The sequence below is a fragment of the Schistosoma haematobium genome, chromosome 3, assembly GCF_000699445.3.
Source record: "Schistosoma haematobium chromosome 3, whole genome shotgun sequence".
NCBI classification, from domain to species: Eukaryota; Metazoa; Platyhelminthes; class Trematoda; order Strigeidida; family Schistosomatidae; genus Schistosoma; species Schistosoma haematobium.
This window is the reverse complement of record NC_067198.1, coordinates 4230976-4807691: the sequence shown is the minus strand read 5'-3', so window position 1 is coordinate 4807691 and position 576716 is coordinate 4230976. Positions and strand designations below refer to the sequence as shown.

Below are 576716 nucleotides of genomic sequence, written 5' to 3'. Positions count from 1 at the left end.
ATTTCATTTATTACTATTAAGGTTCTTGTAAATTATTTCGACATTCTTGCTATAGTGAATACTTCGAAATGTGAATTCAAAATTTTCCCATTTATACCATTATACAAATTAAATGTTAATAAAATTCCTCAGAATTAACAGAACGTATCTAATATGTTTATATTTCTCTTCAAATAAAGTAGAATTGTGTCTTAATATCATCTACCAGCTTGAAGTTTTGTTAATTTTAATATTATTTCATACATATATTCGTTGTTTGAAACTGTCGAATAATATTTTGGCCTTCATTCTATCGGTCTCATTTCGGCATGTATGGATGCTATGTGGATTGTTAACACATTGACATTAAGTCACGCGCAATTTCGTGGATTGGTTGAGGTTAGACATTAACACCATTGGATAACGGCCCAGTGGTCCAGTAGGTTAAGTGTTCGCGCGCGAGATCGAAGGCCCCCGGGTTCATATCCCGCGGGCGGGGTCGTGGATGCTCGCTGCTGAGGAGTTCCACAATAGGATGAAACGGACATTCAGTGCTTCCAGGTTCCCAAAGGTGGTCTAACATCAATCGGTTCATGATCTTAATCAAAAAATACTTAGCTGAGATCATGAATTGACTAATGTTAGACAATTGTTGGAAACATTGAAGTATTGAGTGGCTATTTCGTTGTAGTATGGGATTTCTCAGAAGTGCTTATCCACGATTCCACACTCAAGATTCTGACTTGGGACCTTCGATCTCACACATAAATGCTTAATCACTGAGCCACTGAGTCGGCAATGAATAAAACGTATGAACTTGTCAAATCTATCTCACACCCGACATGGATTAGCTCCATTTGTCACAGATTTCACGTTTTCACTGGTGGTCTAATATTGGTCGATTCATGTTCTCAATCAAAATTCAACAGTCTCTACAACCCTATACTGATATATAGCATATTGTTAGTAAGTTGTTTGCAAACAAACTTGTTTTAAATAATTTTTGATTAAATACATAAGAATTTAGTTATCTATCTAAACCTGCTTCATTTAAATATTCTTGTACTTACTGGGACGTATATTTATAAACCTATTTAGTATTACTTATCAGTCAATGAATGCCTACAAAATGTGTAATATAAATTCAAAATTGATATGTTTCCTATTGTGTGTTTTTAACCTCACATCTACTGATGTAATAGACAGTAGTTTAATACTGATTTGTGACTCATAGAAATCCCATTGAATGATCTTAATATGAAATCTAATAAATTCCAGTTATTTAGTCAGCATAATATCATTGAATGATCCAGATTCTAAAATTTCAGTCAATACTGTGATAAAAGTTGAACCTCATTCAATGTCATCATTGAGTTATGGACTTATTTTAAGAGTTTATTTACACTAAAGACTAACTCTTTCTACTAGATTGTCGACTGCAGTCACTTTGGTTTTCTACTTTCCACTACAAATCGAATTCAATACAGACAATTAGAGAAATCGTTAGTATGAAAGATTTGTGGAGTAGTTTTATACTGTTTAAATCACAAACTGATTTTAGTTAGATCAGTCATTTCTTTCTAATCTAAAACTTATTAATAATGCACATTCATGACTTCAAAGATTTTTGTTATTATATATGATGAATGATTGGATAACAAAAATCTAAGATACATGCTTAATTTTAAATTTTCGTTTAATCCATGTTTACGTCAATTAAACAAAAAAACTGGTTAACTAAAGAGAATTTGAATAGTTGAGATCATGAGTCAGTTGAAGCCAGATCACCATGGAAAATCTGGAAGCACTGGACGGCCGTTTTGTCCTTGTTTGGATTTATTCAGCAGTGCACATCCTTAAACCTGCCTCTTGAGATTCGAACCTAGGACCTATTGCTCTCGCGCGTTCACTCATGACTGGCTTCAAGAGGTATTTACTGGAGTTCTGTTAACAAGTAGTGTCCAGTGGATCTCAACCGACTCTGTCGTGAGATAGTAACTCACTGAAGACAATGATGAATGTGTCGCTCAATTTAGTGGATTGGTAGAAGTTAGACATTGACACCATTGGATCCTGGCCGGCTCAGTGATGTAGAGATTCTAGTGCTTCCAGGTTTCCTATAGTGGTCTAGCTTCAATGAACTGATGAATTCAAGTTGTATACTACTATGTTATCTACAAAAAACCTCTTCTGATACCAAAGAGAATTGAGTTCAAAATTAAGCAAAAAAAAAGAAATTGTGATTGTCACGTTGCTATTGAAAAAACATGAAAATTTACAGCTGACTTCAATTTAAAAAAAAACAAAAAAAAGAAAGAAAACATGTACCAGTACAAATGTCATATTTAAAACATTAAAAAAAGAAAAGAAAAAAGAAAACCATTTCAATGTTGATTCATCTTCTTATCCTTTTAATAAAAAGAATCATATGAATCCGTGTATACCTTTTTAGTGAATCTATTCATATAAGTATCAATGATCAGTTTAGGTTTTAATAGATGAATTTTTAGTTTAAAGAAAAGAAGGAAAAGAAAAAAAATTTTCTTTTTTCTTTTCTTCTCTCAATCGTTTCAAGTAAATAGAAATGTATTTTTCTCATATACAAGTAGACTTGTAGTGAACAAGAACACTAGTGGGGACTAATCGAATGTATTTAACACAAAATTACAGAACTTGTTAATAAAATCTAACAATCATAATGTAAATGCTTAATTTGCAAAATATCCACCAATTGTCTCATAATGACTCAGACTTCAGTGTTCTTGCATTTTTATACAAATTACATCGTGTTTCCATTGTTTACTGTTCGATCCTCTTGTCTCTCTGCTACTAGACATTCTGTTCACGACTAACATCATCTACTACTTATGTCAATATAAATAGCACACACCACAGACTTACATTATTGAGTTTTTTTTTGTTTTTGATTAAGGGATTAATCATTGTTATTTCTACTACAGTAGTCATAAATGAAAGAACATGGGTGACGAAAAACTGATTATTCGTTTAGTGTAAAATGATAGAATGTTTTGGTAAACTATGTAAATCATACATATATACATTTTCAGTTCTGTTGTCATTACAATTACTCTCCCATTTATTACATTCCTATTCTCGTCAATACAGTCCTCTTAATCTTTAACTGACAGGTATTTTATTAACAATTGGTGTTACATACTACTTATATCTGTCAAAATAAGTAGCATATACCACACTACTACTGTTGATACTACTGTTTCTTTTTCTTTTTTCCATTACTGTTTACATGTTATAAATTTAACAATAGGGATTGTCATATAACATCGGTTAAAATTCACTGAAAATCTTCAATTTTTTCAGAACTATAGATTACCTCTAATAAACAGTGTCGGAAGTCGTAAAAGTTAGGTCAATGGTTTGTTATCAACTTTTCTCAATCATCCAACAATAATCAGACGTTGATTATAACTTCAATCGATTGATACCAACTATTACATCAATATAAGATAGATACTTTTAGAATGTAAAATGATAGTAAATGAACTAAAAGACAACTTCTTTTTACCCTGTGATGTGTACTACTGATATCGACAGATATAAGGAGTATTTATGATCAATCAAAAGTGAAATGTCTGGAGGTAGATGATTAAAACGATTAAAGAAAACAGAATGAGAACAAAAAAAATGATTAGTGTGAAAACGAAAAAAGAATGAAATCTATGACAATTGATTGACATATTGCAGATGAATTATTTACTGTATGATTCTCAGATTTGTCTAAGTTATTCTCTAATATGTGTATTCAAATACATTCGATTGTCCTCATTTATATTCTTGTTCATTACAATGCTACTACTACTAATACCACTAATATATATATATATTAATGATTTATCTATTTTGAAAAGTTATAATAGACTGCAAAAAAAAATAATGCGGCATTTTCAAAGTGTATTCAAATAGAGAAAAATCATTTGATTTCTATCATTCGTATACTTTTATGAAATTTATTTTCTTCTACCTCCTTTTAATTTCTTTGATTTCATTTATATAAAAAAGTATAGAGGATAACCGTTATCATCTTGTGAATTGAAGGTATATATGGTTATTTATTTATAAATGATTCAATCAGCTGTTCAATATAATAAAATTATGAATTGTATTTGATATACTTTATATTAGGAACTATCTATTAGTTGTTTAAATGAATGACTTTTTTGAACATTGAATAAATGAAAGTCATAATAAATATAAATTGATTCTTGTATGTGTTACAACAGTAAATGGTTGTAGATATTGTTGAATACCGTAGAGATTATGAATTGATCTTAGTTAAACTATTATTGTAGACCAATGGATTAGAAGCAATACTTTCATTAGAGATTATAGAAAAAAGAAAAACAATTTGAGAGAAAAATAAAAAAACTGAATTAAATTACAAAAAATAAAATAAACTAAAAATAAAAAGCTTAATAATCTCCACACTCACTAAACTGATAATTATCATGTGCTCACTAGTGACTAGCTTCGTGAGGAAATTCTCAGAGTTCTGGTGAGAAGCCGTGACCAGTGGAGCTAATTCATGTCGGGTAGAAACAGGTGTCTACCTCAGTACAATGGAAGATTGTCGCGCAACTTGGTGGATTGGTTGAGGTTAGACATTAACACCATTGGATGCCTGCTCGGTGGTCCACTAGGCTAGGCGTTCACGCGCGAGAACGAAGGCCCTGGGTTGGAATCGTGGATGCGCACTACTGAGTAGTGCCACAATAGAACGAAACGGCCGTCTAGTGCTTCCAGGTTTTCAAAGGTGGTTTAACATCAATCGGTTCATGATTTCAATCAAAAGTTTAACAATCCCTACAACCAATAAACTGATAAAATATTTTAATTACATTTTAAATATCCACATTATGATTTTATTGTTTATCAATTGAAAGTTTACATTATTCTTAATAATTTATCATTTAATAGTTGAAATCATGAGTCAATTGAAGCTAGATCACCATGGAAAACCTGAAAGCAATGGACGGCCGTTTCTTCTTAGTATGGAACTTCTCAGCAGTGTGCATCCACGAATCCACCTTGTGGACTTTGAAACCAGGACGGATCTGTTAAGAGATAGTAACTCACTGAGGACAATGGTAGACGGTGGTGCTACTTCATAAATTGGTTGAATTTAGACATTAACACTGTTGGATGCCGGCCGGCTCAGTGATTTAGAGATTAAGCATTCATGCGTGAGACCGATAGATCCTGGGTTCGAATCTCGCGGTCGGCGGGATCGTAGATGAGTAATGCTGAGGACGAAACAGCCGCTTAATACTTCCAGGTTTTCTATGGTGATCTAGCATGAATTGACTCATGATCTCAATCATTAGATTATTAGAATATCCACAAAACCCCTCTCCGATCACAATTTTTAGTTGCTTTTTCTGATAAATGCTCTGATGATTTTTAAAATGCACATTTGACGTAAATTTCTTTATGTCATTTTTTTTGTAAATTCTGGTATAGTAGCTTTCATGGTTAATTTTATATGTCCAGATAGAAATGTCTGATAATTGACAAGCTTTGTAAAACAGACTTTTCAAGTCTGTTTCTGTAGTGATGACCTTTTTTCTTCATTATGAAAACGTTGTTGATTATTTCTGTTTATTAAAGATTTTAAATTTCAGTTGTTGATATGATGAATTATAACGAATTCATCTCTGTTGATACATAAAGATCCTTAAAAAGATTGCTTTGATATTTTTATCTAGTCACATGTTTTACTACGTTTGATTTGTATCTAAGATGACAAAATAGGGTTCCTGTTTTGTATGATTTTGGAACTCCTCAGTTTTTCAAACTAAGATTCGAACCAATAAGGTTAGGTATTATTGTCTAAGCTACTACATTTAGATAGCCTTAATATCATAGTGAGAAACCAGGTATATTATTATAATTATTATTTTTAATCTATATTCAAGGTGCTGACAATTACATATTCATTTGTGTGATGTGAGTAAAATCTCCTGGGTGTTTATTTATTTTACTCTTCTGTTGCTTAAGTCACTAAATTACTATTATTCTAACTAAATATAATCATCAATCATTATGAAATAATTAAATTTTCAATTGTACTGTAGTGAAGGAGAACACAGCTGAGGACAACCGAATTATTATTTAGCACAAAATTACAGAGTTATTTGGTTAAATAGAAATACCATACTATAATACTTAATTTACAAAATGTTCAATAATTGTCTCGAACTTCATTGTTCTTCCATTTTTCATACTAATTGCTTTCTATTCCCGCTCTTCCTTTTTTGATCTTCCCCATCTTCTGCTGCCAGACATTAAATTCCTGACTCGCGTCATATACTACTTATACCAATATAAGTAGCACGCACCACAGTACTACCATAAGATTTAGTTTTTCAAAGATTATCTACTATTTATAGTTTCATTTCAATGGACAATTTAAAAAATTTAATTATAATGTAGAACAACTCCTTAGCTGTATATTCATTATGCTTAACAATAATTACTTAATTGAATACAGCTTTACAAATAGTTTACAAAAGAATGCCTTTAAACATGAAAAAAAACAAATTGGTTAGAACATTTTTATCTTTGCAACTGTAGGTGTTTTTATTTAAAGATAAATATTGGCTAGCAGTGAAAGCCAGTTTGACATATGCCACTTCATTCTATTTGGAACTCGTCAGTAGGATGTACCTGCATCACAGGGTTGATTTTCACTCCAGGACTCGAACCTAGTACCGTTCACTTCAAACGCCATCACGCCATCGCAATGAATGAAATTTTAAATCTACATGGTTTTGTTTAACTTGTATCTTCCCATTGTTATTTAGGACTGTAACTGATCAGTCTCATGTTGACAAATGGAGTCCAAGAGTGTATATCAACTCTGCAATGCAAGTTCATCTAGTGGACGAGTCCTGAATAGAATCAAACACGTGTCCTAAATTCCACTGTTAGCCACAATCTATCTTTGTTTAAAAAGCTTGTGACTTAAGGCTATATCGAGGCAATCCCCACAGCACGCACATATACCAATAAGTGAGACTGATCAATTGCAGTTCTAAATAACAATTGGAAGATCCAAGTAAAACCATACCAAGTGAATTTAACTGTAGATACTGTTGTTTCGTTGTTTTTTTTCAATCTTGGCAGATCATTATTTGTTTTCGACATGATGAACAGTAGTTTAATACGAAATTAATGACGTATTTCTAAAGAGAAACTGACGTTTCTTTCTTTTAAAAAAAAACAATATAAGACACGTAATTAATAATTAATTTGATATGTGTGGCAATAACAATTATCATGTGCTTAGTGGCTTCGCCAATTTATATCATTCAATATATATGTGGTTAATAAGATTATATGTAAAACTAAACAATAAAAATATATCACCACGTTAAAGTATGTTTCTTTCACAAGTTGTTATCCATGTTGTAATTCTATAGTGAAGAAGAAGAAGAACACACGTTTAGGTCAATGGAAGGTATTTAAAAACAAATTACGCAATGTCTTACTAAAATCTGCGAATCATTACCGTAAATAGTTCATTTGTATTATGTCAATCAATTGTATCCAATTTGACTGTTCCTTTGTAAATATCGGTAAAATCATCTCAGATTTCATTGTTCCTGTAGTTTCATACAAATTGCTTTCCATTACCGTTTTTTTTCCTTTTCGATTTTCTACTAAAATACGTTCTATACCTGACTATCGTTATCTACTACTCATGTATATATCAGTAGCGCACCCCATAATTACAAATTTAATTGAAATTAAGAATTAAAATATCTTTTAATAGTTGAGATGATGAGTCAATTAATGCCAGATCACCATAGAAAATCTGGAAGTATTGAACAGCCGTTTCGTCTTATTTCGGAACTCCTCAGCTGTGTGCATCTAAAGAAAAATAAGTTACAATTATCAGCATAGGCTGTCGATCAGGATTTACCAAGTAATCATGTTCTAAGTTCTCTTTCCGAAATTTCGTCAAGTGTTTTTTTTCATTCTTTTGATATCTTCCTCCTCCTAAAGTCCTTCTAGGGTTACGACCGATCCTAAGCCTGAATAAAGAAAGAAGGTTGTGTATAGAGGTTAGCAACCTCATACTGTAGAAAAGAACCTTGCTACAAAAAATGTATATATAAATTGGTTTAATAATCAATTGGGAATGTTAATGAGCTAAAACTGACACAACAACTTACCGGGTAATCAACATCAGATTGATTTAGTTGCTTATTTATTTTTTTACAACTACCTCAATCTTATTAAATTAATATTGAAATCAGTAATGAATTATATTATACTATTACACTTATTTTAAATATAGCTAACTAATGGTGATCAAATCTGACAGTAAATTTAGACAGTTAACGTTTATAAGAAATAAATATTTGGTTGTCATTTGTATTATGATTTATAAATCACTATGCTCTAATTCATTACGTAATAGATTCAATCATTTCATAGTCATCAACTTATATAATGACACATGCTTATAAAAACAAAAGATGTATATCAGTGATATACTTTATATTTATATGTATAATTAATCAAAATTATTCATTATAAAGGCTTTATATTGAACTTGTTTCAGGATTTCAACCATACTGAATATATTCAGATATATGTATATCTTTATACTGTCTGAAATTCAGTAATATGAAAGTTAGTTTCTTTAAATCAGTAATATATATATATATATATATATATATATATATAACTGATGTATTTGTTTTTGATTGAGATCATGAACCGATTGGTGTTAGACCACCTTTTGGAAACCTGCAAGCACTGGATGGCCGTTTTGTCCTATCGTGGGACTCCTCAGTAGTGCTAATCCACAATCCCGCTCGCGAGATTCGAACCCAGGGCCTTCACTGAGCCGGCATTTGATGGTGTAAGTGTCTAACATAAACCAATTGACGAAATCGCTCGACCATCTTCCATTGTACTTGGGTACATACCTATCTCTACCCGACACGGATTAGCTCCACTGGTCTCGGCTTCTCACTAGAACTCCGAGAATTCTCTCACGAAGCTAGTCACTAGTGAGAACATAGTATTTATCAGTATAGGGGTTGTGGAGATTAATAAGTTTTTGATTGAGATCATGGACTGATTGATCTTAAACCACCATTAAAAACCTGGAGGCACTGGAGTCCCATATATCAAATATTGCTAAAACTGATATATTAAAATGTTTGGACATTAAAATCATATCATCAGTGTATTTTCCTAGTTTATTATCATTGTGGAATTGATTATAATTTTGAGATGATAAAAAAGACTTATAGCTCAGATGGATGATCTTGATGAAATTTTGTTCTTTAAGCTGGATGATAGACATTTATGCTGATGATATTGTTCAGAAGAACGATGATAGCTCTACAACCGAAACCATTTATCTCAAAGAACAAAACTTCATCAAAATGACTACAATTTAATTAGTATTAGTTTATGAAAAGTGTCAAAGTATTTCTATTTACTCCCATTTTCATATCTAACTGTTATGTCCTTTGCTCTGTCTACTCACTCTTGGTGCTTAGGATAATTATCTAGTTCAGATTAAGACCTTGGCGTTATAGGCTGACCGACTTAACCTTGAGGCTAGTACGCGTGAGTTCGAAGTGGGGTAGAGAGAAGAAAACTATTATATCGCCTGATTGGCTGACGAGCACGCGAATGAGAGGAGACAAGACAACTGGAACACTACTCGATCTATTCCTGATATCTTGATTTCAGTTCGGTGTAAAAAGGTACATGAATAAATAAGTGAATAACCCGACCACAATGTACCGATAATTAGGAAAAAAATACAATTATGTCCAAAGCTGGGAATTAGAATAGAAAATAGGGTGCAAGACATTATGTTTAAATCACAATAGCTTCGGAACAGAAAAAGGGTATGGCAATAAATCATACATCGAACTAAAGCTTATGTTCTTTTGAATAGATTAAGGACAAAAATAAATGTCAGTGTTTTACAAGCTTTGAATAAAAATGGAATAACGTCCCGAAAAATAGCTTTCGTAGTTTGTCAGGGCTTCTTGTTTTCCTGTTCACAACACTAACCAAAATATCATAACTAATAATAATAGTAATAATAATGTGTATTAATACGTTTAATTATACTTTTTTCCATAATTTCATGAACATAATGTATAAATCAATAAATACATGACATTTAGTTAGTACAAAGTTAGATTTATCTCTGTCTGTAATTTGATCTATTAATATTGATAGGAACCATTATGAGTAAGTAGTATAACTGTTAGCATATATATTTAAGTTAAATTACATCATCCTTATTGGTTCATTGGATTACAAGAATACATGCACAAATATCATTATAACAAACCATAGATTATTATTCACTTGGTATTGTTTGGCTTGTATCTTCCCATTGACGTTTAAGACTGCAATTGATCAGTTTGTTATTGGCATATGTGCATACTGTGCGTATGCCTCGATATTACCTTAATTCACAAGCTATTTGTAAGCAATGATGGATAGTGGCTAGCAGTGAAATCTAAGACGCGTGTTTCGTCCCATTTGGTACTCGTCAGCTGCATGTTCCTGCATCTCAGAGTTGATGTTCACTCTAAGACTCGAACCCAGTACCATTCGCTTGAAACGCCATCGCCTTATCCACTCAGCTACTGATTCCTGATAACCACTTGCTTGTGCAATGGAGTGAATTTGAATTCACTTGGTATTGTTCGGTTTGTATCTTCCCATTGACGTTTAAGACTGCAATTGATCAGTTTGTTATTGGCATATGTGCATACTGTGCGTATGCCTCGATATTATTATCATTATTATTGGTTATAAAACAAAGATTATTCATAGTTGAACATTGTTAAACTATTGTTTTACACTAAATTAGTCTGAAATCTATTTGTCTTTGATAATTTTCAACCTAGTTCTTCTATTGATAGACTTTTCGAGTATTATCTGACGCTATCGACTACTATTTTACATAAAGTAAAACGTCGAAAAGTTGATATTCCAATGGATCATACGGAAAACATTAAAAAGATGTTGTAGACAACGATTTAAATGATTGATCTTTCGTTTTTTTCATAGAAGGGAAGTAGATAAAATCATTGGTTAATATAACCATATAACTATTCAATGTATAATAATGTATTTATTAGTAAATATCCAGTGATTCATTAAAGTAACTTCATTTACTGTAAAATCTAATGTTTATAGTTGTCAATGTGATAACTATTTTTAAATGGATCATTTTGAAAAGTAGATTGAATGATTCTTTCAATTCTGTTGTTATTACAATTACTCTCTGTTTACATTCTTGCTCTCTCTAATTCGATCTTCTCACTCTTCTCTTGTTAGACATTCTACTTTTGATTGGTGTTACATACTACTTATATCTATCAACGTAAGTAGCATACACCACTGTAGTAGTAGTAGTAGTAGTAGTAGTAGTAGCTCATGTGTACATTTATTAGTATGTGAAATATCTCATTTCTTTTTCAAACATATATGTGTAAACTAAACAGTTAATGTTTGTATATACGTAACAAATCAAGCGTAAACTTTACATAAAATGAAATATTTGCAAGAGGTTAAAAACATTATCACTTACATAATTTTATTGTTTTCCATTCCTCTCAACATTATATTTCATCCTAATTACTATTAGATTTTTTAATTAGAAATATGCTAAGATGGTTACAAGAAAAGTCGAATTTTATTAGAAAGGCTAAAATCTTTTTAGGAACGATAATCACTCGCACATAACCTACTAATTCAATTTTCCGCATAATCTCTGTCCTCTAATTGGTTGTCATGTTTTTTATTACTCACCCTTTTATATAAGAGACAAAGGTAATATGTATGATAGAGCATTTCTCAATGTTGAAACCATTATTAAGAGCATGTTTACTACCGATGAATATATATATATATATATATATATGTATATATATACTATGATTTAAAATCATTTTGTTTATAGTTTGGATAACTCTTGTATCTTTAGTTTGTGACATACTTACTTACTTAATTACTTACGCCAGTTACTCCCAATGGAGCATAGGCCGCCGACCAGCATTCTCCAACCCACTCTGTCCTGGACCTTCTTTTCTAGGTCCATCCAATTCTTGTCCATTTTTCTCATGTCTATTTCCATTTTACCGGCGTAACGTGTTCTTCTTTGGTCTTCCTCTTTTCATTTAGCCTTGAGGATTCCATGTGAGGGCTTGTTTTGTGACGCAGTTGGGTGTTTTCCTCAATGTGTGTCCTATTTACTTCCAGCGCTTCTTCCTTATTTCTTCCTCCGCTGGGATCTGGCTCGTTCTTTCCCACAGTAGGTTGTTGCTAATAGTGTCCGACAAACGGATCATTTTTCTTACCTAAAGAATACTAAGCCTTCTTATTACAATTATGTCAATCATAGAGATTTTCGCTGATTTATCATCTGTATGATGCCTTGAAATAGAATGATAAACTAACTATGTTCATCAGTAGATTTTACCATTCTATTGTGTTTTTAGATTTCTGATATTCTACAATTCAAATGTGTATTATATACAATTGTACGAAAATAAACATATAAATCGATTATCGGTAAAATGTACTAGGCAGCCAAAATCGCAATTATTGAAAAAAAATAACGTGTATATTTCACAAAACCCCTAATCAACTTATATATTTTAACTACGGATACTAATTTATTTATTCATTGTACACACATACAAAGACAGACGGGTTAAAAGTTGCATCAAAATGACTCGAAAATTATACTTAAATGTCAACAGTTAAGATCATGAGTTAATTGAAGCTAGATCACCATGGAAAACCTGGAAACATTGGGTGGCCGTTTCGTCCTATTATGGAACTCCTCAGCGGTGCACACCAACGATCCCGCCTACCGCCTGCGATATTCAAACGAAGAACCTACTGGTCTCGCGCGTGAGCACTTAACGACCAGACCACTGAGCCGGCCGGCATCCAACGGTGTTAATGTCTAACTTCAACTAATCCACCAAATTGAGTGACACATCCACCATTATCATCAGTGAGTAACTACCTTACAACTGACCCAGTTGAACTCCACTGGTCACAGCTTCTCACTAGAACTCCAGGATATATCTCTTGGAGACCGTCACTAGTGAGCATTTGTTGATTAGTATCAGAAGGGGTTTTGTGGAGTAGATGACAAAATTCCAATTTCCTGTACCTACGACACATAGTTCAAACTAATCATAAAATTAATTTTAATGATTTTGATAAGTTTGTTGAAGTTTTAGTTATGAGAAAGTACAACCTTCTTGTGTACAAATAAATTAATATATTTGTAGATATCTTAATAAGTAGCAAAATTGGATTTTCTGACGTTTCGTCACTCAATGTAAGCCACCTCTTCAGAGAAAATAAATAATCAATTCAACAATACTTCATGTTTAAATAGTACAATGGAATATTATGTGATCAATCAACAACAAAAAACAGATCTGAATATGTCATTGTCATGTCATTTCGGTCAAAGTGATTCATAAGCGACATGTATGTAAATTTGTGTGTGTGTATGTAATTGTGCACTGTTAAGGATGAAAAATGTGTTAGCCTTATGGTGAGAAAGGATAGACTTTAATTAGCAAGATAATAGTGTGAATTGTGAATAATATCAGACTAGGTGGCTAGGATAGATAGTCCAAGTAAGATGTATAGTAAGTCCTTCTTTTCTATTGAGAGCAGTAGGAATAAGTATTATATGGAACTCTTCAACTAGTCTCCTTTTTTTGTAATTGGAAGAATCATTTTGTAATATTTTGATACTTTTAAAATCGTTTTGGTGGTCGTTGAAAATGGCGTGAACTGCTATTACCGATTTAATTTTACCATACCGTCATGGCACAACAGAAGAACTCCAAAGAACTCTAAAACAACACAGAATTTAAGTATGTTACAAAACGATGAACACACTTCGAAATACTTTAATTCGCTTAAAAGAAAAAAAATCCCATTCATGTCAACACAGAACTGCGTCTACAAATAAGGTTGTGTCGATTGTGATGCTTTCTATATTAGAGAGTCATCTCAAAAAATCTTGATTCGTACCAAAGAACATATTAGGTACGCAAAAAAACCTCCTAATAATCCCGTAGAACTGGATAGACTTCAAATTAAATGACATGACAATGACTTATTCAGATCCGTTTTTTTCTATTGATCACATAATATTCTTGCATTGTTCCGTTGTACTATTTAAACATGAATTATTGTTGAATTGATTATTTATTTGCTCTGAAGAAGTGGCTTACGTTAAGTGACGAAACGTCAGAAAATCCAATTTTTCTACTCATTAAGATATCTGCAACTATATTGTTTTTCATTTATAACAATCTGTCCAATGCTCAATTATCAATTCAATCTTTTTTGTGTGTTTATACTTGAACAGATATGTCCTAATTATATTGATATAATATTTGAAGTAATGTGATTCTTATTATCTTTTATTTTTTATCTTTACCTTTTCCATATTTCAATTTGTATAGTTTGTCCTTGATTATTATTACTTTTTCCAATTATCAATATCGTAATAAGTAAATAGATGATCAGATTACGTTTATATCTAACACAGACTTCAAATAAAATTTATTTTCATTCAGTTATAAAAATTTATACAAATTACTACACTGGTTTTTATAGAAAGCTTTTAATATCGTAGTTACCAAGTTAATTAAATTATAATCATTATGTGAAAGTGATTTGAAAGTGGGATTCCAACCCAGGATATATCACTCTCGCGCGTGAGCGCTTAACCTCTATAACACTGAGCTGACCAGCTTTCAACGGTGTTAATGTCTACCTTCAAACAATCCAAGGAGTTGCGCCACCGCCCACCATTATCAACAGTGAGTTACTATCTCACAACAGACCTGGTTGAGCTCCGTTAGTCACCGCTTCTCACTAGAACTCCAGGATATACCAGTCACTAGTGAGCATATGTTGAGTAGTATTAGAAGGGGTTTTGTGGGGTTTGTAGTAATTTCAATGGTTGAGATCATGAGTCAATTGAAGTTAGACAATTATGGGAAACCTGGAAGGACTGGACGGCCGTTTCGTCCTAGGATGGGACTTTTCAGAAGTGAGCATCCACGACCCTGCCTCGCCGGATTCGAAAATTATATAAACAAATATATAAAATCATTAGGTGGTTTTGTGGAGATTTTAATAGTTTCGTAGTAGAATTGATGTGTGCGAGATCAATACGTTCTGGGTTTGAATCGTGCATGAAGAATCATGAATGTTCATTGCTATGAAGTTCATATTAGGATAAAACAACCGTCTAGTCCTTTCAAGTTTCCCATGGTGGTTTAGCTTCAACTGACTCATGATCTCTCAACTATTGAAATTACTATATTATCCACAAAACCTCTTCTGAAATAATCATTATTATATTTAGATGAATTTAACATGGTACCATCAAAACCATACTTCTTCAGATATCTATAATGACTATGTGTTGCAATAAACGTTTATATTTAAAATAAAGATCATTTATTTAGAAACATGGTCAGGGACCAAATCATTTATGAAGTTGTTAATCTTAATAATAAACATACTTGATGAAATAGAAAAACCATACTATAATGCTTAATTTGCAAAATTTTCAATAATTTTCACGAACTTCATTGTTCTTCCATTTTTCATACTAATTGCTTTCTATTCCCACTCTTCCTTTCTTGATCTTCCCCATCTTCTGCTGCCAGACATTACATTCCTGACTCGCGTCACATAGTACTTATATCAATATAAGTAGCACGCCCCACAGCTCTACAAAAATTATTTGATTTTATTAAATTCACTTTGTTTCGTTCACTTAACTCTTAAGATTGATGTCAGGATTTCAAATGATCAGCCTCTTATTATTGGCATATATGCATACTTTGCCTATTGCCTAGATATAGTCTTAATTCACGAGCATTATAAGTAAAGATAGATAGTTGCTAGAATTGGAATCCCGTTTGACGCGCGTTTCATTCTATTCAGGACTCGTCAATTTGTTGTACCTGTTTCTCACAGTTGATAATCACTCTAGAACTCGAACCCAGTACCGTTCGATTCAAACGCCATCACGTTATCCATTTAACTACTGAGTCTTAATAGCCTGATTGAAGTAAACAATACTATATGAATTTAAATTTCACCTCATTCTACAAACAAGTGGCTCGAGTCTTAGAGTGAACATCAACTTTGAGATGTGGGTACATTCGGCGGACGAGTCCGAAATAGAACAAAACGAGAGTTCTGGATTCCACCACTAGTCACTATCCATCTTTGTTCATAATATTTGATTTTATATTAACATCAAATAAATAGAACAGAATAATAAATTTTACTAGTTTCTAACTAGTTTTACCTTTACACATTTTTTGAAAATTCATTTCCATTCAATTTTCTTCTTCAATATAGATTAACATATATCAATATATAGTATGAAAATATCAAACTCATTCTTTCTAAAATCTATATAAATAAATAACCATAGGCTTGCTCAGTATAGTCTTATTATCAGTATAAAATTGTAGAAACTGTTGAATTTCATTGAAAGCATGAATTGATATAAAAGTGAAACAACCATTGAAACTTTATAACACTGAATGGGCGTTTTATCCTAGTATGAAACTTTTTAACAGTGGCTATTCATTACCTCGGCTCCAGGAATAGAAATCACGACGTTCGATCTCACGAACAAAAACACCTAACTTTTAGAATATTAAACCAAAATTGAATAGGTTTAATTTATAACTTTGATCAGTCTATAATATTCCATGACTATCTTCCATTTTCTGTCTTTAATTGAAATTTTACTATTTAAGTTAATTTATTACTGTAAATGATAATATTTATATTTATTTATATAAATAAACAGTTTAACATATTTCAGTAAAACTAATCCAAGTCATTAAGTCTAATATAACTGAGATGAGAACGATTCAAAACAAAGCAACCAATATTTTTTCACAAGTAAATGAATAAAACATCATGGAAATAAAGAAAATAAACAAAATAAACAACTTCAAATGATCATTTACATTGTATCACAATTTATGGCTTACTTTTTTTATTTCAACTATTAACAAATAATTTTACTAGTTGAAATCATGAGTCAAATGAAGATAGATCACCATTGAAAACCTGAAAGTATCAGACTGCCGTTTCGTTATATTGTGGGACACCTCAGCAGTGCTCATCTACGATCCCGCATTGCTAGACTCGAACGCAGGACCTATCAGTCTTGCGCGTAAACACTTAACCTCTAGATCACTGAGACGGTTGGCATTCAACTGTGTTAATGTCTGACTTTAAACAATCCATGAAATTGAGCGACACATCCATCATTGTCTTCAGTGTGTTACTATGTCCTTGGTTCAAATCTTACGATACGGGGACGTGGATGAGTACTGCTTAGCAACCCCGTGATAGGACGAAACGGCCGTCCAGTACTTCCAGGTTTTCAATGGTGGTCTGGCTTCAATTAACCCATGATTTCAACTATTCAAGTCACTATAATACCTATAAAAATCCCTTCTGATATTAACAAATAACACAATAATCATTGTTATATACAATGATTTAATAAGCTATTTAATTTCGTATTCCTCTCTTCAATATATTATAATTAGTTTATTAGTTTATTAGACTTAGGTAACCAAAACTAATTAACCGGAGTAAAAATACAGTGATCATCTATATTATTTAAAATAAGCAGTTGTTTGTGAATATTTGTATATATTTCTCAATGGTGAAGGTGATTTACTTTAAGTTTCAACTCTGTATAAGACAGCTTCTTTTTACCACCTGCTGTCAGACATTTCATTTTTGATTGATCATACATACTCCTTATATCTGTCGATATCAGTAGTACACATCACAGGGTAAAAAGAAGTTGTCTTTTAGTTAATTTACTATCATTTTACATTCTAAAAGTATCTATCTTATATTGATGTAATAGTTGATATCATTCGATTGAAGTTATAATCAACGTCTGATTATTGTTGGATGATTGAGAAAAGTTGATAACAAACCATTGACCTAACTTTTACGACTTCCGACACTGTTTATTAGAGGTAATCTATAGTTCTGAAGAAATTGAATCTTTTCAGTGAATTTTAACCGACGTTATGTAACAATCCCTATTGTTAAATTTATAACATGTAAACAGTAATAGACAATATGTTTCCGTGACAAAATTTAACGCCTGTCGAAATCGTTAGTAAGCCATGGTTAGCATCAAGAGGGGTTGATATGCTCTGTTGATATATGTTAACACCTAATAAAAGTCCAGATCAGTGGTCATATAATGATTGCTGACAATCATCTACTTGTATTTCATATTTTGAGGTAGCAACTAAAAATCAATAAGTTTTGACTTTAATCTATTCTTTTTATTATGATAACTATTAAAGAATTTTTACAGAAAATAAATGAAACTTAATGTTTGTTTAATACAACTTACTATTTTCTTTTTTTTGTTTGTTTCCAATACAGAATACAAAAATTTGAACTCTATTGTTTGTTTGTTTGTTATTTTTTGCTCTGTTCCAACAAAAAATATACATTAAAAATGCCTCCATCTAAATTACATTCTTGTAAAACTAAAACATCAAATCAAAATATCACTCAATTCAAATCAATTGATGATACAGACACTTACAGTTGTCATAGTAACACTGATTCAAAATCATTTGAATCGACAAATTATAAAATACCAAAATCTACTCAACTTTATTATCCATTAAAACATTGTAAAATAACAAATAATAATAATAATAATAATGATAATGATTTAATTTATAAAACCAATTTACAACAAGATAAATTAAATAATCAAATTAAATCACAATTACATACATCTATAACAAAATTACCAAAATCTATGATACATAAACAAATAAAATTTATGGAACATGGATCAGAGTAAGCAAAAATCATTTATTATTATGACTATTGTTATTATCACTTCATTGATTATTGATTTTTTGGTTTATCAAATAAAATAATTAATATCAATTATGTAACTAATCAACTATTTTAACAGTTGTGATAATGAGTCAATTGAAGCTAGATCACCGTGAAGAACCTGGAAGTACTGGACGGCCATTTTGTCCTATTGTGGGACTCCTCAGCAGTGCGAATCCATGATCCCGCACCCCGCGAGATTCGAACCCAGGACCTACCAGTCTTGCACTAGGCGCTTAACCAACTAGACCACTGAGCCGGCATCCAACTTCAACTTATCCACGAAATTGAGCTACACATCCACCATCTATCAATTGACTCATGATCTCAACTGTTGAAATTACTACAATCTCCACGAAACTCATTCTGATACTAGTCAACAGATACTCACTAGTGACTTGCTTCAAGAGATATATCCTGGAGTTCTAGTAAGAAGCAGTGACTAGTAGAGTTCAACCGGGTCACTCGTGAGGTAGTAACTCTCTGATGACAATGGTGGATGTGTTGCCCAATTTGATGGATTAGTTGAAGTTAGACATTAACACCGTTGGATACCGGTCGGCTCAGTGGTCTAGTGGTTAGGTGCTCGATCGCGAGACCAGTAAGTTCTTGGTTCAAATATCGCAGGCGGTAGGCGGGATCGTGGATGCGCACTGCTGTGGAGTCCCACAATAGGACGAAACGGCCGTCGAGTGTTTTCAGATTTTCCATGGTGATCTAGCTTCATTTGACTCATGATCTCAACTGTTTAAAATTACTACAATCCCCACAAAAACCCCTTCTGATACTAATCAACTATTGATTTATATCTGATACTGTTCATTACAAAACTTCATTGGTGTATAGTTGAATCTTTATGTAATGTTAATGAATATTGAGTTACCATGAGAAGTTGTTATTATGTTTTGTTGATATTAATTTTAGTTTTACAATTGATATCAATTTCTGATTAAGATTACCCATGAATTCAAAATTTAAAAAAAAACTGTTTATAGAAATGCCACTCGAATGATTTGAATAAAGTTACTTAGTGTTAGAATTCATTAGTATTATGATTGATATATAATAAATAAATAAATATAAATTTCAAAATGTCTAACTTGTTTAAAAATGTAACTGTCATAGTGAACAATGACAAGAAATCATTCAAAGTTGCGAATATATCAATAAGATATCAAACAATTCAGTCTTTTAAAGTAAGAAGTTTAAGAACAAAGAAAAGACAGCAACAACAATAAATATTTAAAATTTATAATGACGTGATTTGTTTTGTGATTTTTTGGTGCAAAAAAGAATAATATTATACAATGGAAAGATACATGTGAATTTAAACTTCACCCAATGGCATAAGCAAGTGGTTATCAGGAATCAGTAGTTAAGTGGATAATGTGATGGTGTTTGAAGTGAACGGTATTGGGTTCGAGTTCCCGAGTGAACATCAACTGTGAGATGCAGGTAAATCCAGTTGACGAGCCCCAAATAGAATGAAACGCGCGTCAAACTAGACTCCACCACTAGCCACTATTCATTTTTGCCTAAAAAGTTTGTGAATTAAAGCTATATCGAGGCAATCCGCACAGGATGCACGTATGCTAATATGAGACTATCCAATTGCAGTCGTAAATAACAATTGAAAGATACAAATAAAACAAAAACAAGTGAATTTGAATATTATACAAGTTGATATTTATTTATATTCATTACAAAATAGAATTGAATATAAGTTAAAAGTTGTTTATCTATGTACGTGATAATAAGTGAAATTTTACTATTACGCAAAAATCTTAAACAGATAAGTTTGAACACAGAAAAAGACAAGACCTAATTCATGTGGTAAAGTGCTGCATTGAATGTTTTCATTTGAATGAATTGCAAGGTGACTATTGATTTCCAGGTTACAATCGTTAAGGTTGATTGTTAGTTGGATGATTGCTGAAACTTGGGGATCGCCGAACATTTATTTGATCCTAGTATTATAGCACCTCTCCTACGTTGAAGTTTGTTTACGGTTAAGTTTGTCAAGCACTTCAATTAATTTCGTTAATAGATAGTTTTATTCTAGCCGTAACAATATATATATATATATATATATATATGCATTATTATCATATCTACGTGAACATGTGTGCTTGATCACATGTGACAGCCTACGAAAATATCCCTCTCTCTAGCTTCAATGTTACTTAAATAGCTCGATGAATCATTCGCTTTACCACATATATGTGCTATATATGCATATGTACCTAAATCTTTATGATTGATTAGACTCTTAATTCGCCTCTACATTCGCTAGCTCGCTAACTCGCTCTCATTAGCTTTTCTGTTCGAATTCGCTTAGTGTGCATGTGGCTTAGTGATCTGTTCTGTTCAATAAAATAACTTTAGTCGGCGCTTCATGTTGTTATATGATTTCACACGCCGTTGAGACTTATTTAGTAACGGTTATCATGGCGATTAATATACTAAGTCCAGGGAATTATCTTGAAGATAATTCACCATATTATATTGCTCTACAGAAGTACTCACCCACTCATTCCCTATGAAATCAAGTATCTTATATTGAGTAAACAAGTAAACTTTTTCATCCATAATTCACTGTTAAAGTATCATTATCTGAACAATTCTTCTTTATTTTCAAATTTATTGTTTCACAGAACATATTATTTGCTCTGGATTGTTTTCCTATTATTTGTATACCAAACCAATCCATCCAATATGAAATTAATCATATGTGGTACTTACAATGTATTTAAGTAGCTCAAAACGTAAAACTAAATTTTTAGTCTGAGGTTGAGGAGATAGTTGTGAAGTGAAGCACTAATACCGTTAGTAACGGGCACAGTGGTCTACAGATTAGGCTTTCGTTCCAAGCCGAAGGTCCTGAATTTAAGCCCGGCACATGGAGTTGTAGTTTTACACCTCTGACACCTATGCTGAGACGAAAACGTCCACACTGGCGGCCTAACATTGATCGGTTCGTGATTTCAATAAAAATAAATTTATTCATCACTGAAACTTGCAGTAATGTAGTCGTCACTATTTGACTTCAGTTCATCAACGATGTATTCTTAATGATCAAGTTTAAATATTTATAAAATCAATTCAAGAAAATCCATTATTCATAGGGTTGTTAAACGTTTTGTAACCACGCTACTTAAAAAATAAGAACTTGTTTAAACTATTATTCAGTCTAAAGAAAAACTTATCACATCACTATTAATAAATTCTGCTGATTAATGAACACTTATGGAATGAATGTGTTTATAAGTAGTATAAATTTAAGAAAGGTAGGAGTATTATTTCAAAAATGATATTTTATTTCTACATCTATAGTATTTATACTCCATGTAGTTTTAATTAAATGTTTTCATGATATTAATGAAAAAAATGTCTTCTCCTTTGAAGTTTATTTTTTTGTATGTTTTAAGTGAGATTTTTAGATCTGATTACGTAAAATAAAGATGGATAGTGGCTAGTTGTGGGATCCAGGACGCGCGTTTCGTCCTACTTGGAACTCGTCAGCTGGATGTACCTGCATCCCAGAGTTCAAGTTCACAAGCAGATGGCTATCAGGACTCAGTAGCTAAGTGGATCACGTGATGGCGTTTGAAGCGAACGGTATTGGGTTCGAGTACCATAGCGAGATGCAGGCACATCCGGTTGACGAGTCCCAAATGGGATGAAACATGCGTCAAACTGGATTACACTGCTAGCCCCTATTCATCTATGTTTAAAAAGCTTGTGACTTAAGACTATATCGAGGCAATCTGCACAGGATGCATATATGCCAATAATAAGAGACTGATTAATTGCAGTCCTAAATAACAATTGGACGATACAGGTAAAATAACACAGAATGATTACGTAAAGTTTTCATATATTTTTTTACAAATAGTTAACTTTCATTTATGAATGTAAATACTCTAAATAGTCGTGTACATTTTAAATATGACATTCGAACTCCATTTTATTTTTAAGGTATTTTTTTCAAGTATTTGTACATTCACTAAATTTTTAACGTTGATTTGACTTCATAATGAATCATAAGAATGTAAGTGCACAACAAATTATCTTTAGTTATTCGAGGATAATGAAAATATCATCAGTGATGATCTCATAACGTTGTGAAGTAGCTTAGTTCATAAATTTGGTTAGATTAATCATGATCTCGTTGTGTAAAAGTAATGTGTTCTCTAAGAGACTTGATGGTGCTTGACTTTATTTTTTAAAATGGATGAAGATGTGAAAACATTCAGTTAGTACAAATTAGTTATTTAAAGCTTTAGATAGCCTAGTTAAAATTAAATCGACTAGTCAATTCAACTTGAAAGTATTACAATCTTCACGAATTTCTCACACTGATAACAATTATAGGCTCACTAGTGGTTGGATTAAGGATTGATTTTCTGGAGTTCGAGTGAAAGGCTGTGACTAATGGAGTTCAATTCGCATCAGGTGTTATCCTCCTCAGACAATTGATGAAAGGATGCGCAAGATCATAGATCGACTGAAGTTAGACATTAACACTATTGAATGTTAACTCAGCGGTCTAGAAGTGAACCGAGACTGAAGGTTCTGGGTTTTGGTCCCTCGTATGGGTTCTTGAATACGAACTGGTAGGGATTCCCATACCAGGACCAAACGATCATCCAGTGATTCCAGGTTTTCAATGAAAGTCTAACTTTGATCAACTCATGAATCCAACCGTAAAATCAGTCAGTTATATAAAACATAATTAAATAAATTACTGTGTTTGATACATTTCGGTTGTATTGTTTATCAGTATTCATTTTGTATGAATAACTTTTATCAGTATAGGGTTATGAAGATTATTAAGTTATTGATTGAGATCTTGAACTGATTGTTGTTAAACCACCATTGGAAACCTGGAAGCACTGGACGACCGTTTCGTCCTATTGTGGGACATCTCAGCAGTACGTCTGTCGGGTAGAGACAGGTATTTACCTCAGACAATGGAACTTGGTCGCGCAATTTCGTGGATTGTTTGAATTTAGACATTAACACCGTTAAATGTTGGCTAGCCCAGTGGTATAGAAGGTTAAGTGTTTACACACGAGACTGAAGGCCACGGATTCGAATCTCGCGAGGCAAACCAAGTGTTCCTTCATTATTTATCAAATGTCATATTGAGAATTTTCATTACGTTTAATTTAGATCTGCTCAAATTAAATAAACTCTTATTGTCAACTGTATGTATCTAATATGGTATTATGAAAGGATTATGCTATAATCTGATATTAAATACAAGAAAAAACTCCAACAAAAGAATCATTATAGCTCTGAGTTCATTTTCATTTTTGTCTCTCCTACTGTAGTGAACGAAGAATTGGTGGGGTTAATCAATATATGTTCAACGTAAAATTACAGTGTACCTTTCTAGAATATGGACCAGTTGTCGTTTACATGCTTTATGATTCCTTTATTTCTATTATAATTACAATTACCCCCGTGTTTCTCTTCCTGTTCTGTTGAATTGAATCTTCTTAGTCTTCTATTGGCATGCATTCCACTTTCGACTGTTGCTACATACTACTTTCGATCAACATAAGTAGCATACATTACACTGCAACAAAACGATAGATTATTATTAGAATTAAACCATTTTATACGTAATGGATAAGAAAATAGTCATGTAAGCTGAACTGATGGAATAAGCATACAACATAATGACTGTTAAACACATTTTGAAAATATGTTTAAAACGATTACAATTTTTATAATTTTATTAGATAGGTATTAATTGTAACAGTGGATATTTGGTGCTGATAATTCGTTACTAAAGTTTATAGTAACAAATTATACTATTATTATTATTATTATTATTATTATTATTATTATGACACCCTATGTTCTTTATTTACATGTAAAATGGTCAGACTATAATTTATGGACAACCTTTGAGTGACGCTAAAGTCACCTTGAAAACGTCCACCCAGTAACTAGGACTTATTGAGGGTTATAAACCAGTCTGAGGATTTAGAATTATGATCTACATTTGATAGTTAAGATTAGAAATTATATTTAGGGTTTTCATCACGAACTGACATCAGCTATGATATGAAAACGCTACTTAGCCAAATGTATGAATGAATATCGCACCGAAACCACAGACTCGTTATCTTATACAGGATTGGTTCGTCCTATAAATTATAGTCTCGCCACATTTACTTGTCAGTCAAATTTTATAAAATCTTAATTTATTAAATAGACAGAAATACTGAAATATTTTCTCACTGATGGCTACTTGTAACAAAATCAAAACGTCTAAATTATTCTTGATGTTATATAACTTAAGTGAATTTTAAAACTATAATTTCTTGATGGGTAATGGCTAGCAGTGGAGTCCAGGATGCGCGTTTCGTCTTATTCGGGACTCGTCAGCTGGATGTGCCTGCATCTCAGAGTTGATGTTCACTCTGGGGTTCGAACCCAGTACATCCGCTCCGGACGCCATTGCGTTATCCACTCAGCTACTGAGTCCTGATAGACACTTGCTTGTGCAATGGGGTGAATTTGAATTCACTTGGTATTGTTTGCCATGTATCTTCCCATTGAGGTTAAGACTGCAATTGATTGGATAACGCGATGGCGTTTGAGGCGAATGGTCTTGGTTTGGAATCCCAGAGTGAACATCAACTCTCTGAGATGCAGGTACATCCAGCTGACGAGTGCCAAATAGGACGAAACGCGCATCCTGAATTCAACTGCTAGACACTATCCATCATTGCTTACAAATAACTTGTGAATTAAGGTAATATTGAGGCATACGCACAGTATGCACATATGCCAACAAGAGATTGATTAATTGCCGTCCTTAACAACAATGGGAAGATAAAAGCCAAACAAAACGAAGTGAATTATAACTTCATGATTTGCATAGACTGGTAGACTTAGAACTTTGTCTTTTTATTTTCTAAGTGTTAAGAAGATGTATAATAGTTAACAGATGAATAATCGTCAGTTAATTCAAATTTTGTCAGATTATTAATAGAAACAATTCCTAGAACTTCCTTTTAGTGTACTTCTCGATAAACACATTGTAACATGTTGTAAGCATTTGCTACTCGTATCAATATCATTTGCCAGTAATCAGTTTTATTAGAATAATGTAGAATTATATACCTTAGTCACAATATATCCTCATAGTTCTACTTTTCAAATGATCTTCAAGTATGGAACAGTAGTTACTTATTTTATTAAGAATTCAATGTAATTATTTACTAGCAAATTATTGAGTAAATTTAGGAGCATTTGTTCTATTGATGTGTTTTGATTGAATACTTGTAGTAATCAAACCACTGCCTAACACTAAACAGTCCCTTTACAGATGAGTTTCGGACAAACACAATAAGCTAAGATAACTAAACGACATGATGTAATATATTATTACACACAGAAATTGACTAAATAACATGAATATTGTGTATATTAGACAATATAATGCTAATCAGTCAAAACAATATATATAGGTATGTTGTAGAGAATATTTTAGTTGGTGGGTGCTTTTATGTAGTGAATAGGTATTGGTATGATTAACAATAGAAATAGATTGTAGTTATGTAGTACTAAAGAGTCCTACGCCAGGAAATAAACGGCTCTACATTTTTAAATCTGACTAGTGTCAAAACATGAAGAAGGTCAACTATATTTATCTAAATTGTTTATTTTTAATTTCCTCTCTCCCAGTGACACTGAACGTCTAGAAACTAAAAACGTATGTCAAAGTTTTGTATATTTTAGTTTGAAGAAATCTCTTCTAAATGATATTAGTATTAGCCTTCCGATTCTACCATCCTTTGATTAATTCATTTGAGATTTTCATATATTAAAGTAAACTACTCAATTGTTTCTGCCTTTAAATGGCTTCTTCAATTGATATAACTATAGAATTGTTTTCGCTTTCAATTCTGTCCCTAAATTATTCTAACATTTTATTTAAAGAAATATATTATGTTACTATGTTACTTTCAGCTAATCAATAATGAAACGTTTTTTCTTCAGGACAGTTTAATTTTGCATATTTATATATTCATTACAATGCTACTTATAAGTAGTGATATTACTAGCTTACACCTCCACCTACACATACTACATACATACATATATACACACACACACAAGCACATATACAGTATTATTCATTTGACTACCTAGTTCATGTTGTGTTTTGCTTTCTCTTTTTTGTAAAACAAACTTCATACTGACTATTCGTAAACAAAACAAAAAGAAGTTATTATTTGATATCCTATGATGTAAAATGAGTGAGTATTTATTACCAAAATATAAAAATAAATTATTTCTAACATGGTAACAAATGAAACAATTTTAATGATTTAAAAAATATTTTTTCTTGTAAATTAATCGATTGTTTATTTGTTAAAGAAAAAAAGCATACAGTTACTCTTATAAATGAAATAATAAGACTGTTATTCTTTTTTTTTTATTGAGATCATGAACCGATTGATGTTAGGCCACCATGAATAACCTGGAAGCACTGCATGGCCGTTTCGTCTTATCGTGGGACGCCTCAGCAGTGCGCATCCACGATTCCACTCACGGGATTCAAACCCAGAGCTAATCCGTGTCGGGTGGAAACAGGTATCTACTTCAGTACAATGGAAGATGGTCGCGCAACTTCGTGGATTGGTTGAGGTTAGACATTAACACCGTTGGATACCGGTCAGCTCAGTGGTGTAGTGAATAAAGCGTTCGCACACGAGACCGATAGGTCTTGAGTCCGAATCTCGCAGGGTGGGGCGAGATCGTGGGTGCGCACTGCTGAGGAGTCCCATATTAGGACGAAACAGCCGTCCAGTGCTTCCAGGTTTTCCATGGTGTTCTAGCTTCAATTGACTCATGATTTCAACCATTGAAATATCGTTTATTATACAGAATAAAATATAATACGGGGAAACAAAAACCAATACTACACTGAATGATTATCATATTGAATCAGAACGAAAGTAACGTTGAATAAAACTCATAATAAGTAAATCAATCGAATTTTGACTTTTCTTCTCGTCATATCAGACATAAAGAATATTATTGTGAGTTAAATATTGTCTTTATAATAGTTAATTTAGGTTAGTAGACTCATATTCATGTTATATCCCGATGAAAATAATGAATGGTAACTGTTGGGATCTATTTCTAGACTAATACTATACGTAGATTTTTATTGTATATTTGTTAAGTAACTAAACTATTTATATTCATGTTTCTCTTATTATAAGCTTTATTTTGACCTGCAAACTGTCATTATACGATTTACCGTCTATCAATTACTATCTCCCACATACACAGCCACTTTTGGCTTTATTGTGTATGAATGTTATTTCCTATTTTATGCTGTGATGTGGTCTGTTTGGTTTGTATATAAACCGAGTATGTTTGAAATAAATGATTTATATCGCAAAAGCTGAGATTGGCTTCTGGACTTAACAGATAGGGCTAGACAAGGAAAAGGACCGAGAAGAACTCGTATGGGTTTGTTGCGTCATTGAACTAGTCGATAAATCACTGTTCTCTAATTGGCGATGTCATTAAATTATACATTATTAAGGCACATGGCTACAAGTTATAACAGTTCAATAAAATATATCAAACTGGTTGAAGGATCTAAATATAGTAGGGTTCAAATTTCTGGTTATGTCACTGATTTATGTGATGCTAAAACCAAAAAAAACCACCACCACGACTTATAAAAACAGTCATCGTAAATCATTCAACACAATCACCATTTAAATACATAAATTGTTCCTTTTCAAATTTATCTATATATTAGTAACCAAACAAAACACCTATATTTAACTGAATATAATATATTAAACATGAAATTGCTTATTAAAGTAAATATCCCAGCATATTTGTGGTGTTTGAATGAGCTAATGATTCCTTGGTACCTGTTGAATGCTTGATTTCAAATTCTAAATACAGTACATTCGTTTGTGGTTATCTAGTAGTTCTTGATCCGATTACGTGATTTCTAGGATTCCTAGTTCATACTATAATTCAAATACTTCCGAATATCATAATATTACAAATTGAATTAAACGTTTATATAGTATGATTAATGTTGTTAATCTCAATGTCTCATAGACTGTTGTAGTACATACATATAACTATTTCATGGTGACATACTTGTTGTTATTATTCTATATGATATATAAACAATGTTAATACACTTTTTATATTCATCTTTCATTCATTCACTTTGATTTTTATTTATTACTAGTATTACATATACATATATATATGAGAAGTAGAAACATATGATTTCACTTAGTGACTATGTTAGCACACTTAGTAGTAGTCTTTGATCACTTACAATGTCACTCTACAAAAAACAATACAAAAACAAGTGTATATACACATTATTTGATCACATTACACATTACTACGAATATATATATATATATATATATATATATATATATATATATATGCATAAAGCACGTTTATTATAGAATCTCTTATTATGTGTTACTGTTTAAAGCGGAGAACTTGAATTTGCACGGTTTCCATGACTGTTTGCACACTTTTTTTTTTATAAAGGATTAAGATAATCATCGTTCATTATTCTTATATATCATGTATATAAACTGATATAATCTCTATATATATATTTCAAATCAATCTTAATACCATTACAATTCAATACCTCAATAATATTATTATTATTATTATTATCAAAATGACTGCTTATGTTGGAACGTATTACTGTTCAATAGCAAATCTTGTACCAAGAGAAATGTGTTTTGCTATACCATTTGATGAAGTAATGTAAGTTTTGATTTAGTTCCTTCTTTTTTTAGTATATTCCTTGAATATGAGAATAATAATGAAAAAAATGGAATAAATTCAACTATTGATTTTATTAACAATCAAGAATAATCAAGATAATGCTTTGATAATTTATTATTTTAAGTATTTGTCTCATTGACATACACTAAAGAAAACTAAACTGGTACCATGGAAATAGAAATGTAGACAGTACTATTATGTTTAATTGTACTTACTTACTTACTTACACCTGTTACTCCTAATGGAGCATAGGCCGCAGACTAGCATTCTACAACCCACTCTGTCCTGGGCCTTCTTTTGTAGTTCCATCCAATTCTTGTTCATTTCTCTCATGTCTATTTCCATTTCCCGGCGTAATGTGTTCTTCTTTGGTCTTCCTCTTTTCCTTTGGCCTTCAGAATTCCTTGTGAGGGCTTGTCTTGTGACGCAGTTGGGTGCTTTCCTCAATATGTGTCCTCTCCACTTCCAGCGCTTCTTCCTGATTTCTTCCTCCGCTGGGATCTGGTTTGTTCTCTCCCACAGTAGGTTGTTGCTAATAGTGTCCGGTCAACGGATCCGAAGTATTTTGCGTAGACAACTGTTAATAAACACCTGTATTTTCTGGATGATGGCTTTCGTAGTTCTCTAGGTTTCATTTGGAAGAACTATGACGCCTCATGATATTTAATTGTAGAATTAAAATATTCTCTAGAATCTAGCCAACTTAAATTACTTCTGGTGTGAGTAACACGTTCGTCCACCAATGGAGGAATATACCACTCAGTAATTAACTGTGTCAGTCTATATGACTAAGAAATATGACACCAGTAAGTGGGAGACATTTGTAGGGTTGATAGTGTATGCTGGGACTATCAAGTGAACAATACTGAGGTTAAACGCACAGTACTAGGTAAAGATCGGAGTTTTGAGTTACTGATATGGTTAGGAGATGTATTTCCTTTGTTCAGGAATTTCCTACACGCGATATTAATCGATAAAAGAATAAGCTAGAAGAAAACTAAGGGCCACCAATCAAAAGGTGAGATTAATTCATATGGCTATCGGTTTCTAGTTCGAGTGATGATGCTAAATATAAGCTATCTGGCTGAGATTCAAGCAATTATCGCAACTAATGTTTGGAGAAGCTCATAGAAACGGTCACAATAAAATTGTTTAAAATGATGATAAGTAAATCACTGTTTCGCCTAGATCCTAAGTTTTAAAAATAATTTATACTTTTGATTCTATGAATTCATTTATCAATTTCTTTAGTCTAATGTTTAATTTACTAACATTTCTACCACTTTGATACTATTTCATCTCATCTCATTGATGTGGAATGACAACGGAGACCGATCCACATGTGTACTAGGTTATACGTAGTTTATGACTGACTTTCCATTATTTAATGTTTTGTACACAAAATAAACCCCTTCAAACTATTTGATACATAGTAAGTTGGGGAATAAAGCACTGAATTTTTAGGCAAGAGTTACTTGGTTCGAGTGTCAATATGAATATCAACTTTGATAACCAGAAACATCTAAACTATTTCTTCGATCTAGAAAATAGTGCTTGTCCTAGACTAACTATTAGCCAAAAATCAACTTAACTAAGATTTGTGAAAGGATGACACTATCGATGAAATCCTATGATGATGCACTTATTTCAATGAAAAATGAAAAAGTTCATTAGTTAATGCCAACGAAATGAAAGTACAAACCAATGAGATTTCCCAACTATACTACACTTTCGATTATCTGACTGGTTAAAAACTAATATGTATTCGTCTGATAAACATCTCTAATGCTCATTCTATGATATGGCCAGAATAAAATGGGTTGTTAGCTGATATTGATTTACGCAGTAGGGCTAATGGATCTTACATGCATAGTTAATTTTTGTAAATGAAAAATTGTACCAATTGTGGCGAAACTATAACTCACGGACGAACCAATCAGATTTACGACAATAGGTCTTGGATTTCGGCTCGAAATGTATTCATCCATTTGGCTAAATAGCATCTTGGCATTATAGCTGATGTCAGTTCGTGATGAAAACTCTAAATCGTAATCCTTATCATTCACACAGGTTTGAAACCCTCATTCAGTCTTAGTCAGTAGGTAGACATTCTCAAGGCCACTTAAGCGCCGCTCAAAGGTCGGCCGTAAATTATAGTCTCACCCCAATTGTAAATAATAATTTATGATGGAAAGTGAAGTTCCGAACGTGTATTTCTGTTTAGTTTAGTTTAGTCAGCTGAATTTACCTGTATGTTAGTTTTCATGATAATGATTGCATAATAACTCATTATTCCAAACATCAGAACGTTATTAATATATACATTTTGTAATATATAATGATTGCAAACTTAAATAACATTGAATGTTGATTTTCAATTAATTCTGAACAGTGTACATTTGCTCCAAAAAGAAAAAAGAAAGTAAATTTGATCAGATCATCAATCGATTCCTGATCTCGATCAAAACTTAATAATCTTCACAACCCCATACTGATAATTACCATGTTCTCACTAGTGACTAGCTTCGTTGGGTAATTCTCGAAGTTCCAGTGAAAAACTGTGACCAGTAGGGCTAATCCATGTCAATTAGAGATACCTCAGTATAATGGAAAATGGTCGCGCAATTTCGTGGATTGGTTGATGTTAAACACTAACACTATTGGATGCTGGCTCAGTGGTTTAGAGGTTAAGCATTCTCGCGCGAGACCAAAGGCCCTGGGTTCGAATCTCGTGAGTCAGGATCGTGGGTGTGCACTGCTGAGATATCCTACTACAGGACGAAATGGCCGTCCAGTGCTTCCAGGTTTTTGATGGTGTTCTAACATCAACCGGTTTATGATCTCAATCAAAAACGTAATAATCTCTACAATCCCATACTGCTATTTATGTTTAACTTATGCTTGTTAAAAATGTCTTCATTACGTGTGTAACAAACAGGAAAATACATTTGAACGACCCTAAGATTCAGCATTTAGTTATCCTAGAGATCAAAGTTTTCGACATTAGCAATTCTTTACATTTCTCTTTAATAAAGTTGCATCATCATATTGAAGCGATAATCTGTTAAAAGTGTGAATTACTGTATATATTTAATGAACTGTTTGTCTCAGGTTTTACTAGCTAAATACCTTATCAGTAACATTATTAACAGAAACTGTATCAAGAAATACAGTATAATGTTTATGAGAAGTTCAGATTAATTCATAGATCATATCACATATTCTATTGGGAAATAGATGATCTTCGATATCAAGAATGATGTCTTGCACTCACGTTTTGTCACAGAGGTGTATTTATAAACTGAAAGGTGCCTGATTGACCTGACTTGACCTGACTTAGTATCTGCTGTTTGCCTGTAGAATACACTTTCTACGCATTACCCAGACTTCTTGATCGAGTTGACTGATTTGGGGACAACGGACCAGAATAGCCTATCGAGATTCTGAATCCGTTGATCCGATCGATAAGTCACTGCCCTCCAACCGGCGGCCCCTTTGAGTTATAACAAAAGGTAAATGTTCTTCATGAAATTATAAAATTTCGCTACCTTACTTAACATTTAAACATATTTTTGGTGAGCGATCTGTTTTATTACTGTTTCCTTGAAAAATTGATAATATAAAAATAACGTGAACACTGAGGAGTAACGAATATACCTCTAAACTTGTCCTTATTATTGACTTTATTGTATTAATCTAGATATCAGTTTTAATGTCAGAAATATCACTACTAACCAGCATTCAGTCATACTTCCTATGCCTTTAAGCCATACAGTTCAATGATTACAAAATAAATGATAGGTTGAATTGTATTAGTGTTCAAGGCTAGATAAGCACCACTAATCAGTTATATATATGGTGTGTGCTACTCATGTTGACTGATATAAGTAGTATGCAACACCAGTCGGAAGTGGTGTCTGTCAGAAGAAAACTGAAAAGGTTGAGTTGAAGAGAACAGAAAAATAAACAGAGAGTAATTGTAATAGCAACAGAAATGAATCATCAAGGATGTAAAAGACAACTGAAGGAAGGCGTGCAAATGATGTTTTTAATGTACGGTTTTCATTTTTTTACGAAGGCACTGTGTAATTTTGCATTGAACAATAAATCGGTCTTCCCACTAACGGATCACATTTTTTGTAGGTGATATAATTTCTTTTGGTTGACATGTTGTAAAACATATAGACATCTTCATTAGTTCAATGTTTTTAATGATCATATTGGACAGTATAAGGTTGTGAATTTGGTTGATTGAGACCATCAACCGTTCAATGTTGGATCACCATTGAAAACCTAGAATCATCAAACGGTTGTTTCGTTCTAGTATGGGACTTTTCATCAGTGATCATCCATGATTCCACACGCCAGATTAAAACTCAGGACTTTTGGCTCCGAGCTCAATCGCTTAACTTCTAGACAAGTGAGCGGGCATTCAACGGTGATAATCTTTAACTTCAACTAAACCACGTTCTTGCATGTTCATCTTCCATTGTCTTCAATAGATAAATGCCTCATACTCGACAGTCTTTAATCTATGTATCAATTTACTAGCATTCATAAACTACAATATAAGGGTCAATATTTCAATGTTTAAAATTACTGGGAGATTTTTTATATGGATATTATCCATTACACTATTGGTTCCCCATAACTTTTCTGAGTTTACTCATGATGTAGGTTTCATTAATATTATAATTTCTATTTATTTATTGAAGCATAAAAGTTGTCATAGAGGCTCATGATGTTTTCCCCTGACTACCTTTTATAAAATTCACTAGAAATGTCCATTTCTTCTTTCAGTTGTACTAAACGGTAAAATTAGTATGCAAGAACAGTTTTCTTACTAACATAACTCTTTAAAACGTTCCTAACAAATGAATAGTGCTATTTTAAGCTAAACATTCATACATAGTTTTCTGACATAAAAGTGATTATCATGTTAGTGTGACACCCACTGAGTTAATTGCTGCAAGCATGTGACGTTTATTGACTTCCTATAAATCATCAGTGAAGCAAATTTCACATTAATTGCCATCTATTTGTTATAACTTGTGACCCGAGTGTTATGCTAATATATACGTAACGATTCCACCAATTCGAGAGCAGTGAATTATCGATCGGACCAGTGACGCTTTAAACCCTTTTTGAGCTTCCTAAAGTACTTATTGGTCCTGCTTCCTGCCTAGCCCAGTCACTTAAGTCCAGAACACCAATCTCAACCTCTGCGATATGAATCACGTATTTCAAAAATACTGGAGTTTATATACCAATCAAACAGACCACATCGTACCATAAAATAGCAAACAACATTTGTACAAAAATTAGCCAAATGTGACTGTGAATGTGGGAGATAGTAATTAATAGACCGGGCATAACTCAAGAATGGTAAATCGCATAATAACAGTTCATAGGTCAAAATAAAGCTCATAATAAGAGGGACATGCATATGTATAGTTTGGTTATTTAACAATTATACGATAAAAATATATATGTAAGGTAATAGTCTAGAAATAGGTGATGGTTAAGGATAGAGATTAGATTTAGAGTTTTCATCACGAACTGACATCAGTCAAAATAAAAACGACATTCTTAATCAAATGAATGAATGAATTTCGCGCCGAAATTCAAGACTTGTTGTCGTAAATCTGATTGGTTTGTTCAGAAATTCTAGTCTCGCCGAATAACCTTATTTATGTTTCGTTTTCTTTTCTTCAAAATAAAATCATTCATAATTTAATTTAAGCTTGGATAGATCTACGACATGACGTTTGAAATAAGTATCTTCTACATTTTGTTTTCTCACATAGAACATAATACTAATATATCTTAATCTGATTGCAGTGTCTACCTAATTATCAGTTTTCAAATAGATATCAAGTAAAAAACATTATAATATAACCAAACTTAATTAGAGTGTATACCGAAAGATTGAAATTCCACCGTGATCATCTTATACCACAGTGAAACATCGGACGAAATTAAGAGGATTCTAAACACACATTATATAAGAGTGTATTTTCGGGTTAGTGATACCGTAAGATCAGCGTTAATGAGAGTTAAAGACGTTTTAGTTTGACTGGCCCTAGCTTTCTTCCATTCGTCTCCAACACTAGTCAGCATTGTGCGTCGTGGTAATCGGAGTTCAGGCATACGTAACACGTGGCCCAACCATCTCAGTCGATGACGATTTGCAACCTCATCAACTGATTTACCATCATTCCCTAATACCTTGCATCTAACCTCACTATTACTTACCCAGTGATCCCAGCAGATACGAGCAATATTTTTAAGACATCTGTGATCAAATAAAAGTAACCTACGAGTATCTTCAACCGTTAATGGCCACCTTTCTCAGTCGTAAAACAGAATAAACTGTTGAGCAGTACACCCGTCTTTTTATTGATAGACGGACATCTCGCCTTCGCCGTGGGTGGCGTAAGTTGGTAAAAGCCAAATGAGCTTTTTAAATCCGTGCAGAGTTTTTATCAGACACCAACCAATTAGGGCTGATCAGAGTTCCAAGATAAGTGAACTTTTCGATTCGTTCGACTACTTCACTCCCTATCCTTAGTTCAGGTGTTGACACAGACCAGTCCTGGAGCAACAACCTGCATTTAAAGGGAAAGGAGCACATCCCAAACATCCCGGCATTGTTGTTCAGTGCTACCAAAAGACTGCATTTTATCAGCGTCCTCATCAAACAGGAATATATCATCTGTGTATTCTAAGTCGATAAGTGGACCTTCTGGTAGGCGAGGTCCACTTATCGACTTAGATACCACTGATCAAATATTTTGTATTGACGAGTTATAAACTTTACTTCTATCAGAAATTATGCCATGATTCATATAGGAACTTTTTGTAATGAAGTAAAAACAAATAATTAGGATTACATTTGTACAAAAAAGAGTAGCATTATTGGATAAAATTGATCGATTTTAGCTTATATTGTTTCATAGTACCCCATTTAATTTATTTCTAAGTTTTATTACAAATAACTTTGACTTAACCTTATTCTCCTTAACATATATTTTCAATGATTTATTTTTAGGATCTTGATAATTGAAGCATAATTATCTTCCTCTGAAAATAGCAAACAACTTATTTATATTTAATTTATTGTAATGATAATTAGTTCAACTGATAGACTGTTGAATTTAGACTCAGAGACGAAATGATTTTATAATGATTTTGATTAATAAATGTCTATGATCTTCTATTTCATGAAGATAATCTAATTGAAGCTAGATAAAGGATTGACCATAAATCAACCTTTATATCATTAACTTAATTAGTCCCTTTGATTAATTTCGATAATATGTAATAAGAAGAAGACGAAGATTATCAGAACTATGTGATATATTAGCAGAAACATATAGAATCAAATGATCCAATAAGAGTAGAGGATGAACATCCATCATCCTCTATTGCCAAACACATAATTGAAATAGGTCATAAGATTGATCTTATACTCGGCGTTTGTGGTTTTGTACAAAAGTGTACAAGGGTATATACTATGGTTTATCATAGCCTTAGCCATACGAAAATTCAAACCTCCTCTGTGTATTGAAAAACAGTTTGTTCTCACCTTAAACTTACCCTGGTAATAATAGGTTATTAGCCAGAGTGATGAGTTTTCAAATTATTTTCACATTATTATTATTATCGTCATTATCCTTGTCTCCTCTAACCCTCTATTTCTAGTCTAGTTGACCTTCTACTCTTTTGATTGTTCAGATCATGAGTCAATCATGAGTCTACCTTTTATATGTAAATGTTTTCATCAAGTACATTATGAGTGATCAGTTTATTTGAAATGTATTGCGCTATCATCACAGAGTTCTGATAGTCTTCGTCTTCTTCTTATTACACTATCGAAATGAGTAGATCATTTATTTGCCCCCTTTTATATATTCTATTAAGTTTAATACATGAAATTGCGCCACCGTACACTATTGTCTTCAGTGAGCTGATATCTCACAACAGACCTGGTTGCACTCCACTGGTAATGACTTCTCACTAGAACTCCAGGAAATGTCTCATGGAGTCAGTCACTAGTAAGCAGATAATTATTATCAGAAGGGGTTTTGTGGAGATTCTAATAATTTCAATAGTTGAAATCATGAGTTGGAGTTAGACACTAACACCGTTGGATACTGGCTCAGTGGTTTAGGGGTTAAGCGCTAGCGGGCGAGTCTGACAGTTTCTGGATTCGGATCTCGCGTGGTGGGGAGTGGGTTCGTGAACGCGCACTGCTGAGGAGTCCAATACTAGGACGGAACGACCGTCCAGTGCTACCATGTTTTCCATGTTGGTCTAGCATCAATCGACTCATGATTTCAACTACTGAAATGACTAAAATCTCCACAAAACCCCTTACGGTATATAATTTGAATTGAATAAATTTTTATGGTTTTTAAAAAAAAATTTTCCGTTACAAATTATATACAACACCAAAATTGAAAGTGCAGAACATTCTTTAATGATTTAAATCAATATAATTCAGTTATTATTATCCTTTTGAATTACATTATAATGAATTCATAAAACATAGGTCGGTTACTTATATTTGTTTATAGTAATAGTAGTAGTAGCAGTGGTAGTAGTAGTAGTAGTAGTAGTAGTAGTAGTAGTCGTAGTGGTAATAGTAGTAGTAGTATTGTTTTCATTAAACTATTAATAATCATATTTATATTGTATCTGAGTATTAATTACTGTCATAAAAAAAAGTATATCCAAACAAATATAAGTAGTAAAACATCAATTTTGTTATATATTGAAAACAATAGAGCAATATGATTATTGATAGTTTGTATCTATATTAGCTAATTACTGTACTCAATCATTGATCATGTGGAATTGAAGGAGAAAAAAATTTTTTTTGGTTTTTAGTATTTCTTTTTTTACGAAAAAATTTACTCTTTCATTAGATGATATTGAATGACATTCTTTTTTAAGATGAAATAATGAGTAGTAACACGAAAAACAAATAAAATAGAAGAAAAAGAAGAAGAACCTAATTTGTTCATAAATCACATGTACACTGTTTTATTGATATATTCACTTGAAATGCTCCTCTTCTGTTTTATAATTTCAATTATTAAAACTGTTGTTTATTTGAATACATAAATATTGATATAAAGGAGGCATCGAATACATATGTGCCACACAAATCATTCGAATTGTGTGAGGGCTAGAGTACTGACTGGGCGTCCAAACCGAAGCAGGTCGTTTTTCCTAGGGATTAACACTGTAATGAACAAGAGCACGAGTGGGGTCAACTAAATGTAATTGAACACGAAATTACAGAATATCTCACTAAAGTCTGACAACTATACAGTTAATAGTTAATTTGCAAAATATCAATCAATTGTGTGAAACTTGACTGTTCCTTTTGGAAATATAAGTCCATCGTCCCGGATTTCATTGTTTATGCATTTTCCTCCCAACTGCTCTCCGTTCATCGTTCTTACCCTCTCGATTTTCCACTGAAATACATTCCATAGCTGACCATCGTTATATACTACTTATGTGGATATAAGTAGCTCATACCACAACACCCTAAGCCTTCGACCTAAAGGTCTAATCCACAAGGCAGTGGAGCAACGTCAGGAGATATAGTCCCATGGTAGTCGGTAATCAATAATCGGTTCATGCACCATTTGTTCATTCAGGATCCGGACATTCGCTTTTTGTTCTCTCAATTTCGTAAACAACACCCCTGCCACGAGAAGGTATTGAGTAAGATTTTCCTCTCAGTGGCTGTGTACGCGTGGTCATGTGAGTGCATTTAGAGAGGGAGGGCAGACTGTCCCCACCCTTAGCCGTACCAAGGCATTTTACATAGGCTTTAACTATACATTTTCATCTCCTAATGTGTTGTGATATTTGAACTATTTTTTTCGGCAGATCTCCAAATGTTCTGTTAAGATTGTGCTTTCAATGCACTGAAACTCTTCACTTTATTCGATAATTGTTGTAACTTTGATACCATGTTCCACTAAACACTACTTACAATGATCTTTATGAATAGCGTTCACTTCATTATTACTGTTTTCGTCTGGACTTGTATTAAAGTTTTCTTGACAAAGAGATTAAAAATAACCCAACGGAATGTCTATATTCTTTTCTGATACGATCCCTATTTACAGTCATACTTATTTCATACTAATTTCATACTGTTTTACTTGCCTAAAATATGTGAATATATTGTATTAGTAAAATTTCGTAATGTTAACTCCCATGTATTAAATGGTCATTGTCTATTTCAATTAGAATTAATTAAACAATTATTGAATGAATTTGTAAACGGTACTTTTCAGAGGTTTATTTACTAGTGTCTAATTACATGAACTGTTTTATGAAGTTGGTTAATATCGATTTGTATCTACAATCCCTGCATATTACCAGCAACCAACAACATAGCAGAATAAATAAATACTTAACAATCTTAATTGTATTGTGAAGAGCTAGTATATTTGAGAGATCCATTTGCCAAAAAAGAAATAGTGTAATTCGGTTAAGTAAAAATGAAGGTTGGTTATCGTTGGAGAAAACATAGCTACAAAAACCTAAACTTTAAATGTACAAAATATACAGTTAATAAGTTATTTCCTAGATATATGATGTTCAAAATGGATATGTAGGTAAAGCAATCATCTACACATATTCAACGTACTTTTTGGCACAGCTATGTAAGTGTATCTTGGAAAGCATGTTGAATTTGTCATATGTTTGGGATGTAATTTATTCTTGATGAAATAAATTATTCAATGTTAGACTAACATTGAAAACCTGAAAGCATTGGATAGTCGTCTCTTCTTAGTATGGGACTCCTCACCAATACTCATCCATGATCGTGTACACGGGAAATGAACCCTGGATTTTTGGTATTACACACGAATGCTTAACATCTAGACTATTGATCTGGTATCTATTGCTGTTAATATCTGACCTCAATCAATTGTGGATACATAATGTTGAGAAGTTTCATTCTAGAATGAAACAACAATTCATTGTTTAACTCTTTTCATTTGTTTTCTAACTTAGTTCAATGCATCATTTAAATGTAATTGATTGTTTTGTTTCCTCATTATCTGTTTTACATGAATCGGAAAAAGTATACTTAAGTCACATCTAATAATTTCATAGTGAAGTTTAATATGGTAAGACTATGTTGGATGAAATAGTTACTCAGTGAACACTGGTTTTCTATTGCTGTTTAGATGAAGTTATTCCATGCTACAAAATTACAAACAAAGTAAAACTATGATAGAATGATATCATGTTTACTTTGCGTTAAATAAGTTATTTTTAAAAGATATTATATGGAAATAAATAAATCTGAGTCAATCATAAACAACATTCCTTCAGAAATACCTTAAGAAATCTCAGATACTCGACAACAAATAGTGATTATTATAAAGAGCCTGACATAGCTAAGTTCAATAGTAAGTGAGGTAAAACTAGTTAATGGGTGACCATGGAACGAACCTTAAGTGACCTTGAGAAATATTAGCCAATCAGCAAACAGTTAGTATAGAGTAAAAATATATTATACAAAACTAAAGAACTCAAGTGGATACACTTGTTATACATGGTTCAAATCTTGTCAAGGTTAGAAAGAGGTTCAACGGTTCTAATATCGTAATGGATGCAGTAGAGGAAATCACCCGTATTTTGCTACAGAATAGTCGGCCTCTGTAGTCATGATATGGTCTCAAAAACTCTTTCAGCCTCAACCAAATAGCTTCAATATTGTTTGTGTGCACTCCGGTTGTTCGGTTCGCAAAATGCCACTTGTGGATAACGACACAATGCACAATAACCAAGCCTATGTAGGAGTCTGCATGCTCTGCAATCATTCGTATATATTGTAGTACCTGGTTGCAGACAGTATTACTGGTGCTTTTATTATCCTGTTCGCAATATTTGTCATAATTCGCCTTAGTTAAGAATTATATATAGGGTTTTCATCACGAACTGACTTCAGCTATAATGCCAAAACCCTATTTAGCCAAATGGATGAAAGGCTTTCACGCCAAAATCCGAGATTCGTTTTCTTATACCTGATTGGTTCGCCCATAAATTATAGTCTTGCCAGCACTAATTTTCATTTCTGAATTGAAGGGATCATTTTAAGTTATAAAAAATGTGGTTCTTTATTCAAAAGTAATCGTTTCCTGCCGTTTTTTCTCTTTCAGTTTTCTGATTTTTTTCTCCTTAACCGTTAGTTAATTTTCAATCAGTTTAACTTACTTTGTATTTGATGGAATGGTTTTAAGTTCTACCATAGTTATTTTCTAGTTTAAGAACTTGACCATTTATTTGGTAGGCTAATTTAAAAACAAATATGTATATTATTTGTCAAGGATCAATCTTGTACAAGTGTTTTTTCCCTAATATCGTTGTTCATGGCAATGGAGACCTATTAGAAGTCTTGTCCTGAATGAAAGAAATGTTCATTGTTTGTGAAGATTGTTGAATGTCAGTTAGACAATTAACTAACATAAATAAAGAAACGATTGAAAAACAAGAAGCACTGGACAATTGTTTCGTTTGAGTATGTGATTTCTTAGCATTCACTACCCTATCACAAATAATCAAACCTACAGCCTTCAGGTCTCATGGCAAACTTCATACCTTTATACCTCCAAGTCACCATCTACCAACCTGTAAATTTCTTATAAGTTAATGAAATACAGATTCAAAATCAGTGATGTGAGAAATAACATCAGTGTTTCATAACACATGACGATTACACACTCATTTTTGATATCATAATGTACTGAAAAACGTTTATATTGTGTAGAAGTAAATGACATAAACACTGTATAATCGATTATTTGTGTGAGACTATGTAGTTTGAGTGTGAACATAACCAGTTAATATCTTGTAAAATACTAGAAAACATGTCTCACTAATTATAAAGAATATTATCAGAAGAGGGTTTTGTGAAGATTTTAGTAAGTTTAATAGTTGAATTCATGAGTCAAATGAAGCTAGACCATTCATGAATTCAACTATTAAATTACTAAATTCTCCACAAAACCCTCTTTTGATAATAATCACTATATACTCATTAGTGACTGGGGTCAAGAGGTATTTCTTGAAGTTCCAGTGAAAAACGGTGACTAGTGGAGTTCAACCAGGTCTGTTGTGAGATAGTAACTCGCTGATGACAATGGTGAACGGTTGCGCAACTTCTTGGATTGGTTGAAGTTAGACATTAATACCGTTGGATGCCGGCCGGCTTAGTGGTCTAGAGGTTAAACGTTTGCGCATGCGACCGATAAGACGAAACGGTCGTTCAGTCATTCCAGAATTTTTATGATGATCTAGCTGCACTTGACTCATGAATTCGACTAATAAATTATAAAGAAAACTCAAGTTTTTCTAGGTAAACTTTATTTCTCCATCAAAAGTCATTAATAGAATAATTTGATTTCGTTACGGAGCAGAGCCAAAAAACTAATTCATTACTTTACGAAGTTTATTTTTCATTCTTTGATCAACGTCTATCAGATTATTAATGATAGATTCTTGGTTCGAATCTCACGGATCGGGATCGTGGATACACACCGATGAGGAATTTCATACTGAGACGAAACGGTTGTCCAGTGCTTCCATAATTTCCATGTTGGTCTAACTCTAATTGACTCATAAATTAAACTAATAAATTACTATAATATCCACATAAAAAACCTTCTCTGATTATAATGAACATTTATTTAGTCAAGTTATCCGTTTAAATGTCCTTAATCAATTATAGTTATCAATCATCATACATTTTATTCCCTTATATATATCTATCAATAAAGGAAAGTATTCTGTTTCAAATTAAATTGTCTTCTTACTTCAGATCACATGTCTATTTTTCCATGAACTGTTTTACAACACTTCTTGTAGCTGCCTAATTACTTGAAAGTTACATTATGACAAAAAGAAAGCAAAGGTATTTCTAAATCATTATTATTATTATTATCAATATCTAAGGGTGGGTGAACATTTAACAAAATGGTTGCAGAATCAGATGAATTCCAATGGTCAAATAAGATCATAGGATAGATAGATATCATACTCCATTGCTAAACATTTGATTGAGACGGGTCATAAGGTTGATATCAAATCAGCATTTGTAGTGTTATACAAAAGCTTTGAAGGATGTATACTAAGGTTTATTGAAGCTTTGGCTATACGGAAATTGAAACCCCTTTATGTGTTCAAAAACAATTTGTCCTTACACTTAACCTACCTTAGTAATACTGATTTATTATCCAGAGTGGTAATCACGTTTGCGTTTTGTACTTTATTATTTTTCCTTTGTTATGACTTACCCTTAACCTGTCTAGTTGACCTTTTAATTTTTCATATATAAATGTTCTTAACAAGTACATTATGTGTGATCATATAGTTCGAAATGTATTGCGCAAATCTATGATTACATAATTCTGTTAGATTTCATCTTCTCATTGCATTACCAAAAATTATCAGTAAAACTAAACTTATTGTAAAATGCATAGATGATATATATGTGGGTTAATCAATTTAGTATTAACTTCTTAATTAAGATCTGGAAGATGTTAACAAGTAGTGTTTAAATTATTTAGATGAACCAACAACAAAAAACTCACTGGCATCGATCACTATGATTATTTATCCTTAGAATATATATATATATCGAGGCAATACGCACAGTATGTACATATGCCAATAAGAGACTAATCAATTACAGTCCTAAACGTCAATGAGAAGATACAAGTAAAACAATACCAAGTAAATTATATATCAGAATGGGTTTTGTAGAAATTTTTAGAAATTTCACAGGTTGAAATCATGAGTCAGTTGAAGTTAGACCGCCATGGAAAACCTGGAAGCACTGGACGGCCGTTTCGTCCTAGTATGGGGCTCCTCAACAGTGCGCTCACTGCTCACTGTTGACTGACTTCAGGAGATACTCCTGGAGTTCTAGTGAGAAGTCGTTACCAGTGGAGTTCCACCAGGTCTGTTGGGAGATAGCAAATCACTGAAGACAATGGTGTACGGTGGCGCAACTTCGTGGATTGGTTGAAGGTAGACATTAACACCGTTGGATACCGGTCGCCTCAGTGGTCTAACAGTTGAGTGCTCGCGCGCGAAACTGGTAGGTCCTGCGTTCGGATCCTGCGGGGTGCGGGATCGTGGATGCGCACTTTCGAAGAATTGAAATATTATTTATTATTTATTTTATTTTGCTGAATTATTTTCTTACTGCAATGCTTCGATATGAATTGATGTATATCAGTGTTTTATAATAAACCGTAAATTATTGATAAATATATATAATAATATTAATAAGTATGATCTCAAACTTAATGTTGTGTGTAAGGTACGATCATAACTCGTTATCTATAACTTTATAATAATTTATGAACAAACCAATCACGTATAAGATAATAGGTCTCGGGTTTTGCCGTGCTATTCAGTCATTTGGATAAATAGTGTTTTGACATTATAGCTGATGTCAGTTCATGATGAAAACCCTAAATCATAATTCTAATTCCTCACAGAAGTTTATAACCGCCATTTGATTTTACTTTTTGTTATAACTTATACGTTTGTGCCCATATCTCTGTATATAGTACAATGATACCGTCAATTAGAGAACAGTGACTTATCAACCGAACCAATGATGTATAAACCCGTACAAGCAGTCTAGATTCTTTATCGGTTCTTATTCTTGCCTAGCCCTGCCTATTGAGTCCAGAACACAATTCTCAGCCTCTGCGGTATGAATCGTGTATTTCAAACATACTGGGTTTATATACCAATCAAACAGATCATATCGTACCGTAAAACAGAAAATAACATTTGTACAAGATCTAGCCAAAAGTGGCTGTGATCATGAGAGACTGTAATCAATAAACTGAGTATAATTTAAGAATAGTAAATCGTATCATAATAGTCTACAGGTCAAAATAAAGCATATAATAAGAGGCGTATAGATATACATAATATGATTACTAAATAGTTATACATTAGGAAAATACGTATGTTATTTGTCTATAAAGTTTTTTCAAAAGTTACGGTTTTCATAATTCTCGTTGGAATATATCAATTTTTTGCTTTATAGAACTGAAAGAAAACATTTTAACTTCGACGTAGGGCCAATTGATCAATGTTTTCAATGGTTTATTCATACTTATTAGTTTTTCTAAAAACAAGACATTTACCTCTATTATTAAATAAACATATCTGGGTGTTCATCATATGATTAACAATGGTTTTATGTGTATCAGAAAGGGTTTTGTGGATATTATAGCAATTTCAGTGGTTGATATCATGAGCCAATTGAAGCTAGATCACCATGGAAAACCTGAAAGTACTAGACGGTCATTTCGTTCTATTGTAGGACTTCACAGCAGTGCACATCCACGACCCCACCTCGCGAGATTCGAACCCAGGACCTATCAGTCTCACTCGCGAGCGCTTAACCACTAGACCACTGAGGAGATCGACATCCAGCGGTGTGAATGTTTAACTTCAACTGATCCACGAAATTGAGTGACACATCCATCATTGTCATCACTGAGTTACTATCTCACAACTGACTTGGTTGAACTCCACTGGTCACTATCGCACAATAGGACCAAACGGCCGTCCAGTGCTTTTAGGTTTTCCATAATGGTCTAGATTCAATTGACTCATGATCTCAACTATTGAAAAGTTTTATATGTATTTAAAAACTATTTATTAGATAGACCTTCATGGAAAACATTAATAAATATTTAAGAGATCTATTTCTATATTGTTTATTATTCTTTTTTAAAGTTATATAAATTGTACGAATATTCGTCAAGATTAGAACGAATAATTTGACAGAAATTAAGTGCCGAGTATAAAGAAGTTATTATATATGAAAATCATATTTGAAATAATCTCAGCAATTGAAATTTAGAAATAATTCCAACATTTCGTCCAGTTAACTTGTTTGAACTTCTTCATGGTAATCAACAAAATTAAAATCATCAAAGAAATATATAGCTATCAACCAATCAAATCTATACTATGTTTAACCAATCGTATTTGAATATTGATTTTTGTAAAATATATAAATTGTATTACATGTCAATTTTGAGTACTTGAAGTCAAAATATCAATCAGTTGCTATGTATTTAAAATATAATCAAATAATCTCTATCTATTTACTTTATCCACATGATCGATTTAAGTGTGAATCTTTTTTTTTCTTTTCAAGTTGTCATTATTAATTTTTATTACCTGAAAAATGTGTTTATAAAAGTATTCAGATAGTGTGGATCCTAGTGTACTTAGAGATATTTATAATACATATATCAAAATGATTATAAAATAATATTGTTATCATAACATTTATATTAAAATCATGAATGAATCAATGTTAGATTATCATTGAAAACAAGGAAGTACTGGACAGCTGTTTCGTTCTTGTATGAGACTCTTCAGCAGTGCTCATCCACAATCATGTCTGTGAATTTCAATGCCTTTAGTTTCGCTTTCGAATAATCGCACAGTATTATGTATTGGTTGATATTAGTATTGGGGCGATCCAGAACTTTCTTTGAAAAAAAAGACAAAAAAGGCTCTGAAAACACTAAGAAACATCTTATCCAATCAGTATTCAATAGACGTTTTGCCAGAAACATCTAGAAAGTGAACAGTACCATCTAGCGTTCGTGACTGGATGATTATCTATACTGCTACAATGTTTGATAGCGTTCCAGAAATTTATGGAAGATTGAGGTCATCTAAAATACTATAAATACCATAGATTTTCTGTACATAAATGAATCTTCAGAGTAAAGCGTTTCTTCCACATTTTGCACCTTTTCTTTCGTATTCAAGTCGCTGTGTAGATTTATCCTGGTTACTAGAAGAGCATAGGGAGCAAATGTAGCGTTTAATTAAAAGACTGATAAGCTATACATTAAAACCGTTGGATAACGGCTCAATGGTCTGGAAGTTAAGCCTTTGTTGAGCGAGACCGAAGTCACTAGATTCGAATTTCACGTGCATGGTCGTGGATACGCACCGCTGAGGAGTCCCATTCTAGAAGGAAACTGCCATCCGGTGCTTTCTTGTTTTAAATTGTAGTCTGGTCACTCTGTTGGAATTATTTAATTAAATCTACTAGGATTATTTAGATGTTGTTATTCACCCAAATCTATCACTAGGTATTACAAGAGGCTAGAAACAAAATAATCAAAAGTCTGAACGTACATCATTGTTATAGATGGTTAAAGGTATTCCATAGTAAAACCAAGAGATGATGTTTCATGGTAGCCGCTACTCTTTAATTAGCCACGTCAACAATTCTGAGAGGATTACTACTTTCTGAGAGATTTAGATCGAAATATTTGTCATCAATCAGTAATCAATTATTGTTAATATTTGAAATGTTCAACAAGGATTACTATAGATACTCATCTGTCGTTCTTGAGCATAATTTCATAACTCATATGATTTGACTCTTTACATGTTTTCTTGTTATTTCACATTTTTTACTCCTGAAAAATATTTCGTTGTATCATTTTTTGGTGCGACGATAATTTACGGATGACCTTTGAGCGACACCAGACTGACCTTGGGAGTGTTCACTTAATAACCAGGATTAAATGACGGTCATAAACCAGTGTTAGGGATTCAAATGATAATTTACAGTTGATGATTAAAGTTAGAAGTTAGATTTCCTGTTTTCATCATGAACTGACATCAGCTTTAATGTCAAAACTCTATTTATCCGAATGGCTGAATTTCGCGCCGAAACCCGAGACCTATTATCTTATACGTGATTGGTTTGTCCATAAATTATAGTGTCGCACTTTTTTTTCATTTCAACACGATTAAGAATTTCAACAAAATGAACTATTGAAATATCATTTAAAATTGAAGTTTTTCACCATAAAACACTTGCGAACAGTTACTGAATTTTCAAACGAAATACTGTCAAATAAAAGTTTATCTTCTGTTTTGTGTATTCATCCAACAAGTTGTTTGTAAACATTTTTTCGTGCAAGATAGAAAACTTTCCAGTTCAATAATACTCTGTTGAAAACTTTTCCTGGTACTGATAGTAGTGTGATACCTCTGTAGTTCTCATATTTGCTCAGATCTCCTTTCTTTGGTATCTTGATGAGTTGTCCTTCTTTCAAGTTTGTTCGCATTTGTTCTTCCTCCCAAATCTTCCTGAACACTGTGTGGAGCATGTTTGCATTTAGTTCTCTATTCGACCTCAGTGCTTTAGCTGGTTTGTTATCAGGTTCTACTGCTTTCCCACCCTTGATTTTTCCGATGGTCTTGCTGGTTTCCTCGATTGTTGGTTAAGTAACAAGTATAGGATGGTCTCTGAGTCCCACTTCAATGTCCGGTGGATTCAGTGGAGTTGATCTACTTAAGAGTTCTTCAAAGTGTTCTACACACTTGTTCCGCCGTTCTTAAATCTCAGTGATCGGCTTGTCTTTTTTGTCCTTGACCGGTCTCTCTGATTTACGTTATGTCCCAAATATTTTCACCATTGTGTCATATAGTTGTCTCATTATTAGTTTTTTGCAGCATTTTCCTCTGTCGTTACGAGATCTTGTACATATTCCTGCTTGTCCGCTCTTGTGATTTTCTTTAATCATTTCCAAGAATGCTAAAAGAACTGGACAAGTGGACAAACAGCAATACAAAGGTTCAATACAGCCTTCCTTCGAGATACTGACAAACTCAATGAATTCAAGATAGCTCTCAACAACAGATTCCAAGCCTTTCAAGATCTACTGAAGGAAGAAGAAACCACCATGGAGGACAACTGGAAAGGCATCAAAGAAACATTGACTTCAACGTGTCAAGAGGTTCTGGGCCTAAAGAAACACCATCATAAGGAATGGATCTCTATAGAAACACTGGACAAGATCAAAGAAAGGAAGAACAAGAAGACAGCAATTAACAACAGCCGAACACGAGCAGAGAAAGTCCAAGCACAAGCTGAATACATAGAAGCAAACAAGCAAGTGAAGAGGAGCATTAGAGCCGACAGGAAGAAATACGTGGAAGAATTAGCAACGACGGCAGAAAAAGCTGCTAGAGAAGGAAATATGAAACAGCTCTACGATACAACGAAGAAACTATCAGGGAAATACAGTAAACCAGAGAGGCCGGTCAAAGACAAAGAAGGCAAGCCAATCACTGAAATTCAACAACAGCGAAACAGATGGGTAGAATACTTCGAGGAACTCCTGAATAGGCCGGCTCCAATGAATCCACCGAACATCGAAGTAGCACACACAGATCTTCCTATAGATGTCAACCCACCAACGACGGAAGAAATTAGAATGGCCGTCAGACAAATCAAGAACGGGAAAGCAGCAGGACCCGACAACATACCAGCTGAAGCACTGAAATCAGACGTCGAAGTAACCACAAGCATGCTTTACCCTCTATTCAAAAAGATTTGGGAGGAGGAACAAGTGCCGATGGACTGGAAAGAAGGACACCTCATCGAGATTCCAAAGAAAGGAGATCTGAGCAAATGTGAAAACTACAGAGGCATTACACTACTGTCAATACCAGGGAAAGTCTTCAACAGGGTGTTGCTGAACCGGATGAAGGATGCAGTAGATGCCCAACTTCGAGATCAACAAGCTGGATTCCGAAAGGATCGGTCGTGCACAGACCAAATTGCAACACTACGGATCATCGTCGAACAATCAGTTGAGTGGAACTCGTCACTATACATCAACTTCATTGATTATGAAAAATCATTCGACAGTGTAGATAGGAGGACATTATGGAAACTTCTTCGACACTACGGAGTTCCTGAGAAGATTGTCAATATTATCCGGAATTCATACGACGGACTACAGTGCAAAGTAGTGCATGGAGGACAGCTGACAGATGCATTCCAAGTAAGGACCGGAGTCAGACAAGGCTGTTTACTCTCTCCCTTCCTCTTTCTTCTGGTGGTCGACTGGATTATGAAGACCTCGACATCTGAAGGAAAACACGGAATACAATGGACAGCTCAGAACCAATTAGACGATCTGGACTTCGCAGATGACCTAGCCCTCCTATCACGTACACGTGAACAGATTCAGATAAAGACAGCCAATGTAGCAGCAGTCTCTGCATCAGTAGGCCTCAGCATACACAAAGGGAAAACCAAGGTCCTCAAATTCAAAGCGGAGAACAGCAATCCAATCACCCTTGATGGCGAAACTCTGGAAGATGTAGAATCCTTCACATATCTGGGAAGCATCGTCGATAGACATGGAGGTTCAGATGCAGACGTAAAGGCGAGGATTGGCAAAGCAAGGGCCGCATTCCTACAATTGAAGAACATATGGAACTCAAAACAACTTTCAACCAATATCAAAGTGAGAATCTTCAATACGAACGTCAAGGCAATTCTACTGTATGGAGCTGAAACTTGGAGAACTACAACAACCACAATCAAGAAAGTACAAGTATTTATAAATAGCTGTCTACGCAAGATACTCAACATCCATTGGCCGGATACCATCAGCAATAGCCTTGTGTGGGAGAGAACAAACCAACTTCCAGCTGAAGAGGAAATTAGGAAAAGACGATGGAAATGGATAGGACATACATTACGCAAATCGTCAAACTGCATCACGAGGCAAGCTCTAACTTGGAATCCTGAAGGGAAGCGGAAAAGAGGAAGGCCAAAGAACACGTTACGTCGGATAATAGAAGCAGATATGAAAAGGATGAATTACAACTGGAAGGAGCTGGAAAGGATTGCCCAGGACAGGGTTGGATGGAGAATGCTGGTGAGCGACCTATGCTCCTTCACGAGGAGTAACAGGTGTAAGTAAGTAAGTAAGTAAGTAACATAAAAATGCCATTACATGCTTTTTGTAGTGTTCGACAATTTCTCTTGTAATTTTTTAATTTCTTGTGTTTTACGTATTATCCTTTACTGTTATCCATTTACGTTCTTGGGATTTTAAGAAAAGTTTTTGGTGTTTAACGGAGAGTGATGTAAAGATTAGAAAGATATGTATTGAATCTTATGGTGCTCTAATGAATATGCTTGTAGATAAATATTTGAAATATATAAAGATACTGCTAAATGTAGTTTTATCAGACACTAAACGTCTTCTCCTTTCCTATTTTATAATTGTATATTTTCAAGCAGAGTAGGATACAGGTAAATAAGAATTTATCTATGCAAAAAAAGTACAAAGGCTCTTCAACACAGTTTACGACACATCTAGTAAACGGAAGACAGGTTTCGAACAAACTAATTGCATTCTTACTTACACCTGTTACTCCTCGTGAAGGAGCATAGGTCGCTCACCAGCATTCTCCATCCAACCCTGTCCTGGGCAATCCTTTCCAGCTCCTTCCAGTTGTAATTCATCCTTTTCATATCTGCTTCTATTATCCGACGTAACGTGTTCTTTGGCCTTCCTCTTTTCCGCTTCCCTTCAGGATTCCAAGTTAGAGCTTGCCTCGTGATGCAGTTTGACGATTTGCGTAATGTATGTCCTATCCATTTCCATCGTCTTTTCCTAATTTCCTCTTCAGCTGGAAGTTGGTTTGTTCTCTCCCACACAAGGCTATTGCTGATGGTATCCGGCCAATGGATGTTGAGTATCTTGCGTAGACAGCTATTTATAAATACTTGTACTTTCTTGATTGTGGTTGTTGTAGTTCTCCAAGTTTCAGCTCCATACAGTAGAATTGCCTTGACGTTCGTATTGAAGATTCTCACTTTGATATTGGTTGAAAGTTGTTTTGAGTTCCATATGTTCTTCAATTGTAGGAATGCGGCCCTTGCTTTGCCAATCCTCGCCTTTACGTCTGCATCTGAACCTCCATGTCTATCGACGATGCTTCCCAGATATGTGAAGGATTCTACATCTTCCAGAGTTTCGCCATCAAGGGTGATTGGATTGCTGTTCTCCGCTTTGAATTTGAGGACCTTGGTTTTCCCTTTGTGTATGCTGAGGCCTACTGATGCAGAGACTGCTGCTACATTGGCTGTCTTTATCTGAATCTGTTCACGTGTACGTGATAGGAGGGCTAGGTCATCTGCGAAGTCCAGATCGTCTAATTGGTTCTGAGCTGTCCATTGTATTCCGTGTTTTCCTTCAGATGTCGAGGTCTTCATAATCCAGTCGACCACCAGAAGAAAGAGGAAGGGAGAGAGTAAACAGCCTTGTCTGACTCCGGTCCTTACTTGGAATGCATCTGTCAGCTGTCCTCCATGCACTACTTTGCACTGTAGTCCGTCGTATGAGTTCCGGATAATATTGACAATCTTCTCAGGAACTCCGTAGTGTCGAAGAAGTTTCCATAATGTCCTCCTATCTACACTGTCGAATGCCTTTTCATAATCAATGAAGTTGATGTATAGTGACGAGTTCCACTCAACTGATTGTTCGACGATGATCCGTAGTGTTGCAATTTGGTCTGTGCACGACCGATCCTTTCGGAATCCAGCTTGTTGATCTCGAAGTTGGGCATCTACTGCATCCTTCATCCGGTTCAGCAACACCCTGTTGAAGACTTTCCCTGGTATTGACAGTAGTGTAATGCCTCTGTAGTTTTCACATTTGCTCAGATCTCCTTTCTTTGGAATCTTGATGAGGTGTCCTTCTTTCCAGTCCATCGGCACTTGTTCCTCCTCCCAAATCTTTTTGAATAGAGGGTAAAGCATGCTTGTGGTTACTTCGACGTCTGATTTCAGTGCTTCAGCTGGTATGTTGTCGGGTCCTGCTGCTTTCCCGTTCTTGATTTGTCTGACGGCCATTCTAATTTCTTCCGTCGTTGGTGGGTTGACATCTATAGGAAGATCTGTGTGTGCTACTTCGATGTTCGGTGGATTCATTGGAGCCGGCCTATTCAGGAGTTCCTCGAAGTATTCTACCCATCTGTTTCGCTGTTGTTGAATTTCAGTGATTGGCTTGCCTTCTTTGTCTTTGACCGGCCTCTCTGGTTTACTGTATTTCCCTGATAGTTTCTTCGTTGTATCGTAGAGCTGTTTCATATTTCCTTCTCTAGCAGCTTTTTCTGCCGTCGTTGCTAATTCTTCCACGTATTTCTTCCTGTCGGCTCTAATGCTCCTCTTCACTTGCTTGTTTGCTTCTATGTATTCAGCTTGTGCTTGGACTTTCTCTGCTCGTGTTCGGCTGTTGTTAATTGCTGTCTTCTTGTTCTTCCTTTCTTTGATCTTGTCCAGTGTTTCTATAGAGATCCATTCCTTATGATGGTGTTTCTTTAGGCCCAGAACCTCTTGACACGTTGAAGTCAATGTTTCTTTGATGCCTTTCCAGTTGTCCTCCATGGTAGTTTCTTCTTCCTTCAGTAGATCTTGAAAGGCTTGGAATCTGTTGTTGAGAGCTATCTTGAATTCATTGAGTTTGTCAGTATCTCGAAGGAAGGCTGTATTGAACCTTTGTATTGCTGTTTGTCCACTTGTCCAGTTCTTTTTAGCTTCAGTTTTAAATTGGCTACAACTAGGTGGTGATCTGAAGCTACGTCAGCTCCTCTCCTGGTTCTCACATCTTCCATTGTCCTTCGGAATTTTTTTGATGCAAATATGGTCTATTTGGTTCTCTGTAGTGTGGTCCGGTGAGATCCATGTAGCCTTGTGTATACGTTTGTGTGGAAATATTGTGCCTCCTATGACTAATTTGTTGAATGCACACAAATTTGCAAATCTTTCTCCATTTTCGTTCCTCTCTCCCAGTCCATGTCGTCCCATAATATCTTCATATCCAGTGTTGTCTATTCCGACCTTGGCATTTAGATCTCCCATCAGAATGGTGAGGTCCTTTCTTGAGCATTTCTCTATGATTGACTGCAGCCGCTCGTAGAATTGATCTTTAATGTCGTCGTTGCTATCATTGGTGGGTGCATAACATTGGATAATATTCATTAAGATCCCCTCCTTCTTTGTTTTGAATGATGCTTTGATGATTCTGGATCCGTGGGATTCCCATCCTACAAGTGCATTTCGTGCTACTTTGGACAGCATTAGAGCAACTCCCTGTGTGTGTGGAGCATTTTCCTCTTCGTGACCGGAGTATAGCAGCATCTCTCCCGTAGCTAGCCTTTTCTGTCCAGCTTGAGTCCAGTGGGTTTCGCTGATTCCCAGTACTGCCAAGTTGTATCTCCTCATTTCCGTTGCTATTTGGCTGGTCTTCCCGGTTTCCCACATTGTTCTAACGTTCCATGTACCTATAAAAATTTTTGCTCTGGTTGTTAGAAGGGGCATCGGCCTCGTGGCTTCCGAAGGAATTCGGCTTTCACCATGAAGCGTCATAATTCTTCTAAATGAAGACCTTCTAACTCTCAGGGCAGAGTTAAAATGGTTTGAATTATTTTTTCTGGTAAGCGTTTTTTAGCGAGTTAGTTTTCTACGGGATGGGGACGCTAACCCCATGCCCAACCCTCCTCCTTTACCCGGGCTTGGGACCGGCAGTAACTCTAGAAGAGCTACAGGCGGAGTTATGTTAAACAATCAATAAGATCCTTTAAAAACATAATAGATTGTTATCAGAAGTTGTTTTGTGGATATTATAGCGATTTCGATGGTTGATATCGTGAGTCAATTGAAGCTAGATCAACATGGAAAGCCTGAAAGTACTGAACGGCCGTTTCGTTCTATTGTGGGACTCCTCAGCAGTGCACATTCACGATCCCACTCCCTGCGAGATTCGAACCCAGGGACTATCAGTCTCGCTCGCTAGACCACTGAGCCGACCGTCATCCAACGGTGTTGATGGCTAACTTCAACTAATCCACGAAACTGAACGAAACATCCACAATTGTAATCAGTGATTTAGTGGTTAACCGCTCACACTCGAGACTGATGGGTCCTGGGTTCGAATCTCGCGGGGGGTGAGATCGTGAATGCGCACTACTGAGGAGTCCTACAATAGGACGAAACGGTCTTCCAGTGCTCCCAGGTTTCCATGGTGTTCTAGCTTTAACTGACTCATGATCTCTACCATTGAAATAATAGATTATAACCAGTACAAATTTGCAAAAGTGTACAGCCCAAACAATAATTACAAGCTTTCAATTGAATGTTAACATTTCAGATATATAACAACACATGTTTATTTATAATTAAGTAGGTCATTATGTATAATATACTTAACCAGCTTTGTAGATAGATCACCAGACGTTTACTAACACTAATAGGATTACAAATTCTCATTTTTTTATAAAAACTACTTGTAAGTAAACACAAAACATATCTTGAATATTTCAGCCTTCTATCATTACGTTTTTTTTTCATTTTTTTCTCGTTTTTCTCTAGAGGTGATAAGAAAAATACTACCGTAGCAACAATAAAAAATACAATTTCAACATCAAAACAATCAGAAAACAAAATGGTTACACAAACATCACCTATTTTAACATCGATAAAACATGATGAACAATATTTGAAATCAACTTTAATCAATAAACCAAAACATTCATCACAAGTTCAGCTAACCAACACTATCACTAATCATCATAATACATTTGATAAAAGTAATGTTAATCAATATATGAATATTAATAATAATAATAATGCTCAAAAAATAATGCTTAAACATATTAAATCTTATCCTCCAATACGAAAAATATCAACTAGGACTAATAATAAGAATAATATACTTAATACTCATAATCATCATTCATTAATACCTGTATTCCAGGGGAAGGTGATTAGTTCCACTGTTCCGATGACAGTAAATACTATTACCACTACTACGACGACGATGACGACGATTACGACTACGTCTACTAACACTGTCGTATCTAGTTGTTTCATGTCAAATTTAGCATTGAAAAAGAATTATTTAGGTTATAATTTAGATGAACACAACATAAAACAAATTAATAGATATGCAAGTTTCAAAGAAACTGGTTAGTAAATCCTGTTAGCTATATTACTATTAATTGTTATTAGTAGTTAGATGTTGTATGATAATTGTGTGTGTGTTCTGTTTTGTTTTAAATAACAGATGAAAATATATTTTTTTAAATTGTGTATTATTATAATTTTAATAGTATAAATAAATAGAATAACAAATTAGTATAGGAGATTTGTAGAGGTTGTAGTATTTTCACAATTGAAATCATGTACTTAAGTTAGCTGGATAATCATTGAAAACCTGGATTCAATGGCTGAATGGTATGAAACTCCTTAATAGTACAAATTCATGACTAATCCATGGGAATGGAATCTAGGACCTTTGGTTTCAAGTGCGAACCATCAGTAATAGACCACTTAAAGTTTGCAAAAAATTATAGGTTCATAGGGCGTTAAAGATTCAAACCGTTGAATGTTATCTCAGTGATCTAGACGTTAAGAGTTCGTAAGCTTAATTTCGAAATTGTTAAAGTCTAGTCATATCTCATTTATACGACATAGAAATCGACATCTATTTTTTAGAAATAAATCAAAACTTTCTTATATATAATAAAAATTCATTATTAATTATATATAAACTGTGAATAATTTCCGACCATCTGTTTAAAATACTTTTGTTCACTATCAAGTCAATATCTGAAAGCATTCCGACTTAAACCTCTATAAAGTTTATATCTTTATTTGATCTATTAAATAAGATTAGTAAAGGAAGTAGCCATAAATATGTATGGGAATACCAATGCATTACTCATTAGATTACATTGATTTTCATCCATGAACATATTACTTAAGCTTTTTCCATGGTGCTCTAGCTTCAACTGACTCATGATCTTAACTGTTGAAATTACTATAAGATCCACAAACCTCATCTGATATTAATCGACATATGCTCACTAGTGACTGGCTTCACGAAGTATTACCTGGAGTTCTAGTGAGAAGTAGTGACCAGTGGAGTTCAACCGAGTCAGTTGTGAGATAGTAACTCACTGAAGACAATAGTGGATGTGTCGCTCAATTTCGTGGATTAGTTGAAGTTAGACATTAACACCGTTGAATGCCGGTTGGTTCAGTGGTCTAGTGGTTAAGTGCTCGCGCACGAAACCAGTAGGTCGTGGGTTCGAATCTCGCGAGGTGGGGTCGTGGGTGCGTGCTACTGAGGAGTCCCACAATAATGCGAAACGGACATCCAGTACTTCTAGGTTTTCTATGGTGGTCTAGCTACAATTGACTCATGATCTTAACTATTGAAATTACTATAATATCCACAAAATCCATCTGATACTTTCTCTAATAGTTAAACACCAAAGGTTATTGAATAAGTAGTTTATGTGGCGAGACTCTAACTTAGGGATGACCTTTGAACGAATCTTAAATGACCTTGACAATTATTAGCCAATCAGAAGACAGCTAGTATAAAGTAAAAATATTTTATAAGAAATTAATGAATTACAGTGGATATTCTTCTTTTACATGATTTAAAAAGGTTTGATAACGGTTCAGAGGTTCTGAATTCATAATGCATACGGTATAGAAACTCGTCCGTAGGGTTAGGGTTAGGGATTATGAATTAGGGTTAGGAGTTAGGGTTGGGGGTTAGGGTTAGGGGTTAGTGTTAGGATTCAGGGTTAGGAGTTAGGGTTAGGGTAAGGATTGTAGCCTCTGAATAAACACCTCTTCTCCAAAATCCACTGTAAACCGATCGTATGTTAGCATCACGTGTAGAACTTGGCTCCGTGAATTTGAAATTGGTCAAACGCTTCTTTATGGCTCGTCCCTAAATTAGAATCTCGCCACCCTAACCCTAATTCATAATCCCTAACCCTAACCCTACGGACGAGTTTCTATACCGTATGCATTATGAATTCAGAACCTCTGAACCGTTATCAAACCTTTTTAAATCATGTAAAAGAAGAATATCCACTGTAATTCATTAATTTCTTATAAAATATTTTTACTTTATACTAGCTGTCTTCTGATTGGCTAATAATTGTCAAGGTCATTTAAGATTCGTTCAAAGGTCGTCCCTAAATTAAAGTCTCGCCTTCATTCGACTTCTTGATTTTCAAGTCAGATACTTCAGAAACAAAATTCACAGAATAATCTTTAAACAAATCAGTAATCTCTATATTAAACTGATTGATACAAGCAATAAACTATTTTCTTTTTCAGATTTAACTCCTAAATATTTAGACAATATTAAAAGTGCATCAATATCAGATTTAAGTCATTCCGGTTTAAGAATTAATCATAAAATTATGAATAATAATAATAATCATAATAAATCAATAGAAGTATCACCTTTATTGAGTAAATCATCATCTGGAATAATCAAGACAGAATTGAATTCATTCAGTGATACATCCATTACACTGGATCCTATAAATCATCATACTAAAATAACAATTATTCGTGAAAATAATCATAATCATGTAAAAATGAATTCATATCCAAAATTACCAATTACAACTAGATCAGCTTGTAGAAAAGATATCCAATTACATAATAATAATACTAATAATAGTAATATTCCATCTTACAAATCATCAATTAGTCAATCTCCATTATCAAATATATCTTGTGAAAGTTTACCAAATGTAAATAATTCTATCATAAAACAATTTAATTCATCAACATTATATCTGAACAATAATGATAATAATAATTATTATTATAAAATGAATGATATTACATGGAAGATTCCTGATACAATAGAACGATATAATTCAAATGAAGAGATTGGGGTGAGTTATGATATAACTATATATGTACATTTCAATGGTTAAGATCATGAGTGAATTGAAGTTAGACCACCATGGAAAACCTGGAAGCACTGGACGGCCGTTTCATCCTATTGCGGGACTCCTCAGCAGTGCGCATCCACGACCCAGGACTTACTGGTTCCGCGCACGAGCACTTAACCACTAGAAAATTATTTAAAGCCATTTGCTTATGCATTGAGGGTGAAGTTTAAATTCACTTGATATTGTTTATTTGATACTTCTCATTAATGTTTAACATTATGATTGATCAGTCTATTATCAGGACTCAGTAGATAAGTGAATAATGTGATGGCGTTTGAAGTAAACAGTACTGAGTTCGAGTCCTAGAGTGAACATCAATTCTGAGATGCAGATACATCCAACTGACGAGTTCCAAATAAGACAAAGTGAAATGTGTCAAACTGAGTTCCACTAATAGTCATTATCCATTTTTCTTGATTAGAATGTTTGTGAATTAAATTAATATCAAGGCAATACACACAGTATCCACATATACCAATAAGAGACTGATCAATTGCAGTGTTAAACATCAATGGTAAAATTCAAATAAAACAATATTAAGTGAATTTAACTTCTCATCCATGTTTAAATCTTATAATTACTTAACCTTCAAATTACTCCGTTTATTTTGAATATTATCATAATTATAAAATATAATAGTAGTACCATAAAGTTACGATAATTCGATTCAACAAATTGTTAATTATGAAATTTTTGTTTGACGTTTATCAATCATAAAACTAAAAAGTAAGCTGATTTATTAAAGCAATCATTACATCATATTCATCAGGTATTATTTGATATTATGGTTAAAAATTTTCACCTTGTCAATTATCATATGATAAGACCGCCTATCAGAATACCGACTAATATATGTGACTTTATCCATGTGCTAAACCAATAACATGTCGATCAGCACAAAACACGTTGCGTCAATTCTCAGTCTTTTCTGATCCTTCTCACCCAGTTCTGCAGAACACAATTTTAGCCTCCTCCATATCAAGTGAATAGTTCAGATTTATAAGGTTTATCACAATTGAATGATCCCTGGGTGGTGACCAATATCATGTGTGTCAGGTCCTTATTTAGTGCAGATCGAATCCTATCGACCAAGTTGTAATGTAGCTACCGGTCTAGTTGACTCGACATTGCGTGCACTATGTTGAGATCAGATGGTGGTTGGAGGTAGTCGATAACAGACCCTGGATCCGGGTTTCGTGCTACTTGGCACTCGTCAGCAAGGTGTACCTGTAATCTTGAGGGAACTAGTGCTTCCTGACGGATAGCATTCAATCTGTATTAGGAAGGATTTGACACACATGACATGGATCACCACCCAGGAATCAATCACTTGTGATTACATCCCAGTCCTAGTGTAGGTCGGTCTCAGCCCGGATAGCCCAGTGGTAACATCTCTGACTATGAAGTTGGATGACACGAGATCTAATCCGTCAGACAGCATCAGTTCCCTTAAGATTACAGATACACCTTGCTGACGAGTGCCAAGTAGCACGAAACCCGGGTCCAAGATTTCCTGTTGACTACCTTCAACCACCATCTTATACATGGTTTATATACAAGCAAACTAGATCGTATTACACTATAAAATGAAAAATAATAATTATACAAGATCAAGACATATACTTATTGGTTACTAAAAAATGTTTAAACAAAATATATTTTTTCAATAATTGTAATTTGAATTTATGTCAACCTGTGTTGAATGTATTGAACTATTGCATGATTGGTGCTGAGAACTACATTAAAATGTAATCGATATTAATATTCAAAACCATGTGATAGGATAAAGTAAAATCCATAGTAGTGGAACTTTTACCACAATAATTTGAAAAATATGTTGACTTATTTACTATTCATTAATTCCTATTTATCCTTTCTATATACCTATGTTGGTACTTTCAGTTAGAGGGAAATTGATTCTGAATACAATGGTATTGAGTGATATTACAAGTATGAGAGCGGTTATCACTTCCCGATGACCCACACCGTGGGAGGGTTCTTCCAGAGATACCTGAAAAGGAAATTGGGTTAGAGGTGGTCTTAGTGAACTGAGAGCGTGACAGCAATGCCCAAGGGATAACTGCTTAAGGACAGTAACACGCGAATTGTTTGTAATTTTCATGTTAGCTCCGTACATGGTAGGATCTTGCCGCCGGAGACGGAAATCCGTGGGACAATGCGAGATGTGCATTTTTTTATTGTCGACATTCTCTAACCCCACCCTTCTTTATGGGAAGACAGCATTGCTGTTATGCCGGTTATCTGAGGGAAACACCTTACTGCCGTCGCACCGCTGTACAGTCAGCAGTGCAACTTTGCCCTCAGACCTTGTGCTTGCTGCTTTTGTCCTCATTGTTCTTCAACTGACCTGTCTGACATGGTAGGAGCTTGAGGAACGATTGTTCCAGCCAATATAGCTTGATTTTTTTATTACGATAGGCAAGTCCGATAACCACGTCAAGGTAGCAGCAACGATCGGGCGGTGTGCTCTAGTTAATTCTACAGATATAAGTAGTGTGTAGCACCAGTCGGAAGTAGAGTGTACGCCAACAGAAAATTGAGAAGAATAGAAAAGGAAACAAATAGCAATTATACGAACAACAGAATTGAAAGAATCATATAGTATGTAAACGACAGGTGAAGGAAAATGTAGAAATAATGTATTAAGGGTATGGTTTTCATATTTTACGAAAGCACTGTGTAATTTTGCATTAAACAACAAATTGGTATTCTCAATTCAAGTGTTCGTTCACTACATTAATATTGAAAATGTAAAATAACCAACATTTTAATGAACGTATCATAACTTACGTAATTACTTACTCCTGTTACTCCCAATGGAGCATAGGCCGCCGACCAGCACTCCACAACCCATTCTGTTCTCAGCCTTCCTTTCTAGTTCCTTCCAATTGTTGTTCATTCTTCTTCTCATGTCTGTCTTCATTTCTCAGCGTAATATGTTCTTTGGTCTTCCTCTTCTCCTTTGGCCTTGAGGATTCCGAGTGAGGGTTTGCCTTATGACACACAGTTAGATACTTTCCTCAATGTTTGTTCTATCCACTTCCAGTGCTTTTTCCTGTAACCAACATCAAAATAAGAAAGTACTTTGCAAAATGTTAAAATTAATCGAAACCAAAATATTTTAACAATATTTGATTTGATTTATGCACCTAATTTATAAACATTTGATCAAGAAACTGTTATGAATCTTTTGTTTTCGTATTGTTTTACTAATGACAGTTTTTATTGGTATTATATGTATTGTATTCTATTTTATCCAAAGTATCAACCGATTGTTGAATAAATGTTCACTGACAGTAAAAGAAACTATCCTTAATTCTATCGAGCAATATAGACGTATTAAGCGTTCTCATGCGAGACCCAATAGATCCTAAGTTTGAATCTCACGAGACGATATCGTGGATACACGCTACTAAGAAGTCTCACAATAGAACGAAACGGTTGTCCAATACTTCCAAGTTTTCCATATTGGTCTAGTACCAATTAACTAATAATCTCAAATATTTATTTATCCTTAGAACACTAAATTAAATTTGTTTCTTAAATTGATCAATGATTAATTATTCATTTATACCCTAGAGATTATAATGAAATATTCGTATTTAAATTTATCTATTAACAAAACCTTTAATGTATATCTTTTTCAAAAGTCATATGATCTACAATAGAATAATCATTCGGATTATAGAATTATCAATCTATTCTACATATATATATATCATAAACCATAAACTAGTTGGTCTCTTCTCTTTCTTCTTCTTCTTCTTCTTCTTCTTCTTTGAATCAAGGTAAATCTATATTTAAATCAAGCTCAGCTAATACATTTCGTTCACATGTGCTTCATATGTACATATATATGTATATATTGAGATACATTCATGTATTCAAATACATTGAATGACACAGAAACAGATAATATCTGACAAAAAAACAAACTGTGATTTGTAATTTGAATGACAAGCTTAAGTAACCAGTAAAACAAACAATCGGTAATCATCATTATCTTATACATTATTTAATATACTACTAATACAATTCAACAACTATACATTGATATAAATATCCATATTCATTATTTTAATATATATATTCAATGTATACAAGGATATTTATTTATTTATTATTATTTTAGGTAGATCTTTCAACTTCAGAAAAAATTATGCAATATACTACTAATAATACAACTACTACTATTACTACTACTACAACAACAACAACAACTACTACTACTACTACTGCTACTAATAGTAATAATAATCAATCATATATAAGTAAAATTGGTTTATTGAAACAATATGGTCATTATAAATCAACACCAAATATAAATACAACAATAAAAAAATCAAGAACACCAATAAAATTAACAAAAGTTAAAGAAGAATATGTGACACATATAGCTAGACCATTAAAACCGGAATTCGGTGTAAGTTATTATGATTATTCATATTAATATGCTTATTTGTTTATATATCTTATGATGAATATCATATTTATACATTTTATACATTAAGATTATGTGTGACACTGGAATTCGGAGTATGAGTTCTGTTCTGTTTGAAGTTCATTTGCTAGATCTATCTGAATCCTAGTATATATATACCAATAGTTGAAATCATCAGTCCATTGAAGCTAGATCACCATGGACAACTTGGCCGTCCAGGGCTTCCAGGTTTTCCATGGTGGTATAGCTTCAATCCACAAAAACCTCTTTCTGATATATATATATATATATATATATATTGACAATGTGATTGGAACCTATTCGTTTATGGTTCTAATAATGATATATGTAATCCACTAAGCTACTGAATTTAAATAACTATATGGAAATTATGAAGTACTGTTTATCTTTAGAGTATTGTTTATAAAAAGTTTTCTTTTTCTAAAGTGTTATGTTTGAAAAGACTATGAGATCATTTAAATCTGAGAATGAAATGAAAACCTAGTGACACAATGACCAAATAAGTTAACTAGTTCGATGCTAAGTAGAGAGAGAAGTTCAGGTTTAGAAGAGGGAAGATATATTCGACAAATAACCAGAAGTATTAACGACAACAAGCATAACTTAAACGTATATATATAGCATAAAAATTTCCCTTAGGAAATGGTACAAAATAGCATATTGAAAACGACAATGAACCAAAAATATTTAAAGTCCTCTCAGGTAGAAAATACATGATGAAGATGAAAATGGGCGCTTTTGGAGCAAAAATAAGACATTTACCAAGTGACTTTTAAGAATCTAACAACCTCAACAATAAGTTCCACATGAATTTATATGTTCTTAACGCATTCTCATTATCCATTGCTATATGCACTTTTTAAGGATTTTCTAGGCTTCCAATAGAACATGATATTTGTGCAAAATTGTTGAATAACAATAATGTACGTAATCGTTATCCAACAACGTAAAGATTTTTCCAAGTTTATCCCTCAGTTTATGCCTTATAAAGAGGTATTTGTCATAAATCAACCACAGTTCGGATATTGTTTTTTTTTAAATACAGAGTAATGCTTGACGTTACCCACCCCATTTGTTTTCTTCAACAGATAATCAACATGACCCCACTAGTAATCAAACTCTATTCATTCACATCTCACTGAACCCTCCAGCAGATATTACACGCTTCCAACTTCAATCAATTAGGCTTCATGAATGTTCAGAATAAGAAAATAGTACATATTGATATAAAGATGACAGATTTATTTATAATGATAAGAATGATGAAAGCTTGTGTTAATGTTGCAACATCTGAATTAAGTGAAAACTTGTGAGGAAAAACAAAACAATAAAAATAAATAAAATGATGTAGTAAGAAGTCTTCAGATCACCAGAAAGTGAAGATTATAGAAGAAAAGAAGTTAGGATAAATAAACAGAAAACTGGGCATCAGAAATTAATAAAAATAGTTCATTTAGTTTCATCAGACCAATGAAATGATATAAGTGTTATCAGTTTTATCATGACACATAGATTAGCATTGTAAGCTTGAATCCTTTCAGTTTATTCTGTATTTAAGAGACGAGATCGAAAAACTTTATAAAACTACGTATAATATACAGTAGGTCACTCAGAATGATTAATTTTCATTTACTACTGTATGGAGCGGAAACTTGGAGAACTACGAAAGTCATCACCCAGAAGATATAAGTGTTTATTGACAGTTGTCGACACAAAATACTTCGGATCTGTTGACCAGACACTACACTATCAGCAATAACCTACTGTGGGGGAGAACAAACTAGATCTCAGCAGAGGAAGAAATCAGGAATAAGCGTTGGAAGTGGATAGGACACATTTTGAGGAAAGTATCCGACTGTGCGTCATAAGGCAAGCCCTCACATGGAATCCTCAAGGACAAAGAAAAAGAGGAAGACTCAAAGAAGAACACATTACGCTGAGAAATGGAGACAGACATGGGAAGAAGAATGAACAACAATTGGATGGAACTAGAAAGGAATGCCGAGGCGAGGACAGAATGGGTTATAGAATGCTAGTCGGCGGCCTATACTTCATTGAGAATAACAGTAACTTTATGACCACTGTCTAGTAACAATGATAATATACAATTACCTATTATCTTAATGAATGTAAATCATTTAATCATTATAAATTAATCTGTTATTAATTATTTACAAATAATCTGTTGTTCCTAATTTTAGTTGAATCATTATAATGCATTCAGTGAACAAGATTTATCTGGGAGAATGATAAAATTAAATGAGAAAGAAAGCAATCGAAGACATAGTGAATTGAATTATTTGCATAGTCCATATGATCATTATTCATATCAACATATAAATCAAAAGAAATTAAATGGTAATATTGATGATCATGTTGACAATGTTCAATTAACAACATGGCGACATAATAGTTATGACCGAAATTTAGACAAGAAATCAGGTAAATTTTGTTTAAATGTTTTACTTTGAAAAAAAAACTAACTAAAAGGCGTTTGAAGCGAACGGTATTGGGTTCGAGTCCCGAAGCGAACATCAACTCTTGGATTTAGATACATCCACTTGACGAGTCCCAAATAAGAAGAAACTCGCGTCAAACTTGATTCCATTGCTAGCCACTATTCATCTATGTTTAAAAAGCTTGTGACTTAAGGCTATGTCGAGGTAATCCGCATAGGATGCACATATACCACCATGAGACTGATTGATTACAGTCCTAAATAACAATTGGTAGATACAAGTAAAACAACACCAAGTGAAGTTAAAAATATAAGGTCATGGAAGAATTGTAGAACAGAAATTCTCAAGTTTAAATTATACCTTTAACTAGGTTAACATTTATCATGACTGCATATGGACAGTAATATATCCAATAAATTGACTTTAAACTATATATCTATATCTTATTATCAGGATATTGTAGATAATATTTATGACTTATATTAATAGAGGAAAGCCATAAGTAACTACACATCAGTTGCACTTCAGTTTCTGACCTCTTAACAGTATACATTCATAATAGTACACATTATTCAACTAAACATTCTACAACGTGAAATCCAGGTCCAATTCTCATCAGAAACGTGCGTCAATTAAGCATTACAGATACTACTACGCATAAGTCATTAATTGATTTTGAATGTATTTACCTTATATCCGATCCAACACAGGATGTCAATATAAACCACTATGACTGAAATCATAGACCGATATAAGTTAGACCAACATTGAAAACCCGGGAGTTCTGGATGCCCTTTTAATCCTTACTGTGGGACCAATTACTAGTGCCAATTCACAAATCCACACGTGAGAATCAAAGCAACGAGATTCGGTCTCGTCCACGAACATTTAACCTCTGAACCACCAAGGACTGCATGGATTTCCTCCTGAATCTAGTCACTAATGTGCGCATGGTAATAGTAAGATTTGGGTTGTGGAGGTTCCAATCAGTAATGTAACTTTAATCAGTCTATGATTTCAATGAAACCCAACATTCTCTTCCACCCTTTACCGAAAATAAATCAATATTTTGTTTTTAGTGTTGATATTATACATATCCTTACCTATGATTCACATAGTTTTGAGCATAAACAAAGTGTGTGATACATCAAATAAATCCATAAAATTTATTATTAAATCTTAGCAGGGTATAAATTCATATATACGAATGGAAATAATGATAATAGTTTTGCTAAAGGAATGTCATACTGATGAATAGTTTTATTGCCACCTACTGGCTAAAAGACTTTAAACAGATCTTATCACAATAGATACAGTAATATCTATAACATATTTGTGCAATATTTTAATTATAAGAACTTATGGGGAACACGAATTGTCAAACTCTATCCTTAATAGCTTATTCAACTAGCTTACCAATCTGATCCTACAGTACAGAATCATTAGTACACTGTGTCAAATTCTTTTGTTATATACTTAATGTCTGTGTATGCTCAATGAATTTAACTATGTACATCAGTTAGTTTAAAGAGTTTTACTTCCTGATACGATTGATCTCCAAATTATAACTGTATCTTTATTTATTACCCCGGTGCCCAAACCGAAGCAGGTGGTTTTCTTAGGGGTCCACTCCCCGAGTCTTTGACCTAAAGGTCTGATCCACAAGGCAGTGGAGCATCGTAAGGAGATGCAGTCCCATAATAGCCGGTGACCAACGATTGGTCCATATGCCATTTGTTCCCTCAGGATACTGGAGCCCATGTTCACCATTAGTTTAGAATCCGGTTAAAGCGCCGGACATTCACTTTTCGTCGTCACATTTTCGTAAAAAACACCATCATTATCATATTCTTAACCCTTGTCCCAAAGCAGGTTACCTTATTCTATCAACTTTAACAAGGGTATATATATATATATATATATATATATATATATATATATTTATTTATTTATTCTTCATCAATTAGTATTATCCTTACTTATTTATTTTAGATGAGGATCCTATTCAACCAATCATTATACAAAGACATTATGGTTCAAATAATTATATTTCAAGTAAACCTTTGGATAAGAATAACTTATTATGTTCTGAACACCATAATTATCAATCTAATCATTATTATACAAAAAATGTAAGTTTTATAATGTTTGAAATGAGTATTAAAACTCAATTATCAGTATAGAGTTGTGAAGCTATTGATTGAGATCATGAACTGATTAATGTTAGACCACCATTGGTTAAGGTTAGACATTAACATAATTGGATGCTAGACACCTCAGTGGTCTAGTAGATTAAGCGTTCGCGTGCGAGACTGAATGTCCTGGGTTTGAGTCTCGTGAGGTGGGATCGTGGATGCGCACTGCTCAGGAGTGCTTCCAGGTTTTTAATGTTGGTCTAATATCAATCGGTTCATGATCTCAATTACTTTATTTTAATTGTATAAAATAATATTTCCGGTGAGGATATTGAAGTATGATGTAACCAGTACATATTTTATAAAAGGGTTTGGAAAGTTCTTTTTCTCCTATCAGATAAGTTTGAAATCTCCTAATGATCTCAATTAATTAATCAATAATCATTAGATAGCTATTTTATTTACTTTTCGGACTTCTCAACAATACACATCACTTGCCAAAGTATCGAAAATCAGATTTCACTGTAGTTAGGACATTTTTAGGTGAATAAGTTAAAATTTTGCATATTGCCTATTCATCTTCAGTCACTTAATGAAATAGTCCCCTTTTAATGTATAACTATTCTACACCTAACAGCAATCTATGACAATCAGTTACTTTCAAATAAAACAATCTCTTTTTGAAAACAGAAAGAAAATTATGCAACCATTACAAAGGTTAAACAATTGACAAGTATATACGATCAAAAGTTTATTGTTATCATCACTTGTCATTACGTGATGATCTACTTAATACTAACAAGCTGCTTTAATATGATTAGATCTTTCAAATTTCTTATCAACAATCTTACATTAGAGTGAACATAGAACTGTTACGTCTAGATTGATTGTCAACATAACTAATTGATTGAACCTAGTTGTAGGTAATCAAAACTGACAACTTAATCAATATACAATATTGTTTTTAGAGAAGCTAGTGTAAAACAGATGATTTCTTTTGTACTAGTCATTTTGTCTCAAAGTGAAATCTTAAGTATTTATTGATAACCACCATTATAAGCAAAGATGGATAGTGGCTAGTAGTGGAATCCAGAACGAGCGTTTCGTCTTAAACATCAGTGGAAAGATTCAAGTAAACAAAAAGTGAATTTAAACTTCACCCCAACATACAAGCAAGTGGCTATCAGGACTCAGTAGCTAAGTGGATGACGCTATGGCGTTTGAAGTGAACGATACTGGGTATAATCAGCTGATGAGCCCCAAAAGGGACGAAACGTGGGTCAAACTGGATTCCACTGCGAGCCATTATCTATCTTTGTTTATAATACTTGTGAATGAAAGTAATATCGAGGCAATACACACAGTATTCACATATGCCAATAAGAGGCTGATCAATTGCACTGCTAAACATCAATAAGATTGAAGTAGACAATACCAATTGGATTACCACCATTGTTTCTTTTCCACTAACTTTTACAGTACATAATTAACTTTGATTCTGATGGAAACAATTATTTTTTTAATAACATAGAATTTACCGCTGTTGTAATACTAACTTCTTCAATAACAACAAGTTTGAAAATCTCTTAATTCTGAGTGAACAAAAGACGTATGAACCTGATGTTCGCCACCGGCTACCATGTGACTGCATCTCCTAAAGACGCCTTGTGGATTAGACCTTTAGGTCAAGGGTCCATTAAATAGCCACTAACAAAAAATGGAATGCTGAAGAGTTATTTTGTTCTAGTACATTAGTCGATATAATATTTGGCAGTGTTTCTTTGTTAAGTTAAAAAACTTAAAAAATTTGTTCATTATCACAATATGATATGCGACGATTATAGTATTTTCACAGTTGGAATCACCAGTTGATCTATGCTAGACCACCATTTAAAATCTGGAATCACTAAACGGCCGTTTCGTTGTAGTATGGGACTCCTCACAAGTGTGCATCCACGATTCCGTATCATATGAACTTCAATCCAGGAGCTTCGGTCCCACGCTCAAACGTCTAGCCACTAGATCACTGAGTTGGCATCCAACGGTGTTGATGCTTCACTTCAATCAATCCATGATCATGCACAACCCTTCACCTACTATCTGTGCTGGATAACTGTCTCATACTAGACACGGATTGAACTCCACTGGTCAGGACTTCCCACTAGAACTCCGAGAATTCCCTCATAAATCTAGTCATTAGTGAGTATATGATCATTATCAGTATTGGAATTTGTAGAGTCGATCTAAGCTGGGCCATTACAATTCGTGATATACAATAATCTCTTATCATTTTATTCATAGTTAGCAAATTTATTTCTAATTTACATAATTATTTTGCAATAAAACTACCAAAAATTTATCTCTATATCTAGTTACCTTTAATCACACAAACTATAACTTATTATTATTATTATAAAAAGTCTTTCGATTGAGATCATGTATCGATTATTGTTAGACCATCGTTGGAAATCTGGAAGCACTAGACAACTATTTCGTCCAGGTTTCCAACGGTAATCTAACATCAATTGGTTCATGATCTCAATCAATAAATTAATAATCTCCACAACTTCTATACTGATAAAAAGTCTTTCGTAAGACATCGGTTAAATAATACAACGTTTCAAAAACATCCTTTTGTTTTTGGTTTAGAATTCTCACTTATCTTCATTACTAAATGTTATACACTTTGCTTATATCACTTTCTTTTCTCTTTTTGTTGTTGTTGATATCTATGCATAGTTACATTCAGAATCTTCATCAGATCATTTTAATGGGTAAGATTATTTTATAATGGATACTATTCTATTTTGAACAAAACTATTTTGAATACAATTATTCCATGAATATTTATGAAAACAAACTATATATATATATATGCAAAGATGGATAGTGGCTAGCAGTGGAATTCAGGACGCGCGTTTCGTCCTGTTTGGGACTCGTCAGCTGGGTGTACCTGCATCTCAGAGTTGACGTTCACACTGGAATTCGAATTCAGTACCGTTCGCTTCAAACGCCATCGCGTTATCCACTTAGCTACTGAGTCCTGATCTTTGCTTATAATGCTTGTAAATTAAAGCAATATCAAGGCATACGCACAGTATGCACATATGCCAATTAGAGACTGATCAATTTCAGTCCTAAAAACATCAATGGGAAGATTCAAGTAAAACAATACCAAGTGAATTAAACTATCTATATGTTACATATTCTGGTAAAAAAAATCTACTGAGGAGTGATTTCCTTCATTGAGATTTTTTCTTGTCTTGAACACTTCTCCTGTTAGATTGTACTATGACACAGAGATTAATCAAAGAGAGTTGAAACTAAAAGTAACTTCTTTTTTTGGATATCTGAAGTCAAAATCATACATTTGACTGTATTGAATAGGATGATGTCAGTAAGACACTTCTTTAAGATGGTCAGCAATTGGATCAATACTGTCTTCTCATTATCAACTAAGATGGTCTGTGAAAGGTAAACTATAAAAATAAAACAACTAGTTACCCCTAATAGATTTCCTTCGTTAGTGGTAAGGCTATAAAACGTCTCAAGTAGTTGTTTCAATATAGTAAGGCTATTGCTAATCCACTTGCGTTTTCAGGTAAATTAAGAAAAGGTGTAGTTCCACGATGTAAACGACACAAACACATACTATTAATGTCTTGACTGACTAGATGGTCAGGTGTAACATTACTTTATGATTTATTCCATTTTGTAAACTATTTTCTATAATAATAAACTGATACGGAACCAAGTGGGAAAAAGTTCTGTTTTATAAATTTCCAAAATATTTTCTAAAACTGCATTAGATTGAACAGGTTTTATGCAATGAAATTTGATTTGTGCAACCAGATCAACTGAAATAAGACTTGACATTCATGCATGTCAGTGAATTATCTCCGAATCATTAAAGTTGTTTACTTACTCACGTTGGGCCTGTTACTCCTAATGGAGCATAGGACATCGACTAGCATTCTACACCCCATTCTGTCCTCCGCTTTCCTTTCTACTTCCTTCCAATTGTTGTTCATTCTTCTCATCTCTATCTACATTTCTCAGCATCATGTGTTCTTTAGTCTTCCTCTTCTCCTTTGCCATTGAGGATTCTATGTGAGGGTTTGCCTTATGACACACAGTTGGATGCTTTCCTCAATCTGTTTTCTATACACTTCCAGCGCTTCTTCCTGATTTCTTTTTCTGGTGAGATCTAGTTCGTTCTCTCGCACAGTAGGTTGTTGCTGATAGTGTAGTGTCTGGTCAACGGATCCAAAGTGTTTTGTGTCGACAACTGTTAATAAACACCTGCATTTTCTGGATGATGGCTTTCGTAGTTCTCCAGGTTTCTGCCCCATACAGAATAACTGTCTTGATATTTGTATTGAAAATCCTGACCTTAGTGTTGGTTGACAATTGTTTTGAGTTCCAATTGTTCTTCAGTTGTAAATATATTGCTCTTACTTTTCTGATCTGCGCACTCATATCTGCATCAGATCCACACTGTTCATCAATGACGCTGCCCAAATGTGTAAATGTCTTTACATCTTTCATAGCTTCTCAGTGAAGTGTGATTGGATTGTTGCATGTTGTGTTGTATCGGAGAATCTTGCTTTCCCGTTTGTGTATGTTGAGACCTATTGCTGCTGAGGCTTCTGCTACACTGGTTGTCTTCTCGTACATTTGTTGTTGAGTTTGCGATAGAAGAGCTAGATTGTGCAACTGCATCCTAGCCGTCCACTGTAACTCATGCTTCCTCCTAGATTTTGAAGTCTTCATAATCATTAAAGTACCTAAAACGCACTTTAAAAAAACTGTTTACACGAAAAGATCAATAATTGAAATAATAAGCAAAATAAGATTTTCAATTGTGCATATTATTTTTGTACAAGTCTATGTATAACAGTGCTTTACTCACTCATTCTATCCTTATCAATTATACATTATATAATTTTATTCACACATGATGTTTGTTATCATTGTAAGTTTGAATAGATCTTGGACAAATTATTTAATCTTTGAAGTCAATAAGTCAAATGAACTATCATTAAATGCCTATTCATCTGATACCAATGGATTACTTGGTCCCAAGTAACTATGCATAAAGTATTAGTTAAATTCAATCCACTTAATTAAAAACTTATTTTAGTTAAATCCAAAAGAAAACTATATATATATATATATATATATATATATATATATATCACTCCGTAAAGCACCACCCTTTACGTGATGTCCGGAACGCTCCAGTCGGCCCTTGATAATCGGAGCGATGCAGTACAATTTTCGTGGCAGGCCGTACCCATATCCGCAGCAGATCCCCAAGGTGGAGAGCCCCTGGCAATTGAACAGTGAGGTAAGGGAAGTCGGAAAATTGGATCCGTAACTTCGGGAGAAGGATTGGCTCTGGGAGCCTAGTCAGACAGGCCGAGATCAGATATGTGTCGGTTCAGTTGGGAGCTGGTTTCTTTACTGTTTTGTGTGCTTCGGTGCGCGTTGTGGTGAGGTTACTGGACTCTGACCCGGGTCGATCGTGGGCGGTTTCAGCCGTCAGTGTCGTACAGCTAGCAACGCGCGAGGACATGTTTTACGTTGCGTCAAGCGGCTTTACTTAAATGGTCTGGCGCGCGACGGCTAACTCGGAACTGGAGCGCTACGGCTAACTCAGAACTGGCACGGACCAGCGGAATCCGACTGTCTTATTAAAACAAAGCACTGCGATGTCCACTGATTGATTTTGATGCAATGTGATTTCTGCCCTGTGCTCTGAATGTCAAAATTGAAGAAATTCAACCAAGCGCGGGTAAACGGCGGCAGTAACTATGACTCTCTTAAGGTAATAGAGTGAAATACAAATACTTTTATGGTAATATTCGTAGAGGTCAAGAAATACATCTAAGATGTAATCAACTTATTGGCATATATATATATATATATATATATATATATTGCTTAGTTTACTTACGCCTGTTACTCTCAATGGAGAATAGGCCACCGACCAGCATTCTCCAACCAACTCTATCTTGGGCCTTGCTTTCCAGTTCTATCCAATTTTTGTCTATTCTTCTCATTTCTGTCTCCATTTCTCAGCCTAATGTGTTCGTCTTTGAGTCTTCTTCTTTAGTCTTTGGCTTTGGGGATTCCATGTAAGGGCTTGCCTTGTGAATATATATATTTATTTATTCATAGAATTTATTTCAATTCACTTCTTAACTATTTAGTTTATATTGTTTCTTATAACCTTTTTATTTTTCATTCATAATTCTATTCAAGTCATTTAAGCTATCATCCATCTGAAGAATCATTATTAAATGATACAAAAGCATTGAATGGATTTAATAATAATCATGATTATTGTAATTATTCACAATCATTAAATCATAATTACATATGTAATGGAATTAATTCTATGAATGATACAAAATTAAGTGGAATCTATAAAAAATTAATCAGAAACAACCTAATCGTATATTACCTAGAAGGCCACGTTCATTAATACAAGATAATCATTATGATATTAATATTAATAATAATAATAATAATAATCAATATGATATATCAAATGAATTACGTAATAACCATGGTTACAGTTATAATAATATTTATGATAGTATAAATAATAATAATAATAATCAATATTATGATTATAAAGAATCCACTGATGATTTACATTCGATTACACCGAATCTATTCCGAAAATATGATTCTCAACAATTATATCATAGTAATAATACTATAAATGATAATATTAGTATGATTACGGATGGTTATCATTCATATAATTATCGATGTAATAATAATAATAATGAAATAGTTAATAAAACACGAACATGGACAAAAACAGATCTTGATGTTGCGTAAGTACTTTTTGTTTCTTTGTTTTACTATATTATTACTATAATATCCACAAAACCCATCTGATATTAATCAACATATGCTCAATAGTGGCTGGCTTCACAAGGTATATCCTGAAGTTCTAGTGAGAAGCCGTTACCATTGGAGTTCAACCAGGTCTGTTGGGAGATAACAAATCACTGAAGACAATGGTGTACGGTGGCGCAACTTCGTGGATTGGTTAAAGTTAGACATTAACACCGTTGGATGCCGGCCGGCCCAGTGGTCTAGTTGGCTAAGCGCCGGGCGCGCGAAACCAGTAGGTCCTGAATTCGAATCTCGCAGGGGGCGAGTTCGTGGATGCGCAGTGCTGAGGAGTCCCACAATAGGACGAAACGGCCGTCCAGTGCTTCCAGGTTTCCCATGTTGGTCTAGTTTCAATTGACTCATGATCTTAATAATTGAAATTACTATAATATCCACAAAACCCATTTGATATTATGATTGTCATTGTTCAGTTATTATAATAAAGATAGATGCATTTTTAGTTTTATAAAATATTATTTGCAATAAGAGGTTGTAAGAAGCACTGGATGGCCACTTCATCAAAGTTTGAGTCTCTTTAGAAGTGAGCATCGATAACCTCATAATGAGAAATCAAGCTTAACACTTTCGGTCTTACAAGCTAACGTTTGAAACTTCAGACTACTGAAACAGTATCCAATTGTATGAATGTCTTATTTCAATCAATAGTGGTTCAAATTAGACCGGTTCATGATTTCACTGAAACTTTGATGTATACATCAATTGACTACTTCCTTATTAACATCCCAGACTATTATATCAAGTGATACTACATTTATCAGTTCTGTATAGATTATAGATACAAGCTATTACCGAAAAGCTATAGGAATGAAATGTATGATCACATCGGCGACTTTTCATACTGACGAGTTAGATTCCTAAATTATACTTGTTCAAATTGGGTTTTTTTCTGGATATATTTTTGTCACGATCTACTTTAAAGTCACTTAGTAGATATGTAGGATCCAACAAAGGGAGTTTAAAAAACCCTGATTTCAAATCAATTGTACACATGGGCTTCAGTGGGCTGAGGGAACAAAAAGCGTATGAACTATTATTGGTGACCGGCCACCATGGGACTGCATCTTCTAACGTTGCTTCATTGCTTTGTGGATAAGACCTTCAGGTCAAAGACCTCGGAATAGGTTCTCTAAGAAAACTATCTGTTTCAGTTTGGCCGCTCGAGCAGTATTACAGTCATCACACAAATCAATGATATCTGCTACTGGATTCATTGTTATGGTATGCCCCCTTGTACCAATGTTTATGTGTTTAAATAAATTAATTAATTAAAGTCGCATTAATTATGTATAAGTATTAACTGACTTAAACAACACTAACCACTATTCACAATTTATACTTATTCATGTGAATTAATCATTTACTGGTTAAATCATCATTCAATTACACTTCGTATTATTATTAATCTATATTCCATCATAGAAACAATAACGGGGTGGATTTGCATGCATATAGCATACAATTCTCTTTGAACCTAGCACACAACAATAGCATCATGCACTGTCCCATCGTCCTTGGCAGATCAGGCAACCCGAAAGTTACCAGAACACCATCAGGGCATACGACAGACTAGGTAACACATACTCCATTATATAAAACTTAAAATACTTTACAGTTTTTAATGAAGCAATTATATACAAGCTACAATGTACAAAAATGGTTTTTGGTTTCAAGATTAGTTTTCTAGATATGACAAAAATGATAATGAAATTATCAATGACAACGACAACAACAAAAAATCGAAGGAAAACATCAACTTAGAATTGATTACATAATATAAATAAATAATTAAATGTAATCTACATGATAATTTATTTATTAAACAGATAGAATATTAGAAGGGATTTTTGTGGATAGTAATTTCAATAGTTAAGATCATGAGTCAATTGATGCTAGACTACCACGGAAAATTTGCAAGGACTGGATGGCCGTTTCGTCTTATTGTAGGACTCCTCAGCAGCGCGCATCCATGAGTGAGTACCAGTGACCAGTGGAACTCAATCGAGTCTGTTGTGAGATATTAACTCACTGAAGACAATAGTGTATATGTCGCTCGATTTCGTGGACTAGTTGAAATTAGACAATAATACCGTTGGATGCCAGCCGGCTCAGTGGTCTAGTGGTTAGGCGTTCGCGCGCAAGACTAATAGATCCTGGGTTAGAATCTGGCGAGGCGGAATCGTTGATGCGTGCTACTGAGGTGTCTCTCGATAGGACGAAACAACCGTTCAGTGCTTCCAGGTTTTCCATGATGGTCTACCTTCAACTGACTCATGATCTCAACTATTGAAATTACAATAAGTGTTCAAATTAAATACATAATATTATTTACCCTAAAAAATACAAATACTTTTAATTTATAAATAAGAACTAATGAGATGCTTATGTTAAAGGTTATCTACTTTTGTCTCCAGATAAGTAAAAAGCTATTTCACATGTAACAAATTCCATTTCTCAATATATTTAGTATATAACCAGCACTCGAGTTCAGAATGAATGTTTTTTTATTTTTTTCGAGACTTGTCATTTAGATAAGTGTACAGTCCAATGTTGATTTTTACATCGAAACTCAAAGTCTATGCCAGTCACCTCAGACTCGAACTCACTATACAGTAAACGATTAATTTGAGATGGCAACTGCCTTGTTCAGAGTATATGAAATCATTAGTAAAGGATTGTATTTTGTATATAACAATAAATATTAAATTTAAATCTCGATAGGAATATCAACAGCGATGGTGTAGTGAACAAGAACACAAGTCAAATATATTTGAATACAAAATTACATAATGCCTTAGTAAAATCTGAGAACCATACAGTAAATACTTCATTTGCAAAATATTCATTAATTGTCTCAAACTTTAATGTTCCTGCATTTTCATACCAATTGCCTTTTATTTCCATTCTTTGCTCCTCGATCTTCTTGACCTTCTGCCGCCAGACATTCTGGCGTACATACTACTTATGTCGAAATCAGTAGCGCACACCAGGACGGGAATATAATAATCTAGTTATTCCATAAGTATACAATAAAAATATAGGTGGTTATTCACCGTAGAATTGATCTAAAACTTACTACTTTCAAAATATTCATTTAGTTACAAAACAATGCACACTTTTTTTAAGTTCTACGTCTAAAACAAAATGATTTAAGTGATATATGTTAACCAATAAGTTTTAACTCCTTTGGTTTGAACTTGTCATGATTGTTACAAAACTTGACGATCGTACATGTGATCACATATAGGTAACATTTTGATATGGATGATAGATATAAGAAACAAATTGATTAAAACAGCTATCTAACCATCTATCCTTCTTGATTTTAAAATTATAACTAAAATACATTTTTAGGCAAAGATGGATAGGAGCTGGCAGTGGAATCCTATTTGGGACTCGTCAGCTGGATGTAACTGAATCTCAGATTTGATGTTCACTCCGGGACTCGGACTCAGCACCGTTCGCTTCAAGCGTCATCGGGTTATCCACTTAGCTACTGAGTCCTGTTAGCGACCTGCTTATGAAATGGGGTGAAGTTTAAATTCACTTGGTGTTGTTTTACTTGTATCTTCCCATTGGTATTTAGGACTGTAATTGATCAGTCTCTCATTGGCATATATGCATCCTGTGGGGATTGCCTCGATATAGTCTTAAGTCACAAGCTTTATAAGCAAAGATGAATAGTGGTTAGAAATAGAGTCCAGTTTGATGCGCGTTTCGTCCTATTTGGGACTCGTCAGGTGAATATACCCGCATCCCAGAAATGATGTTCACTTAAAAAGCTTATAAAGCTTATGACTTAAGGCTATATCAAGACAATCCGTACAGGATGCACATATTCTAACGTGAGACTGATCAGTTTCAGTCCCAAATAACAATGGGACGATACAAGTAAAACAACACCAAATGAATTTAAAATACATTTTATTGTATATATCATATTTAACCATAAGACTTATGTTGTCGATTATTGTTACATAACTAGATCTTTAGAATTTAAAATTTTTCAAGATGATTTTGTGAATACAATGTAAACAAATAACAGCCGCTTGATAAGAATTTCAATGTTAACTTTATATTTATAAACAAAACATGTTTTTAAAACCTTTAAACGTTTTAAAATAAAATAAACAAAATAAAGAAAACACACAGTTGCACACTTTGAATGACAGTTTCCATGTTGATAATCAAAAGAGACAATGGATAATAGTTACCATTTTTTTTAAAATTCACACATGATCAATCATTTCTGTTATGACTTTATGTCCAGCTTTTTATCACGTGATTTATCCAACAATCAAAATACGACTTATACAATCTTAGCACTGTGCCAAACTAATGACGTTCGACCAATATGAGCAGTCTAGCGTCCTTATTGGTCCTATGTCCGCCTAGCACATCCACTTGAGTCCAGAACACCAATACCAGCTTCCACTATGCGAAGCGAATCGAATCGAATCATTTATTTTAGATATACTGGGCTCATATATCAACCAAACAGACCACAATGCACCATAAAATAAGAAATAACATTTGTACACAATAAAGCCAAAATGTGGCTGTGAACGTAGGAGGCAATAGTCAATAAACTGAACATAATTGAAGAACAGTAAATCGTACAATAATAATCCATATGTCAAAATAAAGCTTATAACAAGGGGAATATAGATATACATAATCTAATTATTGAATAGTTATACCATAAGAATGTATAGATAATATTAGTCGATGAATATGTCTCGGAAGTTACTGATGATTTGACCTTCGCTCGGATATAACAATTTGTTGTAAAGCGTATTATTGAAATGATTCGTTCATTGAATCATTCTTTATCTATTCAGTGTTTTTGATAAAGTAATAAAAAAAGAGCATATTAAGAATCTGTCTTCCATTTGGAATCTTTTTTTCTTTTTATTTTGGTTGAGATTATGAAAGGATTAATGTTAGACTATCATTGATAATCTGGAAGCATTGAACAACCGTTTCGTTTTATTATATGTATTTATCATTTATTTATTTATTAGATTTAATTTTCAAGCACTATATTTGAGTTTCAATATGAATATTTAATTGTTAAGTTTTAAATAGGACAAAATACACATTCTAGATTTCATTATTAGTGTGAGGATGGTTTATGGATGAACTCGAGGAAGATCTAAGAAACTCAGAAAGAGTCGAATATATTGTAGTGTCGGTTATTATGTTAAGCCCATATACCTTATTCTAGCATTCGGACATCCCATTCTGTTCATCCTACTTAAGTCACATTCTTACCTTGTTAATTATTCGCTTATCAATCTTGACGGTTTTTATATGAGCGTGTACGTGTGTGTACATTTCTTATCCCACTACTCATCACATGTCTGTAACTTGTTATTGTGTAACTATAAATATTGATTAATGCTTGGTTGAATGGGAGTTGGCTTACCCGCCATTTCCACTGAGCGTCGTTTCTCTTCTCTATATTCCATTCGCTTCATATACAAGATATATGTATTCAAAAGTCCATTCTCGTTATTTGACTTATCTAAATCCGTTATTGACTAACGCGATTAAAGTCGATGATTATATACGAGGATAGGCGACATATATATTTCAACAATAATCATCATTATGATCGCCTTGGAGTCAGATCTCCGGCCACTAAAGTGGGGGGGCCCCTATCGACAACATCGTTTGATCTAAATGACGATTAAATAATGGGCCTCCACAATATATATACACATATATCAAGAATCTAACTTGTAGATATAATACTTAGTCAAAATTCAAATACACTAAAGTTAGTAATTTAAAAAAAGAGAAAGATTTATATAATGTCTCAAGATGTAGACATGACAATAGGGATTAATGAAACTTCAATGGTGATGATCACATACATATACATTTAGAAGACATTAGTGATTTATAAACAGTGTAAGTAAGTGATCAACTCCATCCAGTATGTGTAGTGTCGTAATTTACGACATTTCCTTTCCATATTCTTACATTAATTAGTTAACATTTTCAAGTAACACAACTACTTAAATATATATATTCAGTAACTAGTTTAATATAACAAAGAAAAATCATTTTTACACATCATACTATAGTGAAAGAGAACACAAATGGGGACAATCGAATGTATTTGAATACAAAATTACGGAATATTTTACTAAAATCTAAGAATTATACAGTAAATTCTTTATTTGCAAAATATCAGTCAATTGTCTCAAACTTGACTCTTCCTTGTCCAAAATGTTAATCAATCGTTTCAAACTTCATCGTTCTTTAGTTTCCATACTAATTATTCTTTGTTCTCATTTTTTTTCTTTGATCTTCTACCGCCAGGCATTTTACTTTCGATTGATGATACATACTACTTATATCTATCGACATTAGTAACACACACATTTCTGCAATGATCAATTTACTTATCATTGTTCTTTTGTTTCCACATCCATTATTATTTTTTCTCATTCTCTTTTGTTTGATCTTTTTAATCTTGTGCCTCCAAGCATTTCAATTTCGACCGAAGATACATACTACTTATATCTATCGACATCAGTAGCATACATCACAATACTAGTATTTTGAAAGCATATCTTTCTATATACACGCACACACACACAGCTATTTGAGGTACATCGTATCATAATGTTATTAATAACAGACATATGACGAAAAAAAGATATTTCTTAAGTTTATATGACTACTTTTAACAGTTCTCTTTTGAAAATTACATAACTAACTTGTAGTTAAATAGTATTGTTATTTTTAATGTATCGTTCAATGGGTTATTATAAAATTGATCAACAATATATGCAATATATATGACTTCATAAAACCCTTTTAACTAAGAACTTTCCCAACGTTTTTTTTTTGAGGGGGGTGAGTTCACAATGTTTTCCATGTATCCATGTATTACACTATATTCGTATGTAATGTGACTAATAAAATGACCTATGTATTGTTTATAAAGGATAACAGAATTTAGACGAATAGATGAAAATGATTTATGAATTGTACGCATGTTTTGAAATACTTTTTTTTCAATAGTTGAGATCATGACTCAATTGAAGCTAGACTACCATGGAAAACCTAGAAGCACTGGATGACAGTTTTGTCCCAGTGTGGGACTCCTCGCCAATGTGAATCAACGAATCCGCTCCGCGAGATTCGAGACCGGTAGGTCCTGAGATTTAATCTGGAGAGGCAAAACCATCAACGCGAACTGCTGAGGAGTCTCACAATGGGACGAAACGGCCGTCAAGTGCTTCCAGACTTTCTATGGTAGTTTAGCATCAATTGACTCATGATCTTAAATATTAAAAGTACTATAATATCTACAAAAACCCCTTCTGATATATATTTCCCGAAAATACTATAATTTGTTAGTTAGATATGACCACAATCGCTAATTCTTTTACCTTTCTTATTGAAGTGATTTTGGAAACTGTTGTGTCCGTAGACAAATGATGGATATTTAGTTTAAATGAAGAAACAATGAACACCTCCTAGTTCAAGATGTCCTAAAGAGCTTAGTTTTCATCAGTCGATGATACACATTCCCACTGTCCCATAAAATAGTTTACAACTTCCTGGTTTTCATTCATTTTTTGTAATGCACAAGCTAAGTAAATAATTCAATGGCATTTGAAACGAACGATACTAGGTTCAAGTCCCAAAGTGAACATCAACTCTGAGATGCAGATACATTCTGTTGATAAGTCGCAAATAGAATGAAACGCACATTCTAGATTCGATTGCTAGCTATCATTCATCTTTTGTTATTGATAAGATAGAAGGAGAAGTCAAAATTCGATTGATTTACTCATTATGAGTTTTAGTTCAAAATTACCTCCGTTCTGATTCAATGTGATGATCATTCAGTGGAGTATTCGTTTTTGTTTCCCCATATGATCTTTTTATTCTCTATAATATACGATATTCTTGTATCCCATTGACATGAACTATCCTCTGTATGTGATTTGTTATCACTCTAAGTATTTTTAATATATCCCCATTATTAATCAAAATGAGTGTACAATCAATATGTAAATGAGTGTATTTTAGACTAGGGTCGTGGACACTGTATGGAATAACATTCCTTTCACTAATCTAATGTCTTCTCATCGCGACTTGGAAGGGTTCTAGCACTCAAGTGCTCAAGTTATACGCGTCATGTCAGAATATAAGCATCTAGATATAACAACTGGCGACGGGGATAGGATTTGAACCTACGCGGGGAAACCCCAATGGATTACCTGTCTAAAAAGAGTAGATGTATAAATAATCTTAGCTAATTAAATTGTTTTAATGGTACTCTAAACAATTGGATAAAATATAGTTCAACACATAATTCCCATTTTTAATGGTTCATAAATTCAATTAAATGGTTAGGAATCGATATCAACTAGAATTTGAATTCTAAATGTTTCTACCTTACTCTTACAAACATTTTATTAAGATAAAGAGCTAAAACATTTTCAGTGACACTTCACCAATGACATGACTCAGAATCTGTCACAATGACGTTGGTATATACAGTCTCTGTCTTCCTTTAAACTGTGAAATTAAAATTCATTGATATCTTTCTTTCTACGAACTAATTCTCTCTTCTTGTATTATATCCTTACACACAATCTTTCTTTTATACATTACTATCATTTAAGTAAGTTACTTCTATGAATCCGGCGTTCATGTTATTGTGCTAATGAGTTATGGCAACTTGGACCGATGTATATATGTGCCTGATCCTATGTTGTAGCTGACTGACTGATACCAGTGATAATAGGATACCATCAATAAATTAGATCACTGAGTTACCGATACACTAAGTTTAGCTTCTCACTATCAAACAAAATGAATTACTTTTAAACTACATCAGTACAAGTCAATTAAATACTGAGAAGTCAGCATTATATTGATTATTATGTAAATCAGAAGGGATTTGTGGAGATCTTTTAGAAATTTCACAGATTGAAATCATGAATCAATTGAAGCTAGACCACAATGGAAAACCTGGAAGCATTGGACGGCCGTTTCGTCCTAGTATGGGACTCCTCAGCAGTGCTTATCCACGATCCTGCACCCCGCGAGATTCGAACTGAGGAGTTCCATATTATGTAAATGCTAATAATTTCATATCCATTTTTAATTTTGATATAAATGTATTCTACTTTGGCTTATTTCAGTAGTAGTCATTTCATTCTTTAAAAAAATATCAGTTCATTACAGAACAGTCCTAAATCAAGATACGTCTAGTTGTCTAATTATGAATCAGAAATTCTTATTAATAATTTCACTATAAATTAGTATGGAAATTTGTGTTTGTCTTAAAATGAAACTTCAGTAAAGGTTGGATAGTACATTTATTGTGATAATGAAAGACTTTGAATTCAATCATACATAGAATGTATAGAAAGTATTTCAAAAGACTGTCAAATTGTTAAATATACTTCATAGAAAATTCCAAAACCCGACTTTTGTAATAGCTGTGACTCGTCAGCAAGGTTTCTATAGAAGGGAAAATTATTTTATGGTGGATTTTAATCTTAGTTTATATCATTCTTAGGTAAATCTCATTACTTCATCACTAGTAAAAATCACACAACTGAATAGATATAAGTTACTAATTTATAAAACGAAGTGACGATAACATTTTGAATTATTTATCACTATGGAATTGTGATTGTTAGACTACTATTTAAAACCTGAAGGTATTGAATGACCGTTTCATCCTTGTACAGGACTCCACAGAAGTGTTCATCGATGATTCCTTACGCGGAATCATTTAAACAATATTTCAATATTTATTGATCTCAGTAAAAATATTTCAAAGTTTCTATATAAAACTATATACATAAGAGTTTTTCTTTTCTTTAGTGAGTAATTTCCAAAGTCTATATATTGTATAACGATATAATACTCATTATGTTTGATACAATTGATGGCATCAAAATTCCAGACACCATCAAACAAGATCTTTCATATAATCTGATGATTGTGTTTATGCATTTTTACTTCAATAAGAATGTATAATCCACGAACATATGGACCAAGTTTTGTTGGTGTCTACCACAACCTGTATATTCCGGATAAGTCGGAATATAAAGGTACTTCAATCGGTAGTTTTTCTTACATTCCGTTACTGAAGACGTTTCCTAAAATTTGTTTCAGAAATTGATTATTTTAAAAAAGATCATTGGAATCCATTGAATAAATTTAGATATGCAGAAAAGATTGTATGACAGAAATATTTTTCTCCCTGTTAATATTATCTAACAGTTGAAAATTAGAAACTAAAGAGTTTACAACCTACAATGTTTTCATTATTATTTTGATTATACTTTTACTTCCTAAAGATGTTACTTACTTACTTACACCTGTTACTCACAATGGAGCATAGGCCACCGACCAACATTCTACAACGCACTCTATCTTGGACCTTCCTTTCTACTTCTATTCAATTGTTGTTCATTATTCTCATGTCCGTCTCTATTTCTCAGCGTAATGTGTTCCTTGGTCTTCTTCCTCTCTTTCGGCATTGAGAATTCCAGGTGAGGGCTTGCCCGGAGTCCCTCTGGAGCTACTGTTTGTCCCAAGCACGGATAAAGGAAAAGGGTTAGGCATGGTGTTAGCGACCCCATCGTGTAGAAAACTAACTCGCTAAAAAAACACTAACCAGAAAAAATAATTCAAACCATTTCAACTCTGCCCTGGTAGTTAGAAGCACTTCATTTAGAAGAGCTATGACACCTCATGGCGAAAGCTGAGTTCCTAACGACCTACATAGTGTAAAAAATTTCAAAAAATGATAATAATTACATGAGTTAATGACATTTGTTTGATGATTACAGTAAATAAACTCGGTAAATCTATACAATGGTGTAAAAATTTCTCAGTCTATATTCCTGTATTTAGATCCTTACTACTTGAGTAGTAAAGTAAAGAGATATTTTTCAACGGCAACTAATAACTAAACGTCTTCATCCGCTCAAGTTTATTGACCAAATCTTTTTCTTGAACGACAACGCTTTTTTCTCTAATAGTATAATTAACGCATAAATCCTATTGTGATCCTCTTTTGTGTTTTCGAAAAAAGCACATGAAAAAGATGCATCAATTATCATAAAGGTTCTAGTCCAATTGACCGGAGATCGTCTTCTCACAACGTGGTTGTAACCATTTAATAAAAGTATATGAATACGCTTAATATAACTGTATTCGTAATTATACTTCCGTAAACCAGAAACTAATTACCTCTATACTATAAACAGCCATCCACTTTCCTATGTGTCTCAGTTGCACTTCCAAGATTAATGATATATACAGCTAGTGTCTTAAAATCACCTACTAAGTGATCATAATCAGAAATAGATTAGTCTGGAAGTACTTTTCATTTAAGCAAACGTCTTTGCACATCGAATACTTCTGGGGTAATTTCTTTATTTCTGTAATTTTTATGTACAGAATTAATGACATCGAAAGCTTCAGCTCCTGACATCAATAACGGATGAATCATATTATTCTGACTGTCTATCAGATGTAGAAAGTAAGGGTCTTTCTCATAAGTGAAACACAGCAATCTGTAATAATTACTTATTGACTATCCAGATAGTAGATGAAAGCCTTCTATCAGCAAAATAAATAAACTGGATTCACAACCACTATCAACAGGCTGTCTAAACAAATTGATAAAAAACTTACTGTGAAGCAAACTATCGTGTCAATTGAATAGTTGTCAGTCGCTGAAGGTAATCCTTGATTCTGTACACATACTTTACAACAAAATAATTTCTATTTCGATTACTGCTTCGTATTATGAAATGAAAAAAAAATTCACCTTCTCATAAGCTCTTAGTTGACTTAGAAATCCCGCTTACGACGGAAATCCTGAAGCACACAAACATCTCTCTCTCCTTAAAAATTATATCTGCCCCACTATTTGAAATAGACATGGTTGACAGCAACACTGACTAGGACTGATATTGCCGAACTAAATTGAATAGCGAAGGGAAAGGGGGTTTAAAATAAAGCTCATACCCTTTGAAATTTATTTCCATTTTCAAACATAATACTTTTATACATTATACCTTCACGTCCCTTATAAATATTGGTTCATTATTAGTTTTAATAGTTGAGATCATGAGTCAGTTAAAGCCAGACCAACATGGAAAACATGAAATCCCTGGATGACTGTTTCATCCTATTGTGGGACTACTCACCAGTGCGCATACACAATCTTGTCTAGCGAGATTCGAACCTAGGACTTATTGGTCTCTCACACAAACGCTTAACCTCAGTTTCACTGAAATTGACACCATTCACCGGTGTTATCGCCTAACTTCAACTAATCCGCGAAATTGAGTGACACATCCACGATTGTCTTCAGTGAGTTATTATCTCATAACAAACCTGGTTGAGCTCCACTGATCACTGCTTCTTTATTGATTCACTAATAGCTAGATATTGATAATAATTTTTCAGAAGGGGTTTATGGAGATTTTAGAAAGTTCGCTGGTTGAAATCATGAGTCAACCGAAGCTAGACCACCATGGAAAACCTGGAAGCACTGAACGGCCGTTTCGTCCTAGTATGGGAGAGATATCAGCTCAATGAAGACAATGGTATACGGTAGCGCAACGTCGTGGATTGGTTGAAGTTAGACATTAACACCATTGGATACCGGCCGGCTCATCGGTCTAGTTGGTTAAGCGCTTGGAGTGAGACTGATAGGTCCTGGATTCGAATCTCGCGGGGTGCGGGATCGTAGATGCGCACTGCTGAGGAGTCCCATACTAGGACGAAACGGCCGTCCAATGCCTCCATGTTTTTCATGGTTGTCTAGCTTCAATTGACTCATGATTTTAATCTGTGAAATAATTTTTCAGCTTATAGTATACACACAGCTTTTTATTATATCCAGTTATATTTTTAATTCACCTAAACAAATGACAATAATTATATCATTCAGTTCTAATCACCATGATATGATTATAATTTAACTAGTTATTTATATAAAGATATAAATGATTCATCTCTTAATCTTCTACCCAGTGATTATCTACAGATTAATCAACAGTTAAGACTTTTATCTTATTCTATATGATTGTATAACATGTTAAATTTTACGAATTGATACATTAATAACTTGAATATTGTCTAATTGAGATTACCTCATATGAATAGGAGGTAAATCATAATTATAATTACTGATAATTATTAATTATTCTACTCGTTCATTATCACTTTATGGATCAGTATCTAACCTTAAATTCACTTGGTATTGTTTATTTGAAATGTCCAGAATTTGTTTGGGACTACAATTGATCAGTCTCTCTTATTGGCATATACGTATTCTGTTTTGTCCCATTTCCGAGTCTTCAGGACTCATTAGCTTAGTGGATAATGTGATGGGGTTTGAAAGGAATGGTAATAGGTTCGAGTCCCAGAATTAACATCAAATCTGAGATGTGGGTACATCTGGCTGACGAGTCCCGGATAGGACGAAACGCACGTCATGGATTCCACTGCTAGCCACTATCCAACTTTGCTTATAATGCTTATAAATTAAGGCAATATCGGGATGCACATTGCTGAGGAGTCCCGCGCTAAGACGAAACAGCCGTCTAGTGCTTTTAGGTTTTCCATGGTGATCTAGCTTCAATTAACTCATAATCTAAACTATAGAAATTCAAAAAGAGTTTACATCACTAAATATTGTGTCCTATACTGACACTATATGATACATAAAGCTACATAGTGTTGAACTCTATCATGATTGTATCTTAATGATTTTCTTGAAAGTCATATTATGTAATAGTTTAAAATATAAAGCATACATATTTATTCTCAATTAGCACGAAATCTTGGTCCAATATTTTCTGAAAACTCTTTTCAATAACTGAACACTCCACAAAACCCATTCTGATACTATTCTATATATCTTTAACAGAAATGAATAATGTCAATGTATACACAGATCACTATTTTGTATAGCCCTATACTATTGAGCAACTGATCATATTCCTTAGATTTATATTAACACTAATTCAGTCAACTGACTTCACCATGTAAAAAGGAAAAAAAACTAAGACAATATTAAAAGTACGAATTCATGTATGGTTTGTTTAATTTATCATGCCTAATGATAAAGAATGTTTTCAAACATTGAAAATAATGTTACTAAATCACTTATTTATAACACTGATTGACTGATATTTAAAATCAAGTTAGTTCATTGATGAATTACTTTGAGATATGTTCTTGATTTCCTAATGGGTAATTGTGATTAGTGAAGTTTAGATATGTTGAAAGTGAAGCAAATGTCATCGATGGTATTGAATTATTTTCAAACTATATCTAAATTTAACTGCAAGTACTTACTTACTTACGCCGGTTACTCCCAATGGAGCATGCGCCACTGACTAGCATTCTACAACCCATTCTGTCATTGGCCGTCCTTTCAAGTTCCTTCCAATTGTTGTTCATTCTGCCCATGTCTATCTCCATTCCTCAGTATAATGTGTTCTTTGGTCTTCCATATTTCCTTTGGCCTTGAGGATTCCAAGTGAGAGCTTGATTTGTGATGCAGTTGGATGCTTTCCTCAATATTGTGTCCTATCCACTTCCAACGCTTCTTCCTGATTTCTTCCTCCGCCGTAACCTCATTTATTCTCTCCCACAGTAGGTTGTTGCTGATAGTGTAGTGTCTGGTCAACGGATCCAAAGTGTTTTGCGTCGACAACTGTTATTGAACACTTGTATCTTCTGGATGATGACTTTCGTAGTTCTTCACGTTTCTACCCCATACAGAATAACTGTCTTGATATTTGTATTGAAAATTCTGACCTTGGTGTTGGTTGACAAACAGTTGTTTTGAGTTCCAGATGTTCTTCAATTGTAAATATGTTGCTCTTGCTTTACCGATCTGCGCACTCATATCTGCATCAGATCCACACTGGTCATCAATGACGCTGCCCAAATGTGTAAATGTCTTTACATCTTTCATAGCTTCTCAGTGAAGTGTGATTGGATTGTTGCATGTTGTGTTGTATCGGAGAATCTTGCTTTCCCGTTTGTGTATGTTGAGACCTACTGCTGCTGAGGCTTCTGTTACACTGGTTGTTTTCTCGTGCATTTGTTGTTGCGTGCGTGACAGAAGATCCAAATCATCTGCGAAGTCTAGATCGTCCAACTGCATCCTAGCCGTCCACTGTATCACATGCTTCCCCTCAGATGTTGGCGTCTTCATGACCCAGTCGATCACTAGGAGAAAGAGGAAGGGTGAGAGTAAGCAACCTCAACTGCAAGTAGGTGAACACTATTTAGGGACATCAATATCAGATTGAAATCATTCCTTAGTACTCTCTCACTATTTATATAAACAAATGAAATTAATCTTTGACAATTACACAATTAAAAACTACATCATTTTATAATTAGCTAATCAATACCGGTAATTTAAGGTTAAATCACCTATTGGACAGTGTAATCTAGTTCATTTACAAAACTTGAGAATAAAAAGTATTTCCTTTTACTTGTAAACATAAAAATAAAATAAATCACACTTGCTAACCTTAACTCGACCTGGATACAGTCACTTTTTGTTAAAAGTAACACAGAAAGTTGTTAAAGAATTCCTCAAAAATAATAACACTGTCAACTAGTTCAAACTGTTTACCTGAATAGAAATCGACTAATTAATATGGCATCTTCAACAATATACGTTTATCTTTCTAAAGAAGTTATTTCTCAATACTTCTTTAATGAGTAATCTATTACGATAACAAATCGGCGAGTCTATAATTTATGGACGAATCAATCACGTATAGGATAATAGGTCTTGGATTTTGGCCTGAAATTCACTTATCCATCTAGCTAAATACTTTTGGTATTATAGCTGATGTTAGTTCATGATGAAAACCCTAAATCTAATTTCTAACTTTAATCATCAATTGTACATCATAATTTGAATTTCTGACACTGGTTTATAACCGTCATTTGGTCCTAGTTATTAGGTGAACACTCTTAAGGTCAGTTTAGTGTTGCTCAAATGTCTTCCATAAATTATAGTCTTACCTAACAAATCTTAGAAAGAATATCTCACTTAATGTAAGTGTAGCTTTTGTTTAAATAAAAAAAATGTAGGCACAAAGTTGACAGAAACTATGAAATTTTTCACAAATAAATCTAGATAGTTTTATGAGCAAACATGAGGGATGTTTAGCAGTGGAATTCAGGACGCGCCTTTCGTCCTATTTGCAACTCGTCAATTAGATGTACTTACATCTTGGAATTGGTGTCCACTCCGGAACTCGAGCCCAGTACTGTTCGCTTCAAACGCTATCATGTTATCTATTTAGCTACTAAGTTCAGATAACCACTAGCTTGTGCAGTGATGTTCACTCCAGGACTCAAAGAGACTGATCAATTGCAGTCTTAAACATCAATGGGAAGATTTAACGAAACAATGCAAAATAAATCTAGATAGTCTTTTTTTAATGTTTAATGATCAAACTGATTAGATGAAATATCTTGAAAATTGGAAAAAGATACCTGAAAATGAATGGAATATATTCAAAAAACAAAAGTTGACATTGTATAAGAAAACAAAAACATGTAACTTATAGATAACTCTCATTATAAATTGTTAGTATTTAATGGTTGATTAAAAATTTGCGAGCATTAAATAATGATTTCTTTTAAATCTGGAACTTCTCACCAGAATATACGCCAAATATCATCAAGTGTTATAGTGAGAAGTCGTTACCAGTGGAGTTCAACCAGGTCTGTTGTGAGATATCAACTCACTGAAAACAATGGTGTACGGTGGCGCAACTTCGTGGATTGGTTTAAGTTAGACATTAACAACGTTGGATGCCGGCTCAGTAGTTTAGTTGGTTAAGCGCCTGGCGCGAGACTGATAGGTCCTGGGTTCGAATATCGTGGGGGCCGGGACCGTGAATGCGCACTGCTAAGGAGTCCCATACTAGGACGAAATGACCGTCCAGTGCTTCCAGGTTTTCCATGGTTGTCTAGATTCAACTGACTCATGATTTATATTGTCAAACAATAATCACTGTCTGATGAAAGTTGTTATTATTATTAATATTAGCTTTATTCAATATTATATTTTTGGTATAAAACAGAATTCTCTGCATAAAATATTTCAACAAGTTTCTCTTATTTCTTGATCAATCCTGATGATAACTATTGGGTGATCACTAGTTAGATGTTCATCGTAGTTCATAGATTGAAATCTGAATAATGTTCATTCATTTTAAAGTATATTGCCTACTTGCTATCATGATGTCTTTGATTGAACTCTTTTGTAACTTGTACAACGAAAGATCGTAAACTTTTCAGAAACACACCTGAATAGGTTATAAAACGAATAGGTATAATGATATTTTAAAAGAAACAAACAAACAGGTAACCTGTTAAAATATCTAGATGATAAGAACAGGTAGCCCAGATATTTAATCAGGTCACCAGTTATCATGGAATTGAATAAATATTGTTTTAGAGATGATAACGTAAATTCACTTGATTTTTCTAAAAACAAATTAAACTGAATCATTCATTTCAGTGAAGATGAAAATCTTGTAAACATTCCTTGAAGTTCAAAAACACAATCATTCTAAGTTTTGTCATACGACAGATGTTTAAAACAATTTCTGCTGTTTATTTAAACATGTTTAATTTATATTATAAACTTAATGGTTAAATTCATGAGTCTGTTAAAACTAGACTATCATGGAAAACTTGGAAACACTAAACGGCCATTTTGTTGGATGGTCTAGAGTGTTCGCACGCGAGACTGATAGGTTCTGGGTTTGAATCTCGTAAGACAGGATCGTGGAAACGCACTGTTGAGCAGTCTCACATTAGAATAAAACGGCCATTCAATGCTTCCAAGTTTTCCATGATGGTCTAGATACAATTGATACATGAATTCAACTAGTTAATGACTAAAATCTCCATAAAACCCTCTTCTGGTAATAATGATATACAAACACTTAATATTTTAAATAACATATAAACAATATTTGAATAATCAGTATAGTGGTTGTGGTGATTGTTGAGTTTTTGATTGAGATCATGAATCGATTGATGTTAGACCACCATTGAAAACCTAGAAGCACTGGACGGCCGTTTCGTTCTATTGTGGGACTCCTCAGCAGTGCGTATCCGCGATCCCGCTTGCGGGACTCGAACCCAGGGCCTTTGGTCTCTCGCGCGAACGCTTAACCTACTAGACCACTGAGCAGGTATCCAATGATGTTAATGTCTAACCTCAACCAATCGACGAAATTGCGCGACCATCTTCCATTGTACTGAGGTAGATACCTGTTTCTACCCGACACGGATTAGCTCCACTGATCACAGCTTCCCACCAGAACTGCGAGAATTTTCTCACGAAGCTAGTGACTAGTGAGCAAATGGTAATTATCAGTATAGGGGTTGTGGAGATTGTTAAGTTTTTGATTGAGATCATGAACCGATTGATGTTAGGCTACCAATAGGAAGAAACGGCTGTCCAGTGCTTCCAGGTTTTCACTGGTAGTCTATCATCAATCGGTTCATGAACTCAATCAAAATATTTGAATAAACTGTCATGAATTCAGTCATCAAGTATCATCCTAATTAAAATACACTTCGCACAATCATTACAGACATCATCAACGATAAAAAATAATTTTAAAAAAAAAAAGCTGAAAATATGTCACCAAATTAACTAGTGAATTATAAAACTTCCTTATTAATACATTAACCAATAAGAAGTGTTTACTGATTGGTTAATTTTATGCACCAATCAAATTGTAGAAATAACGATATTACAACATTAGGATAGTAACAGTCTCTAAAGAAATTTAGTTACTACAAAGAATATCACATTATGTCATGATTTGATCTTTTTTTTATTATAATGGATTATCTTAATATACGTTCGGTTACGGAATCAAAAAAATTATTTATGGGATATTCTATGTAAGTTATATAAACGTTTTGTTGATATTTGTAAAACACGAAAGTTATCTCACTCATCTCAGTATATTATGCTGTTCTTATTCTTGTTTTTTTTCTTTTTTGATATCTCTTCTTTGAAAGCGACTTATTCGAGAAACTTAGCTTTCTTGAATGCATATAACTCAATCATAAAATATAGTCATTTCATATAATCAGTTATAATGATAACAGTTCATACACCTTTTGTCCGATATATATATATTATTTTGACATATAGATATTGGTACAAGGAGGCACCAAATACATATACGCCATACAGATCTCATTTGATTTGTATAAGGTCTGTGATACTGCCCGGGTGCCCAAACTGAAGCAGGTGGTTTTCTTAGGGAGCCACACCCGGAGCCTTCGACCTGAAGGTCTAATCCACGAGGCAGTGAGGCAACGTAAGGAAATGCAGTCCCATGGTAGCCGTTGACCAATAATTGATTCATACGCCATTTGTTCCCTCAGGTTACTGGAGCCCATGTGCACCATTAGTTTGGAATCAGGGTTTTCCAACCCTTCTAGGTGGACCCTTCGTATCCACCAACCTAGTTAAAGCGCCGGACGTTCGCTTTTCGTCCTCTCAATTTCGTAAACAACACCCCTGCCACGAGAAGGCATATATATATATATATATATATATATATATCATTGATAAATTCAACGATTGTTATAGTTAATACTCGTCAACGACTTGGTGTATCCATTCTATATTATTACATTTAAACTTATCTGTGAAAGTGTAGTACTACTACTGTTTAACTCAATGCTTGTATAGAATTAGGTTGAAACAAATATATAGGATTCAATAATTCAAAACATGAAATCAATCCATGAAGTTACTACCTACTGAACTAAGTCGTATAGGTAAGAGTAAAGTACTTCATGATAGTTTACATAATTATCATAACCAATAGGTGGAAAAGTTGAATGATATAGAATAGAGTCGATCTTATGGGTAATAGATATGGTCATCTTTTGTATTAAAATAATTGAATCTCTTATTTCTGTGGTTTCATCCATTCTTCTTAGATCATGTTATTTATGCTTAATGTTTTATGTTACCGTTGATAATAATTATCATATATATGGTGGAGATTGTAGCGATTTCAATAGTTTATATCATGAGTCAAATGAAGCTAAACCACTATGGAAAATCTGAAAGCACTGGACTGCCGTTTCGTCCTATTTTGGGACTCCTCAGCAGTGCGCATGACATATTCTGGAAAATACCTTAGTAATCATCATCACAATTTCGTCTTGCTGTACTGACGTATTGTATTAACTTATTTGTGAACGACTGAAAATTCATATAAGTAATATATTTTAGTATCAGAAGGACTTTTTGTGGATATTATAGTCATTCCAATAGTTGAGATCATCAGTCAATTGAAACTAGACCACCATAGAAAACCTGGACTTTCTAGTTCCCGAAATTCTAGTGGGAAACAGTGGAGTTCAACCGGGTCTGTGATGAGATAGTAACTCACTGAATTCAATGATGGATGTGTCGCTCAATTTCGTGGATTAGTTGAAGTAAGACAATAACATTGTTGGATGGTGGCCATCTCAGTGATTTATAGGTTAAGCGTTTGTACACGAGACTGATAGGTCCTGGGTTTGAATCTCTCGAGACGGGATTGATGATGCCCACTACTGAGGAACCCCAAAGTAAGACGAAATGGCCGTCCAGTATTTTCAGGTTTTCCATGATGGTCTAATTTCAATTGACACATGATCTCAACTATTGAAATTAATATATTTTACTTTTAAATTCTCGTCAGAAAACAAAGTCATCTGTTTTTAGCTTTAATGATAGAAACGTCTAGTTAGGTTGTATGATATCATAAAGTTTTAAATCTGTTTTAACTTTGAGTTTCTCATGGAAACATACGACTTTTTTAATCTGAATTTTTATTTATATTTATTCATGATAATACATTATTCAAGTATTTAACCAAATACTAAACGATGTTGCCATTCATACTTGAAACTAGGTAAACATTTGTATTAAAATTTATTTCTTCAAAACACAAGTATATACTCAGATATGAGTTAGATTCTGTGTGTTAAGTATGAAGATACAATTTCATTAGTCAATTTCGATGAAGTTTTGTTCGTTGAGCTGAATATTTTGGTCGTGAAACTTTTATCATTCTTCTGAACGACATCATCATCACAAACTTCAGATAGAACTCCACGACTAAAACATCCAGCTCAAAAAAAAACAGAACATCATCAAAATCATCCACCTGAGCTACAAATTTTTACCCACCATCTCATAATTAATCAATTTTAAGTTAGTGGGTAGATTTTGAAGCAGAGATCTATTAACTGAAAAATGAGAGAAGTAATTATTAAGGTATTGATTGGATTCTTTAAAGTATACCTATTGGAATTGATAAGCAAAGTTGTAAATCAATTCATCTGTGCATAAAATTGTACAGTTCACTATACACTTTTTAAGTTTAAGTACGATGTGCAATATATATTATAATGATAGATTGTTCTAAGTCTGAAAATACAGCTAATGTTCTGGATGATAAATGCCTCCATATCTTTTACTGTAGGATAATTACAGTGTTTATATGTGTTTTTCTTCATAAGAAATTTTAGTCCATTTACTTTCAACATATTTACCAATCAGATCTCTACTTATTAGTTCAGAGATAACACGGTTACTGTCAGGCGTCGAAATTCTAGATTTAGATCCTAGATTTTTCAAACAAATGAATTGTTTAAGAATTTTATAATAGGTTAATATAAAAATCTCAAATGCCGTTCTGTCTTCACAATACATCCCCTGTTAATTTAATAGATAGACAACTAAATACCATCAAATTACCGTAGTTTATTAACATACTGCTTATTCTAAGATTAGTTTACTTTATCATATTGTTTTCTTTGCCTTGTGACGCAGATACCTGCGTCCAATGTGTTTCACTGATTCCAAGCACCTTGAGATTGTATCTCGTCATTTCTGCAACAATTTGGAAGATTCTCTGGGTCTCCGATACTGTACGAGTATTCCATGTATCTAGAAATTAATAGTGGATCTAATTGTTAGAAAGAGCATAAGCCTCATGAATTCCGAAGGAACTTGTCTTTCAACATGAGGCTTCATAACTCTTCTAAATGAAAATCTTCTAACACCCAGGGCAGAGTTCTAATAGTTTGGTTAGCGTATTTTTTAGCGAGTTAATTTTCTACGGGATGGGGTCGCTAACCCCATGTCCAACTCTTTTCCTTTATCCGTGCTTGGCACCGGCAGTAGCCCAAGAAGGGCTCCAGGCGAAAATATATCTTATAATTAAAAAAATACAAAAACACTATAATGTTATAACTTCATTTATTTATTGTAACTATGTGTTTGTTCTTTTGTTTCTGTTAAAATCAAAACACCAAAACATTAACGGTTATTCAATTGTACAAGGTTGATGTTTTTTTTAAAAAAAAGAAACTTTATTCATATTTCTACTGACTGGATTACATTTGATTAAGTGACTATCTACAATGTCCCATGTTTTCTTTTTACTTGCTATTCATACATCATCAAATGATTATAAAATTGTTTGTTACTAGTGTCGCCGATATTTCGATGACAGACAAGAGGGTGTTCTGTTGTGTTTTTTTTGTGTTTTTTTTGTTGTCATGAGACACTGTATAAATGCCATATGGTATTATTGACACACTTCATCTATTTTTTTTCTTATTATAAGAAAACAGTTTCTAAGGAAAATGAAGTTATTCAAAGTTACACTTTTTTTATTCTTATTCTTATTCTTGATAATCTTCTTTTACATCTACAATATACCATACTGTAATAATATTCATTTCATAATCAGTTTTATTTTCCACTTATTATGTTGAACATCATACTTTTCAACCTTGGTGAAGTTTCCTTTTCTCCTCTTTTTTTTTCTTGTTGTTCTTGTTGTTGTTGGTTGTTGTCACAAGAATAAACAATTTTGATCATGGAATGAATCATGTGATTTATCCTATTTGGTTTTAAAATGATCTAATATTGATCATGTGATAGGTGTTAGTTACCAACACAAAAACCAAAAAAAAAAACAAAAAAAAATGGGATCCTTTAAAATAATAATAATAACTAAGGGAGATTTTATGGATAAAATTCGGATTTAAAATAGAAGTTTTGTAAATTAACTAGATTTTGTCACTTATTTAATTGAAATGTCAAATACAAAAATTTGTAGATCATTTCAAAAAAGAATAGATGGATCAAATACTATTTTACATTTAAGTGAAGTAATGATTCTTTGAATATTATCATCTTGATTGGTTATGGTTAATTTAGATAATCAGTTGTGAGAAATTTAATTAATTCACTTCTATTTGAAGTTTGTATTGATGATGTTGTTCAGAAGAGATAGAATGACGGTTGGACTTAGTTAACAGGAAAGCCTGGACTCGAGTTTCGTGCTACTTGGCATTCGTCAACAACTTACTTACGCCTGTTACTCCCAATCGAGCATAGGCCGCTGACCAGCATTCTCCAACCCACTCTGCCCTGGGCCTTCTTTTCTAGTTCCATCCAATTCTTGTTCATTTTTCTCATGTCTATTTCCATTTCCCTGTGTAATGTGTTCTTTGGTGTTCCTCTTTTCCTTTGACCTTCAGGATTCCATATGAGGGCTTGTCTTGTGACGCAGTTGGGTGCTTTCCTCAATGTGTGTCCTATCCACTTCCAGCGCTTCTTCCTGATTTCTTCCTCCGCTGGGATCTGGTTTGTTCTCTCCCACAGTAGGTTGTTGCTAATAGTGTCCGGCCAATGGATCTGAAGTATTTTGCGTAGACAACTGTTAATAAACACCTGCATTTTCTGGATGATGGCTTTCGTAGTTCTCCAGGTTTCTATGCCATACAGTAGAACTGTCTTAACATTTGTATTAAAAATTCTGATTTTGGTGTTGGTTGACAGTTGCCTTGAGTTCCAGATGTTCCTTAGCTGTAAATATGGTGCTCTTGCTTTGCCGATCTGCGCCTTTACATCTGCATCGGATCCACCATGTTCATCAATGATGCTGCCCAAATATGTAAATGTTTTTACATCTTCCAAATCTTCTCCGTCAATTGTGATTGGATTGGTGCATTCTGTGTTGTATCGGAGAATCCTGCTTTTCCCTTTGTGTATATTGAGACCTACTGCTGCTGAGGCTGCTGCCACACTGTTCGTCTTCTCCTGCATCTGTTGTTGCGTTTGGGATAGAAGGGCCAGATCGTCTGCGAAGTCTAGATCATCCAACTGCATCTTAGATGTCCATTGTATCCCGCGCTTCCCTTCAGACGTTGACGTCTTCATGATCCAGTCGATCACCAGGAGAAAGAGAAAGGGTGAGAGTAAGCAACCTTGCCTAACACCGGTCTTCACTTCGAACGACTTTGTCAACTGTCCTCCATGCACGATTTTGCAGTGTAATCCATCATATGAGTTCTGTATGATATTGACTATCTTCTGGGGCACGCCGTAGTGTCGAAGAAGTTTCCATAGTGTTGTTCTGTCCACGCTATCAAATGCCTTTTCGTAGTCAATGAAGTTGATGTAGAGTGATGAATTCCATTCAATTGATTGTTCCACAATGATCCGTAGAGTTGCGATTTGGTCTGTACACGATCTATCCTTACGGAATCCTGCCTGTTGGTCACGAAGTTGGGCGTCTACGCAGTCCTTCATCCTGTTTAACAATACCCTGTTGAAGACTTTTCCCGGTATTGAGAGGAGAGTGATGCCCCTGTAGTTATCACACTTGCTGAGATCGCCTTTCTTCGGTATTTTGACCAGAAGTCCTTCTTTCCAGTCTGTTGGTACTTCTTCCTCATCCCAAATTTTGCTGAAGAGAATGTGGAGTATCCTTGCAGTTGCCGCTACGTCTGCTTTTAGTGCCTCTGCTGGGATGTTGTCTGGTCCTGCTACTTTGCCACTCTTGATTTGTCTGATGGCCATGCTGATTTCTTCAATTGTTGGTGGGCCAACATTGATTGGGAGGTCCGTGGGTGCTACTTCGATGTTGGGTGGGTTCAGTGGAGCTGGTCGATTCAAGAGTTCTTTGGAGTGTTCTACCCACCTGTTTTGTTGCTCTCCAATGTTGGTGATTACCTTGCCTTCCTTGCTTTTCACTGGTCGTTCTGGTTTGCGGCGATTTCCAGAGAGTTTCTTTGTCGTGTCATACAATTGTCTCATGTTTCCTTCTCTTGCAGCCTTTTCCGCCGTCGTTGCTAAATCTTCCACATATTTACGTTTGTCGGTTCTGATGCTCCTCTTCACTTGTTTGTTTATTTCCGTGTATTCAGCGTGTGCCTTGGCTTTTTCTGCTCTTGTTCGGCTGGTATTGATCGCTGCCTTCTTGTTCCTTCTTTCTTGAATCTTATCCAGTGTATCAACAGTGATCCATTCCTTGTGGTGGTGCTTCTTGTGACCCAGGACCTCATGACATGTTGAAGTGATTGCCTCTTTGATCCCCTTCCAGTTGCTCTCCACAGTAGTTCCTTCTCCATTGAGTAGATCATGAAAGGCCTGGAACTTGTTGCTGAGGACTATCTTGAATTTGTTGAGTTTGCTAGTATCCTGGAGAAAGGCCGTATTGAACTTTTGTGATACTGTCCGCCCCGTTGTCCAGTGCTTCTTGAGTTTCAATTTCATCTTAGCGACCAGTAAGTGATGATCTGATGCTATATCAGCTCCTCTCTTGGTTCTCACGTCCTCTATAGTCCTCCTGAACGTTTTGTTGATGCAAATATGGTCGATTTGGTTTTGTGTAGTATGATCCGGTGAAGTCCATGTGGTTTTGTGTATGCGTTTATGTGGGAATATGGTGCCGCCTATGACCAGCTTATTGAAGGCACATAGATTTGCAAATCTCTCACCATTTTCGTTTCTTTCTCCCAGTCCGTGTCGTCCCATTATGTCTTCATATCCAGTGTTGTCCGTTCCAACCTTGGCGTTGAAATCTCCCATCAGAATGGTCAGGTCCTTTGTTGGGCACTTCTCGATGATTGACTGCAGCCTATTGTAGAGTTGATCTTTAGTGTCTTCATTGTAATCGTTGGTAGACGCATAGCATTGGATGATGTTCATTGAAATGCCCTCTTTCTTTGTTTTGAAGGAAGCTTTGATGATCCTTGGTCCATGAGATTCCCATCCTATAAGTGCCTTTTGTGCTTGTTTGGACAGCATCAATGCAACTCCTTGTGTATGTGTAGCATTTTCTTCTTCATGGCCGGAGTATAACAGGAGTTCTCCTGAAATTAGTCGTTGTTGTCCAACTTGCGTCCAATGTGTTTCACTGCTCCCAAGTACCTCTAGGATGTATCTTCTCATTTCTGAAGCAATTTGGAAGGCTCTTCCGGTGTCCCACATTGTAGGAACATTCCATGTACCTAAATAAATGGTCGCTCTGGTTGTCAGAAGGGGCATCGGCCTCGTAACTTCCGAAGGAATTCGTCTTTCATCATGAGGCGTCATAATTCTTCTAAATGAAGACCTTCTGACTCCCGGGGCAGAGTTTAAAAGATTTGAATAATTTTTTCTGGTTAGCGTTTTTTTAGCGAGTTAGTTTTCTACGGGATGGGGACGCTAACCCCATGCCCAACCCTCCTCCTTTATCCGGGCTTGGGACCGGCAGTAGCCCCCGGAGGGACTCCAGGCGGAGGTGTACCTGTAATCTTGGAGGAAATGGTACTCCCTGGCAGATTCGATCCCATGTCACCCAGTTTCATAGTCAGAGACATTACCACTGATCTATTCGGGCCGTGACTAACCTCCTGTATTACTGTGATGTATTCATAATTGATTGAACACTGAGTGGTGATCAATGTTATATGTGTCAAGTCTTTGATGTTGTTGTCCAGAAGAACAATGAAAATTACATGACAGAACTATTCAGCTCAAAGAATAAAAGTCTAATTAAATCATTCAGCTGAGCTATGAATCTTTTCTGTTATCTAAACTACTTTGTATTTTAAACTAAAGGTTTATTAATATAAATAACATGTTTGACCTACACTTGTAATTTTGCACAAACCTAATATACAAAGAAGATACTTTCATTATTGTTGGGAGTCAATTGATTAGTTTAGATATTCAGTCAGTATAATGTCATTCATAAAAAGAAAGGATAATTATGTTCAGAAGGAAATTTTGTGGATATTACAGTCATTTAAATAGTTGATATCATTAGCCGATTGAAGCTAGAATACTATGGAAAACCTAGAAGCACTGGACTGTTGTTTCGTCCCGTTGTGGGAGTTTTTAGCTGTGCGCATCCACGATCCCGCCCCACGAGATTCGAACCCAGGACCTATCAGTCTCGTGTGCGAGCGCTTCACATCTGGACCACATATGCACACTGGTGACTGGCTTCAAGAGGGATTCCCCGCACCTCTATTAAGAATCAGTGACCAGTGGAGTTCAACCGGGTCTGTTGTGACATAGTAACGCACTGAAGACAATGATGGATGTGTCACTCAATCTCGTGGATTAGTTGAAGTTAGACGCGAACGCTTAACCTCTAGACCACTGAAATTGCCGTCATCTGATGGTGTTATTGTCTAACTTCAACTAATCCATGAAATTGAGCGCCACACCACTATTGTCTTCAGTGAGTTACTATCTCACAACAGACCTCGGTTGGAATCTTGTGAGGCGGGATTATGGATGCACACTGTTGAGGAGTCCAACAATAGGACGAATCGGCCATTTAATGCTTCCAGGTTTTCCGTCGTGATCTAGCTTCATTTGTCATCTTTCATTTATCATTCATTTATTCAATTAAACAAAACTTTCATAATTAATCAATAGTTTGTTCGTCTTTTTCTTCTTTCTCTCTTTTCCCTCTTTTTTGTTTTTGTTGTTATTGTAGAAATGTGTCTTACATACAAAAAACACAAAAATTAATATTTTATTTCCTTCTTCAAATGATTCATCACCTATAAACTATACTACACAATAATGCACAGTAATATGGTTCCTTTTTAATAATCAATAAATTTTTTTGACAATTTAAATAATTGTTTATTAAAGTTTTTTGTGAGAAATAGTTTGGAGACTATTGAAAATTAGACGGAAATAGATAGTTGTTTCATTTTGGTGTTCTGGATTCTTAATGATAATGTATAACAACAATCAAACTAGAGATTAAGACTAATGATATATCACAATTGATTGATCACTGAGTGGTGATCAATGTCATGCGTGTCAAGTCCTTATTTAACGCAGATCGAATGCTATCGACCAAGTTGCAATGTGGTCACCAGTCTAGGTGATTCGACACTGCGTCACTATATGTTGAGATTAGATGATGGTTGGAGGTAGTCGATAGGAAACCCTGGATCCGGGTTTCGTGCTACTTGGCACTTAGACTGGTGGCCACATTGCAACTTGGTCGATAGCATTCGATCTGCATTAAATAAGGACTTGACACGCATGACATTGATTACCACACAGTGATCAATCAACTGTGATCACATCTCAGTCCTACAGGAGGTCAGTCGCGGCCCGGATAGCCCAGTAGTAACGTCTCTGACTGTGAAGCTGGGTGATATGGGGTCGAACCCGTCAGGGAGCACCAGTTGCCTCAAGATTACAGGTACACCTTGCTGACGAGTGCCAAGTAGCACGAAACCCGATTCCAGGGTTTCCTAACGACTACCTCCAACTACCATTTAATTAATGATATGTAAAAGTGATTTACTTGTGTTAGGTTTTTCTCAGTTTTAGTAATAATTCATGAGTAGTAGTGTTCAATTATGTTGACAGTGTAATAAATATCATTAGTATCATACACATACTGATTGTTTACTATCACAGATCGACTGATATTGGAAGTGTAATTCAGACTTCACAAGATCCAAAGCTCTTAGAGTTAACTCTTGATAGGGTCTAGGAAATGTATTATTATTAACGAGTTTCATAGAGAATTAAAATAAAGGTCCAATTCTATCTTTCTAACTAATGTCAATCTATGATGTAAAACTACAAATTTCACTAATTTCCATATCCTCCCATTATTGAAATGAAAGATAACAACAACTACTTATATCAGTTACCTTATTATATTCATATACAAATTCTATTTGTGAAAATACATTTTAAGTCTGTTTGTTGATGAACTACTAAATGAATAATTAAACATTTATATTAAGGCGTTTATTCACAATCTGATTATTTCCACCCAGTAAACCGTGTACATTTTTATTACTGATAATGATCAATCCCTATTCTTCTTCTTCTTCTTGTTTTTTTTCTTAAAAATAGTTGACTAATAAAATAATTTCAATAGTTGAGATCATGAGTCAATTAAAGCTAGACCATAATGGAAAACCTGGAAGCACTGAATGACTGATTCGTTCTATTCTTGGACTCCTCAACAGTGTGCATCCATAATCCCGCCTCACAAGATTCCAACCGAGGTCTGTTGTGAGATAGTAACTCACTGAAGACAATAGTGGATGTGACGCTCAGTTTCATGGATTAGTTGAAGTTAGACAATAACACCATTAGATGACGGCAATTTCAATGGTCTAGAGATTAAGCGTACGTACACGAGACTAATAGTTTCTAAGTTCGAATTTCGCTAGGCGGGATTGTGGATATGCATTTCTGAGTAGTCCCAAAATAAAACGAAATGATCATCCAGTGCTTCCAGGTTTTCCATGGTTGTCTAGCTTTAACTGACTCATGATCTCAACTATTGAAATTACTACAAATTACTACCCTTCTGATACTAATTAGTTATGTTTTTTTCTGTCTAATAATGAACTGTGTCAATATCGTATCACGATATCGATTCAGCTAACACTCTATGTTGTTGTTGTCAGTGTGTTAGGATTTACTGTGTGACTATAATCCCCTACCGTCATCATTATCTGTTTTACATCTGATACCTTTTAAGTCAGTTGAAGATGCATACAATCTATGTATTAAAATTTTTTGACTTAATCAATACAGAAGTAGGAAAAAGGTAAACTATAATGTAATAATGACACAATAACCAGTTTGACTGTGCTTGTATAAAATGTGCAAAATTCATATGAAGTACCGTGTTGTAAAGAAACGTTTTTTCACCGAATATCTGTCACTAATAAGACAATTTACAATGCAATCACCATCTTATGTAGTTCTTTGATTTCTGATATTGATAAAAAGTCAATCAGATATGCTGATTAGAATAGGGGTTGTGAAGATTGTAGTGATTTTAATAATCGAATTCATGAGTCGATGTAAGATAGACCACTATTGAAAATCTACAAGCACTGATTTGAGGACGTTTCCTTCTAGTATCGAACTCCTCACCAGTGCATATTCTAGATGCAACACCAAAAGTACTCCAATGCAACACACTTCATCTCAAACGAGAATGCTTAACCTGTTAACTATTGTGCTGGCCTGTATTCAACGGTGTTAATGTCTAACTTCAATCAATTCATGATCTTGAGTAACCATTCATCGATTGTCTGAGGTAGATATATATCTCTACCTGACACGGATTGACCGGCCAGTGCTTTCAGATTTTATCTGGTGGTTTAGTTTATATCAACTCATAAATTTAATTAGATATTCATCCGAATTATTTTGAACTTCATGAATTTCTCTATAGTATCTGTATTGTTTATAAACTGTGCCTGTATCTGCACAGTCGTATATGTACATGTTTGCGATCTTGAATTGTTAAAAACTTTATTATTGAAAGTCTACTTCAGATTATCCAGTTTAATTATCTTTGTTAATAGTTTATTAGACTACTAATGGAGTCCAACCATGTTGAACGTCAAACAGTCTTCAGTAAAATTTTGTTCCCCGAACTGGGCGCTTTGATTGTGGAGCTTTCATTGATCTTCTGAACACCACCATCAGCAGCATAAACTTCATGCAAAAGAGACAAATTCGAATTACTTAACATATGATTAATACCTTGTTCTATTGACCTCAATCTTGATTGATTATTGTTGATCTTAACACTATCATCACCTGACTCTTTATTTCCATTGTATCTCCCTTTGATCTAATTCTTAGTCCATGATTTTTCTGACGTTAAACAATGTCCTACAATGGGATAAGAATACAGTCAACTTAAAATCTACATGTGTATTACAATCAATTGGTATAAAGGTTAGGCAGTAACAGCGACACTTGTTACAACTGAGTCACTAACTGTCATGCCGGTATCGATTTTAAAACGAGGAAGCATTACACTTCCCATGACATCAAGACTGGTACATGTGGAGATACTTTAGCCTTAAAACATGACAACCCTAGTTGAAAATACACTCATTTATATATATTGATTGTACACTTATTTTGATTATTCATAAGGATGAAATCACACATTTGAAAAATATCCAGGGTTATGACAAATCACAAACTGAATGTCATGCTGAGCATAGTTAATGTTAATTTAGTAGAAGAGTATCATACCTTAGATAAACGTAATACTCAAAAAGAAAACCAATGTTAAACCGACTAAAATATCACACTGAGAAACAAAACAACCACTACACTGTATAAACATCACAATGAGTAAAGAATGTAATTTTGCTTTTTAACCTTGCCATATCACTTTGTATGATGTATAAACTCTCGTGATATGATGAATGCGCATTGAGTAAGAGTTCCATACCAGGAATGAATATCACTTGCCAAAAAGGATAAAATTTAAAAACTCCTATTGGAAAACAAAATGTAGTTGAAAATTCAATGAAAATAATTATTACCAGAAGGGGTTTGGTGGATATTACAGTAATTTTAATAGTTGAGATCACTAGTCAATTGAAGTTAGACCACTATGAAAAACTTGGAAGCACTGGTCTGATAGGTCTTGGATTCGAATCACACGAGGCGGAATTGTGGATGCTTACTGTTAAGAATTCCTACAGTAGGACGAAACAAACGTTTAGTGATTCCATATTTTTCATAATGGTCTAGCTTCAATAGACTCATGATCTCAACTATGAAAATAATTATGCTCAGTTATGGAAACCTCTGAAAACAATCATTTTCTTAACTATCTATCATTTCGAAAGAATTGTGTTTAATACTTTGATAATATCAATCTATGTATGAAGTTAGATGTTGATGATGTCGTTCAGAATGATCGCGAAGAGTTTTGAATTAATAAACGTAAATTTCTTTATTGTTTAAGTGAGACATGAATCTATAATAATAAAGAATGTTGATTCGAATTTCTTTTTTTTCAATGTACTTTCCAGTACATAGATCAGTATCATATAAAAGTAATACAGATTGTACATGTAAATTGATTACCTATTAACTTGTTCAATATATAGGAAATCATATATCGTCATTTAGTTGAAATTAGACATTAACACCGTTGGATGCCAGCCGGCTCCGTGGTCCAGTGGTCAAGCGTTTGCACGTGAGACTGATAAGTCCTGGGTTCGAATCTTGTGAGGCGGGATCGTGAATGAACACTTTTGAGGAGTTTCATAATACGACCAAACGGTCGTACAGTGCTTCCAGGTTTTCCATGGTTCCATTGGCTCATGGTTTTAACTATTAAAATTATATATCTATAGAAGTGTGAGTTTACTTTCTACTGATACTATGAACAATGTTTACTAGGTCTTCGTAATTCAAATTCCTCTCTCCCTCTAAAAAAACATCCAGTTATTCAACGTTTCAGTGTTAACGTAATAATTGACTGAATTCTTGAACCTTCAATGGATCCTTTGTATTGTTTCTAATCAAATTAAATTTCATCCACAAACTAATGTAAGATAATTAATGAGAAACAAATAGTGTTAATTGTCACTGATTACAATTGTATAGATGCATTGAATTATTTTCATTATATGAATTAGTGTTTAGATTATACTTAATATATTCTTATCGACAAATTTGACAATCTTATGCAGATAATGTAGACTTTACTTGTGATATTCATGGTATATCATTTTTTTATATAGAGTAAAACTGTAAACAATCAAGTTAGTAGTATAAAAATTTAACATACATAATAAATATTATTTCACAGATTGAAATCATTAGTCAATTGAAGCTAGACCACCATGGAAAACCTGAAAGCACTGTGCGGCCGTTTCATCCTAGTATGTGAATCCTCAGCAGTGCTTATCGACGATCGATGATGATGATGATGATGATGATGATGATGATGATGATGATGATGATGATGATGATGATGATGATGATGATGATGATGATGATGATGATGATGATGATGATGATGATGATGATGATGATGATGATGATGATGATGATGATGATGATGATGATGATGATGATGATGATGATGATGATGATGATGATGATGATGATGATGATGATGATGATGATGATGATGATGATGATGATGATGATGATGATGATGATGATGATGATGATGATGATGATGATGATGATGATGATGATGATGATGATGATGATGATGATGATGATGATGATGATGATGATGATGATGATGATGATGATGATGATGATGATGATGATGATGATGATGATGATGATGATGATGATGATGATGATGATGATGATGATGATGATGATGATGATGATGATGATGATGATGATGATGATGATGATGATGATGATGATGATGATGATGATGATGATGATGATGATGATGATGATGATGATGATGATGATGATGATGATGATGATGATGATGATGATGATGATGATGATGATGATGATGATGATGATGATGATGATGATGATGATGATGATGATGATGATGATGATGATGATGATGATGATGATGATGATGATGATGATGATGATGATGATGATGATGATGATGATGATGATGATGATGATGATGATGATGATGATGATGATGATGATGATGTGATGATGATGATGATGATGATGATGATGTGATGATGATGATGATGATGATGATGATGATGATGATGATGATGATGTGATGATGATGATGATGATGATGATGATGATGATGATGATGATGATGATGATGATGATGATGATGATGATGATGATGATGATGATGATGATGATGATGATGATGATGATGATGATGATGATGATGATGATGATGATGATGATGATGATGATGATGATTGTATGAACATTCATAATTTTTTGATGTCAATCATACAAATTATGAACAGTTTCTTTAGTGAACTCAATTTACATCCTGATATGATTAATTACACACATAGAATATTTGTCTTCCATTTATAATGAATATTGTTTTACTTATTTGTTGTTTTGATTCATAGCATTGATAATCTTAGTTAATAATAAATAGATTTTTTTTTTGTTTTTACCCCAAATGAGTAGTAAAATTGTATTTCTGAAATTTCGTGATTTGATTTAATCTACTTCTTCAGAATAAATGAATGATTTATCTTCTCTTAAGAATTATATTATATCAAGTCACAAAATGTCAGAAATACAACAATACTACTCATTTTTAGGATAAAACAAAAAGAATATATTTATAATTTCACTTAAGGATGTATTGTGTGCATAATATGGAGAAATTGATGATTATCATTATATAAAAATATATCTATTATATTAATTATGATATACCTTTATATCTACATCTATGAAAGTATTATCTTCTTTTTTCATGCACTTTACTTATTTGTCCCCTACTTAGCATCACTCTACTGATTATGTTCAGACCACCGTGAATGATGAACACATATATATTTATATATAGATGTCAATAGTTGATCAGCAGAAAAACAATCTATCATTCTAGTCATTATGAATGCAACCTATTTAATGTACTTAAAATTTGTTCTATGATCTGCAATAATCGAATTAAATTTCCATGTGGTTCGTTGAATCATTCAAAATGTTATAAATTTTTATAGATCACGAAATAGGTCTATGTTTTTAAGGTTATGATTGAGATCATGAATCGATTGATGTTAAACCATTATTGAAAATCTGGAAAAACTGTTTTAACTCTGTTTTCTCCTATTATAGGACTTCTCACCATTGGGCATCTATTATTCTTTATATAGGATTTGAACGTACAACCTTCGGTTTTGGAAGAGAACAATTAACCTCCAGACTATTTAGCTGGACGGCATCCAAATGTGTCAATGTTTAATTTAAACCAATCCACGAAATTACTCCTCCAGGTTTTCAATGGTGGTCTAACATCAATCAATTCACGATGTCAATCAAAAACTTAACAATCTCCACTATCCATACTGATAATTACTATGTACACGTTAGTGACTAAATTCTTCATGGAATTCTCATAGTTCTAGTGAGAAGCAGGGACCAGTGGAGCTAATCCGTGTCAGGTAGAGATAGGTATCTACCTCAGACAATCGATGATTGGTTACTCAAGATCATGAATCTATTGAAGTTAGACATTAACACAGTTTAATATCGGCCAACACTATAGTCCAGAGGTTAAGAGTTCTCACTTGAGATTGAGTGTCCTGGATTGCAGTACTTTTAGTGTTGGATCTAGAATATACACTAATGAGGTGTCTTATAATAGAAGGAAACTTCCTTAAAACAGTGTTTCTAGAATTTCAATAGTGGTCTATCTTACATCAACTCATGAATTCGATTATTAAAATCACTACAATCTCCACAAACGTCCATTGTAATTAGTATATCTAGTTGACTTTTTATCAATATCAGAAATCAAAGAACTACATAAGATGGTGATTGCATTGTAAACTGTCTTATTAGTGACAGGTATACGGTGAATGCATAAATTCAATTTTTCAATTCTCTTCATAAGATAAATAAAGAAATTTTAACAAATGAATAATGAATAAAACAAATACCAATTCATAGAATAATGTAAATGACAAGATTTAAAATATTTCATGATATAGACGATGAACAATGAAAGTGGAAATATGTTTTGTTTTAGAGAGATAGATGTTATTCTTCTGAGAATCTCAGGAAGTACCGTATAATCAATCAGTATGTATCCTGATTTTATATCTAAGGAAACGTCTACAGAACCGTGATGAACTTTGCATGTTTACTTTGGCTTTAGGTGGCTTATAGACTTTTCCAAAACTTCTTATAAACTCAAAGTAGATTATTATCATCATAAAAACTTATTTACATGTTTATATAATGAATAATAATTGGTACTATTTATTCTTATCAGAATGGGTTTTGTGGAGATTTTCAGAAATTTCACTGGTTGAAATCATGAGTCAATTGAAGTTAGACCACCATGGAATACCTGGAAGCAATGGACGGCCGTTTCGTTCTAGTATGGGACTACTCAGCAGTGCGCATCCACGATCGCGCACCCCGCGAGATTCGAAGTCCAATTCGGAGTCTCATACTAGGACGAAACGGCCGTTCAGTGCTTCCAAGTTTTCCATGGTGGTCTAGCTTCAATTGACTATTTATTCTACTTAAGGATAAAAAACTAAAACTCCTCAATTAGTGTGAAAGATTTGTGGTGATTCTTAATTATACGACTTTACACTGTGTACTGATTTAAATCGGGAAAACTACTATAAACCAGAAAGTACTAATCAATCATTTATTTCTAATATATAACTTTGTAATGGAAATTTACGACCTCATCAAGAATCGAATGGAAAGCTTTTAGACTTCTCAGAAAGTGTTTAACCTTCGAACTGTTGAATTAACAACCATCTTGAAATCGCTTCATTGAAGTTGGCTAAACTTTACTGTTAATAATTTGATCATCAAAACTCCAATAATTTCCCCCATTGAAATTAGTCACCAATCTGTACAACATGATAGTTGTATTTGAAGAAATGACTAAAAGGTTTCTTTTTTGTTTGTTTGTTTTGAATTAAATAATAATCTTCTATCTATTATAGAAAAGATATCATTTTCTGTCAGTATTTAAGTATTGAAAAAATAGTCGTTAAGTAAAAACAAACAAACAAACATCAGATTATAGATAGGCACATTCCATGAATTGTCAAAATTAACTAGACCTCCTACTGATCCCAGCTGTATAATCAATTAATGCGATTAAATAAGCGTAAATTTATTGATATTTGTTTATTTTTATTTTTGATTGCGATCATGAACCGATTGATGATGGCCGTTTCATCCTATTGTGAGACTACCTCAGCAGTACACATCCACGATCCCGCTTTCGGGATTTGAACCCAGAGCGTTCAGTTTCGTGTACGAATGCTTAACCTCTAGACCATTGAACTGACCAGCATCCAACGGTGTTAATGTCTAACGTCAACTAATCCACGAAATTGTACGACCGTCTTCTGTTGTGCTGACGTAGATACCTATCTCTACCTGACACGAATTAACTCCATTGGTCATGGCTTCTCACTAGAACTCTGACAATTCCCTCAAGAAGCTAGTCACTAATGAGCACATGGTAATTATCAGTATAGAGTTGTGAAGATTATTAATGAAAATAGTGTAATGGATGTATCTATGTATGTATTTATCCACCGTATTATTCATAGAGTCAATCTGAAATGATAATATAATAATCGTTTTCTTTGTATACCCATTCATCTTACTAAAATGAATGGATAAAAGTATATTAAATATTGAACCAATCTCAATGATAATAGAGAGTTTATAAATCATATAAATCATAATGTCACATAGTATTCACTGTGTGAATTGTTTTTTATTAAAGAGAGTACATTCATGTAATGGTTACAGTGTTGAAAATTGTTGGGATAAATGTCATTTTGTGAGATGTAGGTTGTTGAATTTCATTGAAATCATGAATCAATCGAAGTTAGACAACCTAGGAAACCTAGTAGAATTGGCTAGCTCTTTAGTCCTTATATTAGAATCGGCAGCTTTCATTCACAACCTTAAAACCGAAGATGGAACTCAGAGACTTCTGACTCTCAACTGAACACTCAAACCATAGCATACAAAGCCGGGATTCAATGGTAGCTGACAAACATTTATAAAACACTTTTATGTTGGTTACTTGAATTTTCCTATTGATGTTAAGGAATGCAACTGATGACCCTTATATTGGTATATGTGCATCCTGTGCAGATTGCTTCGATATTGAATTAATTCACAAACATTATAAGAAAAATGGATGGTGGCTAGCATCGGAATGAAGGACACGCGTTTTCTCTTATTTGAGATTTGTCAGCTGGATGTATTTGCCTCCTAGAATGGATGTTCACTGTGGGACTCGAATCCAATTCTGTTTGCTTCTCGGTTTATAATACTTATGACTCCATGTTAGAATACTTATCTCGGTGTTGGTTGTGTTCATTAATAGTAATTAGAATTTTAAGTTTATTACATGAAAAGAATCAAATGAAATATTCATTTTATATTTTTTTTGTTTAAATGTAAAACAAATCCTCATTCTTCTCAGCAAGTTCGTTAGTACAATTGATTAATCACCGGGCAGTGAGTGATGTCATATTTTTATAATCCATTAGTTCAAAACGTATTGAGACTACTCGTTTCAGTGACTTGATATCATGTGCACTTTATTGAAATACTTGATTATTGATGATAGTCACATCCTATAGAATGCATCAGTTACCTCATAAATAAATGTATGATTGTTGATGTCGATTCAAGGTTTCCCATTGACTACCTTTGACCATTTAGATTTATTTGTAATCATTTTAAATCAAGACGGTTCGGCCACGAGTTACGTATGCCTGAGCACCGATTACTACGACGCACAATACTAACTAGTGTTGGTGATATTTAGAAGAAAGTTAGGGGTGGTCAAAACAAAACGTGACATTAGTCCACAAAGTCACTGACTTCTGGTGTTAACCATGATGGTAGATGCAGACTAATTGGTTGGGTTCCACGTGACTATTGTAACCGATGGTTGGAGTTTGTGGGTGACATGGCTCAGAATCGATCACAATGGTGTAGGTGTATACACTGTCTATCTCCCTTTAAACTATGAGATTAAAATTGCTTTATATGTTTCTTTCTACGAACTAATTCCTTCTTCCTGTATTATATGTTTACATGAAATCTTTCTTTTATATACTACTACCACCACCACCACTGAATTAACTACTATTATGAATCCGGTGTTCATTTTGTTGTGCTTATGAGGTATGGCAACTTGAACAGATGTATATATGTGCCTGGTCCTTCGTTGTAGCTGAGTGACTGATAAATATAATCCGTCTTAGACATCTAAATAACATTTTAAGTATAGAGGATTTGTGGAGATTGTAGTATTCTACCACTTAAATTCACGAGTCACCTTAAGCTAGACAGTCATTGAAAACCTAGAAACTATCATCTAGTATCTCCAGGTTTTCAACAATGATCTAGCTCAGATCAACTTATGAATTCAACTGTTAAATAACATTTCAGCAGACTGACTGGTTGGCTAACTGACTTTAAATTATCACTTACGTAATTCTATTATTAATGTTAACATAGATGCATTTCTATAGGTGATTTCTATTTCTATTTCGACAGTAACATAAATTTTAAAAGATCTTTTTTTTTGTTCTATGAAACTTATAAGTAATATATGATATTACCATTTAAAGATTATTTTACAGAATTTAGAAAATATTTGTACGACGACAAACAAACAAAAGAAAAAAAGAGAGAAAAACATTTTTAAATAAAAAAAGAAAAATAATAATAATGATATATTGTCTTCTGTTTCATATCATAATAATACATGTAACCAACAACAACAACAACAACAACAACGAAAACAGCAAAAACAAAAAAAATATTTTTCTCGGTATATGGACATTTCTGAAATTGAAATCAATAAGACTTCAAATGAAAAATAATATCAGAAGGGGTTTATGGAGATTTTTACAAATTTCACAGATGGAAATCATGAGTCAATTGAAGCTAGACCACCATGGAATACCTGGAAGCAATGGACGGCCGTTTCGTTCTAGTATGGGACTCCTCAGCAGTGCGCATCCACGATTACGCACCACGCACCATCAGGTTTTCCATGGTCGTCTAGCTTCAATTAACTCATGATTTCAATCTGTGAAATTTATAAAAATCTCCACAAGCCCCTTCTGATAATAATCAACTGCTCACTAGTGACTGACTTCAGGAGATACTCCTGGAGTTCTAGTGAGAAGTCGTTACCAGTAGAGTTCAACCAGGTCTGTTGGGAGATAGCAAATCACTGAAGATAATGGTGCACGGTGGAGCAACTTCGTGGATTGGTTGAAGTTAGACATTAACACCGTTGGATGCCGGCTCAGTTATCTAGTGGTCAAGTGCTCGCGCGCGAAGCCAGTAGGTCCTGGGTTCGAACCCCGCGTGGTGCGGGATCGTGGATGCGCACTGCTGAGGAGTCCCTCAATAGGACGAAACAGCCGTTGGGTGCTTTCAGGTTTTCCATGGTGGTCTATATATAATTGACTCATGATTTCAATCTGTGAAAAATAATATTTTCATTTATGCAATTTCTTCTTCCTTTTGTCCATTCAAATTTTATTTTTTCCTTCTTTTTTTACTTATGTTTTATCTATCAATAAGGTATTTGTCTATTAGGATTTAGTTGCTAAGTGGATAATGTGATATGGGTTTGAAGTGAATGGTATTGGGTTCAAGTCTTAGAGTGAGCATCAACTCTCAGATACAAGTATATTCATCCCAAATAGGATGGAAAAGTATAGTGATGGTAAGACAAAACCAACTTGAATGACTCTTACGGTCTTCCATATTGTATGAGTATTCCATGTATCTAAATTAATAGTTGATCTGATTGTTAGAAAGAGCATCAGTCTCGTGAATTCTGAAGGAATTCGGCTTTCAACATGAGACGTCATAACTCTTCTTAGTGAAGATCTTCTAACTTCCAGGGCAGAATTGAAATGGTTTGAATTATTTTTTTCTGGTTAGCGTTTTTTAGCGAGTTAGTTTTTTACGGGATGGGATCACTAACCCCATGCTCAAATCTCTTCCTTTATTCGTGCCTGGGACCGGCAGTGGCCCCATAGGGGCTCCAGGGTGAGTTAACAAGACAAAAATGTTAATTTTAACATTTATCACTCTCTCATTTGTATACTGTACTTATTAATTGTAAAAGCGAATAGTATTCCACGTAGCTATTCTGTGACTTTTAATGACTGTTAGTAGTATAATACAATATGACTGCTTACCGGTTTATGAGAATTCTTGAATTAATGAGGTAACATCTCAGTGTTAGAACTCAAATTTAATACCAAGTGATTATCTACAAGGTTATGAATCCCTGATAGCTTACTTACTTACTGACTGACGCTTTCTACTCCTAATGGAGCAGAGTCCACCAACCACCATTTTCCAACACACTCTGTCCTGGACCTTCCTTTCAAGTTCTGTCTAATTGCTGTTCATTCTTCTCATGTTTATCTCCATTTCTCGGCGTGATGTGTTCTTTGGGTCCTCTTCTTTTCCTTTGGTATTGAGGATTCTATGTGAGGTCTTGCCTTATGACACAGTTGGATGCTTTCCTCAATTTGTGTCCTATCTACTTCCAGAAGCACTGGAAGTGGTTAAGTATGATAGATATATTTATTACTACTAGAGTTTGCATTCATTCGACAAAAGTAGATATTGTGATTTAGAACAACATATATCAGGTTTTACTCTAATATAGCCTGATGATGATCTAATCCGAAACAATATTGTTTGCTTGTATATATTGTTCTAAAAGCAGATATCAACACAACTTTTAATGATTCATTATATATATGTATAAGATCTTCAGTAACACATTATTACAGACAAAACATACCTCACGCAATAAATGAAGATAATGTACTAAATTTTTGGGGTTTCTTTTTTCGTTTGTTTTCGTTGATTGAATGGATTATCTCCTTTCCGTATTCAATTTTTTTCATTTATTTAACTTTTATGTTTTATTCATGTTACATCATTAATAATATTTAAAACATTTGTTGTATCTAATCAATTGTCCGACATAGTCAATTGCTGACATTTAAATAACTCATTAACTTTTGTCAGATCACTTAGGTAACTATGAAAATCTTTTGCTTCTTGTTTTTTTTCATCTCTAAGATTCTGGTCAAATTTTAATGTAAAATGAATGATCTATCATTTTAGATATTGATCCGAAGTGATCTGTCCAATCATACAGTAATTCATATGACAATCGACTACTATGAAAGCTTATAACTACGTACTGCTTTACTTACTTACTTACTTACGCCTGTTACTCCTAATGGAGAATGTGCCGCCGACCAGTATTCTTCAACCCACTCTGCCCTGGGCCTTCTTTTCTAGTTCCATCCAATTCTTGTTCATTTTTCTCATGTCTATTTCCATTTCCCGGTGTAATGTGTTCTTCTTTGGTCTTCCTCTTTTCCTTTGGCCTTGAGGATTCCATGTGAGGGCTTGTCTTGTGACGCAGTTGGGTGCTTTCCTCACTGTGTGTCCTATCCACTTCCAGCGCTTCTTCCTGATTTCTTCCTCCGCTGGGATCTGGTTTGTTCTCTCCCACAGTAGGTTGTTGCTAATAGTGTCCGGCCAATGGATCTGAAGTATTTTGCGTAGACAACTGTTAATAAACACCTGCATTTTCTGGATGATGGCTTTCGTAGTTCTCCAGGTTTCTGTGCCATACAGTAGAACTGTCTTAACATTTGTATTAAAAATTCTGATTTTGGTGTTGGTTGACAGTTGCCTTGAGTTCCAGATGTTCCTTAGCTGTAAATATGGTGCTCTTGCTTTGCCGATCTGCGCCTTTACATCTGCATCGGATCCACCATGTTCATCAATGATGCTGCCTAAATATGTAAATGTTTTTACATCTTCCAAATCGTCTCCGTCAAGTGTGATTGGATTGGTGCATACCGTGTTGTATCGGAGAATCCTGCTTTTCCCTTTGTGTATATTGAGACCTACTGCTGCCGAGGCAGCTGCCACACTGTTCGTCTTCTCCTGCATTTGTTGTTGCGTTTGGGATTGAAGGGTCAGATCATCTACGAAGTTTAGATCGTCCAACTGCATCCTAGATGTTCATTGTATCCCGTGTTTCCCTTCAGACGTTGACGTCTTCATGATCCAGTCGATCACCAGGAGAAAGAGAAAGGGTGAGAGTAAGCAACCTTGCCTAACACCGGTCTATAGTGATAAGTAAATAAAAAAAAGTGTATGTCTAATACAATCGTTGATTTCAAACGCTAATAAGTTAATTCTTGACAAATTATTACTTTGAAACAATAGATGAGATCATGAGTGAATCATGGAGGCATTGGACGGTCATTTCGTCCTAGTGTGGGACTCCTCAGTAGTGCGCATCCACGATCCCGCCTGAAGAGATTCGAATCCAGGATCAATCAATGTTGCGTACGAATACTTAATCTCTAGACCACTGAACCGACCGGCATTCAAAGTTGTTAATTTCTAATTTCAACTAATCCACGAAATTGAACGACATATCCACCATCTATTCAGAAAAAAAATAATTTATAGGGATTTTCAATAACAAATGTAAAACAGTAAACAACCCATAGATGTTTCATGCTTACTTATAACTGCTAAGTATAACATACCTATGATCAAGGTGATGACCTCGCACACACACACACACACACAATATTCATTCATCTTTTATAATTGGCAAAATTCATTTCTAGTATTCGGACAAAATTCAATGGTTTATCAATCCAATTTCAGTCAATTCATTATATTAATTAATCAACATTCATGTGTTGTCAATGGAGAAAATGTTTTACGCGGAACATGTGAATAAAAGCACTATTAAAACTATTGATTTACTGATGAAATAACAGAACAATTTATAATGTAAACTAATTTGACATGAAGGTGAAGAGAGTCAGCTCTTCCTCTTCAAATGCTCTCAAATAGCCGCGCATATACAGTCACTATCACGGAAGTCCTACTCAATAACATCTCATGGTGAGGGTGTCGTTTACGAAATTGAGAGGATTAAATGCGAATGTATGAAGGTTTAACCAGGTTGATGAATATAGAGGATTCATTTCGAGGGTTGAGGTTGAAAAACCATGATTTCAAACCAATAGTGCATATCGGCTTCAAGATCCTAAGGAAACAAATGATGTATGAATCTATTGTTGATGACCAATTACCATAGAACTGCATCTTACAACGTTTCTTCACTGTTTTGTAGATTAGACCTTCAGGTTAAAGGTTATGTGCGCAGATCGAATGATGAAATGAGTGAAACTCATATATATATATATATATATATATATATATATATATATATATATATATTTGATACCTCCTTTGTACCAATGTTTATATGCTCAGATACATAAAAAATAATTAAAATGTGATATGTAGAATAAAATAAACCTTATTCATGTTATCATTGATGTTTATCAATGACAAATATTGATTTTCTTTATTATGTTTATTTAATTAAAATAATTTTTTTTCTTTTTTTTTCTTTTTTTTATAATTTCAATGAAATAGCTTTCATCCAGATTCATATATTGCTAATAAACGAAAATATAAATCTAATTATAATGAAACATATCATAGATTAAATGATTTAATAAATTTACAACATAGTTCTACAGAATACAATTTAAATACAACCATTACTACTACTGCTACTACTACCACTACTAATACTACTAACAATAATATCAGTAGTTTATCATGTCCTATAACTATGAATACAATCAATTCTATCAAATCATTAACACCAATTTCAATTAAAATTCAACAAAATAATAAACAATTAAATCAATATGAATTAGATCATTCAATAAGTGATATATGTTCAACAAATTCATCATTATCAGATCATACTACTAATGGTATTAATTATTCCTATCCAACTCATTCATTATCATTATCATTAAATAGAGATAAAAGAAAAGATCATTATACTAATATTACCACTACCAATAATAATAATGTATGTTATAAACATCGTACATTACCATTATTACCTAATTCAAATGAATATCAACACCACCACCACCACAACAACAACAACCACAACCATCATCACCACCACCAACACCAACACCAATATCCTTATATTCCATTAACATCATCTCAATTAATTACACCAAATATAACATGGCGTATAAAAAATTCAAAAGAAAATTATTATAATAAAAAATTATTAAAATTAATTGAACAATTACCATGTAATAAACAAAATTCAATTGGTTTAATATTATTAACAATGGATGTGAAATTATGTAATTCTATACATAATCCACCCAATATTAATCATAATCATAATGGTAATAGTAATAATAATACTAGTAGTCATAGTAACAGTAATAATACTGGTAATTATTCAGATATATTCTCTGGTGGTTTAGAATATCGTCTACGTGAAGCATTACAATTAGTGGAACCAAATAATAAATTAATGAATGAATTTGATTATTGTCATTATAGAACAATAAATGAATTAAATAAAATAGATTTAAATAAAATTATTGATGTTCGAAGTAGGAAGTAAGTGATGAGTAGTGTAATGTATGATATTTTTTTATTTTAATTTGTTTCATTTGAAAGAAAGATAAAAGGGTTATCATTAGTGGTTAGAGATAGTTAATTAATTATTTATTTTATTTGAACACATAAATATTGGTACAAGGGGGGGCAACAGAGATATATGCGCTACACAAAACAATGAGGATTTGAAGAGAAGAAGGAAAAAAAGGTGAGGATTGTAATAAAAAGAACAATAACGAACAGATTACTGTGAAGTAGTGTAACAGTAATAAAAATTATAATAATAATAATGGGAAGGGAGGACGGAAAGGTACAGCCAGAAGGAATCTTTCAGTTAAGGAAGAAGCAATCACTTTTTATGAAGAAAGTAAAAGAAGGTTACAGCAGGATTGCCACTGGCTTCTATTCTGAGCCATATCTGATAACGTCTCTAGCCACTGTGTTGCACCATCTCTCGGACCCTGACCAGGGAGTCGTGAAGAACCAATAGAAGCCAGCCTTTTGTAGCTCTCTTTCATACCACGACACCATGTCATACACTGACCACCTCTCCGCTTTTTCCAACCAGCCCCAGAATCGTCAACTAATGCACGACGTGGAATCCCCCGAGACGACATTCGTAGAACATGTCCAAGACACCGAAGTCGGTGTTTCGAGATGGTGACACCAATTGCATTATCGTCTCTGTGCCCGAACACACGATGCTAAACCTCTGCATTACTGACATGGTGTTGCCACTGAATGTCAGCAATCCTTCGGAGACAACGGTGATCGAACACAGAAAGTTGTCTAACATCCTCAACTCGAAGAGGTCAGGTTTCACAAACATAGAGCAGAACTTCTCTCACCGATGTGTTGTAGCTCCGACCTTTTACAGCCAGACTAACATCACGAAGGTGCCAAAGGTGGCCCAGATTGTCATAAGCCGCTCTGGCTTTAACTATTCGTGCATTGATCTCATCGCTCACGCCACCACCAGCACTTATGCAGCTACCCAGATACACGAACTTGTCGACTACTTCTATCTGCTCACCATCTAGGGTGAGTACAGGATTAGAATCCCGCCAGTCTTGTAGAACTACTTTGCACTTCGAAGGCTGAAAGCACATACTATATCTACGGGCATTGATAGCCAACTGATTAAGTGCGGATTGCATGCCTTGGGCATTATCGCACATTAAGACAATATCATCCGCATACTCAAGGTCGAGAAGTATTTCTCCAGGCAACAGATTCACGCCACTATTACTTACATCCATCAGAGCTGTTTCCAGAATGTCATCGATGGCAAAGTTGAAGAGGAATGGTGAAATCGGGCAACCCTGCCTAACCCCACTGTTCGAATGGAACAATGGAGAAAGGTGGTTGTATGCCCTCACTCTGCCTGAGGTGTTTGTATATAAGGCCTTTAGGATGTTAATAAAATAGTTAATAAGAAACTATGTACCTAGGTTTTTATACTATCTGATACTCATCAGCATGGTGTACCTGTAATTTTGAATGAAATGATATTGTCTGATGATATCGATTCCATGTTATCGACATTCATATTCAATGGTAATGTCTTTGACTGTGGAGTTGATTGACACTGAATTGAATTGTGAGGATCCTTCACAAGTGAATTTAAGGAAGCTCTAACAAACTAAAAAAAAGCTGAAGATATCTCGTCTAATCACTTTTTTGGAAGAATATTGCAGAATCTCTACGTGTAGCTTTCCTATTGGATTGGATAATTTTGTAATGATGATTTTGTTTTTATTAAAAACTATAAATACCTGACAGTTTTGTATCATAATTGAGATTGTTTGGAATAACATTCCTTTCACTTGTCTTCTGTCTTTTTATTAGCGTCGAGTGCTCAAGTTATACACGGCATAGTAAAGATCTAAAATCTATATATCTAACATGAATTCGTCAGACAGCATCATTTCCTTCAAGATTACAGGTACACATTAATGACGTGTGCTAAGTAGCACGAAACCTAGGTCTAGGGTTTCCTGTTGACTACCTCCAACCACCATCTTATCTCAACATAGCGCACGTAATATCGACTCATCTAAACTGGTGGCCACATTGCAACTTGGTCGATAGCATTTGATCTGTACTAAGTAGGATCTGACATACATGATACTGGTCACCATCCAGTGATTATTCAATTGTAAAGTTAGAGAATGGCTAGTAGTGGAATTCAGGACACGCGTTTCATTCTATTTAGGATGTCGGCCGGCTCAATGGTCTAGAGGTTATGTGTTCAAGTGCGAGACCGATAGATCCTGGGTTTGAATCTCCTGAGGCAGTATCATGGATGCACACTACTGAGGATTCTCACACTAGGACAAAACGGCTGTCCAGTGCTTTTAGGTTTTCAATGATAGTCTAACTTCAATGAACTTACGAATTCAACTAATAAAATAATTATCAGAAGGGGTTTTGTGGAGATTTTAGAAATTTCACTGGTTGAAATCACGAGTCAATTGAAGCTAGATCACCACCGAAAACCTGGAAACACTGGACGGCCGTTTCGTCCTAGTGTGGGACTCCTCAGCAGTGTGCATCCATTGTGGTCTAGCTCCAATTGACTCATTATTTCAATCGGTGAAATTTCTAAAATCTCTACAAAACCCCTTCTGATAATAATCATCTGCTCACTGTTGACTGACTTCAAGAGACATTTCCCGGAGTTCCAGTGAGAAGTCGTTACCAGTGGAGTTCAACCAGGTCTGTTGTGAGATATCAACTCACTGAAGGTAATGGTATACGGTGGCGCAACTTCGTGGATTGGTTTAAGTTAGACATTAACACCGTTGGATACCGGCCGGCTCAGTAGTCTAGTTGTTTAAGCGCCTGGTGCGGAACCGGTAGGTCCCGGGTTCGAATCTCGCGAGGGGCGGGATCGTGGATGCGCACTGCTGAGGAGTCCCATACTAGGACGAAACGGTCATCCAATGCTTCCAAGTTTTCCATGGTGGTCTAGCTTCAATTGACTCATGATTTCAACCAATATTAAAGTAATTAACTGTAAATTCATCAATTTCCATCTCTATTTCCTCATCGATTTAAAATGTTTTGTTTTCTTAAACATTGTTTTACAACATGAAAATATTATTATTTTTTACCCGTTTTTTTCTCTAAATGATAAAACTACATTGACTTTGTAATGTATTTTCATGTCAACAATAATGTCTTGAATGATTGAAATCATCATACATTTCCATCATGTATATATACATGATGTACTTTAGTAATACTTACCCTTCTAAACAGTTTGCATTATTTCTTTGTAATAGATTAAATGTGAAACCCATCAACAACAACAACAACAAAAGCACAATATGAAGTGTACAAATGAATTATGTCATTAAAATTGGAGTGTATACACAACTTCTGTTCATAAATATGCATATTTTCTTTTCTTTTTTCTTTTTCTTTCTCTTTTTTTTGAAAAAAAAAGAGAAAAACTTCAGTGACACATTTAAAATAAATAAAACAGATATATATGATAGTTAGTCAAGAAATTAGTTTCAATAGTTGAAATCATGAATCGACTGAAACCTGGAAGAATTGAACGGCTGTTTCGTTCTAGTATGGGATTCCTCAGAAGTGAGCATCTATGATCCCATACGAGAACTAAACGGCCGTTCAGTGCTTTTAGGTTTTCCATGGTTGTCTAGCTTTAATTGACTCATGATTCAAACTATTTAAATTTCTAAAATCTCCACAAAACCCCTTGTGATAAGAAACTAGTTGTATAATTTTTTTTGTATATCAATCAGAGAAACTTGTTGAATATAGGCAATATTGCTAAACGTCGAACACAATGATCCATCCATATAAGTAGTATATAACGATAGTTAAGAATACAATGTATTTCAGTAGGAGATTAAGGAGGAAACAATAAGAACAGAAAGCAATTGGTATGAAAATGAATGAACAATGAAATCTGAGACGATGGACTGAGATTTGCAAAAAGAAACTGTTGAGTCGGCTTCCAGAGAACTTAAACGGATCCTCCAGAGGCCCAAAAAGAGCCGAAGGGACCTAGTCAATCAGAGTATGATGGAACGTTCTAGAATTCCAACGTGGCGTGCTACTACTGGTCGGTAGCATAATATGTCGTTAACTGATTGGCTGAAATATGATGTTGATTTAACAAACGCCAACATCTATAAATACCTATGATTTTCTGTACAAAAATGAACCTTGGGATAAAGTATTTTCTCTCATACTTGTGTCTTCTCTCTGGTGTTCAAGTCGCTGTGTAGTTCCAGACTGCGGGTTACCGGAATAGCTTGGGAAACTAATATAGAGTTGAATCCACACGACTTATCAGTGGCGACGGGGATGAAAACTACAATGAATATTTCCTTGGAGCAATTAGAAGCCTGTATAGTGCGTCAGGAGAAGAGGTTTTCTTTTTCGAAAGGGGGGAGGTGTTGGGGTGATACAGAAATCGCTTGCAAAAGACAAGCAAGCATCAAGAAACACTAAGAAGTGTTTCGTCCAATCAGCGCTCGATCGACGAGACTTATCAGAAACAATCAAGTTTGAGACAATTGATTGATATTTTGTAAATGAAGTACTTACTACGTGGTTCACAGATTGTATTAAGATGTTCGGTAATTTTGTATTCAATTACATTCTATTTTCCCCACCTGTGTTCATGTTCACTACAATATTTCTTGACTGTGTTCAACTCCACTGATTGTGGTATTCTTTACAACTATTTACCCTGGTACGACTGAGATTGCGGAGAGTCCGCTCTCCCTCTCGAAGTGCTCTCACATGACCACGAGCATATAGCCTCTGCCAGGGAAGTCCTACTCATTGCATTCTCACACCAGGAGTGTTGTTTACTAAATTGAGAAAACGAAAAGCGAATGTCCGGCGCTTCAACCGGGTTGGTGGATACGAAGGGTCTACCTAGAGGAGTTCGAAAACCCTGGTTACAAACCAACGGTGCACATAGGCTCCAATATCCTGAAGGAACACATGGCGTATGAACCAATCGTTGGTCACCGGCTACCATGGGACTGCATCTCCTTACGTTGCTCCACTGCCTAGTGGATCAGATGTCCAGGTCGAAGGCTCAGGGTGTGGTTCCCTAAGAAAACCACTTGCTTCGGTTCGGGCACCCGGATAATATCACAGCCCTCACACATATAAAATGAGGTTTGTGTGGTGCATATGTATTTGGTGCCTCCTTGTACCAATATCTATGTGTTAAAATAAATAAATAAAAATTATTTGTCACTAAAGAGTCTATCGTAAAAATACATAAAGTTTGAGAAGATTCTTTACTGAAAAACCATTGTTTGGACTAGAATTTATGGGAAGTGATCATTGGAATTAGTAACCCACTGCAGCGTTCTCCATAATTACTTACTATCCTCACTTTTATTCATCTTCACCAAAGAGAACCCTTTTGAGATAATATTTTCTCATTTCGTCTTTCTAAAGATTGATCTCCTATCAAGAAGTTAACTTGTTAACGTATAATATGTAGATGATATAATCCTATGCAGTAAAATGTAAGAAAATACAAAATCTTCAGACTGTCTCTATCAACAATACAAGAATATTTAGGGTGCATTTCCTTCTCTCTGTATTATCACCTAGATCGATCACAGAGATCGAAATAGTAACATGAGTTGACTATTCTACTTCTCTTTATCTCATTGACACTGATGGGTTGATGGCTAACAAAACACCGACTAGAGAAACTGAACGGTATTGTCGAGGCTTGAACGTCGTAATTTCTATCTTTTGTGTGGTTATAGATGAGTACAGCCTGTGAGGAGCCCCCATACCAGGAGGAAACACCTGTCTGATGCCTTCGAGTTTTTTAACGGTCTCTAACTGAAATCAGCCACTGATGTCAAACTTCATATATGTATACATGATTTCATTTAAAACATGGGCATGTGAATCCTATAGGAAACTATTCTAAATACTGTTTCTAACTTCTCTATGTTGTTTCCTAGAAATGTCAGTGAATCCAAAAAATCATCAACCAACTTTGCTAAAGAATCACCTAAAGAAGATGGTCGTGAATCTGGAATAGATCCAGATACATTAGACGAAACATCAACATCAATGATTGGAAATTCTTTAAGCTTAAATGATATGAAATATACTACTAATGATCTTAGTCATACTACTGAAGTACACAAACCAAATGTAATTACAATATTAAGACGATTAGCAAGATATTTAGCTTTACGGATAGCAAATAAACGTCATAGTCTAGCTACAGCAAATCAACATGTTGCAAGAAATGCCATTGAAGAAAAACTTGTAAGTAGTCTATTATAATATTTTATTTACATTTTCTGTTTTCTCATTAATTAAGTAACTAGGATAAGGAGTTTGTCATTTTTATAATGAAAGGAAGATAACTATTAAAGAATAATGAACAACATGACATGAATGTATATCCACTCATTTTAATGTATTTCATTTGTCAAATGATATGATTCTCAATTAGTGTTAATGATAGTTGAAGAGTCGAACACAATGTACCTCATGAATGACTCTTTTTTTCTATCACATCATTCAGAAAACTATGATGAATATAATCCCTAAACAACAAGCTTTTAGTAGTTTAATACATGGGAATAATCGTTGTAATTCAAAGAGAAAGGAGGGTTTATGCAGATTTGTAACTTATTTTGATAGTTCACATTTCAGACTAGATTCATCATTCCTATGCAAGATTGAAAGCCCAAGGTTCGACCCTTAATGGTGATGTCGTGGATGTACATTAATCAAATTTTGTTGATAAATGAGCTACTATAAGAAATGCTTTGACGATCTTCATATCCGTTAATTATTTTTCATTTCTGGATAGTAGCTAGTAGGGGGGGAGATTTAGAATGTGGGTTTTTTCCCTAATCAAAACTCTTCATTGAGTTGAATGCTAAATTACAGAAAGTCACATATTTCCTTCTTAAAATAAGTGATAACTATCATATGTTAAGAAATACGTAGAATACAGTATATATCACCTTTATGTGAAACATAATTCTTGCATTCCACCCCCATGAACTATCCAACATATCAGTCAGTCAGTCAGTCAGCTACAACGTAGGACCAGGCACATATATGCATCGGTCCAAGTTACGATACCTCATTAACACAACAAGATGAACACCGGATTCATAGAAGTAGTTAATTCAGAGGTGGTAATATATAAAAGGAAGATTGCAATAAGGATATAGTACATGAAGAAAGAATTAGTTCGTAGAAAGAAAGATATGAAGTGATTTTAATCTCTTGGTTTAAGGGAAGACAGAGAGTGTATACACCGACACCATTGTGATCGATTCTGAGCCATGTTACCAAGAGTCTCTAACCATTGGTTATGATAGTCATGTGAACCTCAACCAAGTAGTCTGCATCTCCCAACAAGGCTCAGAATAGAAGTTAGTGAGTTTAAGCACTGATGCCACATTTTGGTTTGGTCGCCCCTAAATTTATTCTAACTATCACCAACACTAGTTAGCATTGTGCGTTGTGGTAATCGGTGTTCAGGCATGCGTAACACGTGGCCCAACATATATATCCAACATATAATCAAATCCTGCTATATTTTGTAAACAGTTGTACGTTTTCCGTTGTTAATGTTTATGAAAGTGGGATTATTAAATGGATTTCTCAATATTACATTTACCTACAAGTGTAGATCTTAAATACTAACTAGTAGTAAACTTCTACACAAGCATTTCATCCTTTTATTTTTTTAGACAAACAAGTTAAGCGCTGACTTAATGCAACTCATGATATTATTAAGGAAAGAATAGGGAAACAAAACCATACCAATAATAATAAGTATTCTATTCATTAGACAAGTTGGTAACTACTGTAACTCAGTAGTTTAATGTATAATGTATTACTATGTATAAAGTCATTATTACTGATATCCAGTTTCAATGTAAACATTCATATATTATTATGATATTCTGGAAGTACCTGAACTTTGTCGAACATATTTCACAATCAATCACTAATGATGGTATAAATATTATTATATTAGACATTTTTCCGAAATCCATTTAGCCATGTCGAAAGTGAAGTACTGAATTTTTGGTGATATCAAATCATGATTGAACTAAACTTTGAATCGATTAATGTTGAAAACGCTTAGTTAATAAAATGTATCATTATTTAGGCAAAACCTGAGAGTTTGAGGTTTGATTCAGTATGGAATATCATGTGTTTGTAATACCTGTGAGTTTTAAACAAAAACAAAAGACAACTGTTCCCATGCAAGGAAAAACTATCAGTGTAGGGTTGTGGACTTACGTCACCTATGACAAAGGCAAGATATCCCTCTATGAATTAAAGGACGAATATACTGCGCAGTAGTTCGTTCTGTACTACTTTACGGATGAGAAACGTGGCCGTTAAAGTTAGAGGATTCTTGTAATTTACTATTATTTGATGCCAGATGTCTTAGAAATATTGTTTGTATCAGCTGGGATCACTGGGTAAGTAATAGTGAGGTTAGACACAAGATATTAAGGGATGGTGGTAAATCAGTTGATGAGGTTGTGAATCTTCATCGATTGAGATGGTTGGGTTACGTGCTACGTATTCCTAAACACCATTTACCACAACGCACAATGCTAACTAGTGTTGGTGATAGTTAGAATAAATTTAGGGGCGACCAAACCAAAATGTGGCATCAGTGCTTAAACTCACTAACTTCTATTCTGAGCCTTGTTGGGAGATGCAGACTACTTGGTTGAGGTTCACATGACTATCATAACCAATGGTTAGAGACTCTTGGTAACATGGCTCAGAATCGATCACAATGGTGTCGGTGTATACACTCTCTGTCTTCCCTTAAACCAAGAGATTAAAATCACTTCATATCTTTCTTTCTACGAACTAATTCTTTTCTCCTGTATTATATGCTTACATGCATTCTTTCCTTTACATATTACTCATTGAGTTAACTACTTCTATGAATCCGGTGTCCGTCTTGTTGTGCTTATGAGGTATGGCAACTTGAACAGATGTATATATGTACCTGATCCTACGTTGTAACTGACTGACTGACTGACTGATTAATTGATTATGATATCATTATGATTATTGTTTTTGTCATTATTCCAATTGTTGTATATATATATATATATATATATATATATATATATATATACTCAACTTTGATTTACTTCCTTTTTCTCTTTCTGATTTCATTCTAGTTACGTTCTAGATTAAGTGAACTAAATATTGATTATTATTATCATCATGATAATATAATGAATAGTTGGAATTCATTAAATTCAATTGAAATCAATCATGGTACAATTGTGAATCGATTTGATCGATTACATAATAATACAATTGCTGTTATTCAATTATTATGTCAATTAGCAAGACGTTTAGCTATATTAGATGGACAATTATATTATTTAAATAAAAATAAATATAATGATAATGTTGTATTATTATGTAATAATAATAATAATAATGATAATTCATCATTATTATCCTATAATCATGTGACATCATTAACCTCTGGTACATCATCAATTCTATCAAATCACTTCTTGAATGATTTCAACAAGAATAATAGTAATACCAATCGGAATAGTAACTGTGAATTGGTAAGCTCAATAATAAGAAAAAGTAGTATAGTATATATATATATATATATATATATATATATATATATATATATAGTTTATATATTATGCTCATCATTAATTTATTTGATGAACATGAATTACTTACTTACTTACTTACTTACTTACGCCTCATACTTTCAATGAGACATAGGTCACCGACCAGCATTCTCCAACACACTCTATCTTCGACCTTCCTTTCAAGTTCTATTCAATTTCAATGGTTAAGATCATGAGTCAGTTGAAGCTAGACCACTATAGAAAACCTGGAAGCACTGGACGGCCGTTTCGTCCCACTGTGGAACTCCTTAGCTGTGCGCATCCACAACCTCGCCTCTAGTGAGATTCGAACCCGGGACCTACTGGTTTCGTGCGTGAGCACTTAACCACTAGACCATTGAGCCGGTATCCAACGGTGTTAATGACTAAATCCAACTAATTCAATTGTTGTTCATTTTACCTCATATCTGTTTCCATTTTTCAGTGTAGTGTGTTCTTTAGTCTTCCACTTTTCTTTTGACCTTGAGGATTCCAGGTGAGGGATTGTCGTATGATGTAGTTGGATGCTTTCCTCAATGTGTGCATTTATACACACTTTCAATTTAACTCACTGATTAATTTGCATATATCATTACTTTTGAATAATGATAGGTATGTTAACATCTTACAGTGATCATTGTTAGTATGATTTATTGCAGTAGTACGTTTCAAAACTCAACATAATGATGTGGCTTCAAAAATGGAAATTTGCAATTCTTGCACATGAATAATCATTTAGTAGTGCACTATATCAGTTAGTTAGCTACAAAGTAGGACCAGGTACATATATGCAGCGATCCAAGTTGCCATACCTCATTAGCACAACAAGATGAACACCAAATTCGTAGAAGTAGTTACTTCAACGGTACCTCTAACAGTACTCGATTGACTTATATGATGTTTATCCAGTCCTTTATTACTGATCAAACGCTATCGATCTAGTTCCAAGGTAGTAGCGTTTTTCAGATTGAGATGTTAGGTTTTTGGAGATAGTTGACAGTAAACCCTGTTTAACTTATTTTTTATGCTAATTGACACTCATTGGCAAAGCTAACCTACAATCTTAAAAGAACTGATGCTACTTTTTGGGTTCGAATACGCGTTACTTAGCTACACTATCTAGAACTTTACCACTGAATCCTTTTTAAGACTATAAGATTAGTTCATTTACATCCACATGACATTAGTCACTATTCTGATGCCAGTCAATTGTTAGTCGCTATCTGAATAGCTCAGTTGTAACATTTCATACCATGAAGCTACGTTGCTTAGGTTTCAATCCCACTGAGGGCAAAGTTGTAAGTGCTCTTTGCTGATGAGTCTAACTTAGTATGAAAAACAGTTAAGATAGGGTTTCGTCCTGAATACTACTAACCATCTAACCACAACAAAGCAGGAAATGAGTGATAGTTAATGTGAGTTAACAGCCCTTCACATAAATGAATTACAATTATGTCATATCAATTGATTAGTCAATTTTTTTTAACTTCTGAATTAGTAAGTGCTTGTGATCACAGTTACTAATGCTGAAATATCATGTTTATTTGAATCTTCCCATTGATGTCTAGGACTGCAATTGATCAGTCTCTTATTATTGGCATATGTGCGTACTGTGCGTGTTGCTTCGATTTTGTCTTAATTCACAAACATTATAAACAAAGATGGATAGTGACTAGCACTGGAATCCAGGACATGCGTTTCGTACTATTTGGGACTCGGCAATCGAATGCACCTGTATGTTAGAGTTGACGTTCACTCCGGAACTCGAACCCATTACCATTCGCTTTAAACACCATCGCGTTGTCTCCTTAGCTACTGAGTCCTGAATTGAACATCTAAGATGTAACTATGGGATTAATACTTAATAAACAAATGAAACTTTTTAAACAAACTTAATCTATATAAAATTTAAGCAAAACAAAAATGCTTCAAACACCAAACTGAGTTATATTTGTTTGTGTGATATGCCGATAAGTATAATGAATGGTAACTTTTGGGATCCATTTATGGACCAATACTACACGTGCATTTAGATCGTATAATTGTTAAATAACTAAACTATTCATATTCATATCTCTCTTATCATAAGCTTTTTTTGACCCGTGAACTATTATTATACCATTTACCATTCTTCAGTTATTCCCGGTCTATCAATTACTATCTCCCACATTCACAGCCACATTTGGCCAAATCTTGTACAAATGTTATTTTCTATTTTATGGTACGATGTGGTCTGTTTGATTGGTGTATAAACTTAAGTATGTTTGAAATACATGATTTATATCGCAGAGGTTGAGATTGGTGTTCTGGACTTAACTGGCTGGGCTAGGCGGAAAGCAGGACCAATCAAGACTCTAGGTTGCTCTCATGTGTTTTACGCGCCCTTGGTCCGATCGATAATTCACTACTCTCTAATTGATGATATCGTTACGTTATTCATTAACAGGGCATACGGGCCACAAGTTATAACACTTTTCAAAAGAAAGAAGTATACTTTTGCCAAAATATATGCAATGAATTTCTTTTAGGGAAAGTGTACAAATGTTTCACATATTTATATGGATCCCTTCAATGTATACACACTGCTTGATTCTAATTTCTTAATATTCAATGTTTGAGAGTGATAGATCATATTGAAATTAAAATGAAGAATACTATGTTCAAGTCCCAAAGTGAACAACACCTCTAAGATACATCCAAATGACAAATCGCAAATAGGACACAATACGCTTTCTGAATTCCATTACTAACCATTATCCATTTTCAGACTTGAAGCAATATCGATGCAGTTCGCACAGGATCTGTATATTACCAATAATAAGAGACTGATCAATTACAAATCTAAACATCAATAGTGAAGATTCAATAAATCAATATAAAAATCAATTTTATTATGACCTCTTTTTTTTATTATTTTTTTCTCTTCTATTTAGTCACAAATTATTGAACAACAAAAACGTTTAATTATACAAATTAAAGAAGCTCAATTATTACGAGCTGAATTAGAAACATGTCGACATCGTTTATTAGAAAGTATACCAGGTCATATAAAATGTGATTTAACACATAATATGATTGATAAATTAGGAAGAGATTTCATTCATGATAATAATAAGTCTACAACAAATACTACTACTAATCAAAATATTAGTAATCATAATATAACAGATTGTAAATTAACATCAAATACAAATAGAGAATTGGATCAACAAAATCAAACAAATCATACTACTACTACTACTACTACTAATGATAATAGTAGTAATAATAATAATAATGAAAAATCAATATCCAATAAAATGAATGAACAAGAAGATCAATTAAATTGTCAACAATCGATTATGAATACAACACAATTACTTAGACAACGTGTTACAGAACATTTAATTGAATTTTTAAATTGGTTTGTATTATCACAAGTAAGTTATGTAATAAGAGTTGTGTTTTTATTAAATTTATATATACATATGATGTAGTTAAGATAAATAAAATTGTTCAACCAGGTCTGTTGTGAGATACCAACTCACTGAAGACAATGGTATACTGTGGTGCAACTCCCTTGATTGGTTGAAGTTAGACATGAACACCATTGGATGCCGGCTCAGTGGTCTATTTGGTTAAGCGCCTAGCGTGAGACCGATAGGTCTTGGGTTCTAGTCTCGCAGGGGGCGGGATCGTGGAGGCGCACTGCTGAGGAGTCCCATACTAGGACGAAACGGCCGTCCAGTGCTTCCAGGTTTTCCATGGTGGTCTAGCTTCAATTGGCTCATGATTTCAATCTGTGCAACTTCTAAAATCTCCACAAACCCCTTCTGATAGTAAATAAAATTGTGTATAGATTTTTCTTTTAATCTACCATTAAAAAAATACTGGAAGAGCAACAGGTATCTACCGCAGTACAATGGAAGATGATCATGTAATTTCACAGGTTAGTTGAAGTTAGATATTAATACCGTTGAATGTCAGCCGGTTCAGTGGTCTAGAGGTTAAGTGTTGGCGCGCAAGACCGAAAACCTGTGAGAGAGATCGTGAATGAGCACTGCTGAGGAGTTCTACAATAGGATGAAATGGTTGTTTAGTGCTTCTAGGTTTTCATTGGTTGTCTAGCTTCGATTGACTCATGATCTCAATGAGAAACTGTGTATAAATGTTTCCTTTAATTTGTAACTTAAAAAAGAGTGATCGTTAGGTTTGTATTTAAGAAATGACGAGTTGTAGAGATTGTAGTATTGTAACAGTTGAATTGATGAATCAATCGAAGCTAGATCATTATCGGAAACCTGGAACCAGTGGACGATCGTTTCGTCCTATTATGGGACTTCTCATCAATACGCATTCGTGATCCCACAGCAAAGAGACTTGGACTAAGTACCCTCGGTCTTGCGAGAGAACATTTAATATCTAGATCACAGAGTCGGCATCCATCGGTAGTAGTCTCTAACTTCAATCAATCCATGATCTTGTGCAAACATTCATCCATAATCTAAGGCAAATAACTATTTCACATTCAACATGAGTTGAACTCAACTAGCCATGGCTTCTCATTAGATCTGCAGGAGTCACATCTTGAAACTAATCACTATTGAGTGCATGATTATTATCAGAATAGAGATTTGTGGAGATTATACTAAGTTTAACAATTGACCAGTGAAACCTAATTCATGTTAGGTGTCAGAGAGTTATCCACCTCAGACAATGGATGAAGAGTTGCGCAAGATTATGGATTGATTGAAGTTAGAGGTTAACGTTGATTGATTTCAACTCAGTGGTGTAGATATTAAGCGTTCTCACTTGAGACCGAGGATCCTGTATTGCAGTCTCTTTGGTGCGGAATCGTGGATGTGCATTAATGAAGTGTCCCATACTAGAAGGAAAAGGCCTTAAAACAGTGCTTCGAAATATTCATTTGTGGTCTAGCTTAGGTTGACTCATTAATTCAATTAATAATATTTATATATATTAGTTAAGAATTAAACTGAAACGTACTGAAGTTTACATAAAGCTATCAACTATTAATGGTAGATAGAATTTAATCAGTATTTCATGTTTTAAGGATTCATTCAAACTGTCAGTTTCATTTAAGAATTACAATTATAACTGATATCATGTCAAAAATAGTGGAATAAATTCAGCAATGATCTGAATGTTTTAAAAGATTTATAAAATATTGTGAAAACTAATAATGATGGACAGTGACTCAAGTTAGACATCAACACCGTTGAATGCCGTCCGGATTAATGGTCTAGGAGTTAAGCGAGGTAGGATCTTAGGTATGCACTGCTGAGGAATCTCGTAATAAGACGAAACAACCATCCAATGCTTCCAAGTTTTCCATGGTAGTCTAGCTCTAATTGACTCATGAATTCAATTATAAAATTACTATAAATCTCCACAAAACCCCCCTTCTAGAGATAATAATGTGCTGAAAGGTTTAGTTATGTAAAATTTATTGAACAATCAATTCATATCGGTTAATTTATTATGTTGTATCACAAATCGATTAAGTATGTAATTATACATGGGGATATCGACTCATTAATTCTAATGGGTAATTATTCTTCATCACACTTGAGGTTCTTGGATTTGAATCCTAAGTTAGTCATACTTGTGCATTGTTAAAGACTCGAATATTGGGATAAAAAATATTTTTAGTGAGCTTTGATTTCCACTAGTATCCTAATTCAAGTCAATCTATAAAGAATACAATATTGAAATAGTTATATTTAACAAATGTACTTTTTTCTTATAAGAAATACTTTAAATTCACCGGATGTTGCACCATTAGTGAAGTATACTTCAGACTAAATAATATATGATGTTAAAAAACACAGCTAATTTTCACTTTATTGAACTACTAATACTACTACTACTACTACTACTACTACTACTACTACTATTACTACTATTACTACTATTACTACTATTACTACTATTACTACTACTACTACTACTACTACTACTACTACTACTACTACTACTACTACTACTACTACTACTACTACTACTACTACTTCTAATACTACTACTACTACTACCACTACCACTACTACTACTACTACTAATACTAATACTAATACTAATACTAGTACTGATACCATTAAAACAAATAAATCAATGAAAGTGAAGTAATATATTGTTAATATATAAATGTATATCATACTAACTGATACGTTGTTAACACAAAGTCAACAACTATCAAGGTTAAGATGATTGACATGAAAAGTTTTTAAAAAAAAAAGATAAAAAAGTTACTATGATGGTAAATAGACAATAAATTGAATAGCTCTTAACTAACAGAATTATTGTCATAGTTATAGAGGTACAAAATGATAATATGAATCTATCATAAAATGAAATCATAATTTATAATTTTAATTCAAATCATTTTGAAGTATTCCATTTTCTTTTACTTACTTACTTACTTACTTACTTACTTACTTACTTACTTACTTACTTACTTACTTACTTACTTACTTACTTACTTACGCCTGTTTCTCCCAATGGAGCATAGGCCGCCAACCAGCATTCTCCAGCACACTCTGTCTTGGGCCTCCCTTTCTTGTTCTGTTCAAGTGTTTTTCATTTTTCATATATCTGTATCCATTTCTCGGTGTAATGTGTTCTTTAGTCTTCCACTTTTCCTTTGGCCTTGAGAATTCTAGGTGAGGAGTTGCCTTGTGATGTGGTTGGGTGCTTTCATCAATATGTGTCCTATTCACTTCCATAGCTTCTTCTTGACTTCTTCCTTTGCCAGAATATGGCTTGTTCCCTCCCATAGTAGGTAGTTGCTGATAATGTCTGGCCAACAGATCCGAAGTATTTTATGTAGACAACTGTTAATAAACATCTGTATCCTGTGGATGATGGCTTATGTAGTTCTTCAACTTTCCGCCCCATACAGTAGAACTGTTTTTCTAATCACGATTAAATACTAGTGAAAATTAATTGTAAATCAGTGCGCAATATATACTAAATCATAATGAGGAATTTTTGGTTTAATTTAGCTGTTACTCTCAATATACTAAAAAAATAAAACAAAAGAAAATTCTTAGTATATATGATATTCGATTAGTACTAGAATTCAAGAGGCATATTTCTTTCTCTTTACTACTCGATTGGACGGATTTAAATCCGTGTTGATGTCCACATTGAGACTTAAACTAGATACTTATTGTCTAAGAGATTATACTAATATTGATTGATCTACTGAGTTTACATAATAACTAGATTGTTCAACAGGTATTGTAATCTTTGATTATTGATATTTAGAAGTTGAAGAATTTTATTCTTGACTATCAACAACAATAAATTAAAAATACCTAACAAAAATAAATTCTGTCGTCGGTCAGTCAGCTACAATGTAAGACAAATCACATGTATGCATCAGTCCAAGTTGTCACACCTCACTAGCACAGCAAGATGAACACCAAATTCATAGAAGTAGTTACTTCAGTGGTAGTAATATATAAAAGTAAGATTGTGCATAAGGATATAATACAGGAAGAAAGAATTAGTTCGTAGAAAGAAAGATATGAAATGATTTTAATCTCTTAGTTTAAGGGAAGACAGAGAGTGTACATACCGATGCCATTGTGATCGATTCTGAGCCATGTCACCCACAGTCTCCGAACATTGGTTACGATAGTCATGTGGATCCCAATCCAGTAGTCTGCATCTATCAACATGGATCACACCAGAAGTTAGTGATTTTATGGACTGATGCCACGTTTTGGTTTGGTCGCCCCTAATTCTCTTCCAACCATCCCCAACACTAGTTAGCATTGCATGTCGTGGTAATCAGTGTTCAGACATACGTAATACGTAGCCCAACCATCTCAGTCGATGAAGATTTACAACTTCATGAACTGATGAATTAATTCTAAAGAATATACAATTTTTTAAAAGTTAAAGTGAATATGTATCAACTTTCTGACCAAAGAATTTGATAAAATACAAGATCTGTATACTGAACTGAACCAATTTTAATGATCCAATAAAACCTATATAATCAATAAATATCTTCGTACACTGATAAATATTTAGTTGAGATCTATAAAGTTAGTATGAAATCAGACATTGTGGCGTTGTAAAGAAGTACCCAGATGGGATAAGCCTAAAATTCCTTGAAATCTTACATATATGAATATTCAAATTCTATTTATTCTATCAAAAAAATATTTTGTTCTAACTTTTAACCTACTCCTTTCATGCTACCGCCAACTGTATTTATAAATTCACATGTACCTGATAAAGCAGTTACATAGGCCGAACAGAAAGGAAGGCATATCTTAGATTTTTTGAACATGTTTCAAAAAGTTTCAGAACAAGAGAAAGAAAGACTTTAAACAGTGCAATCACCAAACATCTCCTTGATACAGGATATCAGGTAGATACCTTGAAATCCTTCAAGGTGATTAATAAGCAGACAAACTCCAGTTTTCTGAAGCCGTTGTCACCAGGCGTTAAAAACTTGATCTATATGCTCAAAAGGAGACGGTTATTAATCTTTCCTTGCCTTGGTGACAAATATACCTTCGTTGCATCTTAAATTTCTTTTCTTTTTCTTTAACCTCTTCCTCATACTTATTACATCATTGGGTTTTATTTCAACTATTTTCCAGATTATTAATCTTATTTTATCAACTGAGCTCTACTCACTATATTCCTATCAATGTTTACTCATTATGTAATCATTGATTTCTGGCTATTTGAACTGTTGTCATAACTAATATGGTAGAATATTCTTTCACATAAAGTACAATATTCAGTCTATTAATTTTATTTACACCGTTACTATACTTTACTAAAGTGTCTTTAATATAACTTCTAACCAAACCTTTTCATTTAAGTAATTTAAACCTATTATGTAATGATGAGCGTTTAAATATCACAGGTTGTAAGCAACTGATGAGAATCAAACGAAATAAAAATGAATTCATGCTATACTGGTAGAATCTTTGTTCTTGCTCTTTTCAAAATGATAAAGGAAACTATGTGTATGAAACTATCTTGGTTATATTGAATTCATGGTCTAAATAGTGTGATTCATAGTGTACATATCTTTTAATCTGTCTAAATTCATCTATTTAATAATATAAATGTCTTAACAAGTAAATGTATAATCAGTTTATGATAATGAAACGTACTGTGTCAATATCTATTACATATGGCTGATAAACTTTATTTTCTTATAGCATTACTTAAATTTATCAAAGAGACATAGTGTTTTAATAAAAGATTAACGTATATAATAGAAGAGGGGGTTTTCTAGGCAGTATAGTAATTTCAATAGTTGAGATCATGAGTCAATTGAAGTTAGACTGATAGGTCCTGAGTTCGAATCTCGTGAGCACTGCTAAGAATTCCCACAATTAGACGAAACGGTCATCCAGTGCTTTCAAGTCTTCTATGATTATCTAACTTCAATTAACTTATGATCTCAACTATTCAAATTATATAATAGAAATTGTATGAGTTTGTATAGTTGCTATGGAAAGTATGAATAGCTTTCTATAACATGTACATCATAATATATTCCTTTATATATTAATGATTTTATTAAAGTTCATTCCAAATACAAACTAGAATTATCCTTATCATTAATAAGCGTTTAAATCCATCCCATTGTACATATTCAGTAATGAATATGAATTACTTCGAGATATAGATATATCCAGATGAGGTTGGAGTGTAATTCCTAGATTTCACTGTACGCTACAATTTATGTATTATGAAAATCGCTATTGACTTTTGTTTTTCTTATCATTATCAATATTATTTACAAAAATTTCACCTGATATCAGTTATCAAAGCCACTTATTAAATCTCCTCAATCTCAATTGTATATGTTAAAGGGTTTAGTTAAGATCTTCACATAATTTGACGGTAGTGATTACAATCAGCTCGAAAAGAATAATAAAAATAACGAAGCACTGGAATGACATTTTTCTTGTATTTCACTGATAAGGTTATTCCTCAACAATGGTGTTTATTTATTTGAACACATAAATATTGTTATAAAGGGGCACCAAATACATATGCCCCACACAAGTCACTTGATTTGTGTGTGTGGGGGGGCTTTGGTATTACCCGGGTGTCCAGGCTAAAATAGGTGGTTTTCATAGTAAGCCACACCCCAAGCCTTCGACCTAAAGGTCTGATCCACAAGGCAGTGGAGTAACGTTGAGTGATGCAGTCCTATGATAGTCGATGACCCACAATAGGTTGCTCAGGATCATGAAGTTCGTGCGTACAATTGGCTTTGAATCAGGGTTTTCCAACTCACTTAGGTGAACCCTTCGTATCTAACAACACGGTTAAAGCACCGGACATTAGATTCTCGTTCTCCCAATTTCGTAAACAACATCTCCACCTCCAGATTGAAATGGCTGTATAGGCATAACCATATGAGAACACTTCAAGTGACAGAGTGAACTCCCCCACCCTTGACTGTCTCAGGGTATTTGGCAACTGACTCCATCTCAATTCGAATAGTTTTATATCTAATTGTAATAACAGTTTAATATACGTTAACCTATTTATTTCTCTTTCAAAAATTTCTCTCTTTTTAGATATTTGAAACAGAAATCAAAGTAGATCAAGATTTATGGGAAAGTATTCAAGATGAATTAAGATTTGAATTATCCTATTAAATCTATTTAATACTTACACATTATTTGTGAAGTATTTTTGTTGTTGTTGTCGTTTTAATTTATTAATAAATATGTACAAAAAAGAGAAAAAGAAAAAGAAAAGAAAAACACAAAGAGAATCTTTCAAAGAAAAAAAATAGAAATAGGGATTCAAAAAAACAAAACCATCACCACCACCACCATAACAACAACAACAACAACAACACTCATGGTGATACATAAAAAAACGATTTTTTTTGTTTTATTTTTTCTTGATAAATGATATTCAATATTCTTATTTAAAAGATGACATAATAATTTCATTGTTGTATTTAAATTCTTTTTTTTTCAAATCATTTTTTCCGCCTCTTATTTTGAAATTTTTATTTGTTTTTTTTTGTATTTTATGTAATGTGATTGTGACTCGTTTTTGTTTCCAACCATGATATTAACATCATTGATAATTGTTAACAATATAAATGTGTATATTCATTATATAGATATATATGGGGATTGTTTTGTTGTCATAATGAACTCCCTTCCACTGATACAAGCATATTTGTTTATATAGACTTACTTACTTAGTTACTTACTTACACACACACATATATACATACATACACATGTCCACCTAATATATCATTCATTATATTTAGATATTATCAAATATATATATATATATATATATATACTCATTCTGTGAACTGATACTTTCCTTTTTACTGTATCTTTGATAATGTTGTGTTTGTTTGTTTTTGGATTAAAATAATGTTGGAACTGGGTTTTCATCATAAGATGTCGTAAGTCTTCTAAAATGAAAATCATCTAACTTGTACGACAGAGTTTAAATTATTTTTTTTGGTTAGTGTCTTTATACCTAGCCCTTCTGTGCTTGAGATTGGTAGTAACATCAAAGGAGCTCCAGACGGAGTTAAAAGCAAGCTGATTTGTATGATAATTCTGAGTGAATGTATAGTCATTATGTATATATATAAGGTTGATATTAATTAGATAAATGAGTTGATAGATTTCATCATGAACTGAACTCAAATAGAGGAATAATTGGAAATCAGATAAAATTGGATAACTGTTTTCATCCTAGAATAAGATTTTTAATAAATTATTTCGGGAAATAGAGGCGGATATGAAAAGGATGTATATCAACTGGTAACAGCTGGAAAGGACTGCCCAGAACAGGGTTGGATAGAGAGTGCTGGTAGGCGGCCTATGCTCCTCCAAGAGGAGTAACAGGTGTAAGTAAGTAAGTAAGTACCAATATGTGGTTCTGTCATGGATTGAACCTAAATGTTTCATAACTTGTGATGAGAGTTTTTTGTTGTATTCACCTTTACATTAGTCTACAAAATATACCAGAAAAGAATAAAAACACACTGTGAAAGTAAATTTTCATCATAAACTGACAAAAGTTAGAGCCTTGCATTCAAGATCATGGATGCGCATTGTTGAGAAGTTCCATACTAAGATAAGACAACCATCCAATGCTTTCAGGTTATTAGTGGTGGTTTAGCTTAGATCGACTCATGAATTCAATTGTTAAAAATAAAGAGAAAAACTTTTGAATCAGAAAGAAATGGGCAAAAAACATTCAAATTGAAAGTTTTCATGAAAATACAAGTTTGTACATACAAACATCAAGTTTGTTAGTAAGTTTGATGCATTCACGCCATAAGATTGAAATCTTATGATTTACAAGCAAAGATGGATAGTGGCTAGCAGTGGAATCCAGGACGCGCATTTCGTCCTATGGGAAGACACAAGCAAAACAATACCAAGTGGATTTAAATTCACCCGATTGCACAAGCAAGTGGCTATCGGGAATCAGTAGCTGACTGGATAACACGATGGCGTTTGAATTGAACGGTACTGGGTTCGGGTCCCGAAGTGAACTTCAACTCAGAGATGCAGGTAGATCCATCTGACGAGTCCCAAATAGAACGAAACAGGTGTCCTGGATTTTACTGCTAGCCACTATCCATCTTTGTTTATAAAAGCTTGTCAATTAGGGCAATATCGAGGCATACGCACAGTATGTACATATGCCAATAACAAACAGATCAATTGCAGTCTTAAACCTCAATGGGAATATACAAGCAAAACAATACCAAGTCAATCTTATGATTTACATTTATTCAACTACTGTCAATTTAATAGTAGTATCAATGAAGTTGTACAAACAATAAGTAATCAAGTTCATTATCAATGAAGATTTCTTATTGAACAGTTAAACAGTCCCCTGCTTTTTTTTAAAAAAAATTGACTTGCTAGCAAGTTCAAACGTTTTGTTAAAACGAACAAAATGAACTATGAAATATCATACAGACTTGTAATAGTTGATGGATCCGTTGAGAAAATTATAAACTTATACATATTATGATATTGATAAGTCCATTGCTTCCAGGTTTTCCATGATGGTCTAGCTTCAATTGACTCATGATCTTAACTATTGAAATTACTATAATATCCACAAAACCCCTTCTGATACTAATCAGTATATGCTCACTAGTGACTAGCTTCAAGAGTTATTTCCTAGAGTTCTAGTGAGAAGCGGTGACCAGTGGTGATCAACCGGGTGTGTTGTGAGATAGTAACTCACTGATGGCAATCGTGAACGGTAACACAATTTCGTGGTTTGGTTGAAGTTAGAGATTAACACCGTTGGATGCCGGCCGACTCAGTGGTCTAGAGGTTTAGAGCTCGCGTGCGAGACCGGTAGATCCTAGGTTCAAATCTCGCGATGCGGGATCTTGGATGCACACCACTGAGGAGTCCCACAATAGGAGGAAACAGCCGTCCAGTGCTTCTAGGTTTCCCATGGTAGTCTAGCTTCAACTGACTCATTAATTCAACTATTCAAATTACTATAATATCCACAAAAATCCCTTCTGATATGTAAAACATTAACAACAGTTCGGTGAATCAGAAATGTTATATGCGAACGAAGAATAAATGGAAGGTAACTGCTGGGAATTATTTCTGGACTATTATTACATATATTCTTATTGGATAATTATTAAGTAACTAGATTATATATGTATACTCATATTCCTTATATCATTAGCTTTCATTTGACCTATTGGCTACGGTTATACGATTTACCATCCTTAATTTATATCCAATTTATTTGCTACGGTCTCTCACACTCCATTATGTCCCGATGTGCATAATGAATGGTAACTTTTGGGATCCATTTATGGACCAATACTACATGTATATTTTTATCGTATAATTGTTATGTAACTAAACTATTCATATTCATGCCCCTATTATTATGAGCTTTATTTTGACCTATGAACTGTTATTATACAATTTTCCATTCTTGAATTATGCCCTGTCTATTATTAGTCACTGCCTCCCTCATTCACAGCCACATTTGGCCAAATCTTGTAAAAATGTTGTTTCCTATTTTATGGTACGATGTGGTCTGTTTGGTTTGTACATAAACCGAGTATGTTTGAAATAAATGATTCATATTGCAGAGGATGAGATTGGTGTTCTGGACTATAACAGGTAGGGCTGGGCATGAAGTAGGACCGACGAACACTCTAGACTGCTCGTCCGTGCTTTACGCGTCATTGGTCCGATCGATAAATCACTGTTCTCTAATTGGCGGACTCATTACGTTATACATTCATAGGGCACACAGGCTACAAGTTATAACACACTCATACCCACTTTTGGCTTGATCTTGTGTAATAATTAATCTTTTTCATTTTATGGTGTAATGCCGTCTGATTTCCCTGTATAGAAACCACGTACATATGAAATATACGATCCATACAGTGGAGGTTAATATTTGTGTTCTGGACTGAACGAGCTGGGTTAGGTGATAAATTGTTATAAAGAGGACCAGTAAGGACCCAGATTTGGTGTAAGTTTGGTAGTGTTGGCTAACGCATCATTGATTTAGCACAAGGATATGGCCACATAAGACTGCGTCTTGATTGGTGATCTTATCACCTAATATCTGACAGTCATAAGACATACCAAGAAACGAACGTCTTGCAATTTCTTCATAATAGTTGTAAAAACGTTTCCTACCGTGAAGTTCAACCTACTTTATAGCTCTTTTCCTTGGCTTTATCAAAGTAAGAAAAATATCCAACATATGAAACGATCTATTAACAGTTTTAGACTTATCATACATAGTTAAGGTAACAGCTACAAAATTTCATATTACTTAACAAATTTCATTGATTTCATTTTTTTTTTCCATTTTGGACGTTTATTCACTAGCCGTGGAAATCTAAAATTCGCTTCCAATACCTCCATAAAAATCATACACAAAGAAAAAAACAGTTTAACAGTACTTATTATTTATTTGAACACATAAATACTGGCACAAGCGGGCACCAGTTACATATGCGCCACACAAATCTCATTTGATTTGTTTGAGGGTTGGGATACTGCCCGGTTACCCAAACTGAAGCAGATGGTTTACTTAGGGGGCCACACCCGGAGCTTTCGACCTGATCCACAAGGCAGTGGAGCAACGTCAGAAGATACAGTCCCATGGTAGCCGGTGACCAATAATTGGTTCATACACCATTTGTCCCCTCAGGATACTGGAGCCCATGTGCACCATTGGTTTGGAATGAGGGTTTTCCAACTCCCCTAGGTGGACTCTCCATGTCCACCAACCCGATTAAAGCGCCGGACATTCGCTTTTCGTCCTCTCAATTTCGTAATCAAAACACCCCCGCCACGAGAAGACAGTGAGTAGGACTTTCCTGGCAGAGGCTATATACACGTGGCCGTGTGGGAGCATTTGGAGAGAGATAGCGGACTCTCCCCACTCTCGGCCGTACCATGGCATTTGGGGGTTTAACAGTACTTAACTACAGTCAATTTGATCAAGTGATTTGACAGGGTACTAAACATTTTGAGTACTACACAAATCCCGTCCCCCACATTGAAATACCTAAAAACTAGTCAGTATAAAAGTATAAGCTCATTGTAATAAAATGATACTGATGTACAGCAAAAAAAATAATTTTTGAAGTAAACCCTGTTGGAAATCGAGTATAGGATTTTGTGATCTAAGTTTCGTAAGTCACTTATCAATCAATGAAACTTTGACGTTCCACTTTTAAAAAAAATAATCGAATATCAGTATAGAGTCATGGAGATTGTTGAGTTTTCACTGAGATCACGAAATGGTGTAAGTTGGACGTTAATACAGTTAAATCCCGGATCGGTGATCTAGAGGTTAAGCGTTCGCATGAGACCAAATGTTTTGGGCTCGATTCCCTTTTGTGGGTCATCGTGGATGAGCACTATTGCAGAGTCTTATACTAAGACGAAACGGTTATCCAGTACTTCTAGGTTTTCAAAGGTGGTCTGACATTGATCGGTTCATGATCTCAATAAAATAATCTACAATTCACAGATTAGATGCAATTACATATTATTGAGTTTTCAACTGATTCTGTTCTTGTTGCTTTGATAAGATTGATTGAAAGATATTCTTTACAAATTAGTAATTCATCTGGAGCAAAGTAATACCGATAAGCATCATTAGCTGGATGGTAAACTATAATAAGGGCGAGAACCAAAGGGAGAGAAAAAAGGGCGTGATGAGATGTGTGAAGCTTATCAATAAGGGCGAAGATTGATGAAGATGATCATCGAAAATGTAAACATCAAAACGAATAAAACTTCTTAGTATGTGATTGAACATCTTTCCCTTCATCTCAACGATCAATTAAAGTTTTCTTACTTTTAATGAAGATTCTACTCTTAATTAATACGGTGAATTTTAGAATTTAGTAACAATGATCTATCCTTATTAATACCAGAAGGGGATTTTGTGGAATTTTGTCGAATTAATGAGTCAACTGAAGCTAGACCACTATTAAAAACCTGGAATCTTCGGATAGCTGTCTTATCTTAGTATGAGACTCCTCAGCAGTGCGCATCTACAATCCTGCCTCGCGAGATTCAACCCCAGGACCGATAGATCCTGGGATGTACAAAAATATCGTATGACAAAATGAAGATCACTCTGTCTGTCATGCGACGTTTGAAGTTATTGCAAAACAGTTAACAGAATATAACCAAGCATCAGATAAATGAGTATAAAAATCGAACAGAATGATCAACAACAACATCACATAAATTATTTGCTACGGTGTATGTTAGCTTGTTATTTACAGTGTCAGCTCAACTTCTAGATGTAACTCTAATAAAACAAATTATTCGGTGCATATGACTTGATCATCAGGTGTCCTTACTGAAGCCGAAGTTTATTGGATACAATAAACTTGAAGTCTGAATTATAAAACTTTACACCTATAGCAAACTATACGAAGTGAACCTGACTTTAAATCTATCAACTTTCATGACTGACTAAGAACATTCAGTTTTACCAGCATTCCGACACTTATTTTTAAATGCTCAAAGAACAAACGAATATATATTATGTAACCCGATAAATTAATCATCAACAGATTCACGTGCTGAGTATATGTAAGATAGAAATACTCCCTGGTTCATCAAACTTAAATGGATAGTTCTGTTAGGAGTGTAACGATGATTTCTACTTTCCGGTTAATTACGGAGAGCACTAACACAATTACACTTGATGACACAGGTCTGCTAGGAGTGGAACCCTTCACGTACCTGGGAAGCATCATCGATGAAGAAGGAGGATCTGATACAGACATAAAGGCAAGGATTGGCAAAGTAATGGCAGCACTCCTACAATTGAAAAACATATGGAACTCAAAACAACTGTCAACCAATATCAAAGTCACAATCTTCAATACCAACGTCAAGACAGTTCTACTGTACGGAGCTGAAACTTGGAGAACTACTACAACCATCATCAAGAAGGTACAAGTATTTATAAATAGTTTTCTATGTAAAATACTCAATATCCGTTGACCGGATACCAATACAATCAGTAATAGCCTTCTGTCGGAGAGAACAAACCAGCCTCCAGTTGAAGAGAAAATTAAGAAGAGACGATGGAAATGGATAAGACATACATTATGCAAATCATCAAACTGCATCACGAAGCAAGCCCTAACTTGGAATCCTGAAGGGAAGTTAGTTAGTCAGTAACAACGTAGAACTTCGTACGTACGTACATCAGTCCGAGTTGCCACACCACATTAGCACAGAGATGCAGTGGTCGATTCAAATCCCATAGTGGTAGAGGTAGTAAGAGTATAAGCAGTAATCGGAAACATTAGGGTTTGAAGATGTTATTCAAAGAGTATAATACAATGAAATATATTTAGAAAGAGAAAAAAAGGAACACGAAGAATTCAGAAGATTAGAATTTGGGAGAACACAAAGAGTGGATGCACCTGCGCACACCATTGCAAACGATTTTCAGCCATGTCATTCAACGTCTCTAACCATCGGTTGCTATCATCTCGCGGTCCCCAACCAGGTAGTATACACCTACCAACATGACTCAGTCCACTTGTCAGTGACTTCATGAACTTGTGCCATGTTTTGGTCTGACCGCCTCTAGCTTTCTTCCAACATACTCCTATACCAATGAACATCACACGTCGAGGTAGTCGGTCGTTGGGCATACGTAACACGTGTCCTAGCCATCTCAACTGATGAAGGGAAACGGAAAAGTGAAAGGCCAAAGAACAGATTACGTCGAAAATTGTAAGCAAATATGAAAAGGATGAATAACACAACCGGAAAGAACTGTAAAGGAGTGCTCAGGACAAGGTTGGATAGAGAATATTGGTACATGACTTATGCTCCTCCATGAGGAGTAACAGGCGTAAGTAAGTGAGTAAATTTAAACACATATAAAATTGACAAATAAAAACTCAATTGAAATATATATTACTTTTCTTTATTAAAAGAATATAAATTAATTGATTTACTATACAAGAGAGAATGAGTTGTTGTGTTTGTTTCTTTCTTCTTTTCTTCTTTTTGATTATCGTGAACGTTTCATTAACTTCTTTAAATGATCTCTTAATGCAATTTGTTTTTGTTGAAAACTACGTTTTGCTTTACCTCGAATTTTATGTTTAATCATTTGAAATGTTTTATTTTTTAATTTTTCACGATTTGTTGTACTGGCATATGCATTTAATCGATTCACCTAAATAAAAGAAAAAAAAAGCCAATGAAAGTATTGGACGACTGTTTCATTCCAGTATGAATCCAAGACTTGTGGTCTCGCACATGATTCGGCAACGGATGCAATACGTGAACATGTCATTCAACTCATAAAATAAGTCCTTTGCATTTCTTGATTGAGATCATGTATCAATTGATGTTAGACCACCTTTGGAAACCTGGAAGCACTGGAAGGCCGTTTCGTCCTATTGTGGGACTCCTTAGCAGTGCGCATCCACGGTCCCGCTCGCAGGATTCCAACCCAGGGCCTTCAGTCTCGCGCGCGAATGCTCAACCAAATGGACCACTGAGCCGGCATCCAATGGTGATAGTGTCTAACATCAACCAATCCACGAAATTGCGCGACCAACTTCCGTTGTACTGAGGTAGATACCTGTCTCTACCCGATATGGATTAGCTCCACTGGTCACGGCTTCTCACTAGAACTCCGAGAATTCTCTCACGAAGCTAGTCACTAGTGAGCACATTTGCATTTCGTTAATAATAAAATATCTTGAATGATCCAAAAACTGTTAAAGGTGAATACATAAGTTTCTCTGGACTCAAGTACAAGAAACTGATGCTCGAAGACAATTTTTATCATGAACAGACACTACAAAATAATCATAACATTAAAACTGAACAGCTGTTGCTGTCTAGTTTACCACGCTTAATTAGAATGCATCTAAGACTACACATATCTTCAAACAGGGGATTTATATTTCGTACGGAAAACGACTTAGAATGTACCGATTCATATAATAAGCTATATATAATATAACGTGACAATTATTTAATTTTATTAACGAACATTTGTTTTGATCACGTCAGTTTATTTTGCACGCAACTCAAAACACACTTGAGGAAAATTCTATTCATGATCACAATCCTCATTGATGACGACCTCTGATGTAAATATTATCTCACGTCTAAGTGAAAGGATATGCAGTTGATTATCTACATGTAAAGCACAGTTACGACAATGCGTCAGTTTCATTATTAGCCATAGCCTAAGATCATGATATATTACTAAGCAAACGGTATTGAGCTGTACTGTTTGGGTTGTCACAAGAAAGTCTGGATGGTGTTCGATCCTCCAGAAAAACGATGTAAAATTACCCTGACCCACAAGGGTATATTATATAACTGGTACAGCCGAGGATGTGGGGAGAGTCAGCCCACAATCTCGAAATGCTCTCACATGGTCACGGGTATACAGCTACTGACAAGGAAGTCCTACTCACTACATTCTCGAGGCGGTGTTGTCTATGAAATTCAGAAGACGAAATTTTTATTGATTTATTTCAACACATAGATATTGGCACAATGGGGCACCAAATACATAGGCGCCACACAGATCTCATTTGATATGTGTGAGGGCTGTGATACTACCCGGGTGCCCAAACCGAAGCAAGTGGTTCTCTTAGGGGGTCACTCTTCCAGCCTTTGACCTAAAGGTCTGATCCACAAGGCAATGGAGCAACATCAGGAGATGCATACCCATGGTAGCCGGTCACCAATAATTGATTCATATGCCATTTGTTCCCTCAGGATACTGAAGCCTATGTGTACCATTGTTTTGGAATCATGGTTTTCCAACTCCCCTAGGTGGCTCCTCCATATCCACCAACACTGTTAAAGAACCGGAAATCCGCTTTTCGTCCTCTTAATTTCGTAAACAACACCACCGCCACGAGAAGACAGTGAGTGGGACTTCCTTGGCAGATGCTACATACGCGTAGCCATGTGAGAGCATTTTGAAAGGGAGAGCGGACTCTCCCCACTCTCGGCCGTACAAGGACATTTGCGGGCGAAAAGAGAATAAAGTTATTGAATATTCGATGAGTATCTTTAAATAATGAAGTACACACACGCAAAATAATTGTTACTGTAAAACAATTTAAAAGAACGTATTTATTACCTTGAAACCATATTTTTCTCGTCCAATTCGACCTTCTTCAATGGATTCCATTCGATCAGCTTTTGTTTGATGTGGACGTTTTACTAGACGTGTAATTGCACTCATACTAACAAGATTTCCTAAACTACCATCTTTATTTTGAATACCAACACCAGTGTTTTCACCATCTTCATCATCAGTATCCACAATAAAATATGAATCAGAATTATCGATTTTATCTTTATTTCGTAAAGAACTGTAGGATGCAAAACGTTTCTAAATGAGGATTTGAAATAATAATAATAATAGTAGAAGTTATGTCAATAATGAAATGAATTCTATATAAAGGGATTTAGGTTTAAATAAGAAAGACTTTCCATAAAAAGACTTTGGGCGAGACCATGATTTATAGACGAACCAATCACGTATAAGATAACAGGTCTCGGATTTGGGCGCGAAATTCACTCATCCATTTTGGATAAATAAAGTCTTAGCATTATAGCTAATGTCAGTTCGTGATGAAAACCCGAAATCTGATTCCTAAGCTTAATCATCAACTGTAAATCATAATTGTAATTCTTCACATTAGTTTATAATCCTCATTTGATCCTAGTTACTAGGTAAACACTCTCAAGGTCAGTTTAACGTCGCTCATAGGTCGTCCACAAATTATAGTCTCACTCAACTCTGTAATATAACTCAAAAAATTACTGAGTATTTTAATAATGTTCTAACGTAAAATCGAAATTTTTTGCGTTTACCCAAATTGCCATGTTTGAAGAGATTACAAGTTCACTTAAATCTGAGAATGAAACAAAGACTCAGCGACATAATGACTAAATAAGCTAACTATTCCGATGCGTCCCAGTCCCGTTAACTAAAGAGAGAAGTTCAAGTTCAGAAGAGGGAAAACGTATTCCATAAGCAACCACAATCATTAGTGACAACAAGCACAACTCAAGTAAACACATACAGCATAAAAAATGTCCTTAGGAAACGTTATAAAATAGCATATTAAAAGAGACAACAAACCAATGATATTTAAGTTCTTCCAAAGTGAGAAATACGAGATGAAAGTGAAAATGGGCACTTCTAATATGACAAAAAAAAGAATTTCAAATTTTCAAAATAACATTGCAAAAATAAGACCCTTACCAACTGAGTTCTGGGGATCTAGTGTCCCCAACACAAATGTCATGTCTTACATGTGTTGATATGCACATAAAAACTCTTTACCCTACTGATTTATCAATTTTCTTAATATATATTACACTTTTTGTATTAAGACATATTTATATGAAATTATAATTGCTCATTAAACACAACATCATTATTGAAGCGTTCCAATACGCGATTTTAATCTCTTAGTTTAAGAGAAGATAGAGAGTGTATACACCGACGCCATTGTGATCGATTCTGAGCTATGTCACCAAGAGTCTCCAACCATTGGTTACGATAGTCACGCGGACCCCAACCAAGTAGTCTGCATCTCCCAACATGGCTCAGACTAGAAGTTAGTGACTTTGTGGACTGATGCCACGTTTTAGTTTGGCTGCCCCTAACTTTTTTCCAACCATCCCGAACACCGATTAGCATTGCACGTCGTGGTAATCAGTGTTCAGGCATACGTAACACGTGGCCCAACCATCTCAGTCAATGAAGATTTACAACCTCATCAACTGATTTACCATCATTCTCTAATACCTCGCGTCTAACCTCACTATTACTTACCCGGTGATCCCAGCTGATGCGAGCAATATTTCTAAGACATCTGTCATCAAATACTAGTAACTTACGAGTATCTACAACCATTCATGGCCACATTTCGCAGCCAAAAGACTCTGCATTTTATCAGCATCTTCACCAAACAGGACTATGTCATCTGAGTAAAGAAGAATAGATCTGAAGTGTCTACACATTCAACGTTGGTGTTTGTCAAATATTTGAACTCAATATGAGAAATATTCCCACAAAAAAGTGCTATTTATTATAACCAGTGTATTAAGAAGAATCAGATTATAAATTTGAAGACTTGTAAACATGAATATAATGGCAAATGAACTTTTAACCGAAAATACCTGTTTTGTTTGTTGATATTTACGCATTGCTTCAAATTCCTCTTGAGTAAATATACGTGATGATGCTATCTCTAAAGCTTTTTCTTTCAAAACACTTGGATCTATTTTAGTTTTCTTTGAAGAGACATTCATATTAGATTCATCTATTTCCATGTCAACATTATCTTGTTCATCATCTTCTTCTGAGGAATTCGGTAAATTTACCCATTCATCATCTGATTCATCTGTTTGACTGTCATGACATGTTTTATCCTCGGACTCTTGAACCTCAGAACACGATTCCCATGAATCATTTTCTTTGTCATTGATAAAACATGAAAAAGTAAAAATAAACACTAAATTTGCTTCAACTATTCCTTGTCAGAATTTCACATTACTTATAAGTAGCTTAAAATTATATTATAAAACACTTAACAAAAGGGTTTACCCAACGATCTTGCTCGTATTAAGTGAATTGAGACTAATATATAATAATAGATCAGGATCTTATATAAGGAGTGAACGATAATCTCGAGTATAATTAACAACGACGCATTGTTTATTACTAGATCTGCTCGGAATATCAGGGAATAATTGGCGATTTTTCAATAGTGAGTTACCGAAACATACAAGGGCCGCATTCTTAGGAGTGAAGAACATATGGAACTAAAAACAACTGTCAACCAATATCAAAGTCACAATCTTCAGTTTGAATGTCAAGACAGTTCCACTGTACTCAGTTGAAACTTCGACAACTACCACAACCATCATCAAAAAACTACAAGTATTTGTAAACAATGGTCTACGCAAAATACTCAATGCTCGTTGACTGGATACCATCAGTAACAACAGCCTACTGTGGGAGAGAACAAACAAGATTCCAAATGAAGAGCAGAATAGGAAAAGATGCTGCAGGTGGATAGGACGTATATTTCTGAAATAATCAAACTACATCACGAGACAAGCACTCACTTTGAATTCTGAAGGGAAAAGGAAGTGAGGAAGATGAAGGGACACATTGTATTAGGAATTGGAAGCAGATATCAAAGGAATGAATAGCAACTGGAAACAAGTGGAAGGGATTGTTCAAGACAGAGTTGGATGGAGAATGTTAGTGAACGGCCTATGCTCCTCGACGAGGGGTAACAGGAGTAAGTATGTATGTATTTATGTATCATATATACTCTTTAAAAAATCAAGTTAAACATTTATTTGTTCAACATTCTTACCTTCATTATTTAAGCATTTCTCTGAATCATCCAAACTTTTATTAGATTTTTCAGAGGATTCTTTCTTTTTACCATTCAATTTCTCTGAAGCCAGAACAACTATTTCAGCTCCAGGAATAGTTGAAGATGTAGTACATTGACCATAATTAATTGCAACATTTTGAGGTATATCATATTTTAATACGTCTAATTGTGATTCTGTTAGACGTCCGCATTCTTTACGTGGTAATAATTCAGGATTTATCTAATGTAAACAATTAAATATAAAACCACAAAAATAAGTCACTTGATATAAGGTATGATGAATGCTTTTTCGAAATATTTCTGCAACAAAAAAAAGTAATAATAAGAAAATTTATTCCAAGACTTTATTTACGTGAACACATAAATATTGGTACAAAGGGGCATTGAATACATAAGTCACTTGATTTGTGTGTGTGGGCTATGATACTGCCCGAGTGGCCAGACCAAAGGTTTTCTTAGGCAGTCACATCCCGCGACTTCGACCTAAAGGTCTTATCCACAAGGCAATGGAGCAACGTCAGGAGATGCAGTTCCAATGTGACCGGTGACCAACGATTGGTTCATACGCCATTTGTCCCCTTCAGGATCCTGGAGTTCATGTACCACTGGTTTGGAATCAAAAATTTCCAACTCCCCTAGGTGGACCTTTTGTATCCACCAACCCGGTTAAAGCGTTGGACACTCGCTTTCGTCCTCTCGATTTCGTAAACAACAACTGTGCCACGAAAAGGCAGTGAGTAGAACTTCTCTGGCAGTGGTTGTATATGTGTGGTCATATAAGAGCATTTCGATAGGGATCGTGTCACATATAAACAAAAACTATCGTCCTGTTATAAATCTGCACTAGATGAAACAATTTTTCATACTAATAGGTTTTGTTACTTCATTGACTTGATGCATTTGAATTTCAATTAATGGCTGTTGATAACCTTACCGCTGGACTCGAATCTATCCACTAAAAACGACAAATCATCATCAGGCGAGCTACTGATGATTTTTATAATTAATAAGAAACTAAGCATCTACACTAAGATAGGTATATGACTAAAACAATTATTACCAATTTCATGGAGTGAAAGGAGACAAAAATCCCGATTTTTAATGATACATTGTATGCCACAAGTAAGGATGGTTAGTTTTATGCAAGACATCTCATTAGTGACCTAAGAAAAAAGCACAATATATATGCATGAATAGTTGGTAGTTGGCTTAGAACCATAAAAAAAAAAAAAGAAAAACCACCAGAAACACCAAACAATTGATGTAAGAGAGAGGAAAAAATGCGAATGTAGTTTGAGAAATTATGGAGAAAATTGTAGCTGAAAATAGCAATAATTTGAGCCGTGGAATCAAAAGCCCACTGGAAATACTTACCAAGTTATACAACAGTCAATCACCAATGATGTAATCAGTATATTGTAGTGAAGTGGTGGTATATTAGTGGTTTTAGAGCCCTATGTTTTTAACCAATATGCGAGATGTTCAAGGCCAGTTTCATACATTTTGGGTCTGACTATCCGGGTAACATATACCTGCACTTCGTGAGTTACATTACTTTTTACAATGCTTCGAACTTTCCCCTTGTAGACGATCAACACATTAATGCAGTCATCAGTTTATGAAACCATTATACCCCATTAAACTTATTTCCAGGAACATATTGGTGCACTTAGCTTCCAGCTACGCTCTAAGTGCGAAGAACAGTGATGATAATCCTTCGCCCGAACCGAAGTAAGTGAATCGGAATTGGAACCTACGACTTGATGATTGTAATTCAAAAGCCTTATTTATCGAGCCACCGCTAGGACTAAAACGCCAGCAAGGACTGATCAATTTAATACTTATTAGTAAAAGCAAAGAACTTAGAACCATAACAACAAAACAACAGTGATAACATAGTGACTAGAGCACTCAACTTTCATCCACCAAGTAACAGTTTCGGATGTTGCTCCATCTTTACGGGTTTGAACAACTATGTAGCTTTACCAGCCCTCAAATACAGAAAAGTATGACTTAAAGCCGAGTACACATGTTTGTACTCCGTTATCAAGCCTCCAATCCTTTTCCATCTGCCATATAAGTAAAATACTAATTCACAATTTCATACAAACTCACTTGTCGATAAAGGCGTATAATTGATCGTGCTGCAGCGACCACATTTTTATTTCGATATGATCGATACTGAATTAAATCAGATAGTAAATCTTTCGTGACTGCATAAGGACAACGTAAACATATCTCACGTACTGAGTTTAATCCAATCGCTATTGCTTCAGATGACGCACGTTCCGTAATAAAATTATCAGCAATTACTCGTATTAAGGGTTCCATGACCTAAAGCAGAAAATATATTTATTGTTGGGAAGAGATAAGGAAAAAAAATACGAAACTTGAGCAATCATTCCTTAATAAATTAGCTTATATATCTATCACATACTATACATTATATTCTACTCGTTAAGATTTGCGTTTGCTTAACCCGCTGAAGGCCCCAAAACAATGCATTTTCCCGTGTTCAATAATACTTCCTACCCATCGTTTAATCGTCCTTTTTAATATGCTAATTTCTAGGCCACCACAGTCTGTCTTGATGAGCAATGAAAAAAAGCTAACAATGGTCAGAGTAAGACGTAACAGCAACTAGTGAAAACACAGATCGATGGTGTGAGCCATGTCAGTAAATGCATCCTACTTGGTTGAGATCTGAGCAATAATCGTCATCAGTGTTAGCAGACCTGAGATGAAAAAGTCCAAAATCGGACTCAATAGCATGCACGTACTCACTTTCTGTATTCTCCCCCAAACTTTGGGTTTTGAAATGATGCTACAATTTATATTCCATAAATCCATTCCTCCAATTGCAGATTAATACATTCTAGTGTTTTCTACTACCAATGGTATTGAGACTACTTCAATTACTACCCTGACGTTTGTCTTGAACATTCCATTTGTGATGATAAAGAGTGGTAACGTGAATGGACGCCGTATTATGCACTGCATATGACTGACCGGAAATATTATTAAGAATGGGATAGATGGATCAAATAAGACAATGAACAACATAGAAATTGTCAGAGTTTATCAATATAATATCGGTCCAACAATGGCGGATAGTGATCGGAGTTGGTTACCTCAAGTGATCTTCGTCGATATTATCCGCTTTCCCAACGCTACATAACTTTGTCATATACATAATTTTACTTACGCATGTTACCCCTCATCGAGGAGCGTAGGCCGTCCACCAGTATTCCCCATCCAACTCTATCCTGAACAGTCCTTTCTACTTGTTTCCAGTTGCTATTCATTCCTTTGATATCTGCTTCCAATTCCTAATACAATGTGTCCCTTCATCTTCCTCACTTCCTTTTCCCTTCAGAATTCAAAGTGAGTGCTTGTCTCGTGCTGCAGTTTCATTATTTTAGAAATATACGTCCTATCCACCTGCAGCATCTTTTCCTATTCTGCTCTTCATTTGGAATCTTGTTTGTTCTCTCCCACAGTAGGCTGTTGTTACTGATGGTATCCAGTCAACGAGCATTGAGCATTTCGCGTAGACAATTGTTTACAAATACTTGTAGTTTTTTGATGATGGTTGTGGTAGTTGTCGAAGTTTCAACTGAGTACAGTGGAACTGTCTTGACATTCAAACTGAAGATTGTGACTTTGATATTGGTTGACAGTTGTTTTGAGTTCCATATGTTTTTCAACTGTACGAATGCTGCCATTACTTTGCCTTTACGTCAGCATCAGATTTTCCTTGTTCATTGATGATGCTGACCAGGTACGTGAAACTATCCACTTCTTCCAGAGTTTCTCCATCAAGTATAATTGTGTTGATGTTCTCTGTGTTGAATTTGAGGATGTTGCTTGTGTATGTTGAGGCCTACTGATGAAGAGGTTGTTGCTACACTAATTGTCTTGACCAGCATTTGTTGATGTGTATGGGATAGAAGAGCTAGGTCATCTGCAAAGTCCAACTCATCTAGTTGTATCCATGCTATCCATTGTACTCCGTGCTTCTGTTGAGACATGGAGGTCTTCATAATCCAGAAAACCACCAGAATAGAAAGTAGGCAGCTTTGTCTGACTCCGGTCGTCACTTAGAATGCATCTGTTAGCAGTCTTCCATGTACAACTTTGCAGTGTAGTCCGTCGTATGAATTCTGTATGATGTTGACGATTTTCTCAGATACACCATAGTGTCGAACTGAGATAGTAGCTATATTTTCAAAATACAATTGGTCTTTAGTGAATGAAAAAGATTATTCGAACATCTAACCTGGAAATTCATACATGATGCTTACATCGACCCTATACATACACCAGATCAAACCCGAAATTTTTAGGTTTCACAAAGATGATCAATACTTATTACACCAACCAATTTCTAATTTCAGTCAATTAATAATAAGCTCTGAAACTGTTATTATTCAATGCAATTAGTGAAAATTGTATCACTTCTAAGATAGTTGAACACAATCATCATTCACGACATTTTACTTCTAACAACTTTAAAGACATTTCGCTAACAACACTATCATAATACCAATAAACGAAATTAATGGTTTGTACAGTAAGTTAATAATTTAAAAAGCCATATCATATTTAAATAGAGGCACATGTATATCTCAGATCCTATTTTACCGATAACCGACTGATTGACTGGCTGACATATTATAGATAATAAAACTCAATCAAGAACTTACATCAGGTGGAACTTGATCATGACTAGCCTGTGCTGAGAACAGTAATAAATGAGTCACATCTAAACAAACCAAAGAAGAAATAAGTGAAAAACCAATTGACAGTACCGACAATAAATTCTACCAAATATTAATAAGGAATTTAGCTGGAAATATATGGATCTAACTAGTATGAATCAAATAAATTCTTAGCAGGGAACTAATTTTCCACAAATCATAGTTACTGTAAATTAATAACCAAGCAGACGTTTATAAATGTATCAATAATACAACTAGGCAGTTGTAATGAGATTCAAACCTGAATTCCGATGAATAAGTCTAAATTCTAACACAGAAAATGAAAAAAAAGTTAAATCTAACCCAACAAATCTGGACGTCGTTTTTTATGCAAATATACCAGATAATTGTTCTACTTTAACAGCAAAGGTTTAAATAATAAGCATTCTTGTCATAACAGTTACCATGAGAATATTAGATTGATGCGCGAAATGCCTGTTGAACAATATGAACACTAAACCTATAGAATGAATCAAAAATGAGCGTTTGGATCTTAAAACTACCTTCGCTTCTATTTACTAGCTAATGATACTATTCAGCTCCTCATATCAAAGTAGGGTCAGATTCGTATCCACGGATTTCCACGAGTATGCAAGTCTGATATAACCATTAAACAAGTAAAAAGGGACACATTTTTAACATAGTTTTACATATCCCAGATATATTGGAAATAATTCAAAAACATAAATTAATCATTTGTGTCCTCCTGTGGCAGCTAACTTTAATGAAACTCAGTAAATAAGTATAGGTTACTCTACTTAACTTTGAAGCCAAAAGTTTTGTACGTGAAATCTGAGAATGCTACCTGACTACTCTAAAACAAATAGCTACAGTTGGATTTGAACTAGCTTCTCATAGAGTCCTTTAGTCAACAAGCAAATGTTTCGCAAGTGGAAAATATGTTTTACATAAAAATCATTTCTTGATTTTACTTACTAAATAAACGTGCCCCCAAACTCCTTGGTACGGCCGATAGTGGGGAGAGTCCGTTATCCCTCTTGAAATGATCTCACATGGCCACACGTATACAACAATTGACAGGGAAATCATACTCCCTACATTCTCGTAGCGGGGGTGTTCTTTACGAAATTGAATGAAAAGCGAATGTCCGGCTCTTTAACCGTGTTGGTGGATATGGAGGAGCCACCTAGGGGAGTTGGAAAACCATGATTCCCAAACAATGGTACACATAGGCTTCAGTATCCTGAGGGAACAAATGGCGTATGAATCAATTATTGGTCACCGGCTACCATGTGAATGCATCTCCTGATGTTGCTCCATTGCCTTGTGGATCAGACCTCTAGGTCAAAGGCTCCAGGTGTGGCCCTCTAAGAGAACCACTTGCTTCGGTTTGGGCACCCGGGTAGTATCACAGCCCTCACACAAATCAAATGAGACTTGTGTGGCGCATATGTATCTAGTGCCCCCTTGTACCTATATCTATATGTTCGAATAAATAAATAACTGAATAAACGTGAAACATCAATCCGACTTCAGTCGTTCGAAAATATCATAATTGAATGTAGTTGTGAATATTTGTTTATAATACAAAGAATAGCTAGACAAATATGCAACACAAATCAATCATATGATTAATCACATTATAACCTATAAACCGCAATTTAAAATAACATATATTAAAACTATCTTCTAACCTCTTTGTTGTGGACGTAAAAAACGCTGAATAAATGGGTAAAAATTAAGAAGAACTAATTTATTTAATCCAATCAATCTGCTTATCAGATCGAGAATTAAGAGACGAATTTCAAAGCGATCTGAGCATCGTTCCAATTTTCGGAAAAGTTTTTCAGCAAATGTTTGTGGATCATGTAGCATATTTAAAGCATGGAAATTAGTCAATTCTGTACGCTTTCTCATTTTACGTTCTTTTTCTCTATTTACATGTTTTATTGACCGTTCAAGACGTTTTTGTCGATTTTTTGTTTTAACACCAACCCGATGTCCCAAGCGTAATTGTTTTATTTTGGTTTCTTCATCCTGTGATAACAAAAGAGAGTAAGGATATAAGCTATATAGTTTAAATTAAATCGTGATTGTCACGGTCAATTATCCAGTCACTTATTATTATGAACACAGTTCCTTCATACAAATATACTACTTTCCTAAACAGAAAGACCCATCACTCACACTTACGACAGTAATATCTTTTTTTATTGAATATTTTTCTTTTGATATACCTTTTTAAGAACTCCTATTTTACTTAGATTAACGAAAGTGTATCGACATTTCGTTTTCTCCCATATTACTAGTAAATTTATTAGACTATGTGTAACTGATTAGAAGCTTTAAAATAAATGATGAGTCCATTTTATGCATCGAACTTGTTTTCCTCTATTAAATTAAGTGTTCAAGACAAAGTCATTTAGCGCTGCCGATGAAGGTTACATTCCTTTTGGAAATTCCGTACGAAACTCCCAGACAAATATTTCGTGTAAGGGTTACCTATAATAATTAAAGAATAAATGGTAAGAATAAACAGTCAGACAGGGGCAACTTTGACCAACAATTCAGTCTAGTTTTCATTCCTGACATCTCACTGCAGATTATCTCAATAATAATATATTGGGCAGCGAAACCTACCTCTATAAAATCTTAAGTGAATGAATAACGTTGTAAATTAACCAAAAAGCACAATAAACTGGAAATCGTTTGAATTAAGAACAACACGACTTACATCTGATTCTGAGTCACTGCTTGTTTCCATCTCGTCAAGGGCCTTTGACTTTCCCAAGAAAAATTGAATAGCAGGAACATAAACCTGGAGAAATGATTTCAGAAAGCAAAAACCTACTTTCTTGTTGCATATAAGACACGAGTCCGCAATGACGTTGGCAGTCCGCGCATCATTCCACACATTTTTCTTGAACAAGCACAGTAAAATTAGGACAGCTTCACGAGCAACAGTTGAACTGTTATCTTTGATCATCTTCGAAAGAAACGACAATATGACCTGAACAGCATGTCAGAGGGGAAGCCAAACTTACGGAATTAGCTTTTGTCTGCTTTTGACATTTATTCATTCGTTTTATGTCACTTACGAGGAAGTGACGTAATGTTTTTCGAACTTGTTTATCTCGACATCTATACAACTTAAATGCGATATCAACTGCTTGTGTGGCTGGAATCAAGTTTTTAGTTCGAAGTCTCATGAATGCTCTTAAAAAAGCCTGAGGACTGTTATATTTTGGGTTGAAATTTACCATACGCATTTCAGGGTGCATACCAAATGATCGCGACAACAGTATTTGAATAACACTGGTAGTAAACTCTGAAACATGCTCAGGATAATACCTTACAACCTTTGTGAGTTTAAAAAGACTCGAAATGTGTTACTTGAGATAAGAATGACAAAAGTTCCTCTAGTCTACTTATATATTGAGAAGGGGCAGAAGAAAATGACTGCCTTAGTGTGCTAAAGTTTTCGAGTTGCTCCTCAAACTGAAGAAAATTATGTGATTTTCCTATCTTACGTCTGTTCTGTATGATAGCGGATCCCGCGTAAGGTGATAACTTAACTCTGACAACGGCATGTGCTGCATCGCTACGTATAGTCCGAAAGTACCGCTAGCTCAATCCAATTTCAATAGCAAAGATAGGAGATCTATCTACCTATACCAATCCATACAGTTCGTAGTACCATGAATATCCAGCCTCGCTTTGCATGTATCAATGAAAAGTGCTGGTGTTATATGTCCTAGTAACGAACTCCAGTAACTCCCTATAAAGTGCGAGAAACGGATTCAAGATGTAAACAATACAGTCCCGAACTTGAACCTCCCTATAGTGTACTCTCCTTCGGTCAATACTACAATCAAGTACAAGATAAGACACACCGGTGCTGACATAATCGTCCAGTATAGGTTGCATTCATTCAACCAGTGTATTTAGGATATAACAGTTAATAAGTCCCCAAAATAAATAGTTCGAAAGTGATACTCATTAGTCTTACTGGACACACCCTAACTGAAGGAGCTCGGTCATGTAGCCGCACCAGATCACGAGTGATTACAACGTGCTACGCATCTCCTGCAACTTCTAAACAACTTAGGCCAAACGTTTCTTGGTATGCCGATAGACTTCCAACTATACCATTTGACTGGGTCGGTACTCTTCGGTCATAAAAATGTTACATGTAAAGGCGTTGTCACACTTCAAATACCCGTAGCATATTTAGTGATGAAATCGGCGTGATCTGGTGCGCGAAACAGTAAACTGTGAGTCTACTCCTTGTTGTAACAGAACATATCATTTTCTAAATTTTACTTTAAAATGTGATTTCGTTTCCATATTTTCAGATGCTTTTTCCCGCCCCCTTGTATAATTTATCTTCATCACTACGGAACAGACACTCAGGCTGTTTAATATTAAGGTTCTTTCGCCTTCCACCTATCAAGTTAGGACCTACAATATAAAAACCTGGCGCTTCTACTCAAAAGATGACTTCCACAAGAACCGCATGACGAACCCATGTGCACAATTCCCCGAAGCAGAGAAGATACTGCCTCGTGATTTTAGCAGGTGCGTCACACCTAGCATATCTAATGGTGATGTTTCTGAGCCTTACGACACATTACAGAGGGCTATCCTTAAACACGGAGTACTAATCGACTGACAAAACTGAACCAGCTCTTCCACAACACCGATTTGCAATACGTCCAGCAACAGAAATGTTGCTACGTGTGAAAGAGGTGGTTAGTCAACGGACCTTTGGCGATGGCCTGTTTAGACAGCGTTTCCTGTCTGAGCTTCATCAGCAGGTGCAGGTAGTGTTTGTTTGATTTATAAACAACGCCGTGGACGAACTGACTGCGAGTGCCAACCGAATTCTGGAGATCACCAAAACTTCGAAAGCCGAGGTCTATTCACTCAAAGAAAAACCCCAAACAACACAGAGTGACATTACAGAACTCTGTCATACTCTGAAACGTTACCTTAGTATTCGTCATTACCGTAGACTCCCCCAAACTACTCGAAGGAGTCCTTCATAAAAACGATCTATCTCTAGATCACGAGAGATAAATAACCCTGATTGGTGCTGGTATCATAATCACCATGGAAAATCGCAAAATTGTGGAAAACTCTGCAGTCCCTCGAGCCCTGAACCAACCGACATGAAAACCCGTTCCGGAAACTTCCCAGCCGACACGCGTTAACAACTGTGGCTGGCGAACCTATCTGTCTTTTGCACATCAATGATGTGATGACATACGGTAGGCGGTCTGTGTATCTTAACGTGGGTTTACGCAAACCCATTCACTGGATCTTCATGGTTGCTGATGTTTCTATGCCAATCGTTGGTATAAAACTGCTACAATATCACAATCTACACATCGACACACTCTAGTGGAGGCTAGTAGATGGAAATACTAAATTATCTGTTTGTGTAACTATTTTTGCGGTTGCAGATTGTTCCTGATCACAGCTGAGCACAAGATCGATCCATGCTATCAACAATACTTGATGTGGAACTCTAACCATATCAAACGCTACCGAAAATGCCGTGTGTAACCAGTAATGCTACACACCAAACCACGACTACACGACCACCTATATTTCCGAAAGCTCATCAATTAGCTCCCGAAAAGCTAAGGTTGGTAAAAGACAAATTCGAGTGCGCGATAAATTAGCCAGCTGTCGAAGAGCCTGTGTGCATTTCCCTTTAAAATGTTCCTTAAAAAGGGCAACGATGATTGGCATCCAACTGGTGACTATTGGCGACTGAATGTGAAAACCACTCCTGATCGTTACCTATTCCTACACATTCACGATTTGACAGCTACCTCCAAAGATACAACCGTCTCTCCGAAAATCGACCTGGTTTAAACATATAAACAAACTTCATTGCTACACACGATATTTTTAAGACAGATATCATCACTCTCTTTGAACTCGTTATTTTTGTGCATATCTCTCGGTTTAAAAAAGCCGCATCAACTTTTCAAACATTCATCGATAACATGTTTAGAAGAATCAACTCCGTACATGTAAATATAGATGACGTCCAGACACAGAATCTGATCTCCGAAATCTGAAACAAGTTTTCGAACGACCACAAAAGCACGACATTATTAAAGACACCCAGAAGTGTCAGACAAACCGATCCCCCCAGATATCCTAGTTCACACAATTTATGCTCAAGGCGTGAGACTTCTGAAAAGCAAGGCGCGGTCGTTCTGGTCTTCCTAGAATGGACAATAATTAATCAATTTTGCAGTTTCGACGGCCTGGTAAGATTGTAGTTGTATTGATTTCTGACGATACGGTTCTCGAATCTGAACATAAGATAACCCAGAAACTTCACATTTAACATTGAATACGTGCTGGGGGTTGGCAGTAGTGAGTGCGTGAACAAGTGTTTTGAGATGGTATGGCTCAGCCATGCAGGAAGGGTCACCCCATGTAACCTCTTGAACTTTGTGTTAAGTGTAACACTCTCTTCCAGCACAAATGTGTTCTTCAGAAGTACCGGACGTCATATTTACGACTGTCACGATAGGAGAAGTCAGAGCGGACTGTGATGCGACTTCCATATAAGATCTTACATATTGAGCAGTAGTATCATAACAAATCTACAATTTTCGGGATTAGGTTTGTTATTATAATAGCAAAAACAAATATACTAATGCTGAGGTAGAACATAACTGGTACATACCGAATTGCAAGATCCTCATGAGACCATCAACAGACTAACATCGTGAAAATACGAAATCTATCAATTTGAACGAAAACGCGAAATAAGCATTCTCAACAGTTGAGAAAGTTATTGCAAAAGCAACCATGCTCGCAAGTCAGGATACAAAAACACCCATTATTATCGCAATTAACGCATCCTACTCGGCAATAGGAGGGGTCTTAAAACAATGAGTAAATAACACCTGGTAACTTTTGGGGTTCCTCTGGAGACAGTTGAGAGACATTGAATCGAGGCATAACACTTTTGACAGGGAACTCCCAGACATGCAATGTGGTGTACGGCCCTTCCACTACTCAGTGGAAAGATGATAAATCACTCGGTTTACCGACCATGGGCCTCTTGCTTTCTCTCTAAGCTCATCTTCAGACAAGTACTTCCCTCGAGAGTCTCAGCAACTAGATTAAATTTCTCAGATTACTTCGGATATAAAACGCACTTATGGGGCAAACACTTTAATGGCAGATGCCTTGTTTCGTATAACTCCCTTGAACAGTTTCCAGAGGATCGACCTTAAACTCCCTCAGCTCCAAAAAGAAAACTCAGATCTTCAGCACAAGTTATCTTTGACAAAAAATTAAACTACGGATCAAGCATGTGGGAACGGATAAGGAAACTTCAATATATTTACTAACTTTACTATTACTTTACGTCTACACAGTAGGACTGCCCAATCGTGCCGAAAAATTACTGATGCAACGTCCTCAACACTTTGCACAAACGTTCATATCCAGGTGCTTGTGAAGCCATCACGCTCACAGCTGAACATTTTTGCTGTCCTGGTGTGAGTTAAGGCGTGAGGGAGTGGGCATGCTCCTATGTAGGCCACCAAAAATTCAGGTTGATTACACATAAAAATGTTCCTTAATCTCTTTCAAAACTCCGAACCATTTTCTCCATTTTCTAGGAAACTTACAGGGTCCAAAAGATATCCTCAAACTGTATAGACCGCTACATACGATGGCCAGAAGCAGCACACATCAAAAACACTACTTCAGAAGCGGTTGCTCGCGCCTTCGTCGAACGATGGGTATCAAACTTTGGCTGCCCTTCGACCTTCATCACAGACTGTGGACGTCAACTCAAATCTGGAATTTTCCGTTGTCTGACTACACTATTATGGATCCTAAAATTCCGAACGATCGCCTACCACCAACATGCTAACTGTATTGTACGATGATTTTATCATCAGTCAAAAGCCTCACTCTCAGCTGTAAACGTTTCAAAGTGGACCGAAGCTCTTCCGCTCGTTTTACTCAGTATTCACTATGCAGCGATTGCTGACACCGTAGCACAACTCGTTTACGGAACCACACCCCAACTTTCAAAACGATTTGTAGATATCTCATCTTCGTCAATGAATATGAATCTAAGCTCTTACAACAGCAAGTTTATAAACGCTATACGTTCAGTTGAAGCTGTTTCCATTCAACCGCAGCTAACTGATGTTCTTTATGAAGCGCCATTCCAAAAATAAACATTTCACTGATGTTGTATTGCATTTGAGGAAAGGTTTCAATCAGAATAAAAAGTTAACCCTTCCGAAAAATCCAAATCCACCTCGAGGTAAGGTGGAAAACAGTGGATGTCTAATATATTCGTCATTTTTATACACGGTGACCGACAACAAATGAATCAAGTGAGAACTAGAATACGAACGTTCATGAACATATGTAAAATTACATGGATCAACTAGTGTTTACATTGATAACAAACTACCAAAGTGTAATAGGACTGAGTGGACACAATTTCATCAAATTTTAGTTGTGTTCCCGGGACAATATCAGAATACACCCTTTCACTAATGCACTGAACTTATATTGACACTGATACCATAAATCACACGCAGTTTTATTAGAATGGGAATAATACTGTCAACGTAATATCCAGCAATCGTATTGTGTGGAATAAATCCGTGACAGCTTTGGATGGCTGGTCTAATCTGCATTGTGTTGAAACGAATTGAAACTGTTCGGAATGTAAATCAGTTAGTGTTTATCAGGTAATAATCGTTCAATATAATAATGGAACGTAAGCAACAGATGAATGACTAAATAGACAGACAATCAAAAAAGGGACTTGGGAAAGATTCATGTACGAGGCATTCAAATAAGTCAAATACCTGAATGCAAATAAACCAATATTAACTGAACTAATGAACTTGACAAGTCACAAGTGTAGTCAAATATCCTATGCCAGACGTCCATATAAACCTCCATATATAACCACGAAGACTAATGAGAAAATGTTTATAGCTTATATCAAATAAATCAAGAGCGTGATCTAGTTTTATTCGTTGATCGCTCACCAGCTCCAACTCCTTGACCAGTAAAAAAAGCATCAATTCCACAAATAAACATTTTTAGGAAGAATACCAGATCTTCAACGGATAATCGTGGGTCAACCTATTGGAAAACTATCGAACTTTCCAAATGGTGATTAGTCAAAATAGTTGAGTACATAATGATATAAAAAGCACATTCCTCTGCCATATCACAAAATTTCTAAGTATTGGTTCGATTTACGGATAAAACAAAGTATTGGTAATTGAACTGTTAGTAGTTCGACGCGGGTGTTTGTGTTGTCGAGCGTGACTGATAGAAGATGAAGTTTAATAAGCATGTTAGTAGCTCACGTCGTAAAGCCCGTAAACGTTACTTCAACGCCCCTTCTCACATTCGCCGGCGGCTTATGAGCGCTCCTCTGTCGAAAGAGCTTCGATCTAAGTACAAAGTTCGGAGTATGCCCATCCGCAAAGGTGATGAAGTACAGATTGTTCGAGGCGAGCGAAAGGACCTCAATCCTGCAAAGGTCATCCGTGTTTACCGAAAAAAATATGTAATCCATATCGAGAGGCTCCAATGTCGTAAAATGAATGGCGCATATGCACCTATCGGCATTCACCCATCTAATGTGAGCGTTTATTTTATTTTCATGTTCTCTAGGTCGTGATACACAAATTAAAGTTGGATAAAGATCGCCGCTCATTGCTGGAACGCAAAGCTGCCGGAAAACTAGCTGGACAAGACAAAAATAAATACACAGAAGAAACTATTGAGTCGTAATTCGTAATACACATTTTTGTGGTAATTATGTTTTGACTGTCTTCCCGAACGTTTGTGCCAGTATCTGTTGACAGCTTGTGGGTTTAATCAGCCTGTTGTGCCCTGTTTAACGTAACCCGTCATAGTCCAGATTTGTACAACAAAACGTAGGCATATGTATATGGTCCTCATATATTGCTGTTAGCATTGCTTCTAACTACTCACCAAGTTAGCTCTGTTCATTCTTGTTAGTCGGTTGTAAAATTGCTAGTCACTTGAGTAAAACTGTCCATCTATTAAGAGCTAACTAAGAAGATATAAAATTGTGCGTACTTAATATATAAATTCTTTCAAATACTGCGTTCGACGTACCTTAAAATGTCGGGTCAGGGTTCTCTTGAAACATGGGTATGGATTCATTTTGATCTATCTATGGGGTACAGTCGTTGTGATAATCTCGACAATATAGCGAGAATATTCTGTTTGCTGGTAATTGTCTTGATCTTTGATCAGGCACATTAATAGCCATTTGGTGTGCATCGTCGGCCTGATTGCCGAAATAAACTACAACTGTTGGTTCAGAATAATGGTAACGTTAATCGGTAGATAAATTTAAGCGTCTTTTATAAGCGGTTTGAAAATTGGAAACCAGTAATAACATAGCAGAAAGCCATCAGTTTTTAACTGAAACCTGACAGCTGTGTGTTGACCATTATCACCGGGGCGAAACAACATCAGTGGTATAACAAAATAACTGCTAGGGAATTTTGGATGACAAAAGTATCAATGGTAGTAATAAACAGGCACCAAAATCTAGTGGTTAGGGTTCACAGTTTTTGGTCAATATTCGGGACTGCAACGTATAGCCTTCTGCCACCGTGTCCATGTCAAATAACTTACTATGTCATAGGGTCGCCACAAGTTTGAGTGTATTTTTTTATGTGATAGATAGTGGGGTTCGATATGATTTCGGTCTTTTTGGAGACTCATTAGGCGGACGTACCTGCAACCCAGTGTTGAAGTTCGCACGAGACCGAGCTCTAGGACTTTCCTATAAACAAATCCAAGCTACCTGATGGTGCTGGCTTTGAGTTTGCATAGACACAGCAGCTAACAAATGTCTGGAAACAAGACCCAAATCTACATACCAAAAATTAGATTCTACAGAATGGGTCTGAGAAACGACATAATATTGAGACTGAATATTTGGTGCTAGTCTGAAACTGCAGGTTTTGCTTTGACCAATGGCTAGTGACCTCTTTAACTACCCTATGTTCCACTGGAAGTAGCAGGCGCAAGTATTTTTTCTTTGCTATTCCTAGTTTTCTTCCTACATGTCCGTATTGCATGTATTTTGTGCCTAAATAAGTAAATTGAGAATAGTCGAATATGTGCCTACACGTTTTGCGCCGAACCGTCAGTTGTCGTTAAGATAATGTATCTGGCAGTTGCGAAGACAAGTGCTGGCTCGTCCCATGAAATCGACCTATTTGAGGAATGTCAGGGCGGGTTATGCTAATCTGGACTATCAAGCCGCTTGCCTGATTTTAAAGGACCTAATACTTAACCAATAATTTCCAATCGGTCGTTTAGGTATACGCGAGCCATCCTTCGAAGACACCTAGGATCAAGTAACAGAAAACTGTGGATGTCCTTTGAGCTCAGTGGACTTTACAGCCATAATACCGAAAACAAATCCGTTGGTCGGCAAACTAATATCTCGCTTTTACCACAAGTTCAGAAAGTTGGCAGGAGCTGAGGCGGCTCCCTCGACTACCGACTGGTCAGTTGCTGGCCTACGTGATCAACCTCTGTTCGTACGTTTCCTCGACCCTTATTCTCATATAGTACCGATTGTCTGCTGATATAAGATGTCTCAAGCCGAAGTAATATAGATCCCTGATAAGCCTTATATTGTTAATAACTAACTGTATAGACAATTCCTTGAGACATTTTGTAATGATTTTATTTACTAATGATGTCGCAAGTAGGATACCATCATTCGAAACAATAGGGTCTTTAACCTACACACTATTTTCCCTATCATTATCGTAATGGTTGTTAGCTCCATAACCTGACTTCTAATCATTAGCTTATAAGTTTGAGCCTTGTTACACCGACTTTGGCTTGTAAAATTATATAAAATAACGAGCTCTTATTGTATGGTTCACGGTCAAGTGCATTAAACTGTACCTTTACACTGTAAAATAAGTCAACAAGTAGTAATAATACCACTAATTTTATAATATACACAATGACAGCAAATACAATACTCAGAAACTATTGACGTCAAAAATTAAATGTCAACAGATAATAAAGAAACACTTGGAAAAATAGTAAGGGATGCACAGAAAATCTTCATATGTAGAATGTTCAAATAAACCATGAATTTTGAAAAAATATACAATTTGTTGTTTCATAGAGTTAGTTTTTAATGCTGTTAGTATGACTAATTCAGTTGGTAAAAGCTGAGAAAAAAGTATCTTACGATGTCGGTTTACTTTAAATCTTAGTAAGAAAGACAGTAAGAAAAAAAAACATCCTGGCGAAAAACAACTGATCATTTATATTTAGTTCAAGTTAATGGGTGCATATAATTTGATGATGATGTGAGAGCTCTAGGATCTTTGTCAGATTTTTTAAAATTTTTCAAAATTGGATAAATGTTATTAAAAGCTTCATAAATTTCTTCACGAACCTTTGCTCCTACATAATAATAAAAAGAGAAATAAAATACATATAATGTTAGTAGTTTTATAGACAATTATCCACATATTCAATTGAGTAAGATAGTCTTAGGGTTGACAGGTAAAGTATATCACTGTACCACTAATAGCTGTAGGATAACTTAATTCTCGCACCTTGATTTTCCCTGGATCACTATGCATGATAAATGTACAACATGCAGTGAAAGTATTTAGCCTGTATCTACTGAATTGCAAGTTTCACAAAAACTCCTTTACCTATTTCAGCTTAAGCAGTAAGCACTTGTGTGTGAACATGTACTTGATCAGTGATTACGGTGTTCGACTTCCAACCACAGTTTTGACCACAAGTCTAATTACTTAGGTCTGGATAAAGGAGTATTATCATTAGGTCTTAGACTTGAAGTGGCTAGAAACCAAGTACATAAATCTGTAGATAGCAATGAGTTATTAGTAAAACTTGGTCTTTCAGTGCTATTCAAACTAATGTCAAACATTCTTCTTTAGTTAGCTTTCTCATTGTTTTGTGTGGCGCATATAAATTGGCGCTCTCTTGTACCAATGTTCATGTGTTCAAATAAATAAATAAAGTTAGCTTTTTCCTATCCTGAATTAAATAGGATAATACTAAATATATTGAACTGATGTTGACAATGTCGTTGGTTAGAAGTCACAAACTGAAACAACAATTACTCAGTGCTCTAGTCTTCAGTGTTTGTGTCTAGTTGATGATCACGAAACTAATAAAAACTATCATCCACTTCCATTAATTTGTCCATCTTAATCACTATATTAATAACAGGACAATTCTGAAAATATGATGACTGGAATTTATGAAGCACTAAATAGCTAGATTTAGGCACGAGCACTATGGATTTAATAAAATATTGATGCTTGTTATCACATTCATCTGAAGTAATATTTTAGCTTCTGCCAGGCAGTCCTAAGCTTGTGGAACCTAGCACATGTTTGGTCGAAGTCTCTACATTACATAAACACCGAATTATGAATACTAAAGTATTATTATTGGTGGTAGTACAAAGCTTTGGTGTTAAAGGTGATTCGCGGAATAAGGCACAAGATAATTTTGACATTCACAATCTGAGAGTAAAAAAAAGTGGATCTGTGCTGTCACTGGTCACTGTAAGTATACCGACTCCAATCAGATGTCTGCATCTACGAAAACACCTTAGATTGGAAGTCACTGACTTTATGCATTGATACCACATTTTGGTTTGGCTTTCCCTAGCTGTAAGTAGATGTGTAGCTTCAGTCAGAGTAAATAATGATGGGCTGCCCTGGAATAAATTTGTTTGAAGTTGAGAATACAGATGACTGGATTCTGACACGATGGTTTGACTATAGCTTCCCGAGCACAAGTCCTAATTTTATGGCATAGTGGATGACCACTCCTAAAGAATTCCGATCTGCAACATAACAACTGGCTCCTTAGTCCGCCATACCATACAAACTCTTAATGAAAATACTAAGGATTTGTATAATTTAAAATTTAGCGTCGTTAGCATGCTAATTCTTCGACTTATACGATAACGTTAAAACCATATGTGGTTCTTCTTATCTACCAATGGTTTCAGCTGGAGATTAACATATCTTCAAACCATACTTGCTGGATTCATTTGCATCAACAAATTCATGAATACTAATAGTAGTAACAATAACACATAGTACCACTGAGTTCTTATGTAATACTGAAATAAATCCACTTTTCCTACCTGTTAAAACAATCTTCCCAGAAACAAAGACTAATAAGACTATCTTTGGTTTAGTCATACGATAAATTAACCCAGGGAATAATTCTGGCTCATATCTAAAATTAGAAAAGAACAATCCATATGAGATATAGTCGAAATGTACTGTATTGATTCACTACAAAGACAAACATGACATAAACTACTTCAGGACATTTGATATGGTAGATAAAACATATTAATCCGAGTTATCATATGCACGTTAAACCCGAGAACATTATACTTCCATTTGGTTGAACTAGCTATTGTTAGTAGTACCGAAGAAATGTGAGTGCATCTATCGACCCAGCATGATTCCCTCTTTGGTTTAGGCCCTAGAGATGGTGCAAATTAATAACTTGAGGGGTTACCAGACATTTTGAAATACGAGTCAGTAGAGATCGTGATGTGGTTTTTTTGAATTTCTTAAAAGAGTGAGATGAGCTTCGCTAACAGAAAGAAGTCTTCTGATTGTAATTTCAACCAAACTATGTCTCCCATTATGTACCATGATTGCCCACTGATTTTTTTGTTGGCATTCCCCTTAACTCATTTCTTCACTAAGTTATCTCTATATTATGTAGTGCAAACTATTTCTCGTGCCTAGTTATAGTAGGTTTTACGAATTAAACAAACTAATAAAGAACACAGGGAAAGAATAATGCATTTAGATAAAGGAATTAACAACTGGATATTTGTGATTTGTTTAGGAAACGTTTTTACTGTGGGAAGCAGTTAGAAAGTAGTAACATCAGGATTAAGCACACTTTGTGATTTTAGTTTCTATACATTGTTCCGTCGAATAAAAGTGAAGTAGAACGTAAGCAGCTAATTGCAGTGAGTCCTAGAGATAAAGGCCTTCGGAATAACGTACGGACTGATAGTGACTCGTGAAAAATTACAACAGTCGTCAGGACTATGAACAGAATCACGCTTTATATCAATTTAACTTCACAATACTAAGTTAACTCTTTACTTAAGATTCTTTTCTAGATGAAGTGGGCAGATGAAATGTAACGAGTAGTCACTTGCTCGCCCGCAACAGGATAGCTAATTTAACACCAATACAGAGATTGTTTTAACCTAAAACTTAACTGCCGCCCATATCAACCGTTTCTGTTGTTCAAGTACTTTAGCAACTGAGACAACGTTTTCAGTATTGCAGTTTAGACCACCTAGAATTGTATTTGAAAATAAAAATAAGGAACCAAATTAATTGACAAATACAACTACTTGCAACCCTATTTAACCGATCACCCTAATTTATTGGTTAATTGATCTTTCAACTATCAGACTAAAAAGTTCAAGTTAGTGAAAATGACGTATAAATAAATAGGAAATTAGTTTAACAGCTACTTATGTATCGTTCGACTAAACTATCAGGGTATAGTTTGCCAAAAGACCTAGAGAAAGTGTAGTGACAAATAAGAAACTGTAAAAGCACACATACTTGAAGTGCTATTCTGAATTGTATAGCATGTTGTGAAACACATAATGGATTCTAGGAGTATTGAATTAGGTTCTATACTCTCATCCTACTATTCAGAATGATTAATAAATAGTAAATATTGTATTCAGATACAAGTTTCTTTATTCAATTTGAAATGAGAGAAACCTTAAGTCTTTTGAAAAATAAAACGATAGAGAATAGAAAGATTTTATGAGTAGTAGTAAGTATTCTATTATAGAGAAAAAAACTTGGTACAGTTGCAGATAGGAAAATCGTCTAGTTTTTTATTGACGGAAAAATACTAAATGTTTCAATAAACACTGAAACAAGCGAATGTCCGGCGCTTTAACCGGATTCCAAACCAATGGTGCACATCGGCTCCAGTATCCTGCGGGAACAAATAGCGTATGAACCAATTGTTGGTCACCGGCTTCCATGGGACTGCATCTCCTTACGATACTCCACTGCCTTGTGGATCAAACCTTCAGGTCGAAGGCTCGGGGAGTGGCCCCCTAAGATAACCACTTGCTTCGGTTTGGGCACCCGGGCAGTATCACAGCCCTCACACATATCGAATGAGATTTGTGTGGCGCATATGTATTTGGTGCCTCCCTTGAAACAGGCTTAATTACTAGTTCAGCTATTGTTCTTTGAGTTGCCACAAAAAATGTCCTTATTAAGTAAGAGAAAAAACACCTTAAGAACTTACGTTGCAAATTGACCTTGTGACAATACTAAACCTTCAAGACGTATATGAAAGCGGACATCACATGAACCAACCATATTTTGAATTTTGAACTCTTTGAAATGAGCCTGAAACATATTACTTACATTATAAACGAATATAAATTATAGTTGATTATTGCCATGATGCAAACTTTATGGAGTAAGACAGTACAAGGATTATGTGAGATCAAAAAAAGGGTATGGATGGATGACAAAACGAAACTACCGTTTTCACTACTAAATTAATTGTGAGTAGCTTCAATGTCACTTCCGATTGTGAAATAATCGTCGACTACAATTGATTCACTTTACTAATTTCCTAGTCCATTACATTTAATTGATTAGCAGGATTATTAACCTACGATTAATTAGCAAAGAATAATACCGAAAATATTCGATGGAAGTAATTAGGTTACTGAATTATTTATTTCAATGTTTGATATTCAGACAATCTAATCAACACAGTTAAAATAAATCATATCAAGTTACATAAACCCTGTGGAAGTTGTTTTTAATAGAGCATAAATCACACACCACCCTTATGACATTTCAGTTTGATGGCATCTAGTCTCTTCGAGACATACATTCTATGTTAGCCAACATAGTATCTCGGAGTGAGTTGTGGATGAGTGTGTGTAACACAAGCTTAACTAGCTAGGATGGTTTACAAACCTTCCAACAAATAGTTTTCCAATTAGTGATTTACGTTTAACTTGGGTATTATTTCGTTAGTGGTATTACTATGCAAAAGCAATGGTTATACAGGATCTTTGATCAGCTAACTTTTAAACACCAATTTTCACAGCAAAATAATAAAAAAACGAATCGAACACCAGAGTGACTTTATAACACATCCACTCAACTGCAAATAAAATTCAAATATGTAGAAATGTAATAAATTGCTCTGAAACACCCTGGAACAGATGAGGGTGAGAAGAGTCCGCTTTACTCCTCGAAATGCTTTTATACGACTAAACGTTTATAAACTTTCGGGGAAGCCATAATATCTACCTTGCGGATCAAACCTTTACGTCAGAGGCTCAGGGATTATCCTTCTATGAAGACCACCTAGTTCAATTTGAGAATTACATATTTTATATGGTACATCCTGTATATGGTGATTAGTTGTACCTGATAAATAAATTTAAACGGATGGTAAAAAAAAAGACACTGCATACAATAGATAATACAATGACAGAATTACTTCAAATCCAAGCCTTTGAATAATACGAGCATATTTTCTTGCAGCTAGTCTTGCTTGCTCTTCACTTTTTGCACCTGTACACACCATTTTACCAGAAGAAAAAATCAAAGCAGTTGTTCGAGGTTCACGTATACGCATTATAACTGCAGCAAAACGTTTTGGATTATATTCAGCATTTCGAGCACTAAGTGCTATATTCTTCAAATTTAATTTACATCCTAAATATACGGTACATACAATATTCCTTATTTGAAAACAAAGAACAAGTAAAAAACTAATTAACTAAGATAGAAGTGTATCAATATTAATGGTAAATAATACTTAATTGACCATAAAGTGATCAAATCACTGACCTCGCATATTATCCATCTTTTTTAGTAAAATAAGTAATATAGTCAGAACAAAGTGTGAAAAGAATTAACGAAATTATTTACACTTACTTCACTGGTTGAAATCATGAGTCAATTGAAGCTAGACCACCATGGGAAACCTGGAAGCACTGGACGGCCGTTTCGTCCCAGTATGGAACACCTCAGCGGTGAACACCCACGATCCCGCACCCCGCGGGATTCGAACTCAGGACCTACTGGCTTCGCGCTCGAGCACTTGACCATTAGACCAATGAGCCGGCATCCAACAGTGTTAATGTCTAACTTCAACCAATCCACGAAGTTGCGCCACCGTACACCATTGTCTTCAGTGAGTTCCTACCTCACAACAGACCTGGTTGAACTCCACTGGTAACGACTTCTCACTAGAACTCTAGGAGTGTCTCCTGAAGTCAGTCACTAGTGAGTAGGTGATTATTATTATCAGATTGGGTTTTGTGGAGATTTTTAGAAATTTCACGGGTTGAAATCATGAGTCAATTGAAACTAGACCACCATGCTTCCAGGTTTTCCATGGCGGTCTAGCTCCAATTGACTCATGATTTCAACCCGTGAAATTTCTAAAAATCTCCACAAAACCCAGTCTGATAATATTTACACTTACATTGAAGTCGCATGGACAAAGCATACCCTGACATCACCAAATATGTAAATTAATTGGAAATACCAGTTGAGAAGTGTAGGTATGACGATCGAAAACCCATTGCAGTTAAGTACTTGTTGTTATTATTATCATTATTATTATTATCTACTCCCAATATTTTCTTATATTTGAGCAACTTTGTTGTTCTGCATTTGAAATAATATATATTTTATCTCAGTCACATTCAATGTAAGATTTGACATGCATATGCGTCGGCTCAAATTGCAACAACACACTGGCACAACGAGATATAATTATCAAAAATCCAGGAGTGGTAACAGTATCAGTGGAAGAAAACATTTGGCGTAGGACGAAGAAAAATAATATAAGCAGATTTCAGGACTCAAAATCTAAGAGAAGACAAAGACTGAATATACCTGTACCATGGCGAACGATTCTGAACAATTTACAGATTATTAAAATTTTCTCAATGATGTATTTTATGTCATAACAGACTATATTTAGATCATAAGGACATTACAGATTGTGGATTATAATAAACTTGAGGAAATGACAACAAAGCTGTTCACTATTGATTGATTTTCGACGTCGATTTGACAAATATTTTTAGTCATCATTTCAAGTCACTGAGCAGATAAGAACATGACATTTAAGATGACCATAATAGGAACGTAGTACAATACAGTGGAAAATCTATAAGAATATTATAATGAGATAGCTAATCTAATTAAATAAAAACGATAATTGAAACACTTAAACAGATAGTTTCTTCATAAACTAACTTCAAGATCCCAATCAACCAAGTTTCAGAAAACAGAAACATTGACCAACTGGTTAAATTTTTGTGATTAAGAAACGTAGAACCCGATACATATATGCATCGATCTCGGTTGCCAGAAGAAGTATATCGTAGATAAAATAGGTCAACAAGTGATATTATTTTGAGAGGTCAGTACGTAATTATGAGCGGAGTATGATGAATACTACAACTACTCTACTCGACCGTTGTTGCTACCTTGACGTGGTGGTCGGGCTTGCCTATCGTGATGAGGCAACCGAGCTATACTGGATGGAACAACCGTTCCTCAAGGTCCTAACATGTCAGACAGGTCGGTTGAAGAGTGGTAAAACTAAAAGCAACAAACCCAAGGTCCGAAGGCGAAGTCGTACTGCTGACTGTACAGAGGTGTGACAGCAGTAAGGTGTTTCCTTCAGACATCCAGCATGACAGCGATGCTGCCTTTCCATAAGGAGGGGTGGGGTTAGAAAAAGTCAACCCTAAAAATGCACACCTCACCTTATCCCACGGATATCCGTCTCCAGCGGTAAGGTCTCAACTAGTACGGAGCTAACACAAAAATTACCCATCAAAAGGTCGTGTGTGACCGACCTCAAGCAGTTGTCCCTCCTCCTTGCAACACTAAACTTCCTCTTTCCGCTTCCTCCTCAAGTGCCACCATATCCAACGATTCTAGTGCGCGAAACACTATCTCAGGCCAATCGAAACATTACTCCAAACTGCGCATTGGAGTCTTCAACGTATGTACCCTGTGTGAAATCGGCCAACAGGCCTCCTTGGTTAAAACCCTAGAATCTCGTACCATAGATGTATGCTGTGTCTCCGAAACACACATCCAGGATCCTAGTGTGGCCATTCACTTGACCTTACCTCGCCAAAATGGAGAGCCGACGAGATACACCCTCCGTGCATCTGTTGACCCGATAACTAGTTCTCGTGCACTGGCAGGTGTAGGCATAGCATTAAGTACGAAGACAGAACAAGCACTACTAGAATGGATCCTTGTTAACAGTCGCCTATGTGCGGTTCGGATAAACGGCTCCGTAAGAACTCGGAAGGATAGGGACACACATCATTGCGTTTTCGTCGTTTCTGTCTACGCTCCTACTGACTGCAACCTGGATGAAATGAAAGATTACTTTTACAGAAAGCTTTCTGTGCTTCTTCATATATACTCAGGCATAGTACTCATAGCAGGGGACTTTAACGCCCAGGTAGGTAGCTTAAACCAAGCAGAAAGACATTTAGGTGGGTATTTTAGCATTCCGGCTCACCGAACATATAATATTGACCGTCTGCTGCAACTGTGCTCAGACAGTCGTTTATTTTTAGCAAGCATTAATTTTAAGCTTAAAGAGAGGCATGGTCTAACATGGTGACCTCCTACACCAAACCAACGATGGACTTAAATAGACCATATTGCCATTAGTCATTGTTGGAAAGGATCGACGGAAGACTGACACTCGTTCTGGAATACCTGTTTGAACTCCGATCATGCGCCTCACTGGACGCAGAAAAACTACACTAAGAAGACCCATTAGAATTGAACTCAATGACGAGAAAGCCGAAAGTAAAGTCCGGGAACAACTGAGGTCACACTTAGGTAGTTCTGAAAACGAGTCTGACCCAGATGTTGCTTGGAAAGATAAACGAACAGCTGTGGAAACAGCAGTGACATCTGTTAGTGATTTGAACCAAAGGGTTACAAAAAACCAATGAATTTCTACTAAGTCTGTTGCACTGATGGATTCCTGTAAACTTATCCCATCAGGCTATGAACACGATGAAGAATGAAAACAAATCAGATCTAGGTTAACCAGAAGTCTAAGGAACGACCGTGAGCAGTAGTGGGCAAGGAAAGCAAAAGAGATGAAGAAGGCGGTGACTGTAGGTAACACCAGACAGCTTTCCAGACTGATAAAAGAAACTGGGATCAAGAAGTTAAATGTAGATGGGACGATCTCGGAAAAAGACGACACTTATCTGCTCTCAGCCCAGACGTTTAGAACGATGGGCGGAACACTTTAAGGAGCAGTTCACCTGTCCTTCAGCTACTCTACAACTAATCACCATCCCTAGACAGTGTGAATGGAACATTGAATTAGGTCCCTCAATTCTAGCTGAAGTTCAAAAGGCAATAGCTAATCTGAAACGAGGAAAAGAAGCTGGTCCAGAGGTCTTTAAGAATGGTGGTCAAGTTTTGGCGATTAGGGTGACTAATATTTTAGCTAAAATCTGGGAGTTGGACGTAATTCCATCTGACTGGTCTCAATCACTGACTATTCCAATATATAAGGGGTCAAAATCATCCTGTGATAAACATAGACGAATTAGTTTGACTGATATAGCATCTAACATACTAGCCTCAATAATTATCGGGTGCCTAACATTATTATTATTATTATTATTATTTTAACACATAGACATCGGTACAAGGAGGCACCAAATACATATGCGCCACACAAATCTCATTCGATATGTGTGAGGGCTGTGATACTGCCCGGGTGCCCAAACCGAAGCGGGTGGTTATCTTAGGGGGCCACTCCCCGAGCCTTCGACCTGAAGGTCTGATCCACAAGGCAGTGGAGCATCGTAAGGAGATGCAGTCCCATGGAAGCCGGTGACCAACAATTGGTTCATACGCTATTTGTTCCCGCAGGATACTGGAGCCGATGTGCACCATTGGTTTGGAATCCGGTTAAAGCGCCGGACATTCGCTTTTCGTCCTCTCATTTTCGTAAACAACACCCCCGCCACGAGAAGGCAGTGAATAGGACTTCCCTGTCAGAGGCTATATACGCGTGACCATGTGAGAGCATTTCGAGAGGGAGAGCGGACTCTCCCCACTCTCGGCCGTACCAGGACATTTGGGGGTGGGTGCCTAACAAAGGATCGTGAACTGCAAACAGGAGAAAATTAGGCTGGCTTCAGACCTGGTCGTGGCTGCATCAACCACATATTTACCATTCGTCAGATTTTAGAACACAGACATACTTATCGGCGTCCGACAATGACAGCTTTTCTTGACTTAAAAGCAGCATTTGACTCTGTTGATCGAGAGGTTCTGTGGCAGTGTCTGTCATTGAAAGGTGTACCTCAGAAGTACATAAACCTTGTGAAGGCTCTTTACTCGAACTCTACTAGTTGAGTCAGATCTTATGGTGAACTGTCATCTGATTTTGCAACCTAAAGTGGTGTTCATCAAGGCTGTCCACTAACTCCATTTCTGTTTAATTTCATCATAGACCTACTGCTAGAAATAACGTTCTCGTTGACTGAATTCTCGGGTATTGATCTCTTACCATGAGGTCCACTTATCGACTTGGAATACGCAGATAATATTGTCCTATTTGGTGAAGACGATGATAAAATGCAGAGTCTTTTGGTAGCCCTGAACAACAACGCCACGATGTTTGGGATGCGTTTCTCCCCCTCTAAATGCAAGTTTTTGCTCCAGGACTGGTCTGTATCAACACCTGAACTGAGGATAGGGAGTGAAGTAGTCGAACGCATCGACAAGTTCACTTATCTTAGAAGTCTGATCAGCCCTAATGGGTTGGTGTCTGACGAAATCTCAGCACGGATTGAGAAAGCTCATTTGGCTTTTACCAACTTACGTCATTTATGGCGAAGACGAGATATCAGTCTATCAATTAAGGGACGAGTATACTGCGCAACAGTTTGTTCTGTTCTACTTTAAGGTTGCGAAACATGGTCAATAAGAGTGGGAGATACTCGTAAGTTACTAGTATTTGACCACAGATGTCCTAGAAATATTGCTCACATCTGCTGGGATCACTGGGTAAGTAATAGTGAGGTTAGATGCAAGGTATTAGGGAATGATGGTAAATCAGTTGATGATGTAAATCTTCATCGACTGAGAGGGTTGGGCCACGTGTTACGTATGCCCAAACACTGATTATCACGAAGCACAATGCTAACTGGTGTTGGGGATGGGTAGAAGATAGTTAGGGGCGGCCAAATCAAAAAGTGGCAACAGACCTTGGAGTCACTGACTTCTGATGTGAACCATGTTGGTATATGAAGACTACTTGGTTGGAGTCTGCATGACTATCGCAACCAATGGTTAGAGACCCTCGATGACATGGCTTAGAATCGATCACAATGGTGTATGTGTATACACTCTGTCTTCCCTTGAACTGTGAGACCAAAATTGCTTTCTATCTTTCTTTACGCCAACTAATTCTTTCTTCCTGTACTATGTCCTCATACACAATCCTTTTTTTTTATATATTACTGTCATTGATGTAACTACTTATATGAATTTGGTGTTCATCCTATTGTTCTAATGAGGTGTGTCAACTTGGACCGATGCATATATGTGCCTGGTCCTGCATTGTAGCTGACCGACTGACAAATACTCTAATTAATGAATAATTCTTACATACATATGTACCATCACAAGTTTCAGGTTACTTGTTGTAAAAATAGAAGACGAAATTTCTTGGAATCATTAAACAACATTTTAATTGGCTGAACTTACTGTAATTGGGGTACCGGGATTGCACCATCTCGGTCTTGCAACGGAGTAGATAAAGTGAGCGGAGTACAAGGTGTTCTGCCTGGAATACTGGCGGCATTGTCAGACGCATGTAAGTTAAGATTGACTGAACCCCCAGAAATAAGTGGAGTTTTTTGTTGTAAGCTTGAATCTCCTTGTAAAGGCAAGTTGCCCAACAAGCTTCCAATACTAGCTACACTATGTTGCTGTGATAAGGGGCTGTAATAAAAAAAAAGCTATGAATAAGAGTTAATTATAAGATACCAATTTTACTTGTTGGGATGATGTGCATGATAATAAATTCTGGTAAACTATAAGATATAGTGTAGGTAGTGTGCGTACCACAAAACCACATTTTAAAAAATAAGTTACACTAAATAATGGTCATTAAACATACTTTCTTAATAAAAGATGTTAGTGAATTCATATTATACGCTTCTCATTTTGATAATAAAGTTTCCAAGGAAAAACACTACTGCAAAACAGTCATACAAAATGACCTGCTTTGTGAGGTCATTATTTATTGATTAAACACATGAGCATAAATGGACGTTACTTGGTTAGAATCGGTCATACATACAGATCAATAGAGAAAAGCCGAAATATAGGAAACCAAAGATTATCCACGTGCAGTAAACTTATTACAAAGTTTTGTTGTAAGGCTATCCCAACACTTTACAGTTACTACTGCCTTGCCTTGTCTTTACTTTTAGATGACTTCTCTTACTGCTCTGCAACACGATAATTCGACTTATTAGGCTTTCACAAAGAAAACGGAAAAGTACCAATATGCCATTGTATTGAATGTAATAACCTGAAACGATGCGTTACTCGTAGCATAACGTGTTTCGCTACTGAATGCATCGAAGTTTAGATTACTAAATATTATGAAAAAGTACCACTTCATAAAAAGTGACATTAAGCTTTACGTGATCATTGCAATATAAAATTACAACTTAGTTTTTCATTGAGAGCACATCAATATCTGAAGTTTGCAAGCACTCTCTACAACTTGGCGCTACAAAACTTTCGTTTAACTTTCCTCCGAGTCAGTACATGAGAGGGATATAGGATAGTGTGGTATCGAGTTTTGAAGAACTTAGGAGCAGACGGTTTTATAAACAGTATTGATCACAGTTCCTACTTACTTTTGATCTTAGTCATATAGGTCTTCTGGGTGAAATACTTAAGGTGGAGATGTAAGAGATGCAAATGTCGCTAAAAACCCTAGCACCCAGTATCGTCTATGTTTTTAGACAAAACATGGTGGTTATAGCTGCCAGTGAAATCGAAGCAGGCATATAACAACCATAGATTGCAACAAAAGTTGACACCGGATGCAGTTAAATTAGTATCGCCAGCTATTGTGAATAGCATAAAACAACATACGGTAGTGTTAAGCTGGTGGTAAGTGTCCTTGAAACTCCATGACTACACTAACCAGTTCTACGAGACAGCCGAAAAATAGGAATATCAAAATAGTACGGCACACAGTCAGACACCATAGTTTGGGAACGAATGTTGAGTTACTTACCTACTATGTACAACAGCTCTAATTACCAGAGATCTACATGAGTATGATCAAGGGATTGGGGCAGGGAGAAGCTAACCATCTCAATAAAATATAGACACTACCGTTAGACAGCAGTTGCATAGTTAATTACAAACATAGTTCAATCATACTTAGGACCCACATGTGGCTGTTAGCGTTTTACATATATCATCGTTCTGGAAATGCTGTTTAAGACTAATATAGATATTCGAAAGTCAGTCGAGTCACCACGTGGTGATTTATTACTTCTTAAATCTTTATTCAGGATAATAAGGCTGACTCTGGGGGAGTGAATATTAAAGGTGTTTGGAACATTTTATCTATAAATATGAAGTGATCTGGAAATTATGGTAAACAGAGCACTACACTTAAGCAACAAAAAACACACCCGCTCAATACTTACTTCATAACAGAACAGTCCAACCAGAAGAATTATTTATCTAGAACAGCGACGTCGTACTATGTCCAAATGAATTTAAAATGCTATGAGCGTCAAATCTCAACAAACTACTAGCCATCCTCTTGAATTAGAAGCGCATTATTTGGTTTTAGTACGGGACTTTCAATGCCCAATTGGTTGTTAATATGACTGGACGGAACAGATGAAACTTACGTTTAACGAGTTTATGTGTGTAGGAGGCAGAGATATTAATAATTTGGTATGATACGAAACAGATACAACTAGGTTCTTAGTGAACTTATCCAAAGGGGAATTGCATAGTTTGCAACATGTTTCAAATAGAATGCTATACACTCTGGAGTTGACTACGGCACTTAACACAAGCATATACGATCTGCATCACTGTAAGGTCATTTTGGAATACGATATCCGATTACACTTGTGACTGTCAAATGCCTTAGTTCGGTTAATATTGGTTTATTTGCGTTCAGGTGTTTGGTTAATTCGAATGCCTCATACACGGACCTTTACCGTATGCCCTTGTTTACTTGTCTATCTATCTAGTTATTCATCTGTTCGTCGTGGTCCATTATTATGTGGCGATAAATAAATCTCTCAAAATGAATAGCTCTGTAAGTCTTCGACATTTGCTGCTGGCCGCATTAGTTTTATTGAGTTCACCAAGCTGAAGGCACTCGGTCAGGCATCCACAACATATCACGAGTGAAGACGTCGTGTTTCACATCTTCTACGACCGCTAACGAACTTAGATTGGTCACTTCGCAATATATCGATAGCTTATCAGCTATATCTTCGAACCTCTTCGCTTCTGACATCTGAGTTGAGAAATTCCGAATACTTGTGGCATCTTTAATTACACTGAACGACTTGTAGCGTGGCGTCGAATTGAGATTAACCATGAACACCGCTACCAAGAAACACGTGCCAAATAGATCAGAAGGCGTAAGAAGCTCGTTCCAAATGGCTCCATAAAATCCCCGAGAAGCCAAATATCAGAAGGCAATTAATGGACCAAGTCGAGTTATATTTGCTGGCGATCTCGTGGCATCGAAAGGATACCGAGATCGTGCCAGGATACAAGCTTGGTTACAGAAGGTAACCGAATTCGCGCGAAGTTACAATCGAAGTGTCAGTATAAGAATGGAAGCACAAAATAGCTGTCATTAGCACAGTCAAACAAAAGCACATTAAAACAAACACTGGTACAGTTGGTTATAATAATAATTGTTTTTATTAAACCAGTCGTGTTCTCGTGATAAATGTGAGTCACTACAGGAGCCCCCCGCTAGAAACGGTTTACACTTTCGATAAATAGCGGTTTGAATCGTGGGACTGATCGGCTGACGAGCGATTGTAGGACGGAAGAATTGGCGAACAGGAAAGCGATCGTTGATCGTCGAGTTGCCAACGAAGGTCGTTTTCGGAGAACGGTACCAGGAGCGATGTGTTGTGCTTATTACTTGAGTTGGCATGCTACACCAGAGTGGTTTGTATCCAGAATCTGAAGAGGGCGTTCGTAGGGGTCCGGACCAGAAACGCTGAAGACGTAGGACGAAACCACGTTGAGCCAAAAGACCGGAAGCGACCGTAACGACCAAGTTCGAGACCAAGCGTATGCCAAGCATTCGAAACCAATATATCGACTGAGTACGTTGACAAGAGCGTGGGTGATCAGGCCAGCTTTCGCCAAAGTTGACTGAAGCTGACGGAACCAAACGGAGATGGTCGAAGGCGTGGGCTCAGGAAACAAAAAGAAAATCAAAAAAGAGATGAGTGTAGCATGCATGTAGCATAGGAATAATCCTACACCGTATCGGTTGTTGACTGTGCGACTAGTCGCGGAAGCGTACGGGCAACCGTACTCGGCGACCGGAACGTGAGACGGCAGTCTCGTTCGCGTCGCGTGAGCCTGTAATCTCATCCGAGGTCAGAGGCGGCGTGGTCTGCTGATCTGGACGTGAGACTATCGTCTCGTCCGTAGACGGTGCAGATGACGCGTGCTGTTGACCGGGACGTGAGAATGAGGTCTCAGATGTATCTAGCGTGGGACCTGAAGAAGATTTAAGGATCCCGCTAGGTTTAATAGGTCTAGCATTGAATCTCAGGTTACCAGATAGGGCACTGTCATCGACGTGTGCTGGTTTGAGACGATCAACGCTGACGATCTCGACGCGTCCATATCGATCAACCTTGAAGGTCTTTTCGTGACGAGCGATCACGTGAAAAGGGCCTTCGTAAGGTTGTTGCCAAGGTTTGAGTACCGAATCTACTCGTACAAAAACATGTGAACAGGTAGATAACTCTCGAGGGAGAGCGACCTGTCGATGTTGTATTCGAGTTGACACCGGAGACAGCGTTCACATAAATGCAGACAGTCGACGGACGTTGTCTGATTTACCGAAATTAGGTCTGCTCCGTGGTGTGAAGAATTCTCCGGGCAGACGCAATGTCGTGCCGTATACCATTTCAGCGGCGGAACATTGTATATCTGCCTTCAAGCTCGTTCGAATACCTAAGAGGACGAGCGATAAGGTTTCGTACCAGTTGTCGTTCTCGTGTGCTCGTAGAGCACTTTTAAGTTGGCAATGAAACCGTTCAACTTAACCATTTGATGCTGGGAGGTAGACGTTAATGCGTATGCGAATGCATTCCGTACCAAGCAGCCGGGTCAGCGAGGAGAATAAATAATAGGGGAAAATTTCTCGAATAAGGCGTGGAATTCATCGTCACGCGAATAAAAAAGTAACAAGGATTCGGTACACATACATGTGAGTCTATTATATTAATACTATTCTTATCGTTATCCGTCATGTCGAGTATATTATATATTAAATATGAAAATATACGACAGACGTGGATAGATAAATCATAGACTCACCGAATTGGCTTCTTTGGAAGATTTGACCAGAAGCAGAGGCGTGTTCCAAAATACGGGTCACCAATTGTCGCGTGTCCCAAACTTTGGGATCACCAATTGTAGCGTGGCGTCGAATTGAGATTAACCATGAACACCGCTACCAAGAAACACGTGCCAAATAGATCAGAAGGCGTAAGAAGCTCGTTCCAAATGGCTCCATAAAATCCCCGAGAAGCCAAATATCAGAAGGCAATTAATGGACCAAGTCGAGTTATATTTGCTGGCGATCTCGTGGCATCGAAAGGATACCGAGATCGTGCCAGGATACAAGCTTGGTTACAGAAGGTAACCGAATTCGCGCGAAGTTACAATCGAAGTGTCAGTATAAGAATGGAAGCACAAAATAGCTGTCATTAGCACAGTCAAACAAAAGCACATTAAAACAAACACTGGTACAGTTGGTTATAATAATAATTGTTTTTATTAAACCAGTCGTGTTCTCGTGATAAATGTGAGTCACTACAGACTAATAATTGAGACACATTATTGAATTTACATTCTGGATAGTTTCAATTCGTTTCACCTCATTGCAGATTAGACCAGCCATCCAAAGCTGTCACGGATTTATTCCACACAATACGATTGCTGGATATTACGTTGACAGTATTATTCCCATTTTAGTAAAACTGCGTGTGATTTATGGTATCAGTGTCAATATAAGTTCAGTGCATTAGTGAAAGGGTGTAATTCTGATATTGTCCCGGAAACACAACTAAAATTCGATGAAGTTGTGTCCACTCAGTCCTATTACACTTTGGTAGTTTGTTATCAATGTAAACACTAGTTGATCCATGTAATTTCACATATGTTCATGAACATTCGTATTCTAGTTCTCACTTGATTCATTTGTTGTCGGTCACCGTGTATAAAAATGACGAATATATTAGACATCCACTGTTTTCCACCTTACCTCGAGGTGGATTTGGATTTTTCGGAAGGGTTAACTTTTTATTCTGATTGAAACCTTTCCTCAAATGCAATACAACGTCAGTGAAAAGTTATATTTTTTGAATGGCCCTTCATAAAGAGGACAATCTGTGTAAATCAGCAGCAACGCAGATTGTAGTGCTGAAGACCCGTGTATCTGGTGCTACTACACACGAACGATTCATCCTAGTTTTTGAACATACTTTAGAAACTCAAACTTCATGTGACTATTACGTCATTTCTGTTTCGTATTACCTCTTTTGTTTTCATAGAAAACGATGCCCTTCAAAACACACACATCTTATTTCTATGTCTTTGTGTTTCTGTGCTTACGAGACTTTCTTGTACTTAAGTATGTGTCGGTCATTTATTTTAACTACTGTCTCCGTCAAACTATTTATTATCTATTGTGAAATATAGTCACGCTCGTAATCAGTAGTATGGACAAGTTTAGATCCTTACGTTCTCTGGTATTCGACGTTGAAGTAAATATTTTCGGATTATAATACAAAGTGTGCTTTAATAATAAATATATTTTTCGTTATTTCCCAATGAATAGGAAAATTGCATTTCTCGCGTTTCCTGACTTAATGTAAGCCATTTCTTTTGAGTAAATAGATAACCGGTATTAGATTATTTATATAAATTATATAATATAACCTTGTGGGTCAGGGTAATTTTACATTGGTTTTCAGGAGAACCAGGCACCATCCACACTTCCACGTGATAACCAAGAAAGTACTGCTCAATCCCGTTTAACAGGAGAGCCAGACACCACCCAGGCTTACATTTTATAACCCGAACGGTACAGCTCATTCCTGCTTCACAGGCGAATCAGACACCATATAGGCTTTAACGCTACAATCTGAATAGTGCAGTTCAATCCAAACACGGTGGTGGACCAGACATTAGATTAACCCAAGTTTAAATAGTAAAAAGTAAACAATGCAAATGCTGATGCCCATTTTATTTGAATCTATCAGGTCCAACTTTGGTATGGATATCTGTGAAGTGGGTTTTAATCTCATTCTTTCAAAGTACACAATACACTTGAATCTGACTGGCCTCCTTATTTCTGAGTTACCCACATTCTATTCACTATAAAGATTTTTACACAAACTCAGAAACAAAATTGCTTGATATATCAATCTCAATTGTTGATCATTCATAGATAATTAGTTTTAAGTTAACCGCTTACAAAATTTCTTATATCTCCATTGATACAAGCAATAAACGTATAAAAATCCGAGATCTTTTGATGAAGTACAACTAGTACAAAGACTAAATCAATTCATATATAACCAGTCTATAGGACAAATTACTTGTAAACGTCTTTTTTTATAGAACATTGACACGTCACTACCCAGTGATTAATCACTTGTAAACAATGACAAATTCTGATTACTCTTTGTTTTTACAAACTACAACATAGTAATTATATAATGAATATTCCGTTGAATATCCGATTCTATTGATGTTCCTAAGCATTACTTGATTCTTCACTTCACATTTCTAAAGCTTAAAAAAGAAATGGTCAGTAAAGAGAAGATGTAGAATTATGGCCTACTCCGATATTAGCACTGCTCAAATAAAAGACCTAATCTTAAAATCGTAGATTTGTTATGATGTAAATGCCTAATCTATAAGATCTTACATGGAAGTCACATTATTGTCTACCCTGATTTATCGTATCGTGACAATTATTAATATATGGTGGAAACACGTTTAGATTAGAGATAGAGCAATATATTAAAAATGGATAAAAATAATTTTACATAAGACCACGCCTGCAAGGCCGATCCATACCAACCGTTTAATTCGAATTAACTCAATTAATTTTTCCCGCTTTCTCTATCGTTGGGTTTTTCTCCGCTTTAAACGTTGAATATCTATGTAAAGGCCAAACTGCCAGTATTCGGTTTGAATGCAGGACTGACGAACCAGAATTTATTCGAATAGGCCATACTACATTCTTCTGTATAGCGTATCAAGCGTTTTTGAAATACTCGTATTAAATTATCTCAAAACACAAACTCTATGCTCAATCTAAACGTTTCTAGTTTAGGGAATAGAACAAATTATATCAAAAATACAAAATACCTCAAACAGTACAGCCTGTGCTATACAGCTAGAAGTTTCTCTAACGCAAAGGAGTGCGCTAAGCAATAAAAGAAAAAGTTAATACCAAGGGTATCGATACCTGAGAATCAGTAAAAATATTCCCAACCAGATGGGATTCCAGCAATCCTCCTAAGCAGACAGTCAAAAAGTAAAGAGCCACACGCTGAACAACGCCATGAACTTGAGCTTAGTCAAACACGACCTTACTGTCAATATTCCAGCAACATGCAATAGAAAATTAGGAAACAAGAGATAAATATTTAATCAAAACCACATAATAACGGCTCAGACGAGGAAGACTAAAGAACAAAAGGTTCGGTTAAACGAGATCTGGACAAAGGTTAAAATACACGACAGGAAGAAGAAACAAATAAACGACAGTACTGTCCTACAAAAAAGCTGTGGAGGGATCTTCATCGTTCTTTTTCCGTTACAATCTATTTTCCCCGTTGTCCTGTGTTCAGCTTTGAGGATTGTGTGGTTAGGGCCCAATGCCACTAAATGTTACCAAGTTTGTTCACTGTATAGAAACTCACGTACAATTGAGTTTTTCCACACTTAATTCGGCTAAGTCTTTTCGTTAACTTAATAACGAACTGAGTCATCCGTACAACAACAACTTATCTATATCATTGTATATTTATTATTGTTGCGAATGTATGAACCTGTATGCTTGAGCACTATTTACTGCCTACTCATTTATTCACGCTGCCACCCTTACTATTAATCGCTTAATTGATTCAATGATTCATTCATTTCACTATGTATATATGTCTATGTTATTCATGTTCATTGCTCTCTCTCTCGCGCTTATCTGTACTCGCTTACTCGTACTAGTTTTCTCTGACCCACCCGCTCGCTCGCTCGCTTGCCTGCTTGCTTTTTGGCACAAATCTTTCATGCTTGCTTAACGCACCTGTAATTTTGGATATCTGTGTGTTGCCCCATAATAAACGTAATCAACACTTCGTGTTTGCCTTCTGAATAATATACCGTTGGGGCGTTATCTAGTGACGGTTATCAAGACGAACTGTATACAAAGTTTAAGGATTATACTGAATACCGACCACCACAACTGTTTTGTATTATCACTCATTTACGATTCATTTTAATACTTGAAATATTTATCATGTTGAAGATGCCACAGGTGTTTGGAGTTTGACAACGCTTTAACAAGTAACACCTACTATGAATCGCACCCACCAAGTGAAATCAAAAGACAGAAGCGAGAAGGTTCGAAGATATATTTGATAGGCTATCAATATACCGTGGATCGACTGATCTAACCTGACTAGCGATTGCAGAGGATGTTGAGTACGGCGTTCTCACTCGTGATCTTGTGCGAATGCATGACCAAGAGCCTTCAGCTAGTTGAGTCCATTAAAACTAATATGGTCAGCATTTAATGTCGAAAACTTACAGAGCTCTTTATTTTGGGGACTTATTTACCGCTACAATGTATAAGAACAGTTTCTGACCTCTTAAAAAATACTTATATAATTTTGGTGATGCTAGATCATCAGAGATCACTTAGTTAACTCCTTATTTTCGTAATTTAACCATGGAAGTGTGAATTTTCCATTTTCCTACCGAAAGTGGCTATGCTTACTTCCAATTCGTGTTTCCCATATGGATGGATCTAAAGCGTCATTGGTTCATTTTCGCTTTTGGTACGCTATCTTATGACGCTTTTTAATGACATTTTTATATTGTATGCATTACGTATGAATCAAGTGCTTGCTTTTTGTTTTTCTGGGTGCTTGTGGAATTATATGTTTTCCCTGATAAATCTAGTCTTCTTCTTCTAATTAGCTGGGCTGGAGTGTAAAGGATCAAGTATTCCTTCATTTCTTCAATTAATTAATACTACAGACAGTTGAAGCCCAGTTAGCAAACTAATCAGTTATTTCTTATGAAACTCTGTTGATTATACGAAAATTATAGCGTAAATAAAAAATTTGTTCTTTACAGTGCGAGAGACAATTTTGAGAATTATAACTAATCAAGAAATCAAGTAATTTTAATTAAACTAAGGATATCCTAATAGTTGAGATCATGAGTCAGCTGAAGGCAGACCACTATGGAAAACCTGGAAGAACCAGACGGCAGTTTCGTTCTAGTACGGGACTCTTCAACAGTGAGCATTCACGATACCGCCTCACGAGAGTCGAACCCAGGGCCTATCAGTCTCGCAGGGGAACGCTTAATTCCTAGACCACTGAGTCGGCCGGTATTCAATGGTGTTAATGTCTAACTTCAACCAATCCATGAAATTGAGCAAAATATCCACCATTGTCTTCAGTGAGTTACTATCTCACGACAGACTCGGTTGAACTCTATTGGCCACGGCTTCTCACTAGAACTCCAGGGAATACCTCTTGAAGCCAGTCACTGGTGAACTTAGGTTGATTAATATAAGAAGGGGTTTTTGTCAATATTATAGGAATTTCGTGGATCAGTTGAAGTTAGACAATAGTACCACTCTATGCCAGCTAGCTCAGTGGTTTAGAAGTTGAGCGTTCGCCCACGAAACCGATAGGTTCAGGGTTCGAATCCCATGGGGCGGCATCGTGAATGTGCACTGTTTAAGAGTCTCACAATAGGACGAAACAACTCCACAATGCCTCCAGGTTTTCCATGGTGGCCTAGTTTCAACTAACTCACGGTCTCAACTATTGAAATTACTATAATATCCATAAAAAAACCCCTTCTGGTATTAAACTAAGGATAATTGACTACACTTATTGAGTAATTTTAAAATAGAAGTCACTAAACAGTAACTAAATGTTAAATATATTTACAATTACAAAGTTTCACTAATTTCAAATGACAGCTAGTAAATCGTCATATGTGTTTCAGAATAATAGAAGCAACTTCATTTCCACCAATTACACAAAAAAAACCCAGTTTAATTATTCACAAAATTTAGTGCTCATAATTAGATGGCAATTAGAGTTACTTCTTAGAGCTGAAATAAACCAAAAAATTAGATAGCTCGTTTATTTTCTTGATGCGGTGTTATAGTGAACGAGAGCACTAATTGGGACAATCGAATGTATTTGAGTACAAAATTACAGGGTATCTTTGTAAAATCTGCGAATCATAAAGTAAATAATTCATTTGCAATATGTTAATCATTCATCTCAGAATTTATTGTTCCTTTGTCTCCACACTAATCATTCTCTGTTCTAGTTCTCTTTCCTTTGATTGTTCTCACTTTCTGCCGCTGGACATTTCAATTTCTATTGATGATACATACTACTTATATCTGTCAATATTGATAACACATATCACAGTGTCACCAATATAGATAACTCAGTCTAATTAGGCTGCTGAATTATATTAGAAAATATACTGAACTTTTCCAGTTAGACAATCATAACATAAGCCTATAGGTTAAGTGTTTATTATTGTGCTTACTAGTTTACACAATATATCTAACCAATCAGTGTTATAGATGTAAAAAGCAAAAAAAAGATAAAATACCTTCATTGATTAATAAGCACATTGTTTTTAACAATCATTTACAAAAACAAATAAACAAACAAACAAACAGACAAACAAGCAAAAAAACAAAAAACAAACGATTGATTACCTGAATAGCTTGATGTTCCTTTTCCAAAATGGTATTATTTCCTTCAATTATCTTGCTTGAATAAATAATATAAAATGCATGGAAAAAAAATATTTGCAATATTCAATAATGATCAATTTTATCATTATTATTATTAGTATTGTTATATAATCAAAAACATTATTGATTTATTGAAAATATTGGAATTTTGTTTACAAAAAAAATCGATTGATTCAATCTTATTGTTGTTGTTGTTGTCGTCGTTGCTGTTGTCATTGTTGCTGCCGCTGTTGTTTTCATCGTTGTTGTTGCTGTCGCTGTTATCGTCGTCGTTGTTGCTTTCATTGTTGTTGTCGTTGTGGTTGCTGTTGTCGTTGTTGTTGTTATCGTCATCGTTGTTGCTGTCATTGTTGTTGTCGTTGTCGTTGTTCCTGCCATTGTTGTTGTTATCGTCGTCGTTGTTGTTGTTTTTATTGTTGCTGTTGTTGTTGTCACTTTAGCAACAAAATGAATAGATCTAGTATTATATATAACAATAATACTAATACTAATAATAATGATAATAATGATCTTATATCAACTAATCCAAATTATCAGAAACTTTATCATAATCATATTGAAAAATTATATAATTCTAAAAAAAATTTATCGAATTTATTACGTAATTCACCAACATTTTCAATACAATCAGAACCATATTTTAATCAATCAATAAAAAATAATAATCAACATTTAACAACAACAACAACAACAAAATCAATAATCAATAATCAATCAAATATTGATTCATCATCATTATCAATGATAAATATTAAAAAAATATTAGAAAGATTAAAAAATGAAGTTGATATAGAACGTAATAAACGTACATTAATGATTAAACAACATAATCATAATATTAATAAATTAACAAAACAATCAAAAATTGATCATTTTATATTATTATATGCATTAAAACATGCAGAAAATAAAGCGAAATTATATCGTGATGAATATTATAAACTTAAAACTAAAGGTAATATTGATTATTTATTATTGATAAAGTACAATGTCGGTAGTGTATATATGTGATTGTTCCTAGGGGTAAGATACTACATTTACATAATAACATTGAAATGGTATGATTCATAGTTTTCACTATTAATCAATTTCTGCTTCAATCTGTGTTGAAGTTAATACCTTTATGATATAGAATGTATGTGAAATATTTGGTATGATCTTTGATGATAGTCAGTCAGTCAATCAGTCAGCTACAACGTAGGACCAGGCACATATATGCATCGGTCCAAGTTGCCATTACCTCATTAACACAACAAGATGAACACCGGATTCATAAAAGTAGTTAATTCAGAGGTGGTAATGTATAAAAGAAACATTGCAATAAGGATATAGTACAGGAAGAAAGAATTAGTTCATAGAAAGAAAGATATGAAGCGATTTTACTCTTTTAGTTTAAGGGAAAACATAGACTGTATACATCTACACCATTGTGATCGATTCTGAGCCATGTCACCCACAGTCTCCGAACATTGGTTACGATAGTCACGTGGACCCCAACCAAGTAGTCTGCATCTACCAACATGGCTCTGACTAGAAGTTAGTGACTTCGTGGACTGATGCCACGTTTTGATTTGCCGCTCCTAACTTTCTTCCAACCATCTTTGATGATAGTTTATATACCATTAACTGAAGCTGTTCAGAAATATTCAAAAAAACAATCTTCATTAGCCGCTCTTTATTATGAATGGATTTAGGCTAACAGTAGAGTATAGGAAGTGCGTTTGTTCTAATTCGAAACTTATCATCACTTGTATGTATTTTACACGTCAGTATTAATAACGTCATTAAGACTCAAACACAGTCTGAAAACTCAGCAATGTGATCATTACATCCTTTATCAATCATGAACTATCTTACAGTAAGAAAATTATAGTCAACTTTTCTAAATTCCTTCACAAAATGATAATTGATCACTTCATAAGTTTTAAATATTATACGCATATCATTTAACCACCTAGTATTTGATTGAGTTCATGAATCGATTGATGTTAGACCATCATTGAAAACCTGGGAGCACTGGATGGACGTTTCGTCCTCAGCAGTGCGCATCTGCGATCCCGCTCACAGGATTCGAGCCAAGGACCTTCAGTTTTGCGCGCGAACACAACCTCTAGACCATTGAGCCAGCATCCAACGATATTAATGTCTAACCCCAAACAATCCACGAAATCGTGCGACCATCTCCCAATATACTGAGGTAGATACCTGTCTCTACCCGATGCGAATTAGAACCACCGATCACGGCTTCCCATCAGAACTCCGAAAATTCCCTCGCGATTCTGGTCACTAGTGAGCATATGGCAGTAATCAGTATTAGGTTGTAGAGATTATTAAGTATTTGATTGACCTACCGATTTCGTGTGCGAATACTTAATCTGTAGACCACTGAACCGGACGGCATCCAACCGACGAAACGACTATCCAATGCTTCCAGGTTTTCAGTGGTGATCTAAAATAAATCGGGTTCATGATCTCAATTAAAAACATAATAATCTCCACAATCCCATACTGATATATCTTTTTAATTATTTTCATTTGTTTTTACCACTTACAAATTGAAGTGTAAATTATATACTTTATTGAATCCATTTTTCAACTGAGTTAAGATGTAAACATTTTATTTATAGATTTCATCAGACAGATTATGTATTTATGAGATTGATGATGATTTATGTCACCTAGTCACGTATTGGTGGTTCACCAAGGTGCTTGGTACCTGTGTGGTTGCATCACAGGACTGAGCTGTACTATTCAGATTGTAGCGTCAAAGCCTATACGGTGACTGGTTCTCCTGTGAAGCAGGATTGAGTTGTACTGCTTGGGTTATAAAATGTAAGCCTGGGCGGTGTCCGGCTCTCCTGTTAAATGGGATTGAGCAGTACTGTTTTGGTTGTCATGTGAAAGTGTGAATGGTGCCTGGTTCTCCTGAAAACTAATGTAAAATTACCCTGACCCACAAGGGTATATTATATAACTAACTATGTCACATATTGGACTTAAATTATAATATTCAGTTTGTAGTTTAAGTTTATTAATTTGCAAAAATTTCCTTAAATTCACAATTTCTGAATTAGTTGTATATTTTAGTATCAGTAAACTAGCAGATCATTGACATTTTTTGATTTTAATCCGAATCAGTAACTCATGAATTCAATTATTATAGGTAAATAAGACAACAATTCACAAACCAAATTGTATGGAGGAATTGTTGCAATACAAAGTGACTGAAGTTGATAAATGTGTCCAGAACGAAGCAGGTGATTTTTATAGGGGGTCACACTCCGAGCCTTCGACCTAAAGGTCTGATCAACGAGGTAGTAGAGAAACTTAAGGAGATGCGGCCCCATGGTAGCCATTTGTTCATTGAGGATCCTGGGGCCTATGAGCACCATTGGTTTGCAATCAGGGTTTTCCAACTCGCCTAGGTGGATTGTCCATATCCATCAACTCGGTCAATGTGCCGGACATTCGATTTTCGTCCACTGAATTTCGTAAACAACACCCGTGAAGCAAGAAGGCAGTGAGTAGAACTTCCCCGTCAATGGTTGTATACAAGTGGCTATGTGAGAGCGTTTGGAGAGTGAGGGCTGATTCTCCACATCCTCGGCCGTACCAGGGCATTTGGCTGCCACTAAAGTTTAATGATGTGAGTTCATAGTATCGCGTTTTCTGACAGAATTCTAGATTCTATGTCAAATTTATATGCCCAGTGGTTTCACAACACTAATGAGTACTGATTTGCGACGAAACAATTGTTCAATATTGTTCGAATTCCCGGGTCACATCATCATGTGATTTGAATTCTCCTCAAACCTTTAGTACTACAACTCACTTTACGGAGTTTAAATAGAACAAATTGATGCAATTTAAGTTTCTAAAAGAAACAACTAACTTTATAAGCAAATTATTAATGTTCTACAAATAAGCGAAAAATTGTGACTACTGACTTCAATCGATTTGTAAGTTAGCATCTATTGTATTCTAATTTCTATGTGCGTCAACCTGAATTTGTGATTGCCATATTAACCTTATTGAGGAGGCAGCAAAAATATGACCTAGGGCCTCCTCTTAGCGCTGCTGGATATTGGAGGCAACCCTGCTAGTCAACTTAGGCAGTCGCAGAGATCGGACCGATCACCCACTCTATCGTATCTGATCATCCTGGATTCTATACTCGGGGCTTACCTTCTCGCTCGAGCTACCCAATGTGTATGTTTATGTATGAAAATTGCAGAAGTTCTCCGAGTTATGTGGTTCAAGTATAGGATATATGCAAAGAGTACGCATGTGGTGTCGTACACAGGAAACGTTGAGCTGCAAAAAAGGCCTGTCCTATGTCTAATAAAATTAACGGCATATCTATCAGGTCGAAGGCATTATAAAAAAGGTGGTAGAAAATACTAGAGAGAGGTGACCGAGAACCTCCCCTGAGAGAGTGCTTATGAACATGTGTGTGTCAAGAAATACTGGAACGGTAGCCATGGTGTGAAGGAAATGCATGTGATGCGTAAGAGTCAGCCTGGTGCGGCAAATATGTTTTCTTTGGGTGCGACAAACACCTACCCTCCCAGGTGGGTAAATATACCTATGTATGTGCTATGGGATGCATGGGTTAAAACCTGTATGTTACCGGTGTGCATGTAACGTATATTTGCTCACAGGGTATGTATACCTGCATGTATGCATAGTGATACTCGGATGAAAGTTTGTGTGTTAACTAGTACGCAAGTAGACTATACATATCCAGGGCAAGTAAACTCGCGAACTTCTTTAATGTTTTTTTCGTGCGATGCCGTTACGCATGTGAAGACCCGTAGAGCTGCGGTTTATGAGCCTCGGAAAAACGAAGTACCACCCAAAAAGCAAATATATCCTCAAACTGTTAATTGACAGCCCACAAACCTAGGGGAATGTACTACAAGTACGGTCCTCGCATACGTATTCGTAAAAGTTGTGTGTTAATCAATGACCGAAGCCTAAATAAGTCGATTGTATTCTGTCTTCATTACATTAAGTTACTAAAAGCCAAAAAAGTCTCATGTTGACTGGTACTGGAAGAGACGGGAAAATTTTAGTTCACCGAAGAAAGATATAACACTCATTCATTAATTTCTTTGTTTAATATGTGTTGTATTACAATAATGAATTCTCAGTGATACTACAAGGTATTCACACCATACATCCGTTTTATTTGTAAATATTCAAAATAATATGAATACAAATGTTTTCAACATTGATTAGCTACAATTTATCTCTACTCACAGTGTGGATAAGAGGACATTATGAAAACTTCTTCGACACTGTGGTGTACCTGAGAAAATCGTCAACATCATACAGAATTCATACGACGGACTACACTGCAAAGTTGTACATGGAAGACTGCTAACAGATGAATTCTAAGTGACGACCGGAGTCAGACAAAGCTGCCTACTCTCCCACTTTCTCTTTATTCTGGTGGTTGGCTGGATTATGAAGACCTCCTTGTCTCAACAGATGCACGGAGTACAATGGACAGCTTGGATACAACTAGACGAGTTGGACTTTGCAGATGAACTAGCTCGTCTATCTTATACACATCAACAAATGCTGGTCAAGACAATTAGTGTGGCAACAGCCTGTTCATCAGTAGGCCTCAACATACACAAGGGAAAAAGCAAGACCCTCAAATACAACACGGAAAACACCGATCTAATCACACTTGATGGAGAAACTCTCGAAGAGGTGGGATCTTTCAAGTACCTGGTCAGCATCATCGATGAACAAGGAGGATCTGATACAGACGTCAAGGAGAGGAGTGACAAAGCAAGGACAGCATTCATACAAGTGAACATATGGAACTCAAAATAATTGTCAACCAATATCAAAGTAAAAAATCTTCCATGCGAACGTCAAAACATATCCACTGTACTCAGCTGAAACTTCGACAACTACCACAACCATCATCAAAAAACAACAAGTATTTGTAAACAATTGTCTACGCAAAATGCTCAATGCACGTTGACTGGATACCATCAGTAACAACAGCCTAATGTGGGAGAGAACAAACCAGATTCCAACTGAAGAACAGAATAGGGAAAGATGCTGCAGGTGGATAGGATGTACATTTCTGAAATGATCAAACTACAGCACGAGACAAGCGTTCACTTTGGATTCTGAAGGGAAAAGGAAGTGAGGAAGACCAAGGAACACATTGGATTAGGAATTGGAAGCAGATATCAAAGGAATGAATAGCAACTGGAAACAAGTGGAATGGATTGTTCAAGACAGAGTTGGATGGAGAATGCTGGTGGACGGCCTATGCTCCTCGACGAGGGGTAACAGGCGTAAGTAAATAAAAAGCATTTTCAACCAATTTCACTCCTATTATATTCATTTACATATCATGATGTATAAAATTCATTAATGCTAATTCAGCTGTCTCTCGTCTTTCCAAAGAATCGAATAAAACGTAAAATATATCAAGTACTGTAGATTTTCCGCCTGAATTCTAGTTTTCTGGACTTCGCAATAGTTTACCATCAATTTGTAAATGTACATGAGTTCGTGAGATAAACATATGATATCGGCAATTTAAAATAAATTTCAATGAAACTCGACAATCTCAATAACTGTGTATTGATAATTACCATGTACTCACTTACTGACTAGCTGCTAGAAATAATTCTCGGAGCTCTAGTGAGAAGCCGTTATTAATGAATTTCAACCGCGTTAGGTGTAAGTAAGGTTCCCACTGAAAATAATAGAAGTTGGTAGTATAATGTCGTGGATTGATTGAAGTTAGACATTAACAGTAGTGGACACCGGATCATTAGTCTTGAGGCTAAGTGTCTGCCCACGGGACCAACGATCCTGAGTTCGATCCCGGCTAGTGGGGTTGTCGATGCCCACTGGTAGAGAGTTTCGTACTGGGACGAGACGGTCTAACACTGATCAGTTCACACTGATATCATACTAATATCTGATTAGTTAGGAAATAAGGGATTATCATCATCAACTTTCCAGAATCCTAAGGTCCATTTGTACTAAACATCTACAATCCAATTCATTTATAATTTGTGCTCTTACTATAGTAATAAACATCGACAACTATGAGTGATCATAAAAAAGTTTAATGTCCATTATCATGTAATGTAATGGAATAAGGTCTCACTGTATTAACTTTACATCTGTTGGCATATCATGTATTCAATAGTCGAATCAAAGAAATTGTATCGAAACCTTTCAAAAGTTTATCACAGATTTCTCAATAAGAAAAGTAATGAAATTTTAGAATTGAGTAATAAAAGTTATTCTCGAATTCGTGTTAGGGTTAGTATACGTAGGATCATCATTATTTCCGGATATTTATTTTGATATAAAAAATAAAACAAATTTCTCACTCCTTTATGCCCGATCATAACATATATATATTATACGGCCGGGAGTTGGAAGAGGCAACCCTCCCTCTGCAAATGGTCTCACGTAGCCACGTGCATACAGCCACTGCCACAAAACTCCTACTCACTACCTTCTCGCACCACGGGTGTCGTTTACGAAATTCAGAGGACGAAAATCGAATATCCGACGCTTTAACCGAGTTGGTGGAGACGGAGAGTTTACCCAGAGGAGTTGGAAAACCCTGATTCCAAATCAATGGTGTACATGTGATCCAGTATCCTGAAGGAACAAATGACGTATTAATCAATTATTGGTCACTGGCTACCATGGGACTACATCTCTTAATGTTACTCCACTGCCTTGTTGACCAAACTTTTAGGTCGAAGGCTTGGGGTTTGGCCTCCTAAGTAAACTACCTGCTTCGGCTTGGGTACACGGGCAGTATCCTAACCGTCACACAAATCGAATGATTTATGTGGCGCATATTCACTTAATAGATCCCCATTGTTATAATAAGTTTTTATTGAAAGTAAGCAACGTACACACCACATACAAGTGGATATTCATCACCTTGAAAAGAGTTTAACCGACCGAATCTATGTATAACAACTGACTGTGTACACTAAAGAACTGTTATGTAATAAATAAGAAAAATAGCCATGAGTCGTAGTTATCATAAAAGAACTATTTGTCAAGAAATGCTACATATTTAGTAAAAATGACTAATACAGTTTCTTATTTTGGTTTATAATTGGTTGAAAGTTTCTAGATTGTCATTATAGAACCTTAAAAATATTCGTTTCTTCTTCATTTGGTATTGTTTACATGAATCTCCCCATTGATGTTCAGTACTGCAATTGATTAGTCTCTTATTAGTATATGTGCATATTGTGCGTATTGCCTCAATATAGCCTTAAGTTACAAGCTTCATAAACAAAGATGGATAGTGACTGGTAGTGGAATTCAGGACCTGCATTTCATCTCATTTGGAAGTCGTCAGTTGAATGTACCTTCATCTATAGACTTGATGTTCATTTTGATACTCGAGCCCAGTACTATTCGCTTCAAAAGTCACCACGTTGTCCACTTAGCTACTGAGTCCTGATAACTGAAACACGCGTCCTGGATTCCACTGCTAGCCACTATCCATCATTTCTTCTTCGTTATAATTTTAGAAAAGAGAAGATTTGTATAATCTGCTGTGAAAAATGAGTTGTTTTACAAAACAAGAGTTTATATTTGCGTACAAACTATTTCAGAGAGATTGAGCCTGTTTAAAATTCATCCAGACTATATATGATTAATAGAAGAAGGGGTTTTGTGGATATAATAGTAATTTTAATTGTTGAGATCATGAACCGATGGATGTTAGACAACCACGGAGAACTTGGAAGCACTGGACAGCCCCTTCGTCTTATTGTGGAACTCCTCAGCAGTGCGCATCCACAACCCCGCCATCCAGTGCTTCTAGGTTTTCTATGGTGGTCTAGTTTCAATTGACTCATGATTTCAACTAATGAAATTGCTACAATCGCTACAAAACCGCTTCTGATACTAATCTACGTATTAAACAAATAATGGTGAGACTATAATTTATGGATGACCTTTTAGCGACACCATAGTGACCTAAATAATGTCCACCTACTTACTAAGGCTAAATGAGAGTTACAAAGCAGTTTGAAGTATGGGGATTATAGTTTACATTTGGTGGTTACAATTAGGAACTGGGTTTATGGTTTTCATTACAAATCGATATCAGTTAAAGTGCCAAAAACGCTATTTTGTTATCCTTAATCTTAATTGATTCGTCCATAAATTATAGTCTCGCTCAAATAACTTAAGATAATCATTATAATCAGAAAGAGGTTTTGTGGATATTATAATAACTGAATAGTTAAATTCATGAGTCAATTAAAGATAGATCACCATGATAAACCTACAAACGCTGGATGACCGTTTCATTCTAGCATGGGACTCTTCAGCAATACACATCCACCATTTAGATGGTGGTTGGAGGTAGTCAACAGGAAACCCTGGACCCGGGTTTCGTGCTACTTGGCACTCGTCAGCAAGGTGTACCTGTAATCTTGAGGGAACTGGTGCTCCCTGACGGATTCGATCTCGTGTCACCTAGCTTCACAGTCAGAGACGTTACCACTGAGCTATCCGAGCCGTAACTAACCTCCTATAGGACTGAGATGTAATCACAATTGATTGATCACTGGGCGGTGATCAATCTCATGCTTGTCTAGTCCTTATTAGTGCAGATCGAATGCTATCGATCATGTTGCAATGTGGCCATCAGTCTAGGTGACTCGACACTGCGGGCCACACTGCAACATGATCGATAGCATTCGATCTGCACTAATAAGGACTAGACAAGCATGAGATTGATCACCACCCAGTGATCAATCAATTGTGAACACATCCACCATCTCACTTCGTGAGATTCGAACCAAGGATCTAACGGTCTAGAACATTGTTGTAATTATCATCATTAATGACTTATACCTACTGTTAACTAAAAAAGATTTAATTTAAAAGAACCTTTTTTTTATTTCGTTCAATTTTTTCAGTTCAAACAAAGTATAATAATTCAGAACAAGAGAATTCCAAGACAAATAATACCATACAGAATAAACAAATATATTCAAATGAAAAATCATCTTTGAAAAATCAATCTGATTGGGTAATTAATAAAAATGTAAGTTTTATTTAAATGAATAAAACATTCAATAATTGAGATTATGAGTCAATTAAAACTAGATCACTGTGAAAAACCTACAACCATTGAACGACCTTTTCATCCTATTGTTGGACTCTTCAGTAGTGTGCTATCACGATCTCGCCTCGTGGGATCCGAACCCAGGAGTTATTAGTCTCGCACGCGAGCATTTAATCACCAGATCAATGAGCCAGAATCCAACGGTGTTAATATCTAACTTCAACTAATCCACGAACAAAACTTTAAATATTAGGTTTTGGTTATAATCAATAACCGCCTTTTTATTGTGACATATGACATTGTAATCACAGTACAATACCTTAGTAATTCTGTTAACCAGTGAATTGTTCGTGTTAAGGACTGATTATAAACAGAGGATTAATAAAAACAAGGATGTACTTGATAGTTATTTCATTTTAGTTCGACACAATACACCACGACTAGACATGAAATTGAAACTATTATCCTTCAATCTTATCTACATTCCAAACCAATTATTTAGGTTTTTGATTGAGAACATGAACCGATTGATGTGAGACTACCATTTAAAACCTGAAAGCACTGAGCAGTCGTTTCGTCCTATTGTAAGACATCTTAGCAGTGAGAAACCACGATCCTGTCTCGCGAGATTTGAAACCAGGACCTATCAATCTCGCGCGCGAGCGTTTAGCCATTAGACCACTGAGTCGGCCGGCATCCGATGGTGTTATTATCTAACTTCAACTAATCCACGAAATTGTGCAATCATCTTCCATTGTACTGAGGTAGAAGATACCTGTCTCTACCCGACACGGATTAGCTCCACTGATCACAGCTTGTCACTAGAACTCCGAGAATTCTCTCACGAATCTATTCACTAGTGATCACATTTAATCCTATTTACGGGTGACTGTATCACTTCTGGCATAACAGCATTTTATTTTTTAACTTGAACAATGTTATTTTAAGAACAATATTAACCCCTCTAGTCTATGCCTGTTTCTCCTATTAGGCATTCATTTAATGAATTCTACTGTTGATAATGTCTCAGACATAAACAAACTCTCTTCATAAATAGATTCTTTTCATTCTACTTTGTTAAACTATCATTGCATTATCATTGTTCATTTAGTTTGTTTTCATTACAATAGATTCTATGTTATCTTCACTACAGTTGGCAACAATGTTATAAAACTATTATACTTGAGTAATACTATGAATCCACCATTTAATGATCGATCAACATATTTAACATTCAGTCTATTATCATCTAACTTTCAAATCATAACTCTTTGATTAGCACATTCTTAGGCATAGTGAAATGTGATTAGCGTTTATCATAACTAAGAATATGGTGTATGCTACTTATTTCGATAAATATAAGTAGTATGTATCATTAATCGAAAGTGAAATGTTTAGAGGTGTTAGGATATTCAGGAAAATATCCCAAAAATTATTCTCTAAAGTCTAACGCTATCCTTGGACTTGAGATGGTGTCATTTCCTCATTGGTAAATGTTTATTTCACGTGTCATTTTCCTACTGGTCAATATTGTACAATGTTATTTTCTATTTTATGGTACGATGTGGTCTGCTTGATTAGTATATAAACAGAGTGTGTTTGAAATATAATGATTCATATCTCAGAGGCTAAGACTTGTGTTCTGGACTCAATTGGCTGGGCTAGACAGGGAAGCAGGACCGGTCGGGACTCTAGGTCGTCCGTACGTGTTTTCCGTGTCACTGAATCAATCAATAAAACGCTGCTCCATCCATAAACTGCGGTCACACGTTACAACAAGAGGCAGAAGATTAAGAAGATCGAAGAAAAGAGAAAGAGGACAAAGAATGATTGGTGTGGAAATGAAGGAACAATAAAGTCTGAGACAATTGACTGATATTTTTCAAGTGAAGTATTCACTGTATGATTCTCAGATTTTACTAAGGTATTCTGTAGTTTTGTATTCAAATATATTTGGTCCCCACCTGTGTTCTCGTTCACTACAACAAGATTTAATGTTAAATATAAACTGGGCTGTTTTAAGCAAAGATGGATGGTGGCTAGCAGAGGAATCCAGAACGAGCGTCTCGTCTTCTTTGGGACTCGCCAGTTGGATGTACCTGCATTCCAGAGTTGACGTTCACTCCAGGGATCGAATCCAGAACTGTTCGCTCCAACGCCATCGCGTTATCCACTTAGCCACTGGGTATTGATAGCCACCTGCTTGTGCAATGAGTTGAAGTTTAAATTCACTTAGTTGGTATAAACTTGACTGATATAAAATGTTATAACTATATAATCAGAGTAATATTACTCGTAAGTATGATTTCAGTCAATACTGAAACATTAGCTGAATGAATTTATAACATATTATTCTACTGGATAAACAAATATGTCATGTTGTAATGTCTTCTAATTCCCGTTAAAATGTTCGAAAATACCAAGATTGTATAGTATTTACGACAGACTACGTTTATCATTATAGGATTCAGAAGATTGTTGAGTTAGACCACTATTGAAAACTTGGAAGCACTAGACTGTCGTTGGGTGATATCTTATAGGTTTGGAAGTTGAACGTTCACGCGCGAGAGTGAAGGTCCTGGGCCCGAGTCCCACATGCGAGATAATGGAGACGCACTACTGGGGATTTTCATACTAGAACGGAAAAACTGTCCAGTAATCTCGGGTTTCCAATAGTGATCTACTGTTGATCAGTTCACGATCTCAATTAAAAAAGTCTATTTTTAGTTAAGCAAGTATTGATTATTGAAAATCAGTTGTTAGCAATTTAGTCTTAGTCTGAAATAACTCAGTAATACAGGATCGTAATCTCTCATGGAAATCTAAATCCAGATCTCTAATTCACTAAATGAGAGGCCAAATTTTTTATACCATTGAAATGACACATGACGGTTTACATCTTAAACTATAATTAATAATAAATAGTGAAAGACCATCATCTATATTCATCAATGCTACATATCTCATACGAGACATTATTGAACTGCATCGGTTACATCTTCTCAAAAGAAAACTTGTCTCATATTTACTCACTAGGGACCATATGATTACTATTAATATTTTAAACTGTTTATCATAAACTGAACAATCCCTTTTTGTATGATAGATCACTAAACTACTTATGTAATGAGTCCATACTTATTCGATCTCTCTTTTAATAATAATCAATTAACATATGGAAAATCTGGAAGCAATGTACAGTTGTTGAGCGCTGATCTAAAAGTTAATCGTTTGCATGCAAGACTAAAGGTCCTGAACTACTTAGAAGTCCCATAGTAGAATGAATCGGCCGTCTAGTGTTTCCAGGTGATGATCTAGTTTTAAGTGACTAAAATTTCCACAAAACAATATATAATCCTTAGATTCAACCGTAATAAAACAAGTCAATATTCAATTCTGGATAATAGTAATAATAGTAAACACGTGATTCAAATAATGCGGGTAATTAATTGTTTATATATGACTTAGTTTTCGTGTGTTTAAGGTCAACTTTTAGTGTCTGGTCAGAAAACAAAACTACCACATAATTTCATAAAACGAATAGAAACTAATTTGTTACCACCAATCTATACTAAGCAAAATAATATTGAACTCAATAGTTAATGAATATGTCAACTTTACTTCCAAAAAACGAAACAAACAGAAAGACAGATGATAATAACGTAAGGTTCAGTTCAACTGACAGTTTTCTCAAGAAGTTCGAAAAGAAAAAAACGTAGAATGAAAGACTGAATAGTTTAAATACTCTGTAAAGTTAGGATAGTGAACCGAAAAAATAAATAACGAAAAGAATATTGACTATAAATAGAAGACAAATAATTTATATGTGTGTAATTATTCTTGTCATGATATGAATCGAGTTCATTAAGGTAACTGTTCATCATTTGCTTGATTGACATAAAAAAATAATCAATGTTCATATAATAATAATAATAATAATAATAATAATAATAATAATAATAATAATAATAATAATAATAATCATCATCATCATCATCATAATCAGTAGATTCATAAAATTAATAGATCGGACTTATAGGTTCTTTGTTCGAATCCCACAGGTCGGGATCGTTGATACGCACCACTGAGGAGTCGAACAGTAGTATGAAACGGCCGTTTAGTGTTTCTTGGTATTCCATAGTGATCTAGCTTCATTTGACTCATGATCTATGCTATTGAAATTGCTATAATCTCCACAAACCTTCTTCTGATATAAATTTAAAGGCATTTAACATTATCATAGTTAAATTACTTTGCTCATTATTGATTTTATCTTTATTAAATTTATTTTTATGCTTTATATTCGAAGATATTATGAGTTTAGTTATTTGTAGTAGTTGCTACCCTGATTCAAGCTTAGGGTAACTAAACGGATAAAATATTGTTCAATCATTTTTTTTCATAGATTATTATAGATTTCTATTAAATGACTATCAATTGTATAACACAAAACATAACTCTATCCATTCCATTTGTTTTATTACCTTAGTTTCTTTTCAGCTATATTTACAAGTTCATCAGTTCAATTCATTCCAATCATTAATATAATGTTAATAATCATTTGTAAAATCCATAACAAATGAGTTGGTACGGCCGAGGTAGGGGAGAATCAGCTTTCTCTCTCTCTCTCTCTCTCTCTCTCTCTTGAAGTGCTCTCATATGGTCACGCTCATACAGCCACTGACAGGAAAGTCCTACTCATTGCCCTCTCGTGGCGAAGGTGTTGTTTGAGAAATTGAGAGAACGAAAAGCGAACGTCCGATGCTTCAATCGTGTTTGTGGATGTGGAGCAGCCACCCAGGGGGTTGAAAAACTTGATTCCAAATCAATGCTGCACATGGGCTTCAGGATCCTGAAGGAATAAACGACGTATTAACCAATCGTTGATCACTGTCTATCACGAGACTGCATCTCCTGACATTGCCCCATCGCCTTGTTGATCAGACCTTTAGGTCTAAGGGTTGATGTGTGGCCAATTATGAAAACCAACTGTTTCAGTCTGACCACCTGGACAGTATCATAAGCCATACACACAAATCAAGTAACTTGTATGGTACATATGTATTTGATGCCCCTTTGTACCAATATTTATGTGTTCAAATAAATGAATAAATGTGTGTAGTGTGTAAGAATTAAGGAATTAAAGTTTTAAGAAAGAAGTTCTGTTTATAACTGCTTCATATATCTTTGCTTGTTAACAATATTCTTTTAATGGGAAACAATTGACATGACTGACCAAAATTCACAACTTATATCCATGACACACATACAACACAAACAGTTAATGAGACTATGCACTAATAACTCTTAGTATTAATTTAATAATGAACGATACTGTCATAGAGATGGTGTAGCGGTGATTATTCTTTCAGAATTTGTTCTTACCAACATAGCTGTTGGAAATTCGGAGAGAACGAAATTATCACCTGTCATCTCTGATACATTTTGATTATGGAATGATGTAAATCATGTAAATAAAATACTTGGATCTTTCCATATAGTCCACCATAATATTAAATTGACAGTGAAACCTAAAGTAGACAGTGCCAAAACATTCACAGTTTTTACATTACTGACTATAAATATGGTTTAGTGAAAAAAACTCTACCATTTGTGGTGTATGCTGCTGATGTCAGCAAATATAAGTAGTATGTATCATTAATCGAAAGTGAAATGTCTGGTGGCAAAAAGTTAAGAAGATCAAAGAAAAGTCAACATGAACAGTGGATGAATGTTATAGAAACGACACTGTCCGGGTGCCCAAACTGAAGCAGGTGGTTTTCTTAGGAGGTCGCATCCATAGCCATCGACCTAAATGTCTGATCAACAAGGCAGTGAAGCAACGTTAATAGATGTAGTCCCATGGTAGACAGTGACCAACGATTGGTTCATATGCCATTTGTTTACTCAAAATCCTGGAGCCTATGTGCACCATTGATTTGGTATCAAGTTTCCCAACTCCCCAAGGTGGCTCCTCCATATCCACCAACTCGGTTAAAGCATCGGACATTCACTCTTCGTCCTCTCAATTTCTCAAACAACACCTTCGCCACGAGAGGGCAGTGAGTAAAACTTCCCTGTCAGTGGCTGTATGAGCGTGACCATGTGAGAGCATTTCGAGAGGGAGGACTGACTCTCCTCACTCTCGGCCGTACTAGAGAATTTGTTGGCTCCTGATTGTAAAGTTGATTCTGTTATACATGCTACAATAATTACAGAAACTTTAATATCTACTTATTTTAATGAATATATTCCATGAAACTTAAATCTTTCAGACGAAATCTTTTTGTTTGGTTCAATAACTGTTCGATTTCAGTTCAATTTTATGTTAATTAAAAAAACTTAATAATCTCCACAACCTCACACTGATAATTAACACGTGCTCACTAGTGATTAACTTCGTGAGGGAATTCTCGGAGTTCTAGTGAGAAGCCGTGACCAGTGAATTTAATCCGTGTCAGGTAGAGACAGATATCTTCTACCTCAGTACAATGGAAGATGATTGCACAATTTCGTGGATTAGTTGAATTTAGACATTAACACCGTTAGTTGTAAATGTAATGTAGTGGATAGAACTTATAAGCCTTCTTTTTTTCCCTGAAATTCCAGAATATTTGTTCTATTACTCAATGTAAGCAACCGGCAAATTAAGGCGGTCTATCTTTCTTAATAGTTTTCAGTACCAGGCAATTGTAGAAAAACTCACATTCACTTTGATTGTAGTGAGTGTTTTTATGCGTAATGTTTCACTGGAAGCATCGTTTTTTAGAAAAGTAACTTCTTCGGAACCATGGCTATCATCAATCTGATTTTTGTCTCTTTCATATGTTGGTTAATAAGCTTAGTAGGATGATGGTTCTCACTAAGAAGGATATGGGTATGATTTAATCCATACTTGGTAGTATCATCAATGTAAAACATCTTAGTACAATGAGTGGGGATTTTTTAAAAAAACAAATCAAATTCCTTTTATATCTGACTGGTATCGAACTGTGAAAATGGGTAATATTGATCAAACACTCATTTCCTATATATTTATGATCTGTGTAGGGACAGTAGAACTTTAGCTGACTGGTTATGTCTTTGAACGATCCACTGACCTGTTTTGTAATAAAAAGATCTGCGGAAATAGGAATTCAATGGTGATCTCATAGCTACATGACCTGGTTGTCTATGATATTCATTGTTTAATCGAATGTGAATATTCATTATGCATCTCAATATCAGATCTTAGTAAGTACATGAGTTGTATGTGCGTTATGAATATAAGTTGTGAATGTCAGTCAATCATTTCAATTGTTCCCCATAAAAAGAATATCGTTAAGAAGCAGAGATATATGAAGCAGTTATAAACAGAATTTCTTTCTTAAAACTTTAATTCTTTACTTCTTACAAATTACACACAACTTATTTGTTATTATCAGTATGGGGTTGTAGAGATTGAGATCATGAACCGATTAATGTTAGACCACCATTCAACACCTGGATACACTGGACGGCCGTTTTATCCTATTATGGGACTTATCAGCAGTGCGCATTCACGACCCCACTCGCGGCATTCGAACCCAGTGATTTCTAGACCACTGAACCGGCCGGCATCCAACGGTGTTAATTTGTAACCTCAACCAATTGACAAATGATTGTTTATATTATACTAATGATTGGAATTAATTGAACTGATGAGTTTGTGTGTACCTGAAGAGAATGTAAGGTGATCAATTCATATCATATTCTGTAAATATTGACAGTCTTCTTGATTTGAATTTATGAAGTGAATCAATTGTTTGCACAACTTGTACAAACAAAAACGTACTGTAACTATTTTGTACTACTTAGTAACATTAAGTAGCACAGTTATACGAAGATCAAAATAAAGATTTATGTGCTCAGTTTGTTTCAAATAAAAAACAATCGTATTTTATAGCATTTTGTTTTATTTCGACATAACGTCCATAATCACTAGGTAGCTAAAAAAGCATCCTGTATCCTGTAATATAAACTGAAGTTTCGAGCTTCAGATTGATAAATTACTCTAATTTGTAGTCACAGAGAGCTGTAGATTATGAACTATCTGTAGTCAATCAGCTACAACGTAGGATCAGGCATATATATTCATCGGTCCAAGTTGCCACATCTCATAAGCACAGCAAGATGAACACCGGATTCATAGAAGTAGTTAATTCAGAGGTGGTAATATATAAAAGAAAGATTGTGTATAAGGACATAGTACAGGAAGAAAGAATTAGTTCGTAGAAAGAAAGATATGAAACGATTTTACTCTTTTAGTTTAAGGGAAAACATAGAGTGTATACACCTACACTATTGTGATCGATTCTGAGCCATGTCATCCAGGGTCTCCAACCATTGGTTACGATAATCATGCGGACTGCAACCAAGTAGTCTTCATCTACCAACATGGCTGAGACCAGAAGTTAGGAACCCTAAAAATACACACCTTGCCTTATCCCACGGATATCCATTTCCGGTGGTAAGATCTCAACAAGTACGGAGCTAACAAAAAAATTACCCACAAAAAGGTTGTATGTGACCGACCTCAGGAAGTTGTCCCTTGGGCACTGCAATCGTGCTTTCATGTTTACAAGACCACCTTTAATCCAATTTCTTTTTCATGTACCTCCAGAAGAACCCTTCCACGGTGTGGGAAACCGGGAAGTGATAACTGCCCTCATACTTCCAACAGCACTCATGACCACTCGATGAATTATCTGTAGACTCATTATACAGACTGAATGTTGAAATAATAATAGTGTTACAGTACATACCAAGTTTAAAGATCTTTTACATTTCTTATATTTCCATCTATTATCCTGTAAGTGACAAAATAATGAATAATTGTGTTTAAATCTGTCTGAACTATGAGACTGTTACACACAATTTTGAGTGTTTTTCTTTTCAAAGATGTTTTTGAGACTATTTGGACCATAGAATAGTTTCTGATTGAGTTTTTTTCTTCTTTGAACTGGATGGTCTGGTTTTGAAGCTTTCACCATTCTTCTAAATGACATCGTCAGTACAAATTTCGGGTAGAATCGCTTACATTTTAAGTTTCTGAAGAAGATTTTATCAGCTCCCTTGCATAATTCGAATTCAATTGTGTATTGTTTATGATGAACAAGCCCATTCATATGATATGCTTTTTTTTCTTATCAGAAATCTGATGGTAGCAAGTAAACATAATTTTCACTGTTACAAATTAGAAATAACAGTACTTTAAAAAAAATATGGAATAGATCAGAGAGACTGACATTGTTTTGGTTAAAAGAAGATAGAACAGTAATATTGAGATTGGTATTGTTTAAACTTAATTTCTATCACAAACGTGTTAACAGTTTCCAGAATACATCTTAAAATGTAAATGAAGGAACACAAATAATTTATGATTTGTTTTCATGAATCATCAGTAGACTAGATTGATAAGTCTTGCTAATTGAACGCTAGATTCGGTTCCTAATCTCTTGTAGTAACCTACTCTACCCCAAGGCTAGAATTACACAGCGACTTGAACACGAGAGAAAAGGTGCAAAATTAGGCGAGAAGCATTTTACTCCAAAGGTTCATTTCAGCACAGGAAATAGAGGGTTTTTATGGTATTTTAGATGTCCTTAGGTTTTCCGAAAATTCTAGAATGCTACTAAACATAGTAGCAGTAATAAGTAATCATCCAAACAGAAACTCAACACGTGACGCTTTACTTTCATGATATTTCTGGCAAAACTTCTCTTGAATACTGATTGGATAAGATGCTTCTCAATGTTTTCAGAGCTTTCCATGGCTTTTTTTTCGAAAAGTTTCCTGGATCTCCCCAACATAGATAAATTCTATAACTAGATCGATGGTAACAAAACATTCAATAAACTAGAAGGGAGAAATGATTTTGAAGGTACTTTTCATTTAATTTGTTAACCGATAGGATTAAAGATTTATAGTAATTGATACTTCAATAGAGTATTTGGGATGATCCAAATGTTCAATATTTTCATAGCATTACTTCAGAAACTTTATATTTGATTAAGCTGGTTAACTTTTCTTATCATTACATTATGTAAATTCAGTTCCTTAATTCTGTACAACAACTGAGACTAAAAAGATTTCTCATAGAGTTCTTTCGACAATCATCACGTGACCAAGACACAAACTGACTGTAAATCATCTATGTTATACTTTGAGATGTTTGATAAGAATACTGATAAACGAGTTTCCTATTCAAGAGACTCACTGATTACTTAAGTGAGAAGGAAGATATTCTTTAACCATTTGAATAGAAAACACAGTTATGCACTGATATGTATGTATGTATGTGTATGTATGTATACCTTAGAGATATAAGTCACTTTTCTCCACTAATGGAATGTTTCTCATTGTTTAGAAAAGAAAATCAAATCTTGACTAATCGCTTGGACTTACCATTTAGTCGATCTTTGATTAGCCCATGGTATCAATATATTCCTGTAATCTTATAAAATGATGATTTAGTACTTTAAGTTTCGTGCTTTATTTAATCAATTTCAAGATGTATTCATCGTTTTGGAAGAAGAAATGATATTGTTTGAGTGATATGAATGATTTCATACTATAATCCAGCTGAATAGCTTATGTCAACTTTGAGTGACAGCAATGAGCTTCTCCTTAAGTTCTAAATAAGTCTTGTACTTACTTACTTACTTACTTACTTACTTACTTACTTACTTACTTACTTACTTACTTACTTACCTTACTTACTTACTTACTTACTTACTTACTTACTTACTTACTTACTTACTTACTTACTTTACTTACTTACTTACTTACTTACTTACTTACGCCTGTTACTCCCAATGGAGAATGTGCCGCCGACCAGCATTCTGCAACCCACTCTGCCCTGGGCCTCCTTTTCTAGTTCCATCTAATTCTTGTTCATTTTTCTCATGTCTATTTCCATTTCCCGGTGTAATGTGTTCTTCTTTGGTCTTCCTCTTTTCCTTTGGCCTTGAGGATTCCATGTGAGGGCTTGTCTTGTGACGCAGTTGGGTGCTTTCCTCAATGTGTGTCCTATCCACTTCCAGCGCTTCTTCCTGATTTCTTCCTCCGCTGGGATCTGGTTTGTTCTCTCCCACAGTACGTTGTTGCTAATAGTGTCCGGCCAACGGATCTGAAGTATTTTGCGTAGACAACTGTTAATAAACACCTGTATTTTCTGGATGATGGCTTTCGTAGTTCTCCAGAAAAATTGTTCAAAAAATACGTCTTGTAATCGAATTAAATGACTAGTCATTTACTGGAACATACTGTAAAACTTTAAAAAGAGTTTACAAAACCCTCCATATTTTGTCATTTTATCTTATCACCTACCGATATTTTCTTCAGTTGAGTAGATTGTAAACGTTGATTTTTATTTTGTATTGTATCTTTTGTCTCTGTTCATTATATCGCGTGATAAAATCGCCAATTAAAACACTGACTTATTGACTAAATCAATGAAGTATAAATCAATACGAATAGCCTAGAGTCAACTTTAAGTCTTGATTGGTACTCCTGCCTAGTTCTGTCGTTTTGAGTCTAGAACATAGCTTCTACTGTATGAATCAGGTATACTTGCTTTATATACAAACAAACTAGATCATAGGACATGACATTTGTATAAGATCAAGCCAAAAAGTAGCTGTGATTGTGAGAGATTGCAATAAACAAATTGGGAATAAATTAAGAACTGTATAACAGTAGTCAATAGGTCAAATAAAAGCTTATGATAAAACGAATATGAATATATACATATTGTAGTTACTTACTTACTTACCTACTTACGCCTGTTACTCCTCGTGGAAGAGCACAAGCCACCCACCAGCACTCTCCACTCAACCCTGTCCTGGGCAATCCTTTCTAGCTCCTTCCAGCTGTTATTCATCCTTTTCATATCTGCTTCTATTTCCCGACATAATGTGTTCTCTGGCCATCCTTTTTTCCTCTCTCCCTTAGGATTCCATGTGAGGGCTTGCCTCGTGATGCAGTTTGATGATTTGCGTAATGTATGTCCTATACATTCCCATCGTCTTTTCCTGATTTCCTGTTCAGTTGGAAGCTGGTTTGTTCTCTCCCACGGTAGGCTGTTGCTGATGGCCAACGAACATTGAGTATTTTGCGTAGACAATTATTTACAAATACTTGTTGTTTTTTGATGATAGTTGTTGTAGTTGTCGAAGTTTCAGCTGAGTACAGTGGAACTGTTTTGACGTTCGTATGGAAGATTTTTTACTTTGATATTGGTTGACAGTTGTTTTGAGTCCTATATGTTCTTCAATTGTAGGAATGTAGAAATCATTTTAAAACTTGTAAATCAATCAATTATTTGGCGAGACTATAATTTATGGACGAACCAATCACGTATAAGATAATAGGTCTCAGAAATTTGGCGCGAAATTCACTCATCCATTTGGGTAAATAGTGTCTTAGCGTTACAGCTAATGTCAATTCGTGATGAAAACCCTCAAATCTAATTCTTAAGCTTAATCATCAACTGTAAATCATAATTCTAATTCCTCATTTGGTCCTGGTTATTAGTAAGTGGACACTCTCCAGGTTACTTAAGCATCGTTCAAAGGTCGTCCATAAATAATAATCTCAATATCTTTTCCTCTCTTATCAATGAAAATGTAATTGGGTCACTTGTATATTTGAATTTAGTGTTTAGTTTATTATCATGAAGAACTTACAAGTGCTTGATGATCACTGATCAAATAATTCAAAACAATTGAGTAAACAAAACATAATTCTATCTGCAGTAAAAAAATTATCGAGGAGACTATCATTTATAGAAGATCTTTGAGCAATGCTAAAGTGACCATGATAATGTCCACGTACTAACTAGATCTAAATGTGGGTTATCAACAAATGTGAGGAATTACAATTATTATCTACAGTTTTTGCATTTCCATACCATTAGCTTTTTGTTCCCGTTTTTCCCTTCTTGATCTTTTTCAATTTTCTGTTGCTAGACATTATATTCCTGACTCTCGTTATATACTACTTATGTTGATATAAGTAGCGTACACCACAGTTAGGGTTAGGAATTAAGATTAGAGTTTTCATTACTAACTGACATAAGTTAAAATGCCAAAATGATATTTAGTCAATTAGATGAATGTCTTTCACGTCAAAATTCAAGTCCTATTATCCTAACTCTAATCGCTTCATCTATACATGATAATCTCGCCGAATTATCAATGAAAAATAAATTATAAATAAGAATATTTAACAAACAAACAAAAAAACTTATTTACTATAGCTTATTTCAACGTATATCTTTTATGATACTCAAATGTATAAGTGAGAGTTTAACAACTCATGTCATTTAAGTGACATATAGTATTATTATCAGAAGGGGTTTTGTGGATATTATAGTAATTTTAAAATAGTTGAGATCATGAGTCAATTGAAGCTAGGCCACCATGAAGAACTTGGAAGCACTGGACGGCCGTTTCATCTTACTGTGGGACTCCTCAGCAGTGCATATCCACGATCCTGCCACGCGAGATTCCAACCCAAGACCTATCATTCTCGCATGCATGTACTTAACCACTAGAACACTGAGCCAACCGGCCATTTCTTCCTAGTATGAGACTCCTTAACAGTGTGCATTCACTATCCCGCTCGTAAGATTCGAACCCAGGATCTATCAGTCACGCTCACAAACGCTTAACCTGTAGATCAACGAGCCTGCCGGTATGCAATTGTGTTAATATCTAACTTCAACTAATTCACAAAATTGAGTGACATCCATTATTGTCATCAGTAATCTACTATCTCATAACAGACCCAGTTGAACTCTACTTGTCACTGCTTCTCACTAGAACTTCAAGTAATACCTCTTGAAGTCAATCACTAATCAGCATATGTTGATCAATATCAGAAGGGGATTTTTGTGGATATTATAACAATTTCAATAGTTGATATTATGAGTATTATGTTATGTGAATATATATATACTCATATACTCATTTTAAAGATCGTTAGATTGTAATCGTTATATTGTAATCTGTTTCACTTAAGCCAGTTAAAAAAAGAAAAAAAAACAGATTATATTTCTTAGCCTATAAGTTATATCTTCTTTCTTTTTTTTCTTTTTTCTCTTTTTTCTCTCTTTTTTTTCTTCATATAACTTGTCTTTATATGAAAGTTTTCAGTTGGATTTTTCTTTCTTTATCTACTCACTCTTTTAGTAAAGAAAAAAAAGAAGAGAAAAGAAAGAAGTTTATTGATTCAACTAGGAAAAATGTTATCTAAGACACACAACTTGGAATTTGCCCCATTTTTACATTCATTCATTATTATTGTAGTTGTGTATCAGATCATAGTTGATGATTGGTTGGTTTATTTCTCTAAAAAAATTTTTTTTGTTTAGAAAGATTCTCTTTAAAATCCACATTGATAGTTTTCTATTCTATTCCTCTTCTTATTATAGACGATTTGTCTGAGTAGTAATTGGTTACTACTCATTTCATTTCAGTTTTTGTTTTCATCTTCTTGGTCTGATTTAAGGGGTAGAATATGATGATAGAAATGAGTTAGATACATATAGAGATTATAATATAGACACATATATACGCACGCACTCACACACACACTAACGCACACGCACACACGTACACACACACACACTATCCACAATGTGTAAGCATTTATACAATTACGTTTATTATACATACATAGACACATACATACATACATACATACGTACACACATAGATACATATATACATACTTAGATACAAACAATTGGGAAAAGTTGACCATATGCGTAGGTGATTTACATAGAAACAGAAATAAAGTTAACTAGTGAATGAACACATGCAATTTCCAATTCGATTTATTTATTTATTTAGTTTTTTTTTTAAAATAAATCTAATCTATTACTAAATATTATAATTAATTTCTATGGAATTAATATTTATCAAGGAATAAATAATAAACTGATTATCTTTTACATGAGATAGAAATTGTTACCATGTACAAATAGATATGGATACTTTATTTATGATGATCAGTTTTGTTCTATGAAGAATTTCCCACACACACAAAAAAAAATCAATGATATTACTAATCTACAGTTGTTGCTGAGGTTGTTGTTATGGTTAGTGTTGTTATGGTTGTCACTGTTACTGAGGTAATGAAAGTACATTTAAGGAATATACAATGTGTATTTCATGTAAAAAGGAAGATAAATATGTCGAGATTTCCCCCCCCCCCAAAAAATCGGATACATTTATTGATTAATTTAATTTAATTCTGATTAAACATGTAAGTTAATTCATTGTATTGTTCGATAAATTGTTATTTAAGACTAAAATTGATCAGTCTCTTGTTGGTATATGGATATTGTGTATGGATTGTCATGATATTGCTTTAATTCACAAGCTTTTTTAACACAAAGATGGATAATGGCTAGTAATGGAATCCATCCTAATCGACTCACAGAGTGAACATCAATCCTAGGATGCAAGTAGATCCAGTTGACATGTCCCAAATAGGAGAAAATACGCGTCCTGGATTCCATTGCTAGTCACTATCCATCTTTGCTTATGCCCTTTTTTGTTTGCTTGTTTGTTTGTTTATGGAATGAAGGTTAACTGATTTCATTCAAGAGATGATATACTTTTCTTAGAAATTATTATTATAGTAAATGAGAACATAAGTAGGGATAAGTAAATGCATTCGAACTTGAATCTGAGAATCATCCAGTAAATACTTCATGTGTAAAATATCAGTCAATCATCTCAAACTTTCTGCTGCCAGACATTTCACTCTCAATTAGTGATATCTACTATTTATATCTATCTATCGACATCAGTAGCATATACCATATTGTATTGTTTTATAATCGACAGTTATTTATAATGATTATTACTGATTCAATCATTGAAGCCTAGGGTAATAACTACTAAGCTAGGGTACATGAAGTCTAGCACGAAGCCAGGTGAATGCATCATTAGATCATTTCTAAAAATGTTCGAATCAATAATTTATACAAACATGCAACCTAAAAGATGAAACATTCATGAATGATTTTGATCATGTATACAAGGTAGATAGATATTATGATCATAGTATCTGATTTAGTATCAATATACCCTTTTTTTAAGATCCTTGATCTCGTCAAATATAAAAAATAAGATCATGAATATATATTACCAACATCATATTAGAGTAGTTCTGGCAGAGATATATAGGAGTTAGATAAAGAGGAGTAATAAATGAGTATAGATGTACTTAGTTTACATCAACTTAAATAGTTGGGACATATGCTACGTATTTCCAACCATCATCTATCTTAACAAGTGATTAATGGTTAACGAAAGGGTAGGTTAAAAGAAAACTACAACAAAATTTGTGATTCCTTTATAAAATCATCAGTGATGGACCTTAGTCATGATTGTGGGTGAAGGCTATCTGGTTAAGGTTTAGTGTTTCGAAATATTGGGTTGTTATAGCTCAGCTGTATTCAATGTTTCATTTTTTCTCTTCGATTCACAGTGCCTGTGCTTTGTCTTTCTAATACCACTGATACGGTTACTATATACACTACTCTTGATAATTTCATTTTGGTAGCTTGAATAGATGCACTTTTATCGTAGGTTATATTTTGATTATGACTAACTGAGTTACCATGATTAACTGAATAATTCACCTGATCACATTTACACTTCTTACTTCGTGTAGTTTTGAGTTAACATGTAACCTAATAGGAACTGACCTAACTATCAACAGTTTAATCATTCCAGGTTTTATGCATAAACTAAGCATGTTAATTACAACTGTGAAATTTCAATGCTTCTTTCACTGTATCAGGTGGTAAACCAAACAGCATTTTTTTTCTCCATTTCAACTTTACCCTTAGTATTAGCTAAGTCACGGGAATTCATGGGTGTTAGCTTCTTCAACCTGAAAGTGAAAATTAATTATACATACACTTATTTAGAAATAAAATATCTACTAAGCTACGAAGCTACAATTTAACTAAGGTAGATTCGTTTAAAGGAGTTTATGTTCATTATTTTATTATAAGTACCATGGTAATATGGTTACATGTGAAAGTGTATTCATTCAAAACACACACACACATTATAATTTAGAATCCTTTTATTTTCAGAAGAATAAAGAACATACATTTATGTTAGATTTGGTACTTTTACGGTGGATATGTCACCAACTGATTCAGTCACTCAGTAACAACAGTCTCAACATTTACTCAAATGGTGAGTATATGTTGAGACTGTTACTTATTATCAAATAAATAAATAATTATCAGAAGGGGTTTTGTGGATATTATACTAATTTCAATGGTTGAGATCATGAGTCAATTGAAGCTAGATCACCATGGAAAACCTAGAAGCATTGGACGGCCATTTCGTCCTATTGTGAGACTCCTCAGCAGTGCGTATCCACGATCCCGCCTCAAGATATTCGATGTATCACTCAATTTCGTGGAGTAGTTGAAGTTAGATACCGACTCAGTGTTCTAAATATTAAGCGTTGGTACGCAAAACCGAAGGTCCTAGGTTCAGATCTCGCATGTGGAATCGTGGATGAACACTGACTCACGATCAATATTGTATACTATACTTTTCTAAATCCTTCATAAGTCATACTGTAGTGAACGAGAACACAATTGAGGACAATCGAATGCATTTGAGCATAACATTACAGAACATCTTAGTAAAATTTGAGAACCATACAGTAACTTCATCATCTGCAAAATCTCAATCAACTGTCTTAAACTTGACTTTTCCTTTTGTAAAATATCAATCAATGGTTTTAGACTTGACTAGTCCTTCTTTTCCATACTAATCATTCTCTATTCTCGTTCTCTTTCCTTCTATAATCTTAACCTTCTGCCACCACACATTCCACTTTAAACTGATGACAATATACTACTTATATCTATCCACATCAATGGCACACACCATAATATTACTCAATAGATTAATGAACTAATAATTCCTAGTTTCGATAGTTTAAATCATGAGTCAATTGAAGCTAGACCACCATGGAAAAGTTGGAAGCACTGGTCGGCCGTTTCGTCCTAGTACGGCACTCCTCAGCAATGCGTATACACGATCCCGCCCCTCGTGAGATTCGAACCCAGGGACTTAACCTCTAGACCACTGAGCCGGCCGACATCCAATTATGTTAATATCTAACTTCAACCAATCCATGAAATTGTGCCACCGTACACCATTGTCTTCAGTGAGCTGATATCTCACAACAGACCAGGTTGAACCTCACTGGCCACGGCTTCTCATTAGTACTCCAGGTTTATCGCTCGCGCGCGAGACTGTTAGGTCTTGGTTTCGAGTCTCCTGAGGGGCGGGATCGTGGATGCGCATTGTTGAAGAGTCCCATAATAGGACGAAACGGCCGTCCAGTGTTTCCAGGTTTTGCATGTTTGTCTAGCATCAATTTTCTCAAGATTTCATCTATTGAAATTTCTAAAATATCCACAAAACCCCCTTCTGATAATTCATTGATTGTTTTTTTATCTATTCATTTGACTACTGAAATTCAGTTTATTACCGTTTATGAAAACAACAACAACAACAATAACTGATATCTATTTGTAAACAACAAAATGAAGAACAAATTACATGAAAGATACACATTATTTTAGTTTATAAGTTGTCATTATTGATCTTCATCCATTTCAATAATAAATTACTCTAGAAGGATCAAACAATATAATTGTATAGTTGAAAATCAATAGTTTACATTATTTAATATCAGTTAGTTAACTATGATCAACTATATTCATTTATGATTCAATAGGTTGTTAGATAAGCAGAAATGGTTGGTAGCTAGTAGTGGAATCTAGAATGAGGTTTCCTCCTCGTCGGCTGGATATACTTGAATCCCAGAGTCGATGTTTATTCCGGGGTAATAATATGAATTAAATCTGTAAGATAGTTACTGAAAATATTTGTGTTATACTTTTATACTCGAGTGAAATTAATACATACAAGGACTCAGTTGTATATAACATAATTAATCTAATCCATTTTAACCAGGTTGATGGATATGAAGGATCTACCTAGGGGAGTTGGAAAATCTTGATGGTGTATGTAGGCTTCAAAATCCTAAGCGGACAAAAGGCATATGAAAATATTTTTGGTCACTGGCTATCATGGGACTTCATCTTCGAACATTGATCCACTGGCTTGGGGTAGTTTTCATACCTTAAGTTCTTTATTTCAGAAAAAAATTATTGAATAGGTATAGACAGAATGCTGATTTACGTTTTTTTGTTTTCTAAGAGGATTAACAAATTTCTGAACTAAAATATTTTTTTTGTTTTTTTTTCATTTATATTCTTCTAAAATTCGCTTAAACTGACCAGTGAATACACTTGGTATTGTTTTACTTGAATCTTCCCATTGTTGTTTAGGACGGTAATTAATCAATCTCTTGTTGGCATATGTGCATACTGGGCGTATGCCTTGATATTACCTTAATTCACAAGCTATTTGTAATCAGTGATGGATAGTGGCTAGCAGTGGAATCCAGGACGCGCGTTTCGTCCTGTTCGGGACTCGTCAGCTAGTAAGAGACTGATCGATTTCAGTCCTAAAACATCAATGGAAATATTCAGGTAAAACAATACCAAGTAAATTAAACCTCACCCCATTGCACAAGCAAGTGACTATCAGGGCTCAGTAGCTGAGTGGATAAGGCGATGGCGTCTGAAGCGAATGTTACTGGGTTCGAGTCCCAGAGTGAACATCAATTCTGAGATGCAGGTACATCCAGCTGACGAGTCCCGAGTAGGACGAAACGCGCGTCCTGGATTCCACTGCTAGCCACCATCCATTTTTGCTTATAATGACCAGTTAATAGTTGAAAAGTAGTTTGATTTTAATTCATCTTTGTATTGTTTACTTGAATGTTCTCAGTGATGTTTAGGACTGCAATTGATCAGTCTCTTATTGGGATATGTTCATCCTTTACGGATTGCCTTGATATCGTTTTAAGTCAAAAACATTATAAGCAAAAAATGGATGATGGTTAGCAGATATACCAAAGACTTGCTTTTTCTCCTACCTGGATTTAGTACGTAATTGGATAATGCGATGACGTTTGAAACTAAAACGGTACTAGGTTCTAGTCCCGGAGTGAACATTAAATCTAAGGTGCATGTACATCTAACTGATGAGTCCTGAATAGAACGAAACGCGCTTACTGTATTCCATTGCTAGCTACTATCCATCCTTATACTATTCATCAATGAACGGAATATTATTACGTAATAATGTTAATGAATTGAATTGGTTTAGTTCTTCATGGAATTCAAATCATTAATAATTTTAATAAAAGAAATTTTATAATCTCTAAATGAGATTAAGTTTTGTATGAACGGGAAATTTTAATACAAATTGTATTTATAATATCAAATGGGTTTTGTGGATATTATAGTAGTTTCAATGGTTAAGATCATGAGTCAGGGGGCGAGGTCGTGGATGCGCACTGCTGAGGAGTCACACAATAGGACGAAACGACCTTCCAATGCTTCCACGTTTTCCATGGTGGTCTAGCTTCAACTGACTCATGATCTTAACCATTGACAAATTGTATTTATTAACGTTGATATCCTTCGCCTCTCCCCTTCAATAATGAATTAATTAATACACATTGTAGTATCGGTTGCTGTGTTAAGCCCATATAACTTATTCTAGCTTCTAGACAGGTCAATTTATCCATTCTTCTCGAGTTACGTTTTGACCTTGTTCATTATTTACTTATCAACCATGACTTTTTATATGAGCATATGTATGTGCCCTTCTCATCTTATTCATCATATGTCTATAGCCTATTTTTGTCTGATCATAAGTATCGATTCACATTTGGTTAAATTCAGTAGGCTTACATGCCTTCTCCACTGCACGCTGTTTCGTTTCGCTTTCTCTTCTTCATTTTCTTCGTTTATATCTCTTTGACTGTCTGTTCCAACCAACAATTATTTCTTACTTATTTATTTGAACACATAAATATTGGTACAAGAGGGCTTCAAATATATATGCGCCAAACTAAGAGAATAGAAGTTTCAATAAATATCGTCAATTTCATTTTATTTGCGTGTGGGCTGTGATACTGCCTGAGTGCCCAAACCGAAGCAGATGGTTTACTTAGGGGGCCACTGCCCGAGCCTTTGACCTAAAGGTCTGATCCACAAGGCAGTGGAGAATCGTGAGGAGATTCAGTCCCATGGCAGCCGGTGACTAACGATTGGTTTGTATGCCATCTGTTCCCGCAGGATACTGGAGCCCATGTGTACCACCGGTTTGAGATCCGGTTAAAGCGCCAGACATTCGCTTTTCGTCCTCTCATTTTCGTAAACAACACCCTTGGTGAGAGAAGGCAGTGAGTAGGACTTTTGTGGCAGAGGCTGTATACGCGTAGCTGTGTAAGAGCATTTCGAGAAGGAGGGCGGGCTCACCTCACTCTCGGCCATACCAAAAATGGTACAAAATATATGTATTCAAATATCCATTCTCATATTTGACTTATTTTAGTTCCATTATTCACTAACACGATCTAATTCGATAATTATATATATGAGGATTGATGAAATATGTATTTTAATAACATTTATACGATCCAATTTGAAGTTTGATAAGGATTTGTTTTGATATTTCAAAGATATTTCTTCAGTATGATCCATTCAGTATATAAAAGTTTTAAGTAACGTTTAAACTTTATTAACTAACCAGATAGTGACGGTTGTCTTAAGTTCCTTTGGAACATAATGACTTTGTTTAGAAGCATGAAATCCGATGATTTTAAAACAATACTCAATTGAGATTTATTGTAGTAAATGCGAATAGAAGTGCGGACAACCAAATGCATTTGAGTACACAAATTACAGAATCTCTTAGTAAAATCTGAGAAACGTACCGTAACTTCTTTATTTACAAAATGTCAATCAATTGTCTCACACTTGACTGATTTCCTCTTTGCTTTCATTCTCTTCTCATCGATCTTTTTAACTTTAACTTTCACTTTGATTATACGTACTACTTATATCTATCGATATTAGTAGCACACACCGCAGTATATATATATATATATATATATCCTATGAATCAATCAAAATCAAGTTGTCAACAAACAATATCTCCTTTTCGATGATTTCTTTTTCCTCTTCTTTTCATTGTTTGCATTTCTTCTTCAATGACACGATATGCCTGTTTTATTGTTTAAAATTCATGTCTTGTAACTACTAATTGAATAAGCATATGCTTTTTTAAAAATTGATCTTTACTTCATAAGCAAAGATGGATAGTGGCTAGCAGTGGAATCCAGGACGCGTGTCTCGTCCTAGTTGGGACTCGTCAACCGATGTGTATGTGTATGTAAACAACAGCGGTGTGTACTACAAATGTTGACAGTTTTGAGTTGTATGTATTACTAATCGAAAGTGGAATACCTGGTTGCAGGAGATTCGGAAGATCAACGTGAAGAGAATGAAAACAGAGAGTGACTGGTATGGAAATGAAGGAACAATAAAGTCAGAGACAATTGATGGATATCTTTAAAATGAAGTATTTACTATATAATTCTCAGGTTTTACTAAGAGGTTCTGTAAAGAATGTATCTGAAAACATTTGGTATTTCCTCAATTATGTTCCCTATTCGTAATAATAGGACGACAAAAATCCCAGCTAAACAGTTCAATTACATACAGTGAAAGATGAGACACAGTACTATCCCTTTGCATAGAATGAAGTGACCAAATCCAATTTAAAACCTTAACTAAGACTGTAGGAAGAAGTTATTATAAAGCCAGATACTCTTATATGACGTTAACGACCTTAGGGGGAATAAAAACCATATAAGTTAGTACATAATAAGTGATTGGAAACTTAGCGGTGTTGTTAATTAATAGAGACTTTTGTAACGGTGATAGGTCAGTAGATTTTCTTCTGATAAATGAAACCAATATCAGTATAGGGTTGTGGAGATTATTAAACTATGATTGAAATCATGAACCGGTTGATGTTATGCCACCACTGAAAACCTGAAAACACTGGACGGCCGTTTCGTCCTATTTCGGTACTCCCTCTCCACGATCATGTTCGCAGAACTCGAAACCAGGGCCTTCAGTCTCGCGCTTGAACGCTTAACCACTAGACCACTGAGCCGGCCAGTAACCAATAGTGTTAATGTCTAACATCAACCAATCCACAAAATTGAGCGACACATCCACCATTGTCTTCAGTAAGTTACTATCTCACAACAGACTCAGTTGAACTCTACTAGTTACTGCTTCGCACTAGACTCATGATCTCAACTATTAAAATTACTATAATACCCATACCCCCCTTTCAATATTAAATTATTATTAGTAATCATGTACCTTATCAGCATCCACATTATCAATAAATGCACGGGACCATCTTCCACTGTAGTGAGGTAGATACCTGTCTCTACCTGACACGGATTAGCTCTATTAGTCACGGATTTTCACTAGAACTCCGAAAACTCCCTCACGAAGTATAGGGTTGTAAAGATTATTAAGCTTTGATTGAGATCATAAACCGAATTCGAATTCCGCTAGCGAGATCTTGGGAGCGCACTGCTGAAGAGTCCCACGATAGGACGAAACTAATATCATTGTAGGTAATGATGTAACAGAACGAAGATTGAATAAATCATAACTCTTGGGGCTATTTTATGAACTAATATAACATATATTTTATCTGAATAATTACTAAATCATTCAACTATTATGTCTATACATTTCATTTATTATAAGCTTCATTTTGACTCAATCATTATTATTATTATTATTATACGTCTTATTATCTGTAACGTTTTGATGATCAATTATTTACAGCTTGTCAGGTTTACCTGTCACTCAAGGCCTCTTTATGCATAACTAGGACTTTCTACTTTATAGTCTGATACAGTTTGGTATGTTTGGCAAAATAAAGGTAATGCAATTATGATTAATATACAGCTATAACACGAATAACAAATTGTTTACATGTAAACTAAGATTGTCACTGGGATCCAGTTCACAAAGATATCTAACTAGTACATCCAAATACTTTACTTTTACTCTCCTACATTAAGATCCATGGCTGAGATTTCATGAATCAGAAGGAGTGAGGCATACGTTAGCCTCAACTCAATGTTAACCGTGTCAATTGAAACGTACCATTGGTTAAATACCTAAAACCTTAGACTATAGACGAAATACTATACACGAGATAAAAAAGAATTATAATCGGAATTTTGATTTGCACTTCCAGTAAGTGATATTGATTAACGTCTACAACCCCTATACTGATAATTAACATGTGTGCTCACTAGTGACCAGCGTGGTGAGGGAATTCTCGGAGTCCTAGTGAAAATTCGTGACCAGTGGAACTAATCCGTGTCGGGTAGAAACATGTATCTTCTACCTCAGTACAATGTAAGATGGTCTGCGCAATTTCGTGGATTGGTTGATGTTAGACATTAACGCCATTGGACGACGGCTCAGTGGTCCAGTAGGTTAAACGTTCGCGCGCGAAACTGAAGGCCCTGGGTTGGAATCCTGCGAGCGGGATCGTGGGTGCGCACTGCTGAAGAGCCCCACAATAGTACGAAACGGACATCCAGTACTTCCAGGTTTCCAACTGTGGTCTAACATCAATCGGTTCATGATCTCAATCAGATAGAAAAGTTGAGTACTATGATTTTACTCAATAAGACTCAAATATTTTAAAGTATTTGAAATGAGTTTCATCTCATCTGGTACCATTCAGTTTACGTGAAATCTTAAAGGAGACTAGTGGTCGCCGGAAATCAAGTGTTTTTTCTTTATTATTTACATTTAATACTTAATTACTTCCAATACAAATCAATTGTCTTGAGATATCCTACCAATCATAATTGGTATACCATAGATAATCTGCCTGAATTATAGAATTCTATGGATACATCTATTATAAACGAATTAGTACAAAGAATTCTTTTTACGAGTTTACATATTACTCACTAATTTCCAATTATGTTAAAGTTCATTGTTATTCAATAGTTAAATTCATCAGTCAATTAAAGTTAGATTGTCATTGAAAACTTGGAAGGACTAGACGACTGTTTCGTCTTAATATGGGACTTCTCAGTAGTATACATCTATGATCTAGCTCATTGTTATTTATTTACAATTTATGGAAGAACCTATCAGATTTACGATAGTAGATCTTGAATTTTGATGCGAAATTAATTCATTCATTTAGCTAAATAGAATTTTGGCATTATAACTGATTTTAGTTCGTAATGAAAACTCACCAAATGTAATTTCTATTTCTATCTGTTATAACTTGTGACCTGCGTGCCCTGTTAATGTATAATGTAATGATACCGCCAATTAGAGAACACTGAATTATCAACCGGATCAATGCCGCATAAAACAAGTATGAGCAGTCTACAGTCTTTATTGGCCCTACTTTCCGCCTAGCCCAGCCAGTTAAGTCCAGAACACCAATCTCAGGCTCTGTGATCATGTATTTCAAACATACTCGGTTTATATACCAATCAGACAGACCACATCATACTATAAAATAAGAAACAACATTTTTACAAGATTTACTCAAATGTGGCTGTGAATGAGGGAGGTAGTGACTAATAGACAGGGCATAATTCAAGAATGGTAAATCGTATAATAATGGTTAATAGGTCAAAAGAAAGCTTATAATAAGAAGGACATGAATATGAATAGTTTAGTTACATGACAATTATACGATAAAAATATGCGTATAGTATTGGTCCATAAATGGATTGTAACAGTTACCATTCATTATGCTTATCGGGACATAACACTATCAACTGTAAATATTAATCTTAATTCCTCACACTGATTTATAATCCTCATTAAGCCGTAGTATGTAGGTGAGTGTTCTCAGGGTCAGTCTGGTGTCGTTCAAAGTTCGTCAATAAATTATAGTCTCACCGAATTGTATGTACACTAGTTTCTCAAAGAATGTAAATATGGCTTATCAATTTTCTCAACGACCATTAAACTAGTGTTATATTATGATGAGCTGTAAAAAGTATGTTTTTGATGAAGTTTTGTTCTCTGAGCTCAATGATTTGGTCGTGGAGTATTCATCGTTCCACTGAATGACGTCATCAGCACAAACTTCAGGTAGAAGTGAAGTGTTCGAATCTCTTCACATGTAGGTTCACAGATTGTCTTGTACACGTCGATGTTGATTGGTTCTTGCTGACCTTAAATTTGTCATTGTTTACTTCTTTGTTTTGGTTGTATCTTCCCATCAAAATCATCCAGCTGAGCTACAAATCTTCGCCATCATCTCAAAGTACGTTCTTACTGTAAAATAATAGCAAAGCAACAAATGATTCATTTACAAAAAGGATAATTCGTGTTAAGAGATTTTAAACTTAGTCTCTTCGATACTTACTTAAATTTCTGTTTAGTTTCAAACATATGTGTTATATCCCTATGAGAATAACGAATGATAACTGTTATAATCCATTTATGGACCAATACTATACGTATATTTTTATCGTATAATTGTCATGTAACTAAACGATTCATATCCGTGTCCCACTTATTATAAGCTTTCTTTTGACGTATGAACTATTATTATACGATTTAGCATTCTTGGATTATGCCCTGTCTATTAGTCACTGCCTCCCAGATTTACAGCCACATTTGTCCAAATTTTGTACAAATGTTATTTTCTATTTTATGCTACGTTGTGATCTGTTTGATTGGTTTATAAACTCAATATGTTTGGAATATAACGATTCATATCGCAGAGCCTGAGATTGGTGTTCTGGACTTAACTGTCTGGGCTAGACGGAAAGCAGGACCGATCAGAACTTTAGGCTGCTCGCACGTATTTTACGCGTCCTTGATCCGATCGATAATTCGCTGCTTCTGATTGGCGGCTTTGGGCTATAACAGTATGAAATGAAGTTTTTGTCTTATTCAAGTTTCATAGACATAGGGCAACGTTTCGTCCTATTTGTGACTCGTCAGCTGGATGTATCTGCATCTCAGAGTTGATGTTCACTCCACAACTCGAACTCAATACCGTTCACTTCAAACTCCATCACGTTACTCATTTAGCCACTGAGTCCCGACCCAAGTGGACATAATAATAATTATTATTAATATTACTATTATTTTTATGTTTTTGGTTATATTTCTGACATTTATCAAACAACATCAACTAAGAGTATGTTAAATATTCGTTCATAATGATATTGATTATTGTAACAGAATTGTTTATAAAGTTGAGACTTTAATTTGTGAATGACATTTGAGTAACGCCTTTATTGACTTTGAAAATGTCTACCTAATAACTAGAACTAAATTAGGGTTATAAACCAGTGTGAGGAATTCAACGTATGTTTTATAGTTAATGGTTAAGGTTTAGGAATTAGGATTAAGGTTTTCATCATGAACTGACATCGGTTATAATGTCAACATGCTATTTAATCAAATGGATGAATGAATGAATCTCATGCCAAAATCTAAGTCCTGTTATCGTAAATCTGATTGGTTCATCCATAAATTATAGTCTTGCTAGATTATAACTTATGATTGAAATATATACAAGTGGTATAACTACGAAATAGATCGTAGATCCATAAACTATTTTCATATTTTAATAGTTGAAATTATGAGTCATTTGAAGTTAGACAACCATGGAAAACCTAAAAGTACTGGATGGCCGTTTCGTCCTATTTTGGGACTCCTCAACAGTGCACATTCACGATCCCACCTCGCGAGATTCGAACCCAGGACTTATCAGTCTAGCTTCAACGGACTCATGATTTCAACTATTAAAATTACTATAATATCCATGACACCCCTTCTGATATTTTCATATTTTTCAATCATATTTCTTTTACTTACTATTACTAATGATATTATTATCTCCAAGTGCTTTAATCAATAAACTTATGTTTTTATTATGATAGTGAAGAGAAGTGTCTTGACATTCAGATTATTATATGTCTTCATGATTGATCAGTAAATTATTGTCTCCTCAACCAGAATATCTAAGATAAAAGGATATTGATTGCATTCATTATGTAATAATTATGTGGAGTAGATGATAATTAAATCATTATCTTTCATTATCTCAACCTTCTGGTGCTAGACATTCCATTTCTGATTAGTGTAAAATACTACTTATGTCAGCAAACAATAGTGTACAAATAAATGTTATTAAACAGATCCCATATCTATAGATTAATGATTGAAATGAGTTTTGTAACCATGATGTTATTTAAATACATAAACATTGGAACACGGAGGCACTAAATACATATGATTCACATAAATCGTGAGGGCTGGGATACTACCCAGTTACCCAAACCAAAGCAGGTGGTTTTCTTAGAAGGACACTCTTCGAGCCATTGACCTAAAGATCTGACAGTTGAGCAACGTCAAGAAATGAAGTCCCATGGTAGCCGGTCGTCAACAATAGGTTCATATGCCATTCGTTTCATCAGGATCCTGAAGCCCATGTACACCGTTGGTTTGGAATCAGGGTATTCCAACTCCCCTATATGGATCCTCCATATCCACCAACCTGGTTAAAGTGGCAGACTTCCACATTTCGTCCTCTTAATTTCATAAACAACACCACCGCCGCTAGAATGCAGTGACTAGGACTACCCTATCAGTGATTGTATACGCGTGGCCATTTGAGGGAATTTCGAGAGAAAGAGCAGACACTCCCCACTTTTGGCCGTACCAGGGAATTTGGAGGCTTACCAGGACATGATATGATCATCAGTTGACTGCTTCATGAATATCAAACTATGTACACTATAATTAAGGTAAATGAAGTGTCATATTTGTGTGATCTTATTTTTACTCTATTCAGCATACTCATCTTAACCCATTAGATATATCATGGATGTTTCCCACATCCTAACATCACCGATGAGAATACCTTGATTTCAACTAGTAGTATTTCTTTTTGTTTCGATTCATAATATAAAAACACCAACATTTTAATCCCTATGATGTTTTCGGTTCTGTGAACTTTACGTTATACTTGAAGAACTCATTGAGTACCTTCAACGCAATAGATTGTATTTGTATTGGTTCTTTAAGTTTTACTAATGATGTTGAATAACTGTAATTGAATAGTCTGCTTTTGATATATGTGCATCATGTGTGGATTGCCTCATTATTGACATTGAGTCATAAGTATAATAAGCAGAGATGAATGATTACTAGCTATGGAAGCTTGGGTCCGCGTTTCATCCTATTTGTGACTCATCAGCTGGATGCACTTGCAGTCCAGAGTCGATGTTCAGGGATGTAGGTACATCCAGGTGAAAAGTTACAAATAGGAAGAAAAACGAGCGTTCTAGATTCTACTGCTAGCCATCATCCATCTCATTAAAATTGTAATTTTAGATAATGGTGTTTTGTAGAGATAATTTTAGTTTTTATATGACATTCGTCACAGGTTGTTCTCAATTGGAATGCCATTGACGAATAGGGATCACAGGACAGCTGTTTCACCATTCTAGCGATTTTAAAAGTTAAATGTTCTCATCAAGATCTGAAGGACCTGACTTTTTAATCCTTAGTGAAATCGTAGGTGTTCTCTTTTGAGTTGTCCCATACAAAGATGAAACAGCTGTTCATTTCCTCCTGCTTTACTAGGTACCTCAGCTGAGACTGATCTACCTGAAGTTTGTACTGATGATGTCGTTCAGAAGAACGATGAAAGCTCCACAACTAAAACATACAGCTTAGAGAACAAAACTCCATTAAAAACAGATCAGTAATAAATATCACCTATATCAAAATTTATGTAATTAAGATACTTTGAATATCAAACCATGTCACCTATTTCTAGTTAATTGACCGTAAAGATATCAGAATAATCAATTAGTCTGTAGGCCTGATACGATGTCAAGTCCACATAGGTTATTCTAGCCTCTGGACAGATCAATCTACTCATTCTTTTTGAGTCACATTTTGACCTTATCCCTTATTCGCTTATCAACTTTGACTGTTTTTATGCAAACGTAAGTTGTGTGCATTTCTTATCCTATTTATCACATGTCTCTAATTTATTTTCATCTGACTATAAATATCGATTTACTCTCAGTTAAATGATCACTCCATTGAGTTTCTAGATATCTGGTACAATTTCTGTTATATCCGAGCGAAGATTAAATCACGAGTAACTCCTGAGACATATTAATTGACTAATATTACCTATATATTCTTATGGTGTAACTATTCAATGATTAGATTATGTATATTTATATTCCTCTTATTATAAGCTTTATTTTGACTTATAATTTATTATTGTATGATTTACGGTTCTTAAGCTATGTTCAGTTTATTGACTACTGCCTTCCACGTTCACAGTCACTTTTTAGCTTTATTGTGTACAAATATTATTTCCTATTTTATGGTGCGTTGCGGTCTGTTTGGTGGATATATAAATCCAGTATGTCTGAAATAAATGATTCGATTCGATTCGCATAGTGGGAGCTAGTATCGGTGTTCTGAACTCAAGTGGACGTGCTAGGCGGACATAGGACCCATAAGGACGCTAGGCTGCTCATACCGGTCGAACGTCATTAGTTTGGCACAGTTCTAATATTATATAAGTCGTATTTTGATTGGTGTATAGATCATGTGATAAAAAGCCGGACATAAAACATAACAATTTTATTTGATCTCAGGTAGTTAGATAAAACTAGTAGATGATCATGAACCAAGATTGCATAGAAGTCAGCCTTCGTTGTCTAAGTTTTAAGGCAATTTCGTTCACTGAGCTGGATAATTTAATTGTGAAGTTTTCATTGTTCTCCTAAACAACGTTCTTAACACTTCTACCTAAAATTTGTACTGATGACAATGTTGTTCGGAAGTAAAAATGAAAGCTTTACAACTAAACCATCTGGTTTAGAAAAAGAAACTTCACTAAAATCATACATTTGAACAACAAATCCCAACTATTATCAATGTTTACTTGCAGCTATTTGAAAGTGATGGTCACTCCAAGATTAAGCTTTTCTTGGGGAATAAAGAACACTTATAGCTCTCAGACTTAATATAATAATAATAATAATAATACAGTGAACTAGATCATTTTTGTGGTTAGCGTTATTTTAGCGAGTTAGTTTTCTACGGGATGGGGTCGCTAACCCCATGCCCAACCCTCCTCCTTTATCCGGGCTTGGGACCGGCAGTAACCCCCGGAGGGACTCCAGGCGGAGATCATGCAAGATAGATCACTAGAAAAGTAAGATTCAATTCCATTTGTGGGAATGTACAGATAATTCATAAATAATAGTGTTTAGATATACAATTAAAACTCTGTTTAATTGTGTACCGGGTGTAACCTTTTACTAGGTATCATTATCAAGGTCTGACTTGATAATTTCAAATAAATTAAGCATTGAATAGATTGCTATAAATAAATTAATATATTTTTAGATATCTCAATGAATAGAAAAACGAAATTTTCCGACGTTTCGTCACTCAATGTAAGCCACTTCTTCAGAGAATAAATAAATAATCAAACTTCAGATAGAACTTTGTTCTGATGATATCATTCAGAATAATGATGAAAGCTCCACAACTAAATGCTTCAGCTATATATCTTCTTCACATAGTATTATTATAGTATACTCATTCAATCAAATAAATTACTTTGGCGAGACTCTAATTTGTGGACGAGCCAATCAGAGGGGTTTTAGAGTTTTCAAGGTTACTGCGCCAACTTCAGTGCTTAAGGCTAACGTACGATTGGTTCACAGGGAATTTTGTACAAAACGTGATAATTGAGCCGCCATAACAAATAAGACTGCGAGACTACAATTTGTGGACGAATCAATCGGGTATAAGATATTAGATCTCGGATTTTAACGCGAAAGCCACTCATCCATTCGGCTAAATAAACTCCTGACATTATAGCTGATGTCAGTTCGTGATGAAAACCCCATATATAATTCCTAACTAATGCAAATTATGACGATTATTGCGGACTGGATAATAAAAGCACCAGTAACACTGGCTGCAGCCAGGTACTACAAAATATACGGATGTTTGGAGAGCGTACAGACTCCTACATAGGCTTGGTAATGTGCATCGCGTCGTTATCCACAAGTGGCATTTTGCGAACCCAACAACCGGAATGCACACAAACAATATTGAAGCTATGTGGTCGAGACTGAAAGAGTTTTTGAGACCATATCATGGCTCCAGAAGCCGACCATTCTGTAGCCGTATGGATGATTTCCTCTACTGCATCCATTACTATATTAGAACCTCTGAACCTCTTTCTAACCCTGACAAGTGTTTGAACCACGTATAAGAAGTGTATCCACTTTAATTCTTTGGTTTTGTATAACATCTTTTTACAGTATACTGACTGTTTGCTGATTGGCTAATCTTTCTCAAGGTCACCTGAGATTCGTTCAAAGGTCGTCCATACATTAAAGTTTCACCACTCAACAACTAAGTGAAACAATTTTCGTTTACTATTAGCCATTACAAATAATCTAAATATTTAGAAGTTAGATAAAAATTCAATATGAATATTATACATTCTAATCAAAGATGGATAGTGTCTAGCAATGAAATCCAGAAGGGATGTTTCATCCTATTTAAGACTCATCAGTTGAATATACCTGAATTCAATAGTTGATGTCCTAAAATACATTCCATAGTAATACTGTCAACTTATCGGAAAGATTTAACGCCATAAGTGAAATGAACACTTTTATTACATAATCCACCTGATATTTTGTATTAGACAAATTCAGAAAAGAACGATAAGTACACGATATATTATCCTAGTCGTTGTGAAAAGTTATTGTATTTTACGTGTTGTTCTATTAGGAGAAAGAAGCCATAACTTTCCAGTTCTAATGGTAATTACGTTATCATATCGTTAAGTCTATGAGTTTATCTTCTCTTGATAAATAATAATTTAAATTCTAGGAAATATTTATTCAGTAATTGAATTCATGAGTCAGTTGAAGCTAGACCATCGTGAAAAACCTGGGAGCACTGAACAGCCAATTCGTTTTATCGTGGGACTCCTTAGCAGTGCACATCCACAATCCCACCCCGCCTTCACGAGATTTGAATCCAGGAGTCTCATACCAGGACGAAACGGCCGTCCACTGCTTCCAGGTTTTCCATGATGGTCTAGCTTGAGTTAACTCATGAGTTCAACTATTGAAATTACTAAAATCTCCACAAAACCCTTTCTGATATATCCATTTGTCTCTAACATAGTGACGTTGTGCAGTCTAGAATTAAGTTAATCTATAGAAAGCTAAAAATGATCGGTTTGAAATATTTCCTCGATTCATGAACTCAGTGATATTTCTGTAGATGTACGATTTCAGATTGTAGCCAACATGATCATTGTAGACATCAGTAAGTAAAGTTTGGTGGTGTGGCTAACAATTGGTTGTCATGGTAGGCTTTATTCATTTTGTATCTAGATATTAACGTTTTCAATCACTTTTTTTCAAATTCCAGTCCTAGTTTCTACCCAAATCATCTGTAACGTATAGATGTAGGTTAATCGCAATTAAGCTACTCAATAATATATGATAAACGGATCAAGGTAATATCAAAATATGATTATCATTATAGTCATTAGTCTATAAAAACTTAAAAAGGTTTGTTAGTATTTCACAAGAAAGGAAAACACTTAGTAATTAATATACCACTTCGTTATGTAACCATTATATAATCTACATAGTTGCATAATAAAGACGTAACCTCTTTTACTAGAATATTTAGTGAGACTATACTTTATAGATGAACTTTGAATGATGCCTTAATGACCTTGAAAATATCTACCTACGTACTAGTAAGAGTTATAAACAAGTGTGAGGTATTAAAATTATGATTTACAGTTGATGGTTAGGGTTAGAAATGAGATTTAGGGTTTTCATCATGAATTGACATCAGCTAAAGTGCTATTTAGCCAAATGGATGAATGAATTTTGCACCGAAATTCAATCCTGTAATTCTAAATCTGATTATTATGGAACACGCCTAACCGTGTCGGGTAGAGACAGGTATCTACCTCAGTACAATGAAAGATGGTCTCTCAATTTCGTGGATTGGTTGAGGTTAGACATTAACACCGTTGGATGATGGCTTAGTGGTCTATAAGTTAAGGGTTTGCACCCAAGACCAAAGGCTCTGGGTTGGAACCCTGCGAGCGGGATCGTGCATATGTACTACTGTGGAGTCCAATACTAGGACGAAACGGCTGTCCAGTGATTCCAAGCTTTTAATGGTGGTCTAACATCAATCGGTTCATGCTCTCACTCAAAAACAATATAGTGTCAGGCTAATCAATTAGATAAAATATTGCAAAACATCAATGGTCCCCTCATTCATCTTACTAAATTAAAATATAAAATCAAGAGAGGGACAGTAATTTTAAATAAAACATCGTAAAAAGAAAGCAAGATAAGCACTTGTAAAAGCCCACTGATTCGGCAGTTTAAAAACATCTTTCTAACCTGAAGTCATGATGATTTCTTGATTCGATCTCGTGTATGATTTTGGATGAACACTGTTGATTAATTTGAAATCAAGCAGAAAGAAAGTTATGATTCATAAACTTACTTCATTTTATGACATTTAAAAGGAATCTGTGATAACTATTCATCTAATCATTACTCTGCATAACAAATTACTGACCACGAATTTTAAGTGCTTCTCTACTTCATCACCGTATTCCAGATTCTAAAGTCGGTGATGTTCACCATAGAAAGGTAATAAATAAGATTTTTATAGTCTGTATGTTGAGAATAATATTGACGATTTCTCGCTGATATTATCTTTGTGTGATGACAGTCTGTGGGGGTCAATGGTAAAATTCTTCAACAGGACACTGGTTTAAGCTCTTTAGGGAGAGACTTTATGAATAGTGATTTATCTGGAATTATAACTCGCTTTCCAATTAATACGTTGTAGGCCTAAGCTTTGCTTCAAATATCTCATTTAAGGTATCCGAATGGTACCAATAGACCTCTGATAAAGTAAGATGTGTAAACTGTGTGTAACGTTGTAAATTATATGTCATCTTACGTTCATGGTAGTAATATGACAATAATGAAATTTCAATAGTTGAAATCATTAGTCAATTGAAGCTATATCACCATGGAAAACCTGGAAGCACTGGATGGCCATTTCGTCCTAGTATGGGACTCCTCAGCAGTGCGCATCCATTGTGGTCTAGCTTCAATTGACTCATGATTTCAACTATTGATATTTCTAAAATCTCCACAAAACCCCTTCTGATATTAATCAACATATGTTCACTAGTGACTGAAATCAAGAGGCATTTCTTGAAGTTCTAGTGAGAAGCAATGACGAGTGGAGTTCAACCGGGTCTATTGTGAGATAGTAACTCACTGAAGACAATGATGAATATGTCGCTCAATTTCATGGATTGGTTGAAGTTAGACATTAGCACCGCTGGATACTGGCTCAGTGGTCAAGAGGTTAAGCGTTCGTGGATTACACCGATAGGTCCTGAGTTTAAATCTCGTGAGGTGAGATCGTGGATGCGCACTGCTAAAGAGTCCCATACTGGGACGAAACGGCCGTCCAGTTCTCCCAGGTTTTCTATGCTGGTTTAGCTTCAATCGACTCATGATTTCAATTATTGTAATAATGAAATTGTTTTTCTAGAAGTTCAAACGTATTAACAAACCATCCTTAAGTGTTTCCGTATATTTCACTTACATAAATCTTAATACAGTATGAAATCCAAATCAGGAATATTTATACAAATAGAGGAATAACACGGTAAATAATTGGGGTTTGGCAATAGGAGTATAATGAAAAAAACAAACAAATAAATTAGTGGACAACAATGGTGAGCAATATGAAATACTTCAGTTAAAAAGCCATCCAAAAAATACCTCTTCCACTTAAAAGAATTTCGCATAATTGTACGAAAAATGTAAATGTAAACTGCAGCAGTAGCCCTAGTAGTTTTTATTCTGAGACATCTCAGGTCACTAAGCTGGATGATCTCAAGAAAGTCAATCGAGGATTAATGGTATATTAGGAAGTCACAATTTTATACAGTTGTCAACTAGAGCATTATACTGAAAATTGTTGCCACGAAATTCCTTAAATATAGCTAGCCACCAGGACTATTTTTTCAATAAGGCAACATCAATTGATTTACTATCACTGTGCTTGAACGTGGATCGCTGGACCTCAGCATGAATAACGTGGTGCAGATATGAAAAATCTTTTGAAAATAACGATTATTGAACGCATAAATTACCATTACTTGGACGGTCTTGAGTCTACATGAATAAATTAGGACTGCTTTCATTAACGCATTATGAACTTGATCTTTTACAGCTATACTAACATAACATTGATGATAAACATAACCTAGAGTATCAGAAAACTCTTCGACACTCCTTATACAGAGATCGGTTTTTTCTTTCACTATCACTACTCAAAAAAAATACTCAGATACAATCATTTTGACTACGTAAAATTATTTGCCACAAACAATCCGTGAAGGTACAGGCTCTTGGTAGTTTACAGGAGTACTGTATATTATGAAAGTCCAGACCATACTTACGGACAAGGATTTCTGTAGTTAGTCTATCATCATGCAACATCATGATATTCAACATCGAAAATTCATTACTCCGTTAACAGATCCATACTACCACGTACTCCTACCAGAGCTATTTTTAGACTATCATTGACAGTAAAGTCAAAGAGTTGTGACATTAGACTTTGCTTAATTCTGCTACTGGAATGAAGTAATAGACGGTGTTTGTATGCCCTTCATTCCCTAAATTATTCATAAAATGGGTAAGATGGTGGTTGAAGGTAGTCAACAAGAACCTCTGGACCTGTGTTTCATGCTATTTGGCGCTTGTCAGCAAGGTGTATTTGTAATCTTTAGGGAACCAGTGCTCCCTGACGTATCCTATCCCGTGTCACCCTGCTTCATAGTCAGAGACATAACCACGTTCCTGTCGACTACTTCCAGCCACCAATTCATCTAAACATAGTGCACGCAATGTTGAGTCACTTAAACTAGTGTCCACATTACAACTTGGTCGATAACATTCGATCTGCACCAAGAACGACCTGACACATATGACATTGATCACCACCCAGTGATCAATCAATTATGAATACATCATAAAAATTATCCTCATGATGTCTTTAAAATTCTTATACATATCTTTCTTCAGTAGACAATTTCAGAGTTCAATCCTATCCAATAAATCAATAATCGTGTTGATATTAAGAAGCAAAATGATTTTCAGTTTTTAATACAGTAAGTGGGTGGTCAAGACGTTTTCATTGTAGAAATGGTTCTGTATTATTATTATATAACTTGGAAACAATCAACTTTTATAAGAAATAGAAATGAAGACTGTACTTTCATCGCCATGACAAAAGAAAAAAAAAACTCAAACTATTTTTTTTAATCTAAACCATCTTATGTTCCTTCTTTTCAGTGATATTGATTATTTTTTTTTATTTTTTTTATTTCACATCTTGTTACTACTTTGAAAACCTTCTAACTTTCGTCTCTATTTTGTTCCCAGCCTCCTCCCTCCCCCCCGAAAACAATATTATTATGCTAAATAAATCTGTATAGAATAATTATGTTTGATCTGAATATGACCTTACTATAGAAACTAGTTAACCGATTTGATATAAAGAAGACGAAAAAAAAGTCCATATTGATTATGATTATGAAGGTCTAACTCATACTATTTCCTCATTTAATCAATTTTAAAAAACAATCGATCAACCATATGGGGGATTAAATATAAAATGTATCGAAAAATTAAAAAAAAAACATCATTTATTTATCAGAAGGGGTATGTTGTAGATCTAAAAATGGTCTAGAAGTTAAGCATTCGTGTGCGAGACCGATAAATCGTGGGTTGAAATCATGGATGAGCATCGCTGAGAAGTCTCATACTAGGACTAAACGGCCAACCATTGCTTACAGGTTTTTCATAATGATCTAGCTTCAATTTACTCATGATCTCGACTATTAAAATTAATATAATATCCACAAAAACTCCCTCTGATATTAATCAACATATGTTCACTAGTGACTGGCTTCATGAGGTATTTCCTGGAGTTCTAGTGAGAAGCAGTGACAAGTGGAGTTCAACCGTGTCTGTTATGAGTTATTAACTCACTGAAGACAATGGTGAATGTGTCGCTTAATTTTGTGTATTGATTGAAGTTAGATGTTAATACCACTGGATGTCGACGGGCTCAATGATCTAGAGATTGAGCTTTCGTGAGCGAAAGCGATAGATCTCGGGTTCGTATCTCGTGAGGTAAGATCGTGTCTCCGCACTGCCGAGTGGTCCCACAATAGGACGATGCGGTTGTCAAGTGCTTTCAGGTTCTTTATGGTGACTTATGATCTCAACTATTAAAATTATTATAATATCCACAAAAACCCCTTCTGATATTTTTTTTACCTTTTCACCGACTAGTGAAGACTCCAATAATTTGCAAATTTATGATATCATAATTCATTACATTCCATAGAAAGATAGTTAAAATCTATGATGCAATCATGAAAAATTCCAAACCACAAGAAAATATCAGAAGGGGTTTGTGGAGATTTTAGAAATTTCACGGATTGAAATCATGAGCCAATTCAAGGTAGACCACTATGGAAAACGTGGAAGCAATGAACGGCCGTTTCGTCTTAGTGTGGGACTCCTCAGCAGTGCGCATCCAACCATAACCATTTAGTAATTCTAATTTAACTGACTTAATCATATTTGTACAAATGACGCGCCACTGATAATGATATTAGGCTGCTAAACAAAACATTAATGGAAAATGGCTATCCTCTGAAGTTCATAAATAGATGAAACGTTCATGGTACAATAAGACCTACTATAGCTTTGGCAGAGAAAAAGCCTGTCTACATCACCTTACCATTTATAGGTGATTCGAATAGTTTTTTATTGAAACAAAGGCATAAATCAGTCATTAACAGGATATATTGTGCAACGAAGGTCATTATCAAGGAAACAACAAGGTTCATGCTTCATCGAAAATAAAAAAACAAGGAGACGATTGCGTCACATCCCACTGTGTTTACCAATTTAAATATGTGTGTGGTCACTCATACATAGGGAGGAGTAATCGTGATCTCAAAATTAGGGTGTGTGAACATGTACCCATATTTAAGCGATGATAGATAGTGGCTAGCGGTGGAATCCAGGACGCGCGTTTCGTTCCAAATACGTTTGAAGCGAATGGTACTGAGTTCGAGTGCCAGAGTGAACATAAACTCCGAGATGGAGGTACATCCAGCTGACGAGTCCCAAATAGGACGAAATGCGCGTCCTGAATTCCACTGCTAGCCACTATCCATCATTGCTTAAATATGGGTGAAATAAGGCAATATCGAGGCATACGCACAGTATGCACATATGCCAGTAACAGACTGATCAATTGCAGTCTTAAACCTCAATGTGAAGATACAAGCCAAACAATACCAAGTGGATGTACCTACATGGCTGCAGAAACAAATAGAATCAAATGACCCAATAAGAGTAGAAGATAAACATCCATAATCGAAACAGATTATAAGATTGATCTTAACTCGGCTTTTGTGGTGTAGTACAAAAGTACAAAAGGGCGTGTACTAAAGTTTATTGAAGCTTTGGCCATACGAAAATTCAAACCACCTCTGTGTATTCAAAAACAGTTTGTTCTCACCTTAAACTTACCCTGGTAATATTAGCTTATTATCCAAAGTGACGAGATTTCAAATTGTTTTCAAATTATTTCTTTATTATCCTTGTTTCCCTCTTACCCTACATTTCTAGTCTAGTTGACCTCTTGTTTTTTTATATATAAATGTTCTTAACAAGTATACTATGCGTGATCCGATTGATCGATATGTATTGCACTAATATACCATCACATAGTTCTGATAATCTTCGTTTCTTTATTACACTATCGAAATTCTAAGGTATTTCATAATATCAAAACTTGTCTACCCAACAAACACTGAATAAACTAACATTAAAAGTAACAATAAAACATATCATGATAAATATTCATTGAAATCAATATCATGAATGGATCAATGTTAGATTATCATTAAAAACCTGTAAGCACTGTTTTAAGACTATTTCATCCTAGTATGGGACTCCTCAGTAATGCACATACACGATCCCGCACCAAACGTACTTGGACCGAGAACCTTCGATATCGAGAGCGAGCGCTTAACCTCTAGGCCATTTAGGTGGCATCCAATGGTGTTAATGTATACCTCCAACCAATCCACAATATTTAGCGACCTTCCACCATTGTCTTCAGTGAGTAAGTGCTTTACGACAGACACGAATGAACTTCACTAGCTATGGCTTTCATTCATGATGTCAATTTAAACTCAACAATCTCCACAAATCTATACCGATAAAATAAAGTATCCATTCGACAGGTAAATATATTGAGTCGGAAAAAGTCAATATTAAGTAATTTCAATAGTTGAGGCGGGGTCTTGGATGCGTACTGCTAAGGAGTCCCAAAATAGGACGAAACAGCCGTACAGTGCTTCCAGGTTATCTATTGTGGTCTAGCTTCAAGCGACTCATGATGTCAACTATTGAAATTACTACAATCTCCACAAAACCCCTTCTGATACCAATATTAAGTAATCAATAGTTATGTGACTTTACAAAATCAATAAATTAAATATTCAAACTAACAGAGATTGTAGTGAACAAGAACACAAGCGAAGACAACCAAACGTAACTGAACATGAAATTACATAATTTCTTACTAAATTCCAAGAAACATAAAGTAAGTTGCAAAATGTCAATCAATTGTCTCAGACTTTATTGTTCCCTTGTTTCCACATCAATCATTCATTGTTCTCGTTCTCTTTTTTTTTCAATTTTCTTAACCTTCTGCTACCAGACATTTCACTTTCCACTGATGATATATACTACTTATATCTGTTGATATCAGTAGTAAAAAGATCACAAGTTCAACAATGTTCTATTTTATGTACCTGAACTTTATCAGAAGGGGTTTTGTGGAGATTTTAGAAATATCAATAGTTGAAATCATGATTCAGTTGGAGCTCGACCACAATGGATGCGCACTGCTGAGGAGTCCAATACTAGGACGAAATGGCCATCCAGTGCTTCCAGGTTTTCCATGGTAATCTAGCTTCAACTGACTCATGATTTCAGTCTGTGAGATACATGAACTTTATCAATGCCAAACTTTTGTTGTATTCATGTGACTTACATTCGTTCTGATAATCATGTCAGTGATGTGTTACATTTTAATATTTCTTTTTCTCGATTAAAATACAATGGCAAAACGTGTCACACTTTCTATCTTGAGAATATTTCTTTAACCTTCATGTAGAGACTCATATTTATATTAGAAGGGGTTTTTTGTGGATATTGTAGTAACTTCAATAGTTGAGATTATGAGTCCATTGAAGATAAACCATCATGGAAAACCTGGAAGTATCGTTTTAAGGCTGTTTCGTCCCATTGTAAGGCTCTTCATATTTATCACTATCTCTATTGTAAATAAATCTAATAGATGTAATTCAGTCGTAATGATAATACCAATTATTATGTTATAAAATTATAAATGAATTGTTTAACACTCATAAGGCACGGGATTCGAACTCATCTGTAAGCTGGTTTTAAATATATATTTATTGGAGTAATGTCTGTTATTATTATTGACTATATGAAATCTCAATCAGATACATATTTGGGGAAACAGAATACTCAATAGTTTACTGTTTCATATTGATTAACATGATTCAATGGACATAAAGAATGATGTATTAAAATGAATGTAGTGAAATATTATACCTATTCATTATAAGACAATAAGATATATGAGAAAACCAATGATATTACATTATTGTATTATTGAAATGAGAATAGATGTATTGCCTTTTATTGATTATTCTTATCAGCCATATTGCCTATCCTATGTCCTATTACTATGTTGATTCTCCTGTTTGTATTGTTGTAAAACATGGAAAAAATATATATATTAATTTTTGAGGCATTTCACATTGTTATGTCTTCCTGTCTATCTATCTATCTATCTATCTATCTATCTATCTATCTATCTATCTATCTATCTATCTATCTATCTATCTATCTATCTATCTATCTATCTATCTATCTATCTATCTATCTATCTATCTATCTATCTATCTATCTATCTATCTATCTATCTATCTATCTATCTATCTATCTATCTATCTATCTATCTATCTATCTATCTATCTATCTATCTATCTATCTATCTATCTATCTATCTATCTATCTATCTATCTATCTATCTATCTATCTATCTATCTATCTATCTATCTATCTATCTATCTATCTATCTATCTATCTATCTATCTATCTATCTATCTATCTATCTATCTATCTATCTATCTATCTATCTATCTATCTATCTATCTATCTATCTATCTATCTATCTATCTATCTATCTATCTATCTATCTATCTATCTATCTATCTATCTATCTATCTATCTATCTATCTATCTATCTATCTATCTATCTATCTATCTATCTATCTATCTATCTATCTATCTATCTATCTATCTATCTATCTATCTATCTATCTATCTATCTATCTATCTATCTATCTATCTATCTATCTATCTATCTATCTATCTATCTATCTATCTATCTATCTATCTATCTATCTATCTATCTATCTATCTATCTATCTATCTATCTATCTATCTATCTATCTATCTATCTATCTATCTATCTATCTATCTATCTATCTATCTATCTATCTATCTATCTATCTATCTATCTATCTATCTATCTATCTATCTATCTATCTATCTATCTATCTATCTATCTATCTATCTATCTATTTTTCTTGTTGTTAAATACATTCATGTCTTTGAAGATTCGCGAATGAATTTTTCTTACAAGTTTCTCGTATTAACGAAGTTTTTTAACATATTTGCAATGGTTGATACTGATTAAATTACAAATGAATTTCAAAACTGATTTCCTACAAGATTGAAGTTTCGAATGCTTCCGCTTTTAGCTAATAGCGATTTGGGTTTTGAATGATGATTCTATAGAGATATATTTGTCTCAGAGTGGTTCCATGTCGATTTCAGTAAATGTATAAAGAACTCTAATGTATTAGTTTGAGTTTTCTATTAGTTTATAACTCATTGAATAGTAAGTCTTTTCTTAAAGACAATGATATAACATTCTTAAGTAGTCATTTATAGTTGATTTAAAACAAGAATGTCAAATGGTACAATTAGTTTGTTGACAGATAGATACCTTAAACGTAATTCTCCAGTTCTTTAAGCAATATTTAAAGATAATTTTAATAATCTTATCTGATTTTTGATTATTAACTTGACCGAAAGTTAGGCTATCTTTTAAAGTCAATAATATTATGACCTTACGTACACCTGTTACCCCTCATGAAGGAGCATAGGCTATTCACTAGCACTCTCTAATCAACTCCGTCTTAAACAATCCATTCCACTTGTTTTCAGTTGCTATTCATTCCTTTGATATCTGCTTCCAATTCCTAATCCAATGTGTCCCTTCGTCTACCTCACTTCCTTTTCCCTTCAGAGTTCAAAGTGAGTGCTTGTCTCGTGATGCAGTTTGATTATTTCAGAAATGTACATCCTATCCACCTGCAGCATTTTTCCATATTCTGTTCTTCAGTTGGAATCTTGTTTGTTCTCTCCCACTGTAGGCTGTTGTTACTGATGGTATCCAGTCAACGTGCATTGAGCATTTTGCGTAGACGATTGTTTACAAATACTTGTTGTTTTTTGATGATGGTTGTGATAGTTGTCGGAGTTTCGGCTCCGTACAGTGGAACTGTCTTGACATTCACACTGAAGATTGTGACTATGATATTGGTTGACAGTTGTTTTGAGTTCCATATGTTTTTCAACTGTACAAATGCTGCCATTACTTTGCCAATCCTCTCCTTCACATCTGCATCAGATCCTCCTTGTTCATTGATAATGCTGACCAGGTACTTGAAAGATCCCACCTCTTCGAGAGTTTCTCCATCAAGTGTGATTAGATCGGTGTTTTCCGTGTTGTATTTGAGGGTCTTGCTTTTTCCCTTGTGTATGTTGAGGCCTACTGATGAAGAGGTTGTTGCTACACTAATTGTCTTGACCATCATTTGTTGATGTGTATAGGATAGAAGAGCTAGTTCATCTGCAAAGTCCAACTCGTTTAGTGGTATCCATGCTATCCATTGTACTCCGTGCTCCTGCTGAGGCACGGAGGTCTACATAATCCCGCCAACCACAAGAATAAAGAGTAAGTGGGAGAGTAGGCAGTCTTGTCCGACTCCAGTTCTTAATTAGAATGGGTCTGTTGGCTGTCCTTTATACACGGTTTTGCATTGTAGTCCATCGTTTGATTTCCTTATGATGTACACCATAGTGTTGTAGAAGTTTTCATAATGTTCTCCTATCCATTTTAATCTTCTATCCAAAAATAAAAACTTATTACATATCATAAATATTTATTTTATCCAACATATACTTTACTTTAGAAATATGCTAATCCATTGAAAATTGAACGTTCTTTGAGCAACCTATCAAATATGGTCGATCAGAGGAATCCTGAAAATATATCCTATGAATGTCAAATGGAAAAAACTCTACAAGTAATTTTATCTCATATGATTGCGTAATGTTTTAACTTCATTTTTTGGTGATTTTAAATATTATTAATGGAATAATTTGTACAATAACTAAGAAATATTAGTATTTCACAGATTGAAATCATGAGTCGATTGAAGCTAGACCACCATGAAAAACCTGGAAGCACTGGAAGACCGTTTCGGCCTAGTATGCGACTCCTCAGCAGTGCACATCCACGATCCCGCACCCCGCGAGATTCGAACCCAGGACCGACCAGTCTCGTGCGCGAACTCTTAAGCACTAGACCACTGAGCCGGCATCCAATGGTGTTAATGTCTAATTTAAACCAATCCACGAAGTTGCGCCACCGTATACCATTGTCTTCAGTGAGCTGATCTCTCTCCCATACTAGGACGAAACGGCCGTCCAGTGCTTCTAGGTTTTCCATGGCGGTCTAACTTCAATTAACTCATGATTTCAATCTGTGAAATTTCTAAAATCTCCACAAACCCCTTCTGAAAATATTAGTATTGTATTGAACGAAAACAGACAAGTGGGAACAACCAAAATGTTTTTGAATACAGAATTACAGAACATCTTAGTAAAATTTGAGAACCATACAGTAAATACTTCGTTTGTAAAATGTCAATCAATTATCTCAGACTTCATTGTTCTTTTATTTCTACAGCAATCATTCACTGTTATCATTTTCTTTTCTTTGATCCTCTTAACATTCTACCACCAGGAATTTCAATGTCGACTGATGTTACATACTACATATATCTGTTGGCATTAGTAGCACACACCACAATTAGAGTAGAATAGTGGAGTGAAAATAATTTATGTATCAGAAGTATGAGAGATAACTGTCTACTTAGATGATATGAGAGAAAAACACATTGAAAAATGTGGAAATGATAATCATTAGAAAAAATTACTTACTTACTTACGCCTATTACCCCTCATTCAGGAGCATAGGCCGCCCACCAGTATTCTTCATCCAACTCTGTCCTGAGCAATTCTTTCCAGTTATTATTCATTCATTTGATGTCTTCTTCCAATCCCCGATACAGTGTGTTGTTTGGTCTTCCTCTTTTCCGTTTCCCTTCAGGATTCTAAGTTAGCACTTTCCTCATGATGCAATTGTAGGGTTTCAGTAATGTATTTCCTATCCACCTTCAACGTCTTTTCCTAATTTCCTCTTCAGTTTGAAGCTGGTTTTTTCTTTCTCACAGTAGAGTGTTGCTGATGATATCCGGTCAACAGACATTGAGTATCTTATGTAGACATGCTAGCCACTATCCATCTTTGCTTAAAAAGCTTGTGACTTAAGGCTATATCAAGGTGGTCCGTACAGGATATACATATGCCAACATGAGACTGATCAGTTTTAGTCCTAAATAACAATGGGAAGATACAAGTACAACAACATCAAGTGAATTTAAACTTCACACCACTGTACAAGCAGGTGGCTATCAGGACCCAGTAGTTAAGTGGATATCGTGATGGCGTTTGAAGCGAACGGTACTGGGTTCGAGTCTCGGAGTGAACATCAACTCTGAGATTCAGGCGCATTCAGCTGACGATTCCGGAGACGGACGGCACGCGCGTCCTGAATTCTACTGCTAGCCACTATCCACCTTTGCACGTACCAGTTTCGCTTAAAATCTTGAAAACATCGAAAGTATCCAGTGAACCTATAAATCTCCATACTACTAAGATGTTATAGAAATATAATTCTAAGAGGTTTATTATCGAATACATTCTGTAAACTGGATTGTTTTAAACTATCTAAATGTATTATGTTTTCAAATGATAAAGCTCGGAATTATATGTTGATGATGGAGTCATTGAATGTCTACATCAGTTATGAATGAAATTCCATGGTTCTTCACTGTGATCTTTAAAATTGTTTTATTTTATTATCAAAGACTTTGGATGACATTGATTCAAAACCGATCTATTGTTTATCTTCGCCTTAATTTCATAGTTTGGTTTTTGATTTGTCCTTTCTTTCCTTACTTCATTTCTTTCTTAGACAGTAAACCTAATCCTCAATGATATGATTTCTTTATATTCGTTATATGAAATTCTGCAAATTAAACTATGAATACGATTTTAATAGTTGAGTTTATGAATCAATTGAAGCTAGATCACCATGGAAAACTTGGATGTACAAGACAGCCGTTTCGTCTTGGGTTCGAATCTTTCGGGTTGGGATCATGGGTGTACACTGTTGAGGAGTCCAACAATAGAACGAAACGGCTATCCAATGCTTCCAAGTTTTTCATAATGATCTAACTCCAATGAATTCATGATCTTAACTAGCAAAATTACTATAAATTGTTTGGATTATAAAATTAAACTACTTGATGTTTTATCTTCTTGAATATTGTATTTAGAAATTGCATGATGTTGTACAGTTGAGACAAAAATTACTTCTTGAACGTGCTACATTAAAATCTCAACTTGACAAATTATTACAAAGATCTGTAAATGATGTAGATCTTATTGTTGGTGATGACGATGATTATGATGATGTTGATGTTGATGGTGGTGGTAGTAGTACCGGTGGTGGTGGTGTTGGACAAACACAATCAAGCAATTGTCAATTACAGGTAAGTCAGTTATCAACAAAAATTTCAATATATTTAATGAAGTAATAAGAAGGATTACTAAGTTAATTGGATGCTTCTCTTTAGAGTCACATTTTCTAAGCTGAATGATTTAATCTCGGTTCATGATCTCAATCAAAAACTTAATAATCTCCACAACCTCTATACTAGCAATTAACATGTGCTTACTAGTGACTAGCTTTGTGAGGGAATTCTCGGAGTTCTAGTGAGAGGCCGTGACCAGTGGAGCTAACCCATGTCGGGTAGAGACAGGTATATTCTACCTCAGTACAATGGAAGATGGTCGCGCAATTTCGTGGATTGATTGATGTTAGACATTAACATCATTGGTTGCCGGCTCAGTGGTCTAGTAGGTTAAGCGTTCGCGCGCAAGACTGAATGTCCTGGGTTTGAATCCTGTGAGCGAGATCGTGGATGCGCACTGCTGAGGAGTCCCATAATAGGACGAAACGGCCGTTTAGTGCTTGCAGGTTTCCAACTGTGGTCTAACATCAATCAGTTCATGATCTCAATCAAAAACTTAATAATCTCTACAACCCCTATACTAGTAATTATTATTGCAACTTTGATTGTAATCCTCACCATAATCGTAGGTATCAGGTCCAGGGGAAATTGAATGCATTTTACTGCATTAAATAAATTCTAAGTCATTCCGTTTCGATAATTTCATGAATGATCAAAATCCTGTCAATTAACATATTAACATTCAATAATGTTAAGTCATCATATGATCAGAGGTCAACTGAACTGAATAGCTAATGAGAATGTAAGGACATATAAATATTAAAAAAAAACCTGGATACAATAAACAATAAGTAAGGTTAACAGGAAGGACTAATTTAGTTCTTTTATCTCTCAGAAACTTTACTTTTATTCATAGTAGAGTTAACGAAGTTGTCCAGAAAGATAGTGAACGTTCATCAAATTTAATCATCAGTGAGACTATCATTTATGGACGACATATGAGCGACATTAAAGTGACCATGAGAGTGTTCACTTAATAACTAAGACCAAATAAGGGGTATAAACCTGTGTGAGGAATTCAAATTATGATTTACAGTTGATAGTTAAGGTTACGAATTAGCTTTAGGGTTTTCATCACGAACTGACCTCAGTTAAAGTGCAAAAACTCTATTTAGCCAAATGGATGAGTAAATTTAGCGCCAAAATCCGAGACCTGTTTTCTGATAGCTGATTGGTTCGTCCATAAATTATGGTCTCGCCCTTAGATAGTCTTTTAATATTTAGTTTATCCTTTGTATCAGAGTAAATACTGCAAGCATTTCAACAATAAGTTAGTTAAAGCTAGATCATTATTGAAAACCTGGAAGAACTGGACAGCCGTTTCATTCTAGTATGAAACTCCTCAGTAGTGCGCATCCACAAGGTTAAACAATAACACTATTGGATGATATCCAGCTGATTAGTCTAGAGGTTAAACATTTGCGTACGAGACCAATAGTTTCTGGGTCCGAATCCTGTGGTGAAGATCGTGAATGTGCACTGCCGAGGAGTCCCATAATAAGACGAAACGGCTGTCTAGTACTTTCAAGTTTTCTACGGTGGTCTAGCTTTAATCGACTCATGAATACAACTAATAAAAATAAAAAATGGAAAATTATTTCGCATAGATAATATTCTTACTTACTTACTTACTTACTTACTTACTTACTTACTTACTTACTTACTTACTTACTTACTTACTTACTTACTTACTTACTTACTTACTTACTTACTTACTTACTTACTTACTTACTTACTTACTTACTTACTTACTTACTTACTCACTCACTCACTCACTCACTCACTCACTCACTCACTCACTCACTCACTCACTCACTCACTCACTCACTCACTCACTCACTCACTCACTCACTCACTCACTCACTCACTCACTCACTCACTCACTCACTCACTCACTCACTCACTCACTCACTCACTCACTCACTCACTCACTCACTCACTCACTCACTCACTCACTCACCACTCACTCACTCACTCACTCACTCACTCACTCACTCACTCACTCACTCACTCACTACTCACTCACTCACTCTCACTCACTCACTCACTCTCACTCACTCACTCACTCACTCACTCACTCACTCACTCACTCACTCACTCACTCACTCACTCACTCACTCACTCACTCACTCACTCACTCACTCACTCACCACTCACTCACTCACTCACTCACTCACTCACTCACTCACTCCACTCACTCACTCACTCACTCACTCACTCACTCACTCACTCACTCACTCACTCACTCACTCACTCACTCACTCACTCACTCACTCACTCACTCACTCACTTCACTCACTCACTCACTCACTCACTCACTTCACTCACTACCACTCACTCACTCACCACTCACTCACTTACTCACTCACTCACTCACTCACTCACTCACTCACTCACTCACTCACTCACTCACTCACTCACTCACTCACTCACCACTCACTCACTCACTCACTCACTCACTCACTCACTCACTCACCTCACTTCACTCACTCACTCACTCACTCACTCACTCACTCACTCACTCACTCACTCACTCACTCACTCACTCACTCACTCACTCACTCACTCACTCACTCACTCACTCACTCACTCACTCACTCACCACTCACTCACTCACTCACTACTCACTCACTCACTCACTCACTACTCACTCACTCACCACTCACTCACTCACTCACTCACTCACTTACTTACTTACTACTTACTTACTTACTTACTTACTTACTTACTTACTTACTTACTTACTTACTTACTTACTTACTTACTTACTTACTTACTTACTTACTTACTTACTTACTTACGCCTATTACTCCCAATGGAGAATAGGCCAACGACCAGCATTCTCTAACCTACTCTGTCCTGGGTATTCCTCTCCAGTTCTATCCAATTTTTAATCATTCTTCTAATGCCTGTCTCCATTTCTCGACGTAATGTGTTCATTGGTCTTCCTCTTCTCCTTTGGCCTTCAGGGTCTCAAGTGTCTTGCCTTATGACTCCGTTGGGTGCATTCTTCAATGTGTGTCCTACCCACTTCCAACGCTTCTTCCTGATTTCTTCCCTCATTGGGATCTGTCTTGTTCTCTCCCATAGTAGGTTGTTGCTGTTAGTGTCTGGTCAACGGATCCGAAGTATTTTGCACAGACAACTGTTAGTAAATACTTGTATTTTCTGGATGATGGCTTTTGTAGTTCTCCAAGTTTCCGCCCCATACGGTAGAACTGTGTTGACATTTGCATTGAAACTTCTGACCTTGGTGTTGGTTGACAGACAGTTGTTTTGATTTCTAGCTGCCGGTTCCAAGCCCGAATAAAGAAGGAGGGTTGAGCATGGGTTTAGCGACCCCATCCCGTAGAAAACCAACTCGCTAAAAAAGCACTAACCAGATAATATTCATTTAGAGATAAGAGGATTAGAAAATGTCTTCATTGTTACACAATATCCGTATTACATAATCTTAATAATTTCCATATTTAAATTAAAATAGTTCAGTATAATATGAATAGATTATTTTTGATTAATTTCACTTTTAATTTTAGGAGACTGAAGATTCTAAGTCTAAAGAAACTGTAAAACAAATTCGTGTAAGTTTAACATGTTACTTCTTTTATGTAAGAAAGGTCTTAATGTTGTATTTTATGAGTGAGATGATGTAGACTGAGATAACAAGGAAAAGTAAATTTAACATTTCAATAGTTGAGATCATAAGTTGATTGAAGGTAGATCACCACAGAAAACCCGGAAGCACTTGACGGCCGTCTCGTCCTATTGTGGGACTCTTCATTAGTGCGTATCCACGATACCACCTCGCGGGATTCGAACCCAGGACCTATCGGTCTCGCACGCGAATGCTTAACCTCTAGACCACTGAGCCGATCGGCATCCAACGGTGTTATTGTCTAACTTCAACACATCCATCATTGTTTTCAGTGATTTGCTACCTTACAACAGACCTGGTTGAACTTCAGTGCTTCCAGGTTTTCCATAGTGGTCTAGCTTCAATTAACTCTTGATCTCAACCATTAAAATCGTTATATATTCGTTCCTTTTACCATAAGCTTTCTATTAGCTCATTAATTACTGTTGTATGATTTACTATTCTGAATCTGTTGACGGTTTTACTATTCAGTCTTCTTTACTTACAGTTACTTTTTGGCTTGATTATGTATAATTGTTATTTTTTATTTCATGATGTCATATAATCTGGTCTTTTATGCATAAAAATGAATGTCTGAAATAACATAACGATCTTGAACTGGTGATCACTGGTCTTATGTTCTCGCTCTTTGTTCAAGGCTACTTAGTATTTGGAAAACTGTCAAGCATAGATAATCAGTCTTCTCATCCTTGTTACTTACTAGGTGCTTAAGGTCGTCTATTCATATTAGATAGTGTTAGAACTAAGGTAGTTCATAATGTGTTTCAATGATATAATTATTTCCCTCACCTCTCCAAACTAATACAAATTGGAAAACTATTGGAAACTAGTGAGCAATAGACAGATATGATCATATTTATAATCTTAAAGTTTCATTGTGAAATTCTATGTGGTGTGACCCAGTTCCTAATATTTTTAACTGTTAGAGATATGGTAGCCGGTGACCAACGATTGATCCATACACCATTTGTTCCTTCAAGGTCCTGGAGCCCACGTGCACCAACGGTTTGGAATCATGGTTTTCCAACTCCCTTATGTTGATCCTCTGTGTTCACCAATCCGGTTAAAGTGCCGGACATTCGCTTTTCATCCTCTCAATTTCGTAAACTACATCCTTGCCACAAGAAGGCAGTGAGTAGGACTTCTATGGTAGTGGGTATATACATGTAGAGAGAGAGAGCATGAGTGAGAGCGTTTGTAGAGGGAGAGTTGACTCTCCCCATTCTCGACCATACCAGAGTATATGGGAGAATGACCTCTTTCACTCTCTGTCATTTTTGTCGGCTTACATGAAAAATCTAATCTTTCCTATAACGAAAATATCATTTCATCATGCAACAAACGTATCAAATGTAACGTAGTCAGTAATGATGAAAGAAAAATTACAACATTACAAAAGTAACACCTTCAATTAATTTTATCATAGAAACTATTTCAAAATATCTACAATCAAGTAACTAGATAAACGAAAAACCTCAGCGGTTTGCTTGAATATTCGGGATACCTGTTCGTTTAAAGGTTGTCCATAAATTATAATCCCACCGAGGGTACTAATAATAATTTCCACCCTGAAAACATATTCCATTGATGATGATACTTATTTTATTCCTGAATAAACATTTTTACGTTCGACTTATGTTATATGCTTCAAATTAGAACAAAGTCAGTTAGTCAGTCAGTCAGTCAGTCAGTCACAACTTAGAACATCGTACGTTCGTACATTAGTTCGAGTTGCCATACCCGACCGTAGCTGCTACCTTGACGTGGTGGCCAAGCTTGCCTATCGTGATGAACCAATCGAGTTCTACTGACTAGAACAACCGTTCCTCAAGGTCTTACCATGCCAGGCAGGTCGACTGGAGAACGGCAGGACTAAAAGCAGCAATCCAACGTCTGAGGGCGAAGTCGTACTGTTGACTGTAAATGGATGTGACAGCAGTAAGATGTTTCTCTCCGACAACCAGCATCTGCAGTGATGCTACCTTCTCATAAGGAAGGGGTTAGAAAAGGTCGACCCTAAAAATGTCACACTAATCTCCGTCTCCGGTGGTAAGGCCTCTCAAAGAACAGAGCTAACACGTTGAATTAGAACAGAGCAAGAGTTTAGTGTTTTTTTCCAGGTTGATGATATTTTCACAAACACAACAATATTCATAATGTACCAATTTCCATCAATCATCATAATTACATAATTCTTTGTAATTCTATGATTGTAGAGTATACTAAAATAAAATCATATTTCTACTCTCTTTACTTGCATATAAGGATATAGTACAGGAAGAAAGAACTAGTTCGTAGAAAGAAAGATATGAAGCAATTTTTATCTTATAGTTTGGGGGAAGACAGACAGTGTATACACCTACGCCATTGTGATCGAGCCATGTCACCCAGAGTCTCCAACTATTGGTTACAATAGTCACGCGGACCCCAACTAAGTAGTCTGCATCTATCTAGTTCTCATGACCATACTGCATAGAATGAATAGACAAATATAATATTGAATAAAGCTAATAATAATAATTTTCAAGCTAAAAGGGATAACGCGATGTTGTTTGAAGCGAACAATACGGGGTTCGAGTCATGAACTGAACAACAACTCTGAGATACAGGTACATCCAGTTGACGAGTTCCAAATAGAACGAAACGCTCGTCCTGGATTACACTTCTAGCCACTATCCATATTTGCTTAGAATGCTTGTGAATTAAGGCTATATCGAGGCAATCCCCACAGGATGTACATATGCCAATAAGCGACTGATCAACTGTAACCCTAAAAATCAATGGGAAGATTAAACTAGACAATATCAAATGAATTCATTAATTTTGTTTTGTCTTCTTCATAGTTTAATGAATTAGTTAAAAGAATATGACATCGAATTATGATTTTGATTGTTTGAATAACTGAATTATAATCATCATTATTTATACTTACTTACTTAATTACGCCTGTTACTCCTCGTGGAGGAGTATAGGCCGCTCACTGGCATTCTCCATCCAACTCCGTACTGAGCAATCCTTTCTAACTCTTTCCAGTTGTTGTTCATCCTTTTCATATCTCCTTCTTTTTCCCGACGTAATGTGTTCCTTAGCCTTCCTCTTTTCTACTTCCCTTCTGTTGGGGTGATCCATTAAACTTCTCGCAAAAGCCAAGAAAGACTCAGAAAACACTAAGAAGCATTTTATGCAATCAGCGTCCACTAGACGTTTAGCCAGAAACATCAAGAAAGTGAAAAGTCACATGTAAAGTTTCTGATTGGCTGATTACTATATTGCTACTATGTTTAGTAGCACTCCGGAATCTTCGGGAAACCCAAGGACATCTAAAATACTATAAATACCCTAATATTTTCTGTACTAAAACTAACCTTTAGAGTAAAGTGCTTCTCTAATATTTTGCGCTTTTTCTCTCGTGTTCAAGTCGTTGTGTAGTTCTAGCTTGGGGGTTACGAGAATAGCTTAGGAATCGAATATAGCGTTCAATTAGCAGGACATATCACCTTCAAGATTTCAAGTTACGGCTTGTTTTACGATACAGTTTGGTGATTTCTGTAATATATGTCCTATCCATTTCTATCGTCTTTTCTTAATTTCCTTTTCAGCTGAAAGCTGATTTGTTCTCTTTCACAGTAAGCTGTTACTGGTGATATCCCGTAAATGTAATTACTGATTATGATCCATTTAGTTGACATGGCAACGTAGAATTTATCCTTAATCAATTTTATTTTTCTCAACTTTCTTTCTTTCTTTTGTTGTTGTTGTTTTTTTTTAGTCAAAAATTAAAGAATTAGAAAAACGTTGTGCATTACAATTATTAAGACATGAAGAAATTTTATTAGAAATTGAAGATGTACGTAAACGTAGTTGTATCCAATCCAATAATTCATCAATGATGATGGCAACAACAACAACATTGAATTCTATAAAAAATCAATTACATAATGATATTGATTCAATTAATCAATCAACATCATCAATATCTTCTTCTTTAATCAATAACAATAACAATAATAATAAAGTTTATGGTCGGTTATTACAATTAGGCCAACCGAATAAATTGAAACAAGATTATATACAATCTTATGAAATGGATTCATCATTATTATTAGATCCATCATCTTCGACATTAGATATAATAGGATTCAATAAACAAATGACGAATAATAAACAAGTTAAAGGTAGATTATTTCGTAGTAATACTGATCTACAAATACCAGGTAAGTTTTTTTTGAATAAATGTTTATAATACTATTGTATTTATAAGTGGTATGTTATTACATATTTGAATGTCACTCAGTCAGTAACAACGTAAAACTTCGTACGGACATACATCAGTTCGAGTTGCCATGCAACATTAGCACAGAGATGTAGTTGTCGATTCAAATCCCGTAGTAATAGTAGAGGTAGTAAGAGTATAAGCAGTAATCGGAAACATTAGGGTTTGAAGATGTTATTCAAGGAGTATAATCCAGTGAAATAAATTTGGAAAGAGAAAAAAAAGAAGGGGCACGAAGAATTCAGAATATTAGAATTTGGGAGAACACAAAGAGTGGATGCACCTGCACCATTGCAAACGATTTTGAGCCATGTCATTCAAGGTCACTAACCACCGGTTTCTATCATCTCGCGGTCCCAAACCAGGTAGTTGTTGGGGACGATAGATCCCCAAACTCATATTTTTAAATTTTATCTTATCGATCAACTTATCGATTAAATGTTTTAATGGCAGTCAGCTGATGAACCTATCGATTAGAAGTGCAAATAGGTCAATTGATGAACTATCGACTAAGTGTTAAATAGCGGTCAATTAATGAACTCATTGATTAATTTTTAAAAATTTTCCATGACAATATCGATTGTAAATATTTGTATAAATACGCTTGATTGTGTGCTTGACCTGACTTGTTACCTGCTGTTTGTCTGTAGAATACACTTTCTACACCTTACCCAGACTTCTTGATCGGGTTAGCAGAGCCGGGGACAGCGAACCAGAATAGCTATCGAGTCGCTGAATCATTGACTTTTCGTTCCGTTCGAGTAAAACGCATCAGTAATAGCATTCAAGCAATAAACGAACCATAACAGTAGTCTACACCTACCAACATGACTCAGTCCATTTGTTAATGACTTCATGGATTTGTGTCATATTTTGGTCTGGCCACCACTACCTTTCTTCCAACCTATTCCTACACCATAAAACATCGCATGTCGAGGCAGTCGGTGGTTAGGCATACGTAACGCGTGTCAAAGCCATCTCATCTGATGAAGTTTCACTACTTCATCAATTGATTTGCCATCCTTACCTAGTGCCCGTTTCCTAACAACTGCGTTACTTACTCGATGGTTCCAGGATATACGAGCAATGTTTCGAAGACACCTATGGTCAAATACTAGTAACCTACGAATATCCTCTACTCCAACCGGTCATGTTTTACTGCCATAAAGTAGGACGAAACGAACTGCTGCGCAGTAAACACGTCCTTTGGTTGACAGACGGATATCTCGCCTGTCATAAATGATGCAAGTTGGCAAAAGCTAGTCGAGCCTTCTGTATCCGTGCTGAGATTTCGTCACACACCAGACCACAAGGGCTGATGAGACTTCCAAGATAAGTGAAGCGGTCGACACGCTCAATTACTTCACTCCCTATCATTAGTTCGGGTGTCAATGCAACCCAATCCTGAAGCAACATGTTGCATTTCGAGGGGGAGAATCGCATCCCGAACATGCTTGCATTGTTGCTTAGAGTGGTCAGAAGACTCTGCATTTTGTCAGCGTCTTCACCAAATAAAACTATGTCATCAGCATATTCTAAGTCAACAAGTGAACCTCCTGGTAGAAGTTCGACCCCTGTAAATTTAGATGAGGAGAGTGTTATCTCTAAAAGCACGTCAACGCAAAGTTAAAGAAGAATAGAGAGAGTTGACACCCCTGACGAACACCACTTGAGATAATCAATTCTGATGACAGTTCGCCATAAGCCCTCACTCGACCAGTTGTATTCGAGTAGAGAGCCTTTACAAGGTTAATGTACTTCTTTGGTACTCCTTTCAGTGACAAACACTGCCATAGAACCTCCCGATGTGACCAAATTGTTCTCGTGTGCTGTTACGGGTATGAGGTCTGATATCACTTATCAGTTGCCCACACCGTGGGTTAGGGTTCAGTCAATAAGGTAAATAGGATTTTAGTGCTTTAGCTGATTTGATATGCTTCAATGCTATTACGAGTTCACGTTACTCGGTGAACGGAAAGAAGGTCAAAGATACAGTGACACGATAGGCTATTCTAATCCGTTGTCCCCGGCCCTGCTAACTAGATCAAGAAGTCTTGATGAGGCATAGAGAATGTTTTATACAAGTACCTCGAAAATACGAGGTCCCTAAATACACAAATCAAGCTTATTTATACAATGATACGAATGCCTATGGAAGAGCCACAAAAGAGCGTACTAAGAAAATCCGTCAACCAATGACAGTCAAGGATTTCCGAGTGAGAAATGTAAACTGTTGGTCAACTAAGCGTCTCTCGGCACAAAAACATGAAATTCAAATTTTCAGAATAAAACTACAAAATTCGAACATTTTCCAAATAAGTTCTGGGGATCTAACGTCCTCAACATAATTTCAGTTCATGATGAAAACCCTAAATCTAATTCCTTACCATAACCATCAATTGTAAATCCTAATTTGAATTCCTCACACTGGTTTATAAACCTTATTTAATCCTAGTAAGTAGATGGACATTCACAAAATCAGTTTAGTGTCATTCAAAGATCATCCATAAAATATAGATGTTAAAAGTTATTTTTGTATTGATATTTAGGACTGTAATTTATCATTCTGATATTGTACAAGTCAATGGCCATCTGTACTCAGTAGCTGAATGGATATTACGATGGTGTTTGAAGCTAACGGTACGGGGTTCGAGTCCAAGAGTGAACATCATTTCAGGGATGTATGTACATCTGTCTAACTAGTCCCATATAGAACGAAATACGCTTCCTAGATTCCACTGTTAACCATTATCTATCTCTGTTTATAGGTCTTAAAAGATTTTGAATGATTACTGTAAATAGGACAGTTAGTTAATGATGAAATTAGTTAAGAGATATGAATAAGATAAATAAAGTTATCATCTGAATTATTCAATGAATTGTGTCTATAAAGATATTAGAAGATTCTTGAACTGATGTCTAGTGGAGTCAAGGTTATGAAAAGCTGGAATGAAATAACTTTACAGTTTCCAATAGTTTGTAATGGTCCCTCAATTGAGGAACAAAGAATTGAGTGATGAAAATGAAACAAAATAAAAATGTCATAGCTAATCACTATCGCTAAAAATTATGTTTTTCTTAAACATTCATTGAAACAGGAAGACCTAAGATCTTAGAACAGTTCACTATGAAGAGGTACTATACCATTCTTTCTTCTCATCTTTAAATTATTAATGCTCTATCATAACAAAAGCGGATAACCACTTCATCTTCACCTTCATGAACATCAATTAACAGTCAAACACCATGACATCTACTCACTCATGTCAATACACGTGGACAACTACGAACACACATTCGACTAGAAAATATGGAAATCTTCGATAGAGGAAATTCCAAAAACATCAGAGAATTTTTAGAAGCTTGGCACCCACATCAATCACCAATCAACAAGCACATTGAAATCTATCCAATTCATCAATTTATCAATAAGGAAAATTATGCACACACATAGGAACAAAAATCAAACCAATAGGTGACACAACCAAAACAAAGAAGTAAACAATGACAGAATTTAAGGTCAACAAGAACCAATCAATATCGAGGTGTACAGGATAAGCTGTGAACCACATATGGAGAAATTTGAGCATTTCAGTTCTATGTGAAGTTTGTGTTAATGATGTCATTCAGAAGATCGATGAGAGCTTCACGACCAAACTATCGAACTCAGAGAACAGAACTTCATCAAAATCATCCACCTGAGTTACAAGTCTTCTCCAGCATCTCAATAACAAAAGCTTACTCTTAGAGTTTACCTTAGATATGTTGTCTCCTTAAGTTCACTGCAGTTGGATAAAATTATTGACTTGCAATAATCAATTAACGCAAATACTACAATGTTTAGATATAGCACTGATGTCTCAGACTTATCTTTTCTTCTTATAAAGAGTTTTAATCTACATAATACTGCCCTAGTGACTTACTGTTACCATTGAACACCTCTTCCATTGTTCGTTTTACTCAAGTTTCATGTTTATTTCTTCTTATATGATTACATAATGATCTCTCTTTCTCTCACTCACACACACAGACATACTTATACAATCCTAAAATTAGACTATAAGTATATCATAACAAGATCACTACATATGTGTTTCAAAGAAACATTTTACATTCATAAAACAGGAAGATCAACGTTTCCCGGACTGCGAAGCTGACTGATATAGATTTGAATACAGTAGAGTGTCAATTACCTGAATATTCCAAGTATATCTTGCTGATAAGTCTCATCTTACATTAGAAATGTTTTACTCAAACCATTTAAGTGATCAAAAATATTATTTACGAAACACTAGATTTATATCAATATATATAACATCTTTCTTGAGTTGGCTTCTCAGAACTACAACGGAGCCTCCAGAGGCCCTAAAAGATCCGAAGAGTTTCCATCTAATCACAACATGACGGAGCTTTCTAGAATATCAACGTGGCATACTACTACTGTAAATTGTTATAACTTATGGATTTTTACCCCTATCAATGTATAACGTAATGAGTCTCCCAATTAGAGAACAGTGATTTATCAATTGGACCAATCACGCATAAAACAAGTACGAGCAGTCTAGAGCCTTCATCAGTCCTGCTTCTCTCCTAGCCCTGCCCGTTAAGTCCAGAACACCAATCTCAGCCTCTGCAATATCAACCATGTATTTCAAACATACTGGGTTTATATACCAATCAGACAGACCACACCGTACCATAAAATAGCAAACAACATTTGTACAAGAATTAGTCAAATGTGGCTGTGAATGTGGGAGGTAGTAATTGATAGACAGGGCATAACTCAAGAATGGCAGATGGTACAATAATAATAGTTCATAGGTCAAAATAAAGCTCATAATAAGAAGGACATGAATTTGAATAGTTTAGTTATTTGACAATTATACGATAAAAATATGCGTATAGTAATGGTCCATAAATGTATCCTAAAAGTTACCATTCATTATTCTCATCGAGGTACAACAATCTTCAAAGCCTTCTCTTTGCGATTACTGCTTATACTTTTACTACCTCTACCATTATGGGATTTCAACCGTCATCTATTTACTAATGTGGTATGACAACTCGAACTGATGTACATAAGTACGTACGTACGTATGATGTTCTACGTTGTTGCTAACTGACTGATATATACATATTGTATGACATAGATTAGAATTTGAGAAATAAGAATTCAAGTGTATATATTTCCATTTTATAAAATGACGGTTAATCAATACCAAAGTAGGTAGGTAGAAAAAGTTACCTAAAATAAAATAATTTCTAACGTAATTTATTTTTATTCTCCAATAATAATAATAAACAAATGATATAGTTTGACTAATATAACATCTAAAATACTAGCCCTAATAATTATCCATCGCCTTACTAAGACTCGTGAACTACAAACAGGAGAAAATTAGGCTGGCTTCAGATCTGGCCGTGGTTGCATCAACCACATATCCACCAGTCGTCAGATTTTAGAACACAGACATACTTATCGGCGTCCGACAATGACAGCTTTTCTTGACTTAAAAGCAGCATTTGACTCTGTTGATCGAGAGGTTCTGTGGCAGTGTCTGTCATTGAAAGGTGTACCTCAGAAGTACATAAACCTTGTGAAGGCTCTTTACTCGAACTCTACTAGTTGAGTCAGATCTTATGGTGAACTGTCATCTGATTTTGCAACCTAAAGTGGTGTTCATCAAGGCTGTCCACTAACTCCATTTCTGTTTAATTTCATCATAGACCTACTGCTAGAAATAACGTTCTCGTTGACTGAATTCTCGGGTATTGATCTCTTACCATGAGGTCCACTTATCGACTTGGAATACGCAGATAATATTGTCCTATTTGGTGAAGACGATGATAAAATGCAGAGTCTTTTGGTAGCCCTGAACAACAACGCCACGATGTTTGGGATGCGTTTCTCCCCCTCTAAATGCAAGTTTTTGCTCCAGGACTGGTCTGTATCAACACCTGAACTGAGGATAGGGAGTGAAGTAGTCGAACGCATCGACAAGTTCACTTATCTTAGAAGTCTGATCAGCCCTAATGGGTTGGTGTCTGACGAAATCTCTGCACGGATTGAGAAAGCTCATTTGGCTTTTACCAACTTACGTCACCTGTGGCGAAGACAAGATGTCCGTCTATCAATTAAGGGACGAGTATACTGCGCAACAGTTCATTCTGCTTTACTTTACGGCTGAGAAACTTAGCCATTAATGGTTGAAGATACTCGTAGGTTGCTAGTATCTGATGACAGATTTCTTAGAAATATAGCTCGCGTTTTCTGGGATCACTGGGTAAGTAATAGTGAGGTTGGATGCAAGGTATTAGGGAATGATGGTAAATCAGTTGACGATGTAAATCTTCATCAACTGAGACGGTTAGGCCACGTATTACGTATGCTCAACCACCGATTACCACGACACGCAATGCTGATTAGTGGTGGAGACGTATGGAAGAAAGTTATGGGCCAGACCAAATCGTGGCATCAGTCCTTGAAGTCACTGACTTCTGGTGTGAACATTGTTGGTAGATGAAGACTACTTGGTTGGAGTCCGCATGACTATCGTAACCAATGGTTGGAGACCCTTGATGACATGGCTTAAAATCGATCACAGTAGTGTAGATGTATATACTCTATATCTTCCCTTAAACTATGAGATTAAAATCGCTTCATATCTTTCTTTCTACCAACTAATTATTTCTTCCTGTACTATGTCCTTATACACAATCTTTCTTTTATATATTACCACCTCTGAATTAACTACTTCTATGAATCCGGTGTTCATCTTGCTGTGCTTATGAGGTGTGGCAACTTGGACCGATGCATGTAAGTGCCTGTTCCTACATTGTAGCTAACTGACTGACTGAAATTTATACAAGATAAGGTAACATTCTATCACATCATTGTTTTGTTTATTTGAATCTTCTCATTTGATATTTAGGATTATACGAACATCTTTTGTGAAATGTCTTGATATTGTTGTTAAGTCAGTCATAAATATTATAAACAATGTTGGATAGTAGTTAGCTGTGGAATCTAGGAAACGCGTTTCGTTCGATTTTTAGACATTCAGTATCATGATATTTGCAACAGATTAACGTTGAGTCTTATTCGCAGTGGATCAACAGTGATCTAGTAGTTGAATGAAGCTAAAGAGCACTTTTAACTAAACATCAATAAAAACAACATACAAAAATATCAGTGTAGATTTGTGGAGATTATAAAGTTTTTGATTAAGATCGTGAATCGATTGATGTTAGACCATTATTGGAAACCTCAGTCAAATACTTAATAATCTCTACAACACTATACTGATAATAGCCATATGCTCACTAGTGACCAGAATCGTGAGGGAATTTTTGGAGTTCTGGTGAGAAGCCGTGATCAGTGGATCTAATCCGTATCGGGTAGAGACAGGTATCTACCTCAGTACATTGGGAGACGGTCGCACGATTTCATGGACTGGTTGGAGTTAGACATTAATATCGTTGGATGCTGGCTCAATGGTCTAGAGGTTGTGTTCGCGCGCAAAACTGAAGGTCCTTGGCTCGAATCCTGTGAGCGGGATCGTAGATGCGCACTGCTGAGGACGAAACGGCCATCCAGTGCTCCCAGGTTTTCAATGATGGTCTAATATCAATCGATTCATGACCTCAATCAAATACTAGGTGGTTAAAAAAGTGTATACAATATCTAAAACGTATGAAGTGATCAACGATCATTTTGTGAAGGAATTTAGAAAAGTTGACTATAATTTTCTTACTGTAAGATAGTTCATGATTGATCAAGGATTTACTGATCACATTTCTGAGTTCCGAGAGCGTGTTTGAGTCATGATAAGGTTATTAATGCTGATGTGTAAAATACATACAAGTGATGATAAGATTTGAATGAGAACAAATGTACTTCCTGCACTCTACGGTCATCTGAAATCCATTCATAATAAAGAGCGGTTAATCCAACTTGTTTTGTGAATATTTCAGTATCATCTTAAAATAAACTTCAATCTTTTGAACAGCTTCATTTAATGGTATATAAACAATCATCAAAGATCATATCAAATATTTCACATACATTTCGTATCATAAAGGTATTCACTTCAACACAGATTGAAGCAAAAATTGATTAATAATGAAAACTATGGATCATACCATTTCAATGTTATAGTGTAGATATGGTATCTTACTCCTAGAAACGATCACATATATACACAACCGGCAGAGTACTTTATCAAACTAAAATGATTATTATAAGAAGAGGTTTGCGGAGATTTTAGAAATTTCACAGATTGAACTCATGAATCATTTGGAGCTAGAACACCATGTAAAACCTGGGAGCACTGGACGGCCGTTTCTTCCTAGTATGGGACTCCTCAGCAGTGCTCATCCACGATCCCGCACCCCGCGAGATCACTGTGTGTAATCATCGAAAAGTACCTATATAGAAAAAATATTTAATTGTTTTTTTTTCATTTATTTTATCATAGAAGGTGATGATCCAAATTTAGTTGAACTATTTCAAGTTATTGAAGAATCTAACAAATCAACCGGTAAGTTTACTGTAAATTCTTTTGAATAGATAATCATTAAAAGTATCGTTTTACAGATCAATTTATAAGTTTCATGTTATTTTCTCATTTGAAACCTGATCATATTGTTAACAGATGAAAGATAACACTGTTTAATTGAAATCCCTAAAGGATCAATACATTCTTTTGAGCTGATAATGTGAAGTATACTCTAGGGCTATTATATTTCTTGTAATATAGATAGAATTGAAAAGGAAGGCCCAAGACAGAGTGGGTTGGAGAATGTTGGTTGGTGGTGGTCTATGCTCCACTGAGAGTAATAGGCATAAGTAAAAAAATATATGCCCTATAGGGAGCATTTATCGAATGACTAAAGAATTTTATTAAATTTATTTAGACTAAATTTCCACCGATCATACCGGATCATAGTAAACAGCTATGGTTTATACTTATTATTACAATTAACGTCCTCATTGACGAATAAGTTCCTACACCTTCCATTCTTTGTACTTCTCAAACATGTCATCCAATCATATTGATCATTTTAACAAAACGATGTTATCGGTTATTATTACTATCTTAAGATGAATATTAAAGTCAATAATTTGTACAGTGGATAAACTTCACTCTTTTTCTCCGTTTTGAGCATAAACCCGGCAACCAACTAAAATTAAGCGGGAATAATTATTTACATGATCTTAGTCCATGACGGAGGGGGGTAGTGGTTCGTTCTTTGTCGTTTTCTTTGATGGAAATACCATTCCATCATGCTACAAACATTTAAATTGTAGCGCAGTCAATAATGATGAAAGACATCATACTTTCAATTAATTTTATTATAGAAACTATTCTAAAATATCTACAGTTGAGTGGCTATTACTGACTACGATATACTTAGTTGACTTGACAATGTCGAGTTTATTCCTAACTGAATTTCATGTTTATTTTAACTCATTTAGGATAATGATAAGTTTAGTTATGAAATAAGAGTTGAAAGTGTAGATGGTTAATTTTTGTAAGATTAATTATCATTCAGAAATTGATAATTGGTCCTTTCTGATTCTTTTTTAGTGATTACTTCATCAAAGTTATCATTCCTTAGTTTTCTTGATGTGATTATTGAGCCTAAAAATAAAACGTTGAGGATAACCAACTAGCCAACCTTATAAGCTTCCAAATGTCCTGGTACGGCAGTGAATGGGGAGAGTCCACTCTCTCTCTCTCGGAATGCTCGCACATAGCCACGTGTATATAGTCTCTGCTAGGAAGTCCTACTCATTACATTCTCGTGGCACAGGTGTTGTCTTCGAAATTAAGAGGACAAAAAGTGAATATCTGGCACTTTAACCGGGTTGGTGGACATGAAGAGTCGACCTAGGGGAGCTGGAAAACCGTGATTCCAAACCAATGGTGCACATCGGACCAGTAACCTGAGTGAACAAATAGTGTATGAACCGATTGTTGGTCACCGGCACCATGTGACTGTATCTCCTGATTTTGTTCCACTACCTTGTGGACCAGACTTTCAAATCGAACGGCTTGGGTAACCATTTATTGCACGGCCATTTTTGTATTTTTTTTTCGAGTGAAATTTTGTTTCATCCCCATCTTCCAATAATTTTCATTCTGTTTCGTCCAATCAAATAACTAGTTTTGAGTTCGTTATAATTGGTCGTTTATTTCATAAAATCGATATAAAATATGAGGATTTGACGACAGAGCACATTTTCCTACAATTATGGGTGGTAGTAACATGTGGAGCGCGAGCTCCGTCGTTCCTCATGTTGTCACAGGAACCGATAACCTGTTCGTTCTTGAGCACATTGTATCTCATAACGTCTCAATCACTTGACGAGCTCCATAAGAACTTATGAAACAGCTGCGTACTGCCATTATGTGGTGAGGGATTCTCATTTACATAGAGATCGGAAGCCGTATATTAGATTCGTATGTTGGAGAAATGGTCGTGGAACACCTAGCGGTTGTTCACAGCCGAGTAGACGAACGAGGTAATTTGATTTGTGTTATTATAATTTTTCATTAAGGATTACCGTGAACACTCAATGTCCTTCCTTCATATTTTGTAAGTTACCGACTATCAAAATAACGTCAATATGGATACAACGTTAAGCAATGAAGAGGAAGAAATTGTTTCGATTAGCTCAGAGGAGTTCACAGAACGAGACGACGGCAATGACGAAGACGCGTATGACAACAGACTTCATGATATTTGCAATCTTGCGCAACCGCCACATGAAACTGCTGATGGAAGTACCTGGATTTTTTGTCCATGCGAAGCCATGCTTCATTTATTTTGTGCCTACGACCCATCAACACACGTCCATGGAATCCACTGTCCCGTGTACGCAGCTATAATGGAATAATAGCAACACCTTTGTTCATGAAACTCGGAACTGTTAAGAGAACGAGTAAAGGCCCTTTTCAGTGCCACCCACAATTCGATTTAAATTCTTTTGTTTCAATTCCTTATTTCCATAGCAAAGGTCAAGTGATCAAACCATCAAAATTCATTTAAGATTAATAGTCATTATGTGATTAGCGCCTACGTATTCGTAAACGTTTTTAAGCTTTATCAAATATAGGGTTTAAGTAAACGATTTCGTATAGGAAATGTCATCTAATGAACACTCATCTGTCTAAGAATAGTACATGCAAAACTTATTCAGAATGTTTCAATGTTGTGTCATATAGTTAGGATAGGCGAATGTAGTACTACCAGTTCACTAGTACAACGACATCATTTCTATAAGAAAGGTCAACTGAACCAACATTGATGAATTCGAATTAAGCCTTAGTGATTAAGCAATATAATCAATGGAGATTTATAGAAATTTCGTGGATTAGATCATTAAAAGAGAATTTTGGAAAAAAACATAACTGGTTTTAATAGTTGATGATAGTAATAACTGACGTTGAAAGGTGGTCAAATGTTTAATACACAATTAGTAAAGAAATTATTCATCGAAGTATTTCCATTAGTTTTTTACTTAACACATCGTATGTTATTTTAATAAACGTTATATGCGTAGCAACATATCCATAAATCATCATGATAAAATGATGAATAGGGCATGCATAAATCACGCTAACCGTTAACCATCGGTAAATGAAGCAAAATAGTAATAACTTCTCTCAGAAAATAGCAAACAATATTTGTCATTGGGTATTTTTCCAAACAGTAATTCTTAGCAGAAAAGAATGGTGTCATAAATAAATGCAAGATTGTCAATTGTGTTATTTTGCTAATTCAATTAAAAGCGTTACTTGTTTTTAACTGTACATTCTTTGTAGTTGAGCAGTTTAAAATTATGACAAAAAGTACTTGTCTATGTAAGTAGTCATGTGAATCGATTATTGTGCTCGTCAATTGGGCTTAACAAGTTTTGCATGTAATGTCAACAGCATATTTGCAGTTTAAAAATCTCCATATAATATTCTATGTTGTTGAATAGCAAGTTTTGACAAGGATTTGAAATATTAGTTACATTAAGTGTAAAAGTACAAGCCTACGGTCTGAGGAAATAAATGTCAATCTTAATTATACAGGTTAATACGAACAAAGTGATACATTTATACGTTTTATAAAATGTCTATATCATGAGTGAATTGAAGATAGAGCACCATGTTTCAATATAGTGAAATTGATCATTTTGAAGTTTGGTAAATAAATGTAGACTTTTATTTATTACATTGACATTAAACGTGCGTATATCCAAATGTCATTTGATACAACTGACTTTGTTCGTATTAACCTGTATAATTAAGATTGACATTTATTTCCTCAGACCGTAGGCTTGTACTTTTACACTTAATGTAACTAATATTTCAAATCCTTGTCAAAACTTGCTATTCAACAACATAGAATATTATATGGAGATTTTTTAAACTGCAAATATGCTGTTGACATTACATGCAAAACTTGTTAAGCCCAATTGACGAGCACAATAATCGATTCACATGACTACTTACATAGACAAGTACTTTTTGTCATAATTTTAAACTGCTCAACTACAAAGAATGTACAGTTAAAAACAAGTAACGCTTTTAATTGAATTAGCAAAATAACACAATTGACAATCTTGCATTTATTTATGACACCATTCTTTTCTGCTAAGAATTACTGTTTGGAAAAATACCCAATGACAAATATTGTTTGCTATTTTCTGAGAGAAGTTATTACTATTTTGCTTCATTTACCGATGGTTAACGGTTAGCGTGATTTATGCATGCCCTATTCATCATTTTATCATGATGATTTATGGATATGTTGCTACGCATATAACGTTTATTAAAATAACATACGATGTGTTAAGTAAAAAACTAATGGAAATACTTCGATGAATAATTTCTTTACTAATTGTGTATTAAACATTTGACCACCTTTCAACGTCAGTTATTACTATCATCAACTATTAAAACCAGTTATGTTTTTTTCCAAAATTCTCTTTTAATGATCTAATCCACGAAATTTCTATAAATCTCCATTGATTATATTGCTTAATCACTAAGGCTTAATTCGAATTCATCAATGTTGGTTCAGTTGACCTTTCTTATAGAAATGATGTCGTTGTACTAGTGAACTGGTAGTACTACATTCGCCTATCCTAACTATATGACACAACATTGAAACATTCTGAATAAGTTTTGCATGTACTATTCTTAGACAGATGAGTGTTCATTAGATGACATTTCCTATACGAAATCGTTTACTTAAACCCTATATTTGATAAAGCTTAAAAACGTTTACGAATACGTAGGCGCTAATCACATAATGACTATTAATCTTAAATGAATTTTGATGGTTTGATCACTTGACCTTTGCTATGGAAATAAGGAATTGAAACAAAAGAATTTAAATCGAATTGTGGGTGGCACTGAAAAGGGCCTTTACTCGTTCTCTTAACAGTTCCGAGTTTCATGAACAAAGGTGTTGCTATTATTCCATTATAGCTGCGTACACGGGACAGTGGATTCCATGGACGTGTGTTGATGGGTCGTAGGCACAAAATAAATGAAGCATGGCTTCGCATGGACAAAAAATCCAGGTACTTCCATCAGCAGTTTCATGTGGCGGTTGCGCAAGATTGCAAATATCATGAAGTCTGTTGTCATACGCGTCTTCGTCATTGCCGTCGTCTCGTTCTGTGAACTCCTCTGAGCTAATCGAAACAATTTCTTCCTCTTCATTGCTTAACGTTGTATCCATATTGACGTTATTTTGATAGTCGGTAACTTACAAAATATGAAGGAAGGACATTGAGTGTTCACGGTAATCCTTAATGAAAAATTATAATAACACAAATCAAATTACCTCGTTCGTCTACTCGGCTGTGAACAACCGCTAGGTGTTCCACGACCATTTCTCCAACATACGAATCTAATATACGGCTTCCGATCTCTATGTAAATGAGAATCCCTCACCACATAATGGCAGTACGCAGCTGTTTCATAAGTTCTTATGGAGCTCGTCAAGTGATTGAGACGTTATGAGATACAATGTGCTCAAGAACGAACAGGTTATCGGTTCCTGTGACAACATGAGGAACGACGGAGCTCGCGCTCCACATGTTACTACCACCCATAATTGTAGGAAAATGTGCTCTGTCGTCAAATCCTCATATTTTATATCGATTTTATGAAATAAACGACCAATTATAACGAACTCAAAACTAGTTATTTGATTGGACGAAACAGAATGAAAATTATTGGAAGATGGGGATGAAAAAAAATTTCACTCGAAAAAAAAAATACAAAAATGGCCGTGCAATAAATGTGTACCGAAGGCTTGGGGTGTGACCTCCTAAGAAAACCTCCTGCTTCGGTCTGGCCACTCGGGCACTATCATAGCCCACGCACACAAATCTAGTGACTTGTGTGGCGCATATGTATTCAATGCCCCTTTGTACCAATATTTTTATGTTCAAATAATAATAATAATACAACCTTATGAGATATGAACGCTGAGTGATGATCATAGACTTTCTGACATGGTGGGGAAGATTTGGAATTCAGGTGGATGATTTTGATGAAGTTCTGTTCTCTGAGTTCGATAGTTTGGTCGTGAAGCTCTCATCGTTCTTCTGAATGACATCATTAACACAAACTTCACATAGAACTGAAATGCTCAAATTTCTCCATATGTGGTTCACAGCTTATCCTGTACACCTCGATATTGATTGGTTCTTGTTGACCTTAAATTCTGTCATTGTTTACTTCTTTGTTTTGGTTGTGTCACCTATTGGTTTGATTTTTGTTCCTATGTGTGTGCATAATTTTCCTTATTGATAAATTGATGAATTGGATAGATTTCAATGTGCTTGTTGATTGGTGATTGATGTGGGTGCCAAGCTTCTAAAAATTCTCTGATGTTTTTGGAATTTCCTCTATCGAAGATTTCCATATTTTCTAGTCGAATGTGTGTTCGTAGTTGTCCACGTGTATTGACATGAGTGAGTAGATGTCATGGTGTTTGACTGTTAATTGATGTTCATGAAGGTGAAGTTGAAAAGGTCATCCGCTTTGTCCGATGTAGTATGTTTCGCAGTTGACACAATTTATTTCGTAGATGATGTTTGCTTTGTCTTCTTTTATCATTTAATCCTTTGGTTTGCATAGGATTGATCGTAGTGATCTTGTCGGTTTGTGTGCAACACTTATTCCGAAGGTTTTCAGTGGTTTTTTGTGGTTTCTGATGTGCCTTTTATGTATGGTAGGATGATCCTTTTGTTGATTTCTCTACTTCACTTGGATTCTGATGATGCGTGCGGCTGGTATTTTTTGATGAAGTTGATTGGGTAGCCGTTTTTTTGAAAGACGTCCTTCAGGTATTTCTCTTCATTTTTTTTCGTGATGCCAGTGTGCTACAGTGTGTCATCGCTTAAGCGAGGATTAACACTGATTGTACTATGAATAAAACAAAGGACACATTTGAAATCTGATCTATAATCTTTTCGATTACTGCTTATACTTTTACTACATCTATCATTATAGGATTTAAATCGACAATTGTATCTCCATGTTAATATGGTATGACAACTTGAAGTGATGTACATACGTACGTACGAAGTTCTACATTGTTGCTGACTGATCGACTTATACAATGAAGCACATAACAGTTTATCAATAATTCTGCTTCACAGATATCTGTTATGTTACATTTTTATTTGTATTGGTCAATGGTTTGATAACTATTATAAGTGACCTACATTTACTGATCAACTAGAATGAATTAAGGTGATTCCTTTCAATAGATGTGGGTCAAATATGTTAGACTTTCAGAAATCTTTCTAAATGATTAATCACTCATGTCTTTTTATGCTGACATGATTAATAAAATTAATTTTAATGCCAGTTATTTACTAGTAACATGTTAGTCAATAGAAGAGTATTTACTATCTAAGATGCAACTGTCTATGTTTGATGATTTTTCTAAATTACCAACATGATATACCTATAGGCAAAGATGAATATAGTGGTTGGCATTGGAATCCAGGATGTGTGTTTCGTTCACTTTTCGACTCATCAACTGAATGTACTTGCATCTCAGAGTTGATGTTCACTCTGAGACTTGAACCCAGTACCGTTTACTTCAAACACCATCGCGTTATCCACTTATCTTCATCCCATTATATAAGTTAGTGTTTATTAAGACTCAATAGCTAAGTGGATAATCTAATAGCATTTGAAATGAATGGGACTGAATTCAAGTTTCAGAGTGAACATCAACTCTGAGACTTAGGTACATCCAGCTGACGAGTCCCAAATAGAAAGAAAGGCTTGTCCTAGATTCTACTACTATCCATTATATCCATCTCATTGAACATATTATCTCTGTCATATATATATATATATATATTTCAACTTTAATTTTAGATGTTCCAGCACCAAGAATGATAACATTAGAACGTCAATTATTTCAAAGTGTATTAATTAGTTGGAAATCACCAGAATTAAATTCAATGAATGAAAATAAAATTGTATCTGCATATCATATTTATGTTGATGGACAATTTCGTTTAGCTGTTATGGCTAAAGAAAAAACTCGTGCACTCATTGATAATGTGGATGCTGATAAAGTACATAATTATTAATAATAATAATAATAATAATTTAATATTAAAAAATAAAGGGGGGGTATAGATATTATAGTAATTTTAATAGTTGAGATCATGAGGCTAATGAGAAGCAGTAACTAGTGGAGTTCAACTGAGTCTGTTGTGAGATAGTAACTTACTGAAGATAATGGTGGATGTGTCGCTCAATTTTGTGGATTGGTTGATGTCAGATATTAATACCATTGGATGCTAGCCAACTCAGTGGTGTAGAGGTTAAGCATTCAAGCGCGATACTGAAGGCCCTGGGTTCGAATCTCACGAGTAAGATCGTGAATGTGCACTTCTGAGGAATCCCATACTAGGACGAAACAGCTGTCCAGTACTTCCATGTTTTCCTTGGTGGATTAGCTTAAATTGACTCATGATCTCAACTATTAAAATTAATTTAATTTTTCTACATATTGAATGTAGATTTTGTTATACATTGGTATCAGTCGAAGAACTATACAACACATGAAGTACTTGATAGTTGTCCGCTTTCTGATTAAGAATATTGTGTATTTAAACAAATCCGAAAAGTTCTAATAATAATATTTGCTTTTTACTAATTACCTTGAAAAATTTCTAGGTATTGCTTTGATCTCATGTGTCAAAATGATGTTTTACCAGAAGATGGTGGTTTTAGGTAATCAACAGGAAACCCTGAACCCTGGACATCTCAGTTCTACAGGAGGTTAGTCGAAGCCCAATGACTGCGAAGCTAGGTGACATGGGATAGAATCAGTCAGAGAGCATCAATTCCCTCAAGATTACAGGTACACCTTGCTGACAAGTGCTAAATAGCGTGAAACCTATGTCCAGAGTTTCCTGTTGATTACCTCCAACCACCATCTAATCTCATTATAGTACATGGAATATTGAGTCATTTAGACCAGAGGCCATATGGCAACTCCGTCGATAGGATTCGATCTACACTAAGAAGGTCTTGACACATATAACATTGATCACAACTCAGTGATCAATCAATTGTGATGTTTTATAATGAAACTATTTCATATCATTAATTGGTTTGATCAAAGATCTTTCGAATCATCTTCATGAGATCGAACATAGATCATTTTTGTTACTTTATTAATATGACTTTTATTTTTAGAAGATACTTATAAATTTTTACAAATAGTTGGTGGTTACTTATCAATCACTAAGGGATTAATGTTATGTATAGACCATGCGTAATCTAGTATTCTAGTCTTTCTATTACGTCATCTTTGTTATTCATATTGACATTTCCTCATGGAATTACTACTTTAACATACAAATCTATACTTGTTCACTCTACTCAACTGTCAAAGCCTGAAACAAGGTAGAAGAATAATACTTGTATTGTTACGTTGATAGTGATAGCTGTAATTCAGTACTGATATAAGTAAGCTTTATATCAATTGACAGCTATCAATGATATGTATTTATCATCATTTATTAATCAATAAATGTATCACCAGTAATTTGTTCGGTTTGCGAATAGGCTACTTAAAGTTTATCTGTTTACAAAGTAGTAGTAGTAGTAGTAGTAGTAGTAGTAGTAGTAGTAGTAGTAGTAGTAGTAGTAGTAGTAACAATGTAAATTGTGGTATAGATATGTATTAGCTCAAACTTTATCAACAAAACAATCAAATAGTTGAAAAACCAATCGTGTTAAAACATTGATATCATTGATAGAGTAAGGCGTTCTTACACAATGGTGAAATTTCTAGCTTTGGTTCCCTGGAATAAGGTCATGGTTGCACACTTTGTAAAAGTTCGACACTAGGATGAAACAAGTGTTCATTGCTTTGGAGTTTCCAAAGACTATCTGACTTACATCAGTTCGTAATTTTAACATGATTCAACAATCTGTATACCCTCGTAGTGATATTTTAATTCTGTTGATCACTCCGAAAGCTATTGATTACGTTGTTTTGTTAAGTTGTGAGTGCTCCCTACTAAAAAGTATCATATTAGAATGAAACAGCTTTCTAGTTCACTCTAAATTCCAGTAATATCCCAACTGGGATCAATCCATAATGTCTACAACTTAAAAATCAATAGTTTCTTCGACATCACATATGCTTATTGCTAACTAATCGAAACAAACACGAAACTAAGATTAAGACTTCCAATAAATCACCTCTAATAGTTTAACAAAACTACATATCATTCGATCTTTACAGCTAAAAAGTTGAAAAACTAAACTTTGTGAGATTAGATGGTGGTTGGAGGTAGTCGACAAGGAACCTTGGACCTGGATTTCGTGCTACCTGGCACTCATCATCATGGTGTACCTGTAATCTGGTGCTCCCCGGCGGATTCGACCCCGTGTCACCCAGCTTCACAGTCAGAGACGTTACCACTGAGCCATACGGGGCGCGACCAACCTCCTGTAGGACTGAGATGTTATCACAACTGATTAATCACTGGGTGGTGATCAATGTCATGTGTGTCAAATCCTTATTAGTGCAGATCGAATCCTTCCTATTCCTATTCACTCTTTATGATGTTATGTTTAACATTCAAAAATATCTGTTTACTTATTTTTCTTATTTATTCTAGCCTCATCGAATTTCAATTCGATCTATTTCTTCACATGGTCAATCTAAAGATGCACAATGTACATTAGTTGTAGGTCGTGGTATGACTGCTACACCAGCTCGATTAAAAGCTACACAAATTGGTACTAAATCAGCTAAATTAAGTTGGATACCAGGAAATAGTAATTATTATCATCGAGTTTACTTAAATGAAACTTCATTACATGTATGCAAACCTGGTGTATATAAACTGCACTTAACTGGTAAATCCTTGTTTAACAATTAAAATAAACTTCTTACTGATTAGTACTAGTCAATATGGTATGATTGTAATCTTTAAGGAATTGATATACTATTCGAGTTTATAACTTACATCTCAATCATATGTGTTAACACTAGGTATTCAATCTGTGACTGACCTTTAGTAATAATAAGATGATTATGGTAATAAATGAGTTTAACTATAGGTATTGGTGACCTACTTTTAAGTATTTTGAGAATAATTAATCCCCTCAAGGTTGTGAAAATTTGTTAGTGATGTGTGAGAATCGTCGATAAATCATATAACAGGTGATACATTTCAAAATTTTAAACATAAGGAAACATTTATAGTTTCTATGACTGTAAGAAACAATTGAGGGAATGCATGAAATAAAATGGACAGGTTGGATACAACTAGATGATTTGCCAACTCTCCCCCTTTCTCTTTATTCTGGTGGTTGGCTGGATTATGAAGACCTCCATGTCTCAGTAGTAGCACGGAGTACAATGGACAGCATGGATACAACTAGACGAGTTGGACTTTGCTGATGAACTAGCTCTTCTATCCCATACACATCAACAAATACTGGTCAAGATAATTAGTGTAGCAACAACCTCTTCATCAGTAGGCCTCAACATACACAAGGAAAAAAGCAAGACCCTCAAATACAACACGGAAAACACCGACCCAATCACACTTGATGCAGAAACTATTGAAGAGTTGGAATCTTTCAAGTACCTGGTCAGCATCATCGATGAACAAGGAGGATCTGATGCAGACGTCAAGGAGAGGAGTGACAAAGCAAGGACAGCATTCATACAAGTGAACATATGAAATTCCAATTAACTCTCAACCAACATCAAATTTACAATCTTGAATATGAACATCTAGACAGTTCTACTGTACGGAGCTGAAACATGGAGAACCACTACAACCATCATCATCAATGTACAAGTATTTCTAAACAGTTGTTAAAGCCAAAAACACAACATCCGTTGGCCGTATACCATCAGCAAAATCTGATTATAAGAGAGAACAAACCAGCTTCGAGCTGAAGAGGAAATAAGGAAAAGACGTCGGAAGTGGATAAGAAATGCATTACGGAAATCCTCAAACTGTGTCATGAGGCAACCGCTAACTTGGAATTCTGAAGGAATACGGAAAAGAGAAAAACCAAAGAATATATTGCACCAAGAATTGGAAGCAGACATGAAAAGGATGAATAGCAACTGGAAGGGATTGACCAGTACAGAGTGGGATGGAGAATGCTAGTGGGCGGCCTATGATCCTGAATGACATGTAACATGCGTAAGTTTGTAAGAATCAAGCGATTCATATTCCATATAGCTCTTTTTAAATAAGAATTCACAATTACAGATGTACAGTGTAAAGGATTGTAATTGTCAACATCATTCATGTTTACTTCTATAGAATTTCTTAACCTGATAATTCAAACATTATATTTAATCTAATCTTATTTATCTCAGGTCATCAATACAAGGTGATAGAAGTTTATGAATTTTACTTTTTCTTCAATAAACTTTTTAAATGACCAAAAATAAAAAAGACACAATGAATGAAATGAATTGATCTTTCAACACGAAATCTTCATATTAACTGTTCTGTCCTACTATGGGACTCCTCAGAAGTGTATATCCATGATCCGGCACCAAAGGGACTCGAACCCAAGATCATCCGTCTTGTATGCGAACTTCAAACCTCTAAACTATTGAGTCAACATCCGATGGTGTTCACGTTTAACTTCAATCGATCCATGATCTTGAGCAACTCTTTATCTATTGTTTAAAGTAGATAACTGTCTCCATCCGACATAGATTGGACTACACTGGTGATGGCTTCTCACTAGAACTCCAGGAAATCCAAGTTGGTCATTAGTAAGCATATGATGATTATTATCAGAGTGGGAATTTGTGCAGATTGTAGAAATTTTAATAGTTCAAGTCCTGAATTGATCTAAGCTCGACTATCATTGGAAACCATAAAGCTATAGACATCCGTTCTGTCCGCAACTTCTCAGCAATACATATCTACGATCTTGCATATAGGACTGAAACCTAGGACTATCAATCTTGTGTACAAATTCTCAACCTCTAAACTCCTGAATCAGCATCTAACGGTGTTATCATTTCATCGTTTCTTTTCTGAAGTTAATTCAACCGATTAATAATAACAGGAAGAAAAAGAAACATTCAACCAATTGTCATCGCTTCATTTAAATGAATGATACAAAAGAGTTGATCTGAATTAAGAAAGACATTTGTTTCTGATCGGTCAAATAAGATCAAAATTTTAATCAATATCTATGATTTACATAATTTCATTTGATCGACGCATGAATAAATGTGTTATAGGTCATTGTGATATATCAACAGTATTGTAATGAATCGAGGGAAATAAAACATAATATCTGAGATATTTCAGAAGATTTGTAGCTCAGGTAGATGATTTTGATGAAGTTTTATTCTCTGAGCTGGATGGTTTAGTCGTGGAGCATTCATCATTCTTCTGAACTATATCATCAGCACAAACTTCAGGTAGAAGTGAAAGCTACAAATCTTCTCTACCATCTCAAATAGAATGATCAAATAACAAATACTATTCTTGTCACTGTTCGATATAAACTAATTGTATATAATGTGGTTTACTTCCTTGAAAACCATTTCTGACTGACATCAGCTTCAATGCCAAGACGCTATTTGGCTAAATGGACGAGTGAATTCCGCGCCAAAATTCAAGACCTGTTATTGTAAATCTGATGGCTTCATCCATAAATTATAGTCTCGCCAGACATTCTTCAACATTTTTAGATTGTAATACTGGTATTTATCAATGCCATTAATGATTGTCGGTCATTAATTCTATTTTTTATTTATTTGTCTTCAATTAGATTTACCACCAGATACTTTGCATCAAGTATGTGTTCAGGCTTTGCCATCGCCAATGAGTGTACAAGAATCAGCTCAGCAATCTCCACCTTGGATTAATACTGCCTGGAGTGGTGTACATACACAGAAACTAGCTGCTTTTATCGAATTTCGTACATTACCTATAGGTACGTTCATAAAAATCTTGTTATTTTCGTTTAAATTCTATTCAGTATATCAGCTATTGTATCGAATGTCTGTCCGAGTGAATCACAATTTGGCAGAAGTCGAATATGTAAATCACATGATTTCGATCTGTTAATCCAAATATAACGAATTCATTATTAGACTTTAATAACTTTTGTTCGATTACTGGTGGTCAAAATATAAGGCCATTCTTTACTATGGGGTGTTAAACTGGGGACGTAACAGTTCTCAAGTTCTATCTGGTTTTTAATAGGTTTTCTGGATAAGATCAGTCGGTGAAGTAATCTTCCTAGAGAAATATTTTATCCAGTCACTTTTAGGGAAATCTTATTTGTCACCAAGCAATAGTACCTATTTACTTAAGCCTGGCATCCCTCATGAGGCACAGGCCGCTAACAAGGAATCTTCAGTTATATCCTCAACTCTCATTTCTAGTTGTTACCAAATGGTATTCATCCTCTTCATATCTTTATCCGATTCTTGGGGTCATATGTTATGTCATCTGCTTGTTTTTATTTTGCCTTGGTGATCTCAAATTAAGGATTGGTATGTGATGCAGTCTAATGTTTTCTTCTTAGTATGTCGTATCCGCTTTCAGCATCTTTTACTACTTTCCTCTTAAACTGTTTATTGGTTTGTTCTTTTCTACAGCGATTAACTACTGATAGCCTCTGGTCAAAATCTCACATAAGCAGCCGTTTACAAATTCGTATGCTTTCTTGATGATGGTTATAGTAGGTCCCCAAGTTTCAGATCCATGCAGTAAAATTATTTAGACATTTGTGTTGAAGATTCTGACTTCGGTTTTGAGATACACTTGCTTCGAATCCCAGATATTTTTCATTTGTGGGAATGTTGTCCATGCTCTGGTAATTCGTGCCCTGGTATCTCTAAAGGACCCTCCTTGTTTATTTATGATGCTGTTCAGGTATGCAAGAGTTTTTACCACTTTCAGAGCTTAGTCATCAAGTGTGCCTTAGTGGGTACTCATTATGTTGTAATTCAAGATCTTGCACTTCCCCTTGTAGATGATGGGGGTTACTGCTGTATAAATCGTTGTTATAATGACTGTCTTTGTCTGGATTTATTGCTGTGTATGCAATACAACTTTAAGGCAACTTCAAAGTCCAAATCATCCAACTTTATCTTCGTTATTCACCGTATTCTGTGGCTCTACTGCGTAGTAAAAGGTCTTCATTATCCAGCCAACAGCTGTCAGGAAGGATGTAGGCTACAGAAGGCACCCTCGTCTTCATTTGAAATTCATCTATGCTCCAAATCCCAACTCACAACTTTTCAGTTTAATACGTCGTTGGAGTTCCATAGATTGTGATGATCTTTTCAGATACATCACAATGTTGAGGAATATTCCGTAAAGTTCTTTCATCCAGGCTGTAGAATGCTCTCTCATAATCAAGAAATTTTATGTATACAGAGATGAGTTCTATGTAACTAATTGTTTAACAATGAAACATAGTGTCGCAGTTTGTCAATATGTAATCGGTCCTTAGGAAAATAAGCCTGTTAATCTCGAGTTCAGCATCTAATGAATCTTTCTTTTGGTTCAGAAACACTGTTAAAAACTTTGCGTATCAGTAACAGCAATGTTATCTGTCTGTAATTTACACCTTTACTTATTATTAAGCATTCTCTTTTTCAAGGTCTTCTTATCAAATCTTTCTGCAGCAAACATGAAGCATCATGGTGTCTACCTCTATATCTAACTTTAGTACTTCGGCTGGTATGTTGTCTAATCCTTCCACTTATTCACTTTTGGTTTGTCTGATGGCGTTGGCAAATTTTACGATTGTTGGTGCAGCACTATCTACAGGAAAGTCTGTGTGTGCTGTCTTGATGTTCAGAGGGTTCAGTGAGGCTGGTCTATTTAGAAGCTCCTAAAATTGCTCTACCTACATGATCTGTCTCTCCGGAGCCCCAGACATTGGTTTGTTTTGCGTGTTTTTGACTAGTTACCCGTTTGTTTACTTCTCAATATTCGGCTTTGTTAGGTCCCGATAAGCATTATGGATGGTAACCTTTGGAATCCATTTATAGAAAAATACTATGCGTAAATTTTTGTCGTATAATTGTTAAATAACTAAGCTATTCATATTTCTCTTATTATAAGCTTTATTTTGACCCATAGACTATTATTATACGATTTACCGTTCATGAGTTATGACCTGTCTATCAATCACTACCTCCTACATTCACAGCCACATTTGACTAATTCTTGTACAAATGTTGTTTGCTATTTTATGGTACGGTGTGGTCTGTCTGATTGGTATATAAACCCAGTATGTTTGAAATACATGGTTGATATTGCAGAGGCTGAGATTGGTGTTCTGGACTTAACAGGCAGGGCTAGGAGAGAAACAGGACCGATGAAGGCTCTAGAGTGCTCGTACTTGTTTTATGCGTGATTGGTCCAATTGATAAATCACTGCTCTCTAATTGGCGGTATCATTACATTATACATTATCAGGGCATTAAGGCCACAAGTTATAACAGGCTTGTGCTTTGATTTCATCCGCTTTTGATTTATGTTTTCCTGTTAACCCTTTCTTGAAAATTGCCCAGGTTGTTTATAGGGACCCGTTTTCTATATTAGTGCTTCTTGAGGCCCAGCACGTCCTGCCATATTATTACTTCCATAATACCTTTCTAGTTGTTCCCTATAGTGGTTTCATTTTTTTTCTAGTAGAACATGTCAGTTTTTGAATTTGTTGCTGATATCTAGCTTGAATTCGTTAAGTTTGTTAGCATCTAGAAAGAAGACTCTATTAAACTTTTCAGTGATACTTATTGAGCTGTATAATCATTTTTGTTTCAGCTTGGCTACCACCAGATAGTTATCTGAAGCTATGTCAGCTCCTCTCTTGTTCTTATGTCTTCCACTGACGCATTAAATGTTTTATTGACCTATATGTAATCAATCTGGTTCATAACACCGTAAACTGTTGAGACCCATGTAGCTTCATTTATGCATTTCGGGGTTAAAATCCTATCCCCTATAACCAATTCGTTGACTTCCTATACACCTTCCAGTCACTTATCACTCTCGTTTCATTCTTTTATTCTATGTCGCCTGATGATATCTGTTACTTCTATACTTATGTGGCACATAATTTTTATGGCCTCCAATTCAATGTTTGACAAGCACCTTTGTTCACAGATAAATACAAAACTCAATGTTTGAATTTGGTAAAATTCTAATTATAAAGAATATAACTATGAATCATACAAGACATCTAAATGAATAACACCAAGCTAATTGTAGAAAGAGTTATGCATTGAAAAAAGGTAAAACGTTCAATGTCTGAAAGTTACATCCAGCTGACGAGTCCCTAATAGGACAAAACGCGCATCCTGTAGTACACTACTAGCCATTAGTCATCTTTGCTTATATAGTGTTATTGTTATATTAACTGTATACATGGGAGATTTTCATAAATAAGAACAGATATACGTACGAATCCATAAACGAAAGGACTTTACAATATCTTCATACTTGATGTTGTTCATCTCATCAAGATAGTCAAGTTTTGTTCTGCTCGTTTTCATAGGATGGACTGAAGTCCGTCGTAAAGCTGATTTTTACCATCTTCTCTGATATGGCTGACAGATACATAGTACTAGATATCATTCATTGTAATTAGAAAATAGGTGTCCATAACGCTTAATTAATGCTCCTTAGAATCTGTGGCTATGTTGGTTACACTTCATTTGATTAGCTGCTAACAGCTAAATGAAAAAGCCATAGCATTTGTGATATATAGTTGGATTTTTTTCTAAAGCAGATGGCTAACAGAACTCAGTGGCCAAGTGGATAACGCGATGGCGTTTGAAGCGAACGGTACTGGGTTTGAGTCCCAAAGTGAATATCAACTCTGAGATACAGGTACATTCAGCTGACGAGTCCCAGAATAGGACGAGATGCCTGTCATGAATTCCACCGCTATCCACTATCCATTTTTGCTTATAAATGTTAAAATAATACTTTAAAGCAAAAGATTACTGAATAACAACCAATATCACGTTATCTTATCATAACGTTTATTGAATTCCGTCTATACAATTTACAAGTAGGTAGGTCCTGGGTTCAAGTCTCGCGAGGTGGGGTCGTGGATGCACGCTGCTGAGGAGTCCCACAACAGGAAAAAAAGGCCGTCCAGTGCTTACAGGTTTCCCATGGTGGTCTAGCTTCAACTGACTCATGATTTTAACCACTGAAATTAAAATAGCAAACTGTCAATTTTTCTCAGTGGATAATTATAATCTACTTGAAGTGTTATTGAACTCATGAACAGATCTATGTTCGACTACCATTGAAAACCTGGAAGCGCTGGATGGCTGCTTTGTCACAGTATGGGACTTCTCAGAAGTGAGCATCCACGATTCCTTATACGGGATTCGAACCCGTGACCACTAGTTACTCACACGATCTCTTAAACTTTAGACCATGACCTAGAGGACGAGTTCTACGCTAGAACCAAACAGCCGTTCAGTGCTTCCAAGTTTTCAATTATGGTCTAATATAAATCGGTTTATAATTTCAATATGATTCGACAATTTTCACAACGGCGTACTGAAAATACTTGAAATATATTTTACTACCTTGAGACAAGTTTATCATTTGTTTATATCTTCAATGATTAAACTAAACAGATTGGTTTGAAAATGTTTCTTTTTTAAAAAAATAATATACTTAGGCTTACCAGATCCTCCAAGTCATGTACAAATTGAGGCTGGACCTCAAGATGGCATGCTACTTATCACATGGCTTCCAGTTCCACAAGATAAAAATGCAGTAGAAGCTGTTACAGCTGCCGGTGCTAGTAGTAGTTTACCAGTACAAGGATATACTGTTTGTTTGAATGGTCAAGCAATTATGGAAATGAAGGGAGCTTCAAGTAAGTTTTTCTTTGAATAAGAAATAATATCATATGATTCTTTCGTTGAATAAAATAACATTATGTAGAAACAAAACGACTAAATTGAACCGTTATATAACTAGATACTTGTATTTATCTAGTTTCTGGGAAAAAAATCATTTACTAAGTAGTTACCTTCAGTGATATTTTCATCACAAGCTGTCTGATATTAATATCAGAGTAGGTTTTGTGGATATTATAATAATTTCAATAATTGAGATCATGAGTCAATTGAAGCTAGACCATCGTGGAAAACCTGGAAATATTAGACGGCCGTTCCGTCCTAGTATGGGACTCGTCAGTCGTAATCTGTGATCCCGCTAGCGAAATTCGAACCCAGGACCTATCGGGTTCGCACGCGAACTCATAACTTCTAGACCAGTAGAGTTCAATCATCACTGTTGTAAGACAGTCACTCACTGAAGACAATGGTGGAGGGTGGCGCAATTTCGTGGATTGTTCGAAGTTAGTCATTAAGACCGTTAGATGCCTGTTCAGAAATCTAGAGGTTAAGCGTTCATGCGTGAGATCGAAGGTTCAGGGTTCGAATCCCACGGATGAGATCTTGGATGGGCGCTGCTGAAGAGTTCCATTCTAAAGGGGAACGGCCGTCCAACGCTTCCAGGTTTTTAATAATGGTCTAGTTTAGATCAACTCATGAATTGGACTATTGAATTACATTTCAATTTGTCAGCGATCTATCATTTAGTATTTATATAAATTATTCGATATACTAATCATTTCTACTACAAACTTACATCAGTTACATTCTATTAATGACTGACGATATCCGTATTTTGACAATTATCAAAGGCAAGGCTATAATATATATAGACAAACCAATGAAACTAAAGATAGCAAGTTTGGGACGTTGGAATGTAATTTATTCATCTTTATAATTTAATAGTATGTTTGGATTATAGTTTATACTAGTTCATGACTAAAATCTTTATTCTAATTCCAAATCCTAAATTCCAACTTTAAATCTTACTTGTAATTCCTTCTATATAATTTCAAATCCTTTTTTGACCCTAATAAGTAGATAAGTTATCTCAAAGTCACTTTAACATTACTCAAACTTACTTAATTACTTACGCCTATTACTCCCAATGGAGCATGATCCAACGACCACCATTCTCCAACCCACTCTGTCCTGGGAATTCCTTTCTAGCATTCCTTTCCAAGTTTTGTTCATTTTTCTCATGTCTGTCTCGATTTCTCGAAGTAAAGTACTGTTCGGTTTTCCTCTTCTCCTTTGGCTTCAGGATTCTAATTGATGGCTTTGCTTGTGATTCAGTTCAGTGCTTTCCTCAATGTGTGTCCTATCCACTTCCTACGTTTCTTCCTCATTTCTTCCTTCACTGGGATCTAGTTTGTTCTCTCACATAGTAGGTTGTTGCTGATAGTGTAGTGTCTGACCAACGGATCCGAAGTACTTTGCGTAGACAGCTGTTAATAAACACCTGTATCTTGTGGATGATCGCTTTTGTAGTTCTCCAGGTTTCCACACCATACAGTAGAACTGTCTTGACATTTGTATTGAAAATTCTGACTTTGATGTTGGTTGACAAACAGTTGTTTTGAGTTCCAGATGTTCTTCAATGCTAAATATGCTACTCTTGCTTTTCCGATCTGCGCCTTCACATCTGGATCAGATCTACCGTGTTCAACAACGATGCTGCTCAGATATGTTAAAGATTTTACATCTTCGAAATCTTTTCCGTCAATTGTGACTGGATTGGTGCATGCTGCGTTGTATCGGAGAATCTTGCTTTTCCCGCTGTGTATGTTGAGAACTACTGCTTCTGAGGCTGCTGCTACACTGGTCGTTTACTCCTGCATTCGTTGTTGCGTGTGTGATAGAAAAGCCAGATCATCTTCGAGGTCTGTGTCGTCCAGTTGCATCCTAGCTGTCGGCTAGATCTCATGCTTCCCCCCAGATGTTGATGTCTTCATGATCCAATCGATCACCAGGAGAAAGAGAAATGGTGAGATTAAGCAACCTTGCCTGACACAGGTCATTACCTCGAACGAGTCTGTCAATTGTCCTCCATGCGCGATTTTGCAGTTTAATTTATCATAGGGATTCCGAACATTACTCAAAAGTCACCGATAAATTAAAGTCTCACTTTATCAAATACTGCTGTAAATTTCTATCAGTTGAACAAAAGTTTCTTGTTAAAGAACTCTGAAGTTTATAAACACTGAATTTACAATAACTTTCAGAAACATAGTGTTAGTAGTAATAGAATAGAAATGAACAATAAATAAACTGAACTGTTGTGGTGTGGGTTACTTATATCCACATAAGTAGTATATAACGGTGGTCAGGCATAGAATGTATTTCAGTAGAAGATCGATGAGGAAAGAACGGGAACGAAATACAATTGGTATGAAAGCGTATGAACAATGAAATCTGAGACAATGGATTGATGTTTGTAACAGGAAAAGTCAAGTTTGAGATGATGGATTGATATACTGACTATATAGTTCTCAGATTTTACTGAGATGCTCTGTAATTTTGTGCTCAAATACATTCGATTGTCCCCACTGGTGTTCTGTTCACTACACTGGCATTGAGATAGAATTAATATTAAATTGAATGAGTCTAATTTAAATTGAATTGAATGGAATTGACTTTCTTTAAACTTATAGTGTGGTCGAGAAGATTTGTAGCTTAGGTGGATTTCAGGTAGCAGTCTACTTCAATGATGAAAGCTCCATGACTAAACCATCCAGTTCACAGAACAAAACTCCATCAAAAACTTACAGTGTTCGCCACTGACCACCCCATAAGGACTAAATGACATTGATATTAAAGAAATGTATTTTCTATTAACTTCTTATACATTCTGTTAATAAATCATGTCGTTAAAATGTAGATAAGTATATTTCAGATATTCTAATATTGAACTCCAAACATGAAATAGAGGATTCAATGAATATGGAGATTGATAATACACTGACTTAGTGAATCATATGATGACACCGTTTTTTGTGAAGTATGTGGAAACACAAGAAGAGAAACGACACTTACACATTTTCATACAGAGATGTATAAGAAAATGTTTAAGGTTACACATGAGCGATTGGCGGGAGAAAATGTATACGTGTTAGAATATCTGGGAAAGATTAGAATAATTTATCTTTTCAAAAGTTAGAATAATTTACATAGGCACGTAATAATACAAATTTCTACACCTTGCATAGACTAGGGATAAATTGTGTACGATATAATAATCTATCACAGTTATGTGATGGTTCATAAAAGGTCATATGGATGTGCTTACAATGACAGATAGGATTAAAAGCAAATATGTTAGTCACAGTGGTCTTGAGTGTTGTTAGAAGTATGAGGGTGGTTATCACTTTCCGGCTGCTCACATCGTGGAGGGGTTCTTCTAGAGGTACCCGAAAACGAAACTGGATTAAAGGTGGTCTTAGTGGCCTGAGAGCGTGACCACAGTACCCAAGGGGCAAGTGCTTGAGGTCGGTCACACACGACCTTTTTGTGAGTAGTTTTCGTATTAACTCCTTACCTGTTGAGACCTTACCACCGGAGACGGATATCCGTGGGATAGGGCGAGGTGTGCATTTTTAGGGTCGACTTTTTCTAACCCCACCCCTCCTTATGGAAAGGCAGCATCGCTGTCATGCTGGATGTCTGAAAGAAACACCTTACTGCTGTCACACCTCAAAACTTGGGATTGCTGCTCTTAATATTACCGCTCTTCAACCGACCTGTCTGGTATAGTAGGACCTTGAGGAACGATTGTTCCAGTCAGTATAGCTCGACTGGTTCATCACGATAGGCAAGCCCGACCACGACGTCAAGGTAGAAATGGTTGGAGACTGTGTGTAACATAGCACAGAATCAATCACAATGTCGTCGGTGTATGCACTCATTGTCTTCCTTTAAACTGTGAGATTAAAATCGCTTCATATCTTTCTTGCTACCAACTAATTCTTTCTTCCTGTGCTATGTCCTTATACACAATCTTTCTTTTATATATTACCAACATTAACTACTTCTATGAATCCGGTGTTCATCTTGTTGTTCTAATGAGGTGTGGCAACTTGGACCGATGGATGTAAGTGCCTGATCCTACGTTGTAGCTGACTGACCGACTGACTGACTGATGTTAGTGACATAATAATGTAGTCATATGTACAGCACATTTCAGTAACGTTCTTTATAAACCTGTCAAGTAAAACCATTATATAAACACTTTCAAGTTGATTACAAGTTCTTCTATCTTGAATTCAACTTAGTTTTCATAGACTAGCCCTAGGGCCAAAAAAACTGACTTATCGATCTTGATTGATTTAGGACAATACTTCAACATATTTTTAGAATACTGAATAACAGGGTAAAAAGCTTTATCTCATGTTTTACTATTGTTAACCATGGTTTCCCAATTCTTACGTTTATGAAACCATTTAACATGAACTTGTTCTTATTATTATTCATACATTCATCTTTCTTATTTTACATAATACCCTTACTAACAATTATTACTACAAGAGTTATGTAATTATAGTTGAAGAGTATCATGAAATTATGATTGAATACAACTGTTCAGTTTCACATTTGTGGATGGTAAAATGTTCGTTAACAAGTAATAAGTAAACGGTGTTCCAAATCTGATTTGTGTTGCATACTACTTATATCTACAGTTATAAGTAGCATATACCACATATATACTATATATACAAATATAGAATAATTCCCAAAGTTTCAACTTTCTTTTTAATTTAGTAGATGAATTCATGAGTCGATTGAAGTTAGACCACCATGCAAAACCTTGAAGTACTGGATGACTGTTTCGTCTCCGTATAGGACTCTTCAGTGGCCTAGTGTTTAAGCGCTTACCCCCGAGACTGATAGGTCCTGAGTTCGAATCTCGTGAGGTGAGATCATGAATATGCACTGCTGAAAAGTTCTGACCATCCATTGTTTCCAGGTTTTTGTTTAATGGTAATCATGAATTCATCTACTACAACTACCACCCCCATCTCTTCTGATTTGTTTTTAATTCTAGCTCAATTGTTTATTTATGATTATTCTATTATAGGAGATCATGCTATATTGAAATTATCTACAATTAGAGATCATATTCAAAGATTATTCAATAATTGTACTCAATCATCAATCGATATTTATGGTAATAATGATAATAGTTCAAATAAATTTTCAACTACATCACCATCAATTATAGAATTATATATAACTGTACATTCAACAATTCCTACAGAATTATCATCTAAAGAAGAAATAAATACAGTTAAAGAATGTACATTATTAAAAGGTTCAGAAGGTCCTGCATCGAAACCAATACATTTAACTGCATGTTTATTAATTATGGCAGCTGGTTCACTTGAAACAGCATATAAAGTATTTGGTCCTAATCTTGCAACTAAACTTGGTATAGTAAGTTTACTGGTTGATATTTTAAATGATAATGTTTTTCTTTCTTTATGATTAGATTGTTATAACTTGTGTCCTGAATGCTCTGTTAATCTATAACGTAATGATACCGCCAATTAGAGAGCAGTGATTTATCAATTGAACCAATCACGCATAAAACAAGTACGAGCAGTCTAGAGTCTTTATTGGTCCTGTTTCTCTCCTAGCCCTGCCTGTTAAGTCCAGAACACCAATCTCAGCCTCTGCAATATCAACCATGTATTTCAAACATACTGGGTTTATATACCAATCAGACAGACCACACCGTACCATAAAATAGCAAACAACATTTGTACAAGAATTAGTCAAATGTGGCTGTGAATGTGGGAGGTAGTAATTGATAGACAGGGCATAATTCAAGAACGGTAGATGGTATAATAATAATAGTTCATAGGTCAAAATAAAGCTCATAATGAGAGGGACATGAATATGAATAGTTTAGTTATTTGACAATTATACGATAAAATTATACGTATAGTATTGTTGTATAAATGGATCCCAAAAGTTACTATTCATTATGCTTATCGGGATATAACATAGATAAATGAAATGATTTTGATATTCTTTCTGAGAATTGATAGGGGGTTACTATGGTGGAATTATAAGAGCTGTTAACGCATTTTTGATCAATTGAATTGTATCTGAACTGTTTTACAAGTTTTGAGTGTGATACTGAAAATTGTAGATTGACATTCTGATGGAGTTATTTCTTTCTTTCAATATTCCAGACTGTGATAGAATGAAACTAAGATCGGAAAGTTTCTGTCATTTACCATGAATTATTCAATCTTAATTAAAGTGTACAATGATATGGCGTTAACTATCAATGTGATAAAACACGGAAATAAATCAAAGCTAATAATTCGATAACATAACAATGGTTACTTATTTACTTACACCTGTTACCCCATGTGGAAAAGCAAAGGCTGCCCACTAGTATTCATCATTCAACTCTGTCCTGTCCAATCCTTTCTAATTGTTTCTAGTTGCTAGTCTGTGTGTGCTCCTTGATTTTCGTCTCGTTCTTTCCTTTTCAAGATTCCAAGTTAGTACTTGTCTCATAATTTATATCCTATACACTTACAGAGTCTTTTCTAATTTCCTCTTCATCCGAAAGCTGGTTTTTTCAGTAGTGGATCACTAGTGGTTACTTCCTAATAAATGTCAACGTTTTGACATATACTTGAGATGTGAACGATTGATAATTAGTATTTTACTAAAATCTATTGAGTTTTCAATAAAATATCAAAGAAAAGTTATAAAGCATCCCCTTTCTAACAGAAATTTCAATGTTCTCCAAAAAATATTTAACTTGAAGTATGAACTTTCTAACAACCATACTGTAATGATCGAGAACACACTGGTGTGGGGGACAAACAGTGTATATTAATACGAAATTACAGAGTTTAATACTTCATTGAAAAATTCTTTATCGATTGTTTCAAACTACATTGTTCATTTATTTTCATAACAATTACTCTCTGTTCCCATTCTCTTCCGAAGCGTCTGCTGCCAGGTATTTCATTACTGATTGATGTTATGTACTATTTATGTCGATATAAGTAGCATACACCACAATACTTCTGGACTGCTTACCTTGATTGAGATAGTGGGAAAAAAATACTTAATTGACACCTACACCCCTACTGATAAAAATCAATAATTGTATAACATTCTGCAGCAATTCGGAAAACTATCGGTCCCCTACATTTTATGAGCATTTCATGTACCAAAATAATTGGTTGCTCTGGCTGTCAGATTGGGCATCAGCATCGTGACTTCCGAAGGAAGTCGTCTTTCACCATGAAGCGTCATAACTCTTCTAAATGAAGACCTTCTAACTCCCAGGGCAGAGTTTAGATAGTTCGAATTATTTTTTTTTAGTTAGCGTGTTTTTAGCGAGTTAGTTTTCTACGATATGGGGTCGCTAACCACATGCCCAACCCTCTTCCTCTATCCGGGCTTTGCAGTAACCCTAGAGGAACACCAGAGAGAGTTACTTTTATAACATAATAAACTAAATTTTTATCTCCATGTACTACATTGATTTTTTTATAAAAAAGTTTACTCTTTGTACTTCAACCAACGTAAATACCTACTTTTAAAAGGAAAACAATTAGATACAGAATACATTCATAAACATGGTATAACAAACCAGTGTTATAATTAATTTACAGTTTGTATAGGGAATAAACAATGTATTTTATAATTACTTTCATCATTCAAATATTGTGTTTTTCATTAAAACAAAACCCCATCTCATACTAATCAACATATGTTCACTAGTGACTGACTTCATGAGGAATTTCCTGGAGTTCTAGTGAGAAGCAATGACAAGTGGAGTTGAACCGGATCTGTTGTGAGATAGTAGCTTAATAAAGACAATGGTAAATGTGTCGTTCGATTTCGTGAATTGGTTGAAGTAAGACATTAACATCATTGGATTCCAGTCGGATCAGTGGTCTAGAGGTTAAGCGCTCACGCGCGAGTCTGACAGGTCCTAGATTCGACTCTGGTAAGGCCGTCCAGTACTTCCTGGTTTTCCATGGTGGACCAGCCTCAATTGACTCATGACCTCAACTATTAAAACTACTATAATATTCGCGAAAATCCCTTCTGAGAACTATGTGAAAGACTTTTCTCTTAGAAATTTCATAAGAAACAATCAGAAAATGAACTTAGTCTAAGTACTGTCAAATGTATTTTGTCTTACTTTTCATTCAGAATAAGATATGATTATTTTATGTAGGTGAGCTGAATCTTTTAATAGTACAATTCATTTCAAGTAAAATCTTGTGTACAATTGACCTTTTCGCATTAACCTAAGTGAAGAATTGACTAGTTAGTTTCTGATTTGAGCACTTTTTTCACGAGCTTCTAGAGTTTCATGGTCGCTCACAATTCTATAAACACTCAGTATTTTGTACATAAACTAGCTTTCAAAATAGCGCTTCCTTTATATTTAACTGCCTGTATTGTGTTCTAACTGAAGAGTGAAAAACCTCTGAGGACTAGAAAGTGCTTTGAAAATAGGTGTTTAAGCATTCAAGTGCAAGACATCAGTCTCTCTACTATTTGCTGCTATTCATGTAATACAATGCTACTTTGACGATAGATGTTTGACAACCGCAGTTCTTAGCATGAGTTGATGTTTATATTTAACAATTAACTAATCATATTTGCTGAAAAACTCTTATTATTCATGTGACAACGATATTATGTGTATAAAGCATTCGCTGTAAACAATTACGCTTTGACTAGTTTTCATCATATTCCATTTTAGGCAGAGATAGATAGTGGCTGGCAGTACAATCCAAGATATGCTTTTTGTCCTTAATATATAGATACATCCAGCTGACGAACTGCAAGTGGGAAGGAACACGTCTACTAGATTCTACTGCTGGCTACCATCCACCTCTTCACATAATGTTTATGATCTAAGGAAATATCAAGGTAATCAGTATAGGATACACTTATGTCAATAAGAGACTGATCAATTGTAGTCCTAAACATCAATGAGAAGATTCAAACAAACAGTACAAAAATGAATATTCCATTTAAGTTTAAATGCATGTCTATTACAATATACAAAAGCAATGAATGAAGTTGAATACAAATCTCGATTTAAGTATGTTGTAAATCAGCGATCACTAGAATAAATACTTACTTACTTACTTACTTACTTACACCTGTTACTCCTCGTGAAGGGGCGTAGGCCGCTCACTAGCATTCTCCATCCAACCCTGTCCTGGGCAATCCTTTCCAGTTCCTATTGATCCTTTTCATATCTGCTTCTATTTCCCGACGTAAAGTGTTCTTTGGCCTTCCTCTTTTCCGCTTCCCTTCAGGATTCCAAGTTAGAGCTTGCCTCGTGATGCAGTTTAATGATTTGCGTAGTGTATGTCCTATCCATTTCCATCGTCTTTTCCTAATTTTCTCTTCAGTTGGAAGCTGGTTTGTTCTCTCCCACAGAAGCCTGTTGTTGATAGTATCCGGCCAATAGATGTTGAGTATCTTGCGTAGACAACTATTTATAAATAGTTGTACCTCCGCCTGTAGCTCCTCCAGAGTTACTGCCGGTCCCAAGCCCTGGTAAGAGAGGAGGATTGAGCATGAGGGTAACGAGCCCATCCCGTAGAAAACTAACTAGCTAAAAAAGCTAACCAGAAAATAATCAATAAACCATGTTAAATTAACATTCCCTCTAATAAAAATTATATTAAGACTTAGATAACCATTAGTGTATCTTTAATCATATGCTCATGTTGTAGTGAACAAGAACACCGGTGGGAACAATCGAATGTATTTGACTCAAAATTACAGGACTTGTTAATAAAATCTAACAATCATAAAGAAAATGCTTAATTTGCAAAATATCCACCAATTGTCTAAAAATGACTCCTATTTGCATTCTTTACTGTTCGATCCACTTGTCTCTCTGCTGCCAAACCTTCTGTTCACGACCAACATCATATACTACTTATGTCAATATAAGTAGCACACACCACAATGTTACTTACATGTTAAACTTACTAACACAGACCTAGTCAAATTTTATATTATGACGTAATATCATTGTAGAACAAATCAATTTTCATTTCCAAATTCAATAAATAATACCTTGACAAAATAAGAATTTTTTTCATTTATACGTACAAATATTTTACATTCAAGTTGTTTGTTATTACTATTATTATTATTATTATTATTATTATTATTATTATTATTAGTAGTAGTAGTAGTAGTAGTAGTAGTAGTAGTAGTAGTAGTAGTAGTAGTAGTAGTAGTAGTATTGACAATGGTACTTCAAAAGCAATAATAATAATCGTAATCATAAATAATTACATACATACATGCATACATAAATACGTACTTACGTACATACATACATACACACTTACTTACCTACGCACTTACCTACCCACTCAATTACTTACCTACTTACTTACGTGCTCACTCACTTACTTACTTACTTACTTACTTGCTTACTTACTTATTTACTTACTTACTTACTTACTCACTCACTTACGAACTTGCCTACTTACTTGTTCACTTACTTACTTACATACTTACTTTACTTACGCCTGTTACCCACAATGGAGCATAAGCTGCCGATTAGCATTCTCCAAACCATTCTATCCTGGACCTTATATACACTTAAAATTAAAATGAACAAAATCAATCATCATTATATAAAAATAAATTTGTTTTTATTTACTTTCTATAAAGTTAACTCATCTACTATCATTTGATTGATAGAAAACGTTTATTGATGTGTATTTTTTTGAGTTATGTAATGAATTATTTTGTTTTGTTTTTCTTCTCCCCTCCATTTCCTTCTTTCATTAATTGTTACCAATTTTCTCTCCTTCTCATCTACTCTCTCCCCCTTTCTCCCTCTCTCTCCTCATTCTTTCCTATATTTCTTAATACAATTAATTATTCAATATTGATTTCATTTTAGTTTCATTTTAAGGGATTATAAAGAATAGATTTCTTCTAAATATTGATTAGTATGATATACACTATTGATTCAGGAACTAATACCCTAGTATAACCGAGGGTGGGAAGAGTTAACTCTCTCTCTATAAATACTCTCACATGTCCATTTCTATACAGTCACTATCAGTGGAGTTCAACTCACTGACTAATTGTGGTGGGAGTGTTGTTTATGAAATTGAGAGGACGAAAAGCGAATGTTCGATGCTTTAACTGGGTTAGTGGATACAGAGGATCCACCTAAGGGAGTTGGAAAACCCTCATTCCAAACCAGTGGTGCACATAGGATCCAGGATCTTGAGGAAACAAATGGCATATGAACCAATTGTTGGTCACTGTTTTGTGGATCAGACCTTTAGGTTGAAGGCTCTAGGTGTGACCCCCTAAGAATACCACCTGCTTCCGTTTTAGCACCTGAACAGTGTTACAGCTCACACACAAATCAAGTGACTTGTGTGGCACATATGTATTTGGTGCCCCTTTTTACCAATGTTTATATGTTCAAATAAGTATAATAAATAAAATTCACATGTTACACATCTATAGAAAGTTATCTGGAGCTAGGTTGCATTATGATTGGCATTTATCACTAAGGCTTACTAACACTGTTGAAGTAGTTGATGTTCTCTGTTAGATGTGAACCGATGTTATTCAGCTGCTGGAGAATCAAATGCATTCTTGTAGAACTGAAATCAGTTTATGCTAAGTTATAATTAATATATTAATACTAAAAAAATGTTCTATTAACCAATGCAAATTTCGTTACAGCACAGAATTATCAGCACCGATTGATCAACATTAGTACAAATATCCCTTTTACCATCAATATAGTAGTTATTCAAAACATGTTTTTTAAATGTTTTCAATTGTCAATATTTTCTACTTGTAAGCAAAGATAGATAGTGGCTAACAGCAGAAGGCAGGACACGCGACTTGTCCTATTTGGGTCTCGTTAGCTGGATATACCTGTATCTCAGAGTTGATGTTCACTCTGAGACTCGAACCCAGTACCGTTCGCTTCAAGACTCAGTAGCTAAGTGGATAACGTGATGGTGTTTGAAGCGAATGGTACTGGGTCCGAGTACCAGAATGAACATCAACTCTGAGATGTAGATAAATCCAACAGACGAGTCTCAAATTAGATGAAGCGCTCGTCATGGATTCCACTTCTATCCACTATCCATCTTTGCTTATAATGCTTGTAAGTTAAGGCGAAATCGAAGCAATACACATAGGATGCAGTCGTAATCATCAATGTGAAGATTCAAGTAAACAATGTCAAGTGAATCTTTCACTTATGTTTCAGTCATTTGAATTTTTTATCTGTCTAATTTTTAACGCTGTTCTCTATTCATCATAAACAAAGGGCGTGATTTCTCATATAACTGTCTCTTGTCTATTCAAAAGATATTTATATCAAGAACTGTAGTGCTTTTGTTTACATTTCCCTAGTATTTAGCTTCGCAATAATTTGCAACCTTTTTATATTGGCACATGGGTACATATAGCTAGTTAATAATCATAATTATACAGTTCAGATAAATCTAATATATGTAGGCTATTTCTAATAATTGCACACTTTTGACTTAAATATTTAAGCAGGTAGCTGTGTTATGTTTATTTATTTATTACTATTGTCTGAATTCTGTTAATCAAGCTGAAATATAACCACCAGTTTACAAGACATAACATCATGTAAAATACATTTCAACACTAGATACCTGAAGGTGGTTAATAATATGTACAGTAACACAAGTTGAGTGGATAATTCTGGTCTACTGTCATATCCTACTCATATACTATAGATTTACCTGATTGTGCTGTAGTGAACAAGAATACGAGTGGGAACAATCGAATGTATTTGACACGAAATTATAGAACATCTCACTAAAATCTGAGAACCATATGGCGGCCCGCGATCTGACTCCAGTTTAATTGTCTCTTCATCGACGTAGCTTGCTGCGTTGAGTTCGTTGTTGGCGGGCTCATCACTTCAGTGGCCCGGGATCTGACTCTAGTGAGATCGTTTCTGATTGCTATTGGCATATGCGCCTTCTCCACTGCTCGTCGTTTCACTTCGCTCTCTTCTCTTCGCCTTTCCAATATTTTGTCTGAATCAAAGATTGTATGAAATATATATATATATATTTGAAATTCATTCTTGTATTTGACTAGTTTAATTCCGTTATTGACTAACGCGATTTAAGTCGATGATTATATAAGAGAATTGACGATATCTATACATTAATAGCAATTAGAAACTATCTCACTGGAGTCAGATCCCAGGCCACTAAAATATGGTAAATAAAACTGAATTAATATTAAGATCATGATAAAATGGTGTTGATTAAATATCCAACTCCGCCTGTAGCTCTTCTAGAGTTACTGCCGGTCCCAAGCCCGGGGAAAGAAGGAGGGTTGGGCATGGGGTTAGCGTCCCCATCCCGTAGAAAACTAACTCGCTAAAAAAACGCTTACCAGAAAAAATAATTCAAACCATTTTAACTCTGCCCTGAGAGTTAGAAGGTCTTCATTTAGAAGAATTATGACGCTTCATGGTGAAAGCCGAATTCCTTCGGAAGCCACGAGGCCGATGCCCCTTCTAACAACCAGAGCAAAAATTTTTATAGGTACATGGAACGTTAGAACAATGTGGGAAACCGGGAAGACCAGTCAAATAGCAACGGAAATGAGGAGATACAACTTAGCATTACTGGGAATCAGCGAAACACACTGGACCCAAGCTGGACAGAAAAGGCTAGCTACGGGAGAGATGCTGCTATACTCCGGTCACGAAGAGGAAAATGCTCCACACACACAGGGAGTTGCTCTTATGCTGTCCAAAGTAGCACGAAATGCACTTGTAGGATGGGAATTTCACGGATCCAGAATCATCAAAGCATCATTCAAAACAAAGAAGGAGGGGATCTTAATGAATATTATCCAATGTTATGCACCCACCAATGATAGCAACGACGACATTAAAGATCAATTCTACGAGCGGCTGCAGTCAATCATAGAGAAATGCTCAAGAAAGGACCTCACCATTCTGATGGGAGATCTAAATGCCAAGGTCGGAATAGACAACACTGGATATGAAGATATTATGGGACGACATGGACTGGGAGAGAGGAACGAAAATAGAGAAAGATTTGCAAATTTGTGTGCATTCAACAAATTAGTCATAGGAGGCACAATATTTCCACACAAACGTATACACAAGGCTACATGGATCTCACCGGACCACACTACAGAGAACCAGATAGACCATATTTGCATCAAAAAAAAATTCCGAAGGACAATGGAAGATGTGAGAACCAGGAGAGGTGCTGACGTAGCTTCAGATCACCACCTAGTTGTAGCCAATTTAAAACTGAAGCTAAAAAAGAACTGGACAAGTGGACAAACAGCAATACAAAGGTTCAATACAGCCTTCCTTCGAGATACTGACAAACTCAATGAATTCAAGATAGCTCTCAACAACAGATTCCAAGCCTTTCAAGATCTACTGAAGGAAGAAGAAACTACCATGGAGGACAACTGGAAAGGCATCAAAGAAACATTGACTTCAACGTGTCAAGAGGTTCTGGGCCTAAAGAAACACCATCATAAGGAATGGATCTCTATAGAAACACTGGACAAGATCAAAGAAAGGAAGAACAAGAAGACAGCAATTAACAACAGCCGAACACGAGCAGAGAAAGTCCAAGCACAAGCTGAATACATAGAAGCAAACAAGCAAGTGAAGAGGAGCATTAGAGCCGACAGGAAGAAATACGTGGAAGAATTAGCAACGACGGCAGAAAAAGCTGCTAGAGAAGGAAATATGAAACAGCTCTACGATACAACGAAGAAACTATCAGGGAAATACAGTAAACCAGAGAGGCCGGTCAAAGACAAAGAAGGCAAGCGTCGAAGTAACCACAAGCATGCTTTACCCTCTATTCAAAAAGATTTGGGAGGAGGAACAAGTGCCAATGGACTGGAAAGAAGGACACCTCATCAAGATTCCAAAGAAAGGAGATCTGAGCAAATGTGAAAACTACAGAGGCATTACACTACTGTCAATACCAGGGAAAGTCTTCAACAGGGTGTTGCTGAACCGGATGAAGGATGCAGTAGATGCCCAACTTCGAGATCAACAAGCTGGATTCCGAAAGGATCGGTCGTGCACAGACCAAATTGCAACACTACGGATCATCGTCGAACAATCAGTTGAGTGGAACTCGTCACTATACATCAACTTCATTGATTATGAAAAGGCATTCGACAGTGTAGATAGGAGGACATTATGGAAACTTCTTCGACACTACGGAGTTCCTGAGAAGATTGTCAATATTATCCGGAACTCATACGACGGACTACAGTGCAAAGTAGTGCATGGAGGACAGCTGACAGATGCATTCCAAGTAAGGACCGGAGTCAGACAAGGCTGTTTACTCTCTCCATTCCTCTTTCTTCTGGTGGTCGACTGGATTATGAAGACCTTGACATCTGAAGGAAAACACGGAATACAATGGACAGCTCAGAACCAATTAGACGATCTGGACTTCGCAGATGACCTAGCCCTCCTATCACGTACACGTGAACAGATTCAGATAAAGACAGCCAATGTAGCAGCAGTCTCTGCATCAGTAGGCCTCAGCATACACAAAGGGGAAACCAAGGTCCTCAAATTCAAAGCGGAGAACAGCAATCCAATCACACTTGATGGCGAAACTCTGGAAGATGTAGAATCCTTCACATATCTGGGAAGCATCGTCGATAGACATGGAGGTTCAGATGCAGACGTAAAGGCGAGGATTGGCAAAGCAAGGGCCGCATTCCTACAATTGAAGAACATATGGAGCTCAAAACAACTTTCAACCAATATCAAAGTGAGGATCTTCAATACGAACGTCAAGGCAATTCTACTGTATGGAGCTGAAACTTGGAGAACTACAACAACCACAATCAAGAAAGTACAAGTATTTATAAATAGTTGTCTACGCAAGATACTCAACATCCATTGGCCGGATACCATCAGCAATAGCCTTCTGTGGGAGAGAACAAACCAACTTCCAGCTGAAGAGGAAATTAGGAAAAGACGATGGAAATGGATAGGACATACATTACGCAAATCGTCAAACTGCATCACGAGGCAAGCTCTAACTTGGAATCCTGAAGGGAAGCGGAAAAGAGGAAGGCCAAAGAACACATTACGTCGGATAATAGAAGCAGATATGAAAAGGATGAATTACAACTGGAAGGAGCTGGAAAGGATTGCCCAGGACAGGGTTGGATGGAGAATGCTGGTGAGCGACCTATGCTCCTTCACGAGGAGTAACAGGTGTAAGTAAGTAAGTAAGTAAGATTAAATATCCGATAGTAGACTAAAGTAAGTATGATGTGTGGACGAGAATGATAATTATTGGTCGTCTGCTTAGTCAGACATGCAGATAGTCTGGCAGGTGTCAAATGAGTTTTATATTCCCCTATCCTTATTATTTGTTATTACTGATTGTTCATTGTCGTTGGATTGTGTCAGGTTTTTGGTGTGGAAATACATTTACGTTGTGGTCAGGCTAATCACGTGTTCTTGATCTGAATTGTGTTGAAGTTCTGTAGAATAGACACTGGGAGGGAATCTAGTGTAGATATTCGTTTAAGGTAAATTAACGTCCCATACGCGCAAACGTAGAAACCCAACCGTTATAACATTAGTCGAAGTAAAACCGAGCGATATAACAAAGTACAAACCTGGTAACAGTTTCAAGATGTTCCTAGAATGTATGTTTAAATATAGTGTCATAGTATATTGTTTGGCGTGTCCACGAATTTAATATCGTTAAAGCTCATGAATATGAAATGATTTAGGAGCTTGTGCAGAATTATTATTAAATGGCGTAATAACAAGGCGTAAGTAAGTAAGTAAGTAAGTAAGTAAGTAAGTAAGTAAGTAAGTAAGTAAGTAAGTAAGTAAGTAAGTAAGTAAGTAAGTAAGTAAGTAAGTAAGTAAGTAAGTAAGTAAGTAAGTAAGTAAGTAAGTAAGTAAGCCGTAATAAAAAGCATCTAGAAATTAATGAGATAATATGAAACACTATTTAAGCATTCTATCTTCTACTGTATGGAGCGAAAACCTGGAGAACTACGAAAGCCATCATCCACAAGATACAGGTGTTTATTAACAGTTGTCTATGCAAAATATTTCGGATCCGTTAGTCAGACACTATCAGCGACAATCTACTGTGTGAGAGAACAAACCAGATCCTAGAAGATGAAAAAATCAGCAAGAAGCACTGGAAGTGGATAGGACACACAGTGAGGAAAGCACCCAACTGCGTCACGAGGTAGGACCTCACATGGAATCCTGAAGTCCAAAGGAGAAGAGGAAGACCAAATAACACATTACGTCGAGAAATGGAGACAGGCATGAGAAGAATGAACAAAAATTGGGTAGAACTAGAAAGGGAGGTCCAGAACAGAGTGGGTTGGAGAATGCTGGTTCTTTGCATATGCTCCATTGGTAGTAACAAGAGTAAGTAAGCAAGCCGTAATAACAAGCATCTAGAAATTAATGAGATAATATGAAAAAGTACTTAAAGATTTCATCTTCTGGCAATAATATGTTTTTGTTATATCCTAATGAATAGAAAAGATGTATTTCTGATGTTTCGTGACAAAATACAGGTCACTTCTTCAGAGTAAACAAATAACTAACATTAAATTAACATACTATTTAAACTTGTATTATTTTATGTGGGTTGTTTATTTACTCTGAAGAAGTGACTTGTTTTAAGTCACGAAACATCAGAAATACATCTTTTCTACTCAAATAAATATATTGATTGTTAAATTTGTACCCAATCCTCAATTGATTTGAGACAATCAAGTCCAACCTTGGCATTGATACTTAAAAAATCCAATTAGTATATAGGATTGTGAAATTTATTGAAATTTGTTCATTTGATCATAAACCGATATTAATTAGACAAACATCGAAAACCACAAAGCACTGAATAACTGGTTCCTATCACTATGACACTTCACACCAGTTCTTATCTATCACACAAATCAACATGGAAAACATAATCATCACCATCCACGAACAACACTTCATCCTCACAACATTAGCATGACAGTCAATCATGTGAGCATTTTACTCAAATCAATTGACGATAATGTGTGACCATCTGATATTGACTTCCATGCATAACTGTTCGAAATGCATTAATTACAATCTACCATCAGAACCCCACAAATCAGTCATCGTCACTTGTAATATGAGGCAATGATGGAGATTGCTTGATATTGTATTGTACATCACACACTCAACACATCCACTTCATTTCATTATCAGAAATCAATGTATCATTATTATTATTATCATACAAAATCTATGATAAGTATGATCAAGTTCAACTTATTGATCAACATAACTGTTTACATTTCTTCTCATCTATTCATCAAATAGATTAAAGTAAACATAAGTTAGTCTCTTCTCACGTCTTATGATTAGATATTAAGTAGATGTAAATGATTAGATTTGACCTGAATCAAACACCTCATCATCATCATTATCATGATCATTATCACGAAGTCAAGTAGACATTTTGAGTGTATTATTGTTTGTTTTTCCTAAGCAAACTTGAATGATCTATTTGTTCTTCAAAAAAAGGCGACCAGCTATTCATTCAATTTCATTATTCATTGATTTTTATTTGATTTCTAAAGTAACTTAGTGATCAAAATTATAAAACGGAATTCCATTCGTTTCATTTTTACATCTATCTTCTTTCCCTTTTCATTAAGTAATTACTTCTGTATTGATAAATTTTAGATGAGGCTATAATTTATGGACGACCTTTGTGCAACACTGTGGTGACCTTGAAGGTGTCCACCTATTTATCTATTTATTTAAGCACATAAATGTTGGTACAAAGGGGCACCGAGTATATGTGCGCCATACAAGTCACTTGATTTGCATGTGGACTGTTTTACTGTCCGGATACCCAGACCGAAGCAGGAGGTTTACTTAGGGGGACACACCTGGAGCATTCGACCTAAATGTTTGATCTATAAGGCAATGGACTGACGTTAGAAAATGCAGTCTCATGATAGCCGGCGACCAACAATTGGTTCATACGCCATTTTTTCCCTAGGATACTTAAGCCCACAAGAACCATTGGTTTGAAATGAGGGTTTTCCGACCCCCCCCTAGATGGACCCTCCGTGTTCACCAAGATGGTTGAAGATCCAGACATTCTGTTTCCGTCCTATCAATTTAGCAAAGAACATCTCTGCCGCGAGAAAGCAGTGAGTAAGACCTCCCTAACAGGCGTTCGAGGGTGTCGACCTAGTTACTTGTGTTAAATGAGGGTTATAAACCAGTGTAAGGTATTAAGATTATGATTTGCAGTTGATAGTTAAGTTTAGAAATCAAATTTATAGTTTTTCATCACTACCTGACATTAAATAAAATGCCAAAACGTTATTTGACCCAATGGGTGGGTGAATTTCACACCGAAATCCAAAACCTGTTATCTTAAATCTGATTGGTTCATTCATAAATTCTAGTTTGACCAATAACATTAGTCCAAATTACACAATATCATTTTGTTGTTTATTTCACATCTGCCATTTCAAAGGAATCCTTTTTTTAAAACGTCTAAGTTTGCTTTCCATGAAAATTGTCATCTGTCAGTAGTTATATATCTACAATCAATAATTTTGTGATTCGAACACATATCAAACTAATACTAGGAATACATTATTCAATCTGTAACTATCATGTAATAGATTTGATCCATTGTTTGTTAAATGTTATTCATTCTAATCAGAGAGGGTTTTTTTGTAGATATTATAATAATTTTAATAGTTGAATTCATCAGTCAATTAAAGCTAGACTATCATGAAAAACCTGAAAGTATTAGACGATCGTTTCGTCTTAGTATGGGATTCTTCAACAGTGCGCATCCACGATTCTACCTCATGAGAATCGAACTCATATATCTTAATTAATAATCCCCAAAAAAAGATCAAGTTAAGGGGTAAAGTATATCGTTTAAAGTTGAACCATATGAACTGTAGGATTGTCAAACAATATAGAATTTTATAAAATTGGTCATATTGATATAACTCAAATGGAATGTTAACTTGTTAAGTGAAAATTTTAAGATCTATGATCAGAATAAATAAAGGATCAGATATGAAATATTAGTGTAATTATAAATTCGATCAAATGTTAAGTGGAAGACTATATAGTATGAAAAATTAGTAAGACATAATAAGGTGGGATGAATGAGAAGTAAATTAATCATGTATTGAGGAGATTAATAATGATGTTTAACCAATAGTAATAATAATATAAAGATTTGTGAATAAAGATGACAGAGAGTTCCAGTGAGAAGCAATGGTCAGTGGAGTTTGATCGGGTTTGTTGTGAGATAGTAACTCACTGAATACAATGGTGGACGTGTCGGTCAACCTCGTAGATTAGTTGGAGTTGGACACCAACACCATAAGATGCGAGCCAGCTCAATAGTCTAAAAGTTGAGCGTTCGTGCGCAAGACCGGTGGGTTCTGGATTCGAATCTCGTGAGGTGGGATCGTGGATGGATACTGTTGAGGAGTTTCATATTTGTACGAAACGGCCATCCAGTGCTTCCAGGTTTTCTGTGGTAGTCTAGCTTTAATTGACTCATGATCTCAACTATAAAAATTACTAAACTGTCTACAAAAACCCTTTCTAAAAAATACATTTTACTACAAAAGGTCGTAAGTACAATAATCAAATAAGGTCATTCAACAGCTAAGATTACTATTGATTAAATGGCTTTGACGTTGATCAGAGGAGGAGAAGCGGTTGAGCATATTTCTTTTGTATGAATAGCTCAGGTTTCTTCATTCAGATGGCTACTACTTCAGTCGTTTGAAGGAATTTAAGTCTGACAAGATTTAGTAAAAAATTACTGACCCGACAGATAATTGAAAAAAATTGATTTATACTGACACTATAACCAATTAGCGCTATTCTCATGCAAATTTTGTAATTTTATTGGTAATTACCATGTATCTGTTTGCATAATTAAAAGTAATTTATCAATATTGACATGTATGTATATCATCTTCGAATAGAGCCGCCAAATGCCTTGGTACGGCCGAGAGTGGGGAGAGTTCGCCCTCCCTCTTCGAATGCTCTTATATGGCCACGTGCATACAGCCACTACCAGAGAAGTCCTACTCACTGTCTTTTCGCGGCATCATTGTTGTTTACGAAATTGATAAGACGAAAAGCGAATATCCAGAGCATTAACCTGGTTGGTAGACACGGAGAGTCAACCTAAGGCAGTTGAGAAACCTTGATTCCAAACCAATGGTCCACATGATCTTCAATGTCTTGAAGGAACAAATGGCGTATGAATCAATAGTTGGTCACCGGCTAACATGGGACTGCATTTCTTCACGATGCTCTACTCCCTTGTGGATCAGACCTTTAGGTCAAAGGCTCAAAGAGTGACCCTTTAGGAAAACTACCTGCTTCGGTTTGGGCAATCGGATACTACCCTAGCCTCCACACAAATCGAATCATTTATGTGGCACATATCTATTTGTTGCTTCCTTGTACCAATGTCTATGTGTTTAAATAAATAAATAAATCTCTGAATAGAACTTACTTACTTACTTACACCTGTTACTCCTCGTGAAGGAGCATAGGTCGCTCACCAGCATTCTCCATCCAACCCTGTCCTGGGCAATCCTTTCCAGCTCCTTCCAGTTGTAATTCATCCTTTTCATATCTGCTTCTATTATCCGACGTAATGTGTTCTTTGGCCTTCCTCTTTTCCGCTTCCCTTCAGGATTCCAAGTTAGAGCTTGCCTCGTGATGCAGTTTGACGATTTGCGTAATGTATGTCCTATCCATTTCCATCGTCTTTTCCTAATTTCCTCTTCAGCTGGAAGTTGGTTTGTTCTCTCCCACAGAAGGCTATTGCTGATGGTATCCGGCCAATGGATGTTGAGTATCTTGCGTAGACAGCTATTTATAAATACTTGTACTTTCTTGATTGTGGTTGTTGTAGTTCTCCAAGTTTCAGCTCCATACAGTAGAATTGCCTTGACGTTCGTATTGAAGATCCTCACTTTGATATTGGTTGAAAGTTGTTTTGAGCTCCATATGTTCTTCAATTGTAGGAATGCGGCCCTTGCTTTGCCAATCCTCGCCTTTACGTCTGCATCTGAACCTCCATGTCTATCGACGATGCTTCCCAGATATGTGAAGGATTCTACATCTTCCAGAGTTTCGCCATCAAGTGTGATTGGATTGCTGTTCTCCGCTTTGAATTTGAGGACCTTGGTTTCCCCTTTGTGTATGCTGAGGCCTACTGATGCAGAGACTGCTGCTACATTGGCTGTCTTTATCTGAATCTGTTCACGTGTACGTGATAGGAGGGCTAGGTCATCTGCGAAGTCCAGATCGTCTAATTGGTTCTGAGCTGTCCATTGTATTCCGTGTTTTCCTTCAGATGTCGAGGTCTTCATAATCCAGTCGACCACCAGAAGAAAGAGGAAGGGAGAGAGTAAACAGCCTTGTCTGACTCCGGTCCTTACTTGGAATGCATCTGTCAGCTGTCCTCCATGCACTACTTTGCACTGTAGTCCGTCGTATGAGTTCCGGATAATATTGACAATCTTCTCAGGAACTCCGTAGTGTCGAAGAAGTTTCCATAATGTCCTCCTATCTACACTGTCGAATGCCTTTTCATAATCAATGAAGTTGATGTATAGTGACGAGTTCCACTCAACTGATTGTTCGACGATGATCCGTAGTGTTGCAATTTGGTCTGTGCACGACCGATCCTTTCGGAATCCAGCTTGTTGATCTCGAAGTTGGGCATCTACTGCATCCTTCATCCGGTTCAGCAACACCCTGTTGAAGACTTTCCCTGGTATTGACAGTAGTGTAATGCCTCTGTAGTTTTCACATTTGCTCAGATCTCCTTTCTTTGGAATCTTGATGAGGTGTCCTTCTTTCCAGTCCATTGGCACTTGTTCCTCCTCCCAAATCTTTTTGAATAGAGGGTAAAGCATGCTTGTGGTTACTTCGACGTCTGATTTCAGTGCTTCAGCTGGTATGTTGTCGGGTCCTGCTGCTTTCCCGTTCTTGATTTGTCTGACGGCCATTCTAATTTCTTCCATCGTTGGTGGGTTGACATCTATAGGAAGATCTGTGTGTGCTGCTTCGATGTTCGGTGGATTCATTGGAGCCGGCCTATTCAGGAGTTCCTCGAAGTATTCTACCCATCTGTTTCGCTGTTGTTGAATTTCAGTGATTGGCTTGCCTTCTTTGTCTTTGACCGGCCTCTCTGGTTTACTGTATTTCCCTGATAGTTTCTTCGTTGTATCGTAGAGCTGTTTCATATTTCCTTCTCTAGCAGCTTTTTCTGCCGTCGTTGCTAATTCTTCCACGTATTTCTTCCTGTCGGCTCTAATGCTCCTCTTCACTTGCTTGTTTGCTTCTATGTATTCAGCTTGTGCTTGGACTTTCTCTGCTCGTGTTCGGCTGTTGTTAATTGCTGTCTTCTTGTTCTTCCTTTCTTTGATCTTGTCCAGTGTTTCTATAGAGATCCATTCCTTATGATGGTGTTTCTTTAGGCCCAGAACCTCTTGACACGTTGAAGTCAATGTTTCTTTGATGCCTTTCCAGTTGTCCTCCATGGTAGTTTCTTCTTCCTTCAGTAGATCTTGAAAGGCTTGGAATCTGTTGTTGAGAACTATCTTGAATTCATTGAGTTTGTCAGTATCTCGAAGGAAGGCTGTATTGAACCTTTGTAGTGCTGTTTGTCCACTTGTCCAGTTCTTTTTTAGCTTCAGTTTTAAATTGGCTACAACTAGGTGGTGATCTGAAGCTACGTCAGCTCCTCTCCTGGTTCTCACATCTTCCATTGTCCTTCGGAATTTTTTTGATGCAAATATGGTCTATCTGGTTCTCTGTAGTGTGGTCCGGTGAGATCCATGTAGCCTTGTGTATACGTTTGTGTGGAAATATTGTGCCTCCTATGACTAATTTGTTGAATGCACACAAATTTGCAAATCTTTCTCCATTTTCGTTCCTCTCTCCCAGTCCATGTCGTCCCATAATATCTTCATATCCAGTGTTGTCTATTCCGACCTTGGCATTTAGATCTCCCATCAGAATGGTGAGGTCCTTTCTTGAGCATTTCTCTATGATTGACTGCAGCCGCTCGTAGAATTGATCTTTAATGTCGTCGTTGCTATCATTGGTGGGTGCATAACATTGGATAATATTCATTAAGATCCCCTCCTTCTTTGTTTTGAATGATGCTTTGATGATTCTGGATCCGTGGGATTCCCATCCTACAAGTGCATTTCGTGCTACTTTGGACAGCATTAGAGCAACTCCCTGTGTGTGTGGAGCATTTTCCTCTTCGTGACCGGAGTTCTGAATAGAACTATCACTACGAAATGAATCGACCGTTGTTTTTTTTATTTTGTGAGTTCATCTTAATTTGTTTTTTCGCTCTTTTTCGCCTTTCTTGTCTTTATTGTTCTTCTCTTGTTTCACATTTATTCAATATATTCTTCTTATTCATTGATATTATGTTTGGTTGTTTGTTTTCCATCCAGATCTTTCATTGTAAACAGGGTTTTTTGTGGTTTTTCCTTGATTATTCAAAACTCTTTCATTGCGTGTATAATTTGTTTCATTTTGTTTACAATTATATTAAATATAAGTGTATATATATAAATGACATAAATATTACATAAACAACTTATGATTAATTTTAATAGTTAAATTCATGACACGATCTAAACTTGACCATCATTGAAAATCTGGAAACATTAGACGTCCCTGAACCCGAGTTTCATGCAACTTGGCACTCGTCAGCAAGGTGTACCTATAATCTTGAGGGAACTAGTGCTCCCTGATGGATTCGACTCCGTATCATCCAGCTTCATAGTTAGAGACATTAACACTGAGCTATCCGAACCGCGACTTACCTCCTATAGGACTGAGATGTTATCACAGTTGATAGCGTTCGATCTGTACTAAGAAGAACTTGACCCACATGACATTAATCACCACCCAGTGATCAATCAATTGTGAAACAAGACGTTCATTTCATACAACTATAAGAGTCAATCCATATTCAGTGAAGACAGTTATTTATCTCAGACAATGGATGAAGAGTTACGCAAGATCATGAATCGATTGAATCTAGACATTAATACCGTTGGATAATGACTCAGGGGTCTAGAGGTAAAACGTTCACATGCGAAATCAAAGGTCCTCGGTTCGAATCCTTATGGGGCGGGATCATGAATATTCACTGTTAAGGAGTTCCGTACTAGGACGGAATGGCTGTCTAGTGATTTCAGGTTTTCAATAGTGGTCTAGCTTGGATCGATTCATGAATTCAACTAATAAAATTATTTATATTTGCCATGGAAACATTCATTTTGAATGACGATAAGCGTTTGTAATTGTATTATTAAAAAAATATCAAAGAGTTTTAAATAAATCAACATAGTTTATGGTATTTTTCTTAACTTAACAGGATCAATTTTCATCAGGTTTAATTTATGATACCATAGATCCTCGTCTTATAGCTAACTATCATTAGATAGGCATTCTAAATCTGTATCTACTGGAGTTCGACAACCTGGTGGTTTAAATTGATAGCAGATTATGTTAGACATTAACTCTGCAATGTCGCTAAGTATCTGAAATTCAAACTATGTAAACTATTGGATTCGAAATCTTGCTCAAAATCAGTCCTATTTAGAAGTAGTAATAGTGGATTGTTGAAGATCTCAACAGTTATTCAGTATTGCTAATTTTGGATAGTTCTTCTATTGATGTCATTCTATGATAAGCGATATGATGGAAAGAAGAAGCAATTTTAGATTGATTTACTAATTATGAGTTTTGGTTCGACATTACTTCCATTCTGATTCAATGTGGTGACCATTCAGTGTAGTATTCGTTTTTCTTTCCCCGTATGATATTTCATTCTGTATAATATACGATATTTCAATAGTTGAAACCATTAGTCAATTAAAGCTATACTACCATGGAAGACCTGGAAGCTTTGGACGGCCGTTTCGTCCTAGTATGGGACTCCTCAGCAGTAAGCATCCACGATCCCGCCCCCCCACGCGAGATTCGAACCCAGAACGATATTCTTGTATTCAATGGACATGAACTATGCTCACTATGTGATTTTTCATACATGTGATTTCATTCTAATTATTAATCAAAATGGGTGTACAATCAATATATAAATGAGTGGATTTTCGACTAAGGTCGTCGTCGTCGTGTTTTGGGGGTCAATACATCTTCACTTATACCAGTCTTTGTGTTCTTACTTTCGCGTCGTGGGAATTGCAGAGGTCCCTCGTTTCGAGTATAAGTGATAAGAGTTTCCGACATAACAATCAGCGATGACCAGATATAACAAGCAGCATTCAACTGACAAGTTATAACAATAAGAACTAAGATTTTTGTATTCTTCCTTCATATTTCTTTAATAAATTAATTAACTCATTCATTATTTCTATAATATTTATATCATAGAATGAAAATACAGCTAAACTAGCTGGTGTATCTTTATCACTTGATGGTTTACAAGAGACAACTACACGTGCAAATAATCAAAACGTGGAAAATATCAATTCAGATGAAGATCATGGATTATTAGTTGTATCAGCTGAAAATGTTGTACGTAAACCTAGTCCAACAGCTGATGCTTTAGGTTCAGCTGAAGTAAGTCTTCAACATATAAACTTTTTTTTAAAAAAGTAGACTTCCTTCTTTTTCAACGCTGTTTGAATTATCTGGTAGTACGGAGGAGGAGTATTAAAACAGGAAATATATAATAGTGCTGAATCTAAGTGATTAGTTTATTCATGAACAATTCAAACGTGTCTTTTTGGTTGGTTCATCAAAGAAACTAGTTTTAACTGTTATTATCAGGCCAGAATTGAAAGATTATGACTAGCAGTTACATCCCAAGTGAGACTCGTCAGATGCATACACATGCATTCCAGTATTGTAGTTCGTGAAAAGATTTGAAGTCAATTCATTTTACTTGAAGATAAACGCAATGACCAAAGGACTAGTTAAATGTTCCTTCACATATTTCTCATTAGGACGTTACATGAGGAAAATAATGATCTTCATTACTTCATATCTAGTTGACATTGAATTGCATATTTCAGTCAGTCAGTCAGCTACAACGTAGGACCAGGCACATATATGCATCGGTCCACGTTGCCACACCTCATTAACACAACAAGATGAACACCGGATTCATAGAAGTAGTTAATTCAGTGATCGTAATATATAAAACAAAGATTGTGTAGTACAGGAACAAAGAATTAGTTCGTAGAAAGAAAGATATGAAGCGATTTTGATCTTATGGTTTAAGGGAAGACAAAGAGTGTATACACCTACACCATTGTGATCGATTCTGAGCCATGTTACCCATAGTCTCCAACCATTGGTTACGATAGTCACGCGGACTCTTAAATTCAACAACATGACTCTTTTTAACCTACTTCTTACATGCATAAAGATAAATTATGCATTTATCAAAATGTCACTGACTTTACTTATATTATCAGCTTAATTGAACAACTCCCTAAAGTGAATATGTAAATCTAATAATACTGAACTTAATTCCATAAGTCCATGAACAATCTACAATATTTTTATCAATCATATCAAAATGTTGATCATATATCCCTCATAGTTCATATAAATACAAATACAGTTAACTATTTAGAATACTTTAATTCATGAACTTGAAATGAATCGAGACTGGAGGCCTTGGATTCGAATTTCGCGAGCGTGGTCGTGGATGCACACTTCTGAGGAGTCCCACAATAGGAAAAAAACGACTATCCAGTGCTTCCAGGTTTCCAACAGTGGTCTAACGTCAATCAGTTCATGATCTCAATCAAAAATTTAAAAATCTCCACAACCCCTATACTGAGATAAATTTATATGACTGTTTGCATAACCAAGAAATGCAATCAATATAAACTTCACGTTAAAAGTTCAAATCAGCTTATAGTTGAAGTTACGTTTAACAGTGTTTATGATTTTATATACAGAAGTTACTAGTTACCGAAAGAAAGTAATCATTCTTTGACATAATAATAATTATGATAACAATTAAATTGTTTTATCTGTTAAGTAATTTCATTTGTTATCCGTTAATTGGCTCACATACAATAAGTCCATGTAAGTTAATATGTGATTATGTAACCACCAGTTTTTGATTATTATTATTATTATTATTATTATTATTATTATTATTATTATTATTATTATTATCTGCTAATTTATGTGACTAGATCACTGGATGGTGATCAATGTCATATTTGTCAAGTCCTTATTTAGTGCGGATTGAATCCTATTGACCATGTTGCAATGTGGCCACCAGTCTAGGTGACTCGATACTGCGTGCAATATATGTTGAGATTAGATGGTGGTTGGAGGTAGTCGACAGGAATCCCTAGACTCAAGTTTCTTGCTACTTGACACTCGTCAGTATGGTGTACCTGTAATCTTCAGGGAACTGATGCTCCCTGACGGATTCGACCCCGTATCATCCAGTTTAACAGTCAGAGAAGTTACCACTGAGGTATCCGAACCGCGACTGACCTCCTGTAGGACTGAGATTTATTTACAATTGATTGATCATGTATGTCAGATCCTTCTTAGTGCAGATCAAATCCTATTGTCAATGGGATTGAATCCGTCAGAGGGCATCAATTCCTTCAAGATTACATGTACACCTTGCTGACAAGTGCTAAGTAGCCCAGAACCTAAGTCCAGGGTTTCCTGTTGGCCACCTCCAATCACCATTTTATCTCAACATAATGCACACAATGTCGATTCACCTAGACTGGTAACCACATTCCAACTTGGTCAATAGCATTCGATCTGCACTAAGAAGGACCTGACATGCATAACATTGATAATCAATCGATTGTAAAAAAAACTAGTCCCATCAGCAATTAAAAAAGTGTTTTATAAATCATGATTGTCATTATAAAATAGAAGCTGTTGCCTTATCAAATTTTTTCAAGCATTCACAATCCACTATAACCTTTTGATTCAGCTAAAACAGTACTTGCCAATTATACATAACTATTCGATTGTATAAGATTAATCCAATGTGTAAAAGTCAAAGATGTCACACGTACAAAAAACAACACCTTCAGAAATAATTTAACTTTTAAAAGTAAACATTTGGGATTATCATACTTATGATATTGGTATAACTTCTTGTATGATCTGTTTTGTCAGCATTTGATTGTGGAGACTATTAAGTTTTTTGATTGAGATCATGAACCGATTGATGTGAGACCACCACTGAAAACCTGGAAGCACTGGATTGTCGTTTTGTCCTATTGTGGGACTCTTCAGCAGTGCGCATCCACGATCCTGCTGGCGGGATTCTAGCCCATGGCCTTCGGTCTAGAACATTGTTAATGTTTACAATATATATATTGTAATGACTGATACTATATCACTCACACATAGGGTTATTCTAAATTTTGAACAAATCTATCCATTCATCCTTCTCAAGTCACATTTTGACCTTATTACTTATTCGATTATTAACCGTGAGTGTTTTTTATATGATCGCATATGTTAATTGGATACCATATTTATTACCTATCTGCAGTTGATTTTTGTCTAAAAATATAAATATTGATTTACGCTTTATCAAGTGAAGTTGGCTCAATTGCATTCTGTACTGTATTGTTTCGCACCATTTCTTTGATTGTCTCTCTGAATCAAGGATTGTATAGAATATACGTATTTAAAAATTCATTCTCATATTTGACTTATTTAGTTTTATTATTCACTAACGCAACTTACTTTACTTACGCCTGTTACTCCTAATGGAACATAAGCCGCCGAACGCAACTTAAGTCGATGTTTATATACAAGAGCAGCCAAGATGTATATTTTGATAATAATCATTATATATTTTCATTGGAGTCAGATATAGGGCGGTACATCTTAACCTGTATTGATTTTATAATCAAATTTTCAACTTATATTACTATTATATGAAGTCAATTGAAAAGATCATTTCTTCACTTTATAAGCAAACATGAATAGTGCCTAGCAGTGGAATCCAAGAAGCGCGTTTCATTTTGTTCGGGACTGGTCAGCTGATGTACCTGTATCTCAGAGTTGATGTTCACTCTGGGAGTCGAACCCAGTGTTTTTCACTTCAAATGCCATTGTCTTATCCACTTAGCTACTGAGTCCTGATAGCCACGTACTTGTGTAATGGGGTGAAGGTTTAAATTAACTTGGTATTGTTTGTTTGGATCTTCCCATTGTTATTTAAGACTGCTATTGACCAGTCTCTTGTTGGGATATGTGCATACAGTGCGTATCTCCTCTATATTGCCTTAATTCACAAGCTTTATAAGCAAAGAAGATACAATTAAGCAACATCAAATGAATTCCTTCACTCTATTTAAAACCAAACTACCATTAAAAAGAATATTACTAGTATAGGGGTTATGGAGATTATTAGGTTTTTGATTGAGATCATGAACCGATTGATGTTACACCACAGTTGGAAACCTGGGAGCACTGGACAACCGTTTCGTCCTATTGTGGGACTCCTCAGCAGTGTGCAACCACGATTCCTCTCTCGGGATTCGAACCCAGGGCCTATTTACGTATAAACATATAATTAACAAAAACAAAAAAACGAAAATACATATTTGATCACCTTACTATCAATAATTCTTTTAGAGCTAATACGTGTCGGGTAGAGACAGGTATCTACCTAAATACAATGATCGTGTAATTTCGTGGATTGTTTGAAGTTAGGCATTAACACTGTTGGATGCTGGCCAACTCAGTGGTCTAGAGGTTAAGCGTTCGCTTGCGAGACCGAAGATCCTGGATTTGAATCCCGCGAGGCGAAATCTAGTGCCTCTAGGCTCCCAATGGTGTTCTAATATCAGTCGGTTCATGATATCAATCAAAACTATATAATATGTCCCGACGAGAATAATGAATGGTAACTGTTGGGATCCATTTATGGATTAATATTACATTATTGTATTACTGTATAATTGTTAAGTCAATAAACTATTCATATTCGTGTTCCTCTTATTGTAAGCTTCATTTTGACCCACAGATTATTATTATACGACTTACTATTCTTAAGTTATACGCAGTTAATTAGTGACAGTCTCCCACATTCACAACCACTTTTGTCTAAATCTTGTACGAATGTTATTTTCCATTTTATGGTACGATGTGGTCTGTTTGGTTTGTATATAAACCGAGTATGTTTGAAATACATGATTCATATCGCGAAGGTTGAGGTTGATGTTGTGGACACAATAGGCAGAGCTGAAAAGGAAGAAGGACCGACAAGGACTCTTAACTGCTCGTACGGGTTTATACACCGTTGGTCTATTCGATAAGTCACTGTTCTGTAATTGGTGGTATCATTACGTAATATATTAATAAGGTACAAGTCCACAAGTTATCTATTGTTTAATGCAGAAGTATAGAATACTTTCATAAAATAAAATAAACATATATTATCTAGGTTATTTGCATATCTTCCATCAGTTGTTGTCTCTTAGAAACTCCATCATTCCTTCAATCTTGTTGTTGTTACAATTACTTCCTATTTAAATTCCTATTCCCTTTAATTCGATCTTCTCAACCTTCTACTCCCAGACGTTCCACTTCTGACTGGTGTTACACACTACTTATATCTGTCGACATAAGTAAAACACACCACATGTATCTTTTCTTCCTTAGGCCTGTTACTCCCAATAGAGCATAGGCCATCAATCAACTCTGTCCTAAGCCTTCCTTTCCAGTTCTATCCAATTTTTGTCCATTCTTTTCATATCCGTCTCCATTTCTCAGAGTAACGTGTTCTTTGGTCTTCCTCTTGTCCTTTGACCTTCAGGATTCCAGGTGAGGGCTTTCCTTGTGATGTAGTCCGGTGCTTTCATCAATGTGTGTCCTATCCACTTCCAACGCATTTTCCTGATAGCTTCCTCCTCTGGAATCTTGTTTTTTCTCTCACACGGTAGGTTGTCGCTGATAGTGTCTGACTAACGGATCCGAAGTATTTTGCGTAGACAGCTGTTAATAATTATCTGTATCTTGTGGATGATGGCTTTTGTAATTCTCCATGTTTCCACCACATACAGTAGAATTGTCTTGACATTTGTATTGAAAATTCTGACCCTGGTGTTGGTTGACAAACAGTTGTTTTGAGTTCCAGATGTTCTTCAATTGTAAATATGCTACTCTTGCTTTTCAAATCTGCATCAGATCCATCGTGTTCATCAATGATGCTGCCCAAATATATAAAGGTTTTTACATCCTCCAAATCTTCGCCGTCAATTGTGATTGGATTGGTGCATGCTGTGTTGCATCGGAGAATCTTGCTTTTTCCATTGTGTATATTGGGACTTACTACTTCTGAGGTTTCTGCTACATTGGTCGTTTTCTCCTGCATTTATTGTTGCGTATGTCATAAAAGAGCTAGATCATTTATAATGTCTAAATCGTATAGCTGCAACTTAGCTGTCCACTGTATCCCATGCTTTCCTCCCCCCCTTCCAGATGTTGAAGTCTTCATCAATACACCACTAATCAATTCGCGCATCCCATTCATTGTACTTACTGTTTCAAACAAAATAAACTTAGTATATACATATACATATATGATTTGAAGTCAATTTTACCTTCAACTACTGGAATCAAACGAATCCGTCTAATCAATATCAATTTTTTAATATTGATTTATTATTGGAAATTTTTTTGTTTTGATTTAGGCATTATTACTTCGTCGTAAGTTAGAAAAACAAGAATTAAAAGACGATAATAATGATCACGATAATAATAATAATAATGATCCACATTCATTAACTGATCATAATCCATTAACTAAAATAAATCATTCTAATCAAAATATATCATCTATACAAAAATCATCAATAAATCAATATAATCAATATTCAAAATTTTATAATCCATATCATTTACAAGAAACAAAATCAAAATTTGATCAAACTAGATCTATATCAGATGATTATGACTTAAATAATATAAAAGATCATTATTATCATTATTATAATAGTGATCATGAAGGATCATTCAATAGTTCTATATCAAGTGATACATCAATAATATCCAATCATAATAATCATCAATGGTTTCGTACATCTTCATCATATAATTTAACAGCAGATTATCCAAATCGTCAATGGAAACCACGTGGTGTATTAAGAAATCATCTAAATAAATCTTATCCATATGAATATTATAATCCATTAGGACAATTTAATAAAAGGGATAGAATTCAATCGAATAAACATATACATTATTTTTATCATAATAATGATAAAATGTATCCTCTTTATAAAACTCAACATTTATATAATGATCCAAAATCATTTAAAAGTTATACTTATCATGGAAGAATATCACCAAAGCATCAATCAAAACGTTTATTTAATCAATATATCAATAATCAATATCCAATAATATCTTCATCATCTAATAATCATGATGATGATGATGAAAGATATTTAAATAGAATAAAAGCGAATCAACAAAATTATATGAATAAAATTGTATACCCTAAAACGTATTTTATAAATACAAGAAGTCATAGTACAAGTCCTAAACAATTACATAAATTCAATAGATTTATATATTCACCTAGAAATAAAGAAATCGATTATAATCTATCAAACAGACCGATTCATAAAAGATCTAAATATCATCGTCCATTACCATTAGGAACTGAACATCAACAATGGTCAATTAGAGATAGGGTAATAAAAAAAATAGAAGGAATCACTTAGAAACTAATTGTTGTCTTGAGGTTTTCTGTTGTAAATTACACTAATCAGTATTGATTGTTGTTGTCGCTGTCGTTGTTGTTGTTGTTGTTGTTGGTTTAAATGCAGTATCAGAAGGGATTTTTTCTGAACATTGTAGTAATTTTAATAGTTGATTTCATGATTCAATTGGATGGTCATTTTATCCTATTGTGGGACAGTTTATCAGTGAGTAGCCATGAACCTACTCGCAGGATCCGAACCCAGAGCCTTCATTCTCATTCTAGACCATTGAGCTGGTTAGTGTGTTAATGTCTAACCTCAACCAATCCATAAAATTGCGTGACCATCTTCCATTATCTGAGGTAGATACTTGTCTCTATCCGACGCGGACTATCTAGTTTCGAATCTTGCGAGGCAGGATCGTGGATGTGCATTGTTGAGAAGCCACACAATAAGACGAAACGACCATTCAATACTTTCAGGTTTTCCATGATGGTCTAGCTTCAAATGATTCATGATTTCAACTATTAAAATTATTCCATGGTTAATTAGAGAAACATAATTGAATTGCGTCTATATTTTTTTTCACAATGGTTTTCATTTGTTACTATGTGATACTTTTATTTTAAGTAACAATATATAAGTTTATAACAACTCAAAATGATTGTCCAGTGCTTCCAGGTTTTCAATAATGTTCTAATGTTGATCAGTTGATGATCTTAATTACAATTATTTAGTTATTTACGCCTTTTACTCCCAATGGAGCATAAGCCATCAATCAGCATTCTCCAACTCACTTTATCCTGGGCCTTCCTTTCTAGTTCTATTCAATTTTTGTTCATTCTTTTCATATTTGTCTCCATTTCTCCGGGTTATGTGTTGTTTGGTCTTCCTCTATTCCTTTAGCCTTAAGGATTCCATATTTAACGGCTTGTGTTGTGACATAGTAGGGTGCTTTCCTCAATATGTGTCCTATCCATCTTCAGCGCTTTTTACATTTTACTGTTGTTGTACTTGTGCGCATGACATTTTTGTTCATGTTAATAATATCACATGCATGTCTGTTAGATGTGTCTAATGAATTTACAACATTCTATTACCCAGTTTATGCATGATTTATCTGATTTCTTTATCCATATTTCTTTTTTCAAACAAACAGCATTATTCTGACCATGTTAATCCTCATGAAAATCTCTCATTACCGGAAATACGTAAGTATATAATATTTCATGTTGTCAATTATGTATGTTTGTAATGCTTATATTATATCAAGTTCAGGTATATGAATATGATGGGATTCAAACCTCGCATGGCGGGATCAAGAATGCGCATTACTGAGGAGTCTCTTACTAAGACGAAACAACCATTTACTGCTTGAAAAGTTTTCCATGATGGTCTAACTTTAATTGACTGATGAATTCAACTATGTAAATAACTTAAAAAAGACTATTAATCATTAACAATTAACACCATAATCATGATCTAGACTCGACGCGTTTTAACACCACTAAATCGTCAAAGTGTTTTTTTTAATTTTGGAGATATTTTTCTTGCATTAGATTGTTGCACATTCTAAGATATTACTACTGAATTATATGAGTGCGGTGTGAGCTACTTATATCCACATAAGTAGTATGTAACGGTAGAATGTATTTCAGTAGAAGATCGATAAGGAAAGAACAGAAACCGAAGGCAATTAGTATGAAAATGTAAGAACAACGAAATCTGAGACAATGGATTGATATAAATTGAGTATTTACTGTATGGTTCTCAGACTTCAGTGAGATATTCTGAAATCTCGTGTCCATATATTCATATTCGACACGCACTCAACATGTTCACTTCATCTCATTATCAGAATTCAACATATTGTCTTTGGTAATTTTGATCCTCTTTATTACCCTGATAACAATTCTGACAAGTTTGCTGAACAAAACATTGGATAATACTAATTACTAATTATTTAATGATTAAACTCATAGAAGATATGCTCATAAAGGATTTAACAGTTAAATTCATGAATAAATTAAAACTAGATTGCCATTGAAAATCCTAGAACACTGAACAGTCGTTTTGTCCTAGTATGGAACTCCTCGGCAGTGTGCATTCATGACACCACTCTAGGGATTCATACTCAGGATCTTCGATCATTCGTTCGAGTGCTTAACCTCTAGACCACTGAACAAGCATCCAACGGTGTTATTAGTTAACTTCAACCAATCCAAGAAATTTCATCACCGTCTATCATCTTCTTCATTGAGTTACTGTCCACAACAGATCCGGTTGATTAACTGACGTTCGCCTAGTGATCTTGATCACTCTTTCACCGCCTTACATTACGAGTTATAAAATTATCCCATACTTTGTATTCTTTAAATTCATTCTTCCTTTTTGAATCATATATTCTACACAGTGTTTCTTACTACCACTAACACTGTTACTACTACTTCTATTACTGTGACATATATCTTAATAACTTTATCTCACTGTACTGATATTATGTGAAAACATGAACTAATATACATGTGTATCAGGTTCTATTTAGAATGTAACCAATAGAGTTTTGATATGTAATTAAGTAGTATGGTTTTATTTCATCGACTATTATCTTGTAATTATAAAAGATTAACCCATTATTCACAGTTTCAAATAACGTATTTGATAAAAACTAAAGTAAAGAAAATATCATAAAATAGTCGTATATTGCATGCTTCTTAAAGGAATAAAAATATAAATGATTAACAAAGATCTGATGTTGCTAACAGTGGAATCCAGGACGAGCATTTTGTCTTATTTGGGACTCGTAAGCTGGATATACCTGTATCTCAGAGTTGATATTCACTCTGGGATTCTAAGCCAGTACTGTTGAGCTCCAAACTCCGTCACGTCATCCACATATCTAATGAGTCCTGATAACCACGTACTTGTGTAATGGGGTGAGGTTTTAAATTCACTTGGTATTGTTTGTTTTGATCTTCCCATTGTTATTTAAGACTGCTATTGATCAGTCTCTTATTGGTATATGTGCATTCCGTACGGATTACCTTGATATATCTTTAAGCCATAAGCTTTTTAGGCAAAGATGAATAATAGCCAGCAGTGGAATCCAGGACCCACGTGTCGTCCTGAATGTACCTGTATCTGTCCCGACGTGCGATGTTCAATGGTATAAGAGTAGGTTGGAAGAAAACTAGGGGCCGCCACACCAAAACATGACGCAAATTCATGAAGTCATTAACAAGTGGATTGAGTCATCATGTTGGTAGGTCTAGACTATCTGATTGGGATCTGCGAGATGATAGCAACCGATGGTTAGAGACCTTGAATGTGACATGGCTGAAAATCGTTTGCAATGGCACAGCTGCATCCACTCTTTGCGTTCTCCTAGATGCTGATCTTCCAAATTCTCCTTGTCTATATTTTTCTCTTTACAAATTTATTTCACTGCATTATACTCCTTGAATAACATCTTCAAGCCTTAATCTTTCAGATTACTGCCTATACTTTTACTTCCTCTACCACTACAGGATGTGAATCGACAATTGTATGTGTGTGCTAATGTGGTATGACAACTCGAACTGATGTACGTACGTACGAAGTTCTACGTTGTTACTGACTGACTGAGACCGCCATTGAAAACCTGGAACCACTGAACGGCCGGTTCGTCTTAGTATGGGACTTGACAGTATGCATCTACATTCCCGCACACGAGAACCGAACTCAGGACCTTCGGTCTTGACTCGTGAATTCAACTATTAAAAGCTACTGCAATATCCACATAATCCCATTCTGACAATAATCATGTGCTCACTAGTGAATGACTTCATGGGGTATTTTCTGGAACTCTAGTGGGAATCTGTGGCCAATAGACTTCAACCGTATCTGTTGTAGAGGCTGTTACTCACTGAAAACAGTGGTGAGGGGTGGCACAATATCGTAGATTGTTTGAATTTAGAAATTAACACCACTGAATGCCGGTCGCCTCAGTGGTCTAGAGGTTAAGCGTTCATCTGCCAGATTGAAAGTCCTGGGTTTTAGTCTCACGTGCATGATCGTGGATGATCACTGCTGAGGAGTCCCATACTAAGACAAATTAGCTGTCTAATGCTTCCAGGTTTTCCATAGTAGTCTAAATTTAATTGGTTCATGAATTCAATTAATAAAAACTATTATTCAAATATTCATAACGCTAAAAATACCAAAAAATTCAGTGAAAAGATCTCATTATTTTTTTATGAAATGATTATCAAATTGTATAACTGTATATGTGGAATTGCTTAAGACATTGTTTTTATTTTTGGGAAACATTTATGAATAGAAGTCAAGAGAATAGGAAATAATAAACTAGGCGTCATATGCAACTACTACGTATATATTTCGAGATGGAGAGAGGACTGTCCCCACTCTCAACAGTACCAGGGTACTTGGGGCCAATTATACTTTAAAGACAAAGATAGAATACTTATTTTGCATGCACAATTCAATCTTCATCGATTAGTTATTATTATCATTTAAATACATAGAGATTGGTTTAAGGAGGCACCAAACATATATACGCCACACTTCGTCATCCGATTTGTGTGACAACTTGAATACTACTCAGATGCCTAATCTGAAGCAGATGGTTTCCCCAAAGGGCTGCGCCCAGAACCTTTGACCTCGAAGTCTTATCCACAAGGTAGTAGATCAACGTTGAGGGACGTAGTCTCGTGGTAACCGGTGACCAACAATAGATTCATACGCCTTTTATTCCTTCAGGGTCTTGGAGCCCATGTGTACCATTGGTTTGAAATTGGTTTTTTAACTCTACTAGATAAACCCTTCATGTCCATCAATCCGCTCAAAGAGCCAAATATTCGCTTCTCATTCTCTGAATTTCATAAACAATACTCCTACGACGAGAAGGCAGTAAGTAGGACTTCCATGATATAGATTGTATACGTGAGGCTATGTAAGAAGGAGAACGAAACCTCCCCACATTCAACCATACCAGGGTATTCTAGGTCAACCTTCATTTCATGATCACTTAAAAGTTTCCGTTCTTTTTAATAGCTAAAGACTAAGAAAACAACCCTAGATTTTGGATGAATTCAATTTATGTTAACAGAGTAATTACAATCAGTTAAATATTCACCTTTATAAAATTAAGCTGAAATATACTCTCGAATGTTTGTTCAAATTGAATTATACCATATAATTTCATGTTTGTATTTGATTGCATAACTTGATATTAAATTCAATTAGGGTACAGATCAGTAATACATTTGATATATTGTTGAGTTAAACATTTGTATTTTTGTACCATAAACTGACTTTAACTAGATAACTATTAAAAGTTAGGAGACACTGAAGAGTTGTTTTCTTCTAATACAAGATGTTTTCAGCATATCAATCACTCTCAGTTCTCATTGTCTTTTCTTCTATCTCCTGAGCATTCTTTCTCCAGGCATTTCATTTTCGATTGATGATACATACTACTTATATCTGTTGACATCAGGCAAAATCCGACTCACACGTCCGCGTCGTGCCTTCTGGATAATCAGACGAATGACCCATGAACTAACGTGAGCGGTATCCCAGGTGGTGGAGATCGGGCTAATCACCCACTCTTACCTATACCCACCAAATAATTACGAACTCCACAGATAAACATAGCACAACTATATTTGGAATGGAAAAAGACAAAAAATTTTCTCGAAAGTGGTGCATGTATCATAAGGAGTTGCTCGTCATTGGGCAAACTCCAAAGGTTTGCAGAAACAACCAATTATAGTCCCGGTAGTCGTGCCGTGCTTCGATGTAACCCACAGAGAAATACAGCACAGTTACATTTGAAATGGAAAGTGACATAATTTTTGAAAGTGGTGCATGTATCATTTGGATTAGCTCGTCACAGGGCAAACTCCAAAGGATTGCAGAAACATCTATTCTAGCCCCGGTAGTTGTACCGTGCTTTGATGTGGCCTGTTTCTCTCCAGAAGGACTTACTAGGCTTCACCAACTTGTTTGGCTGGAAGGGGGGAAGGGGGGAGGGGGGCATCAGTAGCACACAACACAATATTATAGTATTCAAAAGAGAAACTGTCACACAATTATTTTCGTCATCAGTCATCGCTCATATAAGCAATACTTTTTTTCAGATAATAAACACTTATGATTCGTAATTTGGACCTCTCATCATAGTTGAACGGTAGAGTTCAGAATCTTTAGCTATGTAGAATTCCAATTGAAATAGATTTTTATACTAATAGTTTTTACTACCCATGACGCTCTTGAAGACCGAAAATAAACTATTTCATTCATTTACCATCATACTTTGATGTTGTGGTCCTGGTGAGTCCAATTTAGCTGCAGTAGTCCTAGTGGAATTGACAGGTAGTTGAAAGTTGATAAAATTATGTGAGAAGATGAGCGAGTTTATTCACAGTAATGGATTATTAGTACCGTCTTTAGTCATGTCACCAAGCTATCGTTTGATTAGGTATACCTTGTGAAAATTCAAGAGAAGTATATGAAATCAGTTGATGAAATAGTAAACTGTTCAATGAGTTTATCCAAGACTCAAGCTAGAGATGGACATTGATCATAATATAGATAATTTTCTAGCCTCCTTTCTTTGATGACTACTAAATGAACTATGATTGCATTAACTGACATATCATTGAAAAATGCAGTTCCCTTATGATAAAGACATGTGGTTATACATTTTTATTAGAAATATTTCTGCAGTTGTCCCTTAAGTTCCCATCTCTGAAATGACTTCAGTTATATAGTAACCAAGATAAGACTACCTCTCTTCCTTTTTCATTTGAATGAGAACAAGCCCAACTCGTGATGGTATTCGCAGTTAACGGCTCAACTCATTGTGTCTAAGACAATCTGAATAAACCTATTGAAGATGAAGATGATCAGATGTTACATAGATAAAATTAAAATATTTTACGCAACGTTTTATCAGTTTTTCTATATATTACTGATCCCTTATAAAGTGAATAATAATTGATTCATTAGGCTGGAAATTGTCTAAAAAGTCATTTTCAAATCAATATTTATTTATTTATTTTCTATTACTCAGAAATAACACGGAATAGTAGCTTATCAGACAATGAACCTCAATTCCAAGCAAATGATCACTATCAACAACAGTCAAGATATTCCTACCAGGATTTTCGTGGACCAACTAGACCTATTCGATCTCGTTTTATGGATACCAGACGACATGGTTCATATGATCCACAGATGAGCGTTTCTAACTTCTCAGTAACACGTCATGATCCTGACTATTCACGTCCTGTAATACCATCAGATACATATACATCTGGACCGAAGAGACCGTTTCATTATAACATACCATCACCAGCATCCGGTCCAATACCTCAACATGAATACAGACCTTCATTTAATCAAGTCAACATGAAAAACTGTAGATCAGGCGATCAGGGAAGTGGTTTAAGACAAGCAGTCGGATCACAATATTCACGATCAAGTAAATCATTTGTACAAAATGAACAACAATATGGCAGAAATCAAAGAAGTAAGAATTACTATTACCCATTTTAATTATTTAAACTCAATGACACAGCAATTTATCCTTGAAAATTTTAGATATCCTATCAATCTTTTAACAAGTGAACTTTTATAATTTGATCCGATGTTATATGTGATCACAATCTACCATTGTTTAGTTATGCATTCATAAAAAATGTCTGAAATATCTCAACTTCGTTTTCTCTGTGAAAAAAGACACTGATGAGGAGTCCCACAATGGGGCGAAACGGCCGTCTAGTGTTCCCAGGTTTTCTATGGTGGCCTAGCTTCTATTGACTTATGATCTCAACTACTGACACTGGAATAGTTGGTAATGTAGTTTAAGCACTTAAACATTTTATACACCTTATACTTTCTTATATTGATTTAGCAGTTTATCTAAGCTCATCAGAATGGTAATCAATCTAAACAGTTACTTATCATGAACAAATTAAACATGGTATCATTAGATAAACATTAATGACTACTTACTAACAACGATACTGAATTTACTATCAGTGTTTTATTGAATTACTACAACACTTCAGGAGTGTGGTAAAAGTTAATTATTTTGTGCGAACAGTGATATATATATATTGCCTGTGGGGATATGTGATCACAGTTGTGACCAGAAATATGTATGAGTAATGACAAATTATACACTTTGACACTTACGCCTGTTACCCCTTATAGAGAAGCATAGGCTGTCTCCAATTCACGATGCCATGTGTTCTTTGGTCTGTCTTTTTTTATTTTGCCTTAGAGATTTCAAATTAGTACTTGCCTCGCAATGCAATTTGATCATTTTCTCAGTGTGCCCCTTATCGAACTCCAAAGTCTTTTCCTAATTTCTTCCTCAGCTGGAAGTTGGTTTATTCTTTCCCACAGTACGTTTTTGCTGATAATATCCAGCCAACGAACATTCAGTATCTTACGTAGACAATTGTTTGTAAATACTTGTACCCTTTTGATAGTGATTGCAGTAGTCCTCTAAGTTTCAGCTCCATACAGTAGAACTGTCCTGACATTCGCATTGAAGATTCTGGTTTTGATATTGGTTGACAGTTATTTCGAATTCCCTATGTTCTTCAACTGTATGAATGCGTTCCTTGCTTTGCAAATTCTCACCTTTAAGTTTGCAACAGATTCTTTGCGTTCATCGATGATGCTACCCAGATACGGTTCCTTCATTCCTGTTGTTATCTTGATTGCTTTCCGTTTCCATCTTTCTTCTCTTCATTTACATCTTCTAAACCTTGTGCTCTCAAACATTCCACTTCCGACTAATGTTACATACTACTTATATCTATAAACATAAGTAACATACAGCAAAAGCACATTTACATTTAAATATACAAGTTAAGTTGCTTTGATTTAACAGTAAATTTGACTGGTTTTACCTAATTTATTGGTGCATTTCATCAACGTTTAATCTCTAAAACTATGGGGATATATAAAGCTTAACGTCCACTTAATATAACCGTAATTATATCCAGTTTAGTGAAATGTTTCTACAGAACCATCAGGTAATGAGATGATTAACAAATCTGTAAAGTTAGACCCATTATAAGCACCTGTCTTCTTTACTACGTTTCCCAAAGAACATTTACAGAACATTAGGACGTACAGGTTAAACCGTATTTATCTTATTTGAGTTTTGAAACTCCTTTTTACTTAACATTTATGGCAATACTAAAGACCTTCTATATTTAATATTATAATGAACTAAAGGATCAAGACGTATATTTATTGCGAGACTGAAAGAACTTGTGTTCGAATCTCGTGAGGCGGGATCGTGGATGCGCAATGTTGAGGAGTCTGATACTAAGACGACACGGCCTTCTAGTTCTTCCAGGTTTTCCATGATGATTTAGCTTCAATTGATTCATGATCTCAACTATTGAAATTACTATAATATCCACAAAAACCCCTTCTGATACTAATCAACATATGTTCACTAGTGACTGAATTCAAGAATTATTTCCTGGAGTTCTAGTGAGAAGCGGTGATCAGTGAAGTTTAACTGGGTCTATTGTGAGATATTAACTCACTGAAGACAATGGTGGATGTGTCGCTCAATATCGTGGATTCTTCGAAGTTAGACATTAACACCACTGAATGCCAGCCGGCTCAATAGTCTAGAGGTTAGGCGTTCGTGAGCGAGACTGATAGGTTCTGGGTTCGAATCTCGTGAGGTAAGATCGTGGATGCGTACTACTGAGGAGTCTCACAATAGTATGAAACGACCGTCCAGTACTTCCAGGTTTTCCATAGTGGTCTAGCTTGAATTGACTCATGATTTCAATCATTGAAATTATTATAATATCCGCGAAAACCCCTTCTGGTTTATTTATTCAACATTAAAGGAAAACTGTACAGACATTTATTAACAGAGGATCTAGGGTCTGATTTTATATACAAGTGATAGGCGTTAATTTTCGAACAGTTCAAAATAAGAATGAAATTTCAACGATTCTCATTATATTCACTCGTTGTTGTTTTACTTGTATCTTCTCATTGTTATATAGAACTGCGATTGATCAGTTTCATGTTGGCATATGTGCGTCTTGTACGGAATGCGTCGATATAGCTTTAAGTCACAAGCTTTATAAGCAAGGATGGATAGTGGCTGGCATTGATGCAGGTACATCCAGCTGACGAGTCCCTAATAGGACGAAACGCGCTTTCTGGATTTCACTGCCAGCCACTATCCATCTTTGCTTAAAAAGATACTCATTATACTTTAATCGTAATGACGCATTTAATTTTACTGTTATACACATTTCCTATTCACTTTAATTTCTATTTAGACATTAATGATGATTATTCAAATCGAATGGGCCATAGTGAATTGAAACCAATACAAGTTGTAGTAGCTCTGTATGATTATGATCCAACTACTATGTCACCAAATATTGATGGTGCACAAGAAGAATTACCATTTCGAGAAGGACAACTTATCAAGGTTGGTTAAATTATTTTTTATCAGAAGGGATTTTGTGGAGATTTTAGTAATTTCAATAGTTGAAATCATGAGTCAACTCAAGCTAGACCACCATGAAAAACGTGAAAGCACTGGACGGCCTTTTCGTTCCATTATGGGGCTCCTCAACAAGGCGCATTCATGATCCCTCACCCAGCGAGGTTCGAACCCAGGACCTATTAGTCTCACGTGCAAGCGCTTAACCACTAGATCACTGAGCTAGCCGGCATCCAACGGCGTTAATATTCCATACTAGGACGAAACAACCGTCCAGTGCTTCCAGGTTTTTCATGGTGGTCTAGCTTCAATTGACTAATGATTTCAACTATTGAAATTATTTTTTGTCTAATAATAAACACATATTAATTGATTTTGTTTCATTATGAATATTCTGAGTTAAAAAACAGTTAAATCAATTAGTTGCGTAATGAAGGAAGACTAAACTTATACATGAACATTTTTGTTGATAGACGAATAATAATCCTAACAGTTGCCAAGTTAACGAAAAAATCTAAGTAATTGTGGTGTATGCTACTTATGTTTATAGATATAAGTAGCATGTAACGCCAGTCGGAAGTGGAATGTTTGAGAGCATAAGGTTTAGAAGATGTAAATGAAGAGAAGAAAGAAGGTGACTAAAAGCAATCAAGATAACAACAGGAATGGAGGAACAATGAAGCTAGTAAGAGATAATTCAAAGAAAATGTGCAAACGGTGTATTTAATGCATGATTTTCACATTGTACTAGACCATTGTGTGATTATGCATTGAACAATCAATTGGTCTTCTCCACCTGAATTCTCGTTCAAGCAAATAAATAATTCACTTAAGTATTATCAACCAGCTCAGATGTATATCACTTTTTTCTTATGATTTAGTGATAGTTAGTCATCTGTCCGCTCTACCGCTCACATTGGTTGTACACTGAGAAATGGATCTCCTAGACATTGATATAAATTTGGTTTATTTAATCCGTGCTGCAAGGGTTGAATAATCACTTGGTTGTAGATTAACTGAAAAAAACGGCTAACGAAACAAGACTGACAAATGACAACACTAAAACTAGTTATGACGACCAGTCAGAAACAAGATCTTTAGGATGGACTAATTTAAAACCTTTGAAATAAACAAAGTACTCATTTCTACTCGAAATAAGGTTTGATGCTAGTTTTTGATTGAGATCATGAACCGATCGATGTTATACCACCATTAGAAACCTGGGAGCATTAGATGGCCGCTTCTTCCTGTCAGGTAGAGACAGGTATCTACTTCACTACAATGGAAGATAGTCACGTAATTTCGTGGATTGATTGAAGTTAGACATTAACACCGTTGGATGCTGGCCAGCTCAGTGGTCTACATCTACCATTCTCTGTTCTTGTTCTCTTTTCTTAGATCTTCTTAACCTTCTGCCTCCAGGTATTTCACTTTCGACTGATGATACATATTACTTATATCCGTCAACATCAGTAGCACACACTACAGTATCAGTTTAGGACAATCTTACTCATATGTTACACCATAAAGGGATGCAGTCACATGGTGGTCAGTGGCCAACGATTGGTTCATACGCCATTTGTTCACTCAGGATACTGATTTGGAATCAATGTTTCCCAACTCCGCGTTCATCAACCCAGTTAAAGAGCCAGACATCCGCTTCTCATCCTCTGAATTTCGCAAACAATACCCCTGTCTCGAGAAGGCAGTGAGTATGACTTCGCTGGTAGTGGCTGTATACGCGTGGCCATTTGAGAACATTTGAAGAGGGAGAGCAGACTCTCCCCTGGCCGTAACAGAGCCTTTGGAGGGCCACTGCTGACCATCTTTAGGATGTAACTTTTCGGCTCCCAATGAAACGTCTTAACCACTGGAGTTCAATCGGTGTCGGATGTGAAACATTTAAATGTCTTATCAATATTCAGTGATCAACAGACACATCTCAATCACATATTTTTTTGAATATACCATAAGCTGTCAGTAATAAATAATATCCACAAATTAATAACTTATTTGTTTTTAAATGGTTAAGATCATGAGTCAGTTGAAGCTAGACCACCATGGAAAACCTGGAAGCACTGGATGCGCATTGCTGAGGAGTCCCACAATAGGATGAAACGACCAGTCGAGCTTCAACTGATTCATAATCTTAACCATTAAAATTACCATAATATCCACAAAACCCATCTGATATTTGTATTTAACTAACTTTATAATCTATTTAGATTCTTACTGAATGTGATGAAGATGGATTTTATCTTGGTGAATGTAATGGTCTACGTGGATTAGTTCCATCAAATATGGTTTCTGAATTACAATCACATTCATTAAGATCACAAAAAATTAATCATTCAATAGATTCTCATTCAAATCTAATAGATATGAATCAACAATCATCAGATCAACTTAATAAAACTTATTCGACGGATATTAATTTACATGGACAAATGAATTCACCAACTCAAAATTATTATACAACTAAAAAATATGATCCATTAATTTCACATACTAATTCTGTTCCTCGAAATGTAAGTTAAAGTATATTTCTATATGCATAGTTATGAAAATATAAATCCTTACATTATTCAATTCACTTGTTGTTATGATACTTGTACCTTTCAATTGTTATTTAAGACTGCAAACGATCAGTCTCTTGTTTATATATATATATGCATCCTATACGGATGGCCTTGACATAGCCATAAATCACAAGCTTTTTAAGCAAAGATTAAAATTATCTAGCCGTGGAATCCAGGACGCGTGTTTCGTCCTATTTGGGACCTGTCAGCTGAGTGTACCTGCATCTCAAAGTGGATGTTCACTCCGAAACTATGTGGTGGTCGGTATTCGATATAATCCTTAAACTTCGTATACAGTTCGTCTTGATAACCGTTCTATATAACGTCCGAACGGTATATTAATCAGAAGGCAAATACGAAGTGTTGATTACGTTTATTACGAGACCATACACATATATCCAAATGTACAGATGCGTTAAACAAGCATAGAAGAGTTGTGCCGAAAGGCAAGCAAGCGAGCGAGAGCAAGAGCAAGAGCGAGACGAGAGCGTGTGAGTGAGTGAGTGTGTGTTGAATATGAATAACATGGACATATATAGCATGTGAAATGAATGAGTAATCGAATCAAATAATCAGTTAGTAGTAAGACTAGCAGAGTGAATAAATGCGTAGGCCGTAAGCAATATTCAAGCATACGTATTTCATACAAGCACAAAATAATAAGAGTACAATAAATTCTTATAGTGCGGATGACTTTGTCCGCTAAATGAGTTAGCAAAAGGGCTTAACTGAGTTAAATGAGAATAAACTCAATTGCACGTGAGTCGCTATAACTCTAACCCAGTACCATTCGCTTCAAACGCCATCGCAATATTCACTCTACTACTGAGTCCTGATAACCACTCTCTTGTGCAATCGGATGAAGTTTAAATTGGCTTAATGTTATTATACTTGTATCTTTCAATTGTTATTTAAGACTACAATTGATCAGTCTCTTGTTCATATACATGTGCATCCTATACGGATAGCCTAGATATTGTTTGAAATCACAAGCTTTTTAAGCAAAGATGGATGGTGTCTAGCTTTGGAATCCAGGATGCGCGTTCCGTCCTATTTGGGACCCGTCAGCTGAAGTAAACAGTACTGGGTCTGAATCCCAGAGTGAACATCAACTCAGAAATGCAAGTACGTCCAACTGAAGAGTCTCAAATAGGATGAAACGCGCATTATGGATTTCACTGTTAGCCACTTTCTATCTTTCCTTACAATATTAGTTGTAATATTGTAACCATTATAGATAATCTTTGTTACTGATTTTTTTCCTTACATTCACTAACAAGCAGTTCATTGATGTAGTTTGTTTTATATCAAAAAATCAATCAGAATCATTAAAAGATCCATTTATTAACTTATGTTATAATAATTCATTGAAATACAAGATCATAATGTATCGAAAGGAAAAAGAATTTTAATCTCAGTATTTACATAATTACAATAATAAGAATGCATAGTTAAGTAATTGGTTAATGCTTAGTGAACTGTACCTTTTAAATCAAAGCTAGATCACCATAAAAAGCCTAGAATCACTGGATGGCCGTTTCATCCGAGTATGCGACTCCTCAGCAATGCGCATCCACGACCTCAAATCACGAGATTCGAACCCCGAACATATTGGACTTGCGTGCGAACACTTAATCTATAGACCACTGAGTTGACATCCAACGGTGTTAATATCTAATTTCAACCAACACACTAAATTGATCCACCCTCCACCATTGTCTTTAATGAGTTACTATCTCACAGCAAACTCGGTTTAAACTCTATGTTTCATGAATACATTTAGATCACATACAAGCTGACCCTTCTCCAAAAAAATATAATAACTACCTGAATTTCAACTTTTTTCCAGTTTTCTTGTTAATACAATTTATCCTCGCAAGATTTCTCAATCCTCAATGAGGGGATTGATGAAATATATTTGATAATTACATTATAATACGCTTAGACTGAAGTTCCTAAGTTCGAGTTCCTTCGTTTAAGGATCGTAGGTGCCCTTTTCTAAGGAGTCCCATACGTGGATGAGTGGTCGCGCGACCATTCATGGATCGATTGAAGGTAGACATTAACACCGTTGGATGCCTACTCAATGGTTTATAGGTTATGAGTTAGAGCACGAGACCTAAGGTCCTGTGTTCAAGTCCCTTTGGTGCAAGATCGTGGAGGCGCATTGCTGGAGAGTCCTATACTAGGATAAAACGGTCTTAAGGCAGTGCTTTCAGATTTTCAAAGGTTTTCTAGCTCAGATCGACTCATGAATTCATCTATAATCTTCACAAACCCTCATTCTAATAATATTCTTCAGTTATTTATATATACTGTAGTTCATGGTTAAATATAGATATGTACTATTTAAAAATACTAAATTAAAATGAAATATACAGGTATGGCTTGCATGGTTTTTGATGAACCTCCAGTTATAATCAGTCAGAGGATGATATATATCATCAGAATATAGTTTCAACCAAATTATATATGATATTTAGGTACGTATTTTTAATAGTTGAGATCATGAGTCAACTGAAGCTGGACCTCCATAGAAAACCTGAAAGCACTGGACAGCCGTTTCATCCTATTGTGGGACTCCTGAACAGTGCATATCCACGATCCCACTCAAGGGATTCGAACCTAGGACCTATCGTTTCACTAATCTCTAATCAGATCATCTATTTTACATTAAATAAATATAAATTTAAGAGTTGCGTTCATGAGTCACTTGAAGCTAGATTACCATGGAAAACTTGAGAGCATTGAAAAACCATTTCGTCCTAGTAAAGGAATCCTCAGTTCAATGCTCCCAGGTTTTCCATGATAGTCTAGCTTTAATTGACTCATGATCTCAACCATTGAAATCACTACAATCTCCACAAAACCCCTTCTGATACATATTTTTGAATTGAATTGGACAAGCAGAATTTCTTGAAATTATTTAGGTAACTACTTCTATGAATTTAATGTTTATCTTGTTGTACTAACAAGGTAATAGTAACATGAACCTGTAATGGCTTTTCTTGGTTAATCGATCACCTCGATAATTCATCAAGTAAGTTAATCAACACACTTACTTACTTACGCCTGTTACACATCGTGGAGGAGCATAGGTCGTTTATTAGCACTCTCTATCCAACCATGTCCTGGGCAATCCTTTCCAGCTCCTTCCAGTTGTGATTCATCCTTTTCACATATCTGCTTCTATTTCCCACCGTAATATGTTCCTCGACCTTCCTCTTTTCCGCTTCCCTTCAGGATTCCAAGTTAGGGCTTACCTCGTGATTCAGTTTGATTATTTGCGTAATGTATGTCCTATCCATTTCCATCGTCTTTACCTAATTTCCTGTTCAGTTGGGATCTGGTTTGTTCTCTCCCAGAGAACGCTGTTGCTGATGGTATCCGGTCAATGGATGTTGAGTATCTTGCTTAGACAACTATTTATAAATACTTGTACCTTCTTGATGATCGTTGCTGTAGTTCTCCAAGTTTCAGCTCCGTGCAGTAGAACTGTCTTGACGTTCGTATTGTGGATTGTGACTTTGATATTGGTTGAAAGTTGTTTTGAGTTCCATATGTTCTCCAGCTATAGGAATGTTTTTGTTGCTTTGCGTATCCTCGCCTTCACATCTGCATTTGATCGCCCTTGTTCATCGATGATGCTACCGAGGTACGTTAAGGATTCTACATTTTCCAGACTTTCTCCATCAAGTGTGACTGGGTCGGTGTTCTCCGTGTTGTATTTGAGGACCTTGGTTTTTCCTTCGTATATGTTGAGGCCTACAAAACAGTTTTATCAAAATTTAACCACAATCGAAATATATTGTAGGAACAGTTGTTATAATCCTATATATATATATATATATATATATATATATATATATATATATATATGCCTAGGGATACGTTGTATCTAATTGACTGATTGATTTTCATATTGATTGTTTATTGATTTCTTATTTTTTTAACAAGTTAGTTTTCTACGAGATAGGATCGCTAACCCCACGCTCAATCCTCCTCTTTTATCCGGGCTTGCGACCGGCAGTATCCCCAGAGGAGCTCCAGGAGGGGTTATTATTATCAGAGAGTTTTTTTGGAGATTTTGGTACTTTCAATAGTTGATGTTAGACATCATCAACGTTGGATGTCGGCTTAGTGGTCTAGTGGGGGGAATCGTGGACGCGCATTGCTGAGGAGTCTCATATCAGAACGAATGTGCCGTTCAATGCTTCCAGGTTTTCCATGGTGGTTTAGCTTCAATCGACTCATGATTTCAACTATTGATATTATTATTATTATTATTATTAATTGTCTTAAAAATAGATTATGTAATCATTATTATTATTTCTTTTAATCATTTATAGATAGATTTTATGAATGAACATTCATATCATCCACAAATGGCAATACCTGATTATATTGAAATAAAAGATTTACAATCTAATGAATTAGAACAAGATCGTAATCTTCATTATTCCCAATCTCAAACAAAACATACTACTGCCACTGCTGCTACTACTACTGTTACTACTACTAATACTACTACTGAATTAAGTCAAAATACAATGAATCAAATCATACCAAGTAAATTAGAATTAAATGACTTATATTTACTTTCTATTTTAGATACATTACATCATAAACCACCAATGGAATCAATACAACAACAAATGAATCAACAATCAAAAATTATGATTGCTATTTATGATTATGATCCACATATATTAAGTCCTAATCCAGATATTGATGTAAGTTAAGAAAGAAATCAACTGTATTGTTATTTTGTCTTTTCTGGTTAGCCTTGTTTTTTATATCATCTAGCGAATTAGTTCTCTATAGGATAGGGTTGTTAACCTAATAACCAACCCTTCTCAGTTATTCGAACTAAGGACCGACAGTCACCTTAGAAGGGCTTCAAGCGGTAATTAATTTTTGAAATAAGAAGTGAAAGTGAGAATAAATAACCTTTTGTAGTTATCCTAGCTTGGAGTAAGACAATGAAAATCAATGAATATATATATATGTATATAACTGGATTCCAAACTGATGATTTGTTAGTGTTATGTCAATTATAAAACTTGGAAGTATTAAATTTATAAGCAAAGATGGATAATGGCTAACAGTGGAATCCAGGAAGAGCGTTTCGTCCTACTTAGGATTCGTCAGCTGGGCGTACCTGCATCTCAGAGTTGACTCAAACCCAGTACCGTACGGTTCATATGTCATCACGTTATCGACTTAGCTACTGAGTCCTGATAGTCACCAGCTTGTGCAATGGGGTGAAGTTTAAATTCCCTTGGTATTGTTTACTTATATCTTCCTACTGATGTTTAGGACTGTAGTTGAACAGTCTCTTATTGGCATATGCACATCCTGTGCGGACTGCCTTGATATAGCCTTAATTCACAAGCTATATAAGCAAAGATGGATAGTGGCTAGCAGTGGAATCCAGGAAGAGAGTTTCGTCCTATTTAGGACTCGTCAGTTGAGTGTACCTGTATGTCAGAGTTGATGTTCAATCCGGGATTTGAACCCAGTATTGTTCGGTTGAAATATCACCACGTTACCCACTTAGCTACTGATTCCTGATAGCCACTCACTTTTGTAATAAGGTAAAGTTTAAATTCACTTGGTGTTGTTTGTAAATTCTACAGTAATCAACATTTATAGAATTAAATAAACCTTTAGTGGCCCTATATCTGATTCTAGTTACATCATAGGTTGATTGTTATCATTACATATACATACAATCAACCAATGACTTAATTCAACTGAAGAATGAAGTTTTGAATATGTATATTTCGTACACTTATTGATATAACCAAACAATTAGAGAAACAAAGCGAAGAAAACAAAATAAAATGAAACGAAGTGACGCACAGTGTAGAAGGCGAGTAGACCAATTCCATTTCATTAAGCTTGACTTCAATATTTATAGTCAGACTAAAAAAATAAGTTCCAGACACGTAATGAATAAGGTAAGCCATTCACACATATACGCTCATATAGAATCAGTCAAGATTAATAATCAAATAAGTGACAAGCTTGAAGCGTTGCTTGAGAAGAATGAATAAATTGGTCTATTCAAAAGGTAGAATAATCTTATATGAACTTGATATAGTAACAGCCCCCTCTACAAACCATTCATTGTTAGGATTTATCTCGGTTACTGTTAACGATTTAATATGACGTTTGAAATATGGGTGAACACTGTCTTTATATTTAAATGAAGAAAATTCGTCCTACTGTATAGATTGATATTTTTCTGAATGATTATTAAGAGACCATTATTCAATAATTGATTATTATTATTATCATTAGGTGACTGAAGATTCAATAAAGCTATCAACAGTGATAGGTATAAAGAAGTTGAACAATTAAATGAAGTGTATACAATCCATGAAATTGCGCAACCATCTTCCATTGTACTGAGGTTGATACCTATCCCTACTTGACGTATATTAGCTCCGCTGGTCACGGATTCGCAATAGAACTCCAAAAATTCCCTCACGAAGCTAGTCACTAATGGGCACATAGTAATTATCAGTATGGAGTTGTGAAGATTGTTAAGATTTTGATTGATATCATGAATCGATTGATGTTAGACTACCATTGAAAACCTAGAAGCACTGAACGGCCGTTTCGTTCTAGTATGGGACTCCTCATCAGTGCGCATCCGCGACCCCTCTCGTGGGATTCGAACTCAAGGTCTTTAGTCTCTCGCGCGAACGTCCATTCTCTAGACCACCAAGCCGAGTCCCGCGATAGGACGAAACGGTTTTTTTGGTGCTTCCAGGTTTTCAATGGCGGTCTAACATCAATCTATTCATGAGCTGAATCAAAAAAATTCTTGTATTAAGTTAATATGAACTATACTCAGCATATAACTTGTTATAACCCTAAGTATTTTTCATATATGTGATTTCATTTTAATTATTAATCAAAATTGGGTGTATTAATCAATATATAAATGAGTGTATTTTCGACTAGGGTCGTTATCTTCGTCGTAGTCGTCGTAGTGTTTTAGGGGATCAATAAATTTTCACTCATATCAGTCTATATGTTCTTAACTTCGTGTCATGGAAATTACAGAGGTCCTTCGTTTCAAGTATAAGTAATAATCGTGGCGAGACTCTAATTTATGGACGAGCCAATCAGAGGTGTTTTAGAGATTTCAAGGTTACGGCGCCAACTTCAGTGCTTAAGGCTAACGTACGATCGGTTCACAAGGAATCTGTTACAAAACGTGATAATTGAGCGGCTGTAACAAATAAAACGGCGAGACTATAATTTGTGGACAAATCAATCAGGTATAGGATAATAGATCTCTGATTTTAACGCGAAAGTCTTTCATCCATTTGGCTAAATAAATTTCTGGCATTATAGCTGATGTCAGTTCGTGATGAAAACCCCATATATAATTCCTAACTAATGCAAATTATGACAATTATTGCGAACTGGATAATAAAAGCACCAGTAACACTGGCTGCAGCCAGGTACTACAATATATACGGATGTTTGGAGAGCGTACAGACTCCTACATAGGCTCGGTTATGTGCATCGTGTCGTTATCCACAAGTACCAATTTGTGCACTCATCAACCGGTGTGCACATAAACACTATTGAAGCTATGTGTTCGAGACTGAAGTGTTTTTGAAACTTTATCATGGCTCCAGAGGCCGATTATTCTGTAGCCGTATGGATGATTCCCACTACTGTAGTCATTACGATTTTAGAACCTCTTAACCTCTTTCTAACCTTGACAAGTTTTTGAACCATGTAAAAGAAATGTATCCATTTTATTTCCTTGGTTTTATATAACATATTTTGACTTTGTACTGACTGTTTACTGATTGGCTAATATTTCTCAAGGTCACCTAAGATTTGTTCAAGGTTGTCCATAAATTAGAGTCTCGCCCATTCTATTGATTTTTTTGGTTGTCTATTTCTATAGGCTGAATTATCCTTTCGAGCAGGTGAACAAATTCTCATTTATGGTAATATGGATGATGATGGATTTTATTATGGTGAAACAAAAGATGGTCGTCGTGGTCTTGTGCCTTCAAATTTTTTAAATTCTTATAACAATGAAATTCATTATTTAAATAAACAAAACAATTTTACAAATTTACATGATTATGATCAAGAGAAAATACAAAATCATAAAGATCAATCATATTCAATGGATCCATTAATTCGAATATCGAATCGAACAAATTCATCACAATTACATAATAATAATAATACAAATTATGTTAGAAATACGAGATCAGAAGTAAGTGTCTATGACATGATTAGATATTTATATATGAGCACATGACTATTGGTATATATGGAGGTATCAAATAGATATGCGCTACACAAATGATTCGATTAAGATCATCAACTGTGGTGTTTGAATGAACTAATGATACCTTTGTACTTGTTGAATACTTAGTTTCGAATTCTAAATGCAGTACATTCGTTTGTGGTTATCTAGTAGTTCTTGATCCGATTACGGTATTTCTGGGATTATTAATTTATACTATAATTCAAATACTTCTAATTATCATATCAACTCAGGATACTGGAGCCCATATGTATTATTGGTTTTGGATCACGGTTTTCCAACTCCTTCAGATGAATCCTTCATATCCACCAATCCAGTTAAACAGCCAGATATTCTCTTTTCGTTCTCTCAATTTCATAAGCAACAGTCCCGTCATGAGAAAGCAGTGAGTAGGACTTCCGTGGTAGTGGTTGTATGCATGTGGCCATATGAAAGTATTTGGAGTGAAAAAGCTGACTCTCCTCATTCTTGGCCGTACCAAGCATTTTTGAGGGCACAAAGATAGCTAAAATTCATTACCCTCATGAATAATATAACGAATAATTAAGCGAAGAAAATTTTATTTACAACCATTTCCATTTCTAGAAATTGTGTACTTTTATTTACAGTACAAAATTAATTAGATTTTCAAACAATATGTGTTAATATGGATGAGTATAAGAATTGTAATCTAAGGGGGCGGGATCGTGGATGCGCATTGCTGAGGAGTCCCATCCTAGGACGAAACGGCTATACAGTGCTTCCAGGTTTTTCATGGTGGTCTAGCTTCAATTAACTCATGATTTCAACTATTGAAATCTAAGGAGTGTAAAAATATGTAAAAACCGATTATTAATAGTGAGTATAGTAGATTTGAAATTAGTAATATTCATAGATTAAAATCAGATGGTGTGGCATTTTGAAACAGGTAACATTGAACAGCTGTTTCATTATATTATGAGAATGTTTGGCAGTGCGCATTCGCAAACTCATCAAACGTCGAATCCAGAACATTCAGGCAAATGTTTATTTGTTAGACTTATAGGTTGACAACCGATGGCATACATTTGCAGTGTTATGAATTCGTGATTCGGAAACAATTAGCGAATGTCATCAGTGACTATTTTTTCATTCACGAGATAGCTGAAACTACGATCAGAATGGGGTTTGTGGAAATTGTAATTATTTTAATAATTAAATTCATGAGTCGATGTAAGCTAGACCACCATTGAAAACCTGAGAGCACTAGAAGGTCATTTCTTCTTAGAATGGGACTCCTCAGCAGTCCGCTTCCATGATCCTGAAAGAAATGTATTATGAACCCAGGACCTTTTGTCTCGCGCACAAACGCTCAACCTCTAGATCATTAAGCCGGCATCCAACGGTGCTAATGTCTAACTTCAATCTTCCATGAATTGTCGCGCAACCATTCATCCGTTGTTTGAGGTGGATACCTGTCTCGATTCAACATGGATTGAACTTCACTGATCAAGGCTTCTCACTAGAACTCCAGGGAATCATCTTAGGGTCAGTCACTAGTGAGCACATGATGATTATGTTCAGAATAGGGTTTGTAGAGATTGCAGTGATTTTAATAGTTGAGTAGTTGAGGAATCCCATACAAGGATGAAACGGCCGTTTAGTGCTTCCAGGTTTTCAATGTTGGTCTAACAAACATCGACTCATGAATTCAAATATGTCTAGACATTTTATAGACTATGTGTTAACACTTCATCTAAGGTAATAGAATATCGGAAGACTGATTGAATCACTGTTAATACCTATATTGTTCTGTATTTACTAAAAGTTGATTTCAATTGATGAAAACTTACTTAACCGAAAGTGACTTAGTGTGAGGTGTAGACATAAAGAATGAATTTATAAATAAAATGTTAACTTCAAGTAAGTTAATGTAGGAAATAGTTGGATTCATCCACAGATAAGGCTGCATAAATGGGACATTAAGAAAAAATAACCTGAAGATTGAAATCCTTATAGGATTATTGAAATTTTATAATGATTAGATTAGATATCGTACTTTAGTAGAACTTCGTAAGTACGTACATCAGTTCGAGTTGTCATACCACATTACCACACACATACAATTGTTAATTCAAATCGCATTATGATAGAAGTAGTGAAAGTATAGACAGTAATCGGAAAGATTAGGGCTTCGAGATGTTATTCAAGGAGTATAATGCAGTGAAATAAATTTGAAAAGAGAAAAATAGAGACAGGGAGAATTCAGAAGATCAGAATCTAGGAGAACACAAAGAGTGGATGTACCTGTACCATTGCAAACGATTTTCAGCCATGTCACATTCAAGGTCTCTAACCATCGGTTGCTATCATCTCGCAGATCTCAACCAGATAGTCTACACCTACCAACATGATGACTCAGTCCACTTGTCAATGACTTCATGGATTTGTGTCATGTTTTGTTCTGGCGGCCCCTGGTTTTCTTCCAATCTACTCCTACACCATAAAGCATCGCACGTCGGCGCGTGTACTATGTTTAGATAAGATGATAAAGAACAATAATATCAAATCTATTTATTGAATATTTTTCTTTACAATTTCAAGATCATAATAGAAATAAATCTATTCATAAAAAAAACTTCTTTCTCTCTGAAAGATTATTTTCTATTTTATTTAATAAAAACATTTTAGCCAAATTCTGATCGAACTAAACTTGTGCATAATACACGATCCAGTTCACCTTGTACACAAACAAGATCATATACTACTTCTAATAATGATGCTGTAATAAATACAAACATCAATTCAACTAATTATCATCGAGATGAATTACCTATGAATGATATGGAACGTTTTCCAGAGAATGAAGAAAATCCAATAATTGTAATGGATTTAAATCCGATATCAAACAATTCACATGTAAGTCTTTTTTTCCTATAAACTATTATCGTATCAAAGAATTCATTTGTGAAGAGTTTTCTGTTTTATAGAAGCTCCCGAATACCCTGGTACCGTCGAGGGTGAGGAGAGTCAGCTCTCCCTCTCGAAATACTTGCACATGGCCACGCGTATACATCCACTACCACGGAATTCCTACTCACCGCTTTCTCATGACGGGACTGTTGCTTATGAAATTGAGAGAACGAAAAGAGAATATCTGGCTGTTTAACTGGATTGGTGGATATGAAGAACTCATCTGGGGGAGTTGGAAAATCCTGATTCAAAACCAATGGTGCATATGGGCTCCAGGATCCTGAGGAAACAAAAGGGTCTATGAACCAATCGTTGGTCACTGGATACCATGAGACTGCATCTCCTGGCGTTACTCCACTGCCTTTTGGATCAGACCTTTAGGTCGATGGCTCCGGGAACGACCCCAAGCAGTGTCACAGCCCACATACAAATCAAGTGACTTGTGTAGCACATATGTATTCGGTGCTGCTTTGTACCATTGTTTATGTGTTCAACCAAACCAAAAATAAATAATCACATATTAAGAAATGAAATATTTAATGGTGTAAACATCCTGTTGGACAATAAGTTAACAAATTTGAATTTCAACAATACAAAACATTTTCGAAGTGGTTATCTACTACTTAAATCAACATTTGAGCATATAGTGTAGTTGATAATACATTTTTGATAAATATATATAAGTATAGAAAACATGATGAGATTATAATTTATGAACGAACGAATCAGATTTAGGATAACAGGTCTCAGATTTTGACGCGATAGTCATTCATCCATTTAATCAAATAGAGTTTTAATACTTTAGCTGATATCAGTTCATGATGAAAAAAAGAACCGTAAATCGAATTCTTAACCCTAAATATCAGTTGTAAATCATAATCTTTATTCTTCACATAGGTTTATAACTCTAATTTAGCTCGAGTAAGTAGGTGGACATTCTCAAAGCCACTATAACGTCACGTGTGATATGTATGCCCAACCACCGACTGCCCCGACGAGCGATGTTTTGTGATGTAGGAGTAGATTGGAAGAAAACTAGGGGCCGCCACACCAAAACATGTCACAAATTCATGAAGTCATTGACTAGTGGATTGACTCATGTTGGTAGGTGTAGACTATCTGGTTGAGATCTGCGAGATGATAGCAACCGATGGTTAGAGACCTTGAATGTGACATGGCTGAAAATCGTTTGCAATGGCACAGCTGCATCCACTCTTTGCGTTCTCCTAGATTCTGATCTTCCAAATTCTCCTTGTCTATATTTTTCTCTTTTCAAATTTATTTCACTGCATTATACTCCTTGAATAACATCTTCAAGCCCTAATCTTTCCGATTACTGCTCATACTTTAACTACCTCTACCACAATTGGATTTGAATGAACAATTGTATGTGTGTGGTAATGTGGTATGACAACTCGAACTGATGTACGTACTTACGAAGTTCTATGTTGTTACTGACCAACTTACTGAGTCTAACCATATTAAATTACAGAATTTATTATTAAAATATCTGTCATTATTATTTATAACAGTAATACTTTTGTATGGATATATCAATGCAGAACATTGATATGAAACATCCTTCTGACAATATAAACATCGGTAATGACTAATTGGATCAACAAAGACTAGTATCATGTACATAACAACAATGTGATTTATCATAGTAATTAAATATGAAACTCTGAAGATCATTATTCAAAGATACTCACTTTAACGTGATCCATATAAATAAAAACTCTTCTAAATAAGTATACTATAGTGTGCACTACTTACAGATAGATATAAGTAGTATGTAGAAAAAAAATCAAATTAGAATGATTATTAGCAGAAGATTTAAATCAAGAAAAGATGAAGATAAACAGGGAGTAATTAAGATAACAACTATTTCGGGAGAATGATAAAGTACGTAAAAGACAAATCAAGGAAGAAGTTTCAAATCAGATTCAGATTTGTGTTGTAAGAATAGAAGGCCTGCAACTTATGTTATTCCTTTTCTAGTATGCTTCTATGAGTGTCTAGTCTTTTCTTGAGTGAGTCAATTGAAGGTGTAGTCAGTCAGTCAGTCAGCTACAACGTAGGACCAGGCACATATATGCATCGATTCAAGTTGTCATGCCTCATTAGTACAACAAGATAAACATCGGATTCATAGAAGTATTAATTTCAGTGGTGGTAATATATAAAAGAAAGATTGTGTATAAGGATATAGTTGTTATGCCCCTATAAGAGTAATGAATGTTAACTTTTAGGATCCATTTATGGATCATTACTATGCGTATATTTTTATCGTATAATTGTTGTGTAATTAAACTATTCATATTTATATCTCTCTTTTCATAAGCTTTATTTTAACCTGTAAACTGTTATTATATGATTTTCCATTCTTGAATTATTCCCTGTCTATTAGTCACTGTCCCCTTATTCACAGCCACATCTGGCTAATTCTTGCACAAATGTTGTTTGATATTTTATTGGTACGATGTGGTCTGTATGATCGGTATATGAACTCAGTATGTTTGAAATATAATGATTCATATTGCAGAGGCTGAGACTGGTGTTCTGGACTTAACTGGCTAGGCTAGGCTGAAAGTAGGACAAATTTGGACTTTAGGCTGCTAGCACATGTTTTACGCGTCCTTGGTCCGATCGATAATTCGCTGCTCCTGATTGGCGGCTTGGGGCTATAACAATAGTACAGAAAGAAAGAATTAGTTTACGACATTTCGTTGTACTAGTTACAAAAGAGCCCAATCAGAGATATCGTGGTTGCGAGCTATATGTATCGAAAAAAATATACATTAATCAGATATCGATTCTTGAAATTCGAACATCTAATTGGCGATTACTCGATATTTATCGCAAGGATCGATCACTAACTTCTAGTCTGAGCCATGTTAGTAGATGCAGAGTACTTGGTTCGAGTCCACGTGACTACCGTAATTAATGGCTGGAGACTCTGGGTGACATGGCTCAGAAACGATCACAGTGGTGTAGTTGTGTACACTCTTTGTCTTCCCTTAAACTATGAGATTAAAATCGCTTCATATCTTTCTTTCTACCAACTAATTATTTCTTCCTGTACTATGTCCTTATACACAATCTTTCCTTTATATATTACCATCACTGAATTAACTACTTCTATGAATCCGGTGTTCATCTCGTTTTTCTAATGAGTTATGGCAACTTGGACCGATTCATATATGTACCTAGTCCTACGTTGTAGCTAACTGGCTGACTGACTGAGGATCGATCAAAAAATATAAAAAAAGTAAACTTGTTGAAATACTTTGTGCTGAGAATTCTATATTGTACCAAAAATACAATATCGAATAAAGCCATGAATAATAATAATAATAATAATAATACCTATTATGTATATATTTTTCTACTTTATATGTTTTAGAGGAAAGGTAAGTCAAATAAAGATTATGATACAACTTATATGAATCAACGTGATACTGATGTTACTGATAACTACATAGCAACAACTGGTCCTAATTATACACAACGAAGACGTTCAACAATACGAAGTTTATTTAAACGAGAATAAATTCAAATTCTTTCTTCATCTTTTTTTTACTTTCTATTTTTTTTTCTCTGAAAACAAAAAAAAGAAAGAGAGAAAAAAGAAAAAAAGAAGAAAACAATATTGTCAATGATAATAAACTTTAAATAAAATCATATTATCAATTTACATTGTTACTATACACTTTACTGTGATATTGTATTGTTTCCATACAACACATGTACACAAACTTGAATATATACATATACATACATACATGGATCTATTTCAACTGTTTGCTTATTTTTCTAATATGAGTAACATAAAAGTGTAATGACGAAAGTAACTGACAAACAAAAGGATCAAAACAAAAAAAAAGAGAGATGAGTGTTCCCACATTTTGTTTTTTTTGGGGTGGGGGGAGAGGGGGTGAAAGCAAATGCAGTACTAAATTAATACAACTTTGTTTAATTGTTTACAATTTTGTGTATAAAAGAGAAGATTCCGTTGTTTGTTTGTTTGTTTGAAAAGAAAAGAAAAAGAAAACAGAACAAAAACAAAAAATGAGTTAGCAACTCAGTTGAGTTTGATATATAAAAGAAAAAATAAATAAAGGAGCAAATCATGGATAACAATAGGAGGAGATATATATATATGACCATTTTAAAAACAACAACAAAACCAAAGAAACTACATTTTCGAATTCTCTATTCCCATCTACATCCGTTACCTTCCATTCATTTATCCATCAAGATCAACTTTTGTAGAATAAAAGAAGTTTTTTTGACAGTAAAATCTAAATTCAATTTCTCTTCTTAATTTTCTTTCTTAATTTTTGTATCATATTTGTAATGGATATTATGTAGTTTGAGATGTAGTAATGTATATTTTATTTTGATGGAGTTTTGTTCTCCAAGCTGAATGGGTTGGGTCATGGAGCTTTCATTGTTCTTCTGAATGATATCATCAATAGTACAAACTTTAGGTAGAAGTGAAGTGTTTGAATTTCTTCACATATAGCTCATAGCTTGTCCTGTAGACCTCAATGTTGAACTAGATATGGAGAAATTCGAACATTTCACTTCTATCTGAAGTTTGCACTGATGATGATGATGATGATGATGTCATTCAAAAGAACGATGAATGCTCCATGATCAAACTATCCAATTCAGAGAACAAAACTCCGTTAAAATCATTCACCTGAGCTAGAAATCTTTTTCATCATCTCAAAATGCATATTTTATTACTAAACGATTGATATTTGAATTTAGAGAATTGATCCTTAAACTTTATATGACAATCATAAATGTGATAAGATTAAAGACAATAGACAAGAAACATCGAATCTAGAATTCAATGACACCTTTATGGTTATTAACATATTGTAGTAATTCTAGTTTAGATATACCCAGGGTTAGGTAAGTTTCATAATTAGAATCTAGTAATAAGGTGTTCAAGCAGTAAGTGATCGTTTATTGACCATTCAGTAATAAACAAAGTCATACATGTTTTGTCAGTTAGAATATAGTCAGTAATCTGATTGCCTGATTTATTGATAGATTATCATGGTTGATATTTCAATAGTTAACTATTGAATTATAATACTTCATGTAATTCATTATATACAGTAATAATATATAATTTGATTATATATACTATTATAGTATTTAATGCCAGTATAGGATTGTGGAAATAATTGAGTTTAGATTGATGTCATGAATGGATCAATGTTAGACCATCATTGAAAACCTGGAAACACTGGATAGCAGTGCAATATCGTGGATTGATTGAAATTAGACATGAACACCATTAAATGCCAGCTCGGTGTGCGAGGCCGAAAGCCACGGGTTCGAGTTCCTTTGCTGCGAGATCTAAGGTGTGCATTGCTGAGAATTTTCTCATGTACTTAGAAAATTTAGTGGACAAAAAATAAAAGTAACTTCTTTGAGAAAATGTATAACAAAAATACAATTAGTATCAGAAGGGGTTTTGTGGAGATTGTAGTAATTTCAATAGTTGAGATCATGAGCCGATTGAAGCTAGATAACGATGGAAAACCTTAAAGCATTAAACGTCCGTTTCGTCCTATTGTAGGACTCCTCAGCAGTGCTCATCCACGATACCGCCTCGCGAGATTCGAACCCAGGACTTATCGGTCTCACGTACGAGCATCTAACCTATAGACGACTGAACCGGCCGGTATTTAATAGTGTTAATGTCTAACTTCAACTAATCCACGAAATTGAGCGACACATCTACCATTGTCATCAGTCAGTTACTATCTCACAACTGACCCCTCTGAACTCCATTGATCACTGCTCCTCACTAGAACGCCAGGAAATACATCTTGGAGACCGACACCAGTGAGTATATATTGATTAGTGTCAGAATGGGTTTTGTGGAGATTGTAGTAATTTCAATAGTTGAGATCATCAGTCATTTGAAGCTACAATTGCTAAGTTGTATGCTTTGTAAAAACTCCTTTTTGTCACAAACTGAAATCAACTGAATGACAAATGAAAACTCGAGAAAACCGAAAATCGAAACTGTAAACTATCGCGTTTCGATTTAACGTTTTCAAAGTAATGCTTATGTCCTGTAACCTAAAAGTCAAAACTTTATTCTACAATACGGTGTAGATCACCAACGTAGATAATCTATGTCGAATGATTGGAGGCCTACTCGAGTTAGACGGAAATGGTGTGACGAACCAGCTAACGTCGAAGTCACACCTCGTGGTCATCACCTTACGTGGATTACCCCATTGACGTATCAAGATATTATAGATGCTTTGAAGACTGTACAATACAAAGAACGTTATTACAGAAACATATTAGTTAAAGTAGATAAAAGCGAAAGAAAGACCACCGCCGCATAGGCCAGTCCATGGCGTACGATTAACTGATGCTCGTTAACTGTCTTTGACCTTGACGAGGGGTCAATGATCTGTACGATATATAGTGACCCAAGTGCTGGATGGTTTGGCTAGGTCTCAGTGACATTTCACTGGCCCTACAACGGCTGTGGATAAGTACTATTAAGAAGTCTCATACAACAATAAAATAGTTTAAATTAGTTTATGTTGAGGATGTTAGATCTCCAAAACTTGGTAAATACCTTATATTTGTAATGCTATTGTAAAAATTTGAATTTCCTGTTTTCGCGCCACAAGCGCCCATTTTCACCTTCATGTTGTATTTCCCACTCGGGAGAAACTTAAACGCTATTGGTTCGTTATATCTTTTAGTACGCTATTTTGTAACGCTTCCCAAGGACAATTTCATGCTGTATATATACGCTTGATTTGTGTTTGTCGTTGTAGTTCGTGCTTCTGGTTGCTTGTAAAATATATTCCCTCTCTCCCGAACTTAAACTTCTCTCTCTAGTTAGCGGAGCTAAGACGCGTCAGAATAGCTAGCTTATCTGTTATTGTGTCACAAAGTCTTCGTTCCGTTCTCAGATTAGGTGAACTGATAATCGCTTCAAACATAACAGTTTCTGAAGAGCATTGTCTGATTGATTAACAGAATTGTAAATGATCGTTAAGAAAAAAACAATCCAAAAACATTTGAGTGAATAACAAGGAATATTTCATTATGTACAATGTTAAAGAAAGATTCTACCACTTTTCACTCACAAGACATCGATAGAACTAGTGAAGACTCATCTACGTAGATAAAGATAACGAATATGTCAGTAGGAGAAATCAATAATTTTGTGCATATCGGAAGCACTTTATGATCGCCTATTATTCTAACCAAGTATGATATCTTTTGTGACAATCCTTCGATTTTTCTACTTTAGGCATCACAGTTGATGATGATAGTTATAAAATATAAGTGAAATATAATTTTATGTATTTCAGAAAGGGGGTTTTGTGGAGATTGTAGTAATTTAATGATTGAATTCATGAGCCAATTAAAACTAGATCACCATGGAAAACCTGTAAGCAATGGACGGCCGTTTTGTCCTAGTATAGGACTCCTCAGCATTGCGCACTCATGATCCCGCTCGCAGGATTTGGCTGTAAGCTAGCGATACTACTCAAACGTCCACATAGAAGTAGACAGGGCTTGTTTTAATCCTATAGATTATTAATTCCAAAATTGAAAGTTTTAACCACTATTCTGAAGAACGATTACACTAAATAATAATTCATCTGTAGAGTCAATAAAGCAATTAGTAGAGGCCTATAGTTTTAATCACTAAGGTATAAACCACTGAAATTATGGCAATACGATGACAGTTGATTCAACAGAAATAATGCGATATCTTCCTAACATAAGCATAGAACTAAGTTATTGACTTGGATTATTATTTCAGTGATTGAAATGCAAGTAGTACCAAATGTTTTGTTCAGCGTTCTAGTCCAAGTTACTTAAGGTAAGTTATTAAGTGTGATTTAATACGGACTATTTATCCCTACTACCATAAACTAATTCTCAAAGTTAAATTCACGAGTTGATCTCATCTAGACCACCATTGAAAACCTGAACCAAATGTCCTGGGCTTGAGTCCCGCGCACTAAGTCACGGATTTGCACTGCTGAGGAGTCCTATAGTAGAACGAAACAGTCATTCAATACTTCCATGTTTTCAACGGTGAACCAGATGAGATCTACTCGTGAGTTCAACTGTGAAACTACTACAATCTTCACAAATCCCCATACTGATAATAAATTAATTTGTTAAATTTATGCAACAGATTTTATCAGTTCACAGTTTAACTATTTAAATATTCCCATCAATTTCTATAGTTATACATCCACATTAATGATTCAAAAGAATGATCAAGTATAAGGCAAATACATCTTGTTCACACCGTTGTAACATATGAGTTTAGGTTTATTTGTAAAATCCAATCCAATCCATGTTAAATTATCAATGTTGAAACTATTCGTTTGAATAATTCATTATTTGTATTGTTTATTTGAATCTTCGTATTTTGATGTTTAGGACTACAGTTGATCAGTCTCTCTTATTGGTATATGTGAATCCTGTACGGATTATCTTAAGTCATAAGTATTATAAGTAAAGATTGATGGTGGCTAGTAATGGAATCCAGGACAACGCGATGGCAATTGAAGTGAACTGTACTGGGTTCGAGTCCTAGAGTGAATATCAACTTTGGGATACATGTACATTCAACCGACGAATCCTAAATACGACGAAACGTGCATCCTGGATTTCACCGCCCGCCACCACCTATCTTTGAATAACTTGAATAGTTTATCAGTCAAATGAAATTGTGACATTAATTTAAAAAGTGGCCATGTTTAAGGTAAATATGCTACATGACGTTGCGAGATTTACATCACTTTATACAGCACGTCGTCACAATTGATTGAACACTGGGTGGTACACCTTGCTGACGTGTGCCAAGTAGCACAAAACCGAGGTCCAGGTTTTCCTGTTGACTACCTCCAACCACCATCTAACAGCACATGGTATTCCACTAAATACTTGATATGATTTATAATTACACTTATTTTACTCTATACTACTCATTTATCTGGATTGTTAACGACTTGGATGTATAACTGAAGAATCTGATGGGAATTTATTGAAAAGAATATCTTTCGTCTATATATCTGTATTTCATGATTGTTACCAACCCTCTTTAAAAGAATTTTAATATCAATGAGAGAGTTCAAATTAGCTTCTCTTAATACCACAAATCTAGACGACACAGAACCAATTCAGTGACAAGAACAGTCAATGAAAAGCTATTAAAATTAATTGAAATATATTTTGTCCGCAGTATATTATTTATAATGTCAATATGATTCTACTGTTTACGTACAAACTCTTGTAAATCTAGTTTAATAAGAAGTGATTTGCAATATTTAGTTTGATTTCTATCCTATTCATTTTCTTTCTTCTACATAGTTCCTCATTGCCCCCAAATGACCTGGTACGGCCGAAACTGGGGAGAGTTCGTTCTCCTTCAAATGCTCTCATATGGCCACGCGTATACGACCACTGCCACGGATGTCCTACTCATTGCCTTCTCATGACGGGAGTGTTGTCTACGAAATTGAGAGGACCAAAAGCTAATGTCCGAGAATTTAACCGGGTTGGTAGACACGAAGGATCCATCTAGGGGAGTTGGAAAACCCTAATTTCAAACCAATGGTGCACATGGACTCCAGTATCCTGAAGGAACAAATGGCGTATGAACCAATTACTGGTCACCGGCTACCATGGGACTGCATCTCCTTACGTCGCTCCACTGCTTTGTGGATCAGAACTCCAGGTCGAAGGCTCTGGGTGTGGTATCCTAAGAGAACCACCTGCTTCGGTTTGGGCCCCCGGGCAGTATCACAGTCCTAACACATATCAAATGAGATATGTATGGCGCATATGTATTTGGTGCCTCCTTGTACCAATAACTGTGTTAAAATAAATAAATAGTTCCTCATCAGTAAGAACTGCTTATTAGAATGTTACATGTTTTAAATATATTGATGTATCTCATGATTTTGTTAATCGAACTAATTATTGTCATTAGTTGGAAACTGGCAAAACAACTCAACTGATTAAATAATATTCGATTGTAAGTATATGGTTGCGGAGATTCATTAAGAGCATGAACCGATCAATGTTACACCACCGTTGAATACCCGAAAGCACTAGCTAGCTGTTCCGCCCCAATATGGTACTTCTCAGTAATCTGCATAAACGAACTCCCAATTGGGAATGGAACACTTAACCTGTAAACCACTGAGTCAGAATTCAAGTATTAGTGTATAACTTCAATCAATCGGCGATATTGCGCGACGAACTTCCATGATCTTCGGTAGGTAATTGCCTCACATCCGAAAAGGTTGAACTCCAATAGCCACAGCTTCTCACTAGAACTTCAGAAACCTATCAAAGTTATTCATTTGTGAACGCATGACTATTATCAGTAGTATTCTCACTATTGAAATCGTTAACTGAAAACAACCAGATTACTATAATGTTTACAAACATTCACTGTACAAAATGGTCTAATCATTATTCACAAAGACATAAGCAACCCAAGACAAACAGTAAGAGGATACTGACATGTACCATAACTTTTAATCTTATTATGAAACATTTTACGACTACTATCCATTCAAATACAACACGTAAAAACTAATGACAACGAGAAAACATACTTTACATTAGACTCTTTAAATTAGAAAAAAATAAGTATCAGAAGGGGTTTTTGTGGATATTATAGTTGTGGTGTGTGCTACTTATACTGACATAAGTAGTATATGACGTTACTAGTGAACAGAAAGTCTGGCAGCAGAGATACAAGAGGATCGAACAGTAAAGAATGGAAACAGAATGCAATTTCTATGAAAAGGCAAGAACAATGACGTCTGAGTCGTTATAAGACAATTGATGAACATTTTGCAAATTACGTATTTACTATTTGATTGTTAGATTTTATTAACAGGTCCTGTAATTTTGTGTTAAATACATTCGACTGTCCCCACTGGTGTTCTTGTTCACTACAATAGTAATTTCAATGGTTGAGAGGTATTTCCTGGAGTTCTAGTGAGAAGCAGTGACTAGTAGAGTTCAACCGGGTCAGTTGTGAGATAGTAACTCACTGATGACAATGATAGATGTGTCGTTCAATTTCGTGGATTAGTTGGAGTTAGACATTAACACCATTGGATGCCGACCAATCCAGCGTTCGGGCGCAAGAAGGAATCTTGGATGCGCATTGCTGAAGAGTCCCATGCTAGGACGAAACAGCTGTCCAATGCTTCCAAGTTCTCCATGGTGATCTAGCTTCAATTGACTCATGATCTCAACTATAGAAAAAATAAGTGTTATATGTGCTTATCCTTTTATCATAATAAAGAAATTTAATAAGAAACAAAACAAACTTGTATATCAACTATTTACAAGATGTTATTATTGAGTATATACCATAGAAATAATTAAATAACAATATGAAACAGTAATGTTACAATGTTATTTCATTTATGTACAATCAATCGTAAATGTAATACAACACAATATATAATGTTGGACAAAAGAAAAAGAGAAAAAAGTACCTCCCCCCTACACACACACACACACAAGTATTCGCATAAGTTCTTCTTTATATTTTACATTACATTCAAGCTAATTTTTGTTTTTTCCAAATAGGTGTATCGTCTTTTTTAACTTCTTCATCTGGATTATGAAAAATCGGATTCGGCTGTGTTCTAAAAGTAAATAATAATAATAATAATAACAATAACAGTAGTAATAGTGGTAATGGTAATAGTAATAGTGATGATAATAATAATAATAATAATAATAATAATAATAATAATAATAGTGGATATGAAAGTGGTGATATTAAAGTTACATAATACAAACATATTCATATTTAATATAACTATTACCAAGTATAAATGCACTATTTCATTTAGTCGACTATGATATAATGTAAAGATGAGAATAAATATGCAGCTCCACCTGGAGCACCTCTGAGGCTACTGCCGGTTCTAAGCTCGGATAAAGTAAGAGGGTTGAGCATGGGGTTAGCGACCCCATCCAGTAGAAAACTAACTCGGTAAAAAAACGCTAACCAGAAAAAAAAACAATTCAAACCATTTAAATGGACATAGACAGATTAAACATACCTGTCAAAATGAACAAATAACTATGAAATGTTACATTTGAAGGTAGAATACATGCATAAGTTGTAAATAGTTTAATAACAAGTTGATTTTGATCCATTACTTACATATTGTGGGACAACTAACCGAATAATAACAATATCATATACGTTTTATTTATTTATTTGAACACATAGATATTGGTACAATGGGGCACCAGATACATATGCGCCACACAAATCTCAATTGATTTGTGTGAGGGCTGGGATACTGACCGGGTGCCCAAACCTAAGCAAGTGGTTTACTTAGGGGGTCACACCAAGAGTTTTCAACATGAAGGTCTGGTCCACAACGCAGTGGAGCATCGTAAGATGAAGTCTCATGGTAGCCGGTGACCAACGATTGGTTCATACGCCATTTGTTCCTTCAGGATACTGGAGTCCATGTGCACCATTGGTTTGGAATTAGGGTTTCCCAACTTCCCTACGTGGACTCTCCGTGTCCACCAATCCGGTGGTTTCGAAAACAACACTCCCATCACGAGAAGGCAATGAGTAGGACATCCGTGGCAGTGGTTGTATAAGCGTGGCCATATGAGAGCATTTCGAGAGGCAGAGAGAACTCTCTCCACTCTCTGCCGTACCACAGCATTTGCGGGCTATACGTACGGTAACTACGTAATGAATGCAATATGGTGATGAGATTATGAACGACTATTCACAAAGATGCTTGGGACATGTGTTACATATTTATTTAAGTATATAAAATTTGGTATAACAAAGCAGAAAAACGTAGAATGTGCCACAAAAAGTATGAATAATATTGTGGGAAAAAGATAGTCAACTTGGAATGAAAATAATAAACAAATAAAAAGATGAGCGATTTGTGGATACTGTAGTATTTTCACAATTGAAATCACAAACTGATCTTGATTAGACTATCAGTGAAAACCTGGAAGCACTGAGTGGGCGCTTCAGCCTAAAGTGGGACTCCTTAGTAAAATCATGGATTGACTGATATTGAACATTAAAACCGTTGGATGTCGGATAAGTGGTTTATAGGTTGGGAGTTCGTGTGCGAAACCAAAAGTCCTGGGTTATATTGCAAATTGTGGCATCCTGAATGTACACTGCTAAGGAGTCCCATACTTGGACGATATCTTGTAATTTTATTTTCCGTTATTGACGTAGTATGACTAATTGAATCCACACGCAATTAGGGTCTCGAACTTGTGGTTGCAGATTAGGATTATCACATCTATCTATATACACAACTCAATCCAACCGATAATTTACTTTATAGCCTGATACTATGTAACTCACTAAGTATAGACTTTTGCACTCAGTTCTGAGCCACACTAGTTGTGTAAGGGTTAATGCTACTCCTTGGACGTCTAAACCGATATACGTGGAACTAACTTTACATCTACAAACTTACTGATTGATAGCCGAGTGCTCCAACAATTTAGTTATCGTTCTACAAGACTACTATCATTCCCTAGTTTGGTTACGCATAGCCTTCTTCCAATTTACTTCTGGCTAAGCAGCTGTAACTGAATTACATAATAGAAATCTGCAAGAATCTATGAAATCATTTGTTATTCTACTGGTTTAACTTATAAATAAGATTTAATTAAATCCATAAGTGATGTTTTACACAATAATGAAGCGGTGTTTTCAGTCAGTCAGCTGCAACGTAGGAACACCAGGCACATATATGCATCGATGTTTTACCGTAGTGTAAAATGATTATTGATTAGAGAAATTATGTATATAGTTTATAGTTTTTCGTAAAGGTTTAATCTCACTATATCTCTGACTGATATCACATTCTTAGTTTGATTGTGATATACAAAAATTAGATTTTATGTAATAAAACTGAATGATCTTATAATAACAGTTCACCTAACAGAGTACTATTCAACCAAGTATATTATTACGTGTAATTGTTTGACCAACAACAACAAAAAGAAACCCAAGGACTATTATGGCTTTATAAGGTATACAGAATATATCAACCGGTGAATGGATAGATGATATATGACAATCATGAGCGATATTAATTCTCTTACATATCAAGACATCATGATTTGATAATAAGACAAGTGACCTGTAGAAAATTCTTATGGAACATCTTAACTGAGTATTGAAATAGAATCAAAGTCATGCACTTAAACACCTAAACATATACATATATATATTACTTTAGATAAGCTCTAGTCCAGAAGGGTTGCTTTTTCGCTTCATCAGCATGACGAAGAATAGCTCCACGTATATCTTTTTCAGCTCGTTCATCAGCTTCATTTTTCTTTAATACAATTTGTTGAACCATAAATTGATGTAAACTTCCAACACGATTACCAACAGATTCTTCTCTATTTGGAACACGTTGTTTTGCTTCATCTTCTTTAGCAGCTTGTATAGTTTGATGATCTTTTTGTAAAATTGCATTAACTGCAGCCATTGCAACTTCTGAATCAATTTCAGTTTGATTAAGATATTTTTTATTTTTACGTGCAATACGAACTGCTTCTTCATCATAAGTTAATATAATTGGTTTCATATACGCTTCACCAGTACCAGTATGACGTCGACGACTTGATGTAGTTGCTTGTCTATTAGCGCACATTAAAGCACCATTATGACTAACTTTTGAATCATAATATACATTAGCTACACCATCAGAAGAACTACAGAATACTTGATTTAATCTATGATGCCATGTTAATCCAATCACACTACCATGACATGGACTGAACTGATTGATCAGCTAAAAGAGAATATATATTACATTACAGTGAAATATAGACTAATTAACTTATTCACCAGACATTTGTGAATGAACTATAATGTAAGTATGAAAGCTAATTATATTATCTGGTTGTCCAGACTGAAGTAGGTGGGAAGGGGTTTAAGTCTGGGACTCGGTGGCTGAAAGGTAAACTCTCACATTGGACAACATTTATGTGTATTTATAGGTTTATTTGCTCTTGTAGAGTAGATTATATAGGCTGCACAAACCGAACGCCTTCTAAACGCATCTCCGAACACTATCCTGAGTGGTTTTCGAAAGGTAACTGTAAGTAAATCAACAGTTTAATGTTAAAACATCTTGTGAACTTTGGTCATATCGTCCCATCAGACAATTCTTTTAAAATTATCAGTACAATAAAACGATTTGGTTCACGAGGATTGCAAATTAATAACTTATGCACTACAGAGGCGCTACCAAACTATCTTTTCAAACATGAATTCTGTGTGCAAAAGAGACACGTGCAAGCAATCATTCTTCTATGACCCTAACACAATCTTCATGAACGCTAATTTGACTTTTTTACATTCTTCCAATCTTCTTAATTTTAATTATTCGTCATTATCACGAAAAGCGAATGTCTGGCTCGTTAACCGAGTTGGTGGACACGAAGGGTCCATCAAGGGAGCTGGAAAATCTTATTCAAAACCAGTGGTGCACATGAGCTCCAAAATCCTGAGGAAACGAAAGGCCTATGAACTTACTGTTAGTCACGGGCTACCATGAGACTGTATCTCTTAATGTTGATCCACTACCTTGTGGATTAGACTTCGATGTCAAAGGCTCGGGGAGTGACCCCCTAAGGAAGCCACCTGCTTCGGTTTGGGCGCCCGTGCAGTATTCCATACCTCACACAAATCGAACAACGAAGTGTGGCGTATATATATTTGGTGCCTCCTTGTACCAATCCTTATATTTTTAAATAAATAATACAATTCAAGTGAATGATATTACCAAGTCTTTACTTTGGAATACTCAAAGGCTACATATTACCTACAGGTTCTTTAACTCTTCCTTTGTATTTATTATTCGTAATAAGGTTAACATTTTTTGAAGGTCCATTATCAACTTCACTTTAAAACGAAACAATTTAATGTTCAAAGATTGAAAGTTTTTACAATAGAAATCTACAACAGATAACTAACCTGAAAATTATCTCTTCTATAAAAGTTGATTTGACCTCTTTTAGGATCATTACGTGGTACACTAACAGCAACAGCTAATACTTGATCATTTGGACTAAATGTTACTTCACTTTGATTAAACAATACAGGTAAATCTTTAAATACATGAATAGCTCCTTTAGATAATTCACGTGTATCCCATAATTTCATTGTATCATCACTCATACCACGACTTAATAATTGTTTACTATCCCATGACCAATTAATACATGTAATATCAGTATTGATTGGATGAGCTGTACGACATATTTGTGTTGTATTTACTAGAGGTTTACGTGTATCCCATATTTGAATAGAACCATCTTGACAACCTGCAGCAATTAATTGACCATCTCTTGAAAAATAAAGATGAGAACAATGAAAGATAACTGCTACAGAACAATACAACTGGACAAATTAACAGACACAAGTTACTAACATGATTTTCAATAATTCAAATGACTCTGTGTTAGCGGGATATAAAATGGATTAGAGCACGTTCCGTATAGGATTATGGTGGGGCACACTGATTGGTTATTTATTATCCGATCAGCGCTAGTGGACACTCAGACAGCATTCTAAAACCTCATGTAAAAATCATCAACATATGAACGTTTCTCTTATCGTCATTCTTAATTCTATCCAACCTTTTTATTTCGAATATAATCACATCCCTGTTCAACCGTGTTCTGATTTGGGGACTTATCGAGTGAAGTAATGTCCAAGAATACTAAGTAATAGGAGTAACTGAGTCGTAATAAGAGAAATTACAGAAACCAATAAGTTTGGAAAATAACTAGATATTAGACATATTGATTGAAAGCTATTACTATCAATGATGAATACAGTAGAGGATGTATAAAAGCAAAGGATATTTGGGCAAATAATTATTTTCAATAACTTCATCATTAGGGACTCTATAGTATGACTACTTCTACTATTCTGGAATTTGTCTTGAAACAATGTTATCGCTCTATGATAATACGGTATGACAACTTGAACTGATGCTCATATATATCAGATTCTACGTTGAGTATGATGGATGGTAATGATGGAAATCGACAACTATTAGTAGGATAAGGACCAAAATAAAGCACCTAGGCGATTGTGATTAATTCTGAACCATGTCATCCGAAGTTTCTAACAAAAAAGTAAACAATGATATGTTTAATGTCAATAAGAACCAATCAGCATCGAGGTCTACAGGACAAGCTGTGAACCACATGTGGAGAAATTCGAACGCTTCACTTCTATCTGAAGTTTGCGCTGATGATGTCGTTCGGAAGAACGATGAAAGCTCTACGACCAAACCATCCAGCTCAGAGAACAAAATGCCATCAAAAAGAAGTCTCTAATAATTGGTTATCATGATCGCGCGAAACCCGACCAGGTAGTTTACACCTATTAACATGACTGAAACTAATTTTCACTCAGCTAACTTACCTCCTATCAATAATTCAGGTGTTGGTCCGAACCAGTCCTGAAGTAACAATGCACTTAAAGACAGAGAAACACATCTTATACATGATTATTTATGTAGTTTAAGTTGAAAGGTCAGTCTTTTAGTAGAATCTATACTACACTATGAGAATTGATTCCAAATAGAGGTTTTTGTTTATGGTAACATTTTCCCGTTGAGAGAAATATAACAGATAGAACTATGTCAAGGTTTCACTGAAATTAGCCAAGCTGTATATGTTTATGTGCCTCGGTTTACATTTATTGAAGTGATGAATGATTAATCGATTCAGTCCCAAGTTGAGTACGTAATAGTACGACCATGATATAACGACGCCCTACAACCATAAATTATACATTGAATGAAGATAATTGATAATTTCTAATTACGGAACAGTCGTAACCTACACAAAACGATAAAGCTTCAACACCTTAAAAGAGGGAATGTAATCTTTCAACTTACTTTGAATAAGCACATGATGTTGGACTAGTTTTTCGTCCTTGAGCATTACGTGTCTTAATCACAATTTTATGCGTAGGTATACGTGTTTCATTCATGACTGCCTCTGCATCATTTATATCCCATACACGCAGGGTTGAATCTTGAGAACATGTGAGTAGTTTGTTTGAATCCAGAGGGTGCCACATACCCCAATGCAATGCATGAGTATGACCTTTAGCACTAGCCGGGTCAGTAATATACTGATAACCTTTGTTTGTATAACATACAGCCTCTCCGTCTCGATCAACAATAAAAGCTTGGGCCGAACCAGATATGACCAAAAGATGTTCTCCTATATAGATGGGTTATAAAACTAGTATTACTTGGTGCTGTCTCCATTTTTAAGTATTAACAAGACTCCATAATAAATTATTGAATCATTATTATTAAATAATGATGGCAATCATAATTAAGTCTGGTGGATCATCACACTTTGAATCGATTGTAAATGATTCTAGTACGTTCCTACTAAAGCCCTTGAAATTCAGAAACCTCACAGACGATAAGAATCATTAGTGACAGTCAAATATTGCATTTGAAAAATGACAATCTTATAATCTAAAATGTGTCTTCATAACCCTACTATTCAAAGGTGAGTCAAATAATTTAATATAGAAATAAAAGCTGAAATCAGCTACCAATAGGACTAGCTATGCATCCAAGGTAATTAGTACAAACAGGTAACTTTATGGAGTTGTGTTAACACAGGAAAGTCTACAAAGGTAGTAAGACCTTTTATATTCTAAGACGAAGTTTGCAACAAATGCTTTTGATAAAACATATTTGAGATAACACTGCAACCCAACGGAGATCAGATGATATATGAAGTATATTAGCTGAACTGCTTCGAAAAGTTCCATAGGCTACTATTTGCAAACCCGCCTATTATCTAATGTGTACATAAAAATGTCAGTTAAATACTTACGAATAGAACTAAAACAGGGATCATTCACGCAAAGCAGTCTTAAAAATGTTTGATATGATAGGGCATCAATACATGAGCCAACTCGAACTATATGGATGATACAAGAAAAAAAATTGGGCAATGTACAATAACCTCAACCCACGGAACACCACAATCTTTACAAACCCACTAAAGTCGTAAAGAGCAAGATGATACTAATGCTGTACACTACACATGCAAGAGCGGCTCATGTCAATCCGGGCTATCTCTGGTACCTTCCTGCTGTTAGTCTGGCTATAGAAGTTCAGATCTACAACACGTCGCTGAGAGCAGTTTTGCTCTATGCTTGTGAGACCTGGTCCCTCCAAGTTGAGGATGTTAGATGACTCTGTGTTTGATCATAGTTGTCTCTGAAGGATTGCTGACATCCAGTGGCAATACCATGTTGGCAATGCATAGATTCGGCATCGTGTGTTTGGGTACAGCGACGATAATTCGATTGGTGTCACTATTTTGAAACATCGACTTCGGTAGATTGGACATGTACTACAAATGCCGTCCCAGAGAATTCCACGTCAGACATTATTTGCCGAAGCTGAGACTGGTTGGTCAGTCAGTCAGTCAGCTACAACGTAGGACCAGGCACATATGTGCATCGGTCCAGGTTGCCATACCTCATTAGCACAGCAAGATGAACACCGGATTCATAAAAGTAGTTAATTCAGAGGTGGTAATATATAGGAGGATTGCAATAAGGATATAGTATAGGAAGAAAGAATTAGTTCGTAGAAAGAAAGATATGAAGTGATTTTAATCTCTTAGTTTAAGGGAAGACAGGGAGTGTATACACCGACGCCATTGTGATCGATTTTGAGCCATGTCACCAAGAGTCTCCAACCATTGGTTACGAAAGTCACGCGGACCCCAACCAAGTAGTCTGCATCTACCAACATGGCTCAGACTACAAGTTAGTGACTTCAGGCACTGATGCCACGTTTTGGTTTGGCCGCCCCTAACTTTCTTCCAACCATCCCCTACACCGGCTAGCATTGCACGTCGTGGTAATCGGTGTTCAGGCATACGTAACACGTGGCCCAACCATCTCAGTCGATGAAGATTCATAACCTCATCAACTGATTTACCATCATTCCCTAATACCCTGCGTCTAACCTCACTATTACTTACCCGGTGATCCCAGCAGATGCCAGCAATATTTCTAAGGCATCTGTGGTCAAAAACTAGTAGCTTACGGGTGTCTTCTACTCTTAAGGGCCATGTTTCGCTGCCGTAAATTAAAACAGAACGAACTGCCGCGCAGTATACTCGTCCTTTTATTGATAGACGGATATCTCGCCTCCGCCAAAGGTGACGTAAGTTGGCAAAAGCCAAACGAGCTTTACGAATCCGTGCTGAGATTTCGTCAGACACCAACCCATTAGGGCTGATCAGACTTCCAAGATAAGTGAAGTTGTCAACGCGTTCGACTACTTCACTCCCTATCCTTAGTTCAGGTGTTGACGCAGACCAGTCCTGAAGCAACAACTTGCATTTCGAGGGAGAGAAGCGCATTCCAAACATTCTGGCATTGTTGCTTAGTGCTACCAGAAGACTCTGCATTTTGTCAGCGTCTTCACCAAACAGGACTATGTCATCTGCGTATTCTAAGTCGATAAGTGGACCTCCTGGATGGAGATCAATACCCGAGAGTTCAGTCGACGAGAGTGTTATTTCCATCAATAGGTCTATGATGAAGTTAAACAAAAATGGGGAAAGTGGGCAGCCTTGACGGACACCACTTGAGGTTGCAAAAGTAGATGACAGTTCGCCATAAGCCCTGACTCGACTAGTAGTGTTCGAGTAAAGAGCCTTCACAAGGTTTATGTACTTCTGAGGTACGCCTTTTAATGACAGACACTGCCACAGAATCTCGCGGTCTACAGAGTCAAATGCTGCTTCTAAGTCAAGAAAGACCACCATCGTCGGACGCCGATAAGTATGCCTGTGTTCTAGAACCTGACGAATGGTGAATATGTGGTCGATGCAGCCACGACCAGGTCTAAAGCCAGCTTGATTCTCTCGTGTTTGTAGTTCACGAGTCTTAGTTAGGCGTTTGATAATTATCGAGGCCAGTATTTTAGATACTATGTTTGTTAAACTAATCCCTCTGTGGTTGTCACAGGATGATTTTGACCCTTTCTTATATATTGGGACGATAAGTGATTGCGACCAGTCAGATGGGATAAGGTCTAATTCCCAGATCTTAGCTAAAATATTAGTCAACCTAATCGCTAAAATTGGACCACCATCCTTAAAGACCTCTGGGGTCAATCCATCTGGACCAGCTGCCCTTCCTCGTTTCAGATTAACTATGGTGACACTTGAGGTGGAAGCTGAGAGGGGAAATTTAGAGTTGAAAGTCGATGTAGGAGGAATAATAGGAATTGAAGAGGGAGGTTGATTATGAATACAGTGGTCTTGAGTGCTGTTAGAAGTGTGAGGGCGGTTATCACTTCCCGGCTGCCCACACCGTGGAAGGGTTGTTCTGGAGGTACCTGAAAAGGAAATTGGATTAGAGGTGGTCTTAGTGACCTGAGAGCGTGACCGCAGTGCCCAAGGGACAACTGCTTGAGGTCGGTCACACACGACCTTGTTATGGGTAATTTTTGTGTTAGCTCCGTACTTATTGAGACCTTACCACCAGAGACGGATATCCGTGGGATAAGGCGAGGTGTGCATTTTTAGGGTCGACCTTTTCTAACCCCACCCCTCCTTGTGGGAAGGCAGCATCGCTGTCATGCTGGTTGTCTGAAGGAAACACCTTACTGCTGTCACACCTCTGTACAGTCAGCAGTACGACTTCGCCTTCGGACCTTGGGTTTGTTGCTTTTAGTCTTACCGCTCTTCAACCGACCTGTCTGACATGGTAGGACCTTGAGGAACGGTTGTTCCAGCCAGTATAGCTCGGTTGCTTCATCACGATAGGCAAGCCCGACCACCACGTCAAGGTAGCAACAACGGTCGGGGGACCGGTTGGTAAAAGCGGGTAGGTGGTCAGTGTACGATGATATAGTGTTGTGGTAGGAAAGTTGTACAGGACTGCTTTCCGTTGGTCCTTTACAACTCCCTGGTTGGGGTCCTAGAGATGGTACAACACAGTGGCTTGAAATATCAGACATGGCTCAGAATAGAAGCCAGTGATGATCCTACTGTAGCTTTCTTTTACTTTAATCATAAAAGTGAACGTAACTTCTTAAACTGAAGTTCTCTCTGATTGTATTTTTCCTAACTGAACTGATTATCCCATTACTATTATTATTATCTCACTCTAATATCTTAACTTTTTTGTTGTTCTTCTCCATTATACGCATTTTACATTCTCTATCGCTTCACAACCTCACTGTTATTGTGTGGAGTATATGTATTTGGTTCCCCTTTGTACCAATGTTTGTGTTCAAATAAATAAAAATAAATTGTAAACCAGGTTTCAATTTGACGTCAATCACTTAGTTTTGATCCATTTTTCTCTAACCTTATAGCCAATCAATTGGACACAATCTGTTGTAACTTGAACTGAAACGAGAGAACCCAGTTGAGCGAAAAGAATGGATCGTTGCATTACTTTCATTAAAATAACAGTTAAACACAACACTCAGTAGTTAAAACGAGATTAGCACTTATTTAGAAGTTGAATCTTGTACTCCGTTATTACGAGTGGGGGACATGACAAACCGTCAACTTGAGCACTTGATAACTTCTTAAATAAGCGATGCGATAATATGCATGCCGACGCACTGATAATACCTCTAAAAAATTAACCGAAAAATAAATTTATCAGAAAAAATGCATACAGAAGGTTAAGAAAATAAAACCAACCGGAAGGACTGAAATCCAAGTGCTTGATTTGATGTTCTTCACAAGGACGAAAAGCCTTGAATGGACGACATGCGTTATCCATCCCACCAAAATCCCAAAGTTTCACATCAAAGTCGAAACCACCTGTAGCAACGCGAGCACCTGCTGGATCAACACCTATTGCGGTGAGAGGTTTACAACCATGAGAGAGAGTTAGATTTTGAGTAATAGGTAAATAATATGGGTTTTCGGCAGCCATATCTTCTGGTGAGGGACCAATATAGTCAGATTCGATGTCTAAATTAGACTCCTCAAGAGGATCCATTTCAGTGGTTTGAGAATCATTTTCCGGAAGTAAAGCTAAAATCTATCGGAGAAATTGTAAATCAATTGTATTTTCCTACCCTTGCATTGGTCACCTGATTGCGCTTTTGTGCTAATGAATAAGATTCCGAAAAAATATCCATAAAATCAAACTTCTTCGGAGCCACTTTTGAGTTACGTGCTTCGGAGCTCATCTTTCGAGAAACTACAATTTACAAATTATTTAGGATGATGAATTATGTGTAACATCCCACTAAATACAAAGTTATTAACTACACAATTATATTTCCATACATAAAAATAACCTGCGATATGTTCTTTGAATAACCAGCCATTTCTAATATTCACAAGCAATATATAGATAGTGTGTTCACCAATGGATCGAAGTTTTCAATCATCCATTAAGACGGTAGATGACTTATAACCACTGTATAACCGGTGGTAACTAGGAAGGAAATAAAGTCCTTTACCGATCTTATTATGAACCATGCTCTGCATTTTTATCACTTCATTCATCTTAACAATTCGTTCGAAATACTCAATAGAAGGTCAAGTTGCTCAATATGTGACGCGCGAATAACACAACTGCAGAGATCCAGCAACATAGAGGAGGAGAATCATGAGTAATATGAAATCTTCGTCTCAGAAAACTTATCAGCAACAACTAAATCTCGATATTCTTCTCCGGAGCCCAGAAGCTAGAGTAACAAACTAACATTACTTCCTACTAGATATTTACCCGGTATATCCTCTTTTACACAGAGCACTTAGGATTTTGAAATTATGGAAAACAATCTAGCCAAAAGAGTTCTATTTTTAAAATCATATATTAACTCTTACGACTATGTAAGGCTTTGCTATTTGGAGAATAGTAAAATGCTTAAATCACCGTTACTAAAGTCCGGTTACGATGATTGAGCCGCTCTATTACAATCGCTGTATCAATTTATCTGAATTGGAATACTTTTTCCCCAAAACTTTATTGTTCTACCAAGGTCAGATGGGGGGTGACAACTCCTACGTCCCAGACAACTATTAGTTGGGATGAGCCCCAAAAATACCCTGATACTGTCGATGGTAGGGAGAGTCAGTTCTCCCTCTCCAAATATTCTCACCTGGCCTCGCGTATACAATTATTACCAATGAAGTCCTACTCGTTGCCTTCTCGCCGCGAGAATGTTGTTTATGGGATTCAGAAGACGAAAAGCGAATGTCTGGCTCGTTAACCGAGTTGGTGGACACGAAGGGTCCATCAAGGGAGCTGGAAAACCTTATCCAAAACCAATGGTGCACATGAGCTCCAAAATCCTGAGGAAACGAAAGGCCTATGAACTTACTGTTAGTCACGGGCTACCATGAGACTGTATCTCTTAATGTTGATCCACTACCTTGTGGATTAGACTTCGATGTCAAAGGCTCGAGGATTGGCCCCCTAAGGAAGCCACCTGCTTCGATTTGGGCTGTCGGTCAGTATTCCATACCTCACACAAATCGAACAACGAAGTGTGGCGTATATACATTTGGTGCTTCTTTTTACCAATCTTTGTGTTTAGATAAATAAATAAAACTCTTGGGATACTAACGTCGCTAGTGTAGTTTTTTTCTGACAGACGCAAACCATGAAAAATTGGCTTTAAATACAGGACATTACATTCTAGTCAAAGATTTCAGGCGGCAGCATTACGATTTAAAAAGCATAGAAATGAAGAATATTTCCAAAACGGTTCTTACCGCTTTTAAGAGATCGTTATGTGGTCAAGTCCCAAGTTCGAAAGTACCAATGAAGCTAATGCAATTATTTCTTCACTAAAATTGCTCTTCTAAAAGATAGAAAACATTCACAAGTCGCACGTAATAAACATGAGTGCAATCGAAGAGTTGTTCGCACAAACTGAGACCATTAGGTAACCATTAACGCTTTGATATATCTAAGGCTTGGACATTAAAATCGCAAATCGTGAGACTGACAGCACATAAATTCTGATTCGTAAATATAAGACTCAAACTTAAGTAATGTAGCGCCTTTGCCGAGTACAGGTCTATGTACTCGGCTTTGAGCAACACTTCGTGTAAAGCCTTATAGTACTTTTTAGTTGACCAGATGAAAATTGTGTGATTTGAACCAATGAACGTCTGGACTGATCATAAACAGCTATACTATTTGTTTTGAAATGGGTATTTTCGGTCACGTTTATGCCATTCAGTGACACTTATTTTTACGATCCTATCAAGACATTTTGAAAAATGGTTTTTCCTAAAGGGTGTTACCGGATGACCAATTTTCAGTTACCGTGTGAAAATTGAAAATGTTGGTATTCCTGGAAGCTAATGGTTTTGAAATCTGCCTGAGTAGGAGGACTGACCCCGTAGGTAAATTACATATTCTACACTAAAGACCTTAAGGAAAAACGAGTTCCGCAGAGAGTTGTGTGAGTAAATCGTTCGAAGACAGCTATACAAATTATATACATTAACACATTAAGCAAGACTATAATTTATGAACGAGAAATGAGATATGCTGAAGTGAAACTGAGAAAATACCCCGGCCTACTAGTCAAAAGAGGGTTATAAGTTATAATGAATAGTTGTGATCAAAACTAAGATTTGGAAGTTTGCATTTGGAATAATTGTAAGGGTTTTCATTACGAAATGACCAACTAAAATCCTCAACTATAATCTATCGATTTTGAAAATGAACTTTGTGACAAAGTCCGTAAGTCCAATTTCCTATCTTATTCACTCCCCCACGAATTATAGCCTTGCAAACATCTTTGACTTCTCGATGCATTACATCATTAACCCACAGCTTCGAATTAAGTGCGTACAATATAATTAACGTACGCGTCCATCAAGGTCACGATTTGAAACGACCTCATTCTTCTTCAATCTTCAGTCGGTGGTAAATCTAGAAAGTCTACCGACCTATATAAATCCTTGCAATTTGTGGTACCGGGAATATCCAGTATCGCTTTGAATGTATCGAAAGAAAGTACTGTCACTACGTGTTCTGGGAAGGAGTTCTAGAAGTTTAGTACTAGGTGGAGGCAACGAAACTCCAGAAGTAAACGACTTGGTCCGAGTTTCTGAACTTTCTTGGAATGTCCTCTCGGACGAACGACCTGAAATGGAAAAATGCTGGGATATATTAACACCGAAATCATCGTTCAATATATATTACCGTATATACGGTAATCCAGTGTTAATCCAGCCCGAAACCTGAGGTAATGTCTATCTTTTTTCATAAGGTAAACCAGGGAGACTTTTCACAACTTCAGTCCACCGTATTTGAACTCGAACGAGGACTATTTGCTTGAACACTATATTTCAAGTGCGACCTTAAAATCGTGGATAAAATTCACTAAACATGTGATGACATGGCTTACGAATAACACATACAACCTTGAAGCGTTTGGAAGCGGCAGCCTTGCAGGTACTCGTACATTTGATGTCGTTGCTTATTACGACTCCTAGATCCTTAAAAATCACTACCCTAGGCAATAAGACTCCAACTATTGTGTGGTGATGCGAATCATCGCAGTTATTTATTTGCATCGTCACAATTTTGCTAGAAATAACTTCCACCACCTACACATTTATTCGACCAATGAATTTAGATCGCGCCGTAATATTTTATCATCTGACATGCCGCACGTGAGTCATTAAGTCATTATGTCATGTGGAAAGAGTAGAACAGATGACTTTGCCACAGATGCTAAGTCACTTACATAAAGTAAGAAAGGTGAGGATCGTGGATTGTACCTCACAGAACTCAACTTATCACAGATTCCCACATTGATAGAGACCCATTTGCCCAAATCAGTTGTCTTCCATCACTGTAAAAGTCAATTATACAGCCTGTAATCTCGTAGCGAATCCCCAAGCGTTCCTGCTTTAGTTTAAGACCCAAGTGAGAGACCTTGTCGAAAGCTTTACGTTCGCTGGAGCCCAATCTTTTCTCTCAAAGAGCGTATTTGTCAAATATGAGGGGCCTTTTCTAAAACCATGTCCGTCTCAATGAAGGACTCTGGTCCTACTGTTCAATCTACTGGGGGTGCTGTGTGTATAATATATTGTATAATGATTTTCCTGATATTTGATCTGGCTTGGACTGATATTTTATCGTTATCAAAGACTAAAACTGGATGGTCACTTTTACCTGTGGGTGGCATACAATAAAGGTTCGTGAAGTCAACCTCATAATAAGTCAATATGAGTCTATTAAGGATGATTTCAAGTCTGAGTCGTGTCTAGTTGCTTCGTTCACATGTTTCACTAAAACACATGTTATAACCACATCAAGCAGTTCCTGTTAGAAGGAATTTTTCCATAATTCACTTCTCAGATTTTTCAAGTCTACCGTAGGTAGGCGATTTTGTCGTCTGGGGAGCAAATGTCTTTTTTTAAAAATAACATTCCCCGGGTCTAGTTGCACACGCTTTCGACCAAGGTAGGTGATTAGTCCACACTTATTTTGCGATGTTGCAGAAGTGTAGTGAAGTGACATGTGGAGACCGCAATTTTAAGATCTGTAGCCCGAGCTCTTTTGAGATAAGTTGATGAATGGCATCTTATCAATAGTGCTTGCCACGTTTACGCATAATTCAGAACGTTCTTTTAATGTACATGTGATATTTCCTCAAGCATACAGAGTGCAACTACTGTACAACATGACGGTATAATCCATACACTGACGAATATGAGTGCGAGATATATGAGCTCAGTTTTTCTAAATCCACTTGTTATCCAATTTTGTATTGATGGGTTGTCTTCAGCTTGACGTATCCTTATTCATGAAAAATAAATTCAAAATGAATGCTGCAGAGAAGATCGTGAAAGATCAGTTGTCAAGAATTGTTGGGAGATAGCACCGGATAACTGGCATGCCTAATTAATTATCAACAGTGTTTTCGTAAACAAACCCTTCCACTTTCTGTAGTTTCATGTTGTATCTGAACGAAGAAGAGATGAATGGCAATTGTTAGGAACTATTTGTAGGCTGTTAGTATACATATATTCATATTATATAGCCATTAAGTAACTAGATTACTTATATTTATTTTTCTCTTACTATAAACTTACATTTGACTAATAGACTAATATTATGTGATTTAATATTCTCAAGTTACACTCAGTTTATCAGTTAATCTCTAACACCCACAACCGCTTTTGGTTTGACCCTGTATAATTGCTGTTTTCTGTTTTGTATATAAACTGAATATATCTAGAATACATGATTCATACGATGGGAGATAAGATTGTTTTCTGAATTCAAACGGGCAGGGTTAGGCAAGAAGGACCAATAAGGACTCAGAGTTGACTCTAGGCCGCTAGTACTGTTTAGCGCATCGTTATTTTGCTACAGCGCCAAGGTTAAATATGTCGATGTTTTAAATGGCGGACTTGTTATATAATAATAAACACGAGTATAAGAACATAACACTGACCACTTTTTGACTTAATGTGTTGCCAATACATTTTCCTTTATTCTTCATCCTCTTCTTAGTCATCAACCAAAAAATTGTCTACACACAAATTTTTTTCTCTCAAATGGCTCCCGACCAACTGATTCTCACTATTTTTATTATTTCTTTATTTGCACTGCAAAATCTCGTCAATAATGTTAGGACCACTATATGTGAAGTCACTATAATCACAATTGCATGGCTTAGATTACTCCGACACAGAAGAGGTCTCCTCCACTGAAATTTCGTTATTCTTCTTAACCTAACTTCTAGCTGCCCATTCATAACTCGTTAGTTTGATAATGACAATTCAACGTTTACACCAAGAATAGATGTGTAGATCATCAACGTAGATGATCTGTGTCGAATGATTTTAGGCCTACTCGAGTTAGACGGGCATGCTGTGACAAACTAGTTAAGGACGAAGCCACACCTCGTGGTCATCACCTTACGTGGATTACCCCACTGAAGCATCAAGATATTATAGATGCTTTGAAGACTGTACAATACAAAGAACATTATTACAGAAACATATTAGTTAAAGTAGATAAAAGCGAAAGAAAGACCACCGCCGCATAGGCCAGTCCATGGCGTACGATCAACTGATGCATGTTGGTTGTCCTTGACCTTGACGAAGATCGATGGTTTGTTCGATATTCAATGACCCAAGTGCTGGATGATTTGGCTAGGGCTTAGTGACACTTCGCTGGCCCTACGGATCTACGATACGAGCAACAACTCAAGTCTATCTAATTACAAAAGACACAGCCCACAAACTCAACACATACAGGCAGTTTGCAATATTATTGTCCTATTAATTGCAGCTAATACTAACCATTGTAACTCCGACCATATTATGTTGAATGAATGTTCAAATTGATGATACTAGTTTATCAGATACGCGTTGTTCTCAAGAATCGTGTATTTGCAATGAAATTATTCATAGATCTGCGGAAGATATATCGAATGTACCAAATTGTGACCAGAACTCTGATGTTATTTTATCAGATGTTTGTGCTAATGATGCAAGGAGTGGCAAAGCATAAACAGCACTCCTAAAGTTGAAGAACATATGGAACTCAGAACACCTGCCAACTACTATCAAATTCTGAAGCTTCAGTACGAGCTTCAAGACAGTTCTACTGTACGGAGATGAAACTTATAGAAGTACCACAACCAATATCAAAAAGTGCATGTGTTTATAAACAATTATCTACGTAATATACTGAATGTTCGTTGGCTAGATTCCACCAGCAAGAGCCTACTGTGGGAGAGAACGAACCAAATTAAGAAAAAAACGTCAGAAGTTCATAGGACACACAATGAGGAAATCACCAAACTGCATCACAAGGCAAGGCGTTAGTTGGAAGCCTGAAGAAAAACGAGAGAGGAAGATCAAACAACACACTGCGTCATGAATTGGAAGGGGACATAAAAATGATGAATAGCAATTCAAAACCAACTTGAAAGGTTTGTCTAGCACAGAGTTGGATGTAGAATGTTGGTGGGCGGCATATGCACCTCCATGTTTGGTAACAGGCGTAAGTAAGCAAGTAAGGGCATCACAAGTAAATTCGCTGTTTGACAGCGTTGTTGTTTAATGCTTTTATGGTCGAATATATCAAAATCAATCAAATGAGAAGTCAGTAATTATGGATTTTAAATGGGAGATTGAAATATGGCCAATGTGTTTAGTAGATTAAGATCTAATGTGACAAGTTGCTGTATGGGATGCGCAGCATGGCATACTTCGACGTGGGCCGGTGCATCCGCCTAAATGAATGTCTTCAGATAGGAGTGTGTCAAGCAAGACTAATGAGCTGTATATCAATGGCAAAGACTTTTGAACCGTTTATCTTGGGGGTTTGTTTACTGTTACAGGTTAATAGATCTTTCCGGGAACAAAAATGGTGAAAGCTATTTATGGATTGCTTTCTTTATGATTCTTAGTAACAAAAAGAGAGCATGGATCAGAGTTTTCCTTCGGCAAGACTTATATAAGCCACTCAACCTCCTGTCCTTCCAATGATGCAGCTGATAGTTGATACTGTCTCTTTGAAAAATCTTGAATATTGTACTTCTCGTAATTATTAGTTTCAATGGAAAATGCCTGTTGAAAGGTCAAAATACCAGATCACCGTATCAAAGGAAACTGTCAGATCAAAGTATTTTTAATGTTTACAATTCAGTTGCGTTGCATAATCAGCCAAATTCGGCCCTCAAGGTCACCGATGGAGAATGTCCTCAAAGGTATGAAATATAGTTTTTGTGTTTATGAGTAGGAGTGGTAGCGTACGTTGATGTCAAATCATCATTTGGAAACCCGGCAATCGCTCTTAGTGCCAGTCTTGAATCTTTAGGAGCTAAAGTGTGTCATACTTTAAGTCACTTAGTTACACATGTTATTTTTCGAAATGGCTCAGAAGTGGTCAGAAGTTGGGCTACAAAGAGAAATATACCAGTAGTATCTCCAGCATGGGTAAAGGCTTCTAGAATGATGAAGGTAAGTCATTAGTTTAATAGTTACCACATTGGTGTGGTAGGTTAAAGCTCCCGAGGCGGCCTACTTTGAAAAGGAGGACGGAAGTGATCTCTCTGAATTACCCACAAAAATGGATAATGAAGATAGTAGTGATGTAAAGGTTACAAATCGAACTGGTGTGGATATTTCAGGTATTGTCCACCTTTGACTTCTCTTCGGTTTTTTTTTGGGTAATGGTAGAATTATCCCTTTACCGAGATTTTCCATAAAATTCACTCTTTGTTTCCCATTTTTTGGTCCTTTAGTCTTTTACTTGTTTACCCTCGTAAAAGTGTGTAGTTCTCATCAAGTGCGTTTTCAATTTCATAATTGCATATACGTTTCTACAAAACGAATATTAACCTGATCCACATTCCACCGTCTTACAACTACAAACATTGTGTAACAGTCGAATTAAGTCATAAATGTTAGTAAGATTAGTCCTACAACAAGTTTGAAGGAAAGCTAGTAACTGGAAAAGACCAGTATCCATGTAGCTAAGATATTGATGAAAATATCGGTTAGGGATGTAGTGAAGGTTATTTAAGTGTAGATTATTTTCATGATAAGCTCGGTGAAAGCAAATTATATACACGACCTTGAGGTGCCTTTTATCTAACGAGAAATCTGGTTTTAAGGAGACCCTGATGAGGAATTAATGACTATAGGTGATAGAACTTTTAATGTGCTGCACTCTTTTACCTCTGGCTACGGTTACTGGGTTGTAAAGATTTGTTAAGCTTAAGTAAACCTCTCATAACTGAGTATCTGAATCTTTTCAGTAATGAGATTTTCTGTTACTAGTAGTGCACTATGAATTTCACCTGTACCATTTTGTTCCAGGGGTTATTTTTATTAGGCACGATGTTGATGATGTGAATCACTGGGTCCTCCAAGAACATAAAGTCTGAAACAATCGCAAGACAATCTTTGTTACTTTAAACAAAGAAACATAGGTACAAGGAGGCACCAGATACATATGCGCCACACAAATTTCATTTGATATGTGTGGGGGCTGGGATACTGACCGGGTGCCCAAACCGAAGCAGGTGGTTTCCTTAGGGCGCCACACCTGGAGCCTCAACCCAAAGGTCTGATCCAAAAGGCAGTGGAGCATCGTAAAGAGATGCAGTCTCATGGTAGCCGGTGACCAATAATTGGTTCAAACGCTATTTGTTCCTGTGGCATCTTCGTCTGGTTTTGCTGGCGTTGGTGTCGCACTAAGCGCTAGAGCTGAGGCAGCACTAGTCGATTGGATCCCCATTAACAGTCGGTTATGTGCTGTTAGATTAGAAAGTTCCATCAAAGTGAGAAGAAATCGGCGTGAGAAACGATGTCTTTTCGTCATCTCCGCCTATGCCCCGACAGATTGCAGCCCGGATGCAATCAAGGATGAGTTTTACCACCAGTTATCAGTTCTTCTCCAGAAAGTGCGTTCGACAGATATTGTAGTACTAGCCGGAGACTTGAATGCTCAGGTCGGGCGTCTAGGCACAGAAGAGAGTCGTTTAGGTGGCCGATGGGGACTCGTTGGTCGCAGGTCAGATAACGGGGACCGTCTACTGCAACTTTGCTCAGACCACAACCTGTTTCTGGCTAGCACTAACTTTCGGCACAGTCATCGCCGATGTGCCACCTGGCGTCCTCCCTCTGCATCTCAAGCCTGGACTCAGATTGATCACATCGCGATCAGCTACCGCTGGCGTGGTTGTGTACAAGACTGCCGCTCCTTTTGGAGTACCTATCTGGACTCTGACCATGCCTTGGTCTGCGCCAATCTTGCCTTACTTTTCAGTGGACAACGAAGTGAACGCCATCAACGGATTGATGTTAGCAAGCTGGTTGCAACTTCTGTTGCAAGTAAGTATCGAACCGAGCTAGCCTCTAGGCTAGCTACCACTCCACCGAAAAGTATAGATGAGCATTGGTTGCAATTGCATGACGCCATGAAAATGGCGGGAACAGTCAGTTGTGGGTTTGCGAAACGTCCCGCTTTTAAGCACTGGGTTTCTTCTGGTTCCTTACATCTCATTGAAGCCCGTCGGTCTACTCCGGGTAACCGTGAGTTTGACCATAAACGAAGGATTTTACGTAAGGAAATCGGGCAAAGCTTGCGTAAGGACCGAGAAGCCTGGTGGTCGATGCGTGCTAATGAGCTGGAAGCAGCAGCTGCATCTGGTAACTACCGGAAGCTCTTCCAACTCATCCGAGCCACTGGCAGCAAGAAGTCTGGTGTGAGTGAAACAATCTGCGAGGATGATGGGATGCCAATCACTAACATCCATCGACGTCTTGGACGATGGGCAGAATTTTTCGAAGGGCAGTTCAACTGGCCTGCTGCTCCGGTAACATCGGTCAGACTGTCCTGCCCTCCATGGCCGGTGACGACTGATCCACCAAACGAGGAGGAAGTCCGCAAGGAACTCCAACTCTTGAAGCGTTACAAATCACCTGGCCCAGATGACTTACCTCCGGCTCTTTTTAAAGATGGTGGTGACTTTTTGACTAAGGAATTGACGACGTTGTTCACAAAGGTTTGGGAACTAGAGAGTGTGCCAACGTCATGGAATGAGTCGATAGTTGTCCCTATCTTTAAAAAGGGTTCACGTCGTTCTTGTAACAACTATCGGGGATAAGTTTACTTCCGATTGCGTCCAAGCTATTGGCTTCCGTCATTCTTCGTAGGTTGTTCAAAACCCGAGAAAGATTGACTCGCGAGGAGCAGGCTGGGTTTCGTTCTGGTCGAGGATGTATTGATCATATCTTCACCCTCCGCCAAATGTTAGAACACCGCCATACTTTTCAAAGGCCAACAATCGTAGTGTTTCTTGACATCAGGGCTGCCTTCGATTCGTTGGATAGGACTGTTCTCTGGGATTGTCTATTGAAGAAGGGTGTGCCTGAGAAGTTTATTAACATCCTAAAAGCCCTGTATAAAAACACCTCAGGCAGAGTGAGGGCATACAACCACCTCTCTCCATTGTTCCATTCGAGCAGTGGGGTTAGGCAGGGTTGCCCAATCTCACCATTCCTCTTCAACTTTGCCATCGATGACATTCTGGAAACAGCTCTGATGAATGTAAGTAATGGTGGTGTGGATCTGTTGCCTGGAGAAAGACTTCTCGACCTTGAGTATGCGGACGATATTGTCTTACTGTGCGATAATGCCCAAGGCATGCAATCCGCACTTAATCAGTTGGCAATCAGTGTCCGTAGGTATGGTATGTGCTTTGCACCTTCGAAGTGCAAAGTACTTCTACAAGACTGGCAGGATTCTAATCCTGTACTCACCCTGGACGGTGAGCAGATAGACGTAGTTGAGAAGTTCGTGTATCTGGGTAGCTGCATAAGTGCTGGTGGGGGTGTGAGTGATGAGATCAATGCACGAATAGTGAAAGCCAGAGCGGCTTATGCCAATCTGGGCCACCTTTGGCGCCTTCGTGATGTTAGTCTGGCTGTAAAAGGCCGGATCTACAACGCGTCGGTGAGAGCAGTTTTGCTCTATGCTTGTGAAACCTGGCCTCTCCGAGTTGAGGACGTTAGACGACTCTCTGTGTTCGATCATCGCTGTCTCCGAAGGATTGCTGACATCCAGTGGCAACACCATGTCAGTAATGCAGAGGTTCGGCATCGTGTGTTCGGGCACAGAGATGATAACTCAATTGGTGTCACCATCTTGAAACACCGACTTCGGTGGCTTGGACATGTTCTCCGAATGTCGTCCCAGAGAATTCCACGTCGTGCATTATTTGCCGACTCTGGGACTGGTTGGAAGAAGCGGAGAGGTGGTCAGTGCATGACATGGTGTCGTGGCATGAAAGAAAGCTGCAAAGGACTGGCTTGTGTTGGTCCTTCACGACTCCCTGGTTGGGGTCCGAGAGATGGTGCTACACAGTGGCTAAAGACGTTATCAGATATGGCTCAGAATAGAAGCCAGTGGCGATCCTGCTGTAAGCTTCTTTTACTTTCTTCATAAAAAGTGGTTGTGTCTCCTTTACCTGAAAGATTTCTTCTGATTGTACCTTATCGTCATTACTCTCTTTTTCTTTTGCGTTCCTTAGTTTTTTTTTTCTTCTTCTCTTCGAATTCCCGTTGTTTTGTGTGGCGCATATATATTGGCGCTCTCTTGTACCAATATTTATGTGTTCAAATAAATAAATAATAAATAATAATATTTGTTCCTTTAGGATACTGGAGCCCATGTGCACCATTGGTTTGGAATCCGGTTAAACAACAGAGATGCCACGATAAGGCAGTGAGTAAGACTTCCGTGGCAGTGATTGTATGCACGTGGTCATGTGAGAGCATTTCGAAAGGGACAGCCAACTTTCTTTACTCTCGGCCGTACCAGGGCATTCGGAGGTAGTCTTTAGTCTTCAAGGTCTTTGCTTTATACGTGTTTATGGTACTGAAGTATTCAAGTATAAAATGTTCGTAATTAGTGGACATTAATAAATTCTACAAACTGTTCATGTTCCTGAAAGCTTCCATAACTTGTCTGGTTATCTCAGACAAATTATAGATCTGCATGGAATCGAGTAGGATTTTAGAAAAGTCATTTGGTCTTCAAAAATATTTCCATACTACACCTCACCTATTATGTTTAGTTCGAGGTCGAGTACAAGAATCCATAATTGACTGATTAGTTTGTTTTGGCGAAGACTTTATACATAATACTAAAAGCCTTCACCTTGTCTTTTAAAATCCTTAGATATCGTGTCGATCTCTGAAGTTCTCCAAAAGTCAATCAGCTACAAAGTAGAACCAGGCACATATATGCATCGTTCCAAGTTGCCACACCTCATTAGCACAACAAGATGAACACCGAATTCATGGAAGTAGTTACTTCAATGGTAGTAATATATAAAAGAAGGATTGCATATAAGGATATAGTACAGTAAGAAAGAATTAGTTCGTAGAAAGAAATGTTTAAAGCAATTTTAATCTCACGGTTCAAAGGACGATATAGAGTGTATACACCTACACCATTGTGATCGATTCTGAGCCACGTCACCCAGAGTCTCCAACCATTAATTACGGTAGTTACGTGGACTCGAACCAAGTACTCTGCATCTACTAACATGGCTCAGACCAGAAGTTAGTGGGTTTATAAACCGATGCCACGTTTTGGTTTAACCGCCCCTAAATTTCTTCCCACCGGTTACAACACTAGTCAGCATTACGCGCCGTGGTAATAAGTGGTTGGACATACGTAACACGTGGCCCAACCATCTCAGTCGATGAAGATTCACGGCCTCATCAACTGATTTACCATCATTCCCAAAAAATCGTTCACAACTTATTCTTATGTGGTTTGCACTCGTTTAGCCTACAAAATACGCACATTATTCAAAATCATAATAATTGTATTCTTAGTTCATTCAGCAAAACATTTAGATGAGGTACTTATCTATCAAAAGTAACCAGTAGTTATTATTTAAATGTCTTTGCTAGACAGGGAATACAACAATGGATTGTCAGTTTTTAAACCGATTCGTGTGAGTGAGAAATTTATTAGACCGAAAACACCTCCTGGGATGAGGGACTTTCTACTTCGTATTCAGAAAGGTCAAATATTAAATGGAGAAGACACTATTTGTGATGAAACTGTACTGATGAACTCAAGGGAAAACATTGAAAATGACGAACCGGGACCAAGTGTTGGAGAAGGCTTCCAAAATTCCAACGTAAAACCAAAAGGTATTTGTTAACGTTCTGTTTTATTGTCATGTGTGTTCCGTACGTTGGTACTATAACAAGTATTGCAGTAAATGAGTTTGGAAAAATTCAGATCCACGCTTTATAGGACGAGTTTATTTAGCAGATATGCAAGCAGCAAATAAAGAAAGTACATCTTAGTCATAATATTAGAGGTGTGACAACTTGGACCGATGCATATATGTGCTTGGTCCCACGTGTTAGCTGACTGACTGCCATAATATTTGATACTTTCTTCATTTGAAGTATAATTATTCTATTGTTGTTTCCGATTGATTTTTCGGGAAATGAACTTATAATACTCTATTAATAAAGTTGGGGTTAGTCGTTTCTATCAAGTACAGTTATCTCTAATACTCCTTAAGCCAGATGTGCGAAGATTCATTTAACCTTTCTAATTAATATATGCGGGAATTATATATTTATATATTGTTATATCCGGTGAAGATTAAATTACAGGTAACTTCCAAGGACTATTCATGGACTAATATTCTATAAATATTCTTATTGTATAACTACTCAACAATTACACTATGTATATTTATATTCCTTTTATGATAAGCTTTATTTTGACCTATAATTTATTATTGTATGATTTACGGTTCTTAAGCTATGCTCAGTCTATTAATTACTGTCCCCCCCCATTCACAGCCACTTTTTGGCTTATTTGTGTACACATGTTATTTTCTATTTTATGGTACGTTGTGGTCTGTCTGATTGATATATAAACCGAGTATGTCTGAAATAAACGATCTGATCTGATTGATTCGATTCATATTACGGAAGCTGGTATTGTGTTCTGGACTCAAGTGGAAGGGCTCGGAGGACATAGGACCAATAAGGACGCTAAACTGCCCACACCGGTTGAACGTCATTGGTTGGCCTAGTGTGAAGATTCGTATAAGTCGTATTCGGATTGGTAGATAAATCGTGTGATAGAAAAGCCAGACGTCAAGGTCATAGCATGTATATATATATATATATATATATATATATATATATATTTCTTTGATGATTTTGATTATTACCCTGAAGAAGTCCAGACAAGTTAGCTAGAAGAAACGTTGGAATTATTTGAATTTCAATCGCTGAGATTATTTCAGATATAATTTTCACATATAATGACTTCTTTTTACTCGGCGCTCAATTTCTTTTAATTAATATTTTTACAAATGTATGATGATTCTGCTCAATCAGTCAGTCAGTAACAACGTAGAACTTCGTACGTACGTACATCAGTTCGAATTGCCACACTACATTAGCATAGAGATGCAGTGGTCGATTCGAATCCCGTAGTAGTAGAGGTAATAAGAGTATAAGCAGTAATCGGGAAGATTAGTATTTGGAGATGTTACTTAAAGAGTATAGTCCAGTGAAATAAATTTGAGAGGAGAAAAAAAGAGACAAGGTGGAATAAGGAGATCAAAATTTGGGAGAACACAAAGAGTGGATGCACCTGCGCCATTGCAAACGATTTTGAGCCATGTCATTCAGGGTCTCTAACCATCGGTTGCTATCATCTCGCGGTCCCCAACCAGGTAGTCTACACCTACCGACATGACTCAGACCACTTGTCAGTGACTTCATGGACTTGTGCCATATTTTGGTCTGGCCGCCCCTAGCTTTCTTCCAACCTACTCCTATACCACTGAACATTGCACGTCGAGGCAGTCGGTCGTTGGGCATACGTAACACGTGTCCAAGCCATCTCAACTGATGAAGTTTCACTACGTCATCAATTGATTTGCCATCCTTACCTGGTACCCGTTTCCTAACAACTGCATTACTTACTCGATGGTCCCATGATATACGAGCAATATTTCGAAGACACCTATGATCAAATACTAGTAACCTACGAATATCCTCTACTCTTACCGGGCATGTTTCACTGCCATAAAGTAGGACGGAACGAACTGCTGCGCAGTAAACCCGTTCTTTGGTTGATAGACGGATATCTCGCCTACGCCATAAATGACGCAAGTTGGTAAAAGCTAGTCGAGCCTTCTGTATCCGTGCTGAGATTTCGTCACACACCAGACCACAAGGGCTGATGAGACTTCCAAGATAAGTGAAGCGATCGACACGCTCAATTACTTCACTCCCTATCATTAGTTTGGGTATCAATGCAACCCAATCCTGAAGCAACATTTTGCATTTCGAGGGGGAGAATCGCATCCCGAACATGCCTGCATTGTTGCTTAGAGTGGTCAAAAGACTCTGCATTTTGTCAGCGTCTTCGCCAAATAAAACTATGTCATCGGCATATTCTAATTCAACAAGTGAACCTCTCGGTAGAAGTTCAACCCCTGTAAATTTAGATGAGGAGAGTGTTATCTCTAGAAGTACGTCAATGACAAAGTTGAACAAGAATGGGGAGAGTGGACAGCCCTGACGAACACCACTTGAGGTAATCAATTCTGATGACAGTTCGTCATAAGCTCTCACTCTACCAGTTGTGTTCGAGTAGAGAGCCTTTATAAGGTTAATGTACTTCTTTGGTACTCCTTTCAGTGACAAACAGTGCCATAGAACCTTACGATCAACAGAGTCAAATGCCGCCTTAAGGTCGAGAAATACTACCATTGTGGGGCGTCTAAACGTATGTCTGTGTTCTAGAACCTGACGTAGTGTGAATATCTGATCTATACAACCACGTCCAGGTCGAAAACCAGCCTGATTTTCTCTAGTCTGCTCTTCACGAGCTTTGATTAGGCGTCGAAGTATTATTGAAGCTAATATTTTAGACACTATATAAGTCAAACTGATTCCTCTGTGATTGTCACAAGAGGACTTTTGTCCTTTCTTAGAAACTGGCACAATCAGTGATTGAGACCAGTCAGATGGGATTACGTCCAGTTCCCAAATTCTACCTATGACCTCGGTTAATCTCACTGCTAATACTGGACCACCATCCTTAAAAATCTCAGGAGTAAACCTGTCAGGGCCTGCTGCTCTCCCTCGTTTCAGATTTCCTATGGCTTTTTCAACTTCGTAAAGGGACGGAGGACCTACATTAACTTGCCATTCAGGTGGACTGGAGATCGTGGGAAACCGAAGTGTGGCTGAAGGCCAGTTGAACTGATCCCTGAAGTGTTCTGCCCATCGATCCAATCTCCTGGATTGAGAATGTATAATATGTCCATCTTTTTCTGAGATTGTTTCTCTAACAGTCGGTTTCCTAATTCCGGTTTCCTTAACAAGTCTGAACAATTGCCTGCTATTACCTATTGCCGCTGCCTTTTCCATCTCTCTTGCTTTCGCTACCCACCATTGTTCACGATCATTGCGTAGACTTCTTGTCAGCTTGCGCTTAAGCTGACTCCGCTCTTCATTATGTTCAGAGCCAGGTGGAATGAGTTTCCGAGCATCTATCAGTGAGATAGATGCTGCTGAGATCCAGTGTTGCTCCCTAACCTTACGGGTTACCTTACTGGCAGATATCACTGCTGTTTCCACAGCTTTTCGGATATCATTCCATGCTGCCTCGGGGTGGGCATCACATACATGGCTGCCTAACTGTTTTCCTAGTTGTTCCTGAAATATACTCTTAGCTTGACTATCATTAAGTAGGGCCCTAAGAGGTTTCCTTGCAGCGTCTTTCCTACGTCCAGTAAGACGCAGACAGATACGCGCTCGTACTAGAGCATGATCTGAATCTAGGCATGTGCTCCAGAATGAGCGACAGTCTTCTATCGAGCCCCTCCATCGGTGGCTGATAGCGATGTGATCTATTTGGGTCCAACGTTGGGACGAATTAGGGGGTCTCCATGTTAGAAGATGTTTTTCCTTATGCCTAAAGTTAGTATTTGCTAGAAAGAGGCGGTTATCTGAGAATAGCTGCAACAGACGGTCGCCATTATCTGTTCTTTGAGCCACGATGCTATAAGATCCACCCAGGTGTCTTTCCCTATCGCTTAGTTTACCTACTTGAGCAATAAAGTCACCGGAGAATAGGCAGAGACGACGAAGAGGCAACGACGAGTGTCCCTATCTTTCCGGATTCTCACTGTTCCGTTCAGTCGGACAGCGCACAAACGACTGTCTACTGGGATCCACTCTAAGAGAGCTAGTTCTGCCCTAGGACTCAATGCTATACCTACGCCGGCGAGGCCACGGGAAGCAGAATCAGGGCTTCCAGATACACGAAGCGTAAATCGAGTCGGTTCTTTATTTTGGCATGGTGAGGTCAAATGAATGACGCTACTTGGATCCTGTATGCGCGTTTCGGAGACGCAGCACACATCGATGGCGCGAGATTCTAAAGTTTTAGCTAAGGAAGCCTGCTGTCCTATTTGGCAAAGTGTTCGTACGTTAAAAGCTCCTACGTGTAGTTTAGAGCGTGGTTTCAGGAGGCCAGAAACAAAGTTCCACATACTCGAATCGTTTGCCCTAGCGGTGCGAGATGATAAAGAGACGTGAGAAGGGTTAGTCATGGAGATAAGAGAGGTATTAGGAGGTGTAAGAAGGATTTGAATGTGACCAACTTGTTCTCGTGTGCTGCTACGGGTATGTGTGCTGATATCACTTCCCGGCTGCCCACACCGTGGAAGGGTATTTCTTGATGAACCTGAAAAGGAAATTGGATTAGTGTTGGTCTTGACGACCTGGGAGCGTGACCGCAGTGCCCAAGGGACAACTACTTGAGGCCGGTCGCGCACGGCGTTTTCGTGGAAGGTTTTTGACGTGTTAGCTCCGTTCTTCAAAGGGTCTTACCGCCGGGGACGGAAATCCGTGAGGTAAGGTGAGGTGTGACATTTTTAGGGTCGATCTTTTCTAACCCCACCCCTCCTTGTGGGAAGGCAGTATCGCTGCAGGTGCTGGTTGTCTGAGGGAAACACCTTACTGCTGTCACACCTCTCTACAGTCAGCAGTACGACTTCACCCTCAGACCTTTAGTTGCTGCTTTTAGTCTTACCGTTCTCCAATCGACCTGCCTGGCATGGTAGAACCTACAGGAACATATGTTCCAGCCAATATAGCTCGGTTGGGTCATCACAATAGGCAAGCCCGACCACCGCGTCAAGGTAGCAGCTTCGGTCGGGATGATTCTGCTAACCAATATCAGATACAAGCTACTAGTTAATAACCTTCTAGCGAGATGAATTTCCGGCTATTGGCTTTAGTCAATATGAGCATGATATTCAAATATAGACAAATGCGTTTTAATTTTAAAAAATAATATCAAACTCGATGTTCAGATTTCTACTAATACTCAAGGATTTCATATTAACACTTCATATGTGTAAATGATCCAATTAAAGCAACGAAAATACATAGGAATCACCTCAATAAATCTTTTCAAATCAGCAACTTAGTTATGGGTCTTGTGATTGACTTCGATCTTAGTTTAATGTGAAGTTCAGCGATACTACTCACATGCTGTAATATAAAGAGTTAGAATGGGTTTTGTACATCCAAGTATTTTCTCTTATTACTGAGCCATCGGTTTAACTAAAGTAGACCAATATATTATCAATCATCTTTAGTTCTTGCTTTAGGCTTGATTTATTGTAAACATTACAAATGCCCTGGTACGGCCGAGAGTGGGGAGAGTCCGCTCTCCCTCTCGAAATGCTCTCACACGGCCACGCGTATATAGCCTCTGCCAGGGAAGTCCTACTCACTGCCTTCTCGTGGCATCGCTGTTGTTTACGAAAATGAGAGGACGAAAAGCGAATGTCCGGCACTTTAACCGGGTTCAAAACCAATGGTGCACATGGGCTCCAGTATCCTGCGGGAACAAATGGCGTATGAACCAATTGTTGGTCACCGAATACCATGGGACTGCATCTCCTTACGTTGCTCTACTGCCTTGTGGATCAGACCATCAGGTCGAAGGCTCAGGGAGTGGCCCTCTAAGACAACCACCTGCTTCAGTTTGGGCACCCGGGCAGTATCACAGCCCTCACACATATCGAATGAGATTTGTGTGGCGCATATGTATTTGGTGCCTCTTTGTACCAATATCTATGTGTTGGAATAAATAAATTACAACTGGGGAACCTAGACGTTCAGAAGGTTCTATACAAAGTAAATTTAGTTATAAAGCTACATATTGTGTATGAATACGTCAATTAGTAAAATTATCCGAAACTACATGAACAAGTTTCATTATTGAATGCACTTTTATTTAAAGACGAAGAGGTTGTGAAGTGAAGAAAGTCCATTAATCATGTAAAAAAATACGTAAACTTCTATTTTCACCACCTTTTCACAGACCATTTGCAGTGCGGTTAAAGAGACTACAATTTATGGATGAACCAGTGATATTTAAGATAGCGAGTCTTGAATTTTGGCACGAAAGTTATTCATCCATATGGCTAAATAGCATTTCGGCATTATAACTGATGCCAGTTCGTGATGAAAACCCTAACTTGAGTTCGTAACCCTAACTCTCAATCCCGATTCTGAATTCTCACACTAATTTATAGCCCTCTTTAAACCATAGTAGGTTGGTGGATTTTCTCAAAGTTACTTTGACGTCGTTCATAAATTATTGTCTCACCGATCAGTCTTGGTATTTTTAACGTATATTTATTGAACACTTAGTTTAAGGAACTTTTCATATTCTCCTAATTATAAACTTCCATTTGACTCAGTAACTTCTGTTATATCTTTCTCTATTCTCAAATTGTAAGTTAATTATAAACCTGTTTCTCCAGACCTGAAACGTAAATGTCCTAGTTATTTACGTGGTAGGATGTGTTCTGGTCCCCTAATTTGTGTATATAATCAACTTCGCTTTTTATGCTAATACATACATCGTACATCGCGTGTTCTTTTCCCATTCTCTGGTTGAGACTTAGGGACAGGAGTTCTGCGTAGGCCAACAAGAGTTAGCATATCAGGTCATCGAATCTTTGATGGGTGGACATCAGTATTATTAATTTGAGTGTAACAGAACAAGGTCATATCATATAGTGAATATTTATTTGAACGCATAAACATTGGTACACGAGGGCACCAAATACATAGGCGTCACACAATAACAATGAGGTCAGTAGCAGTTATCATTGATTTGTGTGAAGGCTGTGATACCACCCGGGTGCGCAGACTGAGACAGGTGGTTTTCTTAAGAGGCCACATCCGGATCCTTCGACCTAAAAGTCTAATTCACAAGGCAATGAAGAAACGCCAGGAGAGGCGGTCTCATGGTAGCCGGTGACCGACAATTGGTTCATAGGCCATTTGTTCCTTCAGGATTCTGAAGCCCATGTGTATCAATATTTTGGAATCAGGGTTTTCCAACTCCCCTGGATGGATCCTCTATATCCAAAATCCCGGTCTAAGCGCTGAACACTCGCTTTTTGTCCATTGCGAGAAGGCAGTGGTTGTATCCATGTGGCCATGTGAGAGCATTTGCAGAGGTAAGGCTGACTCTCCCCACCCTCGACCGTACCAGGACATTTGGGAGCCTCACATTGTGATACCGTTTACTTTATATTTTATCAGTTTCTTATTTCTGTTTTTTTTACTTTTGTTTCCTCATTAGCTTTAACTGACTCTCCAATTACTTCTACCCAAAATATAACAGATCAATCAAAAGTTTTAGAATTCCGTAATTCTTTATCACCTATTATTAATCAACCTCAAAGTTCAGTTATCATTGACGATAGTATAATAAGTAATTCTTTAATAGAAAATTATCCTGTTACAACTAATTCTCAACAAAAATTATCATCTAAATTTCGTCTTATTAATCCGAATGTTGATTCACCATCGGAACAATTAATTGTTCCAAAAATTAAAAAAGCATCACATTTATTCAATGAAATTAATAACCAATCAAAAAAATTGAGAAGGAAATCATCTATTAATAGTAAAAGAATTTCAATTGGTACTCCGCTTACACCAGATATTCTACTGGATTTTGTCAGTTCCACACATTCATCAAAATCGGCTAATACAAAAAAGCATAACACTGAATCTGTAGACAATAAATTGGAAAATGTTCAACAACAATTAAAAAAGTCAAACTTATTAACATATAGAAAATCTACAAAATTATTCTCCAATTTAAAAAATTCACCATCAGTTACACCTAAATTACGTAGTAAGTCAATTCTCAAAGAGGTTAATCATAACAGTAATACCACTACTACTACTACTACTAATGGTGATGATGATGATCATAATAATACTAAGGTTAAATTAAAGACTACGCTATCTACAGGTAAAAGAACACCAATTCACAAACAATCAAGACAGTCTACTCACAATAGTCAGTCAAAAAGTAAAAGTATTACAGAGAAGAAAACGAATAATAATGAAGAAATGAAAAATCTCTTAGCATCATCTAGTCGTAAACAGAATGTCAATTCTTCAAAAGACATTTCAATTCAACAGCGAAAAAAATCAATGAGTGCATTATGTACGCAAACATTACGACCTGTAATTGTTCGTCTACCATCCAATGTAGATTTAGACGCAACAAAAATTGTTCCTTGTTTAGAGGAATCAGAATCACTTAACAAGCAACAAGACAAATCAAATCAAACTTTAATGGTATCTAATTCTGTCCATAAAAAATCATGTGGTGTAACCAACGAACTGTTGCCAGACAATCATTATAAAGCAAAGTTAAATAATAACGAAATTACACCACTATCAACAACACCGAAACGTCTATCTGTGAGTCAAATAAAAGTGAGTTGTCATTGTGTACCTGATATAAATCCCTATACCAATGACTGGAATAGTAGCTTAATGGTTTAGGCGTTCGACTTTCAACTACGAGGTCCCAGATTTGAGTTTCATCCCACTTCAGTTCTAATAGCCCTCATTCATAATGTGTGGCTCAAAACCGAGTACACGAATCTGTACTTGGTAAATAAGCTATATCATCATGTCACTAGTTGGAAAACTTTTCATGGCTATAGTTCCATAGAACCTTTACACTTTTTTAATATATCAGCAATGTGTTAAAATGGCATGTCTTTCATTGATTTTATTGAAATCTACTATCAGTATCATAGATTAAAATTTTGGTTCTTCAGTAATGTGGTTTGCGGGGACTGGCTTAATTTAAAAACTATTTTTGTCATGAATAGACATCAGTTGTAAAACTATTTGAAGTTTATAGAAGCTCTGAGTAGCTGTTTCGTTCTAGATTGGGGCTTTGAAGCATTTATGACATATATCACTAATGATATCGACTGATTATCACAGTATATTGTGACTTCGTTGAGGTCAGAAATGTAGACCATTGAAGGTTGACTCAATGGTTTAAACGTAACATGTTCGCTGAGAGTGTAGAGTTTCAGGAGTTCAATCTCGTATGGAGTCATGGATACAGAATTCCAACGAGTCTCAAATTGAAACGAATCAACTGTCTGATACTCCCTGATTTTCAATTGCGTTTCAGACAATGTCAGTCCTTGACAAAAAGTATCTGTCAGACTTCATTAATTTGGTAGTATTGATATCTTTTTGACAGATATAATGAGATACAGTTATCTCAGGATCGGTGTAGTTTATTGATATTAACATACTCATTTACTGAATATGGATATCTGATGTCGACTGTGACAGTTAAACATTCTGAATTATCGCACATTTCTGACTTCTTTTACATGCTGACTTTTGCAAATACCTGCAGTTGGTCATATATCCTATGAGGTAAATCTTTAATTACCATAATGTTTCACAGACACATATCTTCAGTGTCCTAGGATATAACACCAAATGTTCCAAACTTTTTTTTGTGTTAAGTCACCTCTAAAAATAAAGTATTTTAGACCAAAGTTACAAACAAATATGTTTATAATTTCACGTCCTTTCCCACTAATATTGAGCAAGTGTGCAGACTTTAATGCTGAATCATCTCTAAGAGAATAATGTGAAGATTGTTAAGTCAAAAGTTATTGTAAATGATCTATCTGATAAATGTTCAAACTGGGCTGCTGCTTTTGGTGAAACTGACAAAAAACCTTGAGAAAACTCATAAAGTGTTGAAGACTTTATGAAAATAATGGATTAAAGGAAATTCTGCGGAACGATGCCACAACTATAGAGCGTGACTTCTAAGAATGTTTTAAATAATGGAAAGAGATGGAACAAGTGTAATGCCACTAATGAGCGGTATTTTGAAGGAAGATAATATTGATGTGCTCTAAATTATGCTAAGTAAATTGTCCATAACCTCAGTTGGCGTGTCTATTGGACGAACTACTTGAAGTTCAGTAGAGCAATGAAGTACAAAAATATACCAACTATCTAATTTTATGGTTTACACCACAAACTAATCTTAGAGAACTGTTCAAAATCAGGATGCACTATACAGCTGTTTCGTCCTAATGGAATGCCTCGACAGCGCCACCCACCACCTTGACGAAAATTAAATCCGGGACCTTCGGGTTTCTTACCTAGCGCTTAACTTTTGGACGATTTTGCCTCCATTTAGTTGTGTACATGTCTAATTTTAATCTGTAGAGGCTAGTATCCTCTATATCTGACTCCAATAAATAGTATCCCGTTAACTGAGTATTTAATGCAGGCTAAATCTCTCAGTAGAACTATGAATTTACTCGAGATTATTCAAAAGCCCGAACATCAGTTATAGAGATAGTTTATTGTTAAAGATTGGTAAAATCCGCAAGCGTACAGGAAGCAAGCACACAAGGAAACCAAGAGTATGTATGTGAGTGTGAGTGTTAAAAATCCATATATACTTTTGAGTGTTAATCAAGTATGGATAAATTATTGATTGTCTGTGTTTTACAACCAGTGGGAGAATGGATTAAAAATTGACATGTGCTCAATCAGACTCACACAGAAAACTACATGGTGGATCAAGTGTCTAAATTACAGTGAGCAGATAAATAATACAATAGTTGAATAGGCATACTACAAATCCACCCAAAATTTTACGCGACCGTCTTTCACTGCCTCGAATGTGTAATGCTCTGTGAGGTTGGAAGGTCTTAAGTCTGGTCCCCGGTGGGGTTGTAGACGCTCACTACTGGGGACCCATGTATTAGGACAAAACGGTTGTTCGGAGCTTCTCGTTCTCTGGTGGTTGTTTAAATAAGATCAATTCGTGATGTAAACTACGAAAATTTAAGTCTCCACAGACCCATACAATAGTAATCCGGTTCTAGTTTGTTTTCACTTAATTTTTTATTATTTAAACACATAGATATTGGTACAAGAAGGCACCAAATACATGTGCGCCACACAAATCTTATTCGATATGTGTGAGGGCTGTGATACTGCCCGGGTGCCCAAACCGAAGCAGGTGGTTTTCTCAGGGGGCCACTCCCCAACTAGGTTAGCAATTTTTTAGGTGAGACACGGTGTTCCATGCCTGGAAAGGCAAATTAAACAAAAACTGGCTTAAATCTATCAAAATTATAAGAGCCTCCCTTTTATTTTTGTTATTCAGTTTAACTACCGTTAAATCAATTTTTCGCCATTTGTCTGCGTCAGTATATGAGGTTATTCTGTCGATCCTAGAGTGTACACAACATTGTCAGTCATTTTTTTTTACAAATGACTTATTAACACCTAAGATAAAGGTAACGAATAGGAAGTCTGTCAGACCTGATGCAAGCGAATCCGACGGACATATCGATGGGTCATTCTACTCATAGGATGCCCTCATTCTATTCAAATCTTGGGTTTATTTATCTTTCAGTGTAATAGGGAATATCACCATTGCTCCTTAATGCTGAACATTTTGTGTCAACTGACTTTTCAATCAAATATTATTCATCATTATGATTTCACTTAACTAAATTATCTGTTTCTTCTTTATTTAGACTATCAATAAACGTAGTAGCTTAGAAGAATTTCGGTCTACACCGCAGGTAAAACGCAAAGGTAATGTAATTTAATTAATTATCCTCTATTGACCGAAATGACGTTGTACCTACATAACCAAGTGCATGTTTATGGTCTCGACCCCGAAGCACGCTTCTATTTTTGGCGTTAGTTATACTACTCAGTCGCCTGAACCAAATTAGTTGAAACAGGATCGGAATAAATGATTCAATCACTAAATATAGAGTCCTTTAAAGCCAACAATTTACTGTCCCACTTTTGCTTTTTTGTTGATGAGTTAATGGATTAGTGGCAAAACACTTGATTTTCGGACATTACATTGTTGAATTCACTTGGTATTGTTTAACTTGAATCTTCCCATTGATGTTTTTGGACTGAGATTGATCAGTCTCTTATTGGCATATGTGCATACTGTGCGTATGCCTCGGTATTGCCTTAATTTACAAGCATTATAATGGGAAGATTCAAGTTAAACAATACCAAGTAAATTAAACTTCACCCCATTGCACAAGCAAATGGCTATCAGGACTCAGTAGCTAAGTGGATAACGCGATGGCGTTTGCAGCGAACGGTACTGAGTTCGAGTCCCAGAGTGAACATCAACTCTGAGATGCAGGTACATCCATCTGACGAGTCCCAAACAGGACGAAACGCACGTCCTGGATTCCACTGCTAACCACTCATTACATTGTTGGTTTGAACCGCGTCCCATCTATTTTGATGTGAAAGACGGAGTAATATAATTACTTACTTCCACTTTGCTAAAGCGATCGCGGAACTACTCAATTTTTGTTAAGAAGTTGAAATAAATAATAGATGTAGTATTTAGTTTAGTGTAAAAGCTTGAGATATATGCGACCAAAAATACTAGAACTCGGTATTATCTCGGAGTTGGACACTGGTAACCATGTGATTGTTAGTATAGGGGTTTGTAAACACTATTGCGTTTGTTGCTTTACATCACTAAAATTGGATGAACAACCCTTGATAACCAGGCAGCAATAGAAAGCTATATCGTCCTAGTTTGGGTTTCTTCAGAAGTTCCTACATACATCAGAGACTGGAACCAGAACTTTAAGTTATCTTACGCTTATCTTTAGACCACTTAGTTGGAACCCTGTTGTCCATATTTCCAAAAAGAATTAGTTCGCACTATTACTAGGAAGTTACATAATGTCCTTGGAAGGTAACTCCATGACTACTGAAGTTAAATCGTGAGCTCCCCACATGGCACAAAGGTCATGACTCCGATTTCTGGTGGGGCCATAGATGAAAATTGCTGTAAAGTTCCAGACTAGGATAAAGTACTGAATAATACTAAACTACATGGATTTGTAGAAATACATTACTAGAGAATCAAAACTATGTGAATACAATGCATATGTCAAGTAACTTTCCTGGTGATCACCACCAGATAATAAAAATAATTTCTTTATAATTATTTAGACTTCAATGCAGAACTCGAGCATATTTATGATTTTTAAGCCGATGATGTTTTTCATCTTAAATTTGCATAATTTATACCAATTGCATTTTAAATTAGACAATATTTTATAATACTCTCCAGATATGTCGATAAGATCTCCAGTAGCGTCTGAAATAGGTGCAACAAGGATCAGCATAGTATTTAGTGGAACTCAATCAGAGTGAGTTTTTTTTCTTCAATGTTATTTAGATTAGTATTATATGCTTTTAGCTCAAATGTAAACTTGTCTGAATCATGCAGTTACGCAAAATACCTGCTTTCTATTTATTATAGTAAATATTTCTGTTGTGTTATAGTTTTGCTCATGTTTAATTATTCCCCTTTTATATTTAACTGTTTTGTACATCACCGTCAGCGCTCCTACAGAGCTACTGAAATGCATAAGATTTTCGACTATAAATGAATGAATTCAGGTATAGGGTGTTACTGGTCTTGTAGAAGTACTTTACATTTGAGTGATATAATTTGCATGACGAAGCTGGAGAGTCTACATCAAGTATACATCAAATTCTTTAACCTTCATCCTTCTTTTGAATAAACTATCATTTTTGAACTTAAAATTATTAATTTGAGTGGTTGAAGCTAGACCACCATGGAAAACCTGGAAGCACTGGACGGCCGTTTCGTCCCATTGTGGGACTCCTCAGCAGTGCGCATCCACAATCTCGCCCTCCGCGATATTCGAACCCAGGACCTATCAGTCTTGCGCGCGAGCGCTTAACCACTAGACCACTGAGTCGGTCGGTATCCAATTGTATTAAAGTCTAACTTCAACTAATCCACGAAATTGATTGATGCATCCACCATTGTCATCAGTGAGTTACTATTTCACAACAGACCTGATTGAACTCCACTGATCACTGCTTCTCATTAGAACTCCAGGATATACCTCTTAAAGCCAGTCACTCATGATCTCATCCATTGAAATTACTGTAATATCCACAAAAACCCCTTCTGATATTAAAATTATTAGTTTAATAGATGGATATAATCTGTGAACCTCTACCCCCTTTTTAGATCAGATCTGTTCAAATAATCTGTGATATGTACTTCAGTTTAGCTAGATTAAAGGGAAGGATTTGTTGTTGTTCGAGGATAAATCTAATATATTAGTCAGTGATAACTAGTATTTAAGGAAATTATCATCTTTCACGTTATTTCAATGAAACTCAGTCAGTCAGTCAGCTACAACGTAGGACCAGGCACATATACGCATCAATCCAAGTTTCTATACCTCATTAGCACAACAAAATGAACACCAAATTCATAGAAGCAGTCACTTCGATGTTGGTAAAAAAACACTTCATATAAGGATATGATACAAGGAGAAGATTAGCTATCGAATTGTAAAATTTCACGTTACCGTTACAAAACAACTTAAGGCAGTACGCACAAGATGCACATATGCCAGTAAGAGACTGACCAATTGCAGTCCTAAACATCAATAGAACGATTCAAATAAACAATACAAAGTGAATTTAAACTTCACCTCATTGCACAAGCAATTGACTATCAGGACTCAGTAGCTAAGTGGATAATGTGATGGCGTTCGAAGCAAATGGTACTGGGTTCAAGTCCCAGAGTAAAACTCCTGAGATGCAGTTACATCCATCTGACGAGTCTCGAATAGGACAAAACGCGCATCTTGGATTCCACTGCTGGCCATTATCCATCTTTGCTTATAATGCTTATGAGTTAAGGCAATATCGAGGCAATACACACATATGCCAATAAGAGACTGATCAATTGAAGTCTTAAACATCAATAGGATGATTCAAGTGAAAACTATAGCAAGTGAATTTAAAATAACTTGTCGTTTTACTAAATTTTTTATAGATGCTTTTCAAAGTTACTTACTTTTACATTTTGATAGGAAACTGTTAAATTAGTAATCAACATTTAAGACTGTTGATTGATAAAATGGGAAAAATGTTCTACTTTAGATTTTTTTTGAATCCTGCTACATTCTATAAATAATCTTATTATATAAAAAAAATCCCTCAGTTTTCTTTCTGATATGTCTTCCAATTGATTTACCAGCCACCCCTAATAACTTCAGACTAAATTTACATGGCATCTTAAATACAAGAACAAAGGCACGAAGTTTTAAAGGGGCGCTTTACTCCAAATTTAGTTTGTGTACAGAAAGACGAGGATATTTATTATATTACAGACGATCCTGGGCTTCTGAAAGTTTCTGAAACCGTACTAAACATAGCAGCGACTAGGTAAATGTCCAATGAGAGACGTGATACGCATCTCTTCACTCTCTAAATGTTTTTGAGAAGCTTCTATTCAGCGCTAATTGGTTAACATGTTCATATTGTCTTTTACGAGGAATACTTTAGAACTTCCTAACACGTCCCATTATAATTTTACGTTGATTTAAAGTCCATATAAAAGGATCTATATTTCTGTTAAATAATGATTTCTGTGCAGTCATAAGGTTCACATTGGCTTCTGTAATGATAATAATCTGAATCAACTGTTTGTTTTTCAAAGCGACAAAAGGCCCTCTGAATGCCCTGGTACGGCCGGAAGCTCTTCCAACTCATCCGAGCCACTGGCAGCAAGAAGTCTGGTGTGAGTGAAACAATCTGCGAGGATGATGGGATGCCAATCACTAACATCCATCGACGTCTTGGACGATGGGCAGAATTTTTCGAAGGGCAGTTCAACTGGCCTGCTGCTCCGGCAACATCGGTCAGACTGTCCTGCCCTCCATGGCCGGTGACGACTGATCCACCAAATGAGGCGGAAGTCCGCAAGGAACTCCAACTCTTGAAGCGTTACAAATCACCTGGCCCAGATGACTTACCTCCGGCTCTTTTTAAAGATGGTGGTGACTTTTTGACTAAGGAATTGACGACGTTGTTTACAAAGGTTTGGGAACTAGAGTGTGTACCAACGTCATGGAATGAGTCGATAGTTGTCCCTATCTTTAAAAAGGGTTCACGTCGTTCTTGTAACAACTATCGGGGGATAAGTTTACTTCCGATTGCGTCCAAGCTATTGGCTTCCGTCATTCTTCGTAGGTTGTTCAAAACCCGAGAAAGATTGACTCGCGAGGAGCAGGCTGGGTTTCGTTCTGGTCGAGGATGTATTGATCATATCTTCACCCTCCGCCAAATGTTAGGCAGGGTTGCCCAATCTCACCATTCCTCTTCAACTTTGCCATCGATGACATTCTGGAAACAGCTCTGATGAATGTAAGTAATGGTGGTGTGGATCTGTTGCCTGGAGAAAGACTTCTCGACCTTGAGTATGCGGACGATATTGTCTTACTGTGCGATAATGCCCAAGGCATGCAATCCGCACTTAATCAGTTGGCAATCAGTGTCCGTAGGTATGGTATGTGCTTTGCACCTTCAAAGTGCAAAGTACTTCTACAAGACTGGCAGGATTCTAATCCTGTACTCACCCTGGATGGTGAGCAGATAGAAGTAGTTGAGAAGTTCGTGTATCTGGGTAGCTGCATAAGTGCTGGTGGGGGTGTGAGTGATGAGATCAATGCACGAATAGTGAAAGCCAGAGCGGCTTATGCCAATCTGGGCCACCTTTGGCGCCTTCGTGATGTTAGTCTGGCTGTAAAAGGCCGGATCTACAACGCGTCGGTGAGAGCAGTTTTGCTCTATGCTTGTGAAACCTGGCCTCTCCGAGTTGAGGACGTTAGACGACTCTCTGTTTTCGATCATCGCTGTCTCCGAAGGATTGCCGACATTCAGTGGCAACACCATGTCAGTAATGCAGAGGTTCGTCATCGTGTGTTCGGGCACAGAGATGATAACTCAATTGGTGTCACCATCTTGAAACACCGACTTCGGTGGCTTGGACATGTTCTCCGAATGTCGTCCCAGAGAATTCCACGTCGTGCATTATTTGCCGACTCTGGGACTGGTTGGAAGAGGCGGAGAGGTGGTCAGTGCATGACATGGTGTCGTGGCATGAAAGAAAGCTGCAAAGGACTGGCTTGTGTTGGTCCTTCACGACTCCCTGGCTGGGGTCCGAGAGATGGTGCTACACAGTGGCTAGAGACGTTATCAGATATGGCTCAGAATAGAAGCCAGTGGCGATCCTGCTGTAACCTTCTCTTACTTTCTTCATAAAAAGTGGTTGTGTCTCCTTTACCTGAAAGATTTCTTCTGATTGTACCTCTTCGTCATTACTCTCTTTTTCTTTTGCGTTCCTTAGTTTTTTTTTCTCTTTCTACTTCTCTTCGAATTCCCATTGTTTTGTGTGGCGCATATATATTGGCGTTCTCTTGTACCAATATTTATGTGTTCAAATAAATAAATAAATTGGCTTCTGAGATTCCCGACAGCTCGGTGAAAAATAAGGTCGTGGTGTAGAAGATGGCGAAAATTATATTTTTTTACCGTCCATGTGTTATCAGTGTTAATGTTTTCTTATTTTCGAATCAGTTAACTTGGTCATAATACATTCATTCACTGAGATAATATGTATGTATATAGATTAAGATTTTGATTCTCAACAAGGAATGTATGAATAATGGATGTAGTGTCAATTACTTATGTATCATCGTTTCTAACGTCCCTGAATATCCTTATACGGTCGAGGGTGGGGAGATTCAACTCTCTCTCTCTTCAAACGCTCTCACATAGCCACGCGTATACAGCCACTGCCACGGAAGTCCTACTCACTGTCTCCTCGTGATAAGAATGTTGTTTACGAAATTAAGTGGACGAAAAGCGAATGTTCACAGCTCCTGCCGGTTGGTGGATATACAGGATCCATCTAAGTGAGCCGAAAAACTCTGATTCCTAACAAATGGTGCACATAGGTTCCAGGATCCTGATGAAACAAATGAAGTATGAACCTATTGTTGGTCACCAACTATCATGCTACTGCATCTCCTAACGTCATTCTACTGCTTAGTGGATTAGACCTCTGGGTCAAAGGCTCTCGGTATGGTCTCCTAAGAAAACCACCTGTTTCGGTTTTGGCAACCGGGCAGTATCACAGTCGTCACACAAATCAATAATAACTGCTACTGGCCTCATCGTGATTGTGTGGTGCATATATATTTGGTGCCTCCTTGTACCAATGTTTGTATTTAAATAAATAAAATCTCCAATATCATTAGTAGATGTGTTTTTTTCTTCTCACTAGGCCATTAGAAAATACTCAGTTTGTTTTTGATATTAGAATAAATCTCCTATGATTTTTGATGTTCTGTTATTTTATTTTGTTTTAAAATTTTATATAGAGAAGAACAAGTTTTGATTGCACTACTGAAATCAAGCAATTTAATTGGTTATGATATAATTAAACCTTCGTTTTCACATTCTCATTTAACAAGAACAAAATGTAAACTTGGTACAGCTAATCGTTCTTCTGGTTTATCAGAATTTACACATTTAGTCACAGAATCCCCTTGTCGAAGAACATTGAAATTATTTCATGCTTTAATTCGTGGTGCACATATTGTTACTACTGATTGGATACGTCAATCAGTAACTTTGAATATGTGGTTATCTGAATCAGAATTTAAAGTAAGTTCCCTTTTTTTCTTAGAACTAAATTACTTTAATTTGAGCCCCCAAATGCCCTGGTGTGGCCGAGAGTGGGGTGGGCTCACCCTCCCTCTCTAAATGCTCTCACATGGCCACGCGTATACAGCCACTGCCACGGAAGTCCTACTCACTGCCTTCTCGTGGCGGGGGTGTTTTTTACGAAATTGAGAGGACGAAAAGCGAATGTCCGGCGCTTTAACCGCATTAGTGGACACGGAGAGTTCACCTTGGAGAGTTGGGAAACCCCGATTCCAAACCAATGGTGCACGTGGACTCCAGTATCCTTAAAGAACAAATGGCGTATGAAACAATCGTTTGTGACCGGTAACCATTTAACTGCATCCCCTTACGATGCTACACTGCCTTATGGGTCAGACCTTTAGGTCAAAGGCTCCGGGTGTGGCCCCCTAGGGAAACCACCTGATTCGGTTTGGGCACCCGCGCAGTACCCCAGCCCTCACACAAATCAAATGAGATTTGTTTGGCACATATGTATCTGGTGCCCCGTTGTACCAATATCTATGTGTTCGAATAAATAAATAATACTTAAATGTGATATATTTCAATAATCAAAGTACACATGTATGCATTAATCTTTGATTAGTGACACTGATATATCTAAGATGCAGACTTTGAGATCCATGGATCAGACAGTTGTAATCACTTATTCATCGTTCTTAATTATGTAATATTATTAGTTCATGTACTTGGTTTGAAGATGCAAATCTCCTTTATTAAATAATGATGATGATTATTCTACTAATCAAACCAGATCTCAATAATCTCAATCAAACCAGAATAGTCAGAGCTAGGTTGCAATCTGCAAATCTGATTGCTGACATATGAATGCCTTAAGCAGTAAAATAACACTTCTTTGGAGAAAAAGTAGATTACATCTGTTAAAAAGTCATTGACTGGATTCAGGCATTTTCTATGCGGGATCACGGTGGAGAACTCAGATTCGCTCATTTTTGTAGCCGATCATCACCAAATAATAAGCTGAAAAGAGTCTAGAACCCTCCGGTGTATAAACTATAAATATGCCAACATTTTTTAACTTTAACTTCAACCTTAACTTAGTTCTTTCGCTCCTTTGTTTTGGAATATCATGCTTTCTTGTTTAATTGATGTTCTGATTTTGCGGGCTGATCGAGTAAAGTAAGGTGTTCTAAGATTACTAAGCAATAAAGGTAACTGGGTCGGATATGAAAGGCTTAACAGCAAGCCAGAAATATTAATAATTTTTATTATGTTAATGAAACAGAATATCTTTTGGTTGTTCACTGAAATAGCAGCTATATTCTACTTAACTCAAGGTAAGGCTCTTTACTAGAATAGTGATTTCAGTTTAACGATCGATGGAACCAAGAGCACTATAATGACGATAATGATAATGATAAAGCTTCACATCTACGCAAATGCCATTTGCTTTTATCCATTTAGGAGCTAGATATAAGTTTGTTATTAAGCCGTTGGAAGTCAAGTCCTGATATCACTAAATTATTGCTCTTACTAAGACGCCATGCTCGTGGAGTTAATACCCAATAATTTACGTTTATACTTTTAATCGATTCATGATATTGCAGGACCCGAATCCATTGTCATTGACATATGTCACAAAACTGAAGTAGTTAAACTTCATTAATTATATTGTCTCACTAGAAGTTAGTCTCTAGTGGATACGTGAAGTAGTATAGAAAGTACTTCTAAGGTAATAATAGTAAACTAAATTCATAAAGTCAACTGTTTGTTGACATTCACAGATTAGTTTCATTCAACGAACAAGCTGTAGATATGTATTTTCTTTTCTTTTGAATTTGTCCATTTAGCCTCCTGGATTACCTCGTTTATCACGTATGCAAAGAATGAATAGATTATTTTCAAGTGTCGGTATTATTTATGTTGATATTGATACAAAACCACCACGTCAAGATCTTGTGGACTTATTGAATTTAGGCGGTGCACTTGTAAGTGTATTTAGTACAATAATCAATAATCATTTACTTCGTGGAATCTTATCATATATTCGTTGTTTTTGATTTACTAATGTCGTTGTTATTACTGAAATTATTGAATTATAAAAAGTACTTATTATCATATCAATTCAATATGATCAAAGTCTATCATTTGTCTGAATATATTACTTGTGAGTAACTATTATTTCACAGCACCATTTACTTTGCCCGCATTTCCTGGTTACTTACGCCTGTTACTCCTCGTGAAGGAGCATAGACCGCCCACCAGCACTCTCCATCCAACTCTGTCCTGGGCAGTTCTTTCCAGTTGTTATTCATCCTTTTCACATGTCTGCTTCTATTTCCCGACGTAATGTGTTCTTTGGCCTTCCTCTTTTCCGATTCCCTTCAGGATTCCAAGTTAGGGCTTGCCTCGTGATGCAGTTTGGTGATTTGCGTAATGTATGTCCTATCCATTTCCATCGTCTTTTCCTAATTTCCTGTTCAGCTGAAAGCTGGTTTGTTCTCTCCTACAGGATTCCGTTGCTGATGGTATCTGGCCAATTGATGTTGAGTATCTTGCGTAGACAGCTATTTATAAATGCTTGTACCTTCTTGATTATGGTTGTAGTAGTTGTGCAAGTTTCAGCTCCATACAGCAGAACCGTCTTGACGTTCGTATTGAAGGTTGTGACTTTGATATTGGTTGAAAGTTGTTTTGAGTTCCATATGTTCTTCAACTGTAGGAATGTTGTTGCTTTGCCAATCCTCGGCTTTACGTCTGTATCTGATCCTCCTTGTTCATCGATGATTCTTCTCAGGTATGCGAAGGATTCTACATCTTCCAGTGTTTCGCCATCAAGAGTGATTGGATTGCTGTTCTCCGTTTTGAATTTGAGGACCTTGGTTTTCCTTTTGTGTATACTGAGGCCTACTGATGCAGAGACTGCTGCTACATTGGCTGTCTTCATCTGCATATGTTCGTGTGTATACGATAGGAGGGCTAGGTCATCTGCGAAGTCCAAATAGTCTAATTGGTTCTGAGCTGTCCATTGTATGCCGTGCTTTCCTTCAGATGTCGAGGTCTTCATAATCCAGTCGACCACCAGAAGAAAGAGGAAGGGAGAGAGTAGACAGCCTTGTCTGACTCCGGTCCTTACTTGGAATGCATCTGTCAGCTGTCCTCCATGCACGACTTTGCACTGTAGTTTATCATTTTGTTGGTTAATGTGGTTGATATTCTTCCAGTCATATTGAACCCGTTATTTTTCTGACTTTCCTTGTTTAATCTTGAATACTTTTCAATGATTTAATAAATTCCCGTGTAAATTTATCGCTCAAACTAATAATTTGTTAATGTAAAATCAAATAAATGTTGTAGAAAGCCCCCAAATGCCACTGGTACAATCGATAGTATAGGTAGAGTTCACTCTCCCTCTCGAAATCCTTTCATATGATCCCGCGCATGTAGGTCATGCCAGGAAAGTCCCACCAATCAGAACTCTAGGCTGCTCATAAGTGTTTTACGCGTCCTTGGTCCAATCTATAAATCACTGCTCTCCTATTGGCGGTCACAAGATATAACAATTCCTTCTTATGATTGGAATGCTGTTTACGAAATTGAGGCGAATGCCTAGTTCTTCAACCGGGTTGGTGTGTATAGAGCATTCACCTAGGAGAGTTGGAAAATCCTGATCCCATTAGTTTTCGTCGGAAAGACACATATAATGTGCCGAAATTCAAATATATTACATGTAATAATATTGTTATGATCTGTTGAAAATTTTAATTTGTCATGATTCATACATCATATCAACAGAAACCCTGAATGAATTGGTTTAGGTATAGTTCCTTAATAACGTTTGTGACTCAGCCTTTTGGTAACACTTTAGTGTTTTCAACAATGCATACTAGGTTTTAGGTACAACTAACTGATTAATCTTATATAGAATGAAACCTGCATCCTGGATTTCACCAATAGCCACTATCTGAAAGAGTAACTGTTTTGAATCTTAAAAACCTTTCCTGAGAAGAATTCAACATTAAAAAAGATTAATCTTAATAGTGATAAACCGTATATACATGTAATGTTTTTCCATAATTTGGGCATATATCTATCCTCGATTGCTTCCAAACTATTGGTTTTCCTCGTACTCTAGGTTGTGGAAAACCTGTGAAATAATGATGTGAGAGGAGTAGGCTAGTCTTCATTTAGTTGGTGATTGTATTAGTCACATCTGTAAACGATGTTTAAAAGTTGGGGCTTTAATAGTCAGGTCCTAATTGATTGGAGAATGAGTGACGTACAAACTGATTTCCTGCAATCTTCATGCTTATTTTTCGATTAATAAGTTGGTATTTAAACATGCCTTGTTTATAACACTCAATGACCTTGTTTTTAATTTAAAATCATTCGTATACTCACGTTAACGATCTGGTCTCGTGCAAATCCTTCACTTAACCACATCGTATCGTTGCTTTTATGCTTCATTTTGAATATTCGATAATTATTTCTTGAAATCAATAAAATATTCCTCCGTAACTTGACTTCACCCGAATGGTAAAACACCTCCATACTTATTGGAAACCAACAGTTGTTGTATTTCGTGATATTAACGTTACCTTCAGTTCGTTGGACACGACTGTGCTCTGGAGATCGCCCGTTAAAAAAATGTGTCTGAAAAATGTATTAATAACTTAAAGTATTTGTACATAAATACCTCAGATAGAGTGACTCGATACAGTCACTTCTCTCCATTTTTCCGATCCAGTAGCGAGATGAGACAGGGTTATCCGATCTCACCATTCCTATTCAATTCTGCGTTCAATGACATTCTGAAAGTAGCTCTAAATCAAGTATGTGGTGGTAGTGTTATAGAACTATACTAAAATTTATCTTCATTGAACGAAGGTAATAATACTTCTCATTTCAGTTTTTATTATTTACACCTTTTCACTTCACACTTTGTTAATTATCTTTTTTTCTCTTTCTCTCTTAATGTGCTGATATAACTTATAGCCCATTGGGTTGACATACATCTATACAAAACTCTTTACATCATTATTTGTGATACAGTTAGAACAAAATATAGTAAATAATGGGTTTTTTTTGTAGTTGAGATCCTGAGTCAATTGAAGCTAGACCACCATGGAAAACTTGGAAGCACTGGATAGTCGCTTCGTCCCAGTACGTGACTCCTCAGCAGTGCGCACCCACGATCCCGCCTCTCCAGATTCGAACCCAGGTTCTATCAATCTCTCGCGCGAGCGCTTAACCACTAGACCACTGAGTCGGCCGGTATCCAATTGTATTAATATCTAGCTTCAACTAATCCACGAAATTGATTGACACATCCACCGTTGTCATCAGTGAGTCGCTACCTCACAACAGACTCGGTTGAACTCTGTTGGTCACTGTTTCTCACTAGAACTCCAGGATATACCTCTTGAAGCCAGTCACTAGTGAGCATATGTTGATTAATATCAGAAGGGGTTTTGTGGATGTCATAATAATTTTACCAGTTGAGATCATGAGTCAGTTGAAGCTAGACCACCATGGAAATCTTGGAAGCACTAGACGGCCGTTTCATCCTATTGTGGGACTCCTCATCAGTGCCCATACACGATCCCTCGCGAAATTCGAACCCAGGACCTATCAGCCTCACGCGCAAGCGACCACTGAGCTGACCGGTATCCAAAGGTGTTAATGTCTTACAGAAAAAATTATTCAAAATCACCTTGTCTTTCAACCTATACATATATTATCTTTACCTTTTTTCTTAATTTTTAGCTTACCAATAGGAAAACAGAAGCTACAATTCTTATCGGTTGTAATATGTCAAATAAAATATGTATTAAACCGAAGTGGATTTTAGGTAATTGAGTTTTTCTTTTTATTTCATCATGAACTAACCTCAGTTAAGAGATAACGTTTCTTATTTCTTAATTATTAAAGAGTGGATTTGTCAAAAGTAGTCATTAAGGATGAAGAGGAAAGGAATGGTAAAAATTTGGCTAAAATTTGATTTGGATTTAGATGGTGTTTTTAATTTATTTATTTAAACGCATAAACATTGGTGCAAAGAGGCATCAAAATATATATGCGCTACATAAATCATTAGAATTGAGAGGGGGTAGGATACCTCTCGGCTGCTCAAACTGAAGCAAGTAGTTTTCTAAGGGGGCCACACCCAGAGGTCTAATCCACTAAGTATTAGAACGATGTTAGGAAATGCAGTAGCATGGTAGCCGGTGACCAACAATAGGTTCATACTTCATTTGTTTCATCAGGATCCTGGAACCTATGTGCACCATTTGTTAGGAATCAAAGTTTTTCGGCTCTCTTAGGTGGATCCTGTACATCCACCAACCGGTAGAAGCTGTGAACATTCGCTTTTCGTCCACTTAATTTCGTAAACAACATTCTCATCACGAGGAGGCAGTGAGTAGGACTTCCCTGGTATTGGCTGTATACGTGTGGCTATGTGATAGCGTTTGAAGAGAGAGAGAGAGTTGAATCTCCCTACCCTCAACCGTACCAGGCCTTTAAGGGGCTAGTGGTAACAGAATATCTAGCAATTGTGTTATAGTGAAATAAATCCAAGACTGCATTAAATAACTATTGTAATATCCATTGTATTGAAGTGGATTTAAGCTATCCAGAGTGTCTCAATGATTTATACATCAATATAGTAATGAAATGTGATTAATAGATAGCTAGGAAACCAAACCAAGTCATCTTAGAAGAATTCACGTATATGAGACATTCGTATCTATAACATAACTGAACACAAATTAACCAAAAGAATTGTACTGATGCATTTAACAATCACATGCTTAATCAAGTACCGTATTCTTGTTAGGACTTACTGATTATTCATGTACATACATACCACATACCAATTCTATTTTTGACTTATCCAATAATCACTTCCCTTGGTTCTTCCATCTTCTGATTTATGACTGCGGGGCGTTCTACACGTTCTAATACTGTTAGTTGTATATTGTATTCCCCCAAAATAAAGTGGACGACGTAACTAATATGTGGGCGAGGAAAATAATAATTAGTTACTTGATTAGTCAAACTAGTAGATAATGTGACAAGTACTAGATGAGTTATATATTTTCCTACCCTTGTTGCTATCGTGATTGTTATCACTTTTTGATGTGTAAATATACTTACGTTCTAGTCAGGCTAATCACATGTTCTTGATCTGAGTTGTGTCGAAGTCCTGTAGAATAGACACTGGGGGGAGGTTTCCTTGTGTAGTTATTCGTCTAAGGCAAATTAATGTCCAGTATTATAACAGTAAGAATTCCAAAATAATATATAAAGTCATTTGAATTTAACAAATCTATATTATTATCAGAACGTGGGTTTTGTGCAATTTGTAGTAATTTAATAGTTGAATTCATGAGTCAATTAAAGCTAGACCATCATGGAAAACCTAGAAGCACTGGACGGCTAAGGAATCCCATACTAAGACAAAATGGCCGTTCAGTACTTCAAGATTTTCAGTGATTGTCTAACATCGATCAATCCATGATCTCATAATTGTTTAACCCTGTCAATTTTGATGTTCTTTACACATTTAATATACTCAAACTTTCATAACATCAATGTATTTATTTATTCATCTCTCTTCATATAGATTCTATATTTCAAGCCAAATTATTAGCATTGACAGATTATGAAATGTAGACTGGAGTAATATTGTTTAATTTCACTTCTCAATGTACATTCATCTAAGTCTATTCTCATACTGTAATTTTCATCTTAATTAGTTTTCATTTGTTTGTTTTTTCTTTCTTTCTTAACTGTACATAAGTTTTGATTGAGATCATGAACCGATTGATTTTAGACCACCGTTGGAAATCTGGAAGCACTGGATGGCCGTTTCGTCCTATTTTGGTACTCCACTGATTCCAGGTTTCCAACGATAGTCTAACATCAATTGGTTCATGATCTCAATCAAAAACTTAATAATCTCCACAATTCCTATACTGATAACTAACTGTGTATAAGTTTTTTCTTCATTAAATACTTACTTTTGGTTGATTGTTTACTTTGTTTAATAAATTTCATTTGTATAGATTTATTTTGTTTTACTTTTGACATATGTTTATTTATTTGTTTGTTTATTCAAACACATAAACATTGGTGTAAAAAGGCACCAAATAAATATGCGCCACATAAATCATTCGATTTATGCGAGGGCTGGAATACTGCCCGGGTGCCCAAACCGAAGCAGGTGGTCTCCTTAGAGGGCCACATCCAGAGCCTTCGACCTGAAGATATTCGTTCTGAATTTCGTAAACAACACCCCTGCCTCGATAAGGCAGTGAGTAGAACTTCCCAGGTAGTGGTTTTGTGTACGTAGCCACCCTCGACCGCACCAGGGCATTTTGGGGGCTATGCTTATTTGAATAACCCTATTGTTGTTCACTATGATTCAATGAAATTTTTGCTATTCACTGTCTAAGACAAACTAAGTGTGATCAGTATGAGGAAAGATGGACCAGTCTCTTATCGGCATATGTGCATACTGTGCGTACTGTCTCGATATCGCCTTAATTCATAAGCATTATAAGCAAAGATGGACAGTGGTTAGCAGTGGGATCTATGACGCGCGTTTCGTCCTATTCGGGACTCGTCAGCTAGATGTACCTGCATCTCAAGTAAATAATACCAAGTAAATTTAAGTATGATCAGTGTTTAAACTTTACTTCTTATTACATTTTTCATCAATGTGTAAAAACTAGGTAGCCGATTTGTTGTCCAATGAATCAAGTTGCCTAAATCTCGCTGGATGATTCAAACAAGCCTTAAAGTAGAACTTTTTCTTGGATATATCGTGTTAATTCTTTTTGCGAAATTTGAAGTTGGATTTCATTACAAATTGATTTGATTTATCGAAATCTGATTCTTTCTAATTTGTGATTCCTCCGTTGTGAGTATGTAAAACCTCACTCTAGATTAAAGACATGGAATTCAGATCTGCCAGCGAATACAATATTTTTCGATCATTACATTGGACTGCAATGGTGTATATTCGAATTTAGTCACTTTATCCAGCATGATCAGTGGGTTATCGTTTGACTTCCAATGTGATGCGTGCCCGATTCTGTAGAGTTTTCAACGAGGAAGAAACAGTTTAATAATAGTTTTCTAGCTAGCCTCGAATGATTAACTATATTGGAGATTTTGTAAAATCGCTCTTATTTTCCTACTAGATTGTTAGAAATGTTTTGAATGTGGTTATTATGTAGATATATCAGATATTCTGTGCATAAGGCACTTATCTTCCAACTAATAGGTTCCAAATTTGAACTCTACTTCACCTCCTATTTGAACATCTCACCAATGGTACAAGTGGGCCTCACAAAAGCAATGTGGCTTATGGTTGAACAAATATTAACTATCCGAATGACTAGTTTCTTCATTTTTAAACTGTCAGTCTGCGGCGTACTACTTCAAACATCTGTCTATTTAAGTAACACCAATACAATTAAGTCTAATTGCATAGTTTGAACATATTGAAAGAACAAAATATATTAAACTAATGGTTAGTTAGACCAAGTTGTTGGATTATTATTTGTGACAACTGAATGATCCCTATTATCATTTCTAAATGTTCACTTGACATACTGGTTGAATTTCAAAAGTTCAGGTCAGAAACTTAGAATCTTATCTTTATTATTATCAAGGTTACTGGGTTTTGTTCCCGCGAAAGATTGCTTGTAATTAAACGAATGTATATATCCTACTTTGAATAAATGTTTCTTTTTTTTCTAACTACGAACGGTTTTCATTTATCTCATTGTATGTATAACCTACAAGGCTTCTAATAAGTAATTAATGACATTACAATGTATACTACATTGTAATGTTTCAATCTTTGTTCTTAGTCGATAATATGCAGTCTTTCTTGTATCATCTCAAAATGGTTTAGAATAGATTATTCATAAAAAACTGTAACATCAGATGTTACTTTTAGGCATTTGTTGATTATGACCCCTGAGATTATTGAGATCTAAAAGTTCTCACTGTACATGATTCTAACTGATCTGTTAGTTGTATTCTAATCTTTCTTTCGTAATCTGAATAAACCGAACAAGTCAATGTCTCAAAAGTAGTTTACGAAGTCATGTAGATGTGGGCCACCACTTTTCTATATAGGGATAAGTTTCGTAATCCAGCTTCTTATTCCATCCTGTTTCTTTCTTCTCTTTAATTGAACTCATCAAGCATTGGGGACGTATATATTATCTAAACTAGGTAATACCTCATAACAACACCCACCATGTAAATTCAATTAGTATTGTTTACTTGAATCTTCGAATTGATGTTTAGGACTGATCAGTCCCAGAATGAACAACTCTAAAATGCAGTTACATCCAGTTGACGAGTCCTAAACAGGACGAAACACACAGTCTTGGATTCCACTTCTAGCCGCTATCCATCTATGCTTATAACTTGCCATTCAGTTTCAAATACACTTGAGTGTCATTATTTGCATACAGTATCTGTTATACATCAGAATACACTTTCAACTTGACAACATTTGATTCTTCTACAATCTTATCGTCTTGTGTAATAATGTATATAAATTTCTTTTCGTATTTTATTATGTACGAAGTAAAATAACTAATTATCTTGTATATTTTTTATAGTTGATTATTAGCTTTATTCTATTGTGAATGAAATTCCGTATCAAAACAAATGATCCTGGATGTATTGAAAATTTCTCCAGTAAGTTTACAATTTATGAACGAACCAATCATATTTAAGCTCACAAATTTTGAATTTTGGCGCAATATTCTCATTCACTTATTTGATTAAATATGGATGGATTTATCCGCAACGTTTCCATATGAGCCTAATGTATCACCCAGTGTAATAACGGTCATGTCTACGTTTATGTAATCATAGAATTTGTCATTTTATAATGTATTTTTTTTATTAAATAAGTAGATTATGCTGTAAATTTTGCTCTGATTGTAATTTTTATTCGCCACGTCCGACTGCGTTACACTGTAAGTTCATTGCATATTGGGATGATATCCCAAGTCATAGTAAGTTTAATCACATCGTTGATTGTTTTCAGATAGACCGACAGTGTATAATGTTACTGAAGAAAGGTTTGTTGTGCTGTAAACTATGTTTTTTTGAACAACTGACTGTTGTCTTCAGTCTCATAGCAATATATATTTCCTTTGTCTTCTGCTAGGTAAGTTCGACTGGCCTATAGTTCGTGTTTTGGGTTTATCGACTGAATTATGTCTATTTAACTACTTTGAGTAACATGTCTGTGCAAATAAAACAATAATTATGACACTTGCTTAGCTTAGTATTCTTGGTTGTTGTATAAGTCAGTTTAGTCTATAGAATTATAGTATACTGAAGTATAGTGCTTGAAGCCTGTAACGAAACAGATCAGTTTAGTAAGTAGAGCTGCCTGTTTTTAATGACTATACTGATTCAAATCAGTCTGATTAAAAATAGAAAAAAAGTGCCTTTGGTACTGTTGCTGTATGACATGTCATACATTATAAGATGTATGTAAGTGTGCTTGGTGTTTATTTGTAGATTGTACATCTAGCACCGACCATATTTCAAGATCACTGTCATTAAACAATTTCCCCAGCAATAACATCGGTAGCAGGATAGCTAAGTGTCTGAGCTTTTACTTGCCTGCAAAACAGCAGTATACAGTCCTAGAAGAGAAGTGTTCTGTCTTCATTTAATGCTGCTGGCTGTAGACAAATGTTAAAAATCTTTTTGACAACTAGGGCATTATAGCTGATGTCAGTTGGTAACGAAATTATCAAATCTAATTTCTAACCTTAACGTTCAACTGTAAATCCTAATCTTAGTTCCTCAAACTAATCTATTACTCTCATTTAACTATGGTAAGTGGACATCTCAAGGTCATTTTAGTGTTGCTCAAAGGTCATCCATAAATTATAGTCTCACCGATAATATCATCTTCAATTGTGACATTATTTATCAGATATTTCTAAGCAGTTGATTAAAAAGGTGCTCAAATCATATCAAACATTCATTCCAAATTGAAACCTGATGTCACTACTGTTTTGTAATCATGATCTGTTTGTTAATTTGTTTTGAAATATGTATTTGTAAATACCCTATACATCTGTTACTCAGGTATAATTTCGCTTTCTATTAATGCTCCTCTCCTCAAGATGACTTGTTTAATGTAAATCCATATTAAGTAATTACCCTAGAATATCTTGTTTCCTAAATACATCAAATTTAATACAATAGTGTTGTTACACTACAATCTGAACTTTCAGCTATTGAATCTAAAGGTGCAACACTCCTTACACTTCTGGTTTAGGTACATAGTTTTCTTTTTGCATAAAGCATACATACAGTAAATGAGGTCAACTAGATACATTTGATTATGATTATCAAGTCGCACTTTATTTTTTAAGCCTCATACACTTTAGAATTTCAAAAATCAAACAATTCCAAATCATAATTTCTTATGTTTATTTTATTATTTTATTTCAACACATAGATAATGGTACAAAGAGGCACCAAATACATAAGCGCCACACAAATCTCATTCGATATGTGTGAGGGTTGTAATACTGCCCGGGTGCCCAAACCGAAGCAGGTGGTTTTCTTAGGGGGCCACACTCCGAGCCTTCGACCTGAAGGTCTGATCCACAAGGCAGTGGAGCATCGTAAGGAGATGCAGTCCCATGGAAGCCGGTGACCAACAATTGGTTCATACTTCATTTGTTCCTTCAGGATACTGGAGTCCATGTGCACCATTGGTTTAGAATCCGGTTAAAGCACAGGACATTCGCTTTTCGTCCTCTCATTTTCGTAAACAACAGCGATGCCACGAGAAGGCAATGAGTGGGACATCCCTGGCAGAGGCTATATACGCGTGGCCATGTGAGAGCATTTCGAGAGGGAAAGCGGACTCTCCCCACTCTCGGCCGTACCAGGGCATTTGGGGGCTTATGTATAATTAAATATCAAAGGAATTTCTTGGTAACAGTTTTTCAGTCAGTCAGTCACAACGTAGAACTTCGTACGTATGTACATCAGTTCGAGTTGCCATACCACATTAGCACAGAGATACAATTGTCGATTCACATCCCATAGTGGTAGAGGTGGTAAGAGTATAAGCAGTAATCGGAATGGTTAGGGTTTCAAGATGTTATTCAAGGAGTATAATCCAGTGAAATAAATTTGGGAAGAGAAAAAAAGAGACAAGGAGGAATCAGGAGATTAGAATTTGGAAGAACACAAAGAGTGTATGCACCTGCGTCATTGCAAACGATTTTGAGCCATGTCATTCAGGATCTCTAACCATCGGTTGCTGTCATCTCGCAGATCCCAATCAGGTAGTCTACATCTACCAACATGACTCAGTCCACTTGTCAATGACTTCATAGATTTGTGTCATGTTTTGGTCTTGTGGCCCCTAGCTTTCTTCCAACCTACTCCTACACCACAAAACATCGCTCGTCGGGGCAGTCGATGGTTGGTTGAGCTTACTTAACGTATGTCCCAGCCATCTCAACTGACAAAGTTTTATTCATCAATTGATTTGCCATTCTTACTAACAGTTTGTACTGTTAGATTTATGCATTAAAGGTTTTTGCTGCTGACATTCTAGGTGAATTTTTGACCATTTTCGTTTACCATATAATCTTCAATCCATACCATGTATACAATTAAAATTTTACTCTAATATTGGTTTAAGTACAAAAAAATTCATTTACATTGTTATAAACGACTTCAGCATTCTGAAAGCTTCTATAGTAGTAGATGATAGATTTATAAGTAGATTGTTATGACTTTAAGCCCAGCTAGTTATCATGTGATTTATTCGCTAATCGAAATACTACTTATTCAGTCTTGGTACTGTACTAAACTAATGACGTACGACCGGTATGAATAGCCTAACATCCTTATTGGTCCTTTGTTCTCCTAACCCGTCCAGTTAAGTCCAGAACGCCAATAACAGCTTCTACTATGCGAATCATTTCTTTCAAATATACTTGGTTTATATATAGTTTATTTAATACCTAATAATTGGTTTAGTTTTAACTGTTTACTGGAATTCAGATTCGATCCATTATCATTCTCAATACAAATCATCACAACTTCTTATCTATTTGACAAAGTTTCTGATAAAATGCAGTTGTCTATTAAGTAAATGATGAGAAATTGTTTGGAATGCTTTTAATGAAAAATATTACTTCTGGACTGGTTCGAGTCGATGTCCAACTTCATCATAGAGAGTGAAGTAGCTGAAAGCGTTGGTTTATTCGCTTATCTAAAATTCCTACTAACCTTGTAGGTTGATTGATAGTTAGTGAATTTTTCATACAGATTCACGAAAGTCGATTGATATTTGCCAACCTGATTTACATATAGTACGAAAAAGATATCTTACTGTACTTAGACACGATTACTGTTCAACTGTCCTCTATTTTTTGTATTTTATGACTGTGAAATGTGGCCTTTGAGAGTAGACTAATATTTGATGATAAATATCGTCAAAGCATCGCTCGCATATAATGGAATAACTCAGTATACATTATCGTGGTTATACATAATTTACTAGATAAAGATGGGAAACTCGTTGATAAAGCGGCGAATCCTCATCAATTCAGGTTGTTTAGATGTTAGTTATTTATTATTTATTTGAAGAAACAAACATTGGTACAAGAGGGCACCAAATGCATATACACCACACAACAATTATCATTGATTTGTGTGAGGGCTATGATACTGCCCGGGTGCCCAGACTGATGCAGGTAGTTTTCTTGGGGACTACACCCAGAGCCTTCGACTAACAATCTTATCCATAAGCCAGTGGAGCAACGTCTGGAGATGCAGTCCCATGGTAGGCGGTGACTAACAATAGGGAGAGCTGACTCTCCCTACCATCAACCGTGCCTGGGCATTTGGGGTAGATATAAGTTACGAATACCTAAGCAACAAATATGCAATACCAGCTGGAATGGGAGTAAACTAGAAGAGAGCTGGAATAAACCAAACCAAGTCATTGAATCAGCCTATGAAGTCATTGGTCTAAGTTCGGTTAGTTAGTCCATACTACATTCAGTGCAATAACTACAACTAACGGTTGGATACGTTGGATGACATAACTCAACTTCAAGTACCGTGGCGCAGATACATCCAACATTTATCTTCCTAACTTTATGTTTCGTTATACTTTTATTCCACGAATTTATCCCTTCTTTCTTGACTGTATTCTCTATGTTTAATCTTTCTCGCTATCATTGGTGCTGTTATTATTATGTCAACACGTTTGCTACTTATCTTGCTAATTCTATGCCCTGGTACGACTGAGGATGCAGAGAGTCAGCTCTCGTTCTACAAATGCTCTCACATGACCACTATCAGGGAAGTCTTAGTCACTGCCTTCTCGAGGCAGGGGTGTTGTTTACGAAATTGAGAGGACGAAAACAGAATGTCCGACTCCATAACCGGGTTAATAAAAACGGAGAACCCATCTAGGGGAGTTGGAAAAACTTGATTCCAAACTAATGGTACACACGGGCTCCAGGATCCTGAGGGAACAAATGGCACATGAACCTGTTGTCAGTCACTTGCTATCATGGAACTGCACCTCCTAATGTTGCTCCACTGCTTTGTAGTTTAAAAATATCTTATCAGTTGAATGTATGTCTATCTTGTTCCAGGATTGTATTATCTAAGTATTTTTAGAAGAAAAAAAGAATCTGCTTTGTTTACTTGTTCTACTATTTTAAACAAATCCCTACTAATATCAAGTAGATTTCGTTAGGAATTTTCTAATCTTTCTGTTTTCATCCTTCAGATATTGTTCAAATGATTGCTGGATTAGCAAAAAATGTGATTTTACATTTGAACAAAAATCAATTATTATTTATTATTAAAGAACGATCTGTATTTGGTGGAGTTACAGCATGGTGTGATTTAGATCTTGTAAGTTATGAGATTCTTTTTTTATTCTCAATTAGTATGAATTAAAAAACGCATAGTACAAAAATATCCCTCTTAACTCAGTATAATGGTCTTTATTTGAGATGGTGGAGAAAATTTGTAACTTAGGTGGATGATTTTGATGGAATTTTGTTCTCTCAGTTGGATCGTTTAGTTGTGGAGCTTTCATCGTTCTTCTGAATGATATCATCAGCACAAACTTCAGGTAGAAGTGAAGTGTTCGGATTTCTCTATATATGACTCACAGATTGTCCTGTACACGTCGATGTTGATTGGTTGACATAAACCTGTCACTGTTTACTTGATTGTCTTCATTGTATCGCCCATTGGTTTGAAGTTTGGTCCTATATTTGTCCGTAATTTTCCTGATTAGTTGATAAATTGAATCGATTTCAATGTGTTTGTTGATTGATCTGAGTGCCAAGCTTCTAAAAATTCTCTGGTGTTTTTCAAATTGTCTCTATCCAAAATTTTCCAGTCGAATGTGTCCGCAGACGCAGACGCCCTCTTCATCTCCGTCTGCATGAACATCAATTAGCAGTCAAACGCCATGACATGTCGTCACTTATATCAATGCACGTGGACAACTGCGGACACACATTCGACTAGAAAATTTTGGATAAAGGCAATTCAAAAAATGTTGGAGACGTGAGATCCCCAGAACTCACTTAGGATCAGACCTAATTTTGTAATTTTATTTGGAAAATTTGAATTTCTTGTTTTTCGCACCAAAAGCGCTCTTGTCACCTTCATGTCGTATTTCCCACTTAGACGAATCTTAGATGCTATTGGTCCGTTGCGTCTTTTAGTATGCTATTTGGTAACTCTCCCCAAGGACGGTTTTGTGCTGTATATATACGTTTTGATTTGCGTTTGTTTTTATCGCTCGTTTCTGGCTGTTTGCAGAATATACTTCCCCATTCCAAGCTTGGACTTCTTTGCCTAGTTAGCGGGGCTGAGACGCATCAGATAGCTAGCTTATTGGTTTTCGGTCACTGAGTCTTTGTTCCGTTCGCAGTCTAAGTGAACTCGTAACCGCTTCAAACCTAGCAAATTTGGCGACGTGGGTGGAGCAAACATGAATCCCGCTAAAGTGGAATTATTGCTCGAGCAGCAGATGAAACGTATTCAGATGTTAGCAGATGCAAAGCTTACGTCTAATACTCAACCAAGCAGTTCTAATCCTACTACTACCGCACCATCAGTTGATGGTATCGCTAACAGTATCTCCGAGTTTCATTACGACCCGGAATCCAATGTCACGTTTGATATGTGGTTTCGATGTTACGAAGACCTATTCAAATTTGACTTTACTAATCAAGATGATGCTTGGAAGGTCCAATCGCTGCTTCGAAAATTGGGTCCTAGTGAACTAGACAGGTATTGCAACTTAATTCTGCCTCTAAGCCCACGCGACCACTCATTCTCGGACAATGTTCAGTCATTGAGCCAACAATTCGAAGACAACTCCCTATTCAATGCGCGCTATCGATGTTTGAAGCTCACCATAAACAAAGATGCTGATTTTCTCACACATGTGGGTATCGTCAACCGAGGATGTGAACGCGTCCGGTTGAAGTCGCTTATTGAAGACCAATTTAAAGCACTCATTCTCATCTGCAGCCTTCAATCGCAGAAGTACAGTGACATTAGAACACGATTGGACGAAGATCCAAAACTAACTATCGCAAATGAATATCAACTTCTAATCAATCTGCAGCGTGACACTACGATGGTCCAGCGTGGTGGTTCAGATCATACTGAAGTTCATGTAGCCCAACAGCCACCCAACCCGCATAAATCTGCCCTAGCGACACCTAGTTCAGGTCAGCAGACAAAAACAAATCCTCCTGCCCCCTGCTGCAATTCAGTGCATGGCACTTTGTTCGAAACTGTCAGTATAAACAACATCTGTGCAGGAAATGTAAAGCTGTGGGCCATAAAGACGGTTTTTTTCAAAAAAGAAGCCGAGCAGCTTCAGAGGTACCAGAAATCCTATTCATAAATCCAGCACGAGTTTGTTTAGTCTAATAGCAAGCTGTTATAACTCTACCCCAGGTGAGAGAAAATATATTGCCATTAATATTAATGGGCGTCCCTTAGATTGGAAATAGACACGGCATCAGACGTGACCATTCTCTCGCGGAAAATCTGGATCGAAATGGGCAGACCACGCACCGTGCCAACGACACAAAAACCTCGTACTGTATGTGGTAACCATCTACGTTTGTTGGGACAATTAGATTGTAATGTGTCTTTCCGAGATTTGACGTTCACCAGGGTATGTTGCATAACGCCAGCTGATCTAAACTTACTTGGTTTAGAATAGTTCAACCAGTTGCATTTAGCTGATGTCCCGTTAAGCACCGTATGCCATATGGTGTGACAACCCCATGAACCTGAAGCATATACGAAGAAGCTAATAACAGAGTTTTCAACCATTTTCCAGCCTGTATTGCGTCAGTACACCGCTATGAAAGCAACACTTCGGTTAAAACCTGAAGCTAAGCCTGCCTTCCGTCCAAAGAGACTAGTGCCGTACGTAGCATTATCGAGAGTTGACGAAGAACTAAACCGCCTTATTCTGCTTGGGTAGCACCCATCGTGGTTATTAAGAAAGCAAATGGTACAATTAGAATATGCGCAGATTTCTCAACAGGTCTTAACGCAGCCCTAGAACAACATCATTACCCGTTGCCAGTTCCCGCAGATCTGTTCACTATGCTAAATGGCGGAAAGTTTTTGCAAAACTGGATCTCGGTGATGCCTATCTACAAGTGGAAGTGGCTGAAGACTTGAGAGAGTTACTTACCATAAATACTCATTGTGGCTTGTTTCAGTACAATCGCCTACCATTTCGTGTTAAGACAGCTGCATCCAATTTTCAGCAACTAATGGGTACCATCCTATCGGGTATCCCGGGGGTCGCAACTTATCTCGATGACATCTTAATTGTTGACACATCGCTAGAATAGCTTCGAGAACGCACGACAGCTGTACTACAACGTGTCAGCGATAACGGATTCCGATTACACCCAGAAAAATTCCAACTTTCCTTGAAGTCAGTAAAGTACTTGGGATTCATCTTTGATGCCTCAGGTCGCAGACCAGACCCTGAAAACATCCGAGCTATAAAACTGATGCCGGCTCCCACTAATATCTCTGAGCTACGATCATTCCTGGGATTAATTAACCATTATTCAGCTTTTGTTCCGTCGATGCATGACATACGCGCCCCACTAAATTATGTTCTGAATAAGAATACCAGCTAGAACTGGACAAAAGAATGTGAAGCTGCATTTTGCAAGCTGAAAACCATCATTAGCTCCAAACTGTTATTGACGCACTAGGACCCATCCATGCCAATCATTGTGGCTGCAGATGCTTCAGCTTTTTGACTTGGTGCTGTCATCTCACACCAGTTTGCGGACGCAACAGAAAAAGCTATTATGCATGCATCTCGCACATTAACTCCAGCGGAAAGAAAGTACAGTCAAACAGAGAAAGAGGCTCTCGGTTATATCTGGTCGTCGCTGATTGTTGTGTCGGAAAATCCCGATCACTTATACTCGGAACGAAGGGACCTCCGCAATTCCCACGACACGAAAGTAAGAACATAAGACTGGTATAAGTGAAGATTTATTAGTCCCAAAATACTATGACGACGATTCTAGTCGAAAATACACTCATTTATATATTGATTGTACATCCATTTTTATTAATAATTAGGATGAAATCACATCTATGAAAAATACTTAGAGTTATAACAAATGACATACTGAGCATAGTTCATGTCAATGGAATACAAGAATATCGTATATTATAGAGAATAAAAAGATCATACGAGAATAGAAAGCAAATACTACATTGAATAATCATGACATTGAATCAGAGCGGAAGTGATTTTGAACAAAACTGATTATTAGTAAATCAATTGAATTTTGACTTTTCTTTCCACCATATCACTCTCGCCCTTGTGTTTGTAGTACGCCGTTTCCACAAATTCCTGTACGGTCGAAGATTTACTCTTCTCACAATTTTCGGTTCAAAATTTGGTGTTCCAGCCCACTCTGCAAACCGACTCCAGCGATGAGCTTTGATACTTTTGGGTTACGATTATGACATTCAGTACCGGCGCACCCAACAGTTTGGTCAGGCTGACGCCTTGTCACTACTTATCAGCGAACACCATACGGCCGACTAAGATGCGGTTATTGCCTCCCTAATGACAATGTTACCTGACAACTGCTGTTCGTGCTTTGCCAGTCTCAGCAGCTGAAATACAGTCTGCCTCCGGGAACGACTCCATCATTAAGAGAGCGATGAAATACGTCACCAATGGCTGGCCCGTCAACTGGACTCGATGGTTGACTTGAAGCAACTTTACCGCCGTCGGGACACATTATCTGTCGTAAATGAATGCTTGATGTTTGAAGATAAAGTGGTGGTACCAGAGTCCCTACGATCAAGAGTGCTAAAGCATTTCCACACTGGTCATCCTGGTATAAAACAAATGAAATCCATCGCCAGAAGCTATGCTTATTTGCCCCTCATGCACCAACACATCGTGGACTTAGTAGGCAAGTCGGTAGATACAGACTACCTGGTTGGGTTTCGCTTGTTTGTCGTAATCAGTGTTTGTATTCTTTGAACTGCATGGTGCAGAATCGATCACAACTGTGTCGAAACAAACTAAGAAACATTGAAAAGCTACATCAGCTGTGCTCTTAAGTTTCTATGTTATTTCTTTTTAATGCGTTTCTTTTACCTAATCTCAGGCAATATTATTTCCTGAACGTATATGTGAAGGAATTTCACCGGATCAAAATGAAATATTCCTGGAATTAAATATCGATCATTTACTGCATTGTATTCGTCCGAATACTCAATCTACATCTAGTCGTAATCCTTTATACAATTCAAATTGCACATCGAACTCATATACAACAGTGAATAAATCTCGAATTGGATCTAATTCTGTAACAGGAATGATTAGTAATTTAGATCAGTCAGTTTGTCGACTACTTGGATTGAAAATAAAATTAGTTAGACGTAAAACTCCTTGTTTAGCAATTGAATTGGATCAGGTTGGTATTTTTTTTTTTTAAATCTTGCATAAAATCCCGTTCATTGTGTTAATTCACTATCAACCACTGGCATATTTAGTTAGAATTTAAGCTTGTTAATAAATGTAACATTTTTCAGAATTTTGAACAGAATCAACCAAAAAGTGATTGTTTTTCACATATTGAAATCATGAGTCAATTGAAGCTAGCCCACCATGGAAAACCTGGAAGCACTAGACGGCCGTTTCGTCCTACTATGGGACTACTCAGCAGTGCGCATTCACGATCCCGCAACCCGCGAGATTCGAACCCAAGATCTATTGTTTTTTATTTCACTAATTTGAAACTTTTAAATTACATACATATAGCTGGATCTGATAATCCAATACCCCATCCTTACTGGCTTATCTTCAAACTTCCTTCAAAAATTCGTAAATCTGATAAAGTGAAGGTTTATAAAGGGTAGTTCTAGTTGGTATGGAGAACTGTGTTACCACTTTTCGAATTCCATTTGTCCGCAACGACGTTTGCTGTTATCTGATTAGCTATTATTTGCTAATTTTATCATCTTACGGTTATTTTATGTTACTATATATGAAGTGTTGTTTCATTTCAAATTTGACTCAAGGTTTTTCTACACTATTGTCTTTTTCCTGGGTTATGTTGTTTACGAGATAAATGTTGAAAGATTGTTTGTAATAGTAGCTGTACTTATCGAGTTTCGAGTAAAGCTTTACTATAACCCCGAACGACCTAATCTTCGATCGTTATCTGTAAAATTTATATTTGATTCGATTTTGATATATACACCGTGAACCTGAAGTAGTTTCTACGTTCACCATTCGTTCGGTGGTATGGTACAGCCTTATCAGAGTTCTCATTAGTTTCTGTCCATAATTAGAAATTGCCATAACTTGGTCGAAAGATTTATCAAAATATAATAAAAAACTACCTCAGCATTTTACTCTTTCCCATCGTCTGATCTTGTTGCAATATACTTTCTGAATTCTGGTTGTAGTCTCGGTTTTTGGGGGGACTATGCTAACAGGTGGTTATAGAGGGAATAATGCATACTTTTGATGTGCATATTTTGTGCTACTCTGTCTTGCTTCCGGAAACAATACGTAACCATACACAACAAAGCGAACCCTACTTGTAAACTAAATCATATAACCTTATTTGAGGATCCGCAACAGTTCATACGTATAACTGTCTACGAATCCAACCCAGGAGATTCATGTCTCACTGTGAATAAGATACAACTGTTGAGTTATACCCCCTCAATTCTGATATCCTTCGAGTCAGTGTTTGTCTTCAACTAAAATTCTTCATATACTACAACTGGATGCTTATTTTTGTTTTCTCTAAACATTTAGTCAAGTGTTACAGGTCATCCACGCGCTGTTTGGCATTTTATTCCCGTTCAAGTTGTACCTCCTCGTTTATGGGATGAATTTGTTGAGCTACCAGATCCAGATTTTAATGTAAGTGTTAAAATAAAGTCATGTTTTCATCTATAGAAAATGTATCATTGTTGATTAGTAGTTAATAATAACAAAAATAAAAACTACTTTTACATTAATTAACCATAGATTACAATTATCTCTCTGACCTTGATCAGAAAAATATGTATTTCGCGACTGATATGTCTTAGACCAACAGTCAATGACTTCTAGAACTGAAGTTTTGGCTTAGCCACTATTAGCTTCTATGATGTCCTCTTATCCACACTTTCAAACGCGTTCGTATAGTCAACGAAGTTGATGTATGGTGACGTGTTCCATTCACTTGATTGTTCAACGATGATCCGTAGTGTTACAATCTGGTTTGTATGCAGTTGGTCCTTATGGAATCCATCTTGTTGACCTCGAAGTTTGGCGTCTACTGAGTCTTTCATTCGGTTCAACAACATTGTTGAAAACGTTTCCTGATTATTGTGTGATGCCTCTGGAGTTCTTACATTTGCTCAGACCTTCTTTCTTTGATATATTGATGAGATATCTTTTATTCCAGTCCGTCGGCACTTGTCCTTACTCGCGATTCTTCCTAAATACAATGTGAAGCATATTCGCAGTTACTTTTATGTTTGACTTCAATGCTTCGGCTGGTATACTGTCAGGTCCTGCTGATTTCCCACTGTCCATTTATCTGATGGCCATCCCGATCTCTCCGGTCGTTGGTGGAGTGACAGCTATGAGAATATCTGTGTGGTGTTTCAGTATCTGGTGAATTTAATGGAGCTCGTCTATTCATGATTTATTCAAAGTGTTCTACCCACCTATTCCTCTGTTTTTGAATTTCAGTGATTGGTTTGCCTTCTTTATCCTTGACAGGTCTCTCTCGTTTACTATATTTTCCTGCGAGCCTCTTCGTTGTGACATATAGTTGTCTTGTATTTTCTTCTCTTGCAGCTTTCTCCGCTGTCACTGCTAGCTCTTTCATGTATTTTCTGCTTGTCGGCCCTGATGCTCCTTTTCACTTGCTTGTTTGCTTCTGTGTATTCAGCTTGTGCTTTGATGTCCTCGGTTCTTGTTTGGCTATTGTTAATTGCTGTCTTCTTGTTCTAGATTTCTTGAATCTGTCCAACGTTTTTCATAGTGATCCATTCTTTGTGTTTATGCTTCTTTCAGTCCACAACATCCACACACGTTGAGGTTAGTGTTTCTTTGATCCCTTTCCATTTGTCCTTTATAATAGTTCCTTCTTCTTTGAGATCTTGTAAGGCGTGGGTCCTGTGTTTGAGATCCATCTTGAACTCGTTTGTTAGTATTTCTCACATCTTCCATTGACATTATGAATTTTTCAGTGATGCAAATATAGTCTACCTGGTTCTCTGTAGTATAGTCTGGTGAGATCGGTATAGCTTTGCGCATGTGTTTGTGGGAGTAATATAGTACCTCTTATAACCATTTCGTTGAAGGCACGTAAATTTTCAAATCTCTTACCATTTCCGTTCCTTTCTTGTAGTCCATGTTGTCCTGTCCATTCCGACTTTGGCGTCTGGGTCTCTCATAAAGATGATCAGGTTCTTCTTTTGGGCACTTTTCTACAATCGAGTTTCATTGTCTAGTGCAGTTTGGATGACTGGATCTTAGAGATGTGATTCGTTGAGTTGTTGATAGATGATCTCCGAATCCAAACTAATATGATAATATATCTCTTACCAACATTTTGTATGAATTTTACTTCCTCATATTTTTCACAAATTTTTTTAGGTGAGTATTTTCTTCCCACCAGTGAAAACATTACGCCCATTTGTTGATCGTATGAAAAAATTTGCAAAGTTTATTGTAAGTAATTAACATCTTTATTATTGTTTTTTTCGTGAAACAGAAATACAATAACACACCTCATTTAGTATAAGTATTCCTGGACACTATTTCACTCGACTAATTCCCAAATCAAAACACGACTTGGAGTGAGAAGTACAAACATGTCATAAAGTAAACATCATTTTATGTTATGTAGATCTATAAACTTTACACAATAAATTTTTTAGTCTTTTAGCTCATCTACTGGGGTTGCTTGGTTAAAAACTTACCAGTCATCGCATTCCGACATCATCTAGTCTGAAGCATATTCTCATCAAGTCTGTGTTGTGCTAACGTTTCCCTCCCGGATTCTATCCCGTGTTAAACAGCTTCATGATAGGAGAAGTTACCACTAAGCTATTCTTCTGGCATCTGGCTTACTGTTGAACTGAGATGTATTTACAATCGGTATCGTCACTGAATGATGGAAACAAATTTTAATGAGGATCCATGTATTCAACTTTAAGCTTTTTGTATCTGTGATATTAGTGAGTTATACCACTTGGTTTCGCAATCAAATTAGGTCGAGCTTGTATCAAACCTCAGTACTGGTGATTGAAAGTTGAACATCTCAGCCATTAGGGTACTACTTCACAATTAAAACTTTATTCTGGTTGACCAGATCAAGATATGGTATCAGTCAGTAGTACTTTCTACTGAATTGAGTTCAGTATATAAAAATGATAACCAGTTGGTTAGAACTCACGATTCAATTCATGATTTCAGATGTTAAGAGAAATAACGGCGAGACTATAATTTCTGAACGAACCAGGTCTCGGGTTTTGGCGCGAAACTCATTCATTCGGATAAAGAGTTTTGGTATTATAACTGATGTCAGTTCGTGATGAAAACCCTAAATCTCATTTCTAACCTTAATCATCAACTGTAAATCATAATTCTGATTCATCACACAGGTTTACAACCTTCATTTGGTCCTGGTTATTAGGTGTACACTCTCTAGGTCAGTCTAGCGTCGCTCAAAGGTCGTTCATAAATTATGATCTCACCGACATAACTCGAAGTTGGTTATGGTGTCTCACATATGTATATTAAACCATTCGTTGCTTTGAAACTACTTTAAGTTTTTCACTGTAACTGTGACATTATTTCAATTTCTTTGTTTTTCACCTTGTTCTTTCTTCTGACCCGTTATACTGTTTATATGACGCATGATAATTCTGTGAGAGTTTTCAAATTCATAGATATCTTCATTTATATATCTCTTATGTTCATTTTTACAAAGATTATCAGTGCAAATGGTTCAGGTGAATTAAATTTTGCTGTCAATGTTGAAACGTTGGCTTCTGTTAAGTTAACATTTCGAGGTTTAAAAGCTCGTAGTTGGATGAATTCAGAATCATTTTCAACTGAAATTAATGATTCAATTGATGAAGCTCGTAGTACAATTTGGGATTCTAACGATGTTGATTTGGATAATTCAAAACAGTTAAACAATAACGAAGATCCGAATAAAAAATTAGTGTCGATTAGTTTAGACTTACGACGTATCAGTCAGTTATTATCAAGTCCAAGAATTGCACCATCTTGTTTTGTTTGTAGTAAGTGTTTTTCCCTATTTTGATCCAAAATAACTTCATATCCGAATGCATATAGTTTCGTTTGTTTTATAAATTAAACTGACTAGATTAAAATAACTGAAGTCGTACACAAACTCAGTTTTCTAACTGAACACTTGAATCACTTTCCTAAGCATTTCTAACAACCCCCAGGCTAAATCTATGCATTTTGAGCACAAGAGAAAGGGCGCGAAATATGGAAAGAAAGCTCTACTTCAAAGTTAGTACGTACAGAAAATTGAGGATAGTTATAGCATCTCAGATGGTCTTGGGCTTTAAGACGGTACTGGAACCTTAATAAATATAGTAACAGGATAAGCAATCACCCAATGAGAAATATGACCTGTGACTCTTTACCTTCAACATATTTCTGAAAAACTTCTCAGTGTTGATTGGATAAGACTTTTCCCAGCGTTTTATGAGCTTTTTTTTGAGGAATACTCTGGATCTTCCCAACACTGGCGAAATCAACTCCTTAAATCACTTATAATTATAATTGAGATTCATAGCTGTCCCCTGACGTATATATAATGTTGTCAACTGCGATGGAAATCGTAGATCTTTTGTTTAGATCCTACAATGTAACAAATGTCGTAGAATGTACCGCATATAAGACCACTTTCCTGTCCTTTATTTAAAGCGCTAAATGTTTCATTGGATTATGCTCTCATTTACCTTAATCGTTTTGCTTCTCTGTATTGTTGATGTGTGACAACTCAATCTATGCCAGAAATAATGATATTTGAAGCCAAGGGTGTTTCATTGTCTATATCAACACCTAGCTGACAAGTTTCGGGACAAGACGAAACACTCACATTGAATCCTACTTCTAGCCAATACCTAACTTTACTAAAGTCTCCTGAAAACTAACCATCCTTAATCATTATAGCATTTGAAAAACCAAAGTAACCATGTGAATATTGTTTACTTTGTTATCTGTACAATAAATTCAGATGATCGTTATCATCTCAACAACTAAAATATTAGTCTGTTGTTTGCACAGAGACATTTTGCTACAATGTTAAAGTAATTTATTCAATAGAATATGTATTTAACTATTGTGTTCAAGTCATTTTCTTTTCTTAACTCTTCTTCTTACAGATATTATACATGAAAAGTTAGCACAATTTCTAGTGTTATTTGACAATTATAAATTGAAATATAATATACCTGCATCTAATTTATAAAATAAATAATCATCCTCCTATATATAATCTCTTTCTATTGTGAATCACCTCACTATAATGAAAGATCACAATATATGGGAGAAATTAATGTCTTATATCAATTAATCTTTACTCAGTTAAGTTTTATGTAGATGCTTTGTTCGTTATATTACACAGTCAAGTTATTATTAATATTATATGAATGCCCTGATACGGCGAAAGGTAGGAAGAGTCAGCTCTTCTCGAAATGCTCTCACATGTTCATGCGTATACAGACCACTAACAAGGAAGTCCTACTCATGGCTTTCTCGTGGGGCGGGTGTTGTTCACGAAATTGAAAGAACGAAAAGCGAGTGTCCGGGTTGGTGAATCTGGACTCCGGTATCCTGAGGGAAAAAACGGCGTATCGACTTATTGTTGATCATCGGCTATCATGGGACTGAATCTTTAGACGTTGTTCCACTGTCTTGTGGATTAGAACTTCAGGTCGAAATCTCTGGGTGTTGCCCCCTAATTAAACCTCTTCCTTCGGTTTGGGCACTCGGATAGTATTCCACTAATCACAATAACCGGATGGTTTATGTGTTTTCGGTGCCGCCTTGTACCAATATTTGTGTGTTTAAACAAATAAATGTTACTATAATTATTTGATTATCAAGTCTCTTATTAAATTATGAAATACTGGAAACATTTTAGAATTTACATTTCAGTTTTGTGTTTATCGTGTATCCAGATATTAAGTTCCAAAGGATATGTTCGAATTTTTAGGTTAACAACAATTGGGTATAAACTGACTACCAAGTGAATCAAGAAATACACGATTTATGTTTATGATCTACTTCCGACTTGCGTTCTGGACTCAACTGGCTGGGCTAGACAGAGAAGCGGGACCAATCAGAGCTCTAGGTCGCTCGCCCGTGTTTGCGCGTCTTTGCTCCGATCGATAATTCGCAAACCTCCAATCTGCAGCATTTTCACGTTACAACAGATTGTTAATTTTTCGAAGCAAACAGCCTTTCTGATGACAATTGTTATGTCAATGAATGTGGAAAAAGACGGAATTTATCAATGTCATCATTCCTCTGTAATGCAACAATTAATGATAATTTGGTAGTAGTTTTGAACAAATTATGTGGTGGTAGGGTAGATTTGTCGTCTTAGTGTACAGTAATATACACAATACCCTATTTGCATTTGGTCAGTTAGTAATTAATATACGTGAATAAGTAGCTATTAGAGTCCAAATAAAAATTACTTAAATAGTGGTCTTGCGTGCTGTTAGAAGTATGAGGGTAGTTTTTACTTCCCGACTGCTCACACCGTGGAAGGGTTCTTCTGGACGTACCTGGAAGGGAAATAGGATTAAGGATGGCCTTAGTGATCTGAGAGCGTGACCGCGATGCCCAAGGGACAACTGTTTGAGGTCGCTCACACATGACCTTTTTGTGAATATTTTCGTGTTAGCTCCGTACTTATTGAGACTTTACCACCGGAGACGGATATCCGTGGGATAAGGCGAGGTATGCATTTTTAGGGTCGACCTTTTCTAACCCCACCCCTCCTTGTGGGAAAGCAGCAGCTCTGTTATACTGGTTGTTTGGAGGAAACACCTTACTGCCGTCACAGCTTTGTACAGTCAGCAGTACGACTTCGCCTTCAGACCTTGGGTTTGTTGCTTTTAGTCTTACCGCTCTTCAACCGACCTGTCTGACATGGTAGGACCCTGAGGAACAGTTGTCCCAGCCCGTATAGCTCGGTTGCTTTATCACGATAGGCAAGCCCGACCACCACGTCAGTGTAGCAACAACGGTCGGGAAATTACTTAAAAGAGATCTTTGTTTACATCTGTGTTATTAAGTGCTAATTGTGAGGCAGTGATTGGGATTGATCTACGTATATTGAAAGCTAGAGCGCGTTATGCTTATTCTCAGCTTTAATGATCTGACCAAAAAATCAGTTTTACAACACAAAGACGTTTCTGACACATGATCATTACAACTTGAGGATTCTGGATAACTGTTAAAATACCATGGTCGCTCCATAAGTTATGCTCAAGTTTAACATGAGTTCTCTGACGTAATCAAGATAAAAATTTGTCCTCCTCCTAAGACCCTAAGTCAGGCGGTTCGGACATATTTTGTGCATGTTGCCCCAGCAACAAATATGCATATACTACTGACTCCAGGGTCATTTAGAAAATATAGTGTAATTTTTATTTATTATTTAAACACATAAATATCGGTACAAGGAGGCACTAAGTAGATATGCGCCACATAAATCATTCAGCTTATGTGAGTGCTGCGATACTGCCACGGCGCTCAAACCGAAGCACGTGGTTTACTTAGGGGGTCACTACCAGAACCTTCGACCTAGAGGTCTGGTCCACAAGGCAATGGAGCAACATTACGAGATGCAGTCCCATGGTAGCCGGTGACCAATAATTGGTTCATACGCCATTTGTTCCCTCAGGATACTGGAGTCCACGTGCACCATTGATTTGGAATCAGGGTTTTCCAACTCCTCTACTCTAGTTGTATTCCCCAGATTCGTCAACCTAGTCAAAGTGCCGGACATTCGCTTTTCGTCCTCTGAATTTCGTAAACAACACCCCCACCGTGAGAAAGCAGTGAGTAGGACTTCCTTGACAATGGTTGTATGCACGTGGCCATGTGAGGGAGAGCCGACTGTACCAGGGCACAATGTTACCGTGCAGTGAAGAACAATTGTTTTGAGTTAGCATCTATACGTTCAACACCATCTCTTTGTTAGATATTGTACTTCAATACATTAAAATACCATTAAATATAGTCAAGCATAAAAGCATTTAATAATTCTGGTGTAGCTTTTCACTAGATTCTACAAAATTCTCTCTATAATCCCATTAATAAAAGCAACAGGAAACTAATTAAATAATTCGTATTGTTTTAAATATAATATATAAAAACAAAATCAAAATGTTAAAAAAATAAGTACACCGATGAAATCAGTGGGTTTGAAATGCATCGCCTGTACAAAATATAATTACCGCTTCTATTAATGACTAGATGATTCCGAGACCCAAGATATTAAAGTCTGAAATAAAATAACAAGAAGATAGACTGTAAAGAACATTGATTAAGCGATTAACAATGAAATATGATTCGTTCGTGCATTAAACTAAGTATTTGTAAATTCAATACAATGGACGAGACATAATCTCTATCCACCAATTAGAATGAAAAGTACAAATTGGATAGAAGCTTCCTTGATGGAGATTGCGGAAGAATTCATTTTGCGATTAAGGAAATCGATTGACAAGTTACCGCTGAACACAAAACCTCAATTGATTAGTCAATTATAAGGAAAAATACCAATCCATGAAACTGCGCGACCATCTTCTATTGTACTAAGGTAAATATCTGTCTCTACCCGACACGATCTAGTGGCTAAGCGCTCGCGCGCGAGACCGATAGGTCCTGGGTTCAAATCTCGCGAGGTGGAATCGTGGGGTGTGCACTTCTGAGAAGTCCTATACTAAGACAAAACGGTCATCTAGTGTTTCCAGATTTTTTACGTTGGTCTAACATCCACCAGCTCATGATCTTAATCAAAAACTTAATAATCTCCACAATTCTATAATGACATGGAAAAATACACTGAAAAATCAAATAATTACTTGAAACTGAAAGTCTGAACACATGAAATACAACAAGAAAAATGCGTCATAAATTAATTGAACACAATTTACGTTGAATCGATATGTGAATTTAAGATTACCTTCCTTCTTTAAACGTCATATTGGATGATGTAACATCCCGAACAAAAGCTTATTCATCATTAAATGTTAGCATAATATGTATTTTGTACTAAATAAAATAAGAAACAATTGTTCATTCTATGATTGGTATAAGTTTGATAAGATCTGTCGAAATGCAAGACGACGACAACAACAATTTTTCTTAGGAAGAATAATACTGAACTTACACAATCTTCAGAAAATCCGAATATCATAAAAAATAAACGTACACATTTTTGTATCTGTGTATGACAAATAATCTTAGACGGCACGTAACAAACTGTCACAATTACAAAGAAATTAGTTAATAAGGAAAAACGAAAGAATAATTGCAGAAAATATACATTACAGGTTTATCGAAGCTAAAGAACACCCAAAATGAACTTTTAATGTGATTCAGAAGTAGAGTTGATATCGAGACGCATAAAAGATACTAGTACTTTTGAAAGAAAAATTAACTTGATTAGTGCAAGAAATTGACAAATTCTGGTTACCCATGTCATGGACGAATATATTTTCATATGCCTCTAAAAAGGAGATAAGAGTAGAACTAAATTTTTTGCCGACATGAAGATATCTATTTGAGACTAGTGAAACATGTGCATTTTGTTGGGTTAGCTCTACATAATTAGCGAACCTTATCCCCGGCAACGTAAATTCATGAGGCAAGTACGTGTGGTATATTTTAGGACCGACAGTTTATGACGTAGCTATCAAAATATATGAAGCTACAAATAAGGAAGTTGTAAACGATTAACTTAGCTCGACGATAAATGCTTTCAACTATCAGTTGTTTCACTTTTGAACGCGTTTCAAACGTTACGGGTTTGTACAGTTCTTACACATGACTAGATGCGTTAAATTTTTTTAAAAAAAAAGCATTAATACTATTAAATACTATGAACAATAACAATTACTGCATACCTCATCATCTGTATTACGACTGACACCCATTACATGTCCACGATTCAAAACAACACTTTGTTCATAACGCGTGTCTAGTTTCGGTATGACAATGCGTCCAGATCTTGTACGATTTAATTGTCTAACATCAACTACTTTACCTAAATATATAAGTATACAAAATAATGGGTAATTCCTTAAAGATTTGAATGAACTAAATGCAAATTTTATTTGAAGGATAAGTAAATAAGCTGTTAGGGTGCTAAACTACAATTTACAAAAATTACACCAGCGTTAGACTGAAGTGGATAACTAAAAATGTTAAGGCTATTTTCTCTAAAGGATAAAAATATATATTTTTAATGTTCATTCATTAAAAAGTTCATTTATGTTATTAATATCATGAAAAGACCTAAGTTAAACATCCAGAGAAAACTGAGCTGTTTTTTCATAGTTTCACCGTTTGCGGGCGAAACCGATGGTTCTAGCCTCGATTCCCAGTGGCGGGGTCATGGATGCGTATTACTGGAGAGTTCTATGTTAGAATGAAACAGCTGTCCAGTGCATCTTATTTCCCAATATATGTCTAACTGAAGTCACTTCAATAACCTACACAAATTAGTATATTTATTATTATTTGTTTAAACACATAAATGTTGGTACAAGAGGGCACCAAATATGTATGCGCCACACCATATTTGCGTGTGTGGGCTGCGGTACTGCCCGGGTGCCCAAACCGAAGCAAGTTGTTTTCTTAGGGGGCCACTCCCCGAGCCTTCGACCTGAAGGTCTAATCCACAAGGCAGTGGAGCATCGTAAGGAGATGCAGTCCCATGGTAGCCGATGACCAATCTAATATACAGCACCTATTCACTAAATGAATAGAAAATAGCTAGAAGTGCTGGATACAACATACTTACCGAATATTGAAAACGTTTAGAATAACCTCAATTGATTGATTGTCAATGATATTTTAATATAATATATGAAATACTTTTAAAATCATAATATTGATTTTCTCATTTGATAGATGCCCCCGAATGCCTTGGTACGGCCGAGAATGGGGAGAGTCCTCTCTCCCTCTCCAAATGCTCTCGCATGGACACGCGTATATAGCCTTTGCCAGGGAAGCCCTACTCATTGGCTTCTCGTATTATTTATTTATTTTAACACAGATATTGGTACAAGGAGGCACCAAATACATATGGGTCACACAAATCTCATTCGACATGTGTGAGGACCGTGATAATGCCCGGGTGCCCAAACCGAGCGGGTGTTTTTCTTAGGGGCCACTCCCCGAGCCTTCGACCTGAAGGTCTGATCCACAAGGCAGTGGAGCATCGTGAGGAGATGCAGTCCCATGGAAGCCGGTGACCAACGATTGGTTCATATGCCATTTGTTCCCGCAGGATACTGGAGCCCATGTGCACCATTGGTTTGGAATCCGGTTAAATTGCCGTACATTCGCTTTTCGTCCTCTCATTTTCGTGAATAACACCCCCGCCACGAGAAGGCAGTGAGTAGGACTTCCTTGGCAGAGGCTATATACGCGTGGCCGTGTGAGAGCATTTCAAGAGGGAAGGAGGGCCCACCCCACTCTCGGCCATACCAGAGCATTTGGGGGCTATATTATATAACACAAATTAGTATACTGATAATTGATTTATGGTATTGTTATATCCTCTCAATTTCATGCTTTCTTTATTACTTTTGATACATCATCATGTAGTTTCGTCATATCAGTTACTTCGATGTACTTTACCTGTATAGTCAGTTTATTTTATAGAAGATAAATGGACAAGGTGATCGTTAAAATTGTATTCATATTGTCGTTATTTCATTGAGCTATAGGATTACTAAACACATCTTGTATTAAAATGATTACATAATTTGTAAGTATTTGATTTGTCAGTAAAAACCATACATGATTATAACAAATGACAAATATTTGCAATACCATAATTATATGAACTGATCTGCCCTGGTACAGCCGGGAGTGGGGAGAGTCAGCTCTCCCTCTATAAATGCCCTCACATGGTCACACGTATACAACCATTGTCAGGGAAGTCCTACTCACTGCTTTCTCGTGGACGGGTGTTTACGAAGTTCAGAGGATGAAAAGCGAATGTCCGGCACTTTAACTAGGTTGGTGAATCTGGGGAATACAACTAGAGTAGAGTAGTTGGAAAACCCTGATTCCAAATCAATGGTGCACATGGGCTTCAGTATCCTGAGGGAACAAATGGCCTATGAGCCAATTATTGGTCACCGGCTACCATGGGACTGCATCTCGTGATGTTTCTCCATTGCCTTGTGGACCAGACCTTTAGGTCGAAGGCTCTGGGTATGACCCCCTAAGTAAACCACGTGCTTCGGTTTGAGCACCGTGGCAGTATCGCAGCACTCACATAAACTGAATGATTTACGTGGCGCATATGTATCTGGTGCCCCTTTGTACCAATATCTATATGTTCAAATAAATAAAATAAATAAATGTACTGATCTACTGTAGAGCTTTTACTAAATAAAGTTGACTTTAAGCGTAGTAAGTATTTTCATATCATGTCAGTCTCCACGAGAAGAACAACCTCAAACATCGTGTTATTTTAAATAAGAGAAATGAACACCTAACTAATCGAATAAGAAAATTGCAAGTCGTAGAATCATTTAAAAGTCAAAATTTCATCCCCCAACTTTGCTTAAAATGGTGATTTATTGTTACAATAAAATAATTCCATTAATATATTGTGATTAAATAGAACAAATTGAAAGAGGAATTCATCAACCCCATATGGAAGGAAATGTTACATAATTTTTTAAACCCATAAACTCTTTTCCTCCTTAACTCTTAATCAGTACATAACCTCATTTGGTATTTAGTTTCGAGTCCATTTTATGATGTAATCTTTCCTATTCTTCTACAGACATATTTCCTAGATAACTATATATACGAATGTACAGCTTAAGCAAACGATTTCGTCGAAAAGGAAATTTTCTTCCTCAACTGGACTACTAGCTGACCCATAAACTATTATCATAGAATACGGTTTACAATGTTTAGATAGATGTGTACATTCAAACTATGTTCTATTCCAAATAAATAGTCTACTATCGATCTGTTATTACAATCAGTTGAATATGAAATCCTGTTTTTTTATAGTTCTTTTATACGTAGTTACCGGATTCCTGTAACCAACTGTTCCATTTTTTATTCACTTAAACTCCGCTATGGTTAGATAAAATCAATGAATTCCCACATGTTCGAGTGGGTGGCACCGATGAGTACCTCATTGGTCGATGATATCTGGTGAAGGAGCAGGTTGAGACAGAGCCAAGAGTAGCCACATCAAGATGTGACATCAATCCAAGAGTTCACTGACTGCTGGTCTAATTCATATCGATATCCGTAGGTCACTAGTATCCGATTACGGGTGTCCGTGAAGCATCTCTTATGTATTCAGCAACCACCAAATGAGGAATTCTGAGGTCGGTCACGTGGTATTCGGTATACATGGCAAATCCAATGGCGAGATAGTGAATCTTTATCATCGGAAGTTGTTAGAACATGTGTTATATGTCGGGGATGCTAAATCACCATAAATCACTCAGTAAACGTCTGGTTTTCTGTAATTTTATGTTAGACATTTGAATTTCTCGTTTTCATGCAAAAAAATCCCATTTCACCTTCGGATTGTATTTCCCACTTGGAAGGACCCCAAATGTCACTGGTTCGTTGCCTTTTAATATACAATTTCGTGATGTTTCCCAATGACCATTTTATGCTGTATATATATGCTTGAGTTGTGTGCCTGCTTGAGGAATACAATTTTCCTTCATCTGAACCAGACCTTCTCCCTCTAGTTAGCAGGGTTGGGACGCATCGGAATAGTTTAGTTTATCTTGTTGATGTGTCGATGATCCTTCGTCCAGTTCGCCGATTTTAGGTGACCTCATAACTTCTTCAAACAGCAGTGACTGATTGTGACCTATTACGATCAGTCATTCAGTTAGTCAGCTACAACGTAGGACCAGGCACATATATGCATCGGTCCAACTTGCCATACCTCATTAACACAACAAGATGAACACCGGATTCATAAAAGTAGTTAATTCAATGGTGGTAATATATAAAAGAAAGATTGCAATAAGGATATAGTACAGGAAGAAAGAATTAGTTCGTAGAAAGAAAGATATGAAGCAATTTTAATCTCTTAGTTTAAGAGAAGACAGAGAGTGTATACACCGACGCCATTGTGATCGATTCTGAGCCATGTCACCAAGAGTCTCCAACCATTAGTTACAATGATCATGCGAACTTACAGGGGCCTACGCTCCCATTGACTGTAGCTCGGATCAAGTGAAAGATAACTTTTCAGGAAATTTTTCCGAATCTCTTCAGAATGCTAAACTCTTAAACATAATACTCGTAGCAGGTGACTCTAATGCTCAAAAAGACATTTAGGTGGTTATTTTAGTATCCCGATTCAGCGAATAGATAATGGTGATCGTCTGCTGCAACTGTGTTCAGACAGTCGTTTACTTTTAACAAGCACTAATTTTAAGCATAAGGAGAGACATCATCTAACATGACGACCGCCTGACACCAAACCAACGATAAACTCAAATAGACCATATTACCATCAGTCATGGTTGAAGAGGCTCAATAGAAGACTATCGCTCATTCTAACCCTATATTACTTAACATTACCAACTATAAACCATAATTGTTTTACAAATATCAACTATATCATAATTTTACATTACCTATAAACTATTCAGTTCAATGGTTGAATAATTCACTTCATAAACCATATTTTAATTTAACTTATCCAATAAATAATAAACAAATAGAAATGAATAAATCTATACCAATTATTCATAATTCATTATAGAAAAAAAAGGAAAAGAAAAACTGCAACAAATAAAAAAATATCAGAAGGGGTTTTGTGGAGATTTTATAAATTTCACTGATTGAAATCATGAGTCAATTGAAGTTAGACCACCATGGAAAACCTAGAAGCACTGGACGACCGTTTCGTCCTAGTATGGGACTCGTCAGCAGTGCGCATACACGATCCCGCACCCCGTGAGATTCAATTGACTCATAATTTCAATCAGTGAATTTTCTAAAATCTCCACGAACCCCTTCTGATAATAATCATCTGCTCACTAGTGATTGACTTCAAGAGATACTCCTAGAGTTCTGGTGAGAAGCCGTTACCAGTATAGTTCAACCAGGTCTGTTGTGAGATATCAACTCACTGAAGACAATGGTGTACGGTGGCCCAACTTCGTGGATTGGTGAAAGTCAGACATTAACACCGTTGGATGCCGGCTCAGTGGTCTAGTTGATTGAGCGCCTGGCGCGAAACTGATGGGTCCTGGGTTCAAATCTCGCGGGGTGTGTAATCGTGGGTGCACACTGCTGAGGAGTCCCATACCAGGACGAAACGGCAGTCTAGTGCTTCTAGGTTTTCCATGATGGTCTGGCTTCAACTGACTTGTGATTTCAATCGGTGAAATAAAGAAGTAGAAAAGGAGGAAAAAAGTAGTTCACAAACCTGAGGCTGTATATAAACGATAACGTTCATCAATATTATCATCATCATTATTATTATCACTTTGATCATTGAATAAAGATTGATGATTTGATAATAAATTACGTAATTGACTTTTATTTGTTTGTTTTTTAATTTTATGTAAATTAGCTTTATCTGTTAATAAATATTGATTATTTTGTTTTATTGATTTTTTGTTGATTAAATGATGTGGATCATTTAATTGATTTTTATCAATAAATTTCGATTTTTTAAATTTTTTTGACAAATGAATAGAGGTTAATGGTGGATAATGATTTTCAGATACTGAAGTGAAATGAGAAAATGAATCTATTGATGATAAATTATTATTATCATTTAATTCAATTGGTGATTTATTGTTACTATGATTATGATTTGTTTGAATACCTAAAAAGAGAAAAAATAATAATAATGTAATGAAAAGAGAATAGTTTATGTATGATTATTTAAATAATATTGAGATTTGTGGAGAAATAGATATTCATTATGAATAGGTGTCAGTGTTAGCGGGACATAGACTAGATTACAGCATGCTCAATGCACGATTGCTTTGGTGCACGCTTATTGGCTAATTCTTATCCAATGAGCGTTGGCCAATACTTAGTGAACACTCGAAATCTCATGTAAAAAAACTATAAATATACTAACGTTTTCCCTATTGTACTACTTACTACTTATTTCCATCTAACCTTGTTATTTGGAATATAGTCTCTTTCCTGTCTAATCGTGTTCTGATTTGAGGGACTTGTCGAATGAATCGGTGTCCGAGAATACTAAGCAATAGGAATAGCTGGGTTATAACTGTAAGAGAGAATTACAACAGTTAGAGAAAAGTACTGAGAATAAGAAGGACTAGATGATTGTTTTGTTTTAATTTGAGATTCATTGAAAATAGCCAAATGAGAATATACTTCTTTGTTGATGAATTAATTCGATTTGTTGTGGTAGTTAGTGGGTTTTGTACGAAATTCAAAACAAAGTAAAAATCTCATTACTAAAACATTTAAAATTGCTAAACATAAGAATGCCAAGGAATACAGACCGACCGACAGGTCAATTGAAAGCTCTAAGACTAAAAGCACCAAACCAAAGGTCCGAAGACAAAGTCGTACTGCTGACCGTACAGAGGTGTGACAGCAGTAAGGTGTTTCCTTGGCATGGCAGCGATGCTGCCTTCGCACAAAGAGGGGTGGGGTTAGAAAAGGTCGACCCTAAAAATGCACAGCTCGCCTTATCCCACGGATATCCGTCTCCGGTGGTAAGGTCTCAATAAGTACGGAGCTAACACGAAAATTATTCACGAAGAGGTGGTATGTGACCGACCTCAAGCAGTTGTTCCTTAGGCACTGCGATCACACTCTCAGATCACTAAGGCCATCTCTAATCCAATTTCCCTTTCAAGTACGTCCAGAAGAACCCTTCCACGGTGTGGGCGATCGGGAAGTGACCCCCTTTCCATACCCCTAACAACACTCTACCACTACAGGATTCGAATCGACAACTGCATCTCTGTGCTAATGTGGTATGGCAACTGAAATGATGTACGTACGTACGAGGTTCTACGTTGATACTGACTGACTGGTATTAAAAAATATGTAGGATAATTGCTATTTAGTACCATAATTAAATAGAACACTATGACTATGATCTTTATCGGTATACAACATTGTTAATGACTGACAACGACTGTTTAGATATCACTTTCTAACTCCACACAGAACTATTTTTAATTTTTACTACTGCAAGCCCAGGACATTGGGGAAAAAGCATATTAATGCATATTATAACAACATATTATAACTCACTCGTCTTAACAGGATCAGCAAGCTCCAAATCTTTTTCCAAATCACGAAATGTATTCCCAACAAATGAATCTAGGTCTACATCACGATTGGTTGGATTTAATATATGCTTATACTGATTTTCCTGAAATCAAAAAAAGTTCAGCTTTTTATACTGAAATGCCAGTTAAATCCATTTTCTACTACTGAGCTGATAAGAAGCACAAAAAACTAATAGATCTATTGTTTTTGATTGAAATCATGAGCCGATTGATGCTAGATCACCGTTGGAAACCTGAAAGCACTGGACGGCCGTTTCATTTTATTTCGGGACTCCTCAGCAGTGCGCATCCACGATCTCGCTCGCGGGATTTCAACCCAGGGCCTTCAGTCTCACGCACGAACGCTTAACCTACTGCACCACTGAGCCGGTATCCAATGGTGTTAGTGTCTAATATTTTTGATAAAACATTGTTAATATAATAGAATCCTGAAGATTGTATGTTCTGTGCACGTTCAAATCTGAATATGTCTGTAAGCCTGTTTTCAATCAATCAAATTGAGAGATCGCGGGGGATTCTTCATGTGAATTTTGTATAAACCTTAATGTTTTCACGAATATACATTTGTTATACCAGTTTATCGAAGTATTTCTTATTTCCACTTACTCTAATTCTGATTTTGATCAAGCCGATTGAACTGGTTAAAGAATATTAGACAAGCAAGAAAGTAATACTTATCAACAATTGTATTACCAATAAACTTAGATGGTAGCACTGAAAATGATACCCAATTAATCTAACCTATTCTTATTAATAATTAACTTGAAATTTCTTAAATTTTAGGTAGGATCCTATCACTTCTTTTACATAAAGAACTGTTATAGGATGAACAAGAGACTATTTAATGAAAAAGAAAACTATATAGAAATAATTCACTAAGCAATTAACAGTGAAAACTGATGAGCATCAGAAGGGGTTTTGTGGACATTTTAGTAGAGATTCTAGGGGATGCGCACTGCTGAGGAGTCCCACAACAGGACGAAACGGCCGTTCCGTGCTTCCAGGTTTTCCATGGTGGTCTAGCTTCAATTGACCGATGACCTCAACTATTGAAAAGCTGATGAGTTGGTGCTGCCCAAAGTTGTTATAGGGTTAGATTTAATCCTATAATTTAAATGAGATGTAACACTGAAAGATTTGAAATATATAATGAGTAAAACAACCCACTATTTAAGATCGAGAAACATATGAAACAATAACTTATGCAAATAAATAACACGACACTTGACACAAGTGTACGTCAGTTCAGGTTGTCACAGTTAGTATGGGTACAACAAAATGAGATCACCAATCGGAAAAGTGACAAAAAAGCTAAAGAGAAACAAAATGTTGAAAGGAAGAGTATCATCTCTAAAATCTAGAGTAAAGTAAAGAACAAATACAAGCAATTCTGATCAATACGATTTGATTTTCAACAAAAGAGTATAGTTATTTTGTAGAGCTCATTAGCCAATATGGATCGGACTACGAGCGAACGATTCAGTGAAATGGTAATACTGTTTCAATAAGATTACCATCAATTCTTACCGTAATAAAGTTGAATAGGACATTCATAAAGGATACCGTTTATTGTTGTTACCTTGAGCAACGATTTTTACCTATACCATTACATAACAGTGTGACTTCAAGTAGAGATACCTTACTAAAACACGTAATATACTTGTCCGAGATTTATCTCAAAACTTGACAGTACCACAAAAATTCCAAATCAATAGAGAGACACGCCATCGTTAAGTCAAAGAAAATAGGCGATGTAAGGCGTCAGTAGATGCGCCTGCTTTAGAACCCAGCGAAAAATGGAAATCCGATCAATACGCCATAAAAACCTGCCTAGATAATTTGCGATTCAACTACACACAGAAAGATTATAAAATATGTACTTTTGAATATTGTATTACACAGATTAATCCTTTCGTTTTTAATGGATGAGGTTTTGGTTTCTCACTATAAACTGGGATGATCGACAGCGGGAACTAGTCCCCTTGAAGGGCTTTAATCATCACACCGTGGTACGGGCGAGAGTGGAAAGAGTCGGCGCTATATATCCATCTAACAACGAAGGGATGAGTTTACTACATGACAGTTTTCTCCGTTCTACTTTATGGATGTGAAACACATCAATTAATAGTAACGGATATTCGTAGGTATGTCTCTTGATCTTGAATGGCATTATCTATTTTCAAGTACCTTTCTACTCTGTCTTTCCAAGCCATGTTTCCAAGGTTGAGTATTTCTTCTTATCATTACCACATTTCGACCTATTTTGTTATTTTCGCCATCATACCACGCTGGCTTAAGAACTTAGACCAACGTACATCTGTACTATACTCTATGTTAATATCTTTTTTTTCTATCTGTCTTTATTTATCTATTTGAACACATAAACAATGGTACAAGGAGGTAGCAAGTACAATGAGGCCAGTAGCAGTTATCATTTATTTGTGTGAGGGCTGTGATACTGCCCGGGTGCCCAAACCGAAGCAGGTGGTTTGCTTAGCGGGCCACACCCAGAGCCTTCGACCTAAAGGTCTGGTCTACAAGGCGATGGAGAAACATCAGGAGATGCAGTCTCATGGTAGCCGGTGACCAATAATTGGCTCATAGGCCATTTGTTCCCTCAGGATACTGAAGCCCATGTGCACCATTGATTTGGAATCAGGGTTTTCCAACTACTCTACTCTAGTCGTATTCCCCAGATTCACCAACCTAGTTAAAGTGCCGGACATTCGCTTTTCATCCTCTGAATTTCGTAAACAATACCTCCGCCATGAGAAGGTAGTGAGTAGGACTTCCCTGACAATGGTTGTATACTCGTGGCCATGTGAGAGCATTTGGAGAGGGAGAGCTGATTCTCCCTACCCTCGGTCATACTAGGACATTTGGGGGCAAGGAACGTCATAAATCTTACTATTGTCCCTCAATCTGACTCTGTCTATCGATTTAGGATTAAAATCGCATGTTAAAACCACTACTTCCGAGCATCTGGTTTTCTGAAGGATATCATAGTTTCCCGTAAAACTTATATTTCACTCTGTCCAAGCTGCGGTCATTGGAGGCAGAAGCAGAAACGACGAGACGACGGAGTATATCCTTATCACTCCGAGTTATTACCATGCAATTGAGGTGAACAGCACATGAGTGACTTACAATAGGAATCCAGTCTAAGAGTACTTGATCAACTTTCAAATTTAGCGGTTTACCTACAGCTGCAAGACCGCGAAAAGTTCCGTCGTATTTTCAGATACACAAAGGGTACATTGTACTGACTCAGTGAGGTTAGCTGAATCACCGAATGAGGATCTCCTATGTGTATTTCGAACACACTGTACTACCCTGTGTAGTTATCAATACGACTTTACTCTCGGATCTCAAGTTGCTATTTTTAGTTTTACTGAACTCAATAAAATGTGCTCGGCATGGTAGGAACTGGAGGAATGAATATTCCAGCCAAAATAACCCCATTGGGTTATCATGATATGCAAACCCGACAACCAAGTCAAGGTAGCAGTTATAGTAGGGTAACATCTCGATAGAAAATAGAACAGACTAGTTACAACTAAACAAATTCCAAATGTTAACTGCATAAGGTGAAACCTATCATTTCATCGGAAAGCAACATACCAGAAGGAATTCACAACTACCAAAACCTTAATACAGGACGATTAGTTGCGAAAACTCACTTCGGAAAGGGCAATGAAGTTGACACAAATTTTTGAAGTTAAATATTGGGAAAACTGAATCCAATTGAATCAATTACTAGCAATGACAGCACGAAATATGAAACAATTACTAATGATGAAAGCAAACAATGAATTACCTTTGGCAACCTATTAGCACAAATAGGACTTGGCATATTTATAGGTTGTACACCAGAACTAATGACTACAGATTCCTTAATCCCTTCGGAAGCAGTAGATATAAAGTAGTGCAGTCCTTGAGTCCAACTCCTCCAATCATGTGCAGGAAAACCATTAGAAAATGCATCAACTATTCCAGGAGGAGGTGAGTCAATTAACAGCATAGGATAAAGTGCACAAAATGTTGTCCAAGAAAATCCCCCACGTAAATAATATATATTGTTACCTTCCGTGCATACAATCTGGCCATTTTCTGAAACACATGACACACGATTAGTTACTACAAATCTACAAGACATTTGATTTGGTCTTCTTTCTATTCCAGCAAGAGAACAATCTCCATCTACTTGTAGTCCGACAGGACACCATGAATATAGTTCAGACGATAATGAACATGGTATATTTAAACGATTAAGGGTAGGCTTTGATGACTTGGGCGTTTTACTGAAAAAGTAATGTCACAGACTATCAGTATACCTACCAATATGCATCGACACTTCGGGAGATGTCTGGGTTTTCATTAAGTTTAGGTAACAGTACAAAAGGGGTTTGAGCAACGTAATCATTTTTCGCAGGAGGGAGACTGGTTGTATATTCCGAACAACCTGGTACTGGATGAAATTTCACAGATGGAACAGACGATATATTGAGAATATTTTGTTTATCTGTTAGTCATTCAATTAGTCAAATTCACATTTACTCTGTTCAAGAAAAGTAAGAAAATCGCGTACAGCTTTCAACATAGATTCTAATGTTTCCATGGCTCTCCTTGAATTGATGGAAAATGTTTTTTGGATGCTTTGTCCAAATATGGAAACAAGTTACATGCAGCTGACAAGCCTAAAAGCCCTAGAAAAAAACCAATAAAATATTCCCAAATAAAAATGAGGTATTATCTAAACAATAACTTTACTATGCAACACAAATATTTTACTAATCAAAATCGACTAATAAATTTTCTTCAAAAACACGATTGAGCAGAAAAATCCGTTATATATTACCACGAATAAAACAATGTACAAGGTGATGTTGAGATGACCTGGTGGATCTGGTTGGAAAAACATTAGAAGTTGCCGCTCTAGCTTCGTAACAAGGTTAGAGTTCCGCTACTAGCGAAAATGTTCCCTTGTGAAACACTTTTCAACCGTCAATGAATTACAATTAATCCAGGACCTTTAACTGTTACATTTTGGAACAACATTGTTGGAAATCTGGGAATTAGTTTATACTATCAACTGTATACGTATCTGGGCCAACGTAATATAACTCACGTATCAAGTAGAGGTTTTGTACTCGGCTAACCTCGTCCACGTAATACCAGTTCCCACAAGGCAAATCTTAAGAGTGGGAGTTTGCGTAAAACCCTGACAAAACTCTATTATAAACCAGGATACAATACAAATCAAATTTGTTATATCCAGTTACGTGGTCAAGAAGTTCACAATGATAAGTCATAGATGTAAGACACATCAACAGTTTGTAATGAATAGGAGGTATGCCTCTAACTTATATTTGACAGTGGAATTTTAGCTACTCCTTGAGCACCAATGAGATGACTGGAATGATATTATTTGGTTTGAAGTTAGAAATATCAGCTTTTGAAACCAACTTTGTGACAGGCAGTATTGATGGTATTCGTCACCCGACGAAAACCTCCTCCAGCCAGAACCTAACATTGTTGGCAACTCGACCTCATGAATACACCTGGAATTTCCTGAAAATCAATCTCACTAAACTTTATGCAACCTGCACAACATGGACGTTTTGGTTTTTAATATTATACTAATTAAGAGAAGCACCACTTAAATCTCAATTCTGAATAAGAAAATAACCAAATTTCATCTTTTCACTAATTTGCATCAAAACAAAATGTTAGTTCGTCTCATAATCAATTGCATCTCCTAACAGCCGCAAAATTTGTAGCAGCTAGGGAGTAGATACTTAAACAATCAAACGTCTAAAAACCAGTCTGTTACGTCTGCATCACTGTAAACAATAGCAATGGTGATAACCATAACTTTTTTTAGATATCTACTTTACGAATTTGAACTCCTTTTCTTGAATGTAATCGGTTCCTACCTTATCAAACGTTAATTGTTATATCATGAAAAGATCCTTCCATGTATGACCTTTCAATATCATAAACGCCCGTAACAATTATGCAAATTTTATAACCAAATATCAGCGCAGAAATACTCTACACTTACTCATAACGTTTAAATACAACAACTAATACGAGAAAGTCATGCATAACAATAAACTTCCGTTTTAAAATTCCCTCGTATGAAAAACAAATTCGGATATCTACGTAACCAGCTTATAAAAAGCCAGTTGATTTTTTGTGCTCGTTTCCCATTGTTTCCGTACAGTTTCATTTAATTTGTGGTTTTAAGTGGTAGTGGTAGTCTAGCACCTCGATTGCACAAGTAAATTAGTGATCACAGTGCGAGTAAATGGTTCAAATGGTTCAAATGGTTGTGGACGGAATAGAAGAAGCTTTCGCTTAACAGGCTTCCGTGTCTAGTAGCAGGGGATCACCAAATCCTCCAGGCAGGAACCTAGGCATGTTGACAATAAAAAAGGAAAAGAAATTAATAAGTCATAGTGCGATAATATCCTTAGTCCTTAAGAATAGATCAGGTTGCCTCTTAAAGGACTCCTGGGAAGTCGCTTGGACTAGCTCGGCCGTCAGCGAGTTCCAGCATTTGACAACTCTTAAGGAGTAGAAGTTATGTCTACAATCCGCTTTGCTATGTTGTGTCTCCAGTTTCTGGGTGTTACCTCTTAGTTTAGTGTTGGAACTAAGCTTAAGTAGGTGTTTGAGAGAATGTCCAGAAGTGTCAAGGATACTATAAGCCATCAGAAGGTTACCTCTAAGACGTCTATACTCTAATGGGTAAAGGTTAAGTGAGTGGAGGCGCTCTTCGTAAGGTTTAAATTTGAGTCCTCGAACTGGTTTCGTGACTCGCCGTTGGATACGCTCCAGGATGTCCTCATCCTTTTGGAATGAGGGGGAAATACTATGTTTCCGTACTCTAAATGGGGACGAATAAAACTATTGAAGATTATATAGAAAGTTCTTACGTCAAACTGGCCAAAAATGCGCTTCGACGTTACCAGTGCAAGGTTTGCTCGGAAGGCATTCTTATCAGAGTGAGCGTAAAACTTTTATTATTATTATTATTATTATTATTCACAAACATCTTATGGTTACATAAGTGTTGTGAAGAAACCATTTCGGGTTTCTTCAAAAAAATGCAATAATACACATTTTTCAATAATGTCAGCATTCTGCTTGCCATTAAAAAAAAATTTGAGCAATAATAGTAGAATATTAATAATAATAAATCGGGTCTGTGCAATTGAGAAGAATATTGGATTGGGTTTAAAGAAGGAAATGGAGGAAATAAGGGAATAGAAATAAAGGAGACGTGAAATACGCAAACAGTCTAATAGGCGTGTTTACGAACACAGAACAAGAATAAACGACTATGTTTGTATCGTCAAATTAGTAACAAAAAACAATTAAGAAAAAATAAATTATAATTGCAGTAAGATATGACGCTAGAATAATGTTTGTGCAGTCATAGTTTGCAGTGATGCGATGAAAGTCTCAATCAAGTGAAAAGGATAATAAAATATCAATATGTATGAGACATATATGCATAGTGAAGATAAAACGGGTCTGAGAATTTAATTTAAGTGTAACACAAGTTATCGTTTTAACTGCAAACTTCGTAATCTTAAGAATATTTATTTAGAGGGAAAGAATGGAGTGAAAAGAAGTGAACACCTAGTGAAAAGTTTTGGTCCATGATAAGAATAATAACTGTGTAATGAATATCAACCTCAGAAGGAAACCAGCAATTGCAAAAATAAAATAAAAATCCTTTAATGCACTCGGATGAATACATTTAGATTTATGTAACAGTATACAGAGTGAAACCGGATATTAGTATAAATATTTGTGCAATAATAATTAAGATTGATGCTATGAAAGTCAAAATTGATTTTAAAGGACAATCTGGAGTTAAATATGTTTAGAAGGATAAGAAGATACAAAAAGAATATCTAATGTGTCAGGGAACTAATAATGATATTAATAACGGAAATAATGATAAACACGAACATAATCAGATTTCATATATTAAGATAAATAAAAATAAAACAGATGTGGAAAGATTTAAAGGTTTTATTTTGCTTTTCAAGCAATTAAATGGATGACGGACCTTGTTTGTATAAATCATTATTGAATACATTGATATTCAATAGGTGACATAATCCACTTTCGGATAGAAAATCGTCAAGGAGACTTTTGAACCGGGTTGTAGTTTCACTGCAACGGAGGTTCACTGGCAGTCTATTCCACATGGTTGAGTAGCGAATAAGGAAAAAATTCTGACGTAAGTTTGTGTGGGTTCTTGGAATCGCTAGAATATTCTCCTTATTGCGTAGATTGTGGGATGATATCATAAGGTATGAGGGGGTGGATACCGAAGAGTAGGAAATACCGTTAATAAGCCGGTAGATAAAGACAATATTTAATGTGATACGTCTGATCCAAAGAGGTTCTAAGTTGAGTTGTTGACATCTTTGGTAATAGTCTTTGTTATCGGAATACCCCAGAATAGCTTTGGTGAACTTTCTTTGAACACCTTCGATTCTAATCAGGTCAGTATGTCTACAATTACTGTAAACTAAAATACCATATTCAAGAATGGGTAAGATACATTTTCTGTATAGTAAAAATCTCGATTCGATATTATTGAAGTTTATCATTATCAATCCGATCAGCTTTCTAGCTTTGGATACTTGAGATATAATGTGTTCAGAAAAGTTCAGACTGTTGCTATATCTTAAACCCAGGTCACGAACAGTGTTAAGAGGTTTGAGTGTATGTGTCTGTACAGTCAGATTTAAGTTAAGACAGCGACCAATGTGAATAAATCCACTTTTGTCAACATTAAGTGGCATATTCCACGAAACAGTTCATTCGTACATCTTGTTTATTTCCTATTGGATTACCGCTGAAATATAGCTTTCTTTCGTGGGAGAAGAGAATGAATAAACTACTTTCAGGTCATCAGCAAAAAGAAAAGGCTTACCATACTGAAAGAGGGAACACACATCATTGATAAAAAGGAGAAAGAGTAATGGACCAACCACACTTCCTTGTATAACCCCACTGGTTACATTCACAGGTTTAGAGTAGCAAGATCCAAAGCGAACGATTTGGCTACGTTCTTCTAAAAAAGATTTGAGCCAAGATAAAAGGGGATTCTGTATGCCAAATGAAGAGAGTTTTAAAAGAAGAAGTTTGTGTGAGACACTGTCGAAAGCCTTACTAAAATCGAAGTAAAGAATTATCACTGACTGACCAACATCTCTTCTCTGGGTAATTTGATCAAAAAGCTCCAGGTCCCATATTCCATAGATAGATTGAAAAGTTTCAAACAAAGTAGTGGAAATTCTCTACTTCCACATTTTACAAATGATGAAGGTATCCCGTCAGGTCCACCGTCATAAGACTTTCAGGGCAGCTATGGCCTGCTTGATGTTGGAGGGTGTAAAATCAATTTTCGACAGATGTCTGGATATCAGCATTGGAAATGTAATAATGGAGTTTTCAGTTCCAGTTTTGTAGCACTGCGAGAAGTGCTTGCTGAATTGTTCGCATATAGTATTCGGGTCGTTAACAATGCTTCCGTTAACTATGAAGAATTTAGTCGTGCCAAGGGAATTTGACTTTACACGGGATTTAAAAAGCCGAAGTATTGATAATTCTGGGCTTTTACTACGTAGAGCTTTATTTTCTATATTCATAAAATACTTACGTTTAGATGAAGCATTTCTGTTGATTAATTTAAGTATACTCTGAAGTGCATACACATCATTCTGCTCATAGTAGCGGTATTTTAATTTCCTCAGCTTTCTTTTAAAAGTATTTTGGCCCCTATTAGCATTATAAGCCACACGGCCAATAACTGGAGCAGTGCAGTCAAGACAATATATCAGGTTGTGGTATAGATTGGAAAGCGCGATGTCAACATTATTTGTGGTAAAATAAGTTTCCCATGGTAAACATTGAATGAGAGTTCCAGTCCGTTTCCATGTTTGTTGATCAAAATGTCTTCTTTGGTACATCAATGAAGCTTTACAGTTCAATTGTATGGCGTTTAAAGAGTGAATAATACTCAATACAACTCTGTGGTCACTCATAAAAAACTCATGACTGGTATGTACTGAGATAGAGTCTATGTAGATTGTGAACATTAAATCAAGTGTATTATTCCCCCTGGTTGGTTTTCGGACCTGTTGAACCCATCCACAAATTTCTAATGTTTCAACTAGCTTGTTATATAGACCTGGTACCGGAGTCAAGTCCCATTTAATTTTTGGCAAGTTAAAATCGCCTCCGATGATTTTAAAAGTATGTGGTTGGTGCGAAGCAATGGAAAATATGTTTGTTAGTAATTTGTCAAACTTAGTATCCGCATGAGGTGGTCTATATATGCATCCCACAAGTAAATAATTTTGGGATCCACAGTTTACAGTAACCCAAGTGGAGTCGTCTATAGCATCAAGGGATTTATCCTCAAATTTGCACGCTTGAATGTCTGAACGAACATAGATAATTGCACCGCCTCCTATTCCATAACATCTATCGGTTCTAAAGAAAACGTAGTTATCTACATTCAAGGAATGATCGGATATAGATGAATTACACCACGTTTCCGTAATAAGTACAATGGTTGGATTAACAAGGAATAAAAGAGTTTTAAGATGAATAATTTTATTAGACAGAGAGCGGGCATTGAACGAAAGAATAAGAAACTCAGAGTCATCATAGTGAAGCAGGTTAGAGTATAAATCGCAATTGGTAGTTCCATGAATACTCATAGGACTAGCTAAGGTAAGAGTCGTGTTGCGAGGGGAAATAGATTCAACCACTTTGTCATCATGTGAAATATGTTTACCGTTGCCGGCAGGAAAGCGGGCGGAATTACAAAAAAATTCTTCTCATTGCTATTGGATACAACATCTGATAAGGGCATACTGTACATATTGGGAGCCGGGCCAAGAAGGCTATCAGGTCTATGGTTGTGACCAAGTGGCCAATTACAATTCAGATAACTATTTATACCTGACGTATGGGTAACGTGTTTAAGACGTTTATCTCCAAGGTTTGTGGTTGATTTCGGCTTCTTCATAAGTTGGAGAGGATTGTGTACTGTTAAACATACTTGCGATGGTTTGCGAGGTTCGAATATATCAACGTTAAGTGCGTGGTCAGTTATATGAGTGTTATGATTAGTTTTCCTGTTATCCGTTGCACAGTTACTGTAAATCGTAAGGCACCAAGACTCCTAAATCTTTTTCGACTTGGGAGAGGAGGTACCTAAGTTATAACTGTAGTCTGCGACATGTCGCAGATGGACTAATTTACACTTTGAAGTGTCAAAGGTAAGTCCGTTATCGTCTGCCCAACATTGAAGTCGAGTCAGATCCTCCTGAAGTGCCTGTACATCGTCTTGGTTGCGTATCTCTCTCCAAAGTTTCACGTCGTCGGCAAAAAGTAATAAGTTTGACGATACCTGTTGAGGAAGATCATTCATATAAATCAAGAAGAGAAGAGGTCCTAGTACTGAGCCCTGGGGGACCTCACTAGAACATTCCATAGCCTGAGATGAAGTGAAGCTAACCCTGACCTTCAAATGTTGATTTTCTAGGTATGAAGTGAGCCAATCGATTAGAGGTGGTCCGATACCCAATCGTATGAGCTTATTGATAAGACATGTATGGTTAACCTTATCAAAAACTTTTGAGAAATCTAGGTAGATGATATCAACCTTCCTCTTGTGATCAAGGATGCTTGTCCATCTGTCCACCGCAGTCAGCAGGTTGGTAATACAAGAGTTACGCTTCCTGAAACCGTGCTGTTGGGGTGAGAAGAAATTTAAGGACAGTAAATAGTCATTTATACCATCGCATATCAGGGACTTCATGATTTTTGAGGGTATGGAGATAAGCGCCACCGGTCGGTAACTTGAAGGTCCGCTGCGTCGACCTCTAAAAATTGGTGTGATGTGAGCCTGTAGTGGCATTGGAAAATAACCACACAATCCACAAAGCTGAACACGAGACTACTCAGAAAATAGATATTCGATATTTAACGCGGGGAAATACCTAACGATGGAGAAGGCTCGAACAAGGAGTTGAATAGACTGGAGTTGATCGAATGGCATGGCTCGGCCATGCAGGCGTAGTCCCTCTGAATGTTACCTTATATCTTCTATTCATATGGAATATATCGTTCCTTCTCTAGACTAACCTTGTTCTACATCATGTATTGGTAATTGATACGATACAGTGAGTTGGTGTAGTCGATGGTGTGACTTCCACGTAAGATCTTATAGGTTAGGCAGTTATATCATGACAAATCTACAAATTTAGGATTAGGTCTATTATTAGAGCAGTACTAATATCATAGTAGACCATAGTTCTACAACCCAGCCTCCAATTTTCCGGTAGTTTTCCCCGACTTAGCGAGTGTGAGAACATCACGCTAAGCGGCGTTGCCAAGATTGTGGTTACTTCCCTCAGTATGGCGGAATGGACCATGTCCGGGCCAGGAGAAGTGTCTAATCTTAAGTGCTGCAGTTTCCGGAACACCAAGTCAGCGCTTAGGTTCACTTCGAAAAATCCTGTTGAATTGCAAACGAAACTGTCGTCAGTAAAGTTAATGTCGGTCGGTTGAAATGTCTGGGAGAGATGTTCAGCCAGAAGGTTAGAGGCGTCGCCATCGTTGTTGGTCGGGCCATTAAGACCTACAAGTTGGGAAACTCCAGTTTTGGTTTGACGAAGAGAGGCTGCATAGCGAAATAAGCTTTTAGGATTAGAGGCAAATTTGTCCATAAGCTTTGTCTGGTACTGAAGCCTATCTTCTCTTATAGCCTTCGTGCATATGTTCCTTATATGTTTATATTGCCTGTACGCTCCGTCGTTATCAGTTCGTTTGTATTTCGCCCAACAGTGCCTTTTGCGGTTTAGCAGGCGAAGGGTGAGTTTCTTGATTATTGTAGGTGGCTTGCAACGTTTGGGAACCGTCTGAGAAACTAAATGGTTTGTAGCACGTAAGAGCGTGTGCAGTAAGAAGTCCCAATGACCGTCCACATCGAGCTGGGGGTGAACATCCCAAACCACCTGTTGTAGATAGTCGTATAGAGCTGGTACATTCAACGGTTTAAAATTCTAACGCAAGTTATTAGTGGGGTATCTTAGCTTAGTTTTGCTGACAAAACTGAAGGCTATGACGGCATGATCGCTTTTTCCCAGGGAAGCCCAAGATTGAGAGGTTGTCAACTAGAAGTTCTTCGTTTGTGAATACGTAGTCTAAGCGTGATGGCGTCTGACTGTTTCTCCAACGAGTTGCCGACCTCACATTTTCGTACAATCCCAAGTCATCGAGTAGACGGAAGTGTTAGAGTGGAGAGAAGATAAAAACAAGACAGGGATAAGCGAGTGATACGTGGTAGTTGTAACAGTAGGCAAGTTACGAAACATGTGCCAGGTATCGATAGTCCAAGCGCGAGATGATAATCTATGGTTTAGTAGACATTTATCAGGTCTTCAATTGATGTCATCCTATGAGAAGTATCTCGACACTTCCGAATGCGTCAGTTACTAATGGGAAGGAGCGAGACTACATGAAATCTTGCTTTTCGATAGGCAGTTTGCCGAGGACTGATTCGAAGTGCATGATAGTGATGAAGACGGCACAGGTATTCCGTGTTTGACAACGCTTTTACCGGTATCACCTCCTAATATAACTCGTACCCACCAAGAGAAATCAAAAGACAGAATCGAGGAAATCAGAAGTTGTATTTGACGATTGCCAATATATCGGAACTGTCTGATCTAGTCTGGTTAGTGATTGCAGTAGATGTTGAGCACGGCGTTCCCACACGTGATCTGGTGCGGATACATGACCAAGCGCCTTCAGCTAGGTGAGTTCACTAAAACTAAGCTGGTCAGCATCCAATGTCGAAAACTTACAGAGCTATTTATTTTGGGGATTTATTTACCGCTACAGATCACTCCCCCCTAGTGTGGTAGTGATGACCGTAAGACGTTGCCAGCCAGAAGTTTAAAACCAACGAGTTTGTCGTTGGTAAACGCTCTTCTGATAGCTTGCTATGTTTAGCAGCGTCTCGTCGTCTTTCCTTGCTACATGGGACCGAGCATTGTGTAATTTGAGGTGAGGCTGTGAGTGTGTTTATGTGGAGTATCAGGAATGATTGTGAGGTGATTGTGTTGATCCGTATTCGTATAAATCGAATCGTTGCATTTAATTCAGCTGCGTCACCAGTGCAGCTTGAGTCGGTTTCCAAGATCTCTGTGGTTACCAGTTGTAAACTGTTCGATGAGGACACAATTTGAGCATATTTTCGGCACAGGGTAAGCCAGGGGTTTTCGCGCACATGTTACATATTGTCGTGGATTATTTGTGTCGTTATTTATCAGTTATTAACAGCCTTTTTTCCATCACACGTCAATTTTCGTAATGTTTGTGCTTTTTACATAGTTTTTATTCCAATTCACTAGCAGCTTGACGTATTTGTTGCTCACCACTTAAGTGATACTTTAGTAAGCCTATTGTGGTTATTTGTAGCAATACAAACTCAAGCAAGTAAAATTCACCATTTTCAAGTCAAAAAATAGATCACGAATTGCGTTTTCAGGAAAATAAGCTCTAAAACTTATGACATCTGGTTCACCTCCTTGATTATGGTGATGATGAACATGGATGTTGGTAGTTGTTTATAAAATGTAGGTAGAAGCAATCAAGCGTTAATCTATTTATGAATATTATATAACTTGCTAATATTTAGCTATAAACAGTTATGTCCATTATAAGTATCATCGTTTTGTACTGAAGTGACATATTTTAATGTAACGTATCTGAGAAGAATTATATGAGCAACAATTGACGTTGATAGCCCTTTCCATCCGCTTTCTGAACGTTTACAGGAGCAGTGTAAAACACCACTGGAAGTGCCACATTAAGTAGTCACAAAGTCTTCATAAGTAAAACGGTGTGTTTCTTTTGAGCATGGTGACAAAACCATGTCGTAGTTAATACTGATTTATGATGTGTCTGTTATAGGGTTCACGAATAAGTTTCTTTAAATAGAATCCACAACCACTGACCAAATTATGAGCAAAGTTATTGTCGAGTGATATCTAAATGGTGCTTACCAATTTTTTTGTCAATACCAAATGTTTAGGTGAAATACTAGAAGGATTAACAAATGAAGAGCGCTGTTTACATGAAGTAAGAAACTCATAAGTTATTTGTAACCTGCTAGTGAAGTCATAAATATACTGAATTCAGAGTTTTAAGGCAATATGAGCTGTGAGGCCATTAAAATTTCATTTACATCATAAACTTGTTATAAACAAATGTCATAAGACTGTTAGGCGTTCACAGTTATATGATGGGGATTTGAGGCTCCCAGTCCTTGATACGACACAACCCTAGAATTAAATAACAACTACTAATGAGTTAATTATTGAATTCCTACTATATTACAAACTGACTCGTCCAAAGTTATTTATGCAAAATACGTGACGAAAAGTGAACGAGCGATCGAAACGAAATCACAAATTTATAGCACTCATATCTCCTTTGTGCCATATTAATTAGTCACATTTTTCCCATAAGTCGGACGATGCCTGTATGTTGTGAAAATAGTAACTACAGCGATTTGTAAATAACACTAATTTGTGACGTGTCTGTTCTAAAGGTTACCAATGAATTTCTATTAACGGAATACAACATCTCTAATGAATAGCACTGTTTGCAAATAAGAGACTCATAGGTACATTCTGTTACCTGCTATTTGATTGACTTATTGAATGTGATACTGATAATAAAGTTTAATTGATCGTCTCAAGACTGATTTGATGTTTTTTAGAATAGCATGAAGCTTGTGGAATTCATGATTATGGTTTACAAGTTTACGACAACTGTTTTATATTGCCTACTGCCATGTTCATTCATCTGAAAAATTATTTAAATATAAATATAACAACCATACTCAGTGTTTTACGTCATAAATCCTGTAAGTATGTATACTTATAGCTTAAATAAAGCCAAGATGAATATTGATGCAGAATAATCTGACCGCATTATTGTGGTGTTTGAATTCACTAATTATTCTATTGTACTTGTTGAATGGTCGATTTCAAATTCTAATTACAATACATTCGTTTGTGCTTGTGTTTTAACTCTTGATTCAATTGCGTTATAATTCAAATGACATTTCAGAATAGTCAAGTTTTGATGTCATACCAAATATTATTTGTCCTCGTAATTCATTTGTTTCTTGTAGGAAAGTTGTTCAATGCGAATCACGAGTACTAAATGACCTCGATTTTGATTACAATTCGGATGATTTCATATCAACTGCTGTTTATCCTTATCACAAAAACACTTTTAATGTTTACTCCGGTCAATGTCATAAATATTTTTTAAATGAAGCTACATGATTCATAACTTGGGGATATAAAGATTCAACATTATTTCGTGGGGGAGGATAGTGTTGAGAAATCTGTGCTTTAAATTCTAGATAGTGGTTTTGGCATACAACTGACACGGTGATCGCATACAATCCTAGAAAGCAGGTGAGTCTATTCCGATTTCGTTTGATAATTCCAATACCAATGAGCACATTCTAGACACTTCAGAGTTTTTATGCAATACAATGTCGGACAGACTCAGGATGAACTTAAGAAGAAGACGTACAACCTTTTACAGACAATTATATTCCAATTTAAGCTATGGCGGATGTGATGTTTGAATTAACTAGTGATTCTATTCTACTTGTTGAATGCTCGATTTCAAATTCTAAGTACAATACATTCGCCCGTGCTTGTGTCTTAATTCTTGATTCAATTGCGTTAATTCTGGGATTCCTAGTTCATACGATAATTCAAATAGTTTCAAATATTATAATACTATTTCGTGGTTTCTTGCAAGCTACATACAACTAAATATGTATTATAACTTAGATCGAAGTAAGAAATAGTATGAAACAATTGAAATTATAGAAAGCAAAAAATTGGAATGACCTAGGTTATCAATAATAACTACATATATATGCTTGAACAGCTCAAACGTTATTTGGAGTTGAACTTAAGGAAACATTAAGGATGGGTGATGTAATAGTCGAGTGGAGTTCAGAATAAATTGTGTGGTAATTCTAGATGTAATGAATGAATCATTGAATCAAAAACCAATAGGATAATTGAATATAATTTAAAGAGTCCACAAAATTTAGGGGGATAAAGTTAGCAAATAAGTGTGAGTGGAAGGGTGGTTTAAGGATTACGTAACCCATCTTATCAGGGAGCCAGCTGTATGAAATTGTCTAGTTCACTACTAGTACTAACTTGATAACAGACGCAATCCGACGACGGAAAACATGTCAGGCGGTTGCCTAGTCTGTAGGGTTTTACGCGGAATACTACATGATCCACTGCAATTCGTTCAGGAAATTACATTTCCACCAATAAAAACATCGTTAACAAGAGTATTCAAAATTATATACTTAACTACTTGTTACAACAATTAGTCTTTCCATTCCTGGAAATGTACTTCAATCCACAATTTAAAAATTAACAATTCTAAACACTTCATGAAGTACAATCAGAACCAACGTAGATATAGTTCGTAAAAATGATATAAATTCAGTAGAAACGTAAGAAAGTCAGAAAATACGATAAAAAACTGGTATTCGTCCCAACCAGATTCACTGGAATCTACAGATGAGATGAAGAAAAACTGCTTCACACATAAAATTAAAGCAACGAGTTAAAGTACAGTATGTACGTGGAGGAGCTTTTATTCACACCCACATTCAGTTTTCAAAAAGCGATATTACAACGACTCTATTCTAGAAATATATAATCATCACCATTGAGGAGATACAGTTTATCATGATTTAAGACTTATGTAGTTCAGTTCCGAGTTGCTATGTTCATCAAGAGTCGTTTCACCGGGATAAATTCACTTAGTTCATTTTGAATATTATCGACAATAGCCAGTGTATCATCTAATTCATATTTTACATGAACAGCTATTTTTTAGGCTATGCGTACGGTTTGTAGTCTTAATGAATAGGGTTCAAATTAATTACCTAGCATAATGGATAGATGGGCTGGTATTATCTTAAGCACTTAAAACTGTTCCATAATATCGCCGTGCTGGCTCAGAAAACGCAGGTTGGTTGTAGTAGGCTGACATGAAGTTCTTCGCGCTCTAGTTACTTTTCGATCTTATGCGGATGGGAATAGAGGATAGCCATAAAATCCTAACAGTTTGGGTCTCTCTGAGCCGAAGAGTTCCTCCAAGCCCAACAAGTCCCAACACAAATTATCAATCAGAATATATTATTAATCCGTGCACCTTGTCAGCACAACCCCAATTAATTCAAGGCTTCTTCGAATGTTCGGATGGCGAGTCACATGTTTTAAGAACAATTTATTGGATCTAATCCTCAGACATTGGGTTTCTCACATTATTTACCCACCTTCTTTCAATGTTTTTGAATGTGGCGTAAAGCCTCCAATTCTACCTCGAGTTGTCGGGATACTTGCATAGTTTCTAGCGATAATAAAACGCATCCATTTAATTTTTAAAGGTGCTTCCATGTTATTTTGACGTTTTGATGTCAACTAAACACTTCAGTTAGATTTTTTGTGGTGACATCCTCATTGATGCTCCCTAACTGTAGGAATAATAACATTACTTAACACCTCATCATCGAAAGCAAATTATTTGACGAGACTTCAGGAGTGATATACTTAACTAAGTCGCAGAGATCGTGTATCAACGGAAGACGTCAGTTCATAATTTATAGTGTACTGACAGATTTTTGCTTTTTATCTGGTAAGCCTCTACACTTCGTTAGATTGTTTAGTGCTTAATTTGAGCGTAAACAAAGTAACTGTTGGCGTCATGACTTTACATTAGTATTTTATGCCTATCATGTGTTTGTTTATAAAGCTTCATCAACTCCTTACTTTAACCCTAAAATAAGTGTTTCATCATTTCACTCAAGCAATCTAACATCTTTTTACACTGGCTAGCCGTTGTAAACAGAAAGCCTAGAGATGATGTCTGAACTCCTGACTATCATGATTTAGTGTTCAAGGTGTAGCACTGTAAATTATTTAGAAATGCTGTCTCTGCTGTGTGTTAGCATCGAATACTCGTAAGTTAAATGTATAGTATGTGTAGTACTAACATCTTGAAAATTAAAACTATCTGAGTGTAGAAGTTTTTTCACTGAGGTATCTGTATAAATACTGGCAGTGGGACATCCTTACTCCTCGTTTATTATTCTCTATCCCTTTTGAATCCTGCAGTGCCTACTTCAGTGTAGTCAACATCAAAGGACAAGTACATTTACGTAAGTCCTATGATGTTTGACTTGAGATGAAAATATAGACTTTGAACGTATGCTATTTTAACCTTGATATCTGATCTCACCACAGTATTTGTTCTCCAGATGCATCTCTCCAGTTATAAGCTAATAATCTTAATTAGAAGCGGCAAATAGCTATTTATACCGTGATCAACCTACAGAAATACTTTGGGTTACTATTTTGTCAATGATATTTGCTCAGAAGAGAATTTTTTACAAATTCATAATGTGATACTAATATTTTCCAGCAAATGGTAAAATAATCTGAAAAAGAGAACCTCGTGTTGTTCCTAGATGTATGACCAATCACTGAGGAAGGTAGATTTCTAGTAAGAAATCAAGAAACGGACAAGATAAAACATGGAAGAAAGTCATTGTAAGTTATGTATCAGCGACACATTGAAGAACCAATTATAGTCCGATCATGTGTCTGAGTATGTCCTGTCCATTCGTATTCATATATAGTTCCAAAATATTTGTTATAGCGATGAAGTTAGATAGTAAAATGTGACTCTTGTCTTATTTGTTTAATATGATATACTATAGCTTCCATAATTGAGAATTGAGCACTTTGTTTGAAGTCGTGGTCGTTTGCGAAATTAACCCTAAGAAATGGCTGCGAGATACCGAGATGTTGGCACGAAAGTATACATTGGTGACCTCCCTAGAGAGGCATCTGAACGAGAACTAGAACGCATATTCCGGGAGTACGGAAGGTTGCGTAACGTATGGGTTGCCAGAAACCCACCTGGTTTTGCTTTTGTTGAATTCGAAGATGCTGCAGATGCCAGCGATGCGGTGCGTGAACTCGACGGAACGTAAGTAGACATTTGTCGTTACACTTAATATGTTTAGAGTCATGTGTGGTGTCCGCGCCCGTGTTGAACTGAGCACTGGGAAGTCGCGACAGAAGCCGTGGGTACGTGGAGGTGGTGGTGCGCGTAATGGTGGAGGACGTGACAATGGAGTTGGTTCTCGCCGTATGAAACCATTTGACCCAACAGATCGGTGTTACGAGTGTGGAGAACGCGGACATTATGCCTACGATTGTCGTCGTCGGAGTGGTGGGCCGGGTGGTCCAAATGGACGCAGCAGGCCTGAAGGCCGAAGAAGGTCGAGGTAATTCATCTTACTCGCATGTCGTCTGGTATCGTCTCGGCTACCATGATACGTTATCAACTGTATCAGTTTTATCATCCAAGTACGACATCCTTAGACTATATCGACATCCTATCTCGCAGTGTAACAGCTCAGTCAAATGCTGGTGCTCTAAATTCCGTAGCGGTGACTCGTCACTAGCACACGGAATGTACTATGAAAAGACTGGTCTACATAGGCACTTCATTCAAAAATTGGCATCTTTGACTTCATTGCGGCGGGCATAAACTGCCTTACATCTCGGCATCTGTGAGCCGTCGACATCGTCGTCGTGACTACAGACAGCCTCTAAAGTTAACGTCCGTAGAGACCTACAGCTTGTTTTCCTTCATGCCTAAACGTGTAAGTGCCTAGTTTCATAGATTATCAATATGTAACGGTTACCACTGGTTTTTTTGTCCTAGCCATCATTTTTACGTTCTTTTCTTTCAGATCTGTGTCAAACCATAGGAGTTTCTCCCGAAGTCGCAGTCGTTAATGTAAATGAGGTTCGCAGGTTTACAATGCATTTCACTTCAAGTCCAAAAACGTCCAAGTCGCATCATACAGTTTTTTATCCAAAATATAATTAATACTCATTACGTCTTTTAGTTTCTTGGATATCGTATGTTAATTTGTCGTAAAATTCACAAGTTAGATGCTTAGTCTACTTGCAGGAAGACAGTCTTTTTTTTGAGGCAAGTAAACAATCTTACGCCTTAGTGGGTTCATCAAAGGTTCAGGCTCCAAGCAATAAAGCAGGCTGAGGTCATCATAAACTACTGGATTGTCCCGTTAGATACTCCGACAAACCGCTTGTCTCCGCTATGTGGTGTGTAGTGACTCGTCAGTTCCCAGTTGGGTTATAATCACTAGTCGACATGTACGTAAATGTGATGATGCTTAGGTATCGGCGACGGCGTCTGCTGCCGGCAGCGCATTTGGCTGTTTGGTTCCACGTGGTCCGTCCACGCGTTGATTGCTAGTGATGCGTGGTGTGACGTACTGGTTTCTCCTGGCTGAGAGGACATACCTGCAACGTCATGCAGTGCGTAGATAGTGACCATGCCAACGCTGAAGGATTCGTCACTACTTTACATGTTGAAGTGGATGTGAGTTGCGTTAATCCGACCTGACTATCATTCGGCAGTTACACTGTCGTCCAGAAACTAGTTCGGACGGCTCTATAATACGGGCCATCACATACAGTTTACTTCAGGACTGGTATGGATCACCCACACTTAGTAAGTAGGTCACACTCATTACCCCCAAATATTTAGAGGTGACAAGGTGTGAGCGTTTGCCTTAATTATTCTATACTTGTCACATTTTAGTCATTGGTCCTTCATTTTCGCATGTGGTGCTATTGTCTTTTCTATAAAGGATCATGGGTGACGAGTTCTCATTATAAGTTCAGAGTAATACCGCTTATTCGTCTTACAATCTCTATAACCATCTCGAGCGGATTTATTTTGTTGGGTCCGTGCAGGGGTTTCTATTTCGTGTGTCTATTGGGTGAATATGAAGCGTATCTGTCAGGTGAATCCTATAATATGAGGGGGGTTGGAATTGTCCCTGAGATTCCTACAGCGCTTATTCTCCCAGCTGGGAAGCGGGGCATATTTAGTTGCCTTAAGAGTTTGGGCGATGGGTGACTGTCAAGATTGCAGTGAACCATTACTTTGTTAGACTTATTAACACTACATAAGGTAGCGTCGTTAGGGATGGTTTCTGCTCGCTGAGAAGTTCCTGATAATGAGCGGGAGGTTTCGTTGTGGGTTGCAGTTCCTAATTATCGAGAACTGAGTTGGACATGGCACCTATCAATGCATAAGTTTTAGCCTGTCAAAGTAAATTGCGTGTAATTTCCTTAGGATGCCAATTAATACTGATGTCATCTTGCAACAATTATTGGCAGCCAAATATGTGACTTAGAATTGGAGAACAAGTTGCATGCAACACAGGATCTGGCGCTATATGCATCAGTCCAAGTTGCCATACCACTTTAGTACAATGAGGTAAGACTTTCAAAACAAATCACAGCAGTAGAAGTAGGAAACACTAGGCAAAGAAAAAGGCATAAAGAGATTACAGGACTGAAGACATAGAGGATGCTCCTCTTCTAGTGTAAACGATCGTAGTCTGTGTCAATCAAAGTATCTAACAACGGGTTACAGCAGACGTGTGGACCGAAACCAAGTAGCCTATATCCAACGAAATAGCTCATAACAACAGCCAACCACATTTTGGTTTGGCTCCTCCTGACTCTGTCTCAACCTACATGCGATAGCATAGACCGTGCAGGTACTTGGTGATTGGGCACATGCCAACCACTTCAGATGATAGAGACTCAGCAGTCGGTTTGCTTCGATACCCAGTATCATGTGCCTGAATTCAGAATTCCTCACTTAGCGATCCCTGAACACACGAGAAATGCTTCATAGACACATATAATCAAATACTAGTGACCTATGGATATCCTCTATCTCTAACACACATGTTTCACATCCATAAAGTTGATCAGAGGGAACTGATATGTAGTAAACTCATCTTTTTATTGACAGATGGATACATCGTCTACTTGACAAGTTGGCGAAAGCCGACTGAGTTTTCTAAACTCATTCCAAAATTATATAGTAATATTCTGAAGTGCAAATATTATTAAACTCAAGCCCTTAACTGAAATCTATTTCAGTTGGGAATTTTAACGACTCACTATTATTATTCATTTGGTATTGTATGGCTTGTATCTTCCCATTGAGGTTTAAGACTGCAATTGATCAGTCTGTTATTAGCATATGTGCATATGCCTCCATATTACCTTAATTCACAAGCTATTTGTAAGCAATGATGGATAGTGGCTAGCAGTGGAATCCAGTTTGATGCGCGTTTCATCCTATTTGGCACTCGTCAGTTGGATGTACCTGCATCTCAGAGAGTTGATGTTCACTCTCCGACTCGAACCTAGTACCATTCGCTTCAAACACCATCGCCTTATCCACTCAGCTACTGGAGTCCTGATAGCCACTTGCATGTACAATGGGTTGAATTTCAATTCACTTGGTATTGTTCGGTTTGTATCTTCCCATTAAGCTTTAAGCCTGTTATTATGTAAATAAATGTTCTAAGAATTATTACAAATCATGTTTATCTGTAAACAAATTTCATTAGAATATTCATAATGATCTTATTACAATTATTTAAATTAGATTTACAAAACAAGTAAATAAACAAATAAATTACTAGTAAATTAAGTAATAAAAAATAAAAAAAATTTTTTTTAATTTATAAAAGGTACAAAAAAACTGAAATAATTAGAAAGATTTAAGGAGAGAGAGAGAGAGAGAAAAAAAAGGGATTATTGTATTTCAATTCAGATCAATATTGGATTCCTTCCATTTACTTGAGTACGTACACAAATAAAATAATTTTTTAAAAAAACAAAAACAAAACTTATGAGATTATTTGGCGGTTATTTTTTTCTTCTTCTTCTTCTTTTAAACAAAAAAAGAAAACAAAAGTAAACAGTTTTTCTATTGATCATTTGAGAATAAATAAATAAAGAAAGAAAAAAACAAAACAAAATAAAAACACACTGATAATAAAAGGAATGAGATTATTCATACATAAATGATAGATGTGATTTAAATAAAGAAGGGAAAAATAAAAAAGAAAGTATGTATAACATATCTATTAAGATGTGTTAAAATCTTCATTATTATCCCATAAATTTGCTATTTCATATAAATTTTTATAAAAATAATCAAATGATATTGAATAACCAATTTGATTTAATGCATTTCCAATTGATTCATCTGTTAACCAACCAGTATAAGGTGTAGTATTTGTACGTGGTATCATAAATGAATTCTGTTTATTATTATTATTATTAGTAGTAGTAGTAGTTGATCCTAATAAATTTCTATAATAAGCAGCATTGAATGCATAACCCCCACCATTAGTTAAACGAATTGAACGATTCCAACGATACCATGCATGAATCCAAAAATGTGGATAATATAATGGTGATAAAATTGGTATAAGTATTTGTGTAGATTTGTTTACAGTTTGTATAAGTTTAGTATAATCTGATCTATTCTAAAATAAAAACAACAATATTATATAATCAAATCAAATTAAACTTGTATACAAATAAATACTATTACAACTTAATTACATCACTGTTTTCAGTGTGAATAGCCTAACACTAGATGTATCGGTTTAATGTTGCCATCACACTATGACAGTATAGTGAGATACATGTCAAATTAGTACTGGCATTAATGATAGTAATAAAAAGGATTAATTATAGAGAATATGATACAACGAGAAACAATTAGTTCGTGGTATACACATATTAGTATACTTTGAAAATTGAGGTTGAGAATAATTCCAAATAAAATTTGAGTCTTAGTCTCGAAATGATTATGAGTTTTGAGTAGCATGTTCAGTGGTATAGGAGTAGGTTGGAAGAAAGCTATGGGCGGCCAGAACAAAACATGGCACAAGTCCATAAAGTCACTGACAAGTGGACTCAGTCATGTCGGTAGGTAGACTACCTGGTTGGGGACCGCGAAATGATAGCAACCGATGGTTAGAGACCCTGAATGACATGGCTCAAAATCGTTTGCAATGGCGCAGGTGCATCCACTCTTTGTGTTCTCCCAAATTTTGATCTCCTTATTCCTCCTTGTCTCTTTTTTTCTCTTCCCAAATTTATTTCACTGTATTATACACTTTGAATAACATCTCCAAACGCTAATTTTCCCGATTACTGCTTATACTCTTATTACCTCTACCACTACGGGATTTGAATCGACAACTGCATCTCTGTGCTAATGTGGTATGGCAACTCGAACTGATGTACGTACGTACGAAATTCTACGTTGTTACTGACTGACTGAGCATGAATCATAGGTGCGAATTTTACTGTTATCCATAAACCAAAATATACACTAAAACTTATAAATCCAAACCACTACCAACTGTCATGGTATGACAGAGAGTAGGGAAAGTCCGCTCTTCCTCTCGAAATGCTCTCACATGGCTACGTGCATACAACCTCGACCAGGGAAGTCCTACTCACTGAATTCTGGTGGCGTGGGTGTTGTTCACGAAATTCGGAAGACGAAAAGCGAATGTCTGGCACATTGACCAGGTTGATGGATCTTCCAGATTCACCTAGGGGAGTTGGAAAACCCTGATTACAAACCAATGGTGCATATAGGCTCCACGATTCAGAAGGAACAAATGACGTATGAACCCTACTGTTGGTCACCGGTTACCATGGGACTGCATTTTCTGACGTCTCTCCACTGCTTTGTGGATCAAAACTTTAGGTCAAACGCCCCGGGTGTGGCTCCCTAACAAAACTACCTCCTCTGGTTTGGGAATCCGAGCAGTATCCCAGCCCTTACACAAACAGAATGAGTTATGTGGCGCTTATCTATTTGGGTGCCTACTTGTACAAATGTGTTTAAATAAATAAACTACCAAATCATCTTCGTCAAGGAGTGCATATGTCAAAAATGAATGATAAGATTGCAGTCCTAAATATCAACAACGGCTGGAAAAAATTCCATGTGAATAATCTGTTAGGTATAATTATAAATAAAAATGTTACCAAAACAATCAAAGCGAGTCAATGCAGACAGAAATAAGTAGTATGTATAACAGGAATTGAAAATAGAATGCACACTAGCAGAACATTGAAATAAAGAGAAGACGAACGAAAAGAGAGAGGGGTGAGACTATACTTTATGGATGACGTTGAGCGACACTAAAGTGACCTTGAGAGTGTCCACCTAACAACTACAACCAAATGAGGGTTATAAACCTGTGTGAAGAATTGGAATTGTGATTTACAGTTTATGGTCAAGGTTAGGAATTATATTTAGGGTTTTCATCACGAACTGACATTAGCTATAATGCTAAGACTCTATTTATCCAAAACGGATAAGTGAATTTCGCGTCGAAATCCGAGACCTGTTATCTTATATCTGATTAGTTCGTCTATAAATTATAATCTCGCCGAGAGAGCAGTCGGAATAAAAACAGGATTGGAAAAATAATGAAATATGTAAAGGACAATTCAAGGAAGATGTGCAGATGATGTATTTAATATATGATTTTCATATTTTACAAAGGCACTGTATAATTTTGTATAAAATAACAATAAAATTGGTTTTCCCTACCAAGTCTTCATTCAGAACAATACTAATAAATGACATAGTTTGTGATCAAGTCGACAGAGTGATAACATGATAAGTATTAAAAGTACTCTAACAATTGAACTATTAATTTGATATGAGAAGAGATATTTGTTTCAGCATTCCTACTGTTACTTTCTCAATCGATAATTAATGTATAAGCAATTAAACTAGTTCATAGAATGTATCATACAAGATAAACACATTTAAAAATTGATAGTGTTACGTACTATTTATCTGCCTGTCTATTATGAGACAAGTCGCAACATGTTGAAAGTCGCGAAGTGAACATCAACTCTGAAATGCAGGTACATCCAGCTGACGAGTACTGCCACATAGGACGAAACATACGTCCTGGATTCCACTGCTAGCCACTATCCATCTTTACTTATAAAGATTAGAATTGTTTGGATGATTATTTAATTTACAAAGATAAAGGTAATGATCGGGTATGGATTTTAGTCGTTTTTCTTTTCTCTGTAACGTTCAATTTGTTGAGGAGATCCAGAAAACTCCCCAAAAAGGCTCAGAAAACATCAAGATGCATCTTATCCAATCAGCGCTCACTAGATGTTTTGACAGAAACATCTAGAAATTGAAAAGTCACATGTCGAGCTTCTGATTGGATGATTACTTATGCTGCTACTATGTTTAGTAGCATCCCAGAGTTTTCGGGGAACCCAAGGGCATCTAAAATACTATGAAAACCCTAGATTTTCTGTACATAAGCGAACCTTTAGAGTAAAGTGTTTCTTACATTTTTGCACCTTTTCTCTCGTGTTTAAATCGGTGTGCAGATCTAGTCTGGGGGGAGGTTACTAGAAGAGCTTAGGAACCAAATCTAGCGTTCAATTAACAAGACTTATCACAATTTTCGAACTGATTGTAGTTTGTATTCATTTGAACCGATAACCTTTATTGATACTGGTAAACTATGGTGATCAACTAATGGTGAATCTGAGACATGAAGATAAATGCCTGTTTTACATTAGCCATTCAAATTCTACTTTAATAAAAATTTTGCTTAATTCACTGAAAATACCTCACCAAAGTAATTTCATGTATACAGAACATACAAGATTGATAAAGAAACTGAATACTTCACACACTTGATAAGTAATACAAAGTTGATAGATTCATACAACGGTTATATAATATACCCTTGTGGGCCAGGGTAATTTTACATTGGTTTTCAGGAGAACCAAACACCATCCAGACTTTCACGTGACGACCCAAACAGTACAGTTCAATTCCGTTTAACAGGAAAGCCAGACACTGCCCAGGCTTAAAGTTTATAACCCGAGCAGTACAGCTCAATCCCGCTTCACAAGAGAACCAGACACCGTATAGGCTTTAACGCTACAATCTGAATAGTACAGCTCAATCCTGTGGCGCAACCACACAGGTACCAAGCACCTCGGTGGACCATTCTCACCATTTATATACACATTCACGTCATATGTATAATAATTATTCCGATCAATGAACGCTTGAATCAATTGTGCACAGCACGAACAGGTCAAAGTTGACCTATTCCGCTTACACGACAGTCAACCCATTAATGTTAGCAATGGCGACATGCCTTACAATATCTCAGTGACAATGGCCTTTGAGAACACTGAAAATAAACAACCACCAGTCTGAGCGAAATCAGTTAACCAGCAAATCAATTTTGTGTATGATGAACAGTCCAGCAAAACTTGCCAAATCAATGCTGAACCATCCACAATACCAATGTTTATTTATTTATTTTAACACATAGATATTGGTACAAGGAGGCACCAAATACATATGTGCCACACAAATCTCATTCTATATGTGTGAGGGCTATGATACTGCCCGGAGGCCCAAACCGGAGTAGGTGGTTTTCTTAGGGGGTCACTCCCCGAGCCTTTGACCTAAAGGTCTGATCCACAAGGCAGTGGAGCATCGTAAGGAGATGCAGTCCCATGGAAGCCGGTCATCAACAATCGGTTCATACTTCATTTGTTCCTTCAGGATACTGGAGTCCATGTGCAACATTGGTTTGAAATCCGGTTAAAGCACAGGACATTCGCTTCTCCTCTTCTCATTTTCGTAAACAACAGCGATGCCACGAGAAGGCAGTGAGTAGGACTTCCCTGGCAGAGGCTATATACGCGTGGCCATGTGAGAGGATTTCAAGAGGGAGAGCGGACTCTCCCCATTCTCAGCCGTCCCAGGGCATTTGAGGGCACAATTCCAATGGCGAATCTCCAGTCTCATATGAGACTTTCAGTTCTACATAACCATATAACTTATAATTGATAGAAAAATAAATTAAATTAAAATGAAATTTATAATAAACATAATCTAATTGATTTATAAATATGAACATACATTTACAGGATCTGAATTATATTGCCAAAAATATAACCAATTAAACAGTAATTGATATCCATGATCAGTTAAAATATCATTCCAATTATGAAATGAACGCCATGCTCTTATATTATAAAAATAATTTGATTTTTCAATAATTTGTTCTTGTGTCATTGATTTTGTTTTAACATTCCTTGTTGCTTCACATGAACATGAGAATTCTATAGTGAATGGTGGAGTTCCACCGCCTCGACTTAATGCACTATCTAATAATAAGACCAGATAATCCTAAACATGATAAAAAATATAAAAAGAAACAAACGTTTATAAAAATGGGATTAGTTTCATAATGTATGGATGGACCACAGAGTAAGTAACTCAGTTTTTAGGAAACGGGTACTAGATAAGGATGGCAAATCAATAGATGAAGTGGTGAAGCCTCATCAGTTGAGATTGGCTGGGACACGTGTTACATATGCCCAACGACCGACTGTCTCAACGTGCGATGTTCAGTGGTATAGGAGTAGGTTGGAAGAAAGTTAGGGGCGGCCAGACCAAAACATGGCACAAGTCCATAAAGTCACTGACAAGTGGACTGAGCCATGTCGGTAGGTGTAGACTACCTGGTTGGGATCTGCGAGACAATAGCAACCGATGGTTGGTGACCTTGAATGACGTGGCTCAAAATCGTTTGCAATGGCGCAGGTGCATCCACTCTTTGTATTCTCCTAAATTTTAATCTTATGAATTCTTCATGTCCCTTATTTTCTTTCCAAATTTATTTCACTGGATTATACTCCTTGAATAACATCTTCAAACCCTAATCTTTCCGATTACTGCTTATACTTTTACTACCTCTACCACTACGGAATTCGAGTCGACAACTGCATCTCTGTGCTATTGTGGTATGGCAACTCGAACTGATGTACGTACGTACGAAGTTCAACGTTGTTACTGACTGACTGTATAAATTCGAAAACATATAAGTAAAATTAAAATTTGAAGATTAGATCATAAGTGTCTTTTAGCTAAGCAACTATTGAAAACCAAGAAGCGCTAAGTAATTACTTCGTTCAAGTATGTGGATATCCACGATCCAACTAATTATCGAACCCAGGACCATTAGATATGGAGTTGTGGTGAAAAGCTTTGACTAGTAGAATGCAACCATGTCAGGAGTGAGATAGGTATCATAGACGGGAGTTGTTAATAGTTGAACAATATCACGAGTTGACTAAAATTAAAAATAAAAAGGACTGGGAAGATAACTAGGCGCTAAGATAGGTATCTACCATAGAGCTACGGATAGATTCTGCTGATACTTTGATGAGACAGCTGTCCTAATTCTCCCTGGTTATCTAGCTTAATTCAGTTCCTGATTTGAGCTATAAATGAAACTAATAAAGTGAGACCCGGTGAAGAAATGGATGATATAGCAAGCTATACATCCTTATTAAGAATCAATTATTGATTTATCAAATATTATCATTTTGACACTAACATTTCAGTGTGTATGTAGTATATCCTAAATCAGTTTATTTTATCACAATCTTGCATACGCGTATATTTCGCTCACACGATAGAACCTCCGTCTTTAATTTAAACCAGTATTTCACTGAATTCATATTGTGATGAATGAGAACTTAGATGAGGAAAACCAATTCATTATTGTTTAGTGCATAATCAGTAAAATGTGAAAATCATACATCAAATACATAATTTGTACATCTTTCATCAGTTGTCCTTTACATTCTCTATGATTCTCCCAATTCTGTTTTTACTCCAATCTCTTTCTGTTCTCTTCAATTCAATCTTCGTTTGACAAACATTCCACTTCTGACTGATGTCACATACTACTTATGTCTGTCAACATAAGTAGCATAATAACACAATATATAAGCTTTTAGTGTAGATTTTTATGTTAAATGTTATATATTCATGTTTAATTTTGATTTCAATTACAACCCTAAACAAGTGCAGGCAACATCGTTGCACGAAACGATGGAATTATTTAAATTTCAGTCCTTACGATTGTATCAAATTTAACTTCTACACATAGTGACTTCTTAGAATTATTACCAACTTTTTACAGTTCTGAACAAATTCCAGTGAGAAACCATGACTAGTAGGGCTAATGGGTGTTAAGTATGAGGCAGTTACCCACTGAAGACAATGAAAGATGGTCGCGCAATTTCGTGGATTGGTTGATGTTAGACATTAACACTGTCGGGTGCTGGTTCAGTAGTCTAGAGGTTAGGCGTTCGCGCGCCTGACCAAAAGTCCTGGGTCCGAATCCCGTATGACAGATCAGGGATGCGCAACGCTGAGGAGTCCCGTATTAGAACGAAATGGCCGTCCAGTGCTTCCGGGTTTTGAATGGTGGTCTAACATTGATCGATTCACGATCTCAATTAAAAAAAAGACAACAGAGATAAGTTTAGAAAAAGTCACATTAACAGTTAATTGAAGACTATTTATGCTACCAAGTTCATTTTTATTTGGCATTGAAATAATTACATAACTTATTAAGAAAATATCCCTTAAAGATATAAATACAATATGAAACTTAAACATGATTTATATTGTGTATTAACATGTATCACGGTAGATTTGGCACTAGAGTTTCTCAACCCTTTAAGTGAATGCTTTTTTGTCAATCTCGATCCGCTTTAAGCGCTGCATATCTATTTAATTTCGCCTTTTGATAGGATCACTTGAGCTATGTGAAAGCAGTAAATAAGAATTTCCTGAAAGTAGCTGTAAACAAGTCATTGCGTATTAGAGCAATTCCTACTATGACTATACTTAGGAAAGTTATCAATCATTTCAAGTCTAGCATACAATATCAAACAATTTTCATTGATTAAATGACTAAATTACTTCACATCTGATACGTGACAGATGAAAAGAATAAACGACAAACTGAATTTGCTCATCCTCCAGTTCATAAGTAGATACTTACAGCCTAATTACACAAATGATATTGATATGCTAAGTCAGCCAGATATAGGCTGGAAAATGAGAAATACTGATGAGTGCGCCATTGCAAACGATTTTGAGCCATGTCATTCAAGATACCTAACCATTGGTTGCTAATGTCTCGCGGATCCCAACCAGGTAGTCTACACCTACCAACGTGGATTAGTCCACGTGTCAGTGACTTTATGGATTTGTGACATGTTTTGGTCTGGCCGCCCCTATCTTTCTCCTAAACTATAACTACACCATGAAACATCCCAATACAATAAGTAATCGACTAGTTAATGATGATAACTTTACGATTTATTCGAATTGTTCTCCTTCTTCTAAATTTCGAATTGTACATATTTGTGTGTAGTTATTGAGAAAACAAAAATTGTGTCGCGACTAGTCAGGAGGAACTCAAATGCGTAAACACAATTTGAATAAAGTTTCACTGTAATGACTTGTATATTCTACATTGTTGGTAATCAAGAATTGTATTTGATCATTCTCTATTGGTAACTCCGCCTGGAGCCCCTCTGGGGCTACTGCTGCTCCCAAGCCCGGATAAAGGAGGAGGGTTGGGTATAGGAGTAGCGATCCCATCCCGTAAAAAACTAACTCGCTAAGAAATAATTTAAATCATTTAAATTCTGTCCTGGGAGTTAGAAGGTCTTCAGTTAGTAAGTAATTCTTTATTGGTATATGTGCATTCTCTGACTGCACACCTTGATAATACCTGTATAAATATATGTTTTCGATAATAGTTCTGAGTTGTGGAGAACAATCAAATCTACGGTAAGCATAATAGTTAGAAAATACACTGAAACAAATTACATTCTGTTAAATAACAATCACGTGAAGATAAGTAATGTCCGTGAGGATGAAAAAAAAACACATACCTCTGTAAATGCAAATTCTGTAGGAAATTGGACTAATAATTGATGAACACAGTCGATGAATAATGCGAAACATGCACCATCATCATAATCACAACTAACTGAATCATCATGCCAATCAGCTGGATCGGGGACAAATGGATAACCATAACGAATCCATTCTTGTTCAATTAAATCTTCAAATCCAAGAATTGTTCTGTTCTCCGCAGATAACATTATCTATACATAATAGTATAATTTATATTACAAGAGTTCCTTATAACAAATAACATGAGTATAATTTTAAAATGTAATCATATTCCAATTAGGGCCCAATTTTAACAGGTAATTCCCGGAGGCCTAGTGAGAAACTATTAGTTCGACCACGTCGGGAATAAAACGGTTATCTACTAATGGCAATGGATGGTGATTGAGTATTATTAAAAATTGTTTGAAATCGTAAGTCCAAACCATATGATGGCAGTTAAGTTCTCGATGTGAGACTCTAGGATTCTGGGCTTGACTGAAGCAGCTTCTCTGTTATAACGCTTATGTGAATTCATTCTTGCTCTTAATCTTGCCAATTATTTTGTGACCTTGTTAATTATATTCATAGGCATTTTTATATGTGCTTCGCTTATAAGACTTATCTACTCCCTAAATGGTTATCTGTAGTGCATACAATTTCATCCTCATGTAAGAATTGACCCACTCACTTGGACTAAATCCTAATATATATATTCTCTGTTCTTCGCATGTATGCATGAAATATACACAACCTAAATATAACACTTATTCTAATTTTTCACGTTGTGTTAATATGATTGACCGATAAAAAGCACACGACATTAATTAACCACTTATCTTCCATCATTCCATAGCGATAACAAATGCAGTTAACAACGGGCACTGAAGTGTTAGGCTTGCTGAAGGGCCACTAATCATTCCTAGTGGAATAATGGATGAGGATTCTATAGCTAGGATAAAACAGCTAACCAGTGTTATTTTTTGTTTTCACTGGTCTGTTAATTGCCAGTAAGTGATAAACAATATTTTTTCTGTAATATAAAATCTCAGGAAGACTCTAAGTAGTGCAGTGGTAATGATAACCTTGTTGTTATTAGTATCTGGTTTTCAGATAGATTAATGAAAGTTATCAACTGATGGGTTTCAGTCACGGAGGAAGTCAGACAACTGAACACACAAGTAGATAGATAGTTGAGGTAGAATGAAAAATAACTGGTTGAAAACAAAGGTGAATTATTTGATTGAGACTCAGTAGAGAAAATAATCAGTCAAGATGTTCTAGAATACTTGTAGATGTGTACAGGTGGTTTTCACTTCTTGATTCTCTACATGGTGAAACCGTACCTGAAGAAAGTGACCGTCGACCATAAGAGATAACTACGTAAAGCCAATCACAGACGGTCTTTTATGTGAGGACCTACTGATCTGTTAGCTCTGTATTTTAGAGGTCCTACTACAAGAAACGAAAATGTATGGGGAGAGTTGAAGTATTAATTAAAGGGACGACCTCTGTGATAGGAAAACAGCATCGTTACACATACGAATTGTCTGATGAACATATCTCATAGACATCACTCTATGATACAATCAACATCATAATCTTTGCCTTCTGACCACGAGTTCACTGATTTATTGTAACAATTTTCAACCAATCTGCATACCATAGTAAGATTTATTTTTATTTTATTTTAACACATAGATATTGGTACAAGGAGGCACCAAATACATATGCGCTACACAAATCTCATTCGATATGTGTGAGGGCTGTGATACTACCCGGGTGCCTAAACCAAAGCAGGTGGTTTTCTTAGGGGGTTACACCCGTAGTGGAACAGTGGAGCATCGTAAGGAGATGCAGTCCCATGGTAGCCAGTGACCAACGACTGGTTTATAAGCTATTTGTTCCCTCAGGATACTGGAGCCCATGTGCACCATTGGTTTGGGATCCGGTTAGAGCGCCGTACATTCGCTTTTCGTCCTCTCATTTTCGTAGACAACACCCCCGACACGAGAAGGCAACGAGTAGGACTTCCCTGGCAGATGCTATATATGCGTGGCCATGTGAGAGCATTTGGAGAGGGAGAGCGAACTCTCTCCACTCTTGTTTGTACCAGGGCATTTGGGGGCCATACTAAGATTGAAATGAATAAATGTTCCAATCAATATAGTTCGACCAAGTTATCACGTTAGACGTATCCGATCATTAAATCAAAGTAGTAGCTATGGTTGACCATCTACAAAATCATAGTTTTATAATTATACAATAAATCAAATAATCAATATTTATTGTACATAATCTTACTTGTACAAGACTCATTAAAATTGGTTGCCAATTTCGACCACTATCTGGTCCACTTAATAAAATAATTGTTCCATTATAACCATTTACTGGTTTCATTGAATATTGATAAATTAATTGACTTAATTGTGTTGCTTGTTTTAATGTAAACAATAATAAATTTAACCAATTTGTTGATAATAAATAATCATACCAATCAGATCGATGCGGACTACATTGAAATGCAAAATGATCTAATTTCTTTTTATTTAATAAATAAAAATGTGAATAACTTTTACTAAATGATTGACCTATACTATTACGTAGATTATTAGTACTATTACTTTTATTGTTCGCATGATTATGATTATTATTAATGAGATTGTTATGTCTATTATTATTATTATTATTATCATCCGTTTTAAGTAAATTAGAAAAACTGAATTTATGCCAATCAGATCTTGTAGATAAACGTTTATCAATAACTGAATGATCCATTTGTTTTGATTTTGATCTGAATAAAATATCAGAATATTTTTTTTCACGTTCACTACTTAATGAATCGGTTGATAAGGTGTCCCAATTCATAAACATTAGATTATCATTACTACTACTAGTATTATTGTTATTATTGATAGTAGAAGTAGTAGTTCCAACATTAATCAATGAATGATGGTCACCAACTACTGAAGAATCATAATCAGTAGTATCATTCATGCTATTATTATTATTATTATAAGTAGTAGTATTTGTAAACTCATTGAAAATCTCTACATTTGGTGTATGAATTTGTGGTAATTGTATAAGATTTTTTAATTGTAACCAAGATTGTTTAATATGATTATGTTTAGGTATTAACCAATTATCATAATGTTGATTCAATTCATATAATTCAGTTATAAATGAAGATGGTATAAAATTGTTCTGTTCTAGTGATTTTGCCTTTTCCTCATTATCATTATTGGTTGGATGATCTGATGTTGTCATGAATGTACAATCATGAGTAGTAGTAGTAGTAGTACACCAATCATTAGAATAATCTTCATATAATGGAATATAATATTCTTGTAAAGTTGATTCAGTTGATTTGACAATATTTTTATCTTTGAATAATTCATTTAAATGATCACTAAATGATAATTTAATATGTTTTAAATATAATTTCTTTTGGTGATTTGATGTTGTTGTTGTTGATAAATGATTAGTACAATCAATCAGTTGATTCATATTGATATCAGTTAATAAATTACCAGATCTTAATATCCATACACCGAATCGATGTACTAATGACATTGAAACCGGGGAAGTAGTAGTAGTAGTAGTAGCCAAGGAATAAGGTGGATAATATTTATATAAATAAGAATTTTTATTATGAACTAATGAATTTGAATAATAAAATGATAAAATTGGAAATCGATGTCCTTCAAAGTAGTCGCGAAATATAATTACCTAGGAAATTAAATACAAAACAAGTAAACAAACAACATGAGATGATTACATTACTTATAAGTAATACATTAGTTAATGGGTGGATATAAGCTTAGGTGATATTTTATAATCAAATAAAATGAAACTCTCCTATTTCAGTAGTTTATTTTGTTGTTAAGTAAATCAGCAAAAATTAATGGAATAATTTATCGTTACCAGTGAAGTTTAACCAGGTCTGTTGTGAGATAGAAGCTCACTGAAGACTATGGTGTACGGTGGCGCAACTTCGTGGATTGGTTGAAGTTAGACATTAACACCGTTGGATGCCGGCTCAGTGGTCTAGTTGGTCAAGCGCCTGGCGCGAGACTGATAGGTTCTGGGATCGAATCTCGCGGGGGGGGGCGGTAACGTGGATGCGCACTGCTGAGGAGTCCCATACTAGTACGACACGGCCGTCCGGTGCTTCCAGGTATTCCATGGTGGTCTAGCTTCAATTGACTCATGATTTCAACCAGTGAAATTTTAGGTCTGCTAAAATGTTCGGCACATTGACCAAGTTGGTGGATCCTTCAGACTCACCTAAGGGAGTTGGAAAACCCTGATATCAAACTAATTGGTGCACATGGGCTCCAGGATCCTCAGGAAACAAAAAGTGTATGAGATTATTGTTAGTCACCGGCTACCATGGGACTGCATCTCTTAATGTTGCCCCACTACCTTGTGGATTAGACCTCGAGATCAAAGGCTCGAGAATGACCTTCTAGGAAAACCATCGGCTTCGGTCTGGGCACACGGGAAATATTCAAGCCCACACACAAATCGAAAGACGAACTGTGGCACATTTGTATTTGGTGTCCCCCCTTGTACCAATGTTTATGTAATTAAATAATAATAATAGTAATAAATCCAATTGATCACTTAAGTTTTGAATCTGTGACTTATAGAGTCGGTAAATCTACATAAAATAAAATAGTATTTTGAGTGATCAGTTCATCACATTTGAATCTTACCAATAATTATTGATTAAACAGAAACTGGGAAGTGATCTGGGAAGAAAATTCTTTTTTGATTTGTTACACTTTGAGGTAAACGAGTATGAACTTAATACAAAATGTAATACAATGACTAAACGACAAAATAAGTAGTTAGTAAACCTAACCTAAATATTGTATCCAGAGAATATTAAATTGTGGGTAACTGATGGGAACCATTTGTAGACTGTTATTACAAATATATATATATATATAATCATAAGCCTTCAATTGACCTATTGACTATTTATCATACAATTTACTATTCTTAAATTATTCCCAGTTTATCAATTACGGTATCCCATACTCACAGCCATTTTTAGCTTGATACTGTGCAGTTTTTATTTTTTTCTCATTTTATGGTGTGTGCTATGGTCTGGTTTGTCTGTATATGAACTACATGTACCTGAAATATGAGATTCATATAGCGGAGGTTGATATTTATATTTCTATCCTGGACTTGAACGGGCAGGGCTAGGTGAGAAGTCCTTATTTTCAGAACCATTAAAAATTTAGAGTTGACATGTCATTGGTTTAGTACAGGAACAAGGTCACATTAGTCGATATTGTGATTAGTGATTTTGTCAGGTGATAACTGACAAGGATAAAAAAGACAACACTAATGTAACCGGCTATGAGTGAAAAAAAAACAAGAAGAGAAATCTAGATAGGCTAGTGTCAAGGATTATCAGCTTAATGTGCAATGTAAGAAGAAGAAAAAACAATATATAAATCTTCGTATATTATATAAAATACTTTTTATTGATAAGAAAGAGTCATTGTGAATAATATATGAGATTGTATAGATTCAAATGGTGCTTCACATGGTGCTTTTATACATTACTACTTCTGGTGCAATTGGTATAGATAATATAAAACAAGAAGGAAAAAAAGATTAGTTTACTATTAACTAATACACAACTTGTTACTTGTGATGCATTGAATAATGTATCAACACTTCTGCGATCTCTATTATACTTGAATAGATTTGGACAATATTGACCAAATCGTTATGTTGTTAATGAATTGATAAGGGTATATTACAAATAACATGAGAGCTCTATATAAAGTGATGAAGAAAACAAAATTGATCTCGAATAAGACAGATGAATGTTTTTTTGTTGTTGGATGAAACATAATTTAACTTTTGGATCAAGAGACTAATGTTGAACCCTGAGAAATTTACATAACATTTCATGGAGAAATGTATAACGTTTGTTCATACTTTCAAGATGGTGCAACACAGTGGCTAGAAACGTTATGAGATATGGCTCAGAATAGAAGCCAGTGGCGATCCTGCTGTAACCTTCTTTTACTTTCTTCATAAAAAGTGGTTGCTTCTTCCTTAACTGAAAGATTTCTTCTGATTGTACCTTTCCGTTTCCCCCATTATTATTATTATTATTATTATTATTATTATTATTATTACACTACCTTACACCAATCTCTTCGTTATTGTTCTCTTTTTTTACGCTCCTTACCTTTTTTTCCTTTTCTTTAAATTCTCATTGTTTTGTGTGGCGCATATATATTTATCAGAATGAGTTTTGTGGAGATTTTAGGAAACTTCACAGGTTGAAATCATGAGTTAGGTGTGAGATATCAGCTCGCTGAAGACAATGGTGTACGGTGGCGCAACTTCGTGAATTGGTTGAAGTTAGACATTAACACCGTTGGATGCCGGCTCAGTGGTCTAATGGTTAAGTGCTCGCGCGCAAAGCCAGTAGGTCCTGGGTTCGAATCACGCGGGGGGCGGGTTCGTGGATGCGTACTGCTAAGGAGTTCCACAATAGGACGAAACGACCGTCCAGTGCTTCCAGGTTCTCAATGGTGGTCTAGCTTCAACTGACTCATGATTTCAACCTGTGAAGCATATATATTTGGCGCACTCTTGTACCAATATTTATGTGTTCAAATAATAATAATAATACTTTCAAGAGACACATTCTTAATTCAACTTAACTAATTGTGACCATTAACTAATAAAGACTATCAATAAATCAAAGTTATTTAGAGATTAGGACGATCTCAGTTGTAAAAGAGTAGTTCTATCCGAGACTACTTGATAAATAACAATTCTACTTTATGCAACTGTTATCACCTTTGATCATTCAATTTTTTTAGTACCACTATATACTACTTAAATTTAAAAATTATAACTCATATTTTGTAATAGGTAGATCAATTTTTCATTAGAACATAGTTGGAGCATTACCTAGGCGTACATAAATATCAGTCAGTCAGATACCAACGTAGGACCAGGCACATATATGCATCGGTCCAACTTGCCATACCTCATTAGCATAACAAGATGAACACCGGATTCATGGAAGCAGTTAATTCAGTGGTGGTAATATATAAAAGAAAGATTGCATATAAGGATATAGTACAGGAAGAAAGAATTAGTTCGTCGAAACAAAGATATGAAGCGATGTATACGCACGCCTATACCATTGTGATTGATTCCGAGACATGTCACCCCGAGTCTCCGACCATTGGTTACGATAGTGGTATATATACATATATAAATGAATAATAATGATTTGTAGAGCAAAACAATACATAACAAGTAATATACTTACAGACATTTTAAATGCAAGTGTTGGTATTTCCAATGGTAATGTACGACAATAAGCAAAATCTGTATTATCAATTATTATATAATTTCCTTTTAAACGATGATACCAAGTTGTTTTTAATCTTGTCAGTGAATTAACTGGAGTACACTTGACTGGCTGATAAATGTTTGGTGTATAAGGAGAAGAAGAAAAAAATAAAGCACATATAGATGAGATAAATTACAACATTAAAAACGTAAAATAAACTCTTGTGTTTTCTTTATAACTGATAGAATTGATCAGTTGTGAGGTTTTAGTAACACGGTCATAGGCAGTATCATTTCTCCCAACAAACACACACATAAACCTAAATGGATCTCACTGAACCACATTAGGGATAACCATAGCAATCACACCTGTATCAATAGCAAATTCAGAAGGTCCATCGAAGATGTAAAAATGAAGAGGATGGATGATATGGCTTCAGGTCATCACCTGACGGTGATCAGGATGAAACTGAAGTTTAATACAACTTTCCTTCGCGATGCTAAAAAAACACAGCAAACTCAAGATGGCTTTATGCAACAGGTTTCAAGACCGAAAAATTCTACTGTAAGAAATGGAAATCACTATGGAGAATGACCGGGAAGGGATTAGAGAAACAATAACTTTAACATACTAGATGTGGAGGCTGAAGAAACACCAGCATAAAGAAATAGACTTTGTAGACAATCTCGTCAAGAATTACGATTGAAAAACAAGAAAATTGTAGTCGACAGCCGAAAAAAACGAGGGAGGCCGAAACACAGACTGAATATACAGAAGTGAACAAACGAGTGAAAAACAGTATCAAAGCTGACAGGCAGAAATATGTATAAGACTTAGCAATGACGGCATATAAAGCTTCAAAAGAGGGAAATTTCAAGAAGTATATAGTCCAACCAAGTAGCCGGCAAACCAGCTTCCGAATGAGGGGGAAACTAGGAAAAATGCCGGAGGTAGATAGAACACATTGAGAAGATCATCAAAGTATCTCATAAAGCAATCCCTAACTTGGAATCCTTATGACAAAAAGAAAGGAGGTAGACCAAATGACACATGGTGCCGGGAATTCAAGGCATACATCAGAAGGATGAAGAGTACCCGGGGAGAACTAGAAAGAAGAGTCTAGGATAGAACTGCTTAAAATTCCGGTGAGAGTATAATTTAGGGACGAACCAGTTAGATTTAGCATGACAGGTAGTGGATTTCGGCGCGAAATTCATTCATCTGTTTGGCTAAATAGCACTTTGACATTATAGCTGATGTCAGTTCGTGATGAAAACCTTAAATCTAATTCCCTATCCTAATCATCAACTGCAAATCATAATTCTAATTCCTAACACTTGTTTATCACCCTCATTTAGTCCTAGTTAGTAGGTGGACATTCCAAAAATCAGTTTAGCGCCGCCCAAACGCCGTTCATAAATTATAGTCTTACCGAGATTGTTCGTTTACGACCTATGTCAGAAGAGAGGTGAGAAGCTGAAGCAAGCATTAATTCATCAATGTACACCAAAAGCATCACAAATGTTTATTCAAGAAAAACATCAATTTATTTGACATCACGCACCCAGAAAGCATTGGTCAATAAGAACCAATCAACATCGAGGTGCACAGAACAAGCTGTGAAACAAATATAGAGAAATTCGAACACTTCACTTCTATCTGAAATTTGTGCAGATGATGTCGTTCAGAAGAACGATGAAAGCTCCACGACCAAAACATCCAGCTCAGAGAACAAAACTCCACCAGAAATTGGTTAAGCACACATATATCTCATCCACCTCAGGTGACTGAGATATATCACCAAAGTCATCGCATAATAAGGATCGTGTAATATTGTGAATTGAATGACAATGATTAGTTGTCTGCTTAGTGAGATATATGTAGATAGTCTGACAAATATCAGATGACTTATATATATTCCCCAATCCTTATAATTGCTATTACTTATTAATAATTGATCATTGTTGTTAGATTGTGTCGTGTGTTTTTTTGGTGGGGAAATATATTTACATTCTAATCAGGGTAATCCTATGTTGTTGATCACCTGAATTGTGTTCAATTCCAGTAAAATAGACCCTGAGAAAGGAATCTAGTATAGATATTCATCTAAGATAAATTAATGTCTCATTTATACATACGTGTATACAAAGGAAAACTAATAAAGTTATAATAATTGGCAACCGGAGAACTACGAAAGCCATCATCCAGAAAATACAGGTATTTATTAACAGTTGTCTACGCAAAATACTTCGGATCCGTTGGCCGGACACTATCAACAACAACCTACTGTGGGAGAGAACAAACCAGATCCCAGCTGAAGAAGAAATCAAGAAGAAACGCTGGAAGTGGATAGGACACACACTGAGGAAAGTATCCAACTGCATCACAAGGCAAACCCTCCTATGGAATCCACAAGGCCAAAGGAAAAGAGGAAAACCAAAGTACACATTACGCCGGGAAATGGAGATAGATATGAGAAAAAATGAACAAGAATTGAATGGAACTAGAAAAGAAGGCCCAGAATAGAGTGGGTTGGAGAATGCTGGTCGGCTGCCTATGCTCCATTATGAGTAACAGGCGTAAGTAATTGGCAACGGGATGGAAAAAAAAACAAAAAAAAATCAAGGGGGGGGGGTTACAAAACCATAAGTTATAACATATACACTTTTAAAATAAATAAATCAACTTACAAAATCATGTTTATTATCATTCCAATTAGTTTCATAGATATTAACATTAGATCTTTTATGTAGATTATGATTAGTTGTATCTTGTTGACCAATCAATAATGTTTCCAAATTATTATTACTATTATTATGAATTGCATATTCATTAGCTAATAAATATCCAGTTGATTTACGTATATATGATATTCTTTTAGTTAATAAATTAATAAATAAATTTATATTATTTTTAATATTTTTACGTAATTGATTTAATTCTTTTGTTGTTATGATAGATATTGTTGATAATTTTAATTGATTATAACATAATTGAAAACTAAATACTTCAAAATCTGTTGTTAATATTAATAAACGTGTTGGTGTATGAGGTAATTTATTATGATGATGATGAGTAGTAGTCGTAGTAGTAGTAGTAGGAGGAGGAGTATTAGTATTAGTAGTATTATCAGTAGTATTTAACCAATATTTTTTAAATTTTTTTAATTTAATACCATTACCATTTATTGAATGTAACCATATATTATTGATTGGATCAAATTTATATAAATGATCATGTCGATCTTGTATAATTAAATAATCAATTTTACCTAAACCAATAGAACCAGGACGATTAGAAATCCATGATTGATAAAAATATGGTTCTGTACGATGAAGTGTTTGAGATAATAATTGACTATAGATAAGAGTTTTAAAAAGAAAAACAAAACAAAACAAAGAATGTTAAACAATTATAAGTTATCATTTTAATTTTAAAAAAATTATGCTAATAATAAAGTGTTGGAATCGATCCTAAAAATACAAAAACAAACATATTACAAACTACCTCAGCAGTGCACATCCATGATCCTGCCTCGTGAGACTCCAACCCAGGATCTATCAGTCTTGAACGCGAGCAAGCGCTTAACCTCTAGACCACTGAGCTGACCGGTATCCAATGATGTTAATATCTGATTTCAATCAATCCACGAAATTGGGCGACACATTCATCATTGTCTTCAGTGAGTTACTATTTCACAACAGACCCGGTTGAACTTCAGTGCTTCCAGGTTTTTTCATGGTGATCTAGCTTCAATTGACTCATGATCTGAACTATTAAAATTATTATAATATCGAAAAAATCCCTTCTGAAATCATTATTGTTATGAAATTATAAACACTGATTAGTATTTTCCGTTTCCTTTATAGGTTGCTTAAGATTAACTATTCGTTTTATTTTTATTAAAGAAAAAGAACTATTTTATCTTTGTATATAGTTTTTACAACGGATCGGTATTACTTGAATGGTCATTAAATAGTGGGAAAGATTGGAGTATGATTAAATCAGACTAGTATGATATTATTTCATATTTTTGATTGATTATGAAGTGTGAGGAGATTATTTAAAACTACAAATAATATAAACTCCACGCCCAACCTTGGACCTTCAGGTGATGATGATGGTGGGGATTTGTGAAGAATCACAATTGATTGATCACTGGGTGGCGATCAATGTCATGCGTGTTTAGTCCTTATTAGTGCAGATCGAATGCTATCGATCATGTTGCAATGTGGTCACCAGTCTAGGTGACTCGACACTGGATGACACGAGATCGAATCCGCCAGGGAGCACCAGTTCTCTCAAGATTACACGTACACCTTGCTGACGAGTGCCAAATAGCACGAAACCCGATTCCAAGGTTTCCTGTCGACTACCTCCAACCACCATCTAATTTCTGAAGAATATTTGTTTTCGATATGAATATAATCTTTATAAAGCATTAAATAAAACAAAAACAAATGAATCAATGTCCTTGGTTCAGGTTATTTTCAACGTTTTCAATGTTCAATAAATGTATTGTATCCAACACTCGGGTAATTGCTAATATATAACCATAGGTAATTCCTAACAGAAATTTCGTTTCGAGCCTTGATTTTCACTACATAATTGTGTTTTTTTATACATCATGTTGAGCTGAGATATAACAACATATCTATAGGACAATTGGCAATAACTCCACAGAATTGAAATGAAATCTGTAGTAAAAAAAACCACAATCTAATATACAGCACCTATTCACTAAATGAATAGAAAATAGCTAGAAGTGCTGGATACAACATGCTTACCGAATATTGAAAACATTGAGAATAACCTCAATTGATTGATTGTCAATGATATTTCAATATAATATATGAAATACTTTTAAAATCATAATATTGAATTGCTCATTTGATAGATGCCCCCAAATGCCTTGGTACAACCGAGAGTGGGGAGAGTCCGCTCTCCCTCTCGAAATGCTCTCGCATGGCCACGCATATATAGCATCTACCAGGGAAGTCCTACTCGTTGCCTTCTCGTGTCGGGGGTGTTGTCTACGAAAATGAGAGGACGAAAAGCGAATGTACGGCGCTCTAATCGGATCCCAAACCAATGGTGCACATGGGCTCCAGTATCCTGAGGGAACAAATAGCTTATAAACCAGTCGTTGGTCACTGGCTACCATGGGACTGCATCTCCTTACGATGCTCCACTGTTCCACTACGGGTGTGACCCCCTAAGAAAACCACCTGCTTCGGTTTAGGCACCCGGGCAGTATCACAGCCCTCATACACATCAAATGAGATTTGTGTGGTGCATATGTATTTGGTGCCTCCTTGTACCAATATCTATGTGTTAAAATAAATAATAAAAATAAATACATTTGATAGATATACACATCTATGAAGCATAACCATTTCATTATATGAGTACATATATTTCATTTTTCACTATAAACAATATTTTAACAAGTCAAAATATGTATTCGTTTAGTGAAAATATTGAATCAAGTACGCTTAACATAATAGAAAAGTCCTCAATGTGTAGATCAATTGAGTATTTATAATTACGTGATTAGTTGTTATGCTTAAATTTGTTTCTATATATATATTGATTTATGTAAAATGGTCATGGAATGCAATGTATCAGATAAACGGTAAAATACAAAAAAAATTTGTTTAGTTAAGCAGGGTTATTGGAAACTAATTCACATTGGAAATCATTTTCCTCATACATAAACATAAGCTAAGGAACCATTAAAAACTAAGGGGAAGTAGATATCAGCTTCATCTTAGATTATTCGTACTTATTAGCAGTGTATACAAATGACTTTGTGTGGTAATAAAACTCATGACCTCTAGCTATCCAAGTAAGTATGAAACTACTGAGCCAGTGAGTAGGTATCTAACAACTTATCATCGTATGTCTTTTTATTTATTTATTTAAACACATAAACATTGGTACAAGGAGGTACCGAATAGATATGCGGCACATAAATCATTCGATTTGTGTGACAGCTGGTATATTACCCGGGTGCTCAAACCGAAGCAGGTGGTTTTCTTAAAGGGCTACACCCGGAGCCTTCGACCTAAAAGCCTGATCCACATGGTAGATTTAATAACCAGTCAATGATATTGAACAGAACCTGATAATAGCTTTAGTATACATACTACAATTTTACAAACAGTGAATTGTGAAAGCACTAGATCAGTAGTAACATTTCCATATGACACTTAAAAAATGCATAAATTTTCGCTTAGCAAAATGATAAACTTCTTATATGAGTATTAAAACAAATCATAATACATGGTCGATTTTTCGTTTATGTCAATGAATCACCTTCAATATTATAAATACAATTCAAATTGGCCATTATTGTACGATTTACAATTCTTAAGTTATCCCCAATCTATTGATCTTTACAGAATTTCACAATCACAGCCACTTTTTGGCTTAATCTTGTATAATTGTTATTTTATATTTTATGGTGTGTTATGGTCTGGTTTGCTTGTATATAAACTGCGTATGTCTTATATACACAATTCATACAATGCAAGCTGAGATTGTGTTCTGAACGCAAACGGGCAGGGTTAGGCGGGAGGACTAATAAGAACTCAAGAATTGACTCTAGGCTACTCGCATTGGTTAACGTGTCATTGGTTTGGTAGTGTCAAGGTTATATAAGTCTCTGTTCTGAGGGTTTAATCATGTGATATATTAACAGGCCATAAGAATATAATAAAGTGTATTTAAATTAGTACATTTTTATCCTAAAATGTTATGTTGCCTGAACTAAATATTTCAATTATAAGATATTTACATTATTCACAATTATGTACCGATAACGATGTTCATTAAGAAGAAACATTCTCACAAATAAACTATTCAGTTTATAGAACATAACATGGATAAAATTCTTGTCCTCAGATACAAATATTCATCTATTTAAAAAATTCTGTTAATCATATTATTCATACCAGAAATGTAACAGGGTTCATATCATAAATTAAGTTATACATATAATTCTTGTGGAGAATAGGACTGCTCATTGTTTTAAGACTTAATTGAACAAGAATGGTTTCATTATGTTTACCTGCTTGTGTCATTTAAACTTGCCATCTTCAATGTTCGCACTAAGAAGTATATTCAAAACCATATTTTGAAGGTCAGTCATAAATTACAGTTCTCATCGTATTATAAATTAACACTCCATCTGATGATTTTATACGTTTGGTCGAAAAACGCTCATCCAAGGAGTCTATAGTGTCGGTATCCTGCCTTACTATGCCTCAGTTTCTCGCTAAACATCAGAGCGAAGACAGCACTGATCGACTAAGTCTTTATTAACCGTTTTTATTTGTTGTTCGGTTACAGGGGCCTGTTAAAGCGAAAAGCTAGTAATTTTATTTATTTACGTAAACATGTAAATGTTATTACAAATGGGAACCAAGTTATAAACTGACTACTACTCCGTTCTTTTAAACCAGTCTCAGCGTCCGAAAATAGTGCACAATGCGGAACTCTCTGGAATGATGCTCGTAACATACGCACAAGCCACAGAAGTCGATGTTTTAGGGATGATGGGACCAATCGAAATATCGTCAATGTGCTTGAACATATATTGCCGAACTTCCTCATTACTCGCACAATCCTGCCACTGGATGTCGGCAATTCATCGGACATCGACGTTCAAACATAGAGTTCCCTAACATCCTACACTCGAAGAGATCAGGTTTCACAAGCATAGGTCGAAAATGTTCTCATTGATAAGTTGTAGATAAGATCTTTTAGAGCCAGAGTAACATCACGGTGCCAAAGATGGACCAGATTAGCATAAGATACTCTGGCTCTCATTGCACGTAGATTAATTTTATCTATCACGTCACAACCATCAGCATTCCTACAGTTACCCAAATACACGGGCTTTGACTACTTCTAACAGATCACCACAAAGAATGATTGGCGGGATAGTGTCCTGTAAATTTTGTAGAAACACTCTGCATTTAGAGAATGAAAAGCATACGGCATGCGTACGGACATTTATTGTCAACTCATTAAGTGGGAATTCCATAGCTTGAGTGTTATCACATAGTAAGACAACAGAATCGACATACTCAAGATTGAAAATTCGCTCTTCAGGTAGCAGAACCATACTACCAGTACCTACTTCCATCATATTCGCTTCCAGGATATCACACATAGCAAAGTTAGAGAGGAATGATGAGATTTGAAAACCTTAACTAACTGCATTGCTCGACTGGAACGAGAGAGAGCTGGTTGTATGTCCCTACTCTGCCTGAAGTGTTTATATGCAGAGCCTTCAAGATATTAAACTTCTCAGGGATACCTTTCTTGAAAAGATAATTTTAGAGCATAATCTTGTTAAACTAATCAAATACTCACTCACACATTCCGCTGAACTGGCTACTAGCCTTGAACCTAACTCGGTTTGATATTTTTTTGAACACAAAAATATTGGTACAAGGGGGTACCAGAGATATATGGACCACACAACAACAATGAGAGTGGGAAGACAGAAGGCATATAAGGTGCGTATAAAAGAGAAGAAAAAAGAAAAGAGAGAACAATAACGACCACAGATTAGTGTATGGTAGTGTAATAATAATAATAATAATAATAATAATAATAATAATGGGAGGAACGGAAAGGTAAAATCAGAAGAAATCTTTTAGTTAAGGAAGATACAACCACTTTTTATGAAGAAAGTAAAAGGTTACAGCCATATCTGACAACGTCTCTACCCACCGTGTTGCACCATCTCTAGGACCGCAGCCAGGGAGTCGTGAAGGACCAACACAAGCCAGCCCTTTGCAGCTTTCTTTCATGCCACGCCACCATGTCATACACTGACCACCTCTCCGCTCTTTCCAACCAGTCCCAGCGTCAGCAAATAATGCACGACGTGGAATTCTCTGGGACGACATTCGTAGAACATGTTCAAGCCACCGAAGTCGGTGTTTCGAGATGGTGACACCAATTGCATTGTCGTCTCTGCACGCGAACACACGCTGCCGAACCTCTCTGCATTGCTGACATGGTGTTGCCACTGGATGTCAGCAATCCTTTGGAGACAGCGGTGATCAAACACAGAGAGTCGTCTAATATCCTCAACTCGGAGAGGCCAGGTTTCACAAGCATAGAGTAGAACTGCTCTCACCGACGCGTTGTAGATCCGACCTTTTACAGCCAGACTAACATCACGAAGGAGCCAAAGATGGCCTAGATTGGCATAAGCCGCTCTGGCTTTCATTATACGTGAATCGGTCTCATCACTCACGCCAACACCAACACTTATGCAGCTACCTAGATACACGAACTTCTCGACTACTTCTATCTGCTCACCATCTAGGGTGAGTACAGGATTAGAATCCTGCCAGTCTTGCAGAAGTACTTTGCACTTCGAAGGTGCAAAGCACATATCATACCTACGGACACTGATTGCCAACTGATTAAGTGCGGATTGCATGGCTCGTGCATTATCGCACAGTAAGACAATGTCATCCGCATACTCAAGGTCGAGACGTCTTTCTCCAGGCAACAGATCCACACTGCCATTACTTACATCCTTCAGAGCTGTTTCCAGAATTTCATTGACGGCAAAGTTGAAGAGGAGTGGTGAGATTGGGCAACCCTGCCTAACCCCACTGCTGGAATAGAACAATGGAGAGAGGTGGTTGTATGCCCTCACTCTGCCTGAGGTGTTTGTATGTAGGGCTTTTAGGATGTTAATAAACTTCTCAGGCACACCCTTCTTCAATAGACAACCCCAGCGAACAAACCTGTCCAACGAATCAAAGGCAGTCCTGATGTTGGCCTTTGATAAGTGTCATTCAGTCAGTTACAACGTAGGACCAGGCACATATATGCATCGGTCCAAGTTGCCATACCTCATTAACACAACAAGACGGACACCGGATTCATAGAAGTAGTTAATTCAGAGGTGGTAATATATAAAAGAAAGATTGCAATAAGGATATAGTACATGAAGAAAGAATTAGTTCGTAGAAAGACAGATATGAAGCGATTTTAATCTCTTAGTTTGAGGGAAGACAGAGAGTGTATACACCGACGCCATTGTGATCGATTCTGAGCTATGTCACCCAGAGTCTCCAACCATTAGTTACGATAGTCACGCGGACCCCAACCAAGTAGTCTGCATCTACCAACATGGCTCTGACTAGAAGTTAGTGACTTCAAGCACTGATGCCACGTTTTGCTTTGGCCACCCCTAACTTTCTTCCAACCATCCCCAACACCGGTTATCATTGCACGTCGTGGTAATCGGTGTTCAGACATACGTAACACGTGGCCCAACCATCTCAGTCGATGAAGACTCACAACCTCATCAATTGATTTACCATCATTCCCTAATACCCTGTCTAACCTCAATATTACTTACCCGGTGATCCCAGCAGATGCCAGAAATATTACTAAGGCATCTGTGGTCAAATACTAGTAGCTTACGAGTGTCTTCTACTCTTAAAGGCCATGTTTCGCTGCCGTAAAGTAAAACAGAACGGACTGCCGCGCAGTATACTCGTCCTTTTATTGATAGGCGGATATCTTGCCTTCGCCATAGGTGACGTAAGTTGGCAAAAGCCAAGAGAGCTTTTCGAATCCGTGCTGAGATATCGTCAGACACCAACCCATTAGGGCTGATCAAACTTTCAAGATAAGTGAAGTTGTCAACGCGTTCGACTACTTCACTCTCTATCCTTAGTTCAGGTGTTAACGCAGATCAGTCTTGAAGCAACAACTTGCATTTAAAGGGACTTTGATAAGTATGACGGTGTGCTAACATTTGGCGGAGGGTGAAGATATGATCAATACATCCTTGACCGGAACTAAAACCAGCCTGCTCCTCGCGAGTCAATCTTTCTCACGTTTTGAACAACCTACGAATTATGACGGAAGTCAACAGTTCGGACGCAATCGGAAGTAGACTTATCTCCAGATAGTTGTTACAGAAACGACGTGGACCCTTTTTTTAAAGATAGGGACAACTATCAACTCATTTCGTGACGTTGGTACACTCTCTAGGTCCCAGACCTTTGTAAACAACGTTGTCAGTTCCTTAGCCAGAAAGTCATCACCACTTTTAGAAAGGATCGGAGGTAAGTCATCTGGGCCCGGTGATTTGTAGCGCTTCAAGAGCTAGAGTTCCTTGTGGACTTCCGCCTCATTCGGTGGATCAGTCGTCACGGACCATGGAGGGCAGGACAGTCCGATCGATGTTGCCGGAGCAGCAGGCCAGTTGAACTGCCCTTCGAAGAATTCTGCCCATCGTCCAAGACGTCGATGGATGTTAGTGATTGGCGTTCCGTCACCCTCACAGATTGTTTCGTTCAAATCAGATTTCTTGCTGCCAGTGGCTCAGATGAATTGGAAGAGCTTCTGGTAGTTACCAGATGCAGCTGCTGCTTCCAGCTCATTAGCACGCTCCGACCACCAGGCTTCTCGGTCCTTACGCAAGCTTTGTCCAATTTCATTACGTAACAGCCTTCGTTTGTGGTCAAACTCACGGTCATGCAGTTGTGACGAATGCTCACCTATACTTTTCAGTGGGGTGGTAGCCAGCCTAGAAGCTAGCTCGGTTCCATACTCAGTTGTAACAGAAGTTGCAACCTATTTGTTGACATCAATCCGTTTATGACGATCAATTCGTTGGCCACTGGAAGGTAAGGTAAGATTGGCGCAGACCAGGGCATGATCAGAGTCCAGATAGGTACTATAAAAGGAGCGACAGTCTTGTACACAACCACGCCAGCGGTAGCTGATTGAGATGTGATCAATCTGAGTCCAGGCTTGAGATGCAGAGGGAGGACGCCAGGTGGCACATCGGCGATGACTGTGCTGGAAGTTAGTGCTAGCCAGAAACAGGCTGTGTTCTGTGCACAGCCGCAGTAGACGGTCCCCGTTATCTGTTCTGCGACCAACAAGTCCCCACCGGCCACCTAAACGACTATCTTCTGTGCCTAGACGCCAGACCTGAGCATTCAAGTCTCCGGCTAGTACCACAATACCTGTCGATATTTGGTTGTAACTGAAGAAACGGACCATTTGCTGGTATCAATCCGTTAAGACATAGACGTTTATTGGCCACCAAAACGCAAAATAAGCTGGGTGAAAATTAAACTATGATCACATTAAAAATAGGTATCCCAAAATAGTGGCAGTTTTGTATGAAACCATGCCAGTGGTATGTAATTCGAATATGATCAATCTGGATCAAGGTTTGAGGTGTAGAGGGATGACGCCTGGTAGCACACTGGTGATGACTGTGCTGAAAGTTGGTGCTGACCAGAAACATGCCTTTTCCTGCCTAAAGTTGTGAAAGACTGTCATCGTTATCTGCCCCCAAATGCCCTGACAGGGCCGAGAGTGGGGAGAGTCCATTTTCCCTCTCGAAATGCACTCACATGGTCACGCGTATATAGCCTCTGCCAGGAAAGTCCTAATCACTGCCTTATTGTAGTGAGGGGTGTTGTTTACGAAATTCAGAGGACGAAAAGCGAATGTCTGGCGCTTTACCCGGGTTGATGGACATGGAGAGTCCAATTAGGGGAGTTGGAAAACCCTCATTCCAAACCAATGATGCACATGGACTCCAGTATCCTGAAGGAACAAATGAAGTATGAACCAATTGTTGGTCACCGGACCATGGGACTGCATCTCCTTACGATTCTCCACTGCCTTGTGGATCAGACCTTCAGGTCGAAGGCTACGGGTGTTGCCCCCTAGGAAAACCACCTGCTTCGGTTTGGGCACCCGGGTAGTATCACAGCCTTCACACATATCGAATGAGATTTGTGTGGCGCATATGTATTTGGTGCCTCCTTGTACCAATATCTATGTGTTAAAATAAAAATAAAGAATAAAAAGGCCTGTGACCAAGGGTTTCTCAATGGTTACCACCTAAGGGTCTCTGAACTGTGCCTAGACACTTGAGTTGTGTATTCAAATCGCTGACTAGTACTGAAATATCTGTCAAACACAGTCTCTTGAGGTCATCTATTTGATGGTATAACTCAATATCAATTACATCAAGGCTGCAAGTGTAGTATCTGAAGAGTACTTTGACAATGTACTAGTTACCACTACTGATGGCTCTACAATACAAATCACATGGGCTTTGATAGAATAATTTGGTATAGCTTTGAGAAACGACTATTAACAATGTAGTTTTTAGGAAGCCGAATGTGAGCCTTAGTGAACAGTTCCAAATTTGCACAGTTCTTTAAAGCAGTACTTCAGTTAACAAGATCTAGTCAAATGTTTGGGAAATGAAGCATTTCCTAACAGTGCTTTAGTAATTGATATCGTATAACTGAAAACGACATTGCGTAACGGACATACAATCAGAAAATTAAACTGTTTAAAAAAATACAACCTGAACTAACTAACCGAGTGGCATTAATGTTCTCCTTACTTATTTGTCCAAGATTAATACATGGCACAAATAATACTTCCCAATTTGATAAACCCAAAATTCCATATAATGTTAATTTGTTGTGTGCAACTTCAAAACACCCAAAACGGAAAATTTTATCCAGAGGTTTTCCAAGCAATTGCTTCTCCCCAGAATTTCTAACAGCAGTTAGCAAGTGACCCGTCGGATGCTCTGAAGAAACTCCCCGGAAAGGCACTTCATAGGTACAATAGCAACATGGTACATTATCCATTCCATCCGATTATCAGATGACTGTCATGGTCATGAGATACGAGGGAGGAAGTTGAAGCAAAAACAAACCAATTTTTTGTAGATTGGTCGGTTATACTCTACTGAAAACATATTCAATAAAACATAGAAAGTTAAACGATGAAGTAAATGTTCATAACTGACATGTGTGAGAACTACTCTCTGATCTAAGCTGGTGATATAAACAATGTTATAACCGTGTGGAATGGAATGAAAGTTAAGTACTGAAACTTGGTTGATAAATCAACATATCAGGGCGATAATTATCCCACTAAAAGCATTGCTTTTCCGGTAAACGTAATGTACACAGTTGAATGACAGTGATATGTTAAACATTACGGTCAATCAAAAGGCTGCAAGAACGAATGGATGACTTATTATACTAGGAATTAGTATGAGAATATGGTTTTATGATCATTGTATTGTAGCTGATGTCAGTTGAAGATAAGAACTCTAACTGAACACCTAACCCTAACAGTAATTCTTAACCTTATTTTGATACTTTAAACATGAATTTCCGCGTTCATTGGTTCGGTTGTATATTTTAAGTCAACTGTTTTTCTGCATTAGTATAAGTAAAAGGAATGACGGGACTACCGTCAATACTGACCTGAAGCGATATGGGGACTTTAAAATGATTAAATTCCTTTCTGTTAACAAATCCCTATATAGTGAAAAAGTAATAGCGATAGAAATTCCAGAGGTGTAGTATTTGATGGTTTTAAAGAGGTTTCTGCTATCTAATCTGAAACCGATACAGAATCATACTAGGTCTGAGATTACAAAGACCATCCATTCATGGATGAGGAACGCTTTAACACTAGGTATAAACTGGTTGTTTTACGAGCAGGAACCCATCGGGAACTGCATTTCTAAAGAAACTTTAGGTTTTCCTCAACACTAATTTATCAGTGAATAGTAAAAAATGATTGCTGCTACTTACGGGAGTTGTGAACCTTTGGACGATATGTTGAATTAGATGAACTGATTGCTAAGTAAGAAAGTCGGTACCCGCAGTGATTTCACGCAAAATCTGACAATGTATACTAATTGCACTGACTTTCATCAGTAATGTAAGTGATATTCCTGACCATACAATATCGAGAACCCTAAGGGTCGTTACAAGCCATGAATTGATGACAGCGAGTTGCAGTGTAGTTTTGCTAAAAGATGTGGGATGTTATGTCCGTACTACAGTGTCGCGAGTTGCTTTGGCAAAGAGATATTTTAAAATATCATGCCATATCGTGTTAGAATCCATATGCAGTACTGTATCCAATCACCCATTACATCCTTCGCAACTGAGATCGATACTCCGAGAAACATACAAGTTGCTAAACGAAGAGTTTGCAATTTTATTAAACGATTACCAGCTGAAATAGGTTAGTAGAAAAAGTAATACTAGCTGCACAAGTAAAGGGACTTACAAAGTGACAGGATTTTGCAGGGATAACTAATGCGGAGACTAACACAGACCATCTGTACTCTTTCCTGGATAGATCTCTAGTGACAGGTTATCCCATAGATAAAAATTTCTAAGGATAGTTCTTGAAATGACGACCACTTCATAGAACATGTGGAAATATTCTAAACCTTCTTTCAGAACTAGAGGATACCTTGACAAGGCATAAGACTAGTAGAATAGTGGGCATTATACTTAAAACATATTACCTAATATGGATCGATCTACACATAAGAAATAAGATTTCCAAGCACAAAGAAATATGGGATAAAATTCGGTATTACTTATTTTTGCGAATTTATATAATGACTTTGATTTACAATGTACCGTTTATATATATATATATATATATACAAACGGCATTGCTTTGAAGATGACACAGAGCTATACAGAGCTATTTATTTTGGGGATTTATTTACCGCTACAGCTTCAAACTGAAAGGACTGTTCGAATATTTTGGCTCATAAATCTAAATAAACCACTCGCACTAGCGAAATTTACTTTTGGATAATTTATACGTGCTTTCCGAGAAAAAACAGAAAGTAGGCGAAGAACAATCTTAAAAATACGACAAATATGAAAGAAGCGTACATGTCAAGCAACGCGCACAGCACAAAGTTCCAATAAAACCAGTAACTGTGTGACCAGCATGTATAAACGGATTGATTTCTTTGAGATTCTTCCCCGTTGCTTCTTTACAGTTCCAGGTATTTGGTACTATCCAGTGGGCGGTGGTCTAGTCACCCGACTGCATTTCTTTTAGTCAAATGGTTCAAATGGTTGTGGACGGAATAGAAGAAACTTTCGCTTAGCAGGCTTCCGTGTCTAGTGGCAGTAGATCACTAATGCCTCCAGGCAGGAACCTAGGTATATTAACCGTAACAGATTAGAAAAAAGAAGTTGGGAACTCATAATAAGATGACATCCGTAGTCCGTAAGAATAAGTCAAGTTGCCCCTTAAATGACTCTTGGAAGTCGCTTGGACTAGCTCAGCCGGCAGCGAATTCCAGTATTTGACAAGTCTTAAGGTGTAAAAATTGTGTCTACAGCCTGTTCTACAGTGTTGTGTCTCTAGTTTCTGGGCGTTACCACTTGGGTTTGTGCTGGAGCTAAACTTAAGTAGGTGTTTAAGAGTATGTCCAGAAGTGTCAAGGATACTGTAAGCCGTCAGAAGGTCACTGTTCAGACGCCTGCGCTCTAATGTGTAAAGGTTAAATGATTGAATGCGCTCTTCATAAGGTTTGTATTTGAGTCTCCGAACTGATTTTTTGGCTCGCTCCAGAGTGTCCTTATCCTTTTGGAGTGAGGGGGAAGTACTATGTTTCCATACTCTAAATGGAGACGAATGAAAATATTGAAGATTTTGTGGAAAGTTCGTCCGTCAAACTGTCCAAAAATGTGCTTCAACGTTACCAGTGAAAGGTTTGCTCGGAAGGCATTTTTGTCACAGTTAGCGTAAGACCTTAAATCATGGGGGACCAGGACTCCTAAATCTTTTTCGACTCGGGACACTACTAGGGAGGAGTTTCCTAGGTTGTAACTGTAGTCTGCGACATGTTACGAATGGACTACTTCACACTTTGGAGTGTTAAAGTCCTTTATCATCTGTTCAACTTTGAAGTTGGGTCAGATCCTCCTGAAGTGCCTGTATATCGTCTTGGTTGCGTGTCTCCCTCCAAAGTTTCATGCCATCAGCAAAAAGTAATAAGTATGGCGTTACATGTTGTAGAAGATCATCTATATAAATCAAGAAGAGAAGAGGTCCCTGTAAGGAATCCTGAGGGACCCTACTAGGAAATTCCATAGCCTGAGATGAAGTGAAGCTAACCCTGACCTTCAAATGTTGATTTTTCAGATATGAAATGAGCCAATCAATTAGAGGTGGTCCGATACTCAATCGTTTGGGCTGACTGATAAAACATATATGGGTAACCCTATCAAAAGCTTTTGAGAGATCAAGGTAAATGACATCAACCTTCCCCTTGCGATCAAGGATGTTTGTCCATCTGTCAACCACAGTCAGCAGGTTGGTTGTACAAGAGTAACCCTTCCTGAAACCATGCTGTTGGGCTGAAAAGAAGTTTAAGGATAATAAATCGTCGTGTATGCCATCGCATACCAGGGACTTCATAACTTTTGAAAGTATAGGGAGAAGAGCCACTGATCGGTAGCTTGGGGGTCAATTGCGTCGACCTCCTTTGAAAATGGGTGTGATGTGTGACAGCTTCCAATTTTCCGGTAGTTTGCCTCGGCATGGAGAGTGTGAGAAAATCGCGCTAAGCGGTGTTGTCAGGATTGAAGCTTCTTCCCTCAGTATAGCAGAATGAAACATTATTTGAACCAGCAGAAATGCCGCAGTTTCCGGAACACCAAGTCAGTGCTCAGGTTCAATTCGGAAAGTCTTGTGCAATTGCAGATGAAGCTTTCATATATATAAATAATGTAAGTCGATTTAAATGTCCAGTAATATTGTCCGGACAGATTGTTAGCGGCGTCACCGTCAGTTCACTAATTATTCGTAGGTTTGTATATCGTGTAAACTGAGTGAGTGTGTTCTTCTTTGAGCAGTAGGGTTTCTGGATATCAAAAACGATCACATTAAAAAATAAGAGGTTAGTTTGTTAGTTACGATGTAAAAACAAAAAAGTGAAATTGGAATTCCGAGAGAGGACGATTGTTGCAAGGACTAATTAAACAGTTAATCGATTAGTAATACAGACAGTATGGAATAACCGAATGAGAGGGGAAACGGAGATAAGAATAGGCGAGATAGGAGTAAGTTAATGACGTGTGATGGTGATGATGACAGTAGGTAAGTGTTATAACTTGTGGTCCTGTTCCTCTACCAACATATAATGTAATGATACCACCAATTCCAGAACAGTGAATTATCAACCGGACTAGTGACGTATAAAACCTGTACGAGCAGTCTAGAGTTCTTATCGGTCCCCCTTCCTGCCTAGCACTACCTGTTAAGTGCAGAACACCAATCTCAGCCTCCGAAATATGGATCACGTATTTCAAGCATACTGGGTTTATATACAAACCAAACAGGCCGCATCACACCACAAAATAGAAAACAACATTTGTACGAAGATATAACCAAAAGTGACTGTGAGTGTGGGAGACAGTAATTAATAGACTGGACAGAACTCAAGGACGGTAAATCGTATAATAATAGTCTAGGGGTCAAAATAAAGCTCATAATAAGAGGAACTTGCATATGCATAGTTTAGCTATTTAATAATTATACAATAAAAATATATGTATGGTGTTGGTCCATAAACAGTTCTCAAGAATTACCATTCATAATTCTCGTCAGGATATAACAGTAATTCATGAGACATGTACTAGGCACAGCTTATCGAAGCACGAGATTGTAATCCATGGGTTAGTTGACATTTATAAAATCTCCTCTCGAAGCCACTCTATGAGGAGTCTCGGGACACTTCGACTGGAAGAGCATTCCGAATGTTAACAACTCTGAATGAGAAGAGGCGAGAGAGTGTCTGAGCTTTTGCCTTTTGATGAGCAATTTGTCGGGATTGACTCGAGGGACGTGGTGGTGATGTTCTGGTGGGGTATTCGCTTTTGAGTACCTTGGCGAACATAGTAGGTTGAATGCCATCATCACATCACAAGTTGTTCCATTATAACTCTGCAAGAATAATCCAAAGTGTCTGAGTCTGTCTCTGTGGGATTCATTCGATAACTTCACCAACCAGTCAGACACTCGTCTTTGTACCTTGTCTGCGAGTTTTGCGTCTCCGTTGAAGAGAGTGAGCTTAACAGTATTGTGGAATTTGAAGTGAGGCTGTGAGTGTTTATGTAGAGTCGCAGGAATGATTGTGAGGCGATTGTGTTGATTTGTATTTGTATAAATTGAATCTTTGCATTTACTTTAGCCGCATCACCAATGCAGCTTTCAGTATGAAATTGAAGAAGTGCTTCGTCAAGAGACGAATTTTAGTGCAACTGATTCGGTTACTTGTTTTTAGTGCATTGATTAATGCCGCTGGATTCAGGCAAATGGTGGACACATTTGTACCTGTATGCTGTCCATGGGATATGTAGACTGTCGTCTAAGCGTCTATATGCGCACGTAACATACATTTCTAACCTCCCCCATCTATTCCTTGGCACCTACTTTAAGATTAATATTTCTACGAAGTGTTCATCCAATATAGGCACGTAAATCCTACTTTGCGTGTGTATCATGTTCCAGGTTTGACTGAACGAATAATGTTTTCAAGCTTATTCATGTGAGGGTTTATGTCCATATTCCTTGAAAAAAAAGAAAAGCCCACAAATTCTTCTAGAAGTCACGGTGTCGTTCAGTTGTGCTGCAGTGTATCCAATGTCAGCTTCCAATGCATTGTTAATACCAAGTAAAATGAGTTGAAGAGCGTTACCCCTCCGTGAGACATTTTTAGCTAAAAGTGAAGCTTTAAGCTTTCGTTAAATCATTCGACCAACCCGTTGGCTTGTAGGTGATAGAGGACCTTTGGAACTCGTTTTATTCTTGGTAGGGTGCTAGGAAAACGGAATTGGATTGGTTGAGGTTAGACATTAACACCGTTGGATACCGGCTCAGTGGTCTAGTAGGTTGAGCATTCGCGCGCGGGACTGATGGCCCTGGGTTCAAATCCCGCTCTCGGGATCGTAGATGCGCACTGCTGAGGAGTCCTACAATAGGAAGAAACGGCCATTCAGTGCTTCCAGTCTTTCAATGGTGGCCTAACATCAATCAGTTCATGATCTCTATCAATAACTTAACAGTCTTCACAACCCTATATTTATATTTGTTATGTCTAATCAACCTACATTTCTGGCAGCATGCACAGGAGCGTGCTCACTCCCTCACGTCTTTATTCACACCAGGCCGGCAAAATCGTTCTGATATGAGCTCGATGGCTGCACATGCATCTGGGTGCGAAAGCTTGTGCAACGTATTCAAGACGTTGCGTCCATAATATTTAGGCACGACTGGGCGGCCGCAGCCTGAGTATGAGCCACATATTAAGGTTTCCTTACTTGTTCCGATCTGTTTAATACACAGTTCCAGGATTTTCGAAGATAACTTGTGCTGAAGATGAGTGTCTTCTTTTTGAAGCTGTGCGAATTTAAGAAGGTCGATTCCTTGGAAACTGTTCAAAGGAACGTACACTAGACAAAACGTCCGCAACCACATTGTTTGCTCCTGAAATGTTTTGTACATCTGAAGTAACTTGCGAAATGTAGTCTATTTGCCGAGACTGTCAAGGGGAGTACTTATCCGAAAACAAGCTTGAAAAGAAAGTAAAAGGTTTGTGGTCGTCGAAAAGGGTGAACAATTGGCCTCCCACGGAATGTCGAAAAAACCTTACAGCACGACACATGACTAAGGGGTCCCTGACGAAAACGCTACACCTCGATTAGGTGTCAATCAACTGTGTCGAGAATAATGTCAAGGGTTCCCCGGCGTTGTTTACTACTCGTTCTAAGACTCTGATTGGTAGGTTGGATGCGCTTACTGCATTTTAGTATCGTGATGTGCAAGCATATTTGTTTTTGCGACAATTTCATTGATTATGGAGAGTGCTCCTTCTGCGATATCACACAAATTGACGCATCTCCACGAAGTTTATCGGTTAAAGGTCTCATGAGAGCCGAATAATTCGGTATGAACCAGGCCGTTGAAAACGCGTGATTGCTTGACTGTCTCGGGTACTCCTGATTGGCTGCCACTTTGTTTTTCAGAAGTCGGATTCCTTGAGCATCAATTGTATGTCCGAGACAATGTAGAGAGTCGGCGTCAATTTGACATTTCTGAGTGTTTACGGCGATGCCATGTTTTTGGCGTCCTTCGGAGACAATGTTTTTAGATTCTGTAGATGAGATTCTCTGTCTGAACTCGCTATCAAACAGTCACCTACATATGTGTGTGCGAGGTTGTGTCCTCAAACGACATCATAGATGAATCTCTAGAACGTTTGTGCAGCATTTCTTTAACCGAAGAGTATGTGCAAACACTCGTAGAGTCCGAAGGGACTCATTATGGAGGTTTAAGTAGCATCATTTGAAGCCAATTGAATTTGACTATATGCTTTAGTCAGGTCGATTTTTGAAACAACGGTTGTACCTTTCAAGGTAGCTGACAAATCGTGAAAAAGTAGCAAAAGGGAAACAGTCGGGAGTGGTTTCCTTATTCAGTCTCTAATAGTCACCAGTTGGACGCCAATCATTGCTGTGCTTTTTAGGGACCATGTACAAAGAGGATGCCCATGTGGTCGAATTCGTTTATGACCAACTTTAAGTTTTCAGGAGACAGTCAGCACCCTTTTGAGAATACAGATGGTCCTGTAGTCGTGATGTGGTGCGCAACATTACTGGTTACATATGGCAATTTTAGTCGCTTTTTTACGGTTCAGAATACTTTTCAATTATTCGTTGATAGAATGGGTTGCTCATGTGCCTAAAAGTGACTGGGGATAATCTACAACCAGAGAATGAGGTTACACGAACAGATAATATGGTACTGTCATCTAACCTCCGTTTGCACGCGCTGATGAGTAGACTATGATGTATTAAAAGGTCTATACCAATGATTGATGTAGAATCATCTACAACAACGAAGATCCAGTGAATGGTTTTACCTAAACCCACGTTACGATTCACATATCGTTTATCGTATGTGGCAATCGGCTTCGACTGTTAGTTGAAAACTGGTTCCTCTGGTTGGTCGTTAGAATTGGCAGGAAAAACACTAACTTCTGAGCTAATGTGGATGAGGTAGCAAACTTTCGTCGTCGCATAAGTGATGTACAAGTGACAGCTGTGTTCACCGGCTACGGTTGCCGTTAACGCGTGCCGGCGAGGAAGTTGTTCGAAGGGTCAAGCAACAGATCTTCCTAAGACAAACTTCTTCGAGGTGTTGGGAAGCGCCGATGATTATGATGAACTTCAAAATAAGGAGTCATGAAAGAGATCTGTGACGTCATTTTACATTGTCTATATCTTTTATTTGTCAGGATAAACCCTGGCGTTTGAGGTCCCAGTGATCTCCAAAAACCGATCAGCAGATGCAGCCATTCTGTTGATGGAGTTATTTGAGAACGAGACAAGAATCCCCTGAGTCTGTTGGGGAAGCTTATACAATAAGTGCTGTCTAAACAGGCCCTCGTCAAAGGTCCGTTGACCATTGAACCCACGCATGCGTAGCAGCATTTCTGCTGTTAAGCCGTGTTACAGCTCAATGTTGTGGGAAAGTTGTTCTAACATTTGTCTTGGAGTCCCCAAGTTCAGGGACAGCCTAGTTCAAAGTGTTGTGAGGTTCCGAAACATCACTAGTGAACATATTAAGTGTGACGTATTGGTTAAAATCGCACAATAGTGCCTTCACCGCAGCGAGGGATTGTGCACGTGGGTCTGTCACACCGTACTCGCGGAAGTCAACTTCTACGAAGCAGAACCAGATTTCTATGTTATCGGGCCAGAATGACATTAGATGAAATGTGGTAGGCTAAAGAGTCTTAATCTTAGATAGCTTAGGTGTATGTTATATCATGATAAAGATATGACATACCAGTGGGTGGGAAAAGTATCCGAGAATGTAAAAAATACCGCAATATGCAAAGGATAAAAACTAAACGGCAATAGATAATTTTTTGACAGGGAATGTACTTGCAGTTTACCGTTTGGTATACCAGATCACGCCGAGTTCACCAACGTAGATGATCTGTATGGAATGATTGGGAGTATGTTCGAGTTAGACAGGAATGGTGTGAACAACCGGCCAACGCTGAAGTCATACGCGCAGAACAAAAATCTATATGAAGATTATTTGAGCGTTAAGTAAAGTGGGACTTTCGTGTCTATAGGTAACCCTCGTGCTATTGATAGAAGAAACCAGACAAGTAGTGAATAGGTCTTTATTTCGATCTCAGCGCAGTCACAGTGGAGCGTGGGATTATCTGTTCAGACAAACAAAGGCTCTCAACATTCAATATAAGATAATAGGGAATATAACGCTTATACAAAATAAGGAAGTGAATGAATACTTGAACAATACTGTTCTGGCATATACTTGGTTGTTTGGGGTCAACTCTTAACCAACCAACCCAAGCTGTTACATTAGCTTCCCCCTAGAATCGACTTCCGTAGGAACGTCGGTTCGATTAACCAATCTATCGAAAACACCTTAGTTCTATTTCTCATTCCAAGGGAAAATTATCAACTTGCTCACTGTTTGACTTACAATCAGTGACGACTGACGCTGTCAATGGATGTCTCTTCATTTACTAGCTTGTCATCTTATTTTGTAGGATGTGATTTTTTTTACAACTATCGCTGACGGTTTGCTGCATGCTTTCAAGAGAAAGTGTGAGAATGTGGAATAAGAATATCTGAGGAAGTGCCGCGAGCGGGCTACCCAACACCATGTTGGTGAGGTACGATTTTTCCGTGCTCAGACCGGCTATCAGGTGTTTACTCACCTGCCTCTTGAGTCGCCCTCAAGTAAAAAGTAAAGAAGAATCTACTTCAAAGGTAATGGTGAAAATCAAGCAAACCTGAAGAACTGCTCCACTGCCTGCATAAAATAATAAGATACAAAATGGAAATACATAAATGTAATTGATAGTTGTTCGGTTCCATGTAAGTGCTTGGTCTCCAGAACGGATTGGTATTCTGGAAGAGAATAGACATAGTGTAGATATCTTGTGCACGAAAAACCATGAAAACAAAAAAATACTCTTTTGTAATGCATATATGTAAAAGGGTCAACTTGCTAGAAGTTGGACTCTAACAAAATCGATCAAACGCGTGACCTTGAGGCTGTGACGACCGCGTTTTACAACTAGGTGCGTAACCAAGGGTGCATCAGAATACTCCACGAAAAGGAAAAGAATATACGGTTAAGAAGCAAAAAAAATTGTGTAGAGTATGCGGATCAAGTACAGTTGTGTCAAATACCCTTTTCTTGTTTGATTTAGGTATGCATGATATATTGAAGCAATATATCGTCAATTCATCCAAGTAACGAATTGGTTTGCACCTCAGCAGTGTGTAAGTCCTATTACTCATTAGTATTATGAGTGATTAATTGGTGTAAGGAAATATTGAAGTCACTTTCTCCGTGGTCTGATGTGGCTTAACGGCTAAGCACGCGGTCTAGCATTCAGGAGGACAGAGGTTCGAGTGCGTGTGGAGCCTGCGTTTTTGTTCACCAGACCCACCTTCAATACGATGTTTGTTGCCCGTAAGTCGCGCACATATGAGAGAAAAAATGACAAGAGGACAGATTGATATATCAAAGTGCCATATTGGAAAAGTATAAGTTCTTTGTTTACATTAATATTATCACTATAGAAAAAAAACTACAAGTTTAGTAAATTTCCATTTTACGTTATATTTAAACTAACGGATATATATATATATATCAGTTATTGACATAAAATGTCTTTTTTATAACGCCAATGTTAAGTTCCAGGACTTTGTATGGGCCACTAATAATAATTGGTTTAACGTTAGCATAGTCGTGATATTCATATTGTCAGTTCAATGTTATGATTACTAAACAGTTCCCTTATAAGTTGTTTAAAATTAGGTATGTGGAATCAATGCGGCTGACATAGTAACCTTACAGTAACGCACTGTACTACATCTTCACGGTTATTGATTCTTAAATGTCAGAAATTTAAAAAAATTTGAATATTGCCAATAAAGATGGGTTATATGATCACACTAAAAAGCATGCTGCAGGGAAACTGGTTAAGTCATTACGTAAGTTTCCTAAACATAAAAAAAATGATGAGAACTTTAATAAGTACTTGACTATGGTTTAATCCAAAATGTTTTGTCTAGAAAACTACTTATTAATGGTAGTATTAATCGTATCAAGCTACTAAACATATCCTCAACCGAAAACTTTTAGAAGTAGTTCATATGGTATATATGTATAGCCAGTCTACGTGAAAAATGTATATAAATATATAAGAAGTACAGCCAACATAGTTAATTAACCAGAAAAAGATTATAAAACTCGCCTGGGTTGCTTTTTGAATTCGTTGTATTTGCCAGTGTTAGTTGTATGAGTTTGATTAAAATCCTCAGCCATCGTTGCGGAATACCTAGCTTATGTGTCCAGTATTTTAAAAAAATATTTAACATAACACGTATATATCAAAGGTAAAAGGTCTGGGGAGTTGTCGGTGAGACGGAATGAGGAAAAAAATTATTTTTAAGTAGATGCAGGGTGTGATTAGCTGCGTGGTTAGATTTTATCCTGCAGCCGAAACTGTCAACATCCTTGACTGACTAATTGGATGTGCCCAGCGAACCGTTTTAGTCATTTGTAAAGATTTATTATCTTTACATTTCGATTCCGTAATGGATTTGTCAGTTAAACGATCTAACAACACGTATGGTGGTTCATGATCTAGATAAGCCGGCTTTAGCCTATCAATACTTACTGTGTCGATGTTTCCATGTTTTTCTATCACGAAATATTTAGATTTTCTTGAGACGACTTTGAAAGGACCTTCAAATGGAGGACTGAGTGGTGCTTTTATTTTGTCACATCTTATCCAGACGTGCGTGCAATTGCTTAGGTCTTTAGGTATATATACGGCGCGCGATTGTTCACGAGTATTAATCGGCTTAATTTTAGACATGTGGTCCCGTAGTTGATCTACATAATTTTCTAAATTAAGTTTTTGACTGTTAGTATTAGGGTTAATAAATTCACCTGGTAGTCTCAGAGTTGTTCCGAAAACCAGTTCCGCAGCTGAACACTGAGCGTCAGTTTTGACAGATGTTCGTATTCCCAACATAACTAACGGTAGGAATTCTGTCCACTGATTGGGGTTTGAGTGAGATATAAGGGCGGTTTTTAGCTGACGGTGAAAACGTTCTACCATCCCATTAGCCTGAGGATGATATGCAGTGCAGCGTATCCTATTGGAGCCTAGAAGTTTAGCCAAGTTATTAAATAGTTCGGATTCGAATTGCGCTCCTCTATCCGTCGTTATTGTTATGGGTGTACCAAAAATGGTTACCCAGTTCTGCATGAAAACTTTGGCTACTGTTTCCGCTGTGATGTCCGCTATCGGGATGGCTATAGGGAATCTGGTAAATCGATATATGCATGTAAACAGATAATTAAAACCGTTTGAACGTGGTAAAGGACCTACCAAGTCGATATGTACATGGGCAAAACGTGCATCTGGTTGCGAGAAAACACCTATGGGTGAATTTGTGTGACGATTAATCTTTGATTGTTGACATGCTGAACACTCTCTAACCCATTTGTGTACATCCTTCTGTAAATTCGGCCATATATATCTGGCATTGATTAGTTTTGTTGAAGCTTTTGCGCCAGGATGAGACAAAGAATGAAAGTTATCATATATCAACTTTCGCATCTTTTTGGGAACGAAAGGTCGCGGCATTGCCTTGGTCGTGTCACAATAAATTAGAATACCATCGATAGGTGATGGGAATTGTTTTAAATTAAGACTTGAATTGTTTGTTTTAAGTAGGTTTTGTAATTCTAGGTCCTGCTCTTGTTCGTGTCTCAACGTTTCGAAGTTTACTGTAGACTGCTGTAGCACGTTCATTTCTAGTCTGGATAAAGCATCTGCCGCCTGATTGTCCTGACCTTTGACATGTCGGATATCGCTTGTGAACTGTGATATATAGTCAAGGTGTCGGACTTCTCGAGGTGAGTATTTATCGGCTCTCGCTTTTAATGCATTCGTTAATGGTTTGTGATCCGTAAAGACTATAAATTCCCTACCTTCTAACATGTGTCGGAAGTGTTTAATGGTCAGGTAGATTGCAAGAAGTTCTCGCCCGAAGGTAGAATACCTTGTTTCGGCTGGAGCGAGTCTTTTCGAGAAGAAAGCAATTGGTTTCCAGGCGTTTTTAACCAGTTGGTTAAGGGTACCGCCTACTGCTTTATCTGAAGCATCCACCATCAAAGCAAGTGGGGAAAGAGAATTCGGATATATCAACGTAGTTGCTTGAGCCAGTTTATCTTTAAGCTGTTTAATAGCTTCGATGGCGTCAGAAGACAGTTTGAATTCTTTTGGTTTTCCTTTAAGTGAATCTGTCAAAGGTTGCATTAATTGTGCACAACCTGGTATGAATCTGCGATAAAAGTTAATTAGACCTAGAAAACTTCCCAGTTGTGTTAGAGAACTAGGTATGGGGTATTGTTTGATGGTATCCACTTCTTTTTTGACAGGTTTAATCCCTTCTGGGCTTATTGTGTGACCGAGAAATTCTAAAGTTTGAACACCGAAAACACACTTACTTTGGTGTATGTTTATTCCATGTTCATCCAGTCTTTTCAACACTGCTTGTACATGCTGTTCGTGTGATTGCAAATCGGGGCTGGCAATTAACAAGTCGTCTATATACCCCTGCGCAAATGGCATATCTCGAAGTAGGTTATCTATGAATCTTTGAAATGTCTGTGCCGCATTTCTCAGGCATGCGTACAAACTCGAATAAGCCAAAGGGTGTAGTAATAGCTGTCTTGGGAATATCTTCATCAGCCACCGGGATATTGTGATATGCCCTGACTAAATCAATTTTAGTGAATATGTTCATACCCTGTAAACCGTTTGTGAAATCTTGGGTATGAGGTATTGGGTACCTATCTGGTACGGTTTGACGGTTTAGGGCTCTGTAATCCCCGCACGGTCGCCAGTCACCTTCATTCTTCTTTGGGACCATATGCAAAGGGGATGCCCATTGACTATCAGAGGGACGGATAATACCCAATTGTAGCATATAATCAAACTCGGCCCTAGCGATTTTGAGCTTATCCGGTGCTAGTCTCTTGGGTTTTGCAAAAACCGGTGCATCTTCGGTTTTGATAGTGTGACTTACTTTTAGTTTGTCTTTAGAAGGCTGTGGGTTTGGTTTAGTTAAGTTTGGAAATTCCGCGAGTATATCTTGGAATTTCGCTGTTGTTACTGGAGGAGTTTGAATCGAGTTAAGAGAGCTGATGTGACTTTCTTTGCCTTTTGTGTAATACGAAGTTTCTTTTAGTGTTGATCGCCGTTTCTTGGTGTCAACTAGAAATTCGTATCTCTCTAGAAAGTCCATCCCCAGTATTGCCAGATCTAAGTCGGCTACCGTGAAAACCCAAGGGAATTGCCTCCTGAACCCCAAATCTAGGGTTAAAGTTTTCTGCCCAAATGTCGCGATTTTAGTTTTATTTGCAGCTTGAAGTGTAATTGATGATGTTTCTCGACTAATCTCAGTTTTATTTTGAGGGATGATGCTAAGAGCAGCGCCAGTATCCACCAAGAAATTCAAGCCAGAGTTTCTGTCTCTAACATAAAACAAGCGACTGTTTAGGCGCCCCTCCTCAGTCGTCGCGACCTGGGGAGGGGTTACTCGTTTCCCGATGCCTTAGGATTATGCTTAGGCCAGGCGCATGGTTGCATTCACTTGGTTGAGTTGACACCAAACTTCCAGTGGTACCAACAAAACTGCCCAGATTGTCTGGACATTTGTGACCTGTTTTGTGACTTGGATCGTGGTCGTTGTGGTGACCTGCTCCTGTTTCTATGACCCATTTGCATTCTGGTGACAGCCTCAGTGAGACTCTTAACACTCGCAATGAGTCCTTCTATTACAGGGTCTTTTGCTGATTCTACTTTTTGTGTGATTTATTGTGCCTGATCCAGTTGGAGGACCTCTTTCCATTATTCTGTCGGCTATACGCGCTAAATGAGATAATGAGGTTTCAGGATCTTGTGCATCCAAACAGTGTTGGACGTAGCATGGGAGAGCTTGTATCCATCCTTGTTTTAGGACTGCTTCACCCACTGTGTTATCACCCACTAAGACTTGGAGGTGACGTAAAAACTGTGACGGCGACCGATCACCTAGTGTTTCACCTTGAAAAAGTCTTTGAATTCTTTGACTATCTGATAATGATAAACGGTTCATTATCTCTCGTCTTAAGATGGTGTATGGTTGTGGTGATGGTGGATCTAAAATCAAGTCACGGACTTCTCTGGCGACTGAAGGAGGAAGGATAGAACACAAATCTCTATAGCGAATCCCTTCAGATTTGATATTGTGTCTCGTGAAATAATGCTCTAGTTGAGCAAACCACAACTCAGGATCACTACGATCAAATTCTGGAAGTCGGGATTTCGTAGTCATAACAGTGTCTATCTCCACTGGTGACAAATCATCCAGATTATGGGTTTCTATTGAGTCTGACATGAGGTATGTGACAAATATAGCAATAAAGTTAGCACGAAAAAATGGTTTCTATAACACGAATAACTTAAGGTAATTAAAAAAAAGAAAAAAAACTATTTATATATCCAACTTAGTTTACGGATAATCAGGTCTACTTTTACGATTGAGTACAAAATATATAATATTAATAACAAAAGTGAGGTTAAATTTGTGTTCAAAAGGGCTCACCAATTTCGTGTCTATAGGTAACCCTCGTGCTATTGATAGAAGAAACCAGACAAGTAGTGAATAGGTCTTTATTTCGATCTCAGCGCAGTCACAGTGGAGCGTGGGATTATCTGTTCAGACAAACAAAGGCTCTCAACATTCAATATAAGATAATAGGGAATATAACGCTTATACAAAATAAGGAAGTGAATGAATACTTGAACAATACTGTTCTGGCATATACTTGGTTGTTTGGGGTCAACTCTTAACCAACCAACCTAAGCTGTTACAGGACTATAATAATAAGGAAAAATCATTTAGTACAAAGATATTCCCACAAGTCACTTTAAATATATCATTACGAGCTAACGTAAAAGTCATACATCGTGGCTAGCATATATAACGTAGGTTACCCTGTCTTCGTACCCGGGTTCTGTGGTTTCTTTGATGACTGTACGAAACAAGCGATGCTATTACAAAGATATATTAGTTAAAGTAAAACAAACGGCGTGCAACCACCACCTTATCGGCCAATTCACGGAATGGAATTGACTGATGAACGTTGGTTGTCCTTGAACTGTGACCTGTTTGACGTTCAGTGACTTGACTCCCGGACGATTTGGCTAAGACCTGGTGACGCTTCACTGGCCCTACAGGAGTAGCAATAGGTGCTCCCTCTGCTGAACAATGAATTGGTTTAGTTATATGCTTCGTACATAAATTATCCAATGTTTCGTATACTGGGTCTCGGTCATAAGAAGCTATCCATCTTTCAAGAAAGCCTGGATCACATTGACATTGCATTTTCGACGTTTATGTTTTGTCTTAGTAGACACGAGACACAGAAGAGTCGGTTTTGCATCAGTTCTTCAAAAATCTTAGATAACGACACTGTTATTAAGACACTCTTCTGCGCTATTTTTATGGCAGTTTTATGCACGACCAAAAGTCTAAGGTAATTATGAGTAAATTTGAAAGTTTATTTTCTGATTTCAAAACCAAATATAAAAGGATTTTTTCATTTTGGGGTACATGGTATGACGAATTCCTTTAAAATTCACTATTCAGATGCCGCTACAATAGGTTTGACATAATTGCATCGCAGATTAGCAATTACTTCCATTTAGCTATACACTCAGAGTGGACAAATATTTTAAAACCCTGTCTCGAATCTTTGAGGAACAGTCATTTCTACCTAATATCTGTTACCAATGCTTAAAGATAACTAAAGAACCGGGAGATGACTTAGTAAAACATACAGGAATTTTGGACTGAGAATGTGAGAGGTTCAAGTTTTCTTCCATGACTGAAGATCAGTTTAAATGCCTAGTTTTTTCTGTAGCCTGCGTTCACGCGAGGATGCTGACATCCGGACAAGAATCCTAAGCAAGCCCGAACATTGTCCCAACATAACCCTACAGGAAGTACATAGCGAATACCAAAGATTAGTGAATTCGAAGCATGATACATCTATGGTAGGGAACAGTTACCGGTTCCTTCAGTCGAGAGGAAAGTTAAAAAGGTTCTAGCACGCAGAATTATCATGATGACGGCAACCAACCATCACTCCCATGCTGGTTATGCGGCGGTTGGCATTTCAAAATGTTTTGTCCGTTAAAAAAATCATCGTTGTACCACGTGTTCTAGAAAAGGACACAAAGAAATTCATTGCAAGACCCATGAACGCCGTTAACCGAAAGTGTATTCTTAAATATTCAAGCCATGAACAGCTAAAGTAACGGTATCTCCTAACAAATTCGGCCCCCATGACCGAAAAAAGTATATTTCTCCCAAGATTAATGGGTATAATGCTCGCTTACAGTTAGACACAGTCTACGATAGAACACTTATAAGCAGATGAACGTGGGAGAAAAAATGGTAGACCACGAATATATTCAACTCACTCATCAACATATGGTGCATTCGGTGGGATGCTGAACATTGTCGGTGATATTCATTGTTAAGTCACAGTCAAAGACTTTATGGAGAAAAGAGTAATATTTTTGACAGAAAATCCGTCACTCGACTTATTGGGGCTTGATTGGATAGAAAGGTTGAAGCTAACAGACCGTCCCATCAACTCGATCTGCGGCAACGTCAGCACGTCGAAAGTTGAGGAGAAAAACTCGGCGGAAGCATTATTAAAACGACATAAAATGATATTTAGCGAGAGTCTTGGAGAATGCACTAAATATAAAGTTGCTCTTATCCTTCGACAGGGATCAAAGCTAGCGTTTCGACCAAAAAGACCCGTACCATATGGTGACCCACCAGTTGGTGAACAAGAGGTAGAACTGTAGTGAACACGAACACCAGTGGGGAACAATCGAATGTATTTAACACGAAATTACAGGACTTGTTAATAAAATTTAGCAATCATAAAGTAACTGCTTAATTTGCAAAATTTCCACCAATTGTCTCAAAATGACCCAGACTTCATTGTTCTCGCATTTTCATGCAAGTTTCATCCTCTTCCATTCTATGCTGTCCGATCCCCTTATCCCTCTGCTGCCAGACCTTCTGTTCATGACTAACATCATATACTACTTATGTCAATATAAGTAGCACACACCACAGAACGACTTCATAAATTGGGTATCATTGAACCGGTAAAAAATGGGCTGCACCGGTAGTGGTAGTAAAGAAGACTAATTATAGCGTCCGTTTATTTCCTGACTACTCAACTGGACTAAGTGAAGCCCTAGAAACTCATCAGTGTCCCTTACTTGAAGATCAGAATAGCCGGGCTTTTAACGTTGGTGATAAAGTGTTCGTCAAATTACACATTAGGAAGAATCGTCGGGAACTGGGGACCATCGAAAGGAGAATAGGAAATGTCTTATACAAAAAGCATAGGACTTTCAGAATGTAGGTTAAACACATCAATCAAATACACAGAGAAAAAGGGCTTTAAACACTGTAGATAGTCGAATGAGGCTTCCGCTAGAGATAATTACAGATACACCAATGACAAGAACCCCAAAAGACACTCATAGACGCCAGATACCAAGAAAGTCTGATCGCCGCAGAAAACCAGTTACAAAGCTGCAAGTAGACCCAAAGAAAAGGTCTTATTTTATAAGGGGGAGGTGTTGGGGCGATCCAGCAAACTCCTCAAAAAAGCCAAAAAGGCTCTGAAATCATCAAGATGCATCTTATCCAATCAGCGTTCACTGGACGTCTTGACAGAAATATCTAAAAATTCAAAAGTCACATGTCGAGCTTCTGATCGGATGATTACTTATACTGCTATTATGTTTAGTAGCATCCCAGATTCTCCGGGAAACCCAAGGACATCTAAATACCATAAATACCCCAGATTTTCTATATATAAACGAACCGTTAGAGTGATGTGTTTCCTAAATTTTTGTACCTTTTCTGTCGTGTTCAGATCGCTGTGTCGATCTATTCTGGGGGGGGGGTACTAGAAGAGCTTAGGAACCAAATCTGGATGACTGCCATGAAATAAAACATTCGTTTGTCTACTATAAGCAATTTGGCTGCTTTGATACTGCGTTTTTAAAACAGAAGAGTAACTTTTTCTTTCTTCCTGCAGAACACTGTCAATGAAAATTCAACACCAACCTGATGTACTTCACCAATATGCATGAGCAATCGTTGAGAATTAGGAGATATTTACTGATGGATAATTTATACTTTTCTTAAGCTTCAATAAACATCTTCACTTATAACGCATCAGTCCTTTAATTACAGGAATGCTTATGCATCGCGATAGACCGGTTCTTGTTATTATAGTTTAATTGCTTTGGAACTGCGTTCACTTTGCCAAGCTAACTGAAGAAAATGAATAAATGCAAAATCAGCTTAATGACGGCAAAAGTTAACCGCTGTATGATTTCTCAACGGTACGATAGTTCGAAATTTCCTCTAGTGGTATAGTACAGCATACTCAAGGTTACAGTATTCGGTAATAGGCCTTTACGACTAATCATGTGTGTGCCACCATGGTAAGCGTTACACATCAATGCGAACCAACATCCCTGTTTCACAGCCACATAAGACTGCATAGTACACTGCCTACCGTAACGCTGTAAAAACAACTTGATGGCTATATAAATGAATTTATGTAAAACTGAATAGATTTGAACGTTAGAACTTCTTGTTATCAAAAAGCATAGTTATGGTCAGTTAAAACAATGCATTCTGGAGATGTAGCTTCATCATTAACACCGAGTGAACTCATAACTTCTGCACATACGTCTTCCGCGGCCTCGAGGCATGAACGGATAAGTTTACCGGCCAGATGTTCATTAAGAAGGTTGTGTAGTAGTTATTAGTGAACATCTTCAGCAGATCTTCACTCCCTGAGAGATTGACACGTTGTCCAACGCACGGAGAGCCAAGTTCATTATGTAGTTCCTTGTCTACACACCTCCACGAGTTAGATCCTTGGGATTTGCATACAAAATGTGACTACGCGGCAGCATGTAGTCATTAAAGCGCTCACAAGCGCAACGTTGTTGTGAAGTATCAACAACATACTGCGGATTTCCCCCTTTTTTGCCGCTTTGTCGACAAATTGCCGACTTTTCGCCTAAATTCTCGCCGAATTGTCGAATTTTTGCCAAAATTTCCGCGGAATTGCCTGCTTATACGCTTAATTGTCTACTTTTCGGCTAAATAAACACGGAACTCCCTATTTTCGATCCATTGTCATCACCCCAAAGGTCTCCTATGGTCGCTTTTATCTTCAACAACAGATCAAAATAAAACTGCAATGCACTTGAAAACCGGTATATTAAAAAAATTATTTATAAGGAAAAGCGAATTAGCGTACAACATTAGGGCAGAAGCTTCAGCATCGATTGTTTTGCATATACATTGCAATTGCTAATTCATTGTTATTTGAAATTATCTGCAAAATAAGGAACAGGTGATGTATTATCTATAAGGAATGTGCATTTAAACAAAAGTTCACTGACACTCAAACACACATTCTCAACACTTTTATAGCTTCCCATGTAAGTCATAAAGTAAGCTCTTTTACCAAAAATTGTTTATTAAAAATGAGGTAGAACATAAAGAAAATTGCACGGACTAGTCCCTTCAGCCTAGTTCGTTCAGCTATTGAGAATTTAGGTAGTCGTCCCGTGAATTCTGAAGTAAAAAAAAAGAAAAATTCACAACGATATCTGAATGACATGCTTTGGCAAAGCCAAGATCTGCAAAAGAAACAGGTGATGTATTATTAATAAGGCGTGTGTTTAGTCGCAAGTTCACTGGCAATCAAATACACTTCCTTAACATTTAATTAGTTCCCCATATAGGAAGTAAGCTTACTCACAATATAACTTTTATTGAAAAATAAGTAGGACATAAAAAACATTTCACGGACTACTTCATTCAGCCATGCACGTTCGGCTATTGAGAATAAAAATAATCTAACTGTGAATCCTTATGTGTAAAAAAACAAAAGAAGTTACAACGATATCTGAATGACATGCTTTGGCAAAGCCAAATACTTGACGCTTGACTCACGGTTATGTTCGTTAAGACAGTCGACTGGAACTATAGAACAATGGGGAAGTTATCACTTTAAATTAGTACATACCTGATCTTGTTTCCTCCTATGACGCTTCATCAGTTTGTCTCTGATGTCGTGAAAATAACCTTGTGTCGCGATATCGTACAGTTTCGCAAGGTCTTTTTCTTTGACAGATGATGACGAAAAGCGATTTGTTAATGCACCTGAAGTTTAAATAATAGATATAGGTTACTTCGTATGCAGCCGTAAAACCGGCATTTCTGAAGTGCTCGTTTTGAAGAAGTGCCAAGTAGCGTGAAATTGCTGGCAACCTCAGGTGTCATGAGGTACGACAATATATATCGCATTGAGGTTTTAGGATTATTATCCATTAACCTCGTTACCATGGCCATCTGTAATACAAACAAATTATTAAATTATTGTTGTTGACTTACAAATCTGTCCCTCATTTCTTTCTGCTGCAAATCAGTGTTCAGCATCTGCAGTCCCAAACAACCAAAAAAGAGGAAATAAAGGGGAAAATGCGCCAGAATGTCGCCTTTTTCGCCTGTCCGTAGGAAATAATGCGGATTTACCCCTTTTACCCGCTTTGTCGATAAATAACCGACTTTTCGCCTAAATATCCACTGAATTGTCGAATTTTCGCCCAAATATCCGCGGATTTGCCTACTTTTCACCTAAATATCTGCCGAATCGACTACTTTTCGCCTAAGTACACACATAACTGTTTATTTCTGATCCATTGGCATAACCCCAAAGGTCTCCAATGTTCGCCTTTTGTTTCAACAACAGACCAAAAATAAAGTCAAATGCACTGGAAAACCAGTATACTTTTAAAAATTTTACTTAAAAGGAAAAGCTTATTATTGTACAACATTATAGCTGAAGATTCAGCATAGATTGTTTTTCACTTCCACTGTAAATGCTTATTTATTGTTATTTGACAATATCTGCAAAAGAAAGAACAGGTGATGTATTATTTATAAGGAATGTGCGTTTAATCACTAGTTCACTAACAATCAAACGCACTTTCTCAACACTTCAGTAGCTTCCAATGCTAGTAAAAAGGTAAGCTGTGCCACCAAAAAATGTTTACTAAAAATTCCGCATAACAAAAAGAAACTGAACGGACGTTTGCCTTCAGCCACGTATGTTCGGCTGTTGAGAATTAAAACAGTGTTCCTGTGAATTCTGAAATGTCCAAAAAACAACAAGTAACAAGGACATCTGAATGACAGGCTTTGGCACAGCAAAATACTTTGTGCGAAACTTACGGTTATGTCCGTTAACACTGATGACTGTAACTATAGAGCCGTAAGGTAAGGCAAAGTTTCTGAAGAGGAACGTTCCTCTTCAGATGACAAAGGGAACTGCTGACTTGATAGTCCGCAATCGAAATGATGCGGTTCTTCACGTTCATTAGACTTAGATGGTAATTGCTTTACATTAATATTCAAGTCACTAATGGCCGAGGATACGTTGTGCATCGTTTTAGTCAAGTCACTGATAGCTGACGACATGTTCTGAACCCCTTTATGACCATAAACGTCGAAAAAACGAGGCACCGCTGCTTCGAGGCATGAACGGATGATTTTACTTGCCAAAGGTTCACTGAGAGTATGGATTGAGTGGTATTTGTTAGTGAACTTCTCCAGCAGATCATCACTCTTTGTCGAGATTGACATGTGGTCCAGCGCACGAAGAACCTGGTCCATTATGTATTTCCTATTCCACCGGTTGATATGTCGAAGTAGGTCTACAAACCTTATAGAGACAAAGGAACACACACATAGCTCCGCGAATTAAATCTTTAGAATGTGCATACAGAATATGACCACAGGGTAGCACTGCAAACCCACTATGTCTCATGTAAGACTCGAATGGAAAGGCTGAAAAACTATCTAAAGGTCCATGTGCACGAACGTCGTCAGGGAGGTGCTGTAACGAATGCACATTGTAAACTACGTTTTCAGACCCATAACACCATTCGTATTCATTCAGGAAGCTTAGTAAATCTATTCTGGCGGTTTCTACAACAGTATTATGTAATTTGGGATGTGCCAGCAGGTACATGGATAACGCTAAACGCCGGAAATTAAGATAAAAAGGTTGTGGTAATGTTTTTTCAAGAATCACCGGGCCTAAATACAGAAGGAACAACGTACATTCAGAAGCTTTCCATGCCGATACGAAGTCTAGTGTACGGCATTTACGGGGGAAGTCAGAAGGAGTACTTGTCACGCAACCTGATATTAAATTATTTATTTCCCTAATTGCACATGAGTTAAGGTTCTGCAGTCTTCGGCGTGCTAAATCTATCCATAAGTTAACTAGTTTTTTTGTAACACCAAGGTACACCATGTGCATAGGATCTAGAGGAAAAGTTATAATCATATTAATAGAAAGCGTCTCCATTATAGAATGTCTTTGATGGTGAGTAGATTGAGTCTGACGACGGAAGGTGTCGTCCGTTCTTAAAGTATATACCCCAATTGGAAAGGTCGTCTTACCCTCCAGCCGTCTCCCAAGTACAGTACACCTATCGCAACCTGCCTTACTGTTATGATTTACCGTGTACCTAACACAAGAACGAGCAGGTGCGTCATATATAACATCCGCCAACCTAATAGCTATGCATTTATTAAACTTGACACTAAAAAGACCCACGTCTGTCGTTTCTTTTGTTTCAGAAATTGTGTCCGCAGAAAATTCGTTGAATTCTACCGGTTTACTATTCCCTCCGTAGATCCCTATCATGAACACGTCACTAAACCTCGGGGCAATTATCCGTCCTAGTATAGTCCCTAACTGTTGATTGGAGCTTCTAGATATAGAAAGTCCATCTATATTGATATATAAATTTAAAGAATCAAAATCAATAGTACACAACCAAAGCTCAACGCATCTTAGCAGATTGGTTTTCAATCCTAGATGGTAGTAAACCCCACTGCCGATGAACTTTGGTTGAACACTTGCACACGTCTTTAGGACACCTCTGATGCTTTTCAGTATGTCCGTGATAAGAAATCGTAGACCATACAGAACCCGATCAGCATCTCCTATGCTCAGAGATGTATTTGACATTATATACATCATAAAGTCGTTCATCAGTTCTTTGCGATTCACGAACTTTTGAGAGCACAAGTTCACTTCAGTACATCCTACAATAACTATATTCACGTATGAATTTTATGTACATACTACTATTATCTGAAAGCCTTTGATTGATGTTGCTAGTGGATGGTGTAATAGTTGAAGTACTGTCATTACAGCTGATTTTTCTCTTTCCTTCTATCAATTTAATAAACAATATTGTTGAACTCAGTTACCTTTTACGGTGCTTTCATTAGCAAACTCACTGGACGAAAGGAAGTCATATTTTTTCATTAAAGCAGCTCTCATTTTATTCCATCTTCTGTTATAAGTGGATCTATGACAGCCAAGGGAACGTGACAAGTTCACAGTGGCCCTACGTCTATGAACATTCTCACTGATTTCAACAGAACTCATAGTATTGGCCTAACAAGGTTATCAGTTACAATGAACATGAAAATCGGAGAGCGTCACTCACCTGCATCACTTAGGTTTTCTGTGATGGCTCCCAAGCATGTCTGAACACTTTAGCTAAACAACAAACGTAGTCAGTGCATATGCGTATCAACCTAATTCCTGGTTCCGTATTTTGTACCTTGTTTTTATGACAATAGTTTTGTTTTTTTATTAAGTGGTGGCTTAGTTCGCCGAAGTTTATGAAAACTTATGTTCTGGATGCGGTTCATTCAAATACTGTACGTTACGTAGAGTTGTCGACAAATTTCCCCAAATACACGACGTAAGATGGAAAAAGCGACATTTCCCCTTTATTTACGATTTCGTCCCCTTTAATTCCCTTTTTTTGTGTTGCTTGGGACTTCTTTCAAACAGGTCTCAAAATTGTCCCAACTCGTAAATCTTCGACATAACATAATATCATTGAAGATTCGTCCTATATCATGTATCATCACGATGGCATCGTCTTCGTCACTTGAAGAATGAACGTTATCAGACATAGTGTGGCTGAACTCAATTCAAATCTAAAAATGTATTGATTTGACCGCTTTTGAGAAACTTCACGAATTGTCGATGCGACGCACCAATCATCTTGCGACGGCTTGACCTTCGAGTGCTCGCAACCTCCATCAGTTAACGATACCCTTGAAGCGTTGCCATGCAGGTGAGTGACGCTCTCCGATTTTCATGTCCATTATAACTGATAACCTTGTTAGGCCAATACTATGAGTTCTGTTGAAGTCAGTGAGAATGTTCGTAGACGTAGGGCCACTGTAAACTTATCACGTTCCCTTGGCTGTCATAGATCCACTTATAACAGAAGATGGAATAAAATGAGAGCTGCTTTAATGAAAAAATATGACTTTCTTTCGTTCAGTGAGTTTGCTAATGAAAGCGCAATCAAAGGTAATCGACTTTAACAGTGGTATATGTTTAGTTGATAGCAGTCGAGAGAGAAATTAATTGTAATGAGAATCCTTCAACTGTTGCACCGTCCACTAGGTGCAGCAATCAAAGGCTTCTAGATAATAATGGTATGTATACGAAGTGTAAAACGTTAATATATTTCCTATAGGATGTAATGACGTTAATGTACTAACATTTCCTGAAGGTGCATTGAAGCGTAAAGAAGGATTTCTTTACAATTCAGAAGACATGGATGTTGCCGAGATGCAGGCTGGAAACAGCCACGTACAATATCCGAGATTTCGGTTGTTTGATAGAGTCACCTCGCCAATTGCCAAGTACGTTTCATTACCATTTGGATTTTTATGAATTAGTTCGACACCATTAGGTACATCACCGTCAACATTAGAATCTAAGCACTTAGATTGTGCTTTAGCGGCCCAGTAAGTCACCTGTACAATCAAGTGGAGTTTATTAGATTTGATAGGTTGTATACGATGATGCAGAACATATCGTCAGCTATTATTGACTTGAGTAAAAATGTAAAGCTGCTATTAGCAAAGCTCAGTGAACGCGAAAATCCGCATCATTTCGATTGTGGACTATCAAGTCAGCAGTTCCCTTTGTCATCTGAAGAGGAACTGCAGATGTTGGACACTGATTTGCAGCAGAAAGAAATGAGGGACAGATTTGTAAGTCAACAACAATAATTTAATAATTTGTTTGTATTACAGATGGCCATGGTAACGAGGTTAATGGATAATAATCCTAAAACCTCAATGCGATATATTTTGTCGTACCTCATGACACCTGAGGTTGCCAGCAATTTCACGCTACTTGGCACTTCTTCAAAACGAGCACTTCAGAAATGCCGGTTTTACGGCTGCATACGAAGTAACCTATATCTATTATTTAAACTTCAGGTGCATTAACAAGTCGCTTTTCGTCATCATCTGTCAAAGAAAAAGACCTTGCGAAACTGTACGATATCGCGACACAAGGTTATTTTCACGACATCAGAGACAAACTGATGAAGCGTCATAGGAGGAAACAAGATCAGGTATGTACTAATTTAAAGTGATAACTTCCCTATTGTTCTATAGTTCCAGTCGACTGTCTTAACGAACATAACCGTGAGTTAAGCGTCAAGTATTTGGCTTTGCCAAAGCATGTCATTCAGATATCGTTGTAACTTCTTTTGTTTTTTTACACATAAGGATTCACAGTTAGATTATTTTTATTCTCAATAGCCGAACGTGCATGGCTGAATGAAGTAGTCCGTGAAATGTTTTTTATGTCCTACTTATTTTTCAATAAAAGTTATATTGTGAATAAGCTTACTTCCTATATGGGGAACTAATTAAATGTTAAGGAAGTGTGTTTGATTGCCAGTGAACTTGCGATTGAACACACGCCTTATTAATAATACATCACCTGTTTCTTTTGCAGATCTTTTCAAATAACAATGAATTGGCAATTACAATGAAAATGCATAACGATTTGAATGAGATGCATGCACACTTCAGACAGACTTAAATATTATAATTAATTGGTGTAAAGAGTGGCTGACGCCTATCAACACGACAAAGCGTGTCTACATACACTTTGTGGATGCGAAGGTAAATAAGTACAGCATAGGGGAAGTGCCTGTACCCGTGGTCCGGTTTCACAAGGATCTTGAGATGGCAGTTAGCCATAATATTAAGACCACGGGCCATTGCCAGGAGGTTGTTATACCATTGGTACACAATGTGGATGCATAGGTTGGATGATTTCTATGATGTAGGGCATTCGTTTGTCTACTATTAGCAATCTAACTGTTTTGATACTGCGTTTGTAGTATAGGTTATCTTTTTTCTTTCTGTAGAACACTCAATGAAAGTTTAGTACCAACCTGATGTACTTGACCAATACACACAAGCAATTGTTAAAAATTGAAAGTTATTTGATAATTTGTACTTTTTAAAACTTTAATAAACATCGTCATTCATAACACGTCTTTCTAATTACGGCAATGCTTATCTATCGCGATAGATCGGTTTTTATTACCAACTGGTCTACTTGCTTTGAGACTGTATTCACTTAGCTAAAACAGTTGAATAGGTGCCTAGTAACTTTTGGATACATGTTATTAAGTTGACAGGCTTTCCTGTACAATCGGCGGTCTTGGGGTGGTTTCGAATACAGTATTGGGGATATCTCCAATTCGTGCAGAATGTCCCCAAAATGTGTAAGAAAATTGGGGTTTGGTCACATTTTTGATTGGTTTCCACAAAGTTGTCGCAAATTTTGAGGAAAAACCCAAAATTGCAGAAAATTTTGGGGGAAACCCATAATTTCAAAAATCTTTGGGATTTTATCATTAATTATAGACGGGTTCCCCCAATGTTATAAGATTCTGAGGTTCTTGTGCCATTTCCCCAAAATCTTCTATCGCGGCTTCTCCAATATAAGGATATTGGGATCTCCATTATTTTCTCAAGTAGCATGCAACTACACAATAATGAGAGTTTTTAATGGGATTGAGTTGTTAAAATGGAAAATCTGTTATCCGGTTTGATAACTCCCGTCGGTGTAATTTGTAAGCTCCAACTATTCTGATGAATTGGTTGTTTAGAATACTGAAGTACTAGAAACCGTTAACTGCGAAGTGGATCTAATCACATCAAATCATGTAATTGATTAAAAAAAAGGGGATTGTGCGCTAAAGACCTTGTTTCGACACATGGCGAAGAAGTACCGAGAAATATAGGAGTATAACACGGTTGTTTATGATCCAGAAGAATCAGCTTAGTCGCTTTAGTAATTCTGAGAAAAGCTATTCTACATAGTACAGATCAAATAAATTATTATCGTAATCAATACATATTTATCTTCCCTATTATTTCCATCAGTAAGTAGAATAATTAAAGAATGACAAGCTGTGACCTAATTTTCTAAAATGCAACAAGAATACGAACTCATGCTTGAGAATAACTGTCGATTTAGATCTATCACATCTATAAATTGAGTATATTAATTCAATCTCTCTTTTTAGGGAAACGCGTAGTTGCACAATACTTAGTTTTTTAATGAAAAGATGAGAAAGTCAAACTATATTTTTGATGCGAAAAATTCTACGAACAATTACTTTTGATAAAGAAGTGAAGGCAGGATTACTTGGACTTACATCGAGTGAGTGGTGTACGAAATCTGTAGACGCAAACATCGATTTTATGTATTTTCATAAATCTCTGTAAGAGCTCTTCACAGTAGTCGAATTCTATTAGACTGTACCATTGTCGAATTCCCAATGGTAAATATCTAACCAGCAAGTAACGTTATACTGGTATAATTAATAACTCCAAATATTAACAACGTATTCATAGAATATCGACCTGGTCTTTTAAAGCCTGGTTTCAGCAACATACTGTGGTGGCAGAGGTTTATAGCATGGGTGGGTGCTTCTATGTTCTATAAAATATGTTATTAAACAACATTCAAAACAGAACTACTAAATAGTTATTAGGAACTTGAATGCTAGATATATTTGGGAGAATTTCAAAAGAATTATCAAGTTCTTATCTTTGTTTTTTGTGGGACAAAATATTTACTTGCTCGGTCATAATAATCATGCTTAACCAGAATTTTATGGGAAAGTACTAAATTAAATGAATAACTCAGAGACTTATCTAGTCGGTAGCTTGTTAGTCTATCAATCTGAGTCTGTGTAAAAGTCAAGAATGCAAAACAATGTTCTGCCATAATTTTCACATGCTCTGTGAATGAAAATCATTATTATTTAGCCAATATTCATGCCTAAACATTATTTAATTGCACATGTTTCCCTCACTAGCATTTTATTGGATAATTAACAGCTAGTTTGTTTTCTGTTGGTTAATATACTGAATATCCGTTTAGTCATATTAAACTAGCCAGTTACCAATAGAATTCATCATATTCACGAGTTACAGTTTCTAGTTATGCTTATTAAGCCATAAAACAAGTGTTGGTAGACTTTACAACTCAATATTGTGGGGATTGTATTTCGTGCTCAAGCTTTTGCGATGATTACTTTTAGACAATACGATTTCGAAATTAGTAATTGAATTGTATTTAAGTGTCACTTTATTTCCATATAAATAATCACAAAGTTTACACAATAATGCCTATAATACATTACTATGTCTTGTTTACACTGCGTCATTGCAAAATATTAATACTGTGTCAACTCATGGAGACCTTTAGTTTTGAAAACAGTATTTGTAACACAAACTATGACAGGATTTAAATATAGATAACGATTTAGTGGAGTGAGCCCTTCTAGGATCACTTCACTGGTGTTTTCATAAGCAACTTGTCATGTGAAATCTTTTTATAACCGAACTAGACAAAGAAACCCGATCAAATCTAACGACAATCGGTAAAAAAGGCTTTGTATATACATACCCCTACATGTTTTGGATTTTGACAAATGCGTGCAAATTTCCTTCACACAGAATCTCATGAAACGTTAGGCTAATATCAACTCATTAACAGGAAAAGTTAAAGTTTCACTAGACTATTTGAATTGTCAGGAAGGCTCCTCATCAACCTTTTGTTGTCATCATAAATCCAAATTTTGTCACAATGCAAAGATTACTTTTAGGATTTGGAAACCATTTTTTAGTTACTATGAACAAAGACCTCAACTTATGTTATTTAGGAACTGTAAATTTACAAGTGATAACAATTAAACACTTGTATTGTCTATACTTTTACTGATTTACACTTTCTTTTACTTCGGAATTTTTCGCAGTACGAGCAAGAATGGCCAGCGAATTGGATTTTTTGTCTCTTGACGAAAAAAAAAACACATTTATACCAATAGATTGCTGAGTAGTGGGTAACGTGCTATTCAGCCTTTAGAGCTACTCAGGTTTGGTGATGAGAAACGATTCTTCAGATGGAAGAACGCAACAGATATGAAGACTGTAAACTAGATTTCATGCTAGACAGAACTCTTTGGCAAAGCATATCTGCAATATTGGGGAGACTGATACGCCTTATAGTCGAATTCGACCCACCTGTGGCAGCAAGAAAGCGTTACTAACGAACTCTTAAAGGCCCAGGTGAACTCTATCAAACTATCCAAAGTTTAAAAGATCCCCAAGAAGTTTGTTTACCTACCATACTGTGGTGTGTGCATGAACTAATGATTCTTCTGTCCTTGACGACTGCCTGATTTCGAATTCCAAATACACCTAGTTCTTCTTGGTTAAAGTGCGTTAATTTTTGGGATTCCTAATTCGTATAATAATTCAAACACTTCAAATCATCACACATACACTATATTACTTTAAATATTCACTTAACGAACGGGATTTTCGAGCATACAGTAACTAAGAGATGTATAATTATATTAACAGTACATATGATTTATTCATTACTTCGAGGTTGTTTCATTTAAGACAAATTACTTCCTTAATATGTCTATTTGTAAACAAAATTGTTTTCCTCCAACGTTATTCAAAATTGTTGGTTATTTCAACAAATGCGTACATAGGCTATCCATAATTATAATTATAGGCAGTTCATCATATTTGTGTGTGGGCTGTGATACTGCCCGGGCGCATATATATTGGCGCCCTCTTGTTCCAATATTTATGTGTTCAAATAAGTAAATAAATAGGCTATCACAGTCAATAATACTTGCAAAGTGCACGGATCCGCACTCAATTATAAGGCAACCGGACTGATTTGCAGTAGGTCCTTAAACTGGTTGCCAACTTGTTACAAGAGTGCAAGTAGTTTAAAACGATGGGTTTGTTGAGTGCACAACTTCAACGCTTTACATCAGAAAACTTTACAAACATCTGGGTTCAGAAAACAAGTTATGGTCTCAAGTTTCTATAAGCTAAAAAGTGAACGATAAACATACGGAGTTGAGCAGAGGGCTGTAAATTCCTATCATTGTGAGGATTAGTGATGTTAGCCATCTCTCAAAAATGGCGTTATACAGACTCTGTTTAAGACTTGCTAATATTGAGTACCACATTATAATTACACGCCCAAAACTTTTCTCAAAGCATTTACGAACAATAGAAGAAAATACAACGTAACGTTTCAAGTTGCTTCAACTGAAATATAGGCTACAAATCGCTATTTCTGTTGCAGCAAATAAAGACTAGACAGAAACTAACTAATACTGGCTAGTTTATTCCTTAACAAATCAGAACTTGGTACAAATACATGGATCGACCAGTTGGGGTGATGCCACAACCAGCGATATATCGTAACAGTAATTATAACCCCAAGCATATATTTTGCGGAAACATTACATACACGATAACTTTGAATTTATACATACATCGCTTATTTATATGAGAGATTGATGTTCATTGTACAAGATTCAGGGCTAGCTGGAAACAGAAAATCTATGGACATATGATGTCAACACTTTCTGAACTCTACTTTATCCAGATGGAGGCCACACACTTGCCAAATTTTCGATGTCACTGAGACTCATGGAATTTAATCTGGCAGACAATGCCTACAAAAAAGCACAAAATGAAATCGCTTGAGTGAGGCCAGTATATACTAATAAACTTGTGAAATTTGAAATAGAAAAGAAAGTTGAATTTACGTGTATAATCTCACATGAAAATAAGTTAGTCTAATAGACGGTTCTTAAGTATTTTGCTCACAATTTTTACGTGACACCAAGTCATCCTAAAAGTACCATCCGTAGAAATCAACATTAACCACTGTTGATGACGTAGTAATTATTAAGGCATACATAACCTGGGAGGAGTTGAGTTTGAATGCCAAGTGGCTCACTTAATGTTTATACTGACTGGGGAGACTTATTCACGTCATTTAATTACATTTTTCGTCGCTAGTGATAGTGATTAGAGTGGGAAATTGATAGGTTTGGTTGTAAATCTCCGAATTCCCGGATATATACCCAAATATTTCCTAACTTGAAGTGCAATGAAGGTTGGTGTCGGAGTAGTTTAGGAAACTAAGAGAGGCCAAACCACAACAGCATTAGTCTGTGACTGTTGGTCTGAGTTATGTTTGGTAGACAGACTATCCGGTTGGGGTCCGTATGAAAACTGCAATCAGTGGATGGGAACTGGATAACATACCTGAGAGACTATAATTTATGGACGATCTTTGGACAATGCCAGTGACCTTGGTGAAAAACCACTTACAAGGGTCAAAAGAGAGTTATATATCAGAATCTACAGTTAAAGTTAAGATTAGTAATTAATGTTGGGGTTGTCATCAACTATAGTGTTAAAATGCTATCTAACCAAATAGATGGATAGATTTCGAGCCAAATATCCAGGACTTTCTATCTTAGATCTTATTGGTTCACTCATAAATTAGTACCAACCCACTAATGCTGTTACAACTTATACAACTGACATTTTCTTGTGCTGCGTGGTATGTTAACTTGAAAAGATGCATATGTACCGAACTTTACGTTATGTACAGCTAGTGGGACGACACTACTGAAAAATCGTACTTTCAGTATGTCAGGTTTGTGGACTTTTACAATGATAAGACGAAGTAATGTGTTGACTTTACACTATAACTAAGATTACGTCCAATGAAATTTCTTCTATATATACTACTTGGGGCTTTGCCGCACAGAAATACAAACTTAATACTTAAAAACATCCGTATCGAAACGTTTCCTCAAGATTACTGTGTACCAATCATGAAGTATCGACCGATTAATAAACAATTCACACGGCTTTGATTAATATAGATAATGGAGATTATCTATTACACAGAAGTACTTCACCCATAGAATGAACGCAGCGCTGCATTCCAAAGAACTAGTTCGCAGTCACGATGTCTTTGTGAAGTCAAGAACTGAGTTGATTAAGGGAATGTCTGAGTTCGAGAAAGATTTGAAGCGAGAATATTTGAGACCATATATATAATATATATATATGTCTACATTACATATATGACAAACAAGAGACAAATGTTAATGATCAATGTCATTGGTACTTGTGGTTTGACAGATACACACTTTAATATCATGAGAAGCACTTGGGTTAATCAACTTACCTGAAGAAATTTCGGGACCACAAAATCCGGATTAACTTCAGGAAGTTTCTCAGCCAAATACTTGCGCAAAAGAGACTCAAAGTCACTTCGTTGTGGTGCACTTTTTGTTAGTAAGGTAAGTCTGTCTCCATCCCTGATTTCATAATTTAGTAGAGGCTTGTCTTTGTCTGGGACGTCACATAGATACTATTAGTTAACTACCTAATAAAGGACATCCTTTAAAGACTAAGCGCTGATACTCAGGATCAATATCAAAGGCACACTTCACTGCAGCCAATAGATCTGAAACGTATGCATCATCATCCACCTTCGTAGAGTAAGTCTAAGGAACGGATGAGAACATACCTGGACTACTTTCTCGGCACGCGTAAGAGGCTTTACCGTTAGTTGCATTTAAGGCATAAATAGCGCCTATACCAATAGACAATATCTTTGTGACGGGGTTCAATATTCAACATATAGAATAATCTTTTGGCGGACTCGTATAAACCAAATAATTTTTTGAGGGCCCTTCTTGTTGTTTCATTACGGTTCCACGTATTTGGTAATATCCAGTAAGTGGTACTCCAATCAATCGACTGCATTAATTCTAGTTAGTTCACAAGATATTCATAGGTTTGTATATTGTGTAATCTGAGTGAGTGTGTTCTTCTTTGAGCAATAGGGTTTCTGGATATCAAAAACTATCACATTAAAAAATAAGAGGTTAGTTTGTCAGTTTCGATGTAAAAACAAAAAAGTGAAATTGGAATTCCGAGAGAGGACGATTGTTGCAAGGACTAATTAAACAGTTAACCGATTAGTAATACAGACAGTATGGAATAACCGAATGAGAGGGGAAACGGAGATAAGAATAGGCGAGATAGGAGTAAGTTAATGACGTGTGATGGTGATGATGACCGTAGGTAAGTGTTATAACTTGTGGTCCTGTTCCTCTACCAACATATAATGTAATGATACCACCAATTCCAGAACAGTGAATTATCAACCGGACCAATGACGCATAAAACCCGTACGAGTAGTCTAGGGTTCTTATCGGTCCTCCTTCCTGCCTAGCGCTACCTGTTAAGTGCAGAACACCAATCTCAGCCTCCGAAATATGGATCACGTATTTCAAGCATACTGGGTTTATATACAAACCAAACAGGCCGCATCACACCACAAAATAGAAAACAACATTTGTACGAAGATATAACCAAAAGTGACTGTGAGTGTGGGAGACAGTAATTAATAGACTTGACAGAACTCAAGGACGGTAAATCGTATAATAATAGTCTAGGGGTCAAAATAAAGCTCACAATAAGAGGAACGTGCATATGCATAGTTTAGCTATATATGGTGTTGGTCCATAAACAGTTCTCAAAAGTTACCATTCATAATTCTCGTCAGGATATAACAGTAATTCACGAGACATGTACTAGGCACAGCTTATCGAAGCACGAGATTGTAATCCATGGGTTAGTTGACATTTATAAAATCTCCTCTCGAAGCCACTCTATGAGGAGTCTCGGGACACTTCGACTGGAAGAGCATTCCGAATGATAACAACTCTGAATGAGAAGGGGCGAGAGAGTGTCTGAGCTTTTGCCTTTTGATGAGCAATTTGTCGGGATTGACTGGAGGGACGTGGTGGTGATGTTCTGGTAGGGTATTCGCTTTTGAGTACCTTGGGGAACATAGTAGGTTGAATGCCATTATCACATCACAAGTTGTTCCATTATAACTCTGCAAGAATAATCCAAAGTGTCTGAATCTGTCTCTGTGGGATTCATTCGACAACTTCACCAACCAGTCAGACACTCGTCTTTGTACCTTGTCTGCGAGTTTTGCGTCTCCGTTGAAGAGAGTGAGCTTAACAGTATTGTGGAATTTGAAGTGAGGCTGTGAGTATGTTTATGTGGAGTATCAGGAATGATTGTGAGGTGATTGTGTTGATTTGTATTCGTATATATTGAATCTTTGCATTTACTTTAGCCGCATCACCAATGCAGCTTTGATTGGTGTCCAAAGTCTCTGCAGTTATTAGTCGTAGACCGAGCAGTGAGGATGCAGTTTGAGCATATTTTCATTTAGGATGTTAGTTGTCTGTGTCTCAGGTTATTGAAGATTCTGAAATGCCTTTTAATAGATTTAACTGCAATCTAATATCTAATAAATAGCTCTGTGTCTTCGGAATTGATGCTGACCACATTGATTTTACTGGACACGCCGTATTTGAAGGTCCTCAGTCACGAATCCACACAAGATCACCATGGGGCGTGCGAAGCGAATCATCCCTCACAGCAACTAGCTAGCTCAATTCACACGCTCAGACCATGTTCTTCACGACAAATCGTCTATCTTCAACCAAAGTCATTCCCAACTTCTGGTTTGACGGGGTAAGTAACCCACGATTATTTAATTTGTTGCGAGCACAAGACTTGCCAAGTCCGTAACATAAAAAGCGCGTAACCTCTGATTATTCAGACCTTTTGGAGACAAAACAGAAGCGGCTCCACACGAATATCTAAATAATGAGGAATCATTACTGGGTGTGCTTTCGGAATTTCTTTACACCCAGGGTCATATAACTTTATGAAAACCCTCGATTTTCTATACATAAACTAAATTAAGAGTAAATATAATGTTTCGAATTATTTGAATTATAGTACGAACTAAGAATCCCAGAAATAACGCAGTCGAATCAAGAAGTACTAGATAAGCACAAACGAATGTATTGTATTTAGAATTCGAAATCGAACATTCAACAAGTACAATGGTATCATTAGTTCATTCAGACACCACATCCGCCACAGATTAAACTGGTGTCTGGGTCTCTGTAATTGATTGTACGTCTTCTTCTTAAGTTCGTCTTGTGTCTGTCCGACATTGTACTGGATAAAATCTCCATTATCTAGGATGTACTCATTAGTATTAGAATTAACAAACGAAATCGGAACAGACTCACCTGCTTCCTGGGATTGTGTAATCAACATGTCGGTTGTGTACTGGAACAGCTTCTACCTAGAAGTTGAACCATAGACTTTTAGACTATCCTCCCCCACGAAATAATGTTGGATCTTTATATCCCGAAGTTATGAATAATGTGGCTTCATTTAAATTATATTTATCACATTGACTGGAGTAAATATTAGATGTGTTTTTATGATAAGGAAAAACAGCAGTTGATATTGTGGTGGGCCAGAAAAAGTATAGACGTGAAAAGTATCAGCAAAGTTATTAAAGATCAAAAATCATGTTTATTTTATATATATATATATGAGTTAATTATTACAAATACAATAGAAAGTTGGAACTTTACTTAAGTTCACCAAATTGATGCGTGTTCAGCTTTAGTCTGGCACTAAGAAACCACAATTATAAATGCTTGGTAATTCCAATCTGGTTGACGAACTCTCCAGTAGTGTAATCCAATGCAAGGTATGGTATATTCCCACTCACAGTCTATAAATATAGGTAATATTTGACTTAGGTTCCAGTTAGCTCAATCACAAACCAAAATAGAACAAGGTATTTGTGTATAGCAATGTATTTGTGCGCAAGCCACAGTATGTCACGCTATGCAGTTACACAACGGAAAAGTGTGCTCAAGGTCATTCACTAAAACAACTCGTACAGTCATTTAATGATAAATGTACATACAGTGAGAAATCGACAAAATAAATACAAATAATATTAAAAACTATTTACAAAATAAGCTTGTCAGTCATATCTCCACATAGCTCCCTCCAGAGTGTCCGGAGGCAACACCGGTTATAATTGAAAAAAATGTTAGAATATGATATATACATGTATACAAAAATAATATTCACAGTTATAACCAACAAAGATGTGGAGATGGGTATGGCACGTACGTTAGTAAGATGCGGTATGTTGTTGTGTGGGAATAGCGGTGATGTAGCATAGCGTTGTAGAATTATGGTCTACTATGATATTAGCACTGCTCTAATAATTGATCTAATCCTGAAATTGTAGATTTGTCATGATATAACTGCCTAATCTATAAGATCTTACGTGGAAGTCACATCATCGTCTACACCAACTCACTGTATCGTAACAACTACCAATACATGATGTAGAACAAGGTTAGGCTAGAGGAAGAACAATATATTTAATATGAATAAAAGATATAAGGTAATACTCAGATGGACCACGCTTGCATGGCTGAGCCATGCCATCCGATTAACTTCAATTCATTCAATTACTTGTTCGCGCCTTCCCCATCGTTAGGTATTTCCCAGCGTTAAATATTGAATATCTATTTTCCGAGTAGTCTCGTGTTCAGCTTTAAGGATTGTAATTATGGTTCAATGCCACTACAGCGTAACAAACACAAGAAAAAAATGAAAAAAACTCATTTAAAGTCTTGGCTTGCTAACAATGATAATAATGTGCAAAACTGTTAATAAACCCACAAAAAAATTGAACTGTTTATTTTTGTGTACAATGAATAAATTATTAAATAGAGTTTACTCGTTTATTATTGTAACAAGATTTTTTTAAAAAAAATGTGACAAAACGAATAATTGTGAAAAAATGTGATTGATTATATACACTGTGGTGAAATTAGTAGTGTAGGACATCGATATATGTTTGCTTCGATTGTTTTTTTATTCGACGAAATGGACATAACGCTCGGGTTTTTGTACGGCTCTCCCTGAACGTGTTGAACAAGTAGGTTTGCTATTCGGCTTTTCTTCCTCGCCTGCTATATTGTGGGTTGCTGAGAGGGGTTGCTTAAGTGCAGAAGTATCTTCTTTCTCGTGATGTGCTTCATGGAAAGCAGGCTTTATTCTATCAATGGCGATAGTTTCTTTCTTTCCACCCTTATTGATAATGAAATGTTTGTTCGTTCGTTTAATTACTTGGTATGGTCCTTCATACGGTTGCTTCAATGGTTTTTTAACGGCGTCAACCCGAACAAGGACGAAATTGCATGTTTCTAAGGTTTTATCAAGTTGTATTCGGTCGTTATGTTCCCGAGGCGGTGTGGCTTTGATTTGGTCCATGGTTTGTAGTAATTGGCTGGCGAAACGGCTTGGGTCTGTTGGTGTTGATGGGTTTGAGTCTACAAGTCGCCCTGGTAATGTGGGTGTTGTACCATAAACTAACTCAGCGGCTTTACAACCTATGTCTTCTTTGATAGTTGAACGGATACTCAGAAGTACAAGAGGTAGTGCATCACTCCATTTTGATGTGTCGTCTTGTGCCATCAGCGAGCCTTTCAGTTGGCGGTGAAATCTTTCGACCAAGTTATTAACTGCTGGGTAGTAAGCTGTCGCTTTAATGTGGTTTACCCCTAGAAGTTTGGTGAACTCCTGAAATAGGATGGACTGAAATTGATGGTACTCCATAGTTAGATATCCAGCGGTCGAGGAAGACTGAAGCAACTGTTTCTGCCAAAGTGTCTTTTATGGGGCAGGCTATGGCCCATCTAGTAGACCTATCTACTGCAGTAAGGATGTGCGTGAAGGAGTTTGATGGTGGCAGGGGCCCCACTAAATCTAAATGCACGTGCTGGAAGCGTCTGTCAGGGATAGGGAACTTCCCAGTTGGACTGGAGGTGTGTTTCTGCGTCTTGCTGCGCTGGCGCTGGAGACAGCTACGTGTCCAACGTTTATTATTCGAGTTGATCTTGGGCCACACAAAACGTTCGGTTATGAGCTTTGTTGTAGCTCTGATACCTGGATGTGAGAGACCGTGTAAGTGTTGAAAGATTCTTCGGCGACAATCGTGTGGGACAAAAGGACGATTGTTATCTGTTGAGGTGTCGCAGATGATAGATGTGTCTGAGAAAGGAATTGGTACCGGTTTGAGGTTCAAGCTAGACTTTTCGTTGCAGGATTTTAATTCCACATCGTCTACTTGTAATATAGCTAGAGTTTCGAGGTCGATTTCGTGATTAAGCGTCATCATATTGATATCCTTCCTAGATAGTGTGTCTGCGACAACGTTAGAGGAGCCTTTTATAAACTGGATGTCTGTGGTGAATTGAGAAATGTAATCCAATTGCCTGGCTTCCCGTGGAGAATGTTTATCATACGACGTGTTGAGGGAATAACAGGGTGGTTTATGGTCAATCATGATGATAAAATCACGTCCCTGGAGTAAGAAATTGAAATGTTTTACAGCTAAGTAGACAGCCAGTAATTCACGTTCAAACGTACTATAGCGCTCCTGCGTTGGCGATAATCTTTTGGAGAAAAACGCTATGGGGGTAGATTTGTCATTCACCCGCTGTTGTAAAACTGCTTTTCGAGAGGCATCAGTCCAGAGGATGAGGTGCGTTGATAGGTCTGTGTTTCGATGTTGTAGCATAGTAGCATTTGATGTCATCGATTTCGCTTTACTGAAAGCATCTCTCGCCTCAGAGGTTAATGTAACGATATTGTCCTTTTTTATTTGAGCTGTAGTTTTATTCGTCTTCAGTAAGTCTGTCAAAGGTTGCAAGATAGTCGCGCAGTTGGGGAGGAAACGTCGGTAGAAGTTGCATATCCCTAGGAAACGACGTAATGCCTTTATCGATTTAGGTTCAGGAAAACTGACTATGACTTCGAATTTTTCTGGAAGTGGTTTAATACCTTAAGAATCAATGCAATGTCCTAGAAACTCCAAGGCTGGGGCACCAAATATACACTTAGAAGGATTACTAACGACGCCATGTTTTTTGAAACGTTCGAAGAGGGTCTGTAGGTGCTGAACGTGTTTTTCTAGTGATGAACTGGCGATTAAAACATCATCGATATAGACAAGTACGAAATCTAACCCTCGTGTGACTTCATCCATGAACCTCTGAAAAGTCTGGGCGGCGCCTTTTTAGCCCGAATGGCATTCTCAAGAATTCAAACAGACCAAAAGGCGTGATAATGGCTGTTTTCTCAATATCTTCGGTTGCCATCGGGATTCGATGGTAAGCCCTTACTAAATCTAGTTTCGAAAAAATCTGTTTTCCATGTAGATTTAAAGAAAAATCATGTGGGTGAGGGATAGGGTTATTATCCGGAATAGTCTGATTATTTAAACGTCGGTAATCTCCACATGGGCGCCAGTCTTGATCTTTCTTCGGAACCATGTGTAACGGTGGGGCTCAAGGACTGTTGAATTGTCTAATTATGCCAAGTTGCATCATGCGTTCGAATTCTCTTTTAGCGACTTGCAACTTGTTTGGGAGAAGTCTCCTCGCCCTGGTGCAGATGAGTGGACCTGTAGTAATGATACTGTGTTGAACGTGATGTGTGGAGCGTTCGTCTTGATAATCGACTCTCGTAATACACTCATATTTCGACAGGATATCTGTGAAAATTTTATTCTTCGGTCTTATCATTCCGACTCCATGGATTTCGTAGTCAAAGGTGGTTGTGCCGATGGCCTGTAGACTTGTACTCGTGTCAATCAGTTTCTTTTTGCTCATATCTACGAGTAGGTTATAAGCAGTGAGAAAGTCGGCTCCGAGAATGGGTTGTTTGACTTCGGATACAATGAAAACCCATGTGAAACATCTGCGGAGACCGAGATCTAAGATGAGTGATTGTTCTCCGTAAGTTCTAATGACTGTGTTGTTGGCCGCGACTAAAGATAATTTACCACTCTGAGAGTGCCGTTGTTGGGATAGGTGTAGTGGGATAATACTGATTTCGGCTCCTGTATCGACTAAAAAATCTGAGTCCGAAATTCGATTGACGTAGAAAAGACGGCTTGGGTAGTGGCCAGAAACAGGCGCCGTCATTACTGTCTGGCCGCATCGTTTCCCTGGTAGTTTGTTTTGTTTGTTTTAAAGTTGCACGGTTTTGTGTAACGGCGTGCCTTCTCACCGAAAGTCGTGTGGTATCAACAAGTGTCCGCTGCCCGCTTGGCTGATCTAAGGCGATGTCGGGATATTGATCGCCTTCTGGAGGTCGATCTGGCAGGACAAGTATGGATAGTGACTACAGTCGCCTTCAACGCTGCTAACTGCCGAGTTAAATCTGCTATTTGTTGGTGTATGCCAAGAGGGGCATTCGTAACATCTCAACTTGAGGTTTGTATGGCATTCAAATGCCGACTATCGGGGTAAATCTCCATCATTTTGTCTGCTATGTCGGCTAGGTCATCCAGGTTAACAGACGTCCCCAATACACTGAGGATTTGGGTGACATTGTATGGTAATCGTTGAAACCACAGTTGTTTAACTTGTAGCGTGGCGTCGAGTTGAGATTAACTATGAACACCGCTACCAAGAAACACGTGCCAAATAAATCAGAAGGCGAAGGTTGGACGTAACCAAATAAATCCATAAAATCCCCGAGAAGCCAAATATCAGAAGACAGGTAATGGACCGGGTCGAGGTTTATTAGCTGGCGATCTCGTGGCATCGAAAGGATACCGAGATCGTGCCAGGATACAACCTTGGTTACAGAAGGTAACCAAATTCGCGCGAAGTTACAATCAAAGTGTAAGTAAAAGAATGGAAGCACAAAATAGCTGTCATTAGCACAGTCAAACAAAAGCACGTTAAAACAAACACTGGTACAGTTGGTTATAATAATAATTGTTTCTATTAAACCAGTCGTGTTCTCGTGATAAATGTGAGTCACTACAGGAGCCCCCGCTAGAAAGGGTTTACACTTTCGATAAATAGCGGTTTAAATCGTGGGACTGATCGGTTGACGGGCGATTGTAGAACGGGAGAATTGGCGAACAGGAAAGCGATCGTTGTTCGTCGAGTTGCCAACGAAGGTCGTTTTCGGAGAACGGTACCAGGAGCGATGTGCTGTATTTGTTGCTTGAGTTGGCATGCTACACCAGAGTGGTTAGTATCCAGAATCTGAAGAGGGCGTTCGTAGAATATGCGGACCAGAAACGCTGTAGACGAAGGACGAAACCACGTTGAGCTGATGAACCAGAAGCGACCATAACGACCAAGTTCGAGACCAAGCGTATGCCAAGCATTCGAAACCAATATATCGACTGCGTACGTTGACAAGAGCGTGGGTGATCAGGCCAGCTTTCGCCAAAGTTGACTGAAGTCGACGGACCCGATCGGAGATGATCGAAGGCGTGGGCTCAGGAAACAAAAAAAGCAAAAAAGAGAAGAGTGTAGCATGCGTGTAGCATAGGAATAGTCCTACACCGTATCGATTGTTAAATGTGCGGCTAGTCGCGGAAGCGTACGGGCAACCATACTCGGCGCGGTAGTCTTGTTCGTATTTCATGAGCCTGCAATCTCATCCGAGGTCAGAGGCGGCGTGGTCTGCTGATCTGGACGTGAGACTATCGTCTCGTCCGTAGACGATGCAGATGACGCGTGCTGTTGACCGGGACGTGAGAATGAGGTCACAGATGTATCTAGCGTGGGACCTGAAGAAGATTTAAGGATCCCGCTAGCAGGTTTGATAGGTCTAGCATTGAATCTCAGGGTATCAGATAGGGCACTGTCATCGACGTGTGTTGGTTTGAGACGATCAATGCTGACGATCTCGACGCGGCCGTGTCGATCAACCTTGAAGGTCTTTTCGTGACGAGCGATCACGCGAAAAGGGCCTTCGTAAGGTTGTTGCCAAGTTTTGCGTACCGAATCTTCTCGTATGAAAACATGTGAACAGGTAGATAACTCTCGAGGGAGAGCGACCTGTCGATGTTGTATTCGAGTTGACACCGGAGACAGCGTTCGCATAAATGCAGACAGTCGATGGACGTAGTCTAATTTACCGAAATTAGGTCTGCTCCGTGGCGTGAAGAATTCTCCGGGCAGACGCAATGTCGTGCCGTATACAAGTTCAAGGGTGGAACATTGGATATCTGCCTTTAAGCTCGTTCTGATCCCTAAAAGAACGAGCGGTAAGGTTTCGTGCCAGTTGCCGTTTTCGTGTGCTCGTATAGCACTTTTAAGTTGGCAGTGAAACCGTTTACTTAACCATTTGGTGCTGTGTGGTAGATGGATATGCTCATGCGTATGCATTCCGTACCAAGCAGCCGGGTCAGCGAGGAGAATAGTTAATAGGGGAAAATTTCTCGAATAAAGCGTGGAATTCATCGTCACACGAATAAAAAGTAACAAGGATTCGGTACACGTACATGTGAGTCTATTATAATAATACTATTCTTATCGTTATCCGTCATGTCGTGTATATTAAATATTAAAAGATAATATGAATATACGACAGACGTGGATAGATAAATCATAGACTCACGGAATTGGCTTCTTTGGAAGATTTGACCAGATGTTGAGGCGTGTTCCAAACTTTGGGATCACCAATTGTAGCGTGGCGTCGAGTTGAGATTAACTATGAACACCGCTACCAAGAAACACGTGCCAAATAAATCAGAAGGCGAAGGTTGGACGTAACCAAATAAATCCATAAAATCCCCGAGAAGCCAAATATCAGAAGACAGGTAATGGACCGAGTCAAGGTTTATTAGCTGGCGATCTCGTGGCATCGAAAGGATACCGAGATCGTGCCAGGATACAACCTTGGTTACAGAAGGTAACCAAATTCGCGCGAAGTTACAATCAAAGTGTAAGTAAAAGAATGGAAGCACAAAATAGCTGTCATTAGCACAGTCAAACAAAAGCACGTTAAAACAAACACTGGTACAGTTGGTTATAATAATAATTGTTTCTATTAAACCAGTCGTGTTCTCGTGATAAATGTGAGTCACTACAAACTAATGCTTCATCTACCTTGTATGACCCAGCTAACTGTTTCATAATTCTAAGTAACTGCGAGGGTCTTTTGTCCCCTAACTGACATGCTGTAAGCACTTGTTGTAAGCGTTTTTCATCGGACTGCGACGTACGGTGGATAACCGCGGCTTTAATTTTGTCGTAGGGGTCCGTCTCAGGTACATTATCAATTAGATCGCCGACCTCTGTAGCCACCGCTGTTAGTAGTGCTCCGACAACGTGTGCGTATTTGGTCGCCTGAGAGCGTATGCCTTGTGCCAAAAATAATGCTTCTACCTGGGCAAACCAGATTCTAGGATTATTAACACCATACATTGGTAGTATTAGCTCTGAGATGGCGTTGATGGAGCTTAAAGCGTTTTCTTTAGGTTGTGAAGAGTTTTGGGGATCGGTAGGTGGACTATTAATATCAATGAGTTCAGTGGGAGAGTTCATGGTGGGAAAAAATAATGGAGTGGCGTGCCAAGTAATAATAATAATTATATATATATATATATATATATATATATATATATATATATATATATATATATATATATATATATGAGTTAATTATTACAAATACAATAGAAAGTTGGAACTTTACTTAAGTTCACCAAATTGATGCGTGTTCAGCTTTAGTCTGGCACTAAGAAACCACAATTATAAATGCTTGGTAATTCCAATCTGGTTGACGAACTCTCCAGTAGTGTAATCCAATGCAAGGTATGGTATATTCCCACTCACAGTCTATAAATGTAGGTAATATTTGACTTAGGTTCTAGTTAGTTCAATCACAAACCAAAATAGAACAAGGTATTTGTGTATAGCAATGTATTTGTGCTCAAGCCACAGTATGTTACGCTATGCAGTTACACAACGGAAGTGTGCTCAAGGTCATTCACTAAAACAACTCGTACAGTCATTTAATGATAAATGTACATACAGTGAGAGATCGACAAAATAAATACAAATAATATTAAAAACTATTTACAAAATAAGCTTGTCAGTCATATCTCCACAATATGAAATCATCCGAATTGTAATCAAAATCGAGGTCATTTAGTACTTGTGCTTTGCATTGAACAAGTTTCCCACAAGAAACAAATGCATTATGAGGAAAAATAATATTTGATATGACATCAAGATTTGATTCTTCTGAAATAGTTTCCTCGAATTCATTAAGAATGTCATTGCAGAATGACGGACCATTAGAAAAATCGGCATCTATCAAAACGACATCAGGTTTTCGATCATGACTAGTTTCATTGAACATATTTTTCTCAGATTTGCAAGGAATTTCGTCAGAAATTAGTGAATCATTAGGAAAAACCATATCTGGTACAATAACATGAGAATTCTGACAAATTTATTGATTAGAAACCGTTGTCTCGCAAGAATTCTGAGTTTTATTTAACTCCGAACTGCTATATGACTGTACATTGTCTTTTAAAATCGTTGATAAGGATAAATAATCATTAGGAACACTGGACTTAATAAGATCAGAATTACAAGACTTAATATTCGTTGCAACAAGATGAACAGTAGTATTACAAACTGACTGAATCTGTTCAATATCACTACAGTTAAAACACTCAGAATTACGAAATTTACATGAATTAAAAAAGTGGAACTTGCCACAGGACAAACATTGATCAAACTTGTGTCCATCCTCATGAACTGCATCCAAACTAAATGAATTATCTGCATAGCCTTGAGTATGCACTGGGTTGGGATGACGTAGTAATGTGGTGGAATTTTTTATATCCTCATGAATCATTTTACGAGATCTTCCTCTTTTACTGCATCCGAAATTTGTATACTTAACATAGCCTAGCAGTGGATCCTTAAGAGTTGTATAAAAAGCGAAATGGGCTTTTCTGGTAAAGCCAGAGTTTTTAATAAGCTGTATGCTTCTTTTCCGATCAATGTGAGAAAATGTGCTACAGTATTAACATCCTTATCATCTTCCTTGGTCATAGCCCAGATTTCGAACCTTTCAAAGTAATCCTCAAAAGCATCAAAATATGAATGTATATCCAACCGTTCCATCACAGGATCCTGCTCCTAACGCCAATATAATGTTTCGAATTATTTGAATTATAGTACGAACTAAGAATCCCAGAAATAACGTAATCGTATCAAGAAGTACTAGATAAGCACAAACGAATGTATTGTATTTAGAATTCGAAATCGAACATTCAACAAGTACAATGGTATCATTAGTTCATTCAGACACCACATCCGCCACAGCTTAAACTGGTGTCTGGGTCTCTGTAATTGATTGTACGTCTTCTTCTTAAGTTCATTCTGTGTCTGTCAATTAGACATGCACCAAATGATAAGTAAGAGGTCCTGATTAATGTTCGCTTTTGCTCAAGATTTGACTTTATACAGAAAAAGACGTTACTCTAGTTGGAGATATGGCCTCATTTATTAAGAAACGTGTTTCAGGATTTGCGAATGTGTTGTAGATGTATTCTTGGTCTGCCAAGTAAGCTTCCTACTCACTCATGGTGCCGTCACCAGAATAGGTGGTTTGGGCGCACGAATAAGAATCGTGTATACCAGTATCAGATTCGAAGAATTTTAGATCATGAAAGTTAACATGGAAGAAATCTGTAAGACAAATCCTACTTTCAGTTTACTTAATGATAATTTATGAGGTAGTGCGATGTTTTGGTGAAGTGCTAGGCAGTTTACAAATCTTTCCAACTGTAACAGATCTGTTTTTATGGATGATTTGTTTTCTTTAAAGACGCTGACTGCCCTTTGGTTAATAAACATTGAAAATTACTTAGTTACTAGACATGTAGAGAGGTTAAGTGATTAACTATTCTTAAAGAGATTTACTTATTCTCGAGGATTTTTTTTAAACAGTTAAATAATTGAAACTTTACGTTTTTATTACTGTCACTCGTAATATTCAGAACTTACTTATTTCTTTAGAGTCGATGAAATATCACTTAAATAACCCAGTCAATGTAATAATACATGAAAATGTAACCAATTATCTCTTATAGTTAAATGCAATTCAAGATGGGTATGTCAAAAAAAACAGATACAGTTCTCGAAAAAATTTAAGTTACAGTTATATATTACTGACTAAATTGAAAAATGTATGTTTCTAGCGATCTGAATTGTTCTATTTATAGTAATATAAATAAATATCAATAGATTATATACTAAATAATGGTTGATGTCATATTTTTTGATTGAGATCATGAATCGATTCATCTTAGATAACCGTTGAAAACCTGGAAGAACTAAACAGCCGTTTCGTCTGAGTATGAGAATTTTCGGAAGTGCTCATTCAAGATCCCGCTAGCAGGATTTGAATTCAAGACCTTTGATCTCACGCGCAAACACTTAACCTTTAGATCATTGGATCCATGATGATTTCTAGTGAGAAGCCGTGACCAATAGAGCTAATCCATGTCAAATAGAGACAGGTATCTACCTCAGACAATGGAGAATGGTCGTGCAATTTGGTAGAGTGATTGAAGTTAGACATTAATACCGTTAGATTCCGGTTCAGTAGTTTAACGGTTAGGCGTTCGCATGTGAGATCAAAGGTCTTGAGTTCAAATCCTGCGAGCAGAATTATGGATGCGCACTTCTAAGGAGTCCCATACTAAGATGAAACGGCCATCCAGTGCTTCCAGTTTTTCACATGTGGTCTAACATCGATCGATTCATGATTTCAATTAAAAACTTAAAAACCTCCACAACTCTATACTGATAATAATGTCATAGTTACTTAATCTTTTAAGTGATCATCAAATTCTGTCGGTCAAGTTACAATGTGACCACTAGTTTAAGTGAATTAACAGCGTATACATTATATTTGATGTAATGAACCAATGATTATGATATAAAGTGTGAATTACTAATTTTTCTCAATAAAATTGACCATAATTACAATATTTGGTTAAACTATTCATTTACATAGTTACTATTACTATAATTTTGTGAACCTGAAATAAAATGATTGGAAATTCAATACCATAGTTAATCTCTAAGTGGATTTTACAAATTGACAGAAATCGGTACAAACACGTAAAATCTTGAATTTTATTGGATATGACAATGATCTAAGTAGGATTTAAGATATATGATTTGTTCGATAGGAGCAAAATACTATTCAGAATACTGAGTTACTATCAAGTGATCTATTGTAGTGTGGCGTCGAGTTGCGGTTAACAATGATCACCACTACAGGAAGACTATGTGCCAGTTAACCGATAAAATTCCCCGTAAGCCCAATATCAGAAGGTAGTTGATGGCTGCAGTCGAGATGTATTTGTTGGAAAAATCTCGTGGTATCGAAAGAATACAGAGATCGTGCCAGTTTACAAGTGTGATTCCTGAGCGTAACCGAACTCGTGCTAGGTCACAATCAACGGAAGAATGTATGTGTTTTGGTACAGTTAAACAAACAAGCACAGTAAAACAATCCCTGGTACAATTGGTTATAATAATAATTGTTTCCATTACACCAATCGCGTTCTCTTGATAGAAGTAGGTCACCACAGTCTTAAGGTCTTGGATTTAATTCTGTGTATTCATGTGAGTACATGGTATTGAAAAGTCTCCGTCTAAGATAAAATGGTTGCTCATTGCTTTCTAATAATTTCCGATTAATTTTACAGCTGTAACCAATCTATACTGAAAAGTAATTTGTGGCATATCTTTGGATTGTACTTAGCAATGGGATTTAGGGTATTTGCTTTGTTCTATCCTAATTTTGTCAGCTGACTATGTCAAGAATCAAGTATTCCTAATAAAGATGAATCAAATAAAATCCTAAATTAAAAAAAAACAAAATACAAAATTATCTTCTTCCTGTAGCTCTTCTACAGTTACTATCTGTCCCGAAGCCGAAGCAAAAAAGGAGAGTTGGGTAGAGAATCGGCAATTCTATCCCGTAGAAAAAGATCTTGCTAAAAAGACGTCAACGAGATTATACAAATTAAATTTGCATTTCTCATATATCCTGGCACTACCGAGTAAGTAATGCAGTTGTTAGGAAATGGGTACTAGATAAGAAGTAGTGAAACTTAATCAGTTGAGATGGCTGGGACATCTGTTAACTATGCCCAACCAATCACCGACTGCCCCGAAGAGTAATATTTTATGGTGTAGCAGTAGGTTGGAAGAAAGCTAGAGGCGGCCAGACCAAAACATGGCACAAATCCATGAATTCATTGACAAGTGGACTGAGCCATGTTGGTAGGTGTAGACTACCTGGTTGGGGACCACGAGATGATAGCAACCGATGGTTAGAGACCTTGAATGACATGGCTCAACATCGTTTGCAATGGCTCAGATGCATCCACTCTTTGTGTTCTCCTCAACTCTAATCTTCTGAATTCTTCATGTCCCTTCTTTTTTTCTTCTTCCAAATTTATTTCACTGTATTATACTCCTTGAATAACACCTTCAAACCCTAATGTTTCCTACCACAGTTTATACTTTTATCACCTCTACCACTATGGGATTCGAATCGACAACTGCATCTCTGTGCTAATGTGGTATGTCAACTGAAATGATGTACGTACGTACGAGGTTCTACGTTGATAATCACTGACTGACTGATGAGCCCAATTGTCCCATGGCCTATTGTTAAACAAAATCCAATATATATATATATATATACCAAAGTGTACATGAATTATTTTATTGATTTTTGGATAATAAAAGTGAAGTTTATAAATAATCTTTATTGAATAGATTCATCTTTCTTTTCTTTTCTCTCTTTTTCTTGTTTTTTTTCTTTTTCTATTTGACCTCTATTCTAATGGATTATGTAATTGAATCTATCTATCTATCTACATATAGTACCATTAATACTGTAATCAATCACATAAGGAGTAAAATTTAATGAAAGTATAATTTATATTAAGATATTATTACTTAGAATTAGGTTAATGAACATGATGCATATAGATGTTAGTTACACGTTTTTATTCAAGCTAAAGTGAATTGTACAAAAGAGTTCATTTTAATGTAAAATGTATAAAAAAGAAGATAATTAGATTCATCAAAGAACTATTGAATACATATGTTGTTTTGTCCAACAACAAGATAATTTTGGTTGAGATCATGAATCAGTTGATGTTAGACCACCGTTGGAAACCTGGAGGCACTGGACGGCCGTTTCGTCCTAGTATGGGACTCCTCAGCAGTGTGCATCCACGATCCCACACCCCGCGGGATTCGAACCCAGAACCTACTGGCTTCGCGCCTGAGCACTTAACCATTAGACCACTGAGCCGGCATCCAATGGTGTTAGTGTCTAACATCAACCAATCCGCGAAATTGCGCGACCAACTTCCATTGTACTGAGATAGATACCTGTCTCTACCCGACACGGATTAGCTCCACTGGTCACGACTTCTCACTAGAACTCCGAGAATTTCCTCACGAAGCTAGTCACTAGTGAGCACATGTTAATTATCAGTATGGGGGTTGTGGAGATTCATGATCTCAACCAAAAACTTAACAATCTCCACAACCCCCATACTGATAACAAGATTATTCTCAGTTTAAATATTGTGGAGATTGTTAATTTTATGCTTGAAATTATGAGTCAATTGAAGTTAGACCACTATGGAAAACTTGAAAGCACTGAACGGCCCTTTCATCCTAGTATACGACTCGTCAGCAGTACGCATTCACGATCCCGCACCTCACGAGATTTGAATAATAATTTTGGGATTCACATTAGTTAAAGTCAGTTATTTTCAGATCTGCCACTAAGCATCATACCATGAAACTTAATTCTCAGTTCTATGGTCTATCTACTTAACTTTTGATACTGTGGTGTGTGCTACTGATGTCGACAAATATAAGTAGTATGTATTATCAATAGAAATGTCTGGCAGCTGAACGTTAAGTAGATTAAATAAAAGAGAATGAGAATAGAGAGTGATTGGTTTAGAAATGAAGGAACAGTCAAGTCTGAAACAAGTGATTGACATTTTACAAATGAAGTATCTACTATATTATTCTCAGATTTTACTAAGATATTCTGTAATTTTGTATTCAACTATATTTGATTGTTTCCATTTGTGATCGTGTTCAATACAATATAAAAACAAAAAAATTGTCATTTAGAATTATCAGTTGTTGCCTACTACCCTATGATTTTAGCGGATTCAACTGGTTATTCGTTCAAAAACTTTATCTCGACGCGGTGAGACTATAATTTATGGATGACCTTTGATCGACGCTAAACTGACCATGAGAGTGTTCACCTAATAACTAGAGCTAAATGAGGGTTATAAACCGGTATGAGGAATTAGAATTAGGATTTACAGTTGATGGTTAAGATTAGAAATTAGATTTAAGGTTTGCAACACGAACTGAAATTAGCTATAATGCCCAAACTCTATTTAGCCAAATGGATGGGTGGATTTTGAGCCAAAATCGAAGACCTATTATCTTATACCTGATTGGTTCGTCCATAAATTATAGACTCGCCCTCCAACCTAGTTATCAATGAGCATGCAGTTATTACTACTGGTAGTAAGAATATTATATGTAGGGAATTTCTATCCATTTTACATGATCTCATTTGTACAGAAACTTAAAAGATAGATGACATTTTCTCTTCGAACAATACTTCTGAAGATTAGACTTATACCGTTGAAGAATAATACAATATATTATTGCTTTAAAAGAGGTTAAATGTAAGCTCAGTCAATTTGATACATTAAACCTATGAACTGGATGACGATATAGTTACGCAATCAACTTACTCAATAGTATAATCCACCTGAGCTAAAAATCTTCTCCATTGTTCAAACATAGTGTTTAGCAATTCTTACTTTACATTGTACAATTCATTGATGATTAACCTATAATGTAGAATGGTTAATCTAATTACTTATTTACTTATCTTTGTTAATCCCAAATGGAGCATAAGCACACCGACCAGCATTTTCAAACGCTGACCAGAAAAACTGATTTAAACCATCAATCTAATTGTAAAACATTTATTGTAGTAGCATCAAGTTACTTACTTGCTTACGTCTGTTATCCCCAATAGAGCATAGGCCGCCAATCAGCATTCTCCAACCAACTCTGTCATGGGCATTCCTTTCTAGTTCTATACAATTTTTGTTCATTCTTCGCATATCTGTCTCCATTTCTCGGTGTAATGTGTTCTTTAGTCTTCCTCTTTTCCTTTGGCCTAAGAGATTCCAAATGAGAGCTTGCGTTGTGATGCAATTGGGTGCTTTCTTCAATGTTTGTCCTGTCCACTTCCAAAGCTTCTTTCTGATTTCTTCCTCCGAACATCAAGTATTAGAATGCATTCAAAGGCTTTGATACTCAAAATATACGTTTGTTTCATTAGTATAACAAACAAATTGTCGATATTTTTAGGGCTATTTGTTATGTTTTATAAGTTCGGGTAATAATCATGTGATTTATTCGCCAATCGAAATACAACTTATTCAATCTTAGTAATGTGCCAGACCAATCGTGTTCGAGTGGTATGAGCAGCCTAACGTTCTTATTTGTTTTTTTCCTCCTAACTCAGCCAGTTGAGTCCAAAGAACACCAATAACAACTATCACTATGCAAATCATTTATTTCAAACGTACCTAGTTTATATACCAGCCAAATAGATCGCATCATACCATAAAATAGAGAATAACATTTGTACAAGATTTAGCCGAAAGTGGCTGTGATTGAAGAAGACTGTAATCACTAAACTGAGCATAGTAAATCGTATCATAATAGTCTTTAGGTCAAAATGAAGCTTATAATAAGAGGAATATAAACACACATAATCCAGCTAGTGAACAGTTATACAATAGGAATATATATATATATATATATATATATATATATATATAGTATTACTCCATTAACAGATCCCAGAAGTTACCCATCATTTGATCTTCACTAGGATATAACAGTATTTATCTTTAAAATATAAAAACTTAGTCACAGTAAAAAAACTGTCTGATTGAACATACTGCTAGGTTTGAAGCTACCATGAGTTCACTTAATCTGCGAACGAGAAACAAGACTCGGTGACCAAAGACCAGCAAGCTAGCTATTGATGCATCTCAGCCCCGCTAACTAGAGGGAGAAGACCAAGCTTGTAATTGGAAGTATATTCTGCAAAACAGCCAGAACGAACGATCCCAAAAATGACCACTCATTATTCTTATTGGGGCATAACACATACGTTCAGTGTAACGCAGTCATTACAAAATTAATATAGATAAAATATCTTAAGATATCTACTTAGTTTTCTCATTAATCCTTAATTGTGAACAAAATAGAATAATTACCAGAAACAAGTGTAGTCACCTAGAATGATCAACATGCTAATCTTTTCTATCATTATTGTTAAGTAGAACAGTAAGTAATCACTGTTTAGGTCTCAAATAGAATAGAAATTTGTTTACTTGTACCTTCTTATTATTGTTTAGGATTGCAATTGATCAGTCCCTGTTTGACATATATGTATACTGTGAGGATTGTCTTGATGTTGCCTTAAGTCACAAGTATTATAAGCAAAGATGAATAGTGGCTAGTAGTAGTAGAATTCAAGACATTTGTGGATAAAGCGATGGTATTTGAAGCGAACGGTACTGAATTCGAGTGCTCGAGTGAACATTAATTCTCTGGTGTAGGTACATCCAACTGACAAATCCCAAATAGGACGAAACGCATATTCTGGATTTCACTGTTAGCCATCATCCATCTTTGTTTATAAAGTATTGATAATGTGTTTATCAAACGGATTTTGAAGTTTTAACCAAATAAATCCCAAAAAAATAGAACGGTGTCATTTGATAAAGATAAGATTAAAGACAAGACGGCCGTTTCGTCCTAGTATGGGATTCCTCATCAGTACGTATCCATGACTGACTTCTGTTTTAATTGCATTGACATACTTCAATTATAAAAGGTGTTACGTGTAAAGGTGTTGTTAAACTCTGAATATCTGTGACATCTTCAGGTTCATAGAATGGGTCAATATAGATATGTTTTGTTTATTGATAATTAAAATGACTAACATATTTCTAGAAATTCTCTAGGATTCCTGAATTCTTCCCTATCCAAAATGTTGACGTCTTATAATTGAATTCATGCCTATGGATTACTTTTCATTTTCAGTCAATATATTGTATAACCAGATCTTTACTATTATAACTTAACCATGAAGTTAAGTACTATAGTGATTAACTGATAACTTTTAAAAGATTAAATTAATAGGTGAATAACATTGACAGTTTCTATATAGTTAGGAATGATTTTGAATTCTTTACTTAGTTTCACATTCAGAGGTTTTGTTATAAAACATCGATTGTATCCAATACTACAATTGGATGAAATATTAAAAGAATAAATGAAAACTAAGTCGAGTTTCATAAATCAATCAATAGAAATGATAAATTAATAATCTTAAGGAGGTTAGTCCTCATTTTATTTGATAGTTGAATTCATGAATCATTTAAAGTTAGACCACCATGAAAAACCTAGTAACACTGAATGGCCGTTTCGTCCTAGTATGGGACTCCTTATCAATGCGCATCCATGATCCCACTCGAGGGGGTTCGAACCCAGAACCTATTGATCACGCGAGCAAGCTTTCAACCTTTAGACTACTGAGCTAGAATCTAACGGTGTTAACGTCTAATTCATACATTGTATATGATCAGAAAGCTGAGAGGACAGCAAATATATTATAAATTGGTGATAATTTAGATATTTTTGATGAGAAAAACCCAAATATAGACTGTTACTCATTTCATATATTTTACTTATGATTAAGATGTTTTACTAATATCAGTTAGAATCATTGTAATCGTTATACTGTGCTATACTGTCTATATGATCACAGAAGCATGTAGTTGATACTATGATATAAAGCTATATACATATATACGGCATTTTTAAGGGAAGAAATACTTTAAGACATGAATATTTTGTACAAGTGGTTGAAATATATATTAGTGTGTGAAGGCATTACCATGTGCTCACTAGTGATTAACTTCATAAAGGAGTTCTTGGAATTCTAGTGAGAATCCGTGACCAATGAAGTTAATCCATGTCAGAGAGAGATAGGTATCTACCTCAAACGCACAATTTCATGGATTGATTGAAGTTAGACATTAATATCGTTAGATTCCGACTCAGCAATTTAGAGGTTAAGTGTTTGCATACGAAACCAAAGGTCCTGGGGTCGAACCCCGTATGTAGGATCGTGAATGAGCACTTCTGAGGAGTCCTATACCAAGACGAAACGACCATCCAGTACTTTCCGGTTTCCTGTGATGGTCTAACATCGATCGATTCATGATCTCAATAAAAAAAAAAGAAAATAAATTAAAGTAAATGAAGCTAAGTTTGATTTCATAAAGCTATTATTGTTAAACACTACGTGATTGCTTATTTTCTTTTTATTACCGAAAAGTGTCACTAATCAAATCAGGTACAATTTATTATAACTTGTGACCGCTGATTAGAGAGGAGTGATTTATCGATCGGACAAAAGATGTGTAAAACACGTACGACCAGTCTAGAGTCGTGATTGGTCTTGCTTTCCGCCTAGCCTAGCCAGTTAAGTCCAGAACACCTGTCTCAGACTCTGCAATATGAATCATTATATTTCAAACATACTGAAATTATATACCAACCAGAAAGACCACATCTTATCATAAAATAGGAAACAACATTTATACAAGATTTAGCCAAATGTGGCTGTGAATGTGGGAGATAGTAATCGATAAACAGGGAATAATTCAAGAATGGTAAATCGTATAATAATAATTCATCGGTCAAAATAAAGCTCATAATAATAAGAGGAATATAGATATGAATAGTTTAGTTACATAACAGTTACACGGTAAAAATGTACTCATAGTATTGATCCATAAATGGATCCCAAAAATTACCATTCATTATGTTTCTCGGGTCCTAACACAGTTATTTACAGATTTATAGTTGTTACTTAAGTAAAGTACTCAAAAGACAAAATTAATTCTTGTTTTATATACTATTTGAGAATGTGTCATTTGTCGAAAAAAGTCTACAATTTTACCTACATACATCAGAATGTATCATTGAATAGGTTACAAATAGGACGATTTTCATCAGTATGGGTATATCTATGTGTGTGTGTGTGTATGTGGGTGGGTTTTACTTCATTTGCAAACTGTTTACAATCCTACTTTCTTTACTGTATGATATATAGTTAAAGATATTTGTCATATTTTAGAATAGCATATGTGTTACATCCGTGTATTTGTCTATCTACCGATCAGTGCTTGATATTCACAAAGAGAAACAAAGTTGTGTTGATCTTGTTGATGATCTTGACATAATAGTCATGAAGTACAATGTTTGAGACTTGTAATAAGTGATTTCGATTGAACAACTTTCAAGTTATAGAGAGAAAGAACTATTCTACCATTGATCAACAATAATAATTGGTTGCTAAGCCCCCAAATGCCATGGTATGACCGAGAGTGGGGTGGACCCGCCCTCCCTCTCGAAATGCTCTCAGACGGCCTCGCGTATACAGCCCCTGCCAGGGAAGTCCCACTCACTGCCTTCTCGCATCACGGGTGTTGTTTACGAAAATGAGAGGACGAAAATCGAATGTCCGGCGCTTTAACCGGATTCCAAACGAATGGTGCACATGGATTCCAGTATCCTGAGGGAGCAAATGGCGTATGAACCAATCATCGGTCACCGGCTACCATGGGGATGCATCTCCTAGTGTTGCTCCACTACCTTGTGGATCAGACCTTTAGGTCAAAGGATCGGGGCGTGGCCCCCTAAGAAAACCACCTGCTTCGGTCTGGGCACCCGGGTAGTATCCCAGCCCTCACACAAATCGAATGATTTATGTGGCGCATATGTATTTGGTGCCTCCTTGTACCAATATCTATGTGTTTAAATAATAACTAAGTGAAGAGAGTATCCGATTTAGTCGGATATGTTCTAACTCATAAGAAGATCCATGAATGAATATATATGACTGACAAGACTATAAATGTACTAAGAATAGGAAAATGTAACTATTATCCAAAATAGAACGTTAATGTAGGGAAAAAAATAATCAAATTCAAGGGTCACGTTTAAATAACATTCATTTTGTTATAAAAAAGAATTGAACAATAATTTGTACATTTAACAGGAGGCTTTTGATTCCTAAAACAGAATGAAGCAGGCTCAAAACATGTCTCAGAAAGAATAGTAAATGAAATGTTGCAATTATTCTTATATATGACTTACTTACTTACGTCTGTTATCCCCAATAGAGCATAGGCCGCCAATCAGCATTCTCCAACCTACTCTGTCATGGGCATTCCTTTCTAGTTCTATACAACTTTTGTTCATTCTTCGCATATCTGTCTCTATTTTCCGACGTAATATGTTCTTTGGTCTTCCTCTTTTCCTTTAGTCTTCAGGATTCCAAATGAGAGCTTGCGTTGTGATGCAATTGGGTGCTTTCTTCAATGTGTGTGATATCCACTTACAGCGCTTCATCCTCGTCTATGATCTGGTTTGTTCTCTCTCATAGTAGATTGTTGTTGTTGATAATGTCCGGCCAACGGATCTGAAGTATTTAGCATAGAAAACTGTTATCATAAACACTTGTATGTTCCAGATGATGACTTTCGTAGTTCTTCTAAGTTTCCTCAGTTGTTTGACTTATTCAAATCAGAACTTTGATGATTTAATTTCTAAGAAATAGAATGGTAAAATCTAATTGGGAGTCATATGCAACTTCTTTTATAAGATAAAATTAGGGAAAATGATTCTAGTATGATATTGGAACAAAGAAAATCAATGAAATTCTTCTTCGAATTAGTTACACCCTTAAAACAATTAACACTAATACTTTTTTATTGATCATTATCTCATAGATAAATAGAATAAAATGAAGAATAAAAATGGTTTATAAACAAAGATTGATGATGGTTAACAATGGAATGTAGGAAGCGTGTTTCGTCCTATTTGAGACTTATCAGCTAAATGTACCTAAATCCTAGAGTTAATGTTCACTCTGGGATTCGAACCCAGTATTGTTCACTTCAAATATCATCACGTTATCTACTTAGCTATTGAGTCTAGATGACTACTTTCTTGTGTGATGGGGTGAAGTTTAGCTGAATCTCCCCATTGATGTTTAGAACTGTAATTGATCAGTCTCTTATTGGCCTATGTGCATCCTATGCGGATTTCCTCAATATTGCCTTAAATTACAAGCATTATAAACAAAGATTGGTAGTGGTTAACAATGGAATCCAGGACACATTAGCTGAACACACCTGAGTCCCAGAGTCGATGTTCACTCCAGGACCCCAACCTAGTTTACTTGGATCAATGCAAACATTTTATATATATATATCAATATCTTATTTGTTGAATTATAGTTTAGGAATGAATAATTTCTTAATCGATATTAAACATTACATATTCAATCATAATCACAATTCACTTGACATAAATGTTGAGGTACTACTACTACTACCAACACTACTACTACTACTACTGCTACTACTTCTGCCACTACTACTACTACTACTACTACTACTACTACTACTACTACTACTACTACTACTACTACTACTACTACTACTACTACTACTACTACTACTACTACTACTACTACTACTCAGTAATTCTGTGTCATATTGTCCTTAATGTAGGCGATATGTTATAATCAAGTTTCATTCTATCTGACATTTGTTAACATGATTCATTTTAATGTAATTTCATAGGGAATTATATTCTCCATTAAAACTCAGACCAATATCACAGTTAGATATATTATCATCGAGTAATTTTCTACAAAATGGAAATGTATACACATTAATCAATCAATTATGTTATGTAATTTAGTCAATGTTTCTCATTTAATCCTTTTTTAAATGTCTCCTTCGGTGAGACTATAATTTATGGACAAATCAATCAGATATAAGATAATAGGTTATGGATACTGGCGCGAAATTCATTCATTCATTTGACTAAATAAAGTTTTGGCATTATAGCTGATTTCAATTTATGATTGAAACCCTGAATCTAATTTCTAACTTTAATCATCAATTGTTTATAACCCTCATTTGGTTGTAGTTGTTAAGTGGACACTCTCAAGGTTAATCTAGCGTCACTTGAAGCTCATTCATAACACTTTTGTTGTTTGATTGAATTATTTGTTAGTATATCAACGTGATAATATACACATAGATAACTAATTATTCCCTTATGTGAACGAAAAGTATATTGAACATTTTACTGTCATTTAGTATCCGAAAAGAAACACATAAACACACACACACACACTGAAGATAACGTTTTCTGAAAAAAACGAACTTATATAGAATCAGAATGAGTTTTGTGGAGATTTTTAGGAAATTTCACAGGTTGAAATCATGAGTCAGTTGAAGCTAGACCACCATTGAAAACCTGGAAGCACTGGACGGCCGTTTCGTCCTATTGTGGGACTCCTCAGCAGTGCGCATCCACGATCCCGCCTCACGGGATTTGAACCTAGGACCTATCAGTGTCGCGCCAGGCGCCTAACCAACTAGACCACTGAGCCGGCCGGCATCCAACGGTGTTAATGTCTAACCTCAGCTAATCCACGAAATTGAGCGACACATCCACCATTGTCTTCAGTGAGTTACTACCTCACAACTGACTCGGTTGAATTCCACTTGTCACTACTTCTCACTAGAACTCCAGGATATACCTCTTGGAGCCAGTCACTAGTGAGCTTATGTTAATTAGTATCAGAAAGAGTTTTTTGGAGATTGTAGTAATTTCAACAGTTGAGATCATGAGTCAATTGAAGCTGAGGAGCCCTACAATAGGACGAAACGGCCGTTCAGTGCTTCCAGGTTTTCCATGGTGGTCTAGCTTCAATTGACCCATGATCTCAACTGTTGATATATATGTTACTCAAAAACAGTCTAGCAGGCGCATTCCAAGTGAGAACTGGAGTCAGATAAGGCTATTTACTCTCCCCCTTTCTCTTTCTACTGGTGGTTGACTGGATTATGAAGACCTCTACATGTGAGGGGAATCACAAAATACAATGGACAGCTTGGATGCAACTAGACGATTTTCACTTCACAGATGCAAGGAAAAACAATCAACAGCCTTTGAATCAGCAAGCCCCAACATACGCAAGGGAAGAAGCAAGATCCTTAAATACAATACGAAGAACACCAAAACAATCACACATGGTTTAGAAAGTGTGGAAGAGGTGGAAACGTTTGCGTACCTGATCAGCATCATCGATGAATAAGGAGAATCAGATGCAGACGTAAAAGCGAGGGCCGCATTCCTATAGTTGAAGAACATATGGAGCTCGAAACAACTGTCAATTAATATCAAAGTCGGAATATTCAATACGAATGTCAAGACAGTTCTACTGTCTACCACTGAGTTGGGATACTGCTCGGGTGCCCAGACCGAAGCAGGCGGCTTGCTTAGGGCGCCACATTCGGAGTCTTCGACACAAAGGTCTGATCCACAAGGTAGCAGAGCAACGTTAATACATGCAGTCCCATGATATTCGGTTACCAATACCGATATATACAGATATATGAAAGTGGGGATCTCCAGTACAAACGTGAAGATAGTTCTACTGTACGGAGCTGAAACGTGGAGAACTATCACAACCATCATAAAAAAATATGAGTGTTTCGAAACAATTGTCTACACAAGATACTGAATATTCGTTGGTCGGATACCATCAGCAACAGTCTACTGTCGGAGAGAACAAACCAGCTTCGAGCTGAATAAGAAATTAGGAAAAAACGTTGGAAGTGGATAGGACATACATTTCAGAAACCATCGTACTGAATCACGAAACAAGCGTTAACTTGGAATCCTGATAAAAGAGAGAAAAAGAGGAAGATCGAGGAACACAATGTGTCAAGAATTGGAATCAGATAGGAAAAAAGAGTTGGATGGGGAATGTTGGTAGGCGGCCTGTGCTCCTCGAGGAGGGGTAACAGACGTATCTAAGTAAGTAAATTATTGCTTAACTGTATGAATATACAATTTGAGGTTGCGGTAAAATATGTATTATTCGAATATTAAGTGAAATTAACCATAGAAAGTTTAAAAATTGAGAAAGCGCTTATACAGTTGTTTCATTATTGGTATACAAACTGTAGACCAAGTCAGCAAGAACTAACAAATTAAGTAATACCTGTTCAGCGAGAAATAAGAAAGAGAACAATCCAGAAAAGGAAGTTTCCATTACGATGAAATCGTTTATTTAAGCTGTACAACTGTATAGAATACATTAATATATATAATAAACTAGAAGATTACTGTAACCCCGCCTGTAGTTCTTCTAGAGCTACTGCCGGTCCTAAGCTGGGGTAATGGAAGAGGATTGGGCATGGGGTTAGCGACCCTATCCCGAAAAAAACCTAACCCACTAAAAAACGCTAACCAGAAAAAATAATTCAAACCATTTAAACTCTGCCCTGAAAGTAAGAAGGTCTTCATTCAGAAGAGTTATGACGCCTCATGTTCAAAGCCGAGTTCCTTCGGAAGTCACGAGGCCGATGCCCCTTCGAACAACCAGAGCAACAATTTTTATAGATAAATGGAACGTCCGAACAATGTGAAAAAGAAGACATTACGTCGGGAAATAGAATCAGATATTAAAAGTATGACTAAGAACTGGAAAAAGCTGGAAAGGATTGCCCAGGACAGAGTTGGATGGAGAGTGTTAGTGGGCGGCCTGTGCTCCTCCACGAGGAGTATCGGGCGCAAGTAATTAAGAAAATCGTCGTATTGTTATAAAAGATAATCGATAATGTTCACAAGTATTGAACCTAGTTACGTAATGGACCAAGTGGATTAACAATTTCGAGAATATTAAAACTTACTGATATGTTGGAGTTCAAAAATCAATGAGAAGATTTAAACAACCAATACAAAAATGAAATTATACTTCATAAAATTTCACAAGCTAGTGGCTATATGAACTCAGTAATTAAATGAATAACGTGATGGAGTTTGAAACGAACAGTACTGGTTTGGAGTCCTGGAGTGAACATCAACTGTGTGGTACAAGTACACCAAAATGATGAGTCCCAAATAGAATGAAACGTGCTTTCTAAATTCCATCGCTAGTCACTAGTCATCTCTATTATTGATAAATTGATAAATTAGTCTAACGACTAATGAAAATTTACAATTGACTGAACACTAAGTAGTGACCAATGTCATGTGCGTTAAATCCTTTCTGATGTTCACTGAATTATATCAATCAAGTTACAGTATGATGATAATTCAGTACAGGAGATTTGATAAGTGTTTACAAGATATTCAGGAACTGAACTATTGAATGGCTTCAGTAATATTCTTGATAACCAGGCGGTGTTATGCTTGGAGATGCATTTAGAGAGAGAGTTCACTTTGTATGGTCGATATAATCTGCTCTATGAGGGCAAGTGATGTGTCCAAAAGTAGAAACTTATTTTTAATACAACCGAAAATCAAAGGACAACTTGGGGAAGATAATTCAAAGTTTGACAGAATACAATGTTTCCTTAAAAGATTTCTGGCACCTATTACTCAAGATCTTTGCCGTTGTACCTCATATAAATTTATTATCTATGGAAAGGATTTTCTTTGATGCTACAGACCTTTTATCAAATTGGGATTTGTCATAGGGTTTATGTCGATAGATCTGGGTGGATAGATATTACTGATTAACATCAGTATTATTTAATCAAGTTTGATTTCAATTGTTATATCGGTATAAATTCTTCTAATCCTAGAGGATAGAGAATAAGTCAAGCTTCTCTTACTGTTCAGTGGAACCCAACTTTGTGTACTGACCGTCCCAGTTTGGAAGTATTTATAGAACTCTTAAAGGATTTCGTTCACTTCGACATTCTACTCGCAAATTACAAATGTACTATCTAAATGTCTTTTATATTGACTAAAATTTTCAGTCGTAAGTTGAAGTACAATGTTTTCCAAATTAGGTTGTATATTTATTCAACGATGACTAACTATGAAACAAATTCCTGGAATTTTAGTGATGACAACTTGTAAAGTTTAATCACGTCAAAAGTGATGATACCATGAATAGTTTGTTTTTTTCTCATTGTTGCGCTGCGTTAAACGCTTATTATAATTAAGGTATTCAAAGGTATAGTTCTCTTCTTGAGAACTGAAGTCTCTATATTCGATTCTACATAGAATCTTGGCTTTACATTCATGAGAAGACTTAAATTAGAACGAAATAGCTGTTAAATGTTCTAACATCTATGATGATTACAAAGCTAACATTAGTGTGTAATCAAAGTCAAAGTAATTTTATGTTTATTTTCTTTAAAAAAACCCTACCATGTAACCGCAAAAGTTTCCTTACACACATTTATGGGCTTAGTAATTTTGATTAACCTAAAAAGTAAAGATTAATACTTCTTTGAGTTACACTTTTCAGAACAGTAATTGTCTTATGGTAGTAAAAACCTTCATGATCTCAATCAAAAACGTAGTATTCTTCACAACCCCATACTGAAATTACCATGTGCTCACTAGTGACTAGCTTCGTGAGGGAATTCTCGGAGTCCTGACGGAGTTAAGCCGTGTTGGGTAGAGACATTTATCTACCTCAGACAATGGAAGATCGTCGCGCAATTTCGTACATTGGTTGAGGTTATGTTATATCCCGATAAGCAAAATGAATGTTAACTTTGGGGATCCACTTATGGATCAATACTATGCGTATATTTGTATCGTATAATTGTTAAGTAGCTAAGCTAAACATATTCATATCCCTTTTATTATGAGCTTAATTTTGACCTGTGAACTATTATTGTACAATTTACCATTCTTGAATTATGCCCAGTCTATTAATTACTATCTCCCACATTCAAAGTCACATCTGGCCAATTCTTGTATAAATGTTGTTTCCTATTTTATGGTACGATGTGGTCTATTTGGTTTGTACATAAACCGAGTATGTTTGAAATAGAATGATTCATATCACAGAGGCTGAGATTGGTGTTCTGGACTTGACTGGTCAGGCTAAGCAGGAAGCAGGACCAATAAGGATTCTTAGTTGCTCGTATGTGTCTTATGCATCATTGGTCCAATCGATAATTCACTGCTCTGTAATTGGCGGTATCTTTACGTTATACGTTAACAGGGCACACAGGCCACAAGTTATAACAGGTTAAACATGAACACCATTGGATGTTAGCTGGCTCAAAATTCTAGCGGTTAAGCATTCACGTGCAAGACTGAAGACCATGGTTTCGAATCCCTTTGGCGCAGAATTGTAGATGTAGACTGTTGAAGAATCTTGCAACAGGACTTAAAGCCCTTCAGTGTTTCCAGATTTCCTAATGGTGGTCTAATATCAATCAGTTTATGATCTTAATCATAAACTTAATAATCTCCACAACCCTTATACTAATCTTTACAGAAAAACTGGAATTTATTCCTCTGTCTATGAATCATATCAATAGAATTCATTAATTAAATTTTTATATTAATTAACTTCTACACTTTCAATTATTCTTTGCCCATTAAGTAAATCATACCTATTTCTGATTGGTTGAATTTTACTAATTTATGATTGGTCAATATAAATGAGTCTGTAATATTCATCAACTTCAATGGAATAATTTTCATGAATTGAATAATCAGTTTAATAGAATGAATCATTTCTATTTTATTGGAAATATTGAATTGTAAAAGTTCCATTGAGTTCTTTGAATTGTGTTGTTTCGATTCAAATCTCATAATGATAATGTATTCAATAAATAAGCGTAAGTAATAGTTGTTTACTTATCATTCAATATGAATGTTTGTTTGTTTGATTATTATTTCAATGGTTAAGATTATGATTCAGTTGAAGCTAGACCATCATGGAAAGCCTGAAAGTACTGGAAGGTCGTTTCGGTTTATTGTGGGACTCCTCAGCAGTGCGCATCCACGACCTCGCTCCCTGTGAGATTTGAACCCAGGACCTACTGGTTTCGCGCGTGAGCACTTAATCACTAGACCACTGAGCTGGCCAGCATCCAACGGTGTTAATGTCTAACTTCAACTAATCCATGAAATTCAGCGACACATCCATCATTGTCATCAGTGAGTTACTATCTCACAACAGACCTGGTTGAACTCCACTTGTCACTACTTCTCACTAGAACTGCAGGATATTCCTCTTGAAGACAGTCACTAGTGAGCATATATTGATTAATATCAGATCTCGCTTTAAGCGAGGTCGTGGATGCGCACTGCTGAGGAGTCCCACAATAGGACGAAACGGCCGTCCAGTGTATCCAGGTTTTCCATGGTGGTCTAGCTTAAACTGACTCATGATCTTAACCATTTAAATTACTATAATATCCACAAAACCCATCTGATTATAATTTGTTTACAACTGAATAGTTACTGGGTAATGATCAATGTTATGTATGTTAGGTCTTTCTTAGTGTAGATCGAATCCTATGAAATTACTTAATAATTAGTAAACTTTATTATTTTGAATATTTCAAAAGTGATACAGGGAATGATCACAAAGTCTATAGGGTTCTTTTTTTTAGAAGGCCTAATAATTTTAAACAACTGAATCAAATAATCACAGTCAACATTTCTTAACTTTAGTTAATTCATAGTAAAATGTAACAATCATCTAATTCCATTGATTGTGTTTGTTTTATACTTTTGTCTGGTACTCTATCGTTTGCAACAGTTCTACAATTTATCTCTGTATGTATATAAAATCATCTTCTAAATGAACTTATTTACTTACGCCCGTTAATCCCAATTGAGCATAGGCTACCGACCAGCATTCTAAAACCCACTCCATCCTGGCAATTTCTTTCTAGTTCGATACAATTGTTGTTCATTCTTTTCATATCTGTCTCCATTTCTCGATGTAATGTGTTCTTTGGTCTTCCAGTTCTCCTTTGACACTGAGGATTACAAATGATGGTTTGTCTTGCGACGTAGTTCAGTGCATTCCTCAATGTGTGTCCTATTCACTTCTTACGTTTCTTCCTGATTTCTTCCTTCACTGGGATCTATTTTGTTCTCTCCTACAGTAGGTTGTTGCTGATAGTGTCTGGCCAATGTATTTGATGTATTTAGCGTAGACATGTGTTGATAAACACTTGTATCTTGTGGATGATGGCTCTAAAACCCTGGGTCTAAGGTTTCTTATCGACTACCTCTCTAACCACCATCTTATCTCAATGTAGTACACACAATTTCGAGTCACCTAGACTAGTGGTCACATTACAACTTGATCGATAGGATAAGATTTGTACTAAGAAAGACAGGACACACTTGACATTGATCACCATCTAGTAGTCAATCAATTTTAATGTAAGCAAATTAACATCTCTTGTAATATACTTGTCGATTAGATGAATAGAGGACTTTCTGTAGAATGTTTTCAATGATCTAACATTTAAATAGAAGCTATAGTTTTTTATTCTTCTACAACTTTGAACTACATATCCATGAAAGTTTAAAATATATCTCAACAGACTATTTATTTTGTATTTGTTATAACTTGTGCTTTGCGTCTTATCAATATATAACGTAATGATACCGCCAATTAGAGCACAATGACGCATGAAACCCATACGACCAGTCTATAGTGTTCATCGGTCCTACTTCATGCCTAGCCCTACCTGTTACAGTCCAGAACACCAATCTCAGTCTCTGCAATATGAATCATTTATTTCACACATTCTGAGGTTATATACCAACCAAACAGACCACATCATACCATAAAATAGGAAACAACATTTATACAAGAATTGGTCAGATGTGACTGTGAATGTAGGAGATTGTAGTTAATAGACTGGGTATAACTCAACAATGGTAAATCGTATAGTAATAGTTCATAGGTCAAAATAAAGCTTATGCTGAGAGGAACATGAATATGAATAGTTTAGTTACTCAACAATTCCACAATAAAAAATATATGTGTATAGTATTAGTACAGAAATAGATTCCACCAGTTACTATTCATTATTCGCATCGAGATATAACAGTAATCTAACTTAATCAGGAACATGATATGATATGAATAAAATATGAAGAAAGAATATGTACAGATTATGTTAAAAAGTTATGGTTACTTAAACCGAAATAATATTTAGTTCATGTAAATAACACCTTCTATGATTTAGACATTATCCAAATCGAAATGCGCACTGCTGAAGAGTCCCACAATAGGACGAAACTGCCGTTCAATGCTTCCAGGTTCTCCATGGTGGTCTAACTTCAACTGACTCATGATTCCAGCCATTGAAAAGTCATAACAGTATGGTTAGAGGTTATAATCCAATGGATGAAATCTTAGTCTCCGAACTACTTAAAATTTACTTAAAAAGTATAAAGAATAACGGGAAATTATTGATAATATTAAAGATAAACTACTTAAATCAATGGTTATTAAGGGGTATATTGTTTACATTACGACTACGTCTCTCGAGTCTTAACTGCAAAATAATCTACATTTGATAATTATCAGTATTTGAGAATAATGAATAGGCAGTAATATATAGGTAGTTATATATGGTAATTCACTACAAGTCATTGTTATATCATTGACTATAGAAATTCATTTTAATGAAGAATATTATTTATGTATTAAATTTATCATTCTCAACAATAATCAACCGTATTCAAGATGGTGGATACACACTGTGAAGGAGTCTCAGTTGTCCTAGTGCTTCTAGGTATTCAATAGTGATCTAGTTTACATCTGTAGTGAACTGGAATACAAATTGAGATAATCGAATGTAGTCAAATACAAAATAATAAAAACTCTTAGTAAAATTTGAGAAGTATACAGTTAATATTTCATTTGCAAAATGTCAATCAATCGTCTCAGATTTGACGGTTCCTTTGTTTTCACACCAATCATACTCTGTTGTCGTTCTCTTTACTTCAATTTTGTTAACCTTCTGCTACGAGGCATTTCAATTTCTATTGATGATACACACTACTTATATCTGTTGACGTGAGTAGCATACACTAAACAATGACTCATGAATCTAACTATTAAAATCACTACAATTTTCACAAACCCCCCATTCTAATAATAATCAAAGAAGCAAATGTAAAAATGAATGTTAATTTTACAGAAATAAGCTAAAAAGAAACCGAAGTCCCATATTAAGATGAAACGGCCATCCAGTGCTTCCAGGTTGTCCATGGTAGTCTGGCTTCAATAGACTCATGAATTCAACTATTAAAATGACTATAATATCCAGATGCAGACGTAAAGGCGAGGATCGGCAAAGCAAGGGTCGCATTCCTACAATTGAAGAACATATGGAACCCAAAACAACTTTCAACCAATCTCAAAGTGAGAATCTTCTATACGAACGTCAAGGCAGTTCTACTGTATGGAGCTGAAACTTGGAGAACTACAACAACCACAATCAAGAAAGTACAAGTATTTATAAACAGCTGCCTACGCAAGATACTCAACATCCACTGGCCGGATACCATCAGCAATAGCCTTCTGTGGGAGAGAACAAACCAACTTCCAGCTGAAGAGGAAATTAGGAAAAGACGATGGAAATGGATAGGACATACACTATGCAAATCGTCAAACTGCATTACGAGGCAAGCCCTAACTTGGAATCCTGAAGGAAGGCGGAAAAGAGGAAGGCCAAAGAACACATTGCGTCGGATTATAGAAGCAGATATGAAAAGGATGAATTACAACTGGACGGAGCTAGAAAGGATTGCCCAGGACAGGGTTGGATGGAGAATGCTGGTGAGTGGCCTATGCTCCTTCACGAGGAGTAACAGGCGTAAGTAAGTAAGTAAGTAATATCCAGAAAATTTCTCTCCGATTATAATCATCATATGCTCACTAGTGACTGGCTTCAAGAGGTATTTCATGAAGTTCTAGTGAGAAGCCGTAACCAGTAGATTTCAACTGTGTCTGTTGTGAGATAGTAACTCATTGATAACAATAGTGGACAGCACTGCAATTTCGTGGATTAGTTGAAGTTCGAAACTAACAACTTTGGATGCTAGCCGGCTCAGTAGTCTATAGATTAAGCGTTCGCGCACAAGACTGATAGGTTCTGGGTTCGAATCTTTTGAAGCGTGATCGTGTTTGCGCACTGTAGAGGAGACCCGTACTAGGATGAAACGGCCATCTAGTACCTCCACATTTTCCATGATAATCTAACTTCAATTGACTGATGTATTCAACTATGAAAATTAATATCAGAACGGGTTTTGTAGAGATTATATTAATCTCAATAGTTGAAATCATGAGTCAATTGAACCTAGACCATCATGGAAAACCTGGATACACTGGACGACCGTTTCGTCTTATTGTGTAACTCCTCAGCAGTACACATCCACGACCTCGCCTTGCGGGATTCGAAACCAGAATTTATCAGTCTCGCACATGAGTACTTAACCATTAGACCACTGTGCTGGTATATATTAAAAATAACGAAAAATCGATATACATTTTTCAAAGGTCAGGGTTATAATATATAATAATGTAAATAGGATACTTGTAGGTAACAAATAAAATCTATTGTACTGTTTAAACATCAACAACACTGTAACAATAAACATGATGTATCCGTTTTAATAGGTCTTTATGTGTGTGTGTATTTTATTGATTGGTGAAAAAAATTAACATACACATAGTTTATTCAAAGTTTACTCATTTCAACCTGTACAGTAACAACAATGACTATAATAACAATTCAATGGCTGTCTCAAATTTGAACTTAACACAGAGAATAAGCTTGAATTTTTTCGGTTAGATTTTGTATGGAGCCCCTTTGGGGCTAATGCCGGTCCCAAGCCCGAATAAAAGAGGAGGGTTGGGTATGGGGTTTGTTACCCCATCGCACAGTAAACTAACTCGCTAAAAAACACTAACACAGAGAGTAGTTTCCGAAAAATATTATAGATATGATGTTCTAATGTAAATATTAACAAAAATACCTAAGAATGTAAAAATCGATCATTTACTCTTAATGATTCCCTGGCCTTAATTAACCAACACAAATGGAAGTTTTGTTATAAGTAGAGCTTATATGACGCGTATAACTTGAGCACTTGAACGCTAAAACCCTTCCAAATCGCAAATGAGAAGACAGAAGACAAGTGAAAGGAATGTTATTCCAAACAGTGTCAATAATGTCACAAAACTGTGAAGTATTTAGAGTTTTCAGTAAAAACGAAATCATCATTATAGCTGTCCAATCCGCACACAGGGGGTTATTAGCATTATCCAATCGGGAAGCTACACGTAGAGATTGTAGAATATTCTTCCAAAAGATCATTGGATGGAATACCTTCGGCTCTTTCTGGGCTTCTTACAGCTTCCTCGAGTTCACCCGTGGACCGTCCTCTCTCCTCCCCCCTTTAAAGTCTGTTGTGTAAGACTTTTTCCCCGGATCCACCTGATACTTGGTTACAGTATTCCTCTTGCGGTCCATCACTCTCAAAGGTTGTACGGCTTTGCCCTTGTGTCTTGTATCTCTTCTACATTCGCGCTCCTTAAGGCTTTTCCTAGATGAATACACGAGCAATTGAAACGGGAGTCGGCTTTGTGGGACCAATGTTCTTTCGTCCCTTTGAATTTGATTTATGTGTCTTGTACATGTTCCGACATTTATCTGGACTAGCTACAGTACATTTCCGATCCGACGTTCTATGACACCTAGTTCCCACTTCCTACTACCTTGATACAATTTGAAAAGTACCCTTTCACCCACGTGGAAGCTACGAGTGGCCGTACGATACTCATTCATAGGTTTATTTGTCTTTCTGGGCGGAAACATACTGTTAAAGACTGTACGGATTTTCCTTCCGAACATACAATCGGCTGGCGACTTTCCTTCTGGTACTGCCGGATTCGGGGTAACTCTGTAAGACATTAAGAACTTACTGATCACTTGTTCTGGGATACGCTCACCTCGCCCTTTGACAAGCGCTCTTTTTATCGTATCCACTAATCTTTCTGCTTGGCCATTCGACTGAGGATGGTACGGATGAGATTTTAGATGCGATATGCCGTTTTCATTGCTAAACCGTTTAAAAGCAGATGACATAAACTGATTGCCGTTGTCAGTCACTAAGATCTCTGGAACCCCTTAATAAGCAATCAATCCTGACAATTTTCTTATTGTACTCTCTGATATCGTTTTTGTCATTTCATATACTCCTGGCCATTTTGTGAAAGGATCGACAACAACTAAGTAATTTCTGCTTTGTATTGGTCCGGTGAAATCAGCGTGTATTCATTGCTAATTCATTGGAGTTTCCTCGCGTAGGTTCGAATCCCATCCCCATCGCCAGTTGTTATAACTAGAGATTATATTCTGATATGACGCTTATAACTTGTTATAACTGTGAAAATGATGCCGCGGATTAAGGGTAGGGAATTATTGATCGGACCAAAGACGCACAAACACGTAGAACGACCTAGGGTCCTGATTGGTTCAGCTTCCCTGTCTAGCCCAGCCAGCTGAGTCCAGAACACAAGTCACAGCTTCTGGGTTATGAATCATTATATTTCAAACATACTTTGTTTATATACCAGTCAAGCAGACCACAACGTCCCCTAAAATAGAAAATAACATTGTACAATAATGGCCAACAGGAAAATGACACGTTAAATAAATATTGACCAATAAGATGATACCATTTCATGTCCAAGGATAGCATTAGCCTTAACAGGATAATTTTTGGGATATTTTCCTGAATATCCCAACATAACTTGAGCACAGGTTTCGTGATTTTCAGAAGAGAATGAAATATAATGCTTAATGCTAATACCACTGTACAGTCTTTGAACTTAAATAAATTTGAAGTTTCACATTATAAACTGACTTTAGTTAGACTGTTATTAAAAACTAAAAATCACTGAACATCTGTCTTATTCATATATACGATTCCTCAGTGGTCTCCCATATACGACCCAATCATGAGTTGGATCTAGAATTTTCAGTTCTCATAACGAGCATATTTTTTTTTACCAATGAATTGGTATTCAATAGTTTACATTTCTAACTTCAGTGAGTTGGTGCAGTTACTTAGCCATTATCCCTCGTTATTGGTGATATTTGTCTCACTCTCTAAATGGTTGAGCTCAACAAGTCTCAGCCACTCATCAGAACTCTGAGAATCACCGTACAAAATTATTTACCAGTAAGCATGTGATGATTTTTCATATGAAGTGTTATGGAGATTGTTAAATTTGAAGTTTCACATCATGGATTGATTTTCATCATCTAGATTATCCACAAGTTCCTTTTTGTTTAAAACCAGCCAGTATTATATAAATAATTCTCAATGAGGCTTTATAATGTCGATTGTCCAGAGAATTGAAATCTTGACACAGTTCATGATTCTGATGTTTATTTGTTTTTTCTCTACGAAGCAAGTATGAGATCCAGGAAGTAAGTAAATGAAATAATTACTAGTTCATTTTCCATATTATTATGACAGTAAGTTTTTTGCCACAGAGTTAATTATTACTAATAGATCAACAATTTGATAGCATTTGATAGCGTGAACAGGACAACACTATGGAGGCTTCTTTGACACTCTGGCGTGCCTCGGAAGATAGTCAATATCATATGAAATTCCTATGATGGATTAAACTGCAAAATTGTGCATGGAGGACAATTGACAGACTCGTTCGAAGTAAAGACCGGTATCAAGCAAGGTTACTTACTCTCACCTTTTTTCTCTCCTGGTGATCGATTGGATTATGAAGACTTCAACATCTGGGGGCGGCTGGACGACTTAGACTTCGCAGATGATCTGGCTCTTCTATCGCACACGCAACAACAAATGCAGGAGAAGACGACCAGTGTGGCATCAGTCTCAGCAACAGTAGGTCTTAACATACACAAAGGGAAAATAAAGATTCTCCGATACAACGCAACATGCACCGATAGGATCACACTTAATGGAGAAGCTTTGGAAGATGTAAAAATCTTTACATATCTGAGCAGTATGATTGATGAACACGATGGATCTGATGCAGATGTGAAGGCGTGGATTGGCAAACCAAGAACAACATATCTACAACTGAAGAAAATCTGGAACTCAAAACAACTGTCAACCAACACTAGGGTCAGAATTTTCAATACAAACGTCAAGACAGTTCTACTGTATTGGCGGAAACATGGAGAACTACGAAAGCCATCATTCAGAAGATACAAGTGTTTATCAACAGATGTCTACGCTAAATACTTCGGATCCGTTGATCAGACACTATCAGAAACAACCTACTGTAGGAGAGAACAAACTAGATCCCACTGAAGGAAGAAGTCAGGAAGAAACGTAGGGAGTGGATAGGACACACATTGAGGAATGCACTGAACTACGTCGCAAGACAAACCATCATTTGTAATCCTCAATGTCGAAGGAGAACTGGAAGACCAAAGAACACATTAGGTCGAGAAATGGAGAGAGATATGAAAGAATGAACAACAATTGTATCGAACTAGAAAGAAATTGCCAGGATGGAGTGGGTTTTAGAGTGCTGGTCGATGGCCTATGCTCAATTAGGATTAATGGGCGTATGTAAGTAAGTTCATTTAGAAGATGATTTTATATACATAAAGAGATAAATTGTAGAACTTTTGCAAACGATAGAGTACCAGACAAAAGTATAAAACCAATACCATCAACGAAGTTAGATGATTGTTACATGTTACTATTTAGGACTATAATTGATCAGTCTCATGTTGGCTTATGTGCATCCTGTGCGGATTGCCTCGATATAGTCTTAAGTCACAAGCTCTTTAAGCAAAGATGAATGAAACATCACTTCCAATCTATCATTAACGGACGTGAACAAGGACTTAAAAAAACGTTGATCGAAGATGATATTCAATAAGCTAATCTGATAAACATGGAATTGTACTATAGTCGGTAATTAGAAAGTCGAATTAAAATAGGTCAGTATAATCATTATTCACTTGTAACAAATAGATCATAGAAGAATAATATGGGTTAGTTTAATGATTAGTTCATGTTTAAATGTAATCAGTTAGGTGAATTATAACACGTTCATCACTTGTATTGCACTATATCTAAGGTTAGTGTTTTAACAAGGCAAATGATATGACTTATCATTTTTGGTTACCCAAATACCGAAACCTTAATTGTTACTTTACGACTAAGGAAAATGTAACTTTCAAGAATTGTGCTAATTAATTGCTATTAGAAGAAACAAAAAGTTATTAGGGTATTACCTAAATTACCTAAATGTACAACCACATATTGATGTATATCAGAAGGGGTTTTGTGGATATTATAGTAATTTCAATAGTTGAGATTATGAGTCAATTGAAGCTAGACAACCATGGAAAATCTGGAAGCACTGGACGGCCACTTCGTCCAACTATGGGGCCCCTCAGCAGTGGGCGTCCACGATCCCGCCTCGTGGGATTCGAAACGAGTATCTATCAGTCTCGCACATAAGCGCTTAACCACTAAACCACTGAGCCGGCCATCATCCAGCGGTGTTAATGTCTAACTTCAATAAATCCACGAAATTGAGCGACCCATCCACCATTTTCATCAGTAAGTTACTATCTCACAACAAACCTGGTTGAACTCCACTTGTCACTGCTTCCTACTAGAATTCCAGGATATCCCTCTTGAAGCCAGTCAATAGTGTTGATCTAAAACAAACAAGTTTAGATCTTGAATCTATAAGGTTTTATATTAATAAAGAATGTTTATACGCTATAAACGTGTTATATAAGTACAACATGACCATATAAACATTTAGATTTACAATCAGATTTAAACCTTTAGTGATGTCAGGTATAATCTTATATATGTTTTAATTCAAAAAGCATTCACTAGATGTACATCAGAAACATATGTAACTAGTTCAGGATCGAGAGGATTTGAATTCTTAAACGATTTCCTGCATATTTCATTTGAAAACTTCCACTGTTACGATTTATTCCCTTAGTGACATAAAATTCAAACATCTATCTTCTCCAAATCCTACATTGCAAATCAACTTGTTAAGTGGATAAGTAAGTTACACTGTAAGAAGTTGACTAAACCAAGAAAGTTTAAGATTGTTTCGAATACTTGTTAGTTTTTATTTTTCAAGAGACTAGCCTCAAATCTTTATATTATATAATTAAACTCTTATTCTTATAATACCTGAGCTCTCAAATACCCTGGTACGGCTAATATTGGGGAGAATCAGCTCTCCCTCTCAAAATGCTTTCACATGTCCACGTGCATACAGCTGTGGTGTGTGGTACTGATGTCGACAGATATAAGTAGTATGTATCATCAATTTAAAGTAAAATACCTGGTGACAGAAGATTAAGAAGATTGAATTGAAGAGAACGAGAACAGAGTATGATTGATGTGGAAATGAAGGAACGGTCAAGTCTGAGACAATTGATTGACATTTTACAAATGAAGTATTTACTGTTTAGTTCTCAGATTTTACTAAGACCTTCTATAATTTTATGTTCACATACATTCGATTGTCCCCATTGGTGTTCTTGTTCACTACACAACCACTATCAGGGAAATACTACTTATTGCCTTCTCATGGTGAGGGTGTTGTTTACGAAATTCAAAAGATAAAAAAGCGAATGTACGACTCTTTAACCGTGTTGATGGATATGGAGGATCCACCTAGATGAGTTGGAAAACCATGATTTCAAGCCATTGGTGTACATGTACTCCATGATTATAAGGAAACAAAAGGTGTATTAACCTATTGTTGGTCATCGGTTACCATGGGACTACATCTCCTGACGTTGCTCTACACTGCCTTTTAAATGAGATCTTTAGGTCAAAGGCTCTAAAGGTGGTCCCCTAAGAAAAACAACTTGCTTCAGTTTGGGCACCTATTCAGTATTCCATCCCTCACACTCATCTTTCATTTTGTAAAATGAGAATGTTAATGATTAGTATTATAATTGTCTTCAAATAAGTGTGCATCATAAACTACAACACTTACACTCATTTCTAAATTGTATAGACGAACATTTACATATGAAAAAAACAAACTGTTTTAGTCACAATTATTCACGTGACTTATACAATTTAACACTGATTTCACCTTAATATATAAATTAGATTCATGTTAGTAGTATAATGTATCTAATTCATTTTAGTTGCTAAGTTAATGTGTATCTAAGTTTCGTTACTGAGATTAGATGGTGGTTGGAGTTAGTCAACAGGAAACCCTGGACCCGGGTTTCGTATTACTTGGCACTCGTCAGTAAGGTGTGCCTGTAATCTTGAGGGAACTGGTGCTCCCTGGCGGATTCGATCTCGTGTCACCCAGCTTCACAGTCAGAGACGTTATCACTGAGCTATCCGAGCCGTGACTAACCTCCTGTAGGACTGATATGTAATCACAATTGATTGATCACTGGGTGACGATCAATGTCATGCGAGTCACCTAGATTGGCGGCCACATTGCAACATGATCGATAGCCTTCGATCTGCACTAATAAGGACTAGACACGCATGACATTGATCGCCACCCAGTGTTCAATCAATTGTGAAGTTTCATTACTAAATAATCAATGTATAAATAATGAGTAGTTATAAAAGTTGGTAATATTCATTTATACAAATATAATGTTCGATTCTATTATATGCTCTAATAGAAATATACATTTTGGAAATCATGAAACAAACGTTAAGTTGGGATGTAGGTGTTATCTATTTCCAACGTCTTTTCTTAATTTCCTCTTCAGTTCGAAGCTGGTTTATTATTTCCCACGGTAGACTGTTACTGATGGTATCCGACCAATGTATATTCAGTATCTTCTGTAGACGATTGTTTAGAAATATTTGTATTTGTTTGATGATTGTAGTAGTTCTCCATGTTTCAGCTTCTTACTGTAAAATTGTCTTGGAATTCGTATCAAAAAGATTCCAACTTTGATATTGGTTAACAGTTATTTTGAGTTCCATATGTTCTTCAACGATAAGAATGTGACCCTTGATTTGCTAATAATCCTTGCTTTTACATCTGCAACCGATCTTCTTTATTTATTGATGATGTTGTCCACATACATGAAAGATTCCACCTCTTCCAGAGATTTTCATCTATAGTATAGAGGTAAATAATTAACTTTGTAAACACAGATCGAAGTTTTGTAAACACCTTTCATTCTTCTATAATTTACACAGATTAATCAAGGGTATATTACTTCTTATATGACAGCTTTTTGATGATTTGGTTTCGTTAGGTAATCAGTGTATATTAGTTCTTAATTCTTAATCAACATAAAAGAAATGAGTAACAGTACAGACGAATGCAAGATAAGTTATAATTCATAGCTCTATTCAGATGTTTATCTAGACATGCCCCCCAATGCCCTGGTATGGCCGAAAGTAGGGTGGGCCTACCCTCCCTCTCAAAATACTCTCACATGGCCACGCGTATACAGCCTCTGCTAGGGAAGTCCCACTCACTGCCTTCTCGTGGCATCGCTGTTGTTTACGGAATTGAGAGGACGAAAAGCGAATATCCGGCTCTTTAACCGGATCCCAAACCACATCAATAGTGCACATAGGCTCCAGTATCCTGAGGGAACAAATGGCGTATGAACCAGTCGTTGGTCACCGGCTACCATGGGACTGCATCTCCTCACGATGCTCCACTGCCTTGTGGATCAGGCCCTTAGGTCAAAGGCTCGGGGTGTGGCCCCCTGAGAAAACCTCCTGCTTCGGTCTTGGCACCCGGGCAGTATCACGGCCCTCACACAAATCGGATGATTTATGTGGCGCATATGTATTTGGTGCCTCCTTGTACCAATATTTATGTGTTTAAATAAATAAATAAAGGACATGAGCAGAAGTTACTATTTCGAATAATACACTTTATAAAAATGAAAGGAGATTATTACTTATTTTCTGAACACTTTTGACGTTAAATAATCATTGTGTTGTGTGTACTACTGATATCAACAGATATAAGTAGTGTATATCATCAATTGAAAGTGAAATGATTGGTGACAGAAAGTTAAGAAGATCGAATAGAACAGAACGAGAACAAAGTATGATTGATGTGGAAATGAAGGAACAGTCAAATGTGAGACAAGTGATTGATATTTTGCATGTGAAGTATTTATGGTATGGTTCTTAGATTTTACTAACAGATAGTGTAATTTCCTATTGGAATGCATTCGGTTGAATCCGCTTGTACTGATACTCTGAATCAATTGAGATGATTTTACAAGTTATGATTTTAATGGTTAGTATCTCTTAATTGGTGATTTCCAGGACTTAATTTGATAATGAGTGGTCTGATTCTGTTTGCACTAAAACTTTAAATAGTATGTAATACTAGTTATCTTACCTATGTATCTCAATGGAATAAACTCTAACATTCAAGACTATGAGTAGTGTGTTGGTGTTTGAGTGGATACATCACTCCTGAGATGTAGATGGACTTTATGTACAAATACTAACTAAGATCAAACTCATGTCTTTGAATTTCATAACACCCCTCTATCAAAATTATCACACAATACATCAGTTAACAACAAGTAACTGTTGATTATTGGTTACGGGTACATACCACTCTAAAATTATAAGAATTCACCAAGTATTTATGCTGCAACGCTACAGAAAACATATTTATGAATTCAGATAAATGATAATCTAATCTTATTGTTATATTAACTTGGGATGATCTAATATAGGGGAGGTTCAATTGAAGTTATGGTACGTACAAGTTATATATAAACTAGTTATTTTAATCGTTGAGATCATGAGTCATTTGAAGCCAGACCACTATAGAAAACGTGGAAGTACTGGACGGCCGGTTCTTCCTGTTGTGGCACTTCTTAGAAGTGTGCACCCACGATCCCTCACGCGGACCTCGAGCGCAGGACCTTCAGTCTCGCAGGAGAACTCCCAACCTCTAGACCACTGAGTTAACATCCAACTGTGTTAATGTCTAACTTTAACTAATCCATGAAATTGAGCCACCATCTACTATTGTCGTCAATGAGATACTACGTCACAACAGACTCGGTTGAACTCCAGTGGTCATTGGCTTCTCACTAGAACTCCATGAACTACCTCTTGCGGTCAGTTACTAGTGAGCACATGATGATTATAATCAGACAACCATGCAAAATCTGGAGGCACTGGACGAGACTCCTCAGCAGTGCGCCGTCTAGTAATGCTAGGCTTTCCATAATGATCCAGCATTAATCGACTCGCGAACTCAACTATTAAATTACTATAATCTCCACAAAAAAAAGCCCCTAATCTAAATGATAATTAATGAGTTTATAGGTATCAATACCAAAGTTGAACTTGATAGTTTTAAATAAACTGAGCATTGGATAGAAAGTTAATTATAAATATATTTTTTGTTATATCCCAATGAGTTGAAAAATCATATTTCCGATGTTTCGTAACTTGACATAGGCCGCTTCTTTATGAGAATGATATTATATCATAAATTAGTTAAAATAGAGTTACTTAACAGTATAATAGGAAGTATAGCAATTAAAGTTCCTGGTTTTATTCTCCTTTACAAGTATGAATGGGTATTCTACCTCACTTTTGAACAAAGAGAAATAAGTTATCATTTCAGCTTTATAGGTTTTTGTTAGCTGGAATCTTATCAGTAATTCAGGTGAGACTATAATTTATGGATGACCTTCGAGCGACGCTAAAGTGACCCTGAGGGTGTCTACCTAATTACTTGCGCTAAATGAGGGTTATAAAGCAGTTTGAAGAATAAAGATTATGATTTCCAGTTGGTGGTTAGGGTTAGGAATTAGATTTGAGGGTTTTCATCAAGAATTGACATCAGTTATAATGCCAAGACTCTATTTAGCTAAATGAGTGAATGAATTTCGAGCCAAAATCCAAGACCTATTATCGTAAATCTGATTGGTTCGTCGTTAAATTATAGTCTCGTCGTAATTCATTTATAAATTGTTTATCAATTACAATGTACAACTATGATATATTAGTCTAATGAGGGTTGAATTAGTTTATATATTTGAATGTACATATTAGTAATTTGTTGAATTGTATATATCTGTTATACCGTAAACAGTTAGCTAATGTGATTGAATACACAAACACCATAATTGTAGTAATTTCACAATCTTATGTTTATCTCGTTAGTTCACCCATTTGATTATTAGCGCCTATATAGCCACTACTAGGGAATTCCTACTCACTGCCTTGTCATGGTGAGAGTATTGTTTTCTAAATCTAAAAACAAATGTCCGACACTTTATTCGGATTGGTGGATATAAAAGATCTACGTAGGAGAGTTGGAAAACCCTAATTCCATACCAACAGTACACACAGGCTCTAAGATTTTGAGGAAACAAATGGTGTATGAACCTATTGTTAGTCACCAGCTACCATGGAACTGCATCTCTTAACGTTGTTCCACTCTTTTGTAGATTAGACTTCGAGGTTAAAGGTTTGAGGAGTGGTCTCCCCTAAGAAAACCATCTTCTTCGGTTCAGTCACTTGAACAGTATTCCAGTCCTCACAGGAATTAAATAATGAAGTGTAGTGCATACATATTTAGTGCCTTCTTGTACCAATGTTTGTGTGTTCAAATGAATATATTGATTACCGGATCACTCCAGCATTTTGACGACGAATAGATCTGATAACCATTTATCTAAATGACTTTTAAACTTTCATCTACTTCATATACTGAAGAAGAAGAAGATGAGAGGAAGCAGTTCATTAAATAAAACTTTCTTTTTAACTATTTCATTTACTCAATTTGTACAATCGTTTTTATAGTTAATGTTATTTGCTGAAACAGTATCGAATAGTTGAAGTGGTAATGTTATCACGAATTGGAAATCACCTATTGAAAGGATGTTATGTAATAATTGTCTAATGAAAAAGTGATAAGTTGAAGATAATTGTTTACTTAAAAACTAATAAGTAATCATTGTGAAACGAATTGAAAAGTAGTAGATTGATTATAGAAGATAGAAAGGGGGATCAGTGTTATGGAACAATGAGAAACTGAACATATTTTGTAATGGTGGAGAAGATTTATAGTTCATTTGAATGATTTTAATGAAGTTTTGTTCTCTATGCTGGATAATTTAATCGTGGATTATTCATTATGTTCTTCTGAACAATATCATCAACATTTCTTCCTGAAGTTAAACTCACTTTTTATATCTGAATTTTTTATCTCAATAGTTGAAATCATGAGCCAATTGAACCTAGACCACCATGGAAAACCTGGAAGCACTGGACGGCCGTTTCGTCCTAGTGCGGGACTCCTCAGCAGTGCGTATCCACGATCCTCCACCAAAGCGATCCGAACCCACCTCAGACAATGGATGAAGGATTGCTCAAGATCATGGTTTGATTGAAGTTAGACATTAACACCGTTAGATGTCAGCTCAATGGTCTAGCGGTAAAGCATTCATGCATAAGACTGAATGTCCTGAGTTCGAATCCTTTCCATGTGGGATCGTGAATACACTCTGCTAAGGTGTCCCATACTTGGATGAAACAGTCACAACCAGTACTTCCAGGTGTTCAATAGTGATCTAGTTTTCGTTCGACTCATGAATTCAACTATGAAAAATATTACAATCTCTACAACAAACTTTACTGTCAATAAATTTCTCTTTGTATTTCACCTTATTACAAT

At 36.1% G+C, this 576716-nt stretch overlaps 16 protein-coding genes across 25 annotated transcripts in view; 9 read left to right on the top strand and 7 right to left on the bottom strand.

Annotated features, from left to right (window-relative positions):
• Nucleotides 1-18589: 18589 nt before the first annotated feature.
• WC2_22 (blue light receptor) lies at nt 18590-75440 on the top strand (the record flags this gene model as incomplete). The annotated part of the gene is made up of 10 exons (XM_051218937.1): nt 18590-18942; nt 56105-56322; nt 56617-56700; nt 58877-59448; nt 63662-63952; nt 66193-66433; nt 68443-68582; nt 71325-71359; nt 74853-74971; nt 75082-75440. 10 exons carry the CDS (start codon nt 18590-18592, stop codon nt 75438-75440), a joined length of 2412 nt encoding a protein of 803 aa, XP_051068753.1.
• A 41136-nt stretch (nt 75441-116576) lies between these two features.
• On the top strand, nt 116577-141223 carry MS3_00010562 (uncharacterized protein; the record flags this gene model as incomplete). The annotated part of the gene is made up of 6 exons (XM_051218936.1): nt 116577-116617; nt 119893-120900; nt 126882-127194; nt 130110-130514; nt 133505-133990; nt 141143-141223. 6 exons carry the CDS (start codon nt 116577-116579, stop codon nt 141221-141223), a joined length of 2334 nt encoding a protein of 777 aa, XP_051068752.1.
• Nucleotides 141224-147412: 6189 nt separating this feature from the next.
• Nucleotides 147413-162876, bottom strand: SDAD1 (Protein SDA1). The gene is made up of 13 exons (XM_051212835.1): nt 162779-162876; nt 162642-162746; nt 162509-162607; nt 162293-162475; nt 162100-162258; nt 161983-162066; nt 160943-161285; nt 159234-159292; nt 156643-156861; nt 154504-154747; nt 153296-153591; nt 151239-151493; nt 147413-149300 (listed from the first exon to the last, which is right to left on the bottom strand). The coding sequence occupies exons 3-13, from the start codon at nt 162527-162529 to the stop codon at nt 149133-149135; spliced, it is 2031 nt and encodes a 676-aa protein (XP_051068751.1). The 5' UTR covers nt 162530-162607; nt 162642-162746; nt 162779-162876; the 3' UTR covers nt 147413-149132.
• Nucleotides 162877-171263: 8387 nt separating this feature from the next.
• Nucleotides 171264-185517, bottom strand: MS3_00004858 (uncharacterized protein). 2 transcript variants are annotated; one of them, XM_051212833.1, is made up of 6 exons: nt 185146-185517; nt 183173-183409; nt 176877-177120; nt 175656-175759; nt 173482-173576; nt 171264-171749 (listed from the first exon to the last, which is right to left on the bottom strand). In XM_051212833.1, exons 1-6 carry the CDS (start codon nt 185148-185150, stop codon nt 171619-171621), a joined length of 816 nt encoding a protein of 271 aa, XP_051068749.1. In that variant the 5' UTR covers nt 185151-185517; the 3' UTR covers nt 171264-171618. The 2 variants fall into 2 exon arrangements, with proteins under 2 accessions (XP_051068749.1, XP_051068750.1); XM_051212834.1 differs by having other exon boundaries at nt 175656-177120; nt 185146-185293.
• A 9692-nt stretch (nt 185518-195209) lies between these two features.
• MS3_00004857 (uncharacterized protein) lies at nt 195210-207056 on the top strand (the record flags this gene model as incomplete). The annotated part of the gene is made up of 3 exons (XM_012938753.3): nt 195210-195717; nt 204716-204843; nt 206778-207056. 3 exons carry the CDS (start codon nt 195210-195212, stop codon nt 207054-207056), a joined length of 915 nt encoding a protein of 304 aa, XP_012794207.3.
• A 12734-nt stretch (nt 207057-219790) lies between these two features.
• On the top strand, nt 219791-350194 carry BZRAP1 (RIMS binding protein). Of its 2 annotated transcripts, XM_051212828.1 has the most exons (21): nt 219791-220155; nt 249495-249608; nt 251988-252203; nt 255782-255826; nt 259670-260114; nt 268651-268713; nt 276586-276788; nt 279357-279597; nt 282505-282669; nt 287401-287601; nt 292698-293053; nt 314166-314354; nt 322617-322668; nt 328533-328991; nt 331795-331949; nt 334190-334492; nt 338893-339112; nt 339155-339276; nt 342483-342803; nt 345507-345734; nt 349195-350194. In XM_051212828.1, exons 2-21 carry the CDS (start codon nt 249546-249548, stop codon nt 349339-349341), a joined length of 4194 nt encoding a protein of 1397 aa, XP_051068746.1. In that variant the 5' UTR covers nt 219791-220155; nt 249495-249545; the 3' UTR covers nt 349342-350194. The 2 variants fall into 2 exon arrangements, with proteins under 2 accessions (XP_051068746.1, XP_051068747.1); XM_051212827.1 differs by lacking the exons at nt 255782-255826; nt 259670-260114; nt 268651-268713; ... (13 more) ...; nt 345507-345734; nt 349195-350194 and having other exon boundaries at nt 251988-253016.
• Nucleotides 261719-268514, top strand: MS3_00004855 (uncharacterized protein). Its single transcript, XM_051212829.1, has one exon. It carries the CDS (start codon nt 266377-266379, stop codon nt 266695-266697), a length of 321 nt encoding a protein of 106 aa, XP_051068748.1. The 5' UTR covers nt 261719-266376; the 3' UTR covers nt 266698-268514.
• A 6977-nt stretch (nt 350195-357171) lies between the features above and the next one.
• On the bottom strand, nt 357172-371809 carry WDR70 (WD repeat-containing protein 70). Its single transcript, XM_051212826.1, has 7 exons — nt 370635-371809; nt 368984-369108; nt 368601-368946; nt 363785-364115; nt 361846-362218; nt 360093-360658; nt 357172-357490 (listed from the first exon to the last, which is right to left on the bottom strand). Exons 2-7 carry the CDS (start codon nt 369095-369097, stop codon nt 357403-357405), a joined length of 1818 nt encoding a protein of 605 aa, XP_051068745.1. The 5' UTR covers nt 369098-369108; nt 370635-371809; the 3' UTR covers nt 357172-357402.
• Nucleotides 371810-376569: 4760 nt separating this feature from the next.
• HUS1 (DNA damage checkpoint control protein) lies at nt 376570-428519 on the top strand. The gene is made up of 16 exons (XM_051212825.1): nt 376570-376615; nt 376648-376868; nt 376909-377038; nt 390097-391250; nt 394364-394424; nt 395953-396031; nt 401099-401384; nt 403235-403372; nt 407151-407235; nt 412034-412112; nt 417217-417344; nt 422141-422449; nt 423805-423912; nt 425644-425718; nt 426983-427298; nt 428047-428519. Exons 10-16 carry the CDS (start codon nt 412061-412063, stop codon nt 428100-428102), a joined length of 1044 nt encoding a protein of 347 aa, XP_051068744.1. The 5' UTR covers nt 376570-376615; nt 376648-376868; nt 376909-377038; nt 390097-391250; nt 394364-394424; nt 395953-396031; nt 401099-401384; nt 403235-403372; nt 407151-407235; nt 412034-412060; the 3' UTR covers nt 428103-428519.
• A 1719-nt stretch (nt 428520-430238) lies between these two features.
• On the bottom strand, nt 430239-446808 carry MS3_00004851 (uncharacterized protein). 2 transcript variants are annotated; one of them, XM_035732876.2, is made up of 8 exons: nt 446647-446808; nt 445140-445288; nt 444921-445104; nt 444400-444883; nt 440545-440665; nt 438722-439126; nt 433182-433321; nt 430239-431554 (listed from the first exon to the last, which is right to left on the bottom strand). In XM_035732876.2, exons 2-8 carry the CDS (start codon nt 445198-445200, stop codon nt 431516-431518), a joined length of 1434 nt encoding a protein of 477 aa, XP_035590015.2. In that variant the 5' UTR covers nt 445201-445288; nt 446647-446808; the 3' UTR covers nt 430239-431515. The 2 variants fall into 2 exon arrangements, with proteins under 2 accessions (XP_035590015.2, XP_051068743.1); XM_051212824.1 differs by having other exon boundaries at nt 444921-445288; nt 446647-446724.
• A 13542-nt stretch (nt 446809-460350) lies between these two features.
• SRSF7_1 (serine arginine-rich splicing factor) lies at nt 460351-464172 on the top strand. Of its 3 annotated transcripts, none has more exons than XM_051212821.1 (4): nt 460351-460437; nt 460477-460748; nt 460786-461049; nt 461521-464172. In XM_051212821.1, exons 2-4 carry the CDS (start codon nt 460543-460545, stop codon nt 461564-461566), a joined length of 516 nt encoding a protein of 171 aa, XP_051068740.1. In that variant the 5' UTR covers nt 460351-460437; nt 460477-460542; the 3' UTR covers nt 461567-464172. The 3 variants fall into 3 exon arrangements, with proteins under 3 accessions (XP_051068740.1, XP_051068742.1, XP_051068741.1); XM_051212823.1 differs by lacking the exon at nt 460351-460437 and having other exon boundaries at nt 460786-460897; nt 460935-461049; nt 461521-461669; XM_051212822.1 differs by lacking the exon at nt 460351-460437 and adding an exon at nt 461172-461430 and having other exon boundaries at nt 460786-461131; nt 461521-461669.
• Nucleotides 464173-464196: 24 nt separating this feature from the next.
• On the bottom strand, nt 464197-496843 carry MTMR10 (Myotubularin- protein 10). The gene is made up of 8 exons (XM_035732874.2): nt 496488-496843; nt 494230-494607; nt 483516-484182; nt 480802-480954; nt 475785-477209; nt 473480-473695; nt 469635-469904; nt 464197-465165 (listed from the first exon to the last, which is right to left on the bottom strand). The coding sequence occupies exons 2-8, from the start codon at nt 494505-494507 to the stop codon at nt 464761-464763; spliced, it is 3414 nt and encodes a 1137-aa protein (XP_035590013.2). The 5' UTR covers nt 494508-494607; nt 496488-496843; the 3' UTR covers nt 464197-464760.
• A 17638-nt stretch (nt 496844-514481) lies between these two features.
• MS3_00004848 (uncharacterized protein) lies at nt 514482-519370 on the bottom strand. 3 transcript variants are annotated; one of them, XM_051212818.1, is made up of 7 exons: nt 519237-519370; nt 519112-519198; nt 517182-519077; nt 516342-516857; nt 516140-516299; nt 515974-516110; nt 514482-515930 (listed from the first exon to the last, which is right to left on the bottom strand). In XM_051212818.1, exons 1-3 carry the CDS (start codon nt 519307-519309, stop codon nt 517633-517635), a joined length of 1605 nt encoding a protein of 534 aa, XP_051068737.1. In that variant the 5' UTR covers nt 519310-519370; the 3' UTR covers nt 514482-515930; nt 515974-516110; nt 516140-516299; nt 516342-516857; nt 517182-517632. The 3 variants fall into 3 exon arrangements, with proteins under 3 accessions (XP_051068737.1, XP_051068738.1, XP_051068739.1); XM_051212819.1 differs by having other exon boundaries at nt 516342-519068; nt 519109-519198; nt 519237-519338; XM_051212820.1 differs by having other exon boundaries at nt 514482-515519; nt 515901-515930; nt 516342-519195; nt 519237-519338.
• Nucleotides 519371-519595: 225 nt separating this feature from the next.
• MS3_00004847 (uncharacterized protein) lies at nt 519596-523152 on the top strand. 3 transcript variants are annotated; one of them, XM_051212815.1, is made up of 11 exons: nt 519596-520120; nt 520173-520218; nt 520262-520362; nt 520401-520490; nt 520532-520700; nt 520737-520805; nt 520841-521054; nt 521097-521256; nt 521286-521422; nt 521466-521495; nt 522230-523152. In XM_051212815.1, the coding sequence occupies exons 3-11, from the start codon at nt 520290-520292 to the stop codon at nt 522239-522241; spliced, it is 954 nt and encodes a 317-aa protein (XP_051068734.1). In that variant the 5' UTR covers nt 519596-520120; nt 520173-520218; nt 520262-520289; the 3' UTR covers nt 522242-523152. The 3 variants fall into 3 exon arrangements, with proteins under 3 accessions (XP_051068734.1, XP_051068736.1, XP_051068735.1); XM_051212817.1 differs by having other exon boundaries at nt 520394-520490; XM_051212816.1 differs by having other exon boundaries at nt 520173-520362; nt 520404-520490; nt 521466-523152.
• Nucleotides 523153-526645: 3493 nt separating this feature from the next.
• On the bottom strand, nt 526646-528801 carry UBL4A (Ubiquitin-like protein 4A; the record flags this gene model as incomplete). Its single annotated transcript, XM_012938762.3, has 4 exons — nt 526646-526873; nt 528409-528575; nt 528610-528715; nt 528754-528801. The coding sequence occupies 4 exons, from the start codon at nt 528799-528801 to the stop codon at nt 526796-526798; spliced, it is 399 nt and encodes a 132-aa protein (XP_012794216.1). The 3' UTR covers nt 526646-526795.
• A 30935-nt stretch (nt 528802-559736) lies between these two features.
• PCDHGB7_1 (putative calcium-dependent cell-adhesion protein) overlaps nt 559737-576716 on the top strand; it is a 79600-nt gene continuing 62620 nt past the window's right edge. Inside the window, exon 1 of the mRNA XM_051212814.1 lies at nt 559737-559848. The gene's annotated coding sequence lies outside the window, so the exon portion shown is untranslated. The remainder of the gene's footprint in view (nt 559849-576716) is intronic.

Excerpts from the sequence above, each read along its gene's own strand:
- SDAD1 (XM_051212835.1), bottom strand. The coding sequence starts at position 162,529 with ATGCACCCTGAAATGCGTATG. Across the intron at positions 162,476-162,508 it reads TGCACCCTGAAATGCGTATG|GCTTTTTTAAGAGCATTCAT; the intron begins GTAAATTTCAAC and ends AACAGTCCTCAG. Across the intron at positions 156,862-159,233 it reads ATGATCAAGTTCCACCTGAT|GTCATGGAACCCTTAATACG; the intron begins GTAAGTTCTTGA and ends TTTCTGCTTTAG.
- MS3_00004858 (XM_051212833.1), bottom strand. Across the intron at positions 175,760-176,876 it reads TTCAAAGGCTTGGATTTGAA|GCTCATTTCAAAGAGTTCAA; the intron begins GTAATTCTGTCA and ends AATATGTTTCAG. Across the intron at positions 173,577-175,655 it reads TCACAAGGTCAATTTGCAAC|ATATGAGCCAGAATTATTCC; the intron begins GTAAGTTCTTAA and ends TTCTAATTTTAG.
- BZRAP1 (XM_051212828.1), top strand. The coding sequence starts at position 249,546 with ATGGTCGATCAGAGGAATCCTGAAAATATATCCTATGAATGTCAAATG. Across the intron at positions 260,115-268,650 it reads TACTGATCTACAAATACCAG|AAGGTGATGATCCAAATTTA; the intron begins GTAAGTTTTTTT and ends ATTTTATCATAG. Across the intron at positions 268,714-276,585 it reads AGAATCTAACAAATCAACCG|ATGTTCCAGCACCAAGAATG; the intron begins GTAAGTTTACTG and ends CTTTAATTTTAG.
- MS3_00004855 (XM_051212829.1), top strand. The coding sequence starts at position 266,377 with ATGGTTGAAGATACTCGTAGGTTGCTAGTATCTGATGACAGATTTCTT.
- WDR70 (XM_051212826.1), bottom strand. The coding sequence starts at position 369,097 with ATGAGCTCCGAAGCACGTAACTCAAAAGTGGCTCCGAAGAAGTTTGAT. Across the intron at positions 362,219-363,784 it reads ACATCATGTGCTTATTCAAA|AGATGGTCAATTAATTGCTG; the intron begins GTAAGTTGAAAG and ends TTATTTTTCAAG. Across the intron at positions 360,659-361,845 it reads ATAGAAGAGATAATTTTCAG|CTGATCAATCAGTTCAGTCC; the intron begins GTTAGTTATCTG and ends ATTCTCTTTTAG.
- HUS1 (XM_051212825.1), top strand. The coding sequence starts at position 412,061 with ATGAAATTCCGTATCAAAACAAATGATCCTGGATGTATTGAAAATTTC. Across the intron at positions 423,913-425,643 it reads TACCAGATCCAGATTTTAAT|GTGAGTATTTTCTTCCCACC; the intron begins GTAAGTGTTAAA and ends AAATTTTTTTAG. Across the intron at positions 427,299-428,046 it reads ACCATCTTGTTTTGTTTGTA|AAATAATGATATTTGAAGCC; the intron begins GTAAGTGTTTTT and ends AATCTATGCCAG.
- MS3_00004851 (XM_035732876.2), bottom strand. The coding sequence starts at position 445,200 with ATGGAAACATTAGAATCTATGTTGAAAGCTGTACGCGATTTTCTTACT. Across the intron at positions 445,105-445,139 it reads TCTTACTTTTCTTGAACAGA|ATAAACAAAATATTCTCAAT; the intron begins GTAAATGTGAAT and ends AATGACTAACAG. Across the intron at positions 440,666-444,399 it reads GTGCTAATAGGTTGCCAAAG|GAAAATCAGTATAAGCATAT; the intron begins GTAATTCATTGT and ends TTTTGATTTCAG.
- SRSF7_1 (XM_051212823.1), top strand. The coding sequence starts at position 460,543 with ATGGCTGCGAGATACCGAGATGTTGGCACGAAAGTATACATTGGTGAC. Across the intron at positions 460,749-460,785 it reads GTGCGTGAACTCGACGGAAC|AGTCATGTGTGGTGTCCGCG; the intron begins GTAAGTAGACAT and ends TAATATGTTTAG. Across the intron at positions 460,898-460,934 it reads GTGGAGGACGTGACAATGGA|ATCGGTGTTACGAGTGTGGA; the intron begins GTTGGTTCTCGC and ends TTGACCCAACAG.
- MTMR10 (XM_035732874.2), bottom strand. The coding sequence starts at position 494,507 with ATGGATAATGTACCATGTTGCTATTGTACCTATGAAGTGCCTTTCCGG. Across the intron at positions 484,183-494,229 it reads GAGAACATTAATGCCACTCG|TCAATTATTATCTCAAACAC; the intron begins GTTAGTTAGTTC and ends TCTTATCTATAG. Across the intron at positions 473,696-475,784 it reads TTTTAATGAGTCTTGTACAA|ATAATGTTATCTGCGGAGAA; the intron begins GTAAGATTATGT and ends TATTATGTATAG.
- MS3_00004848 (XM_051212818.1), bottom strand. The coding sequence starts at position 519,309 with ATGAGAGCTGCTTTAATGAAAAAATATGACTTCCTTTCGTCCAGTGAG. Across the intron at positions 519,199-519,236 it reads TAATGAAAGCACCGTAAAAG|AAGGAAAGAGAAAAATCAGC; the intron begins GTAACTGAGTTC and ends TTAAATTGATAG. Across the intron at positions 519,078-519,111 it reads TCAAAGGCTTTCAGATAATA|TTATTGTAGGATGTACTGAA; the intron begins GTAGTATGTACA and ends ACGTGAATATAG.
- MS3_00004847 (XM_051212816.1), top strand. Across the intron at positions 520,363-520,403 it reads TAATGAAAGCGCAATCAAAG|TCGAGAGAGAAATTAATTGT; the intron begins GTAATCGACTTT and ends AGTTGATAGCAG. Across the intron at positions 520,701-520,736 it reads GTCACCTCGCCAATTGCCAA|TTCGACACCATTAGGTACAT; the intron begins GTACGTTTCATT and ends TTTATGAATTAG.